The sequence below is a fragment of the Pristiophorus japonicus genome, chromosome 13, assembly GCF_044704955.1.
Source record: "Pristiophorus japonicus isolate sPriJap1 chromosome 13, sPriJap1.hap1, whole genome shotgun sequence".
Taxonomy (NCBI): Eukaryota; Metazoa; Chordata; class Chondrichthyes; family Pristiophoridae; genus Pristiophorus; species Pristiophorus japonicus.
In genome coordinates this window covers 55,652,267-56,228,982 of record NC_091989.1, presented here as the reverse complement: position 1 = coordinate 56,228,982, position 576,716 = coordinate 55,652,267, and the positions used below count along the sequence as shown (strand labels likewise).

General features: G+C 44.3%; 1 protein-coding gene across 6 annotated transcripts; it reads right to left on the bottom strand.

The window, feature by feature from the left end:
- Nucleotides 1-96,891: 96,891 nt before the first annotated feature.
- LOC139278583 (copine-8) lies at nucleotides 96,892-532,697 on the bottom strand. Of its 6 annotated transcripts, none has more exons than XM_070897510.1 (21): nucleotides 532,436-532,697; nucleotides 455,005-455,045; nucleotides 429,424-429,470; nucleotides 427,100-427,203; nucleotides 378,079-378,118; nucleotides 366,301-366,377; nucleotides 358,160-358,270; nucleotides 296,501-296,564; nucleotides 291,506-291,609; nucleotides 288,720-288,824; nucleotides 282,022-282,063; nucleotides 265,449-265,524; nucleotides 238,220-238,273; nucleotides 229,498-229,559; nucleotides 193,776-193,822; nucleotides 157,584-157,765; nucleotides 150,944-151,071; nucleotides 133,292-133,394; nucleotides 126,258-126,315; nucleotides 110,574-110,647; nucleotides 96,892-99,849 (listed from the first exon to the last, which is right to left on the bottom strand). In XM_070897510.1, the coding sequence occupies exons 1-21, from the start codon at nucleotides 532,510-532,512 to the stop codon at nucleotides 99,661-99,663; spliced, it is 1,785 nt and encodes a 594-aa protein (XP_070753611.1). In that variant the 5' UTR covers nucleotides 532,513-532,697; the 3' UTR covers nucleotides 96,892-99,660. The 6 variants fall into 6 exon arrangements, with proteins under 6 accessions (XP_070753611.1, XP_070753612.1, XP_070753614.1 ...); XM_070897512.1 differs by lacking the exon at nucleotides 96,892-99,849 and adding an exon at nucleotides 105,988-106,000; XM_070897511.1 differs by lacking the exon at nucleotides 358,160-358,270.
- Nucleotides 532,698-576,716: the final 44,019 nt, after the last annotated feature.

The following is a 576,716-nucleotide window of genomic DNA, read 5'->3' as shown; positions in this document are numbered from 1 at the left end:
GAGGAACATGTGCACAAACTTCACTGCACGTGCGGACAAGTTGCCGGCAGTGTTTTCGGCGCAGGGCTGTAACTCCACCCTCCACTTCACCATGGACACCGCGCCAGGACTCGGCACACTCGGCAGAGGGGCCAGGATACTTGGTAAGTTTTTTGGCGCTGTTTTGAGCGCACAAAGTCGGCGCATCTCGCCGAGTGCGCCAACAATAGGGGTTGGGGAAAATCTAGCCCAATGTCTCATCAGTACAGTTCACAGCTGAATATGAGGATCATTGATTCTTCCGTTTCATTGATGAGTCCTTTGTGCAGGAGGTAAAACCCATATTTTAGCTTGCACATCGAAAGCAGAAAATTATATGTGTTAAGTGTTTTCTTTGTAACTGTCAATCTCAAAAGTAACCCTCAGTTATCTCCTTAGTAGTGCACCAACAGCAACCTCTAGGCTTATAGCATTAATTGAGCTATAGACCATGACTTCAGTGATCCCAGTTAAAAAGCTACTTGGGCCTATGCATGAGGATTAAATCATATAGAGCAATGAGCTGGCCTTGTCACATGCTATAAGGCCAGCTTGAGCCTTTGCGCTCTTGTGAAGGAGCTCTTCAGATCATCGAGACTATGCGGCCCTTAAAGAGACCTCTTTGAAACCGAGAAAGTATTTTGTGTGCAGACATTGATGATGCATAAAAGCAATAACTCAAACTGATACTGCAAGGATTCAGTGAAGTCATGAGTGCCCTTACTTTCTGTGATGTGGTGGCCTCTTCATGTTCTACAGTATGAAATTTTTTCCTCTCTAAACTTTTAATAGAAAGGTTACAAATGAAGGCTGCTAATGAGGTCTCCTGTGTTTGGCTTTGCAATTCTGTTGGCACCTGACCTCTATCCATTTCTGGCACTAGTACCCCAGCAGATGTGTCAGCAATGTTGGCACAGGGACATTGCTGCTTTCAGGGGAATCTTGTGGCACTTGTGTAGAGCATGGTACCAGCACAGTCATAGCACCAAGATATGAGGCAGATGCTTGTTTTGTACTTGAGGCTGAGTTCTCACATTATTCAGTGCTATGTGTGAGTCCTGAATTTTATCCCCCAGAAACAGTGAAGCATCTGTGAGAGTTGCCTCTTCTGCATTAAGCGTGCACATTGTGGTATCTTCTCCACGACATCACAGCACACTCAGACTACAAGATGGCTCCAGTCCTTTTATTTTTGTATTTACAGCAATGGCTGCATTACAACAGTAGTCCACTAGGTGGAGCTATACATTACACTTCTCTCTCCTTAATGAAAAAGTAATTATAACAAAATAATCATCATACATAACTTGCATATACATAACAAAAGATATGGACTTATTTTGCCATTTTACAAATCAAACTTAACCACAAGTTTTCTGTTTTGAAGAGGATACCTTCGCTCGCTAACAGAACTTTCCAAACATGGTGTCGAACTTCGACTCATTCTAGGCTGATCCTGAGGAGAGTTTTCCTCCAACGGATGCCCTTGATTTACATTTCAACTCACTACAACTTCAGACTGTTTGTCTGCCTGACTCGGACTCAGACATAAATTCTGACTTTCTCTTGGACTTGTTTCTAGTACATCTGATGTAGGATACGCTACTGGTGCTTTACTTGTAATAAGACTATCTGATGAGTCAGAAATAATCAAATCATTCCAACTTCCAACTCCTTATACATTTGTAGATAAAATATGATCAATGTGAACAAACCTAACCTGTCCATGATCAAACATCTTGACCAAATATGTGCAAGGACCACATATCTTCATCACTCTTCCTGGCGATCACTTTAACCATTTATGGTGATGGTTCTTCACTCTCACCTTTTTGATTTAATTTCACACTTCTCTCTCTTACTTTACCTCTATCGTGATTTTCTGTCTTGATTGTTTCTCTTCTACTGGCTGTGCCAAGTTTGGCTTCAAAAACATCACATGAAACATCATAAAAACATTCTCTTTTAACCTAAATCACCATAACAGTATTTTAAAATAATGGGTAAAAAAACAATTACTAACTTTTTTCTTGAAAAGCTACTCACCTACGGCCCAGCTCCGCTGATCCTTGTCGGCGTTTTTTTTCTTATTTACCTACGGGTCGCTGCTGAGCCAAATATCGCGCCAGGGCAATCTGAGGATGGTGCACGCTGGCGGTCCACTCCCCAGCGGTACCTTGAAACTGCCGGCATAACTCAGGTAGAGAATTTCTCACTCACCTGGTTATCGCCCACAATGGCCAATACCGCCCAGAAACCCAGCCGTAAGCCAAAGGAAATTCTAGCCCATCATAGTAAACTAACATGATGCTCCCTACCAACTGGCTTTTACACTCTTTGAATGCTGCGTCGCAGTCTTCTGACCACTTCCAATGGACCTGGTTTTTCAACAGCTCATTCAGTGGATGTAACATTGTCGCCAAATTTGGTAGGAACTTTCCATAATAGTGCAAAAGATCCCAAAAACAATCAAAGTTCAGTGCAATTCTTGGGAGTAGGTGCATTTCTGATTGCATCCTGTTTTCCCTGAGTTGGATGTAAACCATCTGTGTCTACTCGGCACCCTAAGTACTCCACTGAGGTTTAAAATAATTCATACTTGCAAATAATCACTTGTACTCTGTGCTTTTCTAGCCGTTTGAGGACTTCATTCAACACATTATTATGGATTTGCCTGTTTGGTGCTGAAATGAGTATGTCATCTAAATAACATAATACCCCTTCAATACCTTGCAAATCTGGTTCATCACCCCTTAGAATATGGCGGGGGTGGAAGACACTCTAAATGATAGCCTATTAAATTGATATAGGCCTAGATGAGTATTTATAGTCAAGCATGACTTGGACTCCTCATCTAGTTCAAGTTGTAAGTAGGCATTTGTGAGATCTAACTTTGAGAAGATCTGACCACCTGTCAGCATTGTGAACAAATCTTCTACATTTGGCAATGTATTGGGGAGATTACCCTCTAGAACCTGGTTTACGGTTACTTTATAATCACCACACAACCTTACCTTACCATCGGATTTAGCTACAACAACAATGCATGTAGCCCAATTACATTGATCTATCTTAGAGATAATGTTCTCAGTCTCTCGTCTTTGCAGTTCTTGCTCAACTTTTTCCTTGAGTGCGTATGGTATGGGATGTGGCTTGCAGTAAACCGATCTAGCTTCTTTCTGTACTCTGACACTCACCTTGAAGCCTTGGATCGGACTGCCTGTTTCGCAGAACACCTTCGAATATTGCTTGATGACATCCTCTTTCGATGCAAATCTCGTTTCAACACACAAAAATCTCATTCCAATCCAGCTTCACTGATCCCAACCAATTTCTACCTAGTAAGACAGGCTTATCTCCTGCCACTACTAAGAGAGGCAAGCTCTGAAATTGATCCTTGTATTTCACCGGTACGGTGATACGTCCTATCACAGGAATGTCCTCCCCTGAGTAGCCTCACAAATCTATCTTTGACTTTCCGAGTGGAAAATCACGCAACTTGTCAAGATACAGGTGCAGCGTCAAGAATCCAGAGTTCCGGAATCCGGAAAGTTCCGGAATCCGGACTCCGGGATGATCAGTGGCAGGGTCGTCCGGAATCCGTAAAATGTTCCGGAATCCGGACCCAATGACCCTGCCGACCTCAGGGTCCTGCTGCTGCCCGACCTCGGGCCTCGCCTGGTCGCCGCTTGCCTTACCTCAGGGCCTCCTCGCCGGCCAGCTCGACGACCTCCTTAACGTGTCTGGCCTGTCCGACAACATCCTCGGCGGGGCCCCACCCGATGATGACCTCCTCGGCAGGGCCCTGCCTGACGATGACCTCCTTGGTGGGGCCTGCCCAACGACGACCTCTTCGGTGGGGCCCGCCCGACGACGACCTCCTTGGTGGGGCCCACCCGACGACGACCTCTTCGGCGGGGCCGGTCGGCTCGAACAGCTCCTCGGCAGGAATCCCTCCCTGCTCCCCCACCCCACTTCTGACGTTACAAAATCCGGAAATACCCAAACCTGGGCTCTGGCGTTTCCGGATTCGTGATGTCAGAAACAAATCGAAAGTCCGGAAAAGCCCGGAATCCGAAACGGCTTCGGTCCCAAGGGTTACGGATTTTAGGTACTGCACCTGTAGAGCAATTCCAGTACTACGCTCACAGATGCACCAGTGTCAATTTCCATGGTTATCTTGGTTCCTGCAATGTCTACTTGGATGACGATACTTCGCGAATCGTTGTTAGGTACCCTTGTGCTCCTGATGACGAGTATCTCCTCGTCCTGTTGCTTTTCTTCCATGCTATGTAGTCTCTGGGGATTTCTACCTCTAGCATTCAAAGTTGGTTTACTCTTCAGTCAGCATGCCTTCGCAATATGCCCAGTGTTCTTGCAGAAGAAGCACTCTGCCTTCACATATGGACAACTTTGAGCAATGTGTTGTCCCAGACACCGATAGCATGACTTCAATGCTCTGTTACTCTTGCCAATTGCTGAGACCTTGGGGCCCAACTGCCTTTTACTTTTAACTTGCAGGCAATTCACCTCAGTTGTCTGACGACTGGAAATGTTACGAAATTCTCAGGAATATTAGTCGGCCATATCCATCAACATAGCTGTCTGACAAGCTAAATCAAAAGTCAAGTCAGGAGCTGTCAACAACTTCTGATTGCTTCATTTTTCAGCCCACAAACAAAGTGGTCACACTATGCTCGGTCCTGAAAGTTTCCAAAATGACAGTGAATGGATAGCTTTTTTAATGCTACAGTGTACTCACTGATACTCTTGTCGTGGAATTGATCTCGTGTTCCAAAACGATAAGTTTCAACAATTTCCAGGGGCTCAGGGCTGGAGTGCTATTCTAGCAGTGGCTGACGTGAGCTCTGACCAATAGGGAGAGAGTGGACAGAGCTTGGCGGACTGAGGTGGCGGTGGGTCCTCCAACCAATCAGGGAGCACATGGGGCGGGACTTCCGCTGCCTGCTTTTCCCACTGCTGAGACAAGTGTAAAGCAGCGCGAGCCGATCCAAGAGGGCGACGGCTGTGACGAGGGCGACTGGATTGGATGTCATCATAATCCAGGTCGCTGATTGGAGCGTGGGCAGGCACAGCAGGAGCGTCGAGGTCAGGGCAAAGGAGCGGCAAGAGATTGCAGAGCGACAGGATCGGGGCCCAGAAGAGGCGTGAGTTCGGAGCCCAGAGGAGGCGATGGCCCATGGGCAGCACGGGTCACCTCACACAGCGATATGTGTGCGCACTAGGTCCATGCAGCAGAGCTGGTCTCCAGTCAGCTTGGTTAATCCTTGCCACTGGACCAAGGCCTTGCTCTGTCAAGCCCGTGTAGTGGCTGATGTGCAACGGCCACCACACATTAAAAAAATCCATGCACAGGCATCTTCCACCCTGCAACATGTAGTTTTGGATCTGAAATATTAGGTTCTTCATTGAAACACCTGTGAACTCATCCTTTTTTAGGGTGGAAGCAAGTGATCCTCGATACAAGGGACCGCCTAAGAGGAAGAATCTGTTCTAACTTGAGTAGAATCTCCATCAGTGGCTTGCCCTTCAGCTTGACAGGAACAAGCACATTTCTCAGGGTTTCATACACCTCGGGGTCTGCTTCAGTTGGGAAAGTCCATTTTCTTTCTGACACAACTTCCTCATCCTCAATCTGTATTACAAATTCAACCATATTGTGATCACTCATTCCGAGAGGATCTTTTACGAGGAGATCATTTATTTTTCCTGTCTCGTTACACAGGACCAGATCCAAAATGGCTTGCTCCCTTGTAGGCTCTGTTACATACTGCTCTAAGAAACAATCCCGTATGCATTCTATGAATTCCTCCTCCAGGCTAACCCCTGCGATTTGATTTGACCAATCGATATGTAGGTTAAAATCCCCCATAACTACTGCCGTTCCTTTTTCACATGCCTCCATTATTCCCTTGATTATTGCCCGCCCCACCATGAAGTTATTATTTGGGGGCCTATAAACTACGCCGGCCAGTGACTTTTTCCCCTTACTATCTCTAATCTCCACCCACAATGATTCAACATTTTGTTCATTGGAGCCAATATCATCCCTCACAACTGCCCTGATATCATCCTTTATTGACAGAGCTACCCCACCTCCTTTCCCTTCTTGCCTATCTTTCTGAATCGTCAGATACCCCTGTATGTTTAATTCCCAGTCTTGGCCACCTTGCAACCATGTTTCTGTAATGGCCACCAAATCATACCCATACCTGGAGTATTGTGTACAATTTTGGTCTCCTAACTTGAGAAAGGACATTCTTGCTATTGAGGGAGTGCAGCGAAGATTCACCAGACTGATTCCCGGGATGGTGGGACTGACCTATCAAGAAAGACTGGATCAACTGGGCTTGTATTCACTGGAGTTCAGAAGAATGAGAGGGGACCTCATAGAAACGTTTAAAATTCTGACGGGTTTAGACAGGTTAGATGCAGGAAGAATGTTCCCAATGTTGGGGAAGTGCAGAACCAGGGGTCACAGTCTAAGGATAAAACCATTTAGGCCGGAGATGAGGAGAGACTTCTTCACCCAGAGACTGGTGAACCTGTGGAATTCTCTGCCACAGAAAGTGGTTGGGGCCAATTCACTAAATATATTCAAAAGGGAGTTAGATGAAGTCCTTACTACTCGGGGGATCAAGGGGTATGGCGAGAAAGCAGGAAGGGGGTACTGAAGTTTCATGTTCAGCCATGAACTCATTGAATGGCGGTGCAGGCTAGAAGGGCTGAATGGCCTGCTCCTGCACCTATTTTCTATGTTTCTATGTTTCTATTTGTAATGATTTGTGCCGTCAACTCATTTACTTTATTTCTAATGCTGCATGCATTTAGGTAGAGTGTTTTCATCCTAGTTTTTAAACCATGATTTTTAGTTTTTACCCCTCCTGCAGCCCTTTTATATTCAGTGGCCCTTCTTGCCTTTGGTTTCTCTGCCCTCCACTTTTACTCATCTCTTTTCTGTCTTTTGTTTTTGTCTCCTTTTTGTTTCCCTCTGTCTCCCTGTATTGGTTCCCATCCCCCTGCCATATTAGTTTAACTCCTCACCAATAGCACTAGCAAACACTCCCCCTAGGACATTGGTTCCGGTCCTGCCCAAGTGCAGACCGTCCGGTTTGTACTGGTCCCACCTCCCCCAGAACCTGTTCCAATGCCCCACGAATTTGAATCCCTCCCTGCTGCACCACTGCTCAAGCCACGTATTCATCTGTGCTATCCTGCGATTCCTACTCTGACTAGCACATGGTTGTCAGTCCTGTTATCCTGGAAATCAGTCTGGTGAACCTTCGCTGCACTCCCTCAATAGCAAGAGCGTCCTTCCTCAGATTAGGAGACCAAAACTGAACACAATATTCCAGGTGAGGCATCACCAAGGCCCTGTACAACTACAGTAAGACCTCCCTTCTCCTATACTCAAATCCCCTAGCTATGAGGGTCAACATACCATTTGCCTTCTTCACCGCCTGCTGTACCTGCATGCCAACTTTCAATGACTGATGTACCATGACACCCAGGTTGCACCTCCCCTTTTCTTAATCTGCCACCATTCAGATAATATTCTGTCTTCGTGTTTTTGCCACCAAAGTGGATAACCTCACATTTATCCACATTATACTACATCTGCCATACGTTTGCCCACTCACCTAACCTGTCCAAGTCACCCTGCAGCCTCTTAGCGTCCTCCTCACAGCTCACACCGCCACCCAGCTTAGTGTCATCTGCAAACTTGGTGATATTACACTCAATTCCTTCATCTAAATCATTAATGTATATTGTAAAGAGCTAGGGCCCCAGCACTGAGCCCTGCGGCACCCCACTAGTCACTGCCTGCCATTCTGAAAAGGACCCATTTATCCCGACTCTCTGCTTCCTGTCTGCCAACCAGTTCTCTATCCACATCAGTACATTATCCCCAATACCATGTGCTTTAATTTTGCACACCAATTGCTTGTGTGGGACCTTGTCAAAAGCCTTTTGAAAGTCCAAATACACCACATCCACTGTTCTCCCTTGTCCACTCTACTAGTTACATTCTCAAAAAATTCTAAAAGATTTGTCAAGCATGATTTCCCTTTCATAAATCCATGCTGACTTGGACTAATCCTGTCACTGCTTTCCAAAGGCGCTGCTATTTCATCAGGGCCGAATGGCCTACTCCTGCACCTATTTTCTATGTTTCTCTGTTTCTCTGTTAATAATTGATTCCAACATTTTCCCCACTACTGATGTCAGGATAACCAATCTATAATTACCTGTTTTCTCTCTCACTCCTTTCTTAAAAAGTGGTGTTACATTAGCTGCCCTCCAGTCCATAGGAACTGATCCAGTCGATAGACTGTTGGAAAATTATCACCAATGCATCCACTATTTCTAGGGCCACTTCCTTAAGTACTCTGGGATGCTCACTATCAGGCCCCGGGGATTTATCAGCCTTCAATCCCATCAATTTGCCTAACACAATTTACCGCCTAATAAGGATTTCCTTCAGTTCCTCCTTCTCACTAGACCCATGGTCCCCTAATATTTCAGGACGGTTATTTGTGTCTTCCTTCATGAAGACAGAACCAAAGTATTTGTTCAATTGGTCTGCCATTTCTTTGTCCCCCATTATAAATTCACCTGAATCTGACTGCAAGGGACCTATGTTTGTCTTCACTAATCTTTTTCTCTTCACATATCTATAGAAGCTTTTGCAGTCAGTTTTTATGTTCCCAGCAAGCTTCCTCTCATACTCTATTTTCCCCCTCCTAATTAAACACTTTGTCCTCCTCTGCTGAATTATAACATTCTCACAGTCCTCAGGTTTTCTGCTTTTTCTGGCCAATTTATATGCTTCTTCCTTGGATTTAACACTGTCCTTAATTTCCCTTGTTAGCCACGGTTGAGCTACCTTCCCCATTTTATTTTTACTCCAGACAGGAATGTACAATTGCTGAAGTTCATCCATGTGATCTTTTAATAAAAATAGACTCAATACCCCGATTTTAACTCCATCTGGATTACCTACTCAGGCCGAAGTTAAAATTACAGTCGGGTCTCAATGATGTCATCGGGCCACAGCATGCATATGTAAAGAAGGTCCCCATTGGCTCCAGGCCTGTTACTTTGCTGCCTCCTCAGGAGAGCAGGTTAAAATTGCAGATGTTGTGATCATGGAGGCTTTTGGATTTTAACTGTCCACCCGCTAGGTTTCTGCTGAGTGAGTAGGGCGAAAATCGCCCCCAATGCCTTGAGTTTGAACTCAGCAGATCGATTTGGGGATGAATTTTGGCCTTTGCCTTTAACTTAGTAAAGAACTGTTTTTCAAAATAACTTTTAAAAAGCAAAAGCAAAATACTGGAACAAAAACAGAAAGTACTGGAAACATTCAGCAGGTCAGGCAGCATCTGTGGGGAGAGAAACAGAGTTAACATTTCAGGTCGATGACCTTTCATCAAAACTGGAAGATGTTAGAGATGGGCAGGTTTTAAGCAAGTACAGCACCATGGAAAGAGGAGTAGGAAAACAACAAAAAGTCTGTAAAAGGGTGGAGGGCAGATGGATTAAATGACAGAAGTAATGATGGTACAAGCTAAAAGGAGGGGATAATGTTACAAGTATAACAACAAAGAATGGGTCCAGGGGAGGTGTAAATGATTGTCGCAGAGGAGGGGGGAAACATGACAAATCAGGCAAAGAGAAGGGTCCAGTGGCCAGAATATGATGGAAGAAAGGTATGTAGACCCCAGGGGTGTGGACCACCTCTCTGGTCTTATACTGATGGGGGAATCACCAGCCCACACCACCCCCAATCCCAGTGGCTTTGGTGCAGCCATCCTCCATTCGTAATACCTGCTATCTGAAAGTACATGTGTGTGTGTGTGTGTGTGTGTGTGTGTGTATATACAGTGTCGAGCTGTCACATGGATAGTCTGCTGACACTCTCGCTGTCTAGGCCCAGATACGGATAATGACCACTTGGACAAAATATCAGACTGTGCCCTGCACCTGTGGCTCCATGCTTCGCCCTGCTTCAGCAAGGAGTTAACGTTAGCAGTGGAGAATAATTAGAACAAAGGAGCAAAATATGCTCCAAAAAAACATTGACCATCTCGAAGTCATGGGCTTTATGCATCATGCCCTTGCACGGCTGCATGTATTTTCCAATCTTCCACACATTTTTCATTTATTCAATTAATTTAACACTGCTTGGCTTCAGTCGTCTCAGTTCTTGATACCTCCACGTTGTGTTACTTGCCACTTTAACCTTAATAGCTATAAAGATTTGTGACGCAGTGCTACTGCAGTTCATAAAATTTTTTAAGAACTTCAAATTTACTATCACACTCACAAAGACAAAAAAACAAATTTATACCTCCCTTTCTTTGATGTACTGGCAGAGTGCTAAATGTTTCAATAGAAACATCAGCGCATTGTAAATTAACAATCAATTTAAAAGTTATAAATCAAATTACCCATTTTATAGCACACAATCTCATTAGACAAACCCATCACATTTACTGAGCTGAAGTAGCAAGAGATGAATTCAGATCTGTATTTATTTCTCTGGAGGGGAAATGAGTCCCTAAATTATTTCATAAAAGATATCTACAGAACAGTAATGACTTCCTTCACCAAGCTACTAACAACAACCAGCGGCAGGTCGGGGCCATAAAAGGAGCGGAGGTGCGGCGGCCCGGGAGCAGCGTGGAGGCCACTTCAGGGAGCAGTGCGAGCTGGTGCAGGAGGGCAACGGCAGCGAATAGTGACATCATCAAGGCCCAGGTCTGTGATTGGAGCGTGGGGAGACACAGCGAGAGACTGTGGAGGGATGTGATCGGGGTCCAGGAGAGGCGTGAGTTTGGGGTCAGGGACCCAGAGGCAGCACGGGCCAGCCCACACTGCGATATGTGTGCGCACTAGGTCCGTGCAGCAGAGCAGGTCTCCAGTCATCTTGGTTAATCCTTGCCACTGGACCAAGACCTAGCTCTGTCAAGCCCGTGTGGTAGCTGGTTTGCAACGACCACCACACGTTAAAAAAATCCACGCACATCTTCCACCATTCAGGATGTAGTTCAGAACCTGGAATATTAGGTCCTTCATTGAAACACCTGTGAATTCATCCTTTTTTGGCATGGAAGCAAGTCATTCTCATTTTGAGGGACTGCCTATGATGATGAACAACACCTTGTATTTATATAGCGCCTTTAATATCGAAAAGTATCCCAAGGCGTTTCACTATCCAATTTCTATGTGCACAGAACTGTTCCCTGACCAATATGGCATGTTTGGCCAGGGAGGGGAAGGGAAAGGAAGAGTGTTTGTCGGGTTGGATGGGACCCGAAGACGATGGATTCGGCCTTCCCGATGTTTAACACATACTTGCCTCCTACAACCCAAATGTAATGAGTGATAAACAAGCAAACCTATTATAGCACTTATGTACGATATCCTTAGTTTCCTCTTCTAGGTAAAATAAGACTTGGGTGCAGAAACCACATACAGCCAGTCCCCAAAAACATATGCTCAGTAAGAGATTGAAATTTAATATAGATTAAAAATAACAAGTACAGATTGTGATATTCCAGTTGGAGTGGACCTATACCTGTATCTGATGTATGTCAAAAATCTAAGTGGCCCCAAGTCACAGCAGCTATACCAATGATTTTAAAAATAGCAAAACAACAATCCACTGTGATTCTGAATGGTTCTAAACAAATCCCTTTCACAAACATTGAAACATGTAGCTTAACTTCATATAATAATTGCCCAGAATTTGCTGGGAAAATAATAGTGAGTTTAATGTGCTCACTGTTATTAGTGTGTAAATAACCCAGCAACTTGTGGTGAAGAAGAGAAACCCCATGAGTTGGGAATCGCCACAAATTGCACCACTCCACCATTAGCCTTGCAAAAACGGCAACTTGCCATCAATCTCCCCATAAGTGTCAAGAAATTGCTATATTTGCGCTATTAAAACAAATTAAACTCGCCGCAGAAGCTTAGGCTGGCACTTAACGACACAAGAACCCTTTTCGTGACAAGATTTGTGTTCCTGCAATGCCACTCAACCTCTCTGGCCCAGAAAGGAAAAAAATTAAACTGTAGAGTCTCATTCCTACATGTCAGACATGAGAATGCCTAAGCAAATGTTCTATGCGGAGCTCCTTCATGGCAAACGAGCCAAAGGTGGGCAGCGGAAACATTACAAGGGCACCCTCAAAGCCTCCCTGATAAAGTGCGACATTACTATTGACACCTGGGAGTCCCTGGCCGAAGACCACCCTAGGTGGAGAAATTGCATTCGGGAGGGCGTTGAACTTTTCGAATCTCAATACCGAGAGCGTGAAGAGGTCAAGCGCAGCCAGCGGAAGGAGCGTGCGGCAAACCAGTCGCACCCACCCTTTCCCTCGACGAATGTCTGTCCCACCTGTGACAGAGTCTGTGCCTCTCGTATTGGACCAAAGAACTCACTTCAGGAGTGGAAGCAAGTCTTCCTCGATTCCAAGGGATTGCCTATGATGATGATGATGATGGTAGTAAATTGTTCCTAGAGGTTTTTAATTTATTTTAAAAATTCTTACTTTAGTTTTCTTTCTCTCTCTCTTAATCCAATCTTTTTTTCCCCCCGCTCATTATTTCTCTTTCTGTATCTACTTTGCCTCTAATTCACCCTATTTTCTTCTCTAGCGTTCCTCTGTTTCTTTCTTAATCCTTAAATGTAATTAGTTAAGGAGATGGACTATTGGTCCCATCAATCACCAAGGTCCCAGATACCCTATTGACCACAAGATGCCCCGCTCCACCAAATCCTGGGCCATAGAAATTCCATGTGCTTTATTCTTGCATTACACAAAGCTGCTTAATATATAATCTTGAACAGAAAAAATAAATGTCATCAATTTATTAGTCTGCATGTTCAATTGTTTTGTGGTTTATTCCAAAATCTAAATTAAAAACAGTCCTGTCCATGCATTGAAATTAAATTCATTTTGAAATCAGAAAAAGTAGTTAAAGTCTTGATTCGTATTTATCCTTTATAGTTTTAAATTCAATAATAATATCTGGTATTTGGCAAAGTTTTGAACAGACTGTCAACAAAGACTGGCCTTCACCTGAATGATTCCAGTGAACTGTTCCATGCTGCATTTGAAACACATTAATCACCTAGAGTCACATTTAATAATCAGTACCAATGCTAGCCTTCAAGAGACCTTGTCAGTTACATCAAACTGAGAGCATTTACCATGTGATTTCCATTGATTTTCAGATTACTGTGACTCTCTGTGCATCAGCAGAATAGCTGTTTTGTAACTGGCAATAATTTCAGTCAAGGTAAGCTAAACTGAGCAAAGTACAGGTAATGGTAGCATTGTGGTTATGTTACTAGTAATCCAGAGGCCGGGACTAATGATCCAGATACATGAGTCAAATCCCACAACAGCAGCTGGGGAATTTAAATTCAGTTAATTAAGTAAATCTAGAATTTAAAAAAAAGCTAGTACAGGTAGTCGTGACCATGGTGGCAATTTCCCAACCTCGGCACAGCCAGGGTCGGTGGCAAGTCCCGACCTCGCTGCTGGCTCCAGCCCGCTCTGTGAAATGATTTTACGCTAATTGGGATTGTTAAGCCTGCCCAGTGAGATCCCCAGCCAGTTGAAGGAAGCGTCATCAGCCGGTTTCCTTAAAGGAACCATGCACAAATTCAGTTTGACAGTTTTGCTGTCAGTGTTCTACAGCATTGAGGAGCTGCAACCACTGACAAGATGCACGACTGCACCCAGGCTCTCCCAGTCACAGCACATAGGGACGGTTTCTTCCTTTCCAATGGGCGGAAGAGATTTCCCCGAGATGTCAACGCAGCTTGTTTTCACATTGCACAGGAGGGCACAAGCAGGGATATGATCAGGAGGACATGGCTGCAGTGGCACAAACCTCTCCGTGATCTCAGTACATCACGAAACGTTACTGCAAAATCACACTCAACCTCACTCTGCTGTGCCATTCATCACATCCCTATCACTCTGCCTTCCCTACCCTACTTCTACACATCCTTACTCACACCAACTTACCTTGCACCTCCACCCATCCCTCTCTATCTATATTATCACTTCCCCATCTCACTAGCCACCCCTCACACTCACCCTCATCCTAGTGTAATCATATCAACTAACAGCACACAAGGGTGGGCACTTGGGTCATTTAGCCAATATTCATGTATGGTTTCTGTCATGTATCCTACATGGTTACTGCTTGTACTATCACAAGGTGTGCCACCAGAGGGCACCTCAGTGGGAGACTTGTAGGTTACCTGTACAGGTGTGCCAGGCCTAGTATAAAAGGCAGGCCAACATGTGTGATCCTCACTCTGGAGTTACATTAAACGGACTAAGGTCACTACAGTTGAAGTGCAATACATTGCCTCGTGGAGTCCATTATGAGAGCATCTAAAGACATAACAATTGGTGATGAGATTATGGACCTTCACGTGAAAATGGCTACCTTGGTACGATGCAGCAGTTCACCGATGGTGATGATTAGGATGTCTTTGTGGAGAGGCTCGACCATTTCTTCACAGCAAATGACCTGGCAGGCGACAATCTGGCCACATTGGCTGATAAGCGCAGAGCTATCCTGCTAACCAGTTGTGGGCCCATTGTCTATCTATGGCTTCGTCAGGGACTTGCTGGCACCAGCGAAGACAACGACCAAGACGTACGAGAAGCTTGTAATGCTGATCCAAGAACAACTCAAGCCCAAAGAGAGCATCCACACAGCCAGACAATGGTTTTATACACACCGACGGCTCGAAGGCCAGGAAATCGCGAAATATGCGGCAGACCTCAGGAGGTTGGCGGCACCGTGTGATTTCAGCGACCACCTCACCGAAGCGCTGCGGGATATCTTTGTCATCGGAATCGCCCATGAGGGCCTTCTTCATAAACTACTATCTGCAGATACCACAGTCGCACTATAGAAGGCCATCTCCATGAGTCAAGCATTCATGACCTCGACCTGCGGCTCTAGGCGCATGACTCATCTTCAGGACACAAACCCGGCAAGTACTGAACACAGAATGGCGCCTTTTCGAGGCTGGACTGTAGAACGTGAATCTTCTCAGGGGAGAGAGAATAGGCCCCAAAGTCCCTTAACTCAGAGTCCGCCGAGGGGGGCTAATCGAGTAGCACCATGCTGGCGTTGTGGAGGGAATCACAGGGCTCACCAGTGCCGTTTTAAAGACTATGTGTGTAAAGGCTGCAGCACAAAGGGCCACCTCCAGCGAATGTGTAAAAGAAATATGACTCACTGTGTTGATGAAGAGTCTGCAGATGACCATGAATCCAGCGTTGATTATGAAGCGATAGTCAGAGAGGTAGCTCAGCCCCACGATGAGGTATATGACATGTTTACCTGCACCACCGAATGTTTTCCGTTGAGGATGGAATAAATCCTCGAGATAAATGACGTTCCAGTCTTCATGGAAGTGGACACAGGGACAAACCAGTCGCTAATGAATCAAGAAGCCTTTGAGAGGCTATGGGACAATCAAGCTGAACGACCCAAGTTGGTCCCGGTTCAGGCAAAGCTGCGCACCTACACCAATTAACTTATCCCAGTCGTTGGTAGTGTGGATGTAAAGGTACTCCATGACAGCGGGGTGCACAAGTTACCACTGTGGATCGTTGCAGGTGATAGACCAACGCTACTCGGAAGAAGGTGGATGGAGAAGATCCATTGGAGCTGGGAAGATTTCATCCCTCCAGCGATCGATGTCCCCCGCACTCAGAGGCAAAGCAAGCCCCCACCTGAGGTTGGATCCGGCACCAGAGAGCAGACCAGCACAGCACCCGAGGCACAGACCGCTCAGCACGTCTGCGTGGAGATGATCAAGCTGAGACGACCCGAACGCACCTTCCAGGCTCCAGTGGTAGGACTCCGGAAGAAGAAAATCGGATCCAGAGGCAACTTCCCAGCTTCGGTGGCAGAACCCGGGGAGAAGAGGATCACAGCAGTCGACATCATGGAGGGAAGAAAGATGGCACCCAAACCACGAGGTGAGGCGCTGAAGAAAAAGATGGCGGCGGCCGGACCACGAGGTGCAGCGCTGATGGAGCAACACGTAGCACCAAACGAAGAAGAGGATTGGGGTAAAGAAAGCAAGGCTCCTCTTAAAGGAGGCCTGCAACCCACCACACTTAAAGGGACAGTTCCACACTCTCAATCAATGTAATAGCAACTGTGAGTTAGATGTAAAATGTGTAATTGATGATCAGAGTTGTGTACATACAATAAGCAAAGAAAAGTCGCGCAATTGCGACAGGTTATTTACAATGAGTAATGAAACGTTGTGCGATGTAGGATTTCAACTGCATACAGTCAATGCAGCGGGCAAACACACATCGGGAGCACACAGGTTCAGCGAGCTACCCAATGCTGTAGCCTGTGTCCCTGGGACCAGAGTGATGCACCACAGAGTGTGGCCACACACTAATATATACAAGCTGCAGAGCAAGCGATCTCAGGAGGGCAATGGCACAGTATCGAAACCCTGCCCCGACCGACTCCATCTCTCAGGCGTGGCACCAACCGCCACAAGCCTGAAAGAGAAAACTGCGCTTTACCCAGACCCTATCGCCACTAAGGCCACACCCGGGAACAAAGGGTCACCCGCAACAGTTCTCCCAAATGTGACTGGGACCAGCCAGGATCCCAAACCAAATAACGCCCAGGCAAGTGAGTTAGCAGTTCCCTGTGCACTGCCAGATGACTGCTCCCCAGGGAGCAGCAGCGACCCGGAGCGCAAGGAGAGGACAGGGAGGTCACAGGCATCTGTGAACCTGCCCGACCCTAGGAGCAACGGCAAAAGCCCCGAGAGCAGGCAACTTGAGCCAACCGGGTTCCCACTGCCAGCACTGGGCACCACACCGCCACCAGACTACCTGGACACCATCCAGCAGTTTTGACACTAGTTTGTCCTCACGAACCGGTGCTGTCCCCAGCACTGACTCCAAGTATATTCCGAGTATGTACCTCACCATTCAAATGTACTTGCCTCACTACGGTACCACGAATGTAATACTATAAATGCAAATTTTTATTTTGGACTCGAATGTATATGAATGTAATGAGCCACTGGCACAATCTGTATTTGGGCAGAGAGAATGGAGTGGTCATGGATGCACAAACAGAAACCACCAGCACTTCTACTGCCAATGAAACACCACCTACTCACCCAAGATGTCAACCAAATAGAGCTAAGCCCAGAGCACAGTCAATGCAAAGGACATTTGCACTAAGGACTTGGGGGAGAGTGATGTCATGTGTCCTACATGGTTACTGCTGGTACTATCACAAGGTGTGCCACCAGAGGGCACTGCAGTGGGAGACTTGTAGATTACCTGTACAGGTGTGCCAGGCCTAGTATAAAAGGCATGCCACAATGTGTGATCCTCACTCTGGAGTTACATTAAATGGACTACAGTTCAAGCACAACACAGTCATTATCAGAGCATCTGAAGACATAACAGTTTCTGCTGTTAATCTGCTATCAAACATTGAAATCTTTGGGGGCAAAAACACGAGGGCAGAATATTATCTGAATGGCGGCAGATTAGGAAAAGGGGAGGTGCAGCGAGACCTGGGTGTCATGGTTCATCAGTCATTGAAAGTTGGCATGCAGGTACAGCAGGCGGTGAAGAAGGCAAATGGTATGTTGGCCTTCATAGCAAGGAGATTTGAGTATATGAGCATGGAAGTCTTGCTGCAGTTGTACAGGGCCTTGGTGAGGCCTCACCTGGAATATTGTGTTCAGTTTTGGTCTCCTAATCCGAGGAAGGACGTTCTTGCTATTGAGGGAGTGCAGCGAAGGTTCACCAGACTGATTCCAGGGATGGTTGGACTGACATATGAGGAGAGACTGGATCAACTGGGCCTTTATACACTCGAGTTTAGAAGGATGAGAGGGGATCTCATAGAAACGTATAAGATTCTGACGGGACGGGACAGGCTAGATGCGGGAAGAATGTTCCTGATGTTGGGGAAGTCCAGAACCAGGGGACACAGTCTTAGGATAAGGGGCCGGCCGTTTAGGACTGAGATGAGGAGAAACGTCTTCACTCAGAGAGTTGTTAACCTGTGGAATTCCCTGCCGCAGAGAATTGTTGATGCCTGTTCATTGGATATATTCAAGAGGGAGTCAGATATGGCCCTTATGGCTGAAGGGATCAAGGGGTATGGAGAGAAAGCAGGAAAGGAGTACTGAAGGAATGATCAGCCATGATCTTATTGAATGGTGGTGAAGGCTTGAAGGGCCGAATGGCCTGCTCCTGCACCTATTTTCTATGTTTCTATGTTTTCAACACTTTGTGTTCTTGGACAGATTTATGTGCACCTTTGGAAGTGGCTTAGTGAGTTGCAGTGAATGGTGAGACATAACAGTACCCCTGAAATGCTGATGAGTGTGAAAGGAATGGCTTGGGCATTATAGGGATGCTTTATGGTGTTGGTGTGGGGTGGTGCCAACTTGGTGCATCATGTGGCATCCAGAGTGTACAGCCTCAAGTGAAGTAAATCTGGCCATGGTGAGGGCATCCCTGGCGTTCCGAGCAGCAATGTGGTCGGGTGCTGATGCCCTGTGTCCTGTGCAGTATCAGTTGATTGCAGAGAAGGTTGGTGTTGTTGTTGGTGCTGCTCATGTTGGGGCTAATCGTGGTAGGATTCTGAAGACCAAGGTGAGATAGTTTCAAGGGCACTGGTGCTAATGTAATAGATGGCAGGTGAAGTAGAGATGACAGAAGCAATCTGTCAATGGTGAGAGAGGTTGTTCCAATGAGGTGACACTGGATGGAGCGATTGCTCCAAACACTTGCAACCTGCATAAAGCTCAATCTGTGTTCCAAATGCAATAAGCAACAGCTTCTGAGCTTGGAAAGTAAACAGCTGTGAGATGGGAGCTTTTATAGTATATTTGCAGCTGTCTAGTAAAGAAATGAATTGATGGTCACACAACCCCTGATGTCCTCACCTTACATGATTCCCGAGCAGTGTGGACAACCTAGTAAAATGGTAAGGTGAGCTCAAAATACTGTATAAAGGGCTATTATCAGGGTCATAATGACCTAAATTGCTTCCCCTGCTGCTGCGTGTTGGGTATGTTCAGTGTTAACAAACCCAACATCTGGGAATGGCGGTGGCAGCGGGTTCCCGACTCGTTGTCAAAAAAGAAATTCCAACCCGACCCACTGCCAAATGCAGTCACTGACCCCCTGAAAAATTCTCCCCCCATGTAACTATCGGATTGTTGTAAAAACCCATCTGGTTCACTCGATTCCTTTCGGGTAGGAAATCTGCCATCCTCTGGTCTGGACTACATGTGACTCCAGACCCACAGCAATGTGGTTCACTCTTAAATGGCCTAGCAAGCCACTCAGGTATCAAGTAGGCGGTTGTTAGGGATGGACAATAAATGTTTGCTTTCTCAACGCCACCCACATCCAGTGAATTCATTTAAAAAAACATGACTTTTAGTAAATGCAGTAAACCTGAATTTCTCATCAAAGATGCTTTAATTATATTACTCCAAGGTACTTTCCAAAACAATAACTACCGCCTGGAAATTGCCGTCTACATTGAGCCTAATTTCTGCAATATTTCAATAAATTTAATGAGTTAGCTCTCATGCTAAATGCTCTGAAGTTGCTGTTGAGTATCAGCATACAGGCCTAATGACGTGTGTTTCAATCATTAACTTAGTTCTAGCTGACATAATACCTTTGTGCCGGCACAGTGCACCACTGGGCTAATTATGCAGATGTATGTGCTGATAATGGTGGTAATCAGATGAGCAAGCTACTGTGGCCAAATCATGTTTTAAGCTCAGAAGGCAATTGCATCTTTCCTGCTATACCCTCATTAAGGGTTTAGAAATTGTGGTGCCTGCAGCTTTTTGGCATTGCTTTTGTTGCTATTTGCTACTGCTTTTGATTGTGTTCTAGTTTTTGTAGTTATTTGCGATCTATATTTTTCATCTGTGACAGGTTGGTACTTGTAATTTAAATTTCCACAGCCACAATGTTGAGGCATCCCACTAGGTACACCTTGCCTTTGGCTTTGTTGGAGGAGGAAGTGAAGGATCTGGGGGGTGCGGGGGCAAGAGTAGGAGATGCATTTACCGCCAACGTGGTCTTGCTGCATCTTCCTTTGCTCCACCACCTATGTCTACAGACCAAAGTGCACTTACCTGCTCATGTCTGAGGAGATCTGCTTCAGCTGCCTACACTTCTTTAGGTAAGCATTCACAGAAATATACCAACTTCCTGAGCCAAATGTTCAGACAAGTTTCAGAATAAGGACAGATCAAGGTGATCACAGCCTTGAACTCTTACATAGGTGGCTGCTTTCAAGCTACAGCAGAGGATATTTGCCTGGGAATATTTGCCAAATTGTGTAACTAACAGTGAACCAATGCATCAATCAGGTGATGGATGCCTTGTTTGGCAGGTCTACCTGGTCAAGATGCCTTTAATAAGTGTCACAGTTCCATCATTTTTTTTTAAAGCTACAAATCACATCTGCATTGTAACCATGGCTAAACCACCTTTGCTGTACTTTCATGCTCAGTTCTTCTAATACCATTAATTTTAATCTTATATTGGGCTAGGATATTGTTCGCATTGTGTCCAAATCTATGATTTGCATTTATTAAATCCATTATGAGCTAGAAATTCGGGTTTTAGTGATTTTGCCCGTTTTTGGGCGATAATCGTGGCAATATATTCTTTTTGGTGCCGGGGTAGTGCTATTGCTGGATGTCGCAAAATTTGCCAAATGGTGACCAGCGATAGCGCTAAATCCGGTCTTGCACGAGTCAATTTGTGCACCGGAGCTGAAATTTCCGATCAAAAAAAAAACTGACCTTCTGCACAAATTTGTTTTTTCCCGATTGTTTTTTTTCTCAGATTTTTTTTTTTCTATTTCCCATGATTCTGGTCAGCTGTCAGGGTGCTCCCACGCATGCGCAGAACATCCATGGCTTAATCAGGTATTTTTCACACACCAAGCAGCCGCGATGGAAGGGGACTCCAGCAGGCAGAGGAGAGTCCAAAAGTTTTGTTATGAGGCAAAGCAGCTCTGATTGCAGCTGTGCAAAGCAGATGAGGGAATTTACAGAAGGGGTGTTGGTAAACCCAATCCAGCTGTGCGAAGGCGTCTGTGAACCAGCGTGGCCGAGGAGGTTTCCTCAGTCGCTAATATCAAGAGGAACCATCAACAATATCGTAAAAAGTTTAATGACCATTGCAGGGTCGCCAGAGGAAGTAATATTTTTATTCATGCTTAAATTGTAAGCATGATCGTGGTTCATTACTTAAATTGTAAATCTGACACATGTTGGTATAGGTAGGCTTAGTGTTGCACCTTATTTGCCATGAATGATCATTACACGTTAATAAGACTGCTTTTTGACATCTCAGAAGACTTGCCTTCCTCATGAACCACGTGCAACTACCAGGGCCATTAAACAGAGGACTGTATTAAATGCACACAGTATATTATAAGTGCTTTGGTGGCTGTGTGTGCCACAAGAGCAGAAGGGCCCTCTGGTAACCATTCCAATTGTCATCTTTGCAGGAAAGGTTGTCGCATAACCATCGGGAGCAGCGGCGCACAGGCAGCAGTCTACCCCAGACACTGCCATTGACGGACCTCGAGGAGAGAGTGACAGCTCTGATCGGTGTCTCAGGGAGGTCAACTACCTGTGGGGGTGATGAGCCCCTGTTCAAAACTGAGGGCAAGTCCTGCAAAATTCCCAGGCTGCATTGGAGCAATGTGATGCAGTGTCTGTGGGCTAGGGTTAGGGCAATGTGATGCAGCGTCTGTGGGCTATGTTATGTTCAGAATAAATCCACAGGACTGTATTGCAAGCTCAAACTGTTGTGACCTTGGTCTCTTTATTCAGACTCCAGAGTGCAGAAGCAGCATGGTGAATCACCTTTTATACCTGCTTGCCCCAGGGTGCACAGGTGACCCTTAGGTCTCCCACAGGTGTGCCCCCTAGTGGCAAGTCTTATATTTTGGTGAGGTTTACATACATGCATAACAGGCTAGGATTGGGGCAATGTGATGCAGTGTCTGTGGGCTAGGGTTGGGGCAATGTGATTCAGTGTCTGTGGGCTACATAAAATGCAGTAGTGCCAGTCCTTCAAATGAGCCTGTGTTATGTGACCTTCCTTATGTCACCCTGTCCTCTCCCCTGCTGCTAACCACTCATCTGTTGCTTTCTATTTCTAGATGAGGTGGCACCACATCCTCCAATGGAAGCCTCCACCTCAGCCCATTGAGTGGGGGTGGAGTAGGCGGACAAGGAACCTCCCCGGGAGAAGGAAACTCAGGAAGCTATTGCGGTGGGGTGGGGGTGGAGTGCTGGGGGGGGCGATGCAATTGACACCTCTTTTAGCTGCGGCCAGTAGCTCTGACCAGGAAGACACATTCTCTGGCTTTGGCCAATCCGAGGCCCCAGGTCCAAGCACTCCCAGGGTTGAAACCCGTATGCCGTCTCTCCGAAGGGTGAGTCGGCAAAGCCGGTCTGTGACAGACAGGTGGACGCACACCTGGACATGGTGGGACTGTCCAGGGAGAGCATTGAGCTCAGCCGACAGCTCTTGGAGGTCTTGGGTGTTTTTCCCGCAATCATTGCGGCACTATCGGCGGACATGAGGGAGTGCATGTCACAGATTGTCGTGGCTGTCAATGACCACGCCCAATTGATGGTCTCGATCTTTGGCACTGCAGTCCCCAGTGTCACAGCCAGACCCACATCACCTGTGAGTGGCGAGGCCGAACAAGAGGCTCGCCACTTAGAAGCCGGGCCGTCCATACCCCGAGCTTCTCCAGGGGATCCACACAAGCCATTGTCTATCCCCCTTTTAGAGCAGGACTCTGCCCGCGTTGCTGCATGACGTCTTGGTACCACCTTGGGTAAGATCATGGCGCGAGGGATGGGGGGTAGGATGAGGTGGGGGGAAGGAGGGGCCGCAGGTAAAAGACGTTCGGTGCAGGTGTTGTTGTTTTGTTGTTGTTGCTATTTTATAAAAGTTTTAAATGTTTCCCAATTCTGTTAAGTTATTAAAACTTCACAATAATGTTTAATGATATTCCAGTTTACAAATTATGTTTACAATGTTTAATAACTCATTCAAGTTATTGTATGTTAAATAAATTATTTTGTTCACCTTAACCATTCCTGCATTGTGTCTCATTTGCAGAATAAGAGGGGGAATAGTCAACATGGTGGGATAGAGTGGGCAGGCAATAGTGAAATGTGCCGCTCACTGTTCAAGCAAAGCGATGTATTATGAGCTGCTGACATAAGGCTCTTGCAGTGGCAAAAGCTCCACGAGGCCTCCCCTGTGGTGATGGCCAGGCTCCTCATCCTCCTCCTCATAGAAACATAGAAACATAGAAACATAGAAAATAGGTGCAGGAGTAGGCCATTTGGCCCTTCTAGCCTGCACCGCCATTCAATGAGTTCATGGCTGAACATTCAACTTCAGTACCCCATTCCTGCTTTCTCGCCATATCCCTTGATCCCCCTAGCAGTAAGGACCTCATCTAACTCCTTTTTGAATATATTTAGTGAATTGGCCTCAACAACTTTCTGTGGTAGAGAATTCCACAGGTGGTCCTCCTCCTCCACCCCCCGCCCCCACCTCTCCTCTCTCCAGAGGTGGTCCTGCAGTCTCCAGTGGCAAACCCTGTTCCCTCATAATGCCTAAGTTGTGTGGCATACAGCACACCACAATGAACTTGGAGACCTGCTGAGGAGAGTATTGCAGGGAGCTTCCAGAGTGGTCCAGGCATCGGAAGTGCTGCTTGAGCATTCCAGTTGTCTTTTCGACGATGTTGTGTGTGACTGTATGGCTGTCAGCTTGTGTCTGAGGGTTCCGGAGGGGGGGTCATGAGCCAGGTTTGCTAGGCCGCAACCTTTGACCCCCCCAGCATCCAGCTCTGGCCTTGTGGCTGACGCTTGAACAGGTATGAGACAGTGCTCTCACGCAAGATGAAAGCATCATGGATATTCCCTGGAAATTGGGCATTGACTGCCATGATGCGCTGAGTATAGTCGCAGACCATCTGTACGTTCAGGGAGTGGAATCTCTTTTGGTTTTGGTAAACCTCTGGATCCTCTAAAAATGCTCACAGGATGCTGTGCATATAGCCAATGGCAGCCTGAACCTTGGGTAAGCCAGCAATTCATGCAAAACCTACAGCCCTCTCATTCTGTGCCTCTTTAGTCATTGGGAGCTTTATAAAGTCCATCCTGCATGCGGTACAGTGCAGCATTCATCTGGCAAATGCAGCGATGTGTAGCGTACTGCGAGATGGAGCAGATGTCCCCTGCTGATGCCTGAAAGGAGCTGGAGGCATAGAAGGCAAGTGCCGCAGCCACCTTCACGGGCAGTGCAGTCCTGTTGGCACTGGTAGGCTGTAGATCTGCCTTTATGTGCTGGCATATCTCTGTGACCACCTCTTTTCAGAAGCACAGCCTTCGAACGCACTGTGCCTCAGACAGCTGCAGGTATGAGCGCTGTTCCCTGTAAATTCGTGGGGGGGTAAGGCCTCTTCCCCAGACATCTGCGATCTCTTCAATTACCCTCAAAGTGCTCTTGAATAAGCTTTCTTCCAGCTCGATGCTGCATAGAAAAAGCAGCCAGGACTAATGACAGAGATATTATAGCCCCCATTCTTTTAAATGTCCTTAAATATCCTTAAAAACGAACTATGAACTCACATAAAGCTCACTATGTAAAACGCAGTCTTCCCTCCAAATCCTTTTATACACGGAGCTTCTGCGCCATTTTTCAGGATGGTGCCATTAGCGCCGAATACGCCCTGGATCCGACTTGGTAAGACTTGATTTTTTTCAGACCTGTTTTTGGGTGGGTGGTAAAAATGGTGATATCGGCGAATTTTCCGCCCTCGATGATAGCGCAGCATTGCGCACAAACTGATGATATATAAACGGCAAAAAAAAATGGGCGGGCAATAATTTTTAACGCCGACGCAAAACCGCTGCCAAATTTTCCGCCTGACGCTAAATTTTGTGCGACTCATTTAACGCCCCAAAAAATTACTTTTTGCTTTGCCATGGCGATAAACGGGCGAAAACCTGCCGAATATTGTGCCGACTGTAAATATTGGAAGTGAAATTTGTCGCGGTGCTTCCCTTTTTTGATGTCAGACACCTAAACTACTCCTTCCAATTGATTCTCCTACAGACGGGGGAAGGGTGCTGGCCGTGTGTTGGGCTAGATTTTCCAACAATTGACTCCAGTTGGGCAAACATTTAGCTCCAGTGTTACTACTTAGTATCTTCCAGTATAAGAGTAAACTTTGCAGAGAGAACTTGTTTTGCCTGTGCACTTGGACTAATTGCTTATCGTAAAGAGTAGTATTGTTGGCCGAGCTCAACAGAGTTCCTGAGGCCTGATATCTTCTTCTCAGTCTCTTTACAGGTCCTGCAGGTGCAGAAGCAGCATTTACATTTTGTTGCCACCTCCTCCCATGTCAGCTGCAATAGACATTTTTGGCGGATTGTGAATACCGAACCCTAATATCTCCCTCGTCTTCTTGACTCCTGCCTGGTCTGCAAACTTCACTTTTCTACCTCAAGTGCACTCCCATTGTACGGCAATTTTTCTCAGTTACAATCTGTTCTGGTTTCCCCACTGCTGTTTCAATGGGCTCAATTTTGGCCATGACTTGCTCCAATTATTTTGGAGTAAGTTGGTTTTTCTGGCGTAAGTTAAAAAACAGCACTTTCCCCAATCAACTTGCTCCAGAGTAACTCAGATAGGTCCGATTTTTTTTAGTTGAGTTTTTTTTTCAACAGGGGGCGTTCCCAGCCACTTACGCCAATTTTGACCATTTATGCCACTTTAGCCAGCTAAAACTTACTCCAAATCCACTTAGGTCAGCGTATGTGGTCTTGCGGGCAGTTAAGAAATCGGCACAGTTAGTACATTTAAAGCACCAAGGCTTACAAAGCACTAAACAAAGCACAAAAAGTAATAAGCAATCAATCAATAACAAATAAAAAATAGAAGTCCTACCTTTATGCCAGAAACAAGTTTTTTTTTAAAGTTCCAACCACTTGGATTTTATTCAAAATAAACAATTTGGAATACAATATATCACAGGGCTGCCATTCTCAAGGACAGTAGGTATTAGCTCATCAAGACAGTTTGTCCTTTATTTTTTGCCTTCAACCTTCCCCGTTCCTTTCTTGTTGTGCTTCTTGGCAAACCACATGTTCCTCAGAAACTTGGGATCAATTCCTTTCAGGGGCTCAAATTGGCAGAAACAAATTGCTTGCGGGCCGGTGTGGGAGACCATTCGGCCGGGAATAGGGGAGGCGAACATCGAGGTGTTCCTTCGGCTGGGGATAGGGGCAACATGCATCGGTCCTGCTGACAGCTTGCAGGACACGCTGGGAGGGTGAGGAACATGTGCACAAACTTCACTGCACGTGCGGACAAGTTGCCGGCAGTGTTTTCGGCGCAGGGCTGTAACTCCACCCTCCACTTCACCATGGACACCGCGCCAGGACTCGGCACACTCGGCAGAGGGGCCAGGATACTTGGTAAGTTTTTTGGCGCTGTTTTGAGCGCACAAAGTCGGCGCATCTCGCCGAGTGCGCCAACAATAGGGGTTGGGGAAAATCTAGCCCAATGTCTCATCAGTACAGTTCACAGCTGAATATGAGGATCATTGATTCTTCCGTTTCATTGATGAGTCCTTTGTGCAGGAGGTAAAACCCATATTTTAGCTTGCACATCGAAAGCAGAAAATTATATGTGTTAAGTGTTTTCTTTGTAACTGTCAATCTCAAAAGTAACCCTCAGTTATCTCCTTAGTAGTGCACCAACAGCAACCTCTAGGCTTATAGCATTAATTGAGCTATAGACCATGACTTCAGTGATCCCAGTTAAAAAGCTACTTGGGCCTATGCATGAGGATTAAATCATATAGAGCAATGAGCTGGCCTTGTCACATGCTATAAGGCCAGCTTGAGCCTTTGCGCTCTTGTGAAGGAGCTCTTCAGATCATCGAGACTATGCGGCCCTTAAAGAGACCTCTTTGAAACCGAGAAAGTATTTTGTGTGCAGACATTGATGATGCATAAAAGCAATAACTCAAACTGATACTGCAAGGATTCAGTGAAGTCATGAGTGCCCTTACTTTCTGTGATGTGGTGGCCTCTTCATGTTCTACAGTATGAAATTTTTTCCTCTCTAAACTTTTAATAGAAAGGTTACAAATGAAGGCTGCTAATGAGGTCTCCTGTGTTTGGCTTTGCAATTCTGTTGGCACCTGACCTCTATCCATTTCTGGCACTAGTACCCCAGCAGATGTGTCAGCAATGTTGGCACAGGGACATTGCTGCTTTCAGGGGAATCTTGTGGCACTTGTGTAGAGCATGGTACCAGCACAGTCATAGCACCAAGATATGAGGCAGATGCTTGTTTTGTACTTGAGGCTGAGTTCTCACATTATTCAGTGCTATGTGTGAGTCCTGAATTTTATCCCCCAGAAACAGTGAAGCATCTGTGAGAGTTGCCTCTTCTGCATTAAGCGTGCACATTGTGGTATCTTCTCCACGACATCACAGCACACTCAGACTACAAGATGGCTCCAGTCCTTTTATTTTTGTATTTACAGCAATGGCTGCATTACAACAGTAGTCCACTAGGTGGAGCTATACATTACACTTCTCTCTCCTTAATGAAAAAGTAATTATAACAAAATAATCATCATACATAACTTGCATATACATAACAAAAGATATGGACTTATTTTGCCATTTTACAAATCAAACTTAACCACAAGTTTTCTGTTTTGAAGAGGATACCTTCGCTCGCTAACAGAACTTTCCAAACATGGTGTCGAACTTCGACTCATTCTAGGCTGATCCTGAGGAGAGTTTTCCTCCAACGGATGCCCTTGATTTACATTTCAACTCACTACAACTTCAGACTGTTTGTCTGCCTGACTCGGACTCAGACATAAATTCTGACTTTCTCTTGGACTTGTTTCTAGTACATCTGATGTAGGATACGCTACTGGTGCTTTACTTGTAATAAGACTATCTGATGAGTCAGAAATAATCAAATCATTCCAACTTCCAACTCCTTATACATTTGTAGATAAAATATGATCAATGTGAACAAACCTAACCTGTCCATGATCAAACATCTTGACCAAATATGTGCAAGGACCACATATCTTCATCACTCTTCCTGGCGATCACTTTAACCATTTATGGTGATGGTTCTTCACTCTCACCTTTTTGATTTAATTTCACACTTCTCTCTCTTACTTTACCTCTATCGTGATTTTCTGTCTTGATTGTTTCTCTTCTACTGGCTGTGCCAAGTTTGGCTTCAAAAACATCACATGAAACATCATAAAAACATTCTCTTTTAACCTAAATCACCATAACAGTATTTTAAAATAATGGGTAAAAAAACAATTACTAACTTTTTTCTTGAAAAGCTACTCACCTACGGCCCAGCTCCGCTGATCCTTGTCGGCGTTTTTTTTCTTATTTACCTACGGGTCGCTGCTGAGCCAAATATCGCGCCAGGGCAATCTGAGGATGGTGCACGCTGGCGGTCCACTCCCCAGCGGTACCTTGAAACTGCCGGCATAACTCAGGTAGAGAATTTCTCACTCACCTGGTTATCGCCCACAATGGCCAATACCGCCCAGAAACCCAGCCGTAAGCCAAAGGAAATTCTAGCCCATCATAGTAAACTAACATGATGCTCCCTACCAACTGGCTTTTACACTCTTTGAATGCTGCGTCGCAGTCTTCTGACCACTTCCAATGGACCTGGTTTTTCAACAGCTCATTCAGTGGATGTAACATTGTCGCCAAATTTGGTAGGAACTTTCCATAATAGTGCAAAAGATCCCAAAAACAATCAAAGTTCAGTGCAATTCTTGGGAGTAGGTGCATTTCTGATTGCATCCTGTTTTCCCTGAGTTGGATGTAAACCATCTGTGTCTACTCGGCACCCTAAGTACTCCACTGAGGTTTAAAATAATTCATACTTGCAAATAATCACTTGTACTCTGTGCTTTTCTAGCCGTTTGAGGACTTCATTCAACACATTATTATGGATTTGCCTGTTTGGTGCTGAAATGAGTATGTCATCTAAATAACATAATACCCCTTCAATACCTTGCAAATCTGGTTCATCACCCCTTAGAATATGGCGGGGGTGGAAGACACTCTAAATGATAGCCTATTAAATTGATATAGGCCTAGATGAGTATTTATAGTCAAGCATGACTTGGACTCCTCATCTAGTTCAAGTTGTAAGTAGGCATTTGTGAGATCTAACTTTGAGAAGATCTGACCACCTGTCAGCATTGTGAACAAATCTTCTACATTTGGCAATGTATTGGGGAGATTACCCTCTAGAACCTGGTTTACGGTTACTTTATAATCACCACACAACCTTACCTTACCATCGGATTTAGCTACAACAACAATGCATGTAGCCCAATTACATTGATCTATCTTAGAGATAATGTTCTCAGTCTCTCGTCTTTGCAGTTCTTGCTCAACTTTTTCCTTGAGTGCGTATGGTATGGGATGTGGCTTGCAGTAAACCGATCTAGCTTCTTTCTGTACTCTGACACTCACCTTGAAGCCTTGGATCGGACTGCCTGTTTCGCAGAACACCTTCGAATATTGCTTGATGACATCCTCTTTCGATGCAAATCTCGTTTCAACACACAAAAATCTCATTCCAATCCAGCTTCACTGATCCCAACCAATTTCTACCTAGTAAGACAGGCTTATCTCCTGCCACTACTAAGAGAGGCAAGCTCTGAAATTGATCCTTGTATTTCACCGGTACGGTGATACGTCCTATCACAGGAATGTCCTCCCCTGAGTAGCCTCACAAATCTATCTTTGACTTTCCGAGTGGAAAATCACGCAACTTGTCAAGATACAGGTGCAGCGTCAAGAATCCAGAGTTCCGGAATCCGGAAAGTTCCGGAATCCGGACTCCGGGATGATCAGTGGCAGGGTCGTCCGGAATCCGTAAAATGTTCCGGAATCCGGACCCAATGACCCTGCCGACCTCAGGGTCCTGCTGCTGCCCGACCTCGGGCCTCGCCTGGTCGCCGCTTGCCTTACCTCAGGGCCTCCTCGCCGGCCAGCTCGACGACCTCCTTAACGTGTCTGGCCTGTCCGACAACATCCTCGGCGGGGCCCCACCCGATGATGACCTCCTCGGCAGGGCCCTGCCTGACGATGACCTCCTTGGTGGGGCCTGCCCAACGACGACCTCTTCGGTGGGGCCCGCCCGACGACGACCTCCTTGGTGGGGCCCACCCGACGACGACCTCTTCGGCGGGGCCGGTCGGCTCGAACAGCTCCTCGGCAGGAATCCCTCCCTGCTCCCCCACCCCACTTCTGACGTTACAAAATCCGGAAATACCCAAACCTGGGCTCTGGCGTTTCCGGATTCGTGATGTCAGAAACAAATCGAAAGTCCGGAAAAGCCCGGAATCCGAAACGGCTTCGGTCCCAAGGGTTACGGATTTTAGGTACTGCACCTGTAGAGCAATTCCAGTACTACGCTCACAGATGCACCAGTGTCAATTTCCATGGTTATCTTGGTTCCTGCAATGTCTACTTGGATGACGATACTTCGCGAATCGTTGTTAGGTACCCTTGTGCTCCTGATGACGAGTATCTCCTCGTCCTGTTGCTTTTCTTCCATGCTATGTAGTCTCTGGGGATTTCTACCTCTAGCATTCAAAGTTGGTTTACTCTTCAGTCAGCATGCCTTCGCAATATGCCCAGTGTTCTTGCAGAAGAAGCACTCTGCCTTCACATATGGACAACTTTGAGCAATGTGTTGTCCCAGACACCGATAGCATGACTTCAATGCTCTGTTACTCTTGCCAATTGCTGAGACCTTGGGGCCCAACTGCCTTTTACTTTTAACTTGCAGGCAATTCACCTCAGTTGTCTGACGACTGGAAATGTTACGAAATTCTCAGGAATATTAGTCGGCCATATCCATCAACATAGCTGTCTGACAAGCTAAATCAAAAGTCAAGTCAGGAGCTGTCAACAACTTCTGATTGCTTCATTTTTCAGCCCACAAACAAAGTGGTCACACTATGCTCGGTCCTGAAAGTTTCCAAAATGACAGTGAATGGATAGCTTTTTTAATGCTACAGTGTACTCACTGATACTCTTGTCGTGGAATTGATCTCGTGTTCCAAAACGATAAGTTTCAACAATTTCCAGGGGCTCAGGGCTGGAGTGCTATTCTAGCAGTGGCTGACGTGAGCTCTGACCAATAGGGAGAGAGTGGACAGAGCTTGGCGGACTGAGGTGGCGGTGGGTCCTCCAACCAATCAGGGAGCACATGGGGCGGGACTTCCGCTGCCTGCTTTTCCCACTGCTGAGACAAGTGTAAAGCAGCGCGAGCCGATCCAAGAGGGCGACGGCTGTGACGAGGGCGACTGGATTGGATGTCATCATAATCCAGGTCGCTGATTGGAGCGTGGGCAGGCACAGCAGGAGCGTCGAGGTCAGGGCAAAGGAGCGGCAAGAGATTGCAGAGCGACAGGATCGGGGCCCAGAAGAGGCGTGAGTTCGGAGCCCAGAGGAGGCGATGGCCCATGGGCAGCACGGGTCACCTCACACAGCGATATGTGTGCGCACTAGGTCCATGCAGCAGAGCTGGTCTCCAGTCAGCTTGGTTAATCCTTGCCACTGGACCAAGGCCTTGCTCTGTCAAGCCCGTGTAGTGGCTGATGTGCAACGGCCACCACACATTAAAAAAATCCATGCACAGGCATCTTCCACCCTGCAACATGTAGTTTTGGATCTGAAATATTAGGTTCTTCATTGAAACACCTGTGAACTCATCCTTTTTTAGGGTGGAAGCAAGTGATCCTCGATACAAGGGACCGCCTAAGAGGAAGAATCTGTTCTAACTTGAGTAGAATCTCCATCAGTGGCTTGCCCTTCAGCTTGACAGGAACAAGCACATTTCTCAGGGTTTCATACACCTCGGGGTCTGCTTCAGTTGGGAAAGTCCATTTTCTTTCTAACAGCACCCGATTATGGTTTTCATCATCGGGGACTTTGATGATGCTATTTGCGGTGAAAAACATTTCTAGCCGCTCCACATATGTTCAGAAAGTCCCTCGGTGGCATTGAAACTCACCCAAGCGCCCTTTTTTCCCCATAGGTGTGGCCATCTGGACTCTTCAGTTCAGCCAAGTGTGCTTGTAATTTACTTTGGATTTTTTTAGCTATGCTGCAAAACAAAAACCTCTCAAAGTGTCTTTGTTGTTTGGCTGGAATCATCCACCAACAAAAATGTCAGCTACGGAATCCAGAAATCGGATCCGACGTCGCCAATGTAGTATCTTCTCTACGACATCGCAACACAAGATGGCTCCAGTCCTTTTATTAATGTATTTACAGAAATGGCTGCATTACCACAGTAGTCCACTGAGTGGAGCTATATATTACACATATAACTGAGATATCACCAAGAGATGTCACCAATAGTGGTGGGTCATTGACTGTGTGCAGGGCAGACAGCTACTCTGCCAAGGCTCCGCTCCATTGTGTGATTCAGCACAGGTCTGAGTGCAAGAGTCCTCCACATATGGCTTTTGGTCTGTTGCTGTTCATTGAAGATTCTACTTGTGAAAATGGTGCCGAAGGAGATCTTATTCCCAAATCGCCTCTGCTCTGCCCAGTCACCGCATGGAGCCTCTGCCCTGTGGCAACTGCTCCTTCCCCAGTCTTGCACACTTGCCCTTCAGTACCTGTGCCAATGCATCAGCTGGTGACACTATTTCAATATTATAATCTGGGGGTGTCTCTGTGCTGATGCTTGGAGGATATGATGTGATCATTGTGTCATTTCTTTCAGTCTGCATAGAATGGTTCCAGCATGGAAGGTAGCCATTCGGCCCATCGAGCACGTGCTGACTCTCAGCTAGACCCATTCCCCTGCACTTTCCCCGTAGCCCTGCAAACTCCCTTGTAAATGATAAAATTGAGTCTGCCTCCACTACCCTTTCAGGCAGTGCATTCCAGATCTTAACCACTCGCTGCGTAAAAACGTTTTTTCTTGCGTCACCTTTGGTTCTTCTGCCAATCACCTTAAATCTGTGTCCTCTGGTTTTCGACCCTTCTGCCAATAGTTACTGTCTATCTACTCTGTCCAGCTCCCTCATGATTTTGAACACCTCCATGAAGTCTCTTCTCAATCTTCTCTGCTCCAAGGAGAATAACCCCAGCTTTTCCGATCTATCAACGCAACTGAAGTCCCTCATTCCAAAAATCATTCTTGTAAACCTTCTCTGCACCTTCTCCAAGGCCTTCATATCCCTTCTAAAGTATGGTGCCCAAAATTAGACACAATACTCCAGTTGGGGCCGAACCAGTGTTTTATACAGATTCATCATAATTTCCACACTTTTGTACTCTGCCTCTATTTATGAAGCCCAGGATCCCGTAAGCCTTTTTAACTGCCTTCTCATCCTGCCCTGCCGCCTTCAACGATTTGTGCACACATATCCCCAGGTCTTTCTGTTTGTGCACAATTCACAGGTTGCAAGAGACATATTGAATGGCATTACCCCATTTCAACAGCATCCAGTTTAGACTGAATGGTTTGTTCCAAGCAGAGTTTTAAGCAACACAAGCAGTCATGTGGAAAGCCCGGGCAAGACTGGGAGGCTTTGCCTTGCTTCACTGCTTTAATTTCATGCCAGTATGCAAGCTGCAAAGTGTTGCTAGGTAACCATGGTCCGTTCAAGGCAAAAAATATAATTGAAGTATAACATCAATGAGATTATATTGAGTTTTGCATTGACAAGTGCAATGAGAAAGTAACTGCTAATTGGCTGATCAGCTGGCATCTTTTCAAGCTGTTTTTGCTACTTTTACTTCTATAGAAGCTCCGTATAATTGTCCGAAGTACATGCTTCTATATATGTTCATGTAGTTCTACAGCCACTGGGGAGGGGGGAGCAAAATTAGCTCAGTGGGAGGGGGACTCTATTCGGATATGAGGGGATGGGAACCATTGCTACCGTTGCAAAACTAACCTTCTAAAGTACAAATTTTGTGAGATCAATATAGATTGCAACTTTAATTTTGATGTTTTTCAAGCTCCTACATCTCACTTCCTTTTATTACTGCACTTTAATTACATTACCATTCTCTCATATAAAATTATCACTCTGGTCGTAAAATCAGCAAGTTTAAAATATCTCAATCAATATTTAAAATTATTCACAGAATTTGTGAGATATATTTCAAGAGGTAAAAGAGAGACTTGGATTTATATAGCGCCTTGCACGACCACTGCATCTGTTTATGTTATGTTGATTGAGAGATAAATATTGTCCAGGACACCGGGGATAATTCCCCTGCTCTTCTTCGAAATAATGCCATGGGATCTTTTACGTCCACTTGAGAGAGCAGACGCAACCTCGGTTTAACATCTCATCCGAAAGATGGCACCTCCGGCAGTACATAGCTCCCTCAATACTGCACTGGAGTGTCAGCCTAGATTTTTCATGCTCAAGTCCCTGGAATAGGATTTGAACCCACAACCTTCTGACTCAGAGGCGAGATGTAAGAATAAAACTAGATATTAATGATAAAATTGATTCAGTATGTATGTATAAATGTTGAAAGGTGATCACACAGCAAAGCAGGAAACTTCCCTCCACAGAACCAGAAGCAAGGAAGAATGCCTTGTGCTTTGCCTTGACTCAGAGGGAAGTATATATCTCCATAAATATAAGAACATAAGAAATAGGAGTAGGAATTGTGTTAAGGAAATTGATGGGATTGAAGGCCGATAAGTCCCCAGAGCCTGATAGTCTGCATCCCTGAGTACTTAAGGAAGTGGCCCTAGAAATAGTGGATGCATTGGTGGTCATTTTCCAACAGTCCACAGACTCTGGATCAATTCCTACAGATTGGAGGGTAGCTAATGTAACCCCACTTTTTAAAAAAGGAGGGAGAGAAAACAGGGAATTATAGCCTGACATCGATAGTGGGGAAAATGTTGGAATCAATTGTTAAAGACATAAATAGCAGTGCATTTGGAAAGCAGTGACAGGATCGGTCCAAGTCAGCATGGATTTCTGAAAGGGAAATCATGCTTGACAAATCTTCTAGAATTTTTTGAGGATGTAACTAGTAGAGTGGACAAGGGAAAAGCAGTGGATGTGGTGTATTTGGACTTTCAAAAGGCTTTTGACAAGGTACCACATAAGAGATTAGAGTGCAAAATTAAAGTACATGGTATTGGGGGTAATGTATTGACGTGGATAAAGAACTGGTTGGCAGACAGGAAGCAAAGAATAGGAATAAACTGGTCCTTTTCAGAATGGCAGGCAGTGACTAGTGAGGTACCACAAAGTTCAGTGCTGGGCCCCCAGCTATTTACAACGTACATTAATGATTTGGACGAAGGAATTGAATGTAATATCTCCAAGTTTGCACCTAAGCTGGGTGGCGATGTGAGCTGCGAGGAGGATGCTAAGAGGCTGCAGGGTGACTTGGACAGGTTAGGTGAGTGGGCAAATGGATGGCAGATACAGTATAATGTAGATAAATATGAGGTTATCCACTTTGGTGGCAAAAACAGGGAGGCAGAATATTATCTGAATGGTGACAGATTAGGAAAAGGGGAGGTGCAACGAGACCTGGATGTCATGGTACATCAGTCATTGAAAGTTGGCATGCAAGTACAGCAGGTGGTGAAAAAGGCAAATGGCATGTTGGCTTTCATAGCGAGAAGATTTGAGTATAGGAGCAGGGAGGTCTTACTACAGTTTACAGGGCCTTAGTGAGGCCACACCTTGAATATTGTGTACAGTTTTGGTCTCCTAATCTGAGGAAGGACGTTCTTGCTATTGAGGGAGTGCAGCGAAGGTTCACCAGACTGTTTCCCGGGATGGCAGGACTGACATATGAAGAAAGAATGGATCGACTAGGCTTATATTCACTGGAATTTAGAAGAATGAGAAGGGATCTCATAGAAACATATAAAATTCTGACTGGATTGGACAGGTTAGATGCAGGAAGAATATTCCCGATGTTGGGGAAGTCCAGAACCAGGGGTCACAGTCGAAGGATAAGGGGCAAACCATTTAGGACCGAAATGAAGCGAAACTTCTTCATTCAGAGAATTGTGAGCCTGTGGAATTCTCTACCATAGAAAGTTGTTGAGGCCAGTTCGTTAGATATATTCAAAAGGGAGTTAGATGTGGCCCTTACATCTAAAGGGATCAGGGGGTATGAGGAGAAAGCAGGAATGGGGTACTGAAGTTGCATGATCAGCCTTGTTCATATTGAATGGTGGTGCAGGCTCGAAGGGCCAAATGGCATACTCCTGCACCCATTTGCTATGTTTCTATGAATAGGCCATATGGCTCCTCGAGCCTGCTCCGCCATTCAATAAGATTATGACTGATCTGATAATGTACTCAGCTCCACTTCCCTGCCCGCTCCCCATAACCCCTTATCCCTTTATCGTTTAAGAAACTGTCTATTTCTGTCTTAAATTTATTCAATGTCCCAGTTTCCACAGCTCTCTGAGGCAGTGAATTCCACAGATTTACAACCCTCTGAGAGAAGAAATTTCTCCTCATCTCAGTTTTAAATGGGCGGCCCCTTATTCTAAGATCATGCCCTCTGTTTCTAGTCTCCCCTATCAGTGGAAACACCCTCTCTGCATCCACCTTGTCAAGCCTCTTCATAATCTTATACGTTTCAATAAGATCACCTCTCATTTTTCTGAATTCCAATGAGTACAGGCCCAACCTACTCAACCTTTCCTCATAACTCAACCCCCTCATCTCCGGAATCAAGCGAGTGAATCTTCTCTGAACTGCCTCCAAAGCAAGTATATCCTTTCGTACCTAAACTGCACGCAGTATTCCAGGTGTGGCCTCACAAATACCTTATTTAGCTATAGCAAGACTTCCCTGCTTTTATACTCCATCCCCTTTGCAATAAAGGCCACGATTCCATTGGCCTTCCTAATCACTTGCTGTACCTGCATACTATCCTTTTGTGTTTCATGCACAAGTACCCCCAGGTCCCGCTGTACTGCAGCACTTTGCAATCTTTCTCCATTTAAATAATAACTTGCTCTTTGATTTTTTTCTGCCAAAGTGCATGACCTCACACTTTCCAACATTATACTCCATCTGCCAAATTTTTGCCCACTCACTTAGCCTGTCTATGTCCTTTTGCAGATTTTTTGTGTCCTCACACATTGCTTTTCCTCCCATCTTTGTATCGTCAGCAAACTTGGCTACGTTACACTCAGTCCCTTCTTCCAAGACGTTAATATAGATTGTAAATAGTTGGGGTCCCAGCACTGATCCCTGCGGCACCCCACTAGTTACTGATTGCCAACCAGAGAATGAACCATTTATCCTGATTCTCTGTTTTCTGTTAGTTAGCCAATCCTCTATCCGTGCTAATATATTACTCCCAACCCCGTGAACTTTTATCTTATGCAGTAACCTTTTATGTGGCACCTTGTCAAATGCCTTCTGGAAGTCCAAATACACCACATCCACTGGTTCCCCTTTATCCACCCTGTTCGTTACATCCTCAAAGAATTCCAGCAATTTTTTCAAACATGACTTCCCCTTCATAAATCCATGCTGACTGTACCTGACCGAATTTTGCTTTTCCAAATGTCCTGCTGCTGCTTCTTTAATATGTAACTTATTACCTTCCCTGTTGTAATCAAGTAGAGTCCATCGGATCCAAATTGACTGCGGTTTGTTCGATAGGCTATGTGCATGTGTGTATGTGTGTGTGTGTGTTTAATACTTATTCCAAATAGTTTTTTCGAAATTTTACAAAATTTGAGGCTCATCCGGGATCTGGCGAGGCAGCTTTAGATCATTCTTTTAAACAATTGTAAATCTCTGGAGTTGCAATTCTAACCTGTGTTGCGAAGCTTAAACTATAAACTGTTAAACGGATCAGGAGAGTTACATCTTAAGAGGCAGTCGTCTTGGTAGTTGGAAATGTTTAAGAGGGAACCCACCGGTAGTTAACTTCAAAAGACACAGGATGAAGGGATCAGTCATGTACAGAAAGCCAGCAAAAGACGTAACTGTAGCCTACTATGAGAAAATACATGAAAAGGTGTCCATAAAGGACTTACAAGAGTTACGGTAATGGTGATTCTGTAAGGGCCACCATGTGTCCTTTGGGGAGATCGTGGCATTTATCCAGGAAAGAATAGATGAAGGATGGATAAAGCTCTTGGCATTTGAGGCACATTACTGTGCTCAGAGAGATGAGGAACTAATGAGGCAGGATGCTAAAGAGTATCGAAATTTAAGGGAAGAGATACAAGATTTAAAAGAATTACAAGTAAAAGAGATTCCACTAAAAGAAAAAGAGATTCAAAGTATAAAAGAACAGAAAGAGGAAGGCATCCAGCTTGTTAGGCAGTTAAAGGAGGGAGAAATCCAGCATTTGAAACAAGAAATAGATCAATTAAGCCATAGTATTCGACTATTAGAAAGAGGGGCCAAACAGGCAGCTTCATTGCTGCAACAACAAAGCTTTCAAATTTAAATGCTGCAGCAGTTGTCGTTGAAGCAAACGAAACAGGTTAGAGTTAAACAAATATAAATTGGAGCACTTGGGGCTCCAGCAAGAGGTAGAAGATGTTAGGGGGGGCATTAAGGGAAGCAATTAAGAGGCCACATAGGGAGGCAAGACCATTCCCGGTGCCAACTGGAAATAGTGAGGCTAAGGAGTAAGTTAGGGCAGCAGCAGACCCTGGTGTCTGCAGTAACACGGGGAGCCATAACAGAGGCAACAGAAGTGGACAAGGGGGAGACAGATTGGGAAGAGGAAGGCAGTCAGTATAATCCCCAGGAGCGTGGTGAAGGATGGGATATCTTGGAGACATAAGAGCCAACCGTAGCAGTAGTAACCACTTCCTTACGGTGTAATGTGCATGGTCACGTCACCAGTAACCATACCGACTCACGGCCCATATCTGGTGCTGACGCCACAGCGGGTAGCCACGAGTTGAGGTCCATTAATGAGGGGGACGACCCACTAAGAGTTAATAGGAGGTGGGTAGATTTCAGGAGGGGTCACCCCGAGTTAGAAGAGGGAGACATAGTATATGTCCTTCTCTTGGCCTGTTCCACTTCCTTAAAAAATAATCTGCCAGACCCAATCCTCCAGCATGGCACAGCGACCGATGCAGTCATGACCGAGATCCTAAACCATTTAGGGATCCGAAATTTAAACTTAGTAGTTATGCTTAGTCAGATGAAACAGCGCCCAGATGAGACCTCTAGAGCCTTCAAGTTCTCGCCTGTATGATATCTATGTACGTACCCAGAAGTAGGCACCCACAAATGCTGCAACAGGAAAGAATCAGGAATAATTTAAATTGATGTTGCTGACCCAACTCCACTCTTTCGTTAAAACCATCCTGGTCACAGCCGTGAGGCCCACGATCAGTGGACAGATAGAGAGACCAGCACTCAGAGTCTGGGAGATGGTAAAAGATGAGTTACGGGTGAAATCACTACCGAACGCAAAGAAACCAGTGTCAACGGTAGAGGGATCTAGGTACTATCCCTTTAAGGGACAGTGCTTTAATTGTAAGAAGGTAAGTCATCTAGAAAAGATTGCAGCAGACCAAGACTGACATCGGACCACAATGCAACGCATAGATACCTCCCGAGGGATGAACCCAAACCCTCTGGGATGGAACAACAATTGGTTCAGTTAGTTACCCTTCTAAAGAAAGACGAATCCAAGCCCTCTGGGATGGATCAACAATTGGACTAGCTGATAACCCTCATGAAAGCCCAAATTGTCATGGGGGGATGCAAAATCATTTACCAGTGCACACAATCGTCAATGCACACCCATTGGAGGGACCCCTCCAAGGATCCACCCAATGAAGGAGTCCAGTCCCAAAGATTGGTCAGAAGTGGGGTTCTGACATGATGGTAGCAGGAGACCAGTAGTCCTTGTTGTCATAAAAGGGGGCCAGCAGCAGATTATGGTTATCGATAATCCACACCCCATACCCTGAATGTCATGCAGCAGCAGGCAAGGGTTGTACAGCATTTAAAGGATTTAATGGTGATTGTTACATATGTAAACTTGTATTATACTCTGTACAGCCACCAGAGGGCTCATCCCCTGGAGTCCCAAGGGATCCCATACTCCCTTGGGAGCACAGGTATTTAAGGAGGCCTCACAGTTTGGAGAGGCACTCTGGAGACTTGCAATAAAAGACTAAGTTCACACTTTACTTTGAGCTCAGTATTCAGTCTGATTCTTTCTTCATACATAACAACTGGCGACGACATACAAATAGAGAATCCAAAGATGCAGAGAACAGTGGGCATCCTGGAGAAATTTTCGGAGGGAGATGACTGGGAAACCTTTATGGAGCGGCTTGACCAATACTTCGTAGCCAACGACCTGGATGGAGAAGAGAATGCTGCCCAATGAAGGGCGATTCTCCTCACCGTCTGTAGGGCACCAACGTATGGCCTCAAAAAAAATCTGCTTACTCCAGCGAAACCCATGGAGAAATCGTACGATGATTTGTGCACACTGGTCCGGGAGCATTTGAACCTGAAGGAAAGCATTCTGATGGCGAGGTACTGGTTCTACACCTACAAAAGATCTGAAGGCCAGCTATGTCGCCAAGCTGCGATGCCTTGCAGGACATTGCGAATTTGAAGGACATTTGGAGCACATGCTCAGAGACTTTTTTGTACTTGGCATTGGCCACGAAACCATAGTTCGCAAATGTTTGACTGTAGAGACCCCAACCTTGAGGAAGGCCATAGCGATAGCCCAGGCGTTCATTGCCACCAGCGACAATACTAAGCAAATCTCTCAGCATACAAGTGCTGCTACAAGTACTGTGAACAAAGTGATGTTGTTTTCAAATCACAATGTATGGGGCAGGTCACACATGCCTGCAGCTGTACGTTTCAGAGTTCACCATCAAGGGTGGTGAATGCAAGACCATTAACACCTTGTTGGCGCTGCGGGGGTGATCATCGTTTCCATTCATGCCGCTTCAAAGGGTATGTTTGCAAGGACTGTGGAACAATTGTACACCTCCAACATATGTGCAGGCGAGCTGCAAATCCTGTTCATCCTGCAAACCACTATATTGCAGAGGAGGACAGATCCACGGTGGATCACGACGAACCAGAGCCTCAGACTGAGGAGGCAGAGGTACATGGGGTGCACACATTTACCACAAAGTGTCCCCCGATACTGCTGAGTGTTGAACTAAATGGACTCCCGGTGTCAATGGAGTTGGACACGGGTGCGAGCCAGTTCATCATGAACAAAACGATTTTCGAGAAATTGTGGTGCAGCAAGGCCTCAAGGCCAGTCTTAACTCCAATTCACATGAAACTAAAAACTTACACAAAGGAACTGATTCCAGTAATCGGCAGTGCTACCATAAAGGTCTCCTACGATGGAGCAGTGCACAAGCTACCACTCTGGGTGGTACCGGGCGATGGTCCCACACTGCTCGGCAAGAGCTGGCTGGGAAAGATACGCTAGAACTGGGACGACGTCCAAGCACTATCGCCCGCTTCATGTGGCCAGGTCTTAAACAAGTTCCCTTCACTGTTCGAACCAGGCATCAGGAAATTCCAAGGAGCAAAACTGCAGATCCACCTGATTCCGGGGTCGCGACCACAAGGTGAGAGCAGTACCGTACATGCTGAGAGAAAGGGTAGAGATCGAGCTAGACCGGCTGCAAAGAGAGGGCATCATTTCACTGAACGAATTCAATGAGTGGGCCAGTCCGATTGTCCCAGTCCTCAAGGGAGATGGCACCGTCAGAATCTATGGCGATTACAAAGTAACTAGCAATTATTTCTCCTTGTAGGACCAATACCCACTACCAAAGACCGACGACCTCTTTGCAACGCTGGCAGGAAGAAAGACGTTAACGAAGCTGGATTTTACTTCAGCCTGCATGACGCAGGAACTGGAGGAATTATCGAAGGGCCTCACCTGCACAAAGGTCTTTTCATTTATAACAGATGCCCATTTGGAATTCGATCGGCGGCGGCGATATTCCAGAGAAACATGGAAAGCTTACTGAAGATGGTCATGCGCACCGTGCTCTTCCAGGACAACATCTTGGTTACAGGTCGAGCATCTGCAGAACCTGGAGGAGGTTCTTAGTCGACTCAACCGCGTGGGGCTCAGGTTAAAACGCTGGAAGTGCGTTTTCCTGGCACCTGAACTGGAGTTCCTGGGAAGGAGGATCATGGCAGATGACGTCAGGCCCACCAATTCGAAGACGGAGGCAATCGAGAATGCACCGAGGCTATAGAACGTGACGGAGCTGCGGTTGTTTCTCGGACTCCTGAACTACTTTGGTAACTTCTTCCTGGGTCTCAGCACACTGTTAGAACCACTGCACGCCTTACTGTGTAAAGGAGACGAATGGGTATGGGGCAAAAGCCAAGAAAATGCCTTTCTAAAAGCTAGAAAATTGTTATGCTCCAACAAATTGCTCGTGTTGTATGAACCATGTAAACGTTTGGTAATAGCATGTGATGCGTCATCATATGGTGTCGGGTGTGTATTGCAACAAGCTAATGATTTTGGGAAATTGCAACTGGTTGCTAATGCATTCAAGAGTCTGACTAAGGCTGAGAGAGCCTACAGCATGATTGAAAAAGAAGCGTTAGCGTATGTCTATGGGGTCAAGAAAATGCATCAATATCTGTTTGGGCTAAAATTCGAATTGGAAACTGACCTTAAGCCACTCATATCCCTGTTTTCCGAGAGTAAGGGGATAAATATTAATGCATCGGCCCGCATCCAGAGATGGGCGCTCACATTGTCCACATACAACTACGCCATCCGCCACAGGCTGCACTGATGCTCTCAGTAGGCTGCCATTGCCCACCATGGGGGTGGATATGGCACAGCCCGCAGATTTAGTCATGGTTATGGAAGCATTTGAGAGTGAGCAATCACGCGTCACAGCCCGGCAGATTAAAACCTGGACAAGCCAGGACCTCTTATTGTCCCTAGTCAAAAACTGTGTGCTTCACGGGAGCTGGTCCAGTGTCCCAGTGGAAATGCAGGAAGAGATAAAACCATTCCAGCGGCGCAAAGATGAAATGTCTATACAGGCAGACTGCCTTCTGTGGGGCAATCGAGTAGTGGTTCCCAAGAAGGGCAGTGACATCTTCATCAGTGACTTCCACAGTACCTACCCAGGCATCGTAATGATGAAAGCGATAGCCAGATCCCATGTGTTGTGGCCCGGTATCGATGCGGACTTAGAGTCCTGCATACACAGATGTAATACATGCTTGCAGTTAAGCATTGCACCCAGGGAGGTGCCGCTAAGTTTATGGTCTTGGCCCTCCAAACCGTGGTCTAGGGTCCATGTCGACTATGCAGGCCCGTTCTTGGGTTAAATGTGGTTGTAGATGCGTACTCCAAATGGATTGAATGTGATATAATGTTGGCTAGCATGTCTGCTGCCACTACTGAAAGTCTGCGGGCCATGTTTGCCACACACGGCCTAACCGATGTCCAGGTGAGCGACAACGGGCCATGTTTTACCAGTGCTGAGTTCAAAGAACTCATGACCCGTAATGGGATCAAACATGTCACATCTGCCCCGTTTAAACCAGCGTCCAATGATCAGAGAGAGCAGTGCAAACCATCAAGCAGGGCTTGAAGAGGGTAATGGAAGGCTCACTGCAGACTTGCCTATCCCGAGTCCTGCTTAGCTACTGCACGAGACCCCACTCGCTCACTGGAATCCCACCTGTTGAACTGCTCGTTAGTTCACCCCGATCTGCATGAACAGGTAGGGAGCAGGTGGCTTCAACAAAGTACATACCATGATAGTGCAAATGTGTCACGCGAGATTGAAATCAATGATCCTGTATTTGTATTGAATTATGGACAATGTCCCAAGTGGCTTGTTGTGGCCAAAGAGGGGAGCAGGGTGTTTCAGGTCAAACTTTCAAATGGACTTATTCACCAGAAACACTTGGACCAAATCAAACTCAGATTCAGGGACTATGCTGAGCAACCCACTTTGGACCCTATCTTCTTTGAACCCCCAACATACACATCAGTGCCGGTTGCCCACGAAGCAGAACCACAGCAGCCCAGCAGGACCCATCACAACAGGCAGCCCAGCAAGGCCAGCTGCACAGCAGCCGAATGAGGGCCCAATAGATGATTCACCAATACCAGCATTCACACCGAGATGATCAACCACGGCAAGAAGGGCCCCAGATCGACTCACATTGTAAATAGTTACACTGTTGACTTTGGTGTGGGAGAGTGTTGTTATATATGTACACTTCTATATATACTCTGTACAGCCACCAGAGGGCTCATCCCCTGGAGTCCCAAGGGATCCCACAATCCCTTGGGAGCACAGATATTTAAGGAGACCTCACAGGTTGGAGAGGCACTCTGGATTCCTGCAATAAGAGACTAAGATCACACTTTACTTTGAGCTAAGTGTTCAGTCTGACTCTTTCTTCATACAGGAGGAGGATTTCCTGGAGTGCATAAGGGATGGTTTTTTTAGACCAATATGTCGAGGTACCAACTAGGGGGGAGGCCATCTTAGACTGGGTGTTGTGTAATGAGAGAGGATTAATTAGCAATCTCGTTGTGCGAGGCCCCTTGGGGAAGAGTGACCATAATATGGTGGAATTCTGCATTAGGATGGAGAATGAAACAGTTAATTCAGAGACCATGGTCCAGAACTTAAAGAAGGGTAACTTTGAAGGTATGAGGCGTGAATTGGCTAGGATAGATTGGCGAATGATACTAAAGGGGTTGACTGTGGATGGGCAATGGCAGACATTTAGAGACCGCATGGATGAACTACAACAATTGTACATTCCTGTCTGGCATAAAAATAAAAAAGGGAAGGTGGCTCAACCGTGGCTATCAAGGGAAATCAGGGATAGCATTAAAGCCAAGGAAGTGGCATACAAATTGGCCAGAAATAGCAGCGAACCCGGGGACTGGGAGAAATTTAGAACTCAGCAGAGGAGGACAAAGGGTTTGATTAGGGCAGGGAAAATGGAGTACGAGAAGAAGCTTGCAGGGAACATTAAGACGGATTGCAAAAGTTTCTATAGATATGTAAAGAGAAACATAGAAACATAGAAAATAGGTGCAGGAGTAGGCCATTCGGCCCTTCTAGCCTGCACCGCCATTCAATGAGTTCATGGCTGAACATTCAACTTCAGTACCCCATTCCTGCTTTCTCGCCATACCCCTTGATCCCCCTAGTAGTAAGGACCTCATCTAACTCCTTTTTGAATATATTTAGTGAATTGGCCTCAACAACTTTCTGTGGTAGAGAATTCCACAGGTTCACCACTCTCTGGGTGAAGAAGTTCCTCCGCATCTCGGTCCTAAATGTCTTATCCCTTATCCTTAGACTGTGACCTCTGGTTCTGGACTTCCCCAACATTGGGAACATTCTTCCTGCATCTAACCTGTCTAACCCCGTCAGAATTTTAAATGTTTCTATGAGGTCCCCTCTCATTCTTCTGAACTCCAGTGAATACAAGCCCAGTTGATCCAGTCTTTCTTGATAGGTCAGTCCCGCCATCCCGGGAATCAGTCTGGTGAACCTTCGCTGCACTCCCTCAATAGCAAGAATGTCCTTCCTCAGGTTAGGAGACCAAAACTGTACACAATACTCCAGGTGTGGCCTCACCAATGCCCTGTACAACTGTAGCAACACCTCCCTGCCCCTGTACTCAAATCCCCTTGCTATGAAGGCCAACATGCCATTTGCTTTCTTAACCGCCTGCTGCACCTGCATGCCAACCTTCAATGACTGATGTACCATGACACCCAGGTCTCTTTGCACCTCCCCTTTTCCTAATCTGTCACCATTCAGATAATAGTCTGTCTCTCTGTTTTTACCACCAAAGTGGATAACCTCACATTTATCCACATTATACTTCATCTGCCATGCATTTGCCCACTCACCTAACCTATCCAAGTCGCTCTGCAGCCTCACAGCATCCTCCTCGCAGCTCACACTGCCACCCAACGTAGTGTCATCCGCAAATTTGGAGATACTACATTTAATCCCCTCATCTAAATCATTAATGTACAGTGTAAACAGCTGGGGCCCCAGCACAGAACCTTGCGGTACCCCACTAGTCACTGCCTGCCATTCTGAAAAGTACCCATTTACTCCTACTCTTTGCTTCCTGTCTGACAACCAGTTCTCAATCCATGTCAGTATACTACCCCCAATCCCATGTGCTCTAACTTTGCACATCAATCTCTTGTGTGGGACCTTGTCGAACGCCTTCTGAAAGTCCAAATATACCACATCAACTGGTTCTCCCTTATCCACTCTACTGGAAACATCCTCAAAAAATTCCAGAAGATTTGTCAAGCATGATTTCTCTTTCACAAATCCATGCTGACTTGGACCTATCATGTCACCTCTTTCCAAATGCACTGCTATGACATCCTTAATAATTGATTCCATCATTTTAAGGTTAGTAAAGACAAACGTAGGTCCCCTGCAGTCAGAATCAGGGGACGTCATAACGGGGAACAAAGAAATGGCGGACCAATTGAACAAGTACTTTGGTTCGGTATTCACTGAGGAGGACACAAACAACCTTCCGGATATAAAAGGGGTCGGAGGGTCTAGTAAGGAGGAGGAACTGAGGGAAATCCTTATTAGTCGGGAAATTGTGTTGGGGAAATTGATGGGATTGAAGGCCGATAAATCCCCAGGGCCTGATGGACTGCATCCCAGAGTACTTAAGGAGGTGGCCTTGGAAATAGTGGATGCATTGACAGTCATTTTCCAACATTCCATTGACTCTGGATCAGTTCCTATGGAGTGGAGGGTAGCCAATGTAACCCCACTTTTTAAAAAAGGAGGGAGAGAGAAAACAGGGAATTATAGACCGGTCAGCCTGACATCGGTAGTGGGTAAAATGATGGAATCAATTATTAAGGATGTCATAGCAGTGCATTTGGAAAGAGGTAATATGATAGGTCCAAGTCAGCATGGATTTGTGAAAGGGAAATCATGCTTGACAAATCTTCTGGAATTTTTTGAGGATGTTTCCAGTAGAGTGGACAAGGGAGAACCAGTTGATGTGGTATATTTGGACTTTCAGAAGGCTTTCGACAAGGTCCCACACAAGAGATTAATGTGCAAAGTTAAAGCACATGGGATTGGGGATAGTGTGCTGACATGGATTGAGAACTGGTTGTCAGACAGGAAGCAAAGAGTAGGAGTAAATGGGGACTTTTCAGAATGGCAGGCAGTGACTAGTGGGGTACCGCAAGGTTCTGTGCTGGGGCCCCAGCTGTTTACACTGTACATTAATGATTTAGACGAGGGGATTAAATGTAGTATCTCCAAATTTGCGGATGACACTAAGTTGGGTGGCAGTGTGAGCTGCGAGGAGGATGCTATGAGGCTGCAGAGCGACTTGGATAGGTTAGGTGAGTGGGCAAATGCATGGCAGATGAAGTATAATGTGGATAAATGTGAGGTTATCCACTTTGGTGGTAAAAACAGAGAGACAGACTATTATCTGAATGGTGACAGATTAGGAAAAGGGGAGGTGCAAAGAGACCTGGGTGTCATGGTACATCAGTCATTGAAGGTTGGCATGCAGGTACAGCAGGCAGTTAAGAAAGCAAATGGCATGTTGGCCTTCATAGCGATGGGATTTGAGTACAAGGGCAGGGAGGTGTTGCTACAATTGTACAGGGCCTTGGTGAGGCCACACCTGGAGTATTGTGTACAGTTTTGGTCTCCTAACCTGAGGAAGGAGATTCTTGCTATTGAGGGAGTGCAGCGAAGGTTCACCAGACTGATTCCCGGGATGGCGGGACTGACCTATCAAGAAAGACTGGATCAACTGGGCTTGTATTCACTGGAGTTCAGAAGAATGAGAGGGGACCTCATAGAAACGTTTAAAATTCTGACGGGATTAGACAGATTAGATGCAGGAAGAATGTTCCCAATGTTGGGGAAGTCCAGAACCAGGGGACACAGTCTAAGGATAAGGGGGAAGCCATTTAGTACCGAGATGAGGAGGAATTTCTTCACCCAGAGAGTGGTGAACCTGTGGAATTCTCTACCACAGAAAGTTGTTGAGGCCAATTCACTAAATATATTCAAAAAGGAGTTAGATGAAGTCCTTACTACTAGGGGAATCAAGGGGTATGGTGAGAAAGCAGGAATGGGGTACTGAAGTTGCATGTTCAGCCATGAACTCATTGAATGGCGGTGCAGGCTAGAAGGGCCGAATGGCCTACTCCTGCACCTATTTTCTATGTTTCTATGTTTCTATAACAGTGATACATACAGGGAAGGCCTCTGAACTTCAGTTGGGAGACCTCACCTATAAGGTCCCAGCGCCAATTCTGATGACCACCCCCGATGGAAGGGGAATTGTAGGGACTGATGTGTTGGATCAGTATGGTGCGGTAATAGATTACAATTGGGACTGTGTTTGGATGGGATTAAGAAATAATGCAAGTGAAACAAATTTCAGATGCTCATTCGGTTTTTGCCATTAAAAAGCCATCTGAGTATGAACCTCCGGGAATCGAAAATGAAGCTGTGGCAAAACTAATTCAGAAACACCTAGCGGTGTTTGCCACGTGCAAGCACGATTGTGGAAAAATGGGAGGCGAAGAGTATATTGAGGGACCCCCCCACTCATTCATTAAACAGTACCCCATCCCAAGGGAGAGTCACCCTTACATCCGAGACACCATAAAATCTCTAGTCGAACAGGGTGTTGTTAGGACAGGCACTTTCACGACCAATTCTCCCGCATAGCCGGTTAACAAGCTTGATAGCAGCTGGCGACCGACTATTGATTACAAAAAGTTAAATCTGTAACACCAACCTGCTCACCGGTAGTAAAAGAAGCTACCACCATATTATTTCAAATTCCTGCTGGTTCCAAGTACTTCTCAACCCTCGGCATCGCCAATGGATTCTGGAGTATCCCTGTTAAAAGGAAAGACCAGTACAAATTCTCATTCACATTTGAGGACCAGAGCTATAGCTGGACATGCCTGCCTCAGGGGTTCCACAATGCCCCCACGTTTTTCCACAAAAGAATGGTTGCAGTTTTAAAAGACTTTTCCTGCCCTAGCTGCTTGCTATAGTATGTAGCCGACCTACTGCTGGCAACCGATATCATGGAGGAGTATCTGTCCCTTTTGTACGAATTTTTGACATTGTTGGCTCAGGCGGGACTAAAGGTGAATCCCCGTAAGGCTCAATTGGTAAAAGAACGGGTCACCTTTCTAGGAGTGTCCATTTCTCCAGAAGGATCATCCCTTGACTATCACAAGATGGAGATAATACAGCAACTGCCATTACCCACTTCCAAAACAGTCCTACGATAATTCTTGGGTTTGGTGGGGTACCAAAGATACTTTATCCCAGGCTTTGCAGAGTGCGCAAAGCCCTTGTATGATTTGATAAAACTGCAGGGTGATGACATATGCCCGTCATAGACTGATGCTCACACCCAGTCTGTGGCTAAATTAAAAACTGCAGTGATGCAGGCCACATATCTGATCCCTCCAGATCCCACGCAGCCCTTCTATTTGGAGGTCGGGGTCACAGAACAAAGCTTCACTGCAGTTCTGTGCCAAATGCAAGCTAATTGACTACAGCCCATTGAATATGCGTCTTGAATCCTGCAGGGGGCAGAAAAACGTATACCACAAGCGAGCACCACCTACTGGCTGTCTTCTGGGCGGTACATCACTTTACTTTTATTATTGGGTTACAGGCTACAATCCTGCACAGCGGACACAAATATCTGAAACTACTGATGAAAACTGGAGATTTGCTAATTTCCTCGCAGCGCCTCAGCAAATGGATATTGGAATTTATGGAAAGAGACATTGATATCATTTCCAAACCCACCACATTGCTGCCACAATTTGTGATCCATGAGGGGGACCTGCAGGAATGTCCGTTAACCCTGATTAACTTTGAGACCCATCCTGAGCAAAAAGAGCCCATACAGGGTGTCCCAGATGTCTACATCGATGGGTCCTCATATCACATTGAGGGATCCCCCTACACCGGGTATGCTGTGGTATTGCCAGAAAGAACCATCCAGCGAAGATGCACCAGACAGTCTTCACAATATGCAGAAATCGCCGCACTTATAACTGCTGTGAAGGAAACTTCAGATAGACCCGTGAATATTTGGTCCGATAGTGCCTATACTATATAAACACCATGCTCTCCTTGCCCCTATACCAGAAAAATGACTATCATTCAATAGACGGTAAGGCCCTGGTCACGCCTGCTCTGGTCATATCTTTAACAGCAATCCTAGCCCTGCTTTATAGGAAAGGTAGCAGCCCATAGAAAAGGGGGTCTACATAGTGAGGGAAATTCCAGAACAGATAGAGCAGCCAAGAACGCTGCAATTGATGGGGAGGTAGAGGATATAGTGGTTGAGCCCTGCAATGCTGTTAGCAAGGCCTCCCCAACAGATCACCTAGATTTAAAATCCCTGCTGCAGCAATACTGGCCATATGCCGTTGTATGTGCTTGTCACGAGGAAGGCAGACCCCTTCCTCAATCGACAGCCTGTGCCCCCAATACCATACTAGCCACTGCCCCTGACTCAGATGAGCAGTTGCTGATGTTCAAAAGAAAGCCAAACGCCTGCCCGGTGTTGTGTGTTCCACCAGAGATGGGTCAGGAACTGCTCTCCCTCTTTCACTCCCACCCCACAGCAGGGCACTATTCAGCCCTGGTAACCTCCTACAAGGTAGCATCCACAGCTTGGTGGCCTTCCATGAGGGAAAGAATCAACCAATACGTAGCATGATGCCGACTGTGCCTGCAACACAATCCTCCCACATGCAGTAACCGAGCCTTGCTTCAAAGCGCACCCCCACCTCAAGGGTCATGGCCTCACCTCCAGATAGACTTCATTGGGTCACTTCCACAGGCGCAAGGCAATTTTCAGCATGGTCTACTGGTGGAGGATCAATTCACTAAATGGATCGAATCATTCCCCTGCCGCTCCAACACCGCAATCACTGCAGCCAAAACACTATTAAATCATGTGTTTTGTAGGTGGGGAGTACCAGTCCAAGTGGACAGTGGTCAAGGGTCAGTGGGGGGGTCGGAGGGTGTGGAGGGGGCGTGGGATGGAGGTGTTGGGGTGGATGATCAGCCATGATCTTGTTGAATGGCAGTGCAGGCTCGAAGGGCCGAATGGCCTACTCCTGCACCTATTTTCTATGTTTCTATGTTTTTACCGGCAAAATTTTTACCCACCTGCAGGAAATTTTGGAGATGAAACACAAACTACATATTGCTCACCATCCCGAGTTGTCTGGAGGGGTCGAAAGGGGGAACAGGACCCTCAAGTTAATGTTAAAAAACTAGTGCGTGGACCATTTCACTCAATGGGCTAACATGCTGCCAACGTGCTTAATGGCAATGAGATCAACACCTCATAAAACAACAGGTGTCTCCTCATATCAGGCCATGACGGGGAGGCTCATGAGAACGCCACACCAGCTAACACTAACAGGGATGAGTCTCCTGACAACAAAACCATGTAGTTCCAAGTGGCTGGAACAAGTGGTAGATCACACCGATCAGATCAATCGATTTGTGGCCACCAAATTGGGGAAGTCAAAAACACAAATTAAAAGGTACTTTCACAAGAAAATACGTCCCTTTGACTATCAAGTGGGAGATTCAGTAATGATTCCAAATCATGGGAAAAAGAAGCATGCTTTTGAGCCCAGGTGGTGGGGACTGCATACGATTGTAGACCGATTGAACCCCAAGTTTTATTTGATTCAGTTACTGGGGAAAAATGATGTTAAGTACAAGAAAAGGTATCACACTATTCAGTTAAAAACTGCCATAAAGTAAACACTACACTGATCTTGTTTCCCGCAGACTATGATATGGATCCTTATGATTGTCAGGAAGATACTGGCCACGACCAAGGGAAGATGGAGAAGCGGGAGCTCCAGCAAGACTTACGAATGTGATGGATGTGCTTTAAGTAGCGACAGTGCACGGGAAATCTGCTGGAGATGTTATTGTACTATCGTGAATCTCCGATGTGTGGCATACACTTTACGAGGGGGGAGACTGAATCAGGCCATCCACTTTCCTCTCTCTCTATTTAAAATCCATTCTACAGTGGTCATCCACCTCACAGAAACATTTAATACAGATGAGACAGAACAGCGCCATAAACAACAAAAGCTAGGAGTCAGCCCATAGTGGGAAACAGTGTATAATATAGGACAACACCCCTGGCTCAGAACTCTCTCAATGTTTATGATATGCGAGTCCTGAGGAGATAAACCAAATGAGGTGTCAATAGGGATATTTCCCCCTCAAGGCGGGGAGTTTGTAAGAATAATATTGTATATTAATGATAAAATTGATTCAGTGTGTATGTGGAAATTATGAAAGTGCAAATTATACAAACAGGCTGCGGTTCGAACTCAATAACACAAAATGGATCCCTCCAAGTTCATGTCTTCTCTGGCTGGGCGGAGCTTAAGGGACAAAAGGAGCGTGGCTTCGAAACTCACCAAACTAGAAAAGATATTAATTGGAAAACAATTAACCTAATCAAGGAATGGCACCAAACTTCCAGATAGTCACATGTGTGAGAAAAGCCAATAAAAGACTGCCCTGAAACTAAGACCCAACCTGGGGCTTTCTGAGAAACAATGGACTTAAGAGATATAAAAACCCAAGCGCAAGGCCTGCTTGCTCTCTTCGCTCTTTTTCGATGACCACACGGCAAAGCAGGAAACCTCCCTCCACAGAACCAGAAGCAAGGAAGAACGCAATGTGCTTTGCCTTGACTCAAAGGGAAGTATATATCTCCATAAATATGTAACTCTTTGCCTTACCTGTTGTAATTAAGTAGAGTCCATAGGATACTAATCGACTGCTGTTTGTCCGAAAGGCTACGTGCATGTGTGTGTTTAATAAACTTAGTCCAAATTGTTTTAAAAGCATTGGTCTTGCTGTCAATTTAATGCCAGAGAGAGTTAGAAATCTTACACAGAGAGTACTACCCACTGAGCCACAGCTGACACGGTCACTATATAAGCTAATATATATATTTAGCTTATCTCTTATTTAATAAAACTATTAACATGAGTCAACCACAATGGAGCCACGAACATTAACCTTGATCTCTTTACTTTGATTTTTGACCACTGTACAGTAATTCTTTTGAAAACCAATGAAGGCTTTAAAACATAATGTATTTCGTATTACTTATCCCTGTCTTGCCACAACAAACAGAGCAATTCATTAATCTGCTCCAGACCAGAAATTAACTGCAACTATTATCTGCAGCATTTTAAAATTGACATCACTGTTCAAATTGACATTTTAAATAAACCACATGGACATTTTGAGAAAGCTGTGGCATTTCTAAATAAATTTAGAAAACAACATTTTGACATTTATCTTTAAGTGTATGTATCATTCCTATTCAGGTGATATGTTGTCAAATTGCCGTAAAATTGAAAGAATATTTCTTCAAATATTCTGCAGTGATAGCTGGTATCAGTTCGCAAGCATTTCTATCATCAGACTGGTAGTACTATTGGCATGGAATGTTTTCAGTCTTTTTATTACTTTGGAGTTGTGATTAAAAATTATAATATTACATGGAAGACAATGAAAATCTTTGCATTGCCCAACCTAACATTGTGTGCCATTCCATTCAATTTCCATTTGTTATTTACCGTAAATACTGGCAGCAACAGAAAAGTTGATCGTGGTAATCAAAGGCTTCAGCTCCTACATGGTTGGTACTAAATTTTAAAACAGCTGGTGGATCTCATTACTGGGCACTGATCACAACGTAGATCCCCACTTATTAATCATAGTGGGTCTGAGAATCCACAGGTCGTGATCTGGGAGTGAAATTTAATGTGGACAAGACCAGCGGAATCCTCTCATTGACTGTAAGCAGAGTATTGTGAATGTATTCAGGAGGGTGGCTGTGGAAGGCCATTGGACTACAGCTGTTGAGGGGCTGTGCAGAGCAGCTAGTATGTATCACGTTAATCACATTTTCAACAGTAACAATAACTTGTATTTATATAGCACCTTTAACAGTGAAACATCCCAAGGCACTTCACAGGAGTATTAAGAGACAAAATATTTGACACTGAGCCACATAAGGAGAAATTTGGGCAGGTGACTAAAGCTTGATCAAAGAGGTACGTTTTAAGAGTGTCTTCAAGGAGGAAGGAAAGGTCGAGAGGTGGAGAGGTTTAGGCAGGGAATTCCAGAGCTTAGGGCTTAGTCAACTGAAGGCACGGCCACCAATGGTTGAGCGATTATAATCAGGGATGCTCAAGAGGGTAGAACTAGAGCAGCGCAGATATCTGGGGGAGTGTGGGACTGGAAGAGATGACAGAGATAGGGAGGGGCGAGGTCATGGAGGGATTTGAAAACAAGGATGAGAATTTGAAAATCGAGGCGTTGCTTAACCGGGAGTGAATGTAGGTCAGTGACCATAGGGGTGATGGGTGAGCAGGACTTGTTGTGAGTTAGAACACAGGCAGCTGAGTTTTAAATCACTTCTAATTTACGTAGGGTAAAATGTGGGAGGCCAGCCAGGAGTGCATTGAAATAATCAAGTCTAGAGGTAACAAAGGCATAGATGAAAGTTTCAGCAGCAGATGAGCTGAGGCAAGGGCGGAGACGGGCAATGTTACAGAGGTGAAAATAGGCGGTCTTAGTTCTGCTGCGGATGTGGGGCCAAAAGCTCATTTCAGGGTCAAATATGACACTAAGGTTGTGAACAGTCTGGTTCAGCCTCAGACAGAAGTTGGGGAGAGAGATGGAGCCAGTTGCTAGGGAGCGGAGTTTGTGGTGGGGACCGAAAACAATGGCTTCTTTCTTCCCAAATCATAATTGGAGAAAATTTTTGCTAATCCAGAACTGGATGTCGGACAAGCAGTCTGACAATTTAGAGACTGTGGAGGTGTCGAGAGAAGTGGTAGTGAGGTACAGCTCGGTGTCATCAGCGTACATGTGAAAACTGACGCTGTGTTTTTGGTTGATGTCGCCAAGGGGCAACATGTAGATAAGAAATAGGAGGGGGCCAAGGATAGATCCTTGGGGGACATCAGAGGTAATGATGCGGGGGCGGGAAGAGAAGTCGTTGCAGGTGATTCTCTGGCTACATTTAGATAGATAAGAATGGAACCAGGCGAGTGCAGTCCCACCCAGCTGGAGGGCAGTGAAGAGGCGTTGGAGAAGGATAGAGTGGTCAACCTCGTCCAAGGCTGCAGATAAGTCAAAAAGGGCAAGAAGGGATAGTTTGCCTTTGTCACAGTCACAAAAGATGTCATTTGTGACTTTGATGAGAGCAGCTTCGGTACTGTGGCAGGCGCGGAAACCAGATGGAAGGGATTCAAACATGGAGCTGCGGGAAAGATGGGCACAGACACGTTCAAGGACTTTGGAGAGGAAAGGGAGGTTGGAGATGGGCTGGTAGTTTGCAAGGACAGAGGGGTCAAGGGTTGTTTGTTTTTGAGGAGAGTAGTGATGACGGCAGATTTGAGGGAGAGGGGAACAGTATCTTAGGAGAGAGAACCATTAACAAATGTCAACTAGGAGTCAGAAAATGAAGTTGGGTGGTCAGCAGTTTGGTGGGAATAGGGTCACGGGAGCAGGAAATGGGTCTCATGGACAAGATGAGCCTGGAGAGATCAAGAGGGGAGATCGGAGAGAAACTGGAGAAAGATGTGAGTTCAGGGCTAGGGCAGGGGGTATCCTTAGAGGAAGTTTGACCTGGTGGGCTAGGGGAAGGAAGAGAAGAGGCAGAGGTGGCTGAACGTATGGTCTCAATCTTAGAGACAAAGAAGTCCATGAGCTCTTCACACTTGTTGTTGGAGGTGAGGGTGGAGACTGGGGAGAGGGATTTAAGAAGATGGTTAGCAGTGGAGAATAGAAGCTTGGGTTTATCTTTGCATTCCAGAACGATTCTGGAATTTTGGCAGATGACAGCAGTTTTATGTGGTCCAGCCAGATCTGGCAGTGAATGGCTAAACCAGTAGTCCGCCATATCCGTTCAAGTCTGCGTGCCTTGGACTTAAGGGAGCGAAGATCAGGGCTGTACCAGGGGGAACGGCCAGGTTGACAGAGTAATTGTTTTAATAGGGACTAGGGCATCAAAGGTGGTGGTGAGGGTGTGGTTGAGTAGATCGGTAGCTGCAGAGATATCACGGTGAATGGAGGGCCAAAGGCTGGACAGTTGCGAGTTCATAGGTGCAGCTGTAAGAGAGTCGGGAAAGAGTTTTTTCCAGGAGCGGACACAGAAGGAGGTGGGGGTGGGGGGTGGGGTAGAAGGAGGATGTGGGTGGAGAGCGATACGAGGAAATGGTCAGAAATGGCTTTATCTGTGGTTGACACAATGGGAGTAGCGAGGCCACGTGAGATGGCAAGTTCGAATGGGTGGTAGTGAATATGGATTGGAGCATTTAGATGGGGGAAGAGATTATGGGTGGAATGGAGGGTAGCATAATGAATTGAGATAGAGGTTGAAATCATCGAGTATGAAAAGTTGTTCAGTGCAGAGGCTGAGGGAGGAAAGCAGTGAAGAAATATCGGTAATAACATTTTTATGGTATTTGGGTGGGTGGTCGAGATCTAGTATTTTAAATGAGAGGTGAGAGGAGTGGGAAAGGTAAGATGCTCAAAGGAAGAGAAAGTGCTGGAGGAGTAGGGGTACAGACCAAGGTGTGATTTGGTGATGACAGCCCCACCGCCGCCACGGCAGTCTGAGCAGGGCAAGTGGTGGAAGGTATAGTCAGGAAGGGAAGTTTCATTTAAGGGTAAGGTGTCATCGCCCCTCAACCCAGGGCTATGATGTCGATGCAATCATCCATGATAAGCTCATGTATGGCAGGGGACTTGTTCGCAAGCGAATGGACATTCTGAAGGGAGATGCAGAGAGGGTCGGTGTCACAAGGCACTTCACAGGAGTGTTATAAAATGAAATTCAATACCGAGCCACATAAGGAAATATTGGGGAGAAAGAGGTAGTTTTTAAGGAGCGTCTTAAAGGAGGAAAGAGAGTTAGAAAGGCGTAGAGGTTTAGGGAAGGAATTCCAAAGCTTAGAACCTTGGCAGCAGAAGACATGACCACCAATGCTCAAGAGGCCAGAATTAGAGGAGCGCAGCTATCTCGAAGGGTTGTGGGATTGTGGGAGGTTACAAAGATAGGGAGGGGAGCGAGGGATTTGAAAACAAGAATGAGAATTTTTAAATTGAGGCATTGCTTAACTGGGAGCCAGTTAGGACACGAGCAGCAGAGTTTTGGATGACCTCAAGTTTACAGAGGGTAGAACGTGGGAGGTCAGCCAGGAGTGTGTTGGAATAATTAAGTCTGTAGGTAACAAAGGCATGGATAAGGGTTTCAGCAGCAGATGAGCTGAGGCAGGGGCGGAGTCAGGCGATGTTCCCGAAATAGAAATAGGCGGTATTAGTGATGGCGCGGATATGTGATTGGTAACTCATCTCGGGATCAAGTATGACACCAAGGTTGCGAACAGTCTGGTTCACAATCAAACAACTACCAGGGAAAGGGATGGAGTCAGTGGCTCGGGAACGGAGTTGGGTGCCAGAATGGTAGGTGCAGGCAGTCCATCTCTAGTGTCAGCTGATACCCTAGACATCCCTTCCTTGTTTTTCTTCGTCCTCCTCTGTTCAACCCAGTGAGAGCAGAGCACCAAAAACAAAACTCATGTGTGTGGCAACAAAAAGAAATGAACAGTCCAAATTTAAATGTTTTTTCCTGACCTACCAGAACCTAGCTGGCCTTTAACGACCATTCACTCCCCAATTATGCGATAATTAGACTCAGATTTGAATTGGTCTCGAACCTCTTGCACGTTCTGTACAAAAACATCACCACCAGGTCAAGAATTTAAAGCACAGCACATAAGAACATAAGAAATAGGAGCAGGAGTAGGCCATTTAGCTCCTCAAGCTCTTCAATAAGATCATGGCTGATCTGATCATGGACTCAGCTCCACGTCCCTGCCCGCTCCCCATAACCCTTTATTCCCTTATCGCTCTAAAATCTGTCGATATTCAATGACCCAGCCTCCACAGCTCTCTGGGGCAGAGAATTCCATAGATTTACAACCCTCTGAGAGAAGAAATTTCTCCTCATTTCAGTTTTAAATGGGCAGCCCCTTATTCTAAGACTATGTCCCGTAGTTTTAGTTTCCCCTGAGTGGAAATATTCTCTCTGCATCCACCTTGTCGAGCCCCCTCATTATCTTATGTTTCAATAAGATCACCTCTCATTCTGAACTCCAATGTGTATAGGCCCAACCTACTCAACCTATCTTCATAAGTCAACCCCTCATCTCCAGAATCAACCTAGTGAACCTTCTCTGAACAGCCTCCAATGCAAGTATATCCGGAGCAGACATAAAGCGAGTGAGTTCAGAAACGCACCACTTTCTGGTGCCTACAATCACATTTCCCACTGGTGAAAGCAATTTCACCATCAGAAATGTTCAGGCTATATATAGTCTTGTATTTTTCGAGTTGAAAGAAGTCTTTAGAATTCAGCGGTCTAAATAATGCATCACAGAAGCAAGTCTTCCTTGACATTTAGATGTGATAACAGGGGGTAAATTACAATTTACACAAACAACAAAAACAATTTTCTCAAGAAATTAGATGTGACAGTCAGGGATTCCAAGGCTCCAGGTAGCTCTCTAAGCACTCTAGGAGATATTGATCAGTTCTCCTTCACTAACTCAGCTGGTTCCCCAGGCTGACACTGATACAGTGACAAAGCATGCCTACAGAAAATCAATACAAAAGTGGAAAACTTAATTTTATCAATGGTAGTCCAACTTAATAGATATATTTTCCCCTGCAGAAGTGATTCATTCATTTCATAGAATCATAGAATAGTATAGCACAGAAGGAGGCCATTCGGCCCATCGAATCTGCGGGGGCTCTTTTGAAGAGCAATCCACTTAGTTCCAACCCCCGCTCTTTCCCCATATCCCTGCAATTTTTTCTCTTTCAAGTCTTTATCCAATTCCCTTTTTGAAGACTACTATTCAATCTGTATCCACCACCTTATCAGGCAGTGCATTCCAAATCCTAGCCACTCATTATATAAAAGTTTTTCCATATGTTGCCTCTGGTTCTTTTGCCAATCACCTTAAAACCATGGCCTCTCTTTATTGATCCTTCAAACATTAGAAACAGTTACTCTATCTAAATCCTTCATGATTTTAAATACCTCTGTCAAATCTCCTCTTAGCCTCCTCGGCTCCAAGGAGAACAAGAAACTTTTCTGGTTTTAAATTCTATTCCTCGAGAAATAAATCCCAGTGCTTTGCACTTGTTATGGCTTTGTTAACCTGCATTGCTGCTTTCAATGATTTGTAAATCTGTACCCCTAGATAGATCTCTTTGCGCCCTTACCCCATTAGGCTCTTGTATTCCAAGGAGTATGTGACCTTCATATTCCTCCTACCAAACTGCACCACCTCACACTTATCTATTTTGAAATTAATTTGCCATTTACAATTGCCATCTGCAAGTTAGTTGATGTCTTTTTGTATTTTGTCGCAGTCTTCCTTGGTATCACTCAATTTGGTGTCATTTGCAAAGTTTGATATTGTATTTCCGATTCTGGAGTCCAAATGATTTATGTAAGTGGTGAACAACACTGGTCTTAGCACTGATCCCTTTGGAACACCATTTCTCACCTGCCGCCAGTCTGAGTAACTACCTTTAACTCCTACTCTCTGATTTCCGTTTTGTAGCCAGTTTGCTATCCATTCCGCCATTTATCCCCTAACTCCACATGCTCTGACCTTAGGTCTGAGGCTACTATGTGGTACCTTTATTGAAGGCCTTTTGAAAGTCCATCTACTACATTACCATTGTCCCCTCTTTCTGTTACTTCAGCAAAGAATTCAATAAGGTTGGTCAAGCATGACTCTGTGCTTGACTATTTTTAATTATATTTTTAGTTTCTAGAAGTTTTCTATTACATTGAGTAAATATTCCAATATTTTTTCTTCCACTGACATTAAGCTAACTGGTCTATAGTTGCCTGGATGTGTTGTATCTCACTTTTTGAATATAGGAATAACATTAGCTGACCTCCAGTCCTCTGCTACTATTACACTATTTATTTATTTAATTATATATCTTCTAATGTCATGTCCACCTTAGTCTCCCTGATAAATACAGAGGCAAAGTAATTATTCAATATTTCTGCCATTTCGTTCTCATTACCTCTGAGTTTATCTTGTACATTACTTAGTGGCCCTATTCACATCTTAATCTTCCTTTTATTATTTATGTATCTATAGAATATTCTCTAAACAGTTACTGACTTAATCATTTACTATGAGCCACCCAGATTAAGATTGGTGCTGAATCTACTTGTTGGTTCTCGAAAAAGCTGCTAATGTTACACATGGGTTGTCACCTGGAAGGAAGGACAACAGACAAATGTGATACATTTCAATAAATGGGACCACGTTCTGCTATTAAAGGAAAGAGCATGGGACATTACTGGGTCATGGCCATGAACAAATCCCTTGTTATGATTTCTTAAATTTGACCAAAATCACACAGTGAGCATAACAGTGTCTGAAATCTTTTCGCGTGTATGTGGTTTGTTCAGAAAGGGTGGCTGAGAACTGTTACTAAAAAAAAATCCAATAAATTCGAGTGTCACTCAGTCTTAAAACATTGCCCTGTTCAGCGTCAGAACTGTGAAGTCAACACGGCAAATTTCAAAAATATTATGTGGAGAAGAAAAAGTCCAGAACTGTTTCCAATGAAAGGAGGGTCGGTAACCAGAGGACGCACATTATTTTTTCATCCAGCGAGTTGCTATGATCTGGAATGTACTGCCTGAAAGGATGGTGGAAGCAGATTCAATAATAACTTTCAAAGGCGAATTGGATAAATACATGTTATGGCTCTTCCCCCCACCCCCTGCCCCACCACCCCTCACCGCCTAACAAAATTTAGATTTTTGACACTTTGGTGTATTTTACAGAGTTTTGGAATAGATTTGTTTTATAAATATGAAACCGTGGTGTAGCTTGGAATGGAACTTTGAAAATAAGAACATAAGAAATAGGAGCAGGAGTACCTACTTCTGGTGGACCGGCAATGACCAAAGGTCTGGTGTCACAGCAAATCACTTCTGTTATATTGTACAAGTAATTTAAGTCACCGCATTGTTTTAAATGCTGCTCCTTTCCAATTACCCCAATGGACGCAGTGTTGAAATATGTTAAAAACATACACACAAAGTTACATTATAGAGGTTCATCCCACATCGGCTTGTGTTATCAGTTTCTTACCATTAATCCGATCACCTTTCCTGGTGCCCAATTACCCTTGTAATGTATGTTTGAAGACTGGACGTTGCTGCTCTGCTCGTGTTGATCTGCTATGCTCCTCTGCTACATTTTGCCCAAGTATGGGCCTTCCCCACTCGAGCATATGCCCCTACTATGAAATGATTTCCTCATTTCTGTCCTATTGTTCTCCTTTCATCGAATGTTTCCATAATCCAAGTTATTTTGTGCCTCTGCTTGGTCTTAGAGGGATCCATCTTTCAAATAACGTCAGCATCTAAATAGCAAATACATTGACATGAGCAATAATTAGTTCTAACAAAAGCAGTAAAAATCGGCTGACCTGTAATTTGAATGATCCCATTGCAAAATGTCCCAGTGGATTCTCACTGCACCATTCTCTGGACTGAGGCGCTGCCCGTGCTAGTTACAAAGTGAGTTGCTACTTCAAAGCCCCACTTTGTTCTTGCAGCAGAGTGGAGAGGGTGGCTAGTCCTTCATGTAGCCTTTTTTTTTACTGTTTCCTACCTGGACTGGGCTTGCAACCCATTAGTGGAGAATGCTACAGAGTTTGAAAGCCATTGCTTTTGGTCATCTAAGTTGTGGAATTGAGCAACCTTTTGTTGTGCACAAGAAAAATCTACAAGGGCAATTTGAGATTAAAAGAAACAAAATTCCCAGCCAGGATAATTAGTAGAAGAAGGAAATCGTCCCTATTGTCGTCACCTGGCCAGCTTACTTTACTGTTCCAAGGAATGGGCCCTCGCGATGGATTGTGACCAACTAAAGGGCTTGTCACCTGCTTGGGGAAAAAGTGACTGGCCAATTAAATATAATCATGATCCCTGTTTCTATGTAATGCCTTATGGAAGAATCACAGATATAACTGAGGATTTAATTTCACACTTTGTCTTTTTCTTGTACTTCAGCTTGGAAGTAATGTCTGTTGTTTTTATTGTTCCAGGTTCCAGTGGCTTTATAGCTCCCTGGCTGTGGATCATTTTGACAATTGGATCTTTAATATTTGTTTAGCTTCTGCATAAAGTAAGATGCCTGATAATAACTTAAGATTGTGCTATGTAAAATCATGTATTTGATTCAAACGTTTTGTCTAACAGCGTACAGTTTGGAGCCTGCTGAAATAGATCTAAGTTTTGTATTCAAGATTGTTTCCAACATGGTATACCACGCTGATTTGTACATAGCATGTGGGCTGAGTTAGCTTGTGTGTTAATAAATTGCCTTTGTTTTTCTCCATCTCAGTCCAAGAACTCCATTAGATTCTGCAATGGACTAGAGCAGTTTCCTGGTGACCAAGTGGACTTTCAATATACATATAACCCAAGTAAATAGTTTACAAGGGAGGGAGGGCCTAAGTATCTGAGAGTGATAAGTCAGGATATTTGGGGGCTGAAATTGGTCAAACACATGGTCCACCCGTTTTTCGGCAGTCCGTGGGTGGTGCGTTGTTTTTTACCATCAGGTACCGCTAGGGCTGAGTGGGCAGGAATTTCATCGAATTTTTCTCGGCAGTAAGCCAAGTGGAGTGCAGCGGGCGGTGGCGGAGTGCAGCAGGCGGGAGTGGAGTACAGCGGGCGGTGTGCAGTGGAGAGGTCTTTTGACTCGGAAATCTTTGGCTCCCGAGTTGTGCACACACGCATGCTGCTGTGAAGCTCCACCCCCCAAGAGGCACCGACGTGAGGCCAGAAACTGCCAGCCTGAGAGTGCTGTGGGGAGGGCGGGGGATGGTGGGAGATTGCTGTGGGAGGGGGGGCGCGAAGAGATATCGCTGTGGGGGGTGGGGGGAGAGAGATCGCTGTGGGGGGGGTGAAATCGCTGTCGGGGGAGATCACTGTGGGGGGGGGTGGGGAGATCGCTGTGGCCGGGGGGAGATCGCTGTGGGGGGGGGGGAGAAATCGCTGTGGGGGGGCGGAGATCACTGTGGGGAGGGGGTAGATCGCTGTATGGGAGGGGAGAGATCACTGTGGGGGAGGGGGGAGATTGCTGTGGGGGGGGGAGAGATCACTGTGGGGGGTGGGGGAGAGATCACTGTGGGGGGGGAGATCGCTGTCGGGGGGGGGAAAGAGATCGTTGTGGGGGCGAGATTGCTGTGGGGGGGGGAAGAAGAGACTGGGGGATGAGAGACACAAAAGTTTTTATTACAATTAATACCGTCCGGCGGTATGTCACTGATGAATTTTCTGCTGGGCGGTACGTCGGCAGTATGTAGGTATTTTTTGACGAAAATTGCATTTTTGGGCGGTATGTCCACCAATTTCGGGCCCTTGATGTCTTGTTCAACACTGAGATGAATTTCAAATCCTATGTTTTTTTCGTTGCTATGACTGCTTATTTGAGAGCCTGCAGAATCAGCCACTTTTGTTTATTAATTCATTGGATGTGGGCATCGCTGGCAAGGCCAGCATTTATTGCCCATCCCTAATTGCCCTTGAGAAGGTGGTGGTGTGCCGCCTTCTTGAACCACTGCAGTCCGTGTGGTGAAGGTACTCCCACAGTGCTGTTAGGGACATAATTCTAGGATTTTGACCCAGCGACCATGAAGGAACGGCGAAATACTTCCAAACAGGATGGTGTGTGACTTGGAGGGGAGCGTGGAACGCAGGTGCTGCCAAAGAAGCCTTGGCGAGTTGCTGCAGTGCATATTGAAGATGGTACATACTGCAGCCACGGTGTGCCGGTGGTGGAGAGAGTGAATGTTTAAGGTGGTGGATGGGATGCCGATCAAATGGGTTGATTTCTCCTCAATGGTGTCGAGCTTCGAGTGTTGTTGGAGCTGCACTCATCCAGGCAAGTGGAGAGTATTCCATCACTCCTGAATTGTACCGCATGATAGCACTGTCGACAACACCTTCCATCACTTTGCTGATGATTGAGAGTAGACTGATGGGGCAGAAATTGGACGCATTGGATTTGTCCTGCTTTTTGTGGACAAGACATACCTGGGCAGTTTTGCATTGTCGGGTATATGCCAGTATTGTAGCTGTACTGGAACAGCTCAGCTAGAGGCGCGGCAAGTTCTGGAGCACAAGTCTTCAGCACGACAGCCGGGATGTTGTCGGGGGCCCATAGCCTTTACTGTATCCAGTGCACTCAGCCGTTTCTTGATATCGTGTGGAGTGAATCGAATTGGCTGAAGACTGGATTCTGTGATGGTTGGGACCTCGGGAGGAGACTGATATGGATCATCCACTCTGTACTTCTGGCTGAAGATGGTTGCAAACACTTCAGCCTTGTCATTTGCACTCGTGTGCTGGACTCCGCCATCATTGAGGATGGGGATATTCATGGAGCTTCCTCCCGTTAGTTGTTTAATTGTCCACCACCATTCACAACTGGATGTGGCAGGACTGCAGAGCTTTGATCTGATCTGTTGATTGTGGGATCGCTTAGCCTTGGCTGCAGCATGCTGCTTCTGCTTTTTAGCATGCATGTGTTGCAGCTTCTCCAGTTTGGCATCTCATTTTTAGGTACGCCTGAGCTGCTTCTGGCAAGCTCTTCTGCACTCCTCATTGAACCAGGGTTGGTCCCCTGGTTTAATGGTAATGGTAGAGTGAGGGATATGCTGGGCCATGAGGTTACATATTGTGGCGAAATACAATTCTGTTGCTGCTGATGGCCCACAGCGCCTCATGGATGCTCAGTTTTGAGCTGCTAGATCTGTTCGGCATCTATCCCATTTAGCATGGTGGTAGTGTCACATAACACGATGGAGGGTGTCCTCAGTGTGAAGACGGGACTTTGGCTCCACACCAATGTTTTCATGACAGATGCATCTGCGACAGATAGATTGGTGAGGATGAGGTCAAGTAGATTTTTTTCCCTCGTGTTGGTTCTCTCACCACCTACCGCAGGACCAGTCTGGCAGCTATGCCCTTCAGGATTCGGCCAGCTCAGTCAGTATTGGTGCTACCGAGCCACTCTTGGTGATGGACATTGAAGTCCCCCACCCAGAGTACATTCTGTGCTCTTGCTACCCTCAGTGCTCTTTCCAAGTGGTGTTCAACATGGAGGAGTACTGATTCATCAGCTGAGGGAGGGTGGTCAGTGGTAATCAGCAGGAGGTTTCCTGGCTCATGCTTGATCTGAAGCCATGAGACTTCAAGGGGTCTAGAGTCAATGTTAAAGACTCCCAGAGCCACTCCCTCCTGACTGTATACCACTGTGACACCACCTCTGGTGGGTCTATTCTGCCGATGGGACAGGACATACCCAGGGATGGTGATGGAGGTGTTTGGGACATTGGCTGAAAAGGTATGATTCTGTGAGCATGACTATGTCAGGCTGTTGCTTGACTAGTCTGTGGGACAGCTCTCCCAATTTTGGCACAAGTCCCCAGGTTTTGGTGATGTGGGCTTTGCAGAGTCGACTGGGCTGGGTGTGCCGTTGTCGTGTCCATAGCCGGTGCCGAGGTCGATGCCAGGTTGTCCGTCTGGTTTTATTCTTGTTATTCTTTCTTGTAGTTGTTTATTACAATTGCTAGGCCAACTACATTGCCATGGGTCTGGAGTCACATCTAGAACAGACCAGGTAGGGATGGCAGATTTCCTTCCCAGAGGACATTCGTGAACCAGAGGGGTTTTTACGACTATCCGGTAGTTTCATGGTCACCATTACTGACACTAGACTTATATTCCAGATTTTTATTTAATTAACTGAATTTAAATTCCACAGCTGCCATGGTGGGATTTGAACTCATGTCTCTGGATCATTAGTCCAGGCCTCTGGATTATTAGTTCCATAACATAGCCACTATGCTACTGTTCCCGATACTTTCACTTTCACCCTCGCTGTCGGTGAAACCCTTGTCCATGCTATTGTTACCTCCAAACTTGACTTTTCCAACTTGCCTTGACAAACATCTCAACCCTCTGTATCCAGGACTCTGTTGCCCATAGCTGATGCCACACTAAGTCCTGCTCATCCATTACCCCCTTCCTTGCTGACCTCCATGATCTCAAACCACACACCCATTACTGACCAACATTGACTTCTGGACCCCAATGCCTCCAATTTCAAATTCTTACCCTTGTTGTTGAATCCCTTAATGGCCTTGTCCATCTCTAAGCCTGAAACCCCTAATCGCCCTCCCCAGAACTCTCCGTTCCTCTATCTCTGGCCTCTTGTGCTTCCCTCCTCCCTTTACCCAACCATTGGCAGTCGTGCCTTCAGCCACACTCTAGAATTCCCGTTCACCTCCTTCTCCTTTTAAGACCCTCCTTAAAATCCACCTGCTGAGCAAGCTTATGGTCACCCCTCCTAGTATCTCCTTCTCTGGCATGGTATCCATTTTTGTCTTCCTATGTTTCTGTGAAATGCCTTAGGACATGTTAAAGGTGCTATATAAACACATACTGTTATTGCTGTTTCCTTTATGGTCCACCATTCTCCCACTGGAGTTGCAGCAAGAGACTGGTGGCACCCTGAGGAATTTCAGGGCCTTTGTTTCTGTCACTGTGGAACTTAAAGATTACAAGAGTATCACCAGCTATTGAATACCGAGCCATTCTTTTGGGGCGCAATCAAAAACAGAAGCTACTCTACAACACCTTGTCTGAATTGTGATAGTAATAATTTACAGGAATGATTGAAGTAAGGCTTCAGAGAACACGTAGGTGGCCTGTCTAGCTCTTGATATCCTTAATAAGCTCAGGAAACTCAGTGCACAGTTTGTACCCACAAAGGCCAAAGCATTGCAAAATATGTTGCAACAAATCAGATGAAACGTTTCTAACACATATTTCAATTATTGTGAACCAATCCTTATTGTGAATTGGAACGCACTGGCATCCTGGGCAATAGGAAGATTGTCTGACACAGCCTATGATCTTTCTGAGCAGCAATGCTACACCTCCACACTGCAGGAAATTAAATACCTGGAGTGAGCAGGGAAATGCTAAGAGTTGCCCCAACATATTTTGCAATGCTTAGTGACTAACAGTTAACAATAACATCAACTTTTATTTATATAGCGTCTTTAATGTAGTAAAACTTCCAAAGGCACTTCACAGCAGTGTTATAAGACAAAACAGATACATTTAATACTGAGCTACATAAAAAGAGATTAGGGCGGATGACTAAAAGCTTGGCCAAACAGGTCGGTTTTAAGGAGCGTCTTAAAGGACGAAAGAGAGATAGAGAGGCGGATAGGTTTAGGGAGGGAGTTCTAGAGCTTGGGGCCCAAGCAGCTGAAGGCATGGCCACCGATGGTTGAGCAGTTATAATCAGGGATGGTCAAGAGGGCAGAATTTGAGGAGCGCAGACATCTTGTGGGGTTGTGAAGCTTAAAGAGTTTACAGAGATAGGGAGGGGCAAGGCCAATTAACAATCAAAATATAATTGTATATAAATCTGAAACAATCGAAGAATTGTTTCCAGATGCAGGATAGGTGAAGTTGCTTTTGGCTGTACTGTATATAACACTGTTTCACTTGTAGTAGAGTATTTAATATAATTGGTACATGCAATGCCATTTTCTTCTATCGGTTGGTCACTGTTTTCAATAGAGATGCTTGCAATATATATTTTTTAAATGGACTCTGAATTTTCCTTGCTATTTTCAGCATCTGTGCCATTATTCTGCTACTGCACTAAAAAAAGACACAGGAAACTCACGTTTAGTGCATTACGTCATTCATGCACAGTTAATATGTTAGATGTGAGTTCCTCGATCTTTTTGCCAGCTTTGACGATCCGCCCATTTCCGGAGGAGCGCCACTCACCCGTTGCCCAGAAATTTATTGCTTGTCTGTCATTACTGCACTCTGGCCAAGTTAGACCCATATAACACAGGCACAACTGCGCCCCCATCATCTGCTTCAGGCGGAAGGAAGTGAGGAGCTTCAGAGTTCTGAAGAATCGCCAAAATGTGATTGTTCATATCTGGCTTCACAGACATTTTTTTTTTTACATAGAATTTACAGCACAGAAACAGGCCATTTGGCCCAAATAGTCCATGCTGGTATTTATACTCCACACGAGCCTCTTGTTCCACAATTCTTCATTTCACTCGATCAGCATAACCTTCTATTTCTTTCTCCCTTGTGTACTTATCTAGCTTTTCATTAAATGTATCAACCTGTTTTTCTCACTGTGATTTGCACCCCCACCCCCTTACAGCCACAGTCTGACCCCACCGTTACATTTTCCAATTCCGCCACCGCCCCCCCCCCCCCCCCCACCATCCCCTGTGAAACTCCTGCCGCACAAAAAAGCTGAGAGTGAGTGAGACAGAAGGACAAAGTGGGTTTTTATGACCCTCTACATAGTCAGAACAACTCTGGAGAAGATTTGACATTCTTCATGGGCATCCCTCTCTATGCCATCCTTGTATAATAAGGTAACATTACAGAACTTACCAGCCCACCAGGTACTGCATTCTAAAGCATGTCTCTAGGCAGCACGAGTCCTTCAAGGATCTCTCAGAGGAGCTCTGTGTTTGAGGGATGCGATTGCACAAGGCTGCCATTGCATATCTGTGTGACCTCCTTTGCGAAGATCTTCATCCACACTTCACTGCCAGAACAGCTCTGCCTGTCACTATGAAAGTGACCACCGCTGAATTTTCTGGCACCAGGTCTTTTCACAAAGTGCCACAGAGAATGTGCAACAACACCCTGTCTTGCACCTCTTCCAGGAGGGCTTTCAGGTCTTCCGGTGAAAAATCTACAGCCTTTCGCCGAGATTCTACCCTGTCATGGTGCCCCTGGCCCGTGACTGCCCTCGGTTCTAACAAGACACACTTGAGACGAGGGCAGGAGATTCCCTGAGTGGATAAAGCTCTAAAATCCAATGGGGCCGAGGAACTAATCTGCAGCCTCTTCTATTGCTGGCTCCAAGCGCTCTGATGAAGACTGCAGCCTTTACCGAAGCTCCACTGAAGATTCCTTGGCCTATCTTGCTCACTGCTTTTAAGATGCAATTATGCCAGAACTTACACCACTTTACAGGCAAATTAATTTACCCAGGAAAATTGCGTGAACGGTGAACGGTGCAAGTTTCCTGCGCAACATTATCGCAACGAGCATCAAGAAAGTTCAGGGCTGTAATGTTGGTACTCATGGTGTAAAAGACATCTTTATTTTTTTTAATGTATTTGTTTTTTCATAATGAGTTACATTGATGTCTGTTATGCTGTAAATTATACACGGGTCGATATAACCTTTAAGGGAGATTTTCACTATTGCATAGTGAAAAATCAGAGAATTGGGTGGTTGAATTGCCCATCTGTAAAGAAACCCAGCTGATTCTGCTTCCGTTAATTTAAGTGGATCAGGAGGATTCTTTTACAGAGGCAAACTCCGTCACCCCCCGTCACCCCCTCCCCCCCCCCCCCGCGCACCCCCCCACATCCTCACCACCATATTCCCAAGATTCATTGCACTTGGGCACAGTCCCAGGAAATTCTTCACTTTATTGTGGAAAGTCAGCTTCTTGCGTCAAGTTATGAACAGTTTGCGTTGGCCAACACTGCTTAATTTGAAATGATATGCAAGTGGTATTTTCATTTTAAGCTATATGACAGCAGGGAATGTATTAGTATGCAAATTGTACTGATGAAGTATGCCATTATGTGGAAAGGTGAGATGACAAATGTATAGCAGCAGGTTCTGTCACAACTGGAGTGTGAAAAAGAGGTGATGAAATTAAAGGAGATAGCTAGCTGATGTACTGGAAAGCAACTGGTTCAGAAGTATGTTTTCCTGAGTTGAGGTACAAAAGCCTTAGTTTAGCTGCATTCTATGGAGACACATGGCACCCTTGTCGAGATTGATGGTTTATGCTTATTGTGGTGTTAATAATGCAGTGTCACAGTATTAGAATAAGAGCAGGCATCCCTGGTGAAGGCATCAGCCTGATTAGTTAGGATCCAGCAGGTGTACATATTGCAAGTTTTCAGGTGAATAAGGCTTTCCATAAGTACGTGGATGCCTTTCTAGTGTTTAATGCAAACAGCTGGCGGTTCTTGGCATATTGATGTGCTTTGCCCTTCTTCTCATTAACAAGCTTATGAAACATAATTTGTGTAGCTTGAACTTGTGGAAGGTGTTCTCTGCCATCCACACATTGCAGTTTGCAACTGTTAACGGTAGTTTTTGTACCTGATTGCTACTGTTGGAGTAAATAGAGCTTGCTGGGAGATCGGGCGGGTGGCAGCTTGGCAGCAGGGGGTGGAAAATCCCCAGTTGCACAACTAGGGATGAGGTCACACTCTAGCATAAACCATTTAACCGTATAATCATATACAGATGTCATGTAGACAGACAAAGGCGGTGGCAGTTATATGACTCATGGGTCAGGCGATTTCTTATCAATAATGAGATTTTCTGTACAATAACGAGATTTTCTATACTTGTTTACTTCAATGTATAAATGATTGTGCTCCGCTCTGCTTAAACGAGAAGTCGGCTGCTGTGGCTGCGGAGTCCATGGCATCTCTTCCAGAGCGCTCTGTTTAATAAACCGTTTATGATTCATATTCCGGTGAATAAGTTATTTCGCTAACATGACTATATAGCTGCAGATTGACAGACTGAAATGTTACTCATTGTTGGATAATATTTCAGGCAATGGGCATAATTCAGTTAATAATAATTTAATTTTTGTAATGAATATATTTGCACCAATTGGAAGTCAGTATTTATGTACACTTTACATGTGTGGCACTTTTAAGTGTGACAAACAAGGGCTTGATGCAAGATTTTTAATTATAATGGAAAAACAGAAAAAAGTGTCGCTTGCCCACTGAGTACATTACTTCCAATGTGCATGTACAGTTTGCCCTATCATAGAATTACATAGAATTGTATAGAATATACTCCACAGAAACAGGCCTATCAGCCCAACTGGACCATGCTCCACACGAGCCTCCTCCCACCTCTCTTCATCTCACCCTATCCGCATAACCTATTCCTTTCTCCCTCATGTGCTTAGTATCCCCTTAAATGCATCGGTACTATTCAGCTCAATTACTCCTTATGGTAGTGAGTTCTACATTCTAACCACTCTCTGGGTAAAGAAGTTTCTCCTGAATTCCCCATTGTATTCATTAGTGACCATCTTATATTTATGGCTCCTAGTTCTGGTCTTGCCTGCAAGTGAAAACATCTTCCCTGCATCTACCCCATCAAATCTTTTCATAATTTTAAAGCCCTCGATCAGATCATTCCTCAGCCTACTCTTTATCGCAGAAAAGAAGCACAGCCTGTTCAATTTTTCCTGATAGATATAACTTCTCAGTTCTGATATCATCCTTGGAAATCTTTTTTGCACCTTCTCCAGTGCCTCTATATCCTTTGTATAATACAGAGGTCATTAACTGCAAAGTACGTTAAATATATTCTCTTCAAATTACTTAATCTCCAGTGGGAGATGAGCTACCACAAGTAAACTACCAAGCAGATCAAGCTGTCTGATATTTCTCTCTCACTTCTGAATGCAATTGAGTAAAAACTTCAGAATATTAATTGAACATTACAATAATTATTTAAGGTTGTCTGGTTTCAGTCCAGTGATGACATTTCCATGGTCCCAGTAATACAGAAACCGTACTGTTCCATGCAGTACCTTATTTAATCATTTCTGTTTATACTTGTCTTTACAACCCACACCTGCATCCTTTTGAAATAATTAACCTAACATAAATTAGAATTGACGGGAGTCTGTTCCATAAATATACCACTCAAAAAGGAAAAAAATATTTTTTAGTTTGTAGTGTCATTAACTTTGTCTAATTGAATGGCGGAACAGGCTTGAGGGGCTGAACTCCTGTTCCTTATAATCCCACTGCAACTGATGTAGACCACCAGCATAATCTGAGTAGGTGAATGGAAAACCGTGGGGCACATAAGGACTGATCAGGAACAATCAGAATAGAGGGAAAATTCATCACGTGTTCAGGGATTGTTTCCTTACACAACATGTGAGGTAAGATAGTAGAGCAGAGGCTCTTCGATCAAGCTTTTGGTCACGTCTAATCTTTCCTCCTTTGCTTCAGATCTATTTTTCCTTGCACTTCTGTAAAGAACCTTGGGATGATTTTTCTATATTGAAGGTGCTATATAGGTACATATTGTTGCTGTTTTTATATCTCAAGTCACCAGCTACAGGTTGAACCTCCCTTATCCAGACCTCCCTTATCTGACACCACCCCTCGTCCAGAACCATTCCCGGCTACCGGGTGGCGCATGCGCAGAATTCCGACTCTCACAATCGCTGGCCTGACCCTGTGATCCACCACCACACCGACCCCCCCACCATCTCTCTGCAGCACTCCCAGCCCCAAGCCAGCCAGCCCTGATATCCTCTTAGGCCCCGACCTGCGTGACAACACCAGTGGCAGGTCGGGGCCATAAAAGGAGTGGCGAGTGGTCTCAGGAGCAGCGTGGAGGCCCCGAGACACTACTTCAGGCAGCAGCACGAGCTGGTGCAGGAGGGCGACGGCGGTGAAGAGTGACGTCATCAAGGATCAGGTCAGTGATTGGAGCGTGGGCAGATACAGCAGGAGCAGCGAGGTTGGGGCGAAGGAGCAGCGAGAGGCTGTAGCAGGGATGTGATCGAGGACCAGGGGAGGCGTGAGTTCGGGGCCAGGGGCAGCACGGGCCAGCCCACACTGCGATATGTGTGCGCACTAGGTCCGTGCAGCAAAGTTGGTCTCCAGTCATCTGGGGTAATCCTTGCCACTGGACCAAGACCTAGCTCTGTCAAGCCCGTGTGGTGGCTGGTGTGCAACAGCCACCACATGTTAAAAAAATCCACGCACAGGCATCTTCCACCCTTGAGGATGTAGTTCGGGTCCTTCATTGAAACACCTGTGAACTCATCATTTTTTGGCGTGGAAGCAAGTCATGCTTGTTTCGAGGAACCACCTTTGATGATGACCTGTACCATCCAATTTAATGTGACCTCCCCTCATCCGGCAAAATCCCTTATCCGGCACAGGCCAGATCCCGAGGATGCCGGATAAGAAAGGTTCAACCTGTACTAGCAGTATATGTGAACATTTTCGATCAAAAAAATACTTGCCAAATAACCAGGATACTATGACGCACTCAACTGTTTTGATCACTAAGATCAAGAGAGCAGGAAACAAGTTGCGTCACATATATTAAGTTAAATAGTTTATATATGCACGGCTTTAATTCTTATCCTTTTGTTAATTCTAATATATTTAATTTAAAAGGCTAAATTCTATTCTGAAGACTACCATAGCAGGAGAGGCATGTGCTGCCAGGGGTGCCATCATTTATTCATACTAATTGTGGACTAGGTAGGAAAACTCTGCAGCAAAAATCAAATGATGGATGGCAGTTGCCTAAGGCAGGAATTTACAGAGTTCAATGTCTCGTGTTTTGTGTCTTGCATGTTTTTAACTAAAACCATTCTCTTGTTAGCCGATGACATCACCTAAAGTCATGGGGCTTGATTCCAATGCTGAGTCTACAAAGGTGATCACACTAGAATATACAGTACAGTCATCAGGGTAGTACTCATGGATTCCACACTGCTGTACACCCAGTGAAGAAACTGCATCCAAAGGGACTGCGGGTCAGAGTGAGGGTACAACATTTTATCCCCAGCTCTCCAATTGCTCCTGTTGAGAGTGGCTCCCTTTTAGAAGTTCAGGATCACCTCTTAGTATGGTTATTTTACATTTTAAAAACAAGATTGAGATGTTTCGATTTCTCTAGAAGAGAAAGCATACAAATTTGCTATGTCCATTGCATTGTGCAGACATTACAAAATGGTGCAGTACTGCTGCTGAACTGTCAAGGGGCAGCAATATCAGATGGATGGCACTGACGTAATAGTATTTTTAGCTATGTCAAGAAGGTGGTTGTCTTGGAAGAGAGATGGGTCATTGTCTTAGGAATCCTGGTCCAAGAGTCAAAGTTTGGTGTGCGATTCTTGCTTTTCTGCGATTCCTGATTGCTACTTCTGCATTAATAGACTAAGAAGACTTCCTGCATGCTAATAGATTAAAAATGTATCTTACAAATATTAAACACTTAGCCACAACAAGTTGGCTCACTCTGTATTATCACATGTCAATATGTTGATATGAACATCTAGTGGACTGATATGGCCCAAGGACTTTGTTAAAGATGCCTGGTCAAACATTTCCTGCTGACATCACAGAGTAAAGGATTAAAATGTTAATGTGATCATCCAATTTGACTTTTTCACTTTTTGCACCTAATGTCAGCATCAAACAACTCAAGGTCAGTAGAGCAGGACAAAACAATCTGCCCTCAGTTTTTAAAATGTGCCCAAAACTCAGGGAACATCAATGCTTGCATGAATTTCATATTTATATTTCTCACACTAACAATTTTCATGACCCCTCTTAGAGAGATTTCTAATTTAGTGTCAATTAATAATCAAGAGGGGCGGACTTACTCACCGATGTCCCGCTCCCTTCTGCTGTTTCAACCAACGACCAGAGTAACAAAGCCATTGTGGATTTCCCGTGATGTGAACTTAACGGGAAGAAGACAGAGGCCAGAAGAGAGCCAAACAGTTGTTTAGACTTTGGATTCTCATCCTTGTTTTCAAACCCCTTCATATCTCTGTATCATCCAGCCCTGCTACCCTCTGAGATCTCTGCACACCTCCAATTCTGGCCTCTTGCGCATCCGTGATTTCTATTGTTCCACCATCGACCGGTGTCCAGCTGGATGAACTGCACTTGCCTGGTTCCATTTTAACTATCGAATTGCAGCCAGAGAATCACCTGCAATGGCTCCACCTCCCACTCCTGCACCATTACCTCCGGAGTCTCCCAAGGATCTATCCTTGGCCCTTTCTATTTCTCATCTATATGTTGCATCTCGGCGATATCATCCAAAAGCACATCAAGTTCTACATGTACAGTGACAACACTCAGCTCTATCTAACCACCACCGCTCTGGACCCCTTCGCTGTCTCTAATTTGTCATATTGTTTGTCCAACATCCAATATTGGATGAGCAGAAATTTCCTCCAACTAAATATTGGAAAGACTGAAGCCATTGCCTTTGGTCCCTGCCATGAACTCCGTTCTTTGACCACTGTTTCCATCCCTGGCAACTGTTTAAAGCTAAGCCAGACCATTCGCAATCTTGATGTTCTGTTTGACCCCGAGATGAGGTTCCGACCACATATCTGCTCCATCACCAAGATGGCCTATTTCCACCTTCGTAACATCACCTGTCTCTGTCAATATGTCGAGGAACCAACTAGAGGGCTGGCCATCCTAGACTGGGTGATGTGTAATGAGAAAGGACTAATTAGCAATCTTGTTGTGCGAGGCCCCTTGGGGAAGAGTGACCATAATATGGTAGAATCCTTTATTAAGATGGAAGGTGACACAGTTAATTCAGAGACTAGGGTCCTGAAGTTAAGGAAAGGTAACTTCGATGGTATGAGATGTGAATTGGCTAGAATAGACTGGCGAGTGATACTTAAAGGGTTGACGGTGAATAGGCAATGGCAAACATTTAAAGATCACATGGATGAACTTCAACAATTGTACTCCAAACTGTCTGGAGTAAAAATAAAACAGGGAAGGTGATTCAACCGTGGCTAACAAGGGAAATTAAGGATAGTATTAAATCCAAGGAAGAGGCATATAAATTGGCCAGAAAAAGCAGCAAACCTGAGGACTGGGAAAATTTTGTAATACAGCAGAGGAGGGCAAAGGGTTTAATAAGGAGGGGGGAAAACAGAGTATGAGAGGAAGCTTGCTGGGAACATAAAAACTGACTGCAAAAGCTTCTATAGATGTGTGAAGAGAAAAAAATGAGTGAAAAAAAACATAGGTCCCTTGCAGTCAGATTCAGGTGAATTTATAATAGGGAACACGAAGGAAGACACAAATAACCTTCCAGAAATACTAGTGGACCGAGGGTCTAGTGAGAAGGAGGAACTGAAGGAAATCCTTATTAGGCGGGAAATTGTGTTAGGGAAATTGATGGGATTGAAGGCCGATAAATCCCCGGGGCCTGATAGTCTGCATCCCAGAGTACTTAAGGAAGTGACCCTAGAAATAGTGGATGCATTGGTGATCATTTTCCAACAGTCTATCGATTCTGTATTAGTTCCTATGGACTGGAGCTTAGCGAATGTAACACCACTTTTTAAGAAAGGAGGGAGAGAGAAAACAGGTAATTATAGACCGGTTAGCCTGACCTCAGTAGTGGGGAAAATGTTGGAATCAATTATTAAAGATGAAATAGCAGCACATTTGGAAAGCAGTGACATGATCAGTCCAAGTCAGCATGGATTAATGAAAGGGAAATCATGCTTGACAAATCTTCTAGAATTTTTTGAGGATGTAACTGGTAGAGTGGACAAGGGAGAACCAGTGGATGTGGTGTATTTGGACTTTCAAAAGGCTTTTGACAAGGTTTCACACAAGGGATTGGTGTGCAAAATTAAAGCACATGGTATTGGGGGTAATGTACTGACGTGGATAGAGAACTGGTTGGCAGACAGGAAGCAGAGAGTTGGGATAAACGGGTCCTTTTCAGAATGGCAGGCAGTGACTAGTGGGGTGCCGCAGGGCTCAGTGCTGAGATCCCAGCTCTTTACAATATACATTAATGATTTGGATGAGGGAATTGAGTGTACTATCTCTATGTTTGCAGATGACACTAAGCTGGGTGGCGGTGTGAGCTGTGAGGAGGACACAAAAAGGCTGCAGGGTGACTTGAACAGGTTAGGTGAGTGGGCAAACGCATGGCAGATGCAGTATAATGTGGATAAATGTGAGGTTATCCACTTTGCTGGCAAAAACACAAAGGCAGAATATTATCTGAATGGCAGCAGATTAGGAAAAGGGGAGGTGCAATGAGACCTGGGTGTCATGGTACATCAGTCATTGAAAGTTGGCATGCAGGTACAGCAGGCGGTGAAGAAGGCAAATGGTATGTTGGCCTTCATAGTTAGGGGATTTGAGTATCGGAGCAGGGAGGTCTTACTGCAGTTGTACAGGGCCTTAGTGAGGCCTCACCTTGAATATTGTGTACAGTTTTGGTCTCCTAATCTGAGGAAGGACATTCCTGCTATTGAGGGAATGCAGCGAAGGTTCACCAGACTGATTCCAGGGATGGCTGGACTGACATATGAGGAGAGAGTGGATCAACTGGGCCTTTGGAGTTTAGAAGGATGAGAGGGGATCTCTTAGAAACGTATAAGATTCTGATGGGACGGGACAGGTTAGATGCGGGAAGAATGTTCCCGATGTTGGGGAAAAACAGAACCGGGGACACAGTCTTAGGATAAGGGGTAGGCCATTTAGGACTGAGATGAGGAGAAACTTCTTCACTCAGAGAGTTGTTAATCTGTGGAATTCCCTGCCGCAGAGAGTTGTTGATGCCAGTTCATTGGATATATTCAAGAGGGAGTTAGATATGGCCCTTACGGCTAAAGGGATCAAGGGGTATGGAGAGAAAGCAGGAAAGGGGTACTGAGGTGAATGGTGGTGCAGGCTCAAAGGGCCGAATGGCTGAGTCCTGCACCTATTTTCTATGTTTCTGCCACAATTTATCTGCTGCTGAAACCCTCATACATATCTTTGTTACCTTTAAACTTGACTATTTCAATGCTATCCTGGCTGGCCTCCCATCTTCTACCCTACATAAACTTGTGCTCATCCAAAACTCTGTTGCCTGTATCTTAACGCGCACCAAGTCTCGTTCTCCCATCGCCCCTCTGCTTGCTGACCTCAGGAAGCACAGAACATCCAAGGCTGCAAAGAGGTAGTAATAAAAATGACTGCAGTGCTAAAGGACAATTAATATGGGTGCATCGCAGGAAATAAAATACTTGTTGCTAAGCCACATTGATTTGAGAAGAAAACTAACTAAACTAGAAATGCCAGAGTAGCAAAAAGAATGGCGCTCACCGCTGACCTCGAATAAAGATGCCCACAAGGATCTGGCAATCTCTGTGGTGTGAATTTTAGCTATCCCAACCCTTGTTTGAATCTGGCGCCAAATCAAGAAAATCTCTGGCGTCCAGCAACAGTGATGTCATCAAGCAGGCTGAGCAGCCAATCATATTGACGAATTCACACAGATAGCAAACCAGGAAGTAAAATGCACAGATTCTAATTTATTTTTTTATAAATTTTAGGGAGCAAAATAAAGATTGGGAAATACACATACGATTAAGGTAGAAGCTTATCATAGACAAACTTTAAAAACATATTTTAAAAACCATGTAATTAATCATATTAATAGAAAGATTTGACATTTATCAATCTCTGTCATGAATATATAAATTCTCAAATTGCCATGGTGGGAACTGAACTCGCATTCTCTGGATTATTAGTCCAGGTCTCTATATTATTAGACCAGTAACATAACCACACTACCCTACAGAGACTCACAGAGCAGCACACCTGCTGAGACCCACAGGTGAGGGGAGCCGGGCTGCAAATGCTCTCAGCCCTGCATTTTCAGTACCTTTTAATCCAAAACATCCAGAATCACTTAAATGATGGAGTACTGCAGTGTGCAACAGCGGAAACTTGATGGAAACACAGGACTTCAAAATTAGGTCAAGTGCTTCTGCTGAGCTGCTTCTATATACTGATATGGCTGAGTGACCACTCATTCGTTTTTGTTATTTAGCTGTGGTATTTAATCCTGTGTTTCCAAAGTGATAATTAAATCACCATTTCTTTTTAGTTTATGTTTTAGTGGTCACCAGTGACAAATGTGCTGTAATCTGTGGTTCTTTTTCTCAATATATTTTACTGCTGTTTTTTGAGGTACCCACTGTCCTGAAATGTATTAGTTGGATTTTAACTGAAAAATGTGAGCTCTTGTTTTATTTAGAAGGATGATCTGAAATGTCAGAGCTCTGGAGTGTACTTGAAGTGCTATTGCCATGAGTGATCATGAGAAAGCGTCCTTAATTTACTTTGACTGTTCCTTAATTAAAATTTGAGGATCTCCAGAGGCCAATCTTAGTGCGATACTATATGGTCCAGTCAGTCTCTCGTGGTGATGCTCACAGTGAGTCAGAAGGCATGCTAATTTAAAAAGGGGCGCATTAAGTAGCAAGAGCAGGTCTCAATTACACCAAGAACTCACCTTTGGAAAACCCACTAACAGAAGTAGCATCTCTGCTGGCTGAGAATAAACTAAAGGAAGTGAGCACTACTGAAGATATGGGCAGGAGGCACACATCCTGCTCCGAGCATTGCTACTGTTGTATGTGTCAAGTCGGGATGTGCAATCTGGGTAAAATATATCACCCTTCACTTCTTTTAAGAACATAAGAAATAGGAGCAGGAGTGGGCCCAGTGAGTTTTTTTGGCACCGAAGCCCAGTTCAAAGATTCCCCAGTGTTGGGGCGCCGGCGTTTACCACCAGCGGCAGAATGTTTGGTGCCATACAATCTGCCGTTGATGTACCTGCATAGAAGGTCTCCGGCGCCATTCTGGGCTTAAGGCCAGGTTTCCTCCCGAACGAAAATTTTTAAACCTGCGCACGGACCCTAGAATTACCGTAGGAAAAAGCCTTACCTTCAGTTGGAGAAATCCACGCTGGCCCGGTCCTATACCCGGCCGAATGGATTCCTTCGCTAATACTTTAACTTTTAGCACAATTACATTACCTGTAAGTAAGTAAAACAGTAAAAATGTTAAATGAAAACTTACCAATAATGCTGCTCCTGCGATGTTAAACTGCACTCAGGCCATAAAATTTAAAAAATGTAAACTTTTTCCATCGTTGTTTCTGGGTCCCAAAATCATCCAAAATCTTCAAAAAATCTTCAAAGATAATCCACCAGGCTCCATCTTCCGAGACATCCACCAGGTTTTTCAAATAAGCTTGAAAAATGGCGTTTCCTTCTGTGAACAGCAAGGGCAGCTTTCTGCCGTTTCTCCTCGTCCACGGCTGCCACTGCTATCCCAGGCCGAAGGTCCTCCACCCACGCGGCTCCGCTGCTATCCCAGGCCGAAGGTCCTCCACCCACGCGGCTCCGCTGCTATCCCAGGCCGAAGGTCCTCCACCCACGCGGCCCCGCTGCTATCCCAGGCCGAAGGTCCTCCACCCACGCGGCCCCGCTGCTATCCCCGACCGAAGGTCCTCCACCCACGCGGCTCCGCTGCTATCCCAGGCCGAAGGTCCTCCACCCACGCGGCCCCGCTGCTATCCCAGGCCGAAGGTCCTCCACCCACGTGGCTCCGCTGCTATCCCAGGCCGAAGGTCCTCCACCCACGCGGCCCCGCTGCTATCCCAGGCCGAAGGTCCTCCACCCACACGGCCCCGCTGCTATCCCAGGCCGAAGGTCCTCCACCCACGCGGCCCCGCTGCTATCCCAGGCCGAAGGTTTACACACAGAAGACAGTGCAAGACACTCCAGGCTCATGGGAAAGCAGCAGTGATTTCTAATAAAGACTGGACATTACATTATTATTAAATAATCCCACCACAAATCTTGAATATTTAAATGGAGTGTTGGAGTGCTGAGGTGGGCAATAATGTACAATATATTTGTGGAGATGTTAAATTAGCGTGTTCCTGTACCAAGTTGTTCATGGATCTAATAACACTGGGTCAGGATCATCGATACATGCACCATGGTCCTGCATTGCATGTATCAGTGACCCAGAAAAAGTTAGGATTCATGAACACCTCAGTCGTGGAACCTGCCCCTGTATCATTTAAACTAATATGTTCCAAGGGTTGAGACCATTTTACATCTTGTGCCCATTCCTTTACCCTATGTTTGAGTGCAGCATTAAGAAATGAAGGGCAGCAGTCAGGTTAAAAGTCCAAAATAAATATGTTTATTAAACTTTTGTATAGCACAGTTGCGATTAGCTTAACATGACTTATATTAAAACCTTCGCACCTTCAGAAACTTTAATGATTACAGTGGCAAACTTTGTAAAAAGCAATCAACCAGACCAACCAAAAAACAAACAAGCCAGCTATCCTCCTCCTGAGCGCTGTACGCCAATCCTGCCCCAGTGGCCGTAGTTGCAGACTTCTGACCCCCTTAACCCCTGGTTTAATCTGGATTTTTTCCAGTGCGACGTTTCTTGTTGCTGGTTTACAACAGGGACAGAGCCAAAATGTGTCATTGTGGAAGGCCTGGGTGGCTCTTCGTTATCATCCTCAGCCTCTGGATCAACCCTTGATTTTGGTGCAGAACAGAAAGCGTTCCTCGCATCAAGACAGCCTGGGTTAGCCCCGCTACTGCCGTTACGACCTTGCTCACTGTCCCGAAAGTCTTTCCACCTGTAATCACAGACCCTAACTCTGCCCTCACTCCACCAACAGCTTCCAGGAGCCAGTATGATTGTTGGATGTTCTCCCTGCTCATCTCTACAAGATGTCCTATGTTCTCCAAATCCATTGTTTCTGCATCAGGTCTACAATGCACCCTCCTTTGATGTCTCGCAGGTGTGGCTTGCTACGACACACCTGGACCCACAGCCCCAGACGTCACACCTAAAAAGCTCCCATGCTTGAAACATAGAAATATAGAAACATAGAAAATAGGTGCAGGAGTAGGCCATTCAGCCCTTCGAGCCTGCACCACCATTCGATAAGATCATGGCTGATCATTCCCTCAGTACTCTGTTCCTGTTTTCTCTCCATGCCCCTCAATCCCTTTAGCCGTAAGAGCCATATCTAATTCCCTCTTGAATATATCCAATGAAGTGGCCTCGACAACTCTCTGCGGTAGGGAATTCCACAGGTTCTTCTCTGAGTGAAGAAGTTTCTCCTCCTCTCAGTCCTAAATGGCCTACCCCTTATCCTAAGATTGTGTCCCCTGGTTCTGGACTTCCCCAACATAGGGAACATTCTGCCCGCATCTAGCCTGTCCAGTCCCGTCAGAATCTTATATGTTTCTGTGAAACAAAACTGAACACAATATTCCAGGTGAGGCCTCACCAACGCTCTGTAGAACTGCAGTAAGATCTCGCTGCTCCTACACTCAAATCCCCTAGCTATGAAGGCCAACATACCATTTGCCTTCTTCACCGCCTGCATGCCAACTTTCAATAACTGATGAACCATGACACACAGGTTTCATTGCACCTCCCTTTTCCGAATCTGCCGCCATTCAGATAAAATTCTGCCTTCGTGTTTTTGCCCCCAAAGTGGATAACCTCACATTAGTCCACATTATACTGCATCTGCCAAGCATTTGCCCACTCACCTAACCTGTCCACGTCACACTGCAGCTTTTTAGCATCCTCCTCACAGGTGACACCGCCACCCAGTTTAGTGTCATCTGCAAACTTAGAGATATCACATAGAAATATAGAAAATAGGTGCAGGAGTAGGCCATTCGGCCCTTCGAGCCTGCACCGCCATTCAATTAGTTCATGGTTGAACATGCAACTTCAGTACCCCATTCCTGCTTTCTCGCCATACCCCTTGATCCCCCTAGTAGTAAGGACTACATCTAGCTCCTTTTTGAATATATTTAGCGAATTGGCCTCAACAACTTTCTGTGGTAGAGAATTCCACAGGTTCACCACTCTCTGGGTGAAGAAGTTTCTCCTCAACTCGGTCCTAAATGGCTTACCCCTTATCCTTAGACTGTGACCCCTGGTTCTGGACATCCCCAACATTGGGAACATTCTTCCTGCATCTAACCTGTCTAAACCTGTCAGAATTTTAAACGTTTCTATGAGATCCCCTCTCATTCTTCTGAACTCCAGTGAATACAAGCCCAGTTGATCTAGTCTTTCTTGATATGTCAGTCTCGCCATCCCAGGAATCAGTCTGGTGAACCTTCGCTGCACTCCCTCAATAGCAAGAATGTCCTTCCTCAGGTTAGGAGACCAAAACTGTACACAATACTCCAGGTATGGCCTCACCAAGGCCCTGTACAACTGTAGTAACACCTCCCTGTCCCTGTACTCAAATCCCCTCGCTATGAAGGCCAACATGCCATTTGCTTTCTTAACCGCCTGCTGTACCTGCATGCCAACCTTCAATGACTGATGTACCATGACACCCAGATCTCGTTGCACCTCCCCTTTTCCTAATCTGTCACCATTCAGATAATAATCTGTCTCTCTGTTTTTATAACCAAAGTGGATAACCTCACATTTATCCACATTATACTTCATCTGCCATGCATTTGCCCACTCACCTAACCTATCCAAGTCACTCTGCAGCCTTATAGCATCCTCCTCGCAGCTCACACTGCCACCCAACTTAGTGTCATCTGCAAATTTGGAGATACTACATTTAATCCCCTCATCTAAATCATTAATGTACAATGTAAACAGCTGGGGCCCCAGCACAGAAACCTTGCGGTACCCCACTAGTCACTGTCTGCCATTCTGAAAAGTACCCATGTACTCCTACTCTTTGCTTCCTGTCTGCCAACCAGTTCTCAATCCACATCAGCACACTACCCCCAATCGCATGTGCTTTAACTTTGCACACTAATCTCTTTTGTGTGGGGCCTTGTCGAAAGCCTTCTGAAAGTCCAAATACACCACATCAACAGGTTCTCCCTTGTCCACTCTACTGGAAACATCCTCAAAAAATTCTAGAAGATTTATCAAGCATGATTTCCCTTTCACAAATCCATGTTGACTTGGACCTATCATGTCACCTCTTTCCAAATGCACTGCTATGACATCCTTAATAATTGATTCCATCATTTTACCCACTACCGATTGTCAGGCTGACCGGTCTATAATTCCCTGTTTTCTCTCTCCCTCCTTTTTTAAAAAGTGGGGTTACATTGGCTACCCTCCACTCCATAGGAACTGATCCAGAGTCTATGGAATGTTGGAAAATCACTGTCAATGCATCCGCTATTTCCGAGGCCACCTCCTTAAGTACTCTGGGATGCAGACCATCAGGCCCTAGGGATTTATCGCCCTTCAATCCCACCAATTTCCCCAACACAATTTCCTGACTAATAAGGATTTCCCTCAGTTCCTCCTTCTTACTAGACCCTATGACCCCTTTTATATCCAGAAGGTTGTTTGTGTCCTCCTTAGTGAATACCGAACCAAAGTACTTGTTCAATTGGTCTGCCATTTCTTTGTTCCCAGTTATGACTTCTCCTGATTCTGACTGCAGGGGACCTACGTTTGTCTTTGCTAACCTTTTTCTCTTTACATATCTATAGAAGCTTTTGCAGTCCATTTAAATGTTCCCTGCAAGTTTCCTCTCATACTCTATTTTCCCTGCCCTAATCAAACCCTTTGTCCTTTGCTGAGTTCTAAATTTCTCCCAGTCCCCAGGTTCGCTGCTATTTCTGGCCAATTTGTATGCCACTTCCTTGGCTTTAATACTATCCCTGATTTCCCTTGATAGCCACGGTTGAGCCACCTTCCCTTTTTTATTTTTACGCCAGACAGGGAGGTACAATTGTTGTCGTTCATCCATGCGGTCTCTAAATGTCTGCCATTGCACATCCACTGTCAACCCCTTAAGTATCATTCGCCAATCTATCCTAGCCAATTCACGCCTCATACCTTCAAAGTTACCCTTCTTTAAGTTCTGGACCATGGTCTCTGAATTAACTGTTTCATTCTCCATCCTAATGTAGAATTCCATCATATTATGGTCACTCTTCCACAAGGGGCCTCGCACAACGAGATTGCTAATTAATCCTCTCTCATTACGCAACACCCAGTCTAAGATGGCCTCCCCCCAAGTTGGTTCCTTAACATATTGGTCTAGAAAGCTATCCCTTATGCACTCCAGGAAATCCTCCTCCACCGTATTGCTTCCAGTTTGGTTAGCCCAATCTATATGCGTATGCACACTCAATTCCTTTATCTAAATCATTAATGTATATTGTAAAGAGCTGGGGTCCCAGCACTGAGCCCTGCGGCACCTCACTAGTCACTGCCTGCCATTCTGAAAAGGACCCGTTTATCCCAACTCTCTGCTTCCTGTCTGCCAACCAGTTCTCTATCCACGTCAGTACATTACACCCAATACCATGTGCTTTGATTTTGCACACCAATCTCTTGTGTGAGACCTTGTCAAAACCCTTTTGAAAGTCCAAATACACCACATGCACTAGTTCTCCCTTGTCCACTCTACTAGTTACATCCTCAAACAATTCGAGAAGATTTGTCAAGCATGATTTCCCTTTCATAAATCCATGCTGACTTGGACCGATCCTGTCACTGCTTTCCAAATGCGCTACTATTTCATCTTTAAAAATTGATTCCAACATTTTCCCCACTACTGATGTCAGGCTAACCGGTCTATAATTTCCCATTTTCTCTCTCCCTCCTTTTTAAAAAGTGGTGTTACAGTAGCTACCCTCCAGTCCATAGGAACTGATCCAGAGTGGAAAATGATCACCAATGCATCCACTATTTCTATGGCTACTTCCTTAAGTACTCTGGGATGCAGACTATCAGGCCCCGGTAATTTATCGGCCTTCAATCCCATCAATTTTCGTAACACAATTTCTCACCCAATAAGGATATCCTTCAGTTCCTCCTTCTCACTAGACCCTCGGTCCCCGAGTACTTCCGGAAGGTTATTTGTGTCTTCCTTCGTGAAGACAGAACCAAAGTATTGGTTCAATTGGTCTGCCATTTCTCTGTTCTCCATTATAAATTCACCTGAATCTGACTGCAAGTGACCTACATTTGTCTTCACTAATCTTTTTCTCTTCACATATCTATAGAACTTTGGTCTGTGTTCACAAAGGAAGACACAAATAACCTTCCGGAAGTACAAAGGACCAAGGGTCTAGTGAGAAGGAGGAACTGAAGGATATCCTTATTGGGCGGGAAATTGTGTTAGGGAAATTGATGGGATTGAAGTTTTTATGTTCCCGGCAAGCTTCCTCTCATACTCTATTTTCTCCCTCCTAATTAAACCCTTTGTCCTCCTCTGCTGAATTCTAAATGTCTCCTAGTCCTCAGGTTTGCTGGTTTTTCTAGCCAATTTATATGCCTCTTCCTTGGATTTAACACTATCCTTAATTTCCCTTGTTATCCATGGTTGAGCCAACTTCCCCATTTTATTTTTACTCCAGACAGTGATGTACAATTGTTGAAGTTCATCCATGTGATCTTTACATGTTTGCCATTGCCTATCTACCGTCAAACCTTTAAGTATCATTCGCCAGTCTATTCTAGCCAATTCACGTCTCATACCATCGAAGTTACCTTTCCTTAACTTCAGGACCCTAGTCTCTGAATTAACTGTGTCACTCTTCATCTTAATAAAGAATTCTACCATATTATGGTCACTCTTTCCCAAGGGGCCTCGTGCAACAAGATTGTGAATTAGTCCTTTCTCATTACACATCGCCCAGTCGAGGATGGCCAGCCCTCTAGTTGGTTCCTTGACATATTGGCCTCGAAAACTATCCCTAATATACTCCAGGAAATCCTCCTCCACCGTATTGCTACCAGTTTGGTTAGCCCATTCTATATGTAGATTAAAGTCGCCCATGATAACTGCTGTATCTTTATTGCATGCATCCCTAATTTCTTGTTTGATGCTGTCCCCAACCTCACTGCTACTGTTTGGTGGTCTGTACACAACTCCCACTAGCGTTTTCTGCCCTTTGGTATTCGGCAACTCCACCCATATGGATTCAACATCATCCAAGCTAATGTCCTTCCTTACTGTTGCGTTAATTTCCTCTTTAACCAGCTATGCTACCCCACCTCCTTTTCCTTTCTGTCTATCCTTCCTGAATGTTGAATACCCCTGGATGTTGAGTTCCCAGCCTTGGTCACCCTGGAGCCATGTCTCCGTGATGCCAATTATATCATATTCATTAGTTGTTGCCTGTGCAGTTAATTCATCCATCTTATTATGACTACTCCTTGCATTGAGGCACAGAGCCTTCAGGCTTGTCTTTTTAACACACTTTGCCCTTTTGGAATTTTGCTGTAATGTGGCCCTTTTTTTTGCCTTGGGTTTCTCTGCCCTCCACTTTTACTTTTCTTTTTTCTATATCTTTTGTTTCTGCCCCCATTCTACTTCCCTCTGTCTCCCTGCTTAGGTTCCCATCCCCCTGCCATATTAGTTTAACCCCTCCCCAACAGCACTAGCAAACACTCCCCCTAGGACATTGGTTCTGGTCCTGCCCAGGTGCAGACCGTCCGGTTTGTACTGGTCCCACCTCCCCCGGAACCGGTTCCAATGTCCCAGGAATTTGAATCCCTCCCTTCTGTACCATTCCTCAAGCCATGTATTCATCTGAGCTATCCTGCGATTCCTATTCTGACTAGCACGTGGCACTGGTAGCAATCCTGAGATTACTACCGGTCCTCCACCAGCCTGTCACCGCCGCACAGCACTGCCCTCCAGTCATCAAGATCCACGGTGCAGCCCTGGACAACGTGGAGCATTTCCCATATCTCGGGAGCCTCTTATCAACAAAGGCAGACATTGATGCAGAGATTCAGCATCGCCTCCTGTGCGCCAGCACAGCCTTCGGCCATCTGAGGAAAAGAGTGTTTGAAGAACAGGCCTTCAAATCTAACACCAAACTTATGGTCTACAGGGCTGTAGTAATACCCGCCCTCCTGTATGGATCTGAGGCATGGACGATGTATAGAAGGTACCTCAAGTCGCTGGAGATATATCACCAACGATGTCTCCGCAAGATCCTGCAAATTCCCTGGGAGGACAGGTGCACCAACATCAGTGTCCTCAACCAGGCTAACATCCCCAGTATTGAAACACTGACCACAGTCAATCAGCTTCACTGGGCAGGTCACATTGTCCACATGCCAGACATGAGACTCCCAAAGCAAATGCTTTATGCAGAGCTCCTTCATGGTAAACGAGCCAAAGGAGGACAGCGGAAATGTTATAAGGACACCCTCAAAGCCTCCCTGGTAAAGTGCGACATCACCACTGACACCTGGGAGATCCTGGCCGCAGACCGCCCGAGGTGGAGAAACTCCATCCCCGAGGGCGTTGAGCTCTTCGAGTCTCAACACAAAGAGCATGAAGAGGCCAAGCGCAGGCAGCGGAAGGAGCACGTGGCAAACCAGCCATACTGACCCCCTCCCCCGACGAACAGGGTCTGTGGCTCTCGTATCAGACTGTTCAGCCATCAAATAACTCATTTTGGGAGTGGAAGCAAGTCTTCCTCGATTCCGAGGGACTGCCTATGATGATGATGATGACCTTTGAGGTCCTACTTTTTCATTTAACTCCTAGCTCCCTAAATTCATCTTGTAGGACCTCATCCCGTGTTTTACCTATATCGTTGGTACCTATATGCACGACGACAACTGGCTGTTCACCCTCCCGCTCCAAAATGTCCTGCAACCGCTCTGAGACATCCTTGACCCTTGCACTCATTCATGAGAGGGCTTGGAATGCTCAAGTGGTTCATCATCTCCAAATCCAAGGTGACCATGTCATCGTCGTTGACACCTTCTAGCATCCCATCATTCTCCTGATTTGGAATATCTGGAGTGGCAGTTTCCTGAACATTCTCTCCTTCAACTTCAGGTGCACCTTCTGTCTCCTCCTGATGCTCAACCTCTGAAACAAAAGATAGATGGCAGGTTAGCAGAACTGAGGATGGAGAAGCGTAGACAGTACACGCAGTACGTAACATTTAGCCAACCCGGACTGTGCCATTTGCAGGGCTTGCCCTCTATTGGGAAGCTGGGACCAGTTTCTTCATTGATGGTTGGTCTTCTCCTGTGACATTTAATCATGGACGCTATCCTTTGCTCCACGGCTGTTAGTTGCAACCTACTTGGCGGACCTCCTCCAGTTTGTGACCATTCTCAGTTGATCTGTGACACCATCTTCTGAACACATGTATACACATTCATGGATCACATTTACAGATGTTATTGCAGTGCATAAATATACATGTGCTTAAAAACCCACATAAATGTAAATATAATTTATTATTTACAGTCACTGCTTGTCCGAGGATCTGCCACTTCTTTTTCAGCTGCGCACCGGTTCTCGGGGTCATGGACATTCACAACTCTCAGGAAAAATATATTCCAGTGAGGAGAAAAGGGTGTGCAAGAAAAAATAGCCATCTATGGCTAACTAAAGAAATAAAGGACGGTATCCAATTAAAAACAAGGGCATACAAAGTGGCCAAAACTAGTGGGAGGACAGAAGACTGGGAAGCTTTTAAAAGCCAGCAAAGAACAAATAAAAAATGATTAAGAAAGGGAAGATAGACTATGAAAGTAAATTAGTGCAAAATATAAAAATAGATAGCAATAGTTTCTATAGGTATATAAAAAGGAAAAGGGTGGCTAAAGAAAATGTTGGTCCCTTAGAGGACGAGACCGGGGAATTAGTAATGGGGAACATGGAGATGGCAGAAACTCTGAACAAATATTTTGTATCAGTCTTTACAGTAGAGGACACAAACAATATCCCAACAGTGGATAGTCTAGGGGCTACAGGGGGGGGAGGAACTTAACACAATCACAATCACAAAGGAGGTGGTACTTAGTAAGATAATGGGACTAAAGGCAGATAAATCCCCTGGACCTGATGGCTTGCATCCCAGGGTCGTAAGAGAAATAGCGGCAGGGATTGTGGATGCATTGGTTGTAATTTACCAAAATTCCCTGAATTCTGGGAAGGTCCCAGCAGATTGGAAAACTGCAAATGTAACGCTCCTATTTGAAAAAGGAGGCAGACAAAAAGCAGGAAACTATAGACCAGTTAGCCTAACATCTGTGGTTGGGAAAATGTTGGAGTCCATTATTAAAGAAGCAATAGCAGGACATTTGGAAAAGCAAAATTCAGTCAGGCAGAGTCAGCATGGATTTATGAAGGGGAAGTCATGTTTGACAAATTTGTGGGAGTTCTTTGAGGATGTAACGAACAGGGTGGATAAAGGGGAACTAGTAGATGTGGTGTATTTGGACTTCCAGAAGGCATTTGACAAGGTGGCACATAAAAGGTTACTGCACAAGATAAAAGTTCACGGGGTTGGGGGTAATATATTATCAGGGATAGAGGATTAGCTAACTAACAGAGAACAGAGAGTCAGGATAAATGGTTCATTCTCTGGTTGGCAACCAGCAACTAGTGGGGTGCCGCAGGGATCAGTGCTGGGACCCCAACTATTTACAATCTATATTAATGACTTGGAAGAAGGGACTGAGTGCAACGTAGCCAAGTTTGCTGATGATACAAAGATGGGAGGAAAAGCAATGAGTGAGGAGGTCACAAAAAATCTGCAAAAGGACATAGACAGGCTAAGTGAGTGGGCAAAAATTTGGCAGATGGACTATAATGTTGGAAAGTATGAGGTCATGCACTTTGGCAGAAAAAAAATCAAAGAGTAAGTTATTATTTAAATGGAGAAAGACTGCAAAGTGCTGCAGTACAGCGGGACCTGGGGGTACTTGTGCATGAAACACAAAAGGATAGTATGCAGGTACATCAAGTGATCAGGAAGGCCAATGGTATCTTGGCCTTTATTGCAAAGGGGATGGAGTATAAACGCAGGGAAGTCTTACTACAGCTATATAAGGTATTGGAGAGGCCACACCTGGAATATTGCGTGCAGTTTTGGTTTCCATATTTACAAAAGGATATGCATGCTTTGGAGGCAGTTCAGAGAAGGTTCACTAGGTTGATTCCGGGGATGAGGGGGTTGACTTATGAGAAAAGGTTGAGTAGGTTGGGCCTGTACTCATTGGAATTCAGAAAAATGAGAGGTGATCTTATTGAAACGTGTAAGATTATGATGGGGCTTAACAGGGTGGATGCAAAGAGGATGTTTCCACTGACGGGGGCGACTTGAACTAGAGGGCACGATCTTAGAATTAGGGGCCGCCCATTTAAAACAGAGATGAGGAGAAATTTCTTCTCTCAGAGGGTTGTGAATCTGTGGAATTCGCTGTCTCAGAGAGCTGTGGAAGCTGGGACATTGAATAAATTTAAGACAGAAATAGATCGTTTCTTAATCGATAAGAGGATAAGGGGTTATGGGGAGTGGGCGGGGAAGTGGAGCTGAATCCATGATCAGATCAGCCATGATCGTATTGAATGGCGGAACAGGCTCGAGGGGCCGTATGGCCTACTCCTATTCCTATTTCTTATGTTCTTATTAAATTTGACTGTGACCTGGTCCCAAACTTTTGCAAGTACAGCGGGTTTAAGTTTCTTTTTACCGAAGCTCCCCTTGTTTCCAATAACTTCCCATCTGCTCGGAATTAAGTGTACCAGGAGCTCAATTTCTTCCACGAGAAATCTCCGCCTTTACTGCTTCCCCTTGTCTGGTTCCGTCTCTGCCCCTTTCGCCTTCTCTGCCCTTTGATTGCAGCCATCTCGTGATCGAAGCTGCATTTCCTACCTGCAAATCCATCTCTGCCACCAATGGATTTCCAATGGTGATCCACACAGTCCCCACACATGCTGTTTGTTAGACATTGTACAGCGCATGCGCAGTGTTTTTTTGTGCGCATACACAGTGCGTTTTTTTAAAATGTTTTCTTTGCGCATGTGCAATGCGCATGCGTGATTACTTGCCTGTTTTTTTTCCCTGGAGCACATGCGCTGTGCGGATCCAGTGAACACTGGAAGTCCCGTCCTGCGAGTTTAGCTCGGGTAGCGCCGGCACAAGAAGGTGCGCATGGTGGGACAAAACTTTGTTTTATTATTTTTAGCGCTGTGGGGCCAAATAAAAATGGGCGTCCAGGTAAGTGAGCGCCATTATTTTTTATTAGGGAAATTTTGGCCCTAACGGAATTGCTCTGAAGAGGCGCACACAAAAATAACATCAACATGCAGAGCAGAATGAGAACTCAGGGATATGCAGGTAATGCTGTGTGTTGAGATTTAGCTGCTTTCTACAAAAGAAACATATACTGACGGGAAAATGCAAGTCAGTTGGAATTTTGGGTAAAGATTTCAGACTACTCTGTCCAAATGCCAGATAAGGAAAGACGATTTGCCACCAGACAAAAAGAACCAGAGTAACAATCCTTAAAATAAGAAATGAGAGGTTGCAAGAAAGCATGCACTCAAATAGGTCGAATGTGATCCTGTGCTCCAAGCTAGTTAATCTGTTCAAACCTTAAATCTGTTTGTGCTCGAAACGCTCCTGATTGAGCCTGGTACCAATGTTCCCTGAAGAGGTGCACTCCACCCTGCGAGGGCAACTTCAGTCACTAGGGTAAGAGATGGGAGCTGTCTTTGTAGCTACAATTTACTTAATATATTTGCCTCTTCAGACCACTATTTTAGGATTCCAGCCATCTCCTGTTTGATCTCTTCACTCTGGAATAATAGATAGTATTTTGCAAGAAGGTTTAGTTGTAATATGCAAACGTCAATCTCAGAACTCATAAAACCCTTTGAAATCCTAACTCTTGCTTGGAGGTGAGAGCATTCTATGGTTGGGAAACAACCTATTGACTATAATCCAGAGTTATATGGAATTAGATGCATACAGATCCTGCACTTGCTTAGATAGGACTTTTCCAGGTTTACAAAGAAGCTCAATCTCCCCAGAAGACTCACAACCTCCTGGACAACTGCCTGTATTGTATCATGAGAGGACAGCTAAATAAGCCTATCCTCAATGGGGATACATAGAAACATACAGCATAGAAAGAAGACATTCAGCCCATTATCCCTGCGTCAAATCTTTAAAAGAGCTAACCAATTAGTCCCACTCCCACCTCTTTCCCTATACCCCTTGTAAATTTCTCCTTTTCCAGTTTATATCCAATTCCCTTTTGAAAGTTACTATTGAGTCTGCTTCCACCATCTTTTCAGACAGTGTACTCCAGATCATAGCAACTTGCTGCATAAAAAAAATGTCTCCTCATCTCTCCTTTAGTTCTTTTGCCAATTATCTGGTTACTGACCTTCCTGCCTGCGGCAACAGTTCCTCCCTATCCACTCTACCGAAACCCTTCATACTTTTGAACACCTCTATTAAATCTCTCTTTAACCTTCTCTGCTCTAAGGAGAATAATCCCAGCTTCTCTATCTCTTCACTAAAGTCCCTCACATCTGGCATCATTCTAATAAATCTCCTCTGGACCCTCCTCAAGGCCTTGACATCCTTCCTAAAGTGTGGTGCCCAGAATTGTTCACAATACTCCAGCTGAGGCCTAGCCAGTGACTTAGAAAAGTTTAGTATAACTTCCTTGCTTTTGTAATTTGTAGAGGGATAAGCACATTGTAAAACTTGTGTGTGCCAATGTGAGACTGATTATTTACTAACCCAACTAAATTGCTTTCATCTCTAACTTTTTCCAGTTCTGGTGAAACGTTAACTCTGTTTCGCTCTCCAGATGCTGCCTGCTGAGTATTTCCAGCATTTTCTGTTTTTATTTATTATTCCCATCATCTGCAGCATTTTGCTTTTGTAAATTGTTTTCATATCTCATTATTTAAGTTATGCTGCTCCAGATTAATAAAGAATGAAGCTTAATGTTATGGTAGAAAATGCTCATGACACAATCCTTATTGCAGAAGATCTGTACTAATGTGACCATTTCTCCTCCCACCAAGTGTTCAGTCGCTTTTTCTGTTCCTAAAATGTGCTACTTCTGTGAGCCGAAGCATAGCAGCTGTGGAATTACTGCTGACAGTAGGACAAGTAGGCATTTAAACTTCACCAAGCAGCTACGTGAATTAGGAATAGTTATGTGCTGAGAAGCAAAAAATTAAAATCACAAGCATAGGTCTGATCTTGCGTGCAGACTGATTTACTTAAATCGTAACACAGTGTGAAAAAGGCTTTAAGGATTGGATAACCAAGGCGATAACACAATGAAAATAACTTGTTGCTTTAAAAATTATAGTAGCATTAATTTTACTTCTGAACAGATAATAGGTTTAAAACTATAAAGTAGTAAACACAAATCATAGACTATAGATCCGCTCTTGTGAATTTAATAGAAATGATAGTTATCTAAAAATAAACCAATACTTCCCAATAGTATTCAAACCTTAAGGGGGTTAATTTCCTCTTGTAGAGTACTGCTTAACGTGTTTTGAGTAAAATTGCTTTCTCTTTATTTTAAACTGGTTAATGATTTGTGAAAATTGTACACAAACAAATTGAACACTAATGTGATGTGCATTGCAAGACTAGAGGGAGTTAAACCCCTAAATATGCTGTTTTGCCACTATGTTGTCTATTCTGTGGTTGTGTGATTTATCGAGATTATATTTGCATTCTCAGAAACCCTAAAGTTAATCTAATAAAGAATACAATTTTCGCTCAGCTAAAATAAAACAAAGCATAACATATAAATAAAGTATATATGCAAGGCCTGGGTTAAAACAATAAATGTAAAATTAGGTTAAAAATATTCAGTGTGACTACATCTGCTGTGACAAAGCAATAACATATTTCAAAGCATAATTTTCCGGCCTTATGATGCATGCACAAAGATTTAAGATTTAAGAGGCACTGTTGTCTGGTAAAATGCCTTGTGAGATATTTTACTAAATTTGGAAACAAAGTTGTGCAGAATGATGTTATCCATGATGTGATTACATCGCTGCTCCGAGAAATTGTTAAACTTGATTCTAAAACTGAGGGAAGAAAAAAACAATTCATTGCAGAAAATGTCAGTAACAGACATCTAATCTGAACCCTTGATATTAATAGCACGTAAGAAAAAGCAAATTGTTCAGTGATATTTGCCCAACATTGTTGCAATGCCCATTTAGGGGACCAATATTAAGGAGTTTTGAGTTTAAGTTTAAGGGACAAAATCACCCATTCCCGCAGTTGTGGTGCTCCTCTGCCATTAGGTTGAAACAGCTCTAACTCCAACATTACTTGGCTCAGATTTTCCAAGTGGCACAGTGGTACAGACAATTTATAACACAAAGCAATTAAAAAAAAAGCCATTGATAGCCAGCTTGTGGCAGAGGGTTACTGATGTGTTGGGGGATGTCTCCATTTCAGTGTAGCTTCCATTTGGGAGACTTGCTTACTCTTGTTTTTTTTTCCTCTTGGAAAAGTCAAAAATTGACCACCTAAGTCTTATAATTTTTTTAAACGACACGAGCACTCCTGTCTGTTGTTGGAAAGAATTATTAAAAATTAGCATTTTTTTCAAAACAAATGAAAATAGGTTTACTCTTTTTTGGGCACATTACCCATCACTATCTATGTGCTATATCTCTAAAATGCTGTAGAAGGTTAGCAAAATGAATCGTTAATATCATGTTATCTTGATGTATTACTTTAACATCTTGTCTGCCATTGTGGCTGAAATTGAAAATGGCAATTTTAAACTCTGGCAATAGTCAGCTGCATTAGTGTTAGTCTGACAAACAGAATTTATAGCAGGGACAGGACAGGGACAATGTGGGCCATTATTATGGCCGTGTAAGGTTTTTATTTGTACTGTATCTAACTAAGAAGTACTCAGTACTTGTTTGGTGGAAGGAAAAACATTTGATTTTCTCACAATAACCATTTAAAAACCACACATTTTAATAAAAAGGGGGGGACGGGATGCAAAGCCCTAATTAAACAAAAATTGAAATGCATTAATTTAATGCTGGCACTCATTACAGGATTTTATTTTTCCCATTCATTTTAATTGGGCTATTTCCCTTGATAGCATTTATAGCTCACATTATATCTGAATTAAAGTGCACAATTTCTGCACTGTGAATTTCTGCAATGAGATTCTTTTGTTGGATTCCATAGCATGAATGTAAATTGAGTTCTGAAACAAACTCTAGAGATCCAGTGTAACGAGAAAGCACATTTCTCAGCAGCTCTAGGGGAAATTATATTTTGCTTATTTTTAAAAAACAGGTAATAACCAAATGTTTTGCTTGATTTCCAATGTCATAATTGCCAATATTTAGTCATTCAAAACCACAACTGTCATGGCTTCATGGTGATAGTTGTGCGGTTCTAGGGACTTGTACAGATTATGACTTGACAATACTTTAAAATGCTCTTAAACATTATCTTAGCAACACAAGAATTTTACAATCATTGACCTCTAAGTTTCAGTGTTTAGCAATCATCCAGTTATCTGTAAGATGTATCAGAAATAGAGTTAAATTGTGTAATTTATTCCTCACACTGTTGAGATGATACTGTGGTATACTGCACGATTGAATATCTTGTGTGCCACAGTACACAGAGAGGAAAATCAAAAAGAAAGGTGTCTATGATTATTGTGTGTTAGCATCCATGAAGATAACTGGTGTACAATTCCCTTCGTGCCGGTGGACTGTCTACTTCTAATAACGCCTAAAAGTAAATATTAACTATATGTAATTTACAGTTTTTTACTCCATATTAAAATAATAGTATGTAATATTTCTGTATGTAAATGGACAACATATAAGAGTTCATGAAAACAGTCTGTACGACAGCATGTAAAAAGTATATAGCAATATATTTGGTGTTAAACATTCAGAGCACAATAGATTCTGAAAATCACTATCCAACACGACTGTTTACTCAAACTGTACTTCATTACAAGCTTTGAATTGTTGCATGCCTCTTTAACATAAACTAGCCACTGTCAATAATTCACTGTAACTTTTTAAAACTGTTCAAATAGTAATTTTTAGAAACATATAAAGATAAACATAATTGCTTTGTTAATTTTAGAACCATTACTGAAATCCTGCTTGATTACAAATATTTATGATTATGAAGGATAAAATAAAATTAAAAATGTAAAAAGAATGTTTGTAGTAACATAAGTTCTGATAACATAATCCAGCCAAATTAGTGGGCCCGATTTCATACTGGTGTTAGAGCTGGCTTAGTATGAATAGTAGAAATGTTGTATTTTATTTTCAAATGTATATTAAATTACCTCTGCAGTGAGGTGGCAGGTCTTTCTGCTCGTATGTGGAGTGCTGGGGAGGCAATATTCCCTCTTATCTTTGGGTGCACTGTCCCTTTAAGTGGCTGCGCAGCCCATTCAAATTTCAGCATGTGTGCGGTTTCTCCCGTATAAAAGCCGGTGAACGGCCTGTGTGACACCTCCCAACCGCAGCTAGTGGGATCGTTGCTGGGGGGTTTGACTGGCAGCAAAATATGGGGTCAGAATTGCCCCGCATATTGTTTTATTTCTTTGAAGGGGGGGGGGCGGGGAAGAGAATGTAATATTATTTTAGGTTCTTACTGCATCCAGTATGAAACTGCTTACTTGCTATAATTTTCCCTTTGTTGGCAAAAATGTATTGACTGGTGATATAGTGCCATTACTGCACCTTCAAAGCTGTCAATTATCTGCACCAGCATGAAAAGTGTTACAATGGTCACAAAGTAATTAATTTTTATGGATGCTCAAAGTGGTGAAGTGTACTTGGTCCCACCTTCGCCAATGAGGTTGAGCATAAAAAGTTTGTATCACAAATGATCTAATTTTTAAAAATTAATTTTTTTTTTACATTACAAAAAGGGATTTGGCCCACTATAGATGGCACAGATGTAATTTAGAGACAGTTCGAAGAGTACAAAATCCAACAAATGTTTACTCATTATGAGAACACAATTTTCATTTTTTTCTTATTCCTGTCAATTATTTCTCAAAGCAATTTGCAATTTTTTGCGACTAAACATGATAAGTTTTCTGTTTGCTTGTACAGTATTCTGATGTACATAAACATTAAGAAATGTGGTTATTCCATTTAAAAAAAGATTTTTCCAGTAAGTGATTTACAGTTACAGAACAAATATTTTTTCATTTTTAATCTATCGTCGCCTTGCAAAACCACCTTGTATATTTTGTTTGTTATTGAAACGATAATGTTCAAAATTTCCATACAAATGCAAAATAGTAAATAAACTAAGCAGTAAGTTTCCACTCCAGTGGAAAAATTAAAAAGCAACTACGGTGTTGGCACAAAAAAAAGTTTCAAAAACATGTCACATTTTTCAATATCCAAAGGCATAATGCAAAAAAGTCATTGTAATATTTACTGAGGATTTAAGGCCATTTTGTACTGAATTTAAACTCGCACACTACACACAAAAGAGTGCATTTCTCTTCAAAAACTGTACATGCAGCTAGGGCACGTGCTGTAAGATTGGAACAAGCATATTACAAATTAACTGACAGCTTAATAAACAGTATTCATAAGCACGAGACCACATGTCTGTGCAATTACTTTTCTGGCACAGTCACCTGATAGGTACAGGCTTGCACACGGTTGGCATGGTGTAGGGCACACACCACTTTCTCAGGCCACATTCCATCGAACAGTTCTCAGCTTCTTGCTCCCAAAGAGTTATGGATCAGACTACAAAGCTTACATTCTTGCTATTTTTCAGTCTTACTTTTCGCACTTTTACTGTTTTCATTTTTTACCTTTTTCACTTTCCCCTTTTTTTTCTGCCTGTTCTTCAAGCATTTCAAAGGCCACACCGGTCGGGTGTGTCGGTAGTGGGGGAGTGAAAAGGATGACAAATTGAGAGTTGGTTGGGAGGTGATCACAAGATTGGGAGTTGCAGTTGTATCAGGTAGTAATTGGCAGGATGCAGTGGTGCAGTAGGAGTCAGACCCCATTGACAAGCCTCTGCTGGCCAGATCATGTGCCCCACAGTTTGAGAATCACTGGTATAGCGGAACAGGCATCTCCATCCGAGTTAGTCGTCAACAAATGGAGCTGCAACAAACTCGCAAATCACAATTATTTCAATATTTAAAACTGTGTTTACAGGAAGTATATGTTTATAAAAATGATTCAATTGTAAAAAGAATCAACATGTAAACATTAAAAGAAAAATAACTGAACATTCTCAATTATTTACAACAGCTAAGGATTTCAATTCCAATTAGTTTTCAAACAAACTTTCATCATTCCCCATATCATTACTTTTTAAAAAAATCTTCTTTCTTCAGAAAAGTCCACAATTTTCACTGTTCCAAAGGAGACGATTCTGTTATGAGGGAACGGACCTTTCCCCGCACCCCCAGAAGCATCAGTTATTTTCTTCACACAACCTCTCTCTACTATTTGCCTGATGAGAATATCATTGACACCATGCAATCTGAAGGCCAGCAGAAACTCTTTGATGCTTTGCCCGGCGAGCTGTCAACATCCATAAGTCTTTGTAGTGCAACCTGATTTAAAAAACAGCTGACTCAGCCACTGGAAATGTTCTCAGTCAGCAATGATAACTGGGAATGTTGGAATGACTCTCTGTTAAAGCTGTGTCTGCAAAGCGTACCCTGGGGGAGTGTACGGGGGTGGAGCAGGAGAAGGCTTAATTCCTCTTGATTTCATATACGAGAGAAACTGTTCTGGAATCTCAGCTAAGACATCCTTTGCAAGTCGAGCCATGCTCAGCACATGGTTTCCAGTTCTGTCAACATAGTCCCGGAAAGGTACAAACTGAAAAACACATTGTTTATTCTGAACAATTGTACTACAAAGGCACTAAAGAACAAATATATAAACTTACCGAGAAAATAATAAAAGCTGAGTAAGTTCATTAATGTTTGGCTTACAAGTAGTTTTACTTATGATTGATTTCTGCTAAATCAATAATCCACACCAGCAGAATACATTCCAGCCGGAAAAATAAAAGGATTATTTTCTTGTCTCAGTAGGTGGTTATATCACGTAGCTCCAAAAAACAAAATTACTTACAATTCCAATTGTGTATGAATATTTTGCTCAAGAAACATTGGCCCGGATTTTGCGGTGGTAATGATGCCATAACTGTCAGCGTTCGCCGGCACTACCCCTCTGAAACTGACAGCAACTTCAGAATTTAGCACATGCGCATATAAACGTGGAAATCTTGAAGTTGCGGGCAGTCATTCCCTGCTCCACCTCAGGTTGCGTTGTGGAACTCCCCATAGCCGGTAATCAGTTGAGATCACATAACGACAAAATTTCTCCTTTTACGAAAGAATATCACTTTAAAAAAAAACTTAAATTTTAAGCCTTGTTGAAAGAGGTGTAACTGGATTTTTAACGGCGTACTGACTGCTGAACAACCATTCTGGACCTGAAAAACTAATTTTGTATTTGTGGAATGTAAAATTTTTCCATTAATATGATTAAGAATTACAAGTTTTTAATACATATTTTTAAATTTGTTTGATATTTCAGCTTCTACCTTAATTGTATGTGTATGTCCCCCAATCTTTATTTTGCTTTCTACTAAATTTATAACATGTAAATAGAATCTGTGCATTTAACTTCCTGGTTTGCTGTCTAAGATTTTTTCAATGCGATTGGCTGCTTAGCCAGATTGATGACATCACTACTGCTGGATGCTTAGGATTCACTTGATTTGACAGCAGATTCAAACAAAGGTCGGGGCAGCTGAAATTCACGCCGCAGTGATTGCTAGATCTTTGTGGGCACCTGTTTTCGAGGTCAGTGGTGAGATCCTGCAAATCCCCTGGGAGGACAGCTGCATCAACGTTAGTGTTCTCGATCAGGCCAATATCCCCAGCATCGATGCACTGACCACACTCGACCAGCTCCCTTGGGCGGGCCACATTGTCCGCATGCCCGATACAAGACTCCCAAAGCAAGCGCTCTACTCGGAACTCCTACACGATAGGCGATCCCCAGGTGGGCAGAGGAAATATTTCAAGGACACTCTCACAGCCTCCTTGATAAAATGCAACATCCCCACCGACACCTGGGAGTCCCTGGCCAAAGACCGCCCTAAGTGGAGGAAGAGCATCTGGGAGGGTGCTAAGCACCTCGAGTCTCGTCGTCGAGAGCGTGCAGAAATCAAGCACAGGCAGTGAAAGGAGCGTGCGGCAAACCAGATTCCACACTCACCCTTTCCTTCAACGACTATCTGTCCCACCTGTGACAGAGACAATAATTCCCATATTGGACTGTACAGTCACCCGAGAACTCACTTTTAGAGTGGAAGCAAGTCTTCCTGGATTTCGAGGCACTGCCTTCTGATGATTTGCCGCTGACTGCAAATTCCGGGCCATTATAGTCAGCAATCAAGTCGTTCCACATAATTTATTTTTGACAACTGTCTGAGTAAATAGCCAATGTAAATAAAATTCAAATTTTCACAGGTGGAACATTACCATGACAAAGTATTATTACAAAGCACCTGCAACTAACTTTCTTGGCCTATAAGATTTTAAAAACAGGTATTAGAATTAGTGAGCCTAGAAATAGGATCAGGTAAAAAACAAATGGGTGCTGAAAAGTCCACTATGACATACAGTGTGCACATGCTCATTCAGCGTCCCATACCATATTGGCTAGGGCCACTGCCTATGTAAATCAGTGGCCTTGCTCTTATTTCAGGCAACTTTCAGATGTTGGCTTGCAACTGACAACAGCATGTGCCATCAACGCTGCGGGCAAAATTCTCAGGCGAACAGCAGCTTGAGGCTGCAGCAAAAAGGAGCCTCCTCCCATCCTATTAGCTTCTGTTTAATAGGACTTTTTTGTCATTTTCAGCCTGAGTTGTATGTTCTTACAACATCAGGGGTGTATGCTGGTATCCTGTACTAGCCCAGTGTGTACCCCAATTGTAAAGGATTCATCTTCACCTGGAGGCCTGCTATCCTTGATACTTTGCTTACAAGGTCAAGTCTTGGTTGACAGGAAGCATATGCTTGCCTATTGCAATAAATGTCTAAAAAGTCACTGGACAGTGCCCAAGTCATGTCTGTTCTAAGACCCATATGGGTTACATTAAAAAAATTCTATGGAGGACAGTATTTCAATATAAAAGTGCTTATGGAACTAACCAGTGTGGTCAGGTGACTGCTGTAAGGGAATATGATACGGAAAGGAATCTTGTCAAATTCATTTTAATGTGCGTAAGTTTAAGATAGTTTGGTAAATGGAAAGTGTGTAAAAAATGAAAAGATATCCATTAGCAATGGCATAAGAAGAAAAATGATTTGGAGAAAAGATTGCGAAGGACCATTCGCTGTCGAGGGAATGTGCCTGAGGAGGAGTAAAATGGAAAATTGTGTTGTGAATTGCAGGTCATACCTGAAGTTAAGAGGTAGGAGAGGAAGAGAAGTATCAGCAGAGCAAGTACTTAGATTACTAACTACAGCACTATTGGATAATACAACAGTGCTTCAGATATAGAAAAATGCCATTATACAGCCAAAACAATTTTAATGGCAAAATTTGATTAAGTAGGCAATGTAGTATTTATGTGCTCAATACATTGTGGCAGTTCAATTGTAGTTCACTTGAAGGACATTATAAATGAATCAATTACACAAAGTTCACACTAATGATAAAATGCAGTGATAGGATTTAACAATCAATTGATTACATCAAGTGTGATAGAAGTTCTAAATGTTACTTTCTAAATGGAGATCTAGGAGATTGCCACAGGGCTTGTCAAGGGATTTGGGTGAGTTACAACTCCAACAGTGCTGAACACAATCCGAGATATACTTTTTAGTGTCTTCCTTTCAATTTTGTTTTGCAGCATATTGTGAGTGGGTGAATTAAAAGTGAGAGATCACGATTTCGTATTAAATATGGGTGTTACAAATAATAATGCTTTACCTCTAACACAAGGCTGCACAATGGGACTACAGGATATCACCCCTCATAACATGCTCTTTGCTGCCAGAAGTTCAATGTTAATGCTCAACCTGTCTTGTTTCCAACAGAATACAGATGGAGAGATAGAAGAGATGTTTGCTTTGCTGATCTGCATATTGATCAGGAAGATTCATGAGGAACTTGATGTACCACAGAATATTGAATATTCAGCTACAAATGTTTGAGCAGTAAAGATGTTAAAGCAGCAGGAATGGTGATTCACCAACATCTCGTGGCTGCAGCCATATCTTTCATGAATCCACTAGCCTGGAAATCCCAGCCTCCACGGGTCCGTACGCAATATCGTTTTTTGGCGTGCAATGTGCATGCACCGAAAACCGGCTTTTCCAATTTGTTATGATATCTCTAGACAGATCCTCTGCATCACCGGGAGAAGGACATCTGCGTAGGCGAGATTGGGCTATTTGCGTGGACGCTCTGCAAAGCACGTGGAAAGAAGGCCCCTGACCGGAATCCAAGGCACCTCTGGGACCACCAGGTACATTCGTAGAGAATTTCGGGTCGGAGGCATTTGTCCGAAGCAAGCCTCCGACCGGAATTTCAGGGCCACAGTCTACAATGTAAAATTCTTAATATTCTGGTAATATTCTTCAAGATGCTGTATAATGTTCTTGAAGTTTAAAGGGATGCTGTGTCGTGGTAGAAGGGTACATTTTACTTGCTGCTTTCACACACTCTTGCATGTTTGCCTTTATCACACGAGTCATGTTTTGTCAGGATTTTTGTCTTCAATTGAATTCAAATCGAGTAGTTCCTGAGCTGAATGTTAGCGGACTCCCCCAGGACTTTGGCAAATCTCCCGGAGAAAAATGCCAATTCGCCAAAGCAACAGCTTTCACCTCTCGGTCTGCAGGCTTCTGAAAAAGGGAGACCGCAGAATGGACTTCTGGCTTTGGTAAATGATCCAGACAGCAAAGGAAAATCACATTTCTGTTGTGGCATGCTGTCATTTGCAAATTATAGAACAAATGGGAATCTGTTCAATCTCCGCCGCCTCCAGGCCAGATCCAAGGTCGTCCCATCCTCTGTCATTGAACTACAGTACGCGGACGACAATTGCGTCTGCGCACAATCGGAGGCCGAACTCCAAGCCATCGTCAACACCTTCACCGAGGCGTACGAGAGCCTGGGCCTCACACTAAACATCATAAGACAAAGGTCCTCTACCAACCGACCCCCGCCACACAGCACTGACCCCCGATCACCAAAATCCACGACAAGTCCTTAGACAATGTGGACCATTTCCCATACCTTGAGAGCTTACTATCAGCAAGAGCAGACATTGACAACGAGGTCCAACACTGCCTTCAGTTTGCCAGTGCAGCCTTCGGTCGCCTGAGCAAGAGAGTGTTTGAAGACCAGGACCTCAAATCCGGCACCAAGTTTATGGTCTACAGGGCTGGAGTGATACCTGCTCTCCTATATGGCTCAGAGATGTGGACTATATACAGCAGACACCTCAAAATCTTGGAGAAGTACCACCAGCGCTGCCTCCGCAAGATCCTGCAAATCCATTGGCAGGATAGATGCACCAACATGAGTGTTCTCGCTCAGGCCAACATCCCCAGCATCAAAGCAGTGACCACGCTCGATCAGTTCCGCTGGGCGGGCCACATCGTCCGCATGCCCGACACGAGACTCCGAAAGCAAGCGCTCTACGCGGAGCTTTGACACGGCAAATGAGCCCCAGGTGGGCAGAGAAAGCGCTTCAAGGACACTCTCAAAGCCTCCTTGAAAAAGTGCAACATCCCCACCGGCACCTGGGAATTCCTGGCCCACGACCGCCCTAAGTAGAGGAAGAGCATCCAAGAAGGCGCTGAGCACCTCAAGTTGCATCACCGAGAGCACGCAGAAACCAAGCATAGACAACGGAAGGAGCGAGCAGAAACCAAGCATAGACAACGGAAGGAGCGAGCAGAAACCAAGCATAGACAATGGAAGGAGCGAGCAGAAACCAAGCATAGACAATGGAAGGAGCGAGCAGAAACCAAGCATAGACAGCGGAAGGAGCGAGCAGAAACCAAGCATAGACAGCGGAAGGAGCGAGCAGAAACCAAGCATAGACAGCGGAAGGAGCGAGCAGAAACCAAGCATAGACAGCGGAAGGAGCGAGCAGAAACCAAGCATAGACAGCGGAAGGAGCGAGCAGAAACCAAGCATAGACAGCGGAAGGAGCGAGCAGAAACCAAGCATAGACAGCGGAAGGAGCGAGCAGAAACCAAGCATAGACAGCGGAAGGAGCATGCATCAACGCAGGCTCCCCGACCACCCTTTCCTTCAACCATTGTCTGTGCCACAAGTGACAGAGACTGTAGGGTCCCGCATTGGTCTCTTCAGTCAACTGAGAACTCACATTTAGAGTGGAAATCATCCTCGACTCTGAGGGACTGCCTGTGATGATGATCACCAACACCATTTCCCTCATGCTTTAGAATAATTGTGGAGTTTCACATTGATTAAATTCTAACAAAGGACAGATTTACAAAAGGTAGGAAATGTGGTGGCCCATGTTTCAAACTTTTAGAAATTGTGAAGGCAAGAGTCTTGTGGGTAAATCAGTATTTTCTCCATTTACATAGCAGTACCATTATGCGCAAGTATTGTGCACTCCACAACAGCATCAGTGAACTTTTTAATCCGTTATTCCCATTAAGTGGCAGGTTATCTATTTGAAGTGTGAAAGGAGCATTATTACATTTACACGCGAGTCAGAATTGGTCGGGTTCCTTTTATTCCCATTGACTAATTCGATTTTACAAATATCACCCATAGGAATATTACATGCAATTGGCAGTAAATAAATTTTTAACTTTTTTTTTTAAACATAAAAATAAAGCACAGCCCATATTCAGTCACATTCCATTTATATGGATAGTTTGCTGTTATTCAACAGTATTTGAAAAGTTCATCTCGATTGAGCTGCTTGTAAGGTTCACGAGGCAAATTTTCAGCTCTAGAATAACATTAAAAAAAAAATCAATTCTATATTGCTGTGGAGAACAGAAGCTCATCATAAATAGTATGATCAGTTCATGGATGAGAAGAAGTGATCATAGAAATAGAGTCAAAGTAAATTGGCATTGTGCATAGAAACCGGAGGAGGTTATTTGGCACAGTGAGTCTGTCCACCATTTTGTTAGCTAAGGAAGCCCATTTATTATTTTAATCCTAGTTACGCATTCTTAGTTACGCATCCTTTCTCCATATGTCCTGACATTTTACAAATGACATTTCCACAATTCCAGCAGCACAGTCACCATCATGTTAAGTGGAGCATTTGTCTGCTTACTTGACAGGTCTGACTGGAATGAGTTGTCAATTTTTAATTTCAACAAGGAATCCTTACTTAACTTTGAATCAAGTGGAATTAGCCTTGCCTTCCCTCATTCCCAGTTTGACAGGTTGCAGATGAAGTTGGAAATTGGAACGAGTACAAAAGCTTCTATAATGAAGTTGGACATGGCCTGAATCAACCTGATGAAGTATGCTGATTGATAAATTCTCCGTCCAGAAACCTTTTGGCTTCATCATAAAAAACCAAGGCCTGCTAGTGATCAGGGGGCCACTCCCGCCGACATTCCTCCTGCAGATCCATCCAGTGCCACTTTGGAGGTGGCCTGAAGCGGGCGGTGGGGGGGGGGGGGGGGGGTGGGGAGAGCCGCCGGGAACCGCCCGCTGACGTCAGCGGACGGCCGAGTGGCACAACTGAGCTCCCGCCCACCGAGCTCCCAGATTCCTGCGGGTGGAATTCAGTAGCAGAACAGGGGTGGACCGCTGCATGGAGGCTGGTCTGTCCCCGACAGTAAGAACCTGAAAAAAAGCTAAGTGAACATTTTAAAAAATATTTTCAACAGCGACTTACCTGCATGGGGTCCCCTGAAGGTCTTCAGATAGTGTTTGTATTTTTAATTTGCAGACCTGAGTTTTAAGGCCTGGAATTATTCTGGTGACTGTTTTTTGAACAAGATGTTCATGCTTTGTTGAAAACTGCGCGTGATGGCGTGTTGGAAATCCAAATCGTTCCAAAAATGGTGATTTATTACAGTGATCTATACAAGGTTAGAGTGACTACTGCACATAGGAAAATATCCTCGAAATATATCCGAGCAATAGATTTGTTGACAACAGCTTCATATGTTGTGTAAACTTTCAATGAATAATCTTACCCACATCCTTTTTCTTTGTCATTCTTGCTCATGAATGTTCGTTTATCATGTTCTTGTTTGGTATTTCCTGCACCACTATGAAAACCTTGCATTTATCGACATTAAATCCTATTTATCTACATTTCTAACCTAGCTGCTTAATTGGTTCTAGTCTCTAAATGCTGTTATCTTCCTGAGACTTATTACCAGGCATCGTAAAAAGCCACGACCAGCTTCCTGAAATTGATGGCTATTGCTTTGATCTTAATGTTATGCCAATGAAGAGATTTGCGTTGCATTTGTAAGTGAAGTGATGGACTATAAATACCACAATACTCTTAATTTAATGAGGAGTGATATATCTCAGTTGGGAGAGCTGAAATACTGTGCCATTAATAATTTATGGCAGAGAAAACTTAAAACTGCGCCAAATGAAAAAGCAACACATACACGGGGAATTTCTAGAGAGGATTTGCAACCTGATATTACAATAATGCAACTATTTAATAATAAATTACAACAAGAAAAAACACGAGTAAGTTACGAAGGATTCAGTTTCATGCAGATATTTAATTAAACTGTGCATCTTGGTTTGAGGTAAATTGGCCTTTCTACCCCCCTCAGGGGCAGCTCCGGTCCTAATGAATGTTGCACTTACGCCATAATTGGGCCTGCTGGGACTCTCCAGCACAGACTCCAATGTGCTTTTTCGTGTCAGGGAGAGATTATGGGCTCAATTTTGCCCAAAGCCATTTTTTGGCGTATTGCCAGAGTTATGCCCGTTTTTCTAGGCCAGAACTACTCCAAAAATAAATGTGCCAGGTTTCCCTGTTGTATTTTTCAAAATTGGCGCCGTGCAGCCTGTTCTGTAACCTCGGGGGGGTGGAGCCTACTGTCTGCGCCAAAAAAACATGATTCCTATGGGCGCGCATGTGCAGTACCGCTCCCGGTCTGCAATCAGCCATTTTTAAAGAGCCAGTTGTGTGTGAGAATTTTAATTCTCATTGGAAAAATCGGAGCTGCAATACAAGATGCAACGCGGCACGAGGACCGAGAATTTCTTACAGAATGAAGTGGAGGCACTAGTTACTGTGATTGAGGGCAGAGGTCACATAAAAGTTCCACCCAAAGAAATAAAGAAACACTGGAACCAACTTGCAGAAGATTACTGTGCAATGGTGACCACTCCAAGGTCTGGAGGCCAGTGCAAAAAGAAGTGGCAGAACCTTAGTCAAGTAGTTCGTGTAAGTAATATTTTCATTTTTCAATGGAATTGCAATTGTAAATGTGACCATCTGTATATGTCCCACCCAGCAGAAAGACACCCTCTCTAAAAAAATTATATTTTCATCTTTGTAGAGGAAAGTGGCACACAACAAATGAGAAAGAACTCGAACAGGAGGAGGCCCGGTAAATCTGCATCCACTGACACCCTTGGAAGACACGATCACTGCTTTGATGGGTCACGCCTGGAGAAAAGCAACCACCACTTCACAAGCTGGGCCTACACTCGAGGGAGAGAGTAAGTCCTGCAAATTCCACAGTCTGGCTTTCCTAAATGTTAAGTACAGTGCGGGCTAGCCATGCTTCGGTTCATGGGTATGACTCCGTCAGCTGCGTTTCGGTTGATGCAATGTGCTATCATTCACGAGGTCCTTCAAATCAGCTTGCTACCTGCGCTGTGTGAGTCTACTCATGCCACCCACCCTGCCCCTTCCTCTGCTGCTAACCATTTGTCTGTTCTGTTATATTTTGCAGAACTTGAGGCCAATCCTGACGATGCAGAAGAGATTCAGACGAGGACGAACCTGAAGAGCAGAACATCTTCCAATCGCACCTTCCAGACCAAGAGCATGGGGGTGAGGGGATTGATGAAGTCCCCACTGTTGTACTCACTTTGGAGGAGGTTCAGGTGCCGCCCATTCAGGTGCTAGCCCCTTCCTTGAGTAGTGGTTTGAGTGTTGGTGGAACATGCCATGGTTTCCCATCATCTGAGGCTGGGGATTCCAGTGGAGTGCAGCAAGGCACACCCAGGACCCCATCGTCCGAGACTGCGGGTCCCACTGGGATGCTGTGAGCCACACCCAGGGTGAGGAGGGGAAGAAGAGCTCGATAGCGCCCTCCTGAGGTGCAGGATCTAACAGATGTGGTTCACATGATGGCAATGAGTGCAGAGAGCATTAACCTTACGCGATCACTCCTGGACACCATCGGCGCGGTGGGTGATGAGGTATCGGGACTGTTGGGAGAAGTTACAACACTCACACGAGAAATGGGAACGCTGTCCAGGAACATGAGGGAGGGAATATCTCAGTCAGCTGAAACCATGTCGGTGCACATGAGGGAGGGAATGTCGCAGGTAGTTCAAACACTCTCACTGAACATGAGGAAGGAAATGTTGCTCAACATGAGGGAGGGCATGCCCAAAACTTCACTGGCTGAAAAACAATGGCATCTTTCTGTGCTGATTTTTTTAATGTGCGCTGCTTTTTCTTAACTCACCAGAAGGTTTTTCGGGCGTGGCCAAATACACCGACCTTGAAGAAATTTTTGGGGGCAAACTTCCAGAATTGACAAAAACTGGTGCAAGTTATGCCCCCGTATGATGCAAAAAAAACCCTAAAAAAATAGTAACTAACTGAGTTATGCTGGCGCACATTCCTTGTTGAAATTTACATTTTTTAACATACGGCAAAAAAAGCGACGCGCGCCAAAAAAACGGCGCAAATCACTCGGGAAAATTAAGCCCCAAAGAATTTGTCCAAAAAATCTTCAGTTTACACCACCACCCTGGCATGAATATCTCCTCCCACCCCACCCCCAGAGGGACCATTGGTGGGGGAGAGTGGGTCCATGCCAGGTTTGTGGCCTAACCCCTGAAATTTTGGAACAGCATTTTATTTGGCTCCCTCTTGACAGCTGGAATCCCACCCACAGCCTGCCGTGTATATGTAATGAGTCCTGTCCCAGAAAAAAAAGACTGGAAGAGTTCCACTGCAATGTGACATTCCCAAACAGCCAGTTCAGAGTGGACGTCATAGAGGCCTGTAAACAGTTCATCTCTCCAGATCCTCTGTAACTGTACGGTCGAGGAAAAATAAACTTACAAAAATGTGGAGATGGGGAGAGAAATTTTTTGAATAAAATATCAAGTATTATGTCATATTATTGTCTATCATATTTGTAAGATGAAAAGAAATTGCATTTGCTTTTGTATTCTGTGAGAAAAAGGAAAATTATTGTAATGACTTTCAAATGGACACAGAAGCCGTTTTTACATAAAGAAAGTTTTGTATAAGTGTGGTGTTTAAAATAAAAGTTCACAAACTTCACAAAATGCAGTAATTGTGCATTTCTAAACCATAATCTTCAATATCTTACCTGAACGATATCTCGCTCAGCATATCTTCCTCTTGATGATATCCTTATCTCATCCCCATCTAATTCCTCCATTGCTGCAAGCAGACAAGAAAAAGAAACATCATTGACTTATGTAAGAATATAGATATATTTTTACATTATTCTAATATAATACGAAGACAGATCAGCTAGTATAGCAGAATGGGTTCAAACAGTGCGCTCACAAATCCTGTCTTTTCTCCTCTATGATGCTGATAACATTGGAGAGAATGACTTTCTGGGCTGATGCCATTGTACTGTAACGATAGGCTTTTAAAACACAGGCTTTTGTTCACAGCAGGGGAGTGTAAGAGAGAAGATAATTGCAATACAAAAAGGCAATGGGCTAGAACCTTCACTTTTGTGCTTATCGCCCCAAAATTGGCATTATTTCAAATGTGGGCGTTAAAAAAGGATTTTCAGATCGCCGGCTTCTCGCCCATTCTCAAAAGACCTAGTTTCCATTTTTGAAAATGGGTGTTACCGTGAGCGACATCAAATGGGCGGTAGTGTTAATTTTTTTTGACCTTCTGCTGTAAAGTGTGGCCGTCCTTCATCATAGGCAGTCCCTCGGGATCGAGGAAGACTTGCTTCCACTCTTAGCATGAGTTCTTAGGTGGCTGTACAGTCCAATACGAGAACCACAGTTTCTGTCACAGGTGGGACAGATAGTCGTTGAGGGAAAGGGTGGGCAGGGAGCCTGGTTTGCCGCACGCTCCTTCCGCTACCTGCGCTTGATTTCTGCATGCTCTCGGCGACGATACTCGAGGAGCTCAGCGCCCTCCCGAATGCACTTCCTCCACTTAGGGCGGTCGATGGCCAAGGACTCCCAGGTGTCAGTGGGGATGTCGCACTTTATCAAAGAGGCTTTGAGGGTGTCCTTGTAGCGTTTCCTCTGCCCGCCTTTGGCTCGTTTGCCGTGGACGAGTTCTGAGTAGAGCGCTTGCTTTGAGAGTCTCGTGTCTGCCATGTGAACTATGTGGCCTGCCCAGTGGAGCTGATCAAGTGTGGTCAGTGCTTCAATGCTGGGGATGTTGACCTGGACGAAGACGCTAATGTTTGTGCATCTGTCCTCCCAGGGGATTTGCAGGATCTTGCGGAGACATCGCTGGTGGTATTTCTCCAGCGACTTGAGGTGTCTACTGTACATGGTCCACGTCTCTGAGCCATACAGGTGGACGGGTATTACTATGGCCCTGTAGACCATGAGCTTGGTGACAGTTTTGAGGGACTGATCTTCAAACACTCTTTTCCTCAGGCGGCCGAAGGTTACACTGGCACACTGGAGGCGGCATTGGATCTCATTATCAATGCCTGCTCTTGTTGATAGGAGGCTCCCGAGATAGGGGAAGTGGTCCACGTTGTCCAAGGCCACGCCATGGATCTTGATGTTTGGGGGCAGTGCTGTGCGGTGGGGGCAGTGCTGTGTGGCGAGGACAGGCTGGTGGAGGACCTTTGTCTTACTAATGTTTAGCGTAAGGCCCATGCTTTCATACGCCTCGGTAAATACGACAACGATGTCCTGGAGTTCAGCCTTTGTGTGTGCACAGACACAGGCGCATCCGCGTACTGTAATTCAATGACAGAGGTTGGAGTGGTCTTGGAGAGGGCGAAGGTTGAACAGCTTCCCACTGGTTCTGTAGCTTAGCTCCATTCCAGCGGGGAGCTTATCAACTGTGAGGTGGAGCATGGCAGCGAGGAAGATTGAGAAGAGGTTCGGGCGATGACGCAGCCCTGCTTGGCCCCGGTCCGGACATGAATTGGGTCTGTGATGGATCCGTTGGTAAGGATCACGGCCTGCATGTCGTCGTGGAGCAGGTGGAGTATCGTGACATACTTTTGGGGGCGTCCGAAATGGAGGAGGATGCTCCATAGACCCTCGCGGTTGACAGTGTCAAAGGCCTCTGTAAGGTTGAAGAAGTCCATGTATAAGGGCTGGCGCTGTTCCCTGCATTTTTCCTGCAGCTGTCGTACTGCAAAAATCATGTCCGTTGTGCCCCAGAGGGAACGAAATCCGCACTGCGACTCCGGGAGGAGCTCCTCAGCCACGGGGAGAAGACGAGTGAGGAGGACTCTAGCGACGACTTTCCCAGTGGTTGATAGCAGGGAGATTCCTCTGTAGTTGCCGCAGTCGGACTTGTCCCCTTTTTTAAAGATGGTCAAGATTACTGCATCTCGAAGATCTCCCGGCATGCTCTCCTCCTTCCAGATGAGAGAAATGAGGTTGTGTAACGGCATGGCAATGCTCGATTCCCGCGATTCAGGAAGTCAAGAGTCATCATGACATGCGCAGAATGCGGTAAAATGGGTGTTAAGTGGGCGTTAAGCAGGCAAAAAAAGTGGAGATTCTAGCCCAATAGGTTTTGCTATAGAGCATAATATCAAATGGTTTGTAGAACAAAAACTATAACTCATTATTGTAAGCATCCATGTCTGTTCAAAAAAATAAGGATCATAAAACATCGAAAGGTGCTGAATCAGGCAGAATCTAGGCCATAAAAGAAAATAGTATAAAAGAGACACAACGTTTCACTCAGTTGGAGCTTTTCTCTACATTCAAGAGCAGGTAACGTGAACAGGCTTGGGTAAGCCTTGCTCGCAATTTCCTCCAGAATCTCCCTGCACTGATGGTTTTAGATGTAGGGCTCAGGGGGGATTTTCCAGGGAATTGGCGGGCGCGATTGGTGATGGGTCAGGTGAGAAAGTGCTTTTTTTTTTGACAGCAGATTGGGACCCCGTTGTCAACCCGCCATCAAGCACCTTTACGAAATGTCGAGTCTGTCAGCGCTGAGCAGACCTGACACGCAGTGGCGGGGTAGGCAACTTAGGTAATTAGTGGCTTGTTTACAGCCACTTAACAATGCTTTTTTTTCCAGATTTCAGAATCTGGCAGGTCACCCACCGGTTTCCTGCTGTGCCTAGATCTCGTCTGTGAAGCTGAGGCAGGAGGCCACTTGCCATTGTTTTAGATGAGTTGATGGCTTCAAATGTCAAGTTATAGCTCCCAGTTGATTGAGAAATGTTTCCTTAGCCACTAGCTTCTGTAAACTGCATTTCGACTACAGATTCAGAATGCTGAACGTCTTTACACAAGTCTCCATCCATTACCTCTCCCACCATTGACAGATCACTTCTGTCATCTCTATTTCGGCTGCCATTTATTCCATCAGCATTGATACACTTTATACTCTCTCACCTTGGTCCTTAGAATCTCATCACAATCAGCCCTAACATCAGCATCACCAGGCACGCCAGCAGCATCAACAACACCACCAACCTTCTCCGCAATCACCTGATGCTGCACAGGGCAGAGGGTATCAGCACCAACCACATTGCTGCCTGGGACACCAGGGATGGCCTCACGGTAGAAGATTTACTTCACTTGACGCTGCACACCCTGCTGCCACACGATGCACCGGGTTGGCACCATCCCACACCAATAACATAAAGCCATTCCTTTCAAACTCATTAGCATTGTGGGGGGTACCATTATGTCTCACCGTTTACTGCAACTCACTAAGTCACTTCCAAAGATGTCCAAGGCGGCAAAGTGTTGAAAATAAAGATTTCAATGTTTGACAGCACAGTAACAGAAACTTCACATGAACATTGGCTAAAACACACAAGTGCCTACTCTTGTGTGCTGTTGTGGATATGATTGGACCAGGATGAGGATGAGTGTGAGGGGTGGCTAGTGATTTGGGGAAGTGATAATATGGATTGAGAATGATGGGTGGAGGTGCAAGTTAAGTTGGTGTGAGTAAGCATGTACAGGAGTAGAGTAGGGAAGGCAGTGTGATGGGGATGTGATGAGTGGCACAGCAGGATGAGGTTGAGTGTGGCTTTGCAGTAATGTTTTGTGATCTACTGAGATCATTGAAAGGTTGGTGGCACTGCAGCCTGCTCCTTCTGATGACATCCCTGCTTGTGTCCTCCTGTACAATGTGCAACCAGACTGTGTTGGTGTCCTGGGGAGGTCTCTTCTGTCCAGTGCAAGAGAAGAGAACCTCCCTGTGTGTATGGGAGAGCCTGGGTGCAGCCCTACACCGCTGTGCAATCATTGTTAGTGTTTGCAGCACCTCAATGCTGTAGAACACTGACAGCACAAATGTCAAAATACATTTGCACATGGTAAGGAAGCCAACTGATGACGTGTCAGCAAATGGTATCATCAGATCCGCTTCCTTTAATTGGACGGAAAACGTGCTGGCGGGCTTAACAAGCCCAATCAGGGAAAAATAATTTCTACACAGCGGTCTTGAGCCGGCAGTGTGGTCGGGGACACGCCACGGACCCGCTGAGGTTCATAAGGTCCAGCCCTAAATGTGAAGGTTTAAGATGAAAGTTTTGAAACAATAATAAATAAAGTTAAATCTCGGACATAATGCTTTCTCTAGTTTTATGAATCTGTTAATGTAAAGTCCTGTCCCCTCAGTACAGATTCACATGAGGCATGTAGTGAAGTCAAGGTCACTCTGGACCTGCACCTTTATTTCACAGCTCTGGAATGCTGCACTTGCCCGAGACCTGTCCTTATATACCTGTCTCTTGCAAGTGTACCCCTGGTGGTAAGGTATGCTGGTGGTTACAGGTCATATCTTATTACAGTCATGTATAGCATGTTAGGGTACAGTTATATATAATAATGTAAGATACATGACAGTTAAAACGATAAGGAAAGAATTATCCCAACAATTAACATTAGTTAGATTTGAATAAATACTACTAATGTGCTCAAACAGTAAGAGTAAAAAGAAGTTAGTTCGCTCCCAAACACAAAGGCATTCAGGTAAAGTGATAACTGATGTTCTGTCATGGCTGTTATTAGGGCATTCAGAAATGAAAGTTTTAAAAAGGTGGCAGATGTCATTATCATTTGGCTGAGGTACAGAAAGCTGGATGAATGTAAATTCCATTAATTTTCACATGTTGGAATAACTACTTCAAAACACTCCTTGTCTTCAAAGCTGTAACTATTTCACCATCCAACCCTATGGATTTAGTGCTTGATTTCCCCTCCCATCCTAATTTTCTCCCCTTTGACCTCCTCTCCTTGCTGCTGTGTGGTTCCATACATAATTGGCCATTCTTTGTAATGTGACTATGTGACCATGTCACCATGTGTCCATGTGACCATATGACCACTCTTCATGTTTGAGAGTTGATAGTGGGCACCAGGAGGCTATTCAACTGTAAAGGTCAATACTGCTAAGCTGGATTCTGTCCTCACCTTACGTTTACACGTGTATTATCAGCATGAACTAGCATCATACATTACAGAGGTACCGACTCTTTCATACAGCTACTCAATTAGTCCCACTCCCCTGCTCTTTCCCCATAGCCCTGTAATTTTTTTCCCTTCAAATATTAATCCAATTCTCTTTTGAATGTTACTATTGAATATGCTTTTACCACCCTTTCAGGCAGCACATTTCAGATCACAATAACGCATTGCCTAAAAAAATGTTTCCTCATGTTGCCTCTGGTTACTTTGGTTACTAACCCTTCTGCCACTGGAAACAGTTTCTCCTTATTTACTCTATCAAAACCCTTCATTATTTTGAACACCTCTATCAAGTTTCCTCTTAACCTTCTCTGCTCTAAGGAGAACAACTTCAGCTTCTCCAGTATCTCCACATTGCTGAAGTTCTTCATCCCCGGTACCATTCTAGTAAATCTCCTCTGCACTTCACTAAGGTCTTGACATCCTTCCTAAAGTATGGTGCCCAGAATTGAACACTCCAGCAGAGGCCTAACCAGTGTTTTATAAAGGTTTAGCATATTTCTTTGCTTTAGTTTCTATTCACCTATTAAAGTTAAGGATTCCATGTGCTCTCAACTTGTCCTGCTGCCTTCAAAGATGTGTGTACAAATACCCCCAGGTCTCTCTGTTCATGCATTCCCTTTAAAATTGTACCATTTAGTTCACATTGGCTCTCCTCATTATTCCTACCAAATTGCATCACTTCACACTTTTCTGCATTAAATTTCAACTGCATTGTCTGTCAATTTCACCAGTCTGTGTATGTCCTCCTGAAGCCTGTTACTATCTGCCTCATTGTTTACTACATATCTGTGTTTCGTGTCATCTGCACACTTTGAAATGATACCCTATATAACAAAGTCCAGGTTATTAATATATATCAAAAAGAGCAGTGATTCCAGGACTGACCCCTGAGGGACACCACTGCTCACTTTCCTCCAGTCTGAAAAACAACCATTCACCACTATTCTTTCTGTCTCTCAGCCAATGTTGTATCCACACTGTAGCTATCTCTTTAATCCCATGGGCTTTAATTTTGCTAACATTGCTATTATGTGGTACGCCTTTTGAAAGACAATATACACAACATGAACCGTATTACCCTCATCAGCCTTCTCTGTTACTTTATGAGTTACTTAAAGAACTCAATCAAGTTAGCCAAACATGATTTGACTTTAACAAATCTGTGCTGACTTTCATTTATTAGTCCATACTTTTCCAAATGCCAAATAATTTTGTCCCATATTATTAGCCCGCAATTTGTGGTAGTAATAATGGAAGAGGCTGTCTGCGTCGCCTTTATTACTGCGTAAAACTGACAGCAACTTTTGGCTTCCACACATGTGCAGTTAAATGCAGAAATCTGGAGGTTGCTGTCAGAGATGCCCTGCTTCTCCACAGGGTGCGCTGTTCCAGTCTTCGTAGATGGAAGCAACACAGAAATCACTGATTTGGCATGAACTTAAACTAATTACACACTATCCTCATTTAAACTAATCACATACTATCCTCATTGTAAAGGCTGATGAAAAAGTTACACCTTGCTCAATCAGTAGTAACTGAGTTTTTAACAGCATACTAAGTCATAATTACTGCTGAACAACTCTCTGGCCCTGAGATTTTAATTTTACAAGTGTGCAGTCTCATTCCCTCAGAAGAAAATTAAAATGCTGCAGATTTAAAAATAAATAAATATTTAAAAAATTTTTAATGTTTGTGTTTTGCTATTTAAGTTTCTCTCTTAATCCCATGTGTATGTCCCAATCTTTATTTCTCTTTCTGTATAATGATTTAAATATAATTTATATTTCCTGCTTTTTACTTCCTCCTTTGCCATCTGTAACAATTCTTCAATCTGATTGGTTGATGAGCCTCCCTACTGCCTACCCTTTTCCTGGACGACACCGATCCCCTGTAGAAGGAGCCAAATTCAAACTTGACGTCAGAAAAGTGGAAGTCTACGCTCTAGAAACTTCTAAAACTTTGTGGGCATCTTTTTTTGAGGTGAACAGCGAGCACTGTTCCTTCGCCTCTGGCCACAAAATCAGGGCCATTGCCTCTAAAAGTTTCCCCACTGTCGACGCTAGGCTGACTGGCCTGTAATTGCCAGTTTATGCTTCTCCCTTTTTTTGAACATGGTGTAACATTTGCAATTGTCCAGTCCTCTGGCACACCCCGATATCCAAGGAGGACTGGAAGATTGTGGTCAGAGCCTCTGCAATTTCCACTCTTACTTCCCTCAGTAACCTAGGATGCATCCCATCTAGACCGGGTGACTTTTCTACTGCCAACCTTTTAAGCATCTCTTTATCTATTTTTATCCTATCCAATATCACTACTATTTCTTCCTCTACTGCTACCTTGGCAGCAATCTCTTCTCTAGTGAAGACAGATGCAATGTACTCATTTATTACCTCAACCATGTCCTCAGCCTCCACAAGGAGATCTTCTTTATGGTCTCTAATCGGCCCCATCCTTCCTTTAACAATTTATGTTTATAAAAGACTTTTGAGCGGTCATTTATGTTAGCCATTAATTTATTCTCATACTCTCTCTTTGTCCCTTATATTCCTTGTTTTAGATCTCCTCTGTACTTTCTGTATTCAGCTTGGTTCTCTACTGTATCATGAACCTTACAATTGGTAGTCCTCCTTTTTCTGTCTCATTTTAATCTGTGGCCTAGAGTTTCCGTTGGCTTGCACAAAAGATCGCAGCATTTTAAGTGCAAATTACATTCAGCACAAATCGAAATTGTTTCAATTCTTTTGCGTTAGGTTAAAAGGCACCATGTTGGAATCTGGCCCCACCCACAAAAGGGGCCACGCTCCCAGATCGAGTTAATCACCATGGCAAATTTCCCCTAATTGCGCCCGTTGAGACGCTAAAAATTAAGCTTATGTTGTTTTAAAAGCTTTTGATTATAATTTTTAAAAATTTACATCGGGCTAGAATTTGCACTGGGTCACCACCCGGTTTCTCGACGGTATTGGCTGTTTTGGGTGAGAATTGGATCGGCGAGAAATTCCCCAGCTGAGTTACGCCGGCAATTTCAAAGTACTGCTGGGGAGCGGACCACTGGCATGCAATGTCCACAGATCGCCCTGGCGCGATTTTTGGCTCAGCGGTGACCCGTAGGTACGTATAAAAAAAGTGCCCACTAGAATCAGCGGAGCTGGGCAGTAGGTGAGTAGCCCTGCAAGAAAAAGGTAAGTAATTGGCTTTTTACTAATTATTTTAAAATTCTGTTATAGTGATTTAAGTAAAAAGGGTCCTGAAAATGTTTTAATGATTTTTTAAAATGTTTTTTGAAAAAATATTTTTTGTGTTTTTCTCCTCTGTACTTAGTAAATTTATTAATTGTCATCCATTTTCTTCAATCAGCCCAAGATTCCACGTTTTCACCAAGAATCGGGGTGCAACACCCATTTTTTTCATTGGGCGGATTTTTTTCTTTTTTGGTGGGAAGTTTTCGCCGGCAATAATGTTGGGAATCTTAGCGGTCTTTTGGGCAGTAATTGGGCGCTGGCGGGTTGTTGGGAAATTCTAGCCCTAAGAAACTAACTACTATACACCAATATAAACATAGAAAATAGGTGCAGGAGTAGGCCATTCGGCCCTTTGAGCCTGCACCACCATTCAATAAGATCATGGCTGATCATTCACCTCAGTACTCCTTTCCTGCTTTCTCTCCATACCCCTTGATCCCTTTAGCTGTAAGGGCCATATCTAACTCCCTCTTGAATATATCCAATGAACTGGCATCAACAACTCTCTGCGGCAGGGAATTCCACAGGTTAACAATTCTCTGAGTGAAAACGTTTCTCCTCATCTCAGTCCTAAATGGCCTACCTCTTATCCTAAGACTGTGTCCCCTGGTTCTGGACTTCCCCAACATCGGAAACATTCTACCCGCATCTAACTTGTCCCGTCCCATCAGAATCTTATAGTTTCTATGTGACCCCTCTCATCCTTCTAAACTCCATTGTATAAAGGCCCAGTTGATCCAGTCTCTCCTCATATGTTAGTCCTGCCATCCCAGGAATCAGTCTGGTGAACCTTCGCTGCACTCCCTCAATAGCAAGAATGTCCTTCCTCAGATTAGGAGACCAAAACTGAACACAATATTCCAGGTGAGGCCAGCAAATGCTTCTATATAGTTTTCTTAAAAACTAATTTTCAGTTATTTAAAATCGGGTTACTCACAGGCGGTGGATTAGACACTTTGATTAAAAGTATTTTTTATGATAAAACCATTTTCAGCTGTATTAATGAAACTGCACCAAGTTACCACTCTTAAATATATCAAGGAATTTTTTTAAAACAAAAAATGTTTCAAAAAAATTAGGCTCTAAGATGCTGCCTGATTGCACTGGTCCATGGTAGATTACATTTGGTGATAGGCAAGTGAGTTTGATCAGAAACTTGAGAAAACAACCATTTCTCAAAACAAAGCAATATTGAATGCTATTTGCACCTGGATCGCCAATTGTGGCCAAAGCGGAAACCTTTAGTCACCCAGAAAGCTCGAACTTTGGATGCCCTTCATTTCCCCCTCACAGGAATGTATCTACTCTGTACCTAAACCATCTCCTCTTTGAAGGCCTCCCATTGTTCAATTATTGTTTTGCCTATCAATTTTTGATTCCAATCCACCTGAGCTAGATCACTTTTCAACTCAATAAAGTGATCCCTCCTCCAGTTAAGTATTTTTATGCTTGATTGTTTCTTGTCCTTTTCCATGATTATTCTAAACTTGATTTGTGATCACTGTTCCCCAAATGCTCACCCACTGAAACATGCTCCACTTGCCCCATTTCATTTCCCAGCACTGCTGCCTTGCGCGCTGAGCTGAAAACACACTTATCAAGAAAGTTCTCTTGTACACATTTCAGGAATTCCTCCCCCTCTTTGCCTTGTTACTATTCCAGTCTACATTAGGATAATTGCAGTCCCCCTGTAGTTCTTACATCTCCCTGTAATTTGCCGACAAATTTGCTCCTCTGTCTCCTAACACTATTTGGTCAACTATAGTATACACCCAGTATGGTAACAGCATCACTATTAGTACGAACAAATTAGATTCCGCCTTTGACCCCGTCAACTGCATCATCCCTCTCCAGTGCTATAATAGTTTGTTTGATCAATACTGCTACCCATGCCCGGCGCTCAATTTTTTTTCTTCCCTATCTTTTCAGAATACCTTTGAGCCATGAATATTAAGTTCCCAATCCTCCCTTTCTTTGAGCCAGGTCTCTGTTATTGCTACTATTTCATAAACCCATGTGGCAACTTGTGCCTGCCGCTCACCAACCTTATTTATCACGCTCTATGTATTTACGCACATGCACTCCAAACCCATTTTAGACTGGCTTGCATTTGCCCCCTGTCTGATCCCTCCTATTTCTGAACTATTCTTTACTCTGGTGTTGTTTACCTCCCCCAGTTCTCTGTGCACCTTGCTTCTCCTCTTTAATGTGACACCTGGTGCCCATCCCTCACAGCATTAGTTATTCTCCCCGTAAGGACATTGCTCCCAGCTCTGTTTGAGCGTAACCCGATCCCTCCTGCCCCAGAACTGGTCCCAATGCCCCAGAAATATTAAACCCTCCTGCACCATTTCTCCATCACATGTTAACCTGTCTTATTCTATTATTCTTACACTCATCCATTCATGCGTGGCACAGGGGTAATCCAGAGATTACAACCTTTGAGGTCCTGGCTCTTCAATTTCCTCCTTAGCTCCTGAAACTCTGCAGCATTTCATCCCTTTTTCTTGCTGTCTTATTGCTTCCAAAATGGACCATGACTTTTGGCTGTTCCTCTTCTCCCCTCAAAATGTTCTGCACCCTTTCAATGATACTTTGTCTCTCTTTTCTGCAATCATTCTGTAATCTCCATATAAAGTTATTGGCCGAAAAATTGGACAAGGCCTGAAAATGGAAGCGGTGGGTTCGCAATGTGCGATCAGCCTGTTCGTGCGAGGTTAGCACCACTTAAAGCCAGCCTGCACTACATAAAGGGGCATTGCATTCTGCCTGCAGCAGGTGCTGTAAGCGGCTGGGGAAGACATTCTGAGCAGGAAGAAGATGTACTAATGACACAACAGGGGAGATAGTGGGCTCCAAGATTTTCTGAAGCAGCCCTGGGGACCTTGGTGCAGGAGGTGGACAGGATCGGTTCTCTATCCACAGGGAGCCAGGAGGTCCTCCAGACAATGGAGGACAATGGGAGCAGATAGCCATCATGGTCAATGCCAGCAGTGTAGCCCCAAGGACCTGGATGGATAACAGTGCGGCAAGATGTTTAATGATCTCAAACAAGTGGTCAAGGTCAGTGAATTCATTTTCAAAAGCCGTTTCACACCAACTGCACCACTAGCCTCACACACTGCTCAATGCACCACACCCCCTTCACTCACCAACCAACAATCCCTAGCAATCACGACTCATACCTCATGCATAACTTCACCTCACCCTCACACACTTAGCACTGCTGCAAGACTCACACCCACATCTCACAGCAACTCAATCATGACAGGCACATTACCCAAACACATAGTACACACTCATTGAGACACTTCCCTCTCTCCTGCAGGACTAGGTATGATATTTGAAGATAAATTCACTGACCATGACCACTCGTGTGAGGTCATTAAACTACTATCTGGGAGCAACTGGACTGAGCAGAAGCCTTGAAGTAGCCTGCCACATGTCTCCCTGGAGACTTCAGAACTTTATTAAGAAAATAAACCACCAAACAATTCTACAAACTCACCAAGAGCCATGAGAAATCAATCAGCAACTCACATGAAAGCAGTTGATGATCCTTTTAAATATCACTGGTGGGGGTTCCTTCCTGCAGCTGAACACATGTCCAGCTGTGCATCTTTCAGAGAGGGCATATGCTGGAGCATTATGTTCGAAAATGCCAGCACTGCGTCAAATCAGCTTTCCACGCTGACTGACATCATGATCTGCCTGCTCTGTAGACTTCCAGCGCACGCTCCCACGCCTGTGCTAACTACCTCACCAAAATGGCACCAGCGCATCCCATACCAGAAGTGTGCATGTGCGGCGCGGTCGCCATTTTGGACACAAAACAGCACCCATAGCCCCGAAAAACCGGGCACTACGGAGCACAATTTCCGGCTATTACATCTTTCCAGCCACCAAAGTTCAGCCCAATGGCACAACCTTTGCCACCTTCCATGCAAAGCTAATTAAATGGTTTCTTCAGTATGACAAAACTATTGATTGTTATAGGCTTACTGATTTAGCTTCATCTGTATGTTAACACATAGTACTTAACTACACTTAGGTGCAATCGCTTTTGAGACTCATTTTATTCCCAGCACTCAGAATATTCACACTTACAGTTGGGAACCTGTACAATGATCTTAACACTTAAAATAATGCAGCAACATTTTCCAATTTGCTGACATGATGGGGGCAGAGTTTCATCATGTAAAATTTATATTGCATCATGCAAAAATAGAGGCCATCACTATAAGATAGTCACCAAGAAATCAAATAGAGAATTCAGAAGGAATTTCTTTACCCAGAGTGATGAGAATGTGGAACTCACTACCATAGGGAATGGTTGAAGCGAATAGTATCGATGCATTTAAGGGGAGGATAAGCATATGAGTGAGAAGGGAATAGAGGGTTATGCTGAGGAAAGACAGGAAGAGGCTCGAGTGGAGCATAAATGCCAGCATGGACTGTTTCTTTGCTGTATATCCTATGCAATCCTATGTTATCCTATGTACATGCAAATTTTAAAAATATTCTTATAAGGGTGCATTTCTACATCAATGAACAAAGGGCAATTCCTGACTTTACTACTGATGGGAAAGCCAATTTAAACTGGATCTTCCAATCCAAAATAACTTCCTGGCTTTGAAATCAGTGAGAATGCCTTTCATGTTCTGCTGCCATTGCTGACCGTTCTAATGACAGCGCTCTCCTACTCTGTACTTTTGAACCCAAATGCTGAAGACTGCTTTGACATATTAGTCTGGGATCTGCGGTTTGCATGTAAATTACCTCCCCCCCCCCACTAGTTTCATTTCCAGTGCTCTAATGCAAGATTACTTAGGTGAACCCCTGTTTACACAGCAACTTTAGTATTTCAGCAAATGCTAAATTAACGTTGCTAAAGATTGATAATGAAAATCAATCACACAGACACTTGCATTTTGAATTAAACAATCGTGTCAGATAACATGAAGAAGAGCTATGGAACTAGTAAGTTTGGAAAACAATTTTTAATGGTTATTTTTACAATCCTGTTAAATAGTTAATTTTTAAAAATACATCCCTGATAATTATATATTTTGTAGTGGCCAAGATGTTAGAACCTTGCACCCAAACAGTGAAGGAGAGGGAAAACAGTGGTCCTGAAATTCCGGTTGGAGGCTTCTTTCAGACAAACGCCTCCAACCGGAGAATTTTTACAAATTTACCTGGTGGTCCGGGAGGAGCGTGGGATTCCGGTGGGGAGGCCTTCTCATCCCGCGCTGCGAAGCGCGCTCCCATCCTCGAGGTTCCCACGGAGAAGGTGCAGTCACAAATGACTGCTCAGCCAATCAGTACAGTATTCCACAGCATTCTCATTATAGCAATGAGAACTCCGTATCTACGCGTTCTCATTGCCATTAATGAGAAAAAAAACAAACACGCTAAACACCATAATAAAAAATAAAAAACACACCTCACATAATTAAAATTAATTGAAATTAAAGTGAATAAATGTCATAGAAAAAAAAATTCCGATTTTTAAAAAAGTTTTTTTAATTATGGTTTAAAATAAACTTACCGTAGTGTCCAGGGTTTTTAACAATAAAATGTGTTTTTTTAAATTTTGTTTTATTCTGTTTTTGTACGTTTTAAAGCTCTTACTCCTGTAAAAGTAGGCTATGCTGGGCAAGATATGGGTAAATACCGCAATCTTGCCCATACAAATATCCTCGCTCCCGAGATATGGAGGATCTAAAGGTGGAGCTTGACAGATCAGAAAAGCCGGTTTTCAGTGCATGAGCATTGTGCGCTGAAAACCGGCTTTTGCGATGCCTTCCCAGAGCCGGGATTTCCAGGCCAATATAAAGATGAAAGTAGTTCTAATCTGTGTTCAATTTTGGTCTCCTTACCTGAGGAAGGATATACATGCCTTAGAGGGGGTACAACAAAGGTTCATTAGATTGATTTTTGGGAAGAGAGGACTGTCTTATGAGGAGAGATTGAGTAGAATGGGCCTATATTCTCTGGAGTTTCGAAGAATGAGAGGTGATCTCATTGAAACATCTAACATTCTTAGAAGGCTTGACAGAATAGATGCTCAGAGGTTGTTTCCCCTGGCTGGAGAGTCTAGAACTAGGGGCCATAGTGTCAGGATAAGGGGTCAGCTATTTAGGACTGAGATGAGGAGAAATGTCTTCTCTCAGAGCATTTTGAATCTTTGGAATGCTCTACCCCAGAGAGCTGTGGATGCTCAGTCGTTGAGTATATTCAAGACTGAGATCGATAGATTCTTGGGCATGGAGGGAATGAAGGGATACGGGGATAGGGCGGGAAAGTGGAATTAATGTAGAAGCTCAGCCATGATCTTACTGAATGGCGGAGCAGGCTCAAGGGGCTGTACAGCTTACTCCTGTTCCTATATCTTATGTTCTTATGTAAGCTGAATGTTAATGATATTATTTTATAATCATGTGTTTTGTTAAATTTTACTCACCATAAAAGTGATATGAAGCAGATAATCCATACTGACGTCGACCCATATTAATTAAAATATCGTAGAAGGAAAGCAAAAATTCACAAAAGTGTGAAGTATCAAAATGAAGTTCAATCCTTTGAATTTGCACTCGGGGGAAAAAAACTTGCTAGTGGAAAAATATGAGCTAGCACAAAGTAACCATTACTGGTGTACACACAGGGTCACAAAGTAACCATTACTGGTGTACACACAGGGTCACAAAGTAACCATTACTGGATAGATTATTTGGGACTGGGTGGATTCATCACTGGAAGAATTGCTAAAATACAGAAAATTGTCGTCTTCGTCTTAACATTTTGATGCATATGATTCTATCTACTATTTTTACTGCTTTTTACCCTGTCTGTCCAAAGATATCAAATTGTCCTTGTACTTTCATAATCAGCAGCCAATGCATGATTTGGCATAACATTGGTTGAGATGTGTTATTCTGCTGCAGCTTCTAACAATAATATATTTTTGAATAACTTGACTATAACAGTAGTTTCCCACACATTTCTATTGAAAAATACTGTGCCAGGCATTCTTTACCTTTGTATTAGTTCAAATACTTACATGCACAAATGGAATCAATTAGAACCAATCAACGCCATTTCATTTTTTGACATACAATAATTTCTATTCCTTACCATCAAATTCTGCGGGTCCAACCCCAACAATAATTATCGACATTGGAAAACAAGCTGCCTTTAAAGAGTGAAGAAAGAACAATAAATTGCAACAAAGAAACAGTTACATGAAATGTTAATATATTTTAAATGTATGATACTTTAAAGATGATGGCAGTGTTTGTGTATAAGTTTACACTAGAAATGATGTGACAACACCACCTTGCATTTATATAGCACATTTAACATACAAAAACATCATCAGGTGGTTCATAGTGGCTGTTATGAAAGATAATGCTAAATGTATTTCAATATTTATTGTAATTTTTAAGAACCATTCTTAAAAAATGTCAAGTCATTTCAAGTCAACAACACACAAACACAAAGGGACAAAAATAAACATGTTGATAGACTTAAAGTTTTTAACCTTATAGGCATGACCAAAGCCAACAACAATTTGATAATTTTGTGTATACAAGAACATAACTGAACTTTCATTAAAGTGAAGGAAATCAGTGCTGGAGATGAGAATATTTATCTACTTTGGGCACCAAGTGTCAGCAGCAAGCACTCCCAGGTAAGTCAGGTTATTGACCAGGACAGATGCAGAGTAAAACGCTCTCTGCTCTCACCTAAAGTTGCAACATATTTTCTAACGCTCTCTGTTCCTGTTTGAGCACTTAATGTGTTGGTACTAAATTCTTCTTGGAATGAGGATAGGTTGGTTTACATGGAAACAGTACAAAATAATCACACTGTACAGTAGGAGATGTTCTTCTAAATTGTAGAGCACTACAGGAGCTACCAAAGGAATCTGCACTTTATTTGCTCAACTTTAGTTGCAACAGCAAGCACCATCACTGGAGGAAAGACCTGTAAAGAAAATCTTAACATGCAAAAATGGAATGCTACACATCAACAGAAACTAATGTAGGGAGCAAAATGCAACTAAACATCAATCTGTAGATTATTAAAATTGATATATCTGATTTAACTTAAACAGCTGTAAACATGTCCTGTGGACTTTTCAATGTTAATTGTGCCAACATCTATGTTACAACTGGTGATGTTTTCAATAGGATTTTCAATTAACGTAACAACCGGGTAATGCTAGAATACTTTTAAGGCTGCATTTATTTGTAACACCTAATGCTCTGATTGGGCCCTCTTGATGACAAATCCTGATTGCTGATTGGTCCTGTTGGAGGATAAGACACACCCAGCAGTTTCTCTTTGCAAAGTGTAATTCGAGCCATTCTGATTGCCGACTCCAAATAGAACAGAGCTCACTTGGAACAGACCGGGCTCACTCTCATGGGTTAAGAACTTTTCCCACCCACCAAAGATGTTCCTGTCCCCACCACCCAAGTTCTTGACCTTCTTCTCCCACCGCCCCCCACCACGGGGTTCCTGATCTTCTCCCCCTGTTCAAGTTCCTCCCCCATGGATTCATGATCTCCCCCAACAAGTTCCTGACCTTCTCCCCAAACAACTCACCCCCACCCCCGCTATAGATGGGGCATTGTGCGTGGGTCACGGATTGTTAACAGGTTTATTGGTACAAAGTGAGTAGTGATAGTGTGGTGACTTCTGGATTTTGTCCAATCTTATCATTTGGATCACGTTCTCGCTCTCAATCCCTCCTATAGACCTAGATCACATTCTTCTGTCATCCCCACTGTGCTCTCTGTACTCTTTACCGCCCCGCACCAAGTTCCTGACCTCCTCTCTCCACCCCATCCAATTCCCCCCATCTCCCCTTCCTCCGATCTCTCCCTTTCTCTCACTCCCTCCGAACTCCCCCTCTCTCTCCTTCCCTCCAAACTCCCTTTCTCTCTCCCTCCCTCTGTTCTCCCCCTCTCTCTCCCCATATCTCCCTTCTCTCTCTCCCTCCCTCCAACCTCCCCCTCTAATCTCACCTCGCCCTCTCCCAGTCTCTCACCTTTCGATCCAAGCTTCTCCAGGGCCTTGATCCAGGGAACTGAACAAAGCCCAGCCCCGTGCTGCACTGCATTGTGGGGAACTGTGCCTGTGTGGTTGGATGTCAGTGCCAGCGCGCATGCGCAGAAGGACACGAAAATGTTCATGCAGATAATCCTGATTTGCATGTTAAAAGGGGCCTCCTGCCTGAAGCAGGCAGGTGATTTGGACTCCCAGCAGCAAGCCCCTATCAAAATGACGATATCGGGGTTAACGGAACAAGAAGGCAACTGACACCATTTTGAGGCCGTTACTGCCCTGTTAATGCCCAACACAACAAGTTAAAGTCGCCCCCACTCGGTCAGTGGTGACAGATCAGTGTCTAACCCATTGCACTACCTAGGACCTCAGTTGCAGTTTTACAAAGCCTCTGTTTTTGGCCACAAATTAATTACCAAATTGCCCTAAGTTATTGGGAAAATGTCATGCAGCATTTAAAATGCAAAAAATTAAGGTTGTAAAAATATATTTCTGACATAATAAAGAATTTGAGTTCAACACAATTGAGAATAGCATTGAAACTATAAGGCCAGGCTCATGAATTATTTAAGTTTCCCTATCTTGCCAGAAGCACGTAACATCTGCTAGTATAAAGAAATGATCTGGAATTGGCGGCTGCCTAGAGCAAAGCGACGACAAGAAAAAAACACATCAAGCAAATGTCACAGCTGACAAGCACTACCCACTGCTAAACCTCCCAGGTTTCATGACCAGTGTCCAAGCACAAGAGTCAGCAGTACTGCAATAAATAGATATTTTATGCTATGCTAAATTCAGATAAGTAAAATACAATACAATCAAAAACAGTTGGTACTTATACCTTCAGCACGACAGCCTCCATCCTTAGCTTGCTTGCTAAATGTGAGGAACTCATGAACATCATCACATCGCAAATTGAAGCTGCTTCTTCTGATTCTTCCCTCCCTTGCCACCTCAGCTTCCAATCCTTCCTTCTGACTGAGCCATGTCTTACTCCTTAGTTCCCTTGCATCCCACCCTCAGCTCTTAATACACTCAGCTCATCTGAAAAGCCAACCATCTATTACCTCTGCTCCTCCAGGCGTCTGACTATCCGACTTTTCCCTCTCAGCCCCATTCTCAACAACACCACCATCCTGTATTCTTCAGGACTGTCAGCACATTCCTCAAACTATTGGTATCACACACTCCTTAAAAAAAAAACACGATCAACCTTTCCAACTATTGGCCTTCCATTCTTTCTAAATTGCTGGGGCCTGTTGTTGCCTTACACCTCTGCTTCCCCATACCCTGATTTGGTATAACCAGCCTGAAGCTTTTGCAACCATCTTCAGCCAGAAGTGTCGAATGGATGATCCAGCTCGGCCTCCTCCTGAGGTCCCCACCATCACAGAAACTAGACTTCAGCCAATTCAATTCACTCCACATGATATCAAGAAATGGCTGAGTGTACTGGATACAGCAAAGGCTTTGGGCCCCAACAACATCAAGGCCGTCATGCTGAAGACGTGTGCTCCAGAACGTGCCATGGCTCTAGCCAAGTGTTCCAGTACAGCTACAACACTGCTATCTATCCGACAATGTGGAAAATTGTCCAGGTATGCCCTGTCCACAAAAAGCACGATAAACACCCCATCAGCCTACTCACAATCATCAGCAAGGTGATGGAAGGAGTGGTTGACAGTGCTATCAAATGGCACTTACTCACCAATAACCTGCTCACTGATGCTCAGTTTGGGTTCCGCCAGGACTAGTCAGCCCCAGACCTCATTACAGCCTTGGTCCAAACATGGACAAAAGAGCTAAATTCCAGAGATGAGGTGAGAGTGACTGCCCTTGACATTAAGACAGCACTTGACCGAGTGTGGCATCAAGAAGCCCTAGTAAAACTGAAGTCAACGGGAATCAGTGGGGGGGGGGGGGGAACACTCCACTGGTTGGAGTCACACTTAGCATAAAGGAAGATGGTTGTGGTTGTTGGAGGCCAATCATCCCAGCCTCAGGACATCACTGCAGGAGTTCCTCAGGGCAATGTCCTAGGCCCAACCATCTTCAGCTGCTTCATCAATGACCTTCCCTCCATCATAAGATCAGAAGTGGGGATCTTGGCTGATGATTGCAGTGCTCCGTTCCATTTGCAACTCTTCAGATAATGAAGCAGTCAATACCCTCATGCAGCAAGACCTAGACAACATTCAGGCTTGGGCTGATAAGTGGCAAGTAACATTCACGTCACACAAGTGCCAGGCAATGACCATCTTGAACTACAAAGCCTAACCACCTCCCTTGACATTCAACGGCATTTCCATCATCGAATCCCCTGCCATCCTTGGGGTCACCATGGACCAGAAACCTAACTGTACCAGCCAAATAAATACTGTGGCTACAAGAGCAGGTCAGAGGCTGGGTATTCTGCAGCGAGTGTCTCACCTCCTGACTCCCCAAAGCCTTTCCATCATCTATAAGATGAGTACTCTCCACTTGCCTGTATGAGTGCAGCTCTAATAACACTCAAGAAGTTAAATACAATCCAGGACAAAGCAGCCCTCTTGATTTACAATCCATCCACCATCTTAAATATTCACTCCCTCCACCACCCTGTCTGCAGTGTGTACCATCTACAAGATGCACTGCAGCAACTTCCCAAAGCTTCTTTGACAGCACCGCCCAAACCTCTACCACCTCGAAGGACAAGGGCAGCAGGCGCATGGGAACACCACTACCTCCAAGTTCCCCCCAAGTCACGCACCATCCTGGCTTGCAAATATACCACAGTTCCTTCATCGTCGCTGGGCCAAAATTCTGGAACTCCCTACCTAACAGCACTGTAGGAGTACCTTCACCAAGCGGACTGCAGCGGTTCAAGGCGACGGTTCATCACCAACTTCTCAAGAGCATTTAGGGATGGGCAATAAATGCTGGCCTTGCCAGCAATACTACTTTACACGAATTAATTTTAAAAAACACTCTCCAATCCAGTTTCCAACCTGTTCAGAGGGCTGAGGCTGAACTGACCAAAGTCATAAATGGCACCCTCTGAAATTATTGAAGCAGCACGCTATCTATACTCATCCTCTTTGACACCTCTAATCTATTGACACTGTTAGGCATTCCTTCCTTAAATTTTTCTTCCTACAGTATACCTCACTCATAGTTCTGCTCATACCCGTCATGACAAAGACAATGCATCACCTCCAGCGGCTTCTCCTACAGTGCACACTTAGTCACCTTAGATGCATCCCAGGTCTCGGTCTCCTTTTCACCTATAAAACTGCAACATCATTCGGAAGTATGGGGCCAACAAACACATATGCAATAACAATTACCTCCCCAGCTCTTTCATTGATTCCAGGATTAATCCTCAGTTGCTACATTATCCAATTTCCTATCTAAAATTAAGACCTAGATAAACCAAAATTTCCTCCAATTTAATGTCAGGAAAACTGAATCCATCTTCAATGGTTCCCTCCGGCACAAATGTGTCTCTCGTCTTGATGCCATGAATTTCACTTGCTGTTATTTCAGGCTAAGACTAGAACTATGGAATCTCAATGTACTGCTTGAGACTGAGCCGAGCTTCCTTGCCCACATCTATTATGTTAACAAGTCATTCACTCGTATCACTCATCCGCTCCCCTATTGCTGTGGAGCCCTAATCCATGTCGCAATCATCGCAAGGCTCAATTTCTTTAATGCTCCCCGAGCTGCTGTCCCTGCCTTTGCAAATTAGTTTATTTAAGCTACCAAAGTTGCTGTAAGTTTGCACTCTCTTCACTCCTGCCCTTTCCAAGCTCCTCATGTCCCAGCAAATTGACATCAAGATCCTGGTCCTTGCTTTCAAAATCCCTTGGTGGCCTCTCCCTATCCTACTTCAGTGATTTCACATACATCTCCACATGTGCCAACACTCCTCTGACATGGGTGGCTCCTTGTATTTAACTCCCTCATTAGTGGGCTCTTTTTCAGCCACTGGTTCCTTATTCTACTATCAAAAGCCTCCTCAAAACTCTCCTCTTTGGCCAGGCCTTTGATCCCCTCCTCCATGTTATTCTTTTCCAGTGCTGTATGACCTCTCTCTCGATAGAGGAGCACTAAAGAAATATCAGTTGTGTCAGGAAAATATGGGGTAATGTTTTCAGACCATTGTTTAATAATTTCACAGTTAATTGACAATCAATCTTCTTTACAATGTACAATGATATATATGAAACCTTTCGAGAAAGGTTGTGCGATGGCATTATGATTTGGAACCCCATCACAGTGCAGCAGTAAGATAGATAACACATTTACATCATCAATGTAAGTTTAATGCAACTTTAAGCCTTTTTCCAGAATTCTAAAAACCAGCATCATGTCTCCCCTCAAATTTTAAAACACGGCTAGATATGTCAGATACATGTAGAAATATGTCATCATGCTTAGGAGCCTGCAAGCCAAATTACTAAGAAATTGTCACGAGGCTCGGTTCCTTTTGCCCGATATGGAGTGCTGTTCCATTGGGGCACATCCCATTTAGCTAATCCCAAATGTAAGTTAGCAAGCAAGAAGGCTATGTCCCAACCCCCAGTAATTTACATTCCTAACACCTGGTATCATCATTGCCACTTTTCTCTCCAACAGATGATTTCCAATGTCCTTTTGAAAACAAAATGCCCAAAACTGCACACAATATGCCAAACGTGGCCTCATTAATGATATATGTAGATTACAATCATTTAGTTAAGCTTTTAGTCAAATGTCCACATGACATTTTGCCACCACATGATTAATCTTGTTGATAATAGCTTCTTATTGAGTACATATTTATAATGAATGGCCAATAATCACACCCAGATCATTTTTGCATCAACTTACTCCTCAATATAATCAGTAATCTAGGACTTGATTGCAACGTTCTCATCTTTAAAAATATATTTTTATGCATGGCGTCTCAAACATCTTTGGGAAATGCCATGTATTTCATACATTTTAAAAATTGCTATTGGAAGTGAGTCAGGACCCTTGCTTCTCCTTCTACATTTAGTGGTTTCATACACAGAATTACAGTATTACTCCAAAATATTTAACAAATATTTAACAAGTGCCAGAAAACTTACATTGACAATGGATTCTTTTGCCTGCGCCATATCTGAGATGACTCCATCAGTTATAATAAGAAGGACAAAATATTGTGAACCATCCTTAACGGAGGAAGCATACCTGTAATAAGGACAAGAATATGTTGGAACCTCAGAAGACACTCAAGGCTAGAAACTGTTTACTATTTTAATGGATGCTTTCACCCATTTAAAATAACTGAGAGATGTCATATCAACACATTTCATGCTTGTACATTAATAGCACAAACAGCAATTTCTTGGTTTAGTTGCTTTGTTCATTATTCTACGCCACTTATAGCAAGCATGGAACTAAATGGATTCCAAAATATGCAACACAAGTCCAGATCGCGAGTGCAGCAAGCTGCATCAAAAAATATGACTAAGTGTAGAAAACTTCAAAATACATCAGCATTTCCATGTAGACAACTAATATCTGGGAATGTGATAGAGGCAAGGTTAGTTTGAGTACTGGGGAAAGCATCTATCAATATAAAGTACAGATGCAGCGTCGAGAATCTGGAACCCTCAGGACTGAGACCATTCCGGATTCCGAGCTTTTCCGGACTTTCGATCATCTTTGTGGCATCACGAATCCGGAAATACCCAAGCCCAGGTTCGGGTATTTCTGGATTTTGGAACGTCAGAAAGGGGGGGTGGGGGTCCCCGCCAAGGAGCTGTTTGGACGGAGCCCCAGTGATTAAGCCATTGGGCAGGGCTCTGCCGAGGACCTGTTCGGGCGGGCCCCACCGAGGAGAAGGTGTTCGGGCGGGCCCCACCGTGAAGGTAGTGTTCTGGCAGGCCCCACTAAAGAGGAGTGTTCAGGCGGAGCCCCGCCGATTAAGTCGTTGGACAGGGCTCCGCCGTGGAGCTGTCCGGGGAGCTCCGCCGTGGAGAAGGTGTTTGGACCGGCTGGCCCCGTCGGGGAGGAGGTGTTCGGGCGGGCCGGCAAGGAGGCCCCGAGGTAAGGGCAACAGCGGCGAGTGGGGTGAGGCGAGGGGCGGCGAGGTAAGAGTAGCGGGGGTGAGGCGAGGCCCGAGTTCCGGCAGCAGCGGGTCCCTGAGGTCCGCAGGGTCAGGGGGTCCAGATTCCGGAAGATTTTATGGATTCCGGACGACCCTGCCACCGATCGGTTCGGAGTCCAGATTCCGGAACATTCCGGATCCCGGAACTCCGGATTTTCGACGCTGCACCTGTACTTCATTTAGTGTAGATAGATGTTGCCACTTTAAGTAAAATGATTGCAGTCACTGGCTATTTTCCCTAAAGTGCACTTTACAAAGAAACATTTGTCTCAGTAATTTGAAAAAACAGGAGTTCGCATTTTAATAAGATAGCAATTGATATATTGTTCGAAATTTCAAATAAGGATGCAGAATTGGCAGTATTTACTTGGCAACATTTAAGCATTAATGGTATATTTTATCACTGTAGCCACTTACCTCAGAAGGCATTCATCACAAAGTGCAGTAGCAATCGTTATGTGCTTTTTATATAGTATGTGAACTTGGCTGCAAAAATGTGGGTCTCGGAAATAGTTTTTATACGAATGTAGATGTGTAATAAAAAATCTTCCTTCCCCATAAATTTCCCCCAAATTTTAATTTAGTACATTTTCATTCAGTTAGAAAATTCAACTCTATCAAAATTTGGCATGCAGCATCAAAATAAGATCTCAAAATAATTACCGCAAGAAAAATTAATTACAGAATGCTGATGAAAACCATTCAAAAGGTTACTGAATTAAGTCGGTGATTTGGGAAATTCGTATGGTATAATAGTGTCAAGAGCATGCACATATTTACAAGCTTATTTACATAAAGAACACAATATGAAAATAAAGTTCCAAAATTTTTTTAAAAGCACAATGGCCCAGAAATCCCGGTCGGCTGCTTCCTGCGGGCAATCAGGCAAAAAACTTTAAAAAGATGCGCACTTACCTTATCCCGCTGCGCCATGTGAGTTCCCGGTCCTGAGGCCTCCACTGACTGTGCGTCGCAGCGCGTGCACATCAGGATGTGCGCAGGGCTGGAGCTGCAGTCACATGGTTCTGGGCAGCCAATCAGGTAAAGTATGTTCTCATTCATAATAATGGGAACTCTAATTTGGAGTTCCCATTATTATGAATAAGAAACCCCCCCATACACACAAAACATTATTAAAAAATAGAAAAAATACACTACATATTTAACATTAATTTAAATTAAACTTACGTATTATTAAAAATATATATTTTTCCAATTTGCCATTCTGCGACCTCTGTGGAGGATTATCCACTAATCCAGAATTAAGATTCGTTTTGTGCTGTGGACTCTTGCACGCTAGGAACCAAATTGAGAGTGCCCAAACTTACTTCAGACAGCGAAGATATCACTTTCTTTTCCATTTTGGGCTGGTTGGAACCGATTTCTACTAACAGACCAGTGTCAGTTCTTGTTGCCACTGGTGAGGTTATTCATATGAAAACTAGTTCATAGAATCATAGACCCCGAACTTGGTGGAAGCTAAGCTCCGCCCAAAGGACCGCTGAGATCCTGACGGTACTTTGGGCGTAAGTTTCATGAAGAGGTCCTGGAAAGGCCGCCCGGTGGCAAAAAAGCAACTTATGCCCTGAATCTGGGCGGCAGCGAGCTGGAGTTCCCAATCTCGGCGGCAAATGCAATCCTCGGCAAACTCGGCAAATGATTGAGTCGGGCCCAGGGAGGGGGAAACAGATAAAAATTTAAATTTCCAGAAAAATACATTGGAAATCCTTCAGGGGACCCCATCCACCTGAATCGCTGAAAAAAAAAGAAGAAAAGTATACTGACCTTTTTTTGAAGGTCTTCATACTTACCGTTGAGGTTAGACCTGCCTCCACGTGGCGGTCCTTCCCCCTGCTGCAGCGGGCTCCCGCCCGGACCAAACTGGCAGCTTGGCGGATGGGAGGACACTCATGCACACTGCACGCCAGCGGACATCAGCAGGCAGTCCCCAGCGGTCTTCCCGCCTCCACCAAACTCGTTCGGAGGGGAGACCGCCCAAAAAACGTGGCGACGGTGGGCGGTGAGCCCACCAAGTTCGGCCCCATAGAAATTTACAGCATGGAAGGAGGCTATTTTGGCCCATCGTGTCTGCGCGGGCAGACCAAGAGCTATCCAAGCTAATCTCATTCACTTTCCAGCTCTTGGTCCATATCCCTGTAGGTTACAGCACTTTAAATGCACATCCAAGTATTTTTTAAATGTGATGAGGGTTTCTGCCTCTACTACCCTTTCAGGCAGTGAGTTCCAGACCCCCTCTGGGTGAACAAATTTCCCCTCATATCTCATCTAAGCCTACCCCCAATTAGTTTAAATCTATACCCCCTGGTTGTTGGCCCATCTGCCAAGAGAAACAGACCCTTCCTATCTACTTTATCCAGGCCCCTCATAATTTTATACACCTCAGTCAGGTCTTCCCTCAGCCTCCTCTGTTCCAAAGAAAACAGACCCAGCATCTCCAATCTTTCCTCATAGCCAAAATTCTCCAGTCCAGGCAACATTCTTGTAAATCGCCTCTGCACCCTTTCCAGTGCAATCACATCTTTCCTGTAATGTGGTGACCAGAACTGCACACAGTACTCCAGCTGCGGCATAACCAGTGTTTTATACAGTTCAAGCATAACATCCATGCCCTTGTATTCCATGCCTCGACTAATAAAGGCAAGTATTCCATATGCCTTCTTAACCACCTTATCTACCTGGTCTGCTACCTTCAGGGATCTGTGGACCGGCACTCCAAGGTCTCTTTGTTCCTCTACACTTTTCAGTGTCGTACCATTTAATGTGTGTTCCCTTGCCTTGTTAGACCTCCCCAAATGCATTACCTCACACTTACCCGGATTGAATTCCATTTGCCACTGTTCTGCCCACCTGACCAGTACATTGATAGCTTCCTATAGACAACAGCTTTCTTCTTCATTATCAACCACACAGCCTATTTTAGTGCAATTTGCAAACTTCTTAATTGTACCCCCAACATTCAAGTCCAGGTCATTGATATATACCACAAAAAGCAGGGGACCCAGCATTGAGTCCTGCGGAACCCCACTGGATACAGTGTTCCAGTCACAAAAGCACCCATTAATCATTACCCTTTGCTTCCTGCCTCTGATCCAATTTTGGATCCAACTTGCCACTTTGCCCTGGATCCCATGGGCTATTACTTTCATGACCAGTCTGCCATGTGGAACCTTATCAAAAGCTTTACTAAATTTCATATACCATACATCATACAAATTCCATATACCATACATCATACTAGCAACCCAACACGAGGGTAAGAAAGCAGCTCTACAGACGGCTGAAGGCTGAGGTCCAACAAAAAGCCCGCGACCTAAATAACAGATGGTGGGTGGAGAAAGCATAGGAGATTCAGCAGTTAGCCGACAACCACTACGTGTGTGGATTTTTCAGCGCAATCAACTACGGCCCAAGCACCCAAGGCCCTACCCCACTGCTGACCAAGAACGGTGAGGTACTCATCAAGGACAGAGAGGCAGTCAGTGCTCATTGGAAGGAGCACTTCGAATATCTCCTTCACCGCGACTCTGTCTTCGATGCGAGTGCCCTCGACTCCATCCCGCAGCATGCTACCCACCATCATCTCAGCACAACCTCAGCCCAGCACGACGTAGAAAAGGCCATCAGTCAGCTGAAGAATAACAAGGCCACAGGAGCAGATGGTATTCCTGCCAAAGCACTAAAGTATGGTGAGAAGCACTTTTGACACAAATGCATGACCTCATTTCATTAATCTGGAAGGAGGAGAGCATGCCAGGAGATCTCCGAGACGCCGTAATCGTGGCTATATTCAAAAAAGGGGTCAAGTCCGACTGTGGCAACTACAGAGGAATCTCCCTGCTGTCAGCCACTGGGAAAGTCATCGCAAGACTCCTCCTCAATCGTCTTCTCCCTATGGCTGAAGAGCTCCTCCCAGAGTCGCAATGCGGATTCTGGCCACTAAGGGGTACAACGGACATGAGCTTCACCGAAACGCGACAACTCCAAGAGAAATGCAAGGAACATCACCAACCCTTGTACATGGCATTCTTTGACCTCACAAAGGCCTTTGACACTGTTAGCCACGAGGGACTATGGAGCGTCCTCCTCCGTTTCGACTGCCCTCAAAAGTTTGTCACCATCCTCCATCTGCTCCATGACGACATGCAAGCCGTGATCCCGACCAATGGATTCACAACAGACCCAATCCACGTCCGAACCGGGGTCAAGCACCGCTGCGTCATCGCACCAACGCTCTTTTCGATATTCCTTGATGCAATGCTGCATCTCATACTTAGCAAGCTCCCCGCCGGAGTGGAGCTAATTTATAGAACGAATGGGAATGTGTTCAACCTCCGTTGCCTCCAGGCTAGGTCCAAAGGTCATCCCTTGTAGTATAAAAGCAGGGAAGTCTTGCTACAGCTATACAGGGTATTGGCGAGGCTACACCTGGAATACTGCGTGCAGTTTTGGTTTCCATATTTACAAAAGGATATACTTGCTTTGGAGGCAGTTCAGAGAAGGTTCACTAGGCTAATTCCGAAGATGAGGGGGTTGACTTATGAGGAAAGGTTGAGTAGGTTGGGCCTCTAATTGGAATTCAGAAGAATGAGAGGTGATCTTATCAAAATGTATAAGATTATGAGGGGGCTTGACAAGGTGGATGCAGAGAGGATGTTTCCACTGATGGGGAGACTAGAACTAGAGGGCATGATCTTCGAATAAGGGGCCGCCCATTTAAAACCGAGATGAGGAGAAATTTCTTCTCTCAGAGGGTTGTAAATCTGTGGAATTCGTTGCTTTAGAGAGCTGTGGAAGCTGGGACATTGAATAACTTTAGGACAGAAATAGACAGTTTCTTGAACGATAAGGAGATAAGGGGTTATAGGGAACGGGCGGGGAAGTGAAGCTGAGTCTATTATCAGATCAGCCATGATCTTATTGAATGGAGGAGCAGGCTTGAGGGGCCGTATGGCCTACTCCTTTTCCTATTTCTTATGTTCTTATGTTTTTATCCTCTGTCATTGAACTACAGTATGCAGACGACGCTTGCGTCTGCGCACACTCGGAGGCCGAACTCCAAGCCATTGTCAACACCTTCACCGAGGCGTACGAGAGAATGGGCCTTATGCCAAACATCCGTAAGACAAAGGTTCTCTACCAACATGATCCCACCACACAGCATTGCCCCCCAATTATCAAATCCACGACGAAGCCTTGGACAACATGGACCATTTTCCATACCTCGGGAGCCTACTGTCAGCAAGAGCAGACATTGTTGACGAGGTCCAACACCGCCTTCAGTGGGCCAGCGCAGCCTTCAGTCGCCTGAGGAAGAAGGTGTTTGTAGACCAGGACCGCAAATCCGGCACCAAGCTCATGATTTACAGGGCAGCAGTGATACCTGCCCTCCTATATGGCTCAGAGATGTGGACTATACACAGCAGACACCACAAAGCGCTGGAGAAGTACCACCAGCGCTGTCTCCGCAAGATCCTGCAAATCCACTGGGAGGATAGACGCACCAACATCAGTGTTTTCGCTCAGGCCAACATCCCCAGCTTCAAACTATTGTCCACGCTCGATCACCTCCATTGGGCAGGCCACATCGTCCGCATGCCCACCATGAGACTCCCAAAGCAAGCGCTCTACGCGGAGCTTCGACACAGCAAGTGAGCCCCAGGTGGGCAGAGGAAACGCTTCAAGGACACCCTCAAAGCCTCCTTGTCAAAGTACAACATCCCCACCGACTCCTGGAAATCCATGGCTCAAGACTGCCCAAAGTGGATGAAGAGCATCCGGAAGGGCGCTGAGCACTTCGAGTGCCATCACCGAGAACAAGCAGAAACCAAGCGTACACAGCGGAAGCAGCGTGCATCAACCCGGGTTCCCTGACCATCCTTTCCTTCAACCACTGTCTGCCCTACCTGTGTCAGAGACTGTAGGTTCCGCATTGGACTCAGTCATCTGAGAACTCACTTTTAGAGTGGAAGCAAGTCATCCTCGACTCCGAGGACTGCCTATGATGATGATGATGATGATGATGATCATACTTCAAACGCACTGCCCTCATTGACCCTCCTGGTTACCTACTCAAAAAATTCAATCAAGTTAGTCAGACATGACCTTCCCTTAACAAATCCATGCTGACTGACCTTGATTGATCCATGTATTTCCAAATGAAGATTTATCCTGTCCTTGAGGACTTTTTCCAATAACTTTCCCACCACTCACATGAGGCATGGATATATCAGACACGGTCACTCTGTGACCTTCACTTTATTTCCAGGACTGAAGAGTCTTGATCCTGGGTGGGACCTCCCCTTTATACCTGGAAGCCCAGGTGAGGAGCTCACTCCCTGTGGTCAGGGTATGCATTACAAGGGTACAGGTACAGTATGCATGAGTTACAGTTACATACTTATAGTAATTGCAAGATGGTGAAATACATGACATCACCTCCCCCCTGAAGTCTTTTAGTTTCAGAGGTTAAGTCTGTCAGGTGGTTGACGCTCTCTCGTGGAGCGCCGCAGTTGTGGCTCTGGTGCATGAACCTCAGCATGCACCTCTGTCACTTGAAGTGATTCCGGCCTGTCCGGGCTGGCAGCACGGACTGTGCATGCTGAGGGCTGTCTTTGTTGCTCGTGCGCTGGCAGTGGTGTGGATGCTATTTCATCATGCTGTTCCTCCGTGTCTGCACTGAACCTTGTCTTTACTTGGTCCAAGTGTTTGCGGCATATCTGTCCATTGTTTAGTCTGACCACCATGATCCTGTTTCCTTCTTTGCCAATTACGGTGCCCTCAAGCCATTTGGGTCCCAAAGCATGGTTAAGAACAAATGCCGGGTCACCTATTTCTATACACCTCCGTCTTGAGCCTCGATCATGGAGCTCGGTTTGGGACTGGCGCTTGCCCTCAACAATGTCTGCCAGGGCTGGGTGAATGAGGGACAGCCGCGTCTTGAGCGTGCGTTTCATGAGGAGTTCCGCTGGCTGTACTCCCTTGAGCGAGTGCGGCCGGGGCCTGTAGGCCAGCAGGAGGCACGATAGGCGGTACTGAAGGGAGGGTCCTTGGATGCGTAGCATGCCCTGTTTTATGACTTGGACCGCCTGTTCCGCCTGGCCATTGGAGACCGGCTTGAATGGCGCTGTCCAGACATGCTTGATCCCATTGCCCGACATAAACTCCTGGAATTCATAGCTGGTAAAACACGGGCCATTATCACTGACCAGGATGTCTGGCAAGCCATGGGTTGCAAAAACCGTAAACAGATTTTCCACAGTGATGGCTGTCGTGCACGAGTTCAATATGATGCACTCGATCCACTTCGAGTATGCATCGACAACGATCAGGAACATTTTTCCCATGAACGGGCCCGCATAGTCCTGGTGGGTCAAGGCCACGGGCTGTGTGGGGCCTCCCTGGGGGCATTGCCCAGCTGGGCACATGTCGTGCACCTGCGAATCCAGTGTTCCAGGTCTGAGTCAATCCCCGGCCACCACACGTGTGACCGGGCAATGGCCTTCAATAACACGATGCCAGGGTGCTCGCTGTGAAGTTCCCTGATGAACGCTTCCCTTCCTTTCTGGGGCATGACTACCTAGCTGCTCCAGAACAGGCAGTCAGCTTGTACGGAGAGTTCATCCATCCGTCTCTGAAACGGCCTGACTTCCTCGGGGCACGCCCTGTGTGCGGGCGCCCAGTCCCCAGTCAGAACACATTTCTTTATCATGGATAGGAGGGGGTCTCTGTTGGTCCAGAGTTTGATCTAGTGTGCTGTGATGGGGGAGCCCGCAGTGTCAAAAGCCTCAACGGCCATGACCATCTCGGCACTCTGCTCCGACGCCCCCTCGGTGGTGGTCAGTGGGAGCCTGCTGAGCGCGTCAGCGCAATTTTCGGTGCCTGGCCGGTGCCGTATGGTGTAGTCATACGCAGCCAGCGTGAGGGCCCATCGCTTTATGCGAGCTGACGCATTAGCGTTGACAGCCTTGCTGTCGGACAACAGGGATGTTAAAGGTTTGTGGTCCATCTCTAGCTCGAACCATCTACCGAAAAGGTACTGGTGCATCTTTTTCACACTGTACACACACGCGAGTGCCTCCTTCTCGACCATGCCGTTTCCACGCTCTGCCTGGGAGAGCGACCTGGAGGCGTAAGCCAACGGTTGTTGTCAGCCGTCATCGTTACCCTGCTGCAACACACTCCCAACCCCGTAGGATGATGCATCGCATGTTAAAACCAGTTTTTTTTACAGGGGTCATACAAAGTCAACAGTTTGTTGGAACACAGCGGGTTCCTCGCCTTATTGAAAGCCCGTTCTTGACAATCCCCCCAAGACCATCCACAACCTTTATGGAGGAGCATGTGTAACGGCTCCAACAATGTGCTTAAGTTTGGCAGGAAGTTCCCAAAATAGTTCAAGAGTCCCAGGAATGATCGCAACTCCGACGTGTTGCTGGGCTTGGGCGCCCGGCGAATCGCCTCAGTTTTTGATTCAGTGGGCCGGATCCCGTCTGTGGCAACCCTCCTGTCCAGAAACTCGACCTCTGGGGCCAAAAACACGCACTTGGCCTTTTTCAGCCGCAGGCCTACCTGTTCCAATTAGCGTAGCACCTCCTCCAGGTTGCGGAGGTGTTCCTCAGTGTCTCGACCCGTTATAAGGATGTCGTCTTGGAACACGATCATTCCAGAGATGGACTTGAGCAAGTTTTCCATGTTTCGCTGAAAGATAGCTGCTGCAGAACGAATGCCAAATGGGCACCTATTGTAAACAAATAATCCTTTGTGTGTCGTGATGGTGGTCAGAAACTTGGATTCTTCAGCCAGTTCCTGAGTCATGAAATGAGGTCCAGCTTCGTGAACAGCTTACCACCTGCCAGCGTGGCAAAGAGGTCCTCCGTTCTCGGGAGCGGGTATTGGTCTTGCAGTGACATTTGGTTGATGGTGGCGTTGTAGTCGCCACAAATCCTGACCGAGCCACCTGCTTTGAGGACGGGAACAATGGGACTTGCACAGTCGCTGAATTCAACGGGCGAAATTATGTCCTCTCTGAGCAGCCTGTCCAGTTCACTTTCAATTTTCTCACGCATCACGTACGGCACCACTCTGGCTTTGTGGTGCACTGGTCTGGCGTCCGGAGTGATGCGTATCACTACTTTAGTGCCCTTGAACGTTCCGACACCGGGTTGAAAGAGTGACTCGAATTTTTGCAATACCTGCAAGCATGAACTTCGCTCCATGGATGAAATGGCGTGCACATCCCCCCATTTCCAATTCATCTCAGCTAGCCAACTCCTCCCCAAGAGCATGGGGCCATTTCCCAGAACAATCCAGAGTGGCAGCCGGTTCTGTGATCCATTATGCGTTACCACCAAGTTTGCACTGCCCAGCACTGGGATGATCTCTTTGGTGTACAAAAGTAGCTGCGTCTCAATGCGTTCCAATTTGGGCCTGCTAGCTCTGTGTGGCCATCGTCTCTCAAATTGTTGGGCGCTCATGAGGGACTGGCTAGCTCCAGTATCCAGCTCCATGTGCACCGGGATGCCATTCAGTAAGACTTTCATCATCATGGGTGGCGTTTTGGTGTATGAGCTGTGGACGTCAGCCACATGAACTCTCTGAACTTTAGCCTCCATGGTATTTCCCCAGGCCTCATCCTGCATTTCAGACCCCTCGTCTGGTTCGTCTGTCTCGCAGACTAGCCTCGCTACTGCCTTTTTGCACATCCTGGCCAGGTGTCCCTTGACATTACAAATCCTACAGGTGTAAAGTTGGAACCTGCAGATTTTTGCAGTGTGTCTGCCCCACATCTCCAACATGAGCTGAGATTGCTGTTAACAAAAGGGCTATTCCCAGGCATTCCTCTCTGATGGCCCGTTTGGCTGTTTCTAATCACTCTGATGGAGGGTGTTAATTGTCCCATCACAGGATGCATTGTTCCTCGTGATGGCGTGAATTGCCGATCCCCTTTCCATTGTCCCTGTTGCAGGCCCACCCTGGCTGCCTGGACGATGTCGAATTGCCCTTGCCTGCCTGGACGGTGTCGAATTGCCCTTGCCTACCTGTGGGGTTCTGTGTCCTTTTTACAACATTAACTCCCTGGTTCATTGCAACATTGAAACCAGGGCTATCAACGCTGCCCCTTCTAAAGTCAAATCCTTAGTCTTTATAAGCTTCCTGAAAATGCCGGCATGATTAATGCCCTCGATGAAAAAGTCCTTTAACATCTCCCTCCTGCAGTCATCGGAGAACTTACAGAGACTGGCCAGACGCTGCAGTTCCGCCGCGAAGTCCGAAATGTTTTGACCCTCCCGACGCCGGTGTGTGTAGAACCGGTGCCGGGCCATATGTACGCTACTTGCCGGCTTGAGATGCTCACTGATCAGCTGGCTGAGCTCTTCGAAGGACTTGTGCGCTGGCTTTTGGGGTGCGAGCAGGTCTTTCATCAGCGCATACGTCTGTGGACCACAGCTGGTCAGTAGATGCGCCCTCCGCTTGTCAGCCGCTGCCTCTTCCAGCTAATCCTTTGTGACAAAGCTCTGCTGGAGTCTTTCTACAAAGTCGTCCCAGTCCTCACCCACACAGTAACGTTCCTCTGTGCCACCGGTGGCCATCCTCGTGGTTCGGTGATTCCCGATTCTTGCCGCCAGATGTAATGTCTCTGCACCTTGTTACAAACTCACACGAGGCATGGATATATCAGACATGGTCACTCTGTGACCTTCACTTTATTTCCAGGACTGAAGAGTCTTGATCCTGGGTGGGACCTCCCCTTTTATACCTGGAAGCCCAGGTGAGGAGAACACTCCCTGTGGTCAGGATGTGCATTACAAGGGTAGAGGTACAGTATGCATGCATTACAGTTACATACTTATAGTCACTGCAAGATGGTGAAATACATGACAGTCAGGGCCTCTGCTATTTCCTCTTTTGCTTCTCTTAACAGCCTGGGATGCATTTCATCCGGGCCTGGGGATTTATCCAATTTCAAAGCTGTTGAGCCCTTTAATACTTACTCTCTCACTATGTTTATCTTGTCTAATATTTCACGTTCTTCATTTCGTCTCCTGTTTGAATAGCTTGTGGGCAATTCTTCAAAAGAAAAGTATATTATGGGTATTTATATATTTCCTGCTCATCTGTCTGTACTACATGGGGTAATATTTGTCTTTAGCTCTCTAGTCGGACCGCTTCCCATGTTGCCCTCATTTGTCACTAGTAATTTTATAATAAATGGGAAGAAAATCCTAAACTGCCCCCTCCTCATGGAGGAGAAGCTCGGAACATGTTTTTGACTGCCCAAGAAAAATCAATTAAAACTGATCTATGACATCACTTCATCATGTAGCACGGTCCTTATAATGTCTGGTGGTGATTAGGGACAAGTGACAGGTGAACTAATATTAATCTATCCACATAATTCAAAATCTTGCACATAGCACAAATTCCAGAGTCCCGTCTTTCAATGGCACACGTTGGCATAAATTGTGGATTGGCTCTAGCAACCATTATCTGTTAAATTAACCACATTGATTGATTTCCATCTAGTCAATGAAATATTGGGCCAATAAAAAACTACTTCAGTCAAGCGACAGAGGAAAAACTACCAATCATTCATATCCATCAAATGCTTTCAAAATTTGCCAATGATAACCATTTGCCAATAAGCAAAATTCTACCAATGAAGAAGAAACAAGTGCCAAACAGGTATCAATGAACAGTCAATAATTACCACAAAATGAACCAATCAAACCAGACACAAAATTATTTTTCAAACTGCTTCCAGCTACCATTTTAGTTCTTTACTTAGGTCATTATATACAACTTGCATTTATATTACACCTGTGATGTAGAAAAAACATCCCAAGGCATTTCACTGAGGCGGAAGGGAAGATGAATCCCGAGCCGACGAAGGAGATATTAGGAAGCGTGACCAAAAGCGTACTTGAAGAGGCAGGCTTTAAGTAGGGTCTTAAATGGAAGCAACAGAAAAGTAAAGGTCGAGGTTCAAGAGAGGGAAATATCAGAATGTGCGGCTTAAGCGGCTGAAGGCAGAACCACCACTGGCGAGGAGAATGGAAGGCGGAATCCACATGAGTCCAGGGTCAGAGGAACATGTCAAAAATAATATTTATAATATAAATACATTAGAAAAATTACACAATTTTGCAAAAAAATCTCAAAGCTTATTCATAAGATTCTTCATTTAATGTTAGAAATGCCTGCAAAAAGTTTCCCTGCACAAGCTTGCTCTTCTCTCTGTGGTTCCAGTTCATGGTTGTCCCAGAATTGGACATTTCAGCTGGGTGCTGGTTGGTGTTTTTTCATTTTCAGGATGTGAGCATTGCTGGAAAGGCCAATTTTCACAGCCTAGTCCTTGTTGTCCTGAGGTGGTGATGAAGATGCTGCCACAATGCTGTTAGGTAGGGCGTTCCAGTATTCGGACACAATGTTGATGAAGGAACGGTGATTTAAATAAAAAAGATTTACATAGAATTTACAGTACAGAAACAGGTCATTTGGCCCTATGCCAGTGTTTATGGCCCACAAGAGCTTCATCTCACCCTATTCATCTAACCCGATCAACATATCCTTCTAAACTGCTGTGGGATCTTTTACATCCGCCTCAGAGGTAAGACAGGGCTTTGGTTTAACGTCTCATCCAAAAGATGTTACAAATCGAAGTCAGGATGGGGGGTGACTTGGAGGTGCTAGTGTACACTAGGTGTCCTTCTAGGTGGTGGAGATCACGAGTTTGGGAGGTGCTGCCGAAGAAGCTTTGGCAAGTTGCTGCAGTGCACACCGCAACCAGATGACTGACCCTGTCGGCATCTGAAAGGTTTCGCCCTCCCACCCCCATCTCCGCTCCGAACCACCTTCAACTTCTTGATCACATGGGATCCACGTGTCGACAATCCAATACTGTATCCAATAGCCATTCGCCACCCAGTCTGGACTAGAGGGAGAGAGAGAGGTGTTGGGTGTGACGGTGTCTGTGTGACTGAGTGTGCCATTATGAATGAGATGATGGCTGATGAAAAGAAAACAGTTGCCAAGAAAGGCGCCAAGAAAACCATCACTATAGCACCACCGAAGAGCAGCAAGAAGCGGAGAAAGTCGAGGAAGGAGATTTATTCCATCTACATCTACAAAGTGATGAAGCAGGTTCACCCCTACACCGGCATCTCCTCCAAGGCCATGGTCATCATGAACTCATTTGTGAACAACAAGCGCGCACCATCAGCTCCCGGGAGATCCAGACCGCTGTGCGCCTGCTGCTGCCTGGAGAAGCACATACTGGTGCAGGAGAGCGACGGTTGTGAAGAGGACGACTGGATAGGACGTCATCAAATTCAGGTCGCTGATTGGAGCGCGGGCAGGTACAGCAGGAGCGGCGAGGTCGGGGCGAAGGAGCAGTGAGGTCGGGGCGGAGGAGCGGCAAGATATCGTGGAGCGACGTGATCGGGGCTCAGGAGAGGGGTGAGTTCGGGGCACAGAAGAGGGCGAGGGCCCAGGGGTAGCACGGGCCAGCCCACACTGCAATATATGTGTGCACTAGGTCCATGCAGCAGAGCCGGTGTGCAACAGCCACCACACATTAAACAAATCCACACACAGGCATCTTCTACCCTTCAACATGTAGTTTGGGACCTGGAATATCAGGACTTTCATTGAAACAACTGTGAACTCATCCCTGTTTGGCGTGAAAGCAAGTCATCCTCGATACGAGGGACCGCCTATGATGATGGATGTTTAAGGTGGTGGATGAGGTGCCGATCAATCAGATTGCTTTGTGCTGGTTGGTAACGAACTTCTTGAATGCTGTTGCAGCTGCACATTCAAGCAATTAGAGAGTATTCCAGAACACTCCTGACTTGTGTCTTGTAGATGGTGGAGAGACTTTGGGGAGTCAGGAGATAAGTCACTCACTGCAGAATACCCAGCCTTTTACCCGCTCTAATAGTCATAGAATTTACGTGCTAGGTCTGGTTGTGTTTCTGGTTAATAGTGACCCCCGGGATGTTGATGTCGGCCAACTAGATGATGGTAATGCCATTGAATATCAATAGACGTGGTTGACAATCTACCCTGTAATGTTTTTTGCGGGCTGCGTGACCCTTTCAAGATACAACACATGTGCAGTTTTTCCACTGAAATGCTGGCTGCGCAGGACCACTGGAGTGCTGCTTGGCCGCATAGCTTAAAGAGAACATTGGTGGTTGATCTCTCTTGTTGGAGATGGTCATTGTCTGACACTAGTGTTGTCCAGGTCTCTCTATATGCAAGAATTGACTGCTTCATTATCTGAGGAATTGCGAATGGAGCTGATCACTGTGCAATCACCGGGTAACAATTCCAGTTCTGACCTTGTAATGGAGGGAAGGTCATTGATGAAGCAGCTGAAGAACGTTTGGCATTGGACGTAGCCCTGAGAAACTCTTGCGGTTATGTCCTGGGGCTGAGATAATTGGTTTCCATTCAACCACAACCATCTTGCTCTGTGCTAGGTATGGCTTCAGCCACTCAAGTATTTTTTTTTTTACCTGATATCCATTAACTACAATTTTACTATGGTTCCTTGGTGCCACAATCAATTAAACGCTGCTTGGATGTCAAGGGCAGTCACTCTCACCTCACCTCTGGAATTCAAGTCTTGTCTCCATGTTTTGGAGCTGAGTTGTCCTGGCCATACCCAAACTGAACATTAGTGAGGAGGTAATTGGTGAGTAAGTGTTACTTGATAGCATTGTAGATTACTTCTTCCATCACTTTGCTGATGGTTAGGAGTAGGCTGATAGAGTGGCAATTGGCCAGGTTGGATTTGTCCTGATTTTTGTGGACAGGACATATCTGGGCAGTTTTCCACATTTTCTGGTAAATGCCACTGTTATAACTGTACTGAACAGCTTAGCTAGTGCCATCGCCAGTTGTGGAGCACAGGTCTTCAGCGCGACACTGGGATGTTGTCGAAGCCCATAGCCGTTGCTGTGCCCAGATGTCACGAATTGTCTGAAGACTGGCATCTGTGATGGTGGAGACCTCAAGAAGAAACCAAGAGGGATCATTTACTTGGCATTTCTGGATGATGATGGTTGCAAATGCTTCAGCTTTGTCTTTTGTGCTCAGGTGCTGGGCTCCGCCATTGTTGAGAATGAGAATGTTCATGGAGCCTTCTGTTCCCGTTAGTTGCTTAATTGTCCACCACCGTTCACAACTGGATATGACAGGACTGCAGAACTTTGACCTGATCTGGTTGTGGGATCGCTTAGTTCTTTTTATGCAATGCTGCTTTCACTGTTTAGCATGTATGCAGTCCTGTGCTGTGGCTTTACCAGTACATGCTCCTGACATGTTCTTCTACACTCCTTATGGAACCAAAGTTGATCATCTGGTTTGAAGGTGATGGTGGAATGAGGGAAATGTCAGGCCGTGAGGTTACAGATTGTGATCGTGTATAATTCTGCTGCTGCTGATGACTCACAGTGCCTCATGGAGACCCAGTTTTGAGCTGCTAGATCTGTTCTAATCTATCCCGCTTAGCTCAGTCGTAGTGCTACATGACACTTTGGAGGATGTCTCCAGCGTGAAGACGGGACTTGGTCTTCACGAGGACTGTTCGGTGTTCACTGCCACCTATACGGTCAAAGTCAGATGCCTCTGCAACAGGTAGATTCGCGACAACGAGGTCAAATAGGTTATTCCCACATGTTGGTTCTCTCACCAAAGCTGCAAGCACAATTTAACAGTTACATCTTTCAGCATTCAGCCAGCTCAGTCAGTGGTAGTATTGAGCCACTCATTGATGAATAATGAAGTCTCCCACCCAGAGTACATTCTGTGCCCTTGCTACCATCAGTGCTTCCTCCAAATGGTGTTCAACATGGAGGGCCCTTGATTCATCAGCTGAGGAAAGGCAATAGGTGATAATCAGCAGAAAGTTTCCTGGCCCATGTTTGACCTGAAGCCACGTGTTGAAGACTTCCAGGATCACTCCTTCTGACTGCATAGCACTGTGCCCACACCTCTGGCGGGACAGGACAATCCTAGGAATGGAGGTAAAGGAGTCTGGGATATTGGCTGATGGGTATGATTCTCAAAGTAGGACTATGTCAAGCTGTTGCTTGATTAATCTGTGGGACAGTTCTCCCAACTTCAGCACCAGTTCCCAGATGTTAGTTTGCAGGATCGACTGGGCTGGGTGTGCCTTTGTCATGTGCTGAATCGATGCCTAGGACACAGTCAAGTGGTTCATCTGTTTTTATACTTCTTCTCAGCATAGCACCACCTCAGAGCTGTCTATGTGGTGATAATATCAATGGTGAAGACTGAAGCCATTACGTAATTAGTCAATCATCAATATTAAGACACCAGTGGTATTCCTGCTTATTTAATATGTATTCTCCGCCCCCCCCTCCCCCACCCCGTGTCCCCACAGTGTTGTGCCACAAATAATGGGGAAGGGAGAAGGGGGAAGATTTACAATACACAAACATGTTATTAAATGCCCTCAAATTGTGCAGTTGCAAAATTTAGTCAGCTATAATTAAATACGCTTGTGACAAAACATTGTACAATTTACGAATGAAAAAGTTGACATATGTTACCCCCTATTTATAAATGCCTGAAGTACCTTGCTACATGATTAATTACAGGAGCAAAGTTGGTTGGTCCATAAAGTTGCACAGACTTTAGGCTCCGGTAATAAGCTTCCATAACCCCTTCAATTCCTTGGCAATATGGATTATGAGGGTTTCCATTCTGCAAAAAAAGGTGGGGAAATAAAATATATTAAAAAGTTAATATATTGTATAAAGAACTGCTAAAAAGTTTACAATTTTATTTTGCATTTTCAGGAAAATCTTTCAAAATGATTTTAAGAAAAAAACTCAAAGCAAACACATTGGCCCTTAAATTCTGATCAGGACCACGGTAGAGGTCCAACAGATTTCAAAATTTTGGGGCAGAAAATGTGGTTCTATCTGGAATCCACCTCAATTTTTACTGGAATTCATTTACTGGCAGTGCAGGGGGAGCTTATGCAGATGTTCAGCCTATGCCCTGACACCAGCCATGACATGTTTGGGAGACTTCTGGGGAATCAACTGGGAAAATGCCCACAACGCCTTCAACAGGCCTCAGCAGAACTCTTGCCAGCTGAAAGTGCTCGTGGATCCTGCTGATGCCTTTTGAAAGGCCCCCTGAAACTTCATAAGGGAAGGTAATCAATCCGAGAGGGGATTGATCATCTTTCTTGTCTTGGTAAATTTCTTCTTTTGGAGGAAAGGACTTTTTTCCATCTGTGTTCTTCAGCCAAGAATGGATTTTGGAGCAGCTCTGGGACTGCTCTGCTTTTGAAGGACAAATTAGGGCAGGCACTGCTCAAGTAGTTTTTCAGCCACCAGCTGCAAACCCCAACTATGTAATGATGCCACTACTGTAATTTTGGATGGGGTAATTATCTTCGCCCATCAGCAGACTTACGGCCCTCTCTATTGTACATACACCAATAGAATGAGCCGTTCCAAATGTTGGGCTTGAATATTAGGTATTGCAATGTATTTTATTTTTCTTCCTTAAACTGTTATTTACATTTTAATGGCCCCTGGAATGTTCTTGTTATATAAAGTAACCCCCCCAAGCTAATACATAAAAGAATGCGGACTTGAACTCGCCAGGGATGAAGGCATAAATGGGGGTTTACTTCCTGATGCATAAGTGCAGATATTTTTGAATTTCTAATATACTAAGACAGATGCCTACTTGAAAATTGTCTTAATAATAAAAGGCAAATTCAGAACAATACTTCAAAATTAAACAGCAATTGTAGGACAAGTGGTCCAAAGTTCAAATTTAGAGCAAATATCTGGAAGTTCTTTGCACAAAGCATGATCCATGCACGGAATGGATTTCTGAGCATTGTAATGGAGGCTGTGATTGGGGTGTCACTGTCAGCTTTCTCTGGATGCATGAGCTAAGATCCCTATTTGTCTTGTGATCTTGATCCACCCCAAAGTTTCTTGGGAAATATTACAGTAATTTTGTACAATGGAATGACACCACTATTCCACAATGATTTGACTTGGGAGCTGAGATGGGAGACTAGGGGATCAATGCTTATAATAAAGCAGTCCAAAATCTCCACTTGTGGCAACAGTTACAAATTACATGGTCATTTTCAGCAGAGTAAGCACCGGTTCTGCTCAATGTTAAATGGAAGCTTCACAATAATATAAATTATATCCTCCGCAGAATGTTCAATTCAGATGCTTGCATCTGAAAAATCTTAACTATCTAGCTAACCCCTGCTTCTAGTATGATATTTTAATCTGAATATGTCTGACGTTACAAGAAGTTATAACAAAAATCTCTCTTTATTCCAGGTATATAGCTGTGTATTTGACACATTTCCATGCTTATTAATCTGATCTACTGGTAGTGCATCTGTCATTGTAAATAAAGTCAAACTCCAGAGTCCCCTTGCAGTTATACATGGTATTGTCTCAGTCCTAAATACAACTCATCTTAATAATGAGTTAGAGAGTTAGTGTGCATTTGTAGCTCTATAAAGTGATACAAGTGCATGAAAAATTAAATTCACATTGGCCACTTCATAGAAATAAAACCATATATACCTCTTCAATTCCTTAAAAGACAATAAATGGTGCACTGCTGCAAAACATTTACTGTTTTAGAGCAGTATCACCAGAACTGCAACCTGCTGAATCAAGTTAAAGTTGAAAGCATGAAGTTCCAAAAGATGGTTGGTAAAATAGTGAATTTCAACCGTTACTTTCAGTGTGGGTAGGCGCTTTCATATTTCAGCGTTTTTGACAAAAAAAATGAGTTACTCGACTCACTGCTAAATAAAGTTTATTTGGGTATAAGACGACTCGGTGAACTTAATCTCAATCTAAATCTCAAATTGGTGGCAGTCAACCCTGTAAAGTGGTGGGAGCTATGACTCATAACTGATCATTTAAATGGCTTCGATCAACAAATGGTCTGTCTTTTGTTTCAGAGTTGACCAAGTCTGACTGTCAGAGACAAAGTTGATTGTGACAGATAGGTAATGACTACTTAAGAAGATAGTTAATTTTAAAGTAGGAGTGGCCTTTGCCTTGCGGGGTTTAGTTTGAGACCCCTACATTTTACTAGGTAAACCTATCACTGGATCTCCTCGGGGCCTCTGACTGACTTGGGGGCCCCATGCAATTGTTCAAAGACCAAGATGGCTGCAAATACCATGAATGAAAACAGATACAAGCACACCTTGGCCACCTAGAGAGAAACAGGTAGGTTAGCAAGACTGAAATGAAAAATCATAATGGTTAGATGCAGGAAGAATGTTCCCTATATTGAGGAAGTCCAGAACCAGGGGACATAGTCTAAGGATAAGGGGTAAGCCATTTAGGACTGAGATGAGGAGAAACTTCTTCACTCAGAGAGTTCTTAACCTGTGGAATTCCCTACTGCAGAGAGTTGTTGATGCCAGTTCATTGGATATATTCAAGAGGGAGTTAGATGTGGCCCTTATGGCTAAAGGGATCAAGGGGTATGGATAGAAAGCAGCAAAGGGGTATTGAGGTGAAAGATCAGCCATGATCTTATTGAATGGTGGTGCAGGCTCGAAGGGCCGAATGACCTACTCCTGCACCTATTTTCTATGTTTCTATCTTTCAGCAGAGGAGAACAAAGGGTTTAACTAAGAGGGGGAAGATAGAGTATGAGGGGAAGCTTGTCCGGAACATAAAAACTGACTGCAAAAGCTTCTATAGATATGTGAAGAGAAAAAGATTAGTGAAGACAAACATAGGTCCCTTGCAGTCAGATTCAGGTGAATTTATAATGGGGAACAAAGAAATGGCAGACCAGTTGAACAAATACTTTGGTTCTGTCTTCACGAAGGAAGACACAAATAACCTTCCGGAAGTAAGAGGGGACCAAGGGTCTAATGAGAAGGAGGAACTGAAGGATATCCTTGTTAGGCAGGAAATTGTGTTAGGGAAATTGATGGGATTGAAGGCCGATAAATCCCTGGGGCCTGATAGTCTGCATCCCAGGGTACTTAAGGAAGTAGCCATAGAAATAGTGGATGCATTGGTGGTCATTTCCCTATCGACTTGAGGGTAGCTAATGTAACGCCACTTTTTTAAAAAGGAGGGAGAGAGAAAACGGGTAATTATAGACCGGTTAGCCTGACATCAGTAGTGGGGAAAATGTTGGAATCAATTATTAAAGATGAAATAGCAGTGCATTTGGAAAGCAGTGACAGGATCGGTCCAAGTCAGCATGGATTTATGAAAGGGAAATCATGCTTGACAAATCTTCTGGAATTTTTTGAGGATGTAACTAATAGAGTGGACAAGGGAGAGCAGTGGATATGGTGTATTTGGACTTTCAAAAGGCTTTTGACAAGGTCCCAATCAAGAGATTGGTGTGCAAAATTCAAGCACATGATATTGGGGGTAATGTACTGGCGTGGATAGAGAACTGGTTGGCAGACAGGAAGCAGAGAGTCGGGATAAACGGGTCCTTTTCAGAATGGCAGGGAGTGACTAGTGGGGTGCCACAGGGCTCAGTGCTGGGAACCCAGCTCTTTACAATATACATTAATGATTTAGATGAAGGAATTGAGTGTAATATCTCCAAGTTTGCAGATGACACTAAACTGGGTGGCGGGGTGAGCTGTGAGGAGGACGCTAAGAGGCTGCAGGGTGACTTGGACAGGTGAGTGGGCAAATGCATGGCAGATGCAGTATAATGTGGATAAGTGTGAGGTTATTCACTTTGGGGCAAAAACACGAAGGCAGAATGTTAACTGAATGGCGGCAGATTAGGAAAAGGGGAGGTGCAACGAGACCTGGGTGTCATGGCTCATCAGTCATTGAAAGTTGGCATGCAGGTACAGCAGGCGGTGGAGAAGGCAAAAGGTATGTTGGCCTTCATAGCTAGGGGATTTGAGTATAGGAGCAGGGAAGTCTTACTGCAGTTGTACAGGGCCTTGGTGAGGCCTCACCTGGAATACTGTGTTCAGTTTTGGTCCCCTAATCTGAGGAAGGACGTCCTTGCTATTGGGGGAGTGCAACGAAGGTTCACCAGACTAATTCCCGAGATGGCTGGACTGACATAAGAGGAGAGACTGGATCAACTGGGCCTTTATACACTGGAGTTTAGAAGGATGAGAGGGGATCTCATAGAAACATATAAGATTCTGACGGGACTGGACAGGTTAGATGCGGGAAGAATGTTCCCGATGTTGGGGGAAGTCCAGAACCATGGGGACTCAGTCTTAGGATAAGGGGTAGACCATTTAGGACTGAGATGAGGAGAAACCTCTTCACTCAAGAGTTGTTTACTTGTGGAATTCCCTACCGCAGAGAGTTGTTGATGCCAATTCATTGGATATATTCAAGAGGGAGTTAGATATGGCCCTTACGGCTAAAGGAATCAAGGGGTATGGAGAGAAAGCAGGAAAGGGGTACTGAGGGAATGATCAGCCATGATCTTGTTGAATGGTGGTGCAGGCTCGAAGGGCCGAATGGCCTATTACTGCACCTATTTTCTATGTTTCTATGCTTCTATGTTTCTAAAGGAAACTACTCGGAACAGCAATTATTTGGAAAAAGTACTCCCAATATTCAAAAGCTAAAAATAAGTTACCCTTGTTGGTAACCCGTTAGGTTATGTAGTTATCAAATTCAACAGCTGAGCAAAAATTTTCAGCAGCTCCAGACTTGACTTATTTCAGTCTTTATATTTTAAGTGGTGATACTTTCAGATTTCAGGAATGACTTCCTGAAGAGTGGCAAATTTCAGGACAATTCAACTTCTCTGCTTGTTGACCGTGTAGTGAAACTCTCACATTCTCTAAGAGGTGACTGTGGTTTTTAAGCATGGAACAGTAGAACAGATATACTTCCCTCAAAAAAATCTCCAAATGCAATAAAAACAACCAATTATTCTTCCAGCCTTTGAAACTAGTAGCTTTATTAATGTTTTGTTAACCAGGGGCTATGGACTTCCATGAATTTCAAGCCCAGCAATTAAATTGATAATCATAATGTTGAAGAATAATTTAATCTTGTCATTTGTGTTGGAATTTAACCTTCATGCTCAATTTGAAAAATTGCTCTGATATGTTCCGTTAGTCTGATTTATCGTAATGATTTACAAATTGCACGTGTTATATTATTACCTCCTGTATTTGTTCTATGTAGGATACAAGTGTCATAATTTGCACATTAAAAGGGGCCTACTGCCTCAAACAGGCGGATGCTTTAGCCACCCATTGGTAGGCCCCTGTATAAGTGGCAGCGGGCAGAGTGTTGGCATAAACGGGGCAGTAAGTCTACTGACTCCATTTTGAGGTCGTTACCACCCCATTAAGGTTGATTTTGTCACCTTAAAAGCGACCCCCTACTCTTTTCAAAATATGTGGTGATCTACACTATGGGCCTTCATGTAGTCTTGTCAATTTAAAAGCAGCATACTGTAGATTGCTTAAATCATAACTTTATCATAAGTAACACTGGATACCTCTTGAGCATGTTGGCTGCTCTATTAGTAATCTTTAATTTAGTGGGGATTCCGCTAATCAGGGTTCAGCATGTTACGATGGGAAATGGAACATTTCTCAATTTCCCAATTTCCACATTTTGGGGATAATTTGCCACTTCGCTGCCTGGGTGATAATGCAGCAGAGTAAATTGCCTTCTCATTGTAGAACCGGCCTGACTTTCAACCATTGATTTCAATTGGTTGAAAAAACGGGAGACTTCTAGGCTGGGTGAGTGATCCACTCTGGGAGGTCACCATCCAAGTGGTGAAGATGAAAGTCACCCCCTTTGTGTCAGGAAATACATCCAGGTTTGGTATAGCATGGGTTAAAAGCTCCTCATACTGTACTGATGTGACATTTCCCACACCAGTTATTGTTGTGGCCTCTTTGAGAAAGCAAGCTCAATAACAATTGCAAATGCTTTACACTTACACCAAATCAAATCAGTACAAAATAGTTAATTCAAGGGGTTATGGTCTTGTTTTTCATACTGGTGATCTTCAATCAATATCAACAACTATCGTTAGCTTAGTAATCTGATATAAATCCTTAATTTCTGCCACCACAAATAATTATGTAACAAATTAAATGATTCAAGAACTAGCAGAAAAACTGTAACCCTTACATTACAACTGTTAAGGCCAAATGATTTGTTAATAGTCATCTACATACTTTCTGTGAGAAAAAATATTTGTAAAAAAAATCATCTCACCAAAGCAAATTCATGTGAAATTCTTCCATCTGGAGGCAACTTGGCACCAAATCCTAAAGCTGGGAACATCTTGTCACTGTCATAATCCTGAATGATTTCTCCGACGGCTTTCAATGCCATGGCATAAGTATTAAGCTGATAAGGGTTCATGTAATGGAGAGAGGTTGGTTGAGCAGGGTGACCTGTAATAAAAATAATTTGAAAATATAACAAACAAAATCGCAAATCAGACAAAAAGTAATATTGAAAGTCTGGCTATATTAAACTTGCCAACATTTTTGTGTCAATATATCAGCTGCAGATAAATCGATATTTACCACAGAGAGCAGAAGTTCAAGCTAATTACAAAAAGAATGAAGAGCTTAGATTGTTTTTTTAAATTTAATGTAATACTTTTTTTTTTTACACACAGCGGCTTGTTAGAACATGGAATACTCTATCGGAATCAACGGTGGAGGCAGAATCCACAATGGCTTTTAAAAGAAAAATGGCTAAATATTGGTAGAGAAAAATTGAAAAGGACAGGGAAAAGAGATTAAGTAAATAATTTTCAAGGAATTGACACAGACACGATGGTCCGAATAGCCTCCTTCTATGCTGTTAATTTTAAAGACTTTGAAATATTTACAGTACGCATTGTGAAGATAATTGGCTAGATTTTCGGTTAATTTAAGCCCCATTTAGCGCCTCGGCGGGGCACAAAAATTATTTTGGGGGGCGTGAAACAAGGCGTACAGGATTTTGCGCCTGGGTGGAACTTTCTCCAATGGTTTTACGGCGGCACTAAAACTTACAGTACCCCGCCAATATCTTGGAATGATGTAAATCGTCATGCATCGCTGCACTAATGCCCCGGGCAGAATTTTCGAGCATTTTGCCCGATTTAGCGTCCGCCCGAGGACTCGCCCAGAAAAACCAGATGGACCCAGGGTGCACCAGGTGCTAACGGCACCATGTGGAAAGCTAAGGATAAAGTTGCAGTTGTGAGTGATTAAAAGGATTGGGAGAAGAACGCTGCGTTATTGCATACTTTTTATTGTGACGTTTGTGAGTTTCCAGTCCTGACCACAGTGTCCGAAGCAGAGACCTCCTCAGCTATTTCTCTCCAAATCCTCTTGAATATGGAGGGCCGTTCCACAGCCCCCATTAAAGCTTCATTAGCCTTGTGGCTGAAGCGCCTGGCACGCTGTCTGGAATCATCCTCCTCCATGATTGAATTCCAAATTAGAAATGGCTGATTCAGTCCCAGTTGTACAGTGCATGCGCGCGAACCACAGGAGACCAGAAGCACGGGGGGAAAAAAAGCGCATGTGCAAAGTCTGTGGTGCAACGCTGGAGTTAACTTTCATTTGCCGAAGGTTCCTCACTCTGACACTAATGAGAGCCCAGCGCTAAATTTTTCGCTCCGCCGTGAATTGCGATCGGAAACGGGCGAAAACGCAAAAAGCCGAAAATCCAGCCCAATATACCATTATATCCCACTGCACGCTAGGTCTGCAAGTAAAAACCACCCTTAAAAGTGAACGTCAAGCTACATTGCGTATTGCACAGAGAATAATGACATTGATGTTCGTATTGTGATTTTCTACTGCACCATTGCAAAATTCATGGTATGATCACTGAGAATTTGGATGATTAATTTGATCCTCTGTCTGTGTGAACTGCACTACTCTATTACATACGCTGTAGGCTACAGCGGTCTGTGGAGCTGCAGGATAAACAATAAGAAATATTTCAAATTGAATTATTTCCTACAGCAACAAACCCAAGGCAAAATTAATTTGCATATGTGAGCAACTTCAACAAACAATGACCAAATCAAACATCAATTGACTTATTAGATTTGGATGCCAGACAGTTCTTTGTGTATTCTCCCTTTATGACTCAAATTAATTTACTTCTTTTAAATATGCAAAGACCTGGACTAGTATTCCAAAGGACACGAGTTCAAATCCCATCATGCCAGCTGGAAAATTTGAATTCAGTTTGAAAAATCTGGAAATAAATAGCTGGTATCAGTGAAAGTGATCATGAAGCTGTCAAATTGTTGTAAAAACCCAACTGGTTCACTAATGTCCTTAGGGAAGGAAACCTGCCTTCCTTACTCGGTCTCGCCCATATGTAACTCCAGTTTCACACCAATGTAGTTGACTCTTAACTTCTGTCTGAAGTAGCCTAGAAAGTCACTCAGTGGTATCAAACTTCTATAAAGAATAACACCCTACCTAATAGTATCACAAAGATACGCAGCGGTTCAAAATGAAGGGCCACCAATACCTTCTCAGGGCAGCTAGGGACGGGCAATACATTCTGGCCTTGTCACCTTCGCCCACATTCCGTGAATGGAATAAAAATACTGACAAAGCTCTATTTTAACTTCCCAGTGCCTTAGCCTAACTAAAAAATCATATAAAATATCGCTGTACTTTATCTTTTTGTATGATGTAGGATAGAGACCCACTTCTATCACACAAATATCTGATCCTTTTACTTCAACATAAGGTTAGATTTTTCACCCATTCATAGCGAACAGGTGGAAAATGTAGCCCAATTGCAACTGCAAGGCATCCATTGTTGAATGCAACGTATTTCTATTCCAGTACTGACATTATATGTAAAATAACTTCTCAGTGAAACACATTTTAATAACAGCACGAGTCAACTGTAACAATTTAATTAGTTTCAAGCAAGCACCTTTTGACTTCCTGCATACACAAGGGCATTTATACAAAAGAAGAGCATTAATTAAGTGCTTTTATAAAGCTCTTAATCCTTTGGAGGTCCCAGTTTATTAAAATCTGCACTGAGTATAATATTCTCAAATATTTATGCTAACAAATTCTATTTTCCTTTTCTTTGTTCAGTGCAAACAGTTTTTAAGGCAGACGTTCAGTACAGAATTTCATCAGAGTTGGCTCCTCCTGAATGCCATAAGGAGGTTGCACACAGATCGATGTGCTCTCGGAGCAGCTGCAGCTAAAACCACTAGAGCAATTAAAAGCAAATTTTATCTGATTCTAATTAGGTAAACAGAATAACAACTGACAAGGTAACTACACTTTATTGAAAAAAAACTGTAAGCTATTTAATTGGCTGAGTATATTTCTGTATTTCCCAAAGAAAAATAGTGATTCATTATTAACCTTTATTATTTGATTAGTTTACAATTGTCAAACAATAAAACATTTGGTTTATTAGGGGTGGGGATTCTGGCACTTTTAAAAAGGTTGCAGACTTTTGGGGTGCTATTTACCCATTAGGTTTTACTGAACTCTTCACCACAATTGTGCTGATTATTTTCTACTAAACGAGTGCCTCCTTGTTAGGATACAGTTCCACAGCACTGCTCACCCTCACTTACCCCATTGATGTGACCATTATTCGTGTACTTGACAGGAAAGTTGACCATTGGGAGGTGGGAATCACAATGTAGCCCAATCCTGTCAACACCCAAAGTCCACAAATGCACATTTAGAGCATGGATTGCCGGATAGAAATCAAGGCCGCGATTTTTCCTACCGAGTCGGGAGTGATGCGGGCGACTTCGGGTATGGACTGGCGGACTGGAACCCTGCACCCGTCTTCATCCAGCTCTCTCTAAGTGATTTTACCTTGATGGGACTTGTTAAGTCCACCCTGCGATATTCCCAGCCAATTAAAAGGAAACGGGTGTGATGACGTTATTTGATGATGCGTCATCAGCTGGTTTCCTTAAAGGGACTATGCCCACATTAATTTCGACAGTTGTGCTGTCAGTGTTCTGCAGCACTGAGGTGCTGCAAACACTAAGAAGCACTGCACAAAGGTGCACATCCAGGCTCTCTCAACACTCCTTCCAGGTGCTTATGGAGGGAGTCACAACATGCAGGGAGGTCCTCTTCCCTTCCAATGGGTGGAAGAGACCTTCCCAGAACACCATGCAGCCTGGTTGCACATTGCATTGGAGTGCACAAGCAGGGAAGTCATCAGGAGGACCTGGCTGCAGTGGCGCAAACCTTTCAATGATCTCAGTAGATCACAAAACGGCACAAAGCCACACTCAACCGTACCCTGCTGTGCCACTCATCACATCCCCATTACTCTGCCTTCCCTACCCTGCTCCTGCACATCCTTCCCATACCAACTAACCTTGTACCTTCATCCATCCCTCCCTGCACCTACATTATCACATCCTCATCTCACAAGCCACCCCTCACACTCACCCCTTAGCCTTGTCCAATCGTACCAACTAACAACACACTTGCGTCTTTTGGCCAATGTTCATGTAGAGTTTCTGCTAATGTGTTGTCAAACATTGAAATCTTTATTTTCAGCACTTTGTGTTCTTGGACAGATTTGTGTGCACCTTTGCAAGTGGGTTAATGAGTTGTAGTGAATGGTGAGACATAAGGGTATACCCCCACAAAGGTGATGAGTGTGAAAGGAATGGCTTGGGCATTGCAGGGATGCTTTATGGAGCTAGTGAGGGGTGGTGCCAACCTGGCGCATCATGTGGCAGCCAAGGTGTACAGCGTCAAGTGAAGTAAATCTAGCTATAGTGAGGCCATACCTGGCGTCCTGTGCAGCAATGTGCCCGAATGCTGATGCCCTGTGTCCTGTGTGGAATCAGGTGATTGCAGAGAAGGTTGGTGTTGTTGTTGGTGATGCTGGTGTGCCTGGTGGTGTTGGGGCTGATTGTGGTGGGATTCTGAGGACCAAGGTGAGGTTTTTTTTCAAGGGCACCGCTGCTGATACATTAGATGGCACCTGAAGTTGAGATGACAGAAGCGATCTGTCAATGGTGAGAGAGGTTGTTCCAAGGAGATAACACTGGATGGAGCGTTCACTGCAAGCATCTTATACCTCCATAAAGCTGGAAAGTATATTCCAATTCCTGAAGGCTCCAGCTCCTAAGATTGGAAATTGAACAGCTGCGAAATGGTAGCTTTTATACCACTTTTGCAGCTGTCAACTATTCAAAGCAATGGAGAGTCATTGAGAACTCGACACATTTACCTGGCATGATTCCCGAGCACCGGGAACCTCATAAAAAAATTGGAAAAATCATTGGGACCTGGTAAAATGCTGCAGTATCTCAATTGCCTGACCGTCTGCTTAGTGCTGGGTTTGCAAACCGCAGGCAGAGGTGGCACTTGGGAAATTAACAAGAAGGTGGGTTCAGAGTGGGACACCGCCCCACTGTTAACCTTTTAGATTTTGACAGCGGACCGGCCTCCAAACCTGCCCTCTGAGCACTGGCAAGATTCTAGCCCAAGAGTGGGGACTCTGAGCAACTTCCCTTCTTAACCCAAAGGCTAGTTGTAACACCTCAATGGTCACCCCAGCTTAGATCAACTAACTGAATATCAAATGCCCCTATTTCAGAAGGTCATCAATCATCCGCAGGACTATTTTGAGAAACTACAGTATTGGTGGAGACAGAACTAGTCTGAACCTGAGTCAGTGTATAAGAGCAAATCGTCCCCGCCGCTCCACACAGCCTGTATCGGATCGCGGTCAACTTTATCTGCCCCGACCTGTGATTGTCTTTCCATTCATTACAAACTTGACTGAATCGTTACATTTGGACTTGAAGGATCTCAGTGATCTCAGTGATCTGTATCATGAGCTTTTAGTCAACCCGGTTCAGGTTTGTCACCAGTCTCCTGACCGACGTAGAATTGTCTCCGTGATGGACATAACCAAACATGACTGGGCTCCTACATGGTTTCCTTTAATTTTCTAGCAGTCAACCACAATTGTGGAACTCCACTACTTTCATTCACTAAACAAATAGGCAAAGGTTACCAATCAGACCACCACTGTAAAAAAAAAAGCCAATAAAATCGCTCAAAAATGTTTTTACAAGCATTTTGATTGGCTGTTTTGGTTACACAGAACCCCTTCCATATAAAGCTAAAAATAACAATCAATTTAGCAAAATAAGATCACTCAAACGTGTCCATGATTAGAAATTCTTCCACAATTTCTCTCATCACAGATCACGCTTCTCTTCGGGACCCAGGGCTTGGGTTATGCTCTATTCCTGTGGCTTGGTTAGTAATCTGGAACTTTCTTACCTATTTTTATTGGACCTCTGCACGTGCACAAGTTCCCTGTCCCTCACTGCCAAATTTTCTGGCTTCTGTGAATGTATGTCAAATTAGGTCCACCTGTTCAGGTTTTCTGCATCAGTTGCACATGCTGAATACCTCCTTCCAGTCCAACCAGAATCTATGTTCCATGAACTGTCACAGCTTGCTCCCGGAACTCCTTGGTGTTTTCACAAACTGATTCCAGGCCTCTGCCATGTTTGCATAGGCTGGTCCTCAGCCTCTCCCTGCATGCGGAGCTGGGTGTCATTTAGGCACCCTTGCAGTTTTCTCTTCCTGGCAACTTTGGTATCAATGCCTTTTCCCAATGCCCTCCCTGCTCTTGCCACCTCACCCATAACCCCGCAATCTGGTTCCAGCTGCTCTACATATGCCACTAAGGGAGGGACAGGAAAATACCACAGGCAACGATAGAGAGATGGCAGAGATATTAAATGATTACTTTGCTTCAGTGTTTACCAGGGAGATAGAACAGGTGGACATGGCACTGGATACTGAGATTTGTAATGAGATAAGTGCATTTAAAATAAAATGAGGAGAGACATTAAATAAACTAATGAAACTCAAAGAGGAGAAAACTCCTGGTCCAGACGGATTACATCCATGCATTTTAAAAGAATCTAGGGAAACGATAGCAGAGGCATTATTACACATATTTAATAATTCGTTAGAAAAAGGTGTAGTGCCAGAGGACTGGTGGATAGCTAATGTAATACCTATATTTAAGAAGGGAGATAGAACATATAGACCAGTCAGCTTAACTTCGGTGGTTGGAAAAATAATCGAATCCTGACTAAAGGAGAAAATGGAAGAGCATCAAGGGCTAGACTTTCCATTATTATTGCTATCGCCCAAGGGATGATGTTTCCAGCATTATTGGTTGTTTTATTTTTCAGGATCGCCGGAATATCGCCCATTTTAAAAATCGCTAGTTTCGCCTTTTTAATTTGGGTGATAGCCTTAGCAATGTGAAATGGACGATAGCGATATATTCAGTAGTGCAAGGCTGGCGTCCATAGCAATAGCCGTTCTGCGCATGTGCGGTATATTTTATCAATCAATTAACTTTTCCTGCAATTCAGGAGGTCAGGGGTCATCTGCGCATGCTCAGAAGACATTGGGTGGGAAAGAGAGAAGAAAGGTTGTGTCGAGGCAATGGAGATAGAACATGAGGAGTCGGGAGAGAGTGATGTTGCGGAGGTTGCAGGGAGAAGGAGGGCAGAAGCCTTTTCTGATGAAGCCAACGAAACTCTGGTCCATGAGGTAGAGACTCGGTGGGGCCAATTAACCCGGGGTGGGCGTGGGAAATCCACCGCCCCCCCCTTCCCGTCCCCGGGTATACCAGCGAATATGGGCGGACATCGCCGAAGTGGTAACTTCGGCATCCCACGATGTGAGAGAGCCAAACCAGTGCCACAAGCATTGAAACAGTCTGGTGGCATCTGCAAGAGTAAGTATTAAATTATTAAATTTATAATTGTAATGATGCACTGACTCATTAATTAGAATGTAAATCTGCCGGATTGTAATTAAGTTGGGTAATCTTGGGTAGAACCCCTGGTAAGATTTGGACTGGGGTCGGAACCTGTGCCCCCAGGACTCTGACCCCGGGAGGGCGGGGCCCTGGACTCTGACCCCGGGAGGGCGGGGCCCAGGACTCTGAGCCCGGGAGGGCGGGGCCCAGGACTCTGAGCCCGGGAGGGCGGGGCCCAAGATTCTGACCATGGGAGGGCGGGGCCCTGGACTCTGACCCAGGGAGGGCGGGGCCCAGGACTCTGACCCCGGGAGGGCGGGGCCCAGGATACTAACCCTGGGAAGGCAGGTGTCCCAGGAACCATTCCCTGCAAATGTGCATTCGTAATCTGGCGCAGATGCCTTAAACTGAATCGACAATATTAATTATTATTTAAACATTTTGATCGAAAATAGGGTCCAAAGGAATGACTAAAAATGGACAGACCACAAACACTCGCCAATTCTACCACTTTAGTTTAGAAGGAGAATTCTGAAATTATATCGCTGCTTGTGTGTTGTGAACAACTCTTTAACTTGGGCACCGTCTCCTTTTTGTTAGGTTGGTGGATGGGAGTGTTGTAGAGAGTAGAAATATATATATAGACTTAGGCATTAGGCACCTGCTGGATATTTAAAACTCACATAAGCTTAAATGGACACACACATAAAATGGCTGCCCAGGCATGATGGGAAATCAGGTAGTCAAGCTGTGAACTGTTGAACGTTCACTGACCGAGCAATAACCCTGTGAGGCCCACTGTAGGAATGCCTGGGAAGACAGAGATAAGAAGGAAACCATCTCCTGTGAACAAGGCCATAAACCAATTAATTCCCCAGGAAGAAAGATAAGAGGGAAACCATTTGCTGTAAACAAGGCTATATACCAATTATTTCTCCCAGATGAAAGAACTAGGGAGAGAACCTATAAAGTCATCGATCAGCCCAAGCTGACAATAACCGAACATATGGTTCCCTGGATACTAGGAGAATTCTATTGGGTTAAAAGAACCTATATGTAATCTATAATCGTTGTGATTGGCTTGTGTCCAGCCGTGATGGGCTGTGTAACTGTAGTAAACTGTTTTGTAACTGTTGTGAAACATATAAAGGTACATGTAACTCTTTGTTCTGTGGAGAGAAACCTGGATACGGTCCTGTGTGTTTCCTCCCCGCTGAGCGTTATTAAATGCCGCCAGGCATTGGAACCGACTCTGAGTGTTGAGTGATTCTTCTAAGAAAACACTAACGCTAACAGGGAGCATGACCGAGCGCTGAGGGGGTCACTCAGCTTTGCCCAGACTGTGAGTCTCTCCGGCTACTGTCAGTCACACAGTGACCCAGCCTGGACTGGGGGAGAGCTGCCCTGGCTCACTGTCTGCCCTGGGACACTTGGGACATTAGCTCCGGCCACACGGAGGTCTCCGAGCTTGCTACAGGTCGTGCTGACCGCGGGGGAAGATACAAGTGAGAAAAATGATGAGCCTCAACTGTACTGGTCCGCGCTGGTTGAGGCATCAACTGAAGGGTCTGCAGTACCTGCGGCCACATCATCTTCAACGGATGAAGTAGCGGGGCCAAGCGGCTTGCAGCAGGGCGCTCTGAGTGGTCCAGTACCTACGCCGACCCCACAGAGGTTGGGCCGGCGGGGTAGGCATGCACAGCGACGGGCAGATGTGAACCAGGACATGGAGTCTCTGTTGAGGGCGAGCATCGACATTGGTCGAGAGCTCCTCCAAGCGATTGGTGGGTTGACCGGCAACATTGCCGCACTATCTGCGCACATCTCGGAGGACATGGGGCAGATGGTTGCGGCAACGCGGCGAACGGCCGACTCCATCGATGCCATGCGGCAGGCGATGGTTTCGGGATACGGCACTGCACGTACCACCAACGTCGACAGATACGAGTCAGGAGGAAGCAGTTGCTTCTGACCCAGAAGACGTTTTCTGGGGCCCAAGAATTGAATTTGCCAATGCCATCCCGCCCCCCAACAGCGCTCGAGGTGTCCTGCTGCAAGACGACTTTGCATTAGTGGGGGTAGAAGGGGGAGCATAAGTGGGAAGGGGAGGGGTTACGACGGGGGAGGGTGGATAGAGAGAAGCATGGCCACAGATAGGGGGATATTCACTTGGTTGGGAGGGGGGTCCTTATTCTTGTCACTGTTTTTATTGTTATTAAAATTGTTGACTGTTGGGGGGTGCTGCTTGTTGTTATTGTTATTAAAAATTTGTTGAATGTTGAGGGGGTGGGAAGGGGTTTTTGTACTGTTATATTTTTATCGTTATAGAAAATTTATTGTTGTGTGAATGTTGGGGTTGGGGGGAGGGGGGAGATGAGTGTTATATAGTTTGTTTAAATTTTTTTTTACCTCAATTGTTAAATTATTAAAGATTTTTAATTCATTTTACAATTGTTGTGCAGTGTCTTCTAATAACATAAGGTTAAACATCAATACAAGGGTTGCAAACAATGGCCAGGCCAGACAAGGATGAAACATAACGTAACGCAACTATAACTGACACCAAAGTAAGTTCACGCAAAGCTTTCATTTATGAGCTGCTGATGCAACAGTCTTGCAGCTGCGTAACTACCATGATTATTTGCTTGTGGTCGACAACGAGCTGCACATTCAGGGAGTGAAATCCCTTTCGGTTACGGTAAACCTCTGCATCCTGTAAAGGTGCTTGCAGGGCGATGTGCGTACAGTCTATTGCTCCCTGCACCTTGGGGAAGTTTGCTATTCTCGAGAACCCTAAAGCCCTCTCACTCTGTCCCTTCCTGGTCATAGAGAAGCTTATAAAGTCGATCCTGCATGTGTAAAGGGCTTCAGTTATCTTTCGAATGCAGCAATGTGTGGCATGCTGAGAGATGCAGCAAATGTCACCAACTGAGGCCTGAAAGGAGCCCGATGCATGGAAGGAAAGTGCCGCAGTAATCTTAACCTCAATGGGCAGTGCGGTCCTGATGGTGCTGGTAGGCTGCAGATCTCCCTTAATTAGCTGGCATATCTCACTGATGACCTCCTTTCGGAAGCGCAGCCTTCTAACGCAAATGTTATCGGATAAGTCCAGGTATGATCACTTATCCCTGTAAATGCATTGAATGTATTCTCCTCCTCAGCAGTCTGCCACCTCTTTGATTGGGCACATAATGCTCTTCGATGAACTTTCTCCCATTTCTATTCTGCAGCATGTGAGTAGTCATCAATACTGCCTGAGAAATTACAGGGCCCATCAGTATAAATCACTATAAATGCCCTAATCTGTCTTCAAAATTGTTAAATTGTCCTCAACAAACACAATATAAACTCAAAACTGACCACAATGTGATTAGATGATTGGAAAGATTCTAAAATGCCCTTAAAATCACTCATGAATTACTTCAATGCTCCCATCAACTTGAAGCAGCCTTTTATTAAACTTTCTCCGATTTACAAAATGGCGTCCAGACCACCGGGTTAAGGTCAGGTGAGTGAAGCTTTTCTTGAGCGTCCTTTTGGGTGGGTGATCATTTGGGTAGTATATGGACAAAATGCCGAAAGTAGCACTCGGCGATAATCTGGGCGATATTTGGGCGCTAGTTTCCATTATAAACAATATTCTGGGCCTTGCATGAGTGATGACGTCAGATTTTATATTTTTAAAAAGTGGGCGGGCGGTTCAGCTCATTCCTGTATGCCGAAAATTTCGCCTGCAATAAATGGGTGATAATCGGACGGTAGTTTCCATTTATCATTAAATATGGGCGGTAAACTTACTCTCAGCAATTAAATGGGCGCTAAATGGGAGGATATATGCCCAAAATCTAGCCCTAGAAACCAAAAATATAAGTCAGCATGGATTTCAAAAGAGAAACTCTTGTTTCACCAATCTAATTAAATTTTTTGAAGAGGTAACAGAGAGAGTAAACAAGGGTAATGCAGTAGATGTAACTTATCTACATTTTCAAAAGGCATTCGATAAGGTACCACATAATAGACTAATGAATAAGGTCAGGGAATGCAGAGAGGACAAGTAGCAGAATGGATTGCTAGCTGGTTTAGAACATAGAAAGTAGGTGCAAGAGTAGGCCCATTCAGCCCTTCGAGTCTGCACCACCATTCAATATGATCATGGCTGATCATGCAACTTCAGTACCCCATTCCTGCTCTCTCTCCATACCCTTTGATCCCTTTAGCCATAAGGGTCACATCTAACTCCTTTTTGAATATATCTAACAAACTGGCCTCAACAACTTTCTGTGGTAGAGAATTCCACAGGTTCACAATTCTCTGAGTGAAGAAGTTTCTCCTCATCTCGGTCCTAAATAGTTTACCCCTAATCCTTAGACTGTGACCCCTGGTTCTGGACTTCCCTAACATCGGGAACATTCTTCCTGCATCTAACCTGTCCAATCCCGTCAGAATTTTATATGTTTCTATGAGATCGCCTCTCATTCTTCGAAGTTCCAGTGAATATAAGCCTAGTTAATCCAGTCTTTCTTCATACGTCAGTCCTGCCATCCCGGGAATCAGTCTGGTGAACCTTCGCTGCACTCCCTCAAAAGCAAGAATGTCCTTCCTCAGATTACGAGACCAAAACTGTACACAATATTCAAGGTGTGGCCTCACCAAGGCCCTGTACAACTGCAGTAAGACCTCCCTGCTCAAGATTGAAAGCAGAGAGTAGGGGTAAAGGGTAGCTATTCAGTGTGGCAGAAGGTGAGAAGTGATGTTCCACAAGGATCAGTGCTGAGACCACTGTTGTTCACAATTTATATTAACAATTTAGACTTTGGAATCAAAAGCACAATTTATAAGTTTGCAGACGACACCCATTTGGGCGGCATAGTCAATACTGAGGAGAACTGCAACAAATGAATAAACTTGCAGATTGGCATATAATTGGCAAATGAAATCCAACACAGATAAGTGTGAGGCATTACATTTTGGTGATAAAAATAAAGAGATCCCATATTACTTGGAAAATAAGATTCTAAATGGGGTAGAAGAGCAAAGGGATCTGGGAGTACAAATACACAAATCACTAAAAGTATCGATACAAGTTAACAAGGCCATAAAAAAAGCAAACCAAGCACTAGGGTTTATTTCGAGAGGGATAGAATTGAAAAGTAGGGAAGTTATGCTAAACTTGTATCGAACCTTGGTTAGACCACACTAGAGTATTACATACAATTCTGGTTGCCATATTATAAAAAGGATATAGAGGTACTGGAGAGGGTGCAAAAAAAGATTTACAAGGATGATACCAGAAATGCGAGGGTATACATACCAAGAAAGGATGAACAGGCTTGGGTCTCTTTTCTCTTGAAAAAAGAAGTCTGAGGGGTGACCTAATGGAGGTCTTATTATGAAAGATTTCGATAGAGTAGGTACAGAGAGAGGGGTAGAAATTCAAGTCCGCCCGAAACGGAGCACACCGACCACTTTTCAGCTGCCATTACCACCACAATAGATGCGGCAGCCATTCGATTGAAATTCAGCTTTTTTTTGTAAAGAAATGGCGGCCAGTGGTATTGTTTGGCGGGAATCAGCAGTTTGCAGTGGTGTGGGTGGGGAGCAGTCTTTGGACCGCAAAATTCACTTACTGGTGATTTGCTGTTAATGAACCAGCTGGTCCCTGGCCTTCTTAAAGGCCATGCTTTGTAGCTAGGCCCTGAGCAGGGAAGGCCTTTCAGTTAATGCCATGGCTGCTCCATCAGTAGGAAGGAGGGCAATCCGATTTGCTGATGCCAAGCTGGAGACACTCACGCAGGCAGTGGAGGGAAGGAGACGAGTCCTGTACCCCGATGCAGGCAGACCAACTCGGGAAGTTTTTACTAATGCTTGGAGAGAGATAGATGTGGAGGTCTCAGGGACCTCCATTCATGATCGCACCCCCACCCAATGCCGGAAAAGGATGAACGACATCATTCATCTGATGAAAGTGAGTACCTGTTCCATCAACTGCTGGCCTTCCATCTGCGAGCCTCTCCTTCATTCTTCTCTTATTTCCCACCTTCACTATATAGTCACTGAAGCAGCATTTCATTGTTGAGGCCTGCATATTGTGTGTGTTCTCGCAATGGAGGCTCCCTTTCATGTCAGTTACAGCTGCATGTCAGGGACACACTCTTGTGCACTCATTTCTGATGCCTCATGAAACTTCTACTCAGCAGGCATTTTTTGTTTTTGGGGGCGGTAGAGTATAAAAGCAGGGAAGTCTTGCTACAGCTATACAAGGTATTGGTGAGGCCATACCTGGAATACCTGGAATACTGCGTGCAGTTTTGGTTTCCATATTTATGAAAGGATATACTTGCTTTGGAGGTAGTTCAGAGAAGGTTCACTAGGTTGATTCCGGGGATGAGGGGGTTGACTTATGAGGAAAGGTTGAGTAGGTTGGGTCTCTACTGATTGAAATTCAGAAGAATGAGAGGTGGTCTTATCGAAACGTATAAGATTATGAGGGGGCTTGACAAGGCGGATGCAGAGAGGATGTTTCCGCTGATGGGAGAGACTAGAACTAGAGGGCATGATCTTAGAATAAGGGGCCGCCCATTTAAAACTGAGATGAAGAGAAATTTCTTCTCTGAGGGTTGTATTCACTGCCTCAGAGAGCTATGGAAGCTGGGACATTGAATATATTTAAGACAGAAATAGATAGTTTCTTAAACGATATGGGGATAAGAGGTTATGGGGAGCGGGCAGGGAAGTGGAGCTGAGTCCATGATCGGATCAGCCATGATCTTACTGAATAGTGGAGCAGGCTCGAGGGGCACTATGGCCTACTCCTGTTCCTATTTCTTATGTTTTTATGTTTATTGCATCTGCAGGCTCAACCTTCACAATGAGGCCTCTGTGGAGTACAGATTGAGGCCCCCAGGCCACTAGTATTCAATGCCGATCACAAAAAGGCGAGTGAGAAAGTTTTCACAAGTCCTATAAAGTTTTGACAAGTCCGAAAAAGTTTTGACAAGTCCGAAAAAGTTTTGACCAAAAATATGGCAATTCACACAATACTCCTTTCAGCTCCGCTAGCAGTGTTGAGCCGGCCGGCATAATGCTGTCGGGGGCACCATCAGGTGGCTGGTCGATTTTTTAAAATGAATATAGTTTCCGGGGCGGAGAGGCAGCGTGCACGCGCTGATGACGTCTTTAAGACCACATCCACAAGACAGCGGTGGAAGTGGGGGGAACGGGGCGGAAGTGAACACCACTGCAGAAAACCCCCGAGGTGAATTTCGCTGCTGGCAGCCATTCGACTCCGCCGCTTTACTGCTGCTTTCCGGCGGTAAGAGGCCTTTTCAGGAGGCTGAATTTTGGCCCCAGAATGTTTCCACTTGTAGGGAAGAGCAAAACTAGAGGCCATCAATATAAGATAGTCACCAAGAAATCCAATCGAGAATTCAGAAGAAACTTCTTTACCCAGAGAGTGGTGAGAATGTGGAACTCACTAACACAGGGAGTGGTTGAAGCGAATACTATAGATGCATTTAAGGGGCAATTAGATAACCATATTAGGGAAAAGGGAATAGAGGGTTATGCTGATAGAGTTAGCTGAGGAAGACAGGAGGAGGCTCAAGTGGAGCATAAACGCCGGCATGGACTGGTTGGGCCAAATGGCCTGTTTCTGAGCTGTATATCCTATGTTAAAACTGTTACCAGCACTCGACAAAGTGGCCCTTGCACACCCCATCATCCACATGGCTCAAATGTTTTGATTCTGACTTTGGACATTGTGGCCAGAGTAAATCAAGTCAACCAGGCTGGGACAACCATAAATGACCACCTGTTCAGGTGCTGGTATTGGAGACTTGTCAATGGAACACTTTCCATGGCAGTGGTACAGCAGTGATAACTTCAGCAAGAACCACACATCTGCGGAACGGGGATACAATCTTTTAATAAAAGATAAAATCTTAACCCATATCATGTAATTCTGGTCATTATATAAAGCAGAATATCCCCCAAAATACAATAAGGATGCACAGAAGATCCATTAGTACATCATTTATTTCTCTGAACTTCATCGATATTCACAAAAACAATGCTTTTCTCCTGCTGCACCACAAGTATGGACTTGGGATTGCTGCATCAGAAAATAGGTTGCACATTATTTGGGAGAGGATCAAATGTTCCCTCCAGGCTTACGTGTCAGCCTTGGCTCAGTGGTAGCAATCTCACCTCCACGTCAGAAGGTTGCGGAATCAGAGCCTTCAGCACATAATCCAAGCTGAAACTGAAATTGTATTAGATGGGACATTAAATCACGACCCGATCTGCTCTCCCAGGTGGTCATAAAAGATCATGTAGCATCATTTGAGGAACAACAGGGAGGACATTCCAGTGTCCTGGCCTATATTTATCCCTCAACCAACACAATCAGAAGAGATTATCTCATCATTTATCTCATTAGTAATTGCAGTGCCTTGCTGTGCAAAAATTGGCTGCTGCGTTTTCCGACATTACAACAGTGACTACATTTCAAAAATACTTAATTGGCTGTGAACTTTCTTGGGACATTCTAAGATTGTGAAAGGTGCTATAGAAATGCAAGCTCTTCGTTTCTTTCTAGCATAGTCAGTTACCCCTGGGAGGACAGACACACCAACGTTAGCGTCCTCGATCAGGCCAACATCCCCAGTTCCGTTGGGCAGGCCACATTGTTCGCATGCCTGACACAAGACTCGCAAAGCAAGCACTCTACTCGGAACTCCGACACGGCAAGCGAACCCAAGGTGGGCAGAGGAAACGTTTCAAGGACACCCTGAAAGCCTCCTTGATAAAATGCAACATCCCCACCAACGCCTGGGAATCCCTGGCCAAAGACCGCCCAAAGTGGAGGAAATACATCTGGGAGGGTGCTGAGCACTTCGAGTCTCGTCGCCAAGAGCATGCAGAAACCAAGCGCAGGCAGCGGAAGGAGCATGCGGCAAACCAGACTCCCCGCCCACCCTTTCCTTCAACGACTGTCTGTCCCACCTGTGACAGAGACTGTAATTGGACAGTTCAGTCACCTAAGAACTCACTTTTAGTGGAAGCAAGTCTTCCTCGATTTCGAGGGACTACCTATCATGATGATGATGATGAGTCAGTTATGTTGAACTGTTACCAAATGGAACAAAATGTAGAGTCCACATTTATTAGCAGCAATGTGTCACGTGTCTTGAATTGACATTCACACCGTGTGAATTATTTGTTGACGGTTGAAATTTGCGCACCTGTATTTGCTCCAGTACAGATCTGTAAATATAATATGCACTAAGGTAGCAAGAGTCAGACCTTTTTCATAATAAAAGGGAAGAATATCTGTCACAGTTTTTCTAGGCTAACGCTGACTTTCTCAGAGACCCGAGTACAATAGAAACTGTTCATTCTTCAATGCCTTCTAGTACAAAGGAAGGTTGATAAGATTACAATTTATTTTGATCACAAAAGGTTAGGTGACGGAAACAATTAACACTGAATTGAAGCCGAGTTGTCATGAATACACTGCTAGATGTGAGTACAGAATGTCTGTTTTATATAATAGCTCTTTGATAGAGCCCTTAATAGCATCAGCTTCAGAATTATTTTTTACAATGTAAAATTAGAAAATGGATTGACCTGAAATACTGCTTTCCTATATTAAATATTATTTTGAAAACACTCAGCAGGTCATGCAACATCTGTGGGAAAAGGAAAAAGGTTGGGTGAACGTTTTAGTTCTAGGATCCTACGTCAAATGAACCTAACCTTTTTATAACCTTTAACGTAACCTATTTCCTTTCTCTACAGACGCTGCCATACCTGCTAAGTGTTTCCAGGATATTCTGTATTATTTCCAAATTCTAGCCTCTGTAGTATTTTATTTTTTGCTAAATATTATTGTGTTGTCTTTTCGTATGTCAATTTAAACAATTTTATTCACTGTGGAGGCACCTGTCACCATATTAATGATATATGTGGAAGGATCAATACATAATAATTCTGTGGATAACTAAGAAAAACATCATATTTTGACAATGCTCTGCTAATTTATTGTCTGATCACTGGCTGTGCTGGCACTGAACAGGCATCGGGGGAACTGAAAAATCAGACTCACAAGGTACCCAGACTTCCTCTTCACTTCATGGCTACGGCCAAAAGGTCACCCCCAAGAGGGGAAGTCATGTGATGTAAGCAACGTTTTCATCCTGTGTCAAATGGAGGAAAATGTTTCTTTATCACGTGGGCAGAGCTTCAAAAATATTCAGAGTTAAAATGGAAGCTGCCTCTCCTAACCAAATTTCAAAATGAAGATCAGAATCCAGGTCAAGTTGTTTAGGGGCCGAAATGTCCCCTTTATTATAGCAGCGTGGGGCACTAACAGTGCGCAATGGCGTTATCGCCTGGAGGCAGTGTCTCCGGGGAAATTGCCCCAGAGGTTTGAGGGGGTGCTGCGCCGGTAGCCCGCACCCCGCGATTAATGCCCCGGGTTGGCACACACCCAGTGATGACATCATCGCCATGCGCGAAGACCCCTTACCACCTCATGCCAACCCCTTACCACCCCGCACCGACCCCTTACCACCTCGCACTGACCCCTTACCACTCCGCACTGACCCCTTACCACCCCACGCCAACCCCTTACCACCCCGCACTTACCCCAACCACCCCGCACTGACCCCTTACCTCCCGCACTGACCCCTTACCACATCACACTGACCCCTTACCACCCCACACTGACCCCTTACCACCCCACACTGACCCCTTACCACCCCGCGTTGACCCCTTACCACCTCGCACTGACCCCTTACCACCCCACGCCTACCCCTTACCACCCCGCACTGACCCCTACCATCCCACACTGACCTCTACCCACCCACACTGACCCCTACCACCCCGCACTGACCCCTTACCACCTCGCACTGACCCCTTACCACCCCGCAGTGACTCCTTACCACCCCACACTGACCCCTACCACCCCACACTGACCCCTACCACCCCGCACTGACCCCTTACCACCTCGCACTGACCCCTTACCACCCCGCACTGACCCCTACCACCCCGCACTGACCCCTTACCACCCCGCACTGACCCCTTACCACCTCGTACTGACCCCCTACCACCTCGCACTGACCCCTTACCACCCCACACTGACCCCTACCAACCCACGCCGACTCCTTACCACCCCGCGTTGACCCCTTACCACCCCACACTGACCCCTACCACCCCGCACTGACCCCTTACCACCCCGCACTGACCCCTTACCACCCCGCACTGACCCCTTACCACCCCGCACTGACCCCTTACCACCCCGCACTGACCCCTTACCACCCCGCGTTGACCCCTTACCACCCCGCACTGACCCCTTACCACCCCATGCTGACCCCATTGCACCCTGTGGGGGAAATTGCCCCGGGGGTCATGAAGCTGGCACGGGACGATGTCAATGCAAGGCGCAAAGCTGGCAGATATCAGCCGCCGTGGTGCCCCTTACAGGGGAGGCCATTAGCACCCCGGGCCGCCATTTTATTTTGTCAGCCGACTCTTGCAACGGCCTGACAATGGCGGCCCTCATGTCGACTGGGCCGCCATCGTGCAGCCCAGCACTCCATTTAGGGTGCCAGCCTTTGGCCCGGTCGATCGCATCCCTGGTGGCCCAGTGGCGGCGACTAAAGGGCCTGCAGAGTGAGCAGCGGCCCTCCCCTTTATTGGACTCAGCACCACGCTGCCGCTCCGGGAGCGCCCCTCCGAGGAAGCAGAGATCCGGAGACAGCGCTCCACTTGCATTGAGGGACACACGGCCCAATTTCACATCAGGGGTGGGACTTCCGGGCAGGGCGATAAAGGTCCCGAACCCGAAAGGTTACCGCCCCCAATCAGGGGCGAGGGGCAATTTCACCCCCTTAGTCTATAAATTAGTTAGGATTATGAGGCTTTGTTTTACAGAGAATTACATAGAATATACAGCACAGAAACAGGCCATTTGTCCCAACCAGTCCATGCTGGTGTTTATGCTCCACTCCAGACTCCCCCCATCCTTCCTCATCTAACTCTATTCACTTGTGTGTCATGTGCTTATCTAGCTTCCCCTTAACTGGATGGATACTATTCGCCTCAGCTACTCTATGTGGTAACAAGTCCCGCATTCTCACCACTCTCCTTGTAAATGTTTCTTCTGAATTCCCTAGGAAACAGTGGGAAGTAGCGTAGTGCCCCGTTTGGGGGCAGTAACAGCCTTGAAGTGGGACTTCCTGCACAAAATAACGCGCTCCACTTGCTCTGTGGGGCGCGAGCAAGGTGGAAGCCTAATAAGAGGCGCAGTGCTATGCGCTGGGACGCATAGTGCTGCCGCGTAGTAGGGGCCTTCCCCTTCATCAAAGAGCAAGGCCAAGCTGACAACTCTGCGGGTCCCTACCTGGAGCGAATTGCTGTGGCATCAGCCAGGCATTCAAGCAGAGTGGCGGGCTGCAAGATCGCGGCACGGACCCCGCGTTCCACCTTTCAACAGACCGCGACCGGTAAATCGGACAATTTTTTTCAGTGCGAGCGCCACTTCTCCTTTAAGTAGCGCTCCACGAGCGGCCCATGTCTTTAAGTAGCGCTCCACGAGCGGCCCATGTCTTTAAGTAGCGCTCCACGAGCGGCCCATGTCTTTAAGTAGCGCTCCACGAGCGGCCTATGTCTCTGTACACGCCCCCGGAAGTTTTCGTTGGCATCGCCAGGCGCAGCTTATGGGGTCGCTCCTGAATTTTCGCTCCGGGTGAAAACGGGTCGCTGCGCACGGTGATGACGTTGCCATTGCGGCACAGTGGAGCGGGGCGTTACCAGTTACCACCACTGCTAAACTCCCGAGGAATTTAGCGGAAGTTGTTAGCAGCACTGTGCCTGGGTGAAAAGTCATTTGCACCCCGTTAGCATCCCCCGGGGCCACGAACGGTAGGCGCAAATGACCCGAATTTCTCCCTCTCTCTCTCTACTTTATCAAAACTGTTCATCGTTTTAAATTGCTCTGGTTCTCCCTCAGCCTTCTCTTTCAGCCTGTTCATCCTTTCTTGTTGATATAACCTTGCAGATATCTTCCATGTAAATCTTTTTAGTACACATTCCAGTGCCTCTATATCCTTTTTATAATATCGGAATTCGAACTGCACACAGTACTCTAAGTGTGATCTTACCAAGGTTTGAATACAAGTTTAGCATAACTTCTCTACTTTTCAATTCTATCCCTCGAGAAATAAACACTATTGCATGGTATTTAAGGCCTTATTGACCTATGTCCCAACTTTTAGTGATTTGTGAATTTCTACTCCCAGATCCCTTTGCTCCTCTACCCTCTTTAGATTCTTATTTTCCAAGTAGAAACATAGAAAAGAGGTGCAGGAGTAGGCCATTCGGCCCTTCGAGCCTGCACCACCATTCAATAAGATCATGGCTGATCATTCACCTCAGTACCCCTTTCCCGCTTTCTTTCCATACCCTTTGATCCCTATAGCCGTAAGGGCCATATCTAACTCCCTCTTGAATATATCCAATGAACTGACATCAACAACTCTCTGCGGTAGGGAATTCCACAGGTTAACAACTCTCTGAGTGAAGAAGTTTCTCCTCATCTCAGTCCTAAATGCCTACCCCTTATCCTTAGATTATGTCCCCTGGTTCTGGACTTCCCCAACATCAGGAACATTCTTTCTGCATCTAACCTGTCCAGTCCCATCAGAATTTTACATGTTTCTATGAGATCCCCTCTCATCTTTCTAAACTCCAGTGAATACAGGCCCAGTCGATCCATTCTCTCCTCATATGTCAGTCCTGCCATCCTGGGAATCAGTCTGGTGAACCTTCACTGCACTCCCTCAATAGCAAGAACATCCTTCCTCAGATTAGGAGACCAAAACTGAACACAATATTCCAGGTGAGGCCTCACCAAGGCCCTGTACAACTGCAGTAAGACCTATCCTGCTCCTAGTAATATGGAACCTCTTTATTTTTTTACCAAAATGTAATACCTCACAAATATCTATGATGAAATTAATTTGCCAATTATATGTACAATCTACAAGTTTATTAATGTCTTCTTATAATTTATTTCAGTCCCTCCCAAGTTGGTGTCGTCCACAAATTAAGAAATTGTGTTTTTGATTACAAAGTCTAAATTGTTAATATAAATTGTGAACAACAGTGTTCCAGCACATCCTTCTGAGACCATACTTCCTACCTTCTGCCATTCTGAATAGCTACCCTTTACTCCGACTCTCTGCTTTCTGTCTTTCAGCCAGCTATCCTATTAGAAATGAGTTGAACCATACAGCAATGCACACAGTGTCCGTAATATAACAGGGGAGCTGGAGACAATCATGCACTGTGAGGAACCAGACATTGTAGGGATTACTGAGACATGGCTACAGAAAAATCAGGACTGGGAATTAAACATTGCAGGGTATAACATATTTAGAAAAGATAGAGAGGGAAAAGGGGGGTGGAGTAGCTGTACTTATTATGGATAACACAATGGCAATAGAAAAAAGTGACACAGCTATCAGCAAGACAAAAATAGAATCCATATGGATAGAGATAAAAGATAATAAAGAATCAATCACACTAATAGGTGTAGTCTACAGTCCACCTAATAGTGGAAGGGAGGTGGAGGAAGAAATATGCAGACAAATGAGGGAAATAAGTAAAAAAACATAGAATAATAATCATGGGGAATTCCAACTACCCTGATATTAATTGGACAGAAGAGGTAGGTAAAGGGGATAAGGGAATAGAGTTCTTACAATATGTGCAGAACTCCTTTCTAACCCAGTATGTAAAAAGCCCAACAAGGGAAGGTTCGCTATTGGATCTAGTAATGGGGAATGAACCAGAGCAGATAAGAGAAGTAAAAGTAGGGGAACATCTAGGCAATAGTAACCACAATAGTTTCCCACATTACAACAGTGAGTACGCTCTAAAAAGTACTTCATTGTTTATAAAGTGCTTTGAGACGTCCGGTGGTCGTGAAAGGCGCTATATAAATGCAAATCTTTCTTTCTATAATATAATATGCTTTAAGATGATAATTGAGAAGGATATAAGTATGACAAAAAAGAGGGTAATAGATTGAAGAAAAGTTGATTTTATGGGGCTGCGAATAGAACTTGGGAAAATAAAGTAGGCAACAATATTGGCAAAAAAACAATGTAGAACAGCAATGGGAGCCATTTAAAATGATGTTCAACAGAGTGCAGGAAAAATATATTCTGCTAAAAAGAAAGAATAAACTAAACACTAATGAGACTCCATGGATCAATAAACCCATAAGGGAACAATTGAGGATAAGGAAAGAGGCATACATTAAGTACATAAACAGCAGAGGAGAGCATGATAAGGGAGAATATGAAAAGATTAGGAGGGAAATCAAAAAAACAATTAGGAAGGCAAAGAGGAACTATGAAATTAAATTATCAAGGAACATAATACAAAATAGTAAAATATTTTACAGGCACATCAATAAAAAAGGAAGGTTGGGATGGGAATAGGGCCATTAAGGGAGAGACAGAACAATATCACAGGTAATGATGGAGAGTTTGCAGAAATATTAAATAATTATTTTGCTTCAGTATTCACCAAGGAGATAGAATGGGTGGACATGACATTGGATGAGGAGATTAATAATGAGATAAGTATATTTAAAATTAAAAGAGGGGATATATTAAATAAACTAATAAAACTCAAAGAGGATAAAACCCCTGGTCCAGATGAATTGCATCCATGCATTTTAAAATAATCTAGGGAAGAGATAGCAGGGGTATTACTACAAATATTTAATAATTCGTTAGAAAAAGGTGCACTGCCAGAGAACTGATGGATAGCTAATGTAATATCTATAATAAAGGGGGATAGAACATGTCCAGGAAATTATAGACCAGTCAGCTTAATATCGGTGGTAGAAAAAATAATGGAATCCCGACTAAAGGAGAAAATAAAAAAACATCTAGAAACCAGAAATATAATAGTCAGCATGGATTTCAAAAGGGAAAGTCTTGCTTGACCAACCTCATTGAATTTTTGAAGAGGTAACAGAGAGAATAGACAAGGGTAATGCATTTGATGCAATTTATCTAGATTTTCAAAAGGCCTTCAATAAGTTACCCCATAATAGACTGATGAATAAGGTCAGAGAATGCGGAGTCAAGGGACAAGTAGCAGAATGGACAGCTATCTGCATCAAGATAGAAAGCAGAGAGTAGGGTTAAAAGATAGCTATTCACAGTGGCAGAAGGTAGGTACTAGTGTTCCACAAGGATCAGTGCTGGGACCACAATTTATATTAACAATTTAGACTTTGGAATCAAAACCACAATTTCTAAATTTGCGGATGACACCAAATTGGGGGGGGGGATAGTCAATACTGAGGAGGATTGCAACAAATTACAGGAGGACATTAATAAACTTGCGGAATGGGCATATAATTGGCAAATGAAGTTCAACACAGAAAAATGTGAGGTATTACATTTTGGTAGGAAGAATAGGGAGGTCACTTATTACTTGAAGGGTACGAGTCTAGATGGGGTAGAGGAACAAAGCAATCTCGGAGGACAAATACACAAATCACTAAAAGTTGCGACACAGATTAGCAAGGCCATAAAAAAAGCAAACCAAGCACTAGCCTTTATTTCTAGAGGTATAGAATTGAAAAGTAGGGACATTATGCTAAACCTGTATCGAACCACTCAGAGTACTGCATACAGTTCTGGTCGGCATTTCATAAAATGGATATAGAGGCACTGGAGAGGGTGCAGAGAAGATTTACAAGGATGATACCAGAAATGCGAGGGTATTCATATCAGGAAAGGGTGAACAGGCTGGGTCTCTTTTCTCTTGAAAAAAGGCTGACAGATGACCTAAGAGCGGTCTTTAAAATGATGAAAGGTTTTGATAGAGTAGATAGAGAGAGAGTGTTTCCACTTGTGGGGAACGCATAACTAGAGGCCATGAATATAAGATAGTCACGAAGAAATCAAATAGGGAATTCAGAAGAAAATTCTTTACCCAAAGAATGGTGAGAATGTGGAACTCGCTACCACATGGGGTGGTTGAACCGAATAGTATAGATGCATTAAAGGAGCGGTTAGCCAAGCAGATGAGGGAGAAGGGATAGAGGGTTATGCTGATGGAGTTAGATGAGGAAAGATGGTAGAAGGCTCGGGTAGAGCATAGACGCCGGCACGGACTGGGTGGGCCATATGGCCTGTTTCTGTGTCATATATCCTATGTAATCCTATGTAAACTCCGCCAATTTACCCCTGACTCCACATGCTCTGACTTTATTCAGCAGTCTATTATGAGGTACCTTATTATAGACCTTTTAAAAATCTAGATATATTACATCTACTACATTACCCTTGTCTGCTCTCTCTGTTACCTCTTCAAATAATTCAATGAGGTTGGTCAAGCAACACTTTCCCTTTTAACATCCATATTGACTATTCTTTATTATATTTTTGGTTTCTAGGGGCCCAAGTTTCCACAAGAAAAAAAACGTGTGCCCCTCCGAGCTGGGCGCCCGTTTTTCGCGCCTAAAATGGCGCCTAAAAAAATCCTCGGTATTCTCCATCTACTTGCAGGTCCTCTGGCCCTCGGCGCAGCCAGCACGAGCTGTGGGGGGGGGCGGAGCCAGGTCCCGGCGCTGAAAACAGTGCCGGGACCTCTGCACATGCGCGCTACAGTGGGCACGCAAGTGCAGTAGCTCCAGGCGCCGAACTGTGTGGGAGGGGCCCGAAGCACGCAACCACTAGCCCTGGCTGAATGGCCTCACTGGGGCTCCTCCCATGGCCAGCTCCTGCTCCCCGCCCCCGACACCCGCTCCCCCACCCCCCCCCCCCCGCCGACCAGACCCACCCGACACCCGCTCCCCCCCAACCCCCGCCGACCAGACCCGACCCGATACCCGCTTCCCCCCCCCCCGCCGACCAGACACCCGCAACCCCCCCCCCCGCCCGCCCCGACCCGAGACCCGACACCCGCTCCCCCCCCCCGCCCGGACTGACCCGACCCGCGGTCCTGTTCCCCGACCCGACCCGCCCCCCCCCCCACTGGACCCGACTCCCGGACTGGATCCGATCCGACCTCTCCCTTCCCCCCCCCCTCTCTCTTTCTCCCTCCCTCCCTCTCTCCCTCCCTCCCCTCTCTCTCTCTCTCCCTCCCTCCCTCCCTTCCCCCCTTTCTCTCTCTCTCCCTCCCTCCCTCCCCCCCCTCTCTCTCTCTCTCTCTCCCTCCCTCCCCCCCCCTCTCTCTTTCTCCCCCTCCCGCTCAGCGACACGAATGGCTGCAGCATTCTCCCTGCCTGAAGCACTTTCACACAGTTAGGAAGATGGTTTATTTAATCTTTTCTTGGCTTATAAATGTTTATTCAGGTTGGATTTATTTGTATAATATTTGTAGAAGTATAAATAAGGATTTATTGTAGAATTTAATGAGTTCCCTTCCCCCCCCCCCCCCCCACCTCGTTCTGGGCGCCTAATTTGTAACCTGCGCCTGATTTTTTAATGTGTAGAACAGGTTTTTTCAGTTCTACAAAAATCTTCACTGGCTCCATTCTACTTTAGTTTGGAGTACATTTTCACTGTGGAAACTTTCAAATCAGGCGTCAGTGGCCGGGCACGCCCCCTTTTGAAGAAAAAATTCTGTTCTAAACTAGAACTGTTCTACCTGACTAGAACTGCAGAAAAAAAAATGTGGAGAATTGCGATTTCTAAAATAGTCCGTTCTCCACCAGTTGCTCCTAAAAATCAGGCGCGAATCATGTGGAAACTTGGGCCCTATATGTTTTTCTATTTTCTCCCTTAGTCGGGATTCCATTATTTTTCCTACTACTGATGTTAAGCTGACTAGTCTATAGTTCCCGGGACATGTTCTATCCCCCTTCTTAAATATAGGTATAACATTAGCTGTCCACCAGTACTCTGGCACTACACCTTTTTCTAACAAATTATTAAATATGCGTAATAGTGTCTCTGCTATCTCTTCCCTAGATCCTTTTAAAATGCATGGATGCAATCCAGGGGTGTTATACTCTTTGAGTTTGAGTAGTTTATTTAATCTTTCTCTTCTTTTAATTTTAAATGCGGTAATAGCATTTCTGCATTTGAGGTGTTAATTAACAAGTCCTGAGTAATCAGACAATTAATGAACACCTGCATCAGTCTTTTTATGCAATAGTACCCTTCGTTATCTTTTAAATCTTGGTTGATTGACAACTCTGTCTCCAGGAGGCTTTGGTCTGAAATATATACTAGCGATTTCTCTCAACATCTAGAATTCAATCTGGAATTCTGAACTTCATGGATGAGTCATTCACACCATCCATATATGACTTAACATCGACAAAAGACTTTCATCCAGGGGTCCTGCCACTTATCAAGATGTGCACAAAATACAATATTTTTTAAAACTTTGTAATTTCTACTGAACTGATTCTCTTATTTTTTTAATCCTGTGGCTGATATAACAAAGAAAAGGGTAAATCCTGCACATGCTATCTTGGACTCAGCAGGTATAAATGTACAGACTTCAATTCATACTGGATTTAGGCTGCTTACAGAAGACATTTTTGTTGAGAACTAGACAAAAGTTTTGGAAGTAAACCCAAACCATAACAGACATATTACATGGGATAAGACTAACCGACATAGAAGAAAACCATTTCATGATCTTTCTCCATTTTGTGTTACAAATGCTATGGGGGAGATTTTAACTCTTTCCACCCACAGAAACAGGGCAGTAGTGGAGCTAAAATGCAAATGGAGGATCTACCGTTCTGTTCCTGCTCCGCCACCATCTTTCCGAGGGCCTTCCGCTGGGTGGCCGAGATACATGCCTAAATCAAGTGTGAGCCTCATTAATTAATGTAAATTGTGGTCCTTGCGATGTTTTAATTGGGCTACTGGGCTTAGTGTGCGCTATGGACACTCCGCTCAGTAAAACTCAGTGGTACAGCAGAAGTGGCTTGTAAAGATGCGTGTAAAAATTATTTCTGTGGGCCAGTAGGAGCAGATGTGCTCGTCCGAGCTCCAAAAGAATAACGTGGGCCACTGCTGACCCGGGCTTTCCTTCCTGTTAGATGGGTCGGCCTGCAGCCCGCCTGATATTGTGACTCCCGGAGCTGGCAAGTGGCTCGACAGCAGCATGTTAATGAGGTCCTGTCCTCAGAATGGACTGGGCCTCTCGCTGAACGGATCAGCTGGGCAGGCCGCTGTGCTCCACCAGTCAGCTGCTCGATAATAATCAAGGCATTTACCGCAGGGGATGGGAGATGCCAATTCAATAGTTATTGTCTTCCAATAAGCAGAATTACCTTGGCTCTAAATGTCACAATTAACAACCCCCCCACTCCCCCCACCCCGCCCCTCCACGAACTGTGAGAGAATATCCCTGTGAGACAGACCTATATTTTTTAAAGTACAATTAGGTGTCTGGGAATTTCCTTGGGGCTTATCCCACTTTGCCGCTGTAACTTGCCGATGTTTGGTGGAAACCCCGTTTAGGTGCATAAATGCAGTTTCCGTCAAAGTTATGGAGGTGCAATGGGAAACGCCAAAGGGAATTCGCAGCAAGCACTTTCTCCACGAAACTGATCTACAACCCCTCTTTCTCAACTACCATCGACCGTATCTCTGCCCTGCACATTGAAGTCAGCTCCGCCCACAGTAAATCTAAAGAGCGCAATGGAGCAAAGTCTGAATCACCAAAATAACAGAAATTGAATGGAAGGAAATCTGCAAACAAAACACTTCTTTCAGTCAAATATATGAAAGTTTGTATAGCAAGTATACCGCATCTCACACAAGCTTCATAAATTCTATCTCTCTCTGGATGAATGTCCGGTAGGAAATGATTCGAGTGGCACACCTTCGGGTTCTGCCACTGCATCTAACTATTTTGGGAAGCGATATAGGATGCCACAAGCCCATGACAAAGACTTGTGTTCCTTCAGATCCCTATGGGTGCAAGTTCCACCCGCAACACACAGATTAGTACAACTATGACGTAAAGCTTTGGATTTTTTTAAAAATGTTGTCAAAATCGACACTAATCCAAGTGCTTGTTATTGTAGCTTAAGTATTGATTATACCTTAAAATATAACTCCTGGCAGTGGCTACAAAACTTGGTATATTTGAACCTGTTTTAGCTTAAGTCTTGAGATATGATGACTGCCATTGCATGCCATACTTCAGAATCGGCTTGTACAATGTCTGTAATTAGTTCTGACTTGCAATTCAATGCCCAATTCATCTGATCAACAACTGCTTTACATGGATCATTTGTCATATCTATTATCAATAGTCACTCCCAAAGCCTTTTCATTTTCAACCCCTGTCAGTGAAGACCTTTTCCTGTTGCACACAATTATTGTTATCTGTTCCTAAATGCATTACCCTACATATAATCCACGGTGAACATCTTTTGTATTGAAGTATAATGGGCACCTGCTCCCCGGAAACATCAACAAGCAGAGATCTGAGCCCACAACTGCACAACATGCCCCAATGCGAATGACAAGCATCAAGGGGGCTGGCAGCCTGCATGTGAGCTATGCACAAGGCTCATTAGGTCCCTTACTTCAATGTATATGAGGTAGCTAGCCGTATAATGCAGCTGGAGTATCCGAGCAGCACTCTGTCCACCCAGCACCCGTTTAGAACCAACGCTGAAGAGGAAATCACCATTAAAATTTAAAAATAAACTTGGTTACCTCTGTCCTTTTTCCCCAGTACCATTGCTGGCCATTGCTCCTGCTGTCCCTCCACCGTGCCCTTCACTGGGTTCTGGTGCCTGATAAGGTGGCCCTGGTGCTGGCATGCTGTGAGAGATAACCCGAGAATGCCAGAAAATTATGCAAATACACTGATTGCTGGTTACTTGCTGAGGGCAGCTCATTTCTGTGCTTGTGCATGCAGCACTGAAGTGCAGGGCTGCTTTGTCAACCCCAATCAATCCAAGTCTCCCTGAAAATAATCCATCGGCTTTTTACTTGTAACCTGCCCATATAGCTTTATGCTATCGTCAAATGTAATACTGCTACAAGCATCCTGGACTAACTTTGCTATCTGCTGTGAGGATGCTTGCAGCTAATCTGCAAGTTGGCACAGCATTATCAGTGGCAGACACATTGACTGCTGCCCTTAACTTTTCTGCTCATGCTCATTCCAAGCTGGCATTGTTGTATCAGCTAATGTGCTGGCCACATGCCCGAATTTCCAGATCCTCGACTACTGAGAAACAGGATTGATGATGCCATGTGGCCATTCGGGGAGCATCTTCCTGCTTTTCCTCTCCCACCACCACTTGCTCCTTCTCACTTGTGCAATGTGGCTCAACCTGTGCTACCTCCTCAAGCTCTGTAACTGTATCCTCCTAAATGTGTGCAGCTGTGCTGGTAATTGTAAATGTGGTTGCACTTCAGTCCCACACTCCTGATCTTTGGGCACCCTCTGCGGAGGGGAGCGGGCAGGTCGGAAGGCCTCCTCGTAGGACTGCTCCTGGGCACGGCCAAGGGGGTCATCAGCCGGTCCAGGCAGCGGGCAGTCGAGGGAGTCGTTCAGCCCGACTGCTGCCTCTCTTCCGCGGTTACATCCGAGCCAGGGTGTCCCTGGAGATGGAGCACGTGGTGTTCACCAGTACACTCGTGGCCTTCCGCGAGAGGTGGCGCCAGAGGAGTGCAACATCACCCCCGGCAACCAAATTTTAATTTGATCATTTAAGTTTAAAGTTTAATTTGTTTAGTTTGCCGGTTTTAGTGACCCCCCCCCCCCCCCTTTTAACCAGGGGGCACTTGTATATTTTGTGTGTTGGTGCCCTCAAAAAAAAAACCTAAAAAGGGGGCACTGGAAAAAAAAAAAATATTTTGGAGTGTGACCCCCCCTTGCAGGGAGCATTTATTTAAAGTGCACAGCTAAAATAGTTGAAAGCAACACTGGTTGGTCTGTGGTGCTGTACTGGTGTCCTACTCTGGGCCTCGGGCAATGCTACCACTCTGTTCTTGCAGGCCAACAATGGCAGAAAAGGAACAGATGTTGGAATGCTGACAGCAGCTGCTGAGTTTTTGGGTATTGAACCTGAGGTCATTGCAGGAGCCTGTGAACTCCCAAGTTATACTTAGTGAAACTACAGGCATGTACAGTGCTCAGTAGCCTCATGGTATTGAAGCTGGACAAAATACACTAGCCTGAGACAGCTCTGAATGCAGATGAAAATGAAAACCACAAGCAAAATGGCCCCGATATTTACTCAGAGACACGATGGGAGCAGGGGAAACCCAGAAGTAAGATCGGCGCGTCAGTCTGTGACTTTTAACACAACCACCTCGTTTTCATTTTACTTCCAGGCTCTGGCATCAGCTGTGCTGAGAACCCGCCTGATGTAATCTCAACTCCAGTATCTAAGGGCCAATCCAAAGATGGAATTTGCAGGAGCTTGGAGTTAGAAGACACAGGGTAAGAAAGCTCAGCATGCATTCAAGAAGATCAAAGGTTTTAACGGCGCCTCACGACGGGCTGCTGGGTGCAGATTGAGGAGTCTTTGGCGGGGCCCTTACACACTCCAAAACCCAGAGGACGTCAGCCAGGAGCATCTTCAGCAGTCAGAGCAGAGATCTGAGCAGCCTGCCTCGACCTCTGCTGAAGCCACAGAGGTTGTACTGCATAGGAGCGGAAGGAAGAGCGTTGTACTTGCACAACGGGATGCGCATGGGTGTATGAGAAAATGTTTTGTTGTGAAGTTTCTGTTCTTTAATTCAATCACACAAATGTTACTCTTTTGCACCACTTTCCTGTCTTGCCCATTCTTGGTCGCAGAGTGACAAGTCGGCTTTTAACTTATTCATTGATGAATGGGAAGGCATGAATTGACGGAGACCAATGGGGGAATGTGCAAGGGGTGGTTGGTTGTTTGCAGGACAGCTTTGTGTCAGTGGCATTGGGCGGGGGGTGGGGGGAGGGGAGGAAGGGGGGTTGTTGGTGCAAAGAGTGGCCATTGCATCTGCTTCTAACATCCGTGCACTGGTGCTACCTAAGCGAACCGTGCATTAATAAGCACATCCCTGGCATCCTGGGCATCAATGTGAACAGCTGGTGCTGCATTGCTCTCATCACCTTCATCCTCCTCAACTTCCTCTTCCTTGGAATCATCCGAAGAGGATCTGATCTCTGCGGTTTGTTTCTCCTGCAGGTCCAAAGCTCGCTGCTGCGCAATGTTGTGCACCATTCTGAAGATGCTGGTTGCTGTCTGGATCTGTCTGGGCACCTGAAGCACATCTTTAGCATGCCGATGGCTTGGATAATCATACATCTGGTGGTTATCTAGCATTCATTGTAGCGCTGCTGGGGTTCAGTGGTTGGATTTCTGACAGGTGTCCTCAGCCAAATTTGACGTGTCCCCCAGCACCCTCCCGTTTAATGTGTTCCAGGTCCAAAGACACCAGGGAGCTTGGCCACTGGCAGGATGAAAGCATCCTGGCAGCTCCCCGGGAACCTGCAGATATATTTTTTTCTGGTTGCACACCAGCTGCGCAGTGATGGGGTGGAAGCCCCTGCAGTTAATGAATATTCCTGCTTGATTTGGGGGTGCTGGATTGCCACATGTGCACAGTTAATGACGCTTTGCACCAGTGGGAAGCCAGCCAGACACACAAACCCAAGTGCCCACTCATTCTGAGTGGCATCGTCGCAGATGAAGTTCACATAACTGCCGCCCAGGGCAAAGAACCCATCAGGCACCTGTCTTATGCATTTGTGGGCTGCTGACTGGGAGATCCTACATATGGCTGCGGCCAAGTCCTGGAAGGATCTGAATGCTAAAATGTTGAGGGTGGTGGTGACTTTGATAGCCACAAGTAAGGTATGGCCACTAGCTTCAGCAGGCAGCAAGTCTTCTTCTAGGAGGCTGCAGATGTCTGCCACCACCTGACACGACAGCCCGAGTTTCCTGAAACACTGCTGTTCTGACATGTCGAGGAAACAGTCTCTGCCTGTACACTCTGTGTCATGTGCCTCCTAGGACTGCTCGCCTCTGCTACTGCCCTCTTTGCTGTCCAGCTGCAGGTTTCTGAACGGCAGGCTGCTGCTGGTCTCCTCTCCAATGTGCAGCTACAGGTCTCTCAACAGTAGACTGCTGCTGGTATAACTGCTGGTGCTGGTCATATTGCTCCATGTCTGAGGTCCAACCTGAGGCAGCAGCCAAAACGCCACCCACCCTGATGTGATTCAGAAAACCTCCCAAGTGTAGAAAGAACTGTGAACAAACCCTTTCCCACTAGCAGGTAAGAAAGCAGCTGTAAGTACTGAGTATTTATTATAGTATTTCAATGAGATTGATTCAGCACCCTCGATTGCCATTGTGTTCTCGCTGTGCTTTCACTGGCGCGTTTCCGGAAGCCCGGGAAACCCGTGGATGCGCCGCTAAATTTGGAAGTCAGTTGAAATATTGCTCCAGTTGAGCAATTAGCATTTGTTAATAGGCAGCCCACCTCTCCTGAGGGGGTTGCCAACTAGCAGCCTAACGCACTCGAGTGAAAGGCAGAAGTCGGCGGGTTAGAGTTGGCTTCCCGACATGCTCGCAATTTACCCAGGTTTCAGTTCTCACCCACACCCAAACCCACGTGCTCAAATGGTTAGAATTCTCCCCTGTATTTGAACACAAAGAGGGTAATTTTAACCAAAAAAAACGAGTGGATTGGGGTCGTGTGGAATGTTAACATTTTAAAAATCTCAAACTCACCCCAACCTCCAACTCGCCCACTTCCAGTTTTAACGGAGGTGGGGGGCGAGTTGGAAATTAAGCATTATAAAGCGGTTGTGTTCCTCATGTTTAACCTGCCTTTAGGTTTAACCCTGGCCGGCTGGGTTTCCCGGGCCTTGGAGGGAGGTGAGGACTGCTTCATGGAAAAGGTATGTGCCCTTCAGCACTGCTTGCGGGCCAGGAGGAGCAGGAGTGCTTCCTCCCGGCCCAGAGGAACAGGAGTAGGCCATTCAGCCCCTCGAGCCTATTACCATAGGAACAGGAGTAGACCATTCAGCCCCTCAAGCCTGTTACCACAGGAACAGGAGTAGGCCATTCAGCCCCTCGAGCCTGCCCCACCATTCAATGAGATCATGGCTGATCTGCGACCTAATTCCATATACACACCTTTGGCTCATATCCCTTAATATCTTTAATTAACAAAAAGCTATCAATCTCAGATTTAAAGTCAACAATTGATCTAGCATCAATTGCCGTTTGCGGAAGACAGTTCCAAACTTTTACCACCCTTTGTGTGGAGATGTGTTTTGCTAATTTCACTCCTGAAAGGTCTGGCTCTAATTTTTAGACTATGTCCCCTAGTCATAGAATCCCAACCAGTGGAAATACTTCCTCTCTATTTACCCTATCTGCTCTCCTTAATATCTTGAAAACTTCGATCAGATCACTCCTTAATCTTCTAAATTCTAGGGAATACAATCCGAATTTGTGTAATCTCTCCTCGTAACTTAACCCTTGAAGTCCGGGTATCATCCTGGTAATCCAACACTCCAAGGGCAATATATCCTTCCTAAGGTGTGGTGCCCAGAACTGCTCACAGTGCTCCAGGTGTGGTCTAACCAGGGTTTTGTTTAGCAGCATGAATTCTGCCCCCTTATATTCTAGTCCTCTAGATATAAAGACCAGCATTCCATTGGCCTTTTTGATTATTTTCTGTACCTGTTCATGACATTTTAATGATCTATGTACCTGGATCCCTAAGTCTCTTTGAACCTCCAATTCTTTTAGCTTTTCACCATTTAGAAAGTACCCTATTCCATCCTTTTTAAGTCCAAAGTGGATGATCTCACATTTGCTTACATTGAAATCCATTTGTCACAGTTTTGCCCATTCACTTAATCTATCAATATCCCTTTGTAATTTTATACTTTCATCGATACTGCCTACAATGCCGCCAATCTTTGTGTCATCGGCAAATTTGGATATATGACTTTCTATGCCATCGTCTAAGTCATTAATAAATACTGTGAATAGTTGAGGCCCCAACATAGATCCCTGGGGGACACCACTCGTCACATCCTGCCAATTTGAGTACCTGTCCATTATCCCTACTCTCTGATGCCTGCCACTCAGCCAATTTCCTAACCACATCAATAATTTGCCCTCACTTCCATCAGCTTCTACCGTAGTTGTTAATAGTCTCTTATTTGGGACTTTATCAAATGCCTTCTGAAAATCCATATAAATAACATCCATAGATATTCCCCTGTTCACTACTTTAGTCACCACTTCAAAAAATTCAATCAGGTTTATCAGGCATGACCTATCGTTCACAAATCCATGCTGGCTGTCTCTGATCAACTGAAAAATTTCAAGGTGTTCAGTCACCCTGTCCTTAATTATTGATTCTAGTAATTTCCCGACAACAAATGTTAGGCTAACTGATCTATAATTCCTTGGTTTCCCCCTCTCTCCATTCTTAAATAGCAGAGTGACATGCGCAACTTCCTAATCTAAAGGAACAATTCCTGAATCACAAGAGCTTTGGAAGATTATAGTTAGGGCATCTGCAATGTGCTCACCTACTTCCTTTAAACCCTGGGATGGAAATCATCTAGTCCTGGGGATTTGTCACTCTTTAGTGCCATTATTTTCTTCATTACTGTTATTTTACTTAATTTTATTGAGTCCTGTCCCCAAGCTTAACTGTTTCTCTGCCCGTCATCAACAACAACAACAACAACGACGTGTATTTATATAGCGCCTTTAACGCAGTAAAACATTCCAAGGCGCTTCACAGGAGTATTATAAGACAAAACAAATAAATTTGACACCGAGCCACATAAGAAGAAATTACGGCAGATGAACAAAAGCTTGGACAAAGAGGTAGGTTTTAAGGAGCTTCTTAAAGGAGGAAAGAGAGGTAGAGAGGCGGAGAGGTTTAGGGAGGGAGTTTCAGAGCTTAGGGCCCAGACAGCTGAAAGCACGATCACCGATGATTGAAAAGTTCTAATCAGGGATGCTCAAGAACAGCCCCCCCACCCCACCCCACCCCCGCGAACCCCCAACCATGCCAAACATCCATTCCCGCAATCAGTCCTCCTGGGATCAAAGATTGGACCCCCCCACTCCACACCCGCCCCACCCCCAGATCAGCAACCAGCCCAAATTACAAAAGTCTTAAACCTTTTTTTTCTAAGTTGCTCATTACCTCTCTCCTCCACCACATTGTGTTTTAAGTGCTATTGACTAGGTGATAATTTGTACTCAGGCTGGTAGGCTGTTATGTATTTATTCCAATGGGGGATATTTAAAAGATTAGCTGGCTTCAAACTGAAAAATCTCATTACCCCAGTGGTTGGCATATTGGAAAGTTGTCTTTTGTGGTAGCCAACAGCAAAAGCAAAAAGAAACTCGATACCAAATTGCTCATATAATTTTATGAAATATTGTTTAATTTGTATCATACTTTGCTAATTATATAAATTGTTGTCAATGAATGTTATCCACAATAGTCCTTTGTGATAGATAAAAGACAAATGACATTTCTGATTATTGAAGCTTTGTTCAAATCTGTTTGATAATGAACTGATTGTGAAAAATAGTTCAATTTGAATATGTAGAATCATTCTACTTACCGTTTGATGCAGTAAAATCAATGGCCACTGTGAAATTGATTTGTGTCCTAAAAGACAAAAGCAAGCCGCGTTTAACGTATAATATATTAACAGTCTTACATCTATGTGCATGTGCTAGCAACCTTGTGCATTATAAATTCCTAATTCCACATTTAGAATAAAACTGGTGCAGCACCACCACTGGCAGGAGCTGTAATTACAGTGTGACAAGTTTATATTGGCAGTGTCCATTCTAATTGTGGCACAGGAATTTATAATAGGAATTAAAATTATTTGCTCAAATTGTGCAGTTTATGTAACAAGAATGAAACAAAATGTGTAAAGAAAAATAAAATCATTTGGAGACAAAGCTAATCATAACAAAGCTGCATCGATTTCAATACTGCAATTTAATATTAAATAGAATGGAGCACAAAACTTACTCTACATCACTCAGTCGCACCAATTCACTTTGTAAATATTCTCTACCAGAACTCTCTCCAGCGAGCTCCCAATATCAAGCTCATTATGGACCAGGAGTTTGCACACACTATGTAAATGAAGCTTACTGTTGACATGATAGTAGCTGGGTGGGTGGTAAAAGCAGACTACCCAAATAACGGCTGACAGGAAGCCCAATTAGAAAACTAGCCCAAGAATTCAACTGTCACCGTACTAATGTTTTGTGGAGTTTTTGTGTGGCTCCCTACTCTACCTTCTTCCAAATCTGCCTATATGTATAGCAATCTATTCTGCTTCACAATTGCTGCCATATAATGTGTCTATACTTTCAACATTTGCTCAAACAGTATACCCATATCTTCATTTGGTGCCTGGTCTATTGATGGCGTGATATCAAGGGATTCATTTTTATTCTAGTAAAGACACTTCTAATTTTTTCTAAGAATTTATTTCAATAGGGATCAAGAAAACTTGTAGATTTTCAAAGAACCAGTTTTAATATTGTTCTGTATGTCTGGACAGGTTTGTTTGCTGGTCAGCTCCATGATTGTTGCCAAGTATTATGTTTTTTTTTAAATTTCTATAAAGTACAGACATGCATGTAAATTACAACAGGTTCTAATTCCTATGAATAATCTGTGAAATAACATACTGAAATCAATATATTATGTATACACATATATATTATGTACTGAGAGGTGATGATGACCTAATTCCTTTAGAAGTAGAGAAGTATGACAACAGTTAAGCAATTCTCTTGAAACAAGTATCCATTTCCTATGGGATAGAGTGCAGCTCAAAATAAAAGGTTTTTAAATCCAAATGTTCCAAGGTATTTGGGTTTTAAACCTAATAAACTGATTCAGAAAGTATGGACTTCACTCCAGAGTGTTATGTGAGTCCCATTTATAACACAACCCCATCATATATTTCTACTGAGCAATGGTAGGGTAACATTTGCACATGTTGTCTCTTTAGCAGAAAATGCAAGGAGAAAGTACAGATGGGAGCCACCCTGACAACCAGCTCAACAAATGATGTTTACAGGCTTGTGGATATTAAGGGAATCAAGGGATATAAGTATAATGCAGGAAAGTGGAGTTGAAGTAGAAGATCAGTCATGATCTGATTGAACGGCGGAGCAGGCTCCAGGGGCCGAATGGCCTACTCCTGCTCCTATTTCTTATATTCTTATGTTTGTGTGCAGTGCCTGCCCAGAAGAGTCAGCGGGGGAATCAAAATTAGAGCTAGGCCAATTAGGAGTGAAATCAAGGTGCAGTTACTTACCGCATAAAGGTAGTGGAAATCTGGAACTCTTTCCCAAAAGTCTGTAGATCCTGGGTCAATTGAAATTTTCAAGGCTGAGACTGATAGGCTTTTATTAGGTAAGGGTATAAAGAGATATGGAGAAAAGGCAGGTAAATGCCGTAAGGTACAGATCAGCCATGATCCATTAGGATGGCGGAATAAGCTCGAAAGCTGGAATGGCCTACTCCTGTCCCATGTTCCTATGACCCAAAGCATTTTGTTTCGGAGTCCTCATTAAAATGTGGGTTTGTAAACCTCCAGTGCCAAATGTGCTCCCTAATAGGCAGCTCACTGACCTGGGGCCATTAATTTGGTGATCAGCACCTTAAAATGGAAGGTTAGAGGCATCAGGAGTGGAAGGAAGCACCACCTTAGGGTAGAAGGTAACATTTTTACAGTGCTAACAGTAGCAAGGATATTAAATATGGAAACCTTTAAGGCTCAACATCCACATGCAACTGCAGTAAAAATTAGTATCAAACCTGCATCCAGCTTCCTGCGTGCACCTGAGTATTCCTTTAATGGATGCGAAAACTGGCTGCCTCTTAACTTGTATCCCCCAATTTTGGTGGGCAAGAAGAGGAAATGCCAGTAACCAGGCAGGCGAGGCAAAAATTGCACTAAGGGCCCTAACTGTATCATGTGACCCCCATTAGCATATTTTCAGATGGCTCCTGCCCATTTCTGGGTGAGAGCTCTGGCAGCCTGGATCAAGGTCGACCTGAAATCAGAAAGGGCAAGAACTTGGCACCTCCATTGCATGATTTGTTCCTGCTACCGCCCTGCTTTTAGTGCAAAAGGGGAAGTAGAGACGAGGCTGGGGATGAGGAAGGCCATTCTGCCCATCTTACTTCATCTATCCAGCAAGAAAAAACTACTCTGACCCATCCAAGTAGCTCTTAAATAATCCTAAGATATTTTGCCTCCACAACATTTCCCCAGAAGTTTATTCCAAGTGTTGATTACTCTTTGTGGGTCATCCCTGCACTCCTTCACAAGATAACATTCCTGTCCTTCGCCAAATTAAATTATGAAGAATCATTTATTCCAGAAAGAAAATACAGGAGGACTGTATTGTTTGGCAATTACAAATGTTTTCATAGGTTCCTTTACCACTTCCAATAGTTTCAGGGAAAACAAAATAATGATCATTTGGTTTTGTCAATATTAACTAAACAGAAGTGTTTTTTGAGTTATGGTATTTAAGATACTTTTCGCATGATGAATTGATTTTCACCTTATTGTACAAGGAAAGCTGGAAATTTTATGTTAAACGAACATGATCTAAAATTATGGTCGATCTTAAGTGGAACCTTATCTTACAGAATTTACATTAAATATTTTGCATACCAGTGAATGGAAGTGATTTTTCACATTGAAAATCCTTGGTCTTCACTGGCCTTTGATCTTAAACTATATGATTTTTAAGAGTATAGAAGAAGTTAACTCAGAATGTTAGTTTAAATTAAATAGTGGAAGTAGAACTAGATGGGTTCAAAACAGTAAAAGATCATTTTAGGGCTGAAAATAGGAAATTCGTCTTCAGACAAAGAACAATCAATCTGTGGAATACACTTCCAGATAGTCCATTATTAAGGAAGCAGTGGCAGGACATTTGGAAAAGCATAATTCAGTCAAGCAGAGTCAGCGTGATTTTATGAAAGGGAAATCATGTTTGACAAATTTGCTGGAGTTCTTTGAGGATATAACGAGCAGGGTGGATATGGGGAACCAGTGGATATGGTGCATTTGGATTTCCATAAGGCATTTGATAAGGTGCCACATAAAAGGTTACTGCACAAGGTAAAAGTTCATGGGTTTGGGGGTAATACATTAGCATGGATAGAGGATTGGCTAACTAACAGAAAACCGAGCGTTGGGATAAATGGGTCATTTTCTGGTTGGCAAATGGTAACTAGTGGGGTGCCATAGGAATGGGTGCTGGGGCCTCAACTATTTACAATCTATATTCATGACTTGGATGAAGGGACTGAGTGTAATGTAGCCAAGTTTGCTGAAGATACAAAGATGGGTGGGAAAGCAAGTTGTGAGGAGGATACAAAAAATCTACAAAGGGATATAGACAGGCTAAGTGAGTGAGCAAAAATATGGCAGATGGAGTATAATGTGGGAAAATGTGAGGTTATCCACTTTGCCAGAAAAAATAAAAAAGCAAATTATTATTTAAATGGAGAGAAATTACAAATTGCTGCAGTACAGAGGGACCGGGGGTCTTTGTGCATGAAAAAGTTAGTATGCAGGCAAACAAGTATTCAGGAAGGCAAATGGAATGTTGGCCTTTATTGCAAGGGGGATGGAGTATAAAAGCAGAGAAGTGCTGCTACAAGTGAGGCCACACCTGGAATACTGCGTACAGTTTTGATCTCCTTATTTAAGGAATGATATACTTGCATTGGAGGCTGTTCAGAGAAGATTCACCAGGTTGATTCCTGAGATGAAGGAGTTGACTTATGATGAAAGGTTGAGTAGGTTGGGCCTATACTCCTTGAAGTTTAGAAAAATGAGAGGTGAAACATATAAGATTCTGAGGGGATTTGACAGGATAGATGCAGAAAGGTTGTTTCCCCTCATGGGGGAAATCTAGAACTAGGGGGCATAATTTCAGAATAAGGGGTCGCCCATTTAAAACTAAGATGAGGAGGAATTTCTTCTCTCTGAGTGTTGGAATTCTCTGCCCCAGAGAGCTGTGGAGGCTGGGTCATTGAATATATTTAAGGTGGAGATAGACAGATTTTTGAACGATAAGGGAGTAAAGGGTTATGGGGAGAGGGCAGGGAAGTGGAGCTGCGTCCATGATCAGATCAGCCATGATCTTATTGAAAGGCTGATCAGGCTCGAGGGGCCAAGTGGTCTACTCCTGCTCCTGTTTCTTATGTTCTTATAGAGTAACAGTAAAAAATCATGGAATCAGTTGGATGCTACAAAGGAGTGGTGCTTGGCTCTCTCTGAATTGATGAATCAAATAGGGCTGAATGGCCTTCCTCCTCTGTAATTATCTCATGATCATGTGACTGCCCATGTGACTTTCTGATCAGTGTCCCAATGAGCAAGGCTCCAATGTGGAGAATTTATCTTCAGGTTTGAAGTTGTCGTATCACTTAAAGCATGAAACTGCTTTAAAAAAATCAAGCACGTTAGTTTCACTTTTTAATTAGTCAATATTAGACACAGGACACTACAGATGTGTCTGTAATGCAATAAAGCTGGAAATGTAAAAGCCCAGCTCATTAGGCATGACTGATTGCAGCAGATACCTACAATGAACTGTATCATTAATTTTTCTGAGGAAGCACTTGATATGTAAGGATCCTCTACCTGACTTCTAGGAACTAATAAAATTAAACAATCTGGTATTTAGTTGACATTTTGAAGTACAATATTATTGAAGACCTTTGTGAAATAGTTCAATAATAAAAAAAAACACTTTCGAAATATTAAAAAGCTACGCTTAAATTGCAATATCTAACAATCACTTGATTGCTATTTTCTGAGATTACAACTGACATTTATGCAAAATATAACATAGCTTTGAACCCCTGGACTTTATTGGGAAATGTTTATGTTTGGCAGTAAGTGCCAAGAGTAACACTTCAATCGTTACTAACTGCTCAGTTTAATGACCAATACTGAAATGTTCATCAAAGGTTTAAAGACTGAAAATTTCTATAATAATTTCAAATGGCTTAGATTGATTAAAAAAACTGCTATTTAAGCTGTCTGGAGGGGAAAATGTCAAATCTCTTTGAACAATTATTAAAAGGGAATCCAGCAGACTGCCACATGTACTATAAAATCTGGGACCACAAAATCTAGATCCTTGTTTCTTGTAGTGACTTTTCAGTTTAAAAAAAACACTTCGAAGTTATAGGAGTGTGCAAGTTTATCCCTTGTATTTAATGGGTATAAAACATGCCAGAAGGCATTACACGGTGAAATTATTTAATATACTGAACTAAAGGCATTTTAGGATTTATAGCCATGAGCCCAGATTTTCTACTACAGGTAGTTTAAGAACTGCTCACTGGTGTAACTTGAGCAGACTGGGGTGGTAAAATCCGCTCTACCCCGCTGCTTCCAGAATATTCCGCCAGAACTGCAGGAAATGTACAATACATCAACTCATGCAAGGGCTGGCATATTGTAATGGTGTGTAAATAACAAAAATACATCATCCAATGTATTTTCTATTATTTGTGCAATAGCAACACTGGGTAAGGGGGTGAGGTTGGTATTTAAACTGTAAAAACCTGGAAAGCCTATGCAATTGATTGCAGGCCAATTGATTGCATGTACTAAGGCAACTTTAAAAAAAGTTTTTCACGTATTCGCAGAGAACATGGGTCATGCTATGTTGCAGCAGTTTCCAGAGCCACCTGCAGCCATTCTCTGCATCCCCACCCAGGCAGACTCGCTGACAAAGATCGCATAAAAGTGAAAAATCCAAGCCATGAAATCCAAGTGGACCTGAAAGTGGGATAACATTTGTAAGAAAACAGTTACATAAAACATCTGAAAATAATCGGTCAAACTGCCTGTTGAATTCCCACGGAAAACAATAGAAATTCCTAAAACCAGCACAGGATGTTTTTTGGCTCAATGGGCAGTGAAATTGGTCTGCATCAGTAACATAAAACAAGCTGAGTGTGAATCAGCAGCCCGACTGGCTTCAATGGAAAAGAAAGTCTGGAGAGATGTATAACGGGCTGCTGATTGGCTATCGGTGCGCTCTGCACTACTGTCATCGACCAGTTTCATGCCCAGTCTATGCTAGCTCTTCAATAAAGCAATCCAAAAATAATCCCATTACCTTACTCGCTCTCCATAGCCCTGTATCGTTAGGAGAAAAAAGGATTTCTTAATGTTCAGAAACTTGTATTTGCTTTGTTACTGCCTTCCATTGCTCTGTGGTTACTGGCCTACTTGTGCTAAAACTGCACGGGATTTTAGCATTATGCCCAAGTTCCTTAAAGTTACCTGGCAGGCAAGCGTGAAAATGTCATGGACACAGCCAAATTCCCACAAGAGTTATTAGGACCGGCTCATAGGTCATAATAGAAGAAGGAACAAAAGAGCAGATAATGTCAGAAAATCAAATAGATTTTTAAATCATGAAATGTGAAAGATGTTCAATCACATTCATTCTCCAATAAACTGAAAAGTGTCGGCGGAACCTCACATTGTATCCCCTGTCTTCTCTGATGTGGTCCAGGGGGCAAATATGTCAGTGGCACAACGACCATGAACGTTCAACTTGCAGCAATTTCAAAGTTCAAGCAACATCAATATTTGTCATAAAACCTTAAAAGCTTTTTATCTTTCAATTCCAATAATGACTCCTCTGAAGCATCCCAGCAGTGCTAAATGTGTTGGTGTCTAGATCCCCATTACACACTTAAAGATCAACACATTCAAACACAGTTTGTTGAATATTCTACTCCAAAAGTCAATAAAGTAGATTTTTTTTTTATTCCATTATTTGTTTTGAAAATATTTGAACTATAGAATTGTTAAATTTAAGCAGATTAAACTTTTGTTTTGGGAGGGGGGGTAGAATGATCCACGTGACAGTAAAGTGGAGAAAATAGGGGGCCGAAATTCAGGTGCACCAGAAAGCTGGCGCACCTATGATCTTTGGAGTTGTACTTGCTGCTGGGAGCTCAGATGCGGTCGGAAGAGCCATTATTCGGACTTTGAAATGACTTGTAATTGGGGCGGGCCATAGACTTAAAGCCAGGCTGAGTGGCTGAAAATCGGTTGGAAAGGAGCTCTGCCGCTGTCAATCAGCGGTGGAGTTGTGGTGACATCACAGCACGTGTGTGTCACCATGCTCTCTCCCCTCCATTAAAGGGGAGAGATTCTGTTATTTTAAATCTTTGGTCCACTGGGCCACCAGGGAGGGTTTCGGCCGGGCCAGAGGACTGGCACCCAAGAGGGGGCAATATTTTGCCGGCCAATCGGGAAGTCGGCCAGCAAAAATGTTTCCATTGCGGCCGCGGCAGTGGGCCCTCCCCTTTAAGGGCCGCCACGCTGCCGAGCCGCATTCACTCTGCACCAACAGAAAAACTTGTTAGGGGCTCTGCGTGGCGGGGGATCGACGGATGTTAGAATATATGAACTTAAGGAGCAGGCCATACAGCCCCTCGAGCCTGCTCCGCCATTTAATATGATCATGGCTGATCCGATCATGGATTCGGGTCCACTTCCCTGCCCGCTCCCTATAACCCCTTATTCTCTTATCGGTTAAGAAACTGTCTATCTCTGTCTTAAATATATTCAATGACCCACAGCTCTGAGGCAGCGAATTCCACAGATTTGCAATCCTCAGAGAAGAAAGTTCTCCTCATCTCAGTTTTAAATGGGCAGCCCCTTATTCTAAGATTATGCCCCCTAGTTCTAGGGGAGGTGCAACGAGACCTGGGTGTCATGGTTCATCAGTCATTGAAAGTTGGCATGCAGGTACAGCAGGCGGTGAAGAAGATAAATGGTATGTTGGCCTTCATAACTAGGGGATTTGAGTAGAGGAGCAGGGAGGTCTTACTGCAGTCGTACAGGGCCTTGGTGAGGCCTCACCTGGAATATTGTGTTCAGTTTTGGTCTCCTAATCTGAGGAAGGACGTTCTTGCAATTGAGGGAGTGCAGCGAAGGTTCACCAGACTGATTTCCGGGATGGCTGGACTGACATATGAGGAGAGATTTGATCAACTGGGCCTTTATACATTGGAGTTTAGAAGGATGAGAGGGGATCTCCTAGAAACATATAAGATTCTGACGGGACGGGATAGGTTAGGTGCGGGTTGAATGTTCCCGATGTTGGGGAAGTCCAGAACCAGGGGACACAGTCTTAGGATAAGGGGTAGGCCATTTAGGACTGGGATGAGGAGAAACTTCTTCACTCAGAGAGTTGTTAACCTGTGGAATTCCCTGTCGCAGAGAGTTGTTGATGCCAATTCATTGGATATATTCAAGAGGGAATTAGATATGGCCATTACAGCTAAGGGGATCAAGGGGTATGGAGAGAAAGCAGGAAAGGAGTACTGAGGGAATGATCAGCTATGATCTTATTGAATGGTGGTGCAGGCTCGAAGGGCCGAATGGCCTACTCCTGCACTTATTTTCTATGTTTCTATTATATGTTTAGTCTCCCCCATCAGTGGAAACATCCTCTCTGCATCAACTTTGTCAAGCCCCCTCATAATCTTAAACGTTTCGATAACATCACCTCTCATTCTTCTGAATTCCAATGAGTAGAGGCCTAACCTACTCAACCTTTCCTCGTAAGTTAACCCTTCATCTCCGGAATCAAGCTAGTGAACGTTCTCTGAACTGCCTCCAAAGCAAGTATATCCTTTCTTAAATATGGAAACCAAAACTGGATGCAATATTCCAGGTGTGGCCTCACCAATACCCTGTATAACTGTAGCAAATTTTCCCTGCTTTTTATACTCCATCCCCTTTGCAATAAAGGCCAAGATTCCATTGGCCTTCCTGATCACTTGTTGTACCTGCATACTAACCTTTTGTGTTTCATGCACAAGTACCCCCAGGTCCTGCTGTACTGCAGCACTTTGCAATCTTTCTCCATTTAAATAATAACCGGCTCTTTGATTTTTTCTGCCAAAGTGCATAACCTCACACTTTCCAACATTATACTCCACCTGCCAAATTTTTGCCCACTCACTTAGCCTGTCTATATCCTTTTGCAGATTTTTTGTGTCCTCCTCACACATTGCTTTTCCTCTCATCTTTGTAACATCAGCAAACTTGGCTACGTTACACTCAGTCCCTTCTTCCAAGTCATTACTATAGATTGTAAATAGTTGGGGTCCCAGCACCAATCCCTGCGGCACCCCACTAGTTACTGATTGCCAACCATTTATCCCAACTCTCTGTTTTCTGTTAGCATGGATAGAGAATTGGCTGACTAATATATTACCCCCAACCCCGTGAAATGTTATCTTGTGCAGTAACCTTTTACGTGGCACCTTGTCAAATGCCTTCTGGAAGTCCAAATACACCACATCCACTGGTTGCCCTTTATCTACCCAGTTTGTTACATCCTCAAAGAATCCCAGCAAATGTGTCAAACATGATTTCCCTTTCATAATTCCATGCTGACTCTGTCTGACTGAATTATGCTTTTCTAAATGTCCTGCTACTGCTTCTTTAATAATGGATTCCAACATTTTCCCAACCACTGATGTTAGGCTAAATGACATTTGCGAACACAGATCAGGGCCCAGGCTTTGGAGGCCCTGATCCAGGCAGTGGGCCTAGTTGCTGATTATCGGAAAGTAAGTATTTTTGTTTAATAAAATTGGCAGTGCAACCCCTGATGACTCACTTTCGGCAGTCATAAGAATTGGGCGGGATCAGGTTCAGGCCGAAAAATCCCCCACCTGAATTTAGGTCAGAACGGCCAATTGATCCCAAAGCGGCAGGCCATTCGATTTTTAAGAATGGTCGCCGCAAACGGGCATGAACAGGTCTCTTTGAGACCCTGAATTTCGGCCCCAGGGTTTCCAGGATCTGTTCTGACTTGTTTGAGTAGTTAAGCCATACATTTGCATTGCCAGTAGTATTGCTGTTCAGTATGAGTGTAGATAGATCACAGGATGTATAAAAATGAGGAACACCATTTAAGAAATTTTCTAATCCACCCAGATAAAAAAAACGACAACTTAAAACTTCACAGCCCTTTTACGTCAACTTTACATTGAACCCGTGAGGCTCTTGGCTCCACTACCCGACCCAGAATATCATTCCAGGTGTTGACAACTTCTTACACAAAGTTTTTCCTGCTATTTGTTCTAAATTGTTCTTTTAACCAGCTTTAGACTCTGCCTATTTGATCTGGTGCAGATATGACTAACCTTTCGGAGCACAACAGTGGGAAAAAGAAGTTTTGCACTGACAAAGAGATGGCAGTTTTAAATATTGGGTCAGATAGTGCGATCCATGGTGCTTGTAGCACGGCAGTGTTTCAGGCACAGCTGCCTCGTATTATGGAGTGCCTGATGAGTACTACAAATTTGGATTTGCTGCAGATATCTACTCGGATTTAATCAGTCTGATCACCTGCTTTTTACAGGGGTTGGCTCCCACTGCCCTCTACCTACTAACATGTTATCAGTACTCAGGTATGTAACAATTAAACTCCCTTGTGTCCAGGACGGCGTCTCCATGTCTTATGCACCTGTAATGCTTCAATCTCTCAAAAGGCAGACGAAGTTTACAATTGGCGAGACAACATTCAGTTCAATTCAGAACCTGCTTTATTCCACAGTAGGCAAAACAGACAGAGCAGAGAGTATGATGAGAGACACTTGGTGCTATCAGTATGACTTCTGCTCACATGTTATTACAAGAATAAAGAACATGCATACACGAGCCCACTCTGGTGGGTTGTCTAACAATTAAAAGCATAGTCTCTCTGCAACCTAACCTACTGCCCAGTATCGCTCTCTTCACAGCCTCTGCTGTTCAACTGATCTCCGAATCCTGATTTTAACCAGGAGCAGGAATCAGGTGCCGGGGGGGAGCTAGACGAGCATCAAGCCCTACGAGCTCCGCAGCATGAGGCCCAGCCAATTTAAACTCCTAGACCTCATCTACAAGCCCCGGTCAATTGCCTGCCCAAAACCGGTGGGAAGCGTCAGCTAGCTGGCGGGAAGGAGCGCAATGCCAGGAGGCGGGAGGCCACCAGATGGCACCAAAGGAACGGCCGCCGGCAATAAGGGAATTAATAAAAGGAATATGAAACAAAACTGGCAACGATATCAAGGCTAAAGGTTTTCTGACTCAGAGGATGAGAGTGGTAATGGGGAATATGGGTCCATTGAAGATGGATGCAGGTGTGACTATAATGGATAATTAAGAAAATGGCAAACTTGTTAAACGAGTACTTTGTATGCATTTTCACAGTGGGCAACAAGACCAAAATATCAATGGTACAAGGAAACCTAAAATAGGTCAAGGGGATGAACAGTGTATTTAATATAAGTTAAAGAAAAGGTGAGAGAAAAAATAATGGGACTTAATACAGACAACTCCCCAGGACCTGATGGTCTCTACCCAAAAGTGTTAAAAGAAATAGGTGAGGAAAATGCAAATGCATTCATCATTTTCCAAAGCTCTCCAGATTCAGGAATTGTGCCTTTTATGTTGGAAAATTGCAAGTGTCACTCCATCATTTAAGAAAGGAGGGTAAAAGAAATCAGGTAACTACAGACGTGTCAGCTGAACATCAATTGTGCAGAAATTGCTGGAATCTATTATCAGAGACAGAGTGACTGAGTGTGTGTAAAAGTACCAGCTGGCAAAAGAGAGTCAGCATGGATGTGTGAAGGATTGGTCATGTCTGACTAAAAAGTTGAATTTTATTTGAAGAGGTCACTAGCATAGTGGATAGGGAAGTATCTATGGATGTTGTCGATATGTATTTCTAGAAGGCATTTGATAAGATTCTGCACAAGAGCTTATTAGCAAACATAAGCATTTGAGGTAACCTTGTGATATGGGTTGGTAATTGGTTGGGAGGCAGGATAGAGAGAGCAGGGATAAAGGGTTTATTCTGATTGGCAAAATGTGACAAGTGGTGTTCCCCAGGGATTTGTACTGGTGCCTCAGCTTTTCTCCAGATATATTAATAACGGATGAAGGAATAGGGAGTTGTATATCCAAGTTTGCAGATGACACTAAGTTCGGAGGCACAGTAAATTGGATGGATGGGAGCAGGAAGTTACAAATGGACAGAGACAGATTGAGTGTGTGGACAAAACTGTGGCCAATGGAATTCAATGTGGGGAAGTATGAGTTCATCCACTTTGGATCCGAGAAAGAGAATTCAAACCAAATGGATAAGGGCTTCTGTCGCACCACAAATGTCTGAAAGTCTGTTCTCACACAGATCAGTGGGACTGCTGAGCTGCAGCTTGGTAGTGGCTCCACTGGGAACTTGGAGCAGGTTTGTATTTCAATACCGTTGCCTGCATTCTGGGGCTTTAAGGAGGCACCAGTAGAAATAAGCCTTTAATGCTCCCAGGGCAGAGCTTTTACACATTTTGGGAATTCAGAGGAGTGCACTATTCATTGGCACATTATTCCTTGTCGACGGAGTGGGTGGAAAATTGGGTCTGTGAATCAGGTACGCCCGGGAATTCTTGAAATATATTCGCACTGTATGAAGATGAGTCCTGGGTAAGATGCTAATTTATATGAGCACTTTAGCACACAAAATCCAGCTGGCCAGAAAATCACATGAAGGAGGAACTGGCTGCAAAACATGCCTAAGGACACCATGTCCAATTTTCCAGTGCTCTTGCACCTGTATTGTGCCTTCACATCTGGCACACATGAATGCAAGATCTACTCCATTAAAAGAAAATGCTGGAAATACTCAACAGATCCATCAGCATCTAAGAATGTTTAATGATTTATGACAATTCACTCATGAAAGTTAAATGGGAGCTTGCATAATCTGATAAGCAGTATCAAAGCACAGAGTATCTCTAAAGCTCATAAAAAAAGAATATCATCAGCAGAACAGGAGTAATTATAGGGCTGACTTCCCTATCCAACCAAGGATTAGTGTTCGCAGAAAGCACTGGAGGGAAATCACAGGTAACAGCCCTCGAGTTTCAGGCTCTGTGAGTGTGATATCTCACTCAGCAATTCCTGCAAGTACCACTCCTTACCGGCAGTGTCCAAACAGGGAATCACCCCTTGTATTTAAAACTATCACTACATGTTTTTACTATACACAAATGATACAAGCAGTACTCACGCAAGATCGGGACCATCACAGGTAACAGGGGCCTACTTTGAATTGCTGCGGTGATCGGGTGTGCGGCCGTCCCCGGCACCTCCACCCCCCCCCCCCCCGCATGTCCCCCAGCCCCTCCCCACCATGTCCCCCAGCCCCCCCCCCATGACCCCCACCCACCCCACCGCATGTGCCCCCCCACATGTCCCCCATCCCCCCTCCACATGTGCCCCCCCGCCGCCCCCTCGTGTCTTCCCCCTCCCGCATGTTCTGCCCCCTCACCCCCACCCCGCATGTCCCACACCAACCCCCCCACCCCCATCCCAAGGGCAGCAGCAAGAAGCCAAAACCTGTTCAGTGTTCCGGCCCTGTCCGCAAACACTCATCAGGCGCTCTGAGGCAGCTCGCTGCTCTAGGAGGACAGCAGTTTGGCCAGCTCCTATGTCGGACCCCTATGCGATATTCATAGCCCAATGGGACTGCGACATGGCCATTCCAAATAAAACGGGCAAAAAATGTTTTTGTTCATTATTGTATGGCGAAGAGAAGGACTCCTGTTCCTCCTGGACCCACAACAATTCTCCGGTCTGCTGCCAGTCTCTGTGTGCTTCCCACCCCCTCCAGAAGATCGTCTACACACCAGATCCATACCATCAGGACAGTTGGCATGTGAAAACCAGCCCCATTAATTCATTGCATGAATTGCTTTGAGACATTTCATTGTGATTAAAGTGCCAAAAATGAATGCATATATTATTATATAACACAGACAGTCAATCTTGAGGAAATTACCAGTTAGTAGTTTTACTCTTACTATCTTCTATATACTTGTATAGGAGACATAAAACATTAAATTAGAGATTAATCATTAATATGATGTTAATAATATGCATGCCAGGAGCAGCACCAGGCATACCCAAAAATTAGGTACCAACCTGGGGAAGCTATAACACAGGAATACGTGCATGCTAAACAGCGGAAGCAGCATGCTATAAACAGAGCTAAACGATCCCACAATCAACAGATCAGATCAAAGCTCTGGAGTCCTGCTACATCCAGTCGTGAATGGTGGTGAACAATTAAACAACTAACGGGAGGAGGAGGTTCCATGAATATCCCCATCCTCAATGATGGCAGATCCCAGCACACAAATGCAAAAGACAAGGCTGAAGCGTTTGCAACGATCTTCAGCCACAAGTGCCGAGTGGATGATCCATATCGGTCTCCTCCTGAGATCCCAATCATCACAGAAGCCAGTTTTCAACCAATTTGATTCACACCCGTGATATCAAGAGATGACTGAGCGCACTGGATACAGCAAAGGCAATGGGCACCGACAACATCCCGGCTGTTGTTCTGAAGGTTTGTACTCCAGAACTAGTCGCACCTTTAGCCACGCTGTTCCAGTACAGCTACAACACTAGCATCTATCTGACAATGTGGAAAACTGCCCAGGTATGTCTGTTGTTTATGTGGATTTGTATTTACTCTGTACAGCCACCAGAGGGCTCGTCCCCTGGAGTCCCAAGGGATCCCATAATCTCTTGGGAGCACAGGTGTTTAAGGAGGCCTCACAGGTTGGAGAGGCACTCTGGAGACCTGCAATAAAAGACTACGGTCACACTTCACTTTGAGCTCACAGTGTTCAGTCTGACTCTATCTCCATGCACAACAACTGGCGACAAGAGACAGATAGCGAACCCAAAGATGCAGAGAACAGTGGGCATCCTGGAGAAATTTTCGGATAGAGATGATTGGGAATCTTCTGTGGAGCGATTCGACTAATACTTCGTGGTCAATGAGCTAGATGGGGAAGAGAGCGCTGCCAAACAAAGGACGATCCTCCTCACCATCTGTGGGGCACCAACGTACGGCCTCATGAAGAATCTGCTCACTGCAGCGAAACCCACGGAGAAATCATACGACGATTTGTACACACTGGTCCGAGAGCATTTGAACCCGAAAGAAAGCGTTCTAATGGCGAGGTACCAGTTCTACACCTACAAAAGGTCTGAAGGCCAGGAAATGGCGAGTTATGTCGCCGAGCTAAGACGCCTTGCAGGACATTTCAAATTTGAAGGACATTTGGAGCACATGCTCAGAGACTTTTTCGTACTTGGCATTGGCCACAAAACCATACTTCACAAACTTTTGACTGTAAAGACCCCAACCTTGAGTAATAGCGATAGCCCAAGCGTTCATTGCCGCCAGTGACAATACGAAGCAAATCTCTCAGCACACAAGTGCTGCTACAAGTACTGTGAACAAAGTGATGTTGTTTTCGAATCGTAATGTACAGGGCAGGTCACACATACCTGCAGCTGCACGTCCGCAGATGACTCAGAGTCCAGCATCAAGGGTGATGAATGCAAGGCCATTAACACCTTGTTGGCGCTGCGGGGGTGATCATCGTTTCCATTCATGCCGATTCAAAGAGTACATTTGCAAGGGCTGTGGAACAATGGGATACCTCCAACGAGTGTGCGGGCGAGCTGCTAAGCCTATTAAACCTGCAAACCACCATGTTATAGAGGAGGACAGATCCACGGAGATCACTACGAACCACAGCCTCACATAGAGGAGGCAGAGGTACATGGGGTGCATGCATTCACCACGAATTGTCCCCCGATAATACTCAATGTTGAACTAAATGGACTCCCGGTATCAATGGAGTTGGACACAGGCGCGAGCCAGTCCACCATGGGCAAAAAGTCTTTCAAAAGGTTGTGGTGCAACAAGGCCTCAAGGCCAGCCTTAACTCCAGTTCACACGAAATTAAGAACTTATACTAAAGAACTGATTCCTGTAATCGGCAGTGCTACCGTAAAGGTCTCCTACGATGGACCGGTGCACAAGCTACCATTCTGGGTGGTACCGGGCGATGGTCCCACGCTGCTCGGTAGGAGCTGGCTGGGAAAGATACGCTGGAACTGGGACAAGATCTGAGCGCTATCACCTGCTGACGCTATCACCACTTCGTGTGCCCAGGTCTTAAACAAATTTCCTTCGCTGTTCGAACCAGGCATCGGGAAATTCCAAGGAGCAAAAGTGAAGATCCAACTAATTCCGGGGGCACGACCCATCCATCACAAAGCGAGAGCAGTACCGTACATGATGAGAGAAAGGGTAGAGATCGAGCTAGACTGGCTGCAAAAAGAGGGCATCATTTCACTGATCGAGTTCAGCGAGTGGGCCAGTCCTATTGTCCCAAACCTCAAGGGAGACGGCAGCGTCAGAATCTGTGGCGATTACAAAGTAACTATCAATCGTTTTTCCCTGCAGGACCAATACGCACTACCAAAGGCTGACGACCTCTTTGCAATGCTAGCGAGAGGAAAGACGTTCAAGAAGCTGGATCTGACTTCAGCCTAGATGATGCAGGAACTGGAGGAATCATCGAAGGCTCTCACCTGCATCAACACGCACAAGGTTTATAACAGATGCCTGTTTGGAATCCGATCAGCGGCGGCGATATTCCAGAGAAACATGGAATGTTTACTGAAGTCGGTCCCACACACCGTGGTCTTCCAGGACGACATCTTGGTCACAGGTCGGAACACAGTCAAGCATCTGCAGAACCTGGAGGAGGTTCTTAGTCGACTCAACCGCGTGGGGCTCAGGTTAAAACGCTCGAAGTGCGTTTTCCTGGCACCTGAAGTGGAGTTCTTGAGAAGGAGGATTGCGGCAGATGGCATCAGGCTCACCAACACAAAGACGGAGGCAATCGAGAACGCACCAAGGCCACAGAATGTGACGGAGCTGCGGTCATTTCTGGGACTCTTGAATGACTTTGGTAACTTCTTCCCGGGTCTCAGCACACTGCTAGAACCACTACATGTCTTACTACGAAAAGGGGGCGAATGGGTTTGGGGCAAAAGCCAAGAAAATGCCTTTGTAATCGCGAGAAAATTGTTATGCTCAAACAAATTGCTTGTGTTGTATGATCCATGTAAGCCTTTGGTACTATCATGTGATGCATCGTCATATGATGTCGGTGTGTATTGTAACAAGCTAATGATTTCAGGAAACTGCAACCGGTTGCTTATGCATCCAGGAGTCTGTCTAAGGCTGAGAGAGCCTACAGCATGATTGAAAAAGAAGCGTAAGCATATGTTCATGGGGTAAAGAAAATGCATCAATACCTGTTTGGGCTCAAATTCGAATTGGAAACTGACCATAAGCCACTTATATCACTGTTTTCCGAGAGTAAAGGGATAAATACCAACGCATCGGCCCGCATCCAGAGATGGCCGCTCACGTTGTCCGCATACAACTACGCCATCCGCCATAGGCCAGGCACAGAAAACTGCGCTGATGCTCTCAGTAGGCTGCCATTGCCCACCACGGGGGTGGAAATGGCGCAGCCCGCAGATCTAGCCATGGTTATGGAAGCATTTGAGAGTGAGCAATCATCCGTCACTGCCCGGCAGATCAAAACCTGGACAAGCCAGGACCCCTTAAGATCGCTAGTCAAAAGCTGTGTGCTTCATGGGAGCTGGTCCAGTGTCCCAGTGGAAATGCAGGAAGAGATGAAGCCGTTCCAGCGATGCAAAGATGAAATGTCTATACAGGAAGACGGCCTTCTGTGGGGCAATCGAGTCGTGGTCTCCAAGAAGGCAGAGACACCTTCATCAATGACCTCCACTGTACCCAGCCAGGCATCGTAATGATGAAAGCGATAGCCAGATCCCACGTGGGGTGGCCCGATATCGATGCAGACTTAGAGTCCTGCGTTCACAGATGTAATATATGCTCGCAGTTAAACAATGTACCCAGGGAGGCACCGCTAAGTTTATGGTCTTGGCCCTCCAAACCGTGGTCTAGGGTACACATCAACTATGCAGGCCCATTCTTGGGTAAAATGTTCCTTGTGGTTGTAGACGCATACTCCAAGTGGATTGAATGTGAGATAATGTCAGCTAGCACGTCCGCTGCCACTACTGAAAGCCTGCGGGCAATGTTTGCCACACACGGCTTACCCGATGTCCTGGTGAGCGACAACGGGCCATGTTTTACCAGTGCTGAGTTCAAAGAATTCATGACCCGTAATGGGGTCAAACATGTCACATCTGCCTCGTTTAAACCAGTGTCCAATGGTCAGGCAGAGAGAGCAGTGCAAACCATCAAGCAAGGCTTGAAGAGGGTAACTGAAGACTCACTGCAGACTCGCCTATCCTGAGTCTTGCTTACCTACCGCACGAGACCCCACTCACTCACTGGGATCCCACTTGCTGAACTGCTCATGAAAAGAGCAGTTAAGACAAGGCTCTCGTTAGTTCACCCTGATCTACATGAACAGGTAGAGAGCAGGTGGCTTCAACAAAGTGCATACCATGATAGTGCAAATGTGTCACGCGAGATTGAAATCAATGATCCTGAATTTGTATTAAATTATGGACAAGGTCCCAAGTGGCTTCCTGGCACTGTCATGGCCAAAGAGGGGAGCAGGCTGTTCGGGTCAAACTTTCAAATGGACTCATTCACCGGAAACACTTGGACCAAATCAAACTCAGATTCACAGACTATTCTGAGCAACCAACCTTGGACCCTACCTTTTTTGATCCCACAACATAAATACCAGTGGCAACCGGCACCACGGTTGACCACGAAGCAGAACCCATCATCCAAAGCAGCTCTCCAGGGCCCAACACACCAGGTAGCCCAGCAAGGCCAGCTGCACAGCAGCACAGCGAGGGCACAACAAATGATTCAACAACACCAGCTTTCACACCAAGATGATCAACCAGGCAAGAAGGGCCCCAGATCGACTCACATTGTAAATAGTTACACTATTGACTTTGTGGGGGAGTGTTGTTGTATATGTGGACTTGTATTTACTCTGTACAGCCACCAGAGTGCTCATCCCCTGGAGTCCCAAGGGATTATGGCACAGGTATTTAAGGAGGCTTCACAGGTTGGAGAGGCATTCTGGAGACCTGCAATAAAAGACTAAGGTCACACTTTACTTTGAGCTCACAGTGTTCAGTCTTACTCTTTCTCCATACACAACAATGTCCTGTCCACAAAAAGCTGGACAAATCCAATCCAGCCAATTACCGTTCATCAGTCTACTCTCAATCATCAGCAAAGTGATGGAAGGTATCATCGATAGTGCTGTCAAGCGGCACTTACTCACCAATAACCTGCTCACCGATGCTCAGTTTGAGTTCTGTCAGCACCATTCGACTCCAGACCTAATTACAGCCTAGGTCCAAACATGGACAAAAGAGTTGAATTCCAGAGGTTGGGTGAGAGTGACTGCCTTTGGCATGAAGGCAGCATTTGACTGAGTGTGTTATCAAGGAGCCCTAGTAAAACTGGTCAATGGGAATCAGGGGAAAAACTTTCCACTGGCTGGAGTCGTACCTAGCACGAAGGTGGTTGTGGTTGTTGGAAGTCAATCATCACAGCCCCAGGACATTGCTGCAGGAGCTCCTTGGGGCAGTGTCCTATGCCCAATGATCTTCAGCTGCTTCAACAATGATCTTCCCTCCATCATAAGGTCAAATATGGGGAAATTTGTTGATGATTGCACGGTGTTCAGTACCACTGGCAATTCCTCAGATAATGAAGCAGTCCATGCCCGCATGCAGCAAGACCTGGATAACATTCAGGCTTGGACTGATAAGTGGTAGTAAGATTCGCACCACACAATGCCAGGCAATGACCATCTCCAACAAGTGAGAGTCTAACCACTTCCCCTTGATATTCCATGGCATTACCATCGCCAAATCCCCCACCATCAACATCCTGAGGGTCACCATTGACCAGAAACTTAACTGAACCAGTCACATAAATTCTGTGGCTACAAGAGCAGGTCAGAGGCTGGGTATTCTGCAGTGAGTGTCTCACGTCCTGGCTCCCCAAAACCTTTTCACCATCTACCAGGCACAAGTCAGGAGTGTGATGGAATACTCTCCACTTGCCTGGATGAGTGCTGCTCCAATAACACTCAAGAAGCTTGATATCATCCAGGACAGAGCAGCCCGCTTGATTGGCACCCCATCCACCACCTTCAACATTCACTCCCTCCACCACCAGCGCACCGTGGCTGCAATGTATACTATCAGCAAGATGCACTGCAGCAACTCGCCAAAGTTTCTTTGCAGCACCTCCCAAACCCGTGACCTCTACCACCTAGAAGGACAAGGGCAACTGACGCATGGCAACACCATCACCTCCAAGTTCCCCTCCAAGTTACACATCATCCTGACTTGGAAATATATCGCTGTTCCTTCATCGTCACTGGGTCAAAATCCAGGAACTCCTCCCTAACGGCACTGTGGGAGTACCTTCACCACAGGGACTGCAGCTGTTGAAGAAACCGACTTATCATCACCTTCTCAAGGGCAACTTGAGATGGGCAATAAATGCTGGCCTTGCCAGCGACGCCCACATCCCAGAACAAATTTTTTTTAAATAATAGCTTCCTACATACACTGATCGAAGAACAACGCATATTACTTTATTCTCCAGTGCGGTTTCATTCCAAGGGTTGATGACTTCAGTAATTAAATTTAGCTTCAATATTTTTCCAATAATGTTTTTCATTTTCTTCAAGCAGAAGTATAACTTTGTTATTATTTCCCCACCCACCTACCCCCGAGTTTTGATTCCCTTAACCAGTCTCCTTCAGCCAAGTAATTGAGAGGAAGTGGACGATGGACTTATGTTCTATTATTTACAGACAGTGAGTGTACTTCTGTGGAATAGGACTGTTTCGGCAAGTTACAGATCTTGTCCTCTGATAGAATATGCAGCTGCTACACAATCTGCCTCAATGAACTGGCCAAAAACTAGTGAAATATGCTTGCTGAAGGCCAGTCACTGTCGATTGGATATCCAGTCTCTATCCACTGTGCCGATTATGAAAACCATTTCAAAGATTTCTTTGAATTTACCACAGACATATGGGGGGAGAACTTGCCTAAAACCTGGAAACGAGCGCAGGGATTGTGGTGTGTGACTAACTTGCGCCCGTTCATTGCGTTGTAAATTGATGCTGCCTGCTCGTTTAAATAATGGTACATGCAGCCAGCACTCCCCACGCTGTTCATTGGCTGCACACATCAGCAGGGGGCCTGATATCGTGAGTGGCTAGCACTACTTAAAGGCAGCCTGCACCTCTTAAAGGGGAGGTACAAGAAGTGGTGGGAGTTTATTCACAAGTCCATCTGGGCTATGATACTTTGAGCAATGGCTAAACTTGCAAGAGAGCCAGCACCAAGGGTTTCTGACAGTGCACTGGAGGTCTTGGTAGAGGTGGATAGGAGGAGAGACGTCCTGTGGCCACAAGGGGGCAGGAGGCCCTCCAGACATATGCTCAGGAGGCAATGGGAACAAGTAGCAGTGGAGGTCAATGCCAGGAGTGTTGTTCCAAGAACATGGATGCAGTGCATGAAGAAGTTTAATGATCTGATACGTATAATGAAGGTGAATGAGTTCATCTTCAAATGGCATATCCTGCCAACTGCACCACTAGCATTATCCATTGCTCAATTCACCAAACCCCCATTCTTGACCACGGCACCTTAGACCCCATTTTCAAGCATTAGCAGGCGGAGCAGTGCCTAAACAATGGGGGCTACAGAGCTCAATTTCTCCCCCATGAAATCTTGTGAAAAACTACAGAAAATTCATATAAAAGGTTTGTGTAAGTTGCAACAAATTACAAGACTGCTCAGTGACAGCTATGCTTGTGGACTCAGGAAGCTGATTAAGGTAACAAAAGAAAATGGGAAGAATATATACTTTAACTTCTATGGGACAGAGTTTTGACTTTGGGCATAATCGGCAGTACAAAGGCAAATTGCACTCAAAATTGCACTCGTTTTCAGAAGTGATTTTGCATATCTGCCACGAGCCAGCGCAATCGGGCAGCGTTTTAGAATGTAATTTCTATTTAAAGTAAATTTGCATTAAAAAAAATTCCTTGATATACTTAAGAGTGGTAACTTGGTGCAGTTTTATTAATACAGCTGAAAATGGGTTTATCACAAAAAATAAATATCTTAAAATCAGAGTATCTCCGTCTCCCACCTGTGAGTAACCTGATTTTAAATAACTCATTATATTAACGCCTTAATGTGAGGGGGGGAGACGGAAAGACAATAGGATTGTAAATTGTATTGCTAGGACCACTAAGGACAAAAAAAAGGGTTCTAAGGCCGTACAAAGCTCTGGTACACCCATACTTGAAATACTGGAAACGATTTTCATCTCGCTGCCGCCCAGATTTCAAGTGGCAGTGAGATGGATCAGCAACTAAAATATGGCAAAACTTTGGTCCTGGGTCAAACTGGACACCAGGGGGCCAAAATTACCCTGTTCTGCACCTCCCACTAGCGACTCCAGGGATGGTTAACGGGGCGGAAAACTGTTTTCACCGGTGTGGGGGGAGAGGGGCGCGCAACCGGCTCCCACGAAATTGCGCGGCAGTTAGCGGGGGCGCAAACATAGTAGCATCGTGCCCCGCCAGTAGCGCCCTGGGCCGCTGCACCTCTGGCAATGACGTCATCGTCGTGCGCGGCGGCCTCTTTCCTACCCGTAGCGGAATTTGCCTCGCGGGTCACAAACCGGGCCGACCTCTGCTCCCGGGACGGAAGTTAAATGGGAGGTGTGCTTCCACATACATACGTGCACTGTGACTCACCAAGCTTCCTTTCTTTTGCAGGCCAGGATGGCACATAACTGGCTGCAGCAACAGCAAACATGATGGAGGAGAACCTGAACTGCGCAAGCTCACAGACCTGGAGGAGCGAGTACTTCACCTTTTGGGCCCGCAGATGGCCATACCCATGGCAGTGGGGACCGCCGAACCCGCTGGGGCCAACATTGGTCAGTGAAACCCTTCCTCTCACCCCACCTTCCACTTCAAGCAGAAGGCCTTATCAATTGGCCATTCCACATTCAGACCACCTTTTTTCCTGCATGCCTGCCCCGTTTCCCTCACTTTAATGCCACTCTTGTGCCATTTGTGCTTTCAGACAATGCCCTGGGCATGGCCCAGACTTTTCCTGAGTCCCCCCCCCGCTCCGAACCCAGTCTGCAGGGAGAAGAAATGGGGGAGGAGGAGGAGAGGAAGGAGGAGGAGGAGGAGGACAATGCAAGCATCGTGTCACTGCTTCTCACACTCGCACGCACCAGCTCAGATACTGGCAGTACATGGACATTGCAGTTCAGCTTAGGAGAGGGTTCTGCATTGGGTGATGCACCGGGGCCTTGCGGGTTGCAGCAGGGTCAAGGGGTAAGGCAAACTCAGGAGCCACCTCCCAGAGAGCGAGTTCGCACACGCGTTCTGCTCCACAGGACTCACATGAGGACCTCGTGGGGAGATGCTTGAACAAAGGGTGATGCCTTGCACTCCGACATGATAGGGGCAATGGTAAGGGTGCCCGAGAGCCTGGTGCAAGTGGTAAGGAGCGTGGAGGAGTTCCTCTCCCACATTGTAGACAGCTTTGCACATACCATGGAGCCCATCATTGCCAGTGTGCAGACGATGATGGACTCCCAGATGGACTGGAGATCCAGACCTCATGAGGCGTCTCATGGGCTTCTATTGGTGCACAGGCGGAAGCAACGCAACGTCTTCCTGCTGCAATAGAGTCAAAGGTTGCTCGCATGGATGCTCAGGCTACTCTCATGCAGTCTCAGCATGATGCCACTCAAGCCCTGACTGCTGCCATCACCGCTGGGTCCATCACGGTCCACCGGGGATCACACTGTGCTGCAGCAGCCCAGCAATCAGTGCTCCAACAGATTGGTGCAGAGGCTGAGGTGCTGCTCTGTGGGTGTGGCACTGGGTCACTGGAGCAGGAACCTGCCATCCTTTCTCAGGATAACAGCATTTCTGGTCCCACCACTGCCACTCCATCATTGCAAATATCACCAACTGTCACCCAGCCAGTCCATACTGCCGCCGCCCAGCCTGAGGTGTTACAGTCTGCAGCCGGGCCTTCCAGGCCCAGAGCTGATTGAGGGTGTCCTAAAAGGCCATCTGTAGTCTCTAGCCCAGAAACACAGCAGCCCTCCGCCAGCCATGCTGCAGCCACAGGGGAGACACGGTGGCATAGTAATAGAGTAGGTTTACATAAAAGGGGATATAAGGAGATGCACAAGGGTGAATGTTATATGGTAAGGTGATGTTGCACTTTTTACACATAAATGTTGATTCTCATCTTTACTGTTTGGTGTTGTATCTCATTTCATTTTTGGCCATGTGGTATGGAATGAAGGGCTCATTGATGGGTTTATGGGGAGCCACAAAGAAAGCAGTAAGTGGCGGGGACATTATTGGAACTGAGATCTTATGAGATGGTCTCGGACCTCCCTTGCAGTATCAGGACGCTGTCAGCATATACTACCTGCCGGCAGTGCCTCCTCCTGCAGCTCCTCCTCGTCGTCCTCCTCCTCCTGAGGTGCAACAGCTATGTCTTCAGGCAATGGCTGTGCCCTCATGATTGTCAGGTTGTGCAGCCCACAGCAGACAATGACGAAGAGGGACACCCGCTCAGGCGAATACTGCAGGACTTTTTCTGAGCGGTCAAGGCAGCTGAACCGTTGTTTCAGCACTCCGATGGTCTGCTCAATAATGCACCTGGTGGCGGCATGACTGTCATTGTAAGAGTGCTGGGCAGGAGTGGTGGGGTTGCAGAGGGGAGTCATGGGGCAGGTGCATTGCGGGTATCCCTTGTCTCCGAGGAGCCAGCCGGGAGCTGCATTGGGTGGCTGGAACAGAGCTGGCACACCGATCTGGTGCAGGATGAAGGCATCGTGGCTGCTGCCAGGATAGCGAGCATTGACGGCCATTATTGTGCATCTGTGGTCGCACACCAACAGGACATTGAGTGAGTGGTATCCTTTTTGATTTTGAAAGACCTCAGTATTGCGGTGCAGCACCCTCCAGGCGACGTGTGTGCAGTCTATGGCACCTGCACCATGGGGAACCGCGCCATCGTCACAAAGCCAGTTGACCGCTCCAGCTGCTTCTGTCTCAACATGGGGAATGAGATGTAGTCCATTCTCCTTCTGTACTGAGCATCTGTGACATCATGAATGGAGCAATGGGCGGCGTACTGGGAGATGTTGGAGATGTCTGCTGTGGCTCCCTGGAAAGATCCATTGGCAGAGAAATTGAGGGCGATGGTGACCTTCACTGCCACTGAGAGAGCCGTTCTCACCCTGGTTTGAGGCACAAGGTCTGGCTGCAGCAGATGGCTCAGTTCCGTCACCACGTATTTTGTAAATCGCAGCCTTCGGGCACACTGCTCCTCAGAGAAGTGGACGTAGGAAAAGTGTTGGCGAAACATCCTGGGTGCATACGGCCTTCTGTTGGCACGTCTATGTATTCGTCGTTCTCTGCCCACATCTTCATGGACCTCCTGCTGTTGGTCCTGCTGTTGCTTTCCCTGTGCATCCTCCTGCTGTTGTGCCTCTGCCTGCTGATCTTGCTCCCTTAGCCGCCCCCTGTGCCTTTCCATCTGCCTCTGTCTGCCCCTCTCCCTGTTCCTCTCTCTGATCCTCGGAGCATGGCCCTTGCCATGGTCCTCTCCCAGTGCAAGTGCCTCTCCCAGTGCCAGCCTTTCTCTTTTCCTCTCCCGATGCCTCTGCCTGGCTAAATGACAGCGCCACTGTCTTCTCCGAACCATCCTCCGTTGGTGAATTTGGAGGAGGTGGTCCACTGCCAACACTGAGCCCATGATTGGCAAAGACTGTTGTTGTCTCCAATTGGACTGGACTAAAGCAGGGGAGCGATGGAAGCCAAAGTAAACTGAGGGCTAGCAATCAATGATGGTGGTGGTACATGCAAAAAACAAAATAACTGCAACCTGGGGATGAATTTGGCTGACAAAAAAATATCTTCAACAGCTCGCCTTTAAATATCGCTGGCGCTGCAGCCTGATGACTTGAAACCGACAGCAAAAGCTGACGCTCGCATCAGCAAGCGTTAGATAGAGGGGCACGATGCAATTTAACCTTGCAGGGCGGTCATAAGACCATGCGCATGGAGCGTGGCTCAAAGCCGTTGCGAAGAGGTGGACAATTCCACACGGTCGATGTGGCTGCTGTGCCCACGCGCTAACTCATTACCGTTCTGTTAGCGACGGGCAGAGGTGCTAACTGGCACTGCGCAAAGGGGCAATTTTGGTCCCCCCCCCCCCCCCCAATGCCTTTAAAATCCATACACAAAGTGTCAGGTTAGATACCAGAAACTATTTATTTTCAGGGAAATTACAGGATCATCGCTCTTTGGAACAAACTGCCAAGACATGGTAAGATGTCACAACAGTCCTTTAAAAGGGAGCTTGACAACTTCCTGAGTAGAGGATATTTCCAATTATAGGAGAGCTAAGCTACATGTTAGTGGTGATTGTGATAAATTGCGAACAATTGCGATCTCTTGGAGCTTACTTAATTGGCTTCAAGATTCAGAGAGGTTTTTCTCTCTCAGAAGATGGAATTGCTCGGAGGTCGATGGACAATGTGAGAAGTTTCACTGTCAAAGGATAGATTTGATGGCCTTTTCTTCACATCCAATGTATATTGTCGCTTCCAACATATTCACTTCTAATTCTACCCTCATGTTTCACCCAATCGCAGTCATTAATGACTTTATTTAATAACTGTTTATTTAATATGTTAACATCCACCAATCAAAATGGCATCGAGTGAACAGTTTCCTTCTGTTGTGGTTCACACTTTAAAAAGCATTAACAGCAGAAAACCAGTCATAAATCATACAAAAAAAAATGACGTTTTCACATTTCTCAAGCATTTAAACTGGGAAAATTATCAATATGTCTTTAACCTGGGGTTAAACAAATAGATTTTATAAATTCAACATCTGACCGGTCTCCCAACACTACCTAACCCGATGTCTGAAATGTGGGCCGCAATTTCACCGACCGAGTCGAGCACAATGTGGCCAAGGTAGGGGGTGGGCTTCGACCCCACTGCTGTCCCATCCCGGCTTTCCCCTGCTGGGGCTTCCTAAGCCCGCCCTGCGAAGGTCCCGCCAATTAAAAGGACATAAAGGGACCATGTCCACATTCATTTTGACAGTTGTGCTGTCAGTTTTCTACAGCATTGAGTTGCTGCAAACATTGGCAAGCACTGCACAGAGGTGCAGGGCTACTCCCAGGGTCTCCCATGAGAGGGAGGGAGTCACAGCACGCAGAGAGGTTCTCTTCCCTTCCAATGGGTGGAAGAGACCTCCCAAGGAAACCAACGCAGACTGATTGCACATTGTACAGAAAGGCACAAACAGGGATGTCATCGGGAAAACCTGGCTGCAGTGGCGCAAACCTTTCAATTATCTCATTAGATCACGAAACGTTACTGCAAAGCCACACTCAACCTCATCCTGCTGTGCCGCTCATCACATCCCCATCACTCTGCCTTCCCTACCCTACTCCTACACATCCTTACTCACAACAACTTACCTTGCACCTCGGCATTTATCAATCTCTCTCTCTCTATCTACATTATCACATCCGCATCTCACTAGCCACCCCTCACACTCACCCTCATCCTTGGCCAATCATACTAACTAACAACACAAAAGGGTAGGAACTTGGGTCTTTCAGCCAATGTTCATGTAAAGTTTCTGTTAATGTGTTGTCAAACATTAAAAACTTTATTTTGCCTTCTTGGACAGATTTGTATGCTCCCTTGGAAGTGGCTCAGTGAATTGCAGTGAATGGTGAGCCATAACGGTAACCCTGCAATGGTGGTAAGTGTGAAAGAAATGGCTTGGGCATTGTAGGGATGCTTTATGGTGCTGATGTGGGATGGTGCCAACCTGGTGCATCATGTGACAGCCAGGGTGTGCAGCGTCAAGTGAAGTAAATCTGGTCTCCCAGGCAACAATGTGGTCATGTTTTGTTTAATTTGTTCTGGGATGTGGGCGTCGCTGGCAAGGCCAGCATTTATCACCCATTCCTAATTCACTTTGAGATGGTGATGGTGGTGAGCCACCTTATTGAACTGCTGCAGTTCTTGTGGTGAAGGTACTCCCACAATGCTGTTAAGGAGGGCGTTCCAGGATTTTGACCCGGCGACGATGAAAGAACAGTGATATATTTCCAAGTCAGGATGATGTGCAACTTGGAGGGGAACTTGCAGGTGAAGGTGTTCCCATGCGCCTGCTGCCCTTGTCCTTCTAGTTGGTAGAGGATGCGGGTTTGGAATGTGCTGCCGAAGAAGCCTCGGCAAGTTGCTGCAGTGCATCTTGTAGATGGTACACACTGCAGCCACGGTACGTTGGTGGTGGAGAGAGTGAATGTTTAAGGTGGTGGAATGGATGCAAATCAAGCGGGCTGCTTTTTCCTGGATGGTGTCGAGCATTTTGAATGTTGCTGAAGCTGCACTAATCCAGGCAAGTGGAGAGTATTCCATCACACTCCTGGCTTGTGCCTTGTAGATGGTGGAAAGGCTTTGGGGAGTCAGGAGGTGAGACAGTCACCACTGAATTCCCAGCCTCTGACCTGCTCTTGTTGCCACAGTATTTATATGGCTGTTCTAGTTAAGTTTTTGGTCAATTGTGATTCCCAGGATGTTAAGGGTGGGAGATTTGGCAATGGTAATTCTGTTGAATGTCAAGGGGCGGTGATTAGACTCTCGCTTGTTGGGAGATATTTATTGCCTGGCACTTGTGTGGCACAAATGATACTTTCCACTTATCAGCCCGAGTCTGAATGTCATCCAGGTCTTGCTGCATGTGGGAGGAGTTGCATGAGGAGTTGTGAATGGCACTGAACACTGTGCAGTCATCAGCGAATATCCCCATTTCTGACCTTATCATGGAGGGAAGGTTATTGATGAAGATGGTTGCCCTAGGATACTGCCCCGAGGAACTCTGACAGCAATGTCCTGGGCTGTGATAATTGACCTCAAGCCACCACAACCATCTTCCTTTGTGCTAGGTATGACTCATAAGAACATAAGAAAATAAGAAATATAAGCAGGAGTTGCTCATTTGGCTCTTTGAGCCTGCTACGCCATACAAAAAAATCATAGCTGATCTGATCTTGGATTCAACTCCACTTCCCTGCTCGTTTCCCATAACCCTTGACTCTCTTATCATTCAAAAATCTGTCTATATCCACCTTAAATATATTCAATGACTCCAACCAGTGGAGAGTGTTCCCCCTGATTCCCATTGACTTCAGTTTTACTAGGGCTCATTGATACCACATTCAGTCAAATGTTGCCTTGATGTCAAAGGCAGTCACTCTCACCTCACCTCTGGAATTCAGCTCTTTTGTCTATGTTTGGACCAAGGCTGTAATGAGGTCTGGAGCCGAGTGGTCCTGGCGGAACCCAAACTGGGCATCGGTGAGCAGGTTATTGGTGAGTAAGTGCCGCTTGATTGCACTGTTGATGACACCTTGCATCACTTTGCTGATGATTGAGAGTAGACCTGATGGGGCGGTAATTGGCCAGATTGGTATTTGTCATGCTTTTTGTGGACAGGACATACCTGGGTAGTTGTCCACATTATTGGATAGATTCCAGTGTTGTAGCTGTATTGGAACAGCTTGGCTAGAGGTACGGCTAGTTCTGGAACACAAGCCTTCAGCACAACAGCCGAGATGTTGCCGGGACCACAGCCTTTGCTGTATCCAGTGCGCTCAGCTGTTTGTTGCTAGCACATGGAGTAAATTGAATTGGCTGAAGACTGGCTTCTGTGATGGTGGGGACCTCAGGAAGACACCAATATGGATCATAAGAACATAAGCAGGAGTAGGCCATGCCGCCCCTCGAGTCTGCTCCGCCATTCAATAAGATCATGGTTGATCTGATCATGGACTCAGCTCCACTTCCCTGCCCGCTCCCCATAACCCCTTATCCCCTTATCATTTAAGAAACTATCTATTTCTGTCTTAAATTTAGTCAATGTCCCAGCTTCCACAGCTCTCTGAGGCAGCAAATTCCACAGATTTACAACCCTCTGAGAGAAGAAATTTCTCCTCATCTCAGTTTTCAATGGGCAGCCCCTTATTCTAAGATCATGCCCCCTAGTTCTAGTCTCCTCCATCAATGGAAACATCCTCTCTGCATCCACTTTGTCAAGCCTCCTCATAAACTTATACATTTTGATAAGATCACCTCTCATTCTTCTGAATTCCAATAAGTAGAGACCCAACCTACTCAACCTTTCCTCATAAGTCAACCCCCTCATCTCCGGAATCAATCTAGTGAACCTTCTCTGAACTGCCTCCAAAGCAAGTATATCCTTTCGGAAATATGGAAACCAAAACTGCACGCAGTATTCCAGGTGTGGCCTCATCAATACCCTGTATAGCTGTAGCAAGACTTCCCTGCTTTTATACTCCATCCCCTTTACAACAAAGGCCAAGATTCCATTCGCCTTCCTGATCACTTGCTATACCTGCATACTATCCTTTTGTGTTTCATGCACAAGTACCCCCAGGTCCCGCTGTACTGCAGCACTTTGCAATCTTTCTCCATTTAAATAATAACTTGCTCTTTCATTTTTTCTGCCAAAGTGCATGACCTCACACTTTCCAACATTATACTCCATCTGCCAAATCCATTTGGAACTTCTGGCTGAAGATGGTTGCAAATGCTTCAGCCTTGTCTTTTGCACTCATGTGCTGTGCTCCACACTCATTGAGGATGGGGATATTCATGGCGCTTCCTCCTCCCGTTAGATGTTTAATGATCCACCACCATTTACAACTGGATGTGGCAGGACTGCAGAGCTTTGATCTGGTCCGTTGATTGTGGGACGCTTAGCCGCATGCTGCTTCCACTTTTTAGCATGCATGTAGTCCTATGTTGCTGCTTCCCCAATTTGGCACATCATTTTTAGGTACACCTGGTGCCACTCCTGCCATGCTTTTCTACACTCTTCATTGAACCAGAGTTGGTCCCCTGTCTTGATGGTAATGGTAGAGTGAAAGGCATATGCCGGGCCAGAGGTTACAGATTGTGGTGAAATCCAATGAAGTCTGGAGCCAAGTGCTGATGCCCTGCGTCCTGTGCAGCATCAGGTGATTGCGGAGAAGGTTGGTGTTGTTGGTGATACTGGTGTGCCTAGGGCTGATCGTGGTGGGATTCTGAGGACCAAGGTTAGATTTTTCAAGGGCACCGATGCTGGTGGAAGAGATGGCACGTGAAATTGAGATGACAAAAGCGATCTGTCAATGGTGAGAGAGGTTGCTCCAAGGAGATGACATTGAATAGAGAGTTTACTCCAAATACTTCCAAGCTGCCTAAAGCTGAAAAATGTATTCCAAATCCTGAAGGCTCCAGCTTCTAACATTGGAAAGTGAACAGCTGTGAAATGGTATCTTTTATACCACTTTTACAGCTGTCACCTATTCAGAGGAATGGAGAGTCATTGAAAACCCGACCTACTTACATGACGTGATCCCGAGCGCTGCGAAACTCATCAAAAAGCTAGAAAAATGGTAAGTAGATGGTGAAATGTTTTTTTAAGTACCTTTCAACAACATCTTAACTATTTCAATTGGCTCACCCGTCGCTTAATGTCAGGTCTGTAAAGCGCAGGCAGACCCGGCACAAGGGAAACTGACACGGAGGTGGGTTCCCTGAGGGATCGTTTAGATTTTGACAGCAGACCTGCTTCCAAACCCATCCTCTGAACTCCGGCAAAGTTCTGGCCGTGGTGTGGCAACTAGCACTGCAGTATGCAGCAGGCCGCAGATGAAGAACAGGGGCTTGCAAGTTATAACCAAAGATTAAAACAAGTATGCCACTCATGAAAAAAAGAAAATGATTTGAAAAATATTCAAAGAAAACCAAACCACAGTGTGTGCTGCACAACGTTAACACCTCGGCTTATTTTACATATTTTATATACATCCTTCTCCATTTCCATAAATCACTTGAACCATCTTTGGCTTTCCCTGATCTTTCCATTAGCCTCCCAATCTAACAATTTAGATTGCTTTTTCATTACTCTTACTTTGCGCAAAGTTCACATAGTTGCCTTTGCTGGTCTACAGGCCATGGGTACCTCTTTCTTATCTGGGTCTTTGAGAACTAAATTCTGGTTAAATAAATCGATGGATTCAAAAATATTTTAAACAGTGGATACGTCCCCATTTTGTGTTAGTTATCAGGTCATTAAGGTGCTAATATTATATCATTTAATACATTTTGATGACCTATGCCTGAAACGATATGATTTGTATTTTTACAGCCACCAAAACATTTTGTTTATCTTCTCAGTTTAATCACTAATGAGAATTTCACAGTCGAGAATGAATGCATGTCATGTTTTTTCAAGCTCAAAATCTGTATTTCAACAACCAAATGAGGACACAGCTGAAGCTAACTCATATTATAACAAGCACATACCACTGTTCAGCAAACACGGACCTTGTAAAAGAGATTTGATTATTTAACTAAATTGACAGTCAATAGCAAAAAAGGTAAATACCCTATCTGTTGTTCCTAAATCTATTGGATATGTAACAGAAAAATTATTTCCAATTACAGAAGTATTTTTCCAGGTTTCTGCTAGATAAATTAACAAATCAATTCGTATAATTGCTTGTGACACAGCAGCGAGTAAAATCTCTCCATATAATTGTTTTAAATGGATTTTACTGTCACCACCAAAATTGCACCTGAAGGTTAACATATATTAAGGCGCAATATTGCATTTTGCTTGACTGGTTTTCAATGTATTTTTAATTTGAACTGGGAAGTGATGCAAAACATACAATTTCAACAGAAAGCACAATCTTGTGCAATGGCATGTTCCGCCAATAGTTCATATGTTTTTAACCTGGAAGTTGCTGGTCAATATGTATTTAAAGAAACTTCCCTTACTTCACACCTTTACTTATACATGCTTTCATTTCAAGGACTGCATAGATCTTTACAATTAATTTCTTATACAATACCCGAGTTTTGTGATGGCAGCACACTTGAGGCTGCAGGAACGCCTGTGTCAACAGTGTGATGGGCTGGTCTCACCTTATTTTTGCAAGGTTAGTCCCTCCGTTTCATTTTAATATGCTCCATGCACACAAAGAATTAGTACAGGGTGCCCAGGAAGCAGAATAACACACTGGGGACACGAGGGGGGAGAGGACGGACATCTGGCAAGGCTCCTTATGGGACAGTGCATTTTTGTTGTGGCAAAATTGGTTCGTCTCTGAACAATTAGTGTTTACCATTTGGAGAATTTTGGTATCTGTGCTGTGGGACAATATACATATGGAAAAATGCTGAGAATTCTCGGTCCAATTACTTAAGATAGTTTGGAAGTTCTGCTGCAGGAAAGTTAGGGGAGTGGTGCAAGATTGAGGTCATGCAATCTCCTGGTTGTACAGCCTTCTGAGCAAATTAAGAAACAATTTTGTGGCAGTTAGAGGAGTGCCAAGATAAGTGCGCTCACCTTTTCACTATTTACAATTGGGCATAAACTGAAATTGGTACATGGCAACAGCTAAAATTGTAATGGCTACACCTTCAGGGTGGATTCATACATAGCATGGAAATCACCTTTCCCCTTATCTTTCCAATCGATATTATCAAAAGACTATATGGATTAATTGGGAGTTAAGATAGATCTCACCAGAACAAAGTAAACTTCGATGCAGGAGCAATCAATATAATTTTTGAAGCATCGTGTGTTTGCTAAAACTCACTTCCACAGCCACATCTCCTTTCTACTCGGTAAGAACAAAAGAACATAAGAATTAGGAGCACGAATAAGCCATACGGCCCCTTGAGCCTGTTCCACCATTCAATAAGATCATGGCTGATCTTTGACCTCAACTCCTCGTTCCTGCCCAATCTCCATATCCACCAAAGCCCTGTACAGTTGTAGCAAGATTTCCCTGCTTTTGTACTCCAATCTTCTTGCAATAAAGGCCAACATGCCATTTGCCTTCCTAATTGCTCAGTGTACCTGCATGCTAACTCTCGGTGTTGTGTGGGGCAACACACATGAATTCTTGATGTACACTTCCACTGTGCAAAGTTCTGCTCTAGGAATACCAATTTACAAAACCTACACCATAGTTTTAAATTAACAAATCATTTGGAAGGTTTTTTTTTCAAATAAAGGCGATATGGATGAATTGGGAGTTAGGGATAGACCTCACCAGAACAAATTGAACTTTGATGCAGGAGCAATCAATATAATTTTTTGAGTTATAGTGTGTTTGTTAAAACTCACTTCCACAGCCACAAAACTTTCTACTCGGTAAGAACAAAAAAACTTAAGAATAGGGAGCAGGAATAGGCCATACTGCCCCTTGAACCTGTTCCACCATTCAATAAGATCATGGCTGATCTTGACCCTGAACTTCTCACATATTGGAATTGGGAATCTATGGATCTTTTAAAAACCCGTTTTTTTAAATAGTTTTTATTTCAATTAATAATCAGCTTGTTTGATCCACTGGATGAAAGAAAACCAGGCAGTTTACAGTTAATATAGTCAGCCCATTCCTCTCCTAAACAACCTATCTCCTTGCAAAGCATTGATGATAACTTCATATCATTGTGACAGGGAAGCCAAAGAATGTCGCAATGGCCAATGCGTCAATATATTCTGCAGGTGTTGAATCTCAAAACATATTAGATGGCACTATTGTGTTGAGTGGAAAACATTGTCCGGTATTTTCATCCAGATCATTTATTTCAATCATTTCAGGCTATGTAAGTCCAATCAAGTGCAGAATAGCATATAATTATTAAACTGTTATAAATTCTAAATACAAATCCTATAATGGTGATCATTGGTAATCCATGCTCTAACACCTCCTGATATATTTCAGAGTGACAATACGCTTTAAATTGCTAGCTCTGACAATGGAGCAGAACTCAAACTCCCAGAAAGAGTGGGCAGCCTGTTTATAATGGGTAGATTTAAGGCTAGGTTTAGCAATGTTTTCATTGCTGAATTAGGGGCATGTCGAATAGATAGGAAAGTAACATAGCCATCAAAACCACTTTGTTTGGAACGATTTGATTGGTTAGTTTTATGAGAGTTTGGCTTCTCATTCTTGATTAATAGTGGCAGTAGTCAGATATTGGAGTAAATTATAATTGTTATCCGAAAAGATTCTCCTGGTTTAAACTACTCATTAAATGGTAACATACAGATTTAAAACGTGACGTTCACATTTCAAGTGTTGTGTGCTGTATGTAAGAATTATGCAGAACAACTTAAATACTCACCCTCCTCTGATGTAATCAAGGAAAGTGCTCTCAGTTTCAACAGCAAAGGAAAGCAATGTTACCTAGAAAAAAAACAAGAAATGCAACTGTTTTGTCTCATGAGAAAGTATTACAATGCAAGTCATAAACAGGGAGAACCCAAGAAGCACCATGAAGCAAGTGTGACAGTTTAAACAGGAAATATTTTATATATTTTTTAATTAATGTGCAAATATAAACACGTAACATTATAAAGTGGTTCCCCAGAATGGTTACTGTTTTTTTTTTAAATAATGGGTCATAATTTGTGGTGGGGTGTGACGGTGTACTCTGACAGTACGCCATCATACCTCCTTTGAAATGGACAGCAAATTCGGGATTTCCGCATGCCCTTGTGCTAAATCCAGAACTTGTGATCTGTCAAGTTCCGACTTGACAGATCATCCGCACCAACACCACACTGACATTGAAAATATAATTGCTGGCGCAGAGTTGGGCTCATTGTCCAATTTGCCCAGCAATTATGTACGAAAATTTCACGGCTGGTGGAAACAGGTGCAGGGCCCGTTTCCATAGTGTAAGGGGATACCCAAATCGTCATCTGATGCTTTATCACTGAATTGCAATTTAAAAAAAATGCTTTTTTTCAATTAGAGAACATCCAGGAATGTATAAAATTGTAGAACCTGAACGTCTCATTTGGGACAGCACCCGGAGAAAATGTGGAATACACAAATTGACAGGCATACACGCACAGAATCATCTAATACCTCAGTGGATGTTGTTAAATTTATGTTTCTTTAACAGAAATGGAAATGTGACAGAGCTGAAATTCACCCCAATTCTCCTGAGTGCCATTAAACTACGGGAATCTGCCTCCTCTTTTCCTTGGATTTATTTATTCTTTTCCTGTTTTTATTTCCTTTTTTTCTTCCTCTGAGAAAGATTCAAAGACCAATTCTCCAAATATAAAGCTTCAAAAGATCACTTCTCCAAATACATGTTGCTTCTGTTTCCTGATTGGAGCACTGGCCCACGTGATCCCTGGTACACTTCCGGACACACTGCACCCCGGGATCCATGGGCCATTATAGTGCCCTCCACTACGCAGCATCAGAGAGCAAGTTGTCGAAGGAGGGTTCCCATCAGGTAAGTGTGCATTCTATTCGAATGCCAGCGACGTACTCCGTAGGTACACTGCCGACCGCAGGCCAGTGTTTCTTTCTTCTTTCTATCCCAGTTACAGAAGTTGCACCAGTATTTTTTTCTTACTTTAACATCAGTTGACATATTTAGTTGCTTACTAAATTCGAGTTCTTATAAAGGGAAAATTCTTAGCTTAGTGCTACAATATTCTATCTTTGAACTAATTGGGGGATGAAATTGATCTTGGGCAGTAGCACAAAAGGGGCAATGGTAAATCGGCAGTCCTTTTTACAACAGGCCTTATTTCCTTTTCCATTGAAGTCAATGGGAAAGAAAGAAAAGAAAGAGAGAAAGAAAAATAAATTACATTTACATAGTGCCTTTCATGACCTCAGGACATCCCAAAACATTGTCCAGCCAATGAAATCATTGCGAAGTGCAGTCAATGTTTGTAATGTAGGAAATGCAACAGCAAATTTGCAAGGTCCCATGGTTTAATGTCTCATCCGAAGGACAGCAGCTCCGACAGTGCAGCACTCCCTCAGTACAGCATTAAGTGTCAGCCTGGATTATGTGCTCAAGTCTCTGGAGCAGGACATGAACCCATAACTTTCTGACTCAGAGGTGAGAGTGCTAGCACTGAGCCAAGGCTAGAAATCGGGTGGGCATAGAATGGGCTGCCAATTCTCTATCGCTTGTTTTACATGATCACCCAAGACCAATTTTATCCCCATTATTCCTTTAATCAGACTTTAATGAAGATTGAGATTTGAGTTATGCCAATATTTTCTTAAATTTACTTCAAATGTGAGTTGCTGACAATTTAAAAATAGAAAATTATTAAATAATAAGTTGCCACAGATATTGCATCCTATATCTCACAACGTCTCTTTTCCCCCAATACAGATCTCTTTTTGAAATTTAGGTAAAGATATTTCAAGTACGAAAGTACTTATTGATATCTGTATTTCTATAAGCTTATCTTGTCGTGAACCAGAAGATGTTCCAGGAAAGAGCTCAGAGACAGTTTGAGAACTGCAGTGCAGTTTCTAAACATGACAGAAACCCATTGCTTCAATACAGTAAATTTACGAAAGCAAATATCATTACTGATGAGTTTGATATTGACTCCATCCCTCTCCCGATGGCAATTGATACTGAAAGAGATCGGACCTCACAGATGTAACAGTTTTTAACTTATTTACTTAGGACTTTAGAAAATTGGCTTAACAATAACAATAACAATAACGACTTGCATTTATATAGCGCCTTTACAGTAGGGAACCGTAGTGAAAAGTCCGAAGGCGCTTCACAAGCGTATTATGAGATTAAAAAATTGACACCAAGCCACATAAGGACAAGTTAAGGCAGATGACCAAAAGCTTGGTCAAAGAGATATGTTTTAAGGGGCGTCCTGAAGGAGGAAAGAGAAGTAGAGACGGAGAGGTTTAGGCAGAGAATTCCGGAGCTTAGGGCCTAGGCAACAGAAGACACGGCCACCAATGGTTGAGCAATTATAAATCAGGGATGCTCAAGAGGCCAAAATCAGAGGAACGCAGATATCTCGGGGGGTTGTTGGGGCTGGAGGAGATTATAGAGATAGGGGGGGACGAGGCCATGGAGGGATTTGAAAACAAGGATAAAAATTTTGAAATCGAGGCATTGCTTAACCGGGAGTCAATGTAGGTCAGCGAGCACAGGGGTGATGGGTGAGCGGGACTTGGTGCAAGTTAAGACATGGGCAGCCAAGTTTTGGATCATCTCTAGTTTACGTAGGGGTAGAATGTGGGAGGCCAGCCAGGAGTGCGGTGGAATTGTCAAGTCTAGAGGTAACAAAGGCATGGATGAGGGCTTCAGCAGCGGATGAGCTGAGGCAAGGGCGGAGACGGATGATGTTACTGAGGTGGAATAGTTATGCTGTGGATATGTGATCAAAAGCTCATTTCAGGGTCAAATAATACACCAAGGTTGCGAACAGTCTGGTTCAGCCTCAGACAGAAGTTCGGGAGAGGGATGGAGTCAGTGGCTAGGGAATGGAGTTTGTGGCAGGGACCGAAAACAATGGCTTCGATCTTTCCAATATTCAATTGAAGAAAATTTCTGCTCATCCAGAACTGGATGTCGGACAAGCAGTCTGACAATTTGGAGACCATGGAGGGGTCAAGAGACGTGGTAGTGAGGTAGAGCTGGGTGCCATCAGCGTACGTGTGGAAACTGACGCTGTGTTTCCAGATAATGTCACCAAGGGGCAACATGTAGATAAGAACTAGGAGGGGGCCAAGGATAGATCCTTGGGGGACACCAGAGGTAACGATACAGGGGCGGGAAGAGAAGCCGTTGCAGGTGATTCTCTGGCAAGTCATTTTCCCTGCCCAAAACCTCCAACCTCAGGTATTCATGTCATTTCTGCCCAGCATCTCACGGTGGATTTGTAGTATTTGATTAAGATGCAAGTACTTTTATTTATTTGATCATTCTTACCTCCTCAAAAGCCTTATTCATTGTAATTTACATGATTATAAATGCCCTTTTACTCTTTTTCTTCCCCTGGTGGATTTGTAGTTCTTACTAAATATGTTGCTGGTACAGCACTGCACCAGAGATGTCTCCCCACCACTAAAGACATTGATCAGGTAATCATGTGCCATAGTTTGGGCCTAGCTGACTGACTGAGTTCAGCATCAATGCGGCTCATAAATATCTCCTTCCAGCCGGGCACATCAGTTGCAACTCAGTGACATGAAAATACCTTCATCACAAAAAACACCTTTGGCTCAGATTCTTTTTTAATGCCATGAAATTCAAGAAACGCTATTTTTTTTCTTTTCCCCTATTGATCATACCTCACTATTGTTATTTGTATATTGGTTGTCATTTCACAAGGGCTGTTGTAATGCACTCTGGGTAATCAAGTTTCACACAGTGAGGTGAAAACGACAATTCCTCTGGTGCATTTCTCTCTCACATACAATTAATCCGCAGGAGTTGTAAATCTACAGCACTCAAGGCTCAAGTGAAATTTCAAACTCTAGAACAGCAACACAATTCAACACAGGTCACTGAGGAGAGGAAGGCCTCTGTGGGAAAGACTTTTTGAAGTGTAATGATTTCAGCACAAATTATTAAATTTTCTATGTCATAAATGTTATTTATATCTTGTTGCTGTAACGAGATTAGCAATCAAAATAGAGGCTGAAACCACGTTCAAACATAAATCAAGTCATGTTATTGGTTTAAATTGCAGCAATGCAATCCATTGCCTTTCTCAATGTGACCTTTACTGATCTACAGTTCAACAAATAAGTACAGTTAAGTTCCTTATTTGGACCAATCACAAAATCATCTCATTTGATTTTTTTCTGATACAGATAGATTTCATGTGTCACCCTAATGTGCTGTTACTGTTAATACTAAAATAGGTGGGATACCATCTTGAGATTGAATGAGGAGCCTGAAAATAGATTGTGGTTCTGGCCCAAGGGTCCTTAAAGAAATGAGATGGATACTATGCAAGCCCCTTACCCATATCTGTGATAGCTTGCTAGAGTCGGGCCCTATTCCCTCAGACTGGAAGGACAGTAATGTCATTCCAATTTTTTTTTTTAAAAGGGTGATAAGGCAGAGTTGGGTAACTATAGGACCATAAGTGTGACTTCAATAATACATAAGATGCTCGAAGGTATCATAAGAGATGCCCCATATAACAACAGATGACAGCAGGGATGCTTAACACCGCTTCTAGAAAAGAAAGTCATGACTTACTAATTCGAATGAATATTTTGGAAGAAGTTACTAACTTAATGGATGAGGCAACCCAGTACACATTGTCTACCTGGACTTTCAGAAAGCCTTTGATAAGGTACATCACAAGAGGCTATTCTAAAAGATAAAGGGCTCAAAATTCAGTACTGCTCGAAAGCTGGTGCTCCCCCCACTTTTTTGGGGCCATGAGCATCGAAATTTTTTGGCCACTCCATATTCAGCTTCAAAAGTGAACAAATGGGTTCCAACGCTAATGAACCCTTTCAAAGTGCATTTTTCAGCAGTGTGGCTGTCTTAATTTGAGTGTTATCACCACTGAGAAATTCAGCATGCAGGGAAGGGTTTCTAACGAGACAGCTGCTCCCTGGCCTTTTTAAAGGCCGGGGTTTGCAGCAAGGCCCTGAGGGGGGAAGGAGTTTAGAAGGATGGCTAGTGTAAGAGGTGCAAGGAGAGCCAACAGGTTCACTGATATGGAGCTGGAGACACTGATGGACGGTGTGGAGAACAGAAGAAGAATACTGTTTCCTGACATGGGGAGACCTGGCAGACCGCCAGTACATAATGCATGGAGGGAGATTGCAGGGGCGGTGTCAGGCACCTCCATATATGTGAGGACGCACCCTCCCAGGAGGGTGCTGACCAGTCTGCACTCGGCCCTTCCAGGGTGGCGATGGGTTGACACCTCCTAGCTCTGGGGCGACGGGGACCCTCCTCCTCCTCCTCCTCCTCCTCCTCCTCAGGTGGTGCTGCTGGCTTGACCTCCAGCGGCTGTCCCCTCATGATGGCCAGGTTGTGCAGCATGCAACAGACCATGACGATGATGGAAATCCCGATGAGGAGAGTACTGCAAGGTGCCACCAGAGCTGTCCAGGCACCGGAATCTCTGCTTAAGGATGCCCATGCATTGCTCAATGATGCACCTGGTGGCACGATGAGCGTCATTGTATGCATGCTCTGGCGCTGTCTTGGGGTTCCGCAGAGGAGTGAGCAGCCACAGGGGATATCCCTTGTCCCCAAGCAGCCAACCGCAATCCTGATTCGGGCCGGTGAAGATGGCAAACACACTGGTCTGGTGCAGAATGAACGAATCATGGTCGCTGCTTCCCTTGCCCGCTGCCTGTCTGCACGGTGCTGATGGCGATGCCTTCTCCTGTGTGCCGCTCTGCTTCTGACCAGGTGCACCACGTGTCGCCCTCCCAACACTCCTCCCATCCTCAGGGTGAACCCTGCCAAGCAGGTCTCTGCAGCCCACAGGACTCCACTAAAGAGTCAGACTGAAAGTTGTACAAAAGTACAGGGGTATGTGCAAACCTCTGAGCAGCAGTAAGCAGGTTTAATGGAGCCAAAACAATTAATAAAACTATATCAAGAGAAAATGAAATAAAAACAATAATAAGTAATAAAACTTTTTACCTACCAAAGGGCCCCAGCGGTGTTGCGTTCGAGCACCACATCGAAAACCTCGTGGGGGCACTGCCGGGAAAAGTGTTACCTTTTCCTCGATGAATTTTGCTGTGGTAGTCCCTTTCCAGCAGCCCACACGCTGCTGAGCTCACCGCTGGAAACCTTCCTTTACAGCGGCTTCACCGCGCCGTTTCCAGCGGAAGTGAACACCGCTGAAATCCTCCCTGAGCCATATTCAGCTCGGGGAGGGAAAAGTACCCGACTGCGGCAGCCGATCAATTTTTTCAATCGACCGCCCAAACTCCACGATAGCCGTCCCTTTGGGGGTGGTGAACTTCGGGCCCAAAATCTTTTGGAATCAATGATAATCTGTTGTGGTGGATTAAGAATTGGCAGAAAGTTGTTGTCAATGCATTGGGATCTGCTTGGAGATCAATTACTGTAAACCGATCTTGATGTGTTGGGGACAATGGGCCCATGTTTGGCAAATTACGTTTAACGTATAAAAGTGTAATATCATGTCAGTGGATAGGTCTAATGCTAAATATACATACACCCTACAGCAAATCGAATTGAAGCCATTTGTGAAAGAAAAAGATTTGGGTTTTATATTGCATCACTTTCTATAGATTCACAGTCAATGACTTGAAGCTATATCTAAAGCAAAAGGGTACTAGATTCACAGGACAATTCACTACAAAACAAATATAATACTGTGTCCAGCTATGATCCCCTCACATGGTGGGGGAAATTGAGTCTTTGGACAGAATGCAGATGAAGGCCACAAGATTGATTCTCCGTTTAAAACATCTTAGCTACCTAGATAGGCTTAAAGAGCTGGGTCTGTGTAGTGTAGAGGAGCATAGAACCAGGAGCAATTTGATCAAGGTTTATAAAATAATGAGGGGACTAGATCGTGTTTACATGGACAAATAATTTCAAATGGATAGGTTAGAAAGGACCAGGGGTCATGTTTACAAGCTATAGAAGGGCAGAACTCGGTTGGCTGTTGGGTGGTTCTTCTTTTCCCACAGATTACGAGACCTGTGGAACAGGTTGCAGGCTTGTGCGATGAGCACAGATTTGCTGTATTCCTTCAAGAGAGAGCTGGGCCTGTTTCTGGCTGGGGTGGCGATCATGTTGTACAAGGGGTATGCTGTAATACATGTCAGGATCAAAGTGTTCCCCATGGACTAGTCTCGATCGCCTGAAGGGGTCAGTGAAGAAATTTCCAGGTTTTCTTTTTCCAATTAGGTTAGGTTTTTATCTGTTTTATTGCCTCTCCTAGGAGATGACATGGCTGCAGGTGGGTAGAAAATGTCTCTATTGTGAGACTTAAGTCATCGCGACTGTATGGGATAGGCTAGATGGACCAGTTGGTCTTTTTCTGACAAACATTATCATATGTTCATACACATTTAATGGGTGACACGTTATAAGTGCTCAGGCATATTGTTTGGACACAATAGAGAACTTTACTCTGCACCTATCTTCCAGCGGTTTATAATGATCGTGGAGAGGTAAATTGTCAGATTGCGAGCTCCCAGCAGGATACCTCGCCTGTTGAGAGTGCACATCGGAAATTCAGGCACGTGACACATGATTTTCCAACCATTATATCAAATGGTTGGAAAATTATGCTCAGTTCGTTATGAGTGCTGATAGACGAGGCTCTCCATCGGGAATGCAAAATTGGAAAACTCCCCCTTAGATGCCTGCAATAGGAAAGTATTCCATTCCCACTTAAACATTCCAGGGACACAACAAACATTTTTCTTTGAAATTCTTTAAAAAAGCCTATTAGCAAGCCTTGGGTAGTGTAACACATGATATCGTTTAGTTCATGTTTAAATGAATGGAATAATTTTAAAGACTTTACTTTACAAGGCATTTTGCTAATGGGGAGGTCAACAAAGAATTTGCAGTTAAAGACCAGAGTCAAAATCACAGTCCAAAAGTTTGAACGTAAGAGGATTTGATCTAATAAAGATTGTCTTTTGGAAGATCAAATTCATGGCATTCAACAAATCAAATTTGGTATAAAGAATACTCTATTGCAAAAACTCTGTTACAGAACCAAATCAAAGAACAAGAAAAGGAAATACTGAAAGATAGTAAATTCAAAAGTACTCAGTCCATATTAGGAATATTTTTATACACTTAAAACTGTCAAATGCACACGCATGCATCAACTCACAAATTGTATCAATATACTGTACCGGCAGCAAAGGAGACAAAAATATTGTGAACTAAAAAATGAAAATATAAAAATATGATCATATTATTCGTATCAGAATAAAAGGTAAGTTTAAAATAGATATCCATTAGTAGATAAAGTCAACTCCTTAAATTATCTCCTGTAATTGGACCATAGTTCCTACAGAGACATTGGAATCATTTTTATGTATCCATCAAATATATAAGTACTTACTGTTCCAGAATTAATGTATTTTTTCTTTTTTGCCTTCTTCTTTGGATTTAGCACCTAAAAGGTAAAATCATTTAATTGTCACTTCCATTCATGAATGTTGTTAATTATCCCAATTAAAAAGGGTAACAGTGCAGAAAATTAATATTAATTAATTTACAAAACTGGCAAAAATTCTGTGTATGCCGAATTAAATTATGTTAAATTAAGTACCTAGAAAACCAAGCATTTCTGTAATATAACATTGTTTGTGACTCCGTAAATAATTTACTCAATTACCAAAGTTTCAATGCATTGATGCAAATTGAGTCATGCATATGTTTCTATTGATAGGCTTGGCAGGATATACCAAGGCTTGACAGGACATATCAGTGGTCATAAGACATGTCTGAGTGATTCGTCTACCATCACCTGGGCTACTGCCCAGCCTACATCAACTGGAGCACAGTGGGCAATTTTGGAGCTGGTTCAAAAAAGCAGTTGAGAAATTACAATGACATGTTACATGCCCCAAGATCAATGAATTCCCATTTAGATAGCTTCTAAGTTCTCATTGATCTTTAAGAATGTAATCTTCAACTGAAAATAATTGCAAGCAAGGGATATTGCCGGACCAAAGAGTCCCAGACTGGAGAGGTACAACCTGTAGTCGGTGTTCTACTCAAACTGACCAGTTTAAAAACTGGTTCAAGTCTAAAGGCTTTACCAGTATCGAGAGGCAGTTAAAACTGTCCACAAAATGTTAGTATACAAGTAAATTACACACGTGTTTATACACACAAGCAGCTGAAAAAGCTGGTAGCTCATTGTGAAAACTCAAAACATCATTCTTCCCTCGCACGATGTGATCATGCAGTTGTTTGTGTTGCTGCACAGGTAAATGATTTCAGGAGGCATCCACACCAATAAGTCACAATAAAGTTTAAATTAGCACTATTAAAGATGTGGTTAATACACACTACACTTCTTTTCCTTAATCCAACCTGTATTCCCAAGGCTTTTCCAGTACATGTATTATTCCCTAGCTGACAGGGTAAACTGATGACTGCCCACAGTGATCTTTGGATCAAAGCAGTGCACGGAAATGAGACCAGAATTAACCACAGTAAACAGGGTTGAACTGTTAATGGATAAACCTGCAAACAGTGAGAAATATTCAAATAAATAGTTTATAAGATGCAAACCATTACATACCCCTAAAGAGCAGAGCTCAACGGGTGTAGTTAAGCAACCATGGTCAACCAATGAAGTAAGAGCCAGTATCAAGCTAAAGTAAAAGACTTACACAAATGCAAGGAAAGTGGAAATTCAGCAAAGAGGGGAGGCTATAAAAAGCAACAGGGGGATACAAGGATGCTAAAAAAGAATATGAAAAAAATATTGCAAGGTATATCAAAGCTAACAGGAATGTTTTTAATATAAATGTATTAAGAGCAAGAGATTGGTACAGAAATGGGGAATGGAAAATATGGGTCCAACAAAGACAGATGAGGGCGACACTATAATGGATAATAAGGAAACAGCAGACTTGTTTAATGTGTGTTGTATCATTTTTCACCGTGGAGAAAGAGGACAAAATATCAGAGTGCAAGGGGACCTAAAAATAGATCAAGGAGAGGAATTTATTAGGTTTAAAATGAGTTAAAAAATGGTAATCGAAGAAATATGGGACTTAAGATAGACAGATCTTTACAACCTGATGTTTTCCAACCTGTATTAAAAGAAATATGAGGGAATTGTAGATGCTTTAGTCATAATTTTTCAAACCTCTCTAGATTCAGGAAACATAGAAAATAGGTGCAGGAGTAGGCCATTCGGCCCTTCAATATGATCATGGCTGATCATGCAACTTCAGTACCCCATTCCTGTTTTCTCTCCATACCCCTTGCTCCCTTTAGCTGTAAGGGTCATATCTCACTCCCTTTTGAATATATCTAACGAATTGGCCTCAACAACTTTCTGTGGTAGAGAATTCCACAGGTTCACAATTCTCTGAATGAAGAAGTTTCTCCTCATCTCGGTCCTAAATGGCTTACCTCTTATTTGGAATTGTGCCTCTGGATTGGAAAATTGCAAACGGCGGCAGTATTTAAAAAGGAAGGGAGAAACCAAATCATTGCAGCCCTGTCAATTTAACATTAATTGTGGGCAAGTTACAGGATTTTATCATCAAGGTCAGAGTGACTGAACACTTGGACAAGTATCAGCTAAATGTGTCTGCCAAATCTAGTTGAATTTTTAGAGGTTGTCACGAACATGGTGGATAGGGGAGTGTCAATGGATGAAGGCATTTGATAATGTACTGCACGAGATTATTAGCAAAATAATGAGAGCACACGGTATTGGAGATAACCTTGTGACAAGGGTTGGTAATTGGTTGGGAGACAGAGATTTGAAATAACGTGTTAATTCTTTGATTGGTGGGATGTGACAAGTGGTATTCCCCAGGGGTCTGTACTGGGGTCTCAGCTTTTTGCCATATATATTAATAACCTGGATGAAGGAATATGTTTGCAGATGACACTAAGTTAGGATACACAGTGTGTTTTGCAGATGGGATCATGCAGTTACAGACAGACTAAGTGAATGGGGAAGGCAATACAGATGGAATTCACTATAGGAAAGTGCGATATCATCCACTCTAGATCTGAGAAAGCCAAATTGGAATATTTTATCAAAAATGAGAGACTGGAAGCTGTGGAGGAGCAAAGCAATTTGGGCGTCCATGTACATATATCACTAAAAGCTAGCATACAGGTATGAAAAGTCATCAAAAAGGCTAATCGCATGTTGGCCTTTATCTGAAGGGAGTCTTGTTAAATTATGAAGACAGGTTGCAATAAACTTGGTTTGCATTTCCATAAGTTGCAGTAAAAATCAGCCATAATCTAGTTGAATGGCAGAATAGGATCGAGGGGCTGACTGATCAACTCCTGTCCCTATGTCCTGGGCTAACTTCCAGATTCCCTAGTGTTAGCCTCTGCTTAGCATTTTGCTATATCTGCAGGGCTGTGACTGGGAATTGGTGCTTGAAGTTACAAACTCACTATTACAACTCTCAACCCACTGGGGCACCAATATGGAACATAAAATATAACATGACAATGGAGCTTTTCACGTAACAAAGACGTCCCAGTGCACTGCAATATCAAACACCCACACACTCTTTTATAAGGGCCATTACTTTTATTTGCCAAATCTTTTTTGTGTGTTTGCCAAGAGTGATGATAAAGTAGTAAGGCACCCCAACACAGGGAAGTCTTAAATAAAAATGTTACTGGATGGCCCTCTCCTTTTAAAAGGGCTTTCCTCTGCTGTTCTACCATCAGTGCTTTTCATCCAAAGGCCAACCTTGCAAAGGGTTGTTGTACCCCTACTGATGTCATTTTTTTTTAAAAGGTGGCAGTCCCTCACTATCTGCTGGCACCCAATAGTGAGGCCTCTGATCTCCATTCTCTGCACTCCCTAAGTTAAGCTCTGGCAAAAATATTTAAACCAGGGTTCAGCGTATATTCATCGTGCACAGTCAGCAAGTTCAAACACCGTGGAAACAAACACTAGGCACCTATACACATGACATGGTTTGACATTAAAAATCTGGTTGCATTAAAGTAGTGTAGGTAGACTGGCCGAGAAATTTGTCTTGGGCGGTGGCACACAGCAGCGGTATCGGATTGGCAGTCTGTTATACGCAGTGCCTGATGGTAACTTCCACTACAGTCAATGGAATGGTATTTCTAGGCCACTGTGTTTTTGCAAAGCTTTGCGAGGATGTTTCTTTCGGTGGCATGACTGTAATATTTGTGGGTTGACTGGAAGATTTAGGTGAAACATATGAGGAGTTGTAGACAGGAGTATCAACGACGCAGTGGTCACATTTGCAAGTTAAGAAGTGTCCTGTATGTAAACTTGCCAAATGGTTCTGGCAGCTGGCACAGTGTCCTCCTCTTCGACCATTTCTGGTTCCCCCTGCTCCTCTTTGTGGTCCCCGTGATGTGGCTGGGATCCTTTCTCTGCTACCACCTCTGTGATGATGTCTCTATGCAGTTGCACAGCATGCAGCACGCAACTATAATTATGGAAATGTTAGCTGGGCTGTACTGCAGAATACCTCCAAATTAATCCCAGCACCTAAAGCCTTGCTTCAACATTTCAATGGTGTGTTCAATGATTACTTGGTTGAACAGATACACCTTATATTACGTGTGTTCAGCTGGTATCTTGTGATGCTGAAAGATGTAATTAATCATGGCTGCAGAGGACAGCCTTGATCGGGCCAGAGCCACCAAAAAAGAGTTGCTTTTCAGAATCGAAACTGGTGGGATGATGAACTGCCTTAAAATGAAGGCATTGTGACAGCAGCCTGGGAAGTGAGTATTGATGTGTGTATTGTGGTGCTGATGGATGCCAATGAGTAGTTGAATTTTTACTGATTTTGTGTGCAGTGGCCTTGGGTAAAGGAACAGGTAAAGCCAAATAGGTGCAATCTACAACCCCTAGACTTCCAGCACTCCTGCCACTCTGTAAAGTCTCACACTCTTTCACATTGCTATCGATTTTCAATGCGAAGAAGATGAAATTGTTTGTTCGAGCAAACTAACATCAGTCACTTGCCTTGTACATTTCTGATGTGTTGTTTGATGTAATTTGCTGATGCCCTCAGAGGCAACCTGGAATGCAACCTAAGCATAAATGTTAAGGAAAGTTGTAACTTTGACAGCCATTGGCAGTGTGACACTTGTGGAGGAGTTTGGCTGTAGATTAGCAAGGAGTGTACAGCATAACTTTGATATGGTGAACTTTGTAAACTGAAGCTTCCACCAGCACTGCTCTTGAAACAATGCTGAGCACCTCGAGTCTCGTCGCTAAGAGCATGCAGAAAGCAAGCACAGGCAGCGGAAGGTGCGTGCGGCAAACCAGACTCCCCACCCACCCTTTCCTTCAATGACAGAGACTGTAATTCCCATATTGGACTGTTCAGTCACCTAAGAACTCACCTTTAGAGTGGAAGCAAGTCTTCCTTGATTTCAAGGGACTGCCGATGATGCTGTTACAATGGTGACAATAACAACTTGTATTTATATAGCATCTTTAACGTGCTCCTATATGGCTCAGAGACGTGGACTATATACAGCAGACATCTCAAAGTGCTGGAGAAGTACCACCAACGCTGCCTCCGCAAGATCCTGCAAATCCACTGGGAGGACAGACGCTTCGACGTCAGTATTCTCGCTCAGGCCAACATCCCCAGCATCAAAGCACTGACCACGCTTGACCAGCTCCGTTGGGCGGGCCACATTGTCTGCATGCCTGACACGAGACTCCCTAAGCAAGCGCTCTACTCGAAACTCCTACACGGCAAGCGAGCCCCAGGTGGTCAGAGGAAACGTTTCAAGGACACCCTCAAAGCCTCCTTGACAAAGTGCAACATCCCCACTGGCACCTGGGAATTCCTGACCCAAGACCACCCAAAATGGAGGAACAGCATCCGGGAGGGCGCTGAGCACCTCGAGTCTCGTCGCCGAGAGCACGCAGAAACCAAGTGCAGACTGCGGAAGGAGCATGCGGCAAACCAGGTTTCCACCCACCCTTTCCTTCAACAACTGTCTGTCCCACCTGTGACAGAGACTGTAATTCCCGCATTGGACTGTACAGCCCCCTGAGGACTCAGTTTTAGAGTGGAAGCAAGTCTTCCTCGACTTCGAGGGACTGCCTATGATGATGATTAATGAAATAAAACATCCCAAGGTGCTTCACAGGAGTGTTATAAAACAAAATTTGAAACCAAGCAATATAAGGAGAAATTAAGGCAGATGACTAAAAGGTCAAAGAGGTGGGTTTTAAGAAGCATTTTATAGGAGGAAAGAGAGGCAGAGAGGCGAAGATGTTTAGGGAGGGAATTTCAGCGCTTAGGGCCTAAGCAGCTGAAGGCACGGCCACCAATGGTTGAGCGATTAAAATCAGGGATGCTCAGGAGGGCAGAATTAGAGGAGTATAGATATCTCGGGGGTGGTGTGGGGCTGGAGGGGATTACTGAGCTTGGGATGGGGAGGCCATGACAGGATTTGAAAACAAAGATGAGAATTTGTTAATGCTTAACTGGGAGCCAATGTAGGTCAATGAGCATAGGGGTGATGGGTGAATGGGACATAGTGCGAGTTGGGTAATGGTTAACGGGTGTTTTTGTGATTAGAAGGCTGTTTCCAGTGGAGTTCCACAGGGCTCAGTACTCGATCCCTTGCTTTTTGTAGAATATATTATTGATTTAGACTTAAATATAGGGGCTTTGATAAAGAAGTTTGCAGATGATACAAAAAATTGGCTGTGTGGTTGACAGTGAGGAGGAAAGCTTTAGACTGCAGGAAGATAGCGATGGACTGGTCAGCTGGGCAGAAAAGGCGAAAATGGAATTCAATCTGGAGAAGTATGAGGTAATGCATTTAGAGAGGTGCAACAAGGCAAGGGAATACACCTTGGGATTAATTTTCCACATGGGCGATTTTTGGCATATTTGAAGAGGTATGTCCGATTATTTTGTGGCCTGACTGCGGCAGAAAAAAAAGTTGAGAGTTTCACTGGTTTTAACGTTGAATTTGGCGTGGCGCACATTGGCCTTAAGCTCTGTGGGTGGAGCTTAATGCCTGCGCCAAAAACTCACGTTGCCAGGGTAACGAGGGACGCTCTGAAGGGCTGAGGCTGGGAACGGAAATTGACCAAAGGCTGAGGCTGGGCTGGAAACGGAAAATTACGCCACTGCATATCCCGGGCCGAAAGGCCCTCCACTCCGGCCGGTGCCACTCTGATCACCATATTACAGGAAAGATGTGATTGCACTAGAGAGGGTACAGAGGAGATTTACGAGGGTGTTGCCAGGACTGGAAAATTTTAGATATGAGGAAAGATTGGATAGGCTGGGGTTGCTTTCCTTGGAACAGAGGAGGCTGAGGGGAGATTTAATTGAGGTGTATAAAATTATGAGCAGCCTAGATAGAGTGGATAGAAGGATCTAGTTCCCTTAGCAGAGGGCTCAATAACCAGGGGGCATAGATTTAAAGTAGTTGGTGGAAGATTTACAGGGTAGATGAGGAAAAACATTTTCATTAGAGGGTGGTGGGGGTTTGGAACTCATTGCCTGAAAGGGTGGTAGAGGCAGAAACCCTTATCACATTTAAGAAGTACTTGGATGTGCACTTAAAGAGTGGTAACCTACAGGGCTACGGGCCTAGTGCTGGAAGGTGGAGCTAGGCTGGGCAGCTCTTTTTCAACCAGCACAGACACAATGGGCCAGATGGCCTCCTTCTGTGTTGTAATTTTTCTATGATTCTGATTTAGGACATGGGTAGCAAAGTTTTTGACTTCAAGTTTACATAGGGTGGAACGTGGGAGGCCAGCCTGGAGTGCATTTGAATAGTCAAGTCTTGAGGTAACAAAGGCATGGATGAGGGTTTCAGCAGCGGATGAGCTGAGGCAGGGGCGGAGTCGGGCAATGTTACAGAGGTGGAAATAGGCGGTCTTAGTAATGATGCAGAAATGTGGTTGGAAGCTCATTTCAGGGTCATGTATGACACCTAGGTTGTGAACATTCTGGTTCAGCCTCAGGCAGATACTAGTGATGGAGTCAATAGCTGGGGAACTGAGTTTGTGGCGGGCACTGTAAACAATGGCTTCGGTCTTCCTAATATTTAGTTGGGAGAACATTTCTGCTCGTCCAGTACTGGATGTCGGACAAGCAGTCTGATAATTTAGAGATAGTGGAGGGGGTCAAAAGAAGTAGTGGTGAGGTAGAGCTGGGTGTCATCAGCAGACATGTGGAAACTGACGCTGAGTTTTCGGATGATGTCATCGAGGGACATCATGTAGATGAGAAATAGGAAGAGGCTAAGGATAGATCCTTGAGAGGCACCAGAGGTAATGATGCGGGAGTGGGAAGAGACGCCGTATCAGATGATTCTCTGGCTACGATTAGATAGATAAGAATGGGACCAGGCGAGTGTAGTCCCACTCAGATAGACGACGGTGGAGAGGTGTTGGAGGAGGATGGAGTGATCACCCGTGTCAAAGGTTGCAGATAGGTCGAGAAGGATGAGGAGGGATAGTTTACTTTTGTCACAGACATATAGGAGGTCATTTGTGATTTTGATAAGAGCCGTTTCGTTCCTGTGGCAGGGTGGAAACTGGTTTGGAGGAATTCAAACGTGGAGTTCTGGAAAAGATGGGCACGGATTTGGGACGACTATTATGATAATAGAGTTCAATGGTAACCCTAAAGCAGCCACCCGTATCATAAGTACCACCCTCCCTTAAAATAAAAGAGTAATTCCAGTAAGAATTATATAACAAGGCGTATTCCACAAAAGTGTATTACTACAATGGGTTCTACCTATAATCTTGTCTAGATACCTCATAATCCCTCCCAGCAGCTTTGCATCCTATGCTAAACAATGATGTTTCACCAAAAATAACGATCTAAAGTTGATGAAAATTAAAATTAACCTGGAAAAACAAATGTATATACACTGCAATACAGTATAAAGTGAATGCACAATTTAGCAACTGGGTGACTTCAGCAATTGTTTATTTTTTTTAAAGCTTACTCCTCATTATGGGCTCAATTTCCCCCAGTGATTTGCGTCATTTTTTTGGCCTAAGTTAAAAAAATACAAGTTTCCCAATCAATGTGCACCAGCGTAACTCAGTTAGTTACGATTTTTTAAAGTTCGTTTTTTTTGAGTCATGGGGGCGTAACCTGCCGCCCGCGCCAATTCTGGCCATTTAGGCAAGTTTGGCCAGCTCCGATTTACTCCAATTCTTCTTAGGCCGGCGTATGTGGCCTCTGTAGAAAAACCTTCTGGTGATTTAAGAAAATTGGCGCAGGTAAGGAAAGCAACGCAGCAGATGCCCGGACAGCAGTAGCAGGAGAGGTGAGAGAGAGTGGGAGAGAGCAGTGGGGGGGGAAAACTTTCGGGTATAGTTAGGAGCGGGGACCGGGAGGCTATGGATAGGTGCCGGGACCAGGAGGCCATTCGGCCTGGGATAGGTACGGGGACTGGGACAGGGGAAGCCATTCGGCCTGGGATAGGTGCGGGGACTGGGATCGGGGAGGCCATTCGGCCAGGGATAGGTGCGGGGACGGGGACCGGGGAGGCCATTCAGCCAGGGATAGGTGCGGGGACTGGGACCGGGGAAGCCATTCGGCCTGGGATAGGTGCGGGGACTGGGACCGGGGAGGCCATTCGGCCAGGGATAGGTGTGGGGACTGGTAGGGGGAGGCCATTCGGCCTAGGATAGGTGCGGGGACTGGGACTGGGGAGGCCATTTGGCCAGGGATAGGTGTGGGGACTGAGGCTAGGCAGCGGCAAAATGAAGAATTCAAATGGGGAAACTTGGATGATTTTTTTGGGCGCAATTGGGCCCCCAAAAAAACGGGCGGAACTCTTCAAGTACGCCAAAGAACAGCTTTGGGGAAACTTGAGCCCTTTAATATCAGGACAGATATTACAAGATCAATCTCTGCAGTGTGAGTGCAAATTCATAAAACCTACAAATCTTCTGCACCACTATGCACATTTCTAGATCTGCTGAAAAATATTTAATGTATAGAATTTTCCTTGGCTGAAAAGTGCACCAATGTGGGCAAGTGAGCATACAATCAATAAATGCTGTGGAGACCACCTCCCTTATAGCGTGGCTGGATTACAGAACATTGGAACAATGTAACACAATTCTGCTGCACGCGTTTGTGTACACATGCTTGCTTTTAAGTCATAATCTACAACTTTGTTGCTGCACCATGGTCAATAAAAAGGGCTTTATAGTACAGCGAATCTATAAAATTAGCCATAAAAAAGGGATAATTAGTTTACAAGGAAGGGTTGTGCTGAATCGCCACTGTGCAGCCACAGCAGAAAACAGCCTCTGTTTCCAGTGGCAACGTTTATACTGTCTCAAAGGCAATGGCAATCCTTACCTTTTTAGGTACATCTCACTGGAAGCAATGGTGCCTCCTCTTTACTGATAATTGCAATAGTACGTCATCTCACAAACCAACCCTCCCCCACCTGGCCCTGTGAGTCTCTCTCTCTCTGTCTCCCCGCACTTTACATGTTGTTTTTGTTAGCTTTCCAGAAGGAGGGGAAGGAACACAGAGCATTTAATTCAAACTCCTTGGCAGATGTCTTTTCTCCGTGCCCTGGATCTTGGATCTAAAGTCATCACAATAATTCCTGTAGTTAGTCCGACGCTGAGCTATTTTGTTTTGTTCCCCTAAAGGGATGCTCTACTGATTTTAGATCCAGGCAATGGGGTCCAATGCCAGTCTGAGACCCAGCTGTAAATTGCAATGACGAGCAGTAAAGTATCCCCATAGGATGACTGGCCATTAAGCTGGTGAGAATGTTTCGGAAACTTGGTGAATGCTCACAGTCTAATCCCGACAGTTCAAAGTTGCTTTAAGTGTTTAAAAAAATGAAACTTGAATTAATCAATATAAATAACCCAGCAAAGTGAGAATTTAGTTGCCCAAAAAATTGATGATCATATAATGAATTAAGGGTAGACTGTATTTCCACCATATCACTGCTAAAATACATTTCACTTAAATCTCCAAGTTAATAGGAACCTATTGGCTTGGAGATACCTAATGTAATGTGTAACTTCTTAACAAAATATTCAGGATATTAAAGTTAACATACTTTTAACCTTCTCAAGTTAGGAATGTTACAATATGATTTTTGGGTTATAACTTGAAAAACATCAGGATCTATCAACAATTACCATACTGGTGAGTCCAGTAATATATGCTGCAATGATAATATGAAGCCTTGATAACAGAACCAGATTACTGAACATTCATTTTCCAGCAAGCGTAATCTTCTTTGTCAAGGGAGAACCAGTTGATGTGGTATATTTGGACATTCAGAAGGCTTTCGACAAGGTCCCACACAAGAGATTAATGTGCAAAGTTAAAGCACATGGGATTGGGGGTAGTGTGCTGACGTGGATTGAGAACTGGTTGGCAGACAGGAAGCAAAGAGTAGGAGTAAATGGGTACTTTTCAGAATGGCAGGCAGTGACTAGTGGGGTACCGCAAGGTTCTGTGCTGGGGCCCCAGCTGTTTACATTGTACATTAATGATTTAGACGAGGGGATTAAATGTAGTATCTCCAAATTTGCGGATGACACTAAGTTGGGTGGCAGTGTGAGCTGCGAGGAGGATGCTATGAGGCTGCAGAGTGACTTGGATAGGTTAGGTGAGTGGGCAAATGCATGGCAGATGAAGTATAATGTGGATAAATGTGAGGTTATCCACTTTGGTGGTAAAAACAGAGAGACAGACTATTATCTGAATGGTGACAGATTAGGAAAAGGGGAGGTGCAACGAGACCTGGGTGTCATCAGTCATTGAAGGTTGGCATGCAGGTACAGCAAGCGGTTAAGAAAGCAAATGGCATGTTGGCCTTCATAGCGAGGGGATTTGAGTACAGGGGCAGGGAGGTGTTGCTACAGTTGTACAGGGCCTTGGTGAGGCCACACCTGGAATATTATGTACAGTTTTGGTCTCCTAACTTGAGGAAGGACATTCTTGCTATTGAGGGAGTGCAGCGAAGATTCACCAGACTGATTCCTGGGATGGTGGGACTGACCTATCAAGAAAGACTGGATCAACTGGGCTTGTATTCACTGGAGTTCAGAAGAATGAGAGGGGACCTCATAGAACCGTTTAAAATTCTGACGGGTTTAGACAGGTTAGATGCAGGAAGAATGTTCCCAATGTTGGGGAAGTCCAGAACCAGGGGTCACAGTCGAAGGATAAGGGGTAAGCCATTTAGGACCGAGATGAGGAGAAACTTCTTCACCCAGAGAGTGGTGAACCTGTGGAATTCTCTACCACAGAAAGTAGTTGAGGCCAATTCACTAAATATATTCAAAAGGGAGTTAGATGAAGTCCTTATTACTAGGGGGATCAAGGGGTATGGCGAGAAAGCAGGAATGGGGTACTGAAGTTGCATGTTCAGCCATGAACTCATTGAATGGCGGTGCAGGCTAGAGGGCTGAATGGTCTACTCCTGCACCTATTTTCTATGTTTCTATGTTTCTATGTTTGTCCAAAGTTCAAAAGGTAGCAATCATTCAATTTTCTGCTATCTATTGTAATTATTACAAGCAGAGAACGATGCGATACAATTATCAAAGGTTTCAGTTATCATTATTGAAACACAAATGTTATTCCCTTGAGATGAAAGAAATTCAGTTTTCAACTAAAGCAATACAAATAACATTGCTGGATTGTGATGTAAACATCAATTGTTTTAGTAAGATGATTCAACAAGAACACCCTCACCACCTTGGGGCACCAATTTGGTAAGTTTTCAAGGGCTAGACTTACCCAAGAGACCCTCAACGCCCGCCCAGAAAAAACGCTAATGTTTTGCAACTAACACTGGCGAAAATTTCCATTATTAAGTTCAAATAAACTGCCTAGCGAGAAAATGGATCTTGCACCAGTATTCTCGGCGGTTTTTCGGCAGTTAAAAGTGAAACTAAGTGAAACGAGCAGTTCTTAAAAATGTTTTTTTAATTTATTCAGAGGCTGTGGTTGGGCCTAGGGAGGGGAGAAAACTTTTTTTTTAAATGTTCAAAAAAAATTTAAAAATAACATTCCCAAGACACTTTTAAAGTTAATCACCGTTTTACAATTAAAAATAAATAAATAAAGAACCTTTAACTTACCATTCTTTGCAGATTACTCACCTACCGCCTTGTTTAAGCAGCTTTCACCGGACAGTTCCCTTGGTGATCTGGACGGGCTTCCGTTGAGGCCAAACCTACGCCCTGGCGATTTTCTCGCCGGTTTGCTCCCAGCGGGCGTTGAGATTTGGACGGTATCATTCAAAACTAAGGGGTAACTTCTGCCGGGCGGTTTCTTTCTCAAAAACAGCTGTACCATCGAGAAAACCACCAAAAATGATGGTGAAAGTTTAGCCCACATGAGCTTTTGTTTCGTGTTTTCAGGTTCATTCTGTCTGTGCTCAGAAAACCTTATGGTCCAGAAATTCAACTGTGCCGAAAAACGGGCATGTGATGGTGTTCCTGGTGGTGGTCCAGCTCTGCAGGTGGCCAGAGGGACTTTTCCTCTATTCTGTGCCTCGGCTGGTGATGAAGGAAGTTGAGAAACCTTCTATCAGTGAAACCAACAACCTTACCTTACCTCGTTTTGGCATCTTTTCCTGAAGACATGATTTAAAAAAAAATAATAATAGTTTCTATTTTTGCATTCACCATATTAACTGTCTCAAAAAATATTCCATGGCCATCTGATGCTATCCTTCACACTTCTCTCCCCCAATCTCCTCCCACACCCCACACTGTTTAAGCTCCCCCCCCCCGGCCCTAATTGTGGGTGCATTTCCTACCCCTAAAGTACTTCCCTTTCCCCTAAAACCCATGCTGCAAGGGCAGCTACCTGGGCCCACTGCCCATCCCCCAACCATGCTTGCTCACCTTCATCGCTGAGCGTCGGACTTACCTCCCAGATCGACCTTCCTGCTGCCAAGCCTTTCGCTCCCCACTGTACGCGGCCGCCTCAGCTGATCGGGCCTTCCTCCCTTCGGCGACGTCCTGGCCTCCATCCCTCTGGCAACGTTCAGGCCTCCCCCCGGCCGCTGGCCCCACTCAACTGCGGAGCCCCCGGCGAGCACATGGTGTGCACAATGGCTCTGGACATTCTGACCTCTCTGAGCTCTCCTCCTACCATGAATTGGACCCCTGGCCATCCCAATGCCTGCCCTCAGTCTGGAGCTAATACCTGGGAGAGGGAAATATTACCTCAACTCTCTCACCCCCACTTTCCACGCTCCGGATTTCACACCATCTCACCGAAAGACGCTGCTCAGCGTCGACCTTACGGCTCGCATCCCACCGAAGGCAACTATGCCCATACAGCAGAGCCTGGCCTACAGTCGCCTTGGACCCCCTTGCCACTGCACCAAGACCTTGCTCTTCTAAGCCCGTGTGATAGCTGGTGTGCAACGGCCACTCCACATTAAACGAACTCACGCACAGGCATCTTCCACCCTTCAAAATGAAGTTCGGGACTGGGAACATCAGGACCCTCATAGACAACTCCAACAGCAACAGGCCGGAATGTCACACTTGGAAGATGCTTGGAAAGTGAACAGTTGTGAGATGGGAGCTTTTATCGCGTTTTTGCAGCTGTCAAGTAATGAAATGATTGCATGGCCATTCAACTACACCCTGCTTACCTAGTGTAATCTGCAAGCAGGATGTACACCGTGGGCAACCTGGTAAACTCTGAAGGTGAGCTGAAAATAGCGGGATCCTGAGCCGCTGTCAAAAAAAAAAACATTTTCCCACCCGACCCGCCATCGATCGCATCCGCTGACCCCTCCTGCAAAATTCTACCCTATATGTGCATTTTGCATCTGAAAAACAGGCAGGAAGCAATTAATGATGTCTGTTTTACTGTAGCATTTCGTGCTAAGAACACTGCTGTCCTGGCTGAGATGAGCCAGTTCAGCACAGATCAGGCACTGACCCTGGTCTGTATGATTCAAATACTCACTAGATAAACACATTGAGCCACTGGGGAAGCACTAGGAATTACAGTTTTAAGGATAAGTACAGATAAAGATAACTGTAAAGATGCTGTGATGGTTCCTAAACTGCTGAACATAATGATTCCTTAGTTGCTGGAACCAAGAAAAAAGCAGTGTAAACTTTACGATTTAGCATTCCTGGCATAACCAGAGTGCATATTGGGAATTCAGACATTGACATCTTCAAAATTAAGCAGCCAACACAATTGTCATTACTGGCCAGGACACCAGAAGAATGCCCTGCTTTTCTTCAAATAATTCCAGGGGATCTTTAGCATCCACCTACGTGTTAGCTCAGATTACGTGTTCAAGTCCTGGAGTGGAGCTGGATTCCACAACCTTCAGAGGTAACAGCTAGCCTCCGTGTGGAGTGCAGTGAGACAGCAGCTTTATATATAATGAAGCTCCACGGGAAACATCAGTGATAGCTGCTATCAAGTGTTGCGGGTGATGCGATATCATACTGATTGCAAGGAGTTTGCATTATCACTGCGAGCAGTTGTTAAAGCTGATGTCTCTTCATGCTGAGCGTGGATATCACTAGTTACTGTGATCAGTCACTATAGGTGGTGTCTCTTCATGCTGAGCGTGGGTATCACTAGTTACTGTGATCAGTCACTTTTGATGGTGTGACTCCATGCTGAGTGACGGATGGCAAAAAATATCACAACACTAAATTCCTTTGTACAGACTAAACTACTAAACACATTTATTTAAAAATAAAACAATTTGCTGCAGCATAAAATAAAAGTCAAAAATACTATACTAAATATTAAACTGGGAAAACTAGTTTAACAGTCTGCTGTTTGCCTCACTCCTCTTGGCAAATGTGATGATATAGTATACTCCTAAGGAGAGAGAAAAGGAAATAGGGCTGGTAATCTCACTGTTTTTGAGTTATTCTCACACTTATATTACAAATTGTCCACCTCTATTTTTGTTTGAAAGCCCAAGTTTATGCTATAATTTTGCATTTTTACACTATATTTGAAAATAAAAACTTGTATAAATCTCAGCAGCTTAGTTGTGGAGATCACTCAGCAAAACATGATGAGAGACAATTCTCTCCAACAATTTCCCTTAAATTCAACTGTGGAACCTGGCAACTCTCAAGGGACAGAAAGGGACCAAACAAACTAAAAACATTGTTGGCTGAATAAACTAACATTTTTTTAAGTTGAATTTACAAACTCAGACTTAAACTCAGATTTCTAAAATGTCCAAAATCTTTAAAAAGAATGAAAATGAGTCACTGAAGGGTGAAGTTGAAACTGCAGAAAACTGAATGTAGAAGGTAGAGCTGACTGACAGAAGTGCACCAATGGGCATAAGATAAGCAAAGCAAACTAAAATGTGAATAGTTATTCAGTAAAATTCATGTTAAGAGCATATTTGACAATGGTTGTATCTAAAGAGATGGCCAAACAACAACAATTTGCATTATGGGCAAGAAACATTAAAAAATAATGGTGAAAATGATAAAAATACAAAATTAATTGCCATTGGCTTGGTAGCATTATCCTCAGCTAGCCAGCCAGATGGAAACAATAAGCTAGCTAGATCCAATAAAGCTTCAGTTGTATCAAAAAGATCTACAATATTCTAAAGCTTCAAAAATTCTTCTTATTATAATTTTTCAAAAGAATTGTTGTTCCTTTGTGCTGAGTCAAACATCTCTGATGTCTCAGTTTTCAGAATTGCACACTTAAAGTTTTTTCATGGCACAAAATGTCAATATCTTGCAACAAAATCAGCATTTCCTCTTCCTGTCCCCGCCAACATCTCAACTCCAGCTGGTCTCCTCCCACCCAATACAAACAAGTATGTTAGGTATATTTATACTGGAACAAGCATAAAGAGTTTGGCTTAACAAGAACAAATAGAATGACACCATTCTATTTGAATAATAATATTAGTATAATAATAAAGAACCACATAAAGTGTGATTGAGTTGGGAAATGTACTACCTTTCAGAAACTGAAGGAAATGTCTGACATTTGTTGTACTCTTGTTGTTTACAAATGGGCAAGTTTATAAAACAAAAGTAGCAGTGGTGCTTATAAACAGAGGATAAAGAGCACGAGCACATAAACCTGGAAAATTGTGTGATAACATCTAGCAGATAATTTTAGGAGGCTGTCCAGCGTGGAGCTTTGCCCGCCTGCTCACTGGGAGCAAATATCATAAATTTGGGTGTGCATTGCCCACGATTTTCCAACCATTCATTCTGTGCTTGTGATGAGAACTTAGCCCAACAACTGTATCTGCAACAAGACCGCTGAAATAGAGGCCACAGAAGCTATCTTCATGTAAACAGGCTAAAGAGTGAAAAAGGAAATTCAACAATTTCAAACATCAAACATTGAGCTTGCAAGTAAGGCTGCAGAGAGCAGTCACTATAATGGAAAAAAAAATCACAAATCTCATGACTATCTGAAAACTGTAATGGCATGAACTTGTAATTCCTTTGTTGCAGGAAGACAAGAGTTAAGTGGGAAGATTTCAGTTCTTCAGATTTCCAATTAATTTTATTCTAATTAAGAAACTAACTGGGAGAGCCAAGGTCCAGAGTGCAGCACACCACCAAGGCTGAAAGTAACAAAAGAGATGAGTGAAATCAGGAAGCAGTGACGTTGAGCTTGGGTTTTAAACACACGGAAAAAAAGTTCAAAGGAGTAGGGACCATAGTAGCAATCATAAGGTAGAAAAAGACAAGAAATGTTATAACAGAAACAATATTTTCATTGTCGTGTTGAAGGGGATGGAAGAGATCAAAGTGTAATTATATAATTATTATACTGTGAAAAGATTGGAGGTTATAAGCACTGAAGTTGTGCAATCTGAACATAAGAACATGAGAAATAGGAACAGGAGTAGGCCATTTGGTCCCTCGAGCCTGCTCCGCCATTCAATAAGATCATGGCTGATCTGATCTTGGCCTCAACTCCACTTCCCATAACCCTTGACTCACTTATCATACAAACATCTGTGTATCTCCACCTTAAATATATTCAAAGACCCAGCCTCCACAGCTCTGTGGGGTGGAGAATGCCAAAGATTCACAACTCTCAGAGAAGAAATTGCTCCTCATTTCTGTTTTAACTGGGCTGCCCTTATTCTGAAACTATGGCCCCTAGTTCCAGATTCCCCCATGAGGGGAAACATGCTTTCTGCATCTACCCTGTCAAATCCCCTCAGAATCTTATATGTTTCAATAATCACCTCTCATTCTTCTAAACTCCAATGAGTATAGGCCCAACCTACTCAACCTATCTTCATAAGTCAACCCCTTCATCTCCGGAATCAACCGAGTGAACCTTCTCTGAACAGCTTCCAATGCAAGTATATTCTTCCTTAAATACAGAGACCAAATCTGTATGCAGTACACTAGATGTGGCCTCACCAATGCCTGTACAATTGGAGCAAGACTTCCCTACTTTTATTTTCCATTCCGCTTGCAATAAAGGCCAGCATTCCATTTGCCTTCCTGATTACTTGCTGTACCTGTATACTAACTTTTTGGGTTTCATGCACAAGAACGCCAGATCCCTCTGTACTATAGCATTTTGTAATCGTCCCCTATTTAAATAATAATTTGCTTTTTTATTTCTCCTACCAAAGTGGATAACCTCACATTTTCCCACATTATAGTCCATTTGCCAAATTTTTGCCCACTAACTGAGCCTATCTATATCCCTTTGTAGATTCTTTGCATCCTCCTCACAACTTGCTTTCCCACCTATCTTTGTGTCATCAGCAAATTTGGCTACATTACACTTGGTCCCTTCATCCAAGGCATTAATATAAATTGTAAATAGTTGAGGCCCCAGCACCAATCCCTGTGGCACCTCACCAGTTACAGTTTGCCAATCTGAAAATGACCCATTTATCCCGACTCTCTGTTTTCTGTTAGTTAGCCAATCCTCTATCCACGTTAATATATTACCCCCAACCCCGTGAACTCTTATCTTGTGCAGTAATCTTTTGTGTGACATCTCAATAGCTGCTTGATTATCAATTATTGGGATGTTTTTAGTGTCCTTTACCATGAAGACTGATACAAAATATTTGTTCAAAGTCTCTGCCATTTCCCTGTTTCCCATTATTAATTCTCCAGTCTCATCCTCTAAGGAACTAACATTTACTTTAGCTACTTGTTTCCTTTTTATATACTTGTAGAAGCTCTTACTGTCAGTTTTTATATTTCTTACTAGTTTACTCTCATATGTTATCTTCTCTGTCTTTATTATTTTTTTAGTCGTCCTTTGCTGGTTTCTAAAATGTTCCCAATCCTCTGGCCTTGCATTGTCCTTCGCAACATTGTATGCCTTTGTTTTCAATTTGATACCATCCTTTACTTCCTCAGTTAGCCAGGGGTGGTTCATTTTTCCCTTAGCGTCTTTATTTCTCACTGGAATAAATCTTTGCTGAAAGTTTTGAAATAGCTCCTTAAATATTTGCCATTGCCTTTCTACAGTCTTACCCTTTAATATACTTTCCCAGTCCCCTTTGACCAACTCTGCCTTCATACCTTTATAATTATCTTTATTTAAGTTCAGGACACTCGTTTGAGACCTAGCATTCTCACCCTCAAACTGAATTTGAAATTCTACCATGTTATGATCACTCGTCCCAAGAGGATCCTTCACTACAAGATCATTAATTAATCCAGACTCGTTACACATTACCAGATCTAAAATAGTTTGCTCCCTGGTTGGTTCCACAACGTATTGTTCAAAGAAACCATCCTGCATACACTCTATGAACTCTTCCTCAAGGTTACCATTGCCAATTTGATTTGTCCAATCAATGTGAAGATTAAAATCACCCATGATTATTGCTGTACCTTTCTTACAAGCCTCCATTATTTCTTGATACTCTGTGCCACAGAGTGTCTGCTGCTTGGGGGCCTGTAGACCACTCCCACCAGTGACTTCTTTCCCTTATTACTTCTTATCTCCACCCAATCTGATTCTACATCTTGATCTTCTGAGCCAATATCATTTCTTACTACTGCACTAATCTCATCCTTTATTAACAGTACTACCCCATATTTCCTTTCTGCCTATCCTTACGAAATGGCAAATACCCCTGAATATTTAGTTCTCAGCTTTGGTCACCTTGCAACCACATCTCTCTAATGGCAATCAGATCATACCCATTTATTTCTATTTGTGACGTCAACTCATCTATCTTGTTACCAATGCTTCGTGCTTTCGGATATAGAGCTTTTAATTTTGTCTTGTGTGTATATGCTCTGTCCCTACTTGGCACACTCTGGTTATCATTACCCCTATCGCAACCCTGCACTTTTGCCTTCTCATTTCTCTTCGACTTTTTTAATTTCCGCTCACCGGATCCCCCACCCCGCCATCCCCCCCTCCACAATTTAGTTTAAAGCCCTATCTACAGCCCTAGTTATTTGATTTGCCAGGACATTGGTCCCAGCCTGGTTCAAGTGAAGTCCGTCCTGATGGAACAGCTCCCTCTTATCCCAATACTGGTGCCAGTGCCCCATGAATTGAAACCCATTCCTCCCACACCAGTCTTTGAGCCACGAGTTAATTTCTCTGATCCTATTTACCCGATGCAAATTTTCTCATGGCTCAGGTAGTAATCCCTTGTGGTTCTGCTTTTTTATTTAGTCCCTAGCTGCTCAAACTCCCTCAGCAGAACTTCTTTCTTTGTTCCACCTATGTCTTTAGTACCTATGTGGACCACAACAACAGGATCTTCCCCCTGCCAATCCAAGTTCCTCTCCAGACTAGAGATGTCCTTAACCCTGGCACCGGGCAGGCAACACAGCCTTCGGGACTCACACTCTCGGCTGCAGAGAACAATATTTATCCCCCTAACTATACTGTCCCCTACCACTACATCGTTTCTTTTTACTCCCCCCACTTGAATGGCCCCCCATTAAAAAGCTAATGAATGTAGAGTGGAATCATCAACAAAATAATGTATGCTATTTGATCATGAGCAGAGGAGGACATTGATATGTAGAAAGATAGAAGGCAGAGCTTTGGGGATTTCTTGAATAAGATGAAAATGAGCTACCAATCAGGTTCAGCAATTGAAAGTAAATTAGCTAGCCATGAACAATATTTTGGTGGGAAGCAACTTGTTTAAGAAATACACTGTACCAGATTCTATCAAAGGTTTTGCTAAGGTTATCCAAGGTAATAACTGATGATGCACCAAGGTACTTAAGAGCAGATTTTAAGATCTATGCCTAGTTGTTGTTGAGGTGGGGGGAGATCTTCAGTAATTGCTGCGTGTTTTCCTACAGAACAGTGACTCCACTTCAAAAGTAATTCAATGGCTGTGAAGTGCTTTGTATTTCCTGAGAATGTGACAATTGACGATATAAACGCAAGTTCTTTCTTTAAAAATAGTTCCTTTTCTATTTTGCCACTGAAAGATGAATCCAAATGCTCAGTTATTGCTGCAAAAATCTATTGGCCCTGAAATTCTGGTCGAGCTCTTCCCGCGGGCAAACGACAGAAAAAGAAAAAAAAGATGTGCACTTACCTGTTGCTGCTGCGCCCGTTGGAACTTCCGAGCCTGAGGCCTTCCGTGACTGCACGTCGCAGCACGTGCACGTGGGGACGTGCGCAGGCCAGGCTCTGGGGACAGCAGCCAATCAGGTGAAGTACAGATTCTCATTCATAGTAATAGGAGTTCCGTATGTCCGGAACTCCCCGCAACCCCAAACACCCAAAACACAATTAAAAATAGAAAATAAACTACATATTTAACATTCATTTAAATTAAAGTTCTTGTAAAAAAAAATATTTTCCCGACTTTTTAAAAAGTTTTTTTAATTAAGCCTTAAAATAAACTTACCGTAGTGGGGAGGGTTTTAAAAAAAAAAGTGTTTTTATAACATTATTTTTAGATGTTTTGTGTATTTTTAAACACTTGGCCTGTAAAAGGAGGCTATACGCCTGCTTTTTTCAGGCGTAAGATTTTAAAGGACATTAGCTGGGCAAGATATTCGCAAATATCGGAAATCTTGCCTTGCAAGTGTCCTCGCTCCGTCAAACCAGAATGATCTGTCAAACCAGAAACTCGACAGATCAGAAAATCCGGTTTTCAGCGCATGCGCATTGCACGCTGAAACTCGGCTTTTCCAATGCCTTCCCAGGTCCGTAGAAACTTCGTATGGACCCGGGGCATCGTAATTTCAGGGTCATTCATTTGCTCTGCTACTGACTGCAAAATTATATGTAAAAATGCTCAGTTTCTACGTTTAGTATAGTCTCCACTTACTTATTAGATTGGACAAAGGCAGTTTTTATAAAATCTCTGGAAGTACGTGGCAATCGGTGCTGAATCTGTTGCATTCCCTGGTAAAGGATTAGCTACATCCTACAAACAGTATATTATAAAAAAGATTACACCACAAGTGCAGACTCATTGCACAGAACTTCTGCTTGGGTAGCTATTTAATGACCTTGGTGTAAAAGCTGAGGGAATAACAGTACTTTTATCTCATGAAATATGCAAAAACCTATTTAACTGGCATTGTCTGGAAGTACATAGCTCACCTACCCTTCAGGCTGACTCGTGTGACACTCTATGGATTACTGTGTGTACCAACCCTCCCAGTTGATTTCTTCACTGCTATCAACGTAAGATTAGCCAGCCACTAAGCAACTACCTCAAAATAACTCCCAAAACATGGCTCTTAACTCAAAAATTAGTTTTTAACACGAGAGCTCAGTGCACGTCAAAAAAGGAGGGTTTTAATTTACACTTTGCCAGAGCTTTAAAAATAACTTGCCACTTGTCTTTACAGTGGTGCAGACAATGACAGCGCAGACAAGGGCAGCAGTGCTACAGATAAATAAAGCATGTGATGAAACCAGAGTTGGAAATCCTATCTCAGACAGTGCAATGGTGGTGAAGATCTGATAGAAACATAGGGCCCAAGTTTCGAGCCGCGCCTAGAACGGCGCAGTCCCGACCTGGACGCCCGTTTTTCGTGCCACAAAAGTGCGCCAAAAAAAAACTTCCAGATTCTCCAGCTCCCTGCAGGTCGTTTGCAGCTCGGCGCAGCGCAGCATGAGCTGTAGGGGGCGGAGCCAGGTCCCTGCGCTGAAAACAGTGCCGGACCTCTGCACATGCGCGCTACAGTGGGCGCGCATGTGCAGTAGCTCCAGGCGCCCAAAACTGTGTGGGAGGGGCCGAAGCACGCAGCCCCTAGCCCTGGCCGAATGGCCTCACTGGGGCTGTGTGAATAAGGCTCCTCCCACGGCCAGCTCCTGCTTCCTCCCGACCCGACTCGACTCCCGCTTCCCGCCCCCCGCCTCCGGACCGGACCGGACCCGACACTGACCCGACTCCCGCTTCCCCCCTCCCCCCCCGCCCCTGGACCGGACCCGACCCCGAACCCAACACCGACCCGACTCCCGCTTCCCCCCACCCCCCCGGACTGGACCCGACCTGACCTCCCTCCTCCCGACCTGACCTGACCTCCCTCTCTCTCTCTCCCTCCCTCCCCCCGACCCGACCCGCGATCCTGACCCGACCCAACGCCACCTACCTGTAAATCTGGTGCTGGGGACGGGCCCTGCCCGAAGTCTTGGGCCCTGCCTGAAGTCTCGGGCCCGGCCGGGCCCGGCCCGTTCAGCCCAGCCTCCCTCCCCCTTCTCCTTTCCCCCCCCACCGCCATCTCCTTTTCCCCCCCCATCTCCTTTCCCCCCCCCCACTCCCCCTTCTCCTCCTCCCCCTTCTCCCCCCCTTCCCCTTCTCCCCCATCCCTCCCTCTGCTCCCCCTCTCTCCCTCTACCCCCCTCCTTCCCCTCCCCTCACTGTCAGAAACACAGACACTGACAGACAGAGAATGAGAGACACAGACAGACAGACAGAGAGATAGAGACACTGACAGAGACACACTGGGGGGGGCATCCCAGCACGCTGTTGGAGGGCTCCCGGTGCTGCAGTAGGTAAGTAGAAAATGTTTTATTTATTGATTTTTAAAAAAAAATTATTTCTTATTAATTTTTTTTGATTGATTTATTGGTTGATTTATTGATGTTTTTATCATTTATTATTGATGATGGCTCTTTATTTGTAAAACTGAAGTGTTTAATGTTTGTAAACTTCCCTTTAAACCCCATTCCCTACGCCTGATTTGTAACCTACGCCTGATTTTCTAAAGTGTAGACAAGGTTTTTTCGAGCGTACAAAAATCTTCATTTACTCCATTCTAAGTTAGGTTGGAGTAAGTTTTCACTGACGAAACTTTGAAAACAGGCGTAAGTGGCTGGACACGCCCCCTTTTGAAAAAAAAATTCTGTTCCAAAGTGAAACTGTTCTAACTGACTAGAACTGGAGCAAACTAAATGGCGAGAATTCCGATTTCTAAGATACTCTGTTCTACACGAGTTGCTCCTAAAAATCAGGAGAAAATCATGGCGAAACTTGGGGCCATAGAAACATAGAAAATATGTGCAGGAGTAGGCCATTCGGCCCTTCAAGCCTGCACCACCATTCAATAAGATCATGGCTGATCATTCACCTCAGTACCCCTTTCCTGCTTTCTCTCCATACCTCCTGATCCCTTTAGCCATAAGGGCCATATCTAACTCCCTCTTGAATATATCCAATGAATGAACTGGCATCAACGACTCTCTGCGGCAGGGAATTCCATAGGTTAACAACTCTCTGAGTGAAGAAGTTTCTCCTCATCTCAGTCCTAAATGGCTTACCCCTTATCCTAAGACTGTGTCCTCTGCTTCTGGACTTCCCCAACATTGGGAACATTCTTCCTGAATCTAACCTGTCCAGTCCCGTCAGAATTTTATTTGTTTCTATGAGATCCCTCTCATCCTTCTAAATTCCAGTGAATACAGGCCCAGTCGATCCAGTCTCTCCTCATATGTCAGTCCTGCCATCCCGGGAATCAGTCTGGTGAACCTTCGCTGCACTCCCTCAATAGCAAGAACGTCCTTCCTCAGATTAGGAGACCAAAACTGAACACAATATTCCAGGTAGGGCCTCACCAAGGCCCTATACAACTACAGTAAGACCTCCCTGCTCCTATACTCAAATCCCCTAGGTATGAAGGCCAACATACCACTTGTCTTCTTCACCGCCTGCTGTACCTGCATGCCAACTTTCAATGACTGATGTACCATGACACCCAGGTCTCGGGTCTCGTTGCACCTCCCCTTTTCCTAATCTGCCGCCATTCTGCCTTCGTGTTTTTGCCTCTCTCAGGAGATCACTTGTTTTCAGGTGGAGTGGAGAGTATATATTGTGGTACACAAGTTATCACAATTGTGTGGGACAGGTTCGATAGATAATATTCTGCCTTCGTGTTTTTGCTCCCAAAGTGGATAACCTCACATTTATCCACATTATACTGCATCTGCCATGCATTTGCCCACTCACCTAACTTGTCCAAGTCACCCTGTAGCCTCTTAGCATCCTCCTCACAGCTCACACCGCCACCCAGCTTAGTGTCATCTCCAAACTTGGAGATATTACACTCAATCTCTTCATCTAAATCATTAATGTATATTGTAAATAGCTGGTGTCCCAGCACTGAGCCCTGTGGCACCCCACTAGTCACTGCCTGCCATTCTGAAAAGGACCCGTTTATCCCGACTCTCTGCTTCTTGTCTGCCAACCAGTTCTCTATCCACGTCAGTACATTACCCCAATACCATGTGCTTTAATTTTGCACACCAATCTCTTGTGTGGGACCTTGTCAAAAGCCTTTTGAAAGTCCAAATACACCACATCCACTGTAATGCTTCTCATCATTGTTTTCCTCTGCCCTATATGGGGAGAACACTGACTGCCCAGATGTAGAGCAAAGGGAAACAACCCTCATTTTGATTGGTGCTTCTGAAGGCAGCAACATTCCAACACCAAAACAAGTACCACTTACAGCAGTCAACATCTTTTCTAGCCAACAATGACCTGAGTGCCTCATTCAGCCCATACCGGATGAACATACAAACAATGATGGACAGGTAAAGACACTTAGTCTATCGAACCTGTCCCACACAATTGTGATAACTTGTGTACCACAATATATACTCTCCACTCCACCTGAAAACAAGTGATCTCCTGAGAGAGGCAAAAAAAACAGACAAGAAAGAAAACTGTCCAATTTTGGGAAAAGAAATCTGGGAAATTTCTCTCAGACCTAGCAAGATGGTCAAAACTAGTCCAGAAGATCACTTTGGCCCTGAATTTCCTGCAGTGCCTACCTTCTGCAAGAGGTAATCTTCACCCGAACCAGAAACAGGTCCAGCTCTCGCAGCAAGGAATCTAGTGAATCAGCATCCGCCGCAGGAGGCAGCTTGTTCTTCAGGTCTACCGGTCTCTGGGTAAAGAACCACCTCCTGACATCTAAACTAAATCTGGCCTTATACAACTTAAATTGTCCCCCTTGGTCAACAGGAACACAATCTATTTCCTTCATTATCTTATCAACCTCAATCAGATCACCTCTAAGTTTTCACCTCTCTAAAGTGTAGAGTCTCAACTCTTTTAGCCTATCTTGATAACTAAGATGCTTCAGACTGGGAATTAGTCTGATGGCCCTCCTCTGCATCCTTTCCAAAGCCTCAATATCACCCACCATGTCAGGAGGCCAAAACTGGACACAGTATTCCAAGTGAGGCCTGACCAAGGAATTTATCCTGATGAATCTACCTAAACTTCACCAGTTACCAGTGAAGGCCCGGGAAAATAAAGTTGTAAACTGAGATTTTCAAATAAATTGTATCGAGTTTCTCACGCCAGTGGTGTGGAGTTTGCTCAATGTAAATCAGATGGATTGGGCAACACCAGCCTCGGGCAAGACTGTCTCAAGTTGGGGCTTTTTTCCACTGGAATAGAGAAGCTTAAGGAAGGATGATAAGGTTTTCAAAATTATGAAAGATTTTGAGAGGGTAAATTGTGAAAGGTTATTTCCATTGGTTGGTGAATCAGTTACAAAGAGCACAGACTGAAGATTATCACAAGAACAAATGGGAATAAGAAGGATATTATTATCCTTGAGAGGGCATAGAGATGGCGAATAAAGATAATTCCAAGTATGGTGAATATAAGTTCTGAGGAAAGGTTAAGGAAATTGGGCATTTTTGAGGGAGGGAAGAGGAAATTACAGGGGGATTTAACTGAAGCATCACGACTATGAAGGGAATTGATGAAGCTGGTCGAAGCAAATGTGGAAAAGGGTTCAAATTCTGAGAACAGAAAGGAAAATTGAGGAAGATAGTAATAAGAAGGTAAGTTGGGTGAAATCTTTTGATCCAAAAAGGTAATAGATGTATGAAATAAGTTACCAGAAGTTATTGAAGTACACAGCATAAATGGCTGAACATGCAATTTTAATCATGCCTTGCTAGAGAAATAAGGAATTGAAGGTTATGGTACGAAGGCTACAATGTAGGTTGATCAAAAATGAATGTGTTTAATGGGTGAACTGACTTCTTCCTGTACCAAAAAGTTCTTGTTATTTGTAATATTAATGATCAACATAATTATTCAACATTAACCAACAACAAAAAAAAAGGCACATATAGTTGGAACCAGCACAATAATTGTCTAATCCAATTATTTTAATCAGAAAACAAAAAGCAAGAACTTACCTCATATACATTGAATTGTGACTGTCCTCTGGAAAGTTCTCTGTAATTTGTGGTGAATTCCCCAATAAAATCATGGCTGTACATCAAAAACACAATGTGATGTCAAACTTTTAGTCACATAGCATAAACAGGCATACAAACAATAAACACAGACAAGCACTGCTAACCGTACTGCATAATTTACTGCTGGCCAAGAATTAGGGACAAGAAATGCTTCAGCCGAGAGAATGAAAAAACTCAATGGCTCATTTCTTTGTATGGATAATTGCCAAACTACATGATGTAAGGCACTTGTATTACAAAAGCACCAGTGGACCTTGATAAAAGATGGCAATATTGCGATTGTTCTCAAGTCATTTGATTTTGTCAAACATATAATTAAATAGCAACAAATAGTGCATTCTAAACAGGTACCAAATGCACGGTAGATGCATTCTTGTAGACTCTAGATGGCATAATTGATAATGATTCTAACAAGATCCTTCACGTAACTACCTAACAATGTCAGAATATTACATTCAGAGCAACAATCAATGCAAAACAAAAATAGATAATTCTGTATTATCAAATTACAAAATATACTGGTTTGTAGTGATGAGGTAATGGGAATAGCTAGAACGTGTGAGGTTAAAAAGATCATTTGTAAATTCAAGTGCTTTAATTTGTCAATATGACAATCAGTGGGGATTTCAAGCTGTGTGGCAGCAGATGGGAATCATTGAGCAAACAAACAGGGATCCACTTTGGAGAATTTCACATACTTTATTATATCATTTGTGGTGCTCTGTGTGCAAATTCTTTGGTTACAATATGCAAAATCAATCTGCTGTTTTTATTTGATTGCAGGCAAAGTGCAATTATTGTTGTGAAGAACTAAATAAACAGAATTTTCACTCGCAATCCATCCTGAATTTGAGAAACAGTGGCCCCGGAATTTGCAGTCAGCGGTGAAGCGAAGGTGTTTGCTGCTGGCCCCGAAGTAAGCTTCGCACTAGGGTCTCACGATACCTGTGTCAAGAACTTTGGGTTTTCCGATATTCAATTCAAATCAACAGAGTATAATGGGGATCCCCTTGTGTGAACTGCTATGAAGTCAACAGGCTCTCTAAGCAGCCAATCAAAATGCAGAATTCTCACAGACAGCGAACCAGGAAGTGAGTAATCTCTTAAAATTCTAACTTTTTAAAAACTATTAGAGTGAGCAAAACAAAGATTGGGGCTCTCACATGGGGAAAAGACAAACCTGAAATAAGGATGGACAAGTTTCTTAAAAATGTTATTAAAATGGACAAATTTCAACTGCACAAAATTAAAATTAGTTTTTCAGGCCCTTATCTTTTGTTTAGCAGACTGTTAAAACCCCAGTTATACCGAATCCCTTTGGGTCTAACTTTTAGTGGAGAATGTAACAGCGTGCTTGCTGCGGAAGAGCCAAAGTTTATGTCAATTTCCCTGATTTGGGTGATTATACTAATTGCCGGCTCTGGGGGTGAGAGGGGTGGTGGGAGGGGGCCATCAGTGCAGCCTGTGTCGGAGTTGTGAATGTCAGACCGCAACTTCAGGATTTCCACCCGAAGTTACGGTCAGTTTCAAAGGAGGGATGACGGCGAACACTGGCAGTTCGCCATCATCCCAACCAATGCGTTTTGTAACTTGACCATATAAAACACCATTTAAAACACCGAAATTAGAATGTAAATTGCCAAAGTCAATTGATCATTTTGGTTTCTGCACATACAGGAAAAGGTGATGATTAATTCCGCAGAACATTAGAGCTCTGAAAGTAATTACGTAGTGGAAATGGGCCAGAATTTTCTGGAGCAGGAGATCTCACGGCATGTCCCATTAGTTTTGGGATTTCTTTCCTCATGCATCAGCTCGAAAAAAATTTGCACTGCAAATTGCAGGAAGTGCAAATTAAGTCAACGAAGCATGTGGGACCTTAATGAATGATGGGTACAATAGTCTATCTGCTTGGCCAATTAAATTTAAGGATAGAAATAGAAACAAAGCTAACAATGGAGAAGAAAATAGGGCGAGTTAAAGTCAAGTTAGAAATAGAAAGAGAAATAAAGAGAGGGAGAGAAAGACAGATTGAATTGAGAGTAAGAGAAAAAAAAGAGACAGAGAGGAACAGTAAGAAAAAAAGTAAAATTTAAATTAAAATGTTTTTAAACTTCTGGCAACAATTCACTACCTGCAGAAATGAGATCCCACAGTTTCAATTGGTTCCCTTTCTGGGCCTCCGAGGTTGAGTGGCATTGCAGTAACATAAAACTGATCAATAACGGGGTCCTTATGTCATGATATACCAGACCTAACTTTCTGTGGCTAGTTTAATTTGTATTCACGGTGCAATCCAGCAATTTCTTGAAACCCATGGGAGAGTGTCGGCAGGATCCCGTTTTCACAAGACTAATGGCAGAGAGCGCAAATCATCCAGCAATTAATGGCGTGTCTTTTCCTCGCCACATATTGCTGAATTTTATACACACTAATTAACGATGTGCACCTTTAACTCAATGTTATTTTGCCAGCAAATTCTGGCCCAACGTTCCAGTTTTGACTTTTAACAGAGGATAAAACAACAGAACAATTTCTTGAGCCAAGTGGACCTGGCAAAAAGCCTCGGGTTTAAAATGATGCAAGAATCCAAGGACTGTCCTGTCAGAATGCCTATATCAAATATGGCTGATCTACGATAATGGCATGCTATTAAATAATCAGGTCATTATCCAGAATGTCTGCAGGCTCGAATGCAATAATTTACTCTCTCCTCCCTCCCACCTCGCACCATTATGTAAGGAGATCTATCCTGCGAGAGAGAGGATCCGGCCTCTGCTCTCGGTATCTAACAATCATTGTTTCAGAGTTAATGATGATTTGCCAGCACGACTTTCTCCTCCCTGAGTGCATCTTTGGAACTACCTCTGGGGAAACAGAGGGAATGCACACAAAAACCTTCATTTCCAGGATCCGAGACTATCTAGCCTCCAGACTAAAACGGCTTCTGTCCTTGAGCTGAAGCGAACATATCTATCTCCAGATGCCCACAACTCCTGAAAATGTCTTGAACTAAACTCTGGGTAAATTTTCCACTCACAGGTTGAACTGTACGGTGACTAAACACGCCTGCTGCTATATTATCGACCCTGCTTAAATGTTGAACCAAGGGAGTAATCTTATGACCCAGATAACAACATACCAGTAGAATAGCGTTTTGGCAGTGGGAATGAATCATCCTTCACCCGTTTGTTAACATAGTAAACCACCACAGCATTATATGACCAATAGTAAGTCTGGAAGTGTTCTGGGATAGCCTTATTGAACTTAGCTCCAATTAATTCATATATCAGGTAAAGAGTTCTCATGTCTACTTGTCCGAACCCACATGGGCCTGCTATTCTGTCAGGAACTATCAGTCACTACTATCAACTGCAGGCAACACTGTTGCTGGGAACTGTCCTTTCATACATTATATTTCTGTGACTACCTTGTGAGGTCCAGGGCCAAAGATGGTCAATGTTTACTGGATGGGAAAGGAAGGCTATGCAGGGTGACATCCGGCTGCATTGGTCCACTGATACGATTGCATAAAAAGTTGCTGTTGGGAATGACAAGCATGACTGCTGCTGAATGATACAATATCCTTGATGTGAAGAAGTGTCGAGGGAGTAGACCATGGAAACCATATGACATGCTGTACTAAGGTTTCCATGAAATCCTTTGGTGGCCCAATCTGATCATCCTACAGATGCTTGAAGAGGGTAATTCCCTCTGATAGTCACCAGGACCTGTGTGTATGCGGGAGAAGGTGGCACGGCCACATTTATCACCCAACCCTAGTTCCTCTGAGGTAGTAGTTGTGGGCCTTCTCCTTAAACTGCAGGGGTCCTTGTGGTCATGGTATCCCATAATGGTGTTAGGCAAGGAATGCCAGATATTGATCCAGTGAATGTGAAGGATCAGCAATCAATGGAAAAGTCAGGATGTGTGGCTTGGAGGTGATGAGATGCTCCCACAACATTCCTGCTCTTCTTCTTGATATGGGCTGAATCATCAACCGAAGAGCTGTCAATTAAGTTGAATTCTACGGAATGGTGGCAAGCAGCTCCACCCCTAATCTTATGATGGAGAAAAGCAACTGAGGTTATTTTCCGAGGAACTCCTGCAGTACTGTTATAGTGGTGTGATGGCTGACCTTAGACAACTGCAACCGTCTTCCTTTGTGTCAGATATGACTTGAATTACTGGAGGGATTTTTGTTTGACCTCCATTGACTTCAATCTTCTGAAGGCTCCTTGGTGCCATACTTGGTCGAATGCTCCCTTGATGCCAAGGGCAGCTCCTCTCACCTCTCCATCTTAAGGCTCCCCTTAATGTTTGCAAGGTGGTCCTCTGCCTGGCTCCCAAGGTGGAAGGGCAATTGTTGCATAACCTGAACCATAAAAGGATCCCCAGTGTAAGTGAAGGGAGCTCTGAAGTGTAATGCACAGGACCGCAGGACATCCCATGAAAGATTGCAGCTGTGTCATGCTTTGCTGCAGTCTGTCCATTGAGCAAGTAACAATCCCTGTCGTTGCATGTCTATGATTTTTTTATTCCAAAGATTTCAGCAACTGCTATATACTTCTGTCAAAAAATACATTTCCTGTCGAGGGGTAGCACATCATAACCTGATTAAGCCCTTGTTGGTAAAGTCATCAACAGAGCTTGTCTATCTTCTTAGGTTCCCAGACATGCTGCACTTGCAGACAACATGAGGAAAAACTGTCTGCAACTAACAAAATATACCATGGTTTGGCTAAATTTAATGACGCTGCACCTCCATGCATTCAATCTATTTTATGTTAAATAAACCTGTTTCATAGTGTATCCATTATAAAATGTCCTGCATGACTGATAGCCATCTTCTGAATGTTTCCCTCTATTGTGAAGGTGACTGGGAACAGGACTCCACCAAGTGGGAGAAGTAGGAAGAGGAGGAGATGGTGATAAATGGCATGTGTCTGCTTAAACCTTTGGGATACAGCCATGAGGACTCCCATGAAATGTACCAAATATGATCTGTGCACAATCCAAAGGATAAATTCCAATCCAGGGTCAGGGGTCCCCACAAACAGTACATGAGCCTTGCTCCCTCTCACATTAAGGGCTTCCATGTAATGTGGAGCTATTATCTAACAGCATGACCTAAGGCAATTTGACACTATTTTCTTCTTCTGCCTCCTCTTTCACTTGAGGGGAGTTATGTTTCCATTCACTTGTACATAGATGGGAATATTCAGAAGATGGATAATATCAGTCATGCAAGACACATTTAGAATGGACTAAAGTATGTAACGGGTACAATTACTGAAGCAAGCAGTATTGGGCAGACATTGAAAAATGGTATATGATACTAGGGGGTAGAAATAGACATCCTTTGCACCTCCCCTTAGCGCCTTCAGTGGGCAATAACGGGCGCTACCGGCTCTGCGACCGGGTACGGCAAGAGTACCGACGCCCGCAAACTTGCCGTGGAGATTTGTGGCACAGGTAAACCCGAAAGCAACGATCCCCTGCACGCCAGAGATCGTGACATCATCCGGCTGCGCAGTGCCCCGGTAGCATCCCAGATGCAAACTTCGGATCCGCCCCCTGCAGCCTCGCTGGGCGTCAACACTGGCAGCTGCAGGAGGCATTGCTCGGGAGGCAGGATGCTTGGGAAGCGGGAATTAAAGGTGATGCCGCTCGGGTAAATAAAAATTGTATTTTCAGCCCTTAGGTGATTATTTTCCCCATTTTGTTCTGCTGTGATTGATCTGCCCTCCTGTTAGAGTGCTGGGGCTGATTGTGGCGGATCGCGGCTGCTGTTGGCGACGAGGGAAATCCTTGTAATGCAGAGCCTGCAGCAATGACTGTTCCCTTTAAGGGAGTGAAGGAGACTCCGATCCCATCAGTGCTGCACTCAACATTAGGCAGCGCTGCACCACTACCGCCCCTCTTGCCGGCTTTAACACTCCAAGGGAAGTGGCAGCACTTGATTTAGCGCTCCATTTCCTTCCTGGAGCACTAAACCAGAAGTTCACGTTGGCTTCACTTGCGTAGTGCCCGGTTCTATTTTTCCCCACCACAAAATTTCATGCCCCAAACGGGGCACGGCGCAATTTCTAGTCATAGATGTCGGGAATAGTTTACAAAAAGCTAATCAAACAAACCAGTCAGGGAAGTTCCTTTGAATTGATCTTGCAGATTTTGAGATGAAGTAATCAAAGAAATATGTAATCTCATCCTTCAACAAAAGAGAATAAACTCTTTATTAGAATTACGTCAAAGTAATCCTCAGGGGCGCGGGGGGGGGAGGTGGGGGGAAGAGAGGACAAGAGCGTGGTTGCCCGTTGCCCAGGGTAACAGAGGTCCAACGCTTTCTTGTGGGGCCCGAAGGAGTCCTCCTCCCGGCCCACAAGGAAATCTAAAATCATAATTAAAAACTTACCTTTAGCGCTTCTGGCTCACAATCTCCCTCCTGGCACGTTTGGCCTGACAGCGAGGCCATCACTGCTTCCAGGCTCAGGCCTTTGACTAAAATAGCACCTTGGTTCCCGATATGTATATTTGAAGAAGGACCTCGGCTGCTTGAGACAGGGGTGCTGCCCGAAAGGTACTGATAGGAGCAGGTTAACATTGGGACACGGCGGGGAGACTGCCCAATCAGAGGGGGTAAGTCGTTCAGCTCATTTTAACCGTCCCCCTCTGCCTGGCCAGGGGGAGGGGGCAGGGGATTAAATTCGGGGCCATAACTTCTTTGAAGAACAGACACTTGCTTTAAAAGCAAATCTGTTAGATAAAGGTAATTAGCAAAACAATATAAACAATATTTACAACCTATAAACACAAAGGTATTAAGATAATCGCACAGACTGTCGCTGAAGACAGTAAATTTACATTGTTTGAGTTGGAGCATTTGATGCAGCTGAACCTACAATTGACGTTTGTGCCCATTCCATTCACACTTCAGGCAAATTTAGCTGAATTGATTTTCATGAATTGAAAAGCATGCAACCTCCTTCCCACAGCCTGACATGCTGGTTTTGGAGGAAGTGTTCTTGTGGTGCATTATTTCTTAACAACTTTGTAATCAAGATACCCACAAGTCAAAATATTTTTTCTTCTTCAAAGAGGTGCTATGGTATTGAAGCAGATATCTCACCTCCGAGCAAACATGATGATTTATAATGACTGTGTAAGCTCTATTGAATAGTTCTAACATTGAGTTAAGTGGTTTAAAATGATATTTAAATGAATAAAAAACAAGAGGAACAGCAGACAAAATTCAATTTCTGTTATAAGTCTCACAATTGATTACTTTTTCAAAATTCTAGTGAAACATTTGTATTCATATTGTTTAAATAATTTATGGATATTTCTTTATGCTAATGTGACTGTTTGTTATTTTTCCCCCTCTTCCTTCTTAGATGTCCCATCACCAAATACTATCCTTGACTGAGAAACGATGGTTGATTTGATCTCAAACATCCACCAATGTGACTCTGGAAAAAAGCTTCCAGCTATCCCTCCATTCCCATGTAAAAGCAGCTGGCCTCCAATTAATGTTTCCATTCCTCATCGTGAACTGAATCACAAGAACTGCCACTCTGGAACGCAGCACATTGGGAGTTCAGTATCTCACAGCATCAGGTTTTGGGATGTCCATTGTAAATGATGCTGAAAAGAGCACCTGTGTCTCTGTATGTGGCTAGTGAGGCAGCTTCTTCAATGACATTGTTGGTCACGACACGGGGAGAGAAACACACCGACACAGTGCCAAGTCCCGTAGTCATTGTCAAGTCAAGTCGCTGGAGAAATACCACCAACGATGTCTCCGCAAGATCCTACAAATCCCCTGGGAGGACAGACGCACCAACATTAGCGTCCTCGACCAGGCCAACATCCCCAGCATTGAAGCGCTGACCACACTTGATCAGCTCTGCTGGGCAGGCCACATTGTCCGCATAGAAACAGTGGGCCCAAGTTTCCACATGATTTGCGCCTGATTTTTAGGAGCAACTGGTGGAGAACGGACTATCTTAGAAATCGCAATTCTCCACATTTTTTTTTCTGCAGTTCTAGTGAGGTAGAACAGTTCTACTTTAGAACAGAATTTTTTCTTCAAAAGGGGGCGTGTCCGGCCACTGACGCCTGATTTCAAAGTTTCCACAGTGAAAACGTACTCCAAACTAAAGTAGAATGGAGCAAGTGAAGATTTTTGTAGAACTGAAAAAACCTGTTCTACACATTAAAATATCAGGCGCAGGTTACAAATTAGGCGTCCAGAACGAGGTGGGGGGGGGGAAGGGAACTCATTAAATTCTACAATCAATCCTTATTTATACTTCTACAAATATTATACAAATAAATCCAACCTGAATAAACATTTATAAGCAAAGAAAAGATTAAATAAACCATCTTCCTACCTGTGTGAAAGTGCTTCAGCCATTGTTCGAAGGAAACCGCCGTTTGTTGCCGCGCAGGGGAGGGAGGGGAAGTAGACAGCGGCTTGTTGCCGTGGAGGGAGGGGAGGGAGGAGAAGGAGACAGCGACTTGTTGCCGCGCAGGGGAGGGAGGGGAAGGAGACAGCGGCTTGTTGCTGCGCAGGGGAGGGAGGGGAAGGAGACAGCGGCTTGTTGCCGCGCAGGGGAGGGAGGGGAAGGAGACAGCGGCTTGTTGCCGTGGAGGGAAGGGAGGGAGGGGAAGGAGACAGCGGCTTGTTGCCGCGCAGGGGAGGGAGGGGAAGGAGACAGCGGCTTGATGCCGCAGAGGGGAGGGAGGGGAAGGAGACAGTGAGAAGGGAAGCCTCAGTGCTGATGTGCTGATGGCAATGTGGTTTTATTAAAAAATGTTCCAAAATTAAACAGCTACAAAGAACTACAAAAATGGCCGAGTGCCAATGTTTTTTTTCACACTGAGCATGCGCGAACGCTCCAATGCGCACGCGCAGCGTTGCCGGCAGGAAAAAAACTAATTTAAATAGTACCCACCCCCTCCCACTTACAAAATCGGCGCGAGTGTAGGCTCCGCCCCCCTGGGCGCCACGCCAAACAGACAAGGAGCTGCAGAGCGCTCGAGAATATCGCGTTTATTTTTTGGCGCCGTTTTAGGCGCGAAAAACGGGCGCCCAGCTCGGAGGGGCGCCCGTTTTTTATCCTGTGGAAACTTGGGCCCAGTGAAACATAGAAAATAGGTGCAGGAGTAGGCCATTCGGCCCTTCAAGCCTGCACCACCATTCAATGAGTTCATGGCTGAACATGCAACTTCAGTACCCCATTCCTGCTTTCTCGCCATACCCCTTGATCCCCCTAGTAGTAAGGACTACATCTAACTCCTTTTTGAATATATTTAGTGAATTGGCCTCAACAACTTTCTGTGGTAGAGAATTCCACAGGTTCACCACTCTCTGGGTGAAGAAGTTTCTCCTCATCTCTGTCCGAAATGGCTTACCCCTTATCCTTAGACTGTGACCCCTGGTTCTGGACTTCCCCAACATTGGGAACATTCTACCTGCATCTAACCTGTCTAAACCCGTCAGAATTTTAAACGTTTCTATGAGATCCCCTCTCATTCTTCTGAACTCCAGTGAATACAAGCCCAGTTGATCCAGTCTTTCTTAATATGTCAGTCCCGCCATCCCGGGAATCAGTCTGGTGAACCTTCGCTGCACTCCCTCCATAGCAAGAATGTCCTTCCTCAAGTTAGGAGACCAAAACTGTACACAATACTCCAGGTGTGGCCTCACCAAGGCCCTGTACAACTGGAGCAACACCTCCCTGCCCCTGTAATCAAATCCCCTCGCTATGAAGGCCAACATGCCATTTACTTTCTTAACCGCCTGCTGTACCTGCATGCCAACCTTCAATGACTGGTGTACCATGACACCCAGGTCTCGTTGCACCTCCCCTTTTCTTAATCTGTCACCATTCAGATAATAGTCTGTCTCTCTGTTTTTACCACCAAAGTGGATAACCTCACATTTATCCACATTATACTTCATCTGCCATGCATTTGCCCACTCACCTAACCTATCCAAGTCACTCTGCAGCCTCATAGCATCCTCCTCGCAGCTCACACTGCCACCCAACTTAGTGTCATCCACAAATTTGGAGATACTACATTTAATCTCCTCGTCTAAATCATTAATTTCCAAGTAAACAGCTGGGGCCCCAGCACAGAACCTTGCTGTACCCCACTAGTCACTGCCTGCCATTCTGAAAAGTACCCATTTACTCCTACTCTTTGCTTCCTGTCTGCCAACCAGTTCTCAATCCATGTCAGCACACTACCCCCAATCCCATGTGCTTTAACTTTGCACATTAATCTCTTGTGTGGGACCTTGTTGAAAGCCTTCTGAAAGTCCAAATATACCACATCAACTGGTTCTCCCTTGTCCACTCTACTGGAAACATCCTCAAAAAATTCCAGAAGATTTGTCAAGCATGATTTCCCTTTCACAAATCCATGTTGACTTCGACCTATCATGTCACCTCTTTCCAAATGCGCTGCTATGACATCCTTAATAATTGATTCCATCATTTTACCCACTACTGATGTCAGGCTGACCGGTTTATAATTCCCTGTTTTCTCTCTCCCTCCTTTTTTAAAAAGTGGGGTTACATTGGCTACCCTCCACTCGATAGGAACTGATCCAGAGTCGATGGAATGTTGGAAAATGACTGTCAATGCATCCGCTATTTCCAAGGCCACCTTCTTAATACTCTGGGATGCAGTCCATCAGGCCCTGGGGATTTATTGGCCTTCAATCCCATCAATTTCCCCAACACAATTTCCCGACTAATAAGGATTTCCCTCAGTTCCTCCTTCTTACTAGACCCTCTGACCCCTTTTATATCCGGAAGGTTGTTTGTGTCCTCCTTAGTGAATACTGAACCAAAGTACTTGTTCAATTGGTCTGCCATTTCTTTGTTCCCCGTTATGACTTCCCCTGATTCTGACTGCAGGGGACCTACATTTGTCTTTACTAACCTTTTTCTCTTTACATATCTATAGAAATCTATATGCCAGACACGAGACTCCCAAAGCAAGCGCTCTACTCGGAACTCCTTCACGGCAAACGAACCAAAGGTGGGCAGAGGAAATGTTACAAGGACACCCTCAAAGCCTCTCTGATAAAGTGCAACATCCCCACTGACACCTGGGAGTCCGTGGCCAAAGACCGCCCTAAGTGGAGGAAGCGCATCTGGAAGGGCGCTGAGCACCTCGAGTCTCATCACCGAGAGCATGCAGAAATCAAGCGCAGACAGCGGACAGCGTGCGGAAAACCTGTCCCACCCACCCTTTCCCTCAACGACTATCTGTCCCACCTGTGACAGGGACTGTGGTTCTCGTATTGGACTGTTCAGCCACCTAAAGACTCATTTTTAAGAGTGGAAACAAGTCTTCCTCGATTCCGAGGGACTGCCTATGATGATGATGATGTCATTGTTTTCATGCCATCTACGTGGTTTCACATACCTTGGAGCCTATTCTAGTCTCAGTAGCTGTGTAGTTTTCAGTGGGAACAGGGAGATCACAAAACCAAAATCTTGCTCCGGCACTTACCACCCCATTCCTGGTGATTTTTTCATGAATTTGGACCGGCTTGGGAAATAGGCCCCCAAAATAAGTGGGACCCTCACTCATTTATGTAAATGGGGGTCCTACAATATACATTGGACCCCCATGCAACTTTAATGCTGCAGTGCCCTGCACAAGCCCTGCTTGTTGCCAGTCGTTTCTCGAGTGACTCCATTCATCAGCTGGGCAAGACAGGTGCACCACCTACTGGGTGAACTTCGCCGGAGACCATTCATTGCTTAGACCTAATTACTGGTGAGCTGCTGACAGACAACTTGCTGTATGAGGGGGTAGGTGGGGCAGGAAATTCAGCAGCTCCTCCGTACAGCTGACCAGACAGTTATTCCGTAACTGGGAGGAATGGCTCCAATCCGCTAGAAAAGTACGCACCTATCTGGTGCCTCTGTATCTTTGGTCTCTTGTGGGCCTGGGCCTGCAGGTGTACGCCTGCGTAAAGGCCCACGTATCCCAGGGGCGCAGACGGTTCACAAGCAGCCCCAGGCTGGCTCAACCAATCAGAAAGGGCGATTCCCATTCTACTTATGGAGATTCCATTTACATACAGAATCCCCATAAACATAATAGGAATGACATAAAAAACACACTTTCACACAACCTAAATAAAAAAATAAATTACATGTTTAAAATTAATTAAAATACAATTTAATTAAACATTTAAAACAAAAATTTAATTTTCTGAAAAATAAATGTCAACATTTTTAAAGTGGCCAAAAATAACCCGAACTAATTTTAAAGATTTTTGAATGTTTAAATGATTTTTTAAAATTTATTTTAGTATTGATTTTCACTGGTAAAAGAAGGCCCTAAGTTTAGTGGGCATTCGCTGGGCAGTAGTTGGGCAAACAGCCAGCCAGCGAATGTCCACATGTGGATGATCTGTTAAGCTGAAATTTGAGAGATCGCAAGTTCCAGGTTTTTGCGCAAGCGCAGCGCACGTGGATACCCGGAACTTGCGGTCATAGACCCCCTAAAAATACAAGCCATTAACTTCAAAATAATGGTTAAAGGTTCCTTGTGGAGAATAATAAAACATTTTATCTTGTTCCTTTCTGGTCCCCTGCCCCAAGAGCAGTCAGGTGGGTCACCCACTCTGATTACACTAATGACACCGTCCCTGCAATTTGGGACAGGGTCATGTTGAGGCCAAAGTGGCGGACTGAAATCCCACTCGGCCACACATCTGCCAATCCAAACAGGCTCGCGGAAATTCTCAGCTCTTGATAATATGGAGTTGATTTATCCCTTCTCCAGTGCTGGCATTATTCCTGTCCTGCACCCATATTTAGCACCATTGAGGCTTGGTCAGTCCGTGCACCAAAGGCAGCCCCTGCCTCTCCTGGAATTCCACTGCAGAAGGTACAGCTGTGTCTTGGATTTGAATGGCTGACAGTTTCACCCTTTGATGGTCAGGTATCGTCCAGTGCAGTTAGAATCAGAGTGGGGAATTTTAGCGCACAAAAATGGATGGGTTGGAAGCAGGTCGGGGATGAACATTTTTAAGTTTTGGACTCCGACAGCAACCCGCCTCCTTCCGGGTTGTACAGAGCTGGGACAGGGGTTGCGTAGCCAACCTACTCCCAGGAGGCGGGTTGGCAATTTAAATATGTTTATGGGGCTCGCAACCTATGAGTTAACCTGTGGACAGCCGGGTTTCCCAGGCCTCGGAAATCCCGGCAGCTGAAGCTAGGCGAGGTCAACTTTGGGGAATGGGAAGTGCCTCCACAGCACTGCATGTGGGCTAAGTAGAGCAGGAATGCCTCCCCCTGCCCACCCAACCTCCTCATCAGACCCCAACCAATATTTAAAATTTAAAAAATTCTCCTCATCTCTCCCCTGGCTTACTTGCCAATTATGTTAAATCTGTGTCCTCTGGTTACCAACCCTCCTGCCAGTAGAAACAGTTTATCCCTATCTACTCTATCAAATCCCTCCATAATTTCCAAAACCTCTATTAAATCTCTCCTTAAACATATATGCTCTAAGGAGAACAATCCCAGTTTCTCTAGTCTCTCCACATAACTAAATTCGCTGATACCATTCTGATAATCTCCTCTGCACCCTCGCCAAGGCCTTGGCATCATTTCTAAAATGTGATGCCCATAATTGGACACAATACTCCAGCTGAGATCTAACCAGTGATTTATAAAGGTTTACCATAGGCTAAGGATCCTCTATGATTTTTTATCAGCCTTATCAACTTGTCCTGCCATCTTCAAAGACTTGTGTATGTGAACCCCATGTTTCTCTGTTCCTGCACGCCCCTTAAAATTGTACCATTTTGTTTATATTGCCTCTACACATTCTTCCTTCCAAAATTCATCCCCTCGCACTTCTCTGCATTAAATTTCATCTGCCATGTATCTGCCCATTTCACCAGTCTCTGTCCTCCTGAAGTCCATCCACCTCAGTGTTTACGATATTTCCAAACTTTCTGTCATTTGCAAACTTTGAAATTAAGCACCGTATACCCAAGTCCATGTCATGAATATATATCAAAAAGAGCAGTGGTCCTAATACTGATTTCTGTGGGACACCACTATATAAATCCCTCCAGTCTGAAAACCAACCATTCACCGCTACTCTCTGCTTTCTGTCTCTCTGCTGATTTCATATCCATGCTGCCATTGCCCCTTTGTTCCCATGTGCTTCAAATTTGATAACAAGTCTATTATGTGGCACATTATCAAACGCCTTTTGAAAGTCCATATACACAGCATCAACTGCACTATCTTCATCAATCCTCTCCGTTATTTAATCAAAAAACTCAATCAAGTTCGCCAGAAACAATTTGCCTGTACCAAATCTGTGTTGTCTGTCAATTATTAACCCATGTTCTTCCAAGTGACAATCGGATTTTTGTCTTTTGAAGTTTCCCCACCACTGATGTTAGGCTGACTTTTTCTTTTAAACGTGTCATTGCGAAAACTACCCAGAAATGGCAGGCTAATTACCAGTTTGTGTCCTAGTCTGTGGCACAGGGTATAGGCGCACGCATGAAGGGCCAGTTGCCATGGGAACTAGCTGGCTTGGTTGCGCATGCATAGTGTATGCCTTACCTGTGCAAAAGGTCGCCAGTGCAGTGCATGCATGCAAGTTTGGGAAAATATATGTTAATATGATGTTAACAAATCATTGGCTTAATTTTTCATTCTGTAACATTGTTTGCTTCAGAAAGTAGTTTACAACATGACAGAACCTGCAAAAGCTGCACACAAAGCATTTACGTGATATTGAAGTGGGTTTTACTCAATCAAGAATACTTTGCAGCAAGAGCTGATCTTGCATGGAGCACCATTCCCAGGGTGAAAAGCAAAAGCCTTGGAGGTGATTTCAGATAAAAACACTCTAACCACTGTTACCTTCCACAAACAAATACTGCGGCCCACCATCAAGCACTCTGTGAATATGAAATGGAGGCAATCCTAATATTTTGGAGAAGTTACTCCACCTTCTTCAGTACCATCCAACTATATGCGGCACACACAATGAGACCAGAGAGACTTATGGCAACAGGAAGAGGAACAGCCTAGTGAATATTGCATTGCAATATTTACAGGGATTGTCAGGGTAGATGTTGAGAGGTTGTTTCCCCTGGCTGGAGAGTCTAGAACTCAGGGGCACAGTCTCAGGATAAGGGGTCGACCAGTTAAGACTGAGAGGAGGAGGAATTTTTTCACTCAGTGGATTGGGAATTTTTAGAATTCTCTACCCCAAAGGGCTATAGATGCTGAGTCGTTGAGTATATTCATGGCTGGGATAGGTAGATTTTTGGACTCTCTGGGGATCAAGGGATATGGGGATCAGGCAGGAAAGAAAGATGTGGTCGAAGGTGCGACATGCTTTTATTGAATGGAGGAGAGGCTCGAGGGGCCATACAGTCTACTCCTGCTCTTAATTCTTCTGTTCTTATATAAATAATAATTTTTCAACCTTTAAAATAGTTAAAAGCTTTCCAGCTGTAAAGTGTTTAAGATTTTACGGTGCTAAATCTATGAACTATTTCTCACACCAAGTTTTTAAATTTAACATGGAAGATGACGTACCTCAGACTTATGTCCAGAAGCTAGTGATTTGTTAGTTTTAAGATTATAACTAAGAAATTCCTGAGCATTATTATAACAAACATTTAAGACTTTTAAGAGAAGCATTAACGTTGTAATGTAAATCAACAGGGTAAATAATATCTAAATATCAGGTCCAATTACACAGGATAAGAGGTGAGACGTTTTGTCTGCTCTCAAGAAGAAAAGTTATCCCACACTTCCATTCGAAAGACACTGCCATGATCCAGCTGTGATTGCTCACCTACCTGCTACAATATAATCTGCCGGTATCAAGACCAAATTTTATTAATGCCAAAAAATGGAGGATTTTGAGGATAAAAGTGGGGGTGTAGCACTAGTAATACATCTGCTAATATGGTGAAGTGCAATCCATAACATAAGCATATTACCCCCAAAAATTAATGTACAAATAGTGCTTATGCTCGAGTTGTTGCATGTTATTTAGCAAAGAGGTCAGCACAGGAAATGGTAAAGGACACAAAGAAAAAGATAAACATAGAAAAAATGCAAGAAATTTTGTGATTGGGGGGCAATGTTTCCACTCCTGCTCCATTAATTTAAATGGATGGACATTATGAGAATGTGCCTGTGATTTCACAAATATATGTTCCCAACGAGCAAACCTCTTTGCCGGGAGCAGGTAGTCAGTAAATCAGCTCTTATATGTTTGTGGAATAGCGCTTCATTTCAGATTCCTTTAAGTTGGGATGTGTAACTTTTTAAAATACTACATTGGGACATTGTCATGTTATTGAACCAGATAATATACATTAGATGTTTTAGCATTTCTGGTAAAGAAAGCAAAGTTGATTTGTTTTAGTTTTGTGAACTGTGCTTTTTCTGACCGTTTTGTTCCAAATTAATGAATAAAGTCCTACCTTCCATCTCTGTCCCAGTCATACACTTCCACTTTGATAGTTCTGTCAATAACATTTAAACAAGATATATATTTATATTATACCTCCTTTGAATCCAGTAAATTTACATTTCTAAAAATATACATAGTGGTCATCTAGCAAAAGTGCTATTTATTGCACATGATATTTATAAATTAATCATTTAATACAGCCACATAAGGTCAAATAAAGAATACGTTCAAAAGATCCAGCCTAATTATAAAAGCAAAATACTGCGGATGCTGTACAACATAATATTGTGTTTAATACTAAAATAAAATAAATAATAGACTTACTAAATTTGTAAAATAGATCATTATCAATCAGGAAGGCAATGTGAATGCTGTGGCTGTCATTGTTTTTAATCTCAGTGCATCTGCTTTTCAATCACTTCAAATAATTAGTGGAAAAGCTCATGCCCATCACTAATGATTGCTAATGGTCGCTTGCGAAATGAATAATCACATTTCTAAATATAGTCCGTAACGCTATGAGAAAAATATCTTGTTGGCTAAGTCATGCAATTGTTGCACTGACACATCTAGTTCGAGCACATAAGGGTTTTATTCCAAAGTGAGCATTAAAAATTACTTATGGAGAACAGAGATTAGTATTAACATATTTGTGTCAACGAAGGACACAGATATATTACAAGTACTAGTTTAAGACTGTTGTCAGCTTAGAGAAGCACAGGGTCAGAGAGAACAAGTTATAGTAGAGCACTGGTCTCCAGACAAGGGGAATCTCTCTGCACAAGTGTTCACAAATGCAGAGCTCTGCTCACCGATATCCAAATGCTAGTTCAATTCTAAATGTAATTGAAGAGCCAATGGGATAGTCAGCTCTTTGCCAATATTTAAAAAAAATTTATTTCTACACCTTTAAATGTTGGAAACTGCCTGGAAACACTTTAAAGTTCGCTTCACACCACTTAAGTTGGACAGTATCCAGTGCAAAGGCAAAGTGGTGTCAAACTACCTCCAAAAGGTCTTTGGGCATAAAATCATAGAATGATACAGCACAGAAAGAGGCCATTCAGCCCATTGAGCCTGTGCCGGCTCTTTGAAAGAGCTATCCAATAGTCCCACTCTTTCCCCACAGCACTGTAATGTTTTCCTTTTTAAGTATTTATCCAATTCCCTTTTGAAAATTATTATTGAATCTCCTACCATCACCCTTTCAGGCAGTACTTTCCATATCAGAACAACTCTTTGCCTATATCTCTCATGTCACCTCTGATTCTTTTGCCAATTACTTTAAATCGGTGTCCTCTGGTTACCGACCCTTCTGCCACTGGAAACAGTTTCTCTTTATTTACTCTATCAAAACCTTTCAAGATTTTGAACACCACTATCAAATTTCCTCTTAACCATCTCTGCTCTCAGGAGAACAACCCCAGTTTCTCTAGTCTCTCCACGTAACTGACATCTTTCATCCCTCGTACCATTCGAGTCAATCTCCTCCGTACTCTCTCCAACGTCTCGACATCCTTCCTAAAGTGTGGTGTTCAGAATTGGCCACAATATTCCAGCTGGGGCCTAACCAGTGTTTTATAACGGTTTAGCATAACTTCCTTGCTTTGGTACTCGCTCCCATTTGTCTATTGCAGGATAAGTTGCCTTCACAACTTATCCTGCAACCTTCAAAGACTTGCTTATGTACACCTCCAGTTCTCTCTGTTCCTGCACCCGCTTTAAAATTGTATCATTTGGTTTATATTGCCTCTCCTCATTCTTCCGACCAAAATGAATCATTTGACACTTCTATGTCCTCCTGATGTCTGTTATTATCCTCCACGCTATTTACTACATTTCCGAGTTTCATGTCGTCTGCAAACATTGAAATCATGCCCCGTATACCCAAGTTCAGATTATTAATATATATCAAAAATTAGAAGTTGGTGCTGCACCACATGCTGTTGGGACGTCGATGTATGAACACTAAATGTGCAGTAAAACAGGCCTATTATGTGCGTGAGTAGACACAATTACAAGCCCTTGTGATAATGGACATTAAAATCAGCTAATATATATTATATTTCATCTAATCCTCTAGATATAACATTCTAAGGTAGCAGACTGCAACATACTGTTCTTTCAATATTGATTCTGTCCTTTTTTTTTTCCTTTCACATTTTGTGTGTTTTATTTGTTGTCACAAAGCATTCCTAGATCAGGGAGGGTAGCAGTGGCTGGGATTAAGGAGATTAGCATTGGATGGAATTAGGGTTGGTAACAGTGGACGGGATCGGGCAAGATAACAGTGGATGGGATCAGGGAGGGTAACTGGACGGGATCGGGTAGGATAACTGTGGACGGGATCGGGGAGGGTAACAGTGGATGGGATCGGGGAGAGTAACAGTGGACGGGATCGGGCAAGGTAACAGTGGATGGGATCGGGGAGGGTAACAGTGGACGGGATCGGGAGGGTAACGGTGGATGGGATCGGTGAGGGTAACAGTGGATGGGATCGGGGAGGGTAACAGTGAATGGGATCGGGAGGGTAACGGTGGATGGGATCGGGAGGGTAACGGTGGATGGGATCGGGGAGGGTAACGGTGGATGGGATCGGGAGGGTAACGGTGGATGGGATCGGGAGGGTAACAGTGGATGGGATCGGGGAGTGGATGGGATCGGGGAGGGTAACGGTGGATGGGATCGGGAGGGTAACGGTGGATGGGATCGGGAGGGTAACGGTGGATGGGATCGGGGAGGGTAACAGTGGATGGGATCGGGGAGGGTAACAGTGGATGGGATCGGGGAGGGTAACAGTGGACGGGATCGGGGAGGGTAACAGTGGACGGGATCGGGGAGGGTAACAGTGGATGGGATCGGGGAGGGTAACAGTGGATGGGATCGGGGAGGGTAACAGTGGACGTGATCGGGGAGGGTAACGGTGGATGGGATCGGGGAGGGTAATAGTGGATGGGATCAGGGAGGGTAACTGGACGGGATCGGGCAGGATAACTGTGGACGGGATCGGGGAGGGTAACAGTGGATGGGATCGGGGAGAGTAACAGTGGACGGGATCGGGCAAGGTAACAGTGGATGGGATCGGGGAGGGTAACAGTGGACGGGATCGGGAGGGTAACGGTGGATGGGATCGGGAGGGTAACAGTGGACGGGATCGGGGAGGGTAACAGTGGATGGGATCGGGGAGGGTAACAGTGGATGGGATCGGGAGGGTAACGGTGGATGGGATCGGGGAGGGTAACGGTGGATGGGATCGGGGAGGGTAACAGTGGATGGGATCGGGAGGGTAACGGTGGATGGGATCGGGGAGGGTAACGGTGGATGGGATCGGGGAGGGTAACAGTGGATGGGATCGGGGAGGGTAACAATGGATGGGATCGGGAAGGTAACGGTGGATGGGATCGGGAGGGTAACGGTGGATGGGATCGGGGAGGGTAACGGTAGATGGGATCGGGGAGGGTAACAGTGGATGGGATCGGGGAGGGTAACGGTGGACGGGATCGGGGAGGGTAACAGTGGATGGGATCGGGGAGGGTAACTGTGGATGGGATCGGGAGGGTAACGGTGGATGGGATCGGGGAGGGTAACTGTGGATGGGATCGGGAGGGTAACGGTGGATGGGATCGGGAGGGTAACAGTGGACGGGATCGGGGAGGGTAACAGTGGATGGGATCGGGGAGGGTAACAGTGGATGGGATCGGGAGGGTAACGGTGGATGGGATCGGGGAGGGTAACGGTGGATGGGATCGGGGAGGGTAACAGTGGATGGGATCGGGAGGGTAACGGTGGATGGGATCGGGGAGGGTAACGGTGGATGGGATCGGGGAGGGTAACAGTGGATGGGATCGGGGAGGGTAACAATGGATGGGATCGGGAAGGTAACGGTGGATGGGATCGGGAGGGTAACGGTGGATGGGATCGGGGAGGGTAACGGTAGATGGGATCGGGGAGGGTAACAGTGGATGGGATCGGGGAGGGTAACGGTGGACGGGATCGGGGAGGGTAACAGTGGATGGGATCGGGGAGGGTAACTGTGGATGGGATCGGGAGGGTAACGGTGGATGGGATCGGGGAGGGTAACTGTGGATGGGATCGGGAGGGTAACGGTGGATGGAATTGGGAGGGTAACGGTGGATGGGATCGGGGTGGGTAACGGTGGATGCGATCGGGGAGGGTAACAGTGGACATGATCGGGGAGGGTAACGGTGGATGGGATCGGGAGGGTAACGGTGGATGGGATCGGGGAGGGTAACGGTAGATGGGATCGGGGAGGGTAACAGTGGATGGGATCGGGGAGGGTAACGGTGGACGGGATCGGGGTGGGTAACGGTGGATGCGATCGGGGAGGGTAACAGTGGACATGATCGGGGAGGGTAACGGTGGATGGGATCGGGGAGGGTAACTGGACGGGATCGGGCAGGATAACAGTGGATGGGATCAGGGAGGGTAACAGTGGACGGGATCGGGCAGGATAACAGTGGATAGGATCGGGGAGTGTAACAGTGGACGGGATCGGGCAGGATAACAGTGGATGGGATCGGGAGGGTAACGGTGGATGGGATCGGGGAGGGTAACGGTGGATGGGATCGGGGAGGGTAACAGTGGATGGGATCGGGAGGGTAACAGTGGACGGGATCGGGGAGGGTAACAGTGGATGCGATCGGGGAGGGTAACGGTGGATGGGATCGGGGAGGGTAACGGTGGATGGGATCGGGGAGGGTAACAGTGGATGGGATCGGGAGGGTAACAGTGGACGGGATCGGGGAGGGTAACAGTGGATGCGATCGGGGAGGGTAACGGTGGATGGGATCGGGGAGGGTAACGGTGGATGGGATCGGGGAGGGTAACAGTGGACGGGATCGGGGAGGGTAACGGTGGATGGGATCGGGGAGGGTAACGGTGGACGGGATCGGGGAGGGTAACAGTGGATGGGATCGGGGAGAGTAACAGTGGACGGGATCGGGCAGGGCAACAGTGGACGGGATCGGGCAAGGTAACAGTGGATGGGATCGGGGAGGGTAACGGTGGATGGGATCGGGAGGGTAATGGTGGACGGGATTGGGGAGGGTAACAGTGGATGGGATCGGGGAGGGTAACAGTGGATGGGATCGGGGAGGGTAACGGTGGATGGGATCGGGAGGGTAACGGTGGATGGGATCGGGGAGGGTAACAGTGGATGGGATCGGGGAGAGTAACAGTGGATGGGATCGGGGAGGGTAACAGTGGATGGGATCGGGGAGGGTAACGGTGGACGGGATCGGGGAGGGTAACAGTGGATGGGATCGGGGAGGGTAACGGTGGATGGGATCAGGAGGGTAACAGTGGACGGGATCGGGGAGGGTAACGGTGGATGGGATCGGGGAGGGTAACGGTGGATGGGATCGGGCAGGATAACAGTGGATGGGGTCGGGAGGGTAACAGTGGATGGGATCGGGAGGGTAACAGTGGACGGGATCGGGGAGGGTAACAGTGGATGGGATCGGGGAGGGTAATGGTGGATGGGATCGGGAGGGTAACGGTGGACGGGATCGGGAAGGGTAACAGTGGATGGGATTGGGGAGGGTAACAGTGGATGGGATCGGGGAGGGTAACAGTGGACGGGATCGGGGAGGGTAACGGTGGATGGGATCGGGAGGGTAACGGTGGATGGGATCGGGGAGAGTAACAGTGGACGGGATCAGGCAGGGCAACAGTGGACGGGATCGGGCAAGGTAACAGTGGATGGGATTGGGGAGGGTAACAGTGGACGGGATCGGGCAGGATAACAGTGGATGGGATCGGGAGGGTAACAGTGGATGGGATCGGGCAGGGCAACAGTGGATGGGTTTAGGGTATATTGGTGGACGGGATCGGTGAGAGTAACAGTGAGTGGGATTAGGAAGGGTAGCAGTGGATGGGTTTAGGGTGCAGTGGTAAACCATTTTAATGTGGGGTCAGGAGGAGCACTGCTGTTACTCCTAGCTCCACATTCAGGTAAGCATTTTTAAGAAATTTACTTTTGATGGCGGGCTGCAACAGTCCTTTTTAGGACCACCTGTTGGGTCGCAAGGAGACTTCGTTTTCCCAAATGCAGCCGACGCCCATGTTGGCTGCCGCAGGGCAAGCCAATAGTGCAGCGCAGTCCTCAAACAGACGTTAGCCCTCTTATTTGCATACGCAAAAGGTTTAAAGCCTGTTTCAGGCGTGAGCCCTGACGCCTATACCAATACAACAGGCTGTGTGCATCTGGTGTTTAATGAGCGTGTGCTTTCTGCCCACCATATTGGAGGCTTAGGCACCAGTTTAGCACTAAACTGGTAGTGCCATGTAGTTCCTAGGCCATGATGTCTATGAAACCATATCCCAGCAAGAAAAGGTAGGAAGAAAATTGGTCAATAAATAAATAAAGTGTTACTGTCCTCCAGTATCTTTTCAACATATTCCAAATATTTATTCACAGCATTTTAGGCATGCAAAATGAATGATTGACAGTGTATCAAATTGAAGAGTTTAAATTTGGTAGCTCTGAAATATTCATGTCTATACAATATTAAATATATATGAATAGTCAGGAAGATGCCTGTCACCAGACAACAATGCTGTGCCAAAGTTTAATATTTATGCAAACTCAAAATTTTATCCGTCATCTTTAAAAAAGCTTCAAATTATTTTCAAGTATCCTTGGAAACTAGCTAAATTCGCAAGCGGATATGCACTGATTCCTCCTACCTGTCAAAATCCCCATTGCAGAGAGCACGCACAGGGATTGTGAAGGCTTGCCACACTGGGTTCAATGTGTTTTTTACAACTTCTGTCTTGTGACAAATGGTAAACCTAAAACATATATATATTGAAACATAGTCTGAAATTGTAGTAATGGAATAGCAATAATAATTTCATCTTATTTTCTCATTTGTTTGTGTTCACTTTATTGCTCGGAAAAATGGCCACAGGGGAGATTTTATGAATTGGTCCTCCCACCACAAAGTGACGGGACGCAAACCAAGAATTGAGTCGCGGAGGTCAACACCATCAATTAATTGTAACTGCTATATCAACGTAGACAAGATGTCGAACTAAAATGAATAAATAACAAGTTTTATTCTCCACCTCCACACACACCTACCCTTCAGAGTATATAACTGACAGAAATATATATTATGGAGGACACAACCATTTCTTTCCTGGGAACAATTAATTTTATTTTGGGTTTTTGTAATGTTTGTTGAAGCAAATATAAGGTTTCCTTTTTCATAGCATTCAGAATCCAAATAAACATCTGTTTTATTATAAGTATCTTCATGGATGCCCAAGCCTCAACTATAATAGTTTTAAGCAGGAATAACTGACTTTTCCATACACTAAGTGTATATGTCTTGCATGTGCATTACACCATACTATAAGAAATACATCAAATGTTAATACTTTTGGTCAAGATAGACATAAATAAATACTGGAATCAAAACATCCATTGCTTACAACCAATTAGCACAATTAATAAAGTCTGCTACTCTCACACATGGAGAAATGAATTGCATTAGTTCCTAAAACAGGATGCGAAAATTGATTATTTCCCATGTTAGAGCACCCCATTTTTGGAGCTGGAACAAATGTTCAGTTCATATATTTAATTTTCACAGACTGTTACACAGAGGATACATGATAAGGACACTTTGATATTATATTTATTTAGCATATGGACCGGATCAAATAATCCACAGGTAACGGTCTGCCCATCCGATAAGGGTATCAAAAGAGTCCTGCCAGTTTTATGCTATAAAATAAGTTAGTAAAAAGGAAAATGATCTGAGCATGGATTGATGTGATGTCACGGAGTGGAATCATGTTGTGAGGGAATCAGTTTTTCCTGATTTGAGGATTATTGTCCTGATAATATTTTCAGGAACTGTTATTACCAAAATCCCATTTAGAAAGGTGAGAGAGATCATGCCTGGGAAACCTCCTTGATTTTGTTTGAGCAAGTGACATCTCAAATAGATGTTGGAAAGTCCTATGATACAATGCCACTGGATTTCCAGAAAGCCTTCCACAAAATACTGCATAAAATAACAGCTTACATTTATTTAGTGCCTTTAAAGTCTTGAGGCAATTCACATTGGAGAATGGATGTTCAGCAGTAACATAAGAATTAGGAGAGGTGACCCAAATCAAGGTTGAAAAACATGGTTTCAGGAGGATTTTAAAGGCAGAGAGAGAGCGAGAGAAGTAGAAAAGGGAATGCCAAAATGCAGGGAGAGGCAAATGAAAGGTATACTACTAACTGTGGAGAAAGGAGGTTGGCCTGCACGGGAGGCCAAAACTGGAGGAGTGAAGGGTGCAGACCGGGACGTTGGGCTCGAGGAGGTTGTAGAGGTAGGGAAGAACAAGCCCATGGAGGGATTTATAAATTAGGACTCAGATTTTGAATTTGATACATTGAGTGACAGGGAGCCAATAAAGGTCAGCAAGGACAGAGGTGATGGTGACTGGGATTTTGTGCGGAGCAGATTGCTGGTGGTAAAATATTGGATGAGTTAGAGTTGATGTTGCCAGGAGCTTGAGAGACCAGTGAGGGAGCCCTTGAACAAGTCGTGTTTGTTGATAACAAAAGCGTGAGTATGGGGTCTCAGAAGCATTCGTGATGAAGCCACGAGCTTAAGGCACTGGGTATCCTGGATAAAAATTGGAGGTAGATAAGTAATTGTGTGAAACAGAGGAAACATCAGGTACTAATTAGAGGAGTGGTGTCTGGCCGAGGAGAAGCACTGGCTGAGTGCTGATTTATATATGAGTATATCATTCATATGTAAAATTGCTCAATGGTTCCTTAGTGATGAATCCTCTCAGACCTATAAAAAGCATTAATTAGCCCATATTTTGGATTTATTATAAAACTATACCATAGCTTTAGAATAAATCATTGATGTGAATTATGCAAAGCAGTCAATTTGGAATTAGTCCTGCAGTTAGAGTCTCCAATATGTTTAAGTTATTTTCTAAACATTAACAATGTTCCTGCTTAGGGTTAGACCTTTTATTATATATGCATGAAATACATTCACCCCCCCAAAAAAGTTATAATAAATCACAGTTACCAAAACATCTGTTGTGACAAAATGGTCATACAATATGGAGCAATTTGTAAGTCATTGAAGCGGTATGTGAAAACATTCTTCAATTATTAATGAAAAGTAATGGGAAATGGTAAATTGGTGATTTATAACCTGTCCTGTTATACCCATATGCTGTATCAGAAAATTGAAGATCAGGTCAAACCATTATGTGGCATTCACACCTATTGCCACAAACTTGGAAATATAACTTTTACAAAAGTATTGCATGCATCACCAAGATTTATAAACAATATGCAGTGTAGTAAAAATTGCCAGCCTGAAGCAATTTCCTTCAAATTCTGAGGCAAAATAAGCGTATTACAAGAAGTCAACACCACTTGTAACATCGCTATCTGAGAATCAATGTACTCTTTAAAAAAAAGTCATTAATAGATCACTTACGTTCCATCCTCATTGCTTCTATAAAATACGAGGAATGGGTCTGACTTCCCAAAGAAATCTTTTTTATCTAGTTTATTGGCACAAAACTGCATCATCACAACGTCCTAGGGGGGGAAAGGATCAAGTGTGAAAGGAAGCAATCAAAAAGTTACTAAACCAGCTGTTAACACTACCAGATATTGCTCTAATACTGCCGAGGATTAAATATAGGTCAGTAAACAGGGCCATGTGAAAAGTCTGTGGAAGACCTTACACAACAAATACCAGTGTGTGAGCAAAAAGTATGAATATACATATATAATAGCGTAAGCAATTAATGCATGATCACTGAACACCACGGCTTTTGAAAAATGCACAATTCTGCTTGTAAAAGTCTCACAAGCATTGGTTAAAGTATTTATTTATTTAGCTCACTGATAAAGTACAAACAAAAACTCTCTCATTACATTTGCTATTGGAATTATCCTACGCCTCCACAGGACTTTTCTTTTATGAAAAGCCAGAAAGCATCACAACATCAAGTCTTCATTCAGACTATGACTATTAAACCATTTATTTAGGAGTGTTAAACAAGTCAATAAATATATCTGAGGATAGTTCAACAATGAAAAAAACAGAGAATCCATGCACAATACAGGAGAAGCCAGTTTAAATCTGCGGCCACAATCTTATCCAGTGTATCAATGACATACAATGGCATTTCTAATGTTGCAATAAATAGTTTTAAAGCTAGATGTTATGTATAGCAACTCAATAATTAGGCATTGTTGAGATAAATCATTTATATGCTGCAGTTTGTTTCTTCATGTTAATAATGCTTATTTCTTATTTCCTACTGATTTTATTCCCGAACAATAAAAACCAGAAGTCTCATTTTATGTCATAATATAGATCATCTTATAATTTTGAAATAATATTTAATGGTCTGAAATCCTAATTACGGACTTTATGAATTTCCTCTTGTATTAAGAGCTTTGAATTTTAGGGAGACCAATATGATCCAATATAATTTGATATTAGCATAACTAGAAAAAATCTCAAATTATATAGCTTATTCTTTGCACACTGTAATTTCCTGACATAATGCAAGACTATTGATATTTTAAACCACTTCAGTTTCACTGCAATCAGCAGATGTTGGAAAACCAATGTCTGTACAGAACCACTAATTGGACGATATCTTTCACCTGTCAAATACATGGTGCCTGATACGAGTTAATGAGCATACTAATGACCATATTTTGGAAACTGCATATTATTTTATGTTGCAATGTCAGTGGCATCTTGATATCTTTGTTTAAATTGCATCATTAATTTGTGAATAAAAAAAGAGACAAAGAACATTTGCTAGGGACTAATAAAACGGATTTTACAGAGCACTACAAAGAAGGTTAGTTACGCACAAACATCATCTGTGTAAAATGTAAGTCAAAAAGGACTGGGAATAAAGTACCACTAACACAATTGACCCCAAAACCAAATTCCTTCATTCTGACTTCATCAAACATTTAGACATGATGGAATAGTAAGTCTGTACTTTTTAAAATTTATAAATGTGCAAGAGGGATTTGTCTTCTATAGGAAGATCTGCTAGACTGAAGGGAGGAGCATAAGAAATGTATATTTTAATGTTCTATTATGTTATTTTTTTTTCCTAATACAGGTTGGTCCTCTCTGGTCCGGCACCCTCGGGACCTGACCGGTGCCAGAACCGAGAATTTTCTGAACCACAGGAGGTCACGCTTAACGTACCTGTCAACAGCGCATGTGTTGGCGGCTCCCTCAGCACTTGGCCCACACTCACTGACTGACAGCCGCTCCAGCCAATCGCCAAACACACTCACTGACTGACAGCTACTCCAGCCAATCGACGAACACATTCACTAACTGACAGCCACTCCGGCCAATCGCCAAACACACTCACTGACTGACAGCCACTCAGGCCAATCGCCGAACACACTCACTGACTGACAGCCACTCCGGCCAATCGCCAAACACACTCACTGACTGACAGCTACTCCGGCCAATCGCCGAACACACTCACTGACTGACAGCCATTCCGGCCAATCGACGAACACATTCACTGACTGACAGCCACTCCGGCCAATCGCCGAACACACTCACTGACTGACAGCCATTCCGGCCAATCGACGAACACATTCACTGACTGACAGCCTCTCCGGCCAATCGACGAACACACTTACTAACTGACAGCTACTCCGGCCAATCGCCGAACACACTCACTGACTGACAGCCACTCTGGCCAATTGCCGAAGACATTCACTGACTGACAGCCATTCCGGTCAATCGCCGAACATATTCACTAACTGACAACCACTCCGGCCAATCGCCGAACACACTCACTGACTGACAACCACTCCGGCCAAGCAAAACGTTTTAAAATAAACCCCCCTCTCCCTCAGGCCCAGCTAATGGATCAAGGATGTTTCCGGACCAGAGAGTCCCAGACCAGAGAGGTCCAACCTGTACTCTCAGTTCCTTTCTTTGCTCTTCAACATTCCTTCGAAGTTGCATGCTTCTTTCTACCCATTTCCAATGTGCATGGAGTCCCTGTCTGGCGTAAAAATAAAACGGGGAAGGCGTCTCAACTGTGACAAACAAGGGAAACTAAGGATAGTGTTAAATCCAAGGAAGAGGCATATAAATTGGCCAGAAAAAGCAGCAAACCTGAGGACTGGGAGAAATTTAGAATTCAGCAGAGGAGGACAAAGGGTTTAATTAGGAGGGGGAAAATAGAGGATGAGAGTAAGCTTGCAGGGAACATAAAAACTGACTGCAAAAGCTTCTATAGATATGTGAAGAGAAAAAGATTAGTGAAGGCAAATATAGGTCCCTTGCAGTCAGAATCAGGTGAATTTATATTGGGGAACAAAGAAATGGCAGACCAATTGAACAAATACTTTGGTTCTGTCTCACTAAGGAAGACACAAATAACCTTCCGGAAATACTAGGGGACTGAGGGACTAGCGAGAAGGAGGGACTAAAGGAAATCCTTATTAGTCAGAAAATTGTGCTAGGGAAATTGATGGGATGAAGGCCGATAAATCCCCAAGGTCTGATGGTCTGCATCACAGAATACTTAAGGAAGTGTCCCTAGAAATAGTGGATGCATTGGTGGTCATTTTCCAACATTCTATGGACTCTGGATCAGTTCCTATGGATTGGAGGGTAGCTAAAAAAAGGAGGGAGAGAGAAAACAGGGAATTATTGACCGGTCAACCTGACATTGGTAGTGGGGAAAATGTTGGAATCAATTATTAAAGATGCAATAGCAGTGCATTTGGAAAGCAGTGACAGGATCGGTCCAAGTCAGCATGGATTTATGAAAGGGAAATCATGCTTGACAAATCTTCTAGAATTTTTTGAGAATGTAACTAATAGAGTGGACAAGAGCGAACCAGTGGATGTGGTGTATTTGGACTTTCAAAAGGCTTTTGTCAAGGTCCCACACAAGAGATTAGTGTGCAAAATTAAGGCACATGGTATTGAGAGTAATGTATTGACGTGGATAGAGAACTGGTTGGCAGACAGGAAGCAAAGAGTAGGAATAAACAGGTCCTTTTAGGAATGGCAAGCAGTGACTAGTGGGGTACCGCAAGGTTCAGTGCTGAGACCCCAGCTATTTACAATATACATTAATGATTTAGACGAAGGAATTGAATGTAATATCTCCAAGTTTGCAGATGACACTAAGCTAGGTGGTGGTGTGAGCTGTGAGGAGGATGATAAGAAGCTGCAGGGTGACTTGGAAAGGTTAGGTGAGTGGGCAAATGCATGGCAGATGCAGTATAATGTAGATACATGTGAGGTTATCCACTTTGGTGGCAAAAACAGGAAGGCAGAATATAATCTGAATGGTGACAGATTAGGAAAAGGATTGGTGCAATGAGACCTAGGTGTCATGGTACATCAGTCATTGAAAGTTGGCATGCAGGTACAGCAGGTGGTGAAGGCGGCAAATGGCATGTTGGCCTTCATAGCGAGAGAATTTGAGTACAGGAGCAGGGAAGTCTTACTGCAGTTGTACAGGGCCTTGGTGAGGCCACACCTTGAATATTGTGTTCAGTTTTGGTCTCCTAATCTGAGGAAGGATATTCTTGCTTTTGAGGGAGTGCAGCGAAGGTTCACCAGACTGATTCCCGGGATGGCAGGACTGATATATGAAGAAAGATTGGATCGACTAGACTTATATTCACTGGAATTTAGAAGAATGAGATGGGATCTCATAGAAACATATAAAATTCTGATGGGATTGGACAGGTTAGATGCAGGAAGAAGGTTCCCAATGTTGGGGAAGTCCAGAACCAGGGGTCACAGTCTAAGGATAAGGGGTAAGCCATTTAGGACCGAGATGACTCAGAGAATTGTGAACCTGTGGAGTTCTCTATCATAGAAAGTTGGTGAAGCCAGTTGGTTAGATATATTCAAAAGGGAGTTAGATGTGGCCCTTACGGCTAAAGGGATCAAGGGGTATGGAGAGAAAGCAGGGTACTGAAGTTGCATGATCAGCCATGATCATATTGAATGGTGGTGCAGGCTCGAAGGGCCGAATGGCCTACTCCTCCACCTATTTACTATGTTTTCTATGTTTCTATACCCGATTGATGAAGACTGCTCAGAATGGGCGAAAACCATTGAGTATTAAGGAACAAAGGCCCAGATCTAAATCAGGACCATACTTGCAATTAGTCACAGGCTTGTCTGAGTTCCCAATGCCCACTATTTACTGAGCCCACTCCTTGCTAAATTATCTTACTGCCTGCTAATATTTATTAGTCAAAGCTCCCAGAAGGAACATAGCAAAATGTGGAAATCTGCTTATTAAGAGACAATTTTTTACCTAGTTAATAGAAGCATATTTATGATACACAAAGGCCTAAATTCTAATGGATGACAAATTAAACTTTGATGGCACCTCTATTGTAATAGTTGGATAGTATTTAATTTGGAAGATGGTAAATAATTTCTTCTTACATGGCAATTGCTCAATTCTTCTGCTGTTAGAATAATAGCTCCACATTTCTTTCCAGGAATTCCCCTGTTAGGTAAAAAAGAAAGAAAATAAAGATCTGTGCTTTATTTTATTTTGTTTTATAAATTCCTCTGCCAGAATATTGTTGAAGAATAAATTCTACAATATTTTACTTGATCCTTGAACGACCCTAAATATTGGCCCAGATTTTGCGGTCAGTGGCGAAGTGACGGCCCTCGCTGCTGACTTCAAAGAAAGCTGCCCACAGAGTTTTAGTGGGCTCTGTGGCATTGATTTCCTCTTTACTGACATGACATTCCATCTGGCACCATCTATAGAGGTTCTGTAGCATCCAGCAACAGTGATGTCATCAAATAGGCTGAGCAGCCAATCACATTGAAGAAATCTCACCAACAGCAAACCAGGAAGTAAAAATCAGGTTTTATCATTCACTTTTTAATCATTTTACAGAATGCAAAATAAAGATTGGGACATACGCATGGGATTAAGATAGAAGCTGAAATATCATAAACACACTTTAAAAAAAATTATTTTAAAAATGTGGAATTTTTATCATAATGGAAAAATTTGACATTCCACAAGTATAAAATTACTTTTTCAAGGTCAGAACGGTTGTTCAGCACTAGTTATGACTCAGTGCACAGTTAAAAATCCAGTTACACCTCACTGAACAAGGCTTAACCTTTTCAATGCTTTTATAGCAAGAATAGTGCATAAAAAGTTGAATTTCAGGTCAATTCAATTTTTAAAATTAATTCCATCTGCTAAGACTGCAACAGCACGCCCTGTGGAAGAGCAAGGTATCACTGACAGCAACTTCCGGATTTCCGCATTTAACTGCATATGTGCGGATGCCAGAAGTTGCTGTCAGTTTTCCACAGTAATAATGGCAATCACTAACAATCATTACAACGGCACGTCCCAGGCCATATATATCATTATTCAATTTACATGCAGCGGTAGCAAGTGTCATCATTGTGGGATTGTGAATTATTTAATGTCATGCTCAAAAAAAATTACTGCTACATTAAAATTGTCCATTTTACTTGTTAGCCATCATAGTTCCCGTATCATTCTTCAGCATCACACTGTAACTCATGCAACTGTCTGTGTCACATTTAAACTTCATTGGCTGAAATCTCACATTCACAAATCAGCAACAAATCACAACTGAACAGGTAGGCATTCTACCAATCAGGAAGAAAACCATTAATCATAAAGATCAAAAGGTGATGAGTCTAAAATGGACAGTCAGCATCAGCTAAAAGAAAGGAAGTAGCTGAGACAATCAAAACACGTCAGAAATTCTGTGAAATTGGTTTACACAGTTTCTGTGTTTTCCATAGCTGAAAATATAGAGGCAAAATTAACAAATCTAACATAATAAACATTTGGAAAATTAACCAATTCTGCATAAAATGCTTATTCTTACTCACAGAGCTGCTCAAATAAGGGCTGTAACTCTCAGGAAAATAGTTTCTCTGGGAATCCCTCTCTTCTATGTTGTGAGCTTGAGGCTTATTTGAATTATTTGGCTTTTGCTTGAATTATTAGGGTGGTCTTCGCTGACTCTTGTTTTGTAAATACTTCAGTTCCACCTATTTGGCTGCAGTATATTTAGAATCAATGTAAACCATGACATTTGGGCCTTATTCTCGGATAAATCATGTAACTAGCGACAGGATAATTCACCTTTAAAAATCACTGTTTACAATAATTGGCTTTATGGACCAAATCTTACTTTCCAAAGTCTTTTCCCATTTGAACTCAGTCGTAATGATTCGATTGGAAGGATCAATTTGTGACGATGCTCCCCTGGCAGAAACTTCTCAACTCATAGCAATTAGAAGTGAAGTGACCTGCCTTGGAGATAAAAGTAACTTCAGCAATTTGCCGACTACTTTACTTTTCATCTATCCAAATACCAGCCTTTGCTAATTTGAAATGTTTATAGGAACTCGCTATCTTGCACGGTGAGAATTTTGCAGGGCATGCAGACAATACCCCAAACTAGTTCTGTCAAAACACTTTAAAATCCCACAATTCACACCAACTAACCTAATAATGAATAATAATGATTGGCTGAACAACTAAAACTCAGACATGACTTTGATGCTGAGAACACACTGCTACACTGATTACAGTATGTCTCGTCACACGATGTGCTACGAGTGGCTCACTGTTTGTACAGAAATCTCTCACACAATAGCAATGGGAAAGCTTTAGTTGGCATCCAGGCAAGCCTGTTTTAGTCGCTGGAAAGCACAGAATAATTGCATTCAAGAAAATTAATGGCGAGAGGGCTGGTGGCAATGAAGAAGCACGTGATGTTTGCGTTAGGGTTTTGTCAAACCGCCTACACGACTTTAATAATAAGAAAATTTACAATTGTGGCATAACTGGGCTCTTTCAGAGAACTGTCTGAACCAATACACTAATATTCAAAGACATTCCAATCAGGAGGAAAAATAGTGAGACAGTCACAGTGGTGTTCTGTTGCAACAGATCTGTGACAGATAGGTGCCATCCTGTAATCAGTGGCAAATTTGCAAATCCTCAGTGTTGTCACAGGGTTCACAAATTATAGGTTGAATGGAGAACCAACAGAAATGCCTGAACGGCTTCATTACAGCTTGATAGTCAGCACGGAAAAATTGCTCATTTTGCAGTCCAACAACAGCTGAGTCCTTTCACAAAAAAGTGGTGTTTCTATCCACAGGCCCTACAGACATTGCACAGTCACCATGCCAAGGGATCATACAAGCTTACAAGACACACTCCCTTCACTGCCCTTGCAGCAAAATAATTGAAAGCATCTGTTCTGATGACACAGTGACTGTACTAAATGTTGCTGGGCATGTTATCCTACTGGATGCAATACACATGATTATTAATGCTTTGGGAGCAGTATCAAAAGCATGCATTATGGACTGATTCCATAAATATGGGTTTACAGCTCTGAATGACCAAGCACTTAAATAAAAAGATTGCTTCTGCACCTTAAACAGATGATTACATCGCACTTACTAGAATGCCACTTGATGAAGTCAACATGCTGTGGAGCCTGGGACACATTGAAATTTATAATGAGCTCATGGACATTATAACAGGCGTTACAAGTGAAATAAGATCAAAACAGTGATGTGGACTGGTGCACATTTTATCACTTAGACGGGCTCTGGAAATAACCAAACAGCAGAAGAAAGTTGCAGACATTCTTTATGCTGCTAGCTTTAGCCATTAATTTGTATGTTGTTTGCTGCTTTTAGCATTGTACTTTGTTCTTCTGTACATAAAATCTATAAATTCAGTCTTGTTGTTCTATCTTATTCGTGTAGCATGCCACTGCATGGAAACCTGGAGATGTATATATAATGATCAACCCAACAACAAAATCAAATGGAGGGTTACCAAAATTGATGATTATAATTGAATTCTACTCTATATGAAAGGGTTGTTTGTTCATGCAATTTAAGTTTATTAAAATAGCCGTCTGCTTATTTATGGGTTCTACCCTGCACAATGTCTTCAGGTAAAATTATAAACCTTTTATAATTTGTTCTCTGGTAATTTTAACTAAATGTTTTTAAAGGTATAGTCATGGGGGTGATCTTAACTGCCAGCGGATTTCCAGCAGGAAACCAGTGGTTTATATTAATTTCCCGCTCACCCATGTCAGTTTGAGGCTATGCCAACTTTATCCACAGGGCCCGAGTTGGTCCATTTCTCACCTGGAATGGGCAGGAAGCAAAGGAGAAGCATCTGCCGTCTTCCAGATAATCGGGGGAGGGAGGGGGGGCGGGGGGAGGGCGGCCCATTGCACTCAGGTAAATGTGGGTGAGGGGATTCCAGGAGGGACTCGAGGTAAGAAGCGGTGTCCAGGCCAAGGGGAGGCTGTCTTGCTCCTTCTGGCCCCACAAAGGAACGTTGAAAAAAAACTTACCTAGGTGGTCTCTTCAACTTCCCGATCCTCTTCACGACGGCGTCCACGCTCAAGCTGAAGATAAAATTCACTTGCTGGGGCCCGATGATGTTATTGGACCTCAATTAGCATATGTAAATTAGGACCCAGTTGGTTGTGGGAAGAAGCCTCACTTAAAATTGGAAACAAAATGATCTGGGCAGCTTTCCAGTGGTTAAGTAACCCGGGGCTTCTTAACTGCCCTTCAATTCATTTCCGCTGGGCTAGTAGGGTTAAATTCTGCTACCTCCACCCTCGGCATGTCATCAACCTATATTCAGGGCTGGTTTTCAGTTGTCGCTATTTTTGAAGCTGTTGACCAGCTTTTGCTCGTCTCCTAAATTGGCATGTATGGGTATAGAAGATATTCCAATTCAAATTCCAGTCACTGTAAAGCCACTATTATAAGCAATCCAAATGTTCAAAACCTTCCTTGCCACCGAGCTGTAGACAGGAGTGAAAAAAAGTAGAAGAGCCTCATCAAAATGCAAAAAACAGTTAAAATAAAGTCCTGGCAACATGAAATGATAGATCATTATGCAACTTGCAGAGTATTGTCTGCAGCATCGTGACCTAAAAAGTAAGAAATTCCAGGTTTCCTGCCATTCTGGCATATGGCAAACCTCTGTGATCGAAGTAATACTCACTCAGGAGATCAAAACCAAATATACTCTGAACCACGTAATTACAGATACACGATACATTAATGCCAACTCCCGGCAACACCAGAAAAAAACAATGAATGTTTAGATAATTGCTTTAAAATAAGAAAACTAACCTGAACCCACAACCTGACCATGCACAGCTACCCTAGCTTTCACAAATCAGGCTATCGGAGCATGATCTGCATATTTAAAGAGGAGCCCGCAGATAGGAATGGATGTCCTTGCTGCCTGCAATTTAAAATTGAAGTCCGCCAGATTGGGGTGGGAAAGGAGTGGGTAAGTTCTCCGTTCCCTTTAGGAACATAGGAACAGGAGAAGGCCATTTAGCCCCTCGAGCCTGTTCCACCATTCAATGAGAGCATGCTGATCTGTGACGTACCTCCACAAACCCACCTTTGCCCCATATCCCTTAATATCTTTGGTTAACAAAAATCTATCAACCGCAGATTTAAAACTAACAATTGACCTAGCATCAATTGCCATTAGCGGAAGAGAGTTCCAAACTTCTACCAGTCTTTGCGTGTTGAAGTGTTTCCTAATTTCACTCCTAATTTTTAGACTATGCCGCCTACCAGCATAATAGTTTCAATCGACCCGACCTGTTCCCCTTAATATCTTAAAAACTTCAATCAAATCACCCCTCTGCCTTCTAAATTCCAGGGAATACAACCCTAATTTGTGTAATCTCTCCTTGTAATTTCAGCCTTGTAGTCCAGGTATCATTCTGGTAAACTTACACTGCACTCCCTCCAAGGCCAATATAACCTTCCTTAGGTGTGATACCCAGAACTGCTCACAGTACTCCAGGTGTGGTCTAACCAGGGCTTTATAGAACTGCAGCATAACATCTACCCCTTTTTATTCTAGTCCTCTAGACATAAAGGCCAACATTCCATTAGTTGTCTTGATTATTGTCTGTACCTGTCCATGACATTTTAATGATTTATGTACCTGAACCCCTAAAACCCTTTGGACCTTGGACCTGCACTGGGTTTTTAGCATTTCACCATTTAGACAGTACCCTGTTCTATCCTTTTTAGATCCAAAGTGGATGACCTCACATTTGCCTACATTGATATCCATTTGCCACAGTTTCGCCCATTTGCTTAATCGATCAATATCTCTTCGCAATTTTATGCTTCCATCTACACTGCCACCTATTTTTGTGTCATCTGCAAATCTGGATATGTGGCTTTCTAGCTCATCATCGAAGTCATTAATAAATATGGTGAATAGTTGAGGCCCCAACACAAATCCTTGCGGCAGCCCCAAAAACGGCAGTACGTATGAAGACCTGCAAAAAAGGTACGTTAAAGTTGTAATTTTAACATTTTTTTGCAGCGATTACTTAGTTTAGGGTCTTGTAAATGCTTTGTAATTTTTTACTTTTTGTTTTTCTTATTTTCTTTGTGTGTTTTCCTCCCTCCCAGGGCCTGTCTTTTAGCGGTAATCGGCATCGGAATAAAGTTGGCGAGGACTGCGGTTTCCGTCGCGAATCCTCGTGCAACGCGAATTTTTACAGCGGGGCGCATTTTTTTGCCAATTTTAGGCCTTTAAAAAATGGTGGTGTGATTAGCGGTATTTTTGGCGAAAAGTGACAAAAATCGAGCCCTCTGTCTCATACTGCTCAGCCGATTTTCTAACCAGATCAATAATTTGCCTTCAATTCCATGGGCTTCAACTTTAGTTAACAGTTTCTGATGAGGGACTTTATCAAATGCCTTCTAGAAGTCCATATAAATAACATCCATAGGCATTCCCCCATCCACTACTTTAGTCACCTCTTCAAAAGATTCTATCAGGTTAGTCAGGCATGACCTTCTGTTTACAAATCCATGCTGGCTCTCTCTGATCAGCTGAAAATTTTCAAGGTATTCAGTCACCCTATCCTTAATTATAGACTCTAGTAATTTCCTGACAACAAATGTTTGGCTAACTGGTCTATAATTTCCTGGTTTCCCCCTCTCACCATTCTTAAAGAGTGGAGTGATGTGTGCAATTTTTCAAATCTAAAAGAACTGTTCCTGAATCAAGAGAAATTTGGAAGATTATGGTTAGCCACCTGCAATGTCCTTACCTACTTCCTTTAAAACTCTGGGATGGAAACCAAAAGGCCCTGGGGGTTTGCCACTCTTTAGTGCCTTATTTTCTTCATTACTGTTATTCTGCTTATGTTAATTTTGGCGAGTCCCTGATTCAATATTAGTTTCCTTAGAATTCCCCCCACACCCTGCTTAGTTTCTGGCAGGCAGGGCGGAGTTAAAATCGACTTCATCACAACTGGAGTTCAGACCCTGACTATCCATTTTGTTTTGCACAATATAGGCAGATACCTATTTTTTATTGGTGGAAATCTTCCAATGGCAGGTTTAGGATCTGAAGCCAGGCAGATTTGCAATCATGCTGATGAACACAATACCAAAGAGATCCATAATCATTCACATTGGAATGGTTGCATCTCCAAACATAGGGCTGGATTTGGCTACAGCTAATGAGTCATATCTACGATGCATAGCTGAAAATAAAATGGCCGCGCTACTAATCCATAGAGTGAACACTCAGCAATGAAAGCAATGAAGAATGAGGCAAAGGTATGTGCTGCAAAATGGGAGAAACTAGGTGAAAGAGGAATTAATTTCTCTGTTTAATTTAAAGAATGCCAGAAATCTTAGTACATCATTTATACTGGTAATACGACTTTTCTGCTTTTTTCCTCTCACCTTTAATATTTTTCTTCCAGTTTATCTAATTCCCCATTAAGTCTTGCAATTCATTTGGTTTCTATAGCCACTTGTAAAATATTCCATGTTCCAATTTTTGCAAAAAGAATTCCTTCTAATCTCCTCCTTGTTATTTATAAACTATTATTCTTTTTTGCTTTACTACTTTTTAATTACTTACCAGGCCAGCCACATCATGCAATATTAATTGATGAGCGCACATTATTTTTAAAATGACATTCCAATTGCTAAGGTATAATTTAAATGATTAGCACTGTAGAAGCAAAAACACAAACATAAATATAACCAAGCACAAATAGATAATTATGACCTTATCTTTGGCACTGACGATGCCAATAAGTCTCAATAAGTCATGGGGTGCTCTTCAGCACGTCCCTGTAAAGGGTTATAAAAAAGCTGCTGCAAGCTGCTTTTACACAACACAATACTCAGCATGGTATCATTATGAATTTTCCACAGGACTGATTGCACAGTTTAGCCATAGGGATCAATGAGCTACAATAGCCTGGTAATATTTCAGCCAAAGTACCGAGAAAAATGTAATCTTGGCACATTTTTCCCAATAACCAACATTCAGAACAAATTTTCCCCTTGTGAAGCCAAGACCTTTGCCAAAGCTTTTTGAGCACGCACTGTTATGTTTTCAGTATGACATCACAAACACACAGGTTGTAAGATGGCTGATAACTTCAGGAAGCCAGTCAGGTGACCACACCTGTTTATTCTTGTAAACAGCAATGGCTGCAATGCCACAGTAGTCCACTGGGTGGAGCTATATATATATTATACTTCCCCCTCCTTAATGAAGAAATAATTATAACAAAATAATCAGCATACATAACTTGCATGGTTATCCATAACAAACGATATGGACTTATTTTGCCATATTTACAAATCAAGCTTAACCACTTGTTTTCTGTTTTGAAGAGGATACCTTCACTCTCGAACAGAACCTTGCAAATGTGGTGTCGAACTTAGACTCATTCGAGGCTGATCCTGAGGAAAGTTTTCCTCCAAGGGATGCCCTTGATTTACATTTGAACTCTCTACAACTTCAGACTATTTGTTTGCCTGACTCGGACTTAGACTTAAATTCTGACTTTCTCTTGGACTTCTTTCCAGTATATTTGATGTACAATATGCGACTGATACTTTATTTGTATCAAACCTATCTGATGAGTCAGAAATAATCGCATCATTCCAACCTTCAACTCCTTCCACGTCTGTAGGTAAAATATGATCAATGTGAACAACCCTAACCTGTCCATGATCAAACACCTTGACCAAATATGGGCGAGGACCATATATCTTCACCACTCTTCCTGGTAACTACCTTAACCATTTATGGTGATGGTTCTTCGCTCTCACCTTCTGATTTAATTTTACTCTTCTCTCTTTTACTCTACCTCTATCATGATTCTCTTTCTGTCTTAATTGTGTCTCTTCTACGGACTGTGCAAAGTTTGGTTTTAACATCGAGAATCTGGTTCATGGTTGTCGTTTGAGAAACAAGTCTGCTGGTGTTCTACCAGTAGTTGTATGAGGAGTATTATGATACGTAATTAGAAAATTAGCCAATTTGTGGTCCAATGGCAACTGTCATTTCTTTTAATTTGGAACCAACATCTGTTTGATGAGGGCACGTTTTACAATTTGTACTGTGCGCTCTGCTGCACCATTTGAAGCAGGGTGGTACGGTGGAACCTTGTCATGTTTCACACTATATTTGCTCATGAACTGTGCAAATTCTTCTGAACAAAATTGTCGTCCATTATCCGAAACAATTTCTTTAGGGAGGCCAAGTGAAGAAAATAATCTTCGCAAAATGTCTAATGTTTTACTTGTTGTTATTTTCCACATTGGAAACATCTCGACCCACTTTGAATGGCTATCAATCACAATGAACAATAGTTGGCCTTCTAGCTCAGCAAAATCAATATGTAATCTTTGCCACACCCTGGGAGGCCATTTCCATGGCTGTAATGGTACTGATGGTGGTTGCTTGTTTACCGATTGACATGTCATACACTGACTGACAATTAATTCTATATCTTTATCTAGACTTGGCCACCATAAGTAACTGCGTGCAAAACTCTTGGTTATAGAGGGAGTGCAGCGAAGGTTCACCAGACTGATTCCAGGGATGGCTGGACTGACATATGAGGAGAGACTGGATTAACTGGGCCTTTATACACTGGAGTTTAGAAGGATGAGAGGGAATCTCATAGAAACATATAAGATTCTGACGGGATGGGACAGGTTAGATGCGGGAAGAATGTTCCCGATGTTGGGGAAGTCCAGAACCAGGGGACACAGTCTTAGGATAAGGGGTAGGCCATTTAGGACTGAGATGAGGAGAAAATTCTTCACGCAGAGAGTTGGTAACCTGTGGAATTCCTTGCCGCAGAGAGTTGTTGATGCCAGTTCATTGGATATATTCAAGAGGGAGTTAGATATGGCCCTTACGGCTAAAGGGATCAAGGGGTATGGAGAGAAAGCAGGAAAGGGATACGGAGGTGAATGATCAGCCATGATCTTATTGAATGGCGATGCAGGCTCGAAGGGTCAAATGGCCTATTCCTGCACCTATTTTCTATGTTTCTATGTTTCTAAGCTCAGTCCTAGATGCTGGTCATGAAGATCTCCTAATAATATGGACCTGAATTTATTTGGTATAACCACTCTTGCACCCCACAAGATACAATCTTTATCGGCTGATAATTCATTCCTACAAATGAAGAATGGATGAATATCTTTGTCTGTTACCTGGTTTGGCCAGCCATTTGTGATGTAATCATACACCTTTGACATAACTGGGTCACATTTGGCTGCTCTACCAATCTCTTCAGCTGTGACTGGCAGTTCATCAATGTATGAAAAATAGTACCATCTTGCCGTCCGGAGGAGGCGGGGGTCCCCGATGGAGTGCACTCTACGCGGGAGTCCTCCCACTATTTATCGGGGACTTGGCCTGGAGGGTGGTGCATGGAGCAGTCCTGTGCAACAAATATTTAAGCCGGTTCATGGGCTCCCAGGCCGCCTGCAATTTCTGCGGTCTGGAAGAGTCCGTGTTCCACGTTTTTATCAAATGCAAGAGGTTGTGGCCCCTGTTCAACTATCTAAAGGGGCTGCTCCTGAAATTGTGGCTGCACTTCAGTCCCACACTCCTGATCTTTGGGCACCCTGTGCGGAGGGGAGCTGGTAGATCCGAAGGCCTCCTTGTAGGACTGCTCCTGGGCACGGCCAAGGCTGCCATCAGCCGGTCCAGGCAGCGGGTGGTCGATGGGGTCGTTCAGCCTGACTGCCAGCCTCTCTTTCATGCTTACATCCGGGCCAGGGTGTCCCTGGAGATGGAGCATGCGGTGTCCACCGGTACGCTCACGGCCTTCCGCGAGAGGTGGGCGCCGGAGGGACTGGAGTGCATTGTTACCCCCGGCAACCAAATTTAAATTTGATTTTATATGTTTTAAAGTTTAATTTGTTTTAATTGCCGGGTTTTAGTGTCCCCCTCCCCTTTTATAGGAGGCACTTGTAAAAATCACGATTTTAGTGCCCAAAAAAAACCTACTAAAAAATACAAAAAAACCAAAAAAAAACATTAAAAAGGGCCTGAAGAATGTTTGGAGTGTCCCCCAGATTGGGGGGCACTTGATTTAATGTTTATGTTTGCCCCAAAAAGAGTTGTATGAAAAATAGAACACTTCTTCCCTATCAGGTGTAACTTGTGATGGGGAAGGCAATCTAGATATAGCATCAGCATCAGCTGATCGTCTGTATTCAATATCATATGTATATGCTGACAAAATCAAAGCCCATCTCTGCATTCGGGCTGTAGCTAATGTTGGAACTGGGGACTTTGGATGGATGATTGCTGTCTGGGGCTTATGCTCTGTAACGATGGTAAACTTACGACCATACAAGTATTTGTGGAACTTCTTGACCCAAAAATTAATGCCAAAGCTTCCCTTTCGATGTGCGCATAATTACGCTCACTGGCACTGAGAGTGCATGAAGCAAAAGCAATTTGATCTCTCCTCCCCACTATGTAGTATATGAGAGATTACTGCCCCAACTCCATACAGAGAGGCATCACATGCTAGCTTAATCTCTTAGATATGTCATAGTGAACTAACATGGTGCTCTCTACCAATTTGCTTTTACACTCCTTGAATGCTGCATCACATTCTTCTGACCACTTCCAATGGACCTGTTTTTTCAATAGTTCATTTAGTGGATGTAATACTGTAGCAAATTTGGTAGGAACTTCCCATAATAGTTCAAAAGACCCAAAAATGATCGAAGTTCAGAGACATTCTTGGGAATGGATGCATTTCTGATTGCATCCAGCTTTCCTTTGGTTGGATGTAAAGCATCTTTGTCTACTCTGTGCCCGAAGTACTCCACTGAGTTTTGAAATAACTTACACTTTTACTCTGCGCCTCTCTAGCCATTTGAGGACTTCATTCAATATGTTATTATGAATTTGCCTGTTTGGTGCTGAAATTAATATGTCATCTAAATAACATACTACTCCTTCAATACCTTGCAAAATCTGGTTCATCACTCCTTGGAATATGGCAGGGGTGGAAGACAACTCCAAATGGTAGCCTATTAAATTGATATAGGCCTAGATGAGTATTTACAATCAAGCATGACTTGGACTCCTCATCTAGTTCAAGTTGTAAGTAGGCATTCGTAAGATCCAACTTTGAGAAGACCTGACCACCTGTCAGTGTTGTGAACAAATCTTCTACATTTGGCAATGTATTGGGGAGATTGCCCTCTAGAACCTGATTTACGGTTACTTTATAATCACCACACAACCTTACCTTACAATCGGACTTAGTTATAACAACAATGGGTGTAGCCCAATTACAGCTTAGAGATAATGTTCTCAGTCTCTAGTCTTGCTTAACTTTCTCCTTGAGTTGTTAACCTGGGGAATTCCCTACTGCAGAGAGTTGTTGATGCCAGTTCATTGGATATATTCAAGAGGGAGTTAGATATGGCCTTTATGGCTAAAGGGATCAAGGGGTATGGAGAGAAAGCAGGAAAGAGGTACTGAGGTGAATGATCAGCCACGATCTTATTGAATGGTGGTGCAGGCTCGAAGGGCCAAATGGCCTACTCCTGCACCTATTTTCTATGTTTCTATGTTTCTATATGGTACGGGACGTGGCTTGCAGTAAACTGGCCTAGCGTCCTTCTGTACTCTGACACTCGTCTTGAAGCCTTGGATCGGACTGCCTGTTTCGCAGAACACCTTTGGATACTTCTTGATGACATCATCTTTTGATGCAAATCTCGTTTCAACACGAAAAATCACTCCAATCCAGCTTCAGTGATCCCAACCAATTTCTTTCCAGTAAGGCAGGCTTGTCTCCTGCCACTACTAATAGAGCCAAGCTCTGAAATTGATCCTTGTATTTCACCAGTACAGTGATACAACCTACCACAGGATGTTCTCTCCCGAGTAGCCTCGCAGCTCTATCTTGGATTTCTCCAAAGGGAAATCACGCAATTTGTCGAGATATAGCGATTCCGGTACTACACTCATGGATGCACCAATGTCGATTTCCATGAATACCTTGGTTCCTGCAATATCTACATGGATGATGATATTTTTTGAATCGCTGTTAGTTACTCTCGTGCTCCTGATGATGTGTAGCTCTAAAACCTCCTTGTCCTGTTATTTTTCTTCCATGCTATGTAGTCTCTGGGGATTTCTACTTATAGCTTTGAAAGTTGATTTACTCTTCAGTCAGCATACCTTCACAAGATGCCCAGTTAAGACAATTTTGAGCACCGATAGCACAACTTCAATGTCTATTACCATTGCCAATTGCTGAGCCCTTGGGGCCCAACTGCCTTTTACTTTTAACCTGCAGGCAATTCACCTCGATTGGAAATGGTATAAAATTCTCGGGAATATTGGTCGGCCATGTCCATTGACATAGCTGTCTGACAAGCTAAATCAAAAGTCAAGTTAGGTGTTGTCAATAACTTTCTTCTGATCGCATCATTTTTCATCCCAAAAACAAAGCGGTCACGTGATGCTTGGTCCTGAAAGTTTCCGAAATTACAGTGAATAGACAGGTTTTTTAATGCTGCAATATACTCACTGATATTTTCTTCAGTTAACTGATCTCGTATTCCGAAACAATAACTTTCAGCAATTTCCAGAGGCTCAGCACTATAGTGCTGTTCTAACTTAGTTAGAATCTGCTTAAGTGATGTGTTCTTTGGCTTGACAGGCACAAGCACATTTTTCAGGGTTGCATACACCTCGGGCCCTGCTTCAGTTAAGAAAATAGCCCGTTTTCTTTCCAACACCACCCGGTTATGGTTTTCATCATCGGGGACTTCGATGATACTATTTGTGGTGAAAAACATTTCTAGCTGCTCCAGATATGCTCCGAAACTTTCACGGTCATGTTGAAACACCCCCAAGAACCCTATTATTCCCATAGGCGCAGCCATCTGGATTCTGGCAGTTCAGCCAAGTCTGCTTGTAATTTACCTTGGATTTTTAGCTGTTACTCAAAACAGAGAAGCTCTCAAAGTCTCTCAGTCAGTTGGCTGAATTACCCACCAACAAAAATTTCAGCCAGGTTATCCAATTATCCTATCCTTCGCCGCCAATGTTATGTTTTCAGTACGACATCACAAACACACAGGCTGCAAGATGGCTGATAACTTCAGGAAGTCAGTCAGGTGACCCAACCTGTTTATTCTTGTAAACAGCAATGGCTGCAATGCCACAGTAGTCCACTGGGTGGAGCTATATACATTACATGCACAATACCAAATGCCACCCTTATAATCCCAATGACACCCAATACTTATAAGATATCTCTTTGAAATTTCAACAGTTCAACTCATTTTCTTAGTAGAGTCGGCACTACAGAATTTTATCTTTTGATATCCCTATCAAAAATTAAACCGCTATGAAATAACTTTCAAATTATTTAACAAAATAAGAAAAGTGTTCAAATGTTATACCCTACCTTTGCCTGTTAAACAATAACTAGTAATAATAATTTCTGAGCAAAAAGGTAATACCTCAAATCTGATTAGTTCCGCCTATCACCAAAAGCACCTTCATGGCATATTTTTAATAGATAGTGGGAAAACTTGGCTTTTATCCATACCTGCTCATGCGAACAGGAGCTCACAGTCTCTCAGGGGTTGGATCAACAGTGTGAATGGTTGGACCAAGTGTGGAGGTGGTGGGCTTGATTGTCTGGTGAATTTATCCCACCCTTGTTTTGCTTGTTCATATGTAAAAGTGAATGACCAACAAAATACTGTAATTACTACCGGTATCCAAGTACTTTCTCACATCGTTCTATTGTAGTTGAAGCAAGTACCTCTTAGAACTCAACTTAACAGCATTTGTAGCATCTAAGCACCATGTTCATCTGGTAGTACAATGTAGAACTTCAAGTTTTGTGGTTTACCACATATTCAACAGAAATATTTCCAGAATGGAAGGAGGGAAGTGGTTAAGTTAACCCACATTTAAGCTGCCTGCACTTATCATTATGAATTACAGGTTTAGAAGTACTGCAAATGAGGTAACTTAGCACTGATTTCACTTTTTCAATATTTGCAACATCGCTTCTGTGTGTTGTGATTAACAACTGGCTCAATTCATTCAAATTTAACAGATGTTACCAAATCTTTCTGTGAAATACTAATATTTTTGACTATCATATTGTATCAGAACAAATTACTGATACGTAGGGTGACCTGGTAACTCAACAGTTGACATCTCAACTCTGAAACATTCAAGCCCCGGGGGAGCTGTGTGCCGTTTTCCCTCATCCACCTGACATCAGTTTATCAGTTCTGAGCTGGCCCACTAGATGGAGTCCTGCCATGTGTTACCATGGTGCCTCAAAGGGCAAAGGGGAATTGATATGGTTAATCTTGCCTTGTTTAAATCCTGCATGCTGCCAGGGGTTTGCACATCATACAAAATTTACAGCAGTGTAATGAGGACAGTCCTGCACATCTACCTGGAGCAGCAATATATCTGTCTCATTATACTGCCCATCAACATCAATTTCCTTCTGTCTGGCATAAGGCAACCTCACAGCCCAAGAAAGGGTCAATGCAATTTTAATGATTTGTATAGTGCTTGCCATCATTCTCGTGCTTGAGTACTGCTTTGCCAAACATGTATGAACAACATTTTGGGACTCCTTATTATCTATCTATTTCCATTATATACTTTGTGGGTGGGAGGAAACATTATGGTGAATAATGTAGGTTTCAGTGTGTAGTAAACCTAGCTCAGACAAATGTTTCCACATTGCTTGAGGGCCAGAATCCTTTATGGAGTAGATCCATTATCACTGAAGGACAGTTATACTCCTACCTCTTCATGTCATTGATTTTAACATCCGATTTATGCAGGCAATTTAATACCAATATGAAAGCAACACCTAACCCAATAATTTCCCAAAGAATAACATATTTTAATGTAAAACCAGTATAAAAGTACCTAGATGCCAACCTCGGAAATCAGCAAAAGCTGACCAACAGCTTCATAAAAGGTGACAGTCTCAAAAACATATCGGCCTATGAAATGAAGTTACACTGAAATTACAGTTAACACACAGGTATACCCAAGATTTAATCGTTTGAATAGCTGAAGATTGTGGAAAGAACTGTGGTGAGTTGCCTTCATTTTCTGCAGAGAAATTTTTGACTATTGTGGATAGGCACTGGTACTCTAGATTCTAAATCTGATTGATATACTTGTCACAGTGACAGAATCACTCTTCTCCTCCGGTTCGGAGTGGGGTTCTTCTCTCCTCCACCCCCCAGGTCACACCAGCATTCTTCTTCCTCCCAAGTATCAGCTTGGTTCACTTGGTTACACTTTGACTTCTAAATCAGAAAGTTATGGCTTCACGACTTTACCAGAAATCAAAGCCGATACTTCAGTGCCATACTGTGGGCCTGCTTCATTGCGGAGGCATCGTTCTTCTGATGAAATGTTAAACCGAGGCCCAGACTATGTTTGCTGTTCAGTTGAATACTATAGACCAATGTTCACCCTAATTTTTATTTGAGTGCGCGGCCCCTTTAATGGAACTGCATGGCCCATTCCAATTTCCCTGCATGCACGGTTTTTCCATAGTGAAGTTGGCAAGCGGCCTGCGCAGACCTCCAGAGCGCCGCTGGGCGGAAATATTGCTATACACCCCATGGCACTTTTAAAGAGCAGCAGGGAGTTCTCCCAGTATCCTGGCCAATGTTACTCAACCAACATCACCAAAAGAACACTTGTCATTCATCGCTCTGTTGTTTGTGGAACCTTGCTGTGCAAAAGAATAATTGGCACTTCTCAATTTCCTCTTGAATCATGCTGGCAACTGTTTCACGCCACTCCCACCTTACTATTCAAATCCAGCTGGCACTATTCACACCCTCTCTGATCAATTCAAGCTGGTATTCTTCTCCCTCTCCCTTCAATTCAGTTGGCACTCCTCATGCTAACAGCAGAGCTGAATAAAAGCAGAATGTTAGAATACATTTTCATATATATATATACTGAGGTTGTGAAATGCACTATATAAATGCTAGTGTTTCTTTATATAGACACACACACACACACATATATATATGTATATACACACATAAAAACACATTCACACATATACACACATACAGTCATCATCATAGGCGGTCCCTCGAACGAAGATGACTTGCTCCCACACCAGGGATGAGTTCACAGATGTTTCAACGAAGGACCAGATAGTCCAGTCCTGAACTCCAGGGTGGAAGATGACTGTGCGAGATTTGTTTAACGTGTGGTGACCATTGCACATCAGCCACCACACGGGCTTGACAGAGCTCGGCCTTTATCCAGTGGCAAGAGTTAACCAGGACGACTGGAGACCTGCTCTGCTGTACGGAATAGTGCGCGCACAATATATATGGTACATAATAACTCTGATGACGCCACCTTCCACACTAGTGCCTCTGACATGTCTTCCTTTGTCCTCAACCGAGGATTCCCCTCCACTGTGGTTAACATGGCCCTCGACCGTGTCCGTTCTATTTTCCGCACCTCTGCTCTCACCCCTTTGCCTCCCTCTCAGAACCACGACAGGGTTCCCCTTGTCCTCACCTTTCACCCCACCACCTCCACGTTCACTGGATCATCCTCCGCCATTTCAGCCACCTCCAGCGTGATCCCACCACCAATCACATCTTCCCTTCCCCTCCCCTCCCCTCCCCTCTCAGCGTTCCAAAGGGACTGTTCTATCCGTGACACCCTGGTCCTTTCCGCAGTCACCTCCAGCACCCCATCCTCTTCTCACGGCACCTTCCCGCGTAAGCGCAGGAGATGCAACACCTGCCCTTTTACCTCCTCCCTTCCCACTATCCAGGGCCCCAAACTGGTACACTCATAATAAAGGATGAAACTGAGTACTGTGTATAATGAGCAAGTGTGACCTTAGCTCCTTTAATAAGACTCCAGAGTGCAGGTAACTCGTGGGTGGCCTGCTTATATACCGTGCTCCCATGGGATGTTGGGATCCCTTGGGACTCCAACTGGTGGGCCCTCTGGTGGTCAGGTGTTATACAGGTTACAAGGGGTTAAATACATAACACAAACACTCCTTCCAGGTGACACAGCGATTTACTTGTACGTCTTTCAATTTAGTATACGATATTCGCTGCTCACGTTGTGGTCTCCTCTACCAGACACATGTATATATACACACATATACATATATACACAAACACACACACACATACACATACATATAAACACAAACACGCATAAATAAACAAATTTATTTTTTTGTTTACACATAAACAAATAGATACACACATACACATCATCATCATCATAGGCAGTCCCTCGGAATCGAGGAAGACTTGCTTCCACTCTTAAAGTGAGTTCTTTGGTGGCTGAACAGTCCAATATGAGAGCCACAGACTCTGTCACAGGTGGGGCAGATAGTCATTGAGGGAAAGGGTGGTTGGGACAGGTTTGCTGCACGCTATTTCCGCTGCCTGCGCTTGGTTTCTGCGCGCTCTCAGCGATGAGACTCGAGGCGCTCAGCGCCCTCCCGGATGCACTTCCTCCACTTAGGGCGGTCTTTGGCCAGGGACTCCCAAGTGTCAATGAGGTTGTCGCACTTTATCAGAGAGGCTTTGAGGGTATCATTGTAACGTTTCCGCTGCCCACCTTTGGCTCGTTTGCCGCGAAGGTGTTCTGAGTAGAGCACTTGCTTTGAGAGTCTTGTGTCTGGCATGCGAACTATGTGGCCCACCCAACGGAGCTGATCGAGTATGGTCAGTGGTTAATATGGCCCTTGACAGTGAACGTTCTATTTTCCGCACCTCTGCTCTCAACAGAAAGCTACATACACATAAACGCATACACATAAACACATACACGCAAACATATATACACATAGATATATACGCATACACATAAACACATACATATATACACAGAAAGACATATATACACACATACATATATATACACACATGCATATATGCAAACACACATGTATATACACAATATAAATGTGCACTGTCTCCAGGCATCTAACACATCAAAAGTCAGAGACAAATAAAACGACAAAGCTCATGTGTCAAAGCTCACCCAGCAGTGTCCAGAATCCAATTGGATATTGAACAACTCCATTTTTTCTGCTCTACTACCCTGCCTGCCAGATTATTCCAAACATTTATCACTTTTTTTGACAACATTGACATAATTATGTTTTTTTGGACTAGGTATTGCACATACTGGCCTAGAAATAACTTCTGCCAGCATTTTCTTTCCATGATGACCCCATTCCAAATCCCAGGGATGAGGCCATTACCATATTGGGAGTGAGTACCGATGCCGAGCAGCCTAACAAGGGTGCCCACCCAGCACAAATAGCAGAGTGCTGCTCTGACAAGCAAGGTAAAAGTGCCTCACCTAGAATCTTGTGTGCATGCACAAGTGGTGAGCTGATGCCACGGAGATGTGCAGAAGCGTTTTTTACACAACACATTCATTTGTAGTTGCCAAAATCTGGATTATGGGCCGTGAAGTTGGATGAAATTTGGTTGCCATATCTAGTAATGCTGTTCAGACCCCTCTGTCGACTTATAGTTTACTGCACAATACGCCGTCGTTAATTAGCGTTAAGAGAATCCAAGGAGAATGTGGCTAAATGTAAAACATTTCTTACATTCACCCTTTAGTGAATGCACTTACTTGGACTTTTCCAACCATACTCGATTATAATATTAAACAAAATTAAAATGAATGCTGGTGGGGGGATTCCACAGGAAGTGATCATTTCCATGGTGACACACTGGCTTCTTGGGTGTGCAAAACTGTGCCCAACAGGTCAAACAGTCATCACTGGTCATGAAAAAAAAAACACAGTTGTCAACAGAGTGATGGTGAATTACTGAAATATTACTGAACGGGTTGGAAACCTTACAAATAAACAAACAGAAAGCATGTAGAAAACAACCAATGAAAAATAAGTAACTTGCCAGCACAAGGAGGAACCAATGAAATTACTCAAAACAATTTTTGAAAATATGTCCATGACCTCAGATATAGCATCAAAAATAGGTTCTGCAATGTAAAACGCCTAAAATAATTCATTAAAATCATACTTAGAAATTTGGCCACGTACTCTTAGAAATCAATCTGGTAAGTTTTCCCCCCCACGTGATCCCTCTCTGAAGCGACTGCGGTTTGAGTTCGCTCCTGTCCTGTGACTTACTATTTTCACCTCGCTATTTATTCCCTTCAGATATTTTTTGGGGCCATGGCAATTGTGAGACAAGTACACTTATTCATTTTGAATGTTTTCAATTGATGAATGTTTATGTATTTGTAATGCATTGTACATGGTAAATGCAGTTGCTTCTCTTTGTTAATTATGTATGTAACTGAAACAAATCTCAAATGCAATCGGCAGAAAAAGTATTAAAATAATAGCAGCGAATTCTGAAAGAACTGCACCAATTTTGAACTCTGCAGATAGGTTCTCAATAAAATTCCTAAATTATTAAGAAGGTGGTTTTAGTTGCACTAAGTGGTGTTACAGTATAGAGATATTTGGGAAAGGAAACATGCAAATCAATTTAGGTGTTAGATTTCTTGTTCTTGTTTTTCATCATAAAAGCTCAGACTAAGCAGATGGGGCAGTCTGCCCATTTAAAATTCTAGGTAAGGAGCTGCTGTGATCAGTTACTTTTGAAATTAATTTAAACAGAATGAAAAATGTAAATCATTTTTGCTCAAAACATTCTTATTTATGCCTCTAGCCATGAAGGAAATATAGGAGGCACTGTAAGGCAAAATATTCATGTTTATAGTCGTGTTTGAAATTTAAAGAAAAACAGTTGGTTAAAACAGGGAGTTGTAAGTTTGTGCACTTCAGCTTGTGTACTATAAGTCATATATGACTGGCATTACATAAATTAAAGATCATATAATATATAAAAACATATGTGACGGTGAGAATATTACTGTTTTTTTCAGTATGATATTCTGCCATCTGATATTCCAGCTGGCAGCATTGAGCTGGCCTTGCAGAGACCATCTATGTGGCTGACTCACGAACGAGTGTGTTAGAGGAAAAACACAAGGGAAAGAAGAAAAAAGAGAAAAGAAAATGAGCCGCTTGTATAATAAAAAAACAATGAGCTTCTAAACAATATCAAAAGTTCTCCTGTGGGATGACGAGCACCAGGTTTTACTGTATGAACTCAGAAGCAACTTCTCCCTGTGCCACATGCATGACCTTTCTATCTTCTACACATGTGTAACCTCAATGCCCAGTGCAGTGATAACTCTGCAGACAGCCATTCCTACTCTTAGCTTTAATAAAAAATTAGTTCTTGGGATGTGGGCGTCGCTGGTAAGGCCAGCATTTATTGCCCATCCCTAATTGCCCTTGAGAAGGTGGTGGTGAGCCGCCTTCTTGGACTGCTGCAGTCCGTGTGGTGAAGGTACTCCCACAGAGCTGTTAGGGAGGGAGTTCCTGGATTTTGACCCAGCGACCATGAAGGAACGGTGATATATTTCCAAGTCAGGATGGTGTGTGACATGAAGGTGATGGTGTTCCCATGCGCCTGCTGCTCTTGTCCTTCTAGGTGGTAGCGGTCACGGGTTTGGGAGGTGCTGTTGAAGAAGCCTTGGCAAGTTGCTGCAGTGCATCTTGTAGGTGGTACACACTGCAGCCACAGTGCGTCGGTGGTGGAGGGAGTGCCAATGAAGCGGGCTGCTTGTCAAGTTTCTTGAGTGTTGTTGGAGCTGCACTCATCCAGGCAAGTGGGGAGTATTCCATCACACTCCTGACTTGTGTCTTGTAGATGGTGGAAAGGCTTTGGAGAGTCAGGAGGCGAGACACTTGCCACAGAATACCAAGCCTCTGACCTGCTCTTGTTGCCACAGTATTTATGTGGTTGGTCCAGTTAAGCTTCTGGTTAGTGGTGACCCCCAGGTGGGGGATTTGGTAATGCCGTTGAATGTCAAGGGGCAGTGGTTAGACTCTTTCTTGTTGGAGATATTCATTGCCTGGCCCTTGTTTGGTGCAAATGTTACTGGTCACTTATCAGCTCAAGCCTGAATGTTGTCCAGGTCCTGCAGCATGCGGGCGTGGGCTGCTTCATTATCTGAGGAGTTCCAAATGGCACTGAACACTGTGCAATCATCAGCGAACATTCTGACCTTATGATGGAGGGAAGGTCATTGATGAAGCAACTGAAGAGGGTTGGGCCTAGGACACTGACCTGCGGAACTCCCGCTGTGATGTCCTGGGGCGGAAATGATTGGCCTCCAACACCACAACCATCTTCCTTTGTGCAAGGTTTGACACCAGCCAGTGGCGAGTTTTGCCTAAATCAAATTTGACTTCAGTTTTACTCGGGCACCTTGATGCCACACGCGGTCAATTGCTGCCTTGATGTCAAGGGCAGCCACTCTCACCCGACCTCTGGAATTCAGCTCTTTTTTCCATGTTTGCACCAACGCTGTGATGAGGTCTGGAGCTGAGTAGTCCTGGCGGAACCCAAACTGGGCATCAGTGAGCAGGTTATTTGTGAGCAAGTGCCACTTGATAGCACTGACGATGACACCTTCCATCACTTTGCTGATGATTGAGAATAGACTGATGGGGCAGTAATTGACCAGATTGGATTTGTTCTGCTTTTTGTGGACAGGACATAGCTGGGCAGTTTTCCACATTGTTGGTAGATGCCAGTGTTGTAGCTGTATGGGAACAGCTTGGCTGGAGGCACGGCTAGTTTTGGAGCACAATATTTAGCACGACAGCTAGAATGTTGTCAGGGCACAGAGCTTTCCTTATCCAGTGCGTTCAGCCATTTCTTGATACTACTTGGAAGCACTTCTGGCTGAAGATGGTTGCAAATGCTTCAGCCTTGTCTTTTGCACTTGTGTGTTGGGCTCCACCGTCATTGAGGATGGGGATATTCATGGAGCCTCCTTCTCCCGTTAGTTGTTTAATTGTCCATCACCATTTACGACTGGATATGGCAGCACTGCAGAGCTTTAATCTGATTGGCTGTGGGATCACTTAGCTCTGTCTGCAGCATGCTGTTTTCGCTGCTTAGCATGCATGTAGTCCTGTGTTGCAGCTTCCCCAGGTTGGCACCTCATTTTTAGGTACATCTGGTGCTGTTCCTGGCATGCTCCTCTGCACTCCTTATTGAACCAGGGTTGGTCCCCTGGCTTGATGGTAATGGTAGAGTGAGGGATATGGTTGGCCATGAGGTTACAGATGGTGGTGGAATACAATTCTGCTGCTGCTGATGGCCCACAGTGCCTCATGGATGCCCAGTTTTGAGCTGCTAGATCTGTTTTGAATCTACCCATTTAGCACGGTAGTGCCACACAATATGGTGGAGGGTGTCCTCAGTGTGAAGATGGGACTTTGTCACCACAAGAACTTTGCCGTGGTCCCTGTGACCAATGCTGTCTTGGACAGATGCATCTGTGACAGGTGGATTGGTGAAGTCGAGGTCAAGTACGTTTTTCCCTCATGTTGGTTCTCTCAAAACCTATGTAGGCCCAGTTGGCAGCTATGACTTCAGGTCTCGGCCAGCCCGGTCAGTCGTGGTACTACTGAGCTACACCTGATGATGGACATTGAAGTCTCCCACCCAGAGTACATTCTGTGCCCTTGCTACCCTCAGTGCTTCTTCCAAGTGGTGTTCAACATGGAGGAGTACTGATTCATCAGCTCCTGATTCATGGGCGGTAGGTGGTAATCAGCAGGAGGTTTCCTTGCCTATGCTTGACCTGATCAGATCAGATCAGCTATGATCTTATTGAATGGCAGAGCGGGCTCGAGGGGCCAAATGGCCTACTCCTATTTCTTATGTTCTTATGTTCTTATGAAGCCATGAGACTTCATTGGGTCCAGAAGCAATGTTGAGGACTCCCAGGGCCACTCCCTCCCGACTGTGCCACAACCTCTGGTGGATCTGTCCTGCTGGTGGAACAGGACATACCCAGGGATGGTGTTGGAGGAGTCTGAGGCATTGGCTGAAAGGTATGATTCTGTGAGTATGACTGTGTCAGGCTGTTGCTTGACTAGTCTGTGGGACAGCTCTCCCAATTTTGGCACATCCCCAGATGTTAGTGAGGAGGACTTTGCAGGGTCAACTGGGCTGGGTGTATCGTTGACGTGTCCGAAGCTGGTGCTGAGGTCGATGCCGGGTGGTCCACCTGGCTTATTCTTATTCTTGTTTGTTACAACTGAGTGTCTTGCTGGGCCATGTCAGAGGGCTGTTAAGAGTCAACCACTTTGCTGTGGGTCTGAAGTCACACATAGGCCAGGTAAAGACAGAAGATTTATTTCCCTAAAAGGACATTAGTGAACCAAATGGATTTTTATGACAATCCAATAGTTTCATGCTCACCATTACTGATACTAGCTTTTTATTCTAGATTTATTCAATTAACTGAATTTAAATTCCCCAGCTACCATGGTGGGTTTTTGAATTCCCCTCTCCAGATCATTGATCCAGACCTCTGGATTACTCGTCCAGTAACCCAACCACTATGCTACCATAACAGCTCAATTTGTTTCCTGGAGCTCCACTAATGCGTTCCTTAAGCAATGCCAGTGGAGATGCTCTCGTTTAATTAAAATTAAAATTTTATGATATTGCGATGACTGTTTGACTTCACTGTAAGGTAAATCCATGCTGCTATAGTGTAAGGGGACTAAAATCTGATGTTTTGCTAAAAGCTATGAGGCTGGAGAAATCCTCGGTATTGAAACAGTGCCTCTTCCCTTGCCTTTAGGCCCACATTATATTTCCTTAGATTGACAGCTTTACTTCTGCTGAATTTGATTAGGATCATCTAAGTTATTTGATGAGGTTTATTGAAATGGTGGACTAAGCACATATCTACTGTAAACCTTTAATCAACTATGACATGCACTTACAGCCATGTGTAATGAGTAATAACCTTACATAATGAACTGCCCTTTCATGAATTAACATATCAGCAGATTCCTGGACTCCGCCGTCTATCTGCCAGATCCCTGTGTGCAACATAGCTGAAATCACCAGCTATTTCAGACTAGATGAAATACCTGATGCTACTTGCCCCATTGCAATCAGTACAAAAAGATCATTTATTTTTGTGTTACGATTATAATTAAGCACTTTTCATGCAATCTGCTTTCTACTTTGACTACACAGAAACTAATTGCTTGAACACTAACTAAGACAGCTTATTTCAATTATTGTGAACTTTTAAGAACATGGGATCCAATTTTTAAAAGTGCTCCATAGCATACTTGTGATGTTACTTTGTTCCAAAAAAGTAACAAACATTTTACTCAGATTATAGATGCATACATCATAGTATTTGAATATTGACAAAGCAAAATGTATTGAGGTAAGAAAGAAAGATACACTTTTCATTTATTACTTTTTGTCACTTCTCAGAAGCATCTCACTGTGCTCACTGTGTTCACATGCAATTAATTATTTTGCAGTAACTTGTGCAGGCAAATAGAGCAGCAATTTTGGAAGATAACATGTCTGTACTAACAGCAATGAGAAAATGACCAACAGATCTGTTTTGTGGCATTGCTTGAAGAAAGCTCTCCATGTTGTGAATAGATCTTTAAAGTCCGCTGAAACAAGCAGGCAAGGTTTCTGATTACATTTCATTTGAAGAACAGCGCTTGCTTAGTACTGCATTGGAGTGCCACGTTCATTTATAAACCCCAAGTCCTGACCCTATAAACTTCCGACCCAGAAACAAGTTTGGCCAACCAAGCCAGTTTGGGACCCAACAAAGAGCTGCACCAGAAACTGAAACCAATTTTGTTCTTTCAAATACTGATTGGTCTGCTGTGCACCACCAAATATTTTGTTTTCATTTTAGATTTCTAGCATTTGTGTTTTTTCTTTTCAGAATTAATTCACTCAATACTTCCTACTGGCTTAAAGAAACATGCTGGCATATATCAGAGATTGGAGGGGACTGAAATGAACAGAATGTGGTGCCATCCCAAAATTCAATCCGTCGTTTGGCCCTTGTAAATTTACAAATGCCCTCTATAATTGGATACATATTTGGAAACATCATACGACAGATCTGCAATTTGAGTTGCAAACCTTTTCAAAATCATTCTCACAAGATCTTCACCACAACAAGTAAAATTTAGACAATTTCTTCACCATTGTACCCGTGTCTTGTTTTACTCATATGAACATAAGAACATAAAACATAGGAGCAGGTGTAGGCCATCTGGCCCCTCGAGCCTGCTCCGCCATTCAATAAGATCATGGCTGAAATGCATGTATGATCCGGAAAGGAGCATACTTTGATAATGGCTATCCCAGAAGAGGATCCCCCTCCTGTGCCTCATTGGCAGGCAGGCATCAAGGATTTTCAGTTCAAATTCTGAAAGACCATTAATTTGCCACTGTTTCGGCAAGCTGCTGTCTGAATGTTTGAAATTTGGAAGTATCACATTATGACTTGCCAACTAAGTTTATCAAATAAAAATATTGCAGAAAATATACTTTTCTCCGCTGTAAACCCTAATCTTCCTCACTTCCCACACAGTACAGAGTGTTTCTGTGTATGCCAGAAAGCTGTTATTCATCACAGTAGCTGTGAATATTTTCTTGGGACCGATCCAATTTTCAATTCAATTAAGGGATTTTTTTCCCTTCACAGATCTGTATACTTCTGATCCAAATAACATCAGACAATATAAATAGGTTATTTGAGACACATCAAAACTGACTATTTGCTTAGGGAATAATGTGTCACAAAAAAGTTACTCACTTTCCATTTCTCTGACTACATTCATTTTTAATGCTAATTTTTGATTTGTTTGTTTTATTTGTTGCAGTTATTGGTGAATACAGCTATTGGTGAACTTCCTGTGGCCTTGCTCACAGTTAGTCGGAGGAAATAGTGTGTCTAAGGTGTGTTGGCGTATCAGGTTGAAAGAGGTTACAGTAAAAAAAATAGTAGGCTTTCTTCTAATATTGAAGCTGAAATTCCATAGTCCTTCCAATACAATCCCACTGCAACTCTGGTGAGAGTACAGCAGAAAGCCTAGAATATAGGCCAGAGACCAGACATGCTGACTTCCGGCCTTCCCACAAGGAGTTCTATAGTCTTGGTTGGGACAAAGCCTCCATTTGCCCTAAATAAGGCCACTGATGTGGGAGTTCTCACAGTCCTTGCCTCTTTAGAGGCTTGGCAGACTTTCAGAGGCTGATACACCGAGAAAAAAAAGAGGCATTCTGGCCTCAGATCTTTATCTCAAGGGGATTGAAATTCAAACGTGAGGGAGTGATGCATCAGTTGTACAGAGCCTTGTTCAGATCCTATCTGGAATACTGGAGTTTTGGGCACTAAACTTCAGAAAAGTTTTATTGACCTTGGAAGCAGTACAGCACAGTTTCACCAGAATTATAGCAGAACCTAAAAGGGTTAAATTATGAGGACAGGTAACATAAACTTATCCTGCATTCCTTGAGTACAAAAGGTTGAGGGGTGGTTTAATCGAGGTGTATTTATAATGATTAAGGAATTCAATAGCATAGCAATAGGGAAGCTATTTGTTCTGGTGGGGGAATCCATAACAAGAAGGCATAATCTTAAGATTATAGCTAGGTCATTTCGGAATGAAATCAGGAACCATATTTTTCACACAAAGGGGAGTGAGTTTTCTCACATCATGTACCATCACTCTAAGAAACAGGGAGCTCACGTGTTCAGTGATTACTGGTATGAAACTGCAATGTACTATTCAGCTCTATAAAGCCGAGGCACTCCACCACCCCACATTCGAACTTCAAAAATATTGTTCCGCAAATTCAATTCTCCTTTAGATCCCATGTCATAAAATCACTAGGGTAAATTCGCCAATCCCATGCTCCCAATGGGAAGCCACAGTCTAACTGAGTGCAGGTTGCAGATGAGATTACAACAATAAACTGTCAATTCTGCAACCCACACTGCCTTTGAACACGGCTCCCTGCTGGGAGCACTAGATCAGTGAATTTAGGCAGAAACGCTTTCATCACTTGACATCTTCTTGAAATGTGGCAATGCAATAGTAATAAATATGATTATGCTATCCAGTGACCTCTGATGAAAAAGCAAACAAGTTTACTCTGTGGTTTGAGACAAGATCAGGCTCTAGCATAAGTCGCAACTTTCAGAAGAAGAGCGAACAAAACTGGAGAAAAAGTTGTAAGCAAAACTCAGTACATTATAACTATTATAACCAACACAAATAATTTGGGTGAATGCAAGACTGTATTTTCACGTAACAAACAAACTACGATGCTTCACAGGAATTTGGAGCACAACGAGCAGGAAGTGGAAAAGAGTCAGGTTTGTGACCCACGAGGCAAGAATTCTGGAGGCTTATAATGTGATGGAGCATTTGCAAGGCAGATACTGCAAGGTGACCAACACTCGCATTGCCTCTTCAGCAAAGACAGTTTCCCTCAGAGGCACACCCTCCTATGCATCAGGTAACGGAACCTGTGAGCAGTCAGTCTCAGATGTAACCCCACCTGCCGGACATATTTCCCTTCCTCCTCCTTGTCTTCCTCCAAGTAACCTTAAAAAATGGGATTCCCACAGGAATGTGCATGTTGTAAATGATAAGTGATGCAACTAAAAATATGTTGGTTAAAACTCTTGCCAAGATGTAGAAATGTAGGGCTCAAAATTGGCCAGGAGTTGCTGCGTTTTTTTTTGAGCAACTTGATTTTTCTGGAGTATCTTAAAAATCCCCATTTTGCACATTCAATTTACGCCAGTGTAAGTGAGTTAGTTGGGATTTTTTTTTAGTTTCCTTTTTTTTTCAAAAGTGGGCGTTACCAGCCACCTACGCCCGTTTTGGCCATTTAGGCCACTTTGGACAGCCAATAGTTGCTCCAAACTAACTTAGGCCAGCGTATGTGGCCACTTGTGGCCGCACAGAAAGCCCTTGCAGAGAATTAAGAAATCAGCGCAGGTAGGTACATCTGAGACCATTCGGCCAGAGATAGGGGTGGGAAGGGAAGCGGAGAGGACCTTTCAAAGCACTAAACAAAGCACAACAACATTCAAGAAGCATAAAAACATTGAAGAAGAAATAAAAAATAAAACTAAGTCCTACCTTCCTATCAAAACTCGGCCCGGGAAGTTAGTGGGCCGGCGGGTGTGGGAGGCCACTCGGCCAGGGATAGGTGTGGGACAATGGGGAGAGCACAGCCCGCCGACATCCAAGCAGAAAATGACTTCTAAGATAAACTGCCAACCTGCCAAAGGAGACATGGAACCTCTACTTCCACTGGGTATTTCACTGACACTCTCTCTGACTGACTCTCTCTCCATGACTCTCTCTCTGACTGACTCTCTGACTATTCCAGCGAATGTAGTTCTAGTCCGGCACGCGTCGTGAGGCCACTCGGCCTGGGATAGGGATGGCAGCACGCACACAGAGGCCGGGGACAGGAGCTACTGTGCATGCGCGAAACCTCCAGTGCGCATGCGGAGAGCTGCCGGCACTGTTTTTCACGCTGGGCCCTAAGCTCTGCCCCCTAATCGACAGACCACGCCGTGCCAAGCCATGAGAGAGGCTACAGAGCGGCCAGAATCTGGAGACATCTTTTCGGTGCCATTTTCAGCCCAAAAAGTCGGCGCATCTCTGGTGAGTGTGCCGAAAAAACGAGGGGGCCAATTTTGAGCCCATTATCTAGCACAAAAAGAGCAATGAAAATACTCTGTACTACAAATTTTCACAAATTACAACTTTAAATTCTAGCACGCAGGGGCCTCCCTTTAAATGGTGACTTCCTGTCAGCATCAAATGGCCCTCTCTGCTTGGCTGAACTTAGACAGGAAAACCACCGCACGGCACATTGCTGGTGAGAACCATAGGAAATTGGACAGACATTTATCTGCATATCATTAATAGTGATTTAAATAATATAATTAGGCCCTCACTTTCTCTTCCTAGAAGTGCATGGTGGTGCATTACAGGTGGAGATTGAGAAATTGGGTTCTCTGTTCAATTGCCCTTTCTCTTTCCCAGTATCCATTCTGAAAAGATTGCCACCAGCGTAGATCAGAACATATCCTTTGGTTTCTTACAGTCAGTCAGCCAGCAAGGAGGCGTTTGTGATATTGAAGATGATGGAGGAGTACTAAAGTTGGGTGTCATTGACATGCTTATGAGAGCTAACATAAAATTTATGGATGAGGTTGTCAAGATGCAGAATATAAATAAAGAACATTGGGCTATGGATGGAGCTTTAGGTACACCAATTGAAAAGAAAAAATAAATACTTGCATTTATATAGTGCCTTTCACAACCACCGGACATCCCAAAGTGCTCTACAGCCAATTAATTACTTTCTGAAGTGTAGTCACAGTTGTAATGTAGGAAACGCAGCAGCCAATTTGCACACAGTAAGTACCCACACAAATAGCAATGTGATAATGACCAGATAATCTGTTTTAGTGCTGTTGACTGAGGGATAAATATTGGCCAGGTCATCAGAGATAATTCCCCTGCTCTTCTTCGAAATAGTGAAGAGTACGCACCGACTATGTTAAGACAGATAGGAATGGAAATGTGGTGCCTCAATTCTGGAATAACAAAACTTGCTCACAGAGAAGCAACACTGCTTCAGGTAACCAAGCCCAATGTCAATTGCAATTGAAAAGCAAATTACTGCGGATGCTGGGAATCTGAAATAAAAACAGAAAATGCTGGAAATACTCAGCAGGTCAGGCAGCATCAGAACTTTCTGACGAAAGGTCATCGACCTGAAACGTTACCTCTGTGTCTCTCCACAGATGCAGCTTGACCTGCTGAGTATTTCCAGCATTTTCAATTACAATTCAAGTGTGCTTAAACCTGTAGTCTCAGATTTACGATTACAAAGCTGGCTACAGTTGAATCTATGCTCCCCAGTGTCGAACCTCACTGGATGGGAGAGCGGAATCAGAGATTGGCCTATACAAATACAGGGTTAATTCTGTGGCCTGTGCTCACATTCCTTCAAGGCTCAATTGTCTTGCAAAATGAAACTTAAATTGGAATGGCTTTGTTGTCAGGATTCCTGGTATCAGCTGTACCCGCGACTCGATTTCATATCGTCATTTGACTGGATTATTACTCCATATATTATGGGATGCACATGACTGACAGAAACTGTTATTCAGAATGTCATTTAATCTGCAGTGAATCACCTTTGGGTCAAGTATGGTGTTGAATGTTAAAAATATTAATTAATTACATAAATGTAATAGGTAACCAGCAGTGATTTATGCAGCAATAAATCAGCTGAGGAATTCTGATATCATAATATATGTGAGCAATGATGATAGCTATATACTAATATTATTTTCCTTCCCTTCTCTAATAATTGTCCATCTGCATTCATCATCGAACATCTAGGAGGATAAGGTATTTCATCAGCCTCCTTTAAATTCCAATGCCAACTCTGCTTTATAACTAAGTAAATAGGAAGCACATAGAACCTAATAGACTGAATTATACGCAGAGTATAGAGTGAGTTGTCCCTTAAAGGAAGTACTAATGAGACGATGAAGCAGTGGAACATGCAGCATCGCTATCAATAATCCAGGAAAAAAACGGATTACATAACAATTTGTTGGGTTTGCAATGTAGGAATTTATCAGTGGAACCTTTTATTTGTTTTAGGCCTTGTTGGAGTTTTCTTTTACCCTACTTGTATTTTTTTCAATCCTACAGTACAAGTGACTACACCTCAAAAAGCACTTCATTGACTGTAAAGCACTTTAGGACGCCCAATGGTCATGAAGGACGCTACATAAATGCAAATCTTTCTTTTTAATTGAATTCATTTTGGTGGTTTTTTGTGTTTTTCTGATATTATGTTGAGATGATTTTTTTGTGTAATTATTCAATGTCCTGTGGTATGTTCATGGGACATCATGTGAAGCACTAAATTGATAGAAGAGTGAGTTTGAGCGGGAGAAAAGGTGGAGCGGGGAGAGAGAGGAGAGGGTGGAGAAGGAGAGCAAAGAGAGGGACGGGAAAGGGAAAGGAGAATGATAGGAAAAGGGAAACAGGAATTGGTATGGGGAGTGAGATAGGAGGGAAGTCCACGACCGGCAAACAATCTCACTTTGGGGATGTGGGGGTTACTGTGCGAGGGGGCACAATCAGAAATAAATTTGAGTGCAAGGGTAGAAGCTAAAGCCAGTATATTCCCTCATCGAAGGGGGCTGTGCGGTTCTGCTTTCTGTGTCTTCTACTGTGAAAAAAGACACAAAATATTTGTTTCAAGTCACTGCCATTTCCTTATTCCCCATTAGAATTTCTCCTGTCTCAGCCTCTAAGGGACCAATGCTTACTTTTGCTACTCTCTTCCTTTTTACATACTTGTAGAAGCTCTTACAATCTGTTTTTACATTTTTTGCTAGTTTACTCTGATATTCTATCTTCTCCCTTATCATCAATTTTTTGGTCATCCTTTGCTGGTTTCTAAAGCTCTCCCAACCTCAGGCTTATCTTCGCAATATTCTAAGCCTCTTCTTTGAATCAAATACTATCCTTAACTTCTTTAGTTAGTCACAGATGGATCACTTTTCCCGTGGAAATTTTATTTCTCAATGTAATGTATATTCATTGAGAATTTTGGAATATTTCTTCAAATGTTTACCACTGCTTATCTACCGTCATACCTTTCAATCTAATTTCCCATTCTACTTTCGTCAACTCGCCCCTCATACCTATAGAGCATGACATAAGGGTTTTCAATGTATTTTGAAACTGAATATTATGACCTATTCAGCGACTTTAATATCGATAAATGTAAAATTAGGGTTGGTTTAAAAAAGTAAAAATAAAAATGTTTCTGATATAAAATCCACAATTCAGTGAGAAGACATATCAGATCACTGCAATAAAAGTTTCAATTTATAGCAACAGTTCCAGTATTAATGCCTCATATAAATATATACATAAATGATTTGGAATATTGCAACTCTCCTCTATAAAAATAAACATAAGAACATAAGAACAAGAGTAGGCCATTCGGCCCCTCAAACCTGTTCCATCATTCAATCAGATCATGGCTGATCTGTATCTTAACTCCATTTACCCGCTTTAGTTCCATAACCCTTAATACCCTTGTAAACAAAAATCTATCAATCTCAGTTTTGATTGACTGAGCCTCAATAGCTTTGTGGGGGAAGACAGTTCCAGATCTCCATTACCTCTTGTGTGAAGAAGTACTTTCTGACATCGGACAGGGAAGTGGACCTGAGTCCATGATCGGATTAGCCATTAAATGGTGGAGCAGACTCGAGGGTCCATATGGCCTACTCCTACTCCTATTTCTTATGTTCTTATATTCTTATATTCTTATCATCCCTGAATGGCCGGGCTCTAATGTTAAGGTTCAGCCCCCTTGCTCTGGACTCTCCCAACAGAGGAAATAGATTCTTTCCATCCACATTATCAAATCCTTCATTCATTTAAACTCATCAATTAGATCATCCTTTAATCTTCTATATTCAAGGGAACACAAGCCTAATCAAATTGAGTAATTGGAATTAATTGAGCATTTATACACCAAGGATTTTTATGTAGCCTCCTGAATCAGTTTAACATAAATTCATAATTTCCTTAATTCATACAAAATTTGATATATAATTTATGATAAACAAGATAATAAAATACAGAGCTTTAATTCAGTTTTGGTTGCTCCAGTTTTGAAACTGCAGTTTGTACAGCACTCTAATTTAGTCTGAGGTTTATGTACAGTCAACATTATTATTTTCCATTTTGAAGTATGGCTTTTCGACATAATTTCAATTAATCACAGAATGTATCTTGAATGTCTATCAGGGATGGGTGGAGATTCATTGGCCTGGATGTTTCGGTCAGCGCCGAAGTGATGGTGCTCGCTACTGGCCTCAGAGAAAGTTGCCCACAAAGATCTAACAATCTCAGTGGCATCGATTTCACCTTTCCTGACATTAATTTGATTCTGATGTCAAGTCTAGGGGATCGCCAGTGTCCAGGAACGTGATGTCATCACGCTGGGTAAGCAGCCAATCACATTGAAGAATTCTCACAGATAGCAAACCAGGAAGTAAAATGCACTGATTATCCTTCACATTTTGAATCATTTTACAGAGAGCGAAATAAAGATTGGGACATACACATGAGATTAAGGTAGAAACTGAAAAATTGTAAACAAACTTTTAAAAATGTACTAAACACTGGAATTTTTATCATAACGGAAAAGTTTGACATTCCACAAGTATAAAATTAGTTTTTCAGGGTCACAATGGTTGTTCAGCAGTAGTTAAGACTCAGTACACCATTAAAAACCCAATTGCACCTCATTGAACAAGGTGTAACTTTTGGGGGTGTTTTTAACAGAGATATTAGAGCGTAAAAGTTGAAGTTCTCATCAGTTTAGTGATTTCAATTGATTGCCGGCTGCAGGGAGCTCAATTGTAGAGAGCTCTCCACGAAGGAGCGGGGAAAGACTGATGCCAAAGTCTGGATTCATGCATTTAACTGCCTATGTGCAGAGGCCACAAGTTGCTGTCAAGTTTCACAGTTGTAATGATGCCGAACACTAATAGTTTCGCTGTCATTACAACCATGAATTCCGGGCCATTGTTTTCTACAGACACTTATACTACACGGTCAGGCAATAACTAAATATTGCATGTTTCAATTTTTAAATAAATAATAAAGTCTTTTAATTAAAAAAACACTATTTTTGAACTCATCTGTAAAACATCCTTAAACTGTAAAATTAACACCAACATATTTGAAGGTTTAAATTCTCTGTGGACATGTTTTCATTTCCGATACCTCACTGACACTGATAGTTAAATTTATCCAGTAATTCATTCCATTGCTATTTTCAGACATTTGAAGGTTATTACTAAACACCTCAATATTACATTTCCACATATCAGATTGAATAGCATCTGTACAATTTTTATTGTCAAAACATTTCAACAATAACTCTTCACGACAACTTTGTAGATTTTAAAGCACTCAGTAATAAAGTTTCTGACTTCAGACTGTGCCAGTCTTGTGCACATGCATTTGATCCAATCTTGCTCCTGGTGCTCCAAATCTGTACTAAATAAACAATCTGAACTCCGACAACTGGTTTCTCAATTGAATGATCCTAAATATGAAATTGTGTACGAACAACTTTAGATATGTTTAGTGGGATAGTTTCTTAGTGCAAACGTGCCACAATTCGGGAGCTTTTATTTTGATGCTGGTGTTTGATATGGGGATCAATGGCTTGGCTTCCACAAAACACACTCAAACGGGTGAACTCAGAAGGACTCGTTTTGAGTTACAATACATTTGTACTCCGTGTAGAATAAATGAAGCACTGCATAATGAGCACGCAGCTTCTATTAAAATCTAACGGGTAAATTTGTCAATCCTGCACTCTCAGCGGGAAATCTTGCTCACAGGAAGCATGGGTTGGAGAATTAGAGCTACGGTTTCATAGCCTCAACTCTGACCCCAGTTCCTTTTGAATGCGACTCCCTGGTGAGAGTGTGAGATTGGTGAATTTAACCTGAAAGCTCCAAATTCGCACTTTGAAATTGACAGCCCACGAGAGACATGATATAAAATTATTGCTAAAATTGTTTACATATTAATTAAAATAGTGTATAAAAAGGAATAAGTTCAGAAGTTAAACAAGATATAGTTACATTGGCTCCTGTTCTCTCAACGCCTCAGATTTAAAATTATCATCCTTGTATTTAAATCTCTCCAGGACCCTACCCCTCTCTGCAACCGTTTCTAACCTGACAAACTGCCCCTTGCCCCCATGCTCCCCATTCCTCTGGCTTTGGCCTCTTGTTACCTCTCCCCACAACCACCACCCCATTGACCCCACCAGAGACAGGCATGCTTTCAGCCAGCTAGGCTTCACTCTCTGAAATTCCCTCCCTAAACCCCTCCAGCTTCTCCTATAAGCCTCTCCTTAAAACTCATCTCTTTGATCCATTACCACGCTCTATCTAATTTGTCCCACCTTGCCTCAGCATCCATTTACCTTATGCCTCTGTGAAGTATTTTGGATATTTATAACAAATAAAAGGCAGTACGTAAATACAGGTTGTTGTTAGATCACTTTACCATGAATAGTACATTCCACAAAGCTTAATCAAACACAATTAATATCTAATTTTGGTAGACAATTTGAATTTAATTTAGAACATTTTATAAATATTAAACATAAATGATATTGAACATTAGCATTTGCTTCTGTTGTATTTTTATGAATAAATTATGAAGCAAAGCATCTGTTGTGTGCATTAGCAATCAGACTTTTGACAGCGCAATCCATTTTTTAGGCAGATAATAAGATTAAAATGTTGCTGTAACAATTTTCTGAGTCAGAGACTCTCAGAGATGGATAACATGTCTTTCTTTCGTGTAAATTGCATCTATCTCTCCAACATATTTTCCTCAGAGTTATATTTATTATTTCATTGTGTTCTGATAAAAACCCAATACAGCTATGTAAAAGCAGATTTTGGGCAAGGACATGGCAATGTCATTTATAGATTTTGGATGTTTTACTATGTTAAAGGCATTATAAAGTTGTTGTTGTTGGTGTAATGTATGCACCTGTGAGGATGCTCATAGGTTTAGAAACATAGAAACATAAAAAATAGGTGCAAGAGTAGGCCATTCGGCCCTTCGAGCCTGCACCGCCATTCAATGAGCTCATGGCTGAGCATGCAACTTCAGTACCCCATTCCTGCTTTCTCGCCATACCCCTTGATCCCCCTAGTAGTAAGGACTACATCTAACTCCTTTTTGAATATATTTAGTGAATTGGCCTCAACAACTTTCTGTGGTAGAGAATTCCACAGGTTCACCACTCTCTGGGTGAAGAAGTTTCTCCTCATCTCGGTCCTAAATGGCTTACCCCTTATCCTCAGACTGTGACCCCTGGTTCTGGACTTCCCCAACATTGGGAACATTCTTCCTGCATCTAACCTGTCCAAACCCATCAGAATTTTAAACGTTTCTATGAGATCCCCTCTCATTCTTCTGAACTCCAGTGAATACAAGCCCAGTTGATCCAGTCTTTCTTGATATATCAGTCCCGCCATCCCGGGAATCAGTCTGGTGAATCTTCGCTGCACTCCCTCAATAGCAAGAATGTCCTTCCTCAAGTTAGGAGACCAAAACTGTACACAATACTCCAGGTGTGGCCTCACCAAGGCCCTGTACAACTGTAGCAACATCTCCCTGCCCCTGTACTCAAATCCCCTCGCTATGAAGGCCAACATGCCATTTGCTTTCTTAACCGCCTGCTGTACCTGCGTGCCAACCTTCAATGACTGATGTACCATGACACCCAGGTCTCGTTGCACCTCCCCTTTTCCTAATCTGTCACCATTCAGATAATAGTCTGTCTCCCTGTTTTTACCACCAAAGTGGATAACCTCACATTTATCCACATTATACTTCATCTGCCATGCATTTGCCCACTCACCTAACCTATCCAAGTCCCTCTGCAGCCTCATAGCATCCTCCTCGCAGCTCACACTGCCACCCAACTTAGTGTCATCCACAAATTTGGAGAAACTACATTTAATTCCCTCGTCCAAATCATTAATGTACAATGTAAACAGCTGGGGCCCCAGCACAGAACCTTGCGGTACCCCACTAGTCACTGCCTGCCATTCTGAAAAGTACCCATTTACTCCTACTCTTTGCTTCCTGTCTGACAACCAGTTCTCAATCCATGTCAGCACACTACCCCCCAATCCCATGCGCTTTAACTTTGCACATTAATCTCTTGTGTTGAGCTGTTGAGTTGGGAGTGGCTTAGCCAGTCAAGTGATGTTCACAAGACTCAATAAAACCCCAGCCAGTTGGGTTTGGGGGGTCCACGATGAGGCAGGTGGTTGTGAGCCTGGTGGATGAACTGGTAATGTGTAGTGTGATTGTTAAACCTTTTGCTAATAAACTAACTAATTCTTAATAGCAATGTATATTGCTATGAATTCTTAAGCAAAGAACCCATGAAGCAAATACATTACAGTTGGTGCATGTCCAAATATGGAATTATGGGGGTAACGGGATAAATGAGAAAATAAGTTAAAAAAATTAATGTCTGATCAGATTACAATTTGTTGATATATTTTTAATTTGAGTGTACCATCCAGGGTCAGATTTGGACATCTGAGGTTTTGTGACATCAAACAAACACTTATCTGAAGTGCGCCGACTTTGCGCGCTGGAAATGGCGCCGGAAAAAAGGGGCCCCATCCTGGCCGCTCTTCCGAGTCCCCAGAGTCCCAGCGTGGTGTGCATTCTGAAGTGGGGGACGGAGCAACAGGCCAGCGCCGAAAACAGTGCCGGCACCTGCGCGCATGCGCAGTGAAGTCTGCGCGCATAATCCTGCCCTCCCAGCGTGTCCTGTGGGCTGTGAGTAGAACCCGATGCTCGCAGCCCTTATCCCTGGTCGAAAGGATGCCCCGATCTCACCACATCCTATCCCCGGCCAAGTGGCCTCCCGCACCGGCCGGCCGAGTTCCTGGCCGAGGTACGACTTCAGTTTTATTTTTTATTTATTGGTTGTGCTTGAGAGTTTTGATTTGGGGGGTGGGGGGTGGGGGGGGAGGAGGAGAGTTTTGGGTGGAGAGAAAAAAAGTGTTTTGGGAGGGGGAGGAGGAGAGCTTTGGGGGGGGGGGGACAGAAAGAGTGTTTTGGGGGGGGGAGAAAGAGTGATGGGGGGGGGGAGGGGAGAGAAAGTGTTTTGTATATCAGCATCTCTCTCTCTCTCTCTCTGGTTACCGCGACACCCCCACCCTGTGACATTGCGGCCAGCAGCTCGTATTTCTCCGGTCGCTCTGGACATCCGGTGCGCATCTTCCCTCCGCTATCCCAGGCCGAATGGCCTCACGCACAGGCCGGCCCGCTGCCTTCCCAGGCCGACTTAAGGTAGGATTTACTTCATTTTTATTTGTATTTTAATCGTTTGAGCTTTTCCTTGCAATGTTTGGTGCTTGGTTGTTGAGGTCCTCTCCAGTTCCCTTCCCTCCACTATCCCTGCCCTAATGTCTGCCGAATGTGCGCTGCTTTTTCTTCACTGCCCGCAAGGTTTTTCAGGGCTGGCCACATACGCTGACCTAAGTGGATTTGGAGTAAGTTTTTGCTGGCCAAAGTGGCATAAATGGCCAAAACTGCCGTAAGTGTCTGGGAATGCCCCCTTGTGAAAAAAAAACTGACCTAAAAAATAAAGGTACTGAACTGACTTACTCTGGAGCAAGTTTTTTGGGGAAAATGGCATTTTTTAATTTACACTAGAAAAAACAACTTACTCCAAAAAAATTGATGCAAGTCATGGCCAAAGTTGGGCCCCAAATTTTTGTTCTTCAGTGGCCCACTTACATCCATATGGAGACTGGCATTCCTCGTCTCACTAGGCACACCAGCCTCTAATACTACAGTGGGTCCCTTACTCGGCATTCTGGAAAGTCCCAGGAGTGGCAGAGCACCAAATGGGTTCCCACTGTTTTCCTATGGATTCCACCGTTCTCTTGCCAGAGTTACAGTGGGTGATGGGTGGAACCCCACGGAGTTTCAGGGCCTTTACGTCTGCCAAGAAAACCCTCCTGCAATAGCCAGCAAACTGCTTCATAATGACTTCCCCACACCCACTTCCCCCCAAAAAAGGAAGAAACTTCCCAAAAAATGAATCAGATTTCTCAGCAACTCCCAATAGTCACTCATTCACTGACATTTCATCCTCCAGTCCCCACCGGTCTCTCTATCCTTAACTGAACATGCACTGGGCAGTAGTCAACCAGCACATACCCAAATTGTTTTTTTCCCCTGAAATGCAGAACAGCAGACTTTAGATACAGAGCATTTTCTCCGAGGTTCAGCACAATGAGAATAAAATACCACAAATGCCAGCTTTACAATTTGCAAGATTTGAAACAGATATCATGCTAAGCTTTCCCAGACCCTTAAATCTAGCCTTCATGTATTCATTAAAATGCCAGTTCTGCCTGGTCAATTAACAATTTGTATATTTTTTTCTTTTTTTATTGTAGTGTTTCACTCCAATGCTCATTTAGGTTGTGGCATTTTCAACTCTGCCTTATTGCCATGGAAACAATTCTGTCGTACAATACAGTTTAAATCAAGACAATGCAGCATTATAATATATACAGGATATGCTGTTTTACCTGTAACATGCAGAGAAATAAATCCCAATATCAGTGTAATTCAAATCAAGTGGTACAATAGCACATTGCTTCAAAGGACTTGATTCAATTACAGGAGCTTGCAATTCATCAATGTCCACCATGACATATACTGCGAGGGAAAATAAAGCTATCCATAACTCTGTCTGATTCTATATTACATAAAGACAGACTGAAGTGTGTTTAAAGGACTTAATGCATGTTGAGGTTCAGACAACATTGATAAACCAAATTTCATTCTACTGATTTATGGTATCATCTGAATTCATCAAATATATTACTGGTTTGTAACACACTACAGTTTGCATGCAATCCTCCAGTGACTCAAGTGAGTCAAAAACAACAGGTCTATTAATGTCACCAGAGCATCTTTCTCTCAGTCTTGATCAGTGCTATAATTATACATATAACCATTTACTTTTTTAAACATCTGCTGAATCTGAATGATAGAACCTTCATTAAACAAGGATCTGGTCCAGGTGCAACGTCTCAAATCCGGCTGTCCGAAAATCAGAATTGTCCGAAAACCGGACATTTTTGAGAAAATCCCATTTGATATTCAGTAGTCCAGAATCCAGAATTATTATCCAAAAACCGGCGGACCGGACTAGATAGCGGCTTAGCCGCTATGTTTTCAATGGCGTGCGATCGGTCTGAGCCTTGCCAAATGAACCTTGACCTAGCTCCGGAGAAATCTCGACAGATCGGAAAAGCTGGTTTTCGGCGCATGCGCATCCCGCCCCGGGGCACCGGCTTTTGCGCGGCCCCTCCGGGTGCGTCCAGCCCATAGATTTTCTTGTCCGAAATCCGGAAAAATCCAAAAACTGACACAGGCTCTGTCCCAAGGTTGCTGGATTTGAGACGTTGTATCTGTAGTGGCAAAAAATCCTCACTTGGCATGAGCACAGGATCACTAAAATTGGGCATGTAGTGATTTTGCAGAAAAGGAAATAGGGAGGCACAGGAAGCTGGGCTGTAGACCAGCGCTAGTCTCTTTTGAATGAGCAAATCAAATTTAACCAGCCTCATATCAGAGTTGTAGTTCTTCTCGCCAGCTGCACCATGAACCTGTAGGTTGCCCATATAAATGGGTACACAAGTACTTGTCTGCCCTGGCTTGCAAAAGTGTGTTTCTTAAAGAATGAAAAAAGAAAGACTTGGATTTATATAGCGCCTTTCATGACCACCGGACATCTCAAAGCGCTTTACAGCCAATGAAGTACTTTTTAGACTGCAGTCACTGTTGTAATGTGGGAATCGTGGCAGCCATTTTGCACACAAGCAAGCTCCCACAAACAGCAATGTGATAATGACCAAATAATCTATTTTTTTTGTTATGTTGATTGAGGGATAAATATTGGCCAGGACACTGGGGATAACTCAAACACAAAAGCAAAATACTGCGGATGCTGGAGTCTGGAATTAAAAACAGAAAATGCTGGAAATTTCAGCGGGTCTGGCAGCATCTGTGGAGAGAAAGCAGAGTTAACGTTTCGGGTCAATGACCCTTCATCAGAACTGGAGAGTGTTCGGACTGCTCTTCTTCGAAATACTGCCATGGGACCTTTTACATCCATTTGAGAGCAGACTCAGTTTAATGTCTCATCCGCAAGATGGCACCTCCGACAGCACAGCACTCCCTCAGCACTGCACTAAGTGTCAGCCTAGATTGTTTTGTGCCAAAGTCCCAGGAGTGGGACTTGAACCTACAACCTCTGATCCAGAGGTGAGAGTGCTACCCACTGAGCCACAGCTGACAGCTGATCATCAGGTTTGAAAATGGGTTGGAGTTATTTTCAATGGCCCAGAAATTCCAGCCTCCCGGGTCCATACGGAGTGTGTATGGACCCGGGACGGCATCGGAAAAGCTGGTTTTCAGTGCACAATGCGCATGCGCTGAAAACCGACTTTTCCGATCTGACAAGCTGGAGCTTGACAGATCCTCCGCATCTCGGGAGCGAGGACATTTGCAAGGGCAAGATTGCGGTCGTTACCCATATCTTGCTCAGCAAATGTCCTCAAAACTCTTGCGCCTGATAAAAGCAGGTGCATAGCCTACTTTTACAGGCGTAAGAGTTTTAAAATACACAAAAACATTATAAAATAACATTTAAAAGACACATTTGATTGTTTAAAACCCCTCCCCTCTATGGTAAGTTTATTTTAAACCATAATTTTAAAAACTTTAAAAATAAATCTGAAAAATATTTTTTTAACTAATTTAAATTAATAAAAATATGTGGATATTTTTTCAATTTTTTTTATTAGAGTTTTGTGTGTGGGTGGGGGGGGGGTGGTTCTCATTCATAATAATGGGAACTCCAACTTACGAAGTTCCCGTTATTATGAATAGATTATACTTTACCTGGATTGGCTGCCCAGAGCCATGTAACTGAAGCTCCAGCCCTGTGCACGTCCTGACGTGCATGTGCTGCGATGTGCAGTCAGTGGAGGCCTCAGGACCAGGAACTCGCATGGGCACAGCACAAACAGGTAGATGCGCATCTTTTTAAACTTTTTTACCCAATCGTCCGCGGGAAGCAGCCAACCGGGATTTCTGGGCCATTGTTATTTTCTCACTTGTCTTTGCTGCATTCTGCTTACTGGTCATTTCTGCTGCTCCAGAGGACAATGTTTTTTTATGGGAGAACTTATTTCCCAATTGTTTTTATTGTATTCCGAACACAGCTGAGGCTGCACACAGGGAGCTTAAAGTAACAGTGACCTCAGTCTTTATTAAGACACTCCAGAGTGCAGGAACAGGCCTTAGGGGCCGGCTTATATACAGTGCTTCCAAGGGATGCTGGGATCCCTTGGGACTTCAGGGGATGCGCTCCCTGGTGGCGGAACATGGGAGTGCATGCTTTACAGATACACAATATCACCCCTACCAAAGTCAAAGTGAAACCTATTTACAAGGTGAGGCGGTCGGGAGCCTTTCTTTCCCTGATAGACCGCCTCGGTACAAATGTCTGTTCTGGTGTGTTGGCTGTGCCCTCACTGGGCTGGCATGTTGCTGGCCCTGCAGGGCTGCTAGGTGAGTCTGGCCTTGCTGGGCTGTTGGGCGTGATGGGTTCGGTTTCCTGGTCCGGGATGGTGTCATTGATCCTTTGGGTGTGTGTTGTGGGCTCGAAAAAGGTGGTGTCTGCTGTGGGTTGTTCAGGACAGTCTGTGAACCGCAGCCTCGTTTGGTCCAGGTGCTTTCTGTAAATTTGTCCATTGTCTAGTTTGACTACAAACACCCTATTCCCTTCTTTAGCAATCACCGTGCCCGCGATCCACTTGGGACCATGTCTATAGTTTAGCACATACACAGGGTCATTCAGATCAATTTCCCGTGACACAGTGGCGCGACCATTGTTTACATTTTGTTGCTGCCACCTGCTCTCTACCTGATTATGTAGGTTGGGGTGAACCAGCGAGAGTCTGGTTTTAAGTGTCCTTTTCAAGAGTAGCTCAGCCGGGGGCACCCCTGTGAGCGAGTGGGGTCTCGTGCGGTAGCTGAGCAGTACTTGGGACAGACTCATTTAAGGCTCTGTTTGATGATTTGTACTGCCCGCTCTGCCTGCCCATTGGAGGCTGGTTTAAACGGTGCCGAGGTGACATGTTTGATCCCATTGCGGGTCATGAATTCTTTAAATTCGCCACTGGTGAAACATGACCCGTTGTCACTGACCAGTATGTCAGGCAGGCCGTGGGTGGCAAACATGGCCCTCAGGCTTTCAGTGGTGGCGGTGGCGGTGCTTCCCGACATTATTTCACCTTCAATCCATTTTGAAAAAGCATCCACCACCACCAGGAATATTTTACCGAGAAACGGGCCCGCATAGTCGACATGGATCCTCGAAAATGGTCTGGAGGGCCAGAACCACAAACTTAGTGGTGCCTCTCTGGGCACGTTGCTCAACTGAGCACATACACTGCATTGCCGTACACAGGACTCTAAGTCAGAGTCGATACCGGGCCACCACACGTGAGATCTGGCTATCGCTTTCATCATTACTATATCCGGGTGTGTCCTGTGGAGATCCGAGATGAACGTCTCCCTGCCCTTTTTTGGTAGCACTACGCAGTTACCCCACAACAGGCAGTCTGCCTGAATGGACAGCTCGTCCTTTCGCCGCTGGAACGGCTTGATTGGCTCTTGCATTTCAACGGGGATGCTGGCCCAGCTCCCATTCAGTACACAGTTTTTTACTAGGGATAGCAGAGGATCTTGGCTGGTCCAAGTCTTAATCTGGCCGGCTGTGACAGGTGATTTATCATTTTCAAACGCTTCCATGACCATCAACAAGTCTGCGGGCTGTGCCACCATCAACAAGTTTGCAGCTGCGCCATTTCCACCCCCGTGGTAGGCAATGGTAACCGATTGAGAGCATCCGCACAGTTCTCGGTGCCTGGCCTATGGCGGATGGTATAGTTATACGCTAATAGCGCGAGTGCCCACCTTTGTATGCGGGCTGAGGCATTAGTATTTATCCCCTTGTTTTCAGTGAACAGGGATGTGAGGGACTTGTGATCGGTTTCCAGCTCCAATTTGATGCCAAACAGGTACTGATGCATTTTCTTTACCCCGAACACACATGCTAATGCCTCTTTCTCAATCATGCTGTAGGCCCTCTTGGCCTTAGACAAGCTCCTGGAAACATAGGCGACAGGTTGCAACTTCCCCACAACGTTAGCTTGTTGTAATACACACCTGACTCCATACGACGACGCGTCACATGCTAGCACAAGTCTTTTACACGGGTTATACAATACAAGCAGCTTGTTGGAGCATAAAATGTTTCTGGCTTTCTCAAAAGCAATTATTGTTTTTTTCTCCATACCCAGTTCTCACCTTTGCACAATAACACATATAGGGGCTCTAAAAGGATGCTTAACCCTGGTAGGAAGTTACCAAAATAGTTGAGGAGTCCCAGGAACGACCGCACCTCCGTGATGTTCTGTGGCCTGGGTGCGTTCCTGATAGCCTCTGTCTTGGCATTGTGGGCCGAATGCCGTCCGCCGTGATCTTTCTCCCTAAAAACTCCACTTCTGTTGCCATGAAGACACATTTCGACCTCTTCAGCCGCAGCCCTACGCGATCCAGTCACTGGAGGACCTGCTCCAGGTTTTGTAGGTGCTCGGCGGTGTCCCGACCCGTGACCAATATATCGTCCTGAAAGACCACCGTGTGTGGTACCGACTTGAGTAGGCTCCATGTTTCTCTGGAAGATCGCTGCAGCCGACCGAATTCCAAACGGGCATCTGTTGTAGATGAACAGTCCCTTGTGCGTGTTGATGCAGGTGAGGCCCTTCGAAGACTCCTCCAGCTCCTGCGTCATGTAGGCCAAAGTCAGGTCGAGCTTGGTGAACGTCTTGCCTCCTGCCAGCGTCGTAAATAGGTCGTCTGCCTTAGGTAGCGGGTATTGGTCCTGTAGCGAGAAACGATTAATAGTTTCTTTATAATCGCTGCAAATCCTGACCGTTCCATCACTTTTGAGTACTGGAACAATCGGGCTGGCCCACTCACTGAATTCCACTGGGGAGATGATGCCCTCGCGTTGCAGCCTGTCCAGCTCGATTTCCACTCTCTCCCTCATCATATGAGGTACCGCTCGCGCCTTGTGGTGAATGGGTCATGCCTCTGGGACCAAGTGGATCTGCACCTTCGCCCCGGAAAAGTTTCCAATGCCTGGCTCAAAAAGGGAAGGAAATTTATTAAGAACCTGCGTACATCGACATGTGATAGCGCTCAGATGTCATCCCAGTTACAGCAGATTTTGCCCAGCCAGCTCCTTCCAAGCAGTGTGGGGCCATCGCCCGAGACAATCCAGAGTGGCAGTTCGTGCACCGTGCCCTCGTAGGTGACCTTGACCATGGCGCAGCCCAGGACAGTGATAAGCTCTTTGGTGTACGTTCTCAGTTTCGTGTGGATGCGGCTCAGGGCTGGTCTGAGTGCCTTGTTGCACCGCAGTCTCTCAAACATCTTTTTACTCATGATGGATTGGCTAGCGCCAGTGTCCAGTTCCATGACTACGGGTAAGCCATTAAATTTTACGTTTAGCATTATAGGTGGACATTTCGTCGAAAATGTGTGCACCCCGTGTACTTCAGCATCTGCCTCCTCTCTCTCTGAGGCTCAAAATTGCTTTGATCTACCATGGACCGATCTTCCTCTGCCATGTTGTGGTTAGCAGGTTTTGCAGAGCTTGCAGCTCATTTGCAAGCTCATTGGAGGTGCCCCATTGTTCCACAGCTCTTGCAAACATACCCTTTGAAGCGGCATGAATAGGCTGAATGGAAGCCTCCACAACGCCAACAAGGTGTGAATTGCCTTGAATTCATCCTTTGTTGGGGACTCTGAGTCAGCTGGGTCACCCGAGGCCTGCTGGCAGTTGCAGACTCATGGGTTCTGTTCTATACATTTCTGCTCGCAAACACAGTTCCAGTTAATTTATGAACATTGCTAGCACTTGTGTGCTGAGAGATTTGTTTGGTGTTGTCACTGGTGGACATAAATGCCTGTGCTATTGCAGTGGCCTTACTGAGGGTCGGTGCCTCTACAGTAAAAAGTTTTCATAGGATGGTCTCGTAGCCAATGCCCAGTACAAAAAAGTCTCTGAGCATTTGCTCCAGGTAGCCATCAAACTCACATTGTCCTGCAAGTCGCCTTAGCTCGGCTACGTAGCTTGCTACTTCCTGACCTTTAGATCGCTGGCACATGTAGAACCGATACCTCGTCATCAGCACGCTCTCCCTTGGGTTAAGATGTTCCCGAACCAGTGTACACAGCTCCTCATACAACTTATCTGTGGGTTTCACCGGAGCCAGGGGATTCTTCATGAGGCTGTAGGTCGGTGCCCCGCAAACTGTGAGGAGGACCATTCTCCTTTTTGCAATGCTTCCTTCTCCGTCCAGCTCGTTGGTTACAAAGTACTGGTCTAGCTGTTCGACATAGGCTTCCCAGTCCTCACCCTCCGAGAACTTCTCCAGGATGCCCACAGTTTGCTGCATCTTTGCGTTGGATTCGTATTCTCGTCGGCAGTTATTGTATTCCTAACACAGATGAGGCTGCACACAGGGAGGTTAAAGTAACAGTGACCTCAGTCTTTAGTAAGACACTCCAGAGTGCAGGAACAGGCCTTAGGGGCCGGCTTATATACAGTGCTCCCAAGAGATGCTGACATCCCTTGGGACTTCAGGGGATGAGCTCCCTGGTGGCGGAACATGGGAGTGCATACTTTACAGATACACAACAGTTTTCCTACAGTACTCCTGCAATCTAACTTACAGAAAATAAAATGCTCAGGTTGGCAATTTCTTTAGAGGTTACAAAAGCTCTCCACAATTTAGATGAGAAAAGAGAGTTTATGGTCTAATAAAGGCAGATGTATCTATACCTGAAGTATATGTATCTATATCTGAAGTGTTGGGTCTGCACCCATCCTTCACCCAAGACCTGCATTTACAGACCCAAGCAATTCTACCTGGGCACTCAAAGATCTTTGCCACTTCCACTTTAGAAGGCAGGCTGTCACAGAGCTATGCCATTCCTACTTTTGGACAACCTTTACTATAGGAACAGCTCTTCCCATAGCTGTTAATGTCACTACTGCATAATGCTTTTATGCTGTTGGATCCTTCCAAGCAACACAGGGCCATCTGTCAAATCAGCCGAGTCTTAAAGCGCGGCATAGTAATGTACCCATCAAAATTTTCAAAATCATTTGTTTCTCAAGCTGTACTGTTGTGTCTGTCTGCTACTGCAAACTCGGAGGCTCACGCACAATGCTCTGTGTAAACGTCGCACTGGCTGTGACTTCCAAGGGAAGCGTTTCCTCATCCCATTAAGTAGTCACCAATTAATGACTCTGCAAGCCTGTATCGACTGTTTTTTCAGACTTAATTAGTGGCGGTCGCTAAATGAGGCGGTCAGACCGAATTTAGAGAGCGGGACGCTAGCGTGGTCATTGCACCCGACTGACGTCAGGATTGGACGGATGGTCAGCAGCCAGGCGCTAGCGTTTCACGTCCCAATTAGCCCTCAACTGAATTTTCCGGCGGGACGTTAAAAGCTGCATGCCCGGTTGCTAAGCTATTACACATGCTTTAACGCCCCTTCAGGCTGCTAACTGAGGCGCTAGATGACCGAATTTCCACCCCAATGTAAAGTAACATTTATACATTTAAAACCTATTGGGGTAGAGTTTCTGCTTGGTTGTGCTGGGTTTTTTCGTACAATTCGCCCGAAATTTTCCAAACCTGCACGAAAGATCCCGGAGTTTTAAGCGCAAATTATGTTCAACGCAAATCAAGTTTCCGTGATCTTTTGCGTTAGTTTCAAAACATTGTGCTAGATGCTGACCCAGCCCAAAAACCTGCCCACACCCCCAGGATGAATTAATCATCATTGCACTCGTTTGCAGGCCTTCAAGAAAGTTCTAAAAATTAAAGTGCGCCTTTTGGGCGCAAGGGCACCAATAGGCACAGTTTAAAAGCTTTTAAATATTTTTTTAATTTACTGAGAAACTGACTATTATATCCCAATATAACTAGCAAATGGTTCTGTATATTTTTTCAAAAGTTATTTTCAGTTATTTAAAATCAGGTTACTCACAAGTAGTGGATTGGTACTGTGATTAAAAATGCTTATTCTTCGTGATAAACCTACTTTTAACTGTATTAATCAAACTGCACCAAGTTACCGCTCTTAAATACATCAAGGAATTTTTTTTTAAAGCATCATTTTTATTTTAAATTAAGTTTTAAAACCACTGCCCGATTGCACTGGGTCATGGCAGATTTTGCATTTGACGATATGCAAATAAGTTTGAAAGGAAAGGCGGTCGGCGGGGGAACACTTCTCAAAGCGAGCGCAATTTGCAACTGGGTACTTTTCCGCCCAAAGCGGAAACGTATTATTTTTATTTGAAATCACCAGGGCATGAATCACACAATCGCCCAAATCTTAATCTATTCCTAATCCTCCTATCTCAGTGTGAGAAACGATGGACATTTCATTATTTCTGCAGCAGAACTGTGACGTGTCTTTTATACAGCCTGGAAAAACCAGTGATGCTCATAATGATTATCCCACATAACTCGAACTGACATGTTCCTGAAGCATTCACATCATTTATTTTTATTATTTTGCTATCTACAGCAATAATTCAATGTATTTTGAGATTTTTTTTTAAAGTTTACTTTTAGGTTTCGTAGGGGAGCAGTGTCTGAGGAGCTATGCACATTAATACTTCAGTGTAATGCTCATCATCTTCAAATGTCAGAAAGCTCAGATAGCATTTCATTAGCAGTGGGAACTCCCACCAGGCTCTTTCCTTGAGCTATTTCACACATGTTCCAAATCTTCAACGCAACACTGATCTCACTTGGCGACACTTCTCGTCAAAAGAGGGCAATTTAGAAGCATCTCAACAGGTGTCATTATTGTAAAGGTTGGCCAACTGAAGGTTTTTTTTAGCAAAAGCCCAGATTGTAACTTCTGTGCAGGCAGGGAGATGGAACTCCTGGGTTACACCTGCATGTTCCACGTCAGTCTGCTGCCAGAAACCGGCAGTCAGCGCTAGCTGGCCGCCGGTCAGGAGTGGGATTTCGGGCAGCAGGAGGCCGCTGCCGGGGACCCAACCTAATGATCCCCAACAGTTAGGTAAGTGGTCAAGATGGTGATCGGGCGGGCAGCCTGGTAGGGGAGGGACAGGGAAGCCAAGGGCAGAGGAGGCCCAAGGTTTTCTTTGTGGGGCCCGGAGGAGCACTCCTGCTCCTCTTGGCCCACATGGTAACAAAATCTTTTTATTAAATAACTTACCGTTCTTAGCCCGTTCTGGCGCCACATCCACTTGTCGCCAAGTTGGCCTGGTGGGGAAGTCACGATGACTTGGGCCTTGGGTTAAAATTACATTCAGGCCCTGATGACAGGGACCCCACTGCCTTCCGGTGGGTGTCCAGCTTGCCCGCTAGAAACAGCAGGTTAAAATTACATCCCACGGGAAGACAATGGGATCCCTTGGGACTCCGGGGAAAGAGCCCTCTGGTGGCTGTACAGAGTAAATACAAGTCCACATATATAACAGTTAGCATATTAGCAATGGAAGTTCAAATGTTCTTCTTCAAAGCAATTCCAATCTCTGATACAACAAATTAGCTGGAGAGTTCCCCCAATGTACTTACTTGCTCTCAAAGGCTACAGCCTTGCAAAGCAGGCTTTCTGCCCGAAAGTCCTCCAGCCAGTCAACCAGGCTGCATGTAAGTGGAAACCCCACTTAAAGAAGCCTTGCAGTTATATTCTGCGGGAATTTTGGGAAACCTGTTCTTCTGGGTTTCCGGACCTCACAACAGCCCTCTCGCAAAGAACTCGCCTTCAGGCTAAAATCCAGGCCACAATGTAAGTGGTGCTGGCACAAATCTGGGAAGTGGGGACTGGAAATTCATGTCAGAAAGCCTACGGCCTATTTCTCATCTCATTTCAAAGATCAAACTTCTGATCAGAAGAAGTGTCTAACAGTGCTCACACATGAAATGTGCAAAAGCCTCAAAATTATTTAATATCCTGCTACTTTATTCTAATTCATTTTTCTAATAGTGATCAATGAATGTGCTATTAGTGATTTTTACCCTGGTGAATCTCCTTGGTGATAGCATGGTTTGTGCATCTTAGAATCCACAGAGGTTACTGACCGCTGTGTACCAATGGGAGTACTCCAGTGAGTGGCTGGTTCTGCCCAATTTCCAGGACATCTTCTGTAATTTCAAGTGGTGGGATGCTGGGGCGGCTGGCTGTGGCTTTGTCTCATGAGACAGCAGCCTCTTCCAGACATGCCCCTCCTGCCAGGTACTCCCTCTACACATGCCCTAATGTGCGCACAGATCTCTGGACAGCTACGAGCTGTAGCATGCACCATGCCAAACTGCAGTTCTGTTGAGCAATCATGCATGACTGCCTAGGTGGGGTTAGTGGATTCCTTTGCAGTCACTAAACTCAGTTCTCTCACATGCCTAACCATTGTGAAACCATAAACTAATTGCCGATCTATAGTCTATAGTTTATCCTTCAATCACCATCACCAATACAGAATAACTGGTCATTTATCTTATTGCTGTTTTTGGGACCTTGCAGTGGTGCAAACTGGATGCTGTATTTAACTAGATAACAAACATGACTACACTTCAAAAAATAATTAATTGGCTGTGAAGTGCTTTAGGATGTTTTGAGGACATAAAATACACTATAAAATTGCAAATAATTTCCTACTTCATCTATATGCTTTAGAAATACTCTAACCTCAACTCAACAGATGTGGATCTGATGTACCTCGATTTTCTGATTTGTGCTCTCGGTGGATGAGGAGCAAACATCTATAATGTGTACAGTAAGCTTGGCAAGTCGTATAATGCCAATTGCCAAATGAACTAATATCTAATAAAACCACTTGGAGAGCAGAAAGAATATACCTCAAAATAACTGAAAGAAAAATTAAAATTTTCGAGCAGTATTGTTAGAAATATTACTCATTGATATATACTATATCTATATATGTACAGGTATTTTTGCACCCTGATATCCATGGCAAGGTACTTGCATCCTATACATTGCATGTTGTTTGTAAACCTAAGGAGCACATTCGACACTTGTACATAAAATGGAGTTAATATTCTGTGATAAGCCACCATCACTTTAAAAGGATTAAACAAAATGCACTCAATCATTATTTAAAAAGCTACATGTGAAAAAAAAGAAGCAATATTTTCAAAAAAGAATTGGAGAAAGACAGTCATAAATCTTATTAGCTGCCACTACTGATTTTTCACAATACTGCCACTTCTCCTACTGGGACAAGTTCATGTAAAATTAATTACATTACATTAACGTGATTACATTGTATACAGGGGTGGCAATTGCCTTGCGGGGGCCCTGTGCAAAAGATTGGTCTGGGAGCCTTTACATTTTAGCAGACAATGATACCAAATACAACCTACTTAACCTGCTGTCAAATCAGTACACGTACAATCATGAAAAGGCACGGTTGCAATAGGTAATATAAAAGAAAGGTATAAAGCAGCTAGAGCCACATTAAGAATTCTTGTGGGCCTGGACACCAAGAACATTCGGACTCTTTATCCCCTCTCCCCGCACCCACCTTCTGCAGAAATCCCACCCCCGTCCTGATTCATCAAAACTATTAAAAAGTCTGCATTCCTACACATAAAACATAAGAAAAATCAGGGATGAAATAAAGGCATTATTTGAACACTGATGTACATTACTTGTAAAGTCAGCCAAGTACTAGCCCAGAAGTAGCTCAATATTATGTTACCTAAAAATAAACATATGCCCAAAACTTATCACACTTATCTTGCAGATGCCATTTTCAGAAATGGCTCAGCCTATAGAGATAGCTCGTTAAATAACAGCAAAAAGCAGAGCTGCTAAAGCAACAACTGCAATAGATTGCAGATTACTGAAAACCCTGAAGTGATTGCCTAGGCAACATGACTGACAGGCAGCCAAAAATCTGTGAAATATCACCATATCGTCCAAGTAACTGATTACAAGGCAGACAAATCTTTCTAATGATAAAATACCCAGTTCATTTTTTTTAATCTTTTGATTTTTTATCTTTTGTGTATTTTTTATATTTCTCCTCTTCAAATAGTTCTGTAGCCAATGATGTATAACTCAGTCGATTTCTGTCTCATACAATAAACAGTCAGTTTAAGACATTTTTTTTTTTACAGACATTTCTATTAAATGGCTAATTTTACAGATTAAGTTCAGTGCTTTTATCTTTGTTGCAATTTATTATGCAATTATTAGGTTATTAATATTTCTTAACTGTATGTACTGATCTGTGTGAGGAAAGAAAGTATGACTGAAAGTAGTGTAAAAGAAGTTCACATAATTCGAGTCAAAAACAGTTGAAGAAATTGAACACTTTGATTGGCAGGTTGAGTGATAATAGGTAGCAGTAAAAATCAGGTACCTGAGTAAATCGGAAGAAGTAAATAAATGCGTCTTGGTTAGTTAGCCATTTATTAAAGAATAAAACAGATTTAAATTATGACAGACAGATGTGAATTAGGACAGTCAGATTTAAGATGTGGGGAATATTTGAAAGACTTTTAATGGTAGACAGATTTTTTTTATCTTATTTGATTTTTAAAGGACCTAATCCAAACAATTCTGATTCTCACAAGATCACCTGGGGTAATCAAGGCAATGTGTTACCATGCCGATCACTGTACCTTGCCTATTCGTGGAGGTTGGAGTGCAGCCACAGGTAACGGAAATCTACTCAACCATCTGCCCCTGAATGTCAGGCCTGTATGGATGGCTGAGAAGGCCAATTTTTCAAATGCACACTCCCGGGGCGAAGCCTCACCTGCCAGGACCACGTATTGGGAAATCACGGGGGTTTCTGTCCACAATTGATGGAAAATCAGACATGTGACATCCCGATATATGTTCTTGGAGGGTGAGAAAATTAATGGACATAGAAAGGACAGGCCTGGCAACAACAAGGTTTCTGTACTGCCTGGTAGAACTAGAAGGAATAGGCATTTCAGTACTGCATTGTTTCTCAGCTTTCTATGAGAGAAAATTCCCCAACTACACAGTAAAGTAAAAAAACTCCATTCCAAAGAAAGGAGAATGGAGATTGGTTAGATACATAACATCTTGTTACATGCAATAAATCACAGACAAAATACCACACATACAAGAACAAAAAAAGGATAAAAATATAAAACTGAAAACAAAACAGAAAATGCTGGAAATACATATCAAGTCCATCCGAAAAGAGAAAAGACAGGTTAATATTTCAGGTAGAGATCTTCAGATAGAGAAATGGTACAAAAAAGGTTCAAACTTTCAAAGTCCGGGACAGGCCCAATGGGCCAAATACCTCCCTCTGTGCTGTATCGTTCTATGATTCTATGAAAACGCTGACTCATTTTCCACCTGATCTTGCGTCAGGACAGTTTTTCTGGATTGGACTGTATTTTGTTGTAAAAAACGTATTCAAGGACTGAGTATTGGAGAACATTAGCACACTGTATTTTCACCTCTGGGACCTTGCTTCAAATCTAGCATTGGCAAATAGGATGAATTCTCTCACTGCAAATTGTTAATGAAACAAGTTCGGGCTGTTTCAAATCTGTTCTCACTGGAGATGAACCAACTGTAAAAGAAACCTATTTATAATTCTTCTCTAATTAGACAAGAGTCAAAGGTCACACAGAAGTCCATATGGGAAATGGAATGTCATACTATGAGAAGGAGGACTGTCTCTTTAGGCACATGACTGAGTCAATAAGGAGCTTTCAACTATACCAGGTCACAAACTTTCAATCCTCATTGGATACAGGATAATGCCGGAGGATTGGAGGGTTGCTAATGTTATATCACTATTCAAGAAAGGAGAGAGATTTAAACCAGGAAACTACAGGCCAGTCAGCCTACCATCAGCAGTGGGGAAGTTATTGGAAACCATTAATAAACTTTCATTTGGAAAGGCATGGGTTGATCAAGGAGAGCCAGCATGGATTTGTTAAAGGTAAATCATGTCTGGTGAAATTGATTACATTTTTTGATAAGGTAACAGAGAAGGTTGATCAAGGTCAGAGTCAGGGGAAATCATAACGGGGAACAAAGAAATGGCGGACCAATTGAACAAGTACTTTGGTTCGGTATTCACTAAGGAGGACACAAACAACCTTCCGGATATAAAAGGAGTCGGAGGGTCTAGTAAGGAGGAGAAACTGAGGGAAATCCTTATTAGTCGGGAAATTGTGTTGGGGAAATTGATGGGATTGAAGGCCGATAAATCCCCAGGGCCTGATGGACTGCATCCCAGAGTACTTAAGGAGGTGGCCTTGGAAACAGCGGATGCATTGACAGTCATTTTCCAACATTCCATTGACTCTGGATCAGTTCCTATGGAGTGGAGGGTAGCCAATGTAACCCCACTTTTTAAAAAAGGAGGGAGAGAGATAACAGGGAATTATAGACCGGTCAGCCTGACATCGGTAGTGGGTAAAATGATGGAATCAATTATTAAGGATGTCATAGCAGTGCATTTGGAAAGAGGTAACATGATAGGTCCAAGTCAGCATGGATTTGTGAAAGGGAAATCATGCTCGACAAATCTTCTAGAATTTTTTGAGGATGTTTCCAGTAGAGTGGACAAGGGAGAACCAGTTGATGTGGTATATTTGGACTTTCAGAAGGCTTTCGACAAGGTCCCACACAAGAGATTAATGTACAAAGTTAAAGCACATGGGATTGGGGGTAGGGTGCTGACATGGATTGAGAACTGGATGTCAAACAGGAAGCAAAGAGTAGGAGTAAATGGGGACTTTTCAGAATGGCAGGCAGTGACTAGTGGGGTACCGCAAGGTTCTGTGCTGGGGCCCCAGCTGTTTACACTGTACATTAATGATTTAGATGAGGGGATTAAATGTAGTATCTCCAAATTTGCGGATGACACTAAGTTGGGTGGCAGTGTGAGCTGCGAGGAGGATGCTATGAGGCTGCAGAGCGACTTGGATAGGTTAGGTGAGTGGGCAAATGCATGGCAGATGAAGTATAATGTGAATAAATGTGAGGTTATCCACTTTGGTGGTAAAAACAGGGAGACAGACTATTATCTGAATGGTGACAGATTAGGAAAAGGGGAGGTGCAAAGAGACCTGGGTGTCATGGTACATCAGTCATTGAAGGTTGGCATGCAGGTACAGCAGGTGGTTAAGAAAGCAAATGGCATGTTGGCCTTCATAGCGAGGGGATTTGAGTACAGGGGCAGGGAGGTGTTGCTACAGTTGTACAGGGCCTTGGTGAGGCCACACCTGGAGTATTGTGTACAGTTTTGGTCTCCTAACCTGAGGAAGGACATTCTTGCTATTGAGGGAGTGCAGCGAAGGTTCACCAGACTGATTCCCGGGATGGCGGGACTGACCTATCAAGAAAGACTGGATCAACTGGGCTTATATTCACTGGAGTTCAGAAGAATGAGAGGGGACCTCATAGAAACGTTTAAAATTCTGACTAGTTTAGACAGGTTAGATGCAGGAAGAATGTTCCCAATGTTGGGGAAGTCCAGAACCAGGGGACACAGTCTAAGGATAAGGGGTAAGCCATTTAGGACCGAGATGAGGAGGAACTTCTTCACCCAGAGAGTGGTGAACCTGTGGAATTCTCTACCACAGAAAGTTGTTGAGGCCAATTCACTAAATATATTCAAAAAGGAGTTATATGAAGTCCTTACTACTAGGGGGATCAAGGGGTATGGCGAGAAAGCAGAAATGGAGTACTGAAGTTGCATGTTCAGCCATGAACTCATTGAATGGCAGTGCAGGCTAGAAGGGCCGAATGGCCTACTCCTGCACCTATTTTCTATGTTTCTATGAGGTAGTGCAGTACACGTAGTATATGTGGACTTTTGAAAGGCATTCGATAAAGTGGCACACGGCAGGCTTATTAAGAAGATGGATTAAGGGGAAATTGGTAGTATGGATACAGAATTGGCTCAGTAACAGGAAGCAAAGTGTGGTCGTTTTGGGTTCTTATTCTTTGCATTTCATAGGGAAATTGTATAGGAACAGCATTATAAAGTTTGCAGATGATACAAAATTTGGCGAAGTAGTAGATCATGATGAGGATAGTTATAGGCTTCAGGATGACATAGACAGGATTGTGAAATGAGCAGAAGCATGGGAGATGGAGTTCAATGTGGAGAAGTGTGAAGTGATGCACTTTGGGAGGACTAATATGGAAAGACAGTATACTATAAATGCATGATTTTGAAATGTTTAGATGAACAGAGAGACCTTGGTGTCCGTATACACAAATCCTTAAAGGTGACAGGTCAAGTTGATAAGGTGGTTTAAAAAGCATGAGAGTTACTTGGGTTTATAAATAGAGGAATAGAATATAAAAGCAGAGATCATGCTAAATTTATAAAGCACTGGTTAGGCCTCAGCTGGAGTATTATGGACAATTCTGGGCACTATACCAGGAAAGATGTAAAGGCCTTAGAAAGGGTACAGAGGAGGTTTACCAGGATGTTACCAGGAATGAGGAACTTCTGTTATGAGGAGAGTTTGGAAAAGAGAAGGTTAAGAGGTGACCTAATAGAGGTTTTCAAGATGTTAATGTATATAGAGAAACAATATTACCTTTGGTAAGTGGGTCAATAACTAGAGGTCATAGACTCAAAATATGGGGACCGGAGCCAAAATTGGGAGAGCTGTCCCACAGACTCATCAAGCAACAGCCTGACTTAGTCATATTCAAAGAACCATACCTTTCAGCCAACGTCCCAGAATCCTCCATCACCATCCCTGGGTATGTCCTGTCCCACTGGCAGGACAGACCCACCCGAGGTAGCTGCACAGTCGGGAGGGAGTGGCTCTGGGAGTCCTCAACATTGACTCCAGACCCATGATGCCTAAAGGCATCAAGTCAAACATGGATAAGAAAACCTCCTGCCAATTACCAACTACTGCCTTCCCTCAGCTGATGAATCAGTACTCCTCCATGTTGAACACCACTTGGAAGTAGCACTGCAGCAGCAAGGGCACAGAATGTACTCTGGGTGGGGGACTTCAATGTCCATCACCAAGAGCAGTTCGGTAGTACTGACTGAGCTGGCTGAGTCATAAAAGACACAGCTGCCAGACTGGGCCTGCGGGAGGTAGTGAGGGAACCAACACAAGGGAACAACCTACTCGAGCTCGTCCTCACCAATCTAGTTGTCGCAGATGCATCTGCCCAAGATAGTATTAGTAGGAGTTACTACCACAGCCCTTGTGGAGATGAATCCCATCTTCACACTGAGGACACCCTCCATCGTGTTGTACGGCACCACCACCGTGCTAAGTGGAATAGATTCAAAACAGATCTAGCAGCTCACAACTGGGCATCCATGAGGCGCTGTGGGCCGTCAGCAGCAGCAGAATTGTATTCCACGCAATGTGTAACCTCATGGCTTTGCATATCCTTCACTCTACCATTACCATCAAGCCAGGGGACCAACCCTGGTTCAATGAGGAGTGCAGGAGAGCATGCCCGGAGCAGAACCAGGCGTACCTAAAAATGAGGTACTAACCTGGGGATGCATGCATGCATGCTAAACAGCACAATGCTGTAGACAGAGCTAAGCGATCCCACAACCAGCGGATCAGGTAAAAGCTCTGCAGTCCTGCCACATCCAGTCATGAATGGTGGTGGACAATTAAAGATAAAAGGGGAGAAGGATGCTTAATGAATATCCCCATCCTCAATGATGGTGAAGCCCAGCTCGCGAGTGCAAAAGACAAGGCTGAAGCATTTGCAACCATCTTAAGCCAGAAGTGCCGAGTGGATGATCCATTTCGGCCTCCTCCTGAGGTCCCCACCATCAACCCACCACTGCAGCTGGGGGATTTAAATTCAGTTAATTTTTAAATAAATCTGGACCAGTAATGGTGACCATGAAACTACTGGATTGTCAGAAAAACCCATCTGGTTCACTAATGTCCTTAAGGAAAGGAAACCTGCTGTGCATACCCAGTCCAGCCTATATGTGACTTCAGACCCACTACCTTCTCAAGAGCAATTTGGGATGGGCAATAAATGCTGGCCTTGCCTGCAATGCCCACATCCTGTAAACGAATACATTTTTTTAAAAAAAGGAGTCAATCTTCAGCCAATTTGATTCACTCCACATGATATCAAGAAGCGGCTGAGCGCACTATAAACAGCAAAGGCTATCAGCCCCGACAACATCCCGGCTGTCATGCTGTAGACTTGTGCTCCGGAACTGGCCGCTCCTCTAGCCAAGCTGTTCTAGAACAGCTACAACACTGGCATCTACCTGACAAAGTGGAAATTTGCCCAAGTATGTCCTGTCCACAAAAAGTAGGACAAATCCAATCCAGCCCATTACTGCCCCATCAGTCTACGCTCAATCATCAGCAAAGTGATGTAAGGGATCGTGGACAGTGCTATCAAGCGGCACTTACTCACCAATAACCTGCTCACTGGTGCTCAGTTTTGGTTCTGCCAGGACCACTCGGCTCCAGACCACATTATAGTCTTGGTCCAAAAATGGAATTCCAGAGGTGAGGCGAGAATGACTGCCCTTGACATCAAGGCAGCATTTGACCGAGTGTGGCATCAAGGAGCCCTAGTAAATTTGAAGTCAATGGGAACCAGGGGAAAAACTCTTCATCTAGCACAAAGGAAGATGGTTGTGGTTGTTGGAGGCCAATCATCCCAGGCCCAGGACATCAGTGCAGGAGTTCCTCAGGGCAGTGTCCTAGGCCCAACTATCTCTAGCTGCTTCATCAATGATTTTCCACCTGATAAGTGGCAAGTAACTTTCGTGCCACACAAGTGCCAGGCAATGACTAGCTCCAACAAGAGAAAATCTGACCACCTCCCCTTGACATTCAAGGGCATTACCATCGTCGAATCCCCCACCATCAACATTCTGGGTGTCACCATTGACCAGAAACCTAACTGGACCAGCCACATAAATATAATGGCTACAAGAGCAGTTCAGAAGCGTGGTATTTTTCAGTGAGGGACTCACCTCCTGACTCCCCAAAGGCTTTCCAGCATCTACAAGGCACAAGTCAGGAGTGTGATGGAATACTCTCCACTTGCCTGAATGAATGCAGCTCCAACAACACTCAAGAAGCTCGACACCATCCAGGACAAAGCAGCCCGCTTGATTGGCACCCAATTCACAACCTTAAACATTCACTCTCTCCATCCCCGGCGTACAGTGGCTGCAGTGTGCACCATCAAAAGATGCACTGCAGTAACTCACCAAGGCTTCTTCAGCAGCACCACCCAAACCCATGACCTCTAGCATGTAGAAGGACAAGGGCAACAAGCACATAGGAACACCACCACCTCCAAGTTAACCTCTGAGTCACACACAATGCTGACTTGTTAATATATCACTGTTCCTTCATCGTCGCTGAGTCGATATCTTGGAACTCCCTCCCGAACAGCACTGTGGGTGTACCTTCGCCACACGGACTGCCGCGGTTCAAGAATGAGGTCCACCACCACCTTAAGGGTGAGCAATAAGTGCTGGCCTTGTCAGTGATGCCCACAATCCTGTGAATGAATAAAACAATATTCCTTCTGCTTGGTGGCTCTGCAACTGTTGGCAACACGTCTGATGCTGTGGTGGCTGCTTTGGTCAGTTGATTTTCTGGCTCCGTATTAGTAATTTGTGTGGCACGAGTGTAGAACTAGGCTGAGAGACAGCTACCTCACCTATGCTTACTCAGGATGGCACCACCGCAGCAATCAGCAGCTGAGGTTTGGCTGGAGTCGGCATTCTGGCCGGTCCCTTTCTGATCCTCTGCTGACACATCTTTTTCTCCCCTTCTTGCTTATTTTCCATGGGTTTCACTTAATGCTTGCTGCTCTAATAAACTCAGAATCCACCAGAATGAATATTCCTGTGCTAGTGCTTGCTGCAGGTGGCGTGATGTATTGTGGCCCAGCAGCTTGGTATTCCTTGTGGAAAACCTGTGGAGAGAAAACAGGAACAAGCAAGATGCAACTGGACAAGGGTTGCCGTGCTATGGTGCCTGCTAAGTTTCAGATTTACAGAGTATCTGGGTATGTGCAAACTGGAAGGTGTAGTCGTGCCTGTCTATGGACTGTCTTGTGAGCATGTGAGAAAGGCTGAAGTATGCCCAAATTGTCACGTGTCTAAAGTCAAGATGCAGTTGTTTGAAGCCATTCCGTACCATTGTACTTCAAGCAGACACATTTTTGTACACTTACCTTGACAAACTTTCTTAATGTGTTGAAGTTTTTGTACATCTACACCAAGGCCTCATGATACCTGAAACCATGTGCACCACTGCCACCTCTTCCCACACAGCCCAGAGAGCAGACCCTGAGGGGGAATACCCCTTAGAGTCAAAGATGGCAATAAATTTGCTGAGCTGCGCGGCCGGGTTCCAGAGGTCTCACGCAGGGTGCTCACAGGCTTTTCAATGTAAATAACCACGCATGCGCAAAAAATTGAATGGGCCACACAGTTAAAGGGACCGCACTCCAAAATAAAATACAGGAACCATTGCTCCAGAGGTCTCTCTGTAAAGGGGACAAGTCCTCCCATGGCTTTAAATCGGCCCTCAGACATCTGTAGCAAACAAATTCAAAATCCTGCAGTACATTTTTCAAACTGCAATAAAGCGTGAGTGTCCCTTTAAGGAACAGCAAAATTCTTCAAATCTGCCAGATATCCCACCCCTATGGCCTTCACACTTCCATTACATGGCTCAAACCACGCTGGGTGTGAGGAATGATTGTTAAAGAGAGTGATCCTCAGACAATCTTGCAAGATCTGTACTATGTGCCCACAATGCGAATTCTGTGCTTGTTCATCATGTGACGTAGGTTGTTGCAAATAACTCTTGGATTATAGTTCCACAGGAGCAAGGCAAAAACTACAAGTCCTATGAAGTACCTGTCTTCCGCACAAGATTTGTGAACAAGGGATGCAGTTGTAGGAAGGAACTTTTTCCACTTGGTCCTCAAGTAATCTGAGGTGCTGTAGTGCTCTTTAGACATTGTAAATCTATAGGAGCAGAATGAAAATTAGAATTCACTTGATGTACCTTTGACACACACAGAATTTGACAAGAGGAGTTGCAACTCCCAAGCACAAGGCCAGATGGTATATCCAGTTCTGGAAGTGAAGCATAAACAAGAGGGCTGTGTGGCAGGGGCGGGCGGGGGGAGGGGAGGGGAGGCCACATCACAGGCATTTCTTGCATTGAATGTTTCAATTTATGGATAGGTTTGTTACCTTTTCCAAAATTGCTCAACTTCTTATATATTTATTATGTTATGCACATTACTTTTAACTCTATAAATTGACTCAAGGAAGAAGAATGGTGGCCGTGAGAAATCAGGAGCAGTTATTTGAGTGATTTGATTGGTTTGTTTTGCAGTTGTTACTGGCTGCTGATTAGCAGTTATGGAAAAATTCCAGCATGTAGATTGATTGGGTTACTGTGGTTCAATGGTTCATGATTGATAGTTTTGTCTACCTTTCAATTGATTTGTGATTGGTAGCTTTTCCAACCTATGTTTCAGTCAGTGATTATTTAAACCACTCAAATTAAATGTGACAGATAATTTAGTTGTGTAATGGACAATTTATACCTGTATTACAGTGAAAAATGATGTATATATTTTTGTGTACTACAGGGGCACGCTAGATATGACTTAATTACCAAGATGTTCTAGGTTTACCTTATCTGTACCATTTAATATTTTATTTAACTTGATGTCTTCATTAACTACTTTTTTTCTTATCTATAGAGCATAAACTTCCCAGATCTTTCCTCATAGCTCCCCTTTAAATTTGGAATTAAGTTTGTTCCTTTACTCTGCATCCTTTCCAATGCAGGTATATGTGTCTTGTAGCCTGATGACTAGAGTTGAACACAGAACTGCAAATCTGGACTGACCAGTGCATTGTAAAAACTTAGCATAACTTCTGCAGATCTGCACTAGACTGTTGTACCTATACATCCCAACACTCTATTTTATGTTTTAATTACTTTGCTGCATTGTCTAGTCGTTGAGGGATGATGTTCCTGGGATACTTTAGGCACTAAAGAGCCTCGGAGGTAGCCAAGAGGGGGTCTTAAGCGCAAACGCCGGTTTAGCCTGCATTTAGTGCAAGATGCCTTCTTGGTAAAGGAGTTGAAGCGAGCGTGAGAACGGCCGCACAAAGATTGTTTCGGGGCTGATTAACACTTAAATTGCCTGCTAGCGCTCATTAACAAGGCTGCACGGCATTTTGGTGCCTAGCACTTGACCTAACATCGTCTCCTAACAACTGATTGGGAGTAAATTAGTAATTGCAGAGGACTTCAACTGCTACTTAAAGGCATATCACCTTTTATTGTTCACTTTCTGCTGGAGGTTTGAAAAGGACTTTTAAAACACATCAGGAGACTTCTCTGGAACACTTTGTCAAATCTTCACCAACACTCTATCAACATTTATTCTGGAAATTCTCTGAGGACTTCACTTAAAAAGAGTAAGTGCTGTGCTACTCCACCGTATTGGACACCTTATAGGAGTCACCAGGAGAAAGGGAGTGCTTGGTCACGGGCATCTTTCTGGAGGTCCCCCTTAGTCTGGACGATGAATGGGAGAAGGAGATGAGACCAGACAGAGCAGCACCAGCTGCTGCAGGAGAGAGGGGATAGGAGGGTGAGGTGGCGTCCTTCCCCTTGCGGGTATAGGACATCCCTCTTTCTCTGGACCTCCTCCACCAGGACCTCCAGTGCTGTGATGGAGAACCTGTGCGCCCTCTCACTCAATCCCTGCGCCATCCTGAAACGTGCCGCTGTGTGTCAGCTAGCGCACTCCACATCTTCAGTGGAAGTGGGTGAGTGGCGCCCACATATACTGCTCCATGAAAATTGCATCTAATCAGCGCTTGCACACTAAACCTGCAGATGTCTCTGTTTTAGCACCTCCAGGCAAGTACAAATTATGGTAATCAGCAATTAAGACCAAAACATTGTGTGCTAAAACCAGACTTTCAAGCAAGCGTGTCCCACTCTCCTGATCTTTGGGCACCCTGTGCGGAGGGGAGCGGGTAGGTCCGAAGGCCTCCTCGTAGGACTGCTCCTGGGCACGGCCAAGGGTGCCATCAGCCGGTCCAGGCAGCGGGCGGTCGAGGGGGTCGTTCAACCTGACTGCCTGCCTCTCTTCCGCTCTTACATCCGGTCCAGGGTGTCCTTGGAGATGGAGCACGCGGTGTCCACCGGTACGCTCGCGGCCTTCCGCGAGAGGTGGTCACCGGAGGGACTGGAGTGCATCATCACGCCCGGCAACCAAATTTTAATTTGATTTTACGTTTTAAAGTTTAATTTGTTTTAATTGCCGGTGCTTTTAGTGTCCCCCTCCCCTTTTATAGGGGGCACTGGAAAAATTTGATTTTAGTGCCCAAAAAAAAAACAAAAAAAAGAAAAACACAAAAAAAAAAGGGGGGGATAAAAAAAGGGCCTTGTAAATGTCTGGAGTGTCACCCAGGTCGGGTGGCATGGTTTTAATGTTTATGTTTTTGCAGGTAAACTCAAAAGAGTTTCAAGCAAGCGTGTCTTATTAGCGTAGCACCCATTTAACTCCTGTTTTCACCCTTTCATCAAAATAACCCCCCAAAAGTGAGTCTACTGTCAATTCTAAGTCTCTTTCTAAATCTTTGTCTGCCAATTCAGTTCCATTCATTGTGTACTTATGATGCATGTTTTTGTGACCAATGAGCAACGCTTTATATTTATTGGGTTCTTAGTATTCCTGGTTACAAAGCATTCAGGAATGATAGAGAAGGAAAAATTGGCGGCGGCATGGCAGAATTGATTAAGGATGATGTTACAGTTCAAAATAGGAAAGATGCAAGAGATGGTTATAGGACTAAATCTATTTGGCTTGAGTTGAGGAAGAGAGGGGGAGCAGTCACATTGTTAGAGCTCCGAATAGTGAGAAGGAAATAGGTGAGCAAATTAGTCGTCAAATTTCAAAGGTGTGTAACAGAAATAGAGTAGTGATATCAGGAGACTTTACTTACCCTAATATGGACTTGGGAAAACATACTGCTAAGGGTAGGGAAGGAGAGGAATTTCTGATATGTGTACAAGAGAACTTTCTCAATCAATGGGGGTGAAATTAGGGAGCACCACATTTGGGGTGCTAACTTTTAAAAGATTGAAATATTAGCGCCAGCGCTAATGATTTCAAACTTTTAAAAAATTCGGCATTTGCGCTCCAAGAAGGAAGTGGAGCGCTAAATTAAGCGCTGCACACTGGGCCATGCATGCTGCCGCATTGAAAGCTTCCTTCCCTCGCTTAAATGGAAGGGCCATCACAGCAGGCTCTGCAAAGAAAAAAAAACTTACCTTCGCCATGATCCCGCCCGATCAACACGGTACTCAAGCAGAGTGCCAGGCTGATGGATCGCAGGCAGGAACCCGTGAAAAAAACTTGCAAGAGAAAAGGTCATTTTTTTTGTTACTTACCTCGGCAATCTCGCCTTTAAGCATCGCCCCCGAAGCACTTGGCCTCCTGATGGACGCCCCTACAGCTGTCGGTGTTTTCGCCCAATGAGGCTGCAGGGGGCGGAACGCAATTTCGGGTCGAGGGCGCTACCGGGACGATGCACATGGTGATGACGGCACGATCTCCGGGCGAAGGAGATCGGGGCGCAACACCGTACCGCCGTTGCAAAACTCCCGCCGAATTTAGCAGGAGTTGCTGATCTCGCCGCGACCGATCGCCAACCCAAGTCGTCCCCCGGTGGCACTAATGGGAGGCGTAAAGGAGCTCAATTTCACCCAAAGTGTCTCCTGTCCAACAAGGAAGGAAGCAGTGTTGGATCTGGTTCTGGAAAATGAAGTAGGGCAAGTGGAGTGTGTTCCAGTCGGAGATAATCTAACTAACAGTGACCACAACATCATTCATTTTAACGTTATAATGTTAAGAGACCAAGAAATATCAATGGTAAAAATGCTCAACTGGGAAAGAGCTAATTTCAGTGATTTAAGAAGGGACCTAACACAGGTAGATTGGAAAAGACGATTGCAGGGTGAAGCAGTAATGGAGCAGGGAAGAGATAGTTCGGATACAAACTAGACATAGTCCTTTGAAGGTAGAAAATCCAAAGCTAATGTGCTCTGGATGACAAAAGAAATAAAAGTTAATAAGATTCAGTTAATAAGCAGGAAGATTATGGAATGTACAGGAGAGAATTGAAAAAGTTAATAGTGGAGGCAAAGAGAGGTTGAGAGAAAAGATTAGCAGGCAACATTAAGTTGGTAAGTTACGCATCCTAGGTTGCAACGGTAGAAATAGCAGAGGCATTGGTCACAATCTTTCAAGTCTCATTAGATACAGGAGTAGTGCTAGAGGACTGGAGGGTTGCAAATGTTATACTACTATTCAAGAAAGGAGAGAGGGATAAACCAGGAACTACAGGCCAGTCAGCCTAACATCAGTGGTGGGGAAGTTATTGGAAATCATTATCAAGGACAAAATAAATTTCCATTTGGAAAGGCATAGATTAATCAAGGAGTGCGAGCATGGATTTGTTGCAGGCAAATCGTGTCTGGCTAACTTGATTGAATTATTTGATGAGGTAACAGAGAAGGTTGATCAAGGTAGTGTAGTTGCTGTTGTATATACAGACTTTCGAAAAGCATTCAACAAAGTGGCACACAGGAGGCTTAGTAAGAAGATGGAAGCCCATGGAATTAAAGGGAAAGTGGTAGTATGGATACAAAATTGGCTCAGTGACAGGAAGTAAAGGGTGGTGTGGATCGATGTTTTTCAGACTGGGAGGTGGTTTGCAGTGGTATTCCTCAAAGGTCAGTTTGCAATTTTTATAAACGACCGAGACTCAGGTGTGGGGAGCAGCATTATAAAGTTTGCAGATGAAACAAAACTTAGTAAAGTAGTAGCAAATGATGAGGATAGTTATAGACTTCAGGATGAATTAAACAGGAGCAAGTCTGATGGAATTCAATGCAGAGAAGTGCGAAGTGATGCACTTTGGGAGGACTAATATGGAAAGACAGTATACTATAAATGGCACAATTTTGAAAAGTGTAGATGAACAGAGAGACCTTGGTATCCATATACACAAATCCTTAAATGTGATAAAGTGGTTACAAAAGTATATGAGTTACATAGATTTATAAATAGAGGAATAGAATATAAAAGCAAAGAGATCATGCTAGATTTATAAATCACTGGATCAGGCCTCAGCTGGAGTATTGTGGACAATTCTGGCCATCACACTTGAGAAAAGATAGAAAGGCATTAGAAAGGGTACAGATGAGGTTTACCAGGAGGTTACAGGGATGACTGGTTTCAGTTATGAGGAGAAGTTGGAAGAGTTAGGACTGTTCTCCTTGGAACACAGAAGGTTAAGATGTTTTCAAGATGATGAGAGGTTTTGGTACAGGAGATAGGAAACAATTATTCCCTCTGGTGAGTGAGTCAATAACCAGAGATTATGGTTTTAAAATCATTGGCAAAAGATCCAGCGGGGAAATGAGGAGAAGTTTTTTCACTCAGAGTTGCCAGGACGTGAACACTCGACCTGAAAAGGTGGTGGAAGCTGAGTCCAGAAATAATTTTGAAAGGGAGTCGGACAGGTGCTTGAGGATGATGAACTTACAGGGTTACGGACAAAAAGTGGGGATGTGGGACTAAGCATGACTGCTCTTTCAAAGAGGCAGCACAGACACAATGGGCTGAATGTCCTGCTTCTGTGCTATAAGTTTCTATGATTCTTCTAGGACAGGAGTGATGGCAACTGGGATGGTGTATGGGGCAGGAAATGTGTGTTAGAGCTTGGGACAAGTTGGAATTTAGGGAGGGTGGAGACCAGCAAGGAGTGCGTTAGATTAGTTGGGTTTGGAGGTGAAGACAACATGTGAAAGAGTTTCAGTGACTGAGGGGCTTGGGAAAGCAGTGTTAAATGTGTGGAAGCATGTGGTCTTAAGTAAAAAAAAAAAATATGTGGAGAGAGAAGTAGAACTAACATTTCAGGTCGATGACTTTTCATCGGAACTGGAAAAAGTGAGAGATGTAACAGATTTGAAGCAAGTGCAGGGGTAGGCAAAGAGGGGAGGTGAGGAAAGAAGAAAGGGAAGGTCTGAGATAGGGTGGAAGGCAAGAATGATTAAAGGACAAAAGGTATGATAGTACAACGCAAAAGGAGATGGTAATGGAACAAATAAAGAAACAAAAGCTATGTCTAGAAGAGGTGTAAATGGGAAAGGCAGAACCATTAACAGCTGCCAAGTGAAAAAATAGGTCTTAAGTAAAGTTCAGGAAAGCATTGAAGAAGACGGCAAGATTGCAGGGTGGTCTGGTTCAGCCTGAGAGAGTCGCTGAGTAGGGGGGTGGACTCAACGGGTAAAAAGCAGAGTTGGATGATGACTTCTTAATGTTAGGCTCGAGGAAGTTGTGACTTATCTAAGATTTGATGACAAACGAGTAGTCTGATAATACAGAGGCAGCCGAGGAGTTGAGAGAACTGATGGAGAGATACAAGTGGGTATCATCATCATCATAGGCAGTCTCTCGAAATCGAGGAAGACTTGCTTCCATTCTAAAAGTGAGTTCTCAGGTGGCTGTACAGTCCAATTCGGGAATTACAGTCTTTGTCACAGATGGGGCAGACAGTGATTGAAGGAAAGGGTGGGTGGGGAACCTGGTTTGCCGCACGCTCCATCCACTGTCTGCGCTTGGTTTCTGCATGCTCTCGGCGATGAGACTCGAGGTGCTCAGCACCCTCCCGGATGTTCTTCCTCTACTTTGGGCGGTCAGGCCAGGGATTGTTGCACTTTTTCAATCAGAGTGCAAGTGACAGCTGACCCCATGCTTTCAGATGATGCCACCAAGAGGAAGTGGAATAGGCCAAGGATAGATCCTTGAAGGACTCTGATGGTGATATGCAAGGGAGGGAGAGGAACTATTCCTTGAGATGCACTGGCTGCATTCAGATAGATAGGAGAGGAATCATTCAAGGCTAGTCTTTCATTCAGTGTCACTGAAAGCATGGCATCCTGACATTGGGGAACTTCTGAGAAAGTACCCATAAAGTACCTTAATGATACATATCTTATTAGTTACTACTCCCTTTATAATCATCTGCCAAAGTGAGGTATGTTCACTTCTGTCTGCAGATGCAGGTATACAGGACCCTGTGAATCAGCATAGAGAATCTCTCATGCAGCTTGGCCTGGCTGGCATGCTCCATAGGTCGTCCTCTTCTTCCAAACATGTCAGATAGGAGGATCCTCATAGGGACAACCACTGATAGCAGTTGTGGTGTTGAGGCAAGAAATAAATAATTTAGGCCAAATGGCAAAGGTTTATGAAAAGCAAAGTGTCAGAGAGAAAGAAATATCCAAAATGGTCCAGAAATGCCTGAAAACAATTAACATTTCTATTACTATGTCCTTTAAATGAACTGTCACCTGACCTTTCAGTTGCTAGCAACTCTGGATACCTGTTTACCTGAACAACTGGATGACTTCAATGGCTGAACAATGTGCTCTGGCACTATTTCCCACCTATTTTTGGATGGGAGATTGTTTGCCTGTCTCAATGCAACCACTAACTTCAATGGGGCACAGACTGGGCTAGAATCATACAGGACTGATTTGCTGCATTTCACACTCCGTTAGGACCCATCTGCACCCTTTTCTGAGAAGTACCAGAAACTAAAATTGGCCAAGAATCTCTGTAAAATGACAAAATAATGTGTAAAACAATACACGTTGTTTAACCGGCTTAATATGTTTTACACCAACTTTCCCAAACTCAATTCACAAGTCACAACATCAAATGAAAGGAGCATCCAAAGACATTTGTCACCGTAAAAACAAGATACTGTGGGGTTAGCCCGCTTCAAGCCTCTCAGACTGGTTGTCATTTCCAATTATTTGGACCCAAAATTAAAAAATAGTGTAAATCTAATGCTGACCATCTAAACATAGACATTGTACAAGGTTGAATTGAAGGACTCCCTAGACCTACTGTGTCCTTTTGCCACAAATAATATGTTTTACTTACACAAGAGGTTTTTCCAATCTGCTTCCCTGTGAGCCAACAATCTCGCCCAATGTGCAGAATGCTTGACCCAGGAAGTCCTGAAATTCAGAAAAATAAATTTGAAAACAATTTGCAAGTTAAAACATTCAGCATACCAATATTATTAGCAACCGTGGAGTGAGAACCAAGTAAATTAATATCAATCAAATTTAATATAATTTTTTTCAACTTTTTCTTTCTTTCTCTTATCTCACTCTCTTAATCCCATCTTTCTTGCCCTCTCTTGATTTTGCATTCTGTACATGATTTTACATTGAAATAAATATTCTAACTTACATGCCCTGGTTTAGATACTGTGGAGTTAAAATTTTTAAATCTCAAATCCGACTCCAACCTGCCTACTTCTGGGTTTAGCAGAGATGGGACAAGGGATGGGCAGCCAAAACTATGGCAGTAATAATCATAATGAAGAGCAAGCTACTGACCGCAAAATCCGGGCCAATATATCAAAGCTAAGCAGGTCAACTTTTGATCTATTTCTTGCTGGCTAAATAGAATGCTCTCTGATGAGTTGTGTGTGATCAGGTGGCCTGTGGGTCATGATGGCCAGCACTTGCATCATCCCTGTGTGCTCTCGATATCAATTCAAACAAATCAACTAAAGGCAGGTAAGCGTTCATCTGCACAGTTTCATTATTCAGTTCACAAAGACAAAAAAATACACTTATCAGAGACCTAGATCTCTCCTCACAGTCAACAAGCTCCCCGCTGGAGTGGAACTAAACTACAGAACCAGTGGGAAGTTGTTCAACCTTCGCCATCTCCAGGCCAGGTCCAAGACCACCCCAACCTCTGTCGTCGAGCTACATTACACAGACTATGCCTGCGTCTGCGCACATTCAGAGGCTGAACTCCAGGACATAGGCGACGTATTTACTGAGGCATACGAAAGCATGGGCCTTACGCTAAACATCCGTAAGACAAAGGTCCTCCACCAGCATGTCCTCTCCGCACAGCACTGCCCCCCCCAGTCAACGTGGACCACTTCCCATATCTCGGGAGCCTCTTATCAACAAAAGCAGGCACTGATGAGGAGATTCAACACCACCTCCAGTGCGCCAGTGCAATCTTTGGCCGCCTGAGGAAAAGAGTGTTTGATGACCAGGCCCTCAAATCTACCACCAAGCTCATGGTCTACAGGGCTGTAGTAATACCCACCCTCCTGTACGGCTCAGAGACATGGACCATGTACAATAGAACCTCAGGTCGCTGGAGAAATGCCACCAACGATGCCTCTGCAAGATCCTACAAATCCCCTGGGAGGACAGGCGCACCAACATTACTGTCCTCGACCAGGCCAACATCCCCAGCATTGAAGCACTGACCACACTTGATCAGCTCCGCTGTGCAGGCCACATTGTCCACATGCCAGACACAAGACTCCCAAAGCAAGTGCTCTACTTGGATCCCCTTCATGGCAAACGAGCCAAAGGTGGACAGAGGAAACATTACAAGGACACTCTAAAAGCCTCCCTGATAAAGTGCAACAGCCCCACTGACACTTGGGAGTCCCTGGCCAAAGACCGCCCTAAGTGGAGGAAGTGCATCCGGGAGGGCGCTGAGCGCCTCTAGTCTCATCGCCGAGAGCATGCAGAAATCAAGCGCAGGCAGCGGAAAGAAATCTGTCCCACCCACCCCTTCCCTTAACAACTGTCTGTCCCACCTGTGACAGGGACTGTGGCTCTCGTATTGGACTGTCCAGCCACCTAAGGACTCATGTTAAGAGTGGAAGCAAGTCTTCCTCAATTCCGAGGGACTGCCAATGATGATGAGATCTCTCCTCTGAAAGTCTGCCCCGATCTAAAACATGGCTGGATTTTCGGTTTTGATGTTTTTGGGGCGGTAATGGCAGCAGGGCGATAAAGTTTGCACCCAGGAATAGTTTGCACCTCACTAAGTAAAATTAGGCAGCTGGGCCCTGGGTCAGGAGGCACAGCATTATAGGAGGCATTAGGATGGGAAACTCCTGAGCTAAAGAGCCGAGTCGGGAGTACTCCAAGTGACGCCTGGGGGGGGGGAAAACACAAAAAGATCCCCAAAACATTGCCCACACAACCAAAAAAAAATCATCATCATAGGCAGTCCCTCGAAATCGAGGAAGACTTGCTTCCACTCTAAAAGTGAGTTCTCAGGTGACTGAACAGTCCAATACGGGAATTACAGTCTCTGTCACAGGTAGGACAGACAGTCGGTGAAGGAAGGGGTGGGTGGGGAATCTGGTTTGCCGCACGCTCCTTCCGCTGCCTGTGCTTGATTTCTGCATGCTCTCGGCGACGAGACTCGAGGTGCTCAGCACCCTCCCGGATGCACTTCCTCCACTTAGGGCGGTCTTTGACCAGGGATTCCCAGGTGTCAGTGGGGATGTTGCACTTTATCAGGGAGGCTTTGAGGGTGTCCTTGAAACGTATCCTCTGCCCACCTTGGGCTCGCTTGCCGTGTAGAAGTTCTGAGTAGAGCGCTTGCTTTGGGAGTCTTGTGACAGACATGCGAACAATGTGGCCCGCCCAACGGAACCGGTCGAGTGTGGTCAGTGTTTCGATGCTGGGGATGTTGGCCTGATCGAGGACGTTAACGTTGGTGCGTCTATCCTCCCAGGGGATTTGCAGGATCTTGCGGAGACATTGTTGGTGGTATTTCTCCAGCGATTTGAGGTGTCTACTGTATTTGGTCCACGTCTCTGAGAAGGAATAAACAATCACACTCACCTTAGGAGTCCATTACTTATCTCTCCACTGCCGGTATCGTTGCACCGCCTGATTTCCCAGGCGTTCACTGCAGGACGCTCTGCGCAGCGTACGAGTCGGGCAAGAGTCAAAAGTCGCGCCGGTGTCGTAACCAGGGGTATTGCACACCGGGTGCAGCTTTCCCGGGCGGTGCTGCTCAGCACCGCTGCAAAATTGGACCCAAGGATCACTGCGGGGTGCTGGAGGCTGATTGCCTAGCCAAAACACCTCACCACCACCATTGCCGCCGCTGCAGGGCAAAGAACGGAGCGGAGCTGAGCCGAAAATCCGCCCCTGGGTTTTATAAACTCTTTGCTTGTTCTCTTAATCTGGGACACCTGTGATGATTTACTGGGAGCCTAGCTTGCGGTCACCATGGTTCTCGTGCCCTAAAATAACAGGAGTGGATATATGCTTCATCACATATATCATCTGCAAGCCCTGGCATAAAGATCACACACAATGAGATAACCATCAATCATAGCCAACAAGCTAAAGTGACGCTAGGTTAATGTTTATCCTTCGTCTTAATTATAATTGAATTTATATAGTAATATATAATCAAACCATTGCACAGCATTTTACTTTTCGATTACTTTTGGAATTCAATAGTTTACGTCGGCAAACAGCATGGATATACTTGTTTTCCTTACTCAGTACATTTGTTATTGTTACATTACTTGATATTTTCAGATTTTAAAAAAATGAATATGGATTGTTGAAATAATATTGCTGCTGGGCTTGCTACAGCTTGAAGCTCCATCTCGTCTACTATGAAAACTTGAGGGCAAATTTTTCAATCTTATATCAGCACGAAGTCCAATAGAAGTGATTGTAGCACTAATAGCTCAACCTACACTGCCATTGAGTGAGGTTCCATAATGGGAGCACAGTGTTGCTGATTGAAATCTTAAAAGTGATCTTCCACCTCCATATGAAGAAAATTTTAAATGTCAGAATTAGCCATTGTGTTGATGGGGGGTGGGGGAAATCAGACTTAATACATAATAGAACTAGCGGTAAAATATATCATTAGAAACCTTCTCAATAAATTCACTCAACTGCAGAGAGGCTGTGAACCTACAGAGGCATTAGACTGCAGAAAGATCCACTGATTTTTCACACATAGTTCAGCAGATCTCCAGTAATGCCACCAAATTTCTCTTCAAAGGACACAAAATCTTTTCTTTCTCATCTTTGTTTCAGAAAGAAATTTTATGAGGCATCATAGAACCTTACTGAACTGCAGGCACAATTATCACATTTGTTGTGTTTGTAACAAAGTTATTGGTCTTAAGTTGATCTCTCATGGCATTGCTCAGGAACAAAAGAAAAACACAAGGAAAAGAAAGACTTGTATTTATATTGCACCTTTTACGACCTCGGGATGTCCCAAAACGCTTTACAGCCAATGGAGCACTTGTGAAGTGTAGTCACTAATGTATTGTAGGAAACACGGCAATCAATTTGGGCACAGCAAGCTCCCACAAACAGTAATGAAATAATGACCCGATAATCTGTTTTAGTGATGCTGGTTGAGGGATAAATATTGACCGGGACACTGATGAGAACTCCACTGCTCTTCTTCAAATAATGCCATGGGATCTTTTACATCTATCTCAGAAGGCAGAAGGTACCTCGGTTTAACGTCCCATCTGAAAGACGACACCTTCAACAGTGCAGCACTCCATCAGTATGGCACTGAAGTGTCAGCCTAGATCTTTGTGCTCAAGACCCTGGAGGGCGCTTTGAACCGACAATGTTCTGACTCAAGAGGCAAGAATGCTACCCACTGAGCCATGTCAACTTGCATTTATATAGTGCCTTTGATGTGGAAAAAATCCCAGATGTTTCACAGAGGTGTAGTCAAACAAAAATGGATGCTGATTCAAAGAAGCAGATATTATCCTTCTCAAAGATGTGGTTTGAAGGAGGGTCTTAAAGGAGGAATGGGAGGTGAAAAGCCAGAGAGGATAAAGGGAGAGTATAAAGGGAAGGAATTACAAAGCAAGCAGTGGTGGGGTGAAGGGAGGTGAATACACAAGTCGGAATAATAGAGACTTCGGGAGAGGATTGTAGGGCAGGAGAGAGTTTCAGAGACAAGGAGGGGCAGGACGATGAAGGGATTTAAACACGAGGATGAGAATTTGAAATTGAAGTCATTGGGGACTAGGAGTCAATGTATGTCAGTGAGGACAGGGGTGATGGGTGAGCAGGATTTGGTGCAGGATAGCATACAGGCTGACGATAGCGGAGGATGGGAGACCTGCCGAAAGCAATGGAATAGTCAAGTCTGGAGCTAACAAAGGCATGGAGGGTTCCAGGTGCAGATGGACTGAAGGAGGGGCAGAGGCAAGCAATGCTACAGAGATGGTAGTCGGTGGTCTTTATGAAGGGAAGAAAATGATGTAATAAAAACAGAAAATGCTGGAAATACTCAGAAGATCAGGTGGAGAGAGAAACAGAGTTATGTTTTTAGGTCAATGAACTTTCATCAGAACGAGCAAAAGTTAGTAATGTAACAGGATTTAAGCAAGTACAGAGGAGGGAAAAGGGGCAGGGAAACATGGGGGTAATTTTAACCCCCTGTAACGTCTGTAGCGCCACACTGTGAACACCTGTGTTACTGCAGCTAGTCCTGTTTAATAAAGAGCAGGTCACCTGACCAGCAGGTCAGAAGTTTCCGGAACCTGCAGCCATCTTACAGGTTTGTGTGTTGTGTGCTCTCTGAAGATATCATATTTGGCGACAAGAATGGGATGTAATCAGATAATACAAAGCTGAAATTTTTGTGGTGAGGGATTCAGCCAACCGACAGAGAGACTTTGAGAGCTTCTTTGTTTTTGGAAACAGCTACAAATCTGAGGTAAATTACGAGCACACTTGGTTAAACTGCCAGAGTCAAAATGGCTGCCCCATGGGAGTTATGGGGCATTTGGAGGTATTTCAACGCGACCATGAAAGTTTCAGAGCGTATGTGGATCGGCTAGAAATGTTTTTCACTGCAAATAATATCATCGAAATCCCCAGTAATGAAGATAATAACCGGGTGGTGTTGGAATGCAAAAGAGCTATATTCTTAACTGAGGCTGGGCCCGAGTTGTACGAAATGCTGATAAATGTGCTTGTGCCTGACAAGCCAAAGGATACAACGCTGAAACAGATTCTAACTAAGTTAGAACAACATTACAGCCCCGTTCCGTTAGAAATTGTTGAAAGTTATCGTTTCGGAATACAAAATCAGAATGCCGAATAAAATATCAGTGAGTACATTGTAGCATTAAAAAAGCTATCTATTCACTGTAATTTTGGAGACTTTCAGAACCGAGCACTGCGAGACCACTTTGTTTGTGGGATGAAAAATGATGCAATCGGAAGAGTTATTGACGGCGCCTAACTTGACTTTTGATTTAGCTTGTCAGGCAGCTAGGTCAATGAGCATGGCCGATCAATATTCCCAAGAATTTCATACTAAGTTCAGTCATCAGACAACCGAGGCGAATCGCCTGCGGGTTCAAGGTAAAAGGTGGTGGGGCCCCAAAGTCTCAGAAACTGGAAATGGGAACAGAGCATTGACGTCCTGCTATCAGTGCCTGGGACAACACAGTGCTCAAAGTTGTCCATATGTGAAGACAGAGTGCTTCTTCTGCAGGAAAACTGGGCATCTTGCAAAGGCATGGCAACTGAAGGGTAAACCAGCTTTCAAAGCTATGAGTAGAAATCCCCAGAGACTACATAGCATGGAAGAACAACAACAGGACGAGGAGATGTTAGAATTAAACGTCATCAGGAGCACGAGGTTAACAGACGGCGATTTGATGTTGCAGGAGTCAAGATACCCATGGAAATCGACACTGGTGCATCAGTGAATGTAGTCACTATACCTCGACAAATTGCGGGATTTCCCATTGGAGAAAGCCAAGATAGAGCTGCGAGGCTACTTGGGAGAGAACAGTCCGGTGGTAGGTTATATCACCGTACCGGTGAAATACAAGGTTCAAGTTCAGAGCACACCTCTAACAGTAGTGGCAGGAGACAAACCTGCCTTACGAGGAAGAAATTGGTTGAGATCACTGATACTGGATTGGAGTGAGATTTTTTGTGTTGAAACGAGATTTGCGTCAAAGGATGATGTCATCAAGAATTATCCGAAGGTGTTCTGCGAAACGGGCTGTCCGATCCAAGGCTTCAAGGCAAGTGTCAGGGTACAGAAGGAGGCTAGATTGGTTTACTACAAGCCACGTTCCATACCATATGCACTTATGGAGAAAGTTGAGCAAGAACTCAAAAGACTAGAGACTGAGAACATTATTTCTAAGATAGATCAATGTAATTGGGCTACATCCATTGTTGTTGTACCTAAGTCCGATGGTAAGGTAAGATTGTGTGATGATTATAAAGTAACCATAAACCAGGTTTCTAGAGGATAATGTCCCCAATAGATTGCCAAATATAGATTTGTTCACAACACTTACAGGGGGTCAGATTTTCTCAAAGTTGGACTTTACAAATGCCTACTTACAGCTTGAACGAGATGAGGAGTCCAAGTCATGCTTGACTATAAATATCCATCTAGGCCTATATCAATTTAATAGACTACCATTTGGAGTGTCTTCCGCCCCTGCCATATTCCAATGGGTAATGAACCAGATTTTGCAAGGTATTGAAGTATGTTATTTAGATTACACTAATTTCAGCACAAAATAGGCAAATTCATAATAACATATTGAACAAAGTCCTCAAACAGCTAGAGAAGCACAGAGTACGAGTATCTGCTCGCAAGTGTGAGTTATTTCAAAACTCAGTGGAGTACTTAGGGTACAGAGTAGACAAAGATGGTTTACACCCAACCATGGGAAAACTGGATGCAATCAGAAATGCACCCACTCCCAAGACCGTCACTGAGCTTCGATCATTCTTGCGTCTTTTGAACTATTAGGGGTAGTTCCTACCAAATGTGGCTACAGTGTTACATCCACTGAATGAACTATTGAAAAAACAGGTCCATTGGAAGTGGTCAAAAGAATGCGATACAGCATTCAAGGAGCGTAAAAGCAGCTTGGTAGAGAGCACCATGTTAGTTCACTATGACGTATCGAAGGAGATTAAGCTAGCATGTGATGCCTCCCCGTATGGAGTTGGGGCAGTAATCTCTCATGTATTACGTAGTGGGGAGGAGAGGCCAATTGCTTTTGCTTCACGCACTCTCAGTGCCAGTGAGCGTAATTATGCGCAAATCGAAAGGGAAGCTTTGCCATTAATTTTTGGGGTCAAGAAGTTCCACAAGTACTTGTATGGTCATAAGTTTACTCTCGTTATGGACTATAAGCCCCTGACAGCAATCCCCATCCAAAGTCCCCAGTTTCAACATTAGCTGCAGCCCGAATGCAGAGATGGGCTTTGATTTTGTCAGCATATACATATGATATTGAATACAGACGATCAGCTGATCACTGTAATGGTGATGCTATGTCTAGATTGCCTTCCCTATCACAAGTTACACCCGATAGGGAAGAAGTGTTCTATTTTTCATACATTGATGAACTGCCAGTCACAGCTGAAGAGATTTGTAGAGCAACCAAACGTGACCCAGTTATGTCAAAGGTGTATGATTACATCACAAATGACTGGCCAAACCAGGTAACAGACAAAGATATTCATCCATTCTTCATTCGTGGGAATGAATTATCAGTCGATAAAAATTGTATCATGTGGGGTGCAAGAATGGTTATACCAAATAAATTCAGGTCCAAATTATTAGGAGACCTCCATGACCAGCACCTGGGAATGTGCTTGACCAAGAGTTTTGCACGCAGTTACTTATGGTAACCAGGTTTTGATAAAGATATAGAGTACATCTTAAGTCATTGTACGACATATCAATCGGTAAGCAAGCAATCACCATCAGTACCATTACAGCCATGGAAATGGCCACCCAGTGTGTGGCAAAGGCTAATACTGATTTTGCTGAGCTAGAAGGACAACAATTGTTCATTGTGATTGATAGCTATTTGAAGTGGGTCGAGGTGTTTCCAATGTGGAAAATAACAACAAGTAAAACATTAGACATTTTGTGAAGATTATTTTCTTTATTTGGCATCCCAGAAGAAATTGTTTTGGATAATGGACCACAATTTCATTCAGAAGAATTTGCACAGTTCACAAGCAAAAATGATGTGAAACATACCAAGTTTCCACCATACCACCCTGCTTCGAATGGTGTAGCAGAGCGCACTGTACAAATTGTAAAACGTGCCCTCATCAAACAAATGTTGGATCCAAATCCAAAGAAACGACAGTTGTCATTGGACCATAAATTGGCTAATTTTCTAATTACGTATCGTAATACTCCTCACACAACTACTGGCAAAACACCAGCAAAGTTATTTCTCAAATGACAGCCACGAACCAGATTCTCGTTGTTAAAACCAAACTTGGCACAGTCCGTAGAAGAGACACAATTAAGACAGAAAGAGAATCATGATAGAGGTAGAGTAAAAGAGAGAAGTTTGAAATTAAATCAGAAGAACCATCACTATAAATAGGTAAAGTGGTTACCAGGAAGTGTGGTGAAGATATGTGGTCCTCGCACATATTTGGTAAAGATGTTTGATAATGGACAGGTTAGGTTTGTTCACATTGATCATATTTTACCTACAGACATGGAAGTAGTTGAGAGTGGGAATGATTCAATTATTTCTGACTCATCAGATAGTTTTGATACACCAGTAGCAAATCCTAAATCCAATGTACTGGAAACAAATCCAAGAGAAAGTCAGAATTTAAGTCTGAGTCTGAGTCAGAAAAACAAACAGTCTGAAGTTAGAGAGAGTTCAAATGGAAATCAAGTGCATCCCTTGGAGGAAAACTTCCCTCAGGATCAGCCTTGAATGAGTTTAAGTTCGACACCATGTTTGGAAGGTTCTGTTCGAGAGTGAAGGTATCCTCTTTGAAACAGAAAACAAGTGGTTAAGCTTGATTTGTAAATATGGCAAAATAAGTCCATATCCTTTGTTATGTATAACCATGCAAGTTATGTATGATGATTATTTGTTCTAAGAAGTTCTTCATTAAAGAGGAAGAAGTGTAATGTCTGTAGCTCCACACTGTGGACGCCTGTGTTACTGCAGCTAATGCTGTTTGATAAAGAGCAGGTCACCTGACCAGCAGGTCAGAAATTTCCGGATACCTGCAGCCATCTTACAGGTTGTGTGTTGTGTGCTCTCTGAAGATATCACACCCCCAAAAAATGGATGGATTTGGTTTGGGTGGCAGGTTAAAAAGTTAAAAATCTGAAACAGGATCCAAACCCCCCCTCGAACCCACCCACTTCCTGTTTTAATGGAGGCGGGACAAGGGGTGGGTAACCAATCCACTCGCAGGAGGTGAGTCAGTTGTTGAAACCTTTTAAGGAGGCTTTGTGACTTCATTTTAACAGTGATTCTATTTTTAACTCATGTCAGCTAGGTTTCCCTGGCCTCACGAAACCCAGCATGTAAACCGAGGTGAGAAGGGCTGGATCGATCAGGTAAACGTCTTTACAGCACTGCTTGTGAGCCAGGAGGAGCAGGAGTGTTTCCTCCAGGCCCAACAAGCTTGCCTGTAAATCCTCCCCCTCACCCCCCCCTTGGTTGAATCTCCCCCACCATCAACTCCCCCCCACCCCCCTAGTGATCGGACCTCCCCCACTACCATTGACCACCCCCGAACACCACCCCACCACGCGATCTCCCCCACATCTCCACTGGACCCCCAATGGCGATGTCTCCCTACTTGCTATGCAGTTGCGTCTTTCTGCTGCAGGCTTTCCCGCCCGACAGTCAATCAGCCTGTCAATCAGGCTGGCAATCGGGCAGAAAACCTACAGGAAAAATTTAAAAGACGTCATTCAGGAAATCCGTACTTCCGGGACCATGGTGTGAGATGCTCTGCTAAGGGTTGAATAGAACACTGAGGTTGTGAACAATCGCTGTTCAGCCTGGGCCAATGGTTGAGGAAGGAGATGAAATTAGTTGCAAAGGTACAGACTCTGTGGCAAGAGCCAAAGACGATGGCTTTTGTCTGCCCAAATTCTCTAACTGGAACAATTTGCAGTACATCCAAGACTGGATGTCGGACAAACAGTCTGACGACACGGAGACAGTGGAGGGTTTGAGAGAGGTGGTCAACAGGTAGAGCTGGATGTCATCCGAATATATTTGAAAACTGACCCAAGTCAGCGGATAATGTCACCAAGGGGCAGCATGTAGATGAGAAAAAGGGCGGGGTCAAGGAAAGGTCCTTGGCCAACTCTTGATGTAACCTATTTCAATGTCCATTGATCATAACCTTTCTTTTCCTCTAAACTAAAGTCCTCACAGCTTGCTCATTTGTCTAGGATAACCTACAAAAATGTAAAATGCTGTGATGTCACACCCTCTCAATTTTTTGCTGTATCCACGATATTGCCTGCTTGACGTAATATTCTGCGATGATGTCGCAAAAAGAGCCACTGGACAACAAAAATCATTCCGGGTAAATTATATCCAACAGTACAGTTTTTAGAGATCTAGAAACTGATTGAAAATAGGGATGTTTCTACAGTGAGAAACCGATTGATGAAATTACATTCTTAATTAGATCCTAAAGATCCTGCTTTATAGATCCTAAAAAACAATGCTTGTTGAAAAGTGCTCTCAAGAAAATTAATGAAACCAATCCTGACTCATGTTTTGGTCATTGTTTATCTCCAATTCTATGGATTCAGCATCTAAGTCGGCAACATTTGCTCAAGACACATTTTCATTGTAAATAAACCGGCTAGATTCAAAAGGCAGTGCCAATACCAACATTTCAAGTATAATAATAGACATAGAGCAGTACTGGTTGTGACACACAATTTGTCAAAAACATTTTGACACAACACTTATAAGCCAAAATAAAACTTTACAATACAAGTTTAACCTTCCCATATTATGGCTTAAGGCTTGTGGAAATAAAGCATTATGAAAGGCTAAAGAAGATAAAGAAAACTTACATGTTCAGATAAATTTGAACTCTTTGAATCAACATCATACCTGAAAATAATAATAAAAATGAGAATTTACTATTCCACACCTCAAATCTACAGTGCATGACATAAAAGATAAGTTTGAAAAAAGAGTAAAAGAACAGCTAAAACCTGCTTCAGGTTTGCTCATATTCCAAATAATCTGAAAATTACTGCTTTATTAAGTCCAACCCAGGTATGACTTTGATAGTTAATTCAGAACTGTGATTCACAATCAATGTTATCATTTTGAAATCAAGTTATGATCTGTTTTGCGATTCAATTTTTCTTTTTCTCACCAATTTACTCCAAGCGTCATCTTTCTTTAAGGTATTGATTCCTTCCTGGTGTAAGATATCATGGCTCTGGTTGCCCTCCTAACGTCAGCCCTGATGTGAGCCTTGATAGTGAGTGCCAACAGACGGATTCGACGGATCATATCCATTGCCCCGGGCTTTCCCTCCCAACCTCTTCCACCTGCGATCGACCAGGACTCCCACTGCTGCCTGACTTACCTTTCCATACATCGGTTCCCAACAATGACCAGTTCCCACCCCAATTCCTGCCCACCACAACGTCACTCGGCCTATTTAAATGAGACCCGGGAGTTAAAACATCAAGGAGTCCGTGGGGGTTACCCTCCTGCACGCATCCCGCCCGCTCTGAACATGCCATGAGTTAAAATCAGGGCTTTTGTTGATTTTTCACATGCAAAATTTAGTAATCTACTGAAGTTGACTAGTCATCTATGATCACTGCTATTTGGTGCTGTCTGAAAATTATATTCTTGTAATTTAGTAGAGCAATTCTAAAAGGCTGCTTTATTTCTTAAAAAAACACAGCATTTGAGTTAATGCATTACCACATTGTCCAGCCAAGTGGAACATCTGTATCTTTATCTATATGTGAAATATAGTCAAATACTAATCATAGAGACAAGTTATCTTAACATTCATAATGATGGAGCTAATTAATGCAATAACTATAAAGCCTTAACTAAAGTCAGTGGGGTATAAATTTGTCTCAGGCAAAAGCGTAAAACATACAATAGTGATTCGGCAGCCCATTTACACCCCACCCAATTATTTTTCCATTGAAGCCCAGTGTCTTTAAATAGAATTTTAGATTCACAATTGTCTGTGAGAGAGAAAGCAGACACGATGATTTTTTGTTTATTCAGAGTATTTCTGTGAGTAGTCATTCATAGCAAAGGTTACCTTTGATAACCTTAATTTTTAGCTACTTGTAACCTTCTTTTACTGTGTGCAGACGGAGCACACTAGCTGTAATTAAGAAATGTTTTTTAAACTCAGGTTTCACTTGCATTGTGGATTCATGAACTATGCTATTCCTTTGCACAATATACAAATCTACTATGAACAACACACTGCTAATTATTTAGATTGTTTTTTTCATTACCTACATGACACCACACTTGTGCAACTGAGTTTTGAAGGGCAAAAATGTGAAATTCTCAAAATGAAGTTCTTAAATGATTTGTGCCCAGAGCTTAATTATTCAAAGCAAGAATACATATAATAATATACAGTTAGAAGTTGAAGCCCATACAATTTAGACCAGGCTAAGTGTAACTGGTATCCTGTCTATCCATATATAGATTCCACCATGATGAATGCAGTTCCACTACTCAAACTTTCCTTACACAACATGCAATGCCTGTCTTTTGTCAGTGTGCTTCTTCCAAAAACTTGTCAGAGTCTGGATTAAAGCAAATTGTACTTTCTTCAAATGCAATCTATTCTGTAACCTCCTCCAGTTCCACAACTTTCACCAGATTCTCTGGCCGGAATTTTATCGGTGATGAGAGGGCGGGTTTAGAGGCAGGTCAGCTGTCATAATGGAAATAATTGACAGCGGGCTAGTCTCCCAGGGGTCGGGTATGTCAGCGCTTAACAGACCCGACACCAAGCAGTGGGGGAGGCAATTTACATCATTAAGAGCTAGTTAGAAGCCAAGTGAAGAAAATGTTAATCTCTACTTGCCATTTTTCCAGTTATTTGATGAGTTTCACGGCGGTCAGGAATCACGTCAGGTAAGTAGGTCTGGCTTTCAATGAGTATACATTCTTCTGAATAGGTGACAGCTGCAAAGTGGTATGAAAGCTACCATTTCACAGCTGTTCACTTTCCAATCTTAGAAGCTGGAGCCTTCAGGATTTGGAATACATGTTTGAGCTGTATGCAGTTTGGAAGTGTTTGCAGTGAACTCTCTATCCACTGTCACATCCTTGGAGCAACCTCTCACCATTGTCAGATCGCTTCTGTCATCTCAACTTCAGTTGCCATCTATTCCTTCAGCATCAAGGTGCCCTTGAAAAAAATCTCACCTTGGTCTTCAGAATCCCACCACGATCAGCCCCATCACCAACATCACTAGGCACACCAGCAGCACCAAAAACACCAACCTTCTCCGCAATCACTTGATGCTGCACAGGACACGGGGCATCAGCACATGACCAGGGATGGGCTCGCCATGGCCAGATTTATTTCACTAGACGCTGCACACCCTGGTTGCCACATGATGCGCCAAGTTGGCACCACCCCACACCAGCACCATAAAGCATCCCCACAATGCTCAAGCCATTCCTTTCACACTCATCACCATTGCAGAGGCTACCGTTATGTTTCACCATTCACTACAACTCACAAAGCCACTTCCAAAGAAGCACACAAATCTGTCCAAGAAGGCAAAGTGTTGCTAATAAAACTGTTAATTTGACAGCACATTAATGGAAACTTTACATGAACATTGGCTAAAACACCCAACTGCCTACCCTTGTGTGTTGTTAGTTGGTATGATTGCACAAGTATGAGGGTGAGTGTGAGGGGTGGCTAGTGAGATGGGGTTGTGATAATGTAGATAGAGAGGGATGGGTGGAGGTGCAAGGTAAGTTGGTGAGAGTAAGGATGTGCAGGAGTAGGGTAGGGAAGGCAGAGTGATAGGGATGTGACGAGTGGCACAGCAGAATGAGGTTGAGTGTGTCTTTGCAGTAACGCTTCGTGATCTATTGAGATCATTGAAAGGTTTGTGGCACTGCACTCAGGTACTCCTGATCATATCTCTGCTTGTGCCCTCCTGTGCAATGTGCAACCAGGCTGCGTTGGTGTCCTGGGGAGGTCTCTTCCACCCATTGGAAGGGAAGAGAACCTCCCTGCATGCTGCGACTCTCTCCATAAGCATATAAAGGGAGTCATGGGGAGCCTGGGTGCATCCATGCACCTCTGTGCAATGCTTGTCAGTGTTTGCAGCACGTCAATGCTGCAGAACACTGACAGCACAACTGTCAAACTGAATGTGGGCATGGTACCTTTAAGAAAACTGGCTGATGACACATCATAAAATTACATCCTCACTGGGCAGGCTTAACAAGCCCAGTCAGAGGAAAGTCTTGGGGGAGGTTGACATGGAGCCAGGAGCAGAGTTCGCATCCGCACCCGATGTCGCCCACCTCTCTCCTGACGCGGTAAGAAAAATACTGAGGGAAGTAAAGGGTGGAAATTGCAGATGTGCTGGCCATAATCTTCCAATCCTCCTTGGATATGAGAGTGGTGCCAGAGGACTAGGGAATTGCAAATGTTACACCATTGTTCAAAAAAGGGTGCAAGGATAAACCCAGCAACTACAGGCCAGTCAGTTTAACCTCGGTAGTGGGGAAGCTTTTAGAAACGATAATCCGGGACAGAACTAACAGTCACTTGAACATGTCTGGATTAATTAAGGAAAACCAGCACGGATTTGTTAAAGGCAAATCGTGTTTAACTAACTTGATTGAGTTTTTTGAGGAGGTAACAGAGAGGATTGATGAGGGCAATGCGGTTGATGTGGTGTACATGGCCTTCCAAAAGCGCCACATAAAAGGCATGCCAGCAAAGTTGAAGCCCATGGAATAAAAGGGACAGTGGCAGCATGGATACAAAATTGGCTAATTTACTGGGAACATAGAGTAGTGGTGAACGGTTGTTTTTCGGACTGGAGGAAGGTATATCCTTCAGGGGTCAGTGCTGGGACCACTGCTTTTCTTGATATATATTAATGACTTGGACTTGGGAGTACAGGGCACTACTTCAAAATTTGCAGATGGCACAAAACTTGGAAGTATAGTGAACAGTGAGGAGGATAGTGATAGACTTCAAGAAGACATAGAGAGGCTGGTGGAATGGGTGGACATGTGGCAGATGAAATTTAACGCAGAAAAGTACGAAGTGATACATTTTGATAGGAAGAACGAGGAGAGGCAATATAAACTAAAGGGTACAATCCTACAGTGGGTGCATGAACAGAGAGACCTAGGAGTATATGTGCACAAATCATTGAAGGTGGCAGGACAGGTTGAGAAAGCAGTTAAAAAAGCATACAACATCCTGGGCTTCATAAATGGAGGCATAGAGTAGAAAAGCAATGAAGTTATGATAAACCTTTATAAAACACTGGTTTGGCCACAACTCGAGTAATGTGTCCAATTCTGGGCACCGCACTTTAGGAAGGATGTGAAGTCCTTAGAGAGGGTGCAGAAAAGATTTACAAGAATGATTCCAGGGATGAGGGACATCAGTTACGTGGATAGACTGGAGAAGCTGGGGTAATTGTTCTCCTTAGAGCAGAGAAGGTTGAGAGGAGTTTTGATAGAGGTGTTCAAAATCATGAGGGGTCTAGACAGAGTAGATAGAAACTGTTCCCATTGGCGGAAGGATCAAGAATCAGAGGACACAGATTCAAGGTGATGAGCAAAAGAACATAAGAACATAAGAATTAGGAACAGGAGTAGGCCATCTAGCCCCTCGAGCCTGCTCCGCCATTCAATAAGATCATGGCTGATCTGGCCGTGGACTCAGCTTCACTTACCTGCCCTCTCCCCGTAACCCTTAATTCCCTTATTGGTTAAAAATCTATCTATCTGTGACTTGAATACATTCAATGAGCTAGCCTCAACTGCTTCCTTGGGCAGAGAATTCCACAGATTCACAACCCTCTGGGAGAAGAAATTCCTTCTCAACTCGGTTTTAAATTGGCTCCCCCGTATTTTGAGGCTGTGCCCCCTAGTTCTAGTCTCCCCGACCAGTGGAAACAACCTCTCTGCCTCTATCTTGTCTATCCCTTTCATGATTTTAAATGTTTCGATAAGATCACCCCTCATCCTTCTGAACTCCAACGAGTAAAGACCCAGTCTACTCAATCTATCATCATAAGGTAATCCCCTCATCTCCGGAATCAGCCCAGTGAATCGTCTCTGTACCCCCTCCAAAGCCAGTATATCCTTCCTTAAGTAAGGTGACCAAAACTGCACGCAGTACTCCAGGTGCGGCCTCACCAATACCCTATACAGTTGCAGCAGGACCTCCCTGCTTTTGTACTCCATCCCTCTCGCAATGAAGGCCAGCATTCCATTTGCCTTCCTGATTACCTGCTGCACCTGAAAACTAACTTTTTGGGATTCATGCACAAGGAGTTCCATTATTTGAAGGGGCTGCTCCTGAAATTCTGGCTGCACTTCAGTCCCACTCTCCTGATCTTTGGGCACCCTGTGCGGAGGGGAGCGGGTAGGTCCGAGGGCCTCCTCGTAGGACTGCTCCTGGGCACGGCCAAGGGTGCCATCAGCCGGTCCAGGCAGCGGGCGGTCGAGGGGGTCGTTCAACCTGACTGCCTGCCTCTCTTCCGCTCTTACATCCGGTCCAGGGTATCCTTGGAGATGGAGCACGCGGTGTCCACCGGTACGCTCGCGGCCTTCCGCGAGAGGTGGGCACCGGAGGGACTGGAGTGCATCATCACGCCCGGCAACCAAATTTTAATTTGATTTTACGTTTTAAAGTTTAATTTGTTTTAATTGCCGGTGCTTTTAGTGTCCCCCTCCCCTTTTATAGGGGGCACTGGAAAAAATTTGATTTTAGCGCCCCAAAAAAAAAAGGAAAGAAAAAAGGGGCCTTGAAAATGTCTGCTGTGTCACCCAGGTGGGTGGCACAGTTTAATGTTTATGTTTATTTTCAGGTAAACTCAAAAGAGTTTCATGCACAAGGACCCCCAGGTCCCTCTGCACCTCAGCATGTTGTAATTTCTCCCCATTCAAATAATATTCCCTTTTACTGTTTTTTTCCCCAAGGTGGATGACCTCACACTTTCCGACATTGTATTCCATCTGCCAAACCTTAGCCCATTCACTTAACCTATCTAAATCTCTTTGCAGCCTCTCTGAGTCCTCTACACAACCCGCTTTCCCACTAATCTTTGTGTCATCTGCAAATTTTGTTACACTACACTCTATCCCCTCTTCCAGGTCATCTATGTATATTGTAAACAGTTGTGGTCCCAGCACCGATCTCTGTGGCACACCACTAACCATCGATTTCCAACCCGAAAAGGACCCATTTATCCCGACTCTCTGCTTTCTGTTCGCCAGCCAATTCTCTATCCATGCTAATACATTTCCTCTGACTCCGCATACCTCTATCTTCTGCAGTAACCTTTTGTGTGGCATCTTATCGAATGCCTTTTGGAAATCTAAATACACCACATCCATCGGTCCACCTCTATCCACCATGCTCGTTATATCCTCAAAGAATTCCAGTAAATTAGTTAAACATGATTTCCCCTTCATGAATCCATGCTGCGTCTGCTTGATTGCACTATTCCTATCTAGATTACCGAAGAACCAAAGGCCACAGGAGGGAAAACTTTTTATGCAGCGCATGGTTAGGGTCTGGAATGCACTGCCTGAATGGGTGGTGGGACAGACTCAATTGCGGCTTTCAAAATGAAATTGGATTAGTACCTGAAGGAGAAAATTTGCAAGACTACAGGGAAAGGGCGGGGGAGTGGGACTAACTGAAGTGCTCTTGCAGAGAGCCGGTACAGGCTCAATGGGCCAAATGGCCTCCTTCTGTGCTGTAACCATTCTATGATTCTATAATGTAGAACCAGTGGAGGGGCCAAGAGAAGTGGCAGTGAGGTAGAGCTGGGTGTCATCAGTGTACACGCGGAAATTGACTTTCTGTTTTCAGATGATGTAGATGGGAAATAGGAGGTGGGCAAGGATGGATCCTTGGGGAACACGAGGTAATGATCCGGGAGTGGGCACAGACGACATTGCAAGTGATTCTCTGGCTACGATTAGATAGATAAGAATGGAACCAGGCGAGTGCAGTCCCACCCAGCTGGATGACGGTGGAAGGAGGATGGAGTGATCACCCGTGTCAAAGGCTGCAGACAGGTCAAGAAGGACGAGAAGGGATAGTTTACCTTTGTCACAGTCACACAGGATGTCATTTGTGACTTTGATAAGAGCCATTTCAGTGTTGTGGCAGGACGGTAATCTGATTGGAGGGATTCAAACATGGAGTTCCATTAAAGATGGGCACGGATTTGGGAGGCGATAACACATTCAAGGACTTTGGTGAGGAAAGGGAGGTTAGAGGTGGGATGGTACTATGCAAGGACAGAGGGCTCAGCGTTGTTTTTTTGAGGGAAGAGGTGATGACGGTAGATTTGAAGGAGAGAGAACCATTAACAATATCAGCTAACATGGGAGCTAGAAGAGGGTGTGTGTGTGTGGGTGTGTGTTTCTGTGCTTGTGAGGGGGTGTGCTTGGATGTGTGTGTGAGTGTGTGTGTGAGTATGTGTGTGGGGGGGGGCGGGGAGGAGGGTGGTGAGTGTGAGTGAGTGAGTAAATGAGTGAGTGAGTGTTAGGGGGTGTGTTAGGATGTGTGAATGAGTGAGTGAGTGAGTGAGTATTTACATACTCCCAGTCACAGAGAAGCGGAACCTGCACCTTTTGAAGATCGGCCAATAGCTGCAACAACAGGATATCTACTTATTTACAATTTATAAATTTACAAGTCACGTTGAATAATTAATCAATTTGATGCTAAGAGGAGGTGGAGGACGATAGGGGCCTGTTTGTTTAGGCTTCATTCTGATGGCAACAGCAGTAGTTCCTTCGGCAGCTATTCCACCAAGTGAGCCTCCTGGCGGGTTGGACACGTTCTAACTGCTGGAGAAGTAACGTTGAAAAGGCTGCTGCATGTGCTCAGAGCCAACTGTCGTAAAAGGTCCCTTAGGAAGTCCATGCAGTTCCCATTAGGTTCCCAAGGATATTTCTTGATTAATGAGGAAGCTTCAGCCAATCCAATGAGAGGGACAACCAGTTGCTATGGAGAATTGTAAGACCTGGTGACCTCCTCACTCTTTCCGTCCAGATGCAACAACAAACGCACAAGGTTGGAATGGATCTGCCGGTAGAAGGAAGATCTGGAACCTCCGATTCCACATTTGGTCAAGCTCCCCAACATGCTGAATGCTCCAGCACTAGATCGCACCCAGCCTTGAAGAGTGGTCAAATGCTCGTGCGGATTTTCTTTGTAAAGGGTTAGATGGCGCTTGCCCTCAATTTAATGATGTTCTTAAACAGGCATGAGAGCACCTCAAATGTTAGCACTCCCTCTTAGTTCTCCTTGGTCGCCCACAGACTGAGCATTGTGCCCATCACTTGATGGGACCAGTGATGGGCTCCAATCGGAATGTTGTCCAGGCCCCTGACACACAGCAACTGGGCAACTGGACAAGTATCTCGCAAACACCTTAGCAATGTGCTCAGCAGAGTGTCTGTGAGCTGCAGCTGTGAAACCAGTGGAGATTTTAATAACTCTCCAAGGAAGAAAGCCACAGTGACTGCCAGATAGCCTTAGATGGTATGGATCTGAGCTGCCAGCTCTTCCACATGTCAGGCAGGCTGAAGCCAGTGTATTGCACCATTGCACTGGTCGGCAAGACAAACCCCTTGTCAAATATGCAGACGTTCTTCATCTGGTCCTATCCTCCACTGGTCACCATGTAAGTAGCTACTTCTTTATAATTTGCCCAAGCTAGCAGGTCCTTTAGTGTCCTCACACAATTCACACTTAGATCTCTACATTTAGATGTTTCAAACTCAGCAAAAGAATTTACTCTGGTTCAATTTATCATCAGGAGCAAAATTATTGAGCAGAGAAACATTGATGAGTTGAAATGAATGACAAGGGCACTAAATAACTGTGGGAATACTGTCGTCACCGCCTTTACCAACTGGGCCTTAGTTATCATCTGTCACAGCCCACAGACGGTAACCAGGGATTCAAGGGTTGAGTACTGTGGCACGTTCTCACTGACAGGACAGGTTCATAGAAACATAGAAAATTGGTGCGGGAGTAGGCCATTTGGCCCTTCGAGCCTGCACCACCATTCATTAAGATCATGGTTGATTATTCACCTCGGTATCCCTTTCCTGCTTTCTCTCCATATCTCTTGATCCCTTTAGCCATAAGGGCCATATCTAACTCCCTCTTGAATATATCCAACGAACTGGCATCAACAACTCTCTGCAGTAGAGAATTCCACAGGTTAACAACTCTCTGAGCGAACAAGTTTCTCATCATCTCGGTTTTAAATGGCTTATCCCTTATCCTTAGACTGTGTCCCCTGGTTCTGGACTTCCCCAACATCGGGAACATTCTTCCTGCATCTAACCTGTCCCGTCCCGTCAGAATTTTATATGTTTCTATGAGATCCCCTCTCATTCTTCTAAACTCCAGAGAATACAGGCCCAGTCGATCCAGTCCCTCCTCATATGTAAGTCCTGCCATCCCGGGAATCAGTTCTGGTGAACCTTCGCTGCACTCCCTCAATAGCAAGAACATCCTTCCTCAGATTAGGAGACCAAAACTGAACACAATATTCCAGGTGAGGCTTCACCAAGGCCCTGTACAACTGTAGTAAGACTTCCCTGCTCCTATACTCAAATCCCTTAGCTCTGAAGGCCAACATGCCATTTGCCTTCTTCACCGCCTGCTGTACCTGCATGCCAACCTTCAATGGCTGATGAACCATGACACCCAGGTCTCGTTGCACCTCCCCTTTTCCTAATCTGCCCCCATTCAGATAATATTCTGCCTTCATGTTTTTGCCACCAAAGTGGATAACCTCACATTTATCCACATTATACTGCATCTGCCATGCCTTTGCTTACTCACCTAGCCTGTCCAAGTCACCCTGCAGCCTCTTAGCTTCCTCCTCACAGCTCACACCGCCACCCAGTTTAGTGTCATCTGCAAACTTGGAGATATTACATTCAATTCTTTCATCTAAATGATTGATATATATTGTAAATAGCTGGGGTCCCAGCACTGAGCCCTGCGGCACCCCAATAGTCACTGCCTGCCATTCTGAAAAGGACCGTTTATCCCGACTGTTTCCTGTCTGCCAACCAGTTCTCTATCCACGTCAGTAAATTACCCCCAATACCACGTGCTTTAATTTTGCACACCCATCCCTTGTGTGGGACCTTGTTAAAAGCCTTTTGAATGTCCAAATACACCACATCTACTGGTTCTCCCTTGTCCACTCTCCTAGTTGCATCCTCAAAAAATTTTAGAAGATTTGTCAAGCATGATTTCCCTTTCATAAATCCATGCTGACTTGGACGGATCCTGTCACTGCTTTCCAAATGCGCTGCTATTTCATCTTTAATAATTGATTCCAACATTTTCCCCACTACTGATGTCAGGCTAACTGGTCTATAATTCCCTGTTTTCTCTCTCCCTCCTTTTTTAAAAAGTGGTGTTACATTAGCTACCCTCCAGTCCATAGGAACTGATCCAGAGTCGATCGACTGTTGGAAAATGATCACCAATGCATCCACTATTTCTAGGGCCACTTCCTTAAATACTCTGGGATGCAGACTATCAGGCCCTGGGGATTTATCGGCCTTCAATCCCATCAATTTCCCTAACACAACTTCCTGACTAATAAGGATTTCCTTCAAATCCTCCTTCTCGCTCGACCCTCGATCGCCTAGTATTTCTGGAAGGTTATTTGTGTCTTCCTTCGTGAAGACAGAAAAAAGGATTTGTTCAATTGGTCTGCCATTTCTTTGTTCCCCATTATAAATTCACCTGATTCTGACTGCAAGGGACCTACACAAATCTTTTTCTCTTCACATATCTATAGAAGCTTTTGCAATCAGTTTTTATGTTCCCAGTAAGCTTCCTCTCATACTCTATTTTCCCCCTTCTAATTTATCCCTTAGTCCTCCTCTGCTGAATTCTAAATTTCTCCCAGTCCTCAGGTTTGCTGCTTTTTCTGGCCAATTTATATGCCTCTTCCTTGGATTTAACACTATCCCTAATTTCCCTTATTAGCCACGGTTGAGCCACCTTCCCCGTTTTATTTTTACTCCAGACAGGGGTATACAATTGTTGAAGTTCATCCATGTAATCTTTAAATGTTTGCAATTGCCTATCCACCGTCAACCCTTTAAGTATCATTCACCAGTCTATTCTAGCCAATTCACGTCTCATACCATCGAAGTTACCTTTCCTTAAGTTCAGGACCCTGGTCTCTGAATTAACTGTGTCACTCTCCATCTTAATAAAGAATTCTACCATATTATGGTCACTCTTCCCCAAGGGGCCTCGCAGAACAATATTGCTAATTAGTCCTTTTTCATTACACATCACCCAGTCTAGGGTGGCCAGCCCTCTAGTTGATTCCTCGACATATTGGTCTGGAAAACCATCCCTAATACACTCCAGGAAATCCTCCTCCACCACATTGCTACCAGTTTGGTTAGCCCAATCAATATGTAGAATAAAGTTGCCTATGATAACTACTGTATCTTTATTGCACGCATCCCTAATTTCTTGTTTGATGCTGTCCTCAACCTTAGTACTACTGTTTGGTGGTCTGTACACAACTCCCACTAGTGTTTTGGTGTTCTGCAACTCTACCCATACAGATTCCACATCATCCAAGCTCATGTCCTTCCTTACTATTGTGTTCATTTCCTCTTTAACCAGCAACACTACCCAACCCCCTTTTCCTTTCTGTCTATCCTTCCTGAATGTTGAATATTCCTGGATATTAAGTTCCCAGCCTTGGTCACCCTGGAGCCATGTCTCCGTAATCCCAATTATATCATATTCGTTCATAGCTGCCTGCGCAGTTAATTCGTCCACCTTATTATGAATACTCCTCGCATTGAGGCACAGAGCCTTCAGGTTTGTCTTTTTAACACACTTTGTCCCTTTAGAATTTTGCTATAATGTGGCCCTTTTTGATTTTTGCCTTGGGTTTCTCTGCCCTCCACTTTTACTTTTCTTCTTTCTATCTTTTGCTTCTGCCCCCATTCTACTTCCCTCTGTCTCCCTGCATAGGTTCTGCTCATCCCAAATGGTAACTGCTTTTTCAGGGTGTTCAGCAGCTCTCCCATTATTCTCATGGCGCATTCTGTGTCCAGTGATCTCAATGTTACTGATGTACTTGTCCAAAGAGACTGGGTAGGTGAGGAACAAGACACAACTGTTGAGTGTTGTACGAGGCCAGAATAGTGATACTACACAGAACTGAAAGTTTCACCTGCTCGTAAGTTTCACCCAGAGAGTGGTGAACCTGTGGAATTCTCTGCCACAGAAAGTTGTTGAGGGCAATTCACTAAATATATTCAAACAGGAGTTAGATGTAGTCCTTACTACTAGGGGGATCAAGGGGTATGGCGAGAAAGCAGGAATGGGGTACTGAAGTTGCATGTTCAGCCATGAACTCATTGAATGGCGGTGCAGGCTCGAAGGGCCGAATGGCCTACTCCTGCACCTATTTTCTATGTTTCTATGTTTCTATGAATTGACTGCAATTGAAGCCTCAGCACGTCAATTATCTCCGAGACCTGGTTCCCAACTTCACTGCTTTGTATTTTAATGGTGGTTTGCATGACAACTGTGCTGCCCTGGGTCCTCGACTCTTCCGGTTAGCAGGGGCAGCACAGGCATGCCCACACTGCGATATGTGTGCGCACTAAGTCCATGCAGCAGAGCAGTTTTCCAGTCGTCCTTGTTAACCCTTGCCACTGGATAAAGGCCTAGCTCTGTCAAGCCCATGTGGTGGCTGATGCGAGACGGTCACCACACGTTAAAAAAATCCACGCACAGGTATCTTCCACCTCCTCAATTGGAGCTCAGGACTGGAACATCGGGTCCTTCATTGAAACATCTGTGAACTCACGTGGAAGCAAGTCATCCTCGTTTGAGGGACCGCCTATGATGATGATGATGATGCATTGGAACAGCTGGGTGTTGGTCGGTCAGTCCTTTGAAGACCAAGAAGAGTAAGTTGTGCAGCTGGTCATGGGGCAAACATTTGGAAATGACCTCTGTGATTTGATAACATGCTTGAAGGAGGATTGAAGTATCAGGGTTAACCAACTGTTCTCTGACTCTTTTCAGTACTTCTAACTGGTCCGTTTGCTGAGCCAGATTGGTGCCTTCACACAACAAATGAAGGCCAGGATTGTGTACAGTGTCCAGAGCCATTTGTCGAATGGGTCTACACATCACGGCATCAATCATCCAATCAAAGTTCCCGTGTTATTTCGAGGCACTACCTCACTAACATCAAGCTTCCTCCAGTAGAGTTTCAGAAGCTCTAAAGTCATTTCCACAGCTTTCTCTCAATCATAGGGGTCAAAATTCGGTACCACCATTTTTGAGGCAGTGTCACCGGCTGAGAGAAATTTTTAACACCAGTCATTAGGCGCGGACCCCAAATGGGAAATTAAGTGTTGACGCCTAAAGAGTGGACAGCTGCGTTAAATCATGGCATTGCATACTTACCTGGAGGCGCAACGCAGCGCTTAGTGGGCCATTAAGCGTGGGCTCAAAATAAGAACATAAGAAATAGGAGCTGGGGTAGGCCATTTGGCCCCTCGAGCCTGCTCTGTCTTTCAATAAGATCATGGCTGATCTGATCTTGGCCTCAACACCACTTCCACTTCATCCAGAAGTTAGGCAGCATTTGGAGCTGCATCACAGATATAGTGGCGCCAGCTGGATTCCTTTGAGGCATTGATTGAGTGTGTAGGAAGTGAGGTGCCCACTCAGATGGTGAGTGTAGTGTATCTGTAAAGCATGCACTCCCATGTTCCGCCACCAGGGAGTGCATCCCCTGAAGTCCCAAGAGATCCCAGCATCCCTTGGGAGCACTGTATGTAAGCCAGCCCCGAAGGCTTGTTCCTCACTATGGAGTGTCTTAATAAAGACTGAGGTCACTGTTACTTTAACCTCCCTGTGTGCAGTCTCATCTGTGTTAGGAACACAATAACTGGCGACGAGTATACAAATCCAACGCAAAGGTGCAGCAAACTGTGGGCATCCTGGATAAGTTCACGGAGGGTGAGGACTGAGAAGCCTATGTCTAACGGCTAGACCAGTACTTTGTAGCCAATGAGCTATACAGAGAAGGAAGCGCTACAAAAAGGAGAGCGGTCCTCCTCACGGTCTGCGGGGCACCGACCTACATCCTCAAGAATTTTCTGGCTCCGGTGAAACCCACAGATAAGTCGTATGAGGAGCTGTGTACACTGGTTCGGGAGCATCTTAACGCAAGGGAGAGCGTGCTGATGGCGAGGTATCGGTTCTACATGTGCCAGCGATCTGAAGGTCAGGAAGTGGCGAGCTACGTCGCCGAGATAAGGTGACTTGCAGGACAATGTGAGTTTGATGGCTACCTGGAGCAGATGCTCAGAGACTTTTTTGTACTGGGCATTGGCCTTGAGACCATCCTACGAAAACTTTTGACTGCAGAGACACCGACCCTCAGTATGGCCATTTCGATAGCACAGGCGTTTATGTCCACCAGTGATAACACCAAACAAATCTCTCAGCACACAAGTGCTAGCAATGTTCATAAATTAACTGGAACTGTGTTTGCAAGCAGAAATGTACAGGGCAAAAACCACAAGTCTGCAACTGCTAGCAGGCCTCAGGTGACCCAGATGACTCAGAGTCCCCAACAAAGGATGAATGCAAGGCAATTCACACCTTGTTGGCATTGTGGAGGCTTCCATTCAGCCTATTCATGCTGCTTCAAAGGGTATGTTTGCAAGAGCTGTGGAACAATGGGGCACCTCCAATGAGCTTGCAAATGAGCTGCAAGCTCTGCAAAACCTGCTAACCACCACGTGGCAGTGGAAGATCGGTCCATGGTGGATCAAAGCAATTTCGAGCCTCAGAGAGAGGAGGCAGATGCTGAAGTACACGGGGTGCACACATTTTTGATGAAATGTCCACCTATAATGCTAAATGTAAAATTGAATGGCTTACCTGTAGCCATGGAATTGGACACTGGCACTAGCCAATCCATCATGAGTAAAAAGATGTTTGAGAGACTGTGGTGCAACAAGGCACTCAGACCATCCCTGAGCCCCATCCACACGAAACTGAGAACGTACTGTCCTGGGCAGTGCCATGGTCAAGATCACCTACGAGGGCACGGTGCACGAACTGCCACTCTGGATTGTCCCGGGCAATGGCCCCACACTGCTTGGAAGGAGCTGGCTGGGCAAAATCCGCTGGAACTAGGATGACATCCGAGCGCTATCACATGTCAATGAGGCCTTATGTACCCAGGTTATGAACAAATGTCCTTCCCTTTTTGAGCCAGGCATTGGAAACTTTTCCGGGGCGAAGTTGCGGATCCACTTGGTCCCAGAGGCATGACCCATTCACCACAAGGCACGAGCGGTACCTCACATGATGAGGGAGAGAGTGGAAATCGAGCTGGACAGGCTACAACGCGAGGGCATCATCTCCCCAGTGGAATTCAGCGAGTGGGCCAGCCCAATTGTTCCAGTATTCAAAAGTGATGGCACGGTCAGGATTTGCGGCGATTATAAAGTAACTATTAATCGTTTCTTGCTACAGGACCAATACCCGCTACCTAAGGCAGACGACCTATTTGCGACGCTGGCAGGAGGCAAGACGTTCACCAAGCTCGACCTGACTTCGGCATACATGACGCAGGAGCTGGAGGAGTCTTTGAAGGGCCTCACCTGCATCAACACGCACAAGGGACTGTTCATCTACAACAGATGCCCGCTTGGAATTCGGTCGGCTGCAGCGATCTTCCAGAAAAACATGGAGAGCCTACTCAAGTCGGTACCACGCACGGTGGTCATTCAGGACGAAATATTGACACCGTCGAGCACCTACAAAACCTGGAGGAGGTCCTCCAGCGACTGAATCGCGTAGGGCTGCGGCTGAAGAGGTCGAAATGTGTCTTCATGGCAACAGAAGTGGAGGTTTTGGGGAGAAAGATCACGGCGGACGGCATTCGGCCCACAGACGCCAAGACAAAGGCTATCAGGAACGCGCCCAGGCCACAGAACGTCACGGAGCTGCAGTCATATCTGGGACTCCTCAACTATTTTGGTAACTTCCTACTGGGGTTAAGCCCCTACATGTGTAATTGCGTAAAGGTGAGAACTGGGTATGGGGAAAAACCAAGTAATTGCTTTTGAGAAAGCCAGAAACATTTTATGCTCCAACAAGCTGCTTGTATTGTATAACCCGTGTAAAGGATTTGTGCTAGCATGTGATGCATCGTCGTACGGAGTCAGGTGTGTATTACAACAAGCTAACGTTGCGGGGAAGTTGCAACCTGTCGCCTATGTTTCCAGGAGCATGTCTAAGGCCGAGAGGGCCTACAGCATGATTGAGAAAGAGGCATTAGCGTGTGTGTTCGGGGTAAAGAAAATGCATCATTACCTGTTTGGCTCAAATTGGAGCTGGAAACCGATCACAAGCCCCTCATATCCCTGTTCGCTGAAAACAAGGGGATAAATGCTAATGCCTCAGCCCGCATACAAAGGTGGACACTCGCGCTATTAGCGTATAACTATACCATCCGCCACAGGCCAGGCACCGAGAACTGTGCGGATGCTCTCAGTCGGTTACCATTGCCCACCACGGAGGTGGAAGTGGCGCAGCCTGCAAACTTGTTGATGGCCATGGAAGCGTTTGAAAATGATAAGTCACCTGTCATGGCCCGCCAGATTAGGACTTGGACCAGCCAAGATCCTTTGCTGTCCCTAGTAAAAAAAACTGTGTACTGCATGGGAGCTGGGCCAGCATCCCCGTTGAAATGCAAGAGCTAATCAAGCCGTTCCAGCGGCGAAAGGACGAGCTGTCCATTCAGGCAGACTGCCTGTTATAGGGTAACCGCGTAGTGCTACACAAAAAGGGCAGGGAGACGTTCATCTCAGATTTCCACAGCACACACCTGGGTATAGTAATGATGAAAGCGATAGCCAGATCCCACGTGTGGTGGCCCGGTATCGACTCTGACTTAGAGTCCTGTGTACAGCAATGCAGCGTGTGTGCTCAGTTGAGCAATGCGCCCAGAGAGGCACCACTAAGTTTGTGGTCCTGGCCCTCCAGACCATGGTCAAGGATCCATGTCGACTATGCGGGCCCATTTCTCGGTAAAATGTTCCTGGTGGTGGTGGACGCTTTTTCAAAATGGATTGAATGTGAAATAATGTCGGGAAGCACCGCCACTGCCACGATCGAAAGCCTGAGGGCCATGTTTGCCACACACGGCCTGCCTGACATACTGGTCAGTGACAACGGACCCTGTTTCACGAGTGCCGAATTTAAAGAATTCATGACCCGCAATGGGATCAAACATGTCACCTCGGCCCCGTTTAAACCAGCCTCCAATGGGCAGGCAGAGCAAACAGTACAAACAATTAAACAGAGCCTTAAACAAGTCACAGAAAGCTCACTCCAAACCCACCTGTCCCGAGTACTGCTCAGCTACTGCACGAGACCCCACTCACTCACAGAGGGGCCTCCGGCTGAGCTACTCATGAAAAGGACATTTAAAACCAGACTCTCGCTGGTTCACCCCAATCTGCATGATCAGGTAGAGAGCAGGCGGCAGCAACAAAATGTAAACGATGGTCGCGCCACTGTGTCACGGGAAATTGATCTGAATGACCCTGTGTGTGTGCTAAACTATGGACATGGTCCCAAGTGGATCGCGGGCTCGGTGATAGCTAAAGAAGGGAGTAGGGTGTTTGTAGTCAAACTAGACAATGGACAAATTTGCAGAAAGCACCTGGACCAAACAAGGCTGTGGCTCACAGACTGCCCTGAACAACCCACAGCAGACACCACCATTTTCGAGCCCACAACACACACCCAAAGGATCAACGACACCACCCCGAACCAGGAAATCGAATCCATCACGCCCAACAGCCCAGCAAAGCCAGGCTCACCCAGCAGCCCTGCGAGGGTACAGCCAACACACCAGAACAGACATTTGTACGGAGGCGGTCCACTAGGGAAAGAAAGGCTCCCGACCACCTCACCTTGTAAATAGTTTTCACTTTGATTTTAGGGGGGAGTGATGTTGTGTATCTGTAAAGCATGCACTCCCATGTTCCGCCACCAGGGAGTGCATCCTCTGAAGTCCCAAGGGATCCCAGCATCCTGTATATAAGCCGGCCCCTAAGGCCTGTTCCTCACTCTGGAGTGTCTTATTAAAGACTGAGATCACGGTTACTTTAACCTCCCTGTGTGCAGCCTCCTCTGTGTTAGGAACACAATAGTGAGTATGGCAGACCTAGCAGCAGCAACTTGCCAGCGTGCCCACCGGTTCTCGGACGCCACACTGGATGCCCTGGAGAGGCGTCGGCAGGTGCTGAGGATAGAGTCAGGGAGGAGGCCACAACCCCAAGCATGCCAAAGGCTACGGAGCGAAATAGCGAGTGTCTGCAAGTGACACGGTGCCATGGACAGCAATGCAATGCAGAAAAAAGTGGAATGACTTGACTGGACTAGTGAGGATGAGTATCTTTAATTTCAAACATCAAGATGCTATGCTCTGACCTCAATGTGCACTCTCTGCTCAATGTAGTGTTTGGGAATCTATGCTCTAAGTGGGTGAGGCCAGAGTCAAGATTCCCATTTGCAGCCTCACCCACTGCAAGGGCCTACATGCGTTGTTAACCTTGCTACTTGGCTCTGCAGGCCCATCCCTCATGTTATTAACTCCTCAGTCTTCATAAGTTGTTGAAGACACTGTTACGTCCTGGCCCCCTAATTCAAGCATTGCCACAGCAAGTCCACACCATGAATGGTAGTTGCATCGAGCTGTGAAAACTGTCAGAGTAAAATATACTGAAGTATGTAAGGCACTTGGGACTGATAGGTCTCTAACTCCAACTTCCTGTTTAATGTTACAACCGAGGGGAGCAAATGCGGATTGGTGGAGGGGAGCCAGACCTCAAAGTGCTCACTGCTACGGAGGAACGGATAGCTGCCCTGATGGGTGTGCAAGTCGATGGCGGTGGGTGCGGCCGACCCCCTCGGGACAGTGACGATATGTTGAGTTCCTTTGCAGTGACCTGCAGGACACTTGGCCCTCACACTATCAACGTGCAGCTATTTCCATGAGATTGGCATTCACAAATGCCTTTCCCGATCCTGGCCCCCTGTCCTGCAGGTAACCGCTGTTCTGTGTTTGTGCTTTCAGATGATCTTCCAGGTCCACCGGGGCCTTCTCGGGCACCTTCCATGGGTGCAGATGGTGGCGAGGATGAAGGGGATGAGGAGGAGCAGGAAGACGACACTTCCTTCGACCTTGCGCAGGAGGCTGCGCTGCCTGAGAGCGGGGCCAGCAGCGCTGCTGACCAAGGGGTGGTGGAGAAGGCAGAGGTGGGTGATGCTCCAGGACCCAGTGGTCTCCAGCAACGCCATGGGGGAGGGGAAGCCCAGAGGCCAGCTTCCCGGAGGGTGAGCCCAACCTAGAGGTTGTCGCAAGACAATCCCTGCAGTTGCACAGCGATCTGCTGGGTGCACTAGCAAGGGTGCCCCAGAGTCTCGATGCACTGGCTGTGAGGATGCAGGAGTCTGCCTCAACTGTTGCTCATGGCTCTCAGCAGCCCATCGAGCCCATCTTTGGTAGATATCAATGGATGCTGGATGCAAACAGTGACCATGGGGTCCCAGACATGGTGGCATGGGCTTTGACATTGCAGTGGCTATTGAGCACCAGGCCTGCATACTCAAATATCATCAGTGCATGGTATTCTGAGTCAGCTCTCTGCTGTACTGCAGTCGCAGACATTCTTGATGCAGAGGCAAATAGATTCAATGGACACACTGACTGCTGCCATCCTGTCTGGATGAACGGGGACCTAACCTCAGCGACCCAGCGCAGGATTCTGACCTCACCCAGATTTCTGCAACTGATGATGCTCTGCCCCGGGGGAGTAGCAGCCTGTTGGGCCAGTTGGAACATGATGTTGTTTCTCAGGATGACATCATTCCACCTTCACAGCTGCCACTATCTGCACTCCATCCACAACAGAGTGTTGTTGCCCATGCTGAGGTTATGCAGTCCGCAGCCAGGTCTTCCAGCTGGTCGGGGATGTCCTGCTAGGCCATCATGTGTTGCTGCGGCTCTAAGTCAGCAACCGACTACCAGCCTTGCTGAAGGCCCTGAGGCCCCATTGTGGAGGAGCAGTAGGTGTGGGGGCGGGGGGAGGGGGGAGAAGGGAAGGGGTGGTAAAGCCCTCTTTAAGACAAGGCAGAGACCTTTGGGAAGGTCACATATGCTGACCTTGTTAAGATATGAGCTTTTATAACTACTTGCACTTGTATGACCCACCAAACACTTGCTTGATAGTCAACAGAGATGGCTACCTTGTTAGAAAATGAACTGATGTCTCCAAGAATGTTTGAAGGGGTTTTGTGGGTATGTTGATGTGTTGGGATGAAATTGTAGTCTTGTTCTAGTTTTCAGCACACATGATTAATGTTTGCAATAATAAATTTTGATTGTTCACACAATGAGGCACTGATTATTTAAGACGGAGGGCTGCTGGGTGTGTAGTGATGTGATGAGTTGATGCCTAGGTGTATAGGCTGGCCATTCGGCACGTCAGTGGAATCGATGAATGATGAGTCTCTGACGAGCAGCACCTTCTAGCCACAGCAGTGTCAGGCTGCCTCCTCCTTTGGTGAGGATCCTTGTCTTCCTCATCATCGTCATCCTCCCCCTGAGGTGGATCTTCCATCCCTGGTGGTAATGGCTGGCCCCTCACAATGGCCAGATTGTGCAGCATGCAGCAAACAACAGTGAAGATGGACATTCTTATCAGGTGAGTATTGATGTCCCTCCAGAGCGATCAAGGCAGCGGAAACGCTGCTTCAGAACCCCGATAGTTTGCTCGATAATGGCCCGGGTTGTGGTATGGCTGGTGTTGTAGCGCTGCTGGGCAGAGGTGGTGGGATTGCGGAGGGGTGTCATCAGCCAGGGGGCCACAACATATCTTTTGTCGTCCAGGAGCCAGCCACAGCCTTCATGCAGTGGCTTGAAGAGCCGTGGTACACTGCTCTCTTGCAGGATGAAGGCATCGTGGCAGCTGCCAGGATATCAGGCATTGACATCCGCCTGTGATCGCAGACCAGCTGTACTTTGAGGGAATGGAGACCCTTGCAATTCCGAAAGACCTCTCCATTGTGGGGCGGCCTCCTGCCCCGCCGTCTGGGGCCTCTCCTCTGGGGAGGATCCATATTTGCCCGAAGCTGTCACTGCAGCCGGCGCCTTTCAAATCGTCGCCACAGGACGACGTGGTGTGCGATCATTGCCCCCATCACTTGGCACCAGTCACAGCGAAATGCAATTTTCACATTTTTCCGATATGGATCTTGCAACAATGTGTCCCAGATACTAATAGTCAATCTGACGCGTCAACAGCAGGGCGACACCAACACCCTACTGTCTGTGCCAGCATCAAAGGTAGCACTGACCGAGACCTCTGAGCCCCAGCTGCAACTCCCTTTAAATAATGCCCCGGATTAGTTTCTCCGCCTTGTGCAGTCCAACTTTTTCAGGCATCATCAACGCCAGCCATTAAGTGAGGCGGCAAAAGTGAATGTGGCGAGAAGGGCGCCAAGGAGGCGTTCCACGCGTACTGACGTCATGATTTCCATGGCGTTAGCCGGCGGTACGTTACATTTTAACGCCCTTAAAAAATAACCACCGAATTTCGCAGCAGGCACCAACAGCACCCAGTGCTCGTCCAAACCGCCTTTGTCCAACTGAACACCTAACACCAGCATTATCAGCAGGCGTTAGCAACCAAATTTCAACCCCAGAGTCTTTTGCTGAAATGCTCCAGGTTTCTAAATGATTGAAAATGGCCTCAAGTCCTTGAGGGAACAGGTCCTGAAGTAATGGGGGGAAAATTGCGGCTGGTGGCTTCCTTCGTACAAACGCATTTGACCCGAAAAATATAATTACCTGTTGGTCCGGAGAAATGTACGATTCCGGTCTGAGGCCTTTATTCGCTGGCAGTGTACGGGGATCTGTCTTTCAGGTATGGATGTTTATGTTGGAATCACATGGGCCTGGACCACCAATCACTAGGTAGTATTCTCATTGATTAAAATGGGAACTCTGTTTATACGAGTTCCCATTACTATCAATGAGAAAACCCCCGAAAACAAGAAACAAGCACAATAAATAAAAAAACACCTAATATATTTAAAATTAATTTAAATTAAATATAATTAAATGTTTTAGAAACTAAAATTTTTGGGAAATTTTTTTTAAATGTGTTTTAATGGGGTTAAAAATAAACGTACCTTAACATAAAAATGAATGATTAAATGTAATTTTTCTATGTTTTAAAAGTGTTACGCTGGTAAAAGTAAGCTACACACCTGCTTTTACCAGGCGTAAAAGTTTGAAGGACATGGGCATGAGTTGTACAAATAGCCCAATCTCTGCCGTGCGGACATTCTTCCTGCGAGGATGCGTAGGATCTGTCTGAAGAAATTTTGACTGATCGAAAAAGCCGGCTTTCGGCACATGCGCATCACGCCCCGAGAACCGGCGCCTCGCTGGGTCCATTGCACTTCGTAGTGGGCCACAATTTTTGACCCAATATTTGCTTCAAAAGGTTTTGCAGCGAATCTGTGGTTTGGGTACAAACTGTGGCCGTCTCTATTGTATTATCATTTGTGTCCTTGTCATTGTTTAGTTCTGGAGCTACCAAGCCAAAAGTACTGGTCAGGCAGGTTTGAATCAATTAGCAAGTGTCTGCTTGGTTTGATTCAGTGCGTAGTTGTACGAGATGCGCGCAGGCATTTATGGCTAACTGTCAAACAGGGCCCTGCTGCAGCTCTGTTGGCTCGGCTTCGATAAGATCCTGCATGTATGTAAGCAGCACCCTGTTTGCGATAACGGTGATGGGACGTCTCCAGTGATTTATATATAGGGATCTGGCTATCTGAGTTACAGCCTGTATTAGGCTGAGCTTTAGTGCGAGATCCCTGGATTCAGCCTTTATCCCTTATCCACGTAATTAAATGAGAGCTGGCAGAATGTGGCTCGGTCGTGAGCAGCAGTTTCTCAGGTGCGCAGACGGTCATGTTCCATAGCACAGAAGCACTGTGCTCTTGCCTTTATCCGATTTCTCATCGGTCTCAACCCTAAATCTGTTGCAGTTAGCAAACTCCTCCAGGCTCCTGAGCGTATCATCAAACTCCTCCAGGCTCCTGAGCGTATCATCAAAGTGTGCCGTGGCACAGAAACCAATGGCGAGGGCTGCACCCCCTCTCCCCACACTCTCGCTGTGCTGCACACTCAGGAGCAAATAGTGAAGCTCCTCGTGTATGTTCCGAGTGCGGTTCTGGCGTAGCACTGATGCTAGAAAAAGACTTGCATTTATATAGCGCCTTTCACGGCCACCAGACGTCTCAAAGCGCTTTACAGCCAATGAAGTACTTTTGGAGTGTAGTCACTGTTATATAGAGAGATTTATACAGAAAGCCCTTCTCTTGTGGGGAATGATGGTTGGTGTTGATTTGTTTTCATATTTCATCAGCGAGCTGACATTCCTCGTCATCAATCGTATTTAAAGCTAGGCACAAGACTGCCAATAATTTATTCTCCCATTCCGATTGGGACAGAGACCCCTCTGAATGTTCGAGTAAATGGTCAACTGATGGTGCAAGCTCCTCTTCCCACCAGCTCACTAACTGGGTGGATATTGAGTTTCAGCAGACTCCGTGCTGCAGCTCCTCAGCCTCCTCCCTGATGTGGGCAACAACACACAACAAGAAGCCGGGTCAGCAGTGCCTGGGCTTTAGGGAGATTGATATTCTTCATTGTAAGTAAGGGAGAAGCTTTTGCTACCGACTCACAGCAGCTTCTTCCCAATATGTGCTGAACAACTGCAGATTATTGTTAAAGCCTTGGTGTACTGGGTCATCGTGACAAACTCCAGTAAGGAGGGCCAAAGGTCATCCTCCATCTCCACTGCTATTGTGATCAAACACATCACTCTTTCACATAGTATGACTAATTCTTTATCTGTTACTGGGTCTGGCTGATGATTAGTACCCAGAGTCCCTGAATCAATGGGTGCAGCACACTGTTGGATGAGGAATTGCACCATTGCCTTTCCTCCCTCTGGCTCAAGGTGACCTTGTTGGGCCAAGACACATATTACCTGAGCAATTAGTTTCTTTCCCTGATTGCTGCTCTTGTCTGGAAGTACTGGTTTGATTGCAGCCACAATCTGAGCCTTCTTCCTTTCCAAGTGCACTGATACGCTGAGGTGCTTTAGTACAAGGAGTGCTCCTGCTCTCATGTGTTGGTCAGCGTTCTCTAACTGAGATAGGAGAAATTCAACCATTTTGTCTGCACACACTAGGGCCAGAATTCTGAAACAGCAAGGGATCTTAGTCTGGTTTTTCACAGCAAGATAGTCAGTAGACTCCAGCAAAACACATGTGGAGCTTGTTAAGCGGGTTGTCCATTTGTGTTTTTAAGCCCAAGGCACTCTATCACAACATCCATCTCATACAGAAATGCACAGCTTGTACCACTTTGCTATATTTTGTCCACCCCTGTGGTTTCTGTGTTGTCATGGTTTTCATTGTGAGGCTAGGTTACATAACCCCTCAGCTGTGATGTGGCCCAGGGTCATGTGTCCATATAAGTCCAGCCAGCTGCTTGTGGCAGTTTAAGATGGGTGGTGGGGGTTAAGATCCAGTCCTGAGAGACAGACCGTACAGACAAGGCAAAATTTGAAACTGTTGGCAGCCATATAGGATTGAGCAGCTGTTTGTTCCTAATAAAGAACTCACCGCACCACAGGCACTCATACCTGTGACAAAAGGTGGAGAAATGAGTGTGTAGAAAAAAGATTTCTAGCAGAATTGCCCCAAATTGGGATCTTCAAGTGTCGGTGATTAAAGCTGCTTAATGATGTCATCAGGATGTGGTGACATCAGAGCAGCACATTGTGACATCAGGGCGGTCCGTTGTGACATTTGTTCCATTCTTATAGAATCACAGAATCACATAAATTTACAGCACGTAAGGAGGCCATTTCGGCCCATCGTGTCTGTGCCAGCCGACAAAGAGCTATCCAACCTAACCCCACTTTCCAGCTCCGAGTCCATAGCCTGTTGGTTGCAGCACTTCAAGCGCTCATCTAATCACTTTTTAAATGTGGTGCGGGTTTCTGCTTTTACCACCCTTTCAGGCAGTGAGTTCCAGACCCCCACCACCATCTGGATGAAGAAATTGCCCCTCAAATCCTCTCTCAACCTCCTACCAATTACATTAAATCCATGCCCCCTGGTTATTGACCCCTCTGCTAAGGGAAATAGGTCCTTCCTATCCACTCTATCTAGGCCGCTCATAATTTTATACACCTCAATTAGGTCTCCCCTCAGTCCACTCTGTTCCAACGAAAATAAACAGCCTATCTAATCTTTCTTTATAGCTAAAATTCTCCAGGCTTCTCTCCTTTAAAATCCTTCTTCTCTGTTGCCTATCACTACAGATTTCTCACCCACATCTCCTCCCTGCTTTCTCCCTTCAGCCTCCTCAGTGACTCCTCATCCTCGCTCATTGCAATCTCCATCTCCACTCCCCTTATCCATTCTCCTCTGACTTTACTGTCCTCCTGTTGTCCCTTAAACACCCCTACCCATCACATCCACCCCTCTCCTTCGCCATCTCTCCTGGCCCCATTATTTGCAATGGTCTCAATCACTGACAAGGCCATCTCTCACCATTCATTTTAATACCCGTAACCACCTGCCACCTTTCCTGAAAAAAAATTTGCAAGGCTACAGGGCAAGGGCGGGGGAGTGGGACTAGCTGAAGTGCTCTTGCAGAGAGCCAGCATGGGCTCAATGGGCTAAATGGCCTCTTTCTGTGCTGTAACCATTCTATGATTCTAGGTAATGACACGTGATTGTGGTTCAGGACTTGCGAAGCCTTGGGCTCCCGTACTCAGCACAGTAAAAACAGAAAGCCTCTCATGTCAGAGACCATGTGGACTCGAGCCACTCTGTCAAACAGCCATGTAGACTTTCAGTACAACATATAATCAGTCGATCAATAATTTCATTCATTTAATAATGGAAGATTTTACTATTTTACTCAATATTTTGTGTATTTAAGATAGTGTCTGACTACCATGTGAATTCATGTTGATAAATTATTGGGAGGGTTTCAAACTTACCAATTTAACACTTTGCTCTCACCAATGACTGTTACTGGGGTTATTAATTCTTGCACAATTGTTCACTCATTTTATTATCCCATTTAATTAGCATAATAAAGGTATAACTAAATGGACCTGGGTATATTGGACATTGTATTAACTGTTTTTAAATTTAAGCCCTTTTTCCCATACCATGACTAGAAGAGGGATGTAGAGATTTTAGGTCATTGGCCAGTCCCAGTAATAAATAGCTCTCGGGGAAGAAATGTCAATTATAATGGTTCATTACTTGTGCCCATTCTCAAATGAAAGTCCGCAACTCGATAGACATCTTGGCTTTTCTCAGGGCTGATACACCTTGACAATGAACAAGCCCAATTTGATGACTGATCTGGGGCGAAATCTGCGGTATAAATAATTTTCCGAGTTACCTAATTATTTCTTAGCGTGGTTTCAAAAGCATCAAAGTAGTACTTTCATGTGCAATTTTAAAATGTTTTATAAATGATCTTATCCTTGGTTGTGCCTTACACCTTGTTAATAATTAACTGTGGAAGCAGAATCGATCTCTCATTTTCCACTATAAGAATGAATTTTTGACCATTTGGTATAAACAGACCGTGACCTTTTCTATGTGACTCGCAAACCTGTATCATGTTCATTAGTATGTTAATAAGTATTGTTATTTTTATTAAGTGTGGAAACGACATGTAGGGGTTTTTATGCAACAAATTTTAATGGTAGCTGTTGTTAACACAATTCATTTTATGCGTGTGGCAATGCTCTCTCTAATTTTTTTGCGTGTGCGGTCCCCATGGCCCCCCCATGCACAGTATCTCATCCAGCGGCAGGAGTTGATGAGCGACCCGCATGGGATCTCGCAATTGGTGCGTAGCCGTGCACCTTAGAGGGGAACTGATAGAGTATTCAAACAGACTCATTTAGACAGGCTTTAAAAACTCACAGACCCCCAAGTCAAAGCTACTACGTGCTGCTCAGCATGTTGCATTAACTCATCAATCAACTTGACATTTTCGGACCTTGGGTAGCGAGCCAATAAAACGTTAAAAGACTTTCAATTGAGCCAATAAGGTCAAAGAAGGCGAGTTCTTTTCTGTAAATTGATCCAGGTATAAAGTACAGCCATTTTGACCATGTGTCTCAGGAAGACAAAGAAACTGGCAATCAGCCAGCAGTTTGTTGCTCTCTGCCAGTATTAAAAAGTTAAAACTACCATCGGAGTTCATATTTCATTGGAAATTAAGAGATCTAACAGGAACATTGGTGTGCGGCCCCAATCAGCTCAACAAAGCTTGTTAAGCGGCCCTCTAGCCCAAATAATTGCCCACCCCCGGCCTAGATTATGTGCTCCAGCCTCTTAAGTGGTACGTACAATTCCTGAGGTTTGAAAGATCACTCATCCTGTCCTGTTATTTAAAAAAAGGAAAGAAATTTGATTCCAGGAACAAAAAGGCAATGAGCTTCACTTCAGCTGTAGGGAAGATATTCTTTAATATTATAAGAAACAGCAGAGCGGAGATGTGGTTTTGGAGTTCCGTATTTGCAGGGAGTGTAGACTGGAAAATCACAGGCCAGCATGCTTGATTTTTTTATGCATTTATTTAAATGGACAGGAAATCAGGCACTGCAAGCCCATGAATTCCCAGCAGCGCTCTTGTGAGTGTGACCCCCAATTGAGGAATCAACCCTATACACACACACACACACACACACACACACCTACACACAAATATACACACACACCCACACAAACACACCTCTACTCACACACACACACACACACTCACAACTACACACACACCCCTACACACACCCCTACTCACAACTACACACACACACCCCTACACACACACACATCCCTACACACACACAAAACACACACACCTACACACACAAAGCACACACCTACACACACACAAAACACACACACAAAACACACACAAAGCACACACCTACACACACATGCCCCCATACACACACAAACACACCACCCACACAAACACAAACACACACACACACCCCCTACACACAACTACACACACACAACACACACACCTACACACACAAATACACACACCTACACACACATACAAATACACAACTACACACCCACACACACCTACACCCACACACACCCACAACCCTATACACACACACACCTACATACCTACACACACACACACCTACACACACACACACCTACGCACACACAACTACACACACACACACATCTACAAACACACACAAACACACACCTACCTACACACACACCTACACACACACACAGCCCTATACACACACACACCTACACAAACACACACACACACCATTCACACCAACACACACACTCAAACACACCACCCACACAAACACACCACCCACATAAACACACACACACATACCTACATACACCCCTACACAAATATTCTCACACACACCTACACACACCCCTACACAAATATACACACACACAAAACTACACACGCACACACACACCTACACACACAAACACACCTACACGCACACCTACACACAAACACAGACACACACAAACCTACACACACACACACACCTCTACACACACACACACCCCTACACACACACACACCCCTACAGACACACACACCCCTACACACACACACAAAAACCACACACACCTACGCGCACACACACACACCACACACCTAAACACACACACACACACACCTAAACACACACACACACACCTAAACACCTACACACGTACCATCACACACCTACATACCTACACACACACACACCTAGGGACATGGACACACACACACACATACATACACACACACACACCTACACAACCACACACACCTACACAACCACACACACACACCTAAACACACCACCCACACATACACACACACATCTACAGACACATACACACACAAACGCACCCCTGCGCACACCTACACACACACACATACATACCTACACACACACACGCTCACAAATACACACACACACATGCACATAAATACACACCTACACACACACACAAATACACACACACACACACCCCTAAAGACACCATCTACACATACACATCTACACACACACACACAAACTCACACACACACCCCTAAACACGCACACAAACACATCACCCACACACACACACTCCTACACAAACACACACACACACACCTACACACAAACACGCCTACACACACACACAGGCCTACACACACACAAACTACACACACCTACACCTACACACAATTACACACACCTACAAACACACACCTACACCTACAAACACACACACACCTGCAAACTCACACACACACACACACACACACACACACCACACACACAACATCTATAGACACAAAACACACACACACACCTACAAACCTACACATACACACACACACACACACACACCTACACACACACACATACACACACACACGCACACCTACAAGCACATACACACACACACATCTACAAACACACAACACACAAACATACACCTAAACACACACACATTTCTACACCTAAACACACACCTACACATCACACACACACACCCACACATACACACACCTACACACATAAACACCTACACACACACCTACAAACCTACACACACACCCACACACAACTACACACACACCTAAACACACACACACACACACACACACAAACTACACACACACCTACACCCACACATACACACACACACACACACACCTACACCCACACACACACACCTACACCCACACACACACACCTACACAACTACACACACACACCTACACACACACAACTACACACACACACACCCACAAACACACACCTACCTACACACACAGCCCTATACACACACACACACCTACACACACACACGTACACATCTACACACACACAGCTACACACAACTACACACACACACATCCACAAACACACACCTACCTACACACACCGCCCTATACACACACACACACACCTACACACACAACTACGCACACACAACTACACACACACACAAGCACACACCTACCTACACACACACAGCCCTATACACACACACACCTACACACACACACACACACAAACCTACACATACCACACACACCTACACACACCTACACACACACACAAACCTACACATACCACACACACCTACACACACCTACACACACACCTACACACACACCACCACACAGCTAAACACACACACACACACCTAAACACCTACACATGCACCACCACACACTTACATACCTACACACACACACACACACGCCTATGGACACACACACACACACCTACACAAACACACACACACACACACACCTAGGGACACGGACACACACACACACACCTACACAACCACACACACACACCCACACACACACACCTAAACACACCACCCACACATACAGCTACAGACACACACACCCCTACACACACCTATACACACTCACACACACCAGCCACACATACACATCTACACACACACACAAACACCCCTACACTCACCTACACACACACACACAAATACACACCTACACACACCCCTACACACACCACCCACACATACACACACACATCTACACACACACAAATACACACGCACCCTGCGCACACCTACACACACACACATACATACACACACACGCTCACAAATACACACACACATGCACACAAATACACACACAAATACACACCCCTACACACACACACACACACCCCCCTACACACACCATCTACACACACACACGCACAATAATACACACCTACACACACACACACACACACCCCTAAACACACACACACAAACACACCACCCACACACTCTCCTACACACACACAACTACACATACACACCCCTACACACACACACACCTAAACACACCACCCACACATACGCATCTACACACACACACACACACAAACTCACACACACCCCTAAACACACACACAAACACACACACACATACACCTACACACAAACACGCCTACACATACACACACACCTACACACAAACAGGCCTACACACACACAACTAGACAACTACACACACACACCTACACCTACACACACACAACTACGCACACACAATTACACACATACACCTACACAAACTACACACACACACACAACACACACACACACAAACTACACCTACAAACACACACATACTACACACACACACACATACCTACACACACACACACCTACAAACACACACCTAAACACACACACCTACACACACACAACCTACACAAACACACACGCACCTACCAACACACACAAACACACCTACCTACACACACACACACACAACTACACACACACAGACTTATACACACACACACCTACACACACACACCTGCACACACACATCTACACACACAAACACACACACCTACACATGCACACCTACACACACACCACCACACAGCTAAACACACACACACACACCTAAACACCTACACATGCACCACCACACACTTACATACCTACACACACACACACACACGCCTATGGACACACACACACACACCTACACAAACACACACACACACACACACCTAGGGACACGGACACACACACACACACCTACACAACCACACACACACACCCACACACACACACCTAAACACACCACCCACACATACAGCTACAGACACACACACCCCTACACACACCTATACACACTCACACACACCAGCCACACATACACATCTACACACACACACAAACACCCCTACACTCACCTACACACACACACACAAATACACACCTACACACACCCCTACACACACCACCCACACATACACACACACATCTACACACACACAAATACACACGCACCCTGCGCACACCTACACACACACACATACATACACACACACGCTCACAAATACACACACACATGCACACAAATACACACACAAATACACACCCCTACACACACACACACACACCCCCCTACACACACCATCTACACACACACACGCACAATAATACACACCTACACACACACACACACACACCCCTAAACACACACACACAAACACACCACCCACACACTCTCCTACACACACACAACTACACATACACACCCCTACACACACACACACCTAAACACACCACCCACACATACGCATCTACACACACACACACACACAAACTCACACACACCCCTAAACACACACACAAACACACACACACATACACCTACACACAAACACGCCTACACATACACACACACCTACACACAAACAGGCCTACACACACACAACTAGACAACTACACACACACACCTACACCTACACACACACAACTACGCACACACAATTACACACATACACCTACACAAACTACACACACACACACAACACACACACACACAAACTACACCTACAAACACACACATACTACACACACACACACATACCTACACACACACACACCTACAAACACACACCTAAACACACACACCTACACACACACAACCTACACAAACACACACGCACCTACCAACACACACAAACACACCTACCTACACACACACACACACAACTACACACACACAGACTTATACACACACACACCTACACACACACACCTGCACACACACATCTACACACACAAACACACACACCTACACATGCACACCTACACACACACAACCTACACAAACACACACGCACCTACCAACACACACAAACACACCTACCTACACACACAAACACACCTACCTACACACACACACAACTACACACACACAGACTTATACACACACACACCTACACACACACACCTGCACACACACATCTACACACACAAACACACACACCTACACACACACACCTACACACACACAAACACACACATACACACACCTACATACACACGCCTGCACACACACACACCTGCACACCCACACAACTACACACATACCCACACACACGCAACTACACACACACACACACCTACACACACAAATATGCACACACACACACCTACAAACACATACACACACCTACCTACACACACACCTACCTACACACACACACAGAGCCCTATACACACACACATATATACACACACACATACACACACACCCACACACACACCCACACACAAACACCTACATACACACACCCATACACAATTACACACACACCTACACACAACACATACACAACTACACACACACGCACACACATACACAACTACACACACGCGCACACACATACACAACTGCACACACGCGCACATACATACACAACTGCACACACATACACACACATACACAACTGCACACACATACACACACATACACAACTGCACACACATACACAACTACACACACACATGCACACACATATGCAACTACACACACACACACCCCTACACACACACACACCCCTACATACACACACCTACACCTACGCACGCACACACAAACTACACACACACACCTAGACACACACGACTACACACGTGCACACACACACTCACACACACATACTCAACTACACACGCACACACACACGCACACACCTACAAACACAACTACACACACACACTTACACACACAACCACACACACACATCCACCTACACACACACACACAAACCCACAAACACACACACACACACATACACACACACTATCCCAGTTATTGAAGATACTCAACATGGCTTTAGGAGGCACAGGTCATGCAGACAGAATAACAGTGTCAACTGAAATATTTGAGATTTTTCACATTTTACTAAATTGATTTAGTTTTTCTGAGGAAGTGACAATAACAATGAATGAAAAGACTCCAATGGATATTACCTATTGGACTTCCAATAAGTATTTCCAAAAATCAGTAAGTCCAAATACAAGACTATTTCAGACTTTGGTTTGTTTGTACTCAGATGATTGTGTCCCATTCTGGCCCCATACCTGGCGATGGATATAAAGGCTGCAGATTAGCTGCATTGGAGGGCAACAAGGATGGCATTAAAACTCGGATTTCTTAGCTACAACGACAGACTTAGAGAGAGTCAAGGTCATTCACTTGGAAAAACATGAGCACAGATAGGATATAATTAGGTTTTCAAAATTATGAAAAGGATTGGTAATAATAGATTTGGATAAGATATTCAAAATGGTTAAAGGCCATACCTACAAAATGCATCGGTAAAGAATCAGGTGCCACAAGGTATTTCTTTTTCCACAGGATTGCTACCCTCTGGGACAGATTACAAGATGACAAAATATGTTTGGATGAAGAAGGTCCTTCAGACTATTTACATTGTATACTATGCACAGAAACAGGCCATTCGGCCTAGCTGCTCCATGCCAGTGTTTATGCTCCACACGAGCCTCCTCCCACCATTATCATCTTTTCAGACTAATTAACCCAATCTAATTAACTTCCCATTACACTATCTAGCTGTTTCTTAAATAGTCAAAAGTTCTGATCTCAACTATCTTTCCTAGAAGTCCATTCCAACTGTCAATCATCCAATGTGTAAAGAAATAATTCCTGAACTAGTCCTGCTGCCCTAATGTATTCAGAAGTACTAATAGGTTTACTTTTCTGTCCCATTAAGTAGCTTACATAGTTCCAGATCCCCAAGACATTGCTTCTTTAGGCTGAAGAGCTCTCACTTATTAAGTTGTTTCTCACAGTTCTTCACTCGAACATTAGGGGTGAGCCTTGACACTTGCCTTAAAGATCTGCATTGCTCCCTAAAGTTGCAACAACCAGACTTGTATGCAGTGCTCCAGGCCTCCCCTGACAAGGGTAATGTACAGCTTCAGCATGGCCTCTGGGGTTTGTTCTCAACCGTTTTGGCAATATAATCCATCATCCTATTTGTTTTGTTTATTACCTCCTTGCATTGTTTAGACATGGTGAGTGACTACGCATCTAAAAACCCTTGGCATGTTCTACCTCACCCTTGGAATATGTGTCTTCTAACTCTTGCTTGTAATATGCAGTACCTTGCATTTATCTGTATCAATTGTATTTTCCACTGATTAGCTCAGATGTAAACCCTGTAGAGCTCGCTTTGCAATATCTTAGCCAATTTCCTTGAATCCACACTCTCCTTAACTTGGCGTCATCTGTGAATTAACTATCTTGCATTGAGACTCTGATTTGAGGTCATTTAATATAAGAACGAAAGACTTGGATTTATATAGCACCTTTCATGAACCACCGGACATCTCAAAGCGCTTTACTGGCAATGAAGTAGTTTTTGGAGTGTAGTCACAGTTTTAATGTGGGGAAACAGGAATATAGCAGGAATAGAACACAAGGTCCCAGCACAGAGCTCTGAAACACTCCATTCAATATCTTAATAGCAAAATACTGCGGATGCTGGAATCTGAAATAAAAACATTAAATGCTGGAAATCTCAGCTGGTCAGGCAGCATCTGTGGAGAGAAAAACAGAGTTAATGTTTCAGTTTCTGACGAAGGGTCATCGACCTGAAACAGTAACTCTGTTTTTCTCTCCACAGCTGCTGCCTGACACGCTGAGATTTCCAGCATTCTCTGTTTTTATTCCATTCAATATCTCCCCCATTGTGACCTAGTTACCTTTAAAACCATCTTCTGCTTCCTTCCCTGTAGCCAGTTATTAATCCCCATTCAATTGATACTCACTGACCTTAGTTTGAAAGGATTCTTTCATGCAGCACTTGACTTTTGGAAGTCGAGGTACACTATGTGATAGGGCTCACCACAACTTCTAACCCACCTAACTGGGATGTGATCTCCTCAACAAGGTTTATGAGCTTCGAGTCAATGTGATAAGTATGGTCTTAAGACGAAACTTGCAAGTTTATCGGGATGCACCATGGGTATGTGGGTTAGTTAAGGTCATCTGGTGATGCCGCATGGGTAAACATGGTCTTCTAGAGCTTGCCTGATTGCCTTGTGAAGGAAGGAGGATTTCACAGAGTATTTTAAAAAATTGTTGCAAATGAGTTTCTCAGTTTTTTTGCTTCGTCTAGCATTGCCAGCAGTTGAAGAGGAGAATACATGAGGGTGTACCACCTAGTGGATAAGGACTAACTGTGCTGGATAGTTACTGGGGTGGGAAGCCTGGGCAGTAGGGGGGAGTTTCAGATGGGAAACCCGGAAGTCTGGGCTTCCCCACATGCAGTGGAGATTTAACTCCCCAGCTTGCGACTCTTGGCCCTGACAGATTCCCTGCCTGGACGTCAGCCTGATTGACGGGCTTGGCTTCCAGTCGGGCGGGGAGCACGGCAGAAGATGCCACAGAATCATATGGACCGATCCCCAACCCCAGGGGGGCAAGAGCATATCTCGAGGGAGTGTCCGATCCCTGTTCCCGGGGAGAGGCTCTGATGGTGGGCGAACTTGGGGGGAGGGGGGAGGGGGATGCTGGGATGAAGCACTCCTACCCCTCCTGGCCCACAAGAAGGTTGTCCTCACCACACTGCAGCTGCCGTATTTCCCGAGTCCCAGGAAATCCAGCTGGCCACAGTAAAATCTGCAAAGCGGGTTAAACTGAGGCTGTCAGCCTCATTAACGTATTTACAATGCCAGCCTGCCTCCTGGGAGCAAGTTGGTTGCCCACCCCTTGTCTCGGCTCAGTAAAACTCGGAAGTCAGTGATTGGAGCTGGCTTCCTGACACAATTGGAATTTTTCCTATTTAACTGCCCCCCCCCCCCAATCCACACCAACTCCCACCTGCTCACCTGTATTAAAACTCCCCCCATTGCTCTTTTCAGATGTGTATAAAAAAGAAATGTTCCATTCACAATGGTATTATCTTTAGCAAAAAAAACTAAATGTAATATAGAAATACACAAATATAACACTAGAAGTACCTCTTCCATATCATTTATGATTAGTAGAAACAGCAGGGGATCCAGAACATACCTGTGTAGAATTGTCAATGCTTCCCCCATCCATAGCTTTTTCTACTTATCATCTTCCGCTATCTATTCCTGTCATCTTTCAATCAACTTACTTAATTTGCCATTACATTTACAACCTTTAAATATCTTCAAAAGTTTCATGTGTAGAACTTTTCTCAAACATCTTCTGAAATTTCAGGTAAATTATACCTGCCGAATAGCACAATCTTCCAGTTTAGTATTATCCTCAAAAAAGTTAGAATCATTGAATCATAGAACGGTTACAGCGCGGAAGACCACTCGGCCCGTTATGCCCGTGCCGGCTCTTTGCAAGAGCATCTCAACGAGTCCCACTCCCCCTACCGTCGATATATGAGGCACAACCTACTATTTCTAAATATACTGATTGTTCCTTATGATCTCTATTTTCTCCCACCATCTATAGCTCATAGGTATTTGCATTGTGTGACTTTGTTCTTTTTCTTTTCTAATGTTCTTAATTACAGTTGAAGAAAAGTATTTTACATAAACAAGTTGTAGAAGATGAAAACGTTCACATCTTATTGTTTACAACAGGTTGCCAAAGACAAGCAATTTGCAATATTCAAGCAACACTATTTCATCAGTTTGAGGATAGAACAACAACAACTTGTATTTATAAAGCATCATTAATGTAGTAAAATGTCCCAAGGCACTTCACAGGAGTATGGTAAGACCAAAAATTTGACACCGAGCCACATAAGAAGAAATTAGGGCGATGACCAAAAGTTTGGTCAAAAAGGTTGGTTTTAACGAGCATCTTAAAGAAGGAAAGAGAGGTAGAGAGGTGGAGAGGTTTAACATAGAAACATAGAAAATAGGTGCAGGAGTAGACTATTCGGCCCTTCTAGCCTGCACCGCCATTCAATGAGTTCATGGCTGAACATGCAACTTCAGTACCCCATTCCTGCTTTCTCGCCATACCCCTTGATCCTCCTAGTAGTAACGACTACATCTAACTCCTTTTTGAATATATTTAGTGAATTGGCCTCAACAACTTTCTGTGGTAGAGAATTCCACAGGTTCACCACTCTCTGGGTGAAGAAGTTTCTCCTCATCTCGGTCCTAAATGGCTTACCCCTTATCCCTTAGACTGTGACCCCTGGTTCTAGACTTCCCCAACATTGGGAACATTCTTCCTGCATCTAACCTGTCTAAACCCATCAGAATTTTAAACGTTTCTATGAGGTCCCCTCTCATTCTTCTGAACTCCAGTGAATACAAGCCCAGCTGATCCAGTCTTTCTTGATATGTCAGTCCCGCCATACCGGGAATCAGTCTGTGAACCTTCGCTGCACTCCCTCAATAGCAAGAATGTCCTTCCTCAAGTTAGGAGACCAAAACTGCACACAATACTCCAGGTGTGGCCTCACCAAGGCCCTGTACAACTGTAGCAACACCTCCCTGCCCCTGTACTCAAATCCCCTCGCTATGAAGGCCAACATGCCATTTGCTTTCTTAACCGCCTGCTGTACCTGCGTGCCAACCTTCAATGACTGATGTACCATGACACCCAGGTCTCGTTGCACCTCCCCTTTTCCTAATCTGTCACCATTCAGATAATAGTCTGTGTCTCTGTTTTTACCACCAAAGTGGATAACCTCACATTTATCCACATTATACTTCATCTGCCATGCATTTGCCCACTCACCTAACCTATCCAAGTCGCTCTGCAGCCTCATAGCATCCTCCTTGCAGCTCACACTGCCACCCAACTTAGTGTCATCCGCAAATTTGGAGATACGACATTTAATCCCCTCATCCAAATCATTAATATACAGTGTAAACAGCTGGGGCCCCAGCATAGAACCTTGCGGTACCCCACTAGTCACCGCCTGCCATTCTGAAAAGTCCCCATTTACTCCTACTCTTTGCTTCCTGTCTGACAACCAGTTCTCAATCCATGTCAGCACACTACCCCCAATCCCATGTGCTTTAACTTTGCACATTAATCTCTTGTGTGGGACCTTGTCGAAAGCCTTCTGAAAGTCCAAATATACCACATCAACTGGTTCTCCCTTGTCCACTCTACTGGAAACATCCTCAAAAAATTCCAGAAGATTTGTCAAGCATGATTTTCCTGTCACAAATCCATGCTGACTTGGACCTATCATGTCACCTCTTTCCAAATGCGCTATGACATCCTTAATATTTGATTTCATCATCTTACCCACTACCGAGGTCAGGCTGACCGGTCTATAATTCCGTGTTTTCTCTCTCCATCCTTTTTTTTTAAATAGTGGGGTTACATTGGCTACCCTCCACTCGATAGGAACTGATCCAGAGTCAATGGAATGTTGGAAAATGACTATCAAAGCATCCGCTATTTCCAAGTCCAACTCCTTAAGTACTCTGGGATGCAGTCCATCAGGCCCTGGGGATTTATCGGCCTTCAATCCCATCAATTTCCTCAACACAATTTCCCGACTAATAAGGATTTCCCTCAGTTCCTCCTCAACCAGGTATATATTTCACTAAATGCCAAATAGAAAATATAACAAAAAATAGTTGCTTCTGCTGAAGTCTGTCTTGGGGTAAGCAAGTCATTAGACCTACACTATTCTGTAAGTTTATAACATTTCTGAGTTTTTAGTTATTTTAGTTGGCAATTACATCAAAATATTCCATGGTCCCCCAGCATCAGGAAATGAAACCGATTCAGCAGCTAAAATCCTACCTGATTTATTGGCATTGATTTTGCACTGTATGTGGTGTGCATGAATTCTTTATACAATATGACCCTCAAGCAATACCGCTCCCTTTGTTTGCCATACTTATAAAATAGGCAATCAACTACAGCACCATAAATGCTGTAAAATCCTACGTAAAGGTTATATCCATGTTTTGTACACAAGCCAGCAGGTAAATCTCTGCCCATCTCAAAGCCCAGTTTTCTAAGCCATTAAAAACGTCAATAAAAGGTATTAGCTATGAGCTGGATTTTGCAGTACATTCTTTCAGGTTCTGTTGTGTAATGTGTGAAAAAAAACCTAAGCAGTCAGATATGATATCGCAATGAATTTTTTAAAATTAGATGTTAAAATATGAATTTAAAATAAAAATTGAAACGTGATTTTGCTTTCCAGTGCAAATATGTCTTTGTATCTTCAACAACAACAACAAAACTTGTATTTATATAGTACCATTAACGTAGTAAAATGTCCCAAGGCGCTTTACAGGAGTATTACAAGACAAAAATTTAATTTGACACTGAGCCAGATAAGAAGAAATTACGGCAGATGACCAAAAGCTTGGTCAAAGAGGTAGAGAGGTGGAGAGGTTTAGGTCGGGAATTCCAGAGCTTAGGGCCCAGGCAGCTGAAGGCACGGCCACCAATGGTTGAGCAGTTATAATCAGGGATGCTCAAGAGGGCAGAATTTGAGGAGCACAGATATTTTGGGGGGTTGTGGGGCTGGAGGAGATCACAGAGATAGGGAGGGGCGAGGCCATGGAGGGATTTGTAAATAAGGATGTGAATTTTGAAATTCAGGTGTTGTTTAACAGGGAGCCAATGTAGGTCAGCGAGCACAGGGGTGATGGGTGAACGGGACTTGGTGCGAGTTAGGACACGGGCTGCCGAGTTTTGGATGATCTCAAGTTTACATAGGGTAGAATGTGGGAGGCCAGTCAGGAGTTCATTGGAATAGTCAAACCTAGAGGTAACAAAGGCATGGATGAGGGTTTCAGCAGCAGATAGAAACATAGAAACATAGAAAATAGGTGCAGGAGTAGGCCATTCGGCCCTTCGAGCCTGCACCGCCATTCAATGAGTTCATGGCTGAACATGCAACCTCAGTACCCCATTCCTGCTTTCTCGCCATACCCCTTGATCCCCCTTATAGTAAGGACTACATCCAATTCCTTTTTGAATATATTTAGTGAATTGGCCTCAACAACTTTCTGTGGTAGAGAATTCCACAGGTTCACCACTCTCTGGGTGAAGAAGTTTCTCCTCATCTCGGTCCTAAATGGCTTACCCCTTATCCCTTAGACTGTGACCCCTGGTTCTAGACTTCCCCAACATTGGGAACATTCTTCCTGCATCTAATCTGTCTAAACCCGTCAGAATTTTAAACGTTTCTATGAGATCCCCTCTCATTCTTCTGAACTCCAGTGAATACAAGCCCAGCTGATCCAGTCTTTCTTGATATGTCAGTCCCACCATCCCGAAATCAGTCTGGTGAACCTTCGCTGCACTCCCTCAATAGCAAGAATGTCCTTCCTCAAGTTAGGAGACCAAAACTGTACACAATACTCCAGGTGTGGCCTCACCAAGGCCCTGTACAACTGTAGCAACACCTCCCTTCCCCTGTACTCAAATCCCCTCGCTATGAAGGCCAACATGCCATTTGCTTTCTTAACCGCCTGCTGTACCTGCATGCCAACCTCCAATGACTGATGTACCATGACACCCAGGTCTCGTTGCACCTCCCCTTTTCCTAATCTGTCATCATTCAGATAATAGTCTGTCTCTCTGTTTTTACCACCAAAGTGGATAACCTCACATTTATCCACATTATACTTCATCTGCCATGTATTTGCCCACTCACCTAACCTATCCAAGTCACTCTGCAGCCTCACAGCATCCTCCTCGCAGCTCACACTGCCACCCAACTTTGTGTCATCCGCAAATTTGGAGATACTACATTTAATCCCCTCATCCAAATCATTAATGTACAATGTAAACAGCTGGGGCCCCAGCACAGAACTTTGCGGTACCCCACTAGTCACTGCCTGCCATTCTGAAAAGTCCCCATTTACTCCTACTCTTTGCTTCCTGTCTGACAACCAGTTCTCAATCCATGTCAGCACACTACCCCCAATCCCATGTGCTTTAACTTTGCACATTAATCTCTTGTGTGGGACCTTGTCGAAAGCCTTCTGAAAGTCCAAATATACCACATCAACTGGTTCTCCCTTGTCCACTCTACTGGAAACATCCTCAAAAAATTCCAGAAGATTTGTCAAGCATGATTTCCCTTTCACAAATCCATGCTGACTTGGACCTATCATGTCACCCCTTTCCAAATGTTCTGCTATGACATCCTTAATAATTGATTCCATCATTTTACCCACTACTGAGGTCAGGCTGACCGGTCTATAATTCCGTTTTCTCTCGCCCTCCTTTTTTAAAAAGTGGGGTTACATTGGCCACCCTCCACTCCATAGGAACTGATCCAGAGTCTATGGAATGTTGGAAAATGGCTGTCAATGCATCCGCTATTTCCAAGGCCACCTCCTTAAGTATTCTCGGATGCAGTCCATCAAGCCCTGGGGATTTATCGGTCTTCAATCCCATCAATTTCCCCAACACAATTTCCCGACTAAGAAGGATTTCCCTCAGTTCCTCCTTCTTACTAGACCCTCTGACCCCTTTTATATCCGGAAGGTTGTTTGTGTCCTCCTTAGTGAATACCGAACCAAAGTACTTGTTCAATTGGTCTGCCATTTCTTTGTTCCCCATTATGACTTCCCCTGATTCTGACTGCAGGGGACCTACGTTTGTCTTTACTAACCTTTTTCTCTTTACATATCTTTAGAAACTTTTGCAGTCCGTCTTAATGTTCCCTGCAAGCTTCCTCTCGTACTCTATTTTCCCTGCCCTAATCAAACCCTTTGTCCTCCTCTGCTGAGTTCTAAATTTCTCCCAGTCCCCAGGTTCACTGCTATTTCTGGCCAATTTGTATGCCACTTCCTTGGCTTTAATACTATCCCTGATTTCCCTTGATAGCCACGGTTGAGCCACCTTCCCTTTTTTATTTTGGAACAGCGTAACGGGGAGATCGAGAAGGAGATCACTCAGCTGGTGTCTCCTCCATGGTGGGATGTTGGGCTCGAGTAGTCGCTCACGTTTTGGTGATTGTACAATGCGTTGTAACTTTATATTCGCTTTATGTGACCTGCAGGCAATGAGGGAAGCAGTTTGAGATCGGTGGTTGAGACTGCTGCATTACCAGCCTCGGACTTCACAAGCTGTTTCACCGTGGCTATAAATGTGTTGTGAATGTACTGTCGGATGTATGCGTATTTGGGTGGCCAGCGGGGCTGACCCAGTCTGTTGTATATGTTGCGTCGGGTGTGGTGCGCGGGTTTTAATGCATTTACGGGAATGTACAAGGGTGCCCAAAGTGTGGTCGTCTAGTGTAATTAAAATTGGCGGCCGTGGGAGAGGGTACCCGCCTTAAGTTCATTTCTGAGAAATGCTGTGGGGAAAAACAACTTACTTTTTCCCTTGTATCATTATGAATTACTCAGGGAGACAGACTTTTCTGCCTCCACCTTGTAACGAGTTTTAAAGATTTGGAGTCATTGGACCTTCAGGGAACTCTTTCGTTGTCCAAGTTTTAGAAACTGTGTGTTTTAGTTTAGGAAACTCCTGGGAAGGTAGTTATGGTTTGATCTGAAGACTGGGGTCTCATCCACATACCAGTTGCGTGGTAATTCTGCCGTAGGTTTGGCGCTGTTATTATCAGAGGTGGGTGTCTGATTTGGCCGGTGCCAACATCAATAGGTATATGGGCTGGAACGATTTTTGGGACTTTTAAAATGCATCTGTACCTGTTTAAAATGGAGATGCACATGGGCTGTGTTTCAAAATGGAGTTTGGACATTGATGGACTTTAAAAGCACTGATTTTTGGTGAAGTTAGCAGGAGCTGCCTGTCTTTTGGGTTGCCATGGGACCAGTCTCAACGCTGACATCATGAAAGGCAGAGGTCTTTTCATTTTGAACTTTGTGTGATTTGTGGAAAAACGCCTTTTGTCCATGGAGCCGGTATGTCTGGATGGACAATGAGGTTTGCAGGCCAAATGTAACACCTCTGGACTCTTTCAATGAAGGAGCAGTCAAGAACTCAACAAACAGTTAGCACTTCAAGAACTGCTCATTTATAGAAATGGCCTACCATTGTTTTCATCGAGATGACCAATCTCGAACAGAGGCATCACCAGGAAGACCAACTAGCATCTCTGCAACCATGGTAACCAGGAATCATCTAGCCAGTTTTGTGTATTATCTGGGGTAAAAAGCTGCTGAACTTTGGGGGTTCGGTGGCTTACTTTTCTCCACCATCTGGAACGGAGTTCCCCGTGTGGCTACGCGTCCGTCAACGCTCCAGGACACCCGAAGTGAGTGCCTCGCTGTACCACCTGAAGGTAACTCTCTCGGCCTCATCACATGCCTCTGTTAGGCACGGTTTTGTCTTTAGAGTCGAACGGACCCGGGACCGCATGAATCAACGACAAGGGCTGATAATTATATCCAGCATACACCTCTAGAAATTCCCAAGACTGCCAGCGTGTTTAGCTGCTGAGGAACTGAGGCAAGGGGGCAGACGGGCGATGATACGGAAGTGAAAATAGTCGGTTTTAGTTATGCTGCGGATATGTGGCAGGAAGCTCATTTCAGGGTCAAGTATGACTCCTAGATTGCGAATAGTCTGGTTCAGCCTCAGACAGATGCTAGGGAGAGGGATGAAGTCGGTGGCTAGGGAATGCAGTTTGTGGAGGGGACCAAAGACAATGGCTTCGGTCTTCCCAATATTTAATTGGAGAACATTTCTGCTCATCCAGTACTGGATGTCGGACAAGCAGTCTGACAATTTAGAGACGATGGTGGGGTCAAGACAAGTGGTGGTGAGGCAGAGCTGGGTGTCATCAGCGTACATGTGGAAACTGACGCCATATTTTTGGATGATGTCGCCAAGCGGCAGCACATCGATGAGAAATAGGAGGGGGCCAAATATAGGTGCTTGGGGGTCCCCAGAGGTAATGATGCAGAAGCCATTGCAGATGATTCTCTGGCTACGATTAGATAGATAAGAATGGAACCAGGCGAGTGCAGTCCCACTCAGCTGGACGATGGTGGAGAGGCGTTGGAGGAGGATGGAGAAGAGTTGGAGGAGAGTGCCCTACAACTCATGTAATATTTATCTGTGAATCTATCATTTGTATTAGGGCTGTGAAATCAGCCAATTTATGTTTGGGGCAGTTTTACAAGATCGCAGATAGTCATAAATATTATAACTCTTCCCACCTTTCTACATTGGCTCACCCTTGTATAGTGTAATTTTCTCCCATCTACCTTGCCCATTGTGTGTATATGATTGGACAGGAATGCCAATGAATTAAATGCAATAGCTAGAAACCAGATGGCTAATATTTGCATATTTTGTTTTTTTTTAAAGTTTCACCTGACTAACAGATTTCACAAAAGAATATCCTCTAAAAGAACCTGCCACAATATTCTCAATTGTTGTCAATGCCCAGTGAGTTGAACTGCAGCACTCTACAGATTTGCTAATTCTTCATAGTACAAAAATGGAAGGGAAATATATTTGTACAAAAGAAAAGCTTTTAACATGTTGTTCTTTAAGAATCTGGAGATTTGTCCAAACCGACTATAAAATATATTCCCATCAAACAGATTCTTGGCTTCCATTTCATAGAAAAATATAGCACACCGATAATTTTAAGGGAAAGATTACATACACAAAATAAATCCTGGGATTGGAAGTACAAAGCACACATAGAAGAATCCCCAAGAAAAAACACATAGCATTTCAACTGGCATATAAAATTATACTCAAAGGTTGTGAATGCCATGCTTTTCCCACCAGTCCAAATCAACAAATATTATTAGGCAACCAGGTATATAATTCACTAAATGCCAAATAGAAAATATAAGGATCACATAACTTTGGCTCTCCTTCACCCTTATATGTTTGTTCATGTGCTTTGAGATTTTTTCTCAATATAAGAACAGAGGAAGAGATCTAAAGATTTTACAGAAGTAAATTGATAGAAGAATAATGGTCTGCTATAAGTATGACTAAAGTATGAATTGATTGCACAGTGGAGGCCTGTAACCTGGAAACTAGTTTTATACTGCTCATGATGCCAGATTGCCTTCGTGTATTTATTCATGCTTGATGTATGGTATTAAATCCACTTGCCTGGATGAGTGCAGCATCAACAACACTCAAGAAGCTCGACACCATCCAGGACAAAGCAGCCTGCTTGATTGGCACCCCATCCACCACCTTCAACATTCACTCCCTCCACCACCGGTGCACCGTGGCTGCAGTGTGTACCATCTACAAGATGCACTGCAGCAACTTGCCATGGCTTCTTCGGCAGTACCTCCGAAAACCACCACCTCTACCACTTAGAAGGACAAGGGCAGCAGGTGCATTGGCGCACCATCCCCTGCAAGTTCCCCTCCAAGTTACGCAGCATCCTGACTTGGAAATATATCGTTGTTCCTTCATCGTTGCTGGGTCAAAATCCTGGAACTCCCTCCCTAATAGCACTGTGGGAGTACCTTCACCACAAGGGCTACAGCAGTTCATCACCTCCTTTTCAAAGGCAATTAGGGATGGGCAATAAATGCTGGCCTTATCGAATAAAATATTTTAAATTACACAAATTTTTAGGGCAACTGATTGCACGTTATTTATGTATGATACCTGGATTTAACCCCTTCCTGAGTATACAGTAATGTATATACAGATTTGAACACCAACATTTATCAGCATTAAGCTTTTGAAGGATGTCTACCTTATTTCTGCAACCAAATTTTATATCTATATGAAACTTGATGAAAAAAAACCTTTAATACAATGCCTTCAGAAAAATATAAAGCAAACCCTAAATGTAACTTTGTCTCATTCAGATCTAAATACTGCTCGGAATTTTAAAAATAGATCAATCAAAAATCTAATCTGCTTCCAATTTTCTTGTTCTACTTTCTAAGTATCAAGTTCCAGCTTTGCTCAGTGGTGGCACTTTCGCCTCTGGCATTGCAAGCCTCACTGCAGGACTTGCCCACATAATCTAGACAAACACATGGGTGCACTATTATCTTTTGGACGCGATGTTAAACTGAGGCTCCATCTCCTTGTTCAGTTGGATGCAAAAGATCCAATAGCAAGGTGTTTGTCTATTTTCCTCATCAACATTTATCTCTCAAATAATGCCACAAATAGAAACATAGAAAATAGGTGCAGGAGTAGGCCATTCGGCCCTTCGAGACTGCACCACCATTCAATATGATCATGGCTGATCATGCAACTTCAGTACCCCATTCCTGCTTTCTCTCCATACCCCTTGATCCCTTTAGCCATAAGGGCCACATCTAACTCCCTTCTGAATATATCTAATGAACTGGCCTCAACAACTTTCTGTGGTAGAGAATTCCACAGGTTCACAATTCTCTGAGTGAAGAAATTTCTCCTCATCTCGGTCCTAAATGGCTTACCCATTAACCTTAGACTGTGACCCCTGGTTCTGGACTTGCTGCATCTAACCTGTCCAATCAGAATTGTATATGTTTCAATGAGATCCCCTCTCATTCTTCTAAATTCCAATGAATATAAGCCTAGTCGATCCAGTCTTTCTTCATATGTCAATCCTGCCACCCCATGAATCAGTCTGGTGAATCTTCGCCGCATTCCCTCAATAGCAAGAATGTCCTTCCTCAGATTAGGAGACAAAAACTGTACATAATATTCAAGGTGTGGCCTCACTAAGGCCCTGTACAACTGCAGTAAGATCCCCCTGCTCCTATACTCAAATACTCTCGCTATGAAGGCCAACATGCCATTTGCCTTCTTCAACGCCTGCTGTACCTGCATGCCAACTTTCAATGACTGATGTACCATGACACCCAGGTCTCGTTGCACCTCCCCCTTTCCTAATCTGTCACCATTCAGATAATATTCTGCCTCCCAGTTGGTCAGTTATCTCACTTGCTGTTGCTGGAACCTTGCTGTGTGCAGTTGGCTGCCATATTTGTCTATAAATATTAGCACTACAAAAGAAAATCATTAGTCTTGAGGATGTTCTTTCTTATATCACAAAGTCCTTGCAATGCAATAACACATGTAGGATTACTTGGTAAAGCTCAAAATTGCAACATTTAACTAGCATAAGTCATTATCTGTTTGTTTTAAATGTAGTAAGATAAATCACCACCAAATGGGTACTATCATACAAATGGAAACTCCAGTGATAAAACAATGAATTTGTAAATTATTCGTTATTGAGATTGGTAGCTCTGTACTTCACTCTGGATGACTTCCCTTTATTCTAATGCACTCCAAAAACAAATGTCTCATAAAAGCAGCATTAATACAGACGCAATTGAACTGGATACCCTTAAAATGAATTACATTGCAAATAAAAAATCATGGTTAAAAAAAAATAATCAAACTACGTGATATGCATAAACAGAACAAATGAGCTTAGAATTCACATTAGAGAATAGATGGACTAAAGTTAAGAATTCAGATGCAAGTTAGCTCACTTGGTTATTTTAAGGATCTGTGGAACTCATTAAATATATTCATTGTAAAACGCAAAATGAATTTCGGTTACAAGTTTCAATTAATTAACTGCAATAGCTAGAAACCAGATGACCAATATTTGCATATGTTTTAAAGTTCCTTCTGCCTAGCAGATTTCTCCATAAAATGCCCTATACATCAATCTGACACAAATGTTCCCAACTTTTTGTCAATATCCCATGATATACTGCAGCATTCTACATATTTGCTCTTTCAAAGTAGTTTATTTAAAATAAGTGAAAAATATTCAACTACGTTTGTTATTTTGAATTTTTTTGTTGAAAAAATAAAAGTAGACATAAATCATCTTTATCAGTGAAATGAATATTACTTTCTAGCTATAGATCTTCAATATATATATACATACAGATCAAATCGGAGATTCTGACGTTCTTCAAAGAAGTAATCTAGAAGGAATTTCCTCACAAAATCTGGGTTCAAAGTATTGTCGATGGCTTCTGTTCTTCCATACTGTAAAAAAGAAAAATATTTGATTTAAAGCACCATATTCAGTAAGACAAACACATAACGAGTTTGGAATTATACATAAATACAGTGATTGATAAACATATACTGAATTTAAGTGCCCAAATTAGAAATGTTGAGCCATATTTTCCTCTCTCTTTAATGAAAAAGTAGACACAAGCCTAAACCACTGTAATACTGGTAGATATTGCATTCTAGGAAATGATCATAGTCCAATTTGCTTTCATGGACATTCACGAACAATATGTTAACTATCAATTATGAAAAACTCATGCATAATTACAAAAGGTGTGGAGGTTAATTGAAAATTGAATATTTAACTCCAGGTTAAGTTTGTAGTTAATGAGCTTAACATAGTATTAACAAAGTATCAGCTCAGTGAGAGAAATGAATAAACCAGAAGGGTACAGCTTCCGCTTTGTGCGTCCAAAATTACACCTGTTTTGAGAAATGTTTCATTTCTCGAGTTTCCGCTCAAACTCATTTGCACATCACCGAAAGTAATATCTGCCATGAGCCAGTGCAATTGGGCAGCGTTTTATAACGTAATTATTTTTTTTAATGTTTCCTTTAAAAAGTATTCCTTGATATATTTAAGAGTAGTAACTTGGTGCAGTTTGGTTAGTACATCTGAAAATAGGTTTATCACAAAAAATGTATTGAATCAGAATGTCTAGTCCACCACCTGTGTGTAACCCGATTTTAAAATACTGACAATGACTTTAAAAAAAATATATACTAATTATATTGGTGTACAATAGTCAGTTTCTTAGTATGTTTAAAAAAAAATTCAAAAACTTTCAAAACGTGCCTAATAGTGTCCTAGCCCCTTAAAAAAAACCTTCATTTTTGGAGCCTTCTCAAAGGCCCACAAACGAACACAATTAGCGGAAACTCACAATGGTGATTAATTCAATCTAGCCGTAGTCAGTTTTGTGGATGGGGCCAGCTTCAAGCGCGATGTTTTTTAAACTAGCGCAAAAGATCACAGAAATATGAGTTGGGCTGAATATAATTAGCATAAAATTCCACAATATTTTCCGCTGGTTTCACTGATTTTGGGCAAATTGCACCAAAAAAGCAGAACCGAGCAGAAACTCCAGGCCAGAGACTGTTGACAAGGGAAGTAGGGAAAAGCTATTGCCACTGGTTGGAGATCCAGTAAAAGAGAGAAAGGTTTGAATTTGATATAGCACCTGTCAGGACCTCAGACATCCCAAAGCGCTTTACAGTGTTATCACTGCTGTAATGCATACAACAAGATGTTAAAAAACAGCAATGTGATAATGACCATATTATTTCGGGATTGTTTCGGGACAAATGTAGGCCAGGACCCCTGGGAAAAGTGCCGTGAGATCAATAACATCTGTCTGATAGGGTAAGACAGGGCCTCGGTTTATCGTCTCATCCAAAAGACAGATCATATCTGCACTCGAGTGCCAGCCTAGATTTTTGTGCTCAAGTCTCTGGAGTAAGATTTGAACCCACGACCTCCTAACTCAGAGGCAAGAGTGCTACCACTGAGCCATAGCTGATGTCTATCACACAAGAGCACAAATGTAAGATCATTAAAAGAACAAAGGGGAAGTTAGGAGCAATTTCCTTAAACTGAAGACCGTTAGGACTACCCTTTCCACCTTTCTACCAACCCTCCCCCTTCCTCCCCCCGTCAATGTTTCAGCGGATCTTGGGCAGGGAGAGGTGAGAAACAACTCCGGATCGGTGAGGAGCTGTCTTCCAGGGAACAGGCCCATTGAGGCCAACAGGCAGCCCCAACACTCCGCATTGGAACAGTGCAAATAGTGGGAAACATGGCAGACCATTGAGCTAATCTCCCACATGTAAATGACACCTGAGCTGGAAATATGGCTGGAGTCAATGGTACATCACTGGGATGGGCAAAGATTCCACCCCGGCAAAGATACGCACAAATTGGGGGAGGGAATGCCAAAAAGCCTCGTGCAGTATGTTCTATCTCTCATAAGATTATAAATAACAAACAACCAGTTACTTTCAATGTTTGCATCCACTGCTATAAGCTAACCAATACTGCCCTCTCAAGAGTTCCCCCTAAAGGCCTAACCTACTTACTGCAATAAGTCAGCTGTCAGTTAACGTTTCTAGTGATTACTTTAACATTAAATTTTATTCGTTATTTTTTTTCAAATACAGCATTTATTATAAGTTGCATTATTGCTTACATACCTCTCGCCATTCTTTGTTCCCAATTCCTTGCAAATACAAAACACAAACTGCAAAAAACAATGCACAGATACAAAGATTAATTACAATTAATCACCATAGCCTATAACATAAATTAGCTTTACAGCTAATACATATAATGACAAACTACTGCACACATACGTTCCCATACTTGATCACTGGGACAGTTGACAAGAAATTAGGGCCGCTAGATTACGATTAACATTGTTGTTAATTTTATAACGGAATTGTTTCCCCATAGGCAAATTATATATATCCTGCACTTCAATTAACCAAACACACGTGAAAAGTTTGAATGAGTAGGAATAATTACCTTAAATACCAAATAAACAGGTTAAGTGATTCGTCACTGACTAAAAGAACAGCCTGGAGTACAGAAATAAATAATGTGTACACTTCACACCGTGGTTAGATCAGGAAAAAAATCTGTACTGTTTATGGACTACAGGTGTAAAAATAAAAAGTAAAAAGTGTGGCTCAGAGTCTGTTATGGGATTATAGTCATTAGAAATAGGCTTGAGGATGAGAAGCACAGCAATATACAATAGATCACGAAGTTTAAACATAGAATTGTGCATACTAGAAAAAAGTTGGAAAATATGTATTTGGTACAAACATATGGGTAAATCAAACATATGAAATGATATAATTACATTGTTATATAAAATTATAGGCAAGTTACAATCACTTCGCCCATAGCACTATTCACAGACAAACCTTTTTTAAAAATAGGGGGCCGGAAATCTGCGGGCCCGACATCCTGGTGCCAGAATGTATCTACCCATGACCTCGGGAGCTGACCCCAGCTAAGGCACCATCTCCGACAACCCATGTTATACATGGGGACAATTTATTCTGTCTGAACTCTTGCTTCTTTTCTAATTGCCCTGAAGTGACGACACACTTGAAGTGGGCCCTAAATTTGCTATGTCTGCTTTCATTTGGTATGCTCCACCAGGCCAGGGGTCTCCTCCCCTGGCCATGCCTCCTCTAACCCCCTAAACTAAGAGGGAAAGCAAGGTTCCAGCCTAATTTACAGTCCTCCATCACACTCCCACTCTGGAAAAAACACAAATTTACAGTCGCGGGTGTGTAAATAGTGCTTCCCTCATTCACAGCAGGTGGATGAATACAGGAACTTATCCTTCTTTCATACTAGTTACAAAAATAAAACATATGCTGATTAAGAACTACAATTACAGAAATAAATACATATCAGTATGTTACTTATGCACCATAGTTATCTGTAATATATTAAAAATTTCATGTGTAGTGTGCGCTTCCTGTTCATTCAGGAAGTGACACTTAGTGTTCCGCAGGCTGTTCCGTCACACCGGTCCCGGTTACAGTATACCTATCTGCATATACCTACCACTGATTCCTCGCATTCCTGATTTGAGTCGCCAAAGTACGAGACACAGTGTCACAGCACCACCAGCCTGAGGTTTACTGAACAAGGGTCTCGCATTTCTTGCAGCTTCCTCCAGAATCTCCTCAAATGTATTTTACATTTTTATATATTTTGTATTATTTTAACCTTTTTTCCCTCCACAGATCTTTCAAATTAAGAAGCTGTCGTGGTAGCTGTGGAGCCTCGGCCTGCCTTCCTACATGGATCTTTCCTGCTGCCCGTGCTATTCTAGCACCGCCAGCCTGCCCTGCCACTCCCTGTTGACAGCCTGTGACTCTCACCTGATCACCGCCTGCTCCCCAATATCAGCCCTTGGGCCTGGCCAGATCTCCGCCTTCTCCCCAATATCAGCCTGTGACCCCACCAGATCTCTGCCTGCTCCCCAATATCAGCCTGTGACCCCACCAGATCTCTGCCTGCTCCCCAATATCAGCCTGTGACCCCACCAGATCTCTGCCTGCTCCCCAATATCAGCCTGTGGCCCCACCTGATCTCCGCCTGCTCCCCAATATCAGCCTGTGACCCCACCAGATCTCTGCCTGCTCCCCAATATCAGCCGGTGACCCCACCAGATCTCTGCCTGCTCCCCAATATCAGCCTGTGACCCCACCTGATCTCCGCCTGCTCCCTAATATCAGCCTGTGACCCCACCAGATCTCTGCCTGCTCCCCAATATCAGCCTGTGACCCCACCAGATCTCTGCCTGCTCCCCAATATCAGCCTGTGGCCCCACCTGATCTCCGCCTGCTCCCCAATATCAGCCTGTGACCCCACCAGATCTCTGCCTGCTCCCCAATATCAGCCTGTGACCCCACCAGATCTCTGCCTGCTCTCCAATATCAGCCTGTGACGCCACCTGATCTCCGCCTGCTCCCCAATACCAGCCCGTGGGCCTGGCCAGATCTCCGCCTTCTCCCCAATATCAGCCTGTGACCCCACCAGATCTCCGCCTGCTCCCCAATACCAGCCTGTGACCCTCACCTGATCTCCACCTACTCCCCAATATCAGCTTGTGGGCCTGGCCAGATCTCCGTCTGCTCCCCAATATCAGCCTGTGACCCCACCACATCTCTGCCTGCTCCCCAATACCGGCCTGTAAGCCCACCAGATCTCCAGCTGCTCCCCAATACCGGCCTATGCCCCCACCAGTTCCCTGCCTGCTCCCCAATACCGGCCTGTGAGCCAGGCCAGATCTCCACCTGCTCCCTAATATCAGCCTGTGACCCCCACCAGATCTCTGCCTGCTCCCCAATACCAGCCTGGCCAGATCATGAGCATGATAAATATTCAAAATATATTTCATTTCAGATACATGTGATTGTGTAGAAAGAAAGAAGGAAAAAGGGAAAAAAAGAAGAGAAGAAAAGACACGGGAGAGAAATGAAAGAGAGGGAAAGAAAAGGGATTGCATTTATCTAGCACCTTTCATGACCTCACAACATCCCAAAGCACTTTTAAACCAATGAAGTACTTTTGAAGTGTAGTCACTGTTGTAGCTCAGGATCTTGGCCAGTGGGAACAAGAGGCAATTATCGGACAGATGTCACTACTGGAAAAAAAAAAGTTTCTCTCTGATGGGCCACGTGATTTTCATTGACCCAGCAAATTATCATGACATTGTGGGCAGCCTCAAAACCAGGTAATAATTAGTAATGGGGCCTAAGAGCTGGCATTACTGGGATGGGGCAGGGTGGTTGATAGGGAGCATCCCAAATTCTAAAAGCACTGTGAAAGGCATTCCAGGAACATTGGAAAGGGGGTACTAAAAGCTAAAGGCAGATTCTGAGATCTCGGAAAGAGGGCATTGGGAAGAAAGATCTCAGGTTCTGGGTGCAAGGGGCAGTTCTAGGATGAGGAAGCGGTGGGGATGCATGCTAGGGTTTGTGAGCACTGAGAGGGAGTCCCGAAATCCTGGAGTGAGGATGAGCACTGAGGCAGGGGGGGCAGATTCTGACAGTATGGGGATTGCTGGTATCTGACACAATTTAGGGGGAGCAGGGTCCAACAGCCTAGTTGAGAAATGGAGTCCAGCAATATGGATCCAAAATATTGATAGCTCCTTCTGAACAATCAGGCCCCATTCCGTCATTTGCTCCCACCTCTGACCCATCCACGGCCCTTATTGCACCCTTAGGAATCCTCCCCACTTTCCTCGTCGCCAGACAGTTCCTATCTTCATGTTGCTTTCATAAAGTGCTTAAGTGTAAATTTTCTCCTTCTTAAATTCAAAGGACAGAAATTTATGAGCTGAAGGCACAAAATTTCATGATATAAACTACCATTATGCACTCTAAGTGCAAAAGCTGAATATTTTGTGCGCAATTAATAAATCTGCTGATTTCTAGTCATTAATGAACATAAACTTCCATAAACAAACAAATCATGTCCCATAAAATCCTAAAAAGTTTCTTTGTGCCATTTTCAATGTTTTAAAATATATAAAAATACTCCTTAACCCTTGAAATTAGCCCACCAGAGTCTTTAAATGAATTTTCAACAGCAATAAGCATCAATCAATATTCCACAAACAATCCCTTTGTTTTCTTTTCTAACAGACAACAAAGAGGCCACAAGCACAAAAGCTTCTGTTCACAGGTTTTCTCTGCTGTTAACACATTTAAATAAACGGCAGCCGTGCCTGAAATAAAAGCTTTGACAATTCAATCTCCAGTTTCTTTCAAATTTGTTTTGGAAAAAACAAACAAACTCTCAATTCCTCACCGGCTAAAGAAACATGGGGCTAGATTTTGCACTTTTGTGCTTATCGCTCAAAAATGGGCATTATTTCTGGCGTGGGCGGTAAAAATGGGTTTTCAGATCATTGACTTCTCGCCCATTCTCAAAGCGCCTAGTCTCCATTTTTGAAAATAGGCGTTACCGCAAGCGATATGAAATGGGCGGTAACGTTAAATCTTGCTGACCTCCAGCCGTAAAGTGTCGCCGTCCTTAGCAACGGCATGGCAATGCTCAATTCTGGTGATTCAGGAGGTCAAGGGTCATCATGACATGCGCAGAAGAGGAGACAGAGAGAGAGGGAGCTCAGAGGCACTGAAAGCGTGTGTGGCTGTGGTGTGTGCTTGTTTGGCTGTTGTGGGAGGCACGAGGGAGATTCACCAGTAGCAAAAAGCCTACTCAGTACCAAGAACATAGTTGGCATTGAGTTTTTGTCCAACAAATAAGATCTAACATGGAAGGGATGGAGGAGGCCCTGGAGCTGGTAGCCAGGAACACTGGTGGCAGAGGGCTCCCAGTAGTCCCGGAGCGCGTCACTGCACCCCAACATGCCACACCCCCATTGCCAACCACATGAGAGCCAGCAGCAACATCTTGTTTCTGGCTCGGAGCACGTTCCCACCATGCCACACCCCCATTGCCAACCACATGAGAGCCAGCAGCAACATCTTGTTTCTGGCTCGGAGCACGTTCCCACCTTGGGACCGTCCTCACGCATATCCGTCCAAGCAGCGTTTCGGCCATCGTCCCCCCACCTCCCAATGAAGCATCTCCTGAGGAGCTCCTCAGCCAGGCAGCTTAGAGTCAGGAGGGGAAGGGGAAGGGATAGATGTGGGGAGGAGAAGCGGGGGGGGGGGGGGGAGGGTTGGTTTTTACAGAAATACTGATGATTTCAGACAAATGTTCGGTTTAAATGTTTTTTATTTAACAAAACCTTGTTGTGCATTGGTTCAGATAGCTGCACCGTTACACACTGGTGATTCCTTAATATCAAAGGGTATAATGACACTTAACTTCAATCAACTTAAACTTTAACTGTCACCAAGGTGATGCCCACCATTGATGTATCACATGCACACCCAACAGTGTGTCAGCTTTGTAAATCACACCAACGTTCTTTCAGGCAAAGCGATCATTGGTGAGTTCCTGACGTAAGGCTCTTGCAGCTATCATGCCACCACAGACCCTTTCATGCAGTCTACAGGGGGGCGGGGGCATGGCTTCAGCGTCAGCCTGATTGTCTGGGCCGATGTCAGTGTCCGCCTCCTCATCCCCCTTTTCCTCTCTCTGGTGAGGTGGACTGTCAGACTCATCAGACAGACCACCTCCTGATAGCCAAGTTGTGTAGTATGGAGCACAACACGACGAATTGAGCTACCTGCTCAGGGTGGTATTGGAGGTCGCCTCCTGAGTGGTCCAGGCATCGAAAGTGCTGCTTAAGCACTTCAATGGTTTTCTCCATGATATTGTGAGTGGCTCTGGGCTCTCATTGTATCGCCTCTTGGCTTTGGTGTGGGTGTCATGCAGGGGGGGTCATTATACCCTTTGTCACCAGGCATCCAGCATTGGCCTTATGGCTGATTATTAAACAAGTCAGATACAGTGCTCTCACGCAGGATGTGAGCATCATGGATGCTGCCCAGAAATTGAGCATTCACTGCCAGTATAATTTGCTGGTGGTCAACAACAAGTTGGACATTCAGGGAGTGGAATCCCTTGCGGTTCCTGAAAACCTCTGCATTCTGAAAAGGTGCCCGCATCACAATGTGTGTACAATCTATTGCTCCCTGCACCTTGGGGAAGTTTGCAATTCTGGAGAATCCTAGAGCCCTCTCACTCTGTGCCTCCCTGGTCAAGTCCCTCCTTCAGTGACCTGTTTAATGCAGCAATGTGTGGCATGCTGAGAAAGTCCGCAAATGTCGCCAGCTGTGGCCTGAAAAGAACCAGAGGTGCAGAACGACAGTGCCGCGGTGATTCTGAGCTCGACGGACAGTGCAGTACTGATGTTGCTGGCAGGCTGCAGATCTCCCCTTATCAGCTGGCATACCTCAGTGATAACCTCTTTGTGGAAGAGCAGTCTCCGAAGACAGGTGGTGTCGGGCAAGTCAAGGTAAGATTGCTTCTCCCTGTACTTGCGGGGTGTGTCACGTCTGGTCCTCCTCAACAGTCTGGCATGTCTTACATTGGGCACATAATGCTGTGGAGCGTTCCTTCGGCCATCTTGAGTCTGCAGCATGTAATTGGTCATCAAGAGAGGGTGAGAAAGGACAGGCCCCATTGCAGTAGCTCTCTGTTTTCCACCAATTGATCACACAGCAGCCTTTTAAAGGATGCGACATGTGATGTAGAACATGCGTCCATAACGCTGTGATTAGTTCCGGTTAGTTCCACTTTTTCTGGGCATTTTTTTGGGCGAGTGATATTGTGGGCGATATGTGTGCGCGGTAGTGAAAGTGACGCTGAGCGATCTCATGGCTGCTAGTTTCGGTAAAAATGCTCTTTACGACAAAGAAAAGTGGGCAGGCGGTATTATTGAATCTCAGCATTAAATCAGTGCGGAAATTAACACTGGGTGATATTATAGGCGTTGATTTCGCTCATTCTGATGACTCCACCCCAAAAAAGTGGGCGGGCGGTGTTATTTTTTTCCTGACATTAAGCACATGGGGCTATAACTCTCAAAGCAATAATTTCATGTTCTAAAAGTAACAAATTCAGTAGTTAGTTCATACCCAGAATTAGACTATTTCAACTTAAGTTTCAAAATATCCAGAATAATTTTGTTCATGTGTTCCAAATCTACCTCATTAATTGAAATCCATGTTTTGATACACATCACTTACTTCAGATGGTGCTTGTAAAAAAAAAAATGTAAGGAAATTTCTATTCTGTTACACTCACAAATTGTAAATACAAATAGCCTATTGAAAATAATCACCTTCTTTTATCTTTCAAAATAAAATATAAGTTACATTACAACCTGTAGGAAGCAAGTGTGTGGAATAAGCACAACTTTCAAAATTCTGCTAACAGCACATTGGTGGCTGCCAGCTTACTTTGTGCTGCCAGTGCATTGGGTTTTCCACTGTGTCCTTTACAAAGTGTTTGTGCACTTCCAGAGCTATTTGGGTCCTGCTTTGGGAATACTCCCCACATAACACACCATTCCCTGGCTAAGATGGTGAGCAGGTTACTTGCTAATAACCTTTTGCACATTGGGCCCAAGTTTCGGCCTCAGTTGCTCCTGATTTTTTGGAGCAACTGATGTAGAACGGAGTATCTTAGAAATTCAAATTCTCTGCATTTAGTTTGCTCCAGTTCTAGTCAGTTAGAACAGTTTCACTTTGGAACAGAATTTTTTTTTCAAAAGGGGGCGTGTCCGGCCACTTACGCCTGTTTTCAAAGTTTCGGCAGTGAAAACTTACTCCAAACTAACTTAGAATGGAGTAAGTGAAGATTTTTGTACGCTCGAAAAAACCTTGTCTACACTTTAGAAAATCAGGCGTAGGTTACAAATCAGGTGTAGGGAATGGGGAGGAGGGGGTTTAAAGGGAAGTTTACAAACATTAAACACTTCAGTTTTACAAATAAAGAGCCATCATCAATAATAAATGATTAAAAACATCAATAAATCAACCAATAAATCAATCAAAAAAAATTAATAAGAAATAATGTTTTTTTAAATCAATAAATAAAACATTTTCTACTTACCGACTGCAGCACCGGGAGCCCTCCAACAGCGTGCTGGGATGCCCCCCCCCCAGTGTGTCTCTCTCTGTCTGTCTATCTGTGTGTGTGTCTCACTCTCTGTCTGTCAGTGTCTGTGTTTCTGACAGCAAGGGGAGGGGGAGGAGGGGGTTAGAGGGAGAGAGGGTGGGGCAGGGGGGAGGGGAGGGGAGGGAAGGGGGAGAAGGGGGAGGGAAGGGGAGAAGGGGAGAAGGGGAGGAGAAGGGGAAGGGGGAGGAGAAGGGGAAGTGGGAGGAGGAGAAGGAGAAGGGGAAGGGGGGAGGAGAAGGGGAAAGGGGGGGAAGGGAATGGGGGGAGAGGAGAGGGGGGAGAAGAGAAGGGGAAAGGGGGGGAGAGGAGAAGAGGAAAGAGAAGGGGGGAGGGGGGAAAGGAAAGGAGAAGGGGGAAAGGAGAAGGGGGAAGGAGAAGGGGGGGAAGGAGAAGAGGGGAAAGGAGAAGGGGGGAAAGGAGAAGGGGGGAAAGGAGAAGGGGGGAAAGGAGAAGGGGGGAAAGGAGAAGGGGGGAAAGGAGAAGGGGGAGGGAGGCTGAACGGGCTCAAGACTTCGGGCAGGGTCTGTCCCCAGCACCAGATTTACAGGTAGGTGGCATTGGGTCAGGTCGGGTCCAGAGTCCGGGGTCGGGAGCGCGGGTCGGGGTCGGGAGCGCGGGTCGGGTCAGGGGGGCGGAGGGAGGTCGGGTTGGTTCGGGTGGGGGGGGAGTGCCGGTTCGGTTCGGGTCGGGGGGGGAGGGGGGGGAAGTGCGGGTCGGGGGAGGGGGAGGTAAAGCACGGGTTGGGTCCAGTCCGGTCCGGGGGCGGGGGGGTGGGGAGCGGGAGTCGGGTCGGGGTCGGGTCCGGTCGGGGGCGGGGGAAGCGGGAGTCGAGTCGGATCGGGGGGAAGCAGGAGCTGGGCGTGGGAGGCAGCCTTATGCACGCAGCCCCAGTGAGGCCATTCGGCCAGGGCTAGGGGTTGCGTGCTTCGGGTCCCTCCCACACAGTTTTGGGCGCCTGGAGCTACTGCACATGCGCGCCCACTGTAGCGCACATGTGCAGAGATCCCGGCACTGTTTTCAGCGCAGGGACCTAGCTCCGCCCCCCACAGCTTGTGCTGCGCCGCGCCCGACTCCAGAGGACCAGCAGGGAGCCGGAGAATCTGTAAGTTTTTTTTAGGCACACTTTGTGGCGCGAAAAACGGGCGTCCAGGTCGGGGCTGCGCCGTTCTAGGCGTGGCCCGAAACTTGGGCCCATTATAACCAGTGGAGATGTGGAAAAGTGGCCCTAGTCAGAGAATTTTGTTCCCTCTCTGTAGGGAGGCACTTCTTTTATTTTTACAGTATTATTGAAATATTATTTAAGCAACTTATTTTTCCCACAGCATGCAGAAAAGCAAATATTCTTTGCTATAGTAATTCCTTTAGAATAAATATCTTGCACTCACAGATTTTCTAAGCTTCTGTCCGCACAACTAACTGAAAGACTGAATAGCTGCACGGAATATCCATTAGAGGCCTGTTTGTGTGGTAACATCTCTATACACGGCTTGCAAGTGATGGCATGGTCAGTTCTAGGAACAGTTGCTCTAAATGAGAAAATAACAAGGTACTTCGATGAATCAAAATATAGAAAGCAACATGACATATCTGTGTGTGAAGGATTTTCCTTTGGGAAACATGAGTTAACAGTGAGCAATATCCCTTTCTCTTTCACAGCAAGGCTTCCACACAGTGACTATTCATAGACTTTCAAAAATAGTATTGCTTCGGAGGAGGTCTGATGTGCATAAATCATATTATACATGTCTGGATGACTAACTCCTAAGGGTTCAATCACGAGAGTGCCTGAATAAATAAAGATATATGCTGAAAGGACTTCAAAGCTCCAGCAGCGAGGTTAGGTTTCATCATAAAATTATCAAAAGTGGCACATTTCCACCTACTCTTTACTGAGGTGCATTTTAGGTCAATTTCAGGAATTGTCTTCAAAGGTATCCCTGATACAGAGTGTATGTGGGTAATGAGACACGAGTTAGATTTGACAGAAGACATCTTTTTACATTTCTTACTGTTCAGGAAGTGTGTATGGGCTTTGAACACAGTCTTTGGAATAAAGTATTTGGATAAGCTTAACCCAATTACTAATAAAATCAGCAGTTCAAAGCTACACATAACTTGGCACTCGTTGCATTGAGAACCAATAAAACAGCTGAAGTGGAAATACCAATGCCACCTTAGCAATGTTCTCAAATCACAATTAAATTTTTCCTGTAGACAGTTTATTTTACATTTTTATGTATTTTGAATCGTTTCAGGTACATCTTAAATACAGGTGTGAACACACCAAGAAAATTATTGAAAATATCAGTGAAATATTTTGATTCACATTATTGCAAGAAAATCACCAAAAGATAGTGTGCATGAAAAGTATTTTCTCCCTTTTGCACTTGACTTTGATTTTCTTGTCTTAATGGCAGAGGATCAAACTAACAGGAAGAATGCAAAGACAACAGGAGGACATAAAAAGGCTACTAGAATTGGCAAATGTAATTTAATACAGAAAGACGAGGTCAATATATTTTCAGAACAAGAATAAATAATGGGTAAACTAGTTTTTTTAAAAAGCCAATAAATAGAATACAGAGGGATTGAAAATAAAAGCAAAGAAATTATGATGAGTCTGTACAAAGCAATAGTTAGGCAAATCTGGAACAGGGTTGTGAATCTTTAGAATTCTCTACCTCAGAGGGCTGTGGATGCTCAGACGGTGGGTATATTCACGGCTGAGATTGATAGATTTTTGGGCACGAATGGAATCAAGTGATATGGGTATAGGATGGAAAGTGGAGTTGATGTTCAGCCATGATCTTATTGAATGGCGGAGCAGGCTTGAGGGGTCGTATGGCCTACTCTTGCTCCTATTTCTTATGTTCCTATGTTCTTACAGTTGAGCAGTACTAAGGAGGTGCTACATTGTTGGAGGTTCCATTCTTTGACCGAGATATTAAGCCAAGGTGGCATTACAGGTAGATGTTAAAAATCCCATGTGTTATTTGTAGCAGGGAGTTGTCTTGATTTATTACTTGGCCAATATTCCTCCTTCGACCAACATCACCAAAAAAGGTTAACTGGTCATGATTTGCACCATTATTGTAGATTTTCCTCCTCTTTTGCCCTAATACTGGTATTTGGTACATCTCTCTGAATAACTGTGCTCATGCCTGTTGGTTCAATTAGTCTCAGTTAGCATTCTTTTCCTCTCCACTGCCTGTCTAATTTAAAGGATTCTTGATAACTGCCCCAGTGTTCTTTATGGGTCTCAATGTTCCTGCTTTATTTAGGTGCATCTTGTCTCTCCTGTACTAATTATTTTTATCTTGAAAATGTTCTCTGTCACTTAAGAAGATGGCATCATAATTTTCACATCAGATTGTCAGTCACACATTTACATCACCAATTTTCTTGATGAAATCCCCAAATTTACAAACTATCAGAAGTAAACTAGAGAACACTACTTTGCATCCCCTATTTGAGGAAATCCTCACATACACCTCTTTCTCTCTATGTAGTTAACCCCTACACATACTCCCACTTCTGGTTCTCTTCACCTTTCATTAATGTGGACTGCTCTTGATCTAGGTAAACAACTCATCAACCTATAGGTAGTGTCCTTACAGCATAATGGCTATCCCCTAGCTGAACAATGAATCTCCTTTGACCACAGTCTCCTTATTTCTTTCAGTCTGCATTTTCATTCCAGCTATCTCTATTGGTTTCTTAACTACCTCTTCCTCCATTACCTATTTTCCTTCTGCATTACGGGCAATATCTGTATCTGTTCATTACTGTAACCTCCTGATTAGCTTGGCAGGCTTTCTTACCACCCCTATTTCATTTTCATGCCTCAATCCATTCAATATTGCTGTTTTCTTGATTATTTCAGCACTTCTCTGCGTTTCTTGGCCTCGTAGTTTTTTGTACCAGTCCCCATCCTTGCTCCCCAATGACTCACTCTCAAGGTCCAGTTTGTCGACTGACCTGTGCGAACCAAATTTATTATTACCTACTACTCCCAATAATCCCCTCACATTTACTTGCCCCTATGAATTCCTGTACTTTCTTCTCTTAAGGTCATAAGCTTTTTCTTCAGCTATTTTATTAGCAGCTTTCTTAACTTTCTCGGATCTAATTGGCCCAAGTTTCCACACGATAAAAAACGGGCGCCCCTCCGAGCTGGGCGCCCATTTTTCGTGCCTAAAACGGCGCCTAAAAGAAAATCGCGATTCTGGAGCGTTCTGCAGCTCCTTGTCTGTTTGGCGCGGCGCCCAGGGGGACGGAGCCTACACTCGCGCCGATTTTGTAAGTGGGAGGGGGCGGGTACTATTTAAATTAGTTTTTTTCCTGCCGGCAACGCTGCGCGTGCGCTTTGGAGCGTTCGCGTATGCGCAGTGTGAAGGAAACATTGGCACTCGGCCATTTTTGTAGTTCTTTGTAGCTGTTTAATTTTTGAACATTTTTTTAATAAAAGCACATTGCCATCAGCACATCAGCACTTGCAGCCTTCTCACTGTCTCCTCTCCCCCCCCCCCGCCGCGGGAAGAACGGGCGCCTCCTCTCCCCCCGCGGGAAAGAACGGGCGCCTCCTCTCCTCCCCCACCCCCGCGGGAAGAACGGGCGCCTCCTCTCCTCCCCCACCCCCGCGGGAAGAACGGGCGCCTCCTCTCCCCCCCCCCCCGCGGGAAGAACGGGCGCCTCCTCTCCCCCCGCGGGAAAGAACGGGCGCCTCCTCTCCCCCCCCCCGCGGGAAGAACGGGCGCCTGCTCTCCCCCCCCCCCCCGCGGGAAGAACGGGCGCCGCCCCCCCCCCGCGGGAAGAACGGGCGCCTCCTCCCCCTACCGCGGGAAAGAACGGGCGCCTCCTCCTCCCCCCCCCGCGGGAAGAACGGGCGCCTCAGGCTGACTGCAGCATTCTCCGTGCCTGAAGCACTTTCACACAGGTAGGAAGATGGTTTATTTAATCTTTTCTTTGCTTATAAATGTTTATTCAGGTTGGATTTATTTGTATAATATTTGTAGAAGTATAAATAAGGATTTATTGTAGAATTTAATGACTTCCCTTCCCCCCCCCCCACCTCGTTCTGGACGCCTAATTTGTAACCTGCGCCTGATTTTTTAATGTGTAGAACAGGTATTTTCCAGTTCTACAAAAATCTTCACTTGCTCCATTCTAACTTAGTTTGGAGTACGTTTTCACTGTGGAAACTTTGAAATCAGGCGTCAGTGGCCGGACATGCCACCTTTTGAAGAAAAAATTCTGTTCCAAAGTAGAACTGTTCTACCTGACTAGAACTGCAGAAAGAAAAATGTGGAGAATTGCGATTTCTAAGATAGTCCGTTCTCCACCAGTTGCTCCTAAAAATCAGGCGCAAATCATGTGGAAACTTGGGCCCATAATATCTGGTTCTCTCCTGTGTAAATATCCTACAGAAATGTACCTATGTAAATATCCTACAGAAATATGCCTGTGTAAATATCCTACAGAAATATACCTGTGTAAATATTCTACAGAAATATACCTGTGTAAATACCCTACAGAAACATACCATTATACCTACAGATGTAACATGTTGATGCTTTTATATGTTTAAAGCGTTCTCCATATTTTTATTAGAATATAAACTCTCTTTTTCAGGTAGAGGAACCTACACTTTGCATCCGTGTAATTTGAAACTTATTTATCTCACCAGGCCTCCAATAAAATCTTTCTTCTTCTTCCCCTACCACTTAGGTATGCACATTCCCCTTTTGTTTTTATTTTCTCTGTTAGTTGTGCTCTTGTCTTAGTTTTCTTCTAGAAGTCTAAATGGCCTTGTTCCTGATGCTGCCCACTGAGGCATTTGGTGAGAGCAATTCTCCTTGGTGGAAAGTCAAGTCTTTTATGGCAAATACTGTTGCTCACAGGATCAGCGATGAGGCCTCCGTCCTGCTGAGCACAGGACCCTTGTAATGCGGCACTGCACACACACATTCAGAAGCTCGCTGGGGAATTCAGGAGCCTGGGAATTTGGATGGGGATGGGGATCTGTGCTGACTGTGGAGAAAGTGAATGTCACGTCTGAACACTGACAGGCCAGGTTAAAGGTGCATGGTGCCCATGTATAATGATGTGACTCCAAGTAAACGTCATTGATTTTGAAAACTGCAACCACATTTTGCAAAATGAAAAGTGTTATGTACTTTACTCTGTCTACTATATAATGTGCAAAATAATGTACCAGTTTGATTTAACTTAGGTTTTGTTTTGTGTGGTTTATTTCAACTTTCTTTCATAATATGTTGACATTTGACCTGAGACTAAAGATAAATTTTAAGAAACTCGGTTCCTGACCAACTCCTAAAGTTTCCCTGTGTATACGGCATCTGTAGGATTTACCTATAAAACAATAGCATAATTGGTGTATATTTTCACTCATCTTGGACTTGATAAGTTAGAAAGAAATCTGTGGCATCCCTTTAGAGGTATCGCATTCACAGGACCCTTGTTGCAAGCGATTTCAGGCAAATTCTGTCTGCTTAATCACAGATTCTGGGACATGAGGATATGCTTGAAGTATCAAATTTGTGTACAGAGTGTTAGGAAGATCTTAATGAAGAATCCTGCAGCTGGTGACAGCAGCCACCTTGGGCTTTGTCAAAATAGGTCCTCTATTTTGTGGTAAAAGTGTTAACAGAAATTTGCTGTACTGAAGAGAACAAGCTTCTTTTATTTGAGACTTTGATGAGGGATAAGATAAGGAATTATCTAGAAGTGCATGATCTTATTGGGGTTTATAAGGAACAGATTATATTTGACAAGTTTATTTTTGTGATCTTGTGGATGGGGTTGAGGCAGTGGGTGTTTGTTTTAGAACACGGTAAGAAAGGTTTTGAGGGTAGAATAGTTGCTCCAATGGTTTACTCCTGCCCAAAACATTAACGTCCCAGGTTTTGCTGGAGTGGGGCATCTCACGACTTGTCCGGTTAGTTAGACTTGTTCATGCACATTTAGGATTAAAAAGATTTTCCCACGAAGTTGCTGGAAATGCGAGCTGATAATAGCGCGGCGAGGGCAACAGTTAATCTTTCATCTTGGTGAACAATGGGACAAACAGCATCCCCTTAACCAATGAAATAAACAGAGGAAGAACTGAGAAGTAGAATGAATTAGAGTGGGTTAATTCAATGTCAAATCAGGTACGAAACAGAAATAAAGAAAACGCAAGAAAGATTAGATTGAGAAAGAGAAAAAAGAGACAGAAAGGAAACATTAAAAAAAAAATTTAAATTTTTTAAATCTCCAACAATTCACAAGGAATGAGATGCCACACTGTTAATTGTTCACTTTCTGGGCAAGAGAGGTTGATTGGCATCATTAACAATTGTCAACTCGTTAAAGGGGTACTTGCACTGTTAATTATTTAACTTTCTGTGGCGAGGTTAATGGGAAACGAATGTGCAAATGCAGCAACTGCAGGAAAATCACAGGGTGGGGAAGGGCGAGATGCAGTTTTCGCGAAGCTAATGGCTGAGTGGAACAAATCGTTCAGCAACTTGTGCTGATTCGCAATTCATGGGGTAGCTCTTCCTCGCCACAAGTTGCTGGTCGATTTGCACTTTAATAGCGCCATGTGTCATTCACATGCCATTATATTTTTTTCCAGCAAAAGCTGGGCCAATATGTTAAAATGTATCCTGAATGCACTGTACTATCTTAAGTAATCAAAACTTAATTCCATGGTCTTAATAAAGCTGCATCTTCAGTAATTCATTATGTACTTTGAAAACCCATATAGGTCAGTATGTAGCACTGTTCAAGGTTACCAACATCAGTTAAAATATTAAAAATGCACTAACCTTGCCATGAGCCAGTAATTCAGTCCCATTCCATGGTAGATTAAAGTTAGATAGCACCTATTATATGGTATCTTCATGGTGCCATGTAACTTCAGACTTCACCATCTGCAGTATTCAGACTATGAGATGAGATCATACAGACCTTTTTGCTTGAGCTCAAATTAGCCTGTCCCGGGAACTGATTTTAAACAGCCTTGTTTTCCTGCTTTCTCCTCATACTCTTTTGTATTCTTCTTTAAGTATTTAACCAGTATATATTTCACTGATGAAATGTATTTAGCACTGATTAACACATGTGGCAAAGCATTCTGCATTCTAATAACTTAGTGGGAAAAAGTTCCTTTTAATCTCCACCCTTTATGTATCTAACGCTTACAGTTCATAGCCGCTTGTCTTTGATTATTCTGCCAATGGAAATAATGGCCCATACTTTGCGGCTTCTACGGGTGCATACAAGGTGCGCATGTGCAAAAACCCGGAACTTGCAATCTGTCAAGAATCTTCTGACAGATCGATCCTGAGAAAAGGGCATCTGTAGGCAGAGAGTTGGGCTATTTGGCTAGTGAATGCCCATGAGATTCTTACCGATAAAGTAAGTTTAAATGAATATAAAAATGCATTAAAAAATTATTTACACATTAAAACACCTCTAAAAATGTTAAGGTTATTTTTAGTCCCTTTAAAATGTTTACTTTTTTTTCAAAAAATTAAATGAATTGTAATTATGTAATTTTTTTAATTTAATTGGTGCGTAATTGTGTTTTTAGTGACATCCCAATTCATGCTTATAGGGATTCCATCAGGATGAATGAGAATCCCCTTCTTTTAGTGACTGGGCCAGCCCATGTGATCCCAGGGGCCTTTGCGAACCGCTTGTGAACTGCGCGCGCCCCTGAGGTACGTGGGCCTTTACCCGCGCATTCCCGGAGAAGCCCAGGAGCGCAAATCACCTTGGATCCCGAGGCCCAAGGTAGGCAAATTTGTATTTGCGGATTGGAGCCTCTGGTCACAAAATCACGCCCAATATTTTTAATCTAAGCTAAAGTACTTTTATCTAATGCATGCTAAAAAAAAAAGAGCTCAAGAATTACTGTGCCAGCCCTACAACCGTCCAAGACCTCTCCATTCCTCTAACTCTGGCCCCTTGTGGATCCCCCACTCCCTTTGCCCCATCATTGGTGGCCATGCCTTCAGCTGGAACTTCCTCCCTAAACCTCTCCACCTCTCACGCTCTCCTCCTTTAGGATTGTCCTTAAAACCTACCTCTTTGACCAAGCTTTTAGGCACCTTCTCAATTACTTCCTTCTTTGGCTCAGTGTCATTTTTTATCAGATTACACTGTTGTGAAGCAACTGGGACATTTTCATATGTTAAAGGCACCATTTAAGTGCAATTTATTGTAGTTTCGCGTGATGTTGTCACACATCAAAATCCTCCCAACTATTCTGCCTCTAAGTGGAAAGAAAAACCTGATAAAAATGCATTTGTACAATAACTTTGTGCACTGCTAATTTCCAATCTGAGATGGTTTACACTACGACAAACATATAATTTAGCTGTCCAGTGATTGCCAGTGGGTTAATTTGTTAATTCTGTTGAAATAAAATTGCACATGAGCCCTCTAACTCCCAGTTCAACAACCAGAGCCAGGGGCCAGCCATCATATGAAAACATGACCTAAAAAACATTCTTTTCCCTGGATATAGTTGTAAGACACTGGTCCCCCCAAAGAAGCAAAGAATACTTCCTAACATTCTTACAGTAATCACTGGTTAACAAAAAAATCAACGTTGTATTGCAACAAATGCTTGCATAAGAATATAACATAAGAAATATGTAGGCCATTTGGCCCCTCAAGCCTGCTCCACCATTCAATAAGATCATGGCTGATCTGAAGAAGTCAATTATGCCCATCCCCAAGAATTTATCACGTTGGATAATCAGTGATTCATTATTCTTTTTGTATCATTCTTCACAATATTATAAACAAAATATGTATTATTTTACCTTTTATTGATTTGAAGGTAAACTATTATGAGCACGGAAAGCAGTTTAATGGTCCCCTTTAGACCATATGAAAATTCCTTAGATGGGAATTAGATAAATTCATGGAACCCTCTCAACCCCAAATTCAACTTGATTCAACTTGAGTGGCAAGGACAGTATAAATGTTGAGTCCTTTGACAATAAAAATCATGAAAATACACATTTACATTTTACTGTTGGCCACTGCAAAGAAATAGGCCCAGAAATTGCGGACGGAGGTTTCCCGCGGGCGGATGCCTCCGACCGCAATAATTTCTACGAAAGTACCTGGTGGTCCCGGAGGTTCTGGGGCTATATGCGAGAGTCAACATAGGGGCCCAAGAATCCCAGGATCGTATGGGTTTTGTACGGATCTCTGGGATCACGTGGGCCGGCCCAACCTATCAGAGTAGGGGGATACCCATTCATACTTATGGTAATTCCGTATATTTGAAGCTCCTACAAGTATGAATGGGAATACCTCCCCAAAACACACAAACACTGAAAATAAATTTTAAAAACATATTACATATTTAAAATGAATTAAAATGCAAATTAATTTTATATTTTTATACAAATTTTTCTTATTTTAATTTTTTTATATGTTTTGAAACGGATAAAAAAAAATTACCTTAATGGACAGGGTTTTTAATATATAAATAAGTGATAATATTTTATTTTTCTATTTTTTAAAACTTTTACGTTGGTAAAAGCAGGCCTTACGCCTGCTTTTACCAGTTAAGAATTGGAAGGACATTCGATGGGCAGGAGTTGGGCAAATGCCAACTCTCATTCCACAGAGGCCCTTTTCCTTCGCATGCGTGCGATCTGTCAAGAGATTTTTTGACAGATCACAAGTGCTGGGTTTAGGTGCACGCGGTTCGCATGTGCCCGTGAGGAGCGCGATTTCTGGCCCATTGAATTCATATATAAACACTAAGCTTCCATGTAGAAAACTTTCTGCCAAATGGATCATCTCAATCTTTCAAGTGAAGAAATCGATCAGCTCCTCCCATTTGGTGTTGAAGATGGGGAAAGCAGAGGAAGGAGATCAGAGAAAGCAATTTGTATTTGAAAAGCAAAGCCTCATGTTATACCATACCTTCTACTTTCCTTGAGTAGTGGAAGAATTTGGACAAGAAGAGGGGCCATACTAATTTAGGTGATCAAGCGAGATCTGGAGCTGGAAAACAGGTCAATTGTGTGCCTGCTGCACAACAGTCCATCAACCTCATATTTAAGAGCTTGGAGGTGGGGAAGTGAGTGAAGGGGGCAGGAGACCGTGAAGGAGCTGGAGTAGACAATGGCATTGAAGGCAGAAGTAAAATAGTGGATGAGCACTATGAATGCAACAGCTGTGTTGAGGCACAACAGGAGCAAAAGAGAGAAAGTTGGGAAATTTGAGAGTGCGCTAGAAATGCAGCTGAGGATATTGAGCATGTTTGTAGAGAGGTTTGAAGCAGATAGGGTGATATGAATGTTAAATGAAATCAGGAAGTGGTCAGAGATGGCTAAGTTAAAGGTAGGCTTGGGTGTGGCAATGCTTCTCAAGTTGACATAGAAACATAGAAAATAGGTGCAGGAGTAGGCCATACGGCCATTCGAGCCTGCACCATCATTCAATAAGATCATGGCTGATCATTCACCTCAGTACCCCTTTCCTGCTTTCTCTCCATACCCCTTGATCCCTTTAGCCATAAGGGTCATATCTAACTCCCTCTTGAATATATCCAATGAACTGGCATCAACAATTCTCTGCAGTAGGGAATTCCACAGGTTAACAGCTCTGAGTGAAGATGTTTCTCCTCATCTCAGTCCTAAATAGCCTACCCCTTATCCTAAGACTGTGTCCCCTGGTTCTGGACTTCCCCAACATCGGGAACATTCTTCCTGCATCTAACCTGGCCAGTCCCGTCAGAACTTTATATATTTCTATGAGATCCCCTCTCATCCTTCTAAACTACAGGCCCAGTCGATCCAGTCTCTCCTCATATGTCAGTCCTGCCATCCCGGGAATCAGTCTGGTGAACCTTCGCTGCACTCCCTCAATAGCAAGAACGTCCTTCCTCAGATTAGGAGACCAAAACTGAACACAATATTCAAGGTGAGGCCTCACTAAGGCCCTGTACAACTGCAGTAAGACCTCCCTGCTCCTATACTCAAATCCCCTAGCTATGAAGGCCAACATGCCATTTTCCTTCTTCACTGCCTGCTGCACTTGCAGGCCAACTTTCAATGACTGATATACCATGACATCCAGGTCTCGTTGCACCTCCCCTTTTCCTAATCTGCCGCCATTCAGATAATATTCTGCCTTCGTGTTTTTTGCCACCAAAGTGGATAACCTCACATTTATCCACATTATATTGCATCTGCCATGCGTTTGCCCACTCATCTAACCTGTCCAAGTCACCCTGCAGCCTCTTAGCATCCTCCTCACAGCTCACACCACCACCCAGCTTAGTGTCATCTGCAAACTTGGAGATATTACACTTAATTCCTTCATTCAAATCATTAATGTATATTGTAAATAGCTGGGGTCCCAGCACTGAGCCCTGCGGCACCCCACAAGTCACTGCCTGCCATTCTGAAAAGGACCTGTTTATCCCAACTCTCTGCTTCCTGTGTGCCAACCAGTTCTCTATCCACGTCAGTACTTTACCTCGAATACCATGTGCTTTAATTTTGCACACCAATCTCTTGTGTGGGACCTTGTCAAAAGCCTTTTGAAAGTCCAAATACACCACATCCACTGGTTCTCCCTTGTCCACTCTGCTAGTTACATCCTCAAAAAATTCTAGAAGATTTGTCAAGCATGATTTCCCTTTCATAAATCCATGCTGACTTGGACCAATCCTGTCACTGCTTTCCAAATGCGCTGCTATTTCATCTTTAATAATTGATTCCAACATTTTCCCCACTACTGATGTCAGGCTAACCGATCTATAATTACCCGTTTTCTCTCTCCCTCCTTTCTTAAAAAGTGGTGTTACATTAGCTACCCTCCAGTCCATAGGACCTGATCCAGAGTCGATAGACTGTTGGAAAATGATCACCAATGCATCCACTATTTCTATGGCCACTTCCTTAAGTACTCTGGGATGCAGACTATCAGGCCCCGGGGATTTATCGGCCTTCAATCCCATCAATTTCCCTAACACAATTTCCTGCCTAATAAGGATTTCCTTCACTTCCTCCTTCTCACTAGACCCTCGGTCCCCTAGTATTTCCGGAAGGTTATTTGTGTCTTCCTTCGTGAAGACAGAACCAAAGTATTTGTTCAACTGGTCTGCCATTTCTTTGTTCCCCATTATAAATTCACCTGAATCTGACCGCAAGAGACCTGCGTTTGTCTTCGCTAATCTTTTTCTCTTCACATATCACAAAATCAAGGTGATGGCAGTGGGGTTGGGAGAATTAGTGCATAGAATGAGATTGAGTGAGGACATGAGTGAGGAAATGAGTGCAGACAAATTTGGAGAAGAGAGAGTCAGGAGTTTAGCTGAGGGCTGCAATTATCGGGGATGCGTTTTCATTTGTTGCAAAGGCTGAGTGAGGACAGGACGCAAAAGATTTCAGCTAAGAAATCTAACTAAGTGACTCGAGAGGACAGTAAACAAGAACTTTGAAGAAGTATGAGAGGTAGTACAGGATGAGCTCCTCAAAAGATGAAAGTATCAAAGAATTAAGAGTGGGACCTATTGAAAGGAGCCACATCACGACTATGGCAGGGGAATTTGTAATCAGAGGTGACCAGCCTCAGTAAGAGGTAGGAGTCATCCTCTGTGAGCCATGTTTTCATCAGCTTTGGGATGCTAATGGATTCATCTAGATAAGGTCATGGATGATGAGAGCTTTATTTGCAAGGCCATGGACATTTTGAAGGGAAATAGTGGTAATCGGTTGCAAAATGGTTAGATGCAAGTGCATGACAGGGCAGAACAGAAATAAACACCGGCAATTGCTCAAGTGATCAAGTGGAGAAAGGTTTAATACTGGGCCATGCAGACCAGAAGCTTCCAGCTAATCTCAGCTGGGCAGCGGTTTACAAAATCACAATATAATTACAGATGGGAAAGGCCATTCAGGCGAAGCTTCGTTTATCTGTCCAGAATGATCCTGAAGTCCCCTGATTACAACATCCAAGAGGTTCTTAAATGATGCTAGAGTTTTTGCCTCCGCTACTCTATCTGGAAATTCATTCCGAGTATTGATCGCTCTTCATGTGAAGAAGAACTTACTGATATCAGAGTTAAATTTGGTGCTTACTAGTTTAAACCTGTGTTTGCTTGTTCTGCTGTCACAATTTAACTTAAAACAATTTTTGAAAATTTACCTTTTCCATACTATTTACAACCTTCTACCCCTGTAAGCCTACCTCTCAGTTGCATCCTTCCAAAACTCCACGTCTCTCCCTGTATTTCCTCATAACCACACATCTAACAATACTCATCAGTCTTGTGGTCTCCAATGCCTTGTGACCAAAAATAGACACAGTACTCAAAGTGTGGTCTGATGAGAACACTACAATGTTTGATTATCAATTCTTCTGACTTATTTAGTACTGATTGGGCTATTTATTTCAACATTCTATTGGTTTTGTTGATTGTTGCTACCAAGAAACTTATTAACCTCTTCCTTGGTTATTTGACTCTGTTCATGGAGTAAGTGTATTACCCATTTTTCCATCTGATATGCAAGTATTTATCGCTTGTCTGTGTTAATTGTAATCTGCCATTGTCCCACCCACTTAGATATTTTGTCCAGCTCATTCTGTCATTTCTGAGCTGCTTCCTTTGATCCACAGTCCCTCCTCGTTTAGTATCATCTGCAAATTTGACCAATTTCATGTCATCAGTTTCTTCTGCACTTCCCGTGTGTCAGTTCCTACTTGAGTCACCAGCTGCTGTTTGCACTTTTCTCCGTTCACTTGTGCTTCTTTTCCTTCTCCTTTTATTTGTTTTATTACACGGCACACACACAGATAGAGATCACCCTGTCCCTAACAACTACAGTGTTATTCTACCATTTACATTGCAATTGAGGCATCAGTTACTACTAAGCTGCTGCCGACCGGAGAGGATGCAATTCAGCTCACAGTGTTGCTCATGCTGATTTCACATATAGATACTTAATAATGAACAATAGATAGAATTTGCATTTATAAGAAATCACTTTCACCATATTATATTACTGTCAAAACTCAAGCATTTGTAATCATTTAGTTAGTGGTAGCATTATTTATTAGTCCAGGTGATTTCTCGAGGATTGTACCAAATATCACCAAGGCAATGACCCTTTAGGCTGACCAGTCTATTGCTGGCTAATGAAACAGCAATGAAACAAAATGCAGTTGGGAGAAAGGAATATCCAGTATGTTTTTGACTCGAATGCTGATAATGAAGACCATTTTATTGTCTCACTGCTTATTCCCTTACTTATATACACGACAAAGTATTAATAGTAAATTGGTTAATTTTTTAATTGATTCACATTTGAGCAAAACAGGAAATGTAGCATGGAAAGTAATTTGTAATACCCAACCTTTTTGAAAATTTATTGGATGAAGAAATAAAAACAGGATAAAGAAGCAGAACAGAATAAGTCACTAAAAAGGAAAAGGCCTGTAAAAGAATAGAAAATATAATCAGAATAAAAAAGATGAAATGTGCATACAATTAAAAGTAATTTCTAAAAGCACAAAACAAAGTTGCCAACAATTATATATAATGACATAGAATATACAGCACAGAGACAGGCCACTCTGCCCAGCTAGTCTGTGCTGGTGTTTATACTCCACATGTCATCCCCCATTTCATCTACCTCATCTCAGATGCAGCCTATTCCCTTTTCTCTTATGTACTCATCTAGTGTCCTTTTGAAAGTATCTAATCTATTTGCCTCAACCACTTGCTGTGATAGTGAGTTCCACATTGTAACCATTTCTTCTTATTTCCCGATTGGATTTATTACAACCTTAGTTGTATTTATGGCCCCTTGTTTTGGATTCTCCCACAAGTGGAAACATTCTCTCCACATCTACCCTGGCCAACCCATTCATAATTTTAAAGACCTCTATCGGGTCTCCTCTAAGTCTTCTCTTTTCTAAAGAAAAACGCCCCAACCGGTTTCAATCTTTCCCAATAGCTGCAATCTCGCAGTTCTGGTACCATCCTTGTAAATCTTTTTTTTCCACTTTCGTCAGTGCTTCTGTGTCCTTTTTATAGTATGGAGACCAGAACTGTGCACAGGACTCTAAGTGCGGCCTGACCAGGGTCCTATAAAAGTTTAACATAACTTCACTACTTTCAAATTCTAAACCTCTAGAAATAAATCCCAGTGCTTTGTTGGCATTTTTAATTGCTTTGCTGACCTGGTTTAAATGATTTGTTCATCTGTATTCCTAGATCACTTTGCTCTTCTATCCCATTCAGTTTCTTATTCCCTATAAGGTAAAGGTGATGTTTTTGCTTTTCCTACCAAATTGCATCACCTCACATTTACCTATGTTAAAGTTTATTTGACACTTACTGTCCAGTCTGCAAGTTTTCTAATGTCTTCTTGTATTATGCTGCATTATTCCTCGGTGTTAACTATGCAACCACCCCTACCCCAAGTTTGATATCATCTGCAAATGTTGATATTGAGTTACTTATTCCAAAGTCCAAAAGCCCGAAATCGCTGAAACCCAAGGCCCGCCCAAGTGCCACCCAAAGAACCGCCAATGGCTGGCGAGAGACCGGGCGATACTTTGCCTGGAAGATTCCACCAAAAATGGTGGCAGTACCGCCCGGCGGCCAAATAACGGCTTACACCATCAATCTGGGCGGCAGCAGGCGGGAGCTCTCAATCTCGGCGGCAAAGGCTCTTGCTGCCCAAGTGCCGCCGAGGATGGAGTCGGGCCCAGGGAGGGTGGAGGAGCTGAAAATAAAAATCATTACAAAGAAAAAAAAAATACCAGAACACCTACAGGAGACCCCATCCAGGTATGTCGCTGTAGTAAAAATAATTTTAAACATGTCCACTAACCTTTTATTGCAGGTCTTTGTACTTACCGCTGGGGCTAGACCAGCTTCCACTCAGCGGTCCTTCCCTTGTGGCGCCAAATCCCGCCCGCACCAATCTGGCAGCTCGGCGGGCGGGAGGTCACTTACGCTACTTGCCCGCCAGCAGCCATCAGCGGGCGTTCCCAGCGGTACTCCCCTCCCGCCTGCTCCAGCCCAAGTGGAAACTGGCACAGAGGGGAGACCGGAGGCAAAACATGGCGGCAATCGTCAGCATTGGGTGGTAAGGCCACCAATATTGGGGCCTAAATCATTCATGTAAATTATGAATAACAGTGGTCCCACTACTGATGTTTATGGAACACCACATTCTATCTTTCTCCAATCTGAATAACTATCCTTCACCCCTACTCTCTGCTTCTATTTTTAGTAAATTTGCTATCCATTCAGCATTTTGGCTCGACTCCACAACCTTTATGAGCCAACCTTATCAAATAATAGGAAAAAAATTAAAATCACGAAATAAATAATCTAGTCTTTTTTTCAGTTTAGGTAAGGTACTTAAGTGTGCTACTAAGTAAAACTACAAACCTTCTTAAAAAGAATTATTTCTTTAAGAGGAAAAATTATGCAGTAACCTCGCTTGTGGTTTACAATAACTGGAAATGGTTTACAGAGTATTGTTACTACTATATTTTAATGTCAGTTACAGACTAGTACAGACCAATACTTTATATAAATCATGCAAACAAATAGAGTACAGAAATTTCCAGTTACTTACTTGGATCTGACTTAGAAAATGTATCTCTGTCCAACAGATTCCTGCAGGGAAATAAAATGTCTCATTAAACACGAGTTCATGTTTAATATTTAAATTGTAAAAATATATATATGATGGCTCAACAGCTCTCCTGGTATAGCTTCAAAGACATATAGTTGCAATCCAATTTCAAATTATAGCCTCCTGAACTCAGTATCCACCATGGGCAACGTTTGCCAATTGTCAGACAAACTGATAAATGAAACTCCTCATAAAGGCACAACACTTGATCTTGTGATCAAAGACATTTGCACAGGATCCCTACATTGCCTCATAAAGCACCCACCGCCCCCACCGCCCCCTCCCCCCCGCACACTGGCCTGAGTGAGCATTTTCAGCTAAACAAAATTAAGTTAGGCAAACTGTTCATTATGGCAAAGATTTCAAGCACTGGGAGCAAGATAAAAATTGGGAAGTTATTTGTAAAACAGAGTCAGGCGGAGCCGTTTGGTCTAAAGGGCAATAGACGCGTATGATGTGTCACCGGTGAAGACCATTGAAGCAAATCATAAAATTAGGTACAAGCAGCTACTGGGGATAAATGGAATATTCCAGCAGGCTGGAAGATCAGGTGGATCTCTAAAAGGGGCTGATGGTCTTGTTGAGCCTAATGGCCTTTTTTTCTGATAGCTAGAAATTCCAATGTATCATGGTCAGTTAAGCAAAAAGAAATGTAACATTATGCTATACGTTTTTAATACTGGGAACCGAGATAAAACGTCCCAAACTAATTTTGCTTCCGAGTCAGATCTGTAGACCAAGGAGACTCTCATTTCATTCGTGTGGCACAGATTCAAACCAAAGTCTACAGGTCAAACAGCAACATTCTGATCAAATCTGGCACCCGGTCCCATACTGATTAGGCTTACCTTATTTTATAAACATAATTAATTTTGTAGACTGATTCCAAATGACAATATCTAAAAATCCATATTCCCAGTTTATGTTTGTGATTAAATAACCCAGGGGGGGCCGAATTTGGTGGACCGCCCGATTCTTGGCGGTCAATCTTCACCACCTGGTACCGCTGGGGCGGAGTGCTGGCAACATTGGTCCGGGCGGTCCTGAGCGGTGAGTTAGCGGAGTGCAACGGACGGTCTGCTCCGGCGGTGCAGGGCAAGTTGTCTGGGACGTCCCGAGTTCTGCACACGCGCGCTCTTCCATCGACCTCTGTCCCCCCATCGCCCCCCGCCCCCCGCCAAGAAGAGCAGTCCGGAGGCCAGAGACTGCCGATGTCAGATCGCAGGTATGTGTCTCCAGGTACGTTTAGATTTTTTAATTGTTTTGTGTAGTGCTTTGGATTTATTTATAATACTTATATTGTTATCTATTTATTTATTTTCACTTTTTCCGGTGGGGGGGGGGGTGCGGAATAGATCTCGAGGGGTGGGGGGTGGGGGAGGACTAGATCTCTGGGGGTGGGATTAGATCTCTGGGGGGGGTTTAAGATCTCTCTGGGGGGGGGGGATTAGATTTCTGGGGGGGGGGAAAGAGGATTAGATTGCTGGGAGGGGAGGACTATATCTCTGCGGGGGTGGCGGGTGAGAGAAATAGATCACGGGGAGGGGGGGGGGGAGAACATTTTAGTTTACATACCATCGACATACCATCAGCATAAAACCATCTCTTTTCAGACGGTGTGCAGCTCGGTGGTATGTCAGTAGTATGCTACCAATGTTGGACTTCTGGGCGGTTGGTAGGGTGCTCCAGGTGGGTGGACGGTATGCATACCGCCCAGCGGTATGTTGCTGATGAATTTCCCGTCGGGCGGTATGTGGGCGGTATGTAGGTATTTTTTGATCAATTTCGCAATTTTGGGCGGTATGTCCACCAATTTCGGCCCCTATATGTTATAAAGAAGATTAAAAGAGATAAAAGAAACACCAAAAAAAACAAGATTTGGGGGGAAAATAAGAAACTGACTGTTCTCAGTATGTTCTTTGAAAGCAGTACAAAATCAAAGTTTGTTGAAAATATTGAAGTAACTTGTTTTTTTAAATGGGTGTATGCATTAATGCATGGTAATTTGCCCACTATTTGCAAAAGGCAACCAGACTCTAGGATTGAATTGTAGCACCTATTTTATTCATTTACAGATTCACATCTCCATGGCATTTGCTGAATGAAATGCAATGCAACAAATGCAATTTAATATGTTAACGTTATTACAGTTATACATTAATAATCGCTAATTATATTTTCAAAGATAGTTACAATATTCAGAATTTAGGACGGTACTGAAACCATCTGCAAAGTCCCAAGTGGCCCAGTGAAAGGATCAAGAGTCAAGTTAGCTAATATTTATCAATGTGACTTTTTATGAGAACAAAGTCAAATGCATGAAGGATTCTTCTGTTCATTTTCAAAAGGCACTGACAGTCTGATAATAGAACGTCCGTTATGTTGGAAATCCAATACTATACTTTAAATTATTGAAATAAAAAAGTCAACGCTGAACAAAACACAGTTTCCAGCACATTCATATATTTTTTTTAAAAGGAGCCCAAAATCAGATGAGCCAAATTCCAAGGAAGAGAAGTTATTGAGATGAGAAATTAGTTTAAGAGACAGACAGACAGACAATGTGACAACAGACATCCCTCACTTCTTACAGTGCTGGAATGATTATCCAAATGAACCAAAGATAAATCATTAATGCTGATAATCTGAAATTATCTATAATGTATCAAATTTGCTATGCATGTAATGCACTTGGGCATCACAATTCTGTCATGCCTCTGGGTGATATTTGGATAGACGTTTTCCATTATAAAGCTACCTGTCACAGTTACATCTGCAGTCGCGCACTTCTATTACTAGATGTAGATTCATAAGCTTCAGATCCGCTACACCTACTAAAGCACTCAGAGAAACTCAATCTGTTTTTCTGTGGGCGGTCCACTAGTAAAAGCACCTGAGCATGTTCTTAGGATATTCTGGAGTGCTTTATGACCAATTAATTGCAACGTAGCCACTGTTGTTAATGAAGTAAATGTGGCTGCCAGTTTGCTTACAGCAAAATCTCATAAATGGCAACTAAGATAATTGATATCAATCGGTTTTTGGTGGTGTTGGATGAGGAGAGAATGTTAGCTCTTCTTCAAATAATGCCCTGAGACCTGTTACCTTCATATAACCAAGCAGACAGCACAGGTTCATGTAGATGTACAGCTGGTTAATTAGCTTCTGAAAGAGAAAGACAGTTAACATTTTGGGTGGGTTCAACCAGAAATGTTAACCAGTCTTTCTTTTTCAGGTGCTGATTAATCTACTGTTTATCACTAATATTTTTTGATTTTATTTTAACCTATGTATATCCATATTACCTCAAAACTAGATATAAAGAAGATGCATTCACATAGTGCCTTTCATGATCCCAGGATGTTCCCAAACCAATTAAGTACTTTTGAAGTGTAGTCACTGTTGAAATATAGGGAAACACGACAGCCAATTTGCATCCAACAAGGTCTCACAAACAGCAATGAGATATACAACCAAATAATCTGTGATATCGATTGAATGATGAACATTGACCAGGATACCAGGAGAACTCCCCTGCTCTTCATCAAATAGTGCTATGGAATTTTTTTCTCCACCGGATAGGGCAAACGATGCCAGTTTAATGTCTCATCCGAAACCTGGCACCTCCAACAGTGCAGAACTCCCTCAGCACTTCACTGAAGCACAGCCTACATTATGTGCTCGATCCTCTCAAGTGTAGCTTGAGTCCACAACCTTCCTGACTCAGCGGCGAAAGTGATACTCAGCCAATGCTAACAGCAACAAAATCTGTTCTTCTGCAAATACTACGTCAGTAATTAAGGTAAGTACAGAAAAAAACTGCTGAATGCTCTTGTCACAGATATATAGTTGACAGCTGGTGCTAAACGATCTGCCAACTGGATTTCCTGCGGCTGTCAATTATATTGAATTTCCCAAAACATTGGCCTATACACCGGAACAAATTAACTGTATAATTATTTTAGACTAAATGTATGGATAAAGTATCAATTCGGTGTTAACATATAATTCATATGGATTTAAAGAAATTATATTTTTCCATATAGGTTTTAATTATCGGTTTTACTTCTCATGCAGTAAATGCTTAACGATAAAATGGACTGCCATTGGGCATCTCTTGAAGACTACTCGGCTTTCTTTATACGTACCCCTTAGGCTTTTGCTGCATGAATCCTTCAATGATCATGTTACTTTCCTTTTGACTCATGTAAACATCTACTGCTTATTAAAAATAGCACAAATTACAAACTGCCAAATAACAAGATTCCTTGACCTGGAATCTTTTTCAATGAAATTGAGCACAACACACTTTGAAATGTTGTGTTATACAGATTATGATTTTAATCAATGATGACAGTTAGTTAGAGCTATCTGAAGCAAAAAGAACGCGAAAATGATTTCAAATTATGCTGGTCATTTGATTTTGATTGCTATATATCCACTGCCTTTTACTGCTGTGGTAATTCCATTCTAATTGTGCTGGTGATTACTGTTAGAGTCATGTTAGATTTTGCATAGGATTACATAATCTGTTTCAGTGGTCAGAAAATACAAGTGCTGCTCTTGATTGTGAGCCGCTCCTCCATTCTAATTCCTGGTCGATCCCGTTGTTAGATCCTATAAATTCAGCATTCAAAGCTCTATTTCAGAATCACCTGGGAATTTAGTTTCATACGCTTGTCAGAACTTATGGGGAGCAAAGATAGTCATTCTGTCCAAATTTCAGATTTTGCCACAGTTAAAGTGTTTCATCACCAATTCAACAGTCGTGTGAATCAAGAATTCCTTCCATGATCTTGACAACTTTCAAATGTAAAATGTGAATCTGTGTTAGAAGATTGATCCATTCATTCAGATTGTATCTACTCACACACACTGGTTGTTTTTCCAGTTGGTGTAAATAACTATTATGGTCAAGAATCGATAATTGGGTTAACTTCTCAGGTCTTTTTTAAAATCATTTAACTACAACTGATGACAAGGAGTGAGAGGAGGCTCATGTGGAGCATAAACGCCAGAATAGACCAGTTGGGCCAAATGGCCTGTTTCTGTGGTGCTGTATACGCAATGGCCTTAATGTTAATGGGGAGGTGGGTTTGCCGCAGGCCCTGCCATAAAGTTGTGGATTTGGAGTGAATACCTTTGTTTCCCACCTGCAGCCAGCCAGATGGAGAGGTTGGCTGCGGACGGGCGGGTAGGCCTGTGGCACTAAGCCACAGAGGGAAGGGAGGGCGGAAATCACATGGGGCCTGGGGGTGGTCCGGAGGAGCGGGGTGGAGAAGGTGGGGGGCGGGGAAGGGCAGTCGGGTGTTCATCGGGGGCCAGGAGCAGCATGGAGGGCTGGAGAAACTGGGGAGGGGGCCGAGTGATCATCAGAGGGCCGGTGGGAGCCAGGAGCGGCACAGGGGACCGGGAGTGGCCGGTGAACGGGCGAATGCTGAGAGCAGCTAACCGGGGAGGGGGGGTGGGGTCAGGAGTGGCCAATCAGGGGGGTCAGTGCTACTGATCGGGGGGGTGGGAAGGGCAGGGTTGGCAAGCGGCCAATCAGGAGAGGCGGGGAGTAGCCGATTGGAGGTGCCAAGAGCGGCCAATCAGAGAGGCCAGAGCAGCTGATCGCTGGGGGAGGGCAGGCAATCAGGGAGGTCAGAGCAGCTGATCGGGGGGGGGGGGCAGGTGCAGCCAATCAGAGAAGAGCCAGAGCAGCTGATCAGGGGACCAGAAGACCTCCACATGGGGGACAGAGGAGCATTGGGGCAGAGGGGGGGAGGGGGAAATTGGAGGCCCAATGGGGGGGGGTCTCTGATTGCGGGCCGTGGGTTAGGCAGGGACGTTGGAACAAGGAGATAAATGTAAAGGCACTTACCTCCTGGATCCAGCATTCCTCGCCTTACTTTACTGCCGGGTTTCACGACACCAACCAGAGTTAAATTTTAAATGGTGGTTAATTATGAAGCACGCCAGCCTGATTATCATATTTAAATAGGAGATCCCTCTCCTGGGAATGGGCTGGGTGCACTCCCCGTGTCCTGCCTCCGTTAAAAGCATGTGGGCGGGTTGGAGGTGGGTTCTAGTCAGGATTCAGATTTTTAACACTAACTTCCCACCTGACCCCAACCCACCCATTTTTGGGGGTTAAAATCCCCCCCGATGTATCAAAAGCTATAACCTTTTTTTGTAAAAGGAATGGCTTTTATGAAAGAAAGCTATATCCTACATTACAACAGTGACTACACTCCGAAAGTACTTCATTGGCTGTAAAGCACTTCGAGATGTCTGGTGATCATGAAAGGCGCGATATAAATCCAAGTCTTTCTTTATAAGGCAATCTCCACACTTGTTCATCTAACCAGAAGCATTTGCCAAATAACCATTTGATCAAGCTGGAGGGATTGTTATTCCTCTGGGAGTGTAGTCAATGGAGCAATTGTAAAATAAACATTTCATCTGTCAACAGGAGCTTACACAGTCAGTTTCTATCTACAGTGGTATGGACTCTAGCAAAGTAAATATTGACTTCAGCTGAGGGAATGTTAGAATTGTCCATACCACAGGTGCACAGTGAAAAAATCTGCTATCAGCTGTTACACAAACAACTTGCATTTATATAGCACCTTTAACATAGGAAAACATCCACAAGGCACTTCACAGGGGTGTAATCAGAATCAGACAAACATTTGACATTGAGCCAAACTAAGACATATTAGGATGGGTGGCTAAAAGTTTGGTCAAAGAGGTAGGTTTTAAGGAGTGTCTTAAAAGGAGCAGAGATAGGTAGAGAGGTTTAGGGAGAACATTCCAGAGCTTGGGGCCTAGACTGAAGGCATGACCGCCAATGGTGGAGCAAAGTACAAGAGGCCAGAGTTAAAGAGGTTTTGCAGGGCTGGAGGAGGTTACAGGAATAAGGTGGGGTGAGGCCATGGAGGGATTTGAACAGAAGAATAAGAATTTTAAATTTAAGAACATAAGAAATAGGAGCAGGAGTCGGCCATTCAAGCCTACTCCGCCTTTCAATAAGATCATGGCTGATCTACCTCAAATCCACTTTCCTGCACTATCCCCAGATCCCTTAATTCCCTTAATATCCAAAAATCTATCGATCTCTGTTTTAAATATACTCAACAACTGAGCTTCCATAGCCCTCTGGGGGAGAGAATTCCAACAATTCACCACCCTCTGAGTGAAGACATTTCTCCTCATCTCAATCCTAAATGGCTGACCTCTTATTCTGAGATTGTGATCCCTGGCTCTAGACACCCCAGCCTGGGGAAACATCCTCCCTGCACCTACCCTGTTAAGCCCTGTAAGAATTTTATGTGTTTCAATGAGATTTGAGGCATTGTTGGATGCAGGTCAATGAGCAACAGGGTGATGGATTAATCGGAATTCAGGTGGCAGGATAGGGTATGGGGAATAGAGTTTTGGATCAGCTCAAGTTTATGGAGAGTGGGAGATGGGAGGACAGCCAGGAGAATATTGGAACAGTCGAGTCAGGAGTTAAGAAAGGCATGGATGAAGGTTTCCAAGGCAGATGGGCTGAGACAGGTGCCATTACAGAGGTGGACAAAGGTGGTCTTTGTGAAGGAGAGGATACTGGGTTGGTAGCTCAGCTGAAGGTCAAATAGGACGTCAGACAAGCAAGCTAACAATGCACAGGCAGTTACTTCTTATTATATACATACAAGTGCTACCTCTAGGCCCTATTTTAACCCTGACTGCCCTCTGAGAATGGACCGAGCCGGGGATTAAAATGGTGGTTGTGTAATTCCTGCTACATTCCAATGCATTCACACCCAGCACCATTTTAATTACCGGGTTTTCAGCAGCATCAAGGCCACCTGGCACAGGAGGGTGGGGGCCTTATTAATCTTTAAAAGCCGAAGTCCGATGATGTCACTCAGTCTTCGAGGCGATTGTAACCACGGGTCATGCAAGTCGAGCACATTGCTGGGCAGCAGACAGGATCGGGGCCTGAAGAGCCTCAGTTAAGTTAAAATTTGTAATTTTTTTGGGGTCTTGTTGTGAGCCAGGAGGAGCAGGAGTGCACTTCTGGGCCCCACATAGGAACCTTGGGTCTCCCCTGTCCCGAGCTTCCCAACCCACCCAGACCAAATTGACTTCCGGACCCCTTCCCTCACCACTTACTTTATGATGGGAACCGTTCCCTTGAGTCCCCGACAGTGGCCTCCCACCAGACGAGGATTCCCCTGGTCATTCCCGCCGGTTTGGGTGGGAGTCTGTCCTGCTACATGCAAGGAGGCCTAGGGGTTAAAATCGTCCAAGCCCCACGCCGTGCCATCATAGACACTTCGCACCCAACCAGGCCCCACACACCACATTCACACCCTCATTTAAAATTGGGGCTTGCGACAAAATACAGGAAGACATTAATAAACATGCAGAGTGGGCGTGTAATTGGCAAATTAACTTCAATATCGATAAGTGCGAGAGAATACATTTTGGTAGGAAGAATAAGGAGGCCACGTACCCCTTGGAAAATACGTGTCTAAATGGGGTAGAGAAACAGGGGATCTGTGGCTACAGATACAGTTCACTAAAAGTAGCGATGCAGGTTAATAAGACCATAACAAAGCAAGTAGAGCACCAGGGTTCATTTCTAGAGGGATAGAATTGAAAAGCAAAGAAGTTGTGTTAGACTTCTTGGTTAGACCACACTTGGGAGTAATGTGAACAGTTCTGGCCTCCATCATATAAAAAGGATATAGAGGCACTGGAGAAGGCGTAAAAAAAGATTTAATAGAATGACCCCAGAACTGAGAGTTTATATCCACCAGGAAAAATTGACCAGATTGGGGCTCTTTTCTCCAGAAAAGAAAAGACTGAAGGGTGACCCGATTGATTATGAAAGGGTAGACATAGAGAACATGTTTTTGATAGCAGGCAAAACCAGAACCATCAATATAAGATAGTCACCAATAAATCCAACAGGGAATTCAGGAGAAACCTCTTTACCCAGGGAGCAGTTAGAATGTGGAACTTGCTATCACATGGAGCAGTTAAGGCGAATAGTATCAATGCGTTCAAGGGGAAGCTAGATATGCACATGAGGGAGAAAGGAATAGAAGGATACGTTGATGACATTAGATGACGAGGGGTGGGAGGAGGTTTGGGAAAAAGCGTAAGCACCAGCACGGACCCTGTGGGCCAAATGGCCTGTTTCTGTGCTGTACATACTTTGTAAAATGGTGCATGGCTTTTCAGTACAACATTCTTCCCATTAGCTAACCTTGGCCACAACTCAAAAATGATCAAATATACTTTTATGCAGTCATGTGATCCTCAGTAGATCGGCCAAATGTGGTTGCCATGAAGGCAGCAGTAAAGAAAAACTAGTGGCGATCTTTGACAAAGAGACCAGCGGTAACTCGCCAGCTGAGGCTCGCCAGCTGAGGCAGGTGAAGCACTGCCTCTCATAGAGGTGTGTGTGTAGATGAGCGGGGAGCCAATGCCGCTGTCGGTCACCATGCAGATGTGCACAACTGCACATTCATTTGTAATTTCCAAAATCTGAGCCATAGTGTTGGATTACAGCCGGTGAAATTAGATGGGATTTTGTTGCCAGAACCTAGTGCTGCTATTCTGACCCCTCTGTCAATTTATACCTTTCTGCACATAACACTGTCTTTAATTAACATAAGAGAATCCAAGGGGAATGTGGCTAAATGTAGAACACTTCTAACATTCATCCTTTAAGCAAGGCACTTGCTTGGACACTTTCAGACATACACGCATTGCGTTACAATTCAATACAACCAAAATTAAAGTTGGAAGAGGGATTCCGCAGGAAGGGCTCATTGCCATGGTAACATGCTGGCTCAGTTAGGCATGTATAGATGTACTTCACAGGTCACAAAGGTCAGCAGCCACCACTGAATGAGGATTAAACAGAGATAGCTATTTTTAAAAAAAGCTTAAAGATGTCTGGGTGTTTTCAAAGCTCTAACACAATTTCAGGGTTTGAGTAACTTTGTAAACCTCTAGAATGGATTAAAACATGCTCCAACATTGTTTATCCTTCATGTAGCCTCTTGATTTTCCTGGAGTTGAGCAGGGAGAGTTGCATGGAAGTATCGTAATGTAGTCAGAAGCACCAAAACAACGATTGTTCCATCTGTGTGCAGCATACAGTTCGTAAACTTACAAAGGCTATTTTTGTTAACTTTTAGATTGCGGAAGTGTTGGCTAACATCTAAGCAATGTTTATATGCTGTTCTACATCATTTTGGATGCAAGTTTCAATTTTACATTCTATAATTTGGTTTAAGTTGTATAGCATACAATTTAACCAGTGAAGTACTGCTTTTACAAAATAAGCTAAGATTTGTTTTGCCTTTAATATAAATATGTGCCAATTATACTTTATTTAACAGTGCTGAAAATATTCTAATCGGAGACCTTGCAACTTTGACAAACCTTATTAACAGAGCGCCAAACCACAAATCCGAACGGCATCCTAGAGATTGAAATACATCAGCTACTTTTGGGAAGGTGCCAGCAGGTTTAAAATCTTGACATATACGTACTGTTTTCCACTGCTCTTTGTATCTTGAGTAGGTGTGGATTTATCCTCATCAGCCCATTAAATGTGGTTTCTCCAACCTGATTGCCAGTGCTAATTGTCCCATCTGAAATGATTGTAATTTTCCAACACTACACTTTCAGCATTTCCAGCATTCGTGGTTTTCTTTTATCTAAAACTATGAGTTGCATCTGATCATTTCAGTTATTTCAACTTTCCCCCCCATTCTAAGATTAGATGAAGCCATTATTTAACAGAATTGCGAAATACAGTAGCTATTATGTCCTTTGCCACACCATCCCCCTCCAATGCCTCTCCTTCGATGCCCAGCTCAATGGGACTGCCCTTGCTTGGTTCCACTCTAACCTCACCAATCATAGCCAGAGCATCTCCATCAATGGCTTATCTTCCCACGCCCACATCGTTATCTCTCAAGTCCCCCAAGGATCTATCCTTAGCTCCTTCCTCTTCACCATCTATGGCCTGGCCTTGATTGTGAGCTCCGCAGGACTGTCCTGGCATCTCCAGGAATTAATCTCCTGGACACTGCGGTGAGCAACCCTGCAGAAAAATCAGTGGGCAATAAAAAAAACAGCTTTTTTTCACTTTTGTTTATTAGTCATAAAAATGCTGGATATGAGGGGAAGAAAAAAGTCAGTTTGACTCTCAGTCAAGAATCAACTAAGCGGATAATGAAGAGTCTGTTTGCTTTCCAAGTGGCATGGGAAGATGGTGCTCTGTGGGGGTGGGCGTGTCAGACCAATGGTGGGACACGGAGCTCATAAGTTGAAACCTCCAGGAATATCTCCAACAAGAGTCGGCAACCCTAATCAGAAGATATGGGAGTCAGATTCCAGTCCGGGATGAATACTGGGAAGTTCAAAGCCATCGTCTTTGGTCCCTGCCACAAACTACGTTCCCTCTCCACTGATTCTAGCCCCCGCCCGAGCCATTGTGCCAACCCCAGTGTCTGAAATTCTAACCCCATACACTCGCCCTCAGAAAGAGCACCTACTTCCACTTCTGTAACATTGGCAGCCTCCACTCCTGCCTCAGCCCATCTGCTGCCGAAATCCTCATCCATACCTTTGTCATCTTTAGACTCAACTATCGCAATGCTCTCCTGGCTGGCTTCCCAGCTTCCACCCTCTGTAGATATCAGCTATTTCAAACCTCTGCTGTCCATATCTTGTCCTGCACCAGATCCCATTCACCCGTGAGAGTGAATAAGCATTAGGCATCACTCAGTGGTAGCAATCTTGAATCTGAGCCAGGAGGTTGTGGGTTCAAATCCCACTCCAGAAAATTGAGCACATAATCTAGGTCGACACTTCAGTGCAGTACTAAAGTGGTGTTGCACTGTTGAAGCTGCTGTATTTCGGATGAAATGTTAAACTGAGCCCCTGTCTGCCTTCTCAAGTGGATGTAAAAGATCCCATGGCACTATTAAAATCGGAAAATGTGTGAAAGCCAATCCCCACCCATTGTGAAGGCGCCCGCTTCCATTTTAGCTGCGTTTGGTGTGGGAGCATCCGAATAATCTGTGGGTACCTCATTATAATATTTAAATGAGCCCCCGTGACTGATATTTTGACAGGCATTTAAATTTGACGCTGGCCAGTCGACTTTTCTAGGGCTCGTGAAACCCGGCATCTAAAGGGAGGTGGAGGTGGTCGCATCCAGGAAGTAAATGCTTTTTACGGCACTGCTTGTGGGCCAGGAGGAGCAAGTGTGCTTCTACGTGGCCCGTCAAGCAAACCTTCTGCCATGATAGCCTCAGCCCCCTCCAAACCCGCAATGTTTCCTGGCCCCCTTCCTTCCCAATTACCAATCCAAGTCTCGCCTGCCTCCAAACCCGCAATATTTCCCGGCACCCCCTCCCTCTCGACCAATTCGTCACCCCCCCTCCCCTCCCCCACCTCAAAACCCGCGATATTTCCAGGTCCCCCCTCCCTCGTAATTGCCAGTTTGACTCTTCCCCCCCCCCCCCCCCGGCAGGCGGACAGTCTGTCTATCTGTCCGGTTGCCAGGCAGGTAACACAGAACAAAAATGATAATGTGGTCCTGCTGTTAAATACAACAGAACTTCTGCGTTCCTGGCATTTCCACCTTTCTCCCAGTAAAAACACCCCCCCACTCCCTTCCCGCAAATATAGGGGTCAATTAAATTATGTTTAATACACATTACATAAAAATACTTTGCATTAAATTATCTATATACAAGATTATACACACTATATATGTTAATACATTTTACTGTTCAATTTTATCTATTTCACATTCATTTATTTTAACTGGCATTTTTTCCCTAAATCTCTACATTTCTTTAAGAACCTAACATACAATGTTATCCCAATTTTCAAAACACTTACATTAATTTTATTACTATTTCTATATAGCACCTCAATAAACTCATTCTTCATATAATATATAATCCTTCCGTCCTTGTCAGCAAGGTATCCTCTGATAACACTGTTGTATTTTGGATAGTTAAGACTGAAGATAAGGCAGGAATCCCTAGGAGAGTGCCAATTTTTGTAAAGGATCCTTCCTGGGAGTGTGTCAATATTTGCTGGGACATGGTTAAAAGCGTTGCTTTAACATGTCAGTGAATCACAATACATTGATCTCAATGCCCTTTCAGAGTATTTTCCTCGTCCTTTATCAAACATTTAGTATTTTACTATCGTATATATCAAAGGCACAAGAACTGTTCCCAAGCACCTGGGTTTAAAGAGAAAAATCTGGTATGCTGCTTCGATTAAAGACCAAAAATATTTATTAGAGTTTAGCAATTTGAGGAACACTAGATTGTATGAAAATCTTTCCCTTTCAGCTCATTTAATAAAAATAATCCCATAGTTTTGGGCGTGCTAAAATATACAAAAATTCACCACGGGATATAATGGCGAGTTACTTTGGCATTAACAGCTGCAGTTACTCAAAGGAGGATTTTAAATTATCGATGCATTTTAAAGTGTCACAACAGGTCTAGAGTATAAAGGAGCGAAGCAAATATTTGGAAAGGGTTTGAAAACGAATCCAAATTATCATAAGAATTGCCCAACAGTACTGGTGTTTATTTTGTAGCATAACAATAATAAAACAGCCACTTTATTAATGAGCTGATCACATTAGCAACAAAAACTAAAATAAGTGAAAGATATCTCACAAATACTTTTTATTTCGTCACATTACACAGAAAGGGTTCCAGACAATTTATTTCTGTAAAAAAAATACTAGCACGTCAATCAAAGATAGCATATACCTTTAGGTCTTACATTCTATTAACATAGGCCAGTAATTTTCCCCAAAGCCGTTTTTTTGGCATATTGCCAAGGTTATGTCCATTTTTCTTGGAACCAACTACTCAAAAAAAAGAAGCAAGTTTCCCCGTTCTATTTTTTGAATTTGGTGCAACGCAGCCTGTCCTGTAACCTCGGGGGGTGGAGCCTACTGTCTGCGCCGAAAAAATGATGCTGCCCCTTCTGCGCATGTGCGAAAAAAAAGGACATTTTTGACGTGATTCCTATGGGCACGCATGTCCAGTACAGCTCCCGGTCTGCATTCGGCCATTTTTAAAGAGCGACTTCTATGTGAGAACTTTAATTCTTATTGGAAAAATCGGAGCTGCAATACAAGATGCAACGCAGCGCAAGGACCAAGAATTTCTTACAGGATGAAGTGGAGGCACTAGTTACTGTGATTGAGGCCAGTTGGCAGGAGCTGGACACTAGCAGTGGTCACATAAAAGTCCCACCAAAAGAAATGAAGAAATGCTGGAACCAACTTGCAGAAGATTACTGTGCCATGGTCACCACCCCAACGTCTGGAGGCCAGTGCAAGAAGTGGTAGGACCTTGGTCAAGTAATTAGTGTAAGTAATATTTTCATTTATTCAATAGAATTGCAATTGTAAATGTGACCATCTGTATATGTTCCACCCAGCAGGAGAACACCCTCTCTAAAAGTTATATTTTCATCTTTGCAGAGGAAAGTGTCACACAACAAACGAGAAAGAACTGGAACAGGAGGAGGCCCGGCAAATCTGCACCCACTGGCATCCTTGGAAGAGAGTGTCGCTGCTTTGATGGGTCCTGCCTGGAGAAAAGCAACCACCACTGCACAAGCTGGCCCACACGCGAGGGAGAGGGTAAGTCCTGCAAATTCCACAGTCTGGCTTTGCTAAATGTTAAATCCTGCGCGGGCTAGCCATGCTTCGGTTCATGGGGATGTCTCCGTCAACTACGATTTGGTTGATGCAATGTGCGATCATTCATCGTGGGCCTTCAAATCAGCCTGTGGCCTGTGCTGTGTGAGCCTACTCATACCACCCATCCTGCCCCCTCCTCTGCTGCTAACCATTTTTCTGTTCTATTAGATTTTGCAGAACTTGAGGCCAACCCTGACAATGCAGAAGAAGATTCAGAAGCGGACAAGCCTGAAGAGGAGAACATCTTACAATCCCATCTTCCAGCCTAAGAATATAGGGGTGAGGAGGAGGGGATGGATGAATCCCCCACTGTTGTACTCACTGTGGAGGAGGTGCAGGTGCCGCCCATTGAGGTGCCAGCCGTTCCCTGAGTGGTTTGAGTGTTGGTGGAACAGTCCATGGTTTCTCACCGTCCGAGGCTGGGGATTCCAGTCAGGTGCAGTGAGGCACACCCAGGGCTCCATCGTCCGAGGCTGCGAGTCCCAGTGGGACGAAGTGAGCCACACCCAGGGTGAGGAGGGGATGGAGAGCTAAGCAGAACTCTTCTGAAGTGCAGGATCTAATAGATGTGGTTCAAATGATGGCAATGAGTGAGGAGAGCACTACCTTACCCAATCACTCCTGGACACCATCAGTGGGGTGGGTGATGAGGTATCAGGACTGCCAGGAGAAGTAACAACACTCTCACGAGAAATGCGAACACTGTCAATAAATAGGAGGGAGGGAATGTTGCAGGTAGTTGGCATACTGTTGCTCAACATGAGAGAGGGCATGTCACAGGTAGCTGAGACACTGTCGGCGAACATGAAGGAGGGAATGTTGGAGGTAGTTGACACACTGTCAGGGCACATGAGGGAGGGAATGTCGGAGTTAGCTGCTGCATTAAGGGAACACGTGCAAACCCCGCGTCCATTGACAGAATCAACTGCCAATCCCCAGACCAGCCTCTGAAGAGGCCCAAGCTGGGCCCTCCACTTTACCGCCTGCCCCCGCCATCAAGAAGTGCACATTACCCGAGATGTTCGAAAGAATAAGCTTGGTACCAACCTGAGAAACGCTGCGTCACTGCCTGCGGGCAGGGGTGGAGTCAACAAGACCAATCGCAGCGGGTGGTCTTAGAATAAGATGGAGAAGAAATGGGTGCAGCCTTTCTTTGCTGCTGTTGTTGTTATTATTATTATTGTTGTTACTGTTGTAACTGTTCTCAAATTAAGTATTTATTAGTTATGTAACTTTACAAGTTTAGAAGTTTGTAAGTGATCTTAGAGTTTTTGAGTGCTCTTAACTGAAACAATTAGTTTGATACAAGAATAATTTTATTAAAGTTAAGTACAAACAAATGTTTGTTAAACTTTTGAATAAAATATATTTTAAATTAAAACTGAATTATTTACATTATTTATTCCATTATTAATACAACTTTTTGAACTAAAGAATAATTTATATTATTTGTTCCATTATTAACACAACTTTTTGAAGTAATCAAGAATTATTTCCATCAGTTGTTCCTTTAACACAACACAACAGTACGGAACAGGTCCAAGCAGTAAACATGGTCCATGTGGAATAGTTGCCGCTGAGCTTTCAGGTAGCAAAGCGTTCCCGGATGAGCTGCTGGTGCAAAGCTCGAGCAATCGTTAAAGGGGCACGACGGCCCGCTCTCCTCCACCGTCGTGCTCCACGTTCAGGTAGTTCCATGGCTTCCTCGTCCTCTTCCTCCTCCTCGTCAGCTGCCTCTTCCTCATCATCATCAGCCACTCTCACCTCAGATGGGCCTTCTACTCCCAGCTGCTGCTGCCTCATGATGGCTAAGTTATGCAGCATGCAGCACACAACAGTGAACTGACTGACAATCTCAGGGGAGTATTGCAAGTAGCCTCCAGAATGGTCCAGGCATCGGAAACGCTGTTTCAAGATGCCAATGGTCCTCTCTATTGCAATGTGCAACATGTTGTATTCATGGTCAGCTTCCATCTGGGTTATGCGTAGGCGCGTCATGAGCCAGGTGGTGAGGCCGTACCCTTATCTCCCAGTCGCCAGCTTGTCCTTCTGGCTGCTGCTGAAACATGGCAGATATAGCACGCTCACAAAGGATGAATGTATCATGGGTGCTCCCAGGGTATCTCGTATCAACTGACATGATGTGATGCATGCTGTCATACATGAGCTGCACATTAATGGAGTGGAATCCTTTTCTATTCCTGTATATCTCAGAATCCTCCAAAGGTGCTCGCAAGGTGATGTGGGTACAATCCATGCAGTCCTGTACCTTTGAGAAGCCAGCAATCCTGGAGAAGCCCACAGCCCTTTCACGCATTGCCTGGGTAGTCAAGGGGAACTTTATATTGTCATTCCTCTGGACGTATAGTGCAGCTGTCACCTGCCAAATGCAGATATGTGTTGCATGTTGAGAAATGGCACACACATCCCGAGTTGTAGCCTGGAACGATCCAGATGCATAGAATGAAAGTGTAGCTGGAACCTTCACTTCAACTGACAAAGCAGTCTTCCTGACACTTCTAGGTTGCAGGTCTGCTTTCACCAACTCACAGATCTCAGTTACAACTTTTTTGCGGAAACGAGCCTTCTGACACAGTCTGCATCACTCGGATGCTGGTACAAATGCCTGTCTCGATATACCCGACCTTGGTAAGGCCTCCTGCCCAACACCCTATGTGTTCTGAAGTTCCTCATGCGATGACATCGAATCAATTGTCTCCTCCGCAGCACCATCATGCAGAAGGCTTGCACAAGGTATGGCATTGTCTGTACTGTCCCATGATTAAATTATACCTTTGCAAGAAGCTCAAAATGGCAGGCAGGACAAGATTCTTTGTTCTCGCTCCCCAAGGTCGATGCTGAAGTATGGACCACACCCAGGTCTGAGCAATTGCAATGATCAGGAACCCACCACCCCACCCCCCCCCCACCCTGCCCACCCCCACCCTGCCCGAGCTTCATTTGCTGCATAGTATAGGCTTCTCATGCCTTCCTTTCGCCTTCCATTCGTCCCCCCACACCCACCCCGGGCTTCTTTTGAACACGAACCCTTAGCCCATGTCTAGGCGAGGGACCGATTCTGCCGGCAGACGCTCCAACCCTCGAGCCAGTTTGGAGATGTTCGGTGGTGGCATGTCAGTTTTTAAAAAAAGAAAACTTTAAAAATTCCATTAAACTTCCATTTCCTGTGCTTTAAGTTTGAAAAAACTAAGCTTTTTGATGCATATTTAATGTGTTCTTGACTCCCTCCAAAACTTTGCAGAAAAACAATAGCGTCTTTCTGCGCCGATTTTTTAATATGCGCTGGGTTTTTTTTTTTAAGTGCCCAGAAGGTTTTTCGGGAGTGGTCACATACACCATCATAGGAGAAATTTGAATTGGCCAAACTTCCATAATTGTGAAAAACTGGCGTAGACATCAGGTTACGCAAAAAAAAAACTAACCTAAAAAAATCGTAACTAACGGAGTTACGCTGGCGCTCAAAGATTGGGGAAACTTGGATTTTTTAATTTAGGCCAAAAAAACAACGCAAATCATTGGGGAAAATTGAACCCTTGCAGTCAGCAGCGAAGTGACGGCAATCACTGCTCATCTCGAAGAAAGCTGCCCACAGAGATCTCGTAATCTCATAAAATCTGGTCATTTTTATCATAATGGAAAAATTTGACATTCCACAAATATAAAATTAGTTTCTCAGGGCCAGAACGGTTGTTCAGCAGTCAATATGCTGGTAAAACCCCAGTTACACCTATTCCAACAAGGCTTAACATTTAATGGGGTGTTTCACAGTATGCGCTACGTCCTGAAGTTTCAGAGGGGTAATGACGGTGAATGCTGACATTTCGCTGTCATTACTACCGCAAAAGCTGGGCCGTGATTCATTTTTCACTGACATTGCACCACCACTGTTCCACTTACTGCACATAGTGGTTACACATTCGAACATTCCTAACTCCACACCATCTATAATATATCCATCTTACATCTGCATGCACTTGCTGTCTACCAAACTGTACTTCCTGTTTTTGGTCACATAGTCATGTCAACTTTTCCATTATAAATTCCAATCAGTGTATTTATAATGGAAACTTCCTATGGAAAGTTTTCACACTGTAATTACAACCTTTGGCCAGTGGTGGCACTGCAGTGCCTCTGTTTTGCACCTTCCAGTTCCTCAATCTGCACTGCGAAGGAACTCCTGTACTCTACTTCACTGCTTCCTAAATTCTTTTGTTTTTTCTATAGAACTGTAAATAATCATATGTAAAATAAGGACAGAATGCTTAACATTAAAATGGAGACTGAATTATGGCTGTGCACCGTGTCCTACTGCCCCCCATTCCATTCTCTAACCCCGTCTCACCGAAAGACTACACAAGGTCTTGACTTCATGTGCAATGCCATGGAAGATGGACTAGTTCCATACCGAGCACATTTTGTACATCCCGCATGCTGTATCACATTTCTTTATCACACTTTGTAGGGCCAATTTTAATTACTGCCCGTTCTTGCCAGCAACAGGCTTGAGCTATTTGGTGGTCCAAATCTCATTTCAATTCTGATGATGAGCTGCAGCGTGCTCCAACCAGGCGCCTCACTGCTTCGCATGGTCCTGCGAGAGCAGGAAATCAGCCGGCCCCCAGGCTGAGCAGTCGATAGTTGGAGTGGGGGAAGAGGCGATGCCAGGAGGTCCTTGGATGGAATGGCAGTGGCCCGGTTGATTTTTCATAGACCCAGGTAGCAAAACTCTTGCTCTTCCCACCAAAAAAAAGAGATCTTTCCTGGGCCATTCTGTCAGCAGCCTCCAGTAATCCATTTAAGGACCATTGATTAGGCCGCTTACCATCTGACACATGCTCCGCCCAGCTGTCCCTCGAAATTCCAACCTGGGTCCTATGGATGTCACAGGATCCTGATCTGCATAAGTTAATGAGGCTCTCGCCTGATTCGGGGCCACCCTTTGTAACTGCCCTGGGCAAAATGGTGGTGAGTGGGAGCAGAGCGGTAAGTGCTCTGCACTCTGATTTTAGACTCGCTACCACCCCATTCCCACCCAACAGACCACGCTAAAGCCAGACCCAGGTACTCATGCAGATGTCTGTGTTTGATTGGTTGAAGTTTTGCATTTATACACCAGTGACAAATCAGACCTGAATATATAAAAGAATGTATCATGAAGGTGACGAAACAGGTACATAAACTTCCAATAAAAACGAGTAAAGATGTATGAAAACAGAATGAGCAATTTGCAAAAACTACCAATTGAAAAAGAAGAGGAGCCATTGAATCGCTCAAAGTATTTTTCAGAATCTTTTCAGCCACCGTCTTTATTTCTCCATTAAGCTGAGGACTTCATATTGGAAATAAGGATGTAACAAAATCGATGTTAAAAAAAATTATCAAATTTACAAAAATAATTAATTTTACCAATACAATTTGTGTGTTCAAAATACTTACAACAATGCTTTCCATTGGAGATCAGTTGGGCCAAATGGCCTGTTTCTATGCTGTACATTCTTTGTAAATCGGAGTCCTGAGTCCGTGGAGGTTTCTGAGCCTCCACCTTTGCAAGAGAGTCAAAAAGGGTCAGAGCTTGTGTCTACAAGACTAGCAGTAGCCAAGAAGAAAGTGTGCGGAGTGACTGTAAGCCACTCTCCGGCTTATCAATGTCAAATTATTGAGGACAGTTCTCCCTCCCCCCCACCTGAGAACCATTTGTGGAAGTTGTGAAAGTATCTCAAATTTATATTTTAACTCAAAATATTTAAAACAAGGACAAGCATGCACTTTTGCTGATGTTACTTTGAAAGCAAGATCGATATATATTACAATAATTGATCGCCGGCAACTACAATTGCCAAGTCAGTAAGAGGGCTGAGCATAGGTACAACAGAGGAGAAAACTGCCGAGTGGGAAACGATTCAAGTGAAAACAACGGAGAGTGGATCATATTTTGTAATGTATTAGAACTACTTATACCAGCTGTCTGTGTTCTGCCCACCTCATTTTGGAAGAAGTCTCAAGCTGGTAATTGCAAAAGCTGGCCATATGGTCAGCAAGTGTTCAGCTCAGCGGCACTCTTTAAAATAAGCAGATGTTACTCCACATGCAGTAGTGCCACTTCGAAGTCATACCTAATTTGTCTGGTAACAAAAACTATGGAAACCTTAACATTTCCAATTTGCATCTTTTTACATTTTGGTCAAGGTAACACAGCGTCAATTTCCACATGTACGCTGATGACACCCAGCTCTACCCCAACACCACTTCTCTCAACCCCTCCACGCTCTCTAGATTATCAGATTGCTTGTCTGACATCCAGTTCTGGATGAGCAGAAATTTTCTCCAACTGAATATTGGGAAGACCGAAGCCATTGTTTTCGGTCCCCACCACAAACTCCATTCCCTAGCTACTGACTCCCATCCCTCTCCCCAAATTCTGTCTAAGGCTGAACCAGGCAGTTGGCAATCTTGGTGTCATATTTCACCTTGAAATTAGCTTTCGACTACATAGCCGCAGCATAACTAAGACCGCCCTTGCCTCCACTCATCTGCTGCTGAAGTCCTCATCTATGCCTTTGTTACCACTAAACTTGACTTTTCCAACACACTCCTTGCTGGCCACCCACATTCTACCCTACGTAAACCAGAGGTCCAAAACTCGGCTGCCCGTGTCCTAACTTGCACCAAGTCCCGCTCACCCATTACCCCAGTGCTCGCTGACTTACATTGGTTTCTGGTAAAGCAACGCCTCGATTTCAAAATTCTCATGCTTATTTCCAAATCTCTCCATGGCCTTGCGCCCCTCCCTATCTCGGTAATCTCCTCCAGCCCCACAATCCCCGAGATGTCTGCGCTCCTCTAATTCTGCCCTCTTGAACATCCCTGATTATAATCGCTCAACCATTGGTGGCCGTGCCTTCTTTTGCCTAGGCCCCAAACTCTGGAATTCCCTGCCTAAACCTCTCCACCTCTCTACCTCTCTTTCCTCCTTCAAGACGCTCCTTAAAACATACCTCTTTGACCAAGCTTTTGGTCACCTGCGCTAACTTCTACTTACGTGGCTCGGTGTCAAATTGTTTTATCTCATAATACTCCTGTTAAGCGCCTTGGAACATTTCACTACATTAAAGGGGCTATATAAATACAAGTTGTTGTTGTTGTAAGTATACATTACCACATCTGACTTATATATATTTTACAAACCTAAATGGCAAACTTTTGTCCATGGACTCTAGTGGAAAGTTTTTCAATGCCATCACAGGCCACTCAATCTACAAACTGGTTAAAAAAATAAAGAGGATAATACACTCCATTAATCAATGCATATGCTGCCGCTTGAAGATTAGGGAATTGGTTCCCACAGGCCACAAAAGTTTCTAAGGATTTTGGTCCTTTCCAATACAAAGACATATATAGGTCCTCCTTATATCTACATACTATGAGGCAATGGATAAAGACAAAGTATCATAACTGGAATTCCATGCAGTTTTTGGTAAGATTCAGGCAATTGGCTGATGCCAGATGGGGTAAGTGGTTTCAAATACTGTGGTCTGAAGCTCACCAATTTTCCTGTCTGATAAAGTAGTGATATTTTGCCTATATTTTAAAATCGGTGAATCTCATAGGCTCAAAAATAAAGCGCAATTAGTTTGGATTTAATGAGGCTAAGCCCAAGTCAATTCATGAATCAAGAAATCATGAGATTCAAAACACAACTTGCATTTTTATAGGGAAGATATTTCAAGATGCTTTATATTGAGGACAAAACAAGTGGGAAAAAGAGAAAAATGAGAGGGCTAAGGCAGGCACAGTTGAAAAGAAGAGTTTTGAGGAGATTCTTGAATGCAGAGTTGGATGTTGGCAAGGTGGAGGGAACGAGATAAGCAGTTCCTAAAGCACTGAAAAAACAACTCCATGTGGTCGACCGCAGGAAGAGAGCATAAGGGGAAGTTGATAATAGAGAAGTGGAGGGTACATATGATAACGCTAAAGAGTAGATCACTAGGGTAGGGGTGGGGTGAGACTTACGTTTAGAATAACTCCACAAGACTGTATCTTCAGCTCAAACTGTTGTGACCTTGGTCTCTTTCTTGTAACTCCAGAGTGAGGAAGCAGCATGGTAGATTACCTTTTATACCTGCTTGCCCAGGGTGCACAGGTGACCCTTAGGTCTCCAACAGGTGTGCCCCCTGGTGGCAAGTCTTACACATTGGTGAAGTTTACATACATAACAGCGACCGCAGAGCGATTTGAAAGTGAGGATTTTGAAGTAAACTCAATGGAGCCTGTGGAGCTTGGAGACACGGGATTGTGGGGCTTAGTGCAGGTGAATATTTTAGATTAGTTGAAGATTGTAGTGGATTAAGACAGGATTGCCATGTAGATCATGAGAGAAATCAATCCTTCAGCTGGCGAAAGCATGGACTACAATTTTCAGCGGCAGAGGGGAAGAGGTGGGCAATAGTGCAGAAGTGAAAGAAAGTACTCTTAGTAATCAGTGTCAGCTGTGGCTCAGTGGTGAGCACATTTGCCTCTGAGTCAGAAGGTTGAGGGTTCAAGTCCCACTCCAGGGACTTGAGCACAAAAAATATCTAGGTTGACACTCCAGTGCTGAGGGAGTGCTGCACTGTCGGAGGTGCCATCTTTCGGACGAGACGTTAAACCGAGGTCCTGTCTGCTCTCTCAAGTCAACGTAAAAGATTCCATGGCATTATTGAAGAAGAACAGGGGAGTTATCCCTGGTGTCCTGGCCAATATTTATCCCTCAAACAATGTAACAAACGAACAGATTATATGGCCATTATCACATTGTTATTTGTGGGAGCTTGCTTGTGCGCAAATTGGCTGCCACGTTTCCTACATTACAGCAGTGACTACATGCCAAAAGTGTTTCATTGGCTGTAAAGCACTTTGAGACCTCCGATGGTCGTGAAAGGCACTATATAAATCCAAGTCTTTTTTTTTTCTTTTTAATTGAGCAGATGTGGGGGAGGAAACTGAGCGATTGATCAAGCAGTACCCAAAAGTTCCATACCTCCCAAATCAGTCTGAGGTGACAGCAAGAAAGCTTGATGGGGTCAAGGCCAAAGGAGAAACAAAAAGGGTGTTTTTTTAGGTTTCCCAACTTTATACTGGAAGAATGTTTGACATCCATATCTTAATATCAGTTGGAGAGTGTATGAGCATCCTTTAGATTGACGGAGGAGGCAGAGAGTTAGAACTAGGTGTTGTCACCCTCTCTGTGGCAGCAGATCCTAAGCTTATGGATATTGTCAAGAATAGAATGTTGATGGTGAAAAGGAGGGAATCCAAGGTTAATCCCTGGAGGTGATCATGTTGGCAGAGGAGCAGAAGCCATTGGACACAATGTATTGCTTGCTTTGTCGGAGGAAAACTAGGACAGGGCATTGCCACAGAAGTGGTCAGCAGAGGAGAGACTGTGGAGGAATACAGAATGGTCAATGGGGTTGAAGGAACCAGAGAAATCAAGAAAGATAAAGGGAGACAGATAGAGAGCTATTTCACAGGATGTTGTTTGTGACTTTGACCACTGAGGCGGAATTTACATTGGGGAGTCTTGAATTAGACATGGCAAGAGTGTAGTTGCAAAGCTGGACTTGTCAGAAAAGCTCTCTCACATGATAGAACATGTTTAAGAAGAAAAGATAACAGCCTGTGAGTACAATAATTCAAGCAGGTAAAAAGAGGCAGGCACCACTGAGGTTTTTCTGGCTGGATAAGCAAACTACCCAAGGTATGTGGTATAGAATGAATGAAAGTAGATTACTCAGGTGCAGTATTTTTTGAAGATTTACTCCATATGTACCATCTTTGTAAAAGTAAGCAGGGTGCAAATAGGAAAATCTATATTAATTTCTGTCCCTTCGCACCCATGTGACAAATTTTATCTTCACCGCATGGGTGGTAATGTGACAGAGCCGATTATGATACTCATGGACTTCGCATTCCCAGAAAGAATCAGCACCTTCAGAGAAGGGGAAAATATTAACAAAATAAACAAATTATTTAACCCATCAATTTTCATTCTATTGATTTTGATTAAATGAAAACCGGGCAGGCTCTATAACATTGGGGGTGCACTCCATCATATTGCCGCCCATGCGATGAAGACACAAATTTTTTCCCAGTTCATCAATTGCTTCATTAGTTCTTTTCCACTCAACAGAGCTGCCGCTGCCCATGGCCGACTACCCTATGATGGGGAAAGGAGAAATGTCACAACAGGTTTTTTAAAGATTTTTTCTTTAAGTTCTCCAATGGTAGTTTTTCTTTGATGGGCAGGTAATAGGGACATTAAACATTGAACCAGAGATAAGCCAGTGATCCAGCTCGAGTAAACCAGACAGGCCACAAGATCGATCTTCAGTTCCCAGTCTGTGCTCATATCACCCAAGTCAGCAATTGGAATGTTACAATTGGTCTCAGTGCCGGGAACTAAGGATGTTGCAAAGAAAAGGCAGCCATGGTTTCCCTTCCTGATCACTACCCTGCTGGAAAGTACATGTGTGGATATATCAGATGAGCACAGAATCAGTTCAATAGTGATGCCCTCCATGAGTACTTACTGTCAGGGTTCACGCACTTAGCACAGCCATTTGGGTGAGGGACCAGAGGGTAGTTGATACCCATGGACTCCTCACTCCCAGCAAGAATCAGCACCTTCAAAGATGGGGGGAAAAATGAACAAAATAAACAAATTTACATGTGTGGAATGTCAGTGAGCTATATAGACCCCTGATCTCTGCAAATAGCCAATTTTAAGAGGGGAGTAGGAATTGCTCTCCCCATGCCAAACCTGTCACCTTCTACTAACAACCCCTGCCAGTGTGTTGACACAGAATGAGGGCAGGATGAGAGTAAGCTCTGGTGACTCTCATCATTGAACAGTTCAGGGAGTTTCATTGTCCAAGGGTCACTCGTGAATAACTAAGTACTAATGGAATGCCTATCACACAAAACCTCAAATATGAGTCTCAAGAAGAATGAGAGAGAACAACATTGGGGAGGAGAGAAAGGAAAGTAATTTTAAGAGCGTCTTCTTCAATTGCACTATTTCATTTTAATGGAAACTTTTGGTTCAAGAATACTGAAAAGTAACATCGGTCCACTGCTTATATTGTTCCTTGGGGAGCTCGGCAATGGAATGTAGTGCCCGGTTCAGTAGTGGAGTGTGTGTGTAGGTGTGCCTGTGTATATGTATGTGATGCAATAGAGTTGATGTACTTCCTCCTCTCTGTGTTTTTCTTGTGCTCAGATCTCCCATGGCACTGCTCACAGTGAGGTGGGGATTACAATGTTTATAAAGACTAGTATTTATGCCATGTAGAGGATAGAATCAATGCCACTGATTAGTAAAGTGATTGAATAAATTTACCCTCTGCAATGGAAGCAGCGTTTGGTTGGCGGAGGTACACCTGGCCAAACTAGACACACATCCCTGAATTCTGGCAGTTAGGGGGATCAAGGCCAGAATCACAGCCTGGACTCCCAAAAGAAAAGATTTGTTTTACATTAAAGGCACCAACACACCCACACAAAAAGTGATGGGTGAGGGGCTCCAAATTATTCTTTCAGGTGTGCCTCCCAGCACTGCAGTCTTCAGGTGGACTTTCCAACCTGTTTGGCAGGCAGGCACAGTACTGGTGAGGGCGGCCACTATTGACACATAAATTCGGGAACCCTCCGACCCCAGAAAGCTCTCTGAGGTCATCACCAAAGATCCCCAATCTCATCCCTGCGCTTCTGCCAAGGTGAACCCAATCACAGATTTTGGGAGACTTTACATTTAGTATTCTAAATCAGGAGAAGAGGGGTTTAGCTGTACCAGGGGAGCAGTCCTGCGCTTTGCACTGGACAATGGTGCGAGGTTTTTTGCAGAACTGGATGGGCATCCTGATGTTTGGCAACTCTGTGGTGGGGCTGTATTATAAGTAATGACCTCATAACATCAGCAAATGTAAGTGAATAACAGGACATCTAAGTGAAACACAGAAGTAAATCAATATTTCCTGCACCAATATTCAAACAATTCCCTTTGAATTATCACAAGGCACTTGTTCCTTGTTCCAGAAGTGTAACTTGGCAGCATCATGTTAATTGTCTCGCTCTTTAGTCGTGCAAGCTTCCAGCTTGAAGTCTCACATCCTAGACCCATTCCTCCATTCCACAAATCCCACAAATTGTGCCTGCAGGATATGGAGACTGCAGCAGCCAATTAACACAATGTATCCCTCCTGCAAGAGAAGGCAGCACATAAAGCCAGGGAATACCAAGCCAGTGGGGGAGAAAGTGCACAAATCTGCCATTTAGTACAGCATGAAGAGGAAGCATTGGCCATCATCGGATTTGTCTTTGCTCTGGCAGTATGGCTTGAAGATGGGAAAATCAATGTACCTTTAATGGGTTCATGAGAATGTATACTGTTTATTATACAATGTTTCTATGGGCTAGCCTTTCCACTTCACATCACCCATCTATGGCCCATATATCGCCCAAAACAGACCTCTATTGCCCATTTTGAGGGAAAAGTGGAAACTAGGCCAGAAAGATCACTGGAAAAATAAGCCCCCAAGTTTTGGCTCACTTTGCCGAACTGATCGCCGAGCTGATCGCCCACACATGGCCGATCTCAACTTTCGGCACATCGCCATCAAAAGGCCGGGCTGATCGCTCGCCAAGAACAAGGCTGGGTAATAGTTGCTTTTCCCGGGCTTTACTGAAGGAAATGGGCACTACGGACGCCATTTTGAAGATCGGAGGAAGGGTGGAGACAGCTAAAAAATCATGCTTAGGTAGCTGTGAGTTATTTAAGGGTCCTGTATAGATAGATCTACTCAGATTGTTAATTATATTTAATTTTAATAATAATAGCCTAGTGGATTAGACATTTTTTAGTGAAAAGTGCATTTATACCAAGTGAAAATAATTATTTAATGTGATGGGGGCTAGAGTTAGTCTGAGGTTGGAATAGAGAGAGTATTAGACTGAGATTGGTATAGTTTAATAGATTGACATTCTTTAGTGAAAAGTGCATTTATAGCAATTGAAAATAATTATTGATAGTGATGGGGCCTATGCTTTCTGCGCCATTACTCGTAACTGCTCACAAGCTGGTTTCTGAAAGGTTCTATCGAAGAGGTGGCAGAGTAATGCGTAGACAGAGACAGAGGAGGTGAGCGTATAGCCAACGAAGGTATTTAGAAAAGCAATCTTACCTCAACTTGTCTGAAAATGCATGTCTTAGGAGGCTGCGCTTCCGGAAGGAGGTCATCGATGAGATTTGCCAGCTCATCGAGGGGGATCTGCAGCCTTCCAGCACCATCAGAACCACACTGAGGTGAAGGTTACTGCAGTCCTAGCCTTCTACGCTTCGGGATCTTTTCATGCTTCAACTGGCGACATCTGTCATATCTCTCAGCATGCCACACACTGCTGTATTCGGCAGGTGACTGAAGCCCTTTACGCTCACAGGATGGACTTTATATGCTTCCATATGACTAGGGAGGCACAGATTGGGAGGGCTTTGGGTTTCTCAAGAATAGCAGACTTCCGCAAGATGCAGGGAGCAATGGACTGCATGCACGTTGCCCTGAAAGCCCCTTTAAAGAACGCGGCGGTGTTTCGCAACAGAAAGGGATTCCATTCCCTGAATGTGCAGCTTGTTGTCGACCACAAGCAAATAATCATGACAGTAAATGTTACATTTCCTGGCAGCATCCATGATGTGCACATCCTACATGAGAGTGCTATCCCTGACTTATTTGTCAATCAGCCAGAAGCTCGCGGTTGGATGCTGGGGATAACGGATATGGCCTTGCCAGTTGGCTGATGACTCCACTGCGTAATCCCATCACTGAAGCAGAGAAACGTTACAATGAAAGCCACATAGCAACAAGCAACATTGTTGAAAAGACAATTGGAGTCCTAAAGCAGCGCTTCAGATGCCTGGACCATTCTGCTGGCAGCCTACAGTACCATTCTGACCAGTTCACTGAGTTTATTGTGGTGTGTTGCATGCTGCATAACCTAGCTATAAGAAGAGGACAACTAATGCCAGATGGGGCTGCAGGTCCACCTCCAGAAGGAGGGGAGACGGAAGAGCCAGCCGACGAGGAGCAAGAGGAGGAGGAGGACGAGGAGGAGGAGGAGGAGGAGCAGGGGGAAGAGACGGCTGGTGAGGACCTCGGGGAGGACCAGCCTTGTGATGTAACAATGGTCCGCGGCCCATGGGAGTTACGCGGCCGCAAAGCTGTTGCATCAGCAGCTGATAAAGGAACGCTTTGCATGAGCTTATACTGAAGATCGTCACATTTACATTTAGATTAACAATTACGTTTATACAAAAGTTGCATTTGTGTTGAGTTACGTTTTAGCTTTGCCTGCACTGGCCTGTCCTTTGTAGTGCAGCATTTGCATTAATGCTTAACTTAAGTAATGTTATTACAAGAGAATAAAGATGTTAAATTATTCAAAATGCCTAAATTAACTAATCTTATCAGAGAATGCACAACAATTGTTAAAATCATTAACTAAATTTATTGCAAACAGAATTATTTTCAAACACCCTCCCATCCACCCACCCACCCCCCAACTATGAACGAACATTTTAAACAATCTAACATACAATGATCTCTCCTCTCGCCTCTCTGTCTCTGCCTTCCTTCACTCTCTCTATCCCCTCTCTCCCGCTCTGTCCCTCCCTGTGCCTTCTGCGCATGTGTGGATGACCCCTGACCTCCCCCTGACCTCCTACACATGCCCAGAAGCCCGTTGCTCGGGAAGCTTTTGACTTCCTCATTCGGTGGGCGAACGTGACATCATCGAAAAATCAGATCGCCCATTCCACATCACCGCCTAAGGCCGAGTGGAAAATTGCCCCCCAAAAAATGGGCCATGTTCCAGCGATGTATTCTTCAATCTCTTCATCAACTACCATGTTTCCTGCCGCTCAACCTGACCAAAGCTAGCAGCACTGTTTACACATCCACAGGCTGCAAGCCAGCAAAACAAATGAGAACCATGTTCATTGTAGTCTCCTCCACCTCAGGCAACATTAGCACCACTCATTCATCCCATCATTCACCCTTTCCCCTGCACTCAACAGCCCAGAGACATCCACTCATATGTAGTGTGAATGAGGAATTCATATGTGGTGAGAGACAGAGTGCAGGAAAGCTGGAGAATGCAGAGGTGGAAGTGGAGTCTAATGTAGGTGATGTTAACTGTACAAGATTGTCTAGAGCACAATAACCAGTGGAGCTCCACAAAGGTCTGTTCTGCTATTTACACAATTTATAAATGATATATGGTGGGAAAGTACGACTCACAACATTAACACTAGACTGCTGAGAGGCTCAGAGAAAATATTGTCCCCCTGTGCCAATCTGTTTTGTGCGACAATGCTAAAACAAACACTAAACCACAGCTCTGGAGCGAAACTGAAATGTCAGGAGAGGCTTTATGTTTGTAATAAATGCTACAATAAATGCTTGAAAACAATTCCAGTTAAAAAAAAAATTAAACATTTCACTTTTGCTCTTGTTGCCATGCTTCTTTCCATTAGCCCAGGAATTCACTTGTGGAAAAATTGCAAATTATGTGAAATCACAGTACCTTCCCTTGCAGGAAAGGGCTTATTTCCATGGATACAAAAAGCTTAAACTGTACTTTACGATTTATTCAGTCACACAGAAATCTCAAATGTTTTCAGAAGGAGCTTGCCAGACTTTGCATTTATCGGATTTTTATCCAGCTATATAGTATCTGCTAACAGCTTTAATTTTACACTTTTTTTCCCCTAGCTAAAGTAATCTTTGTTTCTTTCTTTACCTTTGACTAGCTTTAAAACCCTTTACTTCTCTTTTTCTTCTTACTGGTTCTCAGCATCCATTTTGATGGTAGAAGCAATTTCCAAAGTACTGGGTTTACTGACTGAAAAGCAACCTTTGATATCAGTATTTCAACCAATCAAACGTGCCAACACTGAGTCTGCCGTAGCAAATTCATCCACTGGGATGTCTGATAACATTAATTATGAACAATGCTACCCACAGCAGCACAACTGTAAACAGAATGGGCCATAATTTTCTGTCAAAATAATAGTAAGGCTAATGGCATTCACCGTTATTTATGTGCAAACGTTACAGCAACTACAGGCGATGGGCAGATGTGCGATTAAACTCAAATATCCAAAATTTGCTGTCCAAGATGCACCGTTCCATCATTGGCTTTGTGAAAATGACATTTCGCTGGCTGCCTCACCATTAACAGGCATTAAATGGCGAGAAGTTGCAGTATTTGCATGGTAGATATGAACTAAGCTCGCCACAGAATGTTAGCTCGTCCATTTCAGTCATAAGTGTCAACCTAAAAATTAACTATTACAAGTTAGATTCTCATTCCTTCAGGTGTTAATTGTTGTTGGAGATTTTTCATTTAAATTTTTTTAAACTTTGCCTTTGTCACTTTTTTTCTCTCTCTTAATCCAATCATTCTTTTCCTCCCTTTAGTTCTCTTTCTGTACCTGATTTGACATTGAATTCACCCACTATAATTTACACTTTCTTCTCCATCCCCATGCTGTTAATTTCACAATCCTACAATCTGGTTAAGGAGATACGCAGTTGCTTGCCCTATTCACTCAGGTTCTACATGCCGGTTCCCTTGCTGTGACGTTATCAGTTCGCACTTTCAGCAACTTGCCACGCAAACCATTTAAAAACCTAAACATGCACAGGCATGTCTAATTAATGGCAGACAATGTTAGATGCCCTTCCACAGTAAATGATGGCCCAATGGGTGTGACGTCACCTGAGGACCTTCTCTAGCCCACTGTCAATGCCAGGACCTTAAACATTTGATCATTCACCATAAGTCAGAGCGGAATCTCTGATCACAATGTCTCAACTCAACACTGAAGCATTTCACAAACATCCCCTTCAGGCCCATCGCAAACATCAGTCTCCCATAGCAACTCGGCTTTAGTTTAAAATCTTTGTGTAATGTTGTATAAAATAATGATTTTTTTTTAATATGATGTTCCTTTTCCTGCTGCTCATACGTCATTTTTGTTCACTTGTATATTTCTGTCTGGTTGTCAATTGACTTTGGTTATCACAGTACACACTTGGTTATCGTAGTTCTACAACTGCTCAGGAGAAAAAGGGGACAGTGCCACTTCTCTTACCTTGCCTATTCTGGTCAGGCCATTGAATTTCTTCCTGCACTGGTCTATTGTCCTATGGATGAAAGAAGTGGCACTTATTGCCAATGCTACCTCCTTCCATGTGGTTCTTGCAACATTCCTTTGGGGTTTTGTTCCAAGAGAGCCGAGCAGTCTTTCTCTCCTTGTTTACATTTCTTCCATCAGAGTCTAAAAATCTCACTCTGTTAAGTGTAATTATTTTAGATATCTTTCCTGCAATATTCTGAGCCCTTCTGTTGGCTGCCCTCCCAGTCACCAAAATTGATGTCATTACTCTGAGCCAGAAGTAGGTTACCTGCTATCTCGATATAGGCATCAAAAGAGGTGCCCAGGCCCCACACCTGAAACAGGCATCAAATCCCTGTTTAAATGGACTATTGGAGGTCGTCAACAAAAAAGTATGTTTCTTAAAAATACTTATCTGAATGCACGTTCTGGCTCCACGTTAAAGCCATGGGCAGCTGCTGGCCACCTCTCATGAATTCACCCAATTGCTGCCCCCATGCACCTCACAATCGCCACCTCAACCCACCTCCCAGTCTCCGTCTCAACCCCTTCACGGTCACCCCCACTCCCGGTCGCCCCCTCCTTCCCCAGACACATTGATGACATCCTTCGCACAATGTAGGAACTCATCCAGAGCTGAATTTGCACCGTGCCTTCCTCTAAGGGAGTGAGAGGATTCATTCAGAGTACCACAGCGTTTTTTTTAATTCATTCTTGGGGTGTGGGCATCGCTGGCAAGGCCAGCATTTATTAGTTGTCCTGAGAAGCTGGTGGTGGGCCTTCTCCTTGAACCACTGCAATCTGTGTGGTGAAGGTGCTCCCACAATACTGTTAGGTAGGGACTGTGGCAGTTTTGATATAACTGACTGGCCTGCTAGGCTACTTCAGAGGGCAGTTAAGAGTCAATTACATTGGTGTGGGCTGGAGTCACAGATAAGTCAGATCGGGTAAGAACAGCAGTTTTTCTTCTCCAAAGGACATTAGTGAACCAATTGGAGTTATACGACAATCCAACAGCTTTGTGGTCATTTTACTAATGCGCGTTTTTTATTTCCAGATTTTAAAAAATGAATTCAATTTCTCAAACTATCAGGATGGGATCCAAACTCGGGTTCTCTGGATTATTAGCCTAGGTGTCTATATTACTAATCCAATAATGCAATATTATGCCCCCTTTCAGCCCAAAGTTTGTGTGAGGGGATCAGTTGAGACTTCTTATGATTGGTCAAAAGCCCGACCAATGGAAGGTGGAGATTACTTCCTGGATCACCTACGTAGCAGAATCTCATTTGGAAGCTTGGAATAACCAGTTATCTACATACACATGCACGTGAATATGCTGCAGATATGGATACACAGCTCTATAAAAAAAACACTGGGAGTGTGTGGAAAGGCTGAAAGCAAGCACTTTGTAGTGACAACGATGACATTTGAGATATTGCTGACGTAAGGCAGAATCACTATGTGAAAAGATGCACTGTTTGATCCATGGCCACTAGCCAATCTGTAGGATGCTCTGCTTGTATAATTTGTAGGTGTGTAACTAACTTGGATTTCTCTGGCTACAGGAATCCATGCAATTTCCCAAGATCCGAAATGGAGCCATCCAATTAAATGGGAATTAAACGCTGTTTGCTGCTCAGGAGCATGTGCTAGATTACCCCTAAATTAGGAGATTTCTTAATTTGGATACAAACATCTTGATCATGAGGGAATCTGTGCATGTAAACCCTGCCATCCCCCAAAAAGTTGGAACAGCAACTTTGGAATGAAGAAGTTATCCCTGGCTTGCTGTCTCTAGGACCCACCTTGTAAAAATATTGCCATTCTTTATTATATTGCAGCTCTGACTGTCACAGCATCTCATATCTCATGGATATCATTTTCTTCCAAATGTACACAGTAGCTTTCCCAAAATGACCAAAGCTATTGCTTTATTTGGTAATTAAAAAATGTAAAGAAAATGGCTGGTGCACTGAGCCCTCCCTCCCCCCCAACATCTTTACTCCAGCTCATTTGAATAATTAGCTACCAATGCAATTTTTTTCCTGTACAGGGAGCAGGCCCATTGGGGCAGGCAGGAATTCTGGCCAGCACCTCATCTCATCTCCTGCTGCAAGGACAGATATATGCGACAGTTAGGCCTTGGGGGCAGAAAACTCTAATGACTGTACTCTTCATGTCGATTACATCCGTGGTCACACTTTGAAATTTTACTAAACTTTCGATTATCCTGGATAGCTGTATGATTCTCCATATGTTCTTAATGCTTGGCATTTAACAAGTAACTGAGTAAAAATCACCTTTCTTCCCTTCTTATCCGTTATTATTCATGAGGCTATTTTGGATCAGTGAAATCCTCAGAGCATTGATAAACATAGCCGAATAGTCAACGGCACATTCTACTGACACTACTGGGAAAAAATATGACCCAAATGGAACATGTTTTTTCCCTTTGCACTGCATAAAATGTACTTATATTGTGACATTCATGTAGCCTTACCCCTGTGTAGAGAAAAGATGGTGAGAATTATGCATTACCTATTTATTTAACAACTACTCTAAAATGTAATTAGAAATAAAGACTGAAAATGTTCTTTAAACTACACAAATATATCCTTCAAGCTAACCTCATTTTTACTGGTTGCGCAGCTTCAAACAATTCTGCCACCCTAGCCAGCTGTGAATCATTCGTAATTGAGCAGGTAGTAAATGAGGCTCAATCAATCCCTAACTTTGATACCTCTCAGCAGGACCATGACACAGATTGCGGCAGAGTTGTCTTAAATTTAAGTATTCGTTGGCAAACTGCCGGCAAGGTTTGGATTCAAATACCTTCAAAGTTAAGTACTTCTTGAAAATAGAAAGGTCGCTTTAGCTACAGTAATATCACCAGGAATTGTTTTTATCTGCCTGTCAACATAAACTACTGGGAACATCGCTGGTAAAATGCAACTAGTCGCAGGTACACATTGCAAAGTTAGATCTATATCCTGGAATTCAGCTGGATTATCCTTTGGCAGTCAGCAAGAAATTTTCCAGAACTTTACTTGTGGTTAGCTGCCTTCCTGGGGAACTAGGATAGAGTTGGGTAGAGTCCATGGGGCCAAGTTTCCACCGACCTTTAGAATGGCACACCTTCGTGAGGTCCGCCGACTTTTTAGAACAGAAGCGCGCCTATTATTTACCTTCGTATTCTCCCCACAGTTCGATCAATCCAGGCCCTTGGTGCAGCGCAGCAAAACGCATGGGGGGCAGAGCCAGGTCCCGGCACTGAAAACAGTGCCGGGACCTCTGCACATGCACGCTAGAGTGTGCACGCGTGTGCAATATTTCCTCGTCCCCAGATTCTGTGTGCGTGTGCTGCAGGCTGTGTGGGAGGAGCCCAAAGCACACCGCTCCTAGCCCTGGCCGAATGGGCTCCCCGCCTCGACCTGCGAGGGAATAGTGGACTGTGAAAGCACAGACAACTATGGAATTTAGCCTCAGTGGGAGTTCAGCCTGATGGTGAGTTCAGCACCTAGGTGTAGTTGGGCAAGACTTTTTTTTCGATAATTAATACTTGTGTGAAGTGAGTAAGTGGAGTTGGAGTCTTGCAAGAGTTTTGTACTAATGGAAGTTCAGGCTCATCTGCTTAATGTTGCCCCCCCTCCTCTTCCCCCTCCTCTCCTCCCCCTCCTTCTCCCTCCTCCTCCTCTCCTCTCCTCTCCCTCCCATCTCCCTCATTGGCGGCCCGCTGCCTTCCCTTCACATAATGGTAGGACTTCTATTTTTTATTTGTTAATGATTGATTGATTGCCTATTACTTTGGTCTTGGTGCTTTAGATGCAGGGTTCCTTCTATTTTTTATTTGTTAATTAATTGCTTATTACTTTTTGTGCTTTGTTTCGTGCTTTGTAAGTCTTGGTGCTTTAAATGTATTGCTTTGTTTAGTGTTTAATGCTTTAAATATACTTATGCTTCTTTAATGTTGTTGTGAAGGTGTTTAGTGCTTTGGAAAATCCTCTAACTTCCCTTCCCCCCCTCCCCCCTATCTCTGGCTACCTGTGCCTGATTTCTAAAGTGTCTGCAAGGTTTTTCAGAGCGGACATATATGCTGGCCTAAGTAAGTTTGGAGTAATTTTTCACTGTCTAAACTTACTTAAATGGCCAAAACAGGCGTAAGTGGCTGGTAACACCCCCTTTTGGAAAAAAAACTGAACTAAAAAGAAACTGAACTAACTCACTGAAACTGGAGCAAACTAAATGTGGAGAATTATGATTTTTAAGATACTCCAAAAAAAACTAGTTGCTCCAAAAAAATAGGAGCAACTCCTGTGGAAACTTGGACCCCATAACAGGGCAACTTGTACATCGGCCTGGATTTTGTTCTCAGCGGCAAAGTAACAGCTTTCGCCATTCACCTCACGTACAACTGCTCACAGAGTTTATGCGGGCTTGCCAGCAGAGATTTCCACAAATCCAGCAACTGTTTCAGTGCAGCGCACTCTACAGGGGATCTGTGAACAGGACAAGCAACAATGAGGCTCTTCAATCAATCAGATTGAAGTATCTTCACTGAGACACACAGAATCCAAAACAGGAAATACAAAACAGGAAATATAAATGAGATTTAACTCATGTACAGAAAGTGAAATAAAAATTGAGAAATACAGATGGGATTAAGGGAGAGAGATAAGAGACAAACAGAAAAAGTTAAAAAAAAAAATTTCAAATTCTGCAACATTATTTTTTTCTGAGAGAATGAGACTCCGCTGCCTCAGAGAGCTGTGGAAGCTGGGACATTGAATAAATTTAAGACAGAAATAGACAGTTTCTTAAATGATAAGGGGATAAGGGGTTATGGGGAGCAGGCAGGGAAGTGGAGCTGAGTCCATGATCAGATCAGCCTTGATATTGAATGGCAGAGCAGGCTCGAGGGGCCTTATGGCCTACTCCTGCTCCTATTTCTTATGTTCTTATAATTGTAAAATGAATTTTTCAAGGCCAGAGAGGTTGTTTGCCAGTAATTATCACTCATTGCACTGTTAGAAGCTCACTTACTCCTAAATGTACCAGCCTTAACTTTTTCAGTTGCTTTTAGTGCTGAACTAGTGGGTAAGTACCCCAAGTTCACACCATCACAGTGATTTCAGTGCCAAGTCTAGCGCCAAGGACTGCAACAGCGCAGCCTGTGGAGGAGCAGGGTGTCTCTGACAGCAACTCATGAATTTCTGAATTTAACTGTGCAGATGCCAAAAGTTGCTGACAGACTTGTCTTGAACAATGGCAAGCGCCAACATGCCTCAGCGTTATTATTACAGCACAGTCTGGCCCATTGTCTGTGGAGGGAATGGATTTGATGGATTGAATAGTATTTTTGTGTTCCATATATTCAACATCAACAGGATCTAATTCAAGATGTACCATTATCCTGATCAGTGAATTCAACTGCTATCCTAAACACTGTCCTACGCAGACACCAACAGACTCACCCAACTGTTTTTCTATCCAACTAAAGATGATGCTACAATTTAGGCTTTCTCGCAAAACTTAACTTGTGATGACAGCAAAAAGGCAGTTTCCATAAGCAGACCAAGTTTCCGATGAACCAAAATCTATGCAAGAACTACAGAATAGCGATAATGGGGGAATTCAATTACCTTAATATAGACTGGGATAGGAACAGTGTTAAGGGGAAAGAGGGAGAAGAAATCCTGAAATATGTACAAGAGAACTTTCTTGATCAGGAAACAGTACTGGATCTAGTTCTGGAGAATGAAATAAGGCAATTGGAGCATGTTTCAGTCGGAGAGCATTTGAGGATCATAATATCATCAGGTTTTGAATATTTATGGAAAAGGACAAGGTACAATCAAGCATAAAAATACTTAATTGGAGCAGGTGAGTTGAAAAGGGTGGATTGGAATCAAAATTTGTCGGCAAAACAGTAATTGAACAATGGGAGGCCTTCAAAGAAACTTTGAGACACAATAATCCGGGACAAAATTAATTGGTATTTGAAAAAGTATGGACTAATAAATGAAAGTCAGCAGATTTGTTAAAGGCAAATCGAGTTTGACCAATTTGATTGAGTTCTTTGATGAAGTAATCGAGTGGGTTGATGAGGGTAGTGTGGTTAACGTGTATATGGACTTTCAAAAGGCATTTGACAAAGTACCACATAACAGACTTGTTCGCAAAATTAAAGCCTGTTGGGATCAAAGAGACAGTGACAGCATGGATACAAAACTGGCTAAGGGACAGAAAGCTGAGAGTAGTGGTGAACGGTTGTTTTCAGACTGGAGTGGTGTCCCCCAGGAGTCAGTGTTGAGACCACTACTCTTTTTGACATATATTAATGACCTGGACTTGGATATACAGAGCATAATTTCAAAGTTTGTAGATGATACAAATCTCAGAAATGTAGTAAACAATGAGGAGGATAGTAAGAGACTTCAGGAGGACAGAGAGAGACTGGTGAAATGGGCAGATACATGGCAGATGAAATTTAACACAGAGAAGTGTGAAGTGATACATTTTGGTAGGAAGGATGAGGAGAGGCAATATAAACAAAATGGTACAATTTTAAAGGGAGTGCAGGAACAGCAAGACCTGGGGTGTATATATACAAATCTTTGAAGGTGGCAAGACAGGTTGAGAAGGCTGTTTAAAAAAGCATATGGGATTGGTGGATTTATTAATAGAGGAATACAGTACAAAAGCAAGGAAGTTATGTTAACTCTTTACAAAAGCACTGGTTATGCCTCAGCTGGAGGATTGTGTTCTATTCAACACAAAGCTTTCATATCCTGCCTCATCTATTGATCAAACAATCTGTCCACATTCTCGCTGAGAAGTGGACTCCAGATTCTGTCTTATAGCTTAGTAAAGAAGGACAGTTTCATTTTAACATGTTTTTTTCTAATACTTATTAACCCTGTGTACTAAATCAGGTATAAAATTAAAATACAGAAATTTTCCCTAATTGATGACACCTTTACTTTTGTTACCACTCTCTCCTCCTTTAAGACACTCCTAAAAACTCTGACCTAGCTTTTGGTCAGCTGTCCTAATATCTCCTTATATGGCTAGGTGTCAAATGTTGTTTGATAACACTCTGTGAAGTGCCTCGAGACATTTTACTACGTTAAAGGAGCTATATATGAAGTTGTAGTTGCTACGACCTCCTCAGGCTGAGTACTGATTTAGCTGATTCTCCTGGTCACTCAAATAAAAACACACATGGCACATTTGTTCACCAACTGAATATGAACAGTGGCTCACAACCAACTTAAGTCAAAAAGCAGAAACAATTTGGCCAATGAAGAAGATCAGGTAGACAAAAGGGCAGGGATCACTCATTCCATACAAAGTCCAACATAACCCCCCCACTTGGCCATTAGATTACCGATGATGCAAGTTTGAGATCAGCTCCAAACTGCATGGCTATTAGACAGACTCTAATTAACTTGGATTGTTGATACAATTTTGTCTTCTGTATTTGCTGCAAAATGCATGAGAGATCTGTCCTATTACAGATGCTTCCAGCTACACCCTATTCTCACTTAATATACAACAAAAATAACCACTTCCTAGGACCAAAATCCTAATTCCACCAGGAAACACTCTGCCTACATTGGAATCTGCTTTGTAAGGAGGCTGTTTTTTTACATTGCTGAGCTACAATAACTCCCTGTCGTGAAACCCACGTAAGATCATTAGCAGCCGACAACATAGGCATTTAAAATCCAATTGCTGAGTTTTCAACTGAACAGAAAGTAGGTTTGTGGATCGCATTGTGTCGACAGTGCAATGGCAATGATGATAAAAACTCAGCATAATGTTTCAAAAAACATTCCTGACATACTGTAGGAGATTCTTATAAAGTATTACTTATATATTTTTTTTTAAATATTGCTGATCTTTAGCCATCCTCTCTATATTGTTATTGTTTTTTTAATGGATTTTTATAATGGTTAGACCACTGTATCCTCAAACAAGTTGGTCCCACAACCTGGCTCCAGGTCAAGTACTGTAACAGAAGCCATAGTGAATCTATCGAGTCTGTCCCTGTAGGACACACTGCCTGGGAAATGGGGTCAGATTACACAAGGGAGGGGATTCATATCTGTGGTTCCTTGATGCTTGGGATTGTACCTTTTATAAGGACCATTGTGGAAATTTCCATAATCTGGTTAACAAAGAGTCAAAATTGTGCAAAGGCAGGAAGATTTTACATTCCATCTAATTCTCCCTTCTAGGGTTGAACAGGAACGCCCACAAAATGCCTTTCATTCATGTTCAGCAGTGTTTCTAACCTGAGACTTCAACAGAAATGATCGGCAATTCAGGAGCAAATTCTTGTCTAACAGGAGAAAAGAATCAAGTCCTGGCACGCTCTGGCTCCCAAGATGTTAGCTCTCGCTCCTCATAAAACGCAGCACATAAGCTTGTATTTCCATTGTAAGTAAACTGAAGGGACTTTTAAAAGCAGCATGGTCACTGATAATTTGCCAGATTGTAATCGTTACAATAACAAAAGCTATTCTATTGCAGCAAATCTATTTCAGACATACTGCTCATTTATCAAATTCAAGTAACTACTTGAATATTTTCATGAGAAACATTTCCTTGTCTAAAATGTCTCATCATTCATAAAAAGGTCCAGTCATTCAAGATGTCCCCAGTTTTCAAGGGACATGGTGTAAAGACTGTTCTTTCCATGTGGAGGGAGACCTGGTGTGACAAACTTCATGGTATTGCCACTATATAGAAGCAGAATTAGCTTTACATATCAATATAAATGAATACATTGTGCTAATGCAAACGTTAAGCTATGGCAGGGAAGGTCCAATACGGCCATACAGCTCCTGTGTGTCTAACATCCAGAAGGTGCTTATTGTCTTCAGCTTCCAAGGAGCGTTAGTTAATGTGTTAATTAACACAGGAAGACCTTGTTTCGATGATGCAAACAACAGCCACCTGCGGATCTCACTACCTGGAAATGTGACTGGCAACGGAAACAGTCAGCCATTAATATGCATTCCAGGCAGTTGACCATTTAAGACTGCAGCCTGTGAGAAAAAAAGAATTAGAGTGAGCTATGAAAGTGTGAAAACTAAGCTGCTACTGGGTGAAATGGAACTGAAATAAGTGTGAGAATGTGTTTACAGACTATTAGTAAAAAGTCTTACTACATTCACTGCAGTCAGCAACAAAGTGCTGTTTTCAACGATCTGGCCATTACTGTTTTCAGTGTATACAAGTGTGTGCCGTCTGTATCTCTTTGTCAAGTTGCTATAAGTAAATCTAGGTAGTTCATTCAGAATCAGAGTCCAGCTTGAGGATGTTGTGTTCAAAACAGTATCTTCTTGAGGGCTTGGAGAGAAGTAAAGTGCGGTGGGCATTGGTGAAATAGATATGGGTACTTTACAAGGGTAGCAAAGCCAGGAGCTGCTGCTTCCGGTTTGTCGGGTTGCAGGTCATCTTGCGACAAGACGGATGAAAGACAGAGCAGCTCATTGGAATACCCTAAATTTATATTACACTGTCTGCCATTGAAAGTGTCCTTGCTTTGATGGCAGGACTATCACCATTAGACTTATAACTGGCTCAATATTAAATCTGGACTTTGATACACCAGAATTGTACCACATAAAGCCATTAAAAGGAAACCACTCGCTCAGAATGACGATGCCAAGTGATCCAGATTATACATAGTAGTTCTTCAGAGCAATTCTGTTCATTACACATTAGGACAAAAACATCGAGATGTTGGCTCACAATCAGCAAAAAGTGGAAGCACCGCAAGACCACCACTTAGAACTGGCCTAATTTATTCCCCCTCCAAATTTCACCCTTTACTGCTCCTCTTCTGACACTGACAGCTAAACCATCTCTTTAAGTGGGTCTCAGCATCACCTTATTCAATCTTACAGCCCTGCCACTAAATTTAGATCTACCATTGGCAGCATCAATGTAAGCTAAATGCAGTAATAGTTCTCAGTAAATTTTCTCTATCATATTAGCAGATTCCCAAGGCATTGTGCACAGTGATTCGGAGAATACGCTGTTTTACAACAGGGGTGTTAGGCCATGTAACATACATTGGGACAGATTTTCCTCTATAGAGCATTAGTGTAAAGCATTGCACAGGTTGAACACATATAGGATACCATGCACACAGCACAGCCCACTCTACTTTCCACCCAGTTCAATTCATAGATAAAAAAACAGGTGGGCTGCATTACTGGCATGCAGTCCTCCTGCCTGATTATCCCAGATGCACTGCATTAATCCAATACTTTATGCCCAAGCATTAGAGGAGAAAGTGCCCATTGTGTTATTAGGACCACAGAATTTTGGTGACCTGAATAAGTTAACTTGAATTTTGGTAAATGCTATTATGGGAATTTTACAGATGTTTGGGGATCAATTCTTTGTCTAGTTTTCCATGAAAGCTGTAAATGCTGTGCCGAAAATGCCGGCACCACCTGCCATATTGGTATAGGCAGAAAAAAAGGCATCCCGGGCTTGTGCCTGAAACAGGTGTTAAGCCCTTGCCATGAACAAATGAGGGTCCTCATGCCTGTTTGAGCACCCCCCCCACATACTTTTCCAAAATTGGTCTATCCTAAAGGCAGGCAGTGCAGCCCTTAAAGGAAATGCAGTAGGCCACCACCAAAAAGGTTTAGGTTTGTCGGCCCCCTCCCCTTTCCAACTGCTTCCCCATTTGCAGATTGCCACCTCCCTATCAATCCCCACCAATCCTACACCCCCCCCACACCGAGTTTCCTCCCTACACTCATCCCAGGTGATGTTTAATGCCCAGCTGGTGAAGATGAAACTATACCCCACCTACTCAAATCTCCACTTTCTTCCTTGCTCCCTTTGCTTTTTAATAATACATTTTCAAGAAACGAAGGGGCCGAAATTCGTAGCACCCCATTTGAGGGCGGTAACCGAGGCGAGGCGGGATTTCCTGCGGCAGGCGTAGTGCATGTGGGAGCACAGGGCCCTCCCCTTCCGTAAAACGGGAGGGCACGCTGCGAACTCTGCAATGGGGCGAGGGGCCACTACTTCTCCACTGGGGAGCATGGTGCCGTGGCAGCAGTCCGGCACAAAAGGGGAGTGCAACCTTTAATGATGGTGCATCTGCACACCAAGTTCCCTCTACTCCATTACAAATCTTAACATTTCGGGTGTCATTCCGTGTCCTAGTCTTCTTTCCAGAATCTATTACTTCAGATTTTTCTATATCTGCCACCTGTGTGCCCATCCCGTCAGTCTATCACTGTCCTCCTTTAGTCTTTCACAACCTCGTCACAAATTGATGACGAGCAAATTTTGATATTATTTCCTCAATACTGAAGTACAAATTATTTATGCTAAAGTAATAAAGGTGGCACCAATCATCTCTTGGAAACCACTCCTACATCTTTCAGTTTCAGACAGTAATCATTTATTTATTGAAAAAAATTGACAGCCAGAAGGATGCTGAAAATTCTTTATTGAGTGATTTGATTGGTTGTTTCTCACTCCACTTTGCTCCAGTTTCAGATCAGGCCCAGATTTGGAATGTACGCTGCATTTATGCATCAGTGCAAAGTTAAACCAGCTTCTACTGAGAATATGCCAGTAATGCAAGTGCACCCTTTTTGTCCTTTCCTACAGATCTGATGAGCTATGTGTTATATGCATAACCTACAATTATGTAGATGAGCTAAATACTCACATTCCTCATATTTATTTATTTTTATTTTAAAAAAATCAGGGTAATGATCTCTCAACCTCTTCCCTTCACTCATTTTTTATACAAGAGAGACAATATTAAACTACGGCATCTGTGACTTAACCACATGCAGACTGAGAAACTGGGCCAAACAGCTGCTGGGCAACTAGGCAGAGTCACAGCTCCCTCGATTTATTAATATGGTATCACCAGTGAGGAAACAGGTCCCATAGTTTACAATTTTATTGAAAAGTCTTTATCAGGGTGTCACAGTAGGGCTGAGCCTTTGAGCACCAATGTGCAATGTAATATTGGGATATAGGTTTTCCTTCTGTTCCCAATCCCCAAACTCTGTCTAAGTTCCTAATTACCCAATGCAGTAACATCAAGCAGAAAGTAGAAGTTTCTCCGCAGAGAGGGCAAAGAAAATCGGAATAGCCAATTTCATGTCACTTTCACAAACTTCCTACCTATTGCCTCATAACCACATTGAGAGAGGCCTGGGAGCAGATTGTCTACAAATCTCCTCAGTTGCAGTTGTTGCATGGCTGGGAGACTATAGGATTTGTATTTTTGTTCAGAAAATTGTTAGTGGTTGATTCTAAACAAGTAGTAATGATTATACCACCAACTATGACAAAATAATTACAATCATTAAACAAAACAACAGCCAAGGAAAAACCTATTCTGCAGTTAATTTGATTAAATTCACCATGTCCATATGGTAATGTTCCAATCAGTATCTAATTAACAAGTACTACTAATCCTGTTGTGTATAGAAGAACTCCATGAGGCTGAGTACAGTGAGCTAAACTTAGTGTGACCTTAGTCTTCTTTGTTACAACTCCAGAGTGCCTAAACAACATGGTAGACAACCTTTTATACAACCCCTGCACGTGTGTGCAGGTGACCATTAGGACTCCAACAGTCGCGCCCTCTGGTGGCAAGTATTACATGGCTATATACATAACATCACTCCCCCCACAAAGTCTTCGGTACAAGTTGAGGTGATCCAGAGCCCTTCGCTCCCTGGTTGATCGTCTAAGTTCAAACCCTTGGCCGGACCACTGCTGCACTGCACCGTGGCTGATCTGATCGGACTGTAAGGGACAGTGGGTTCATTCTCGTGATTGACAGTGATGTCGATTGCTAGTTGGGTGTATGTTGGTGGATCGTCGATGGTGATGTCCTCTTCAAGTTATTCCTCGTTGTCAGTAAATCGCAATTTGGTCTGATGTAAATGCTTTCTGCACGTTTGGCCATTTAACAGTTTGATTATAAACACCCTATTCCCTTCCTTGGCCAAAACAGTGCCAGCAAACCACTTGGGACTGTGACCGTAATTCAGGACAAACACAGGTCGTTAACACCCATGTCACGTGAAACAGCTGCGCGATTGTGGTACATGTTATGCCGGTGTCGCTGGGTTTCCACGTGATCATTGAGATCCGGGTGGACTAGGGAGAGCCTGGTTTTGAGCGCTCTCTTCATTAACAATTCTGCCAGGGGAACCCCGGTGAGCAAATGGGGTCGCGTCCGGTAACTGAATAGAATGCGAGACAAGCGTGTCTGCAGGAAGCCGTCCGTCACGCGTTTCATGCTCTGTTTGATTGTTTGGACTGCCCGCTCCACTTGACCGTTAGATGCGGGCTTAAACAGCGCAGACCTGACATGCTTGATGCCATTGCGGGTCATAAACTCATTGAATTCCGAGCTGGGGAAACACTGTTCATTGTCGCTGACAAGGACGTCGGGCAAGCCATGGGTGGCGAACATGGCCCAGAGGCTTTCAATGGTGGCTGTGGACATGCTGGATGACATGATCACGCATTCAATCCATTTGGAGTAAGCGTCTAAAAACATCTTTCCCAGAAAGGGGCCAGCAAAATCTATGTGGGTCCTGGACCACGGTTTGGAGGTCCATGACCACAGACTCAATGGAGCCTCCCTTGGCGCATTGCTCAGATGCGAGCAAGTGTTGCACTGATGCACGCATGACTCCAAATCCGAGTCAATCCCGGGCCACCAAACATGCGACCAGGCAATTGCCTTCATCATGACAATGCCTGGATGGGTACTGTGTAGGTCGCGTATAAACGTTTCCCTGCCTTTTTTTGTCAAAACCACGCGATTACCCCATAAGAGACAATCCGACTGGATGGACATTCCAGCTTTCCATCGGTGAAACGGCTTAATTTCATCTTGCCGAATGGCCGACCAGTTCCCATTTAGGACGCAACTCTTTACTAATGATAGCACAGGATCCTGGCTGGTCCAGGTCCTGATCTGGCGAGCAGTGACGAGTGACCCCTCGCTCTCAAAAGCATCCATGACTAGTAGCAAGTTTGTCTGCTGTGCCATTTCAACCCCAGTGGTGGGTAATGGTAGCTGGCTGAGAGCATCAGCACAGTTTTCAGTGCCTGGTCTATGGCGGATAACATAGTCATAAGCGGATAATGTTAATGCCCATCTTTGGATGCGGGATGAAGCATTGGTATTTATACCTTTGCTCTCTGAAAACAGTGAAATGAGCGGCTTGTGGTCAGTTTCAAGCTCAAACCGAAGTCCAAATAGGTATTGGTGTATTTTCTTAACCCCATATACACATGCCGACGCCTCTTTCTCGACCATACTATAGGCTCTCTCAGCCTTAGACAGACTTCTAGACATGCATGCAACCGGTTGGAGGTTGCGCGATACATTGGCTTGCTGTAATACACAGCCGACCCCGTACAATGAGGTGTCACAGCAAGCACTAAATGTTTACATGGGTCATAGTGTACAAGTAACTTACTTGAACATAACAGGTTCCTGGCCTTCTCATAGGCTGTGTCTTGAGATTTGCCCCAAACCCAGTCGTCACCCTTACGTAGCAACATAGCAAAGGCTCTAACAACGTGCTCACCCCGGGTAGAAAGTTACCAAAATAGTTGTGGAATCCCAGGAACAAACACAGCTCCGTCACATTCTGTGGTCTGGGTGCATTCTTGATGGCCTCTATCTTTGAGTCCGTGGGACTGATGCTGTCTGCTGCAATCTTTCTCCCCAAAAATGCAACTTCTGGCGCCAGGAAAACATACTTGGGAGCATTTCAGCTTGAGTCCCACTTTGTTTAGGCAACTTAGAACCTCTTCCAGGTTGTGTAGATGTTCGATGGTGTCACGACCAGTGATCAGGATGTCGTCTTCAATCACAATGGTGTGCGGAACAGATTTCAGCAAACTCTCCATGTTTCTTTGGAAAATGGCTGCAGCCGAGCGAATCCCGAAAGGATATCTGTGGTATATAAACAGCCCTTTGTGTGTGTTGATGCACATCAGTCTTTTCGAAGATTCAGCCAGCTCCTGTGTCATGTAGGCGAAGGTTAGGTCCAACTTGGTAAACGACTCCCCCCCCCGCTAACGTTGCGAACAAGTCATCCGCCTTGGACAGCGGGTACTGGTCCTGTAGTGAGACTCGTTTAATCGTTACCTTGCAGTCTCCGCAGATTCTGACCATGCCATCGCTTTTCAACACCGGAACAATTGGACTGGCCCACTCGTTGAACTCGACTGGTGACATGATCCCTTCGCGTTGGTGTCTGTCCAGTTCCATCTCAACTCTCTCCCTCATCAGGTACGGAACCACCCGAACCTTGTGATGGATGGGCCGTGCATTGAGGCCTTGATGGATCTGTACCTTGGTGCCTATGAAGTTGCCGATGCCTGGTTCGACTAGCAAGGGAAACTTGCTCAGCGCTTAAGCACACGAGGCATCATCCACTGAAGATAGTGCTTTGATGTCATTTCAATTCCATCTAATCTTTTCTAGCCAGCTTCTGCTGAACAGCATTGAGCCATTGCCTGAAACAATCCACAATGATAGGTCATGCACAGCTCCATCATATGATACCTTCACTGCCGCACTTCCAATGACTGGTATGAGCTCTTTGGTGTAGGTACGCAGCTTTGCATTAAATCGGGCTCAGTTTGGGCCTTTGTGCTTTATTGCCCCACAGTTTCTCGAAAGCCTTTTGGCTCATTATTGACTGACTCGCACCTGTGTCCAACTCCATGGATACTGGAACTCCATTTAATTTGACTTTCAGCACTATAGGAGGGCTCTTGGTGGTGAAGGTATGTACCCCATACACTTCTTCCTCGGGTTGAGTTGCCTGTGCTGCATGATCTGCACCAGATCAATCATCCTCTGCCACGTGGTATGTCGCAGCACATTTGCACATTCGTTGGAGGTGCCCCATCGTTGCGAACCCATTGCACACGTAGTGCTTGAATCAACATTGATGGGCCTGATGATTACCCCCACAGTGCCAACATGGTGCTAATGGATTCACATTCACCCCGATGGCGGAATCCGAGTCATCACAGATCTTGCAGCCGCAGACGTGTAGGCCCTGCCATATGCAGTTCGGCCTGCTAGCAATGTCATTTTATACACAGTACTTGCCGGTGAGCTTCGATGTTGAGAAGATACCTGTTTGGTGTTATCGTCCGTGGCCATGCATGCCTGGACGATCGCGATGGTCCTGCTCAGATCTAGGGTTTCGGCAGCCAGCAGCTTTCGAAGAATGACCTCGTAGCTCATGCCCAGCATGAAAAAGTTCCGCATCATTTGCCCCAACGCAGTTCCAAAATCTCAAGGTCCCACGAGGCGTCTCAGGTCGGTGACATAATCCGCCACATCCTGGCCCCCGGAGCGATGGTGCGAGTAAAAACGATATCTGGCCACGAGGATACTCTCCTTCGGCTTGAAGTGGTCCTGAACCAGCGTGCACAACTCTGTATTTTCCTTTTCCGTTGGTTTTGTCGGTGCGAGCAGATTCTTAATTGGCAGTATATTTTAGGCCCACAGATGGTGAGGAGAATCACGCTGCACTTGGCCGCATTAGTGTCTCCTTCCAGCTCATTGGCCACGAAGTACTGGTCGAGATGCTCGACGAAGGCTTCCCCATCATCACTCTCTCCAAATCTCTCTAATATTCCAACGACAGTCATGGTTGCGTGAAGGTTCGTATTCTGTTACTCGTCGCCAGTTGTTGTATATAGAAGTACTCCACAAGGCGGAGTACTGTGAGCTAAATTTAGTGCGACCTTAGTCTTCTTTATTACAACTCCAGAGTGCCTAAACAACATGGCAACCAACCTTTTATACTGGCCCTGCACATGTGTGCAGGTGACCATTAGGACTCCAACAGACGCACCCTCTGGTGGAAAGTATTACATAGTTACATACATAACAAATCCCTTTGAAGGAAAAGAACTTGCATTCATATAGCGTATTTCACGACATCAGGACGCATCAAAGCAATTTACAGCCAAAGTATTGTGGAAGTGTAATCAATTTTGTAATATAGGAAACACTGCAGCCAATTTGTTTACAGAAAAATCCCACAAAAACAAAAATGAGATAAAAGACCAGATAATCTGTTTTTAGTGTTGCTAGCCAAAAAATAGAGGATTAAAAACAGATAATGCTGGAAATACCCAGCAGGTCAGGCAGCATCTGTGGAGAGAGAAACAGAGTTAACGTTTCAGGTCGATGACCCTTCGTCAGAACTGGCGAAAGTTCAAAATTAACAGATTCTTAAGGAGCACTGAAAGGGGGTGGGGAGGAAAGAACAAAAGGGAAGGTCTGTGATAGGGTGGAAGACAGGAGAGATTAAATGACAAAGGTGATGATGGGCTGACTTGAGATGGTCAATGATCCTTCAAATAGTGGGTGTTGGGAGAACTCCCTTGCTCTTTTTTGACTCGTGTCATAGGATCTTTTACACCCACCTGAGAGAGAAGATGGGGCTTCAGTTTAACATCTCATCCAAAAGACAATGCAACACTCCCCACATTACTGCACTAAAGTGTCAGTCTGGATTATGTGTTCAAGTCTTGAGTAGGACTTAAACCCACAATCTTCTGACTTGGAGGCAAGAAACTAACACTGAGCCAAAACTGACACCTTTGGTTGCTTGATTACAGCATTACTACCACAAAGGATGCATAAAAAGCATGATAAATCAAACAGTAAACCAAAAGGAGCAACTATTCGCTGTACATAAAATTTCCTATAGCATTCCTAAGGTGAGTTGAGAAGAAGTTACTAGGGTACAGTAGGTTACCATTTCATTAAGTATTCTAAAGTATTTAAAGTATTCTGAGAATTAAAAAAAAAATATTTGCTGAACACTGAAACAATAATGCTACTTGTGTAATAGAGTCAAGGGTTATGGGGTGCAGGCAGTGAAGTGGAGTTGAGGCCAAGATCAGATCAGCCATGATCTTATTGAATGGTGGAGCTGGCTCGAGGGGCCAAATGGCCTACTCCTGCTCCTATTTCTTATGTTCTTGTGTCAAAAGGTATTACTATGTTATTTCTTAATGATGTCATCAAAATTAAAATAAGGCTTGACTGTTCTGACTTGTTTTTCATAAGCAACAAAGATAATGAATTTAATCATCATTGAGCACCTTTCATATGGTTGGAATTTGTCCTTTCGGCCTTTGTTGTTATCGATCTGGACTTTAGCAAAGAAGATGGCCTGGAATTTGCTGGAGCATGCCTGGTTCGTTAGACTTATTCTTGCACCTTTCAGTTCTAAAAATGTTTTCCCTGTAAGTTGCTGGAAATGGATAACAACACGACGGCAACGGGGTATCTGGGACCATGGTGAATGACAGGACCAACTGTTGCCCAAGTACAAAGATCCACTGTTCCAAAACCTCAATTTTTCAACACAGTGCAAATGTGTTGCCTATAGATACACTGAGAATCCATGAAGGCCCAGGTATCACCCACATCACAAGGGTTCCCTGCACTACCAACCCTCTGTATAACTTAAAATGTAGATAATTTCATCCCGAGATCCCAGCACCACCAAACTCTTGAAAGAATCAAAGTCCGCTTACACAAGTATTAATTATAGAAAGAAAAAAATGTCCTGTCCAACTGCACCTCAAGGCTGAACTCCTGTTGAGGCTAAATTCCTCTGGCTTATCACACTTAACTGTCCTCTTACAGCTTAAGAAAAGGAGAGGATTACAGAACCAAATGTAGAGGTGACAATGTGAGAATGTGTGTGAGAGCTATATGCACGAGAGATAAAGACAAACAGAAAGACAGGTAAAGGCTGGGAAAAAAAGATGAGAGATGAGAAGAGTCAGTTACAGAAAGAGGTTCACAATTTTTTCTGATTCTGAGGAACTGCATGAGAAATCAAGATGACAGAACAGAAAGTTGCAATTGTCATGTATGTAACCACAATATAACACCACTGTCTTACTGTATACACTCAACCTAGATGCACACCTAGACCACAAGGGGTGAACTTGTGGGAGACACTCCTTACCTGATCACACAGGTATAAAAAGGGAGGTCCCACGCAGGGTCATTGTTTTTGGAGTCCTGTGAATAAAGAGCTAAGGTCACAGAGTGACCTTGTCCCCAGAATGTGCCTCATGTGGTTTCATACTGTAGAGTAAGGACTTTACATTGGCGACGAGAAATGGGAATTCACGACCCCAGAGAATGGCCACCGGTAGCACAGAGGAACGGTACTGTATTGGGGAAGACTGGGACAATTTTGTCGAGAGGCTTCAGCAAAGCTTCGTTACGAAAGAATGGCTGGGGATGCAGCGGCCGACAAGCGAAGGGCTCATTTATTGACCAGCTGCCGACCAAAGACTTACGCGCTCATGAAGGATTTACTAGCATCCGAAAAGCCGGCGGACAAAACCTTTGTAGAACTTAGCAAATTGATCGGGGAGCACCCCAAACCAGCGAGTAGCATACATATGGCCCGACACCGATTCTACACCCATCGACGTCATGAAGGAAGAGCATACCAGACTTTGTAGCGGACCTCCGGCGTTTGGCCAGTCTCTGTAAGTTCACAGACGCCTGCAGGGGGGAGATGCTAAGGGACTTCTTTATCGAGGGCATCGGTCATGCGGGAATTTTCCTCAAATTAATTGAGACCAAGGATTTCACCTTGGAAGCGGCGGCGTTGATAGCTCAAACTTTCATGGCGGGGGAGGAAGAGACAAAAATAATTGCGCAATTCTGCCTCTAACGCGGCGATGGATCAGGGAGTCAACATCATCAATGCGACTCAGAGCCCCGCAGCAGGCAGGGGCAGTCCGACACTCCCCAGGCAGCAATAGGCCCCAGAGTAGGACTTCAACAGAGACAATGGCAGGCTGAACAGACATTCACGCCATCACAGTGGACAATGCGGCCCAGGATAGGGCCGTTGACACCCACTAATAGGGTACTAAAGAGCAGTCAAAGGAACAGTCAGTGTGGAATGCCTGGCCATAGTCCCTTTGTTCCCAACAATGGAAACTTTAACTCATGCTGGAGGTGTGGGGGAAAACACTGAGCTAGATCTTGCAGATTTCAACAGTTTGTCTGCAGGAACTGCAATCTCAGTGGCCACTTAGCTCGAATGTGCAGGAAGTCTGCAACCAGACTAATATATGAGGCGGATGGACCAGAAGAGGGTTCTTTGAGGCAGGATGACTTTTGGGGCAAATCGATGGACGCCGAGGTTCAGCGGGTCCATGTGGCGAATATTCACAGTTCATACACCAAAACGCCACCCATGATGATGAGGGTTTATTAAACGGTATCCCAGTATGCATGGAGCTGGACACTGAGGCCAGCCAGTCACCCATGGGCGCTCAGCAGTTTGAGAAGCTATGGCCACTTAAAGCCAGTAGACCCAAATTAGCACATATTGAGACACAATTACGGACTTACACTAAATAAATCATTCCGGTGCTAGGCAGTGCAATGTTGGCCGTCACACACAATGGGTTAGTGAATCGGCTGCTGCTCTGGATTGTCCCGGGCAATGGGCCCGTACTGTTGGGGAGGAGCTGGTTAGCTGAGATGAACTGGAAATGGGGGGATGTTCACGCAATGTCATCTGTGGAGCGAAGTTCATGCTCACAAGTCCTACAACAATTCGATTCACTATTCCAACCTGGCGTCAGGACTTTCAAAGGCACTAAAGTAGTGATACACATCACCCCGGACGCCAGGCCAGTGCACCACAAAGCCAGTGCGGTGCCGTATGTGATGCGGGAAAAGATCGAGAGCAAATTGGACCGGCTGTTGAGAGAGGGCATCATCTCGCTTGTTGAATTCAGCGACTGGGCGAGCCCCATCATTCCTGTCCTAAAAGCAGATGGCTCTGTCAGGATCCGTGGCGACTACAAGGCCACCATCAATCTGGTGTCCCTACAAGATCAATACCCGCTCCCGAGATCAGAGGACCTCTTCGCCATGCTGGCAGGCGGCAAGCTGTTCACCAAGTTGGACCTCACTTCAGCCTATATGAGCCAGAAACTGGCCGACGAATCTAAACTACTGACCACCATCACCACGCACAAGGGACTGTTCGTTTATAACAGGTGCCCGTTTGGCAATCGATCAGCGGCCGCGATTTTTCAACGAAACATGGAAAGCCTGCTTAAATCCATTCCTGGAACGATCGTATTCCAGGACAACATCCTCATCACGGGTCGAGACACCGAGGAACACCTCCACAACGTGGACGAGGTGCTACGCCGACTGGACCAGGTAGGGTGCGACTCAAGAAGTCTAAATGTGTGTTCTTAGCTCCTGAGGTTGAGTTTCTGGGCAGGAGGGTTGCTGCAGATGGGATTCGGCCCACCGAATCCAAAACAGAGGCGATTCGACGAGCACCCAGGCCCTGCAACACATCGGAGTTGCGTTTATTCCTTGGACTGTTAAACTATTTCGGGAACTTTCTGCCGAACTTGAGCACGTTGTTGGAGCTGCTACACATGCTCCTGCATAAGGGTTGCGATTGGTTTTGGGGGGACTGTCAGGAACGGGCTTTTGATTGGGCGCGAAATCTACTTTGTTCAAACAAGTTGTTGACCCTGTACGACCCCTGTAAAAAATTGGTTCTGACATGTGATGCATCGTCCTATAGGGTTGGGTGCGTGTTGCAGCAGGGCAATGCTGAGGGTCAACTACAACCTGTGGCTTATGCCTCCAGGTCGCTCTCTCAAGCAGAACGGGGATATGGGATGGTCAAGAAGGAAGCGCCTGCATGTGTCTATGGTGTAGAAAAAATGCATCAGTTCCTCTTTGGTAGGAATTTTGAATTAGAGACGGACCACAAGTCATTAACATCCCTGTTGTCAGACAGCAAGGCTATCAATGCCATCGCATCAGCTCGCATACAGCGATGGGCCCTCATGCTGGCTGCTTATGACTACTCCATCCGGCACCAGCCCGGCGCTGAAAATTGTGCTGACGCGCTCAGCAGGCTTCCACTGAGGGGGCAGCGGAGCATAGTGCTGAGATGGTCATGGCTGTCGATGCCTTTGACAGCGCAGGCTCCCCCATCACAGCCCGCCAGATCAAAATCTGGACAAACAGAGATCCCCTCCTGTCCCTGATTAAGAAATGTGTCCTGACTGGGGATTGGGCGCCCGCACATGGAGCATGCCCTGAGGAGGTCAGACTGTTCCACAGACGGATAGATGAGCTCTCCATCCAAGCCGACTGCCTACTATGGGGCAGCTGGGTAGTTATGCCCCAGAAGGGCAGGGAGGCATTCATCAGGGAACTCCACAGCGAGCACCCAGGCATTGTGCTGATGAAGGCCATTGCCCGGCCACGCGTTTGGTGGCCTGGAATTGATTCAGACCTGGAACACTGTGTTTGCAGGTGCACGACGTGTGCCCAGATGGGTAATGCCCCCAGGGAGGCTCCGCTCAGCCCGTGGCCTGTGTGGTCCACCAGGCCATGATCACGCATTCATGTTGACTACGCGGGCCCGTTCATGGGTAAGATGTTCGTTATTGTGGTAGATGTGTACTCGAAATGGATCGAGTGCATCATTCTGAATTCATGCACGTCATCCACCTCCGTGGAAAGCCTACGTGCGATCTTAGCAACCCATAGCTTGCCGGACATCCTGCTTCGTGATAATGGCCCATGTTTCACAAGCTACGAATTCCGAGGGTTTATGTCGGGCAATGGCATCAACCACGTCAGGACTGCGCTGTTCAAACCGGCCTCCAATGGCCAGGCGGAACGTGCGGTCCAAATCATTAAACAAGGTATGCTCAGGATTCAAGGACCCTCCCTACAATGCCGCCTATCGCGTCTCCTGCTGGCCTATAGATCCCGACCGCACTTGCTCACAGGGGTCCCGCCCGCAGAGCTACTAATAAAACGGACGCCCAAAACTCGGTTGTCCCTCATTCACCCAGTCCTGACCGACATAGTTGAGGGCAAGGGCAAGTCACAAAACAAGTACCATAACCGTAATTCGAGGGGGAGATGTATAGAAATAAATGATCCTGTATTCGTCCTCAATCATGCCATGGAGCACAAATGGCTTGAGGGCACTGTAATTGACAAAGAGGGGAATAGGGTCATTGTGGTAAAGCTCAACAATGGTCAGATATGCCGTAAGCATCTGGACCAAGTAAAAAAAAGTTCAGCATCGACACGGAGGAATCTGAAGAAGACCATGAGATGGAGCTCATAACACCGCCAGTGAACAAGCAACAAGAGCAATCAGAAGAATGCACAGTCCCTGCGGTCAGCCCGGACAGGCCGGAATCACCACAGGTGACAGACACTCACGTCAGTGTCCAACAACCAGAGCCCCAACTGCGGCGCTCCATGAGGGAGCATAGACCACCTGATCCCAATGATCCCTATGATCCCAATAAGACTTTGGGGGGGGGGGGGGGGGAGTGGGGGGCGGGGGCAGGTGATGTCATGTATGTAACCACAATGTAACACTACTGTATTACTGTATACACTCAACCTAGATGCACACCTTGACCACAAGGGGTGAACTTGTGGGAGACACTCCTTACCTGATCACACAAATATAAAAAGGGAGGTCCCACGCAGGGTCATCGTCTTTGGAGTCCTGTGAATAAAGAGTTAAGGTCACAGAGTGACCTTGTCCCCAGAATGTGCCTCGTGTGGTTTCATACTGTAGAGTAAGGACTTTACAGCAATGATCGTAGAGAACTATGATATAGCAGGAATGACAGATATGTTGCCAAGTCCAGATGTTGAAAACAACTTTAACATTCAAGGGTATAAAGATAAGGGTAAAGAGAAAAGGAGATGGTTTAACATTATAAGTCAGGAGCATCTGGGAGGTGAATGAAATTTACTGTATGGGAGCGGAATGCTTCAAAATGAACTATTCTGGTTAAACATCTCAGATACAAAAGAATCCACGCTTACAGTAGGGGTGTGCTACAGAGCTCTGGGTCAGAATATGAAAGAGGGCATTTGGCCCTACAAATGAACAGGAAGGGTGCGCAAGAACAGGAAAGATAGTCTAATAAGAGACTTCAATCTATCAAATACAAACGGGGAAAACCCAAGTGTTTTTGAGTCAGTGTTGGTAAGTGTAATGCATGACTACTTCATGATCAAGCCATAAAAGGCAATATTCATCTTGACCTGGTACTCATTAATGACCCAGACAATTTATACAAAACGGAATCTCTTGCCTTTCTGGGGAACCGTGGCTACAGAATAATAAAGATTAACACAAACTGGAAGTCAGATATTCCTAAAAACCAGGCATATAACATTAATGCGGTAAATTCAAAGAAATGAAGGAACAACTACAGCAAATCGATTGGGGTATGTTGCTCAACAATACTTTAGTAGAGGACAAGTGGAACATCTTTAAAGGCATAATGCTGAGCATGCGGAATAAATACACTGCTAAAGCCACAAGCTCACACTAAATAAATGTGAACACTAAATTATTTTACATAAAAAACTAAAGCAAAATAAAGACGAAAAATTACCTCCACACATCCTGCAGGTAGGAAGGGGGAAGGTGTTTATTGGAATAAATATAAGAAAATGCAGAAACACATTAAAATGGAAATCAGTGGGGCAAAGAGGAAACTAAAAAACATAGTAGCTGATAATAAACATTAAAAATAATACTTCTCTACTACAACAGTAAGGGGGTGGTTAGGGAAAAGGTGAAAACCCTAGAAGATGTAAAGAGCCATAAAAGTGAGGCTGAATAACAAATAGTAAATATTCTGAATCATTATTTTCTCCAAGTATTGACATGAGCAGACAGGGGCAGCATTCCTTCCCAAAGAGAGATAACCGAAGCAAAATATAAGAGATTGATGTCCTATATGTCAGCTGTGGTTCAGTGGGTAGCACTCTCGCCTCTGAGTCAGAAGTTTCTGGGTACAGGTCCCACTCCAGAAACTTGAGCACAAAGAAATCTAGGCTGACACTCCAGTGCAGTGCTGAGGGAGTGCTACACTGTCTGAGGTGCCGACTTTCGGATGAGACATTAAACCAAGTCCCGGTCTGCTCTCTCAAGTCGACGTAAAAGATCCCATGGCACTATTTCGAAGAAGAGCAGGGGAGTTATCCCTGGTATCTTGACCAATATTTATCCCTCAATCAACATAACAAAAAAAAACAGATTACCTGGACACTATCACATTGATGTTTGTGGAAGCTGCCACATTGGCTGCTGCATTTCCTACTTTGCAACAGTGACCACACTTCAAAAGTACTTTCATTGGTTGTAAAGCACTTTGAGGTGTCCAGTGGTCATGAAAGACGTTATATTTATAGGCTCAATACAAGTAAATCCCCAGAGATAAATGGTATGTGTGTAGAGGGAGACGAGGGAGACTAGGGAGGAGGTTTGTGAAGCACCAACAATCATTATGGGGGAGTCATTGGACTCTGGTAAGGTAGCAAGAGATTAAAAAGTTACTAACATGATGCCATATTCAAAAGAGGAAATGGACACAGATTCATTATAGATTCATTAGTTTTACATTCATTTCTTGTAAAAAAAAAGGAATCAATTATCAAGAGTAAATTTGAGAATTATCTGTACAATAATAACCTGGCTAACAACTGTCAATGAAGATTCAGAGGGGATGATCCTGCCTGCACAACCTCTTCAACTGCTTCAGGAAAGTAACATTCTAAATGGACAGTGGAACCCCTAAGACATTGTGGGGGAAATTGTAGCTGGAGGCTTCCTTCGTACAAACGCTTCCAATCCCCCAAAAAATCTACGAAAGTACCCAGTGGTCCCGGAGGAACGTGGCAATCCCGGTTGTAAGCCTAGATTTGCTGCGCAGCGCATTGGGAGATGCCTTTCAGGTACGTACGTACATACAAGCTGGAGTCACGTGGGCCTGGACCACCAATCACTATGCAGTATTCTCATTGATAAAAATGGGACCTCTGTTTGTATGGAATCCCTTTACAAGTTGGACTTCCGTTATCTGGCGCCACCCCTCGTCCGGCATGATTCTGGTGGCCGGGGGCGCATGCGCAGAACGCGGCTGACCTCCACCCCGACTTTGGGGCCGCGCTGACATTCAGCCCGCTGGGGGCCCGCTGACACTCGGCCCACCGACACTGGGCCCGCTGGGGGCTGCCGACACTCAGCCCACCAACACTCAGCCCATTGGGGCCATGCCGAAACTCGGCCTGCTGGGGGCCCACTGACACTCGGCCCATTGACACTCGGCCCGCTGGGGCCACACCGACACTCGGCCCGCTGGGGGCTGCCAACACTCGGCCCACCGACACTCGGCCCACTGGGGCCACGCCGACACTCAGCCCACTGACACTCGGCCCGCTGGGGGCCGCTGACACTCGGCCTGCTGGGGCCACGCCGACACTCGGCCCGCCAACACTTCGTGGCTAACCAGCACTTCGGGCCTGCCCGGGGCACCGACCTCGGGCCGCCTCACCTCCCCCTCGGGCTGACCTCCCTTTATCTGGCAAAATCCCTTATTCAGCACAGGCCAGGTCCCGAGGGTGCCTGATTCGGGAGGTTCAACCTGTACTATCAATGAGAAAAATCAATAAAACACCGAAACACAGCATAATAAATAAACAAAACGCCTCACATATTTAAAATTAATTGAAATTAAATGTAATTAAATATAATTAAATGTTTTAGAAAAAATATATATTTTTGGAAAAATTTTTTAATGTGTTTTAATAGTGTTAAAAATAAACTTACCTTAATGGACAGGGTTTTTAATATAAAAATGAGTGTTTAAATTAAATTTTTATATGTTTTAAAACTCTTATGTTGGTAAAAGTAAGCTATGCACCTGCTTTTACCAGACGTAAAAGTTTGAAGAACATTCGCTGGGCATGAGTTGGGCAAATAGCCCAATCTCTCCCGCGCGAATGTCCTTCTCCCGGGGATGCGGAAGATCTGTCGAGAGAAATCTTGACAGATCGGCAAAGCCGGTTTTCGGCGCATGCGCATCTCGCCCCAAAAAACAGCTTCTGCGCGGCCTCACCGGGTCCGTGCGCACTTCGTACGGACCCGGCAAGGCCGGAATTTTCAGCCCCATAGTGTTTTCAGACTTGAAAAAGGCCTTTGACAAAGCTTCACACGAAAGGTTATTGAACTCAAGCATTAGGAATTTGAGGTAAACGCTGGGAATGGATAAGAAATTGACTGAAGGATAGAAAATAGTGAGTATCTATTAAAGGAGTTAAGTCAGCATAGGGAGAGGAAGTAGTGAGTGCAGTCCTTCAGGGATCAGTGTTGGGACCATTCTTATTTCTAATTACGGAAATGGCCTGGATTCAGAAACACAGTCCAAAATGGTCATATTTACAGATGAGACCAAACTAGGAAGAGCAATAGAATCGGAGGAAACAGCTTTGAAATGACAAAATGAAACAGATAAAATATATAAGTGGGTAGCAAAATAAAATTTCATGTAGACAAACATAAAATACTGCACATGGGAAGAAAAAATAACCAACACATACTCTATGAATGGCGTTGAAATAGCTATGGATGAAGTCAAAAGAGACTTGTGAATCTTAAACTTCATGCTCAACATGTCCAACTAATACAAAACATGAACAAAGCCAATAGAATGCTGAACTACATGGCTAAAACAGTGGAATACAATTCAGAGGAGGTTGTGATCAAACTGTACAGTGCTCTGGTCAGACCACACCTTGAGTAATGCAAACAGTTCTGGTTGTCAAGACACAAGGGGACCGAAATTTAACCCTGCCCGAAACGAGTTGCTACCAATTCTGAAGAGTTTTTTCCACCACGTCGGATGAGGTCGCCTTTTTCGCAAAATTCAGCTCTTTGTCATTTTTATTTGAAACAGCCCGGACGTCGGTCATAATGGGGACAGAAGAGGGACGGAAGTGGAGGCGGGATGGAGCCACCGCCACTGTCAATCATCAGCGGAGCGGTGATGACATCATGACGCATGTGCGTCACCACGTCTCTCCCCTTCAAGTAAAGAGGAGAGACGCTATGATTTTTTAGCTTAGGTCCACTGGGCCACCAGGGAAGGTATCGGCCAGGCCAGCTGTCTGGCACCCAACAGGGGGGTGCCAGGCTGCCTGTTGGCAGCCCAGCCGAATCCAGGGGCTTAATTGGCCAGCCAATCTGGAAGTCGGCCGGCAAATAAAATAAAATGGCGACTGCGGCAGTGGGCCCTCGCCTTTAATGGCCAACGCGCAGCCAAGTCCCACACACAGAAAACAAGGTGCACCGACAGAAAAAGCTGTCGGGGGCACCGCTCAGCGGATGGAAGATTTTTACAGCTGAATTTCGCTGGAGGTGCGGGGGATCGGCGGTGTGCACTTTGATTATGTACTTAGGACCGTTTGGCAGTGGCGGGGCGGAAATGGGGACCACCAGAAAAAACCCCGAGCTGAATTTCGCTGATGGCGGTAAGCGGCTTTTTTGGGGAGCAGAAATTTCGTCCCCAAGGACTGGAATATTGAAGCACTGGAGACAGTACAGAGAATGGCCACAAGGTTAAACCTTAGTGGCAAAGGTTTAAGTTATGAGGAAAGGCCGGAGAAAGTTGGGCTTTTCAACCCAGAAAGGAGGCATCTGAGGTATGGTCTCATACAAGATATTTAAAGGAATGGAAAAGGCAAATCTAAATAGCAAGTGTAGGACAAGGGGGCATAGATTCATACTTGTTAAAGGTAATTCTAGAACTGACATCGGTAAATTCTTCTTTACACACGGGATGAATAATATACGGAACAGACTTCCAGGACAAGTAGTGGAAGCAAAAACCCTTAAATCTTAAAAATAAAACAAGTGGATGCTGAAATTATCAAACTTTAGTATGTTTCTAGATGGATGGACTAAGATGGGCTGAATGGCCTTCCTCATCCATAATTACCATGCAAACTAATAAACTATAATACTTGTATTTTACACATTGAAACATCTCAAAGTGCCTTTTTGAAGTATCGTGACCGTCATGTAGGCAACTAGTAACAAATAATTAATTCTAATGAATGAGTAAAGCCTCTCCTCCATTGCCCAGCTGAGTGAAACTGCTCTCACCTGATTCCACTCTTACCTATCCAGTTATAGCCAGAGAATCTCCTACAATGGTTTCTCTTCCCATATCTACACTGTTACCTCTGGTGTGCCCCAAGGATCAATCCTTGGCCCCCTCCTATTTCTCATCTACATGCTACCCCTCGGCAACACCAAGTTCCACATGTACTTTGATGAAATCCAGCTCTACCTCAGCACCACCTCCCTCAATCCCTTCACTGCCTCCATCATCACCACTTGTCCGACATCCAGTCCTGGAGGAGGCACAATTTCTTCCAATTAAGTATTGGGAAGACCAAAGCCATTGCCTTTAGCCCCCACCACAATCTGTTTCCTCACCATCGATTACATCCTCCTTAGCCACTGTCCCAGGCTGAACTAGTCTTATTTGCAATCTGAGAGTCCTATTTCACCCTGAGCTGAGCTTCTGTCCCCATATTGTCCCCATCACAAAGACACCAATTCCACCTTCATTACACTGCCCATCTCTGTCCCTGCCTTAACTTATCGGCTGTTGAAACCCTCATCCGTGCATGTGTTACTCAACTCAACTATTCCAATACTCCCCATCTTCCATCAAAAACTCTGCTGCCCGTATCCTAACCTGCATCAAGCTCCATTCACCCATCACCCTGTGCTCACTGACCCACACTGACTCCCAGTCCACCAATGAGAATTTAAAAATTCTCATCCTCATACTCAAATCCCTCCATGGCATCGCCCCTCCATACCTTTGTAACCTCCTCCACCTGCCCAATTTTGGCCTTTTGTAAACCCCACTCCTTGCACGCCACGATTGGCAACTGTGCCTTCGGCCACTTAGGCCCTAAGCTATAGAATTCCTTCCCTAAACTTTTCTGCCTCCCCACTTCTCTCTCCTCCTTTAAGACCATCCTTAAAACCTACCTCTTTGACCAAGCTTATGTCACCCAATGTAATATCTCCTTCCTTGGCTCAGTGTCAATTCTTATCTGATTACGCTCCTGTAATCTTAGAACATTTTATTACGTTAAAAGCGCTATATAAAAATAAAGACTTGCTTTTCACAACCTCAGGACTTCCCAAAGCCCTTTACAGTCAATGAAGTACTTTTGAAGTGTAGAGACTGTTGTAATGTAGGAAATCCGGCTGCCAATTTGCACACAGCAAGCTCCCATAAACAGCAATGTGAAAATGACCAGATAATCTGCTTTAGTGATGTTGATTGAGGGATAAATATTGGCCAAGACCAATGTTCCCTATAAGTTCCCCACACAGCCTAGGACCAGCTTTTTCAATGTTAAGTTTCGCGCATCCAAAAAAAAAATAAGAAGGAACCTTGGCCAGAACACCAGGGATAACTTTCCTGCTCTTCTTCGAAACAATTCCATGGGATCTTTTATCCCCACTTAAGAGAGCAGACAGGGTCTTGGCTTTGCATCACATCAGAAAGACGGCACCTCCGACATATAAATGCACATTATTGCATCTCCAAGTGTACTGTTCCCACTGAAAAAAAGCAAGAACACTCCTTTTTTATATAAGGAGTTTCAACATCAGGATCTCTTTCAAATAGATACCGAGAATTACAATTAACATTCAGACCTCTTGCTTTTGTTCTGTGCAACTCTTGAATGTGTTTTGTGCTGCTTACTCGCACCAAGTCCCGCTCACCCATCACCCCTGTGCTCGCTGACCTACATTGGCTTCCGGTTAAGCAACGCCTCAATTTCAAAATTCTCATCTTTGTTTTCAAATCCCTCCATAGCCTCGTCCCTCCCTATCTCTCGAATCTCCTTCAGCCCCACAACTCCCCAGAGATGTCTGCGCTCCTCTAATTCTGCCCTCTTGAGCATCTCTGATTATAATCACTCAACCATTGGTGGCCGTGCCTTTTATTGACCAGGCCCTAAGCTCTGGAATTCCCTGCCTAAAGCTCTCCGCCTCTCTACCTCTCTTTCCTCCTTCAAGACAATGCTTTAAACCTGCCACATTGACCCAGCTTTTGATCACCTGCCCTAATTTCTCCTTATGCGGCTCGGTGTCAAATGTTTTGTCTCATAATACTCCTGTGAAGTGCCTTGGGATGTTTCACTAAAGGTGCTATATAAATTCAAGTTGTTGTTGTTACATAATTGGAGATACTGGATTGAAGGAGCTACCAAAGATGTCTGTTAAAATTAGTAAGAGACAGTCATTAACCCAAGGATGATTTTACATCAAATATGTGTGTTAATCCAGCTCGTGCACACTGCCAGGTTCAGTACAGCCTTCAAGGCAATACTGCTGATGTCACAGGCAATCGCTTCAAACAAAAATATTTTAGAAAATTACCAAGATAGATAAAGAAAACAAAAGCATGTTAATAATAATCTTTGTAAACAGGGTCTTAATGGCAAGATTTCCTTTTCAACACAAAAATATATCTGGCTTCATCAAAATAAAAATGTTCAACCTTTGGAGGGTAATAATGATGTGTGTTGAAGTCGAAGATTGAAGATAACCCAGTGAGTTGAAGGACTCGTATAACAGTAGCCTCAAATCTTTGGCAGTATACACACACATATTATTGTTGAAATAAAAACAAAGATCAGTCTAATTAAAGTTGAAACAAAGAAACCCAAGTAAAATGAGGACAATGCAGCCTGCTGCTGTGTACTGTGTACATACATCAAAACATGTCAATAACTATGGGCTATAACTTGCATTAACTTGATTTATAGCGGCTTCACTGAATCAGCAGTTAACTGTGATGTTAGTGGAGCTGATGAAAGCTCAAAGAATCAGAACAAAATTAATATTTTAAAATATCATACTGCAGATTACTTTCACTGAGCAAATATTATAGTGATAAGGAGGGAACATGTTCAACTATTCTAACTTTTGCAGGTTTTCTTTATTCTAATAGCTAAAAATTCTACACTGAATTATGTTGGGGTTTTTTTACACATGTGTTAGGCTGAATTCAATTTAAGGTAGCTCCCTGCGTGTTTATCTCGCTCTGAAAAGCTGTGGATCCCACTGCTTAAAAACTGACTGGGTAGTTAAATGCTCATACTGTTGGGTGTGCATTGGAACCATGGAGCGTATTATAACCATCCACAATTATATTCTCATCTTGGGATAGATTTTATCTTTTATTTGACAGGGTTCACATTACCATATTATACTACTATAACCTCAGTACAGCTTTCATCAGGGAATAAATGTAGTAGCCTAAATAGAATATGTGATTCTGCATTTGTGAAGATTTAACTGAAGAACCATGTTGAGATGAATACTGTATTATAAATTATTTTCTGATCGACACAAATTGCTTTTGAAACTAACTAAAGGATTCTTTGTGTGATATATGTAAACTTGTATTTATTCTGTACAGCCACCAGAGGGCTCATCCCCTGGAGCCCCAAGGGATCCCATAATCCCTTGGGAGCACCGGTATTTAAGGAGGCCTCACAGGTTGGAGACCTGCAATAAAAGACTAAGGTCACACTTTACTTTGAGCTCACAGTGTTCAGTCTGACTCTTTCTCCATACATAACAACTGGCGCCGAGATACAGATAGCGAACCCAAAGATGCAGTGGGCATCCTGGAGAAATTCTCGGAGGGAGATGATTGGGAAACTTTTGTGGAGCGACTCGACCAATACTTCGTGGCCAATGAACTAGATGGGGAAGAGAACGCTGCCAAACGAAGGGCGATCCTCCTCACCGTCAGTGGGGCACCAACGTATGGCCTCATGAAGAATCTGCTCACTCCAGCGAAACCCACGGAGAAATCGTACGATGATTTGTGCACACTGGTCCGAGAGCATTTGAACCCGAAGGAAAGCATTCTGATGGCGAGGTACCGGTTCTACACCTACAAAAGGTCTGAAGGCCAGGAAGTGGCGAGTTATGTCGCCGAGCTAAGACGCCTCGCAGGACATTGCGAATTTGAAGGACATTTGGAGCACATGCTCAGAAACTTTTTCGTACTTGGCATTGGCCACGAAACTATACTTCGCAAACTTTTGACTGTAGAGACCCCAACCTTGAGTAAGGCCATAGTGATAGCCCAGGCGTTCATTGCCACCAGTGACAATACTAAGCAAATCTCTCAGCACACAAGTGCTGCTACAAGTACTGTGAACAAAGTGATGTTGTTTTCGATTCGCAACGTACAGGGCAGGTCACACATGCCTGCAGCTGCATGTCCGCAGATGTCTCCGAGTCCACCATCAAGGGTGATGAATGCAAGGCCATTAACACCTTGTTGGCGCTGCGGGGGTGATCATCGTTTCCATTAATGCCGATTTAAAGGGTATGTTTGCAAGGGCTGTGGAACAATGGGACACCTCCAACATATGTGCAGGCGAGCTGCTAATCCTGTTAAACCTGCAAACCACCATGTTGCAGAGGAGGACAGATCCACGGAGGATCATGACGAACCAGAGCCTCAGATTGAGGAGGCAGAGGTACATGGGGTGCACACATTCACCACGAATTGTCCTCCGATAATGCTGAATGTTGAACTAAATGGACTCCCAGTGTCAATGGAATTGGACACGGGCGCGAGCCAGTCCATCATGGGCAAAAAGACTTTCAAAGATTGTGGTGCAACAAGGTCTCAAGGCCAGTTTTAACTCCAATTCGTACGAAACTAAGAACTTACACGAAAGAACTAATTCCCGTAATCAGCAGTGCTACCGTAAAGGTTTCCTACGATGGAGCGGTGCACAAGCTACCACTCTGGGTGTTACCGGGCGATGGTCCCACGCTGCTCGGCAGGAGTTGGCTGGGAAAGATACGCTGGAACTGGGACGACGTCCGAGCGCTATCGCCCGCTGATGACACTTCATGTGCCCAGGTCTTAACCAAGTTCCCTTCGCTGTTTGAACCAGGCATCAGGAAATTCCAAGGAGCAAAAGTGAAGATATACCTAATTCCGGGGGCGCGACCCATCCATCACAAGGCGAGAGCAGTTATGTACATGATGAGAGAAAGGGTAGAGATCGAGCTAGACCAGCTGCAAAGAGAGGGCATCATTTCACCGATCAAGTTCAACAAATGGGCCAGCCCGATCGTTCCTGTGTCAAGGGAGACGGCACCGTCAGAATCTGTGGCGATTACAAAGTAACTATCAATCGTTTCTCCCTGCAAGACCAATACCCACTACCAAAGGCCGACAACCTCTTTGCAATGCTGGCGGGAGGAAAGACATTCACGAAGCTGGATCTGACTTCAGCCTACATGATGCAGGAACTGGAGGAATCATTGAAGGGCTTCACCTGCATCAACACGCACAAAGGTCTTTTGGTTTATAACAGATGCCCGTTTGGAATTCGATCAGCGGTGGCGATATTCCAGAGAAACATGGAAAGCCTACTGAATTCAGTCTCGCACACCGTGGTCTTCCAGGACGACATCTTGGTCCCAGGTTGGAACACAGTCGAGCACCTGCAGAACCTGGAGGAGGTTCTTAGTCGACTCAACCGCGTGGGGCTTAGGTTAAAATACTCAAAGTGCGTTTTCCTGGCGCCTGAAGTGGAGTTCTTGGGAAGGAGGATTGCGGCGGATGGCATCAGGCCCACCAACGTGAAGATGGAGGCAATCGAGAACGCACTGAGGCCCCAGAACATGACGGAGCTGCAGTCGTTTCTGGGACTCCTGAACTACTTTGGTAACTTCTTAACGGGTCTCAGCACACTGTTAGAACCACATGTCTTACTACGAAAAGGGGACGAATGCGTTTGGGGCAAAAGCCAAGAAAATGCCTTTGTAAAAGTGAGAAAATAGTTATGCTCAAACAAATTGCTTGTGTTGTATGATCCATGTAAGCGCTTGGTACTTGCATGTGATGCGTCGTCATATGGCATCGGGTGTGTATTGCAACAAGCTAATGATTTCGGGAAACTGCAACAGGTTGCTTATGCATCCAGGAGTCTGTCTAAGGCTGACAGGGCCTACAGCATGATTGAGAAAGAAGCATTAGCATGTGTCTATGGGGTAAAGAAAATGCATCAATACCTGTTTGGGCTAAAATTCGAATTGGAAACTGACCATAAGCCATTCATATCCCTGTTTTCCGAGAGTAAAGGGATAAATACCAAAGCATCGGCCTGCATCCAGAGATGGGTGCCCACGTTGTCCGCATACAACTATGTCATCCGCCACAGGCCAGGCACAGAAAACTGCGCCGGTGCTCTCAGTAGGCTGCCATTGCCCACCACGGGATGGAAATGGCGCAGCCCACAGATTTAGCCATGGTAATGGAAGCATTTGAGAGTGAGCAATCGCCCACCACTGCCCGACAGATCAAAACCTGGATGAGCCAAAACCTCTTATTATCCCTAGTCAAAAGCTGTGTGCTTCACGGGAGCTGGTCCAGTGTCCCAGTGGAAATGCAGGAAGAGATGAAGCCGTTCCAGCTGCGCAAAGATGAAATGTCTATACAGGCAGACTGCCTTCTGTGGGGCAATCGTGTAGTGGTTCCCAAGAAGGGCAGAGACACCTTCATCACTGACCTCCACAGTACCCACCCAGGCATCGTAATGATGAAAGCGATCCCACGTGTCGTTGCCCAGTATCGATGCGGACTTGTTCACAGATGTAATACATGCTCGCAGTTAAGCAATGTACCCAGGGAGGCACCGCTAAGTTTATGATCTTGGTCCTCCAAACCGTGGTCTAGGATACACGTCGACTATGCAGGCCTGTTCTTGGGTAAAATGTTCCTTGTGGTTGTAGACGCATACTCCAAGTGGATTGAATGTGAGATTATGTCGGCTAGCACGTCCGTGGCCACTACTGAAAGCCTGCGGGCCATGTTTGCCACACACGGCCTACCCGATGACCCGGTGAGCAACAACGGGCCATGTTTTACCAGTGCCGAGTTCAAAGAATTCATGACCCGTAATGGGATGAAACATGTCACATCTGCCCCGTTTAAACCAGCATCCAATGGTCAGGCAGAGAGAGCAGTGCAAACCATCAAGCAAGGCTCACGGCAGGCTCGTCTATCCTGGGTCCTGCTTAGCTACCGCACGAGTCCCCACTCGTTCACTGGGATCCCACCTGCTGAACTGCTCATGAAAAGAGCACTTAAGACAAGGCTCTCGTTAGTTCACCCTGATCTACATGAACAGGTAGAGTGCAGGCGGCTTCAACAAAGTACATACCATGATAGCGCAAATTGAAATCAATGATCCTGTATTTGTATTGAATTATGGACAAGGTCGCAAGTGGCTTCCCGGCACTGTCGTGGTCAAAGAGGGGAGCAGGGTGTTTCGGGTCAAACTTTCAAATGGACTCATTCACCGGAAATACTTGGACCAAATCAAACTCAGATTCACGGACTATCCTGAGCAACCCACCTTGGACCCTACCTTTTTTGACCCTCCAACGCACACACCAGTGGCAACCAGCACCAGGGTTGACCACGAAGCAGAGCCCATCATCCACAGCAGCCCAGCTGGACCCAACACACCAGGCAGCCCAGCAAGGCCAGCTGCACAGCAGCCCAGCAAGAGCCCAACAAATGATCCAACAATACCAGCTTTCACACCGAGACGATCAACCAGGGCAAGAAGGCCCCAGATCGACTCACATTGTAAATAGTTACACTATTGACTTTTGGGGGGGGGGGTGTTGTTATATATGTAAACTTGTATTTACTCTGTACAACCCCAGAGGGCTCATCCCCTGGAGTCCCAAGTGACCCATAATCCCTTGGGAGCACAGGTATTTAAGGAGGCCTCACAGGTTGGAGAGGCACTCTGGAGATCTGCAATAAAAGACTAAGGTCACACCTTACTTTGAGCTCAGTGTTCAGTCTGACTCTTTCTCCATACATAACACTTTCTACACAGGTAATTTAGCTAAAGCTCTTACTGTTTCATTCTAAAGATTTCTTAACTTCAGTGTTATTTTCCTCTCCAAATCTGAATATGTTTACTCATGCTGAGTAAGGTTCCACGGGTGTCAGGAACTCTATAGTAGCTCACCACTCTTCTGGTCAGGCCTAGGCAGGGGGCGACACGAGACTATTGGGTGTGCATTGGAACCATGGAGTGTATTATAACCACCCACAATTGTATTCTCATCTTGGGATAGATTTTAACTTTTAGCTGGCTGCCATTTTGAGGCCCGGGCCTCATTTATATAGAAGCAGCAAGCTGCCCGCCCCAAACGGACGTCCCTGTGCAAATTATTCCGAGAATATATGTAGTAGCATAATTAGCACATAGAATAATTCTGAATCCCCAGATTCAGGCCGGTGTGATATCAGGAGGGCAGCGGGCAGTACGGCAAGTCCAGTGGTCGGAGTCGCGAACTTGGGCGAGGGATCCTGGGATGACGGCGATCAAGAGGAACACTCCTGCTCCTTCTGGCCCCACAGAAACTTTTGGGGGCCTCTGTGGCTGTATCCTGTTTAAAGCAGGTCAGAGAGTGCACTGCCCATGCTCCGACCAGTTCTGCCCTACAAGGGCAATCAGTGTTGTATGTACATCATAGGAACCACGATAAAAAAAAGCTGCCGTCTGAAACAGGCGGGTGTTTCGGCAAGTTCATACAAGTCCCCTTATGTCGATACACTTTCTTGCAATGGATCAGAATAATATAGTGATCAAAAGCAGAACTATGGCTGATCTTTCCCCTCATCTTCGAGAGAAGGGAAGCGAACTGGAGAGGAAGATAACACCGAAGCTAAGAAATCTTTACAATGAAACAGCAACAGCCTTGGTGCAGGGACAATTTGGAGTAAGCCCTCTCTCCAGTGAAGTGAGCATAGACCATAGACTTGACCTTTCTGATCTACATGCCTTGGTTTCACAGCATACTGAGCCCTCAGGACAGTCCTGGCTTCAGTTTTGCCAATATAAATGTACTAAATATTGGCTAATTGCAGGAAAGGTTTGGGATTTAACTATCTTCATGAAAAATCTATTTCAGCTCTTAGATGCGTTATCACTGTAATGAAAATGACACTTAAATAGTCACTCTTCACCAATAAAAAATAAGGTCTGCTGAGCACTTTTTAATGAAGACAATGAGCATTTTCATTTATATTGGTTTGGTACAAAACAATCACTAAACTGAAATAAAAATTCACTCACTCAAGGAATAACTGGAAATGAGATACCAGTTCTCTCATTGGAACATCAGGCAGTAAAATCACTCAGTGAGTACTGACAATCTTAAGCGCAAGGGCTTGAGGGGAAGGAAGGCAATTAAACACCTCTTCTCAAAGTTGGTGGATTTCAATTAGATTCTTCCAATTGTAAGATTTCTAAATCTCTGGCATTAAATTGACAGCAAGACCGATTCTTTTAAAACAATTTGGAATAGTTTATTTAAAACACACACATGCACATCTATCAGAGAAACAGCAGTCGTCAGCTGTCCTATGGATCTACTTAGTTACAACAGATACAATGATGTTACAATAATGATTTATTAAAAAGGTATACGTCACTTCCCTTTGGTAAAGCACATGGCCTGCTTCTTGGTCTGTGGAGGAAGGTCCTGCTTTTGCCATGTACTTAAGAAAAGAGAGAGCAATCTTTTGCTTGAGTTTTTATATCCCTTAAGTCCATTGTTTCTCAGAAAGCCTCAGGATTGGATCTTGGTTTCCAGGGCTGTTACTGATTGGCTTCTCCTCATACATGTGTCTGTCTGGAGGGCTGGTGTCATTCCTTTATTAGGTTAATGGCTTTCCAATTAACATCTTTTCTAGTTTGGTGAGTTTCAAAGCCATGTTTCCTTTATTCCTTGGGCTCTGCCCAGCCAGAGGAGGGCTTGAGGACGTTATCCATTTTGTTTCTTTCAAAACTTGTCTTTTTGTATAATCTCACTTCTGTATATATGTATAATATATATGAATCAATTTTATCATTACTAAACACTTTTATTCTTACACAGTAGCGAATGGAATGAGTTATTTTGAAAAAGGAAACTCCATTGGAAGATGCGAAACGGAGAACTTGCCTATGTAAGTTTCTGTTCACAAACAAATTGTTTTCCATGAAAATGTTATTTTAAATATGGAAAATGAACAATTCAATAAACAATATTAGCTCATCACCAACAGAGAACTAAAGACAGCCAAAAGAGAACAAGAAATGATCAAGGAAACAATTTGCTTTCCTCATGTTCAGAAAGAAAAAATAAGTTTGATTACTTTAATCATTGGCCATATTTTTCTCATTCTAAGTATCTGCTATCCCATTTATACTTGAAGGGTTTCTCATGGTAAACTCACCATCTAAGGCATTTCCGTGGATAACCGAGACCGAGCATATGCCTCTGAGACAAATTAGCTCCCTGCCTTGGACCCAAAGCACTGCTAATGGCTGAAGGTAAATGGTCATTTTGATGTTTCCACAGGAAAACTGAGCTCTCAGTCTGTCCATAAAGGAGAGAAACATGATGTTCATAATGCTGGTCTGTATGGATCTTCCCTTGATGTTGGGGAAGGTTCACAGTCAAAATGACTTTTGAGCGACTACACACACTCACACACAACACACACACAGATCATCCATGTGCAGCTGTTCCCAATGTTGCTGTCTGTGCTTCAAATTCACCCCACAATGCAAACAGGGCAAACTTACAACAGAGGCAGTTGCACCACATTGAGAATCACTTCGAGTGGAATTAGTTCCGCAATATAAATACATTGAATTCTCCCATTCCAACACGTCTGTATCTCCAAAGTTTCCATCCTACTTTATTGCCTGCTCAATATTTGCTGACAATAGCCCTCCGGCTCCTCCAATCCACTCCATGCGTTTTCCTTCCACACCTGTTGCTATCCCTATGCATTATAGTAATGGCTCTTATAAACAAGACTTCCAGTTCTCCCAAATACAAGTGAAAATGGTCCAAACCATATGCTCAGGAAAAGGGATAGCCCAGTCCCCAAAATGTTCTGTAAGTGTCTTTTGCTGCAAGAGTGAGAGGTTTACAGGAGCAGACAGAAGAGACAGAAACATAACGGACAGAGTGAGAAACTGGTTACTGGAGCAATGTAGTACTAACAAAAGGATGAGGGTCAAGGAATCCGAGAGGCATTGGGCAAGCAAGTGCACATGCCAGTGGGAAAATGGCAAAAGACGGCTATGGATATTTTTTCAAAAGAAAGACTTGCATTTATATAACACCTTTTATGACCACCGGATGTCTCAAAGCGCTTTACAGCCAATGAAGTACTTTTGGAGTGTAGTCACTGTTGTAATGTAGGAAACGTAGCAGCCAATTTGCACACAGCATGCTCTCACAAACAGCAATGTGATAATGGCCAGATAATCTGTTTTTTATGTTAATTGAGGGATAAATATTGGCTAGGAAACCAGGGATAACTCCCCTGCTCTTCTTTGAAATAGTGCCATGGGATCGTTTGTCTCCACCTGACAGAGCAGACAGGGCCTCGGTTTAATGTCTCATCCGAAAGACAGCACCTCCAAGATTGCAGCGCTCCCTAAGCACTGCACTGGAGTGTCAGCCTAGATTTTATTTGTGCTCAAGTCTCTGGAGTGGGACTTGAACCCACAACTTTCTGACTCAGAGGTGAGAGTGCTACCCATTGAGCCACAGCTGACACAAAAGCAAGGAAAAAAATATCTGCTACTTGATTTCTGAAACCAACACCAACTGTAATATGTTGAAAAACTGCTAGGCAACTGTCTTCACTTCAACAAATGAATCCAGTAAGTAGTTGAGCCATACACCCCAGGACAGTATCTGGTTTCCGCCCCAGTCTGTGCTGGGTTAGTCAATCTCACCTGATGGGCAGTAGGGATGCTGCAATTGGCCTGATTAGGAAGTCAGAAAATTGTCCAGGTTTCTCGCTTTTTGATTGAACTCTGTCCTTTCTCAAAATGTATACTACAATTCGACATTTGCTAGCAAAATCAAACTTATCGAAAAAAAGGAGAGAGTAGTGGGAGCTGGCAGTGGGGCGAGAGCAATAGTACCGCTAGCTACAAAAATGAGAGTACAATAGGCAGGAAACTGGTATTCCAGTCTGTTCATTTAGGGTTATAGGCTTAGATAGGTGTGGCTTCCTTTTCCTATCATTGTGCTGTTCATATTGTCCCTTGGCTACAATTTAGTTTTATTTAAAGTTTTAAACTACTAGAGCAAGACGGTGCAATATGAAGCAGACAAGCTGCCACCAATGTAATACAAGCTTATAGCAATTTAATGAGCCGTTCTCTTTTTCAGAATTCATGCTGCACTCACTGTAAACATTCCTCACACATGCTATACCATCTCGGATTTCTGCACCTACAGAAATCTGTACTTTCAGAACTCACTCCAATCCTAGACTGCCTTTCCTTCACGCCCAACTTATTCCGGAAGATAGACACACCACCCTCAAGTTCATTTCAGGCTCTGAATTCAGTTACTAAACATATTTACAGTGATTTTAACAAGTAAAACATATACAAAATGTCACAATTCTTACAGAGAAGCTGGAGTAAAATGCTATGTAAAAAGTGCTTTATAAAAAGTGCTTTACAACACAAGTCTCTTTCACCTTCCAGCACACGCTTGCAGCATAGTTCCTGGGAGTACTCAGTTCTGCAACCCTCCCCCGCCGTGCCAAGTACTTAAATGTTCTATTTAGTCTTTGATTTACCCAAACTTCACAGCAAATTCACTGCAGCCAAAAATGGCGATTTGTCTTGCATTATCTTGTTTGCTTAATTTGTCTCTTTCACAAATGGAGATGTGAACACACATGGTATTGTTCACATCTCCAAAACAAAGTCTTTCTGGATCAATGAGTACATCAGATCAGCCTGTCAGTAACAAAACCATCTCCAGTAGCCAGACGAACTGCTGTTTATTGGCCACCTTAAGGTTGGCATGCCTTCACTTTTCGTTTATACAGAGGGGCCTCACATACACTCAGTGCATATCAATAAATCACACGCACATTACCCACAACTTTCATTCCACATTGGATGGAAAATCACAGGCTTATAATTTTTCCAATCTGCTAGTACTACTCCTAACTACCTTTTAATACATATACACAGCCACAGAAACTGTCACAAGTGACAGATAATCCACAGTTGATTATTAGAAAATAAAACAATCAGTATAACCGACTGTTTTAATCTTTCTTTCACTCTAATGCTGTGCACAGTAAACAAGGCAGATGATCCAACTGTGGGGTGGGGATGGGGGGGTGGAACTGTTTTTATACTAATACTTGTCTGCTGTAAATAATCAAGGGGAATTTGTGGATATCTAAAAATGGAGTGATTTGGAGTATAAGGCACATACTGATAATACAACCACCACAGCTTTACAGAATATATTCTGATTTGCAAATTAGTTATTCTGCTGTGAAAATACAGAACCTCAATAAAGCACCACTGAAGAGTGCTGGGTTGCTAGAAATACTGTCATTTGGTCAAGATATTTATTATGGCCTTGTCAGCCTATTCATTAGACATTTGAGATTACATGGCACTTTTCAACAAAGAGCAGGGTATTCTCGCAGCTTCCTGATCAAGATTTTAATTGTTTGAATATGAAACACAAAAGCTAATGCGAGTTCCTGTCTCCAGTGTGAACGGAACTAAATTGTTTCAAGCATCAGTTTTCAAAAGGAATCTCGGCATACCAGATGAGCTGCTTTTTGAAGCACTCCTTAAAATTTACAGGGGGAATATTCATTGATGACAAAAGGCATTTTTAGTAGATATTACTCTCCATTTTCAGATTATCCTCTCCCTTCCATTTTTTTAGTAATATGCCAATTCTGACTCTGAAGCCAGACAGATAAATTGCTCCGATGCTTTTGGTCAGTGTCCATCCTTATCAGCATGGCTCAGATTTGCAACACATTGTAATGGCAGACCACATACACAAACCCATGTCCACCATTCAATGGTATCACACCTTGCACGCCCAACACATTGTGCCAACCATGTGTTTAGCATTCACATCTTCTCAAGAAACAGGTGGTCACAATAGCATGATAAGTTTGACAAAAAACAATTGAGTATTTGTAAGAGCCTTATGTCATCTTGACAGGCTGATGAAATGCTGGCTACAGCATTGCACATCATTTTTTCTAGGCAATCAGAGTTTCTCCAGCCCTATCTCTCCTACTATATGATTTTGTTCATTAACCCTGTAACCCGACACGTCAAGATTTTATATCCAATCTGTCCCATCTTACAACATAATTGAACTAGAACATTACTGTGCATCCATTTTTGTTGCACAATGTTGATGATTCATTTGCATCATTAAAATTTAAATTAACATGTTCTTGTTTTGTACTGTAAATATGTTTTGACAAAATTAACCCCCAGTAAATTAAGGTGAGATTTCTCCTTTAGATCATTTTCCCAAAAAGATTATATTTTGTAGTTGCATTAACTTTTTCGGTAAAGTTATCAATGGGAAGAATTTCACCCCAATACTGCCAAATTTTGTATTGAAGAAAGAAAAATAATCCCGAAGAATTAAAAATACTGTGGCATATTGCTGGTGCCTGTGGTCTGGCATTTCAACAAGTAGCCACTCTGAACCATTCTGATATGGACAAGTGCTCACCAGATGCCAGGCAGTTCTCCAAAGCAGAGAGAGAGAATCAGAGGAAACATGAAGATCCAAGGGTCCACCATAAAATATGTACAGTAACTGTATTAGGAGGATGATAGAGAGGGTAAACAAGAGTTGTGGGGGGGGGGGGGGCAACAAAATTATAAGCACGCTTCTTAAAAAGCAGCAATGATGTTTAAAACAAAAGTATTTTAAAAAGCAAGTTAACCACTCAACTACTCACAGAAGCTCTGGTTGCAATGTGAAGGCAATCATAACATTTATTTCATCCAAGATTTATTTCTGGATTGAAGATAGGTTCTTAACCAAGAGAACGAGGCACTATGTTGGATTGTCTATCTGAGGCAGTGATAGAGCAAGAGTGGGAGATATGTTGCTGGGGGAAAGGGGAAGCACATGAATGAGCTTATGCCCAGAGGGTTGCAAACTTTGACGCAGTGCCTCAGAGCCTGGACTGGAAAAATAGGCTGCTCTTGCCAATCTTCAAGCATTCATTAACAGATTAAGGAGGTATCGGAGCTGAAGCCAAAATCTGACCACATTCTTATTGGCACCAGTTAAACACATTCCACAGATAGAGTCCAAGGCTAGTGCGTAAATATGCAAACATGCTGCTCTACTTCAAATGCTGGACTGGTTTAAGTTGTTGTTTGGGAAGGAGAGGATCTAGCAGATGCGCAAGCGGACTGGTGCACAGGCAAGGCAATTGTTTCCTGTGCTGGCACCACATAGATTTACTGGTGGGATGGAATCAAAGTGTATACTGTGGGGCACCTCTTTAAATCATACAACTGCCAATGATGGGGGACAGGGAACAAATCAAGGTTTTTGGGAAACATTCTTTACGGCTATCCCAAAAATTCAAATTAGATTCGTTTTCCCCATTAATTCTACATTTTTAAAACAATGGAGTGTGCACATACTTAAAGTTAGGGGGTGAAAAGTTTGTTTTAACCATGTAACGTCACAGCAGGTAAAGAGATAAACAGAAGTTATCTCATTTGTTTATTATGAAGCAACATGCTGAGGATGTAAGGTTTGAACACTCGCTATAGGTCCCCATCCGACCCCACACACTTGCCCCCTGGGCGGTGGAATAGACTTTAAAAAATAATTTCAATTATCAGTTTCCATTTTTTTAAAGCTCCTACTACTTCATGTTTAACAATAAACAAATACTTTAGGAAACCGGCACTGCAAGAGTTAACACACTGAACCGGGAAATTCCTCTCGCTTCTTGGCAGCCAGTCTGTGATCATCTCCACACTTCGGTAACTTACTGGTCAACAGCAAGGTGGTGCCCAAAGCTTGCCGTTAGTTTACAGCAGTTTTATTCCCAGAAATGAGACAAGTTACAAATAGTCTTACTAACAATATCGCAGATCACATGAACGTAAAGTTAACACTCTCCCTCCCCTGTAATCTCGGACATACTTTCCTGACAACTTTCCAGAGCTCAGCTTGAGACCTTTAACCTCAATAAACAATCATTGGGGGGTAGGCAAACGATAAACGAACGAGGCACCGTTCCGACAAGACGCCAAATACTTATACATGTTGTGAAGGAAGGAGCGGAGCCCGCTTACTTATAGTTAACTTGACTTTCTCCAAGTCATTATCACCATGAGGGCTGTCACCCGCCGCGAGGGTGGGTGTGAAAGTGAACCGCAAATGCCACTTTGTGCTCAATATGCTGGAGCCCTTTCTTCGCCTGTTAGCAAAGAGAGAGGTTGGCGGTAGGGTTTACATTACCTGCATGAGATGGTGATCTCAACTTTAGTGGCCGGGATGTTGGCGTGGAGGGGATCGAAGTCTCCGATGGACGCCATATTCCTGAAGCTTGCCACGGCGTCTCCCAGCCGAGCCCTGAAGCACTGAGCCGCTCCACTCCCCGGCTGTGGGTTAGTGTGTGCACGAGTGATGTCACTTCATAACAAACACCAGGAACCGTCTGCGGGCGGGCAGCCAGGCAGAGAGAGAGAGAGAGAGGAGGAAGAGAACAGCGGCACCGAGCTGTATCTGCACCAAAAATCCCAACTAACCCAGCTCACAGAGGAGGAGCACTGGCATTTTTACTCACTGGCGGAGGCGGGGGGGGGGGGATTTCGGGGAAATTTAAAGAGAGGATGGGAAACTGCACTATCTTTCCAAAATCATTATGCAACTGATTACATTGAGTATGCCACTTTTGGAGAAATTATAGAGAAAACCATAGATAGACAGTGAAACATGCCTGTACTGTATACAATTCAAATTTTGTTTTAATGGAAAGCTCACTGGACCAGAAATCAGGGTCCGCATACTGTTTCAAGAAAAGCAATGATTCATTCAATTTCTTTACACCACGCCAGATAATCTCTGCCACAGCCTATACCGACAGTGCACTAATCATCTACACACTTATCTTTCAAATGTAACAAATAGAATAAAAGTATTTTCTATTCAGTCTACATTTTGGACATATTGCATTGTGTGTAGTTCGGTATTGTCGCGATAGAGTAAAGTAATGTCGAGTTTGTGAGGGGTGAAGTTGGGGAATTAAGGACCAATCCACTTCCGGTTACAGGTTCTGGGTTATCCCAGCGCCCACAAGGAAATACCACGTTCATCGGGACGTCGCTAATGACAAAGAACTGGGACAGGCGCAATTATTCAGCGAACAACCAACCCAAGCAAATACATTTTTGATAAACAAAATCTCTGCTCGCGCTTTTATTAAATGATTTAATATTCCAAATAACGTATTCATCTCATCGAGTTCCACTTTAATAAACTAAAACTAGGTTCAGGTTGCTGTTGTGAAATGACAGTTCTGACCACTCGACTACCAGATTTCCAAGGTCAATTTGAAACTACTTTTGAGGCTGTATTTAAATTACGTGCACAAAGCCAGTCTGGATTTATTTCTTGATGGAACTGCGTTCCCACCAAGATTACACTCAGTGAGCTGATTGAAAGCGGATCGGATACATCTTCCCTTTTTAATAAGGATGCTTAATAGGCTGCGAGTGGAAGGGGTCATACCAGGCAAATAGCAGGAACCACAATAAATACAGTCAAACCTGATGCATAAGGAGGGAATAAATGGTCGGCAGCTAGAAAAAAAAAGTACAATTTTCAAAAATAGCTAAGTTTGTTACCTTAAATTCTAAGGGCATTAGAATACCGAGTATTAAAGTCCGAGTTTGGGACAAGAAGGCATAGTCCGGACAATTTACAAATAGTTATTTGCTCATCGTGCTATTTAACATTTCTCCATATGTTTGCATGAAAATTGGGGGGGGGGAGTGTTCCAAAAGAAATACACATGATAAGCAATGCTATTTTGTTAAATCCGGCTGGCAGTCTTATTATTAGCTCCAAGCAACCAGTCTCAAACAATCGTAGCCAACAAGGCATGCCGTTCTCTCGCTAGTTTTGTTAATTGATTTTTCCAGGAACAGTTGCAGTTCCTGGCCGCGATTATTGGTTCAACAGTTGATTGCAACTGAATAAGGTGTAATCGCGGCATGTACTGTTCACAACACATACATCGGTGCAATACTCCCAGGACAGATTCTGGAGCAGATGGCTGGCTGCCTCCAGCGCCAATTCTGCGGAGGTTTCCGATTCTCTGTAATCGTTGTGTAAAACCAGCCTGTATAGTGTTTAGAATTGCAGGGGCACCGCCCATAGATGTACACGTCGCCTTAAATATGGGGAAAGCTAATCTTGCTCTGAATAATAATAAATTCATTCGCCCCATCCATAAACTGTGTTTGTGCGTGTATTGAACAATTCTCCCTCAGAACTTTTGTTCTGAAGTAAACCCAGGAGAAATACTGCATTGTCCAACTGCTGTTGGGCAACATCTGTAATAAGGTCGATTAATAAATGCGGTTTGTAAATGAGTATTTTAAGAGGTTAAATATACCAATTTCGTTGTTTGGGTTGAGCATCGCGTTACCTAAAGGTGTTTATAACTCAACAGATTTGATCACATGATTATCCTAAAGTGTGGTTCTCTCGCATGACATCATGAGTCATCACGGGGGTTCAAGTAGTTTTTCAGCATGTATCAATGCCAAGGTATGCGCGATGCTTCCAACACGCCTACATTTGCATAGCAATGCCGTGAGGGAGGTTTATATTCTGGTTTTACATTTTTGGTTCCTACAATTTTGAGATGTTTTGTTGGGGTGTATATGAAAATAACTTCTCTGACTGTCGTATGAATTCAATGTATTAACTGATTGTCAACTAAACAGCTATTGTAGCACAAGCGTGCAGCAATGGTGCGTGCATAATTCACTGCATGTTGCATAAAACAAAGGAATCGGTATATTTCCTATTTTAACATACTAATGTACAAACTATATTTAAAAACGATTGTCCTTATAAATCCTTATTATAGGTGACGCACAAAAATAATTGGACAATTTCTCGCGATCTACTTTACAACAGAAATTCCGAGGGGAAATTGTTCAATATAAGCACACACACACACACGTTTTGTTGCAGAAATCTACCATATATCCTCTCATATATTCGTACAGCAAGTGAAAATAAATGCTGTGTTTCCACTGTGAGTCGTTACTCTAGAGTCTGCGAGTTAATCCTTGACTGTACATTATTTTATAATTGTTTGTTAGTTCCAGCTTGTTGCTTTTTACCTTCCTGGGTATTATTCGCGACCTATGAATATTGCTGCTGTTACTCATTATGTTTGTGCGTCACTACTCTTTAGCTTTTGCTGTCACCGCTTGCTTCCAGTCATCTTTTACTCGTAGATGTTACTCTCTGCCTGTTGCTATTTGTCTGCATGAATGTTATTTTCCTATTTGGGTGTCATCCCCCTCTTGTGATTCCCTTTTACCTTTGGGTGTGACTCGTCGTTTCCTTTCTGTGCTGTTCCACTTTCCTGTCCGAGTGTGTTCGTGTCTGATTATTGATCATTGTTACTCTTTATGTGTTGATGTTATTATGGTCTAGGTTCTATTGCTATTTTCCTGCCTTTCTGTTGTTTCTCTGTTTCTATCTGTATTGTTCCACTTGTTCCTGTCTGAGTGTAATGCCCCTGTTTCTGTCTGAATATTATGTTCCTCTTATGTGTTGATGTTATTCCTATCTAGACTCTATTGTTATTTTCCTGTTTCAGTGTTGTCTCTGTCTCGGTGAAAGTCCTGGATTGGTACTCTTTTATTGTCTGGGAGTGCATCCATTGTTCCCGTATGGGTTTAAATCCATTGTTCCTGTCTAAATGTAACTGCTATTAATCTACCTGGGTGTTGTTTTTTGTTCATATCTACATATCACGTATCTATTTCTGTCTGAAAACAGAGAGTAGGGGTAAAAGGTAGCTATTCAGAGTGGCAGAAAATGGGTAGTGGTGTTCCATAAGGATCAGTGCTGGGACCACAGTTCACAATTTATATTAACGATTTAGACTTTGGAATCAAAAACATAATTTCTAAATTTGCAGATGACACTAAATTGGGAGGGATAGTGAGCAACAAATTACAAGAATATATTAATAAACTTGCAGAATGGACATATAATTGGCAAATGAATTTCAACATAGATAAGTGTGAGGTATAATATTTTGGTAAGGAAAATAAAGTCCCATATTAATTGGAAAATAAGAATAGAAATGGGGTAGAGGTAAAAAGGATCTGGGAGTACAAATACACAACTCACCAAATGTTGCAACACAGGTTCATAAGGCCATAACAAAGCAAACCAAGCACTAGGATTTATTTCTAGAAGGATAGAATTGAAAAGTAGAGAAGTTATGCTAAACTTGTATCAAACCTTCATTAGACCACACCTGGGTGTACAATTCTGGTCACCATATTATAAAAAGTATATAGAGGCACTGGAGAGGGTGCAGAGAAGATTTAGACGGATGAAACCAAAAATGCGCAGGTATACCTATCAGGAAAGGATGAACAGGCTGGGTCTCTTTTCTCTTGAGAAGAAAAGGCTGAGGAGTGACCTAATACAGATCTTTAAAATTATGAAAGGTTTTGATAGAGTGGATACAGAGAGAATGTTTCCACTTGTGGGGAAGAGCAAAACTAGAGGCCATCAATATAAGAGAGTCACCAAGAAATCAAATAGGGAATTCAGAAGAAACCTGATTACCCAGAGAGTGGTGAGAATGTGGAACTTGCTATGTCAGGGAGTGGTTGAGGTAAATAGTATAGATGTTTTTAAGGGGAGGCTAGATAAACATATGAGAGAGAAGGGAACAGAGGGTTATGCTGATAGTTAGACGAGGAAAGACGGGAGGAGGCTCAAGTGAAGCATAAGCGCCAGTATGGGCTGGTTGGACTGAATGGCCTGTTGTATATCCTATGTAATTCTATGATTGTTGTTATTTTGTCCCTGTCTATCTGTAACTCCTATATCCTCATCAGTGTTCTTCCTGCCTGAAAATTCTAATGTGTTCCTGTCTAGATGTGTTGATCCTGTCTGGGAGTAACTCATTTGTTCCTGTTTAGATGTAACTCCTACGTTCCTGCCTTTGTGTTGTCCCTCTGTTTCTATCTAAGTGATCCTCTGTTCCTGTCTGAATGTAACTCTCCTGTTTCTGTCTGAATATTGTTATTTGTTCCTCTTTACATGTTGATGTTATTCCTGTCTAGGTTCTATTACTATTTTCCTGTTTCAGTGTTGTCTAGGTGAAACTCCTATACTGTTACTCATTTCCTAGCTGGGTGTGCATTCATTCTTCCTGTATAGGCGTAAGTCATTTGTTCTGTTATATGTGTAACTCCATCGTTCCTCTGTGGGTGCACATCAATTGCTTCTGTATGTGTGTAACTCCATCATGCCTGACAAGCTGTAACACCATTGTTCCTATCTAAGTGTAACTGCTATGAACAGTGTTGTTCTTATATAACTATTACTCTTCTATTTCTGTTTGAATGTTGTTATTCTGCCCCTGTTTATCTGTAACTCTCATGTTCCCATCAGTGTCCTTCCTGTCTAGATGTGTTGATCCTGCCTGGGAGTAACTGCTTTATTCCTGTTTGGTGTCACTTCTATGTTCCTGCCTTTGTGTTGTCCCATTGTTTCTGTTTGAATGTTGTTCCCCTGTTCCAGTCTGTGTCAGGTTCCTCTGTACCTTTCTGAAAGTTGTTTCTCTGTGTCCGAGTGTTGTTACTTTGTTCCTGTCTGAGTGTTATTTCTCTGGTCCAGTCTGGTTCCTCTGTAGTGTTTCACCCCTCACATCTATTTTTACATTTGACCCTCCCTCCGTTTCCCGTGAACTTACCTCAGCACTTGGCACCCATACTTGTTGCATGCCTGTAGATGGTGATGCTCCTTGGTCGAATTTACTGGAGGGAAGGGGCATCCTAAACGTAAGTTACTGGTTCCAAACATCTTAGAAACAAAACATAAACCAAGTGGGGAAAATTCACTATCACCCCGTTTGCGGCACTCATTTTTCAAAGTTTGGAAAGTTAGCGCCAGGCGCTAACGATTTCAAACTTTTAAAAAATTCATCGTGTGCTCTCCAAGAAGGAAGTGGAGCATGAAATCAATTGTTCCACTTTCTTGTTGGAGTGCAATCAGCAGCAGGCTGGGCGGTGACTTGAGCAGCGCTGCACACTGGGCCATGCTGTGCTGTCGTGTTGAAAGGCTCCTTCCCTTCCTGAAAGGGAAAGGCCATCGCTGCAAATTCTGCAAAATAAAAAGTACCTGCCTGGACCACCACAGCAGCCATGATCCCGCACAATCAGCCCAGCACTCAAGCAGAGTGAAAGGCTGATCGATCACGAGCAAGATCCTGCGCAAAAAGTTGAAAAAGTATTTTTTTTTACTTACCTCGGCCCAAAGCCACCCGATGCACTCCTCCTGCAGCTGTCAATGTTTTTGCCTGGTGCTGCTGCGGGGGGCGGAACTCAATTTCGGGTCCGGGGCGCTACTGGGGCGATGTGCACGGTGATGACATCGCGATCTGTGAGCGAAGGAGATTGGGACACAATGCCATAGAGCCATCACAAAACTCCCGCCCAATATGGCAGGAGTCGATGTCATCGCCGTACCCGGTCGCAAAGCCATTCGGGTGCTAACGGGAGGCGCAAAGCACCCAATTCCGCCCCGTTAGAACTAGTGAATAATAGCAATACAATAAGTGGCTCTCCAAAATATTAACCTCAATTACTGCCTGTTCACTGGCGACTATTACACAAAATTGTTGTTTAATAACACAATAAAATGGCTCCATTGCCGACTTTATTGGTGCAGATTCTTGATGGTGTGCGACAGTATAAAAAAGTAACAAAGTTATCGTTCTCAATCTTGAAAGCTCCAATTGACCCCGAGCGTCTGCATCCTTTGGTGGGGGGAGAGAGTTCCAGATTTCTACTACTCTTCATGTGAAAAAGTTTCCCTCGTGAATGGCCTAGCTCTAATTTTAAGATTACATACCCCTCGATCTTGATTACCCACCAGAAGAAATAGTTTCTCTGGATCTTCCCTATTCACTCCTTTTAACTTTTTAAACATCTCAATCTGATGTGATTTAGTAGCTGTTTTTCATTCAGATGGCAGGCCAAATGCACAGCATGGAATATTCAAAAAGTCAAAGAAAGCTGCAGGTGTTGGAAACCTTTTAACAAGAGAAATGCTGGAAACACCCAACAGGCCCGGCAGCATCTGTGGCAGTTGTGACGAAGGGCCCAGACCCGAAAAGTTAACTTGTCAGTTCTCGCCACAGGCGCTGTCTGACCTGTTGAGTGTTTCCAGCATTTTCTGACTTAGTTACTGAATATTCAAAGACAGCAATGAATTGGCATCAGTTTTTGTTGAGAGTCGGAAAGCCTCAGAACTGCAACGATATTTATTTCTGCATGATTTAACTGCACTAATATTGAACTGAGAGTTGACGGTAATCGCGCCTCTTTGTAAGAAGCAAGGCTTTATTTTAAAACAATTGAAGAGTGATACAAAAATGTAATTTAGAGATAAACGGTCGGCTGCAATGAATGATTCCATTGTGTTTTGAGGCACTCGGGTACGATAAATAAAACATGCAGGAATGTCAGAAACAGCGCGAGTAATATTCAGCCCCTCGTGCGTATTGAGAGACTGCAGTTGAAAAAAACATTCGTGTTGAGAGCTTTTCCAAGTTGTTATCTTCACGGGTTTGGAGCGCCAGCCACTGGTGCAAACGTGCTATGATTTCTTGTGTGTGAAATCGTTCCTGTTCCAAAATTGCATTTCCTGTTTAGTTTGCAAAAAAAAATAAACCTACCAAAAATATACTAAAGCTTACTCAGGGTTTGATTAAAACACGAAACACATCCAATTGCAATACTATTCTAAGAACTAAGGTGTAAAATCCTTCATAAATGTATCAAAGGTAAATTCCTCCTTATAGTATGCGTTAGTGCTGGCCGTAGCAGTGAGAGTGGTACAAGTAGGGCCAACAATGTCTAACAAGCCAGAGGAAGTGGAGGGGTCAAGAGGGGTGACGGAGAGGCAGCATACACAGGTCTGACAGCATACACAGTGGATGATGTTGCCAAGGAACCATATAGAAGATCACGTGGGTGAGGGGGATTAGTTAACTGATATGTCATTGGTAACTGGTCATTTAAAAAGAAAAAGAAAATAAGTTCTTGTTTTAGATCCAGCACCCAGATAAAAGAAGTAAACTAGACAAAATAATATGGATTGTAACATTAGGTGTTCCTCTTTGAACACAATTAAAAAGACCTTGAAGGATCAGGTAAGACAAAAACAGTTTCTGGCCTAGATAGAGCTTGGTAATGTAGTCATGGCATCCTACTGTCTTCGGTCTCACTTTCTCTGGGGTACAAAATATTACAAAATCCTTGCTTTTGGTTCCAGTAATAACCACAAACAGGGTTCTGACATGAGAACAATTACCCACATGGATGGCATGCTCCCAACATTACATGTATTTTCCCACAAACCACAGACAATAGAGTTTATACAAAAGAAGGATGCAGCTATTTCTTAGTATTTCTGAAATGTTGTTAGTTTGGCAACAACCACCTCTAAATGTTTGTACTTTATTAACAGTATGAAGATGCTTTTTATGCTAGTAGAAGCCCCGTCTGCCCTCTCAGGTGGACATAACAATCCCATTAGCACTATTTTGAAGAAGAGCAGGGGAGTTATCCCCAATGTCCTGGCCAATATTTATCCCTCCATCAACATCACTAAAAAAACAGATTATCTGGTCATTATCACATTGTTGTTTGTGGGAGCTTGTTGTGTGAAAATTGGCTGCCACATTTCCTACTTTTCAACAGTGACTCCAGTTCAAAAGTGCTTCATTGGCTGGAAAACGCTTTGGGACATCCTGAGGTCGTGAAAGGTATATAAATGCATGTCTTTTAATCTTGATCAAAGATAACTTTTGGATGATATTCTTTGATTAGCACTTACAGCAAGAAAACAGCCCAAAAAGAAGCTCCTACCAATTCTGTAAGATGTAATTTTGTGAATACCAGTATACATCTGTGGGAAAAGTCAGGGAAAAGCTTTTACTGAATAAAACAACTGTAGGAAACTTAGCAGGAGTTTGATTATCAGATAGTACCACATGTCAAGTGAAAACAGTTGGGTACAAGGATATGGATTAAAGCCAGATTGCTGAACTGCCAAAAATAGAATTTATTGGGAGATTGGGACAGAATCAACAAAACTAGGTCAGTTTTGTTCAGCTGGAAAATATAGTCACCTTGCTTTTATATTATGTAAAACCTGGTTACTCACAAACTTTTTATCAAGGAACATAATCTGACATGTCTTGTTTGAGGACCATTATCGGTAATGCTCCAACGCATTGTACCATAAATTATGACAGAATATACTCATGACTTCCACATGAGTTCTTGATTCAAATGTGATATAATTTATGAATGGACTTTCACTTGTATTGTTTCACTTCCCCTAATAGAATTAATTCCCTTGCTAATTCATGCTGTAGAAGGGGGAAGGAAATAGCATTGAATCCCAATCTAAGAAATATCCCACATATAAATAAGCTTTTCTTGGAGCACTTAAAATACACAAAGCAGTAAGTCTGCACAGGGCTATTGGTGAGGGGAGCATGGGCCACAAGTCGCCCTAGCATTATCAGACCATATCGAGGGAGTGGGGGAGGATGAATCCAGAGGTCTCCCCCAAGCTGAGAGCTAAAACCATGCTTCTTATTTCTTCTCCCCATAAGGGCCCAAGTTTCAGTTCGAGTTGCTTCTATTTTTTTGGAGCAACTAGTTTAGTATGGAGCATCTTAGAAATTGCAATTCTTGGCATTTAGTCTGCTCCAGTTCTAGTTAGTTAGAATAGTTTTGTTTTAGTGCAGTTTTTTTTCCAAAAGGGGGCATTACCAGCCACTTACGCCTGTTTTGCAAGTTTAGGCAGCGAAAAGTTACTCCAAACTAACTTAGAATGGAGTAAGTGTCAATTTTTGTACGCTCAGAAAAACCTCGCCTACACTTTATAAATTAGGCGCAGCTAGCGAGAGATGGGGGTGTGGGGGCGGAGGGAAGTTAGGGGATTTTACAAAGCACTAAACATTTCACTATTACCAATAAAGACCCATCATCAATAATAAATGATAAATAAATCAATAAATCAACCAATCAAAAAAAAAAATAAAATAAACAAAATAAATAAAAAAAAAAAATTAAAAGTTTCTACTCACCTATTGCGGCACCGGGAGCCCTCCAACAGCCTGCCGAAGAGGCTGGTGGGCAGGCCCCGCCACCAAGGAGGTGTTTAGGTGGGGCCCACCACCGAAGAGGTGCTCGGGCAGGTCCCGCCGCCAAATAGGTCCGCCACCATAGAGCTGCAGTTCGAGCGGGCCCCGCCACCGAGGAGGAGCTCGGGCAGGGCTTGCCACCGAGGAGCTGCAGTTCGGGCGGGGCCCATCACCGGGGAGGAGTTCAGGCGGGCCCCACTGCCGAGGAGGTAAGGGCAGTGGTGACGAGGCGAGTCGAGGGACGGTGAGGCAGGCAGGCCACTCGGCCCGGGATAGGGGCGATGTCCGTTCAGCCAGGGATAGGGTTGCCTGGAGATAGGACGCGCTGGGAGGGCCAGGAGCTACTGCGCCGCGCGCAGCTGATGGCATTCTTTTTGGCCCAGGGCTGTAGCTCCGCCCCCAACTGTTTGTGCTGTGCTGTGTTGACTGTGAAACAGGTCTGCTGGACTTGGAGAATTGCGAGGTAAGTTTTAGGTGCTTTTTTAATTCTAAAAAATAGGCGGGCCTCTCGGAGTGTGCCGTTCTGGGAGGACATCTGAAACCTGGGCCCATACTCACTATCTCTAATACGACAAAAACTTATGTTTTGACAAAGGGTCCACGCCCAAATTGTCAACTTGTTTGTTTGCTCTACAGATGCTGCCTGGCTTGCTTATGGCTTTCAGCATTTTCTGTGTTTTGTTCTGCATTTATATAGCTTTTTAACATCGACAATGTCCTAAGGCACTTTACAGAGAAGAAACATTCTGGGTGTTGAGGCTTTGGAAGGTTTTTAAATGTGGGGAAGAAGGTAGTGATGTAATAAGGGATTGGGGGGGGGGATTTGAAAGAGTGGAGGCTGGGTGAAAATGGAAGGCCATGACACATACTTCTGCCAAAGAAAAGTATTTTGCACCTGACCTCACTAATTACCATTACTGTTATGTCTCGAATAAAACAATGTAACTGCATACTGTAGAAATGAGTAAGTGTGTCCCACACAAGAGATTAGTGTGCAAAATTAAGGCACATGGTATTATTGGGGATAATGTATTGACGTGGCTAGAGAACTGGTTGGCAGACAGGAAGCAAAGAGTGGGAATAAACGGGTCATTTTCAGAATGGCAGGCAGTGACTAGTGGGGTGCCACAGGGTTCAGTGCTGGGACCCCAGCTATTTACAATATACATTAATGATTTAGATGAAGGAATTGAATGTAATATCTCCAAGTTTGCTGATGACACTAAGCTGGGGGCAGTGCAAGCTGTGAGGAGGATGCTAGGAGGCTGCAGGGGGACTTGGACAGGTTAGGTGAATGGACAAATGCATGGCAGATGCAGTATAATGTGGATAAGTGTGAGTTTATCCACTTTGGTGGCAAAAACAGGAAGGCAGATTATTCATCATCATCACAGGCAGTCCCTCGGAATCAAGGAAGACTTACTTCCACTCTCTAAGTGAGTTCTTTGATGGCTGAACACACCGATACGGGAGGCACAGACCCTGTTACAGGTGGGACAGAGATTCGTCGGGGGAAGGAGTCAGTATGGCTGGTTTGTCGCGTGCTCCTTCCACTGCCTGCGCCTGGCCTCTTCATGCTCCTTGCGTCGAGACTCAAAGAGCTCAACGCCCTCCCAGATGGACTTTCTCCACCTCGGGCAGTCTGCGGCCAGGGTCTCCCAGGTGTCAGTGGTGATGTCGCATTTCACCAGGGAGGCTTTGAGGGTGTCCTTATAACATTTCCACTGTTCTCCTTTGACTCATTTACCATGAAGGAGCTCCGCATAAAGCATTTGCTTAGGGAGTCTTGTATCTAGCATGCGTACTGTGTGGCCTGCCCAGCGAAGCTGATCAAGTGTGGTCAGTGCTTCAATACTGGGGATGTTAGCCTGGTCGAGGACACTGATGTAGGTGCGCCTGTCCTCCCAGGAGATTTGCAGGATCTTGCGGAGACATTGTTGGTAATATATCTCCAGTGACTTGAGGTGCCTTCTGTACATCGTCCATGCCTCAGACCCATACAGGAGGGCGGGTATTACTACAGCCCTGTAGACCATGAGTTTGGTGGTAGATTTGAGGGCCTGGTCTTCAAACACTCTTTTCCTCAGGTGGCCAAAGGCTGCGCTGGCGCACTGGAGGCGATGCTGAATCTCTGCATCAATGTCTGCCTTCGTTAATAAGAGGCTCCCGAGATATGGAAAATGGTCCACGTTGTCCAGGGCCGCGCCGTAGATCTTGATGATTGGAGGGCAGTGCTGTGCAGCGGTGACAGGCTGGTGAAGAACCTTTGTCTTATGGATGTTAAGCGTAAGGCCCATGCTTTCATATGCCGCAGTGAATACATTGACTATATCCTGGAGTTCAGCCTCTGAAAGTGCACAGACACAGGTATCGTCCGCGTACTGCAGCTCAATGACAGAGGTTGGAGTGATCTTGGACCTGGCCTGGAGGCGGCATAGGTTAAACAGCTTCCCACTGGTTCTGTAGTTTAGTTCCACTCCAGCAGGGAGCTTGTTGATTGTGAGGTGGAGCATGGCAGCGAGGAAGATTGAGAAGAGGGTTGGGGCGATGACGCAGCCCTGTTTGACCCCGATCCGGACATGGATTGGGCCTGTAATGGATCCGTTGGTAAGGATCACGGCCTGCATGTCATCGTGAAGCAGGCGAAGGATGTTGACAAACTTTTGGGGGAGTCTTTGAGGCGGTCGACCAGCTCATTCTTGACAGCAAAGCCGACTCCATGAAGGCGGCGTTCTGCCTCTGGTTTCCCTTTCCAGAAGAAGGTGTAACCTCCACCATGTTCCTTCAACTGGCCTTCCCCTGCCCGCCGGGTCTCGCTTAGGGCGGCGATGTCAATGTCAAAACATCTGAGCTCCCGGGCAACTATGGCGGTGCGGCATTCCGGCCTGTTGCGGTTCGGATTGTCCATGAGGGTCCTGAGGTTCCAGGTCCTGAACTTCATACTGACGAAGTGGAAGATGCCTGTGCGGGAGTTCTTTTAACGTGGGGTGGCTGCTGCACACCGGCAACCACACGGGCTTAGCCGAGCAAGGTCTTGGTCCAGTGGCAAGGGGGTCCAAGACAACTGGAGACCAGACACTGCTCGATAAGCCTAATTGCCTACGGCGAAGTGTTGGCCACAAGCTCGGCGCTGGGTAGCGCCATTGATGGTAGATGGCCCAAGGCTAGGTTGGGGGGCAGGCATTAGGAAGGTGACTTCCAAAGTTATTTTAAAAGTTAAAAGTTGATAAAGGTTCCCAATTTATTTCAAAAGTTTCTAAGATATGTTAAAACGTTTTAAGAAGTTTCTAAGAATTGTTAACAATCTAAGATGTAAGTCAATAATAGATTATAAAAGTTTCTCCAATTTAAAAAGTTTCTAAAAGTTGTTCAAAGTCAAAGATGTAAGTTAATAATAGATGTTTAAAAGTATTTCGGTTAAGAGTCTAAAATGTAAGTTTTAAAAGTTCTCCTAAATTGTTTAATAAGTTTAAAAATTGGCTAAAAGTTAAAAAAATTAATTAAAAGTTGGTTGGGAGTATGAGACGACGCCACGCCTCGGACCCTTCAGCCGGTTCGGCGCCGGCCTCTGAGTCTCTTTGGCAGATTGAACGCCGGCCTTGGAGTCCCTTCGGCCAGCCCCACACCCTCTAGTCCCTTTGGCAGGTCGTCCCGGAGTCCCCTCGGCCGGCCAGACGGCCTCCGAATCCAGTGCTCCTCCCAGGCTGGGTGTCTGGCTGGCTGGAAGATGCTGCGCTGTGCCGAGCCGGAGCCGCTCTTTGTGATGTGAAGACAATGCAGAAACATCAACAAAGAACCTTTGGTCCGGGCCGGTGCAGAATCCCTTCGGCCGGGGACAGAAGCGGCCGGTGCAGAGTCCCTTCGGCCGGGGACAGAAGCGGCCAGTGCAGAGTCCCTTCGGCCGGGGACAGAAGCGGCCGGTGCAGAGTGCAAGCTGGGTGCAGCTGGTGTCCCTGGAGCTCTGCTGGGCTGAAGCCCCTGCTCCCTCAGATTATTATCTGAATGGTGACAGATTAGTAAAAGGGGAGGTGCAACGAGACCTGGGTGTCATGGTACATCAGTCATTGAAGGTCAGCATGCAGGTACAGCAGGCAGTAAAGAAAGAAAATGGCATGCTGGCCTTCATAGCGAAGGGATTTGAGTATAGGAGCAGGGAGGTGATACTGCAGTTGTACAGGGCTTTGGTGAGACCACACCTTGAGTATTGTGTTCAGTTTTGGTCTCCTAATCTGAGGAAGGACATTCTTGCTATTGAGGGAGTGCAGCAAAGGTTCACCAGACTGATTCCCGGGATGGCAGGACTGACATATGAAAAAAGATTGGATCGACTGGGCTTATATTCATGGAATTTAGACGAATGAGAGGGGATCTCTTGGAAAATATAAAATTCTGACGGGATTGGACAAGTTAGATGCAGGAAGAATGTTCCCGATGTTGGGGAAATTCAGAACCAGGGGTCACAGTCTAAGAATAAAAAGTAAGCCATTTAGTACCAAGATGAGGAGAAACTTCTTCACTCAAAGAATTGTGAACCTGTGGAATTCTCTACCACAGAAAGCTTTTGAGGCCAGTTCGTTAGATATATTCAAAAGGCAGTTAGATGTGATCCTTATGGCTAAAGGGATCAAGGGATATGGAGAGAAAGCAGGAATGGGGTACTGCAGTTGCATGATCAGCCATGATCATATTTAATGGTGGTGCAGGCTCGAAGGTTCGAATGGCCTACTCCTGCACCTACTTCCTATGTTTCTATGTTTATTCTAACTCCAGAGTGTTGGTACAGCATGGGAGGCTTGCTTATATACAGTGCTCCCAAGGGATGCTGGGATCCCTTGGGACTCCAACAGATGCGCCCTCTGGTGGCGATAGAATGCTGGTTATATAGTGTTGCATACATAACATCACTCCCTCCCAAAGTCAACAGTACACTTATTTACAGGGTGAGACGATCTTGGGCTTTCCGCTCCCTAGTCAATCGTCTCGCTACAAATGCAGGTGCAGGTGAGTTGGTTGGGCCTTCGCTGGGCTGCTGCGCAGCTGGCCTTGCTGGGCTGCTGGGGATGATGAGTTCAGCTTCGTGGTCAACTGTGATGTTGGTTGCCACTTGTGTGTGTGTCGGAGGGTCGAAGTTGATGGTGTCCTCTTCAGGTTGCTTGTGGCTGTCTGTGAATTGCAGTTTGGTTTGGTCCAAATGCTTTCTGCAAGTTAGTCCATTTGCGATTTTGACCTGAAACACCCTACTCCTTCTTTGGCTGTAATAGTGCCAGCAAGCCATTTAAGACCATGTCCATAGTTGAGTACAAATACAGGGTCATTGACTTCAATACCGCCTGATAAATTTGCGTGATCATGGTACATGCTTTGTTGATGCCGCCTGCCCTCGACATGATCTTGGAGATCAGGGTGGACTAGAGAAAGCCTTGTTTTAAGCACCCTTTTCATGAGCAGCTCGGCTGGGGGAACCCTGGTGAGCGAATGAGGTCTAGAGCGGTAGCTGAGCAGGACTCGGGACAGGCGGGTCTGCAGGGAGCCTTCCGACACGCGTTTCAAGCTTTGCTTGATGGTTTGGACTGCCCGTTCTGCCTGGCCTTTGGATGCGGGCTTGAACGGAGCAGATGTGACGTGCTTGATTCCATTGCGGGTCATGAATTCCTTGAATTCAGCACTGGTGAAACACTGCCCATTGTTGCTGACAAGGACATCAGGCAGGCCGTGCGTGGCAAACATGGCTCGCAGGTTTTCGATTGTGGCAGTGGCCGTGCTTACAGACATTATCGCACACTCAATCATTTTGAATAAGCATCTACAACAACCAAGAATATTTTTCCTAGGAACAGGCCAGCAAAATTAGTGTGGATCCTAGACCACCGTTTGGAGGGCCATGACCACAAACTTAGCGGTGCCTCCCTGGGTGCATTGATCAATTGAGAGCAAGTGTTGCATTGGCGCACGCAAGACTGCAAATCTGAGTCGATGCTGGGCCACCACACAAGGGATCTGGCTGTTGCTTTCATCATTTCTATGCCTGGGTGGGTGCTGTGTAGGTCGCATATGAACATTTCCCTGCCTTTCTTGGGCAAAACCACGTGATTACCCCACAAAAGACAATCCGTCTATATGGAAATTTCGTCTTTACGCCGTTGGAATGGCTTGATCTCTTCCTGCATCTCCGCTGGGACGCTGGACCAGCTCCCATGGAGGACACAGTTTTTTACAAGGGATAGTAAAGGATCCTGGCTGGTCCAGGTCCTGATCTGGCGGGCCATAATGGGTGACTTTTCATTTTCAAATGCATTCATCACCAAGAGCAACTCTGCAGGCTGTGCCATTTCCACCCCGGTGTGGGCAATGGCAGCCGACTGAGGGCGTCAGCGCAGTTCTCTGTGCCTGGCCTGTGGCGAATTACATAGTTATATGCAGACAGCCTGAGCGCCCAACTTTGGATGCGAGCAGAGGCATTGGTATTGATACCTTTGCTCTCTGAGAATGGCGATATGAGCAGCTTATGGTTAGTTTCTAACTCAAACTTAAGCCCAAACAGAAACTTATGGATTTTTCTTTACCCCGTATACGCATGCCAGAGCTTCTTTTTCAATCATGCTGTAGGCCCTTTTGGCCTTGGACAAGCTCCTGGACACATAAGCGACCGGTTGCAATGTTCCCGATTCATTAGCTTGTTGTAACACACACCTGACCCCGTACGAGGAAGCATCGCAAGCTAGCACTAAACATTTACATGGGTCATACAGAACAAGCAGTTTGTTGGAACATAACAGATTTTGGGCTTTCTCACAGGCAGTCTCTTGTGATTTCCCCCATACCCAGTCATCTCCATTGCGTAGCAACATGTGTAGGGGTTCTAGCAAGGTGCTTAACCCGTAGGAAATTACCAAAATAATTGAGGAGTCCCAGGAACGACCTCAGCTCCGTCACGTTCTGTGATCTCGGCGCGTTCTTGATGGCCTCCGTCTTGGCTTAGGTGGGTCTGATGCCATCTGCCACGATTCTTCTCCCTAAGAACTCAACCTCTGGTGCCAGGAAAACACACTTCGAGCGTTTCAACCTGAGTCCCACATGATCTAGCTGACTTAGAACCTCTTCCAGGTTCTTCAAGTGTTCGATGGTGTCCCGTCCTGTGATCAATATGTCGTCCTGGAAAACCACGGTGTGCGGAACTGACTTTAGCAGACTCTCCATGTTCCTTTGAAAAATAGCCGCGGCCGATCGAATCCCAAACGGGCATCTATTGTAGATGAACAGATCTTTGTGCGTGTTGATGCAGGTGAGGTCTTTTGAAGATTCCGCCAGCTCCTGCGTCATATAGGTCGAGGTCAGGTCCAACTTGGTGAACGTCTTTCCTCCTGCCAGCATCGCAAATAGGTCGTCTGCCTTGAGTAGCGGGAACTGGTCCTGCAGCGAAAAACGATTAATCGTTACTTTATAGTCCCCACAAAGTCTGACTGTGCCATTGCCCTTGAGAACCGGAACAATCGGACTGGCCCACTCGTTGAACTCCACCAGCGCGATGATGCCCTCTTGTTGCAGTCTGTCTAGCTCGATCTCGACTTTCTCTCGCATCATATATGGCACCGCCCTTGCTTTGTGGTGGATGGGTCGTGTACCGGGAATCAAGTGGATCTGCACCTTCACCCCCGAGAAACTTCCGCTGCCTGGCTCAAATAACGACGGAAACGTGCTCACAACCTGGGTACATGAGGCGTCGTTGACGGACGAAAGCGTTCGGATGTCGCCCCAGTTCCAGTGGATTTTTCCCAACCAGCTTCTGCCAAACAGTGTGGGGCCATCTCCTGGTACAATCCATAGTGGTAATTCGTGCACTGCTCCATCACAGGAGACTTTTACTGCTGTGCTGCCAATTACAGGGATCAGCTCTTTAGTGTAAGTTCTCAGCTTGGTATGAATAGGGCTCAGCTTGGGCCTGTGTACCTTGCTGCACGACAGCCTGTCGAAGGCCATTTTGCTCATGATAGACTGACTCGCACCCGTGTCCAATTCCATGGATACTGGAATTCCATTCAGTTCAACTTTTAACATGATTGGTGGACATTTCATGGTGAAGGTGTGTACCACGTACACTTCTGCCTCCTTGGTTTGAGTCTCTAGTTCAGTTTGATCTGCCCTGGATCGGTCTTCCTCTGCAATGTGGTGGTTTGCAGGGTTTGCAGCTCGTCTGCACATTCGCTGGAGGTGTTCCTTTGTTGCACAGCCTTTGCACGCATAGTTTTTGAAGCGGCATTGATGGGTTCGATGATCACCTCTGCAGAGCCAACAAGGTGTCAATTGCCTCGCATTAAAACTTGATGGCGGACTCTGAGTCATCTGAGGTCATGTAGCTGCAGGCATGTACGTTCTGCCATATGCATTCCTGCCTGAAAACATTACTTTGTGTACAGTACTTGCCGAAACATCTTTATACTGCAAAATTTGTTTGGTGTTATCGCTGGTGGACATAAATGCCTGGGCTATTGTTATGGCTTTGCTCAGTTTCGGTGTTTCAACAGTCAATAGTTTGCAAAGGATAACCTCATGGCCAATGCCAAGCACAAAAAAGTCTCTTAGCATTTGCTCCAGGAATCCATCGAATTCGCATTGTCCTGCAAGTAGCCTTAGTTCGGTTATGTAGCTCGCCACTTCCTGGCCTTCAGACCATTGACATGTGTAAAATTGATACCTTGCCATCAGAATGCTCTCCTTCAGATTTAGGTGCTCCCGGACCAGCGTACACAGTTCTTCATACGATTTTGTTGTTGGTTTCACTGGAGCAAGAAGATTCCTCATGAGACCATAGGTTGTTGCCCCACAGACGGTGAGGAGGATCGCCCTTCGTTTGGCAGCGTTCACACTCCCTTCCAGCTCGTTGGTCACGAAGTATTGGTCGAGTCGCTCAACGAAGGCCTCCCAATCGTCCCCTTCTGAGAATTTCTCCAGGATGCCAACAGTTCTCTGCATTTTCGCGTGATGGTTCATTATCTCATCGCCAGTTGTTATGTCTCGAATAAAGCAATGTAACTGAGTACTGTAGACGTGAGTAAGTGTGACCTTAGTCTCTTTAATCTAACTCCAGAGTGTTGGTACAGCATGGGAGGCCTGCTTATATACAGTGCTCCCAAGGGATGCTGGGATCCCTTGGGACTCCAACAGATACACCCTCTGATGGTGGTAGAATGCTGGTTACATGGTGTTGCATACATAACAATTACATTGATTATTAAAATGAATTTTACCTTAAGGTGCTCACTGTTCCTCCAGAATTAACTGCAGTTTATGTCACTCAATATTATTAATCCTACATATTTTAAAATTAGCAAGACATAGAGAAATCGTTAATGATGGCTCGAAAGAGGACTTACCTTTGCTTTCTGATTATAACTACAGCACCAGAAACTTATTTCTGCATCTCAGACTGCCATGAATCAGGTGACCCTCACTAAGCCATCAGGCATCAATGATTGTTAGGAAGGCAGATGTCACTTATAATGGATATTGATTCCTACCGAATTGCCAGCAGAACATTTTTTTACATAGGTAGATTTATTTGTTGTGTCCCAGAAAATTGCTTTTAAGAAAAAGTGCACATTTTAATTGTAAGCACTATTTCTTTCTCCCTAAAATCAAGCAATGATAATGTTTGGAATACAATTTTTAGGTTTTGTTTATGGGGACACTCTTGTTTGTTATTATGCTCTATTTGTTTAATATCATAAAGAAAGTATGTTGAACCAGTTAGCAAGTTGAAATGCTGTATATGTGTTGTCAGCCAAATGAGATATTTGAGGGTTTCTTTTCCTATTGTTTGGACACATATTCACCACATAACTGCTGCCATGGTCACAATTGTGTTTCCACATGGGGTGGGGGCAATTTTATGGCTGCAGTATAGCTCAAGAATCCAAGTTTAATTGCAAGGTTATATCCTTTCCTCAGATGTCAAAATTAATTGTGTTTCAAAAGTTTTCCAAGAAACAAGTAGATTTTTCCATTTTCTCGTAAGTAAATGAATCGCTTGACATATTACTATTGTTGATGTGTATGTAGCCACCTTTAGTAATGATTCCACGAGGCAGGGTATGATACTTAAACTGTGCAGACCTGTAGTCCTTTATTTGCAGTTCCTGTGTGCCGACAACAAGCTGTGTGTTCCTTTTTATACTGGGTTACCTGCAGTGTGCAGGTAACCCTTAGGTCTCCAGCAGCAGCACCCTCTGGTGTCCAGGCAAGGTGTGTACAGTGTTGCATAACAGTGTTACAGACATCACACAGTAAACAGGCATGCATACACAACAACACTTCCCCCCTAAGTATTTTTAATATCCTTATTATCATGCCCAGGGGAGGTGATCAGTGGTGGGCTATGGGAGGTTGTGGTGAGGGTTGTGTGGTTGCCAGGTGTGACCCCTGTGCCTGAGGCTGGCCCCTCCCTCACACACAGACCATGTGGATGTTACTGTTGTGGGATCCCTCGGGGTGGGGGGGGGGGGTTAACCATGGCAGCAGTGGGTGGTGTGTATACATTGTGATGTGAGTAGTTGTGGGCAGGGCCATAAGACTGGGTGGTCCGGTAGCCTGCTGGACCTGGAGTCTCCCACAGGGTGATTCCATTGGCATCAGCATGGTCCTTTGGCAGTGTCCTACCGGTATACATGATACCTTGGCTCTGATCACACATAGTCGAGCCTGCATTATACATTCTAGCCTTTACACCACTTTTGGGTGTCCTGGTTTCAACAGACATGGTTACATTAGACATTTCACATTCTTTATCATTATTGTTAAGCATAATAAACTTGTTCTTAACCTTACTGACACCTGCATTCATATCATTAGTCACATTAGTTAAACCAGCATCACAATTCATTGTAACACTGCATACATTTTCATACTTGCACCCTTTAATTGCATCTTTAGCTTTAAAGTCCGTGTACTCAAATAGTTGAAACTTCCCCTTTAAATTTCTTTGGTTACCGGTCTCCTTTAAGAGAGCCTTCAAATCCGATTGGCTGCTCGATGTCACATGATGCTCCTCCATGTTCACTCGTGGCATGGCGGAGGCCATTTTGATTACAGATTCTGCTGTTTGTGTTGCTGCAGCCACTTTCTGGTCTTGCTGCAGGTAGGCTGTGGTGCTCTTTTCTTCCACAGGTTTGATCCTGGATGTTGGGAATCCATTTCTTTCGTCGATGTTCACCTCTTGGAGTGCTGACCCGGCCCGGAAAGTGGAGTTTGGATCCTCGGTCTCGGAGATTTTGCCGGGGTGCTGTGATGGATCCATGTTCGAGGTCGATTGCCGGAGCCCGGAGGCCTGGGAGCAGCTTCGCTTGGACAGGATGCTGTTGTGGTCGATTGGCGGGATTCATCCAAAGTTCTTCAAAGGTCACTTGGCTCATCACAGACTGGCTCGCCCCTGTGTCGCTCGCCATAGAAACTGGGACTCCGTTGACGTCTACTTTCATCGCCCATGGAGAACTTTCGGTGGCGTAGTTCCATACTTTTCTTCCAGGGGTTGAGCAACTTCACCTTCCTCTGTGTCGGAGCCCCGGTGATTAGCCAACTCATCAGAGACGCAGTGAGTAAAGCTTTTTCTGCACATTCTCTTTGCAGCCTTTGCATGCATAGTCTTTGTAGCGGCACTGGTGGGCCCTGTGGTTTCCTCCACAGCGCCAGCACGGGGCCATCCGGTTTGCCCCATGTGGCGGTTTCAGGGTTGTGGGACACGGGGCAGCATTTCTGCCTTTAAAAGTATTCATGCGGTGCACTATGCTCGCCGGTTTAGAGTCCTGGGTCAGTATTCGCCTGGAGTCACTGGCCAAAACCATGTTGGCCTGGCTCACTTGAATTACTTTCTGCAGGGTGACCGTGATGGCAGCCAAGAGCAATTTGTGTAGGAGGCCTACGTGGCCGATTCCGATGACAAATATGTCCCTTAGTGCTTCATTAAGGTGGTCGCCAAAATCACATGATGCAGCTAGTCTTCTTAAGTGTGCAGCATACTTGGCAATTTCTTGGCCCTCAGGTCGCCGCTAAGTGTAGAACCGGTGCCTGGCTGTGAGGATGCTTTCTTTCGGTTTTAGTTGTTCCTGTATGATTGTTACAAGTTGCTCATAGCTCTTGGTGGTTGTCTTCTCCGGGGCTAGTAAGTCCCTGACGAGACCGTAGCTAGTGGGCCCACAACTGCTGTAAAGTTCTGATCCTGCAATACAGACTTACATGAGGCACATGCTGAAGTCAAGGTCACTCTGGACCAGCACCTTTATTTCACAGCTCTCGAGTGCCACACTTGCCTGAGACCTGCCTTTATATACCTGTGCGGGACAGGTATGCAGTGTCTCCTTCAAGTGTACCCCTGGTGGTAAAGTATGCTTGTGGTTACAGGTCATATCTAGTTACAGTCATGTACAGCATGGTAAGATAGAGTTATATACAGTAATGTGAGATACATGACAGCACCCTCCCCCAAGGTCTTATTGTCTTTATAGGTTCAGTCTCTCAGGTGGAGCGTCTTAGTTGTGGTTCAGTTGTTTGTCTTGGTGCCTGTTTTTCTTTTGGTGTGATTGCTGGTATCTCGCCTGGGCTGTCTGTTTCGTTCAGTATGATTGCTGGTATCTCGCCTGGGCTGTCTGTTGGGATTGCCCTTTCCTCAGGTTGTTCCCTCTGTCTGTCCACCAGGTGTGGTGTGAGTTCCACATTGTAGTCTGCCTCTGGTTCTTCAGTGTTGTTGGTGAATCTACTTTTTACTTGGTCTACATGCCTCCGGCAGGTTTGGCCATTGTCCATTTGTACAACCAGTAGCCTGTTTCCTTCCTTGCCTGTTATTGTCCCTGCAAGCCATTTGGGACCCCTGCCATAGTTTAGCACAAACACTTTGTCCCCTATCTCATTCCACCTCCCCCCTCGAATTTCAGTCATGGTACTCAGTTAGCTTCCGGCGCTTTGCCTCAACAATTTCATGTATGTCTGGGAGGATTAACGAGAGCCTAGTCTTTAAGGTCCGTTTCATCAATAGTTGCGCGGGGGGAACCCCAGTCAACGAATGCGGACGAGATCTGTATGCCAGCAGCAGTCGCGACAGGCGGCTCTGCAGCATGGGACCTTGGATTTTTAGCATGCCTTGTTTAACGATTTGCACTGCTCGCTCTGCCTGGCCATTGGAGGCCGGCTTGAACGGTGCCATCTTAACGTGATTTATGCCGTGGTCAACTATAAAATCTTGAAATTCTGCGCTGGTGAAGCACGAACCATTATCACTGTCCAATATGTGAGGAATTCCGTGCATTGCAAACATGGTTCTAAGGCTCTCCACAGTGGTGGAGGTGGTGCTCGAGTTTAAAATGGTGCACTCGATCCACTTTGAAAATGCATCGACGACTACGAGGAACATTTTGCCCATGAATGGGCCCGCATAGTCTACATGCACCCACAACCACGGTTTGGTGGGCCAGGGCCAGGGGTTTAGGGGGGCCTCCCTGGGGGCATTACTGAGTTGGGCACAAATGGTGCACCACCGGACGCAGAGCTCCAAGTCCGCGTCAATGCCAGGCCACCAGACGTGGGATCTGGCTATGGCCTTCATAAGGACGATCCCCGTGTGCTCGTGGTGGAGCTCCCGGACAAACGCCTCTCTGCCTCGCAAGGGCATAACTACTCGGCTGCCCCACATCAGGCAGTCTGCCTGTAATGATAGTTCACGCATGTGCCTATGGAAAGGTCTGATCTCCTCGGGGCAGGCATCGCAAGCCTCTGCCCAGTCACCAGTTAAAACACATCTTTTGACTAAGGATAACGTGGAGTCGCTGGTCGTCCAGGCTCTGATTTGGCGAGCCGTCATGGACGAACCTGTGGATTCAAAGGCATTGATTGCCATGACCATCTCAGAGTCTTGTTCGCCAGACCCTCCGTCGTCGCCAGGGGTAGCCTGCTAAGCGCATCGACACAGTTGTCTGTGCCTGGTCTGTGCCTTATTGTGTAGTCGTAAGACGCCAGTATGAGTGCCCATCGCTGAATGCGCGCCGAGGCATTGGTGTTTATTGCCTTGCACTCAGATAGCAGGGACGTGAGGGGTTTGTGGTCAGTTTCTAACGCGAACTTGGCCCCGAAAAGGTATTGGTGCATCTTTTTGACACCGTACACGCACGCGAGCGCCTCCTTCTCAACCATACCGTACCCGCGCTCCGCCCCGAAAGTGACCTGGAGGCATAAGCAATGGGTTGTAATTTACCCGCATCATTTACATGCTGTAAAATGCATTCGACCCCGTATGCTGACGCATCACATGTAAGAACTAGCTTTTTACCTGGGTCAAAAAAGGCTAAAACACTGTTGGAACATAGAAGGTTGCGTGCCTTATTGAAGGCGCGTTCTTGGGCTTCCCCCCAAAACCAATCGCACCCCTTTCTGAGTAGCACATGGAGAGGCTCCAGCAGCGTGCTCAAGTTCTGTATAAAGTTCCCAAAGTAATTGAGTAGCCCGAGAAAGGCACGCTGTTCCGAGACATTCCAGGGCCTGGGTGCCAGACGAATTGCTTCGGTTTTGGATTCTGTTGGGCGGATTCCAATAGCGGCAATCCTTCTGCCCAAAAATTCAACCTCGGGCGCGAGAAACAGACACTTGGATTTCTTAACTCTTAGGCCTACCCGATCCAATCGACTGAGTACTTCCTCCAAATTGCGGAGATGGAAGTCGGTGTCCCTGCCCGTGATGAGTATGTCATCTTGAAACACAACCGTCCCCGGGATGGACTTGAGCAGACTCTCCATGTTGCGCTGGAATATAGCAGCTGCCGACCTGATGCCGAATGGGCAGCAATTGTATATAAAAAGACCTCGATGTATGTTGATGGTGGTGAGTAGCTTAGACTCTTCAGTCAGTTCTTGCGTCATATACGCAGATGTGAGATCTAGTTTCGAGAAAAGTTTTCCTCCAGCCAACGTGGCAAATAGGTCCTCCGCTCTGGGCAGCGGGTATTGGTCCTGTAGGGAGACTCTGTTTATGGTAGACTTGTAATTCCCACAGATTCGTACGGATCCATCAGGCTTCATGACGGGGACGATGGGACTTGCCCATTCGCTAAATTCCACGGGTGAGATAATGCCTTCCCGCAGAAGCCGGTCCAGTTCGTGTTCAATCTTTTCCCTCATCACATAAGGCACCTCATCACAAACCGGTCCATCCTTGTGATGGACCGGTTTGGCATCCTGTGTGATGTAGATTTTAACTTTAGCCCCTTTGAAGGTGCCCACACCTGGCTGAAAGAGATGTTCAAAACGACTTAGAACTGTTGAGCAGGAGGTCTGTTCCTCTGACGACATGGCGTGAACATCATCCCATTTCCAATTTAGTTTTGCCAGCCAGCTTCTCCCCAACAGTGCTGAGAGATCTCCGGGGACAATCCACAGGGCAAGTCGGTTCACCGTCCCTTTGTGTGTGACTGAATGGCGCTGCCAAGGACTGGGACGATTTCTTTGGTTTAGGTCCTTAGTTTGGTGTCGATCCTTATGAGTTTTGGTCTGTTGCTTTTGTGCGGCCACAGCTGTTCAAATTGTTGGACGTTCATGAGAGATTGACTAGCTCCCGTGTCCAGTTCCATGTTGACGGGTATCCTGTTGAGTAGGACCCTCATCATTATTGGAGGCATCTTGTTGTAAGAACAGTGGACATTGATCGTGTTGACCCGCTGTACCTCGGTGTCCCAGGCACTGTCCCCACCGTTCTGGTCCGCTTTCCGACCCTTCCGATTCGTATACTGCTGTTTTTCTGCACATGCAAGCTAGATGCCCTGTATAGTTGCAGTTTCTGCAAACGGCATGCTGAAATCAACACACCCTTGTTGAGTGCCTTCCCCCACATCTCCAGCACAGACCGCTTCCATTGTTTCCGAAGGATGAGCTGTGTCTGGCTGATCTCCCTTGAGCTTCTCTCAGTCTGTAGTTGATTGCTCGCATTGTGGGTTGATGAGGTGTGAATGGCCGTTCATGTGGCCCTTGATGACTTCTGGTGCCACTGCCTGCTGTTGAAGGCCTGCTCTCCTGCCTTTGTCTGTGTGTGGGGGTAGCGGCTTGTTTAACGCTGTGAACCCCTTGTTCTGATGTTTCGTTAGTTGTCGTACCCACAGTATAGATCAACCTCTTTTCTTCTTCTCCTGCCAAGAATGTCTGTGCGACCAGTGCTGCTGCCTCTAGGGTCAAGTTCTTGGTCTCTATAAGCTTTCGGAATATGCCTGCATGGCCTATTCCTTCAATAAAAAAGTCTCTCAGTACTTCTCTCCTTAGTTCATCAGAGAACTCACATAAACTAGCCAGCCTCCGAAGTTCCGCCACAAAGTCGGGTATGCTCTGGCCCACACAGCGTCTGTAGTTGTAGAACCTGTGTCTGGCCATGTGTAGGCTGCTCGCTGGCTTCAGGTGTCTCTCATCAGTATGCTCAACTCCTCAAACGACTTGCTTGCTGGTTTCTCGGGTGCCAACAGGTCCTTCATTAAGGCGTATGTTTTCGAGCCACAACTGGTCAAGAGATGGGCTCTTCTCTTGTCTGCCTTATCGTTGCTCAACCAGTCTTTGGTTACAAAGCTTTGCTGGAGCCTTTCTATAAAGTCCTCCCAATTGTCTCCAGCATTGTATTTCTCATCTGAGCCGTTGGTAGCCATTCTGTGGATTCTGTGATCCCGTAACTCGTCGCCACTGTAAAGTCCTGATCCTGCAGTACAGACTTACACGAGGCACATGCTGAAGTCAAGGTCACTTTGGACCTGCACCTTTATTTCACAGCTCTCGAGTGCCACACTTGCCTGAGACCTGCCTTTATATACCTGTGCGGGACAGGTATGCAGTGTCTCCTGCAAGTGCACCCCTGGTGGTAAAGTATGCTTGTGGTTACAGGTCATATCTAGTTACAGTCATGTATAGCATGGTAAGATACAGTTATATACAGTAGTGTGAGATACATGACAACTGCTAAGCAGGATGGGCCTGCGTTTGTTCGGTAGTGTAGCCGGTGTGTCCCCGTCCAGGTCGTTGGCTGTAAAGAAGTGTTCCAATCTTTCCACAAAAGCGTCCCAATCTTCCCCCCCTCTGTAAATTGCTGAAAGTTGCTGAGGTTAGACATATTGAGCGTGTAGTTCGTGACCTCGTATTCTCGTCGCCAGTTGTAGTGTATGTAGGCAACTTTAGTAATGACTCCACGAGGCAGGGTATGATACTTAAACTGTGCAGACCTGTAGTCCTTTATTTACAGCTCCTGAGTGCCGACAACAAGCTGTGTGTTCCTTTTTATACTGGGTTACCTGCAGTGTTACAGACATCACACAGTAAATAGGCATGCATACACAACAACAGTGCTGGCAGATTATGTCCATTGAACAATGTTTACATGTTGAATTTTCAATTTTTAAGAAAAGCATGCTTTTAAAATGAAAAATCAGTTTGAATTGTATATTTTTCAATATTGGACAATCTTTCTGGATAAACAATGACAATCAGGTTGATTTTTACCAAGTAAATTGCATAAACTATGATTTTTAGCATCACCTAATCCATTTAATCTTTTTCACTTTGGTGAATTTTTATACTCTACGTTGTTAATGCCAATGCAAAGAAATCGAATATTTTCTACTTTGGATATGAAGTATCAGCATCAAGTGGTCCCTGGCCAACTATTGAACAGCCTTAAGACTGAGTAAACCTCCCTCTTTTCTGCGGCAATCATGCGCCCTAATCCCAATCTCCAAAGTGCACCTGCATTGCACCAGTGTGAAAGTTTCTATTTCCCCTTGTACATTTAAATGAGTGCTCATTTGCAGGCAGTTTTGTGCTGTGGAAACTTTCCCATGAAGAATTGGGTTTATACTGCCAAAACCCATTTTAATTCAGACTCTTTCAATTAACAGTGAATTTCTATTCCATTCATCTGCAATGAATTCAAACCTAAGTCCCAGAGATGAAAAGGTAGTGTGCTAATACTTTTAAGTAACTTATTTCTGGAAACCAAAATACAATTATTAAAACACAATCTATATAAACAAAGTAATATACTGTTTATAACAAGATTAATACACTGTATATGGCCAGTAATATTGACATATTTCATATTATTACAAAAATTCTGATAGTCTTATTACAGAAGCTGTATTTAGCATGGAAATAATCTTCAGTTTCAATGCTAGTGGCAGTGCACAGAAGAAATCAATGAAGGTTACACACCTCATTTTACTACAATTGATTTTGCTGTTTAAAATAAAATGTATTGACAAGAACTCAAAAATACTTTAAAAAATAACCCTGGCCTCAGAAGTCATTTTATGTGATTACATTTTGAATTGACACCACAGTAATTGTAGAGTTACTAATTGATTAACAAGAAATTCTTTGAGCCTCATGAAGTTCGTTTTTTCAGTCAGCACTAAAATTTGTTTTGAAAAAGGTCTTTTCACGTAAGGATCAAACATAGATGTGGTGTGTGAACAATATCCGATTTGCTTTATAAAGTATAAATAATATAAAATTCATGAGAAGAAGTTCGACTTCTTAAACTGGTGAATCAAAGCTTCTGCTAATTTTAGAAAACCTGATTGATTTAACCTTAGCCCAAGGAAACTAAGTCCGATTTAGCACTGGCACTTTCACACCAGCTGAGAGCAGTTCACCATGCAAAGATTAGAGATTGATTCTGGGGTTTTCTTGATCTGAATGAACAAATACTATACCACAGAGTACATTACCACCAAACCAACAGGTTAAATATATATATATACTTTTTTTTAAAAGTACTGTGTGAAACTATTGTTTAACAAATGTAAATTATTCAATGAATTGTAATTAAAACTATCAAAAGCACAATTCCATTATTCAACACTGGCGGACTGTCCTCTCTACATGTATCCTTGTCTCACCCAATACCCACCCCAACCTCAACAGTACAGGAGTTATTCCTTTAGAATATTGTTTGGCTTATAACCTTCAATCACATTCCTAAAGAGACATTTATCCAGCTTCTTTTTGTTTCAACACGGAATCAGCTTCTTTTCAAATCCATTTATTGTGGGGAAGAAAAATGTCCTTTAATCATGGAAGACATTCACTAAACATTTACAGCTTATTATAATTAACTTACCCACATTGTATTTTGGGGTATTACAGTTCTCTGATGCAGGCAGTTGCTGGGAAAACTTTATTGTAAAATGTATTGTTTAAAAAATGATTGATTCCTTCCCAGAACAGATGTTACTATTTACTCTGGCAAAGCTGTGGAAAAATCCATCAATGTCACGGTGATTGGATTCCAAACAAAAATGTATCTTGTGCATGAAGAATGCTTGAAGGCAAAATGGAACTAAATTTAACATACAATTTTTACCTTAGTATTTTTGTGTTTATTTTGAAAATTATTACTTGGTGTTAGAGTGTTTACATTAGACTAAATAAAAGTATAATCTGTCCTCCCACTAACCATGGGAAAACAGCATTAATAAATAATTTGATTAAAACCAATAAACATGCAGTTGTTTTGCCATTGTATAAATTCACCCCACTTCTTACAAGACCTATCTATTTGGAATAGAGAATAACAGCTGATGGTGCCAGCTGTTTGGTTTTTCACTGTAGCTTTTTGTATTATGCATGAAATATTTTAACAATGAATAGCCTCAAGGTTTATGTGGTCTTTCAGAAACTTCACTGAAAATTAATGAATCTTTCATTACAGTAGTTTTTTTTGTGTGTCAGGCACTACAAATGTGACCTCTCAATTTTTTTTTTGCCCAAAAAAGCTTTTCTATGGGAATTCTGGTTTATATTTTGCTCACATCTCAGAGTTATAGGAATAGCTTCAGTCATAATACTTTTAAAACAATGTTAAAAAAAATGAAAATAACAAAAGTATGTGATATGAAGAAATAATGTAAAAGTCTAAAGTATTCTTTGAATAAATGGAATAGTTGAAACACCCTAATGTCACAATCAACTTGGTTCAGTTAATTTTTTTCAAGTCAGAAGGTTGTGGGTTCAAACCCCTCTCCAGGAATTCAGATATAACCCAGGCAGTATTGAGGGAGTGCTGCATTTTTGGAGACGCCATCTTTCAGATGAGACGTTAAACTGGCATCCCATCTGCCTATTCAGATGGATGCAAAAAAATCCCATGGCACTTTTTTCCAAAGATAAAGAATAGAATCAGAAGTTGTCCTGATCGACATTTAGCCCTCAACTGACACCATCAAATCAGAAGAACTGCTTAATCATCGCATTGCTGTCCGTCGAATCTGGCGTGCACAAACTGGATTGCCGCATTTGCCTACAAAACAATATCAATATTTCAATGGCTTTGGAGTGCTTTGCAATATCCTGAGAACAGGCAAGGCATTAAAAATGTAAATCAATCTTTCTATGATATATTATAACTAACGATCAAATACTTAAAGCCATGCAGCTGTTGAACAGTTATCAGAACTTTAAACTCACTGATTGTTCTTGCTGGAGTTTGTACTGACAGAGTGAATCCTCCTCATCAATAGCTGTATGTTCTCAATTGGAACTGATAAGCTAATCACAACTTATTCACAAACATAAAACAAACAAAAAACTCTGCAATTTATTTGCCTCGACAGCCTTGATGTAACATCCACCACATTAATATGTTTAACTGTAATAGCAACTGTAACCAGGTACTATGCAGGTTATGAACTTCCAGGGAGACACTATTACATTGTTATATAGATTTCGTGAAGAAAAATCTTCTCTATTTCAGTTCCTCATCAAATATGACTAGGGGCTAGAAATTCATCTGGTGAGTGCCACTCCATAGTGCCAAGAAATGGCGCTAAAATGGTGGCTGCCGCTCTTTTGCCAGCTGGTTGTGGGTCCCGCCGCGGCCGCCATATTGCTTTCACCCTTTGCGCTGTCGGTAATTGGCAGCGCCCTGGGAAAAAATTGGTGGCGTAGTGACGTCAATCGCCATGCAATGCCGACTTAACGTCATCAACGCAAGCTTTGACACTGGTGCTGAATTCAGTGCTGGGTCCAAGCAAACTGACACTGGTGATGTCTGCAGCTCTTAAAAGGACACACGAAACCATTCAGGTAAGTTTGAATTTAAGGGTTTGGACTGGGATTTTTGGTTTTATTGAAGTGGTGACTTGCTGCAATAGATGTAATTTTTTTTAAAAAAGTGTATAGGGAGTGCTGCTGGATGCTTTCAAGGGCTCGGATGGTAAATTAAGGCCTTTGAGAAAACAGAACATGCTGTGAATACTCAGTAGGTCACGCAACATCCGTGCAGAGTTCATGTTTCAGGTCAACATGCTGCCTGATTAACTGAGTATTTCCAGCATTTTATGCTGTCATTTCACATTTACAGCATTCGCTTGCAGAGGGAAGAGGAAGACACAGAAGAGGAAGATGCAGAAAAGGTGAAAGCTGAAGAGGAGGAATCAAATGGAAGGATGCACCCCAGACTGCCCCTCTGTGGCCGGGATATCCAGGATGGAATTATCTGCTTGCAGTCCCAGTGGCTGGGCAGGTTGCCTCTTCTTGTTATCCCACTGGCTGGGCATGCTGTATTTCTTGGATGTGTAAAATGAGGAAGGCACAAGGGTGGAGTTATACAGATGGGCGGGTGGGAAAGCAAGAGGTGCATGCCAGAAGAACGACGAGTATACTCAATGGCCACTGGCCAAGGGCTCAACCATGCCCCTGCCAAGAATGGTCTGCACTGTCTCCGCCAAGGGGTGAGGTGAGGCTAATAATGGGAGGTGTGCTTCGTCATTGGTGCAGATTGTTGGTCGGTGGGTGATTGATTGGGGGTTGTGCATTGAGCAGTGTGTGAGGCTAGTGGTGCAATTGGTAGGAGACGGCTTTTGAAGATGTATTCACTGACCTTGACCAGTGGTCTGAGGTCATGAAGCTTCTTTTGGGCACTGGAGATGGTGGAGATGACATTTCTGGCAGTGATGACCTTAGTGATGTACACTCACATCATTCTTTCTGGAAGGCCTCCTGGACCCTGTGGGTAGAGGGCTGCTCCTGCAGTGATGACCCCCCCCCCCCGACAAAGCTGGAGTGCTGCGTGTGAGACCCTCGGTGTATCTGCCCTGGCTTGTTGAGCCATTTGTGTTAGTGTTGAGGTAAGGAAGGTAATTCAGCTTTAACAGCTGAATATTCACATTTGGAACATTTTTAATAGATTGAATATTTCTTAAAAGGCAGAAAGGGCTGAAAAATGTATGGATTCACTGAATGTTATTTTGTATTGCTCAGTGTGCATGGCCCCTTTAATTATCATTGCCCAAAATTCCTTGCTAGTGCCACAGCTTTGCTCACAGAGACTGTGGGAAACTGCAATGCCAAACCTGGTTAGAAACTTTATCCCGGATCCCTCCAGCATCTCCACCTGGACGTCGCTGCATGGAGAGTGAGGGCTGCGCTACCTACCTCCATGCCCCCCAGACCAATTTCAATCGGTTAGCGTTGGAGCCAGTTCCAACGGCCATTAACTGTGACACTGACAACTTTGCTGGCGAACATGAATTTTTCCCCCTAGATTTACAGTTTACTATCTCTATCTGATGCATGCTAAAACTAAAATGGGCAATAGAAATATTTTGACAACTTTCCAACTGTAGGACAGTAGATAAAACAAAAGATTATTTCATTAAAATATTTCTATTGGTTGACATGATCAATTACATGAAGTGGGACTAATTTTCTTAGTCCCTCTGTATCACCAGCTCTACCAACTCTGCTCCAATTCAGTATACAAGCAGCTTAGTGTCGAGCATTTTGTGCAGAATAATAACATAAATGTACATTGTGACCTTGACCAAGTTGTGAAACACAGAGCTGGAGCAGGAACTACCAGTAGAAAGATTGTGAACTTTCATTTTTGCCATATTGTAAAATACATTTAGAACTAGCTCTTTGGGCTCAATTTTCCTCAATCACGTTTTTTTAGCGTATTGCCAGAGTTACACACATTTTTCTTGGCCCCACTACTCCAAAAAAATAAGTAGCAAGTTTCCCCATTCTATTTTTGGAATTTGGCACCCGCACAGCCTGGCCTGTAGCCTCGGGGAGTGGAGCCTAATGTCAGCACCGAAAAAATGATGTCGCCCCCTTCTGCGCATGCGCGAAAAAAAAGGACATTTTTGACGTGATTCCTATAGGCGCGTATGCCCAGTATAGCTCCCGGTCTGCATTCGGTTATTTTTCAAGGGCCAGTTGTGTGTCAGAACTTTAATTCAAATTGGAAAAATCGGAGCTGCAGTACAAGTTGCAACGCGATGCAAGGACCAAGAATTTCTTACAGGATGATGTGGAGGCACTAGTTACTGTGATTGAGGCCAGATGGCACGAGTTGGACACTAGCAGTGGTCACATAAATGTCCCACCAAAAGAAATGAAGGAACGCTGGAACCAACTTGCAGAAGATTACTGTGCAATGGTGACCACCCCATCTGGAGGCCAGTGTAAAAAGAAATGGCAGGATCGTGATCAAATAGTTAGTGTAAGTAATATTTTCATTTATTCACTGGAATTGCAATTGTAAATGTGCCCAGCTGTATATGTCCCACACAGCAGAAAGATACTTTCTCTAAAAAATTATGTTTTCATTTTTGCAGAGGAAAGTGACACACAACAAACGAGAAAGAACTCGAACAGGAGAAGGCCGGGCAAATCTCCAGCCACTGACACCCTTGGAGAAAAGCAACCACCACTGCACAAGCTGGGCCCACACTCGAGGGAGAGAGTAAGTCCTGCAAATTCCACAGTCTGGCTTTGCTAAATGTTAGCCACGCTTCCGTTCATGGGGATGTCTCCGTCAGCAACGCTTTGCTTGATGCAATGTGCTATCATTCATCGTGGTCCTTCAAATCAGCCTGCTGCCTGCGCTGTGTGAGCCTACTCATACCACCCACCCTGCCCCCTCCTCTGCTGCTAACCATTTGTCTGTTCTGTTATATTTTGCAGAACTTGAGACCAACCCTGATGAGGCTGAAGAAGATTCAGATGCAGACAAGCCTGAAGAGAATATCTTCCAATCCTACCTTCCAGACCAAGAGCATGGGGGTGAGGAGGAGGTGGAGGGGTAGGGGATGGATGAAAGCCCCACTGTTGTACTCACTCTGGAGGAGGTGCAGGTGCCGCCCATTGAGGTGCCGGCCCCTTCCCTGAGTAGTTTAAGTATTGGTGGGACATTCCATGGTTTCCCACCGTCCCCACGCGCTGGGGATTCCAGTAGGGTGTAGTGAGGCACACCCAGGGCCTCACCATCCGAGGCGGCGGATCCCGTGGGATGCAGAAGGTACACCCAGGATGAGGAGGGGCAGGAGAGCTTGACAGCGCCCTCCTGAGGTGCAAGATCTAACAGATGTGAGTCACATGATAGCAATGAGTGCGGAGAGCATTGACCTTACCCAATCACTCCTGGGTGATGAGGTATTGGGCCTGTTGGGAGAAGTAACAACACTCTCACGAGAAATGGGAACACTGTCCGGGAACATGAGTTAGGGAATGTCTCAGTTAGCCAAAACAACGTCGGTGCACATGAGGGAGGGAATGTCGCAGGTAGTTGACACACTGTTGCTCAACATGAGGGAGGGCATGTCGGAGTTAGCTGCTGCAATAAAGGAACACGCCAGGACCCTGCGCCCATTCACAGAATCAACTACCACTCCCACTCCAATCCCAAGAACAGCCTCTGAAGAGGCCCAAGCTGGGCCCTCCACATTAATGCCTGCCCCCCGCCCCCCGCATCAAGAAGTGCACATTAACCAAGATGTTCAAAAGAATAAGCTTGGTATCAACCCGAGAAACGCTGTGCCACTGCCTGCGGGCAGGGGTGGAGTCACCAAGACCAAGCGCAGCGGGCGGTCTTAGATGGCTGCAGCCTTTCTTTGCTGCTGTTGTTGTTGTTATTATAATTATTGTTGTTACTGTTGTAACTGTTCTCAAATTAAAAGTTTTTTGTACGTTATGTAAAATTTAAAGTTTACAAGTTTTTAAGTGATCTTAGAGTTTGTAAGTGATCTTAACTGAAAACTTTAAAGTTTGACGACAAGAATATTTTTATTAAAGTTAAGTTAAATACAAACAAATATTTGTTAAACTTTTGAATAAAATATATTTTACATTATAATTATCATTTACATTATTTGTTCGATTATTAACACAACTTTTTGAAGTAAACAAGAATCATTTCCATCATGTGTTCCATTAACACAACACAACAGTACGGAACAGGTCCAAACCGGAAAGATGGTCCACGTGAAATAGTTGTCGCTGAGCCTTCAGGCAGCAAAGCATTCATGGATGAGCTGATGGTGCACGGCACTCCTCCACCGCCATGCTCTGAATTCAGGTAGTTGCATGGCTTCCTTGTCCTCGTCATCTGCATCTTCCTCATCATTATCATCAGCTACTCTCACCTCAGATGGGTCTTCTGCTACCATGTGCTGCTGCCTCATGATGGCTAAGTTATGCAGCATGCAGCATACAACAGTAAACTGACCGACAATCTCAGGGAAGTATAGCAAGTAGCCTCCGGAATCGTCCAGACATCGGATACACTGTGTCAAGTGCCAATGGTTTTCTCTATTATGCTGCGCGTTGCAATGTGCAACATGTTGTATTCCTGGTCAGTTTCTGTCTGGGTTACGAGTAGGGGCGTCATGAGCCAGGTGGCGAGGCTGTACTCTTTGTCTCCCAGTAGCCAGCTCTGCCCTTCTGGCTGCTGCTGAAACATGGCAGATATAACACTCACGCGTAGGATGAACGCATCATGGGTGCCCCCACGGTATCTTGCATCAGTTGACATGATACGATGCATGCCGTCACACACGAGCTGCACATTAATGGAGTGGAAGCCTTTTCTGTTCCTGTACATCTCTGAATCCTCCAAAGGTGCTCGCAAGGCGATGTGGGTACAATGCAGCCCTGTACCTTTGGGAAGCCAGCAATCCTGGAGAAGCCCACAGCCCTTTTCACGCATTACTTGCACAATCACGGGGAACTTTATGTAGTCATTCCTCTGGGCATATAGTGCAGCAGTCACCTTCCGAATGCAGATATATGTTGCATGTTGAGAAATGGCGCACACATCCTCAGTTGTAGCCTGGAACGATCCAGATGCATAGAATGAAAGTGCAGCTGTAACCTTCACTTCAACTGACAAAGCAGTCCTCCTGACGCTTCTAAGTTGCAGGTCTGCTTTTACTAACTTACAGATCTCAGTTACAACTTCTATGACGCAAAAAAAAACTAACCTAAAAAAATCGGAACTAACTGGGTTACCCTGACGCACAAAGATTGGGGAAACTTGGATTTTTAAATTTAGGCCAAAAAAAATGCCGCTCGCCAAAAAAACGGCGCAAATTACTGGGGAAAATTGAACCCTATGTCTTTTAGAAATGGTAAGATCTCAGATCTGGCGATTGCAATCTTCAACAATTGTTCCATTTTCTAAAATAACAGAAAACGAGTCATAGAGCTGGTTGGAACTTAGCCCTTACACATAAGTAACGTTTTGTGCTCCTGAGGCTGTACCTGCCAATCATTTTTAATCGGCACTAAAGGGATTTTTGAGATTATGCCAAGCTTGCTTAGTAGTGAAATTAAGGTAACACATATGACATTATGGGTAATTTTAAAGGGACTTCCATCTTTGTAATATAAGGACAGAAATACAAAACATAAACACAAGTTATTTTAAAATTGAGAATCCATGGCATTTCCTGGAAATGGATAAGGAACTGGTTGAAAGAGCGGAAGCAGCAGGTACTAATCAGGGGAATAATGCCAGGCTGAGGAGATGTACTGAGTACAATGTCCCAGAGATTGATACTGGTGTCCATATTATTCTTGGTCTACATAATTGTTCCATTTTCTAAAATAGCAGATAATGAGTCATAGAGCTGGTTGGAACTTAACCCTTACACATAAAACAAGCGCTCTACTCAGAGCTCCGACACGGCAAGCAAGTCCTAGGTGGGCAAAGGAAAGCCTCCTTGAAAAAGTGCAACATCCCCACCGACACCTGGGAATCCCTAGCCCAAGACCGCTCAAAGTGGAGGAGAAACATCCAGGAAGGCGCCGAACAGCTCTTCGCCAGGAGCAAGTGGAAGCCAAGCGCAAACAGCAGAAGGAGCGCACCACAACCCAAGCACCCCACCATCCCTTCAACCACCGTCTGCCCCACCTGTGACAGAGAGTGTAGGTCCCGCAATGGACTCATCAGTCATCTGAGAACTCATATTAGTGTGGAAGCAAGTCATCCTCGACTCCAAGGGACTGCCTAAGAAGAAGGAGTCTACATAATAAAGCCTGTATTCAGAAATACAATATAAAATGGTCAAATTTGCAGATAATACTAAGCTGGGAACAGTCATTTGAAGAGGCAGTCAAAAACTACAGAAGTTCATAGGTAAAATTTGCAAGTAGCAGAACTATGGCTAATTACATTTAGCATGGACAAGTCCAAAATATCACATGTTGGAAGAACATACCCACTAGTATAGATTTTCCTATCGGGCATCTGCTCAATCAAAAGTCAGAGCAGGAAGAATGCTGACCCTTCATTAATTTTGCCCTTCATTAACTTTCAGGGTCAGCCTCATTACAATAATACCCAGCATTGAAAATGACTATTACTGGGAACTTTCCATTGGTGGTAAGGAAATATGATGCTTGTACAGGATTTACAGGCCTGCAGCTACTTAGACACAGTTATTATAGTTTGCTGATTTGCAAGTTGGCACCCTTCTTCTAAATATTTCAACAAGCAGTTCAGCAGGCGAGTGAACAGCCTGTTTCTCAAATAGAGCCATGGAGATTCTCCTGCAGGAAATGAGGCACAGCAGAGCAGTCCACTTCAGGACACAAGACCCCCAGGCGAATTGTTCAAGGAGAATGGCAAGGTGGCTATAACTGTGATTGCTAGAAGCACCCTGCTGTGCACTTGGAAGCAATACAAGAAGTTTCCTGACCTTACCTACGTCAGCTAAAGTTGAAAAAACTGACAAATCCAGGGATGGGAGGCCATGGAGGGTGCTGGAAATGGGGAACTACCACCAGCTCAGGATTCTTGATGGTCTTCTGTTCTTCCTTCTCATCCTATTTTCCCATTCACACAATGGCAACAAAATATATACTGAAACAATTTACTGTGTCATTCCTTCTACTGAAGAACTTTTGTAAAGGCATCTTATGTAACCACTCTAATTCTTCTTATCAAGGTGTGTCACAGGAGGCCTAACCAGGCTCCAAGACTAGAACTTTATCCCACGTTGTCAGTCATTCTGACTTTCCCAAGCAACAGTTAGATACATCCACCCCGTGTGCTTTAGAGTGAGCTATATAGGAGTGCAGTGGATAAGACACACAGAAAGTAAGCAGAAGCAGTTGGTAGTGACTGACGAGTAGCAGGAACCTGCTGTTCAGATGGCCAGCTCATCCTGCTTCTGCTGATGGACCTGGACCTTGTGGGACCTGTTCTTAAAAGAAGGATGCTTTCTGAGAATCATGCATTGATGCAGTCACTGGGGGATCACATGGTGCTTGTATGAAGAAGTTCACTAATCGCATGTGCACTACCTTGCACCATGCTTTTGTAATACCGTAGTGCTTCATGGAGTGTGTGTGTACTCCAGAGACAGCTGCAGGGGAGTCTTGCATGACAGAGGCCATACGGCAAGCCAGTGCATCTCCTGCAAATGCTTAGGTTGCTATCCTTAACTTCACAGGTAGAACATACCATGGGCTAGAACCTCCAGTTTTGAGCTTATCGCCCAAAAGTGGGCGTTATTTCCGACGTGGGCGTTAAAAAAGGGGTTTCAGATTGCTGGCTTCTCGCCCATTCTCAAAACACCTAACTTACATTATTGAAAATGGGCGTTGCCGCGAACTATATCGAATGGGTGGTAGTGTTAAATTTTTCTGACCTTCTGCCGTAAAGTGTGGCCGTCCTTAGCAACAGCATGGCAACGCTCGATTCCCACGATTCAGGAGGTCAAGGGTCATCATGACATGCGCAGAAGAGGAGACAGAGAGAGAGGGAGCTCAGAGGCACAGAAAGCGTGCGTGGCTGTGGTGTGAGTTTGTCTGGCTGTTGTGGGAGGAACGACGGAGATTCACCAGCAGCAAAAAGCCCACCAAGCACCAAGAACATAGTTGGCATCGAGTTTTTGTCCAACAAATAACATATAAAATGGAAGGGATGGAGGAGGCCCTGGAGCTGGTAGCCAGGAACACTGGTGGCAGAGGGCTCCCAGAGGTCCTGGAGCGCAGCACTGCACCCCTAGGTGATGCACCCACATTGCCAACCACATATGAGAGCCAGCAGCAACATCTTGCTTATGGCTCGGAGCACGCTTCCACCTCGGGAACGTCCTCTCCCATATCCATCCAAGCAGCGCTTTGGCCATCACCATCCCCCCCCCCCCCCGCCACCCCAATGAAGCCTCGCCTGAGGACCTCCTCGGCCAGGCGCCTTTGAGTCAGGAAGGTAAGGGTAGGGGGTAGAAGTGGGGAGGAGAAGTGGGGGGGGGGGGGAGGGTTGATTTGTACAGAAATACTGATGATTTCAGACTAATATTTGGTTTAAATGTTTTTTATTTAACAAAACCTTGCAGTACATTGGCTCAGATAGCTGCAGCATTACACGCTGGTGATTCCAAAGGGTATAATCACATTTAACTTCAATCAACTTAAACTTTAACTGTCACCAAGGTGATGTCCACCATTGATGTATGACCTGCACACCCAGCAGTGTGTCAGCCTTGGAAATAACACCAATGTTCTTTCAGGCAAAGTAATCATTGATGAGCTCCTGACATAAGGCTCTTGCAGTTATCATGCCACCATGGGCCCTTTCATGCAGTCTACAGGGGGGGTGGGGGCATGGCTTCAGCGTCAGCCTGATTGTCTGGCCCGATGTCAGCGTCCGCCTCCTCATCCTCCTCTTCCTCTCTCTGGTGAGATGGACTGTCAGACTCATCAGGCAATTCTTGTCCCCTCCTGATAGACAAGTTGTGTCGCATAGAGCAGACCACCACGAATTGAGCTACCTGCTCAGGATGGTATTGGAGCTCGCCTCCTGAGTGGTCCAGGCATCTGAAGCGCTGCTTCAGCACTCCAATGGTTTTCTCCATGATATTGCAAGTTGTTCTGTGGCTCTCGTTGTATCGCCACTCGGCCTCGGTGTGGGTGTCACACAGGGGGCATCATCAGCCAGGTGGCGAGGCTATATCCTTTGTCCCCAAGCATCCAGCATTGACCTTGTGGCTCATTGTTAAAAAAGTCAGGTACAGTGCCCTCACGCAGGATGTGCGCATCATGGATGCTGCCCGGAAATTGAGCATTCAATGCCAATATAATTTGCTGGTGGTCGACAACCAGCTGGACCTTCAAGGAGTGGAATCCCTTGCGGTTCCTGAAAACTTCAGCATTCTGAAAAGGTGCCCGCAGCGCGATGTGCGTACAGTTTATTGCTCCCTGCACCTTGGGGAAGTTTGCAATTCTGGAGAAACCTAGAGCCCTCTCACTCTGCACCTCCCTGGTCATAGGGAAACTGATCAAGTCCCTCCTGAGTGTGTACAGGGCTTCAGTGACCTGTCTAATGCAGCAATGTGTGGCATGCTGAGAAAGTCCACAAATGTGGCCTGAAAAGAACCCGAGGCATAGAACGACAGTGCCACGGTGACTTTGACCTCGACGGACAGTGCAGTTCTGATGGTGCTGGCAAGCTGCAGGTCTGCCCTTATCAGCTGGCATACCTCAGTGATAACCTCTTTATGGAAGCGCAGTCTCCGAAGGCAGATGGTGTCGGACAAGTCGAGGTAAGAATGCTTCTCCTTGTACTTGCGGGAGGTGTAACGTCTGGTCCTCCTCATCTGTCTGTCACTTCGTACATTGGGCACAGAATGTAGTGGAGCGTTCCTTCGGCAATGTCGAGTCTGCTGCATGTATTTGGTCACCAAGAGAGGGTGAGAAAGGACAGGCCCCATTGCAGTAGCTCTCTGTTTTCCACCGATTGCTCACAAACAAGGAATGTCCCAACGAGCACACCTCTTCAATTCCAATTGGTCACAGTGTGATCAAGATATTTTTACAGATGTTCATTTCAACTCCAATGACCTGCAGAGTACATCCGAACTCCGCCGAGGTTGAAGCACAGCAGCCTTTTGTAGGATACGACATGTGATCTACAACATGGCATCCATAATGCTGTGATTCGTTCTGGTTAGTTCCACTTTTTGTAGGTGGTTTTTTGAGCGAGCGATATTGTGGTGAAATGTGTGTGAGGTGGTCAAATTGACGATGGATGATCTCCATGGCCGCTAGTTTGGGTAAATATGCTCTTTATGACAAAAAACAGTCGCCGGGCGTTAATATTGAATCTCGGCGTTCATTCCGTGCGGAAAGTAAACCTGGGCGATATTTTGGGTGTTGAAGTCGCCCATCCTGCTGATCCCGCCCAAAAAAAGTGGACGGGCGGTAATATTTTTTCTCGGCATTAAGCACATGGGGAAAGTAATGCTCAGCGATAAGTTTCCCAAAAATGCCCGTCAGTTTCCATTTTGTGCCAAAATGGGCGATGTATGGGTGTTATAGAAACATAGAAAATAGGTGCAGGAGCAGGCCCTTCGAGCCTGCACCGCCATTCAATATGATCATGGCTGATCATGTAACCTCAGTACCCCATCCCTACCTTTTCTCCATACCCCCTGATCCCTTTAGCTGTAAGGGCCACATCTAACTCCCTTTTTAATATGTCCAACGAACTGGACTCAACAACTTTCTGTGGTAGAGAATTCTACAGGTTCACAACTCTCTGGATGAAAAAGTTTCTCCACATCTCGGTCCTATATGGCTTACCCCTTATCTTTAGACTGTGACTCCTGGTTCTGGACTTCCCCAACATCGGGAACATTCTACCTGCATCTAACCTGTCCAGTCCCATCAGACTTTTATAACTTTTTATGAGATCCCCTCTCATTCTTCTAAATTTCAGTGAGTATAAGGCTAGCCGATCCAGTCTTTCCTCATATGTCAGTCCTGCCATCTCGAGAATCAGTCTGGTGAACCTTCGCTGCACTCCCTCAATAGCAAGCACATCCTTCCTCAAATTAGGAGGCCAAAACTGCATACAATAATTAAGGTGTGGTCTCACCAAGGCCCTGTACAACTGCAGTAAGACCTCCCTGCTCCTATACTCAAATCTCCTCGCTATGAAGGACAGCATGCCATTTGCTTTCTTTACTGTCTGCTGTACCTGCATGCCTACCTTCAATGACTGATGTAGCATGACACCCAGGTCTTGTTGCACCTCCCCTTTTACTAATCTGTCACCATTCAGATAATAATCTGCCTTCCTGTTTTTGCCACCAAAGTGGATAACCTCACATTTATCCACATTATACTGCGTCTGCCATGCATTTGCCCATTCACCTAACCTGTCCATGTCCCCCTGCAGCCTCCTAGCACCCTCCTCGCAGCTCGCACTGCCACCCAGCTCTGTGTCATCTGCAAACTTGGAGATATTACCTTCAATTCCTTTGTCTAAATCATTAATGTATACTGTAAATAGCTGGTATCCCAGCACTGAGCCCTGCGGCACCCCACTCGTCACTGCCTGCCATTCTGAAAAGGGCCCTTTTATTCCCACTCTTTGCTTCCTGTCTGCCAACCAGTTCTCTATCCACATCAATACATTACCCTCAATACCATGTGCCTTAATTTTGCACACCAATCTCTTGTTATATGTCATTTCAGCGGTAAAATGGGCGTTAAGCGCGCAAAAAAAGTGGAGGTTCTAGCCCATATGTTGGTTTGGGGCTTCAGTGATCTCATTGCTGCCATTAAGTCTGCTTTTGTATTGTTCAGTATCCATGGTGAGGCAGTGCCTAGCAGTAGAGACATGGCTGGAGAGACATGGTTGATAGCATCTCTCTGGATTGCAACACGACCAAACTCTCTGATGCTTGAACATGTGCCAGAAAGTACGCAGGGCCAGGCCACGCATGCAGTTGAGGAAGTGGCAGATCTTGCAGATGGTCCATCTCAAGACCCTGATGCTGGGGCAAGGGCTACCTCAAAAGGCCACCTTATGTACATATCCTTTTGAGGTAGCACCTAGATAAAGCACAAAATTAGCTTTAAGAGGATATGCCTTCCACACTGTCACCATGGGGAAGCACCACATAAGAAAACAGTAGGCACTCATACACATCACATGTAGTTATTAAAAATTTGGCTGCATTGAAATTGTGCACAGAATTTTTAAAAAAATATTTTTTTATCAAATGGCAGGAATAGGAGATTATGAAGTTGAGTGGAATATTTAAGGAATCTTTGTGGAAAACATGGGGAGATGTAAACAGATTGCAATGGGCAAATTTCCAAGTTTAGGAGAAGTCTCCTGTATGAATGGTTCGATTCAACAACCTTTTCAGGCTTTTCCTGCTGGTCCACTTCTTGAATTTTGGGACCATCCACCCTTGGGATCTACATGATGATGGGGCAGAAATTCTGACCCCCAGGGTCCGTACTGAGTGTGTATGGACCCGGGAAGGCATTGCAAAAGCCAGTTTTAAGCGCACAATGCGCATGCGCTGAAAACCAGCTTTTCCGATCTGTCAAGCTGGAGCTTGACAGATCTCCTGTATCTCAGCAGCCAGGACATTTGCAAGGGCAAAATTGAGGTATTTACCCATATCTTGCCCAGCAAATGTCCTGAAAACTCTTGCGCCTGATAAAAGCAGGCACATAGCCTATTTTTATAGGAGTAAGAGTTTTAAAACACACTTAAAACATAAAAAATAAAATGAAAAAACATTTTATTTTTAAAAAACCTTGCCCACTACGTTAAATTTATTTTAAAGCATAATTAAAAAAACGTTTTTTTTTAAAATCGGAAAACTATATATTTTTAATAATACATAAATAACTTTAATTTAAATGAATGTTAAATATGTAGTGTATTTTTTCTATTTTTTATTAATGTTTTGTATGTTTGTGGGGGGTTTCTCATTCAGAATAATGGGAACTCCAACTTGCGGAGTTCCCATTATTATGAATGAGAAAATACTTTACCTCATTGGTTGCCCAGAGCCATGTGACTCCAGCTCCAGCCCTGCGAACGTTCTGTGACGCACAGTCAGTGGAGGCCTCAGGACCGGGATCTCGCGTGGGCGCAGCAGCTTCACGTAAGTGCACTTTTAAAAGTTTTTTTACCCGTTCGCCTGCGGGAAGCAGCCGACCTGGATTTCTGGGCCAATATCTCTTTTTAGGGAAAACGATGAAGTGGCAT

Bases quoted from the DNA above. Each gene is read 5' to 3' on its own strand.
- LOC139278583 (XM_070897510.1), bottom strand. From the start codon at position 532,512: ATGGCGTCCATCGGAGACTTCGATCCCCTCCACGCCAACATCCCGGCC. The intron at 358,271-366,300 runs GTAAGTAAAACA...CTGCTCCTATAG, and splicing joins AGATTGGAAAAACCTCTTGT to ATTTACAATGTCTAAAGAGC. The intron at 288,825-291,505 runs GTAAGTGATCTA...TATATGTTTTAG, and splicing joins AGAAGCAATGAGGATGGAAC to GTTTACCATTTGTCACAAGA.